The sequence below is a fragment of the Lepisosteus oculatus genome, chromosome 13 (genome assembly GCF_040954835.1).
Source record: "Lepisosteus oculatus isolate fLepOcu1 chromosome 13, fLepOcu1.hap2, whole genome shotgun sequence".
NCBI lineage: Eukaryota > Metazoa > Chordata > Actinopteri > Semionotiformes > Lepisosteidae > Lepisosteus > Lepisosteus oculatus.
Window position 1 is genome coordinate 3,278,488 of NC_090708.1, and position 552,242 is coordinate 3,830,729.

General features: G+C 37.6%; 65 protein-coding genes, 2 long non-coding RNA genes and 1 pseudogene across 79 annotated transcripts; 4 read left to right on the forward strand and 64 right to left on the reverse strand.

Moving 5' to 3' along the window:
• The first annotated feature begins 8,716 nt into the window (after window positions 1-8,716).
• LOC138242226 (extracellular calcium-sensing receptor-like) lies at window positions 8,717-13,224 on the forward strand. Its single transcript, XM_069197688.1, has 6 exons — window positions 8,717-8,978; window positions 9,447-9,735; window positions 10,384-11,214; window positions 11,360-11,587; window positions 12,115-12,238; window positions 12,314-13,224. Exons 1-6 carry the CDS (start codon window positions 8,767-8,769, stop codon window positions 13,222-13,224), a joined length of 2,595 nt encoding a protein of 864 aa, XP_069053789.1. The 5' UTR covers window positions 8,717-8,766.
• Window positions 13,225-16,947: 3,723 nt separating this feature from the next.
• Window positions 16,948-21,728, forward strand: LOC138242227 (extracellular calcium-sensing receptor-like). Its single transcript, XM_069197689.1, has 6 exons — window positions 16,948-17,024; window positions 17,377-17,665; window positions 18,962-19,807; window positions 19,916-20,143; window positions 20,619-20,742; window positions 20,818-21,728. The coding sequence occupies exons 1-6, from the start codon at window positions 16,948-16,950 to the stop codon at window positions 21,726-21,728; spliced, it is 2,475 nt and encodes an 824-aa protein (XP_069053790.1).
• Window positions 21,729-23,209: 1,481 nt separating this feature from the next.
• Window positions 23,210-27,217, reverse strand: LOC138242228 (vomeronasal type-2 receptor 26-like; annotated as a pseudogene).
• Window positions 27,218-32,690: 5,473 nt separating this feature from the next.
• Window positions 32,691-37,825, reverse strand: LOC102687583 (extracellular calcium-sensing receptor-like). Its single transcript, XM_015360789.2, has 6 exons — window positions 37,507-37,825; window positions 36,684-36,975; window positions 35,062-35,886; window positions 34,570-34,797; window positions 33,825-33,948; window positions 32,691-33,668 (listed from the first exon to the last, which is right to left on the reverse strand). Exons 1-6 carry the CDS (start codon window positions 37,710-37,712, stop codon window positions 32,755-32,757), a joined length of 2,589 nt encoding a protein of 862 aa, XP_015216275.2. The 5' UTR covers window positions 37,713-37,825; the 3' UTR covers window positions 32,691-32,754.
• Window positions 37,826-40,818: 2,993 nt separating this feature from the next.
• On the forward strand, window positions 40,819-46,242 carry LOC138242212 (uncharacterized). The gene is made up of 5 exons (XR_011191469.1): window positions 40,819-40,876; window positions 41,837-41,941; window positions 42,536-42,613; window positions 44,015-44,373; window positions 46,019-46,242. It is a non-coding gene; the product is annotated as an uncharacterized lncRNA (long non-coding RNA).
• Window positions 41,832-48,247, reverse strand: LOC138242211 (extracellular calcium-sensing receptor-like). Its single transcript, XM_069197648.1, has 6 exons — window positions 47,641-48,247; window positions 46,939-47,209; window positions 45,717-46,553; window positions 44,559-44,780; window positions 44,220-44,343; window positions 41,832-42,881 (listed from the first exon to the last, which is right to left on the reverse strand). Exons 1-6 carry the CDS (start codon window positions 47,847-47,849, stop codon window positions 41,968-41,970), a joined length of 2,577 nt encoding a protein of 858 aa, XP_069053749.1. The 5' UTR covers window positions 47,850-48,247; the 3' UTR covers window positions 41,832-41,967.
• A 1,421-nt stretch (window positions 48,248-49,668) lies between these two features.
• On the reverse strand, window positions 49,669-56,549 carry LOC138242217 (extracellular calcium-sensing receptor-like). The gene is made up of 6 exons (XM_069197666.1): window positions 56,021-56,549; window positions 55,376-55,646; window positions 54,157-54,990; window positions 52,933-53,154; window positions 52,566-52,689; window positions 49,669-51,625 (listed from the first exon to the last, which is right to left on the reverse strand). Exons 1-6 carry the CDS (start codon window positions 56,227-56,229, stop codon window positions 50,712-50,714), a joined length of 2,574 nt encoding a protein of 857 aa, XP_069053767.1. The 5' UTR covers window positions 56,230-56,549; the 3' UTR covers window positions 49,669-50,711.
• A 3,119-nt stretch (window positions 56,550-59,668) lies between these two features.
• Window positions 59,669-64,521, reverse strand: LOC138242168 (extracellular calcium-sensing receptor-like). The gene is made up of 6 exons (XM_069197456.1): window positions 64,256-64,521; window positions 63,562-63,835; window positions 62,605-63,176; window positions 61,224-61,344; window positions 60,886-61,009; window positions 59,669-60,676 (listed from the first exon to the last, which is right to left on the reverse strand). Exons 1-6 carry the CDS (start codon window positions 64,462-64,464, stop codon window positions 59,769-59,771), a joined length of 2,208 nt encoding a protein of 735 aa, XP_069053557.1. The 5' UTR covers window positions 64,465-64,521; the 3' UTR covers window positions 59,669-59,768.
• A 3,250-nt stretch (window positions 64,522-67,771) lies between these two features.
• Window positions 67,772-73,033, reverse strand: LOC138242163 (extracellular calcium-sensing receptor-like). Its single transcript, XM_069197449.1, has 6 exons — window positions 72,505-73,033; window positions 71,856-72,129; window positions 70,637-71,470; window positions 69,415-69,636; window positions 69,179-69,302; window positions 67,772-68,975 (listed from the first exon to the last, which is right to left on the reverse strand). Exons 1-6 carry the CDS (start codon window positions 72,711-72,713, stop codon window positions 68,062-68,064), a joined length of 2,577 nt encoding a protein of 858 aa, XP_069053550.1. The 5' UTR covers window positions 72,714-73,033; the 3' UTR covers window positions 67,772-68,061.
• A 3,228-nt stretch (window positions 73,034-76,261) lies between these two features.
• On the reverse strand, window positions 76,262-81,087 carry LOC102687783 (extracellular calcium-sensing receptor-like). Its single transcript, XM_069197690.1, has 5 exons — window positions 80,969-81,087; window positions 80,410-80,545; window positions 78,077-78,391; window positions 77,837-77,960; window positions 76,262-77,263 (listed from the first exon to the last, which is right to left on the reverse strand). The coding sequence occupies exons 1-5, from the start codon at window positions 81,085-81,087 to the stop codon at window positions 76,350-76,352; spliced, it is 1,608 nt and encodes a 535-aa protein (XP_069053791.1). The 3' UTR covers window positions 76,262-76,349.
• A 1,420-nt stretch (window positions 81,088-82,507) lies between these two features.
• LOC138242140 (extracellular calcium-sensing receptor-like) lies at window positions 82,508-88,758 on the reverse strand. Its single transcript, XM_069197275.1, has 6 exons — window positions 88,147-88,758; window positions 87,400-87,673; window positions 86,400-86,971; window positions 85,778-86,000; window positions 85,440-85,563; window positions 82,508-83,818 (listed from the first exon to the last, which is right to left on the reverse strand). The coding sequence occupies exons 1-6, from the start codon at window positions 88,353-88,355 to the stop codon at window positions 82,905-82,907; spliced, it is 2,316 nt and encodes a 771-aa protein (XP_069053376.1). The 5' UTR covers window positions 88,356-88,758; the 3' UTR covers window positions 82,508-82,904.
• A 1,684-nt stretch (window positions 88,759-90,442) lies between these two features.
• LOC138242213 (vomeronasal type-2 receptor 26-like) lies at window positions 90,443-93,872 on the reverse strand. Its single transcript, XM_069197650.1, has 2 exons — window positions 93,679-93,872; window positions 90,443-92,053 (listed from the first exon to the last, which is right to left on the reverse strand). The coding sequence occupies exons 1-2, from the start codon at window positions 93,860-93,862 to the stop codon at window positions 91,140-91,142; spliced, it is 1,098 nt and encodes a 365-aa protein (XP_069053751.1). The 5' UTR covers window positions 93,863-93,872; the 3' UTR covers window positions 90,443-91,139.
• Window positions 93,873-94,323: 451 nt separating this feature from the next.
• LOC138242229 (extracellular calcium-sensing receptor-like) lies at window positions 94,324-97,663 on the reverse strand. The gene is made up of 4 exons (XM_069197691.1): window positions 97,517-97,663; window positions 96,340-96,504; window positions 95,646-96,005; window positions 94,324-95,216 (listed from the first exon to the last, which is right to left on the reverse strand). Exons 1-4 carry the CDS (start codon window positions 97,661-97,663, stop codon window positions 94,332-94,334), a joined length of 1,557 nt encoding a protein of 518 aa, XP_069053792.1. The 3' UTR covers window positions 94,324-94,331.
• A 3,334-nt stretch (window positions 97,664-100,997) lies between these two features.
• Window positions 100,998-106,977, reverse strand: LOC138242172 (extracellular calcium-sensing receptor-like). The gene is made up of 3 exons (XM_069197474.1): window positions 105,958-106,977; window positions 103,636-103,759; window positions 100,998-102,034 (listed from the first exon to the last, which is right to left on the reverse strand). Exons 1-3 carry the CDS (start codon window positions 106,198-106,200, stop codon window positions 101,121-101,123), a joined length of 1,281 nt encoding a protein of 426 aa, XP_069053575.1. The 5' UTR covers window positions 106,201-106,977; the 3' UTR covers window positions 100,998-101,120.
• Window positions 104,220-105,629, reverse strand: LOC138242224 (extracellular calcium-sensing receptor-like). The gene is made up of 3 exons (XM_069197682.1): window positions 104,778-105,629; window positions 104,437-104,593; window positions 104,220-104,308 (listed from the first exon to the last, which is right to left on the reverse strand). Exons 1-3 carry the CDS (start codon window positions 105,627-105,629, stop codon window positions 104,220-104,222), a joined length of 1,098 nt encoding a protein of 365 aa, XP_069053783.1.
• Window positions 106,978-108,417: 1,440 nt separating the features above from the next.
• LOC138242230 (extracellular calcium-sensing receptor-like) lies at window positions 108,418-114,446 on the reverse strand. Its single transcript, XM_069197692.1, has 5 exons — window positions 114,421-114,446; window positions 113,385-114,207; window positions 113,012-113,194; window positions 112,637-112,766; window positions 108,418-111,465 (listed from the first exon to the last, which is right to left on the reverse strand). The coding sequence occupies exons 1-5, from the start codon at window positions 114,444-114,446 to the stop codon at window positions 110,552-110,554; spliced, it is 2,076 nt and encodes a 691-aa protein (XP_069053793.1). The 3' UTR covers window positions 108,418-110,551.
• Window positions 114,447-117,844: 3,398 nt separating this feature from the next.
• Window positions 117,845-120,994, reverse strand: LOC138242202 (vomeronasal type-2 receptor 26-like). The gene is made up of 2 exons (XM_069197602.1): window positions 120,817-120,994; window positions 117,845-119,106 (listed from the first exon to the last, which is right to left on the reverse strand). The coding sequence occupies exons 1-2, from the start codon at window positions 120,968-120,970 to the stop codon at window positions 118,202-118,204; spliced, it is 1,059 nt and encodes a 352-aa protein (XP_069053703.1). The 5' UTR covers window positions 120,971-120,994; the 3' UTR covers window positions 117,845-118,201.
• Window positions 120,995-121,045: 51 nt separating this feature from the next.
• LOC138242231 (extracellular calcium-sensing receptor-like) lies at window positions 121,046-123,194 on the reverse strand. The gene is made up of 5 exons (XM_069197693.1): window positions 123,154-123,194; window positions 122,824-123,097; window positions 121,829-122,400; window positions 121,204-121,426; window positions 121,046-121,069 (listed from the first exon to the last, which is right to left on the reverse strand). The coding sequence occupies exons 1-5, from the start codon at window positions 123,192-123,194 to the stop codon at window positions 121,046-121,048; spliced, it is 1,134 nt and encodes a 377-aa protein (XP_069053794.1).
• Window positions 123,195-127,279: 4,085 nt separating this feature from the next.
• LOC102688189 (extracellular calcium-sensing receptor-like) lies at window positions 127,280-133,346 on the reverse strand. Its single transcript, XM_069197432.1, has 6 exons — window positions 132,968-133,346; window positions 132,243-132,516; window positions 130,984-131,802; window positions 130,611-130,832; window positions 129,808-129,931; window positions 127,280-128,640 (listed from the first exon to the last, which is right to left on the reverse strand). Exons 1-6 carry the CDS (start codon window positions 133,177-133,179, stop codon window positions 127,727-127,729), a joined length of 2,565 nt encoding a protein of 854 aa, XP_069053533.1. The 5' UTR covers window positions 133,180-133,346; the 3' UTR covers window positions 127,280-127,726.
• A 2,637-nt stretch (window positions 133,347-135,983) lies between these two features.
• LOC138242200 (extracellular calcium-sensing receptor-like) lies at window positions 135,984-141,902 on the reverse strand. 2 transcript variants are annotated; one of them, XM_069197599.1, is made up of 6 exons: window positions 141,576-141,902; window positions 140,248-140,515; window positions 138,992-139,822; window positions 138,297-138,518; window positions 137,940-138,063; window positions 135,984-137,282 (listed from the first exon to the last, which is right to left on the reverse strand). In XM_069197599.1, exons 2-6 carry the CDS (start codon window positions 140,479-140,481, stop codon window positions 136,369-136,371), a joined length of 2,325 nt encoding a protein of 774 aa, XP_069053700.1. In that variant the 5' UTR covers window positions 140,482-140,515; window positions 141,576-141,902; the 3' UTR covers window positions 135,984-136,368. The 2 variants fall into 2 exon arrangements, with proteins under 2 accessions (XP_069053700.1, XP_069053699.1); XM_069197598.1 differs by lacking the exon at window positions 141,576-141,902 and adding an exon at window positions 140,638-140,843.
• Window positions 141,903-142,888: 986 nt separating this feature from the next.
• LOC138242201 (extracellular calcium-sensing receptor-like) lies at window positions 142,889-148,052 on the reverse strand. 2 transcript variants are annotated; one of them, XM_069197601.1, is made up of 6 exons: window positions 147,450-148,052; window positions 147,060-147,327; window positions 145,808-146,638; window positions 145,326-145,547; window positions 144,920-145,043; window positions 142,889-144,114 (listed from the first exon to the last, which is right to left on the reverse strand). In XM_069197601.1, exons 1-6 carry the CDS (start codon window positions 147,656-147,658, stop codon window positions 143,201-143,203), a joined length of 2,568 nt encoding a protein of 855 aa, XP_069053702.1. In that variant the 5' UTR covers window positions 147,659-148,052; the 3' UTR covers window positions 142,889-143,200. The 2 variants fall into 2 exon arrangements, with proteins under 2 accessions (XP_069053702.1, XP_069053701.1); XM_069197600.1 differs by lacking the exon at window positions 145,326-145,547 and having other exon boundaries at window positions 147,450-148,051.
• Window positions 148,053-152,306: 4,254 nt separating this feature from the next.
• Window positions 152,307-156,810, reverse strand: LOC107079086 (extracellular calcium-sensing receptor-like). The gene is made up of 6 exons (XM_069197276.1): window positions 156,638-156,810; window positions 156,196-156,463; window positions 154,986-155,816; window positions 154,568-154,789; window positions 154,164-154,287; window positions 152,307-153,541 (listed from the first exon to the last, which is right to left on the reverse strand). The coding sequence occupies exons 1-6, from the start codon at window positions 156,772-156,774 to the stop codon at window positions 152,628-152,630; spliced, it is 2,496 nt and encodes an 831-aa protein (XP_069053377.1). The 5' UTR covers window positions 156,775-156,810; the 3' UTR covers window positions 152,307-152,627.
• A 4,638-nt stretch (window positions 156,811-161,448) lies between these two features.
• On the reverse strand, window positions 161,449-166,660 carry LOC138242142 (extracellular calcium-sensing receptor-like). 2 transcript variants are annotated; one of them, XM_069197284.1, is made up of 6 exons: window positions 166,433-166,660; window positions 166,125-166,260; window positions 164,733-165,563; window positions 164,265-164,486; window positions 163,859-163,982; window positions 161,449-163,122 (listed from the first exon to the last, which is right to left on the reverse strand). In XM_069197284.1, the coding sequence occupies exons 1-6, from the start codon at window positions 166,639-166,641 to the stop codon at window positions 162,209-162,211; spliced, it is 2,436 nt and encodes an 811-aa protein (XP_069053385.1). In that variant the 5' UTR covers window positions 166,642-166,660; the 3' UTR covers window positions 161,449-162,208. The 2 variants fall into 2 exon arrangements, with proteins under 2 accessions (XP_069053385.1, XP_069053384.1); XM_069197283.1 differs by having other exon boundaries at window positions 165,993-166,260.
• Window positions 166,661-167,056: 396 nt separating this feature from the next.
• Window positions 167,057-186,582, reverse strand: LOC138242141 (vomeronasal type-2 receptor 1-like). Of its 5 annotated transcripts, none has more exons than XM_069197281.1 (13): window positions 184,853-186,582; window positions 184,100-184,247; window positions 181,329-181,383; window positions 180,883-181,150; window positions 179,631-180,461; window positions 179,173-179,394; window positions 178,761-178,884; window positions 172,889-173,048; window positions 172,455-172,722; window positions 171,365-172,195; window positions 170,917-171,138; window positions 170,505-170,628; window positions 168,246-169,648 (listed from the first exon to the last, which is right to left on the reverse strand). In XM_069197281.1, exons 4-13 carry the CDS (start codon window positions 181,114-181,116, stop codon window positions 168,735-168,737), a joined length of 3,930 nt encoding a protein of 1,309 aa, XP_069053382.1. In that variant the 5' UTR covers window positions 181,117-181,150; window positions 181,329-181,383; window positions 184,100-184,247; window positions 184,853-186,582; the 3' UTR covers window positions 168,246-168,734. The 5 variants fall into 5 exon arrangements, with proteins under 5 accessions (XP_069053383.1, XP_069053382.1, XP_069053380.1 ...); XM_069197279.1 differs by having other exon boundaries at window positions 181,329-181,488; XM_069197282.1 differs by lacking the exons at window positions 184,100-184,247; window positions 184,853-186,582 and adding an exon at window positions 167,057-167,144 and having other exon boundaries at window positions 169,589-169,648; window positions 181,329-181,722.
• Window positions 186,583-186,686: 104 nt separating this feature from the next.
• Window positions 186,687-193,877, reverse strand: LOC107079068 (extracellular calcium-sensing receptor-like). 4 transcript variants are annotated; one of them, XM_069197287.1, is made up of 8 exons: window positions 193,772-193,877; window positions 193,213-193,360; window positions 190,628-190,787; window positions 190,183-190,450; window positions 188,946-189,776; window positions 188,488-188,709; window positions 188,071-188,194; window positions 186,687-187,685 (listed from the first exon to the last, which is right to left on the reverse strand). In XM_069197287.1, exons 3-8 carry the CDS (start codon window positions 190,762-190,764, stop codon window positions 186,772-186,774), a joined length of 2,496 nt encoding a protein of 831 aa, XP_069053388.1. In that variant the 5' UTR covers window positions 190,765-190,787; window positions 193,213-193,360; window positions 193,772-193,877; the 3' UTR covers window positions 186,687-186,771. The 4 variants fall into 4 exon arrangements, with proteins under 4 accessions (XP_069053388.1, XP_069053389.1, XP_069053386.1 ...); XM_069197288.1 differs by having other exon boundaries at window positions 190,315-190,450; window positions 193,119-193,360; XM_069197285.1 differs by having other exon boundaries at window positions 193,119-193,360.
• A 32-nt stretch (window positions 193,878-193,909) lies between these two features.
• Window positions 193,910-200,495, reverse strand: LOC102688605 (vomeronasal type-2 receptor 1-like). Its single transcript, XM_069197289.1, has 5 exons — window positions 200,132-200,495; window positions 199,454-199,727; window positions 198,222-199,055; window positions 197,536-197,659; window positions 193,910-196,390 (listed from the first exon to the last, which is right to left on the reverse strand). The coding sequence occupies exons 1-5, from the start codon at window positions 200,338-200,340 to the stop codon at window positions 195,477-195,479; spliced, it is 2,355 nt and encodes a 784-aa protein (XP_069053390.1). The 5' UTR covers window positions 200,341-200,495; the 3' UTR covers window positions 193,910-195,476.
• Window positions 200,252-207,178, reverse strand: LOC107079085 (extracellular calcium-sensing receptor-like). The gene is made up of 8 exons (XM_069197694.1): window positions 207,146-207,178; window positions 206,367-206,527; window positions 205,859-206,132; window positions 204,846-205,679; window positions 204,427-204,648; window positions 203,774-203,897; window positions 201,303-203,155; window positions 200,252-200,292 (listed from the first exon to the last, which is right to left on the reverse strand). Exons 1-7 carry the CDS (start codon window positions 207,176-207,178, stop codon window positions 202,242-202,244), a joined length of 2,562 nt encoding a protein of 853 aa, XP_069053795.1. The 3' UTR covers window positions 200,252-200,292; window positions 201,303-202,241.
• Window positions 207,179-209,432: 2,254 nt separating this feature from the next.
• LOC102688809 (extracellular calcium-sensing receptor-like) lies at window positions 209,433-215,569 on the reverse strand. 2 transcript variants are annotated; one of them, XM_069197636.1, is made up of 7 exons: window positions 215,267-215,569; window positions 214,985-215,145; window positions 214,046-214,331; window positions 213,038-213,871; window positions 212,323-212,544; window positions 211,878-212,001; window positions 209,433-210,443 (listed from the first exon to the last, which is right to left on the reverse strand). In XM_069197636.1, exons 1-7 carry the CDS (start codon window positions 215,288-215,290, stop codon window positions 209,530-209,532), a joined length of 2,565 nt encoding a protein of 854 aa, XP_069053737.1. In that variant the 5' UTR covers window positions 215,291-215,569; the 3' UTR covers window positions 209,433-209,529. The 2 variants fall into 2 exon arrangements, with proteins under 2 accessions (XP_069053737.1, XP_015216149.2); XM_015360663.2 differs by having other exon boundaries at window positions 214,985-215,569.
• A 4,262-nt stretch (window positions 215,570-219,831) lies between these two features.
• LOC138242221 (extracellular calcium-sensing receptor-like) lies at window positions 219,832-225,839 on the reverse strand. The gene is made up of 6 exons (XM_069197680.1): window positions 225,633-225,839; window positions 225,117-225,411; window positions 223,322-224,137; window positions 222,924-223,151; window positions 221,037-221,160; window positions 219,832-220,796 (listed from the first exon to the last, which is right to left on the reverse strand). The coding sequence occupies exons 1-6, from the start codon at window positions 225,830-225,832 to the stop codon at window positions 219,883-219,885; spliced, it is 2,577 nt and encodes an 858-aa protein (XP_069053781.1). The 5' UTR covers window positions 225,833-225,839; the 3' UTR covers window positions 219,832-219,882.
• A 2,204-nt stretch (window positions 225,840-228,043) lies between these two features.
• On the reverse strand, window positions 228,044-232,210 carry LOC138242164 (extracellular calcium-sensing receptor-like). Its single transcript, XM_069197451.1, has 6 exons — window positions 232,011-232,210; window positions 231,482-231,776; window positions 230,079-230,894; window positions 229,673-229,897; window positions 229,190-229,313; window positions 228,044-228,982 (listed from the first exon to the last, which is right to left on the reverse strand). The coding sequence occupies exons 1-6, from the start codon at window positions 232,208-232,210 to the stop codon at window positions 228,069-228,071; spliced, it is 2,574 nt and encodes an 857-aa protein (XP_069053552.1). The 3' UTR covers window positions 228,044-228,068.
• LOC138242165 (uncharacterized) lies at window positions 229,217-235,273 on the forward strand. Its single transcript, XR_011191420.1, has 4 exons — window positions 229,217-229,319; window positions 229,543-229,660; window positions 232,155-232,355; window positions 234,512-235,273. It is a non-coding gene; the product is annotated as an uncharacterized lncRNA (long non-coding RNA).
• Window positions 235,274-236,839: 1,566 nt separating this feature from the next.
• LOC102689004 (extracellular calcium-sensing receptor-like) lies at window positions 236,840-245,720 on the reverse strand. The gene is made up of 7 exons (XM_069197388.1): window positions 245,641-245,720; window positions 240,829-241,088; window positions 240,379-240,673; window positions 238,964-239,779; window positions 238,556-238,783; window positions 237,997-238,120; window positions 236,840-237,786 (listed from the first exon to the last, which is right to left on the reverse strand). The coding sequence occupies exons 2-7, from the start codon at window positions 241,026-241,028 to the stop codon at window positions 236,873-236,875; spliced, it is 2,577 nt and encodes an 858-aa protein (XP_069053489.1). The 5' UTR covers window positions 241,029-241,088; window positions 245,641-245,720; the 3' UTR covers window positions 236,840-236,872.
• On the reverse strand, window positions 244,529-250,611 carry LOC102689210 (extracellular calcium-sensing receptor-like). Its single transcript, XM_069197695.1, has 6 exons — window positions 250,604-250,611; window positions 248,346-248,640; window positions 247,204-248,019; window positions 246,436-246,663; window positions 245,665-245,764; window positions 244,529-245,445 (listed from the first exon to the last, which is right to left on the reverse strand). Exons 1-6 carry the CDS (start codon window positions 250,609-250,611, stop codon window positions 244,529-244,531), a joined length of 2,364 nt encoding a protein of 787 aa, XP_069053796.1.
• A 3,725-nt stretch (window positions 250,612-254,336) lies between these two features.
• On the reverse strand, window positions 254,337-258,823 carry LOC138242232 (extracellular calcium-sensing receptor-like). Its single transcript, XM_069197696.1, has 6 exons — window positions 258,687-258,823; window positions 258,050-258,344; window positions 256,920-257,735; window positions 256,113-256,340; window positions 255,447-255,570; window positions 254,337-255,250 (listed from the first exon to the last, which is right to left on the reverse strand). The coding sequence occupies exons 1-6, from the start codon at window positions 258,689-258,691 to the stop codon at window positions 254,337-254,339; spliced, it is 2,382 nt and encodes a 793-aa protein (XP_069053797.1). The 5' UTR covers window positions 258,692-258,823.
• A 2,126-nt stretch (window positions 258,824-260,949) lies between these two features.
• LOC102689417 (extracellular calcium-sensing receptor-like) lies at window positions 260,950-267,391 on the reverse strand. Its single transcript, XM_069197697.1, has 7 exons — window positions 267,315-267,391; window positions 266,796-267,087; window positions 265,566-266,360; window positions 264,254-264,481; window positions 263,636-263,759; window positions 262,746-262,960; window positions 260,950-261,018 (listed from the first exon to the last, which is right to left on the reverse strand). The coding sequence occupies exons 1-7, from the start codon at window positions 267,389-267,391 to the stop codon at window positions 260,950-260,952; spliced, it is 1,800 nt and encodes a 599-aa protein (XP_069053798.1).
• Window positions 267,392-269,266: 1,875 nt separating this feature from the next.
• Window positions 269,267-273,916, reverse strand: LOC138242139 (extracellular calcium-sensing receptor-like). Its single transcript, XM_069197265.1, has 6 exons — window positions 273,780-273,916; window positions 272,696-272,987; window positions 271,654-272,457; window positions 271,327-271,554; window positions 270,615-270,738; window positions 269,267-270,165 (listed from the first exon to the last, which is right to left on the reverse strand). The coding sequence occupies exons 1-6, from the start codon at window positions 273,812-273,814 to the stop codon at window positions 269,267-269,269; spliced, it is 2,382 nt and encodes a 793-aa protein (XP_069053366.1). The 5' UTR covers window positions 273,815-273,916.
• Window positions 273,917-275,335: 1,419 nt separating this feature from the next.
• On the reverse strand, window positions 275,336-279,343 carry LOC138242187 (extracellular calcium-sensing receptor-like). The gene is made up of 6 exons (XM_069197541.1): window positions 279,147-279,343; window positions 278,448-278,739; window positions 277,448-278,257; window positions 277,120-277,347; window positions 276,656-276,779; window positions 275,336-276,249 (listed from the first exon to the last, which is right to left on the reverse strand). Exons 1-6 carry the CDS (start codon window positions 279,320-279,322, stop codon window positions 275,336-275,338), a joined length of 2,544 nt encoding a protein of 847 aa, XP_069053642.1. The 5' UTR covers window positions 279,323-279,343.
• An 11,858-nt stretch (window positions 279,344-291,201) lies between these two features.
• LOC102689624 (extracellular calcium-sensing receptor-like) lies at window positions 291,202-295,444 on the reverse strand. Its single transcript, XM_015360710.2, has 5 exons — window positions 295,181-295,444; window positions 294,116-294,934; window positions 293,592-293,819; window positions 293,168-293,291; window positions 291,202-292,467 (listed from the first exon to the last, which is right to left on the reverse strand). Exons 1-5 carry the CDS (start codon window positions 295,427-295,429, stop codon window positions 291,563-291,565), a joined length of 2,325 nt encoding a protein of 774 aa, XP_015216196.2. The 5' UTR covers window positions 295,430-295,444; the 3' UTR covers window positions 291,202-291,562.
• A 3,557-nt stretch (window positions 295,445-299,001) lies between these two features.
• LOC138242176 (extracellular calcium-sensing receptor-like) lies at window positions 299,002-304,663 on the reverse strand. The gene is made up of 5 exons (XM_069197491.1): window positions 304,391-304,663; window positions 303,452-304,267; window positions 303,132-303,359; window positions 302,298-302,421; window positions 299,002-299,915 (listed from the first exon to the last, which is right to left on the reverse strand). Exons 1-5 carry the CDS (start codon window positions 304,646-304,648, stop codon window positions 299,002-299,004), a joined length of 2,340 nt encoding a protein of 779 aa, XP_069053592.1. The 5' UTR covers window positions 304,649-304,663.
• A 4,213-nt stretch (window positions 304,664-308,876) lies between these two features.
• On the reverse strand, window positions 308,877-313,222 carry LOC138242179 (extracellular calcium-sensing receptor-like). Its single transcript, XM_069197495.1, has 5 exons — window positions 312,950-313,222; window positions 312,004-312,819; window positions 311,684-311,911; window positions 310,880-311,003; window positions 308,877-309,790 (listed from the first exon to the last, which is right to left on the reverse strand). Exons 1-5 carry the CDS (start codon window positions 313,205-313,207, stop codon window positions 308,877-308,879), a joined length of 2,340 nt encoding a protein of 779 aa, XP_069053596.1. The 5' UTR covers window positions 313,208-313,222.
• A 4,285-nt stretch (window positions 313,223-317,507) lies between these two features.
• On the reverse strand, window positions 317,508-321,999 carry LOC138242195 (extracellular calcium-sensing receptor-like). Its single transcript, XM_069197573.1, has 5 exons — window positions 321,727-321,999; window positions 320,791-321,606; window positions 320,471-320,698; window positions 319,706-319,829; window positions 317,508-318,421 (listed from the first exon to the last, which is right to left on the reverse strand). Exons 1-5 carry the CDS (start codon window positions 321,982-321,984, stop codon window positions 317,508-317,510), a joined length of 2,340 nt encoding a protein of 779 aa, XP_069053674.1. The 5' UTR covers window positions 321,985-321,999.
• Window positions 322,000-327,135: 5,136 nt separating this feature from the next.
• On the reverse strand, window positions 327,136-331,873 carry LOC138242233 (extracellular calcium-sensing receptor-like). The gene is made up of 6 exons (XM_069197698.1): window positions 331,677-331,873; window positions 331,186-331,477; window positions 330,265-331,080; window positions 329,945-330,172; window positions 329,243-329,366; window positions 327,136-328,049 (listed from the first exon to the last, which is right to left on the reverse strand). Exons 1-6 carry the CDS (start codon window positions 331,871-331,873, stop codon window positions 327,136-327,138), a joined length of 2,571 nt encoding a protein of 856 aa, XP_069053799.1.
• A 3,463-nt stretch (window positions 331,874-335,336) lies between these two features.
• On the reverse strand, window positions 335,337-339,929 carry LOC138242234 (extracellular calcium-sensing receptor-like). Its single transcript, XM_069197699.1, has 6 exons — window positions 339,733-339,929; window positions 339,227-339,518; window positions 338,310-339,125; window positions 337,990-338,217; window positions 337,303-337,426; window positions 335,337-336,250 (listed from the first exon to the last, which is right to left on the reverse strand). Exons 1-6 carry the CDS (start codon window positions 339,927-339,929, stop codon window positions 335,337-335,339), a joined length of 2,571 nt encoding a protein of 856 aa, XP_069053800.1.
• Window positions 339,930-341,594: 1,665 nt separating this feature from the next.
• Window positions 341,595-345,831, reverse strand: LOC102690224 (extracellular calcium-sensing receptor-like). Its single transcript, XM_006637437.3, has 6 exons — window positions 345,791-345,831; window positions 345,246-345,537; window positions 344,323-345,126; window positions 343,978-344,205; window positions 343,090-343,213; window positions 341,595-342,508 (listed from the first exon to the last, which is right to left on the reverse strand). Exons 1-6 carry the CDS (start codon window positions 345,814-345,816, stop codon window positions 341,595-341,597), a joined length of 2,388 nt encoding a protein of 795 aa, XP_006637500.2. The 5' UTR covers window positions 345,817-345,831.
• Window positions 345,832-351,239: 5,408 nt separating this feature from the next.
• Window positions 351,240-356,735, reverse strand: LOC102689823 (extracellular calcium-sensing receptor-like). Its single transcript, XM_069197700.1, has 7 exons — window positions 356,497-356,735; window positions 355,125-355,283; window positions 354,634-354,928; window positions 353,510-354,325; window positions 353,202-353,429; window positions 352,850-352,973; window positions 351,240-352,147 (listed from the first exon to the last, which is right to left on the reverse strand). The coding sequence occupies exons 1-7, from the start codon at window positions 356,733-356,735 to the stop codon at window positions 351,240-351,242; spliced, it is 2,769 nt and encodes a 922-aa protein (XP_069053801.1).
• A 3,543-nt stretch (window positions 356,736-360,278) lies between these two features.
• LOC138242182 (extracellular calcium-sensing receptor-like) lies at window positions 360,279-364,849 on the reverse strand. Its single transcript, XM_069197524.1, has 5 exons — window positions 364,589-364,849; window positions 363,446-364,261; window positions 363,138-363,365; window positions 362,786-362,909; window positions 360,279-361,649 (listed from the first exon to the last, which is right to left on the reverse strand). Exons 1-5 carry the CDS (start codon window positions 364,847-364,849, stop codon window positions 360,736-360,738), a joined length of 2,343 nt encoding a protein of 780 aa, XP_069053625.1. The 3' UTR covers window positions 360,279-360,735.
• A 2,283-nt stretch (window positions 364,850-367,132) lies between these two features.
• Window positions 367,133-371,357, reverse strand: LOC102690225 (extracellular calcium-sensing receptor-like). The gene is made up of 6 exons (XM_015360711.2): window positions 371,299-371,357; window positions 370,559-370,850; window positions 369,517-370,332; window positions 369,194-369,421; window positions 368,513-368,636; window positions 367,133-368,031 (listed from the first exon to the last, which is right to left on the reverse strand). The coding sequence occupies exons 1-6, from the start codon at window positions 371,340-371,342 to the stop codon at window positions 367,133-367,135; spliced, it is 2,403 nt and encodes an 800-aa protein (XP_015216197.2). The 5' UTR covers window positions 371,343-371,357.
• A 2,509-nt stretch (window positions 371,358-373,866) lies between these two features.
• On the reverse strand, window positions 373,867-377,292 carry LOC102690429 (extracellular calcium-sensing receptor-like). The gene is made up of 6 exons (XM_006637522.3): window positions 377,090-377,292; window positions 376,661-376,955; window positions 375,517-376,320; window positions 375,188-375,415; window positions 374,963-375,086; window positions 373,867-374,783 (listed from the first exon to the last, which is right to left on the reverse strand). Exons 1-6 carry the CDS (start codon window positions 377,290-377,292, stop codon window positions 373,867-373,869), a joined length of 2,571 nt encoding a protein of 856 aa, XP_006637585.3.
• A 2,938-nt stretch (window positions 377,293-380,230) lies between these two features.
• On the reverse strand, window positions 380,231-384,151 carry LOC102690428 (extracellular calcium-sensing receptor-like). Its single transcript, XM_006637438.2, has 6 exons — window positions 383,949-384,151; window positions 383,480-383,774; window positions 382,448-383,260; window positions 382,137-382,364; window positions 381,882-382,005; window positions 380,231-381,144 (listed from the first exon to the last, which is right to left on the reverse strand). Exons 1-6 carry the CDS (start codon window positions 384,149-384,151, stop codon window positions 380,231-380,233), a joined length of 2,577 nt encoding a protein of 858 aa, XP_006637501.2.
• Window positions 384,152-386,144: 1,993 nt separating this feature from the next.
• LOC102690629 (extracellular calcium-sensing receptor-like) lies at window positions 386,145-390,946 on the reverse strand. Its single transcript, XM_069197469.1, has 6 exons — window positions 390,578-390,946; window positions 390,102-390,396; window positions 388,570-389,382; window positions 388,253-388,480; window positions 387,489-387,612; window positions 386,145-387,106 (listed from the first exon to the last, which is right to left on the reverse strand). The coding sequence occupies exons 1-6, from the start codon at window positions 390,778-390,780 to the stop codon at window positions 386,193-386,195; spliced, it is 2,577 nt and encodes an 858-aa protein (XP_069053570.1). The 5' UTR covers window positions 390,781-390,946; the 3' UTR covers window positions 386,145-386,192.
• A 2,368-nt stretch (window positions 390,947-393,314) lies between these two features.
• LOC138242178 (extracellular calcium-sensing receptor-like) lies at window positions 393,315-398,787 on the reverse strand. Its single transcript, XM_069197494.1, has 6 exons — window positions 398,392-398,787; window positions 397,942-398,236; window positions 395,294-396,106; window positions 394,993-395,217; window positions 394,602-394,725; window positions 393,315-394,371 (listed from the first exon to the last, which is right to left on the reverse strand). The coding sequence occupies exons 1-6, from the start codon at window positions 398,592-398,594 to the stop codon at window positions 393,470-393,472; spliced, it is 2,562 nt and encodes an 853-aa protein (XP_069053595.1). The 5' UTR covers window positions 398,595-398,787; the 3' UTR covers window positions 393,315-393,469.
• A 3,068-nt stretch (window positions 398,788-401,855) lies between these two features.
• On the reverse strand, window positions 401,856-405,713 carry LOC102690628 (extracellular calcium-sensing receptor-like). The gene is made up of 6 exons (XM_069197560.1): window positions 405,685-405,713; window positions 405,237-405,531; window positions 403,748-404,554; window positions 403,393-403,617; window positions 403,031-403,154; window positions 401,856-402,769 (listed from the first exon to the last, which is right to left on the reverse strand). The coding sequence occupies exons 1-6, from the start codon at window positions 405,696-405,698 to the stop codon at window positions 401,856-401,858; spliced, it is 2,379 nt and encodes a 792-aa protein (XP_069053661.1). The 5' UTR covers window positions 405,699-405,713.
• A 2,630-nt stretch (window positions 405,714-408,343) lies between these two features.
• Window positions 408,344-414,627, reverse strand: LOC102690832 (extracellular calcium-sensing receptor-like). Its single transcript, XM_069197671.1, has 6 exons — window positions 413,521-414,627; window positions 412,968-413,259; window positions 410,977-411,789; window positions 410,662-410,889; window positions 410,206-410,329; window positions 408,344-409,308 (listed from the first exon to the last, which is right to left on the reverse strand). Exons 1-6 carry the CDS (start codon window positions 413,715-413,717, stop codon window positions 408,410-408,412), a joined length of 2,553 nt encoding a protein of 850 aa, XP_069053772.1. The 5' UTR covers window positions 413,718-414,627; the 3' UTR covers window positions 408,344-408,409.
• Window positions 414,628-414,732: 105 nt separating this feature from the next.
• Window positions 414,733-422,546, reverse strand: LOC102691035 (extracellular calcium-sensing receptor-like). The gene is made up of 5 exons (XM_015360668.2): window positions 422,529-422,546; window positions 422,026-422,320; window positions 420,059-420,286; window positions 419,496-419,619; window positions 414,733-415,085 (listed from the first exon to the last, which is right to left on the reverse strand). The coding sequence occupies exons 2-5, from the start codon at window positions 422,284-422,286 to the stop codon at window positions 414,937-414,939; spliced, it is 762 nt and encodes a 253-aa protein (XP_015216154.2). The 5' UTR covers window positions 422,287-422,320; window positions 422,529-422,546; the 3' UTR covers window positions 414,733-414,936.
• A 6,453-nt stretch (window positions 422,547-428,999) lies between these two features.
• LOC102690831 (extracellular calcium-sensing receptor-like) lies at window positions 429,000-433,177 on the reverse strand. Its single transcript, XM_069197763.1, has 6 exons — window positions 432,975-433,177; window positions 432,465-432,759; window positions 431,166-431,978; window positions 430,819-431,046; window positions 430,321-430,444; window positions 429,000-429,913 (listed from the first exon to the last, which is right to left on the reverse strand). The coding sequence occupies exons 1-6, from the start codon at window positions 433,175-433,177 to the stop codon at window positions 429,000-429,002; spliced, it is 2,577 nt and encodes an 858-aa protein (XP_069053864.1).
• Window positions 433,178-436,638: 3,461 nt separating this feature from the next.
• On the reverse strand, window positions 436,639-440,696 carry LOC138242216 (extracellular calcium-sensing receptor-like). The gene is made up of 6 exons (XM_069197662.1): window positions 440,494-440,696; window positions 439,987-440,281; window positions 438,609-439,421; window positions 438,299-438,526; window positions 437,834-437,957; window positions 436,639-437,552 (listed from the first exon to the last, which is right to left on the reverse strand). The coding sequence occupies exons 1-6, from the start codon at window positions 440,694-440,696 to the stop codon at window positions 436,639-436,641; spliced, it is 2,577 nt and encodes an 858-aa protein (XP_069053763.1).
• A 3,222-nt stretch (window positions 440,697-443,918) lies between these two features.
• On the reverse strand, window positions 443,919-448,067 carry LOC102691233 (extracellular calcium-sensing receptor-like). Its single transcript, XM_006637524.2, has 6 exons — window positions 447,865-448,067; window positions 447,378-447,672; window positions 445,993-446,805; window positions 445,686-445,913; window positions 445,138-445,261; window positions 443,919-444,832 (listed from the first exon to the last, which is right to left on the reverse strand). Exons 1-6 carry the CDS (start codon window positions 448,065-448,067, stop codon window positions 443,919-443,921), a joined length of 2,577 nt encoding a protein of 858 aa, XP_006637587.2.
• A 5,246-nt stretch (window positions 448,068-453,313) lies between these two features.
• Window positions 453,314-457,090, reverse strand: LOC102691034 (extracellular calcium-sensing receptor-like). The gene is made up of 6 exons (XM_015360713.2): window positions 456,954-457,090; window positions 456,519-456,807; window positions 455,393-456,205; window positions 455,086-455,313; window positions 454,509-454,632; window positions 453,314-454,212 (listed from the first exon to the last, which is right to left on the reverse strand). Exons 2-6 carry the CDS (start codon window positions 456,771-456,773, stop codon window positions 453,314-453,316), a joined length of 2,319 nt encoding a protein of 772 aa, XP_015216199.2. The 5' UTR covers window positions 456,774-456,807; window positions 456,954-457,090.
• Window positions 457,091-461,336: 4,246 nt separating this feature from the next.
• On the reverse strand, window positions 461,337-465,964 carry LOC138242278 (extracellular calcium-sensing receptor-like). The gene is made up of 6 exons (XM_069197779.1): window positions 465,762-465,964; window positions 465,245-465,539; window positions 463,904-464,713; window positions 463,595-463,822; window positions 462,741-462,864; window positions 461,337-462,250 (listed from the first exon to the last, which is right to left on the reverse strand). The coding sequence occupies exons 1-6, from the start codon at window positions 465,962-465,964 to the stop codon at window positions 461,337-461,339; spliced, it is 2,574 nt and encodes an 857-aa protein (XP_069053880.1).
• A 4,863-nt stretch (window positions 465,965-470,827) lies between these two features.
• Window positions 470,828-475,657, reverse strand: LOC102691432 (extracellular calcium-sensing receptor-like). The gene is made up of 6 exons (XM_069197685.1): window positions 475,448-475,657; window positions 474,928-475,222; window positions 473,538-474,347; window positions 473,229-473,456; window positions 472,615-472,738; window positions 470,828-472,125 (listed from the first exon to the last, which is right to left on the reverse strand). Exons 1-6 carry the CDS (start codon window positions 475,648-475,650, stop codon window positions 471,212-471,214), a joined length of 2,574 nt encoding a protein of 857 aa, XP_069053786.1. The 5' UTR covers window positions 475,651-475,657; the 3' UTR covers window positions 470,828-471,211.
• Window positions 475,658-477,250: 1,593 nt separating this feature from the next.
• LOC102691630 (extracellular calcium-sensing receptor-like) lies at window positions 477,251-484,273 on the reverse strand. Its single transcript, XM_069197686.1, has 6 exons — window positions 483,677-484,273; window positions 483,281-483,575; window positions 481,589-482,401; window positions 481,251-481,478; window positions 480,410-480,533; window positions 477,251-480,160 (listed from the first exon to the last, which is right to left on the reverse strand). The coding sequence occupies exons 1-6, from the start codon at window positions 483,877-483,879 to the stop codon at window positions 479,247-479,249; spliced, it is 2,577 nt and encodes an 858-aa protein (XP_069053787.1). The 5' UTR covers window positions 483,880-484,273; the 3' UTR covers window positions 477,251-479,246.
• Window positions 484,274-489,107: 4,834 nt separating this feature from the next.
• LOC102691232 (extracellular calcium-sensing receptor-like) lies at window positions 489,108-494,412 on the reverse strand. 2 transcript variants are annotated; one of them, XM_006637442.3, is made up of 6 exons: window positions 494,194-494,412; window positions 493,691-493,985; window positions 492,084-492,896; window positions 491,059-491,286; window positions 490,571-490,694; window positions 489,108-490,370 (listed from the first exon to the last, which is right to left on the reverse strand). In XM_006637442.3, exons 1-6 carry the CDS (start codon window positions 494,394-494,396, stop codon window positions 489,457-489,459), a joined length of 2,577 nt encoding a protein of 858 aa, XP_006637505.2. In that variant the 5' UTR covers window positions 494,397-494,412; the 3' UTR covers window positions 489,108-489,456. The 2 variants fall into 2 exon arrangements, with proteins under 2 accessions (XP_006637505.2, XP_015216191.2); XM_015360705.2 differs by lacking the exon at window positions 491,059-491,286.
• A 6,643-nt stretch (window positions 494,413-501,055) lies between these two features.
• On the reverse strand, window positions 501,056-505,322 carry LOC102691431 (extracellular calcium-sensing receptor-like). Its single transcript, XM_006637443.2, has 6 exons — window positions 505,120-505,322; window positions 504,691-504,985; window positions 503,733-504,545; window positions 502,903-503,130; window positions 502,677-502,800; window positions 501,056-502,068 (listed from the first exon to the last, which is right to left on the reverse strand). The coding sequence occupies exons 1-6, from the start codon at window positions 505,320-505,322 to the stop codon at window positions 501,155-501,157; spliced, it is 2,577 nt and encodes an 858-aa protein (XP_006637506.2). The 3' UTR covers window positions 501,056-501,154.
• A 3,909-nt stretch (window positions 505,323-509,231) lies between these two features.
• Window positions 509,232-512,705, reverse strand: LOC102691830 (extracellular calcium-sensing receptor-like). Its single transcript, XM_069197701.1, has 5 exons — window positions 512,394-512,705; window positions 511,441-512,253; window positions 510,656-510,865; window positions 510,434-510,557; window positions 509,232-510,145 (listed from the first exon to the last, which is right to left on the reverse strand). Exons 1-5 carry the CDS (start codon window positions 512,703-512,705, stop codon window positions 509,232-509,234), a joined length of 2,373 nt encoding a protein of 790 aa, XP_069053802.1.
• Window positions 512,706-515,600: 2,895 nt separating this feature from the next.
• On the reverse strand, window positions 515,601-521,157 carry LOC102692029 (extracellular calcium-sensing receptor-like). The gene is made up of 6 exons (XM_069197569.1): window positions 520,955-521,157; window positions 520,516-520,810; window positions 518,566-519,378; window positions 517,603-517,830; window positions 516,946-517,069; window positions 515,601-516,557 (listed from the first exon to the last, which is right to left on the reverse strand). The coding sequence occupies exons 1-6, from the start codon at window positions 521,155-521,157 to the stop codon at window positions 515,644-515,646; spliced, it is 2,577 nt and encodes an 858-aa protein (XP_069053670.1). The 3' UTR covers window positions 515,601-515,643.
• Window positions 521,158-524,958: 3,801 nt separating this feature from the next.
• Window positions 524,959-529,200, reverse strand: LOC107079071 (extracellular calcium-sensing receptor-like). The gene is made up of 6 exons (XM_069197702.1): window positions 529,025-529,200; window positions 528,554-528,848; window positions 527,650-528,462; window positions 526,925-527,152; window positions 526,667-526,790; window positions 524,959-525,878 (listed from the first exon to the last, which is right to left on the reverse strand). Exons 1-6 carry the CDS (start codon window positions 529,198-529,200, stop codon window positions 524,959-524,961), a joined length of 2,556 nt encoding a protein of 851 aa, XP_069053803.1.
• A 4,998-nt stretch (window positions 529,201-534,198) lies between these two features.
• On the reverse strand, window positions 534,199-538,481 carry LOC102692229 (extracellular calcium-sensing receptor-like). The gene is made up of 6 exons (XM_015360714.2): window positions 538,375-538,481; window positions 537,875-538,169; window positions 536,971-537,783; window positions 535,780-536,007; window positions 535,511-535,634; window positions 534,199-535,112 (listed from the first exon to the last, which is right to left on the reverse strand). The coding sequence occupies exons 1-6, from the start codon at window positions 538,404-538,406 to the stop codon at window positions 534,199-534,201; spliced, it is 2,406 nt and encodes an 801-aa protein (XP_015216200.2). The 5' UTR covers window positions 538,407-538,481.
• Window positions 538,482-542,235: 3,754 nt separating this feature from the next.
• On the reverse strand, window positions 542,236-550,166 carry LOC102692432 (extracellular calcium-sensing receptor-like). The gene is made up of 9 exons (XM_069197703.1): window positions 550,070-550,166; window positions 549,883-549,945; window positions 547,114-547,215; window positions 546,068-546,227; window positions 545,598-545,895; window positions 544,700-545,509; window positions 543,788-544,015; window positions 543,531-543,654; window positions 542,236-543,149 (listed from the first exon to the last, which is right to left on the reverse strand). Exons 1-9 carry the CDS (start codon window positions 550,164-550,166, stop codon window positions 542,236-542,238), a joined length of 2,796 nt encoding a protein of 931 aa, XP_069053804.1.
• Between the last annotated feature and the right edge of the window lie 2,076 nt (window positions 550,167-552,242).

Below are 552,242 nucleotides of genomic sequence, written 5' to 3' on the forward strand. Positions count from 1 at the left end.
TGTGTCTGAACAATTGTGCTCAAAGAGCTCATGTTTTTCTGTTCAGGAGTTATGTGTTTCCATTTAAAGTTTGTGTGTGTTGTGGTTGTCATGCGATTCAATTACAACTGCAGGACTTTGCACATTTCAGACTTATTTTGTTCACAGACAAAATAATACAATGCAATTTGTAATCAGAACTCTTTTGAATACTTCTAATGGATCCATGATTTCAACTACTGAAGAAAACCACCCAGTTGTTGATATATCTTTTGATCCTCCACTTTTTAAATGCCTGAAAAAGACAACGAAGTCGCTAAAATTACTATTAGTTGTGGCTCTGTGGCTTTAATGCAGACTTTGATCCAGTAAAGCAATTGCAGTCCATGAAAATTCAAAGCTTCTTTGCAGAGTTTGCTCCAGCCAGCTAGGAAGAGCTCCTCCGTTTACTATTGGACAAAGTCAATATTCTCATTCTTGAATCTGAATTGAACTTTGAGAAATCAGAAAATGCAGAGAGGTCCTGGAGCTTCTGTGCGGAGTTTGCGACGGCCAGCAGGGGGAGACACTCCTCTGACAGGGCAGGAGGCTCCAGCCTGTGTCCCCAGGCCTGCGGGCTGCCTGGGCTCCGCTCAGAGTGCAGGCGGAGGAGGGAGTCTGCCTGCAGCCCAGCTGGCAGGGCGGTGGGGAGGGAGACACTGGGGCTGTGAGCGAGGCCTCTCACCCCTGGGGCAGCTGCCGTCTCAGACTCTGATCGATAAAGACGCTGCACCACTCACACTGAGCCGTCACTGCTGGGGGCATGAGACTGATTTTCTTATATTTCACTGGCCCAGAGCGGGTTTCACAGGGCTAAGTGAGCTCTTAACATCTCTTGCAATGTTTCCTTCCTAGTCCATATACTGTATATAGATTTCAAAGCAGTTCTGTCAAACAGTGATAACCTCTGCCCCCTCTATTTTAGGTATTACTGTATATAGGTACTACTAAACAAATATGACCAAAGCATGTACAGTCTTGCTCACTTATACTGTATTGAGGTATGAAAAAGAAATAACAGCAAGCAAGGCAGGACAAGGCAGCAGACCTTGCAGGATACAAATGCATCAGTTTTTTGTAGGCAGGAAATTAAGAAACTGAAGGGTCTAAGCGAATCATTCGGCGCTTAGCTGGATCAAGCACATTTAATAATTTCATTAATTTAGATTCATATTCTTATACAAAGCCCACATAATTTCATCTCTAAAAATATTGTCTTTGAAGATGAAAAAAACATTGTATTGCTGTAATACCACTCTTCAAGGTTCGGGGAAGGGAAAAACAAATGGATTTATAATGGATTGCGTTTACTCTGCAATTAAAGGTCGAGAATGAAAATTCAGGGATCGTTCACCCTGGAGCTTGTATTTCAAACTCTAGCCACAAGAGGGAGGCTTTCACTTTGAAAAACAAGCACACATTGAAGAGGCATTAATTCAATTCAAGGTGCTTTATTAGCATGACCGATGGGTACAATCAGTGTTGCCAAAGCAAATAAAGTAATGATATTTACATAAAACACAACAAAAAATAAAAGTAAAATAAAATCTACAGACATATTACAGACATTTACAACAAACACATATTATATAGTCTTTGACTATGAGTATTTAATCAATTATTAACAAATTTATAGTCATAAATTTGGTGGGGGCAACAGGAGCATTATTAAGTGTAGAGAGACTGTTCTTACCTGCTTACTTTGTCATTTGAATTTTTAGACATATCATAAATTTTATACAATATTAATTAATTTAAAAACACTTAAATTTCGATGACTTTAAACTTTAAACCGAGACCCAGAAGCATGTATAATTATGCTGAAGAAAAGGGAAGACATTAAATTATTATTATTATTATTATTATTATTATTATTATTATTATATCATTATAAATTGTACAAAACAGCTAATTATATAATACTACTGATATGTTCTGGTCTATTTTTGTTTTTTTTAATGTAATTCATACAGATTGTATGTATTTTATTATATTTAGGTGAAATAAAATTCTGTAACAACCCATATAATTAGCATAATTGATGTGAAAATGCAATTTACAGGTGTTCTACATTGTGATGCTTATGGCACAACATTTAAAGCATATATAAATACACATATCCAAAATTAAGGCAATTATTGAATGTGCATTTTAAAGTGCATTAAAAATTACCAACAATTAGAGTTTGTCTCATTCCTTCTCATTCTCCATGTTTGTGCACTATATTCTCTCAGACCCCTGGTGTCAGACACCAGTGCTGTGATGAGGGACGAGTGCTGCTACTCCTGCTAACTCAGCAGGCCAGAAGGCATCACTGAGGCCAGCAGGACACAAACAGGGCAGTCTGGAGAAATAACGATAGATCTTCCCACAAATCTCCACCAGAGTTTCGTTGTCGGTTCTAAAGTACTGTAATTGAGGAAGGTACAATTCTTTTTATGAGACGTAATTGTCTATGGCCTCTTGTGCAGATGTACAAAAAGCACCCAAGAGATACAACCACGAAAAAATGACCACACCGATCAGTACACTGATATATTATTCCTGCCTTGAATCGTACCTTGAATCCGACACTGAATAAAAAAAAAACATGTATTTTTGTACTCTAATTATGTGAAATAAAAATCAAGCTCACATATTTATATTTATCTGTAATCTTTATTAATATGGGGGTGAGATAATAGATTCGGGACAGCACTGTGATTGGCTGTTCAGTGTACAGCACTCACACACAGGTGGAGGAGCGATTTACAGACGCCAATCAATCTACACAGAATGTGGGGAACATGCAAACTCCACACCAAGCGTGCTCCAGGCTGAACCCAGGCATCATGAGACACAGTGCGAACCAACACTACAAGGTGCCAGACCCGACAGCTCAGTGAAGCAGTATTAAGCACACATCTAAGCTATTGAAAGGGTTGTTGAAAGCAGTGATATTAATACAGCTGTATGAAGTGTTTTATGACATCACACTACTGCATCGCAACATGGAAGCATCAGAATGCTAATCCAGGTGACAGAGGAATTCATGCACCGTAACCAGCCTGTATAACGGGAGGAGTGATCACATTTCATTGTGGACATCCCATAATCCCCAACGAGCTGACAAAACATCTACGGGATCTTATTGTTGAAAGTTACCAATCAGGAGAGGGGTATAAAAGAATATCAAAGGCACTGGATGTACCATGGAGCACTGTGAAGACTATCATCAATAAGTGGAGAAAATGTGGCACCACAGGGACATTGACAAGATCAGGACAACCCTCCAAAGTTGATGACAGGACAAGGAGCAAAGTTATCAGGGAGTCTACCAAGGGGCCTACAGCAACATTAAAGGAGCTGCAGGAATTTCTGGCAGGTATTGGTCACTCCTTGCATGTGTCAACAATCTCCCGTATTCTGCACACGTCTGGGGTTTGGGGTAGGGGGCAAGACGGAAGCCATTTCCAAAAAAAGAGAACATCCAAACCTGTCTACATTTTGCAAATCAAATATGTTCAATCACCCTTAAACATGTGGGAAAATGTCTTATGGTTTGAGACAAAGGGTGAACATTTTGGCCTTAATTCTAAAAGATAAATTTGGTGCAAAGACAGCACAGCTCATCAGCCAAAGAACACCATACCTACTGTGAAGCATGGTAGTGGCAGCCTCATACTTTGGGGCTGGTTCTCTTCACTGGGACAGGGGCTCTAGTCAAGATAGATGGGATAACAACTAGCTCCATATATCAAGATATTTTGGCACAAAACCTGCTGGCCTCTGTCAGAAAGCTGAAGATGAAGAGGAAGTTCACCTTCTAACATGATAACGACCCAAAGCACACATCCAAGTCAACCAAGGAATGGCTTCAGAAAAAGAAGATCAAAGTCTTGGAATGGCCCAGTCAGAGCCCAGACCTCATTCCCATAGAAAATCTGTGGAATGACCTAGAGGGCTGTGTACAGGAGATCCCCTGGCAATATGAAGGAGCTTGAACTTTTTTACAAGGAAGAGTGGGATAGAATTGCAAAGTCTGCAAAGTTGATAGAGACTTATTCACAAAGACTTACTGCTGTAATAAATGCAAAAGGTGCTTCCACAAAGTATTAGTTTGGGGGGGGGGGAGGGGTGTTGTGCAGACTTATGCAACATGGTGTTGTAGATTTATTTTTTTTTGTATTTAAATTATTTTTCCTAATAATTATCTATTTGTTTTTCTCTTGAATTTTGTTGGTTTCAAGTTCCCATTTAAATTACAAAAACCTACAATTTCAATAAGGCTGTTTAGACTTCTTATATCCACTATAGTTCTCAAGGTCTCTGAATAAAAATGATCTGGAAGAAAGCAGGTTTCCTTTTGACATTCCCCTGCCAATCACTGTCTGGGCTTGTCTTCCTGGTCACTGTGCAGATTGGCCCACCTGTTCTGTGCTGCTCTGTAATCAGCACTTCTCCTGTCCAAGATGGCTCTTGTGCTGTAGATTGGCAGCTTCTGGGATCGTCCAGCCCTTCGTCCTCCTCCTGGCAAGAGGATGGTGAGGAGGATGGAGGCAAGGAGAAGATGAAGGTCACATCAAGATATCTTGCAGAAGAGGAGTCTCTCAGCAGCACAGACTCCTGTGAGGAGGGTTTGTACGTCCTGTGGGCTGACATGAGCTCAGAGGAAACAGAGCTGTAAAAAAAAAAACTCAATAAAAAACATTCAATTGAAGACATTCAATAAAAGAAATCTGTGTTTATGTTTTTTCATTATAAAAAATCTCTAAGAAACTGGACTGACAGTATCTCATACCTGATAAGAATCACATTGTATTTTATTATTTCACATGAAGCATGGCTCATTACACATATTGGTAACAAATAACGATATGTTTTGGAGTGTTTTCTGAATGGTATAATTTTATACAGGAACACATTTGACTCTTAATCTCCCAAGTGTTCCCTGATGACAGTAGGGACAGTATCCTGCAATACCTCTGTAACACAATTGGGGGGTTTGACAGATTCCAAAGATACAGTTTGTGTATTCTTGGTTAATCAAGTGTACAACCAATAACACAACATAAACAAATCTTTGTTTTCCTTCGAGTTTAAGGAACATACAATTATCTCAGTCCTCCAGGGATTCTCCTAATTCTCAATTACTTACATATTGCTGCTACAGATTTCAATAGCTGATTAGACGGCTTTTTGGGTAGCTATATAGGAAGTGATCATTTTTTTGTATGAAGAGAAAGCTACCTCTTTTGTGTCTGGTTTCAACCCTCTGTCTCTTTCTTTGACTCAGATCCCTTCTTTGACTCACAAAGATGAAGTTACCTTTCTTGCTGTATTTTTCATTTGTGTCTCTTAAAACACAGTATCGAGCAGAAGAATCCACGTGTAAGCTTCATGGGAGATAATCTCATTATTTCATTTCATATTTCATTTAAATATAAACCTAAATGTGAAAGGTGAATTGTACAGTACCTAAGATTGTATATATCAATATCAATATCAAAGAGCCGGCATTCTGTTCTGCACCCTGGTGCAGGTTTTAATCTGTGTGCTCTGGCTGACACTGTCGCCACCCTATCCATCAAGGCTCTTGGAGCAGAGCGCAAAAATTATTCTGGAGTGCAACGTGGGCTCTGTGCTGGGATTTGCCTGTGTTCTGGGCTATATCGGCTGCCTGGCCTGCGTCTGCTTTGTCCTCGCATTTTTAGCCAGGAAACTCCCAGACAACTTCAATGAAGCCAAGCTCATCACGTTCAGCATGCTCATCTTCTGTGCGGTCTGGGCCACTTTCGTACCAGCTTACATCAGCTCTCCAGGAAAGTACACAGTCGCTGTTGAGATTTTCGCTATTCTGTCATCCAGCTATGGTCTTCTAGTGTGCATTTTTGTCCCTAAGTGCTACATCCTCCTGCTGAAGCCTGAGAGGAACACTAAAAAGCAGCTGATGGGCAAGGTGCCATCTAAAACCAGTTCTTAAAATATCTGTAAATACATTTTGAAACATATTGTTTGTAAGATCGTGACAGTGTCTAGTGTTAGAATAGTGTCTGCCTTCTGGAGCACTAATGAAGGTTTTAATTTAACTTGTTTTGACATTATTGCATAAAATACTCCCTCCTTTTTATTTGGAAGCTTCTATAAGAATAAATAAAATTTTCTATAAAAAATGTATCTAAAGGTTATGTTCTTCTCCCCAAATCAATGTAGCATTACCTACAGTACTGTACAGTATGTCCTTGTTTTTATTGCAGGATTAGATAGGCACATGCTTTGTCACATGTGCATGTGAATCTCTCTTCAAACCCCCCTCTGAATGTGTTATAATGAGAGTTTGTGCAGTTACACAACATTACCTCAATCTGATATGCAATGAGTAGCTGAAAACAATCAAGAAATGCTTTGTTAAAGAAGTGAGTAGGCGGGGTTAAACCATCCATATTTTTTTGTTCTCACTGATTTATTAACACTTTTTGCTTCATCCCGTGTTTTTTTTAAAGGATCATTTCTGAAGCACATTGTTTCTCATTTTGGCAAATATGTAAATCTTGTCCATTGTCTCCTTTGTTCTTTGTTATTTCTATTATTGTATTAACAACTACTGGCCCTCTCAGATTGCATTGTTCTTAAAATAAATGAAGATCTGGTTTTCAAATAGTTTGCTGTATTTTTATTCTTTAGAGTCTTTGCAAGTATTTGTGAAATATCTATTTAAATCAAACAGGCCACTCTCTGCATGTAGGCCCTTAGCATGAAAAAGGGAGATGTCACCTGACCCAGTCTTTTTATCTAGTGCCTCAATATTGTCAGTCTTTCTCACCCAGTAATTCTCATTCCTTTTAAGGAATATCAGAGATAAATGCTTCATCATTCCCATGTTTTTTTAATGTGTATAAATCTAGTTCCCATAATAAATACAATATGTCACTAAAAATAAGTCTGCAAAGCCATTGAGAATGAGTGGAGTAAGACTTTGCAGTTAAGTTATATATTTTACTGCCAATGTTATGACAAAACAAATCTGAATTTAGATCTCAAAGAAAAAAAAATCTTCCATAAAATAATGCAGGAGCAAAATAATTGAACTCTGTTGTGACGTCACACTGATTGTGAGCCGAACCTGACTGAGCTTTATTGTCATATCATATTTATCACTTGCTACAGAAAAACAGACCCTTGACCCCAAAGGACCTGATGAAGACTCAGCTGTTGACTGATAATTAAAAACTGGTCTCAGGAGTCCCCGTCATGCAGGCAACATGAGAGCTGTCCTCGGCTCTGCAAGTCAGAAAAACAAACAGAGGAAAAGGTCAATGTTATAATCTTGTCAGTTACTGTATATATATTTGACTCATCAGTCATTATGTGTAACATTTTCAATCACGTCCTGCTTTTGTCAGTGAATAACCATAAAAAGACTGTGTCCATAAAGCACATATCTAGTAAATTCTCATTTTGAACTGTTGAATTTTGTTGACTTAAGACTCTCTTGTGACCTTTTTTGTAAGCCACTTCAAGCTATTGCTAGCTAAAGCTCATGAAGTAAGGAGACAGTAAAATCAGTATTAAGTCTTCTTTTGAAAAGCAACCCATCTTTCAGTTGGAAACGTGTGGAATGATTGTCACAATAAAGGAAAGAAACATCTCATTGGTCGTTTGCAATTTCTTTCCATATGAGCTTCGCTGTTACATCACATCATCAAATTTAACCTGACAAAAACTGTTCATGGAAATCTAAAAATAGAGCATGAGCCCCCTAGATTGTCTCTAGTAAATCTGTAAGAAAGTGTAATGACACAGTTGATTTTATGAATGAGTATGAGTGAGACATGAGTATCACTAGTTTGGAAATTTCCCTGTGATTGCCTGATTAATGAGCATGCAACTGAAGGGAGAGACCCCTTGCTCTCCAGCAGTCTGTCTTGCATGATCCCACCTTCCTGGGCAGGATGACCAGCTTTCTGATAATGGAGGGATGGAGTTTGGGCATTTGGGAAAATCATTTTTTTTCTCATTCTGGTCCCTGTTCAATGTTCCCACCTTGTTCTTGTATTGTGCATGTCCCCACCATTTGATTCGGTTTGCTTTTGTCTTCATGGTATCTTGAGAATAAATGAACATTTTATTCAAAAATAAACATGAACATTTCTGCAACACTGGCTGCAGGTTTTTGTCCTTCTTTCCCTTAGTAAAGAATTGAAGGTAAAAAGTCCACTGTTCATCCGAGGATCAAATGCTGAAAAGAGATTGTTTGTTTTGCTTTAAAATGAACGTTTCTCAGAATTGCATCAACTCACAATGTTGTAAGCAATTCAACAGCTTGTGTACCATGGTACCCTGGGATTTTGAGAGAATTCACAAAAAATAACATTCCAAGGGATAAAGGGCTATCCATTTGCAATTAAAATCCATATAAAGCGTTTTTTGCAAGCTGACACTCCAGTGCTAAGTATCTAGACTGATATCTTTTGATAATCCTTTTTAAAAGAATATATATATATAATAATTATACATATTTGGAAATGAAAGGAGGCAGAAGTATGTCCTAAAATGATGTGAAATGGGAGTAAAACGCAGTATCCCTGCAAATCACATTATTTAAGGGTGGAGGCATCTGGTAAAGTAACATGTCATTCATTGTTAGGTTGCAAATAATTCGTTCTCCTTAATTTCCCTGAAGGTCAAAGTCAAATTAACTGTACCTTATAAATTCAGGGCAAGCCAACAGCTGTAGAGACAGGGTGTGCCGGGTTTTGAAGATTCAGAATGAATGTTCGGTATTGCTGGCACCTTGTTCCTCTGGTGTTCTGTTGGCTGGGAGCTGGAGAGGAAACATGTGAGCTCAGAGCAGACTTCGGGATGATAAGAGACCATAAAAAGGGGGATGTTATTCTTGGAGGGATGTTTCCTATTCATTCCAAGGGTATCAATGAGGAACAGACATACCAGCAGAAACCAGGAAAGCAACAATGTAGAGAGTAAGTGTGACGCTAAAAAATGAATGCAAAAATTCTTCCTCTACCCAGAATAAATATATCAGAGTTTATTATATCTGGCGCTTAAAGTGAATGTACATGAATATGCACAAATTTAAATTGTATTTATTCAGTATTTAATTTAATATATATATATAGGAACACAGAGAATTTGACATTTGCATAAAAGCATTACAGATGTATTCACTTTCTCTTGTAGAGATAGCAGTTTGGGTTGGTGTTTTGTATTCTAAAGGAGGGTGACTGTTGAATTAAATTAAGTAAAAGGTCAGTTGACCGTATTTATCAATTAAATTTTTCAATGAATTCTAATACTAAGATGACAAAGAAGAAATCAATAAAATCATGACATGACAGTTTAAAGGAGGTCAATAAATGAGATGAAAAGAAGGCAAAGGCAGTGTTTTACAACAGTGTGTGTTCTTGTGAAAGTTAAAAAGTTTGTCTCAGGTTTAATTTCAGAGTTTTCCGCTGGTCCAGAGCGATGGTTTTCTTCATAGATGAGATCAACAGAAACAAGACTCTCCTGCCTAACATCACACTGGGCTACACTCTGTACGACACCTGTGGAATAGAGGTGGAATCGATAAAAGCAGCAATGGCCATGATAGCCCAACCGGTGAACAGAAGCAGTCAAGAATGCAGTGGTGCCCCTCCCATACCCTTAATTATAGGGGACTCTGGATCGACACTGTCCATGGCCATCTCGAGACTACTGAACCTGTTTAACGTGCCTTTGGTGAGAACAATCCAAATGAAAAGGAACTCATGAAGTTAACAAAAACACCTTTAGATATAAAGAGGTGTGGTCTCCTGCTGTAGTAGTAGCTCGTTGAAAGTTTGCTTAATTGAGAAGAGTGAGAAAAATCAAACCAGATTACCTGAAAAAAAAATCTTTGTGAATGTTATGATCACTAGACTATACTGCAGTGCTAAATTCCAAAGTTTTATTGAACAGTTTTGACAGTCTATTTCTATGCAATCTGACTTTCTTACACAGTGCTTTGGATATGTTTGTGAATATTACGTTGTGTTTCCCTGGTGTCTTCCTTCACGTGATCTGCGCATGTGAGAATGTCGTATTGCATTTGCCAAACGATGATGAACGCAACTATGTCGAAAGACTATTGGAACAGGCTTTTCAGAAGGAGGATATCCTGTGTAAAGAGTATGGTTGTGTACTTGAAATCGTGGGTAAAAAGGAAAAGAAGAAATGTGAAAGTGGTGTCATAAATGAGGCCCTGGAAATTCCTCATCTCCCTTTATTAAGCAAATTCTAGAGTGCTCACTGAAGGAACCACAAGGGTTTCTGTTCTGCATTTTTGATGTAAAGCTGATTCCCGGTGATATTCCTAATTCATTGCCATTCAACGTTATTTCATTTCAGGTCAGTTATTTCGCTTCCTGTGCTTGTCTCAGCAATAAACAGCGGTTCCCTTACTTCTTTCGCACCATTCCAAGTGATGTGAACCAGGCCAGAGCGCTGGCTTTCCTGGTCCAGCACTTTGGCTGGACCTGGGTGGGCACAGTGGGAGCAGACGATGATTATGGCAAAGATGGGATTCAGATGTTCATCAATGAAGTGAGGAGGCTGGGTGTGTGCATTGCTTATAGACTGATTATTCCAAAGGTGGCATCCAGGGAAGAAGTCCTGAAGATTGTGAGGACGATCAGAGACTCCAAAGCTAAGGTTGTTGTTGCATTTGCTATCGAGGAGGATATATATCCTGTGATTCAAGAGTACGTACAGCAAAACATCACTGACAAGCAGTGGGTTGCCAGTGAGGCATGGGTCACCTCAACCTTAATCTCTACGAAGAAAAACCTCCTCTCCTTAACAGGCACAATAGGTTTCGCTATTCGAAGAGCAGAAATGCCTGAGTTGGAGAGTTTCCTGCAAAAGCTTAATCCTATGCTGGAACCTCACAACCTGTTTGTCAAAGAGTTTTGGGAAATGCAGTTTAAGTGCTCTTTTAATAAAACGGGATCAGATGTGTCTGCAACTGCTCCTCAGAGCAAGATTTGTACAGGGAATGAAAACCTAAGCGAAACTCCAAGCATCTACAATGATGTATCGCAACTGAGAGTGACCTACAACATGCACAAAGCTGTTTACGCAGTGGCACATGCGTTACACAATTTGCAAGTTTGTGAGAGTGGCAAAGGACCATTCAATAACAACACATGTGGAAATATATATAATCTACAACCGTGGCAAGTAAGTACATTATCTAAATTTCTATATGTTTATTGAAAATAGGCCATCAGCACGGCTTCAGAATGAAAATGATGTAGAATAGTTTCTTTCAATCTGAGAAGAGAAAGGTCAATGGCAATCTAATGATAGTGTATCAATGCCCTAGGTGGTACACTATCTAACGGAAGTAAAATACACAAACAAGTTTGGTGATACTGTTTATTTTGACAAAAATGGTGATCCGGTGGGATCTTATGACATTCTAAACTGGCAAAGAAATCCATCTGGATCCATTAAATATGCAACAGTTGGACGGTTTGATTCATCTCTGCCTTTAGAACAGCAGCTTGTCTTCAATAAGGATGAAATTATTTGGAATGGAGAGACGACAGAGGTGAGTTGCCTATACACCACCTCTCCATCTGCTACTTTGAAAAGTAGCTCATGCTACAGTATGTTTCTGTGCGCACATGATTGGTGTTCTAAGGTTTACATAAGCCACCAGTCTAAAGAAAAAAAATGTACATATTCAGTCAATAAAAAAGTTCAAAACTGACCCAAGGTGTACTCAAGATAAATTATTTTTCATAGATGAACTGTAAAGCAATATTAGGTGTCCTGTGTTTACTGCACCGTTTTGGTGTATCCGCATTTCCAATTCTGCAACATTAAAACTGACATATTCTTATCCTGTGAGGTTTGCGTTGTTTCCTTGCATCTTCTTGTATTTTTTTCTTTCATCTAGTGTTCCAAAAACATACTGTTGTTTCAGAGAAAATCACCTGAAGCTGTCAAAACCTTTGTGATATGGCTATTAAAAGACTTAACAAACACATATAACTGGGATACTATGAAAATGCTGTTAACAAATGGAACAATATTAATTGAACATCATGATCATATGTGATTAATTTGGCACAGGTTCCTAGGTCAGTGTGTACAGAAAGCTGTCCTGTTGGCTACAGAAAAGCTGCCCGTGTTGGACAACCAGTTTGCTGCTACGACTGTGTCCCATGTGCCGATGGCACCTTTAGCAATTCCACAGGTAGATACAAATCACTTCTGCGCTGAAGTGTTTGTTTCCAGGTGCCCTAGATGAGACAGTTTCCTTTCCCCTCAGATCAAGCAGAATGTGCTCCGTGCCCGGCGGATTTCTGGTCCAGTGGGAACAGAACCGGCTGTGTTGTGAAAGACACTGAGTACCTCTCCTACTCGGAGGGCTTCGGAACGGCTCTTGCCACTGTTGCTGTTTCCGGGGCGGCCATGACGACGGCGGCGGCAGCCATTTTCCTGCGGCACCGGGACACGCCGATTGTTCGCGCCAACAACTCAGAGCTGAGTTTCCTTCTGCTCTTTTCCCTGATGTGCTGTTTCTTGTGTGCTCTTACCTTCATAGGACAGCCGACAGAGTGGACTTGCTGCCTAAGGCGGACCTCATTCGGACTCAGTTTCGCCCTGTGCCTCTCCTGTCTGCTCAGTAAAACTGTCGTGGTTCTTATGGCTTTTAAAGCTGCCCTCCCAGGGAATAAGGTTACGAAATGGTTTGGCCCCCTGCAACAAAGGCTTAGTGTGTTTGCCTGTGCAGCCATTCAGATTGCACTGTGCTCTGTGTGGCTCACAGTGTCCCCTCCATTTCCAGTGAGAAATACCTGGCTGTATAAAGACAGGATCATCCTGGAATGCAATCTGGGCTCCGTGGCTCTGTTCTGCTGTGTTTTAGGCTACATCGGGTGTTTAGCGTGTTTCTGTTTTGTCCTGGCCTTCCTAGCAAGAAAACTGCCTGGTAACTTCAATGAAGCAAAGCTGATCACGTTCAGCATGCTGATATTCTGTGCAGTCTGGATCAGCTTTATCCCGGCCTATGTGAGCTCTCCTGGGAAGTACACAGTAGCTGTGGAAATATTTGCAATTTTGTCCTCAAGCTTTGGGGTGCTTTTCTGCATCTTTATTCCAAAATGCTACATTATCATATTCCTGCCAGAGAGGAATTCCAAAAAATTCCTCATGTCTCAAACACGATCTGTGAAATAGTGCAGTCATGTATGTGTTATTTTTTAATTTATTAATTAAATAATAAATTATTAAAATAATAAATTAATACACAAATTTGTCAAGCGGTTTGAGACATGTACAACAAAGGAAGGTTGGACTGATTGACATCTTTGTAAGACCACATTAATGTGCACCACTTCTATTTTACCACTAGAGTTCACTACTATATCAGAAAGAAGTAGGAGTCAGAGAGCAATTAGCTGAGGAAGAGGAAAGAGAGAGAGAGGAAGAAATATGTAGACATGCTCTCATGCTGTGCTCCATTCAGAAATAATACTGCTCAACAACAAAGATCTGGATTTAGTTATACATACCTGTAGCAAAACAATGAAAGGAAGAACCATTATCAGATTTAAAAAACAATCATGAGAAATGTGAAATATATTGTTTTCTGTTCATTAGTAGTTCAATTAGGAGATTCCAAAAGGTTCTGCAAGCTCTTGTTATATAACACTCACGAAGAATGTGAAGTTATAGTGGCTGCAGACATTTACTTCTGACACCAGTACTGTCACACTGATACCCTTGTGGGCCTCTGAGTAGCTCTGGAAAATGCTGTTTGCACACAAGGACTTGTAGAATGTGTTCAGGGCCCCACTAGAAAAACAACTACCTTTTCTGGCATTGATGAGCCAAAGATTTAAATGTTGTTGTTTAATATGTATGCATGATTTAGGACTGCTGTTGTTTATTCATGTTTTTCTACATTTATACTGTAGATTGAATAATATGTGTGTATCCTGGGTTTCAAAGCAATGATTTTATCGTATTTACTTAGCTTGTGAAATAATATGAACAGACTGTCAATATCCTGCCTTTGACATTGTGCCAGTAATTCAGTTCGCCATGGTATACAGATGTACTGGCTATTGCTTATATGTTAAAATGCATTGACAGTACTCTCCTCTCACTACCACAGAGCATCGATTACAATAAAACATAATATGTTGCTTGCACTCAAAGATGGTGCAGTGCTGTGTATCACAAAACAAGGGCTTTTGTGAGCTCCTCATTTTAGTTATAGTACTGTGAGGATATCCAGAATACATCTGTTTTGTCTAGAATTGCAATGCTTTTGGTAGCTGTTCAAATCTGTTTAATTGAAATAATTATTTACTTAGGTGGTCCTAGTTATGATCTTTCAGTTCTCTTCAGTTGTAGAAGGTGAAGACAGAGAACAGATCTTGTCACATCATTCCCACTGTCTGTCTTATTTACCATATGCTAGTGAAGTACTGTTTGCTTCTCTGCCCCCCAAATAAGCTAATGAAGACCCAGGTGTTCACTGCTAATTAAATTTTGCTCCCAGGAGTCTCCACATGGCATGAGATCTGAGCACAGAAAGACAAAGAAGCAGCAGTGTAATAGATTTTAAAATGAAAGAAAAGTACTAAGTTATCTGGTATAAGTAAATTTATCTAAATACATTTTAAGATAACTTTTCAGTCATTTCCCAATGGTATAATACCTTTTGTACTTTGCAGAATTGAAATGTAATGATAATTTTGCATTTGAAATGTGCTGGAAAATTGTTCAAAATAACCTAAGGCCAAAACCCAGACACACCAACCAGATATAATAACATATTTTACATGTTAATTACATTATGCATACATAATTTGAAAACTCAATATTATATTAATGTGCTGCTTAAAAATTAATCACAGACTGAATTACAATAGATGCACAGTACTGTTTAATAATGAATTAATTATTAATGTTTTGCTCTTAATTTTAACAACATGTATTTATAATTTCTTCTCATTTTCCTTTTTATGTTTTGAGTGTCAGAAAAAAAGCAAAAAATAATTTAAATGTAAGCATTCTGCACCGTTTGCAACAGCTGTTTTATCTCGCTTGCTTGAAACCCAAAACAGCACCTCCTGGTGGGAAATCTGAAGAAAATTATTTTCTGCGTTGACAGCCAAAAAGACATCAGACAAGAAAGAACACATTTCTGGACATGCAAAAGAGCTAACAAAAGGTTTCCCTTGTTAATGATTATTTGCTAAAAAATCACAAATATTAAAAAACAGCTACTACCATAGGGCACTTTGAACTTTGAATTTGTCGTTTTTTTATTCCCTAAACTTCTAAAAGTCAATTGAGAATAAATTCTAATTTAGAGCTTGCACCTGAGAATCCATTACTATCCCATGTGCTTAGTTCAGCAGTATCCTCTCTCTGTCTGGTCCAGATCCCTAACCATCACTCTGTGCTGCAGCATGAAGTTGTGACAGTTGTCAAACATCTGTAAGTGGTGTTCAGGCAGATCAGTCTTTCAACACCTGAAGAGTTGCAGCTGAAGTCCATCTCACACTCCTTATTACAGTAGTTATCTTACATCCCTCTGGGTCATTCAGTAACCCCTCAGACCCATCATTTTTTTCAATGATTTCCCTTCACACATATTTCATTCTAAATATGTCTTTTAATTTAAATACCTATTACAACGTTTTAGTTTACAATTCTACCTTTGAGCAGTGTTTAACACATTTTTACTAAGTCCTGAGATGACACAGTGCTTCTGGTTAATATTCTGAAAATAAACAATGGTACAATAATATTATATAAATATATATTTAGAGTTTAGAAATTGAAAGTGATTATCTTGGACTGATAGTCATTTTTCTTATATCCTTGAAAATAACAATAAGTGCTCTATGGAAACTTTCAAAAACACCTCAGTATAACTATTTTAAATAGACAAGTGCTTCAACTGACAAACAATGTATAGAGTTGTAACTCTAGTGGGGTTTTTTTCAATTCAGATGTAATTTCTAAGTGTCAGAGCGCCATATTTAAAACAAAGTTATTTATTTAGGAAGTGTTCAAGTTATATAGTTCACAACACAGCTTGTTTGTGAACTCATTATAACAAGTATACTGATGTCTACAGAAGTGCAAAAACAGGTTGCTATATCCATTAGAGATCGTGTAATAACATCTGTTAAAAAATACCATTCTATTACATCACTTTTGGGGAAAGATTACACGTCACACAAGCGGATGTTTCAGTGACAATGATCTTGGATTGCATCACATGCGAGCTGCTCTTCCAGTGAGTTCACAGGGCCCTGATCATGGCCATCGTTTCCCCGATCTGGGGAAGATATAGAAAAGATAAGGTGTCGCCTTTGAAAATTGTAAAGGGGAGAACTGAGGCAGATCACAGCAGTGCTGACTAGCTTTCCAAGAACTGAGCAAGAGAGGATAGATGGAAATTTTCAATGGCCAGTTGCACGCCAAAACTAGTAATTGTTTTGGTTTCAGAGAGGTTTTTCAACGCATGTAACAGATTACCCTGAGGTATGATCAAATGAATGATGAATGATGAATGATGCTGAAATCAAATTTATTGTGTAGGAAAATGTTTCTCACCCATGGGTTGGTTTTATTGCCGACACTCCTTATTAGTCTGGGAAGCAGGGGGGGTTAAACAAAGGTCACAGTCTAAGTTTGCAAAGTGGATCCTCTCTTAAATTCCCTGAAGGTTCAGGTTTAATTAAGCAAAACTTATAAATTCATGGCAGATTAAGAACTGACAGGACAAATTGAAGATTTAGAATGAATGTTCGGTATTGCTGGCACCTTGTTCCTCTGGTGTTCTGTTGGCTGGGAGCTGGAGAGGAAACATGTGAGCTCAGAGCAGACTTCGGGATGATAAGAGACCATAAAAAGGGGGATGTTATTCTTGGAGGGATGTTTCCTATTCATTCCAAAGGTATCAATGAGGAACAGACATACCAGCAGAAACCAGGAAAGCAACAATGTAGAGAGTAAGTTAGGTGCAAATGTCAATCTAAAGAAATCCAATTGTATATGTCTGCTTTCGAACTGTTTACAATAATGGTGTAGTGCTTGCAGTTTGTACATAACAGAATTTGTACATTGTACAATTCTTTAATATACATCACTAGATATTTTATCTCTGGTTTCTGATCATTTATATTGGAAATGTAGGAGTACTAAATTCAACACCTAAGAAAACACAACTCCACCAAAGATACACAGAGTCCGTAATGAAGCTTCAAGTTAAAAGTAAATGGGACTTCTCTAATGTTTCAGGTAACGTAGAATAAAAAATTGCAGTACTAAAACCTTACTGAGGGTGTGGAATGTGTGTCTCAGATTTAATTTCAGAGCCTTTCGCTGGATGCAAGCAATGATCTTTTTCATAGAGGAAGTAAACAGAAACAAGGCTCTCCTGCCCAACATCACACTTGGCTACAGTCTGTACGACTCGTGTGCTTTAGAACCCCAGGCAGTCAAGGCGACATTATCGATGCTAACTGAACCTGCGCACGAGAGAGAGGAGGGGTGCAGAGACGTACCTTCGGTTCCTGTTGTAATTGGCAACTCTGGGTCTTCTCTCACTATTGCAGTCTCAAGAGCACTGCAGCCATTCAGAGTCCCGTTGGTGAGTGTGCTGGAAATAATCTGAATCCCTACAGCGCCAGGAGCTGCCTCCTCCTCCCCCCTCTCCTGTTCGGCCTGAGGAAGAATAATTCAGGAAGAAAACTGCTTTCCTGGAGAAGTGCAGGGAGAAACACTGCAGCGGTAACTGCAGTTCAGTTTGTTCTCAAAGAAAAAGACTGCAGATGCTTAGACATGGGAAACGTTGTGATTCCTTGATTCGGCATGTGCATATCAGAAGCTAAACTGATGTTTGATCCTTTCAAAATCTTTTATATTCCTTTTGATTGTAGGTGGAACGGGACTCAATCAAGAGTACTGTGATTTTTACTTCGGTCTTACGGACAGTTTGTAAACATTTCAAGAGGCATCATTTACATATTTAAACATATACTCTAGGTACTTTTAAAAACAATAAAGGTGATAAGTTCAGCCTGAGGCAATGGAATGGAAATACATGCTACATTTCTATTTAAAAAAGGAAGCACAGCTGTCTTGTTAAGATCCCAGAGCTGTCAGCGTGACCGTGTGACATCCATTCTGTGGGATTCAGTGAAAGCTGTTCTTTCTGCTCTGACACTCTTGCCAAATTGTTTGCTCATTCTTGACAAGGACCATAGGGCTGAATGTACGAATGTAACAAATGAGCAAACAAAACAACAAATCTAAACCATCTACAGAATGCAGAGATGACAGGGAAACACTTGTGTCGGTCATAAATTTAATAATGTACTAAATGGAAGTATAAAAATAATATAAAATACAGATGCCAAACTGAATGTTAAAGGAAATTTACGTAAATTTACGTAAAAAAAAGAAACTGGTTTTGCCACAGGTGTCGGGCAAAGCTTAAAGTTATCACTTTTTCTGAGGTTAAGGTGATGGTGAGGGTTACTCTTTGGGATTCCTGATGTATGTCATTTTCCAAGAAGTTAATTTTGCATGTCAGTCCATCAGACAGGGTAAGTGCCAAAAACTTTGGAATTTGGAATTTTCCCAGCTGCTCTTAGAAAACTAGATTGTCCCGGGTGAAACTAGAAGCGCCAGACTGCTGGATTTCATCCTTAACATGTTAAAAGAATTCTGCTGTATTACAGCTGTTCACACCTTCCCCAATACACATACTTTACAGGTAAGGCACACCGCCTCCTGATGCTGATTTCAAATAACCTGAGTAGACTGAAGACTATATTTCTTTTCAAACTTGCTCCTTTTTCAAATAAACACATTGTGGATTGGGTTGGCAGACTTTGCGCCTTCAGGTCTTGTTATAGGGAAAGTCTCACTCTTTTCTATACAGGTCAGCTACTTTGCATCCTGTGCCTGCCTGAGCAACAAACACAACTTCCCCAACGTTTTCCGGACAATTCCAAGCGATGTGTACCAGGTACGGGCCTTGGCTCACCTTATTCATCGCTTGGGCTGGACCTGGGTCGGCATTATTGGATCAGACGACGACTATGGCTACCTAGGCACTCAAATGTTCATTGAGGAAGTGACAAAACTGGGCTCCTGTATCGCCTACAGACTGGTGATTCCAAAGGTGCTGTCGGAGAAGAAGACGCTTGAAATTGTGAAAAAAATCAAAGAGTCCACAGCAAGAGCTATTGTGGTGTTTTCCATTGAGGCTGAAATATACTCTTTGATTGAGGAAATTGCACACCAGAACATCACTGACAGACAGTGGGTAGCCAGTGAAGCATGGGTCACCTCCACCTTAATCTCTGACAACAAAAACTTTCATTTCCTGAGAGGCACAATAGGGTTTGCTCTTCGGAAAGCAGAAATGCCCCAATTGAAAGACTTTCTTTTCAAGCTTAGCCCGCTGGAAAAAAACGTTAATCAGTTTGTGAGAGAGTTTTGGGAAACGCAGTTTAAGTGTTCATTTAATGAAACAGGCACCTCTGAGTTTAATACCTCTGCAACTACAAGGAGGTATTATGATCAAACCTGTACTGGAAGGGAAAATCTAGAGAAATCGAAAAGCATCTATGGCGATGTTTCAAACCTGAGGGTGACCTATAACATCCACAAAGCTGTGTATGCTGTAGCCTATGCTCTTCATAAACTACAGGCCTGTGAGCATGGGAAGGGACCGTTTATTAACAGAACTTGTGGGGACATATATAACCTCCAATCATGGCAGGTAATGTTGATAGAAACTTTCAAGTGCTTCTGAGACAACATCACAGACATTAATAAAGATTAAGGTGTAATTAAAGACATATTGACTTAAAATCTTTTGGTCCTCCAGGTTGCTCACTATCTAAAAGAAATTAATTACACCAACGAATTCGGTGATCAGGTGTATTTAGATCGCAATGGTGAGCCAGTGGGAACCTATGACATAATAAACTGGCAGGGAAATTCTGATGCCTCCATTAAATTTGTGACAGTTGGGCTCTTTGATGCATCTCTTCCTCAAGATCAACAGCTTCTCTTCCATGAAGAGGAAATAATTTGGAGTGGAGGTAAAAGAGAGGTACTGTGATCCTTGTACAGTATCCCCCTGCAACAAGAGGCTGATTTGTATTCAATCATATACAGTATTACACAATATGTTTCTATTTTTACCTAGTACAAAAATTAAATTTCTAGTGTAATAATAATCTATTCTCATTCCATTTCTTTTGTGAAACAACTTTGTACTTTGATGACATTGCTTTCTTATAAGATGAACTAAAATCAGAACAGAAACTGTTTTTTTAACTGTGCCCTTTCGTGAAAAAAAAGAAAAAATAACAATGAGTGTTTAAGAGGTAAGGAAAGGAGCCTCAGACAGTATGTGAATGCGTAGATCCCCCCAAAAATATTACTTCCAGGGTATCATCATGCTTTTCAGGAAAATATTTAATTTATTCTTCTGGCCTGTTTTTTTCTGTTGGGATCATGTGCTGCCAATGATTTACCAAACCTCTGTGACTTTGTGACAGAGTCTTTGCGAATCTTTATGACAGGTTCCCAGGTCAGCGTGTACAGAAAGCTGTCCTGTCGGCTACAGAAAAGCTGCCCGTGTTGGACAACCAGTTTGCTGCTACGACTGCGTCCCATGTGCCGATGGCACCTTTAGCAATTCCACAGGTAGATACGAATCACTTCTGCGCTGAAGTGTTTGTTTCCAGGTGCCCTAGATGAGACAGTTTCCTTTCCCCTCAGATCAAGCAGAATGTGCTCCCTGCCCGGCGGATTTCTGGTCCAGTGGGAACAGAACCGGCTGTGTTGTGAAAGACACTGAGTACCTCTCCTACTCGGAGGGCTTTGGAACGGCTCTCGCCACTGTTGCTGTCTCCGGGGCGGCCATGACGACGGCGGCGGCTGCCATTTTCCTGCGGCACCGGGACACGCCGATTGTTCGCGCCAACAACTCAGAGCTGAGTTTCCTTCTGCTCTTTTCCCTGATGTGCTGTTTCTTGTGTGCTCTTACCTTCGTAGGACAGCCCACAGAGTGGACTTGCTGCCTAAGGAGGACCTCATTCGGACTCAGTTTCGCCCTGTGCCTCTCCTGTCTGCTCAGTAAAACTGTCGTGGTTCTTATGGCTTTTAAAGCTGCCCTCCCAGGGAATAAGGTTACGAAATGGTTTGGCCCCCTGCAACAAAGGCTTAGTGTGTTTGCCTGTGCAGCCATTCAGATTGCACTGTGCTCTGTGTGGCTCACAGTGTCCCCTCCATTTCCAGTGAGAAATACCTGGCTGTATAAAGACAGGATCATCCTGGAATGCAATCTGGGCTCCGTGGCTCTGTTCTGCTGTGTTTTAGGCTACATCGGGTGTTTAGCGTGTTTCTGTTTTGTCCTGGCCTTTTTAGCAAGAAAACTGCCTGGTAACTTCAATGAAGCAAAGCTGATCACGTTCAGCATGCTGATATTCTGTGCAGTCTGGATCAGCTTTATCCCGGCCTATGTGAGCTCTCCTGGGAAGTACACAGTAGCTGTGGAAATATTTGCAATTTTGTCCTCAAGCTTTGGGGTGCTTTTCTGCATCTTTATTCCAAAATGCTACATTATTATATTCCTGCCAGAGAGGAATTCCAAAAAATTCCTCATGTCTCAAACACGATCTGTGAAATAGTGCAGTCATGTATGTGTTATTTTTTAATTTATTAATTAAATAATAAATTATTAAAATAACAAATTAATACACAAATTTGTCAAGTGGTTTGAGACATGTACAACAAAGGAAGGTTGGACTGATTGACATCTTTGTATATTTTCTCTTTTTCTCTGTGGTTTTAAATTACTCGTTGTGCCCCTTTTACAAATTTGTAAAGCGCTTTGATTAATGCCCCTGCATATTTCTTTTATGTTTTCTTCTGTCTGTCGATTCTTTCATAATCAAAATAAACATAACAGTCTGGTTTTATTCCCTTTGTATTTGTTTACTTTTAGTATTTAGGAGCAATCCAATATTTTGCATCAATTCACTTAAAAAGGTGCTATTTCATGCAATCTTTAAAAAGTCATTATTTAATACACATTTAATCGGATGGAATTAGTTATCATTTATTAGAAAAATATTTCTTTCCATTGTTGTAAAGTTTATCAACTGCCATGTGTGTTGTAAATGAGTGTATTAAATTAAATTTGAAGTCATGTCACCTCATTAGCCAAACTGCAAATGAAAAAGGATGGACAGTACGTGTAGTGAATTAGTGTACGATCAAGAAAATTAGTATGAAAATACCTGTTTAAAACAGTTCTTTAACTAAATATCTTTGGAAAAAAATACATAGCCATGATCTAATGTTACATAAAAAACTCCATGAATCTACAATACTGTTTTCTGGTTTTCTACAGTATATCAGGTCAATACCTCTACAAAATGGTCTTCTGCTAAAGGAAGGTTTTCTGGGACTCTTTACTCTCAGACTAGCACTGCACACTTATCACACTCAATATTTTAAAGGAATATACTGTACTGCAGACTGTGCCTGCTTTAAAACAGGAGACTGGTGAGACTGGCCGTTCCATTGGCAGGGCCCTGTGTGCCTTACACAATGGGACCACTCAGGAGGAGTCAGTGAGCTGCAGTTGCAGCCCACAGGGTTATAAAGCAAATGAATGCTCAAGGGAAAGTCACATGATGTAAATGGGCTCTGATGACTTCCACGTCTTTTGTTTGCTTCAATAAAAAAGAGGGAATATCTGATAAGCATAAATGATCCATTATAGTAAATTTGATATTGTTGCTTTGAAAACAGGTTTGGAGCCAGAAAAGTCAGTCCATGAAATGCAGACTATCTTTGCCTTACCAGAGATAAGAACATTTCCCACACTGAGTAGACAGAAGAATACTTTTACTACATTTTGAAACATGGTGCATGTTGAAAGACTGTTACAGAGGAGGCCCGAGAGAATTCTGGGGGAATGATTTCACACGGAGGTGCATGACAATAATCACTGTGTTTGTAGTAAAGACACTTTTCAACTGTTTCTGGCTAATTTTGAAGAAGGTATTTGGTAAATTAAAAAAAGACATAACAGTGGTAAACAGCAACAAAACTATACACAATAGAATTCATAATATAATAATAATAATATGTAAGAGCAATGTGTGTAACAACAGTTTGTATTTATTTACTGATCTTCATTTTTAACTCATGTAATACACCTGGCTGGTGAGGTCAATTAAAAAAAAAAATTGTCTTGCTAATAATCTTGAAGTCTTATGTCTGATTCCTGTATGAGCATAATTTCTTGAAAAACAAAGAATTATTCTGAAAGAATAGTTAAGTTATCCTGAACAGATATAAAGAATATAACACAGTCTAATAACTGGCTGATGGCAATCTTGGCTCAAAAGGACTGGGTGGTGCTAATGACCTCTCCTGTGTACAGGCTTCTGCTCTTATGCATTTCATATGTAATCATGACTATAATCTTCAATATATTCCACCTATTCTCACTACGTCTTTGTCTGGGTCTCTTGCTTATTTCTGCCGCAGTACCTTTGATTGCCTGAGTGTGCTCTGCCACTCACAGAGCCCCATGAATTTTCCTTCTCTTCAACGCGTTGGGAGCTGCAGGCGCAGGCTGACTGAGGAGCTGCCTTGCAAGAGCAGTCAGGGAAAATGAACATGGAAAAAAACGTAACTGCAAAAGGGAATGAAAAACAATCAATTTGATTGAGGCTATGCACACCGACAATTTAGTGACACTATTTAACTTGGCCAGCATGTTCCTAGATTGGCAGAAAAATGGAAAAAAATCCTTATGGATACAGAGATAACCACAAACTCCACACACAGGGCTCCCCAGGGCTCCCCAGTCCACAATCAAATCCAAGACCTAAGAGTTGTGCGGCCACAGCACTGCCCACCAAGTCAAGTAAGAATGTCTTCTTATTATTTATTACTATTTTCTTTAGTGTTTTGCTGGCACCTTGCCCATCAGCTGCTTTGTAGTGTTCCTCTCAGGCTTCAGCAGGAGGATGTAGCACTTAGGGACAAAAATGCACACTAGAAGACCATAGCTGGATGACAGAATAGCGAAAATCTCAACAGCGACTGTGTACTTTCCTGGAGAACTGATGTAAGCTGGTACAAAAGTGACCCAAACCGCACAGAAGATGAGCATGCTGAACGTGATGAGCTTGGCTTCATTGAAGTTGTCCGGGAGTTTCCTGGCTAAAAATGCGAGGACAAAGCAGACGCAGGCCAGGCAGCCGATTTAGCCCAGAACACAGGCAAATCCCAGCACAGAGCCCACATTGCACTCCAGAATAATTTTTGCGCTCTGCTCCAAGAGCCTTGATGGATAGGGTGGCGACAGTGTCAGCCAGAGCACACAGATTAAAACCTGCACCAGGGTGCAGAACAGAATGCCGGCTCTTTGCTGCACAGGACCAAAGTGTCTCATGATGTTGCTGCCAGGAAGCGTGGAGCGAAAAGCCACCAGCACAACAACCGTCTTGCTCAAGACGCAGGAGATGCAGAGGACAAAACTCACCCCGAACGCTGTGTGGCGCAGCTTGCAGGACCATGGCAGAGGCTGGCCAATGAAAGCCAGGGAGCACAGGAAGCAAAGCACCAGGGACACCAGGAGCAGGAAGCTTAACTCAGAGTTATTGGCTTTGACGATCGGAGTGTCCCTGAAGTGAAAGAAGGTGCAAATCACACAGGCAGTGATGGCAGCTCCGCCGATTGAAATAGCTGCCAAGATAATCCCCATGGTCTCTTGGTAAGACAGGTATTCAGTCTCTTTTGGCACACAAGCTGTTTTCTGGGCATTAGACCAATGTGTGAGTGGACACAGTTTTTGCACTCTACAGAACCTGAAAGAGGAAAGAAATATTCTTAGGATTAGTTCAGCAAATAAATTTGCTTTTATTGGTATTTTTACCTTCAAATACTTGTGCTGCAAGGAACCCCACGGCCCTGAGCTCCGAGCGCTGAGAAAGCCACGTCTTTAGAAATGTAAGAACAACACGGTTCCTCACAGGACTGTGTGGTGATCCCAGCAGTCTGTAATCACAGCAGAAGCCAGGTTGTGTGGAAATCAAGTAGACAGTGGACCTGTAATATTGCTGATCTCTCCATCAGCACAAGGCCGGCAGTCGAAACAGCAGGCTGGCCTTCCTTTCTGAGCAGCTTTCCACGTTCCTGGGAGGCAGGTTTCAGAGCACACTGACTGAGGAACCTGTCAGGAGAAAATAGTTTACTTGTGTTGCTGGATCCAGTTTTAATATACATGTATAAGCCCAACACTTGGCATTTTGTGGAACAGGAAGTCGTAAAGTAAATTCTTTATCATGTTGACATTTGCTCTTCTATACAGTATACAGTATGTGTTACCAAAACCTGGTCTTCTCCTGTTCCTCTAATAACTAATAACCTGTGGGGTCATTTTTTATAAATTGATACCAATCCAGTATTCCATACATTAGCACTTACCTGCAATATACAATATTTTTTTTTGGATCCCCATTTTCATCAAAATATATCTCCTCTCCTACAGGTGTGCTACCATGTACTTGAACTTGAACTTCCATATATAACCATATATAACCGGTACATGTACTGGTACAATAGAGTTCTTACTTACAGAAAGTCTCTCGATTGTTAAAACAAGTGTGAAAACAAAGTGCAGACAGTGCATCAAGACAATATACAAACAAACAGAGGAGCTGGCATCCCCAATAATGACGGGCACATCTGGAGCTCGTCCACAGCTGGAGCCAGTCACCGTCTCCCTCTCTCCTGTCACCAGAGCCAGGGCCTCCCTGAGAGCAGTCCGCTGTGTCAGGCAGGTGTCAGCGATGGCGTAACCCAGCGTCACGTTCGGGAGAAGCTCGGTGTTGTTGTTAATTTCCTCCACCGCAAACCTCATTGCCTGCACCCAGCGGAATGTTCTGAAATCAAAGCTAAATTTCAAAGATAATTATTTCACTAGATTTCATGCTCCAGCTTCACTGTTAACTGTAGTACATTTCAGGCTTTAAGATGTTTAGAGAAACAATTATATTTAATTAGATTTTTCACATTCTTACAAAGCTGAAGCCTCTTTTATTTTATGAAAGCATTTATTTAGTCTTTCTAAAATTGCATCTGACTATAAATTTGTCAATAATTGAGGAAATACTCATAGTCAAAGAATCGGTTAATGCCTCTTCAATGTGTGGTTCTTTTTCCAAGTGAAAGCCTCCCTCTTGTGGCTAGAGTTTGAAATACAAGCTTCAGGGTGAACGATCCCTGAATTTTCATTCTCAACCTTTAATTGCAGAGTAAACACAATCCATTATTAATCCATTTGTTTTTCCCTTCCCCGAACCTTGAAGAGTGGTATTACAGCACTACAATGTTTTTTTCATCTTCAAAGACAATATTTTAGAGATTAAATTATGTGAGCTTTGTATAAGAATTTAAAATCTAAATTGATTAAATTATTAAATGTGTTTGATCCAGCTAAGAGCCGAATGATTCGCTTAGGCCCTTCGGTTTTTTAATGTCCTGCCTACAAAAAACTGATGCATTTGTATCCTGCAAGGTCTGCTGCCTTGTCCTGCCTTGCTTGCTGTTATTTCTTTTTCATACCTCAATACAGTATAAGCGAGCAAGACTGTACATGCTTTGGTCATATTTGTTTAGTAGTACAATACTTATATGATACGTAAAATAGAGGGGCAGAGGTTATCACTGTTTGACAGAACTGCTTTGAAATCTATATACAGTATATGGACTAGGAAGGAAACATTGCAAGAGATGTTAAGAGCTCACTTAGCCCTGTGAAACCTGCTCTGGGCCAGTGAAATATAAGAAAATCAGTCTCATGCCCCCAGCAGTGACGGCTCAGTGTGAGTGGTGCAGCGTCTTTATCGATCAGAGTCTGAGACGGCAGCTGCCCCAGGGGTGAGAGGCCTCGCTCACAGCCCCAGTATCTCCCTCCCCACCGCCCTGCCAGCTGGGCTGCAGGCAGACTCCCTCCTCCGCCTGCACTCTGAGCGGAGCCCAGGCAGCCCGCAGGCCTGGGGACACAGGCTGGAGCCTCCTGCCCTGTCAGAGGAGTGTCTCCCCCTGCTGGGCGCCGCAAACTCCGCACAGAAGCTCCAGGACCTCTCTGCATTTTCTGATTTCTCAAAGTTCAATTCAGATTCAAGAATGAAAATATTGACTTTGTCCAATAGTAAACGGAGGAGCTCTTCCTAGCTGGCTGGAGCAAACTCTGCAAAGAAGCTTTGAATTTTCATGGACTGCAATTGCTTTACTGGATCAAAGTCTGCATTAAAGCCACAGAGCCACAACTAATAGTAATTTTAGCGACTTCGTTGTCTTTTTCAGGCATTTAAAAAGTGCAGGATCAAAAGATATATCAACAACTGGGTGGTTTTCTTCAGTAGTTGAAATCATGGATCCATTAGAAGTATTCAAAAGAGTTCTGATTACAAATTGCATTGTATTATTTTGTCTGTGAACAAAATAAGTCTGAAATGTGCAAAGTCGTGCAGTTGTAATTGAATCGCATGACAACACACAAACTTTAAATGGAAACACAAAACTCCTGAACAGAAAAACATGAGCTCTTTGAGCACAATTGTTCAGACACACAATTATATGAGGCTTTCTCTTGAGACAGAAGATGAGAGAGGTTCAATGATAATAAAATGAAGCTCTGTGAAGAAATAAATATTGGGGCATTAGCAGAAATCTAATGGTGTTGGGGTAAAATACAGTACAATCTCATCATGCAGATGCCTGTTTTTTTTATTTAAGATATACCTATTTTCAGAAATGTACAAAGTATGCAATGAATACCTGTCTGTAAAACACCTAATGTGAGGCCTGAAAAACATGACATCATATCCTCCATGTCACAAGAAAAACAAAAAAACAGATTCAGTTTGGTGCCCTCGCAATTATTTCATTTTGTACAATTGCTCTAATTTCCCCTAATGCCTTCAGCAGAGCTCTGCAGCTGTGAGGCCAATTTGTCTGGAGTGCTGTGCTTTTTTGTGCTCTGGAAACAGCTATCATAAATTCCCTGTTGCAGTAAGGCATTTTTCTGCAGTTGTTTGTTACAATGTTAATTCAGAAATGGTCCTGTGTTATATTTTAAAACGTGCAAAAAATGCTTTTTTGTTGTGCAGAATTTATAATTTAGTGAGGATTTGATTTCCATATCCCGGTAGCACTCAAAGTTCAGAACATATTAATCTCAGATGATCTTTAACAATCTTCTTATCTCTAATATTGTAATGAGATTATATTAATTAGTAACAGCTAAAATAACTGTGTTTGACATGTTTTTGCATTTTGTGTCTTTTTAATTAGGTTTAGATAAAATCACAAAGGCAAGTCATTGCTTTCCTTTGGTGTCAAGAGACATATAATTATCTTTGTTCCTCAAGGATCTCCTCAATGACTTACACATTTCTGCTTGTAAATTTTAATAGCAGTAAAGATGAGTTTTTTGCTCTAGGTAAATTATGACCTATATAAGATAGGATCCTAGTTTTTGTAGAAGAGGGAGCACCAATCCCCTGTTTTCCTGTTGGCCTCAAACAGTCTGCTTGTGTGTGGTCTGTCTCTGTGTCTTGTTTCGACACTGATCCAGTGATGAAGCTGTATTCCGGTTTGTGTTTGTTTTTCATGCTACATAGAATATTGTGTCAAAATGAGGAATCCATTTGCAAGCTCCATGAAAAATCAGGTTTTGAAAAGCTGTACAAAAAAGGAGACATTACTATTGGAGGATTATTCCCCATCCATACCAGACTAACTGTTGTTGATAAGTCACCTAAAACCAAACCTCAGTACTTAAGATGTGAAGGGTAAGTATACTGTAGATTCCCTAAGCAATATCACATTGGAAAATGTAGCTTAGTGTGTTTTAAAGGCTGTCACAATGGAAACAGCCTTGAAATGTGAACAAGCGAAGGAGTGTTGTAGAACTTTCTAAACTCCTACAAACGGGCTCAATTATGACTAGGATTAATTAACAACAAAGGTTAAAGAGCTCAATGGTTTTTGAGTTACCAAAAAATCAAATACAACCTTCCTTTAAAAAAATGATATCACAGGCCATGCAAGTTAAATTGAACTACGTGCCCTTCTTTTTTGACAGGTTTTTTCCCCGATTAGTTTGTATTTCAGGGGATTCCGCTGGGTGCAGGCAATGAGGTTTGCGGTGGAGGAAATTAACAACAACACCGAGCTTCTCCCGAACGTGACGCTGGGTTACGCCATCGCTGACACCTGCCTGACACAGCGGACTGCTCTCAGGGAGGCCCTGGCTCTGGTGACAGGAGAGAGGGAGACGGTGACTGGCTCCAGCTGTGGACGAGCTCCAGATGTGCCCGTCATTATTGGGGATGCCAGCTCCTCTGGATCCGTGGTTATTGCCAGAACCCTGGGAGTCTTCAGAATTCCTATGGTGAGGGGGTTTGCCAGCAGAAAATCAGCCAAATTATGAAAACAGTTTCTCAGTAACTCCTCTCATGTTCAATCAGATTCTACATTTTCAGAAAGGCAACAGGTTTTCTGCCTTGTTCAGCTTAGTGCTGACACTGCCAGAAACCTGTTAAGCACATTATATTGCAATTTAGTTCCAAAAATTTAAAAACTAGACATAAAGTAAACATGGATCTTTTAATGTATCTGTCAATACATGTTTATTGTATATACATATAATATTTATAATTAAAAATATAGATGGTCAGCTTTTCTTCAGTCAAGACAACCCTGAATGAAATTACAGCCCCTATTTTCTCGGCCATTCAGTTGCCCCAGAAGTCCCATTTTCTACAATTACCATGTTTTTTTTTATCTCCTGTGCAAAAACCACCATTTCACGAGAGTGTCCCAGACAAATATGCTGTGTAAATGAAGAGAACATAAGCTGGAAAATGGAAGTATGGTGAATTTCTTTGCCACCTGTCTCTGTGGGGATTTGATATTCCCCCTTGCCATGTGCTCCCATATCCTCTCCACCAACACATTCATTTGTTATGAGATACATATGTGTAAAAACAGGCACAGTGGGTTCAGACAAGAAGGCAGCCCTTGTCTGGCCACATCCCCCAGGAAGCAGTGGGGAATGAGCTGCTGTCCTCAGCGTCCTGACCTGTTACTGCAGGATAATTGGGGAGGGTTAAAGGGTTAAAATCAGGAAGTGGAGCTTCCAGCTTGCAGCTGTTGGGCTCATCTGCTGTGTGTGGCTTAACCCCACGCAGCCGGGAGAAGGAAGAGACTGACCACGTGGCTGCAAGACTATAGAACTGCGAGTGTCAGGGTTATCGGAGATTCAAGAGTTTCCCAGAGACATTTATTTTTCAAAGCATTCATGTGCAGAGGCTTGGTGTTTTCTCTTTCCCTGTAGATAAAGGGCTCTGCTTTGTACCTTAGAGCTGTGTTGTGCGTCTGTGTTCGTGAAACCGGCCTGTTTCACAGATCTGTACTCCACTCCAGCCCCTGGTGGCTCAGTATATAAAAGCTTGATTGGTTATTCTGAATTGGCTCCTTGGACCTCTGTTGGGCTCACCAGCTCACCACTCATCTGTGAGTAAATCCCATATCTCTCCTCCCCCAGAGCACCATGGGGACCACACAGGTGTCAACTGCGTGATGTAGTTCTGATGTCATTTCCTGTGTTGCCATAGAGGGCTGTGTGATAAGCCTTCAGCTGTCTCTACCTGCTCAATGCATAGATAATACCTTTCTCAACATGCTGCACAGCTTATAGGTTCCATAGTAAAACCTATATTTTAAACAGTCTTTTGCAATACAATTGACTATCTTTTCCTAAATGTGAGCCATTGGAGCCTTCTCCAAAATCTGCCTGTAGAGCCACTGAAGGTGGAGGAGAGCCTGGACTACCAACCCACTGATGAAGAAACAGACTGGGAATTCAAAACCTAGGTGAAATAGGAACAAAAATCATAATATACTGCACAATGCTAAAAACCATGCTATGTCTTTTTAAATCATTAAATCAATTGAAAATTTCCGGTTCTATTATTATGATGATGTCAGTGTGAATAGGACGCTTATTTACAGAATGGCCAGCAGGTGGCGCGAACAAGGCTGCTTTTTCACCCAAGCATTTACTATAACAGGAATAATATAACGGCAAACGCCGCACTGCGGTGAAACACAGCGGCGCTAATTATCAATCTCTGCAAATTTACAGGCAACCTGGAAGTTAAAATTTCATCTAATATGTGTAAAAACATGGATTAACTTTGATAAATATTCGTTTCAGTTAAAAAGTATGAAGACCGCAATATGGTGAAACACAGCAAATTATTGATCTTTGTAAATTTAAGGAAACCTAAAGAAATGTTTTGTGCCTGAGTGGACACATCGCTTCATTCGTGAAGTGAAAAATGTAACAGTATGGGTTATGGATTGGGTTATGTCTCCATTAAAAGTCTCTAATATTATACTGCAACCCTATCATCATTGCACAGAGCAAAAATGTCATTATTAACTGAATTTTCCAAACAGTGTTTTCTAATCAGTCATTTTATTTATTTATATAAAGAACCCTTCGCAACAGTTTGCCACAGCGTGCTTTAAAGACTTCTATAGCTCTTCACAATACAGTGACTACAGTGGAGAAAAGAAATCTCTGGGGGTATTAAGCTCCTCCAAGCAATGGGTTTGTGGATAATTAATTAGAGTCCCCTGTGAGAGGTTCCTGCAAAGCCCAGGGCTGATATCGTGCCCTCCTAGGTCAGTTGTCCTGGTCACCCAGGGTAGCTGAGGTTTCTGACATCACAGGCCACCACAGCTTAATCTTATGTTTTAAAAATCTTCAAACTTCAACCCAATTGACTTCAGAACTCGAAGCACTTTACAGGTAATGGGGATCCCATCCATCAACACCAGTGTGCCGCCCCACCTGGATGATCTCCCAGTACGCTCCCCGTGCACCAGCTCTCAGTGGGGAGAACAGAGTCATGAAGCCAGTTCATACACTGTGAATATTAGGAGGCCATGACTGGTAAAGGCTTACACCTGATTAGCTTTAGTGGGCTGCCAGTTGTAGCCCACTAAAGTGTTAGAGTTGCAGGCTGATTAGACTCTATCCTGTACTACAAAATAAAATCATAATCAGTTCATTAGATAATAAAGAAAGTATTAAAGTACAAGTACACTTGCAGAGAGGCTCTATCCAATAGAGGTCACTGTGACAAAACTGCTTTACACTCACTGCTTGCATGCCTGATGGCCTGCAACAAAGCTAACGATGGAACGTCTTGCCACAGTCGTTGTCTGAGACAGATTTCCCAGCCCTGTGGCTGTAGCAAGCTGACAGAGAACCAGAGAACACAGGAAACAGCTGGATCAAATCCTCAGATCATAAGCCACCAGCAACCAAATGAACACAAAGACCTCCTTTCTTAGTAGAGCTTCTGCAAGGTTTGGAACAATGAGATGTTTTAAGTACAGTAGCAATTCAAGGAAAGAAGAACATCTGCTGGAATAAGAACTATGCAATAAATAGACCCCACATGCCGTTCTACAGTGCACACAGTACTTTTTGACAGACGTATTGACAGAATAAAACATTCCAAAAATATGTCTATATACTTTTATTATATTTCAAATCTTGCAAATAGTTTTAAGTACACTTTTAAACAATAGAATAATACTTTTAGGTTAATTTCTTTTGATGTTTGACCTGCCCATGATGTTCCTTTTAGTATTTTTCTCTGGCTTCAGCAATATAATGTAACATTTCGGAGCAAAGATGCACAGTAGCACTGCAAAACTGGAGGAGAGGATGGCAAAGATTTCAACTGCAACCGTATACTTCCCCGGAGAGCTGACATAAGCAGGTATAAATGCGATCCACACTGCACAGAATATCAACATACTGAAAGTTATATATTTTGCCTCGTTAAAGCTGTCCGGCAGCTTTCTCGCTAGGAAGGCAAAAATGAAACACATTACAGCCAAGATGCCAATATACCCTAAAACACAACAGAACGCCGTGACAGATCCTAAATTGCATTCCAGAATAATCTTATCGTTAAAAAGGCTTGCGTTTTTCTGTGGAAACGGGGGAGAAATGCCAAGCCAAAGAGCACAAATCATTATCTGAATGGATGCAAAGAGCAGGATGGTGAACCTTTGCTGCACTGGGCCAAACCACTTCATGGTGTTGCTGCCAGGAAGGGTTGATCTAAACGCCATCAAGACGACGAATGTTTTGCCCAGAACACAGGCGACGCACAGAACAAATATGATGCCAAAGGCAGCGTGCTTCACCATGCAGGACCATGGGGAAGGCTCTCCCACAAACAGCAGGGGACAGAGGAAGCAGAACACTAATGCCACCAGGAGGAGGAAGCTGATTTCAGAGTTATTAGCCCGGACAACTGGCGTGCTTCTGAAACGAAAGAAAACCGCTGTGACAAATAATGTCAGACACGCTCCAAAAATCCCCAAGGCAGTCAGTGCGCTCCCCATGATCTCTCCGAAAGAAAGAAACTCCATTTGTTTTGGAAAACAAGCAGTCTTCTTGGAATTTGGCCAGTAGTCCCACGGGCATTTTATGCAATCAATGGAATCTATTGGAAAACACCAAAAACAAATCATTTGTTTAAACTGAGGTTGCTTACAAATCCGTGACAATAATTGGCGTTCTGTGACAACAAATAATTCTCAACCCAGTCTTTCCTCATTCGCTTAAAATGTTCATTAGCACGTTTAACTCGCATCCCTACCGGTCTGGTTGCTGATTTCACCTTGGGCACAAGGTATGCAGTCAAAGCAGCAGATAGGCTGTCCTTCTCGAGACGCTTTTCTCGACCCTGGGGGGCAACTTTCACTGCAAACAGACTTTATAACCTGGAAAAATACAGCATAGCAACGGAAGCTGTATGGTTGTTCTGCCATTGTTATTTCACATTATTTTTGACGTATTAGGAAGAGGTTACTGCCAGTTTTGGGATAGTGTGCCATTAGGCTTGTGTGATGAGGTCTGGATTTCACTGTAACTGGCTCAGCTCGGCTCGGCTCAGCTCAGCTCAGGCAGCTCTGCTGCATTTGCAGGTGCGTAAGCCAACCCACTTTAAAAAAGCCATTTCCTGGACTGTCACAAGTATCCCTCGTGTCGATTAAACTAGTTTCTCCTAAACCACTTACAAGCTATATTTACTGGATCAGCTACAGTGGTGGCTTCCGAGATTACTGCTACACCTGCAAGCACTTACACTCACACATGCTGACAGGTAGATTTCAAGAGCTGAGCATGTTGAATATTTCTAGTGTTGTTGCTGCAGCTGGAAATTCATTTTCCAACTGCAGCAACTTTCTTTTTTTCCTTCTTCCAAGTTTCATTCTTTCAAGAGACTTGTTTAAATGTTGTTTTATTATAACAAAGAAATACTATAATGGTCTGGCAACTGCTTTTCAAGAGTCTTAAGAGTGCATTTAAGACTTCTGATATGACTGGAGCATCAGTCTTACTTTTTTCTGGCCTCCATTCCAGATGATAGCGTCTTTGTTTATCACAAGTTCTTGTCCTTCTGGGGCAGAGCCATCATAGTAACCTATATCTACATACTGCACCCTGCCATGCTGGTCCAGCTGCCAGTTGATTATATCATAGGAGGGAAGAGGATCCCCATTTTGATCAAACTGGACCTCCTCTCCAGTGGGCGTTTTGAATTTGACCTGTTTTAAGGTCTGTGTTACCTGTAGGAGAAAAACATGCAGAGCTACTTTGATGATACAATTCAGAACATTTCAACTCAAACATTTAACACAGAAAGCCTGTTACTTCTTACATTTACTGGACTTAAATTTCGAGACCATGCAATTAAGAAAAGAAAGTTAATGATCAGTGGATTCCTGAATCTCGGTTTCTTCGTTGACTGTAATTAAAAGCATATTTCTGTCTACTTTCATACTTTGACTGTTTAACAGACTAAAAGCAAAGATACGTTTTAAGATACATACCTCCCAAGGATTGATATCCCGTATGCCAGAGCAGGTCTGGTTGTGCAATCCAGTTTCACAAAACATCATGTTATGAAGCGCGTGAGCAACAGCATAGACTCCTTTATAGGTGTTGTATGTGACACGTAGCTGGGTGACATCTGTGTAAATATTTTCAACTGATCGTAAATCTTCTAAGCCAGTGCATTTCCTGACTGGGAACTGAGAATCTGAATTTTCTGTCACATTGGGAGTTTCATATGAACAATCGAAGGTTTTTTCCCAGAATTCCTTGACGTACACATTTCCAGGTTGCTGCGAGGGGTGAATCCTCACAAGGAACTCTTTAAAGCCCTCAAGATTCGCTCTTTGGATTCCCAATCCCAACAAACCTCCGAGGACCCCGAACTTCTCCTTAGTGGAGAGTAGACCTGCCGTAGACCAGCTTTCGCTGGCCAGCCAGACGATTCCAGTGACATTTTGTTCAACCAGCTCGTTAACCAGCATGTACATGTCTATTTCTGTAGCAAACACCAGGATGACCTTTACCTGCGTCTCTTTAATAAGATCTACGTGTCTCAATATTTTTTCCTTGGTGTAAACAGCAGGAAAATATTCAGCAAAAGCCACGCAGGAGTTGATATCTTCCACTTCCTTCAGGAAGGACTGAATTCCATACTGGCCATAGGCATCATCGGATCCAAAAGCCCCCAGCCAAGTCCATCCAAAGTGCTTCACGACTTTAACCCAAGCTTTCACCTGGAAATAATCACTGGGAATTGTTCGGAAAAACGTGGGGTATTCGTGCTTGTTGCTTAGACATGCACAGGAGGAGAAATAACTTATCTGTGAAGTGCGCATAAGAAAAGGAGTTTTGTACATTTTTGGTTAGAATGGGGCATTTGTAGTTATTAATATTTATCGTAGTTAAGAATATAAGACATAACCAAATAACTGTATAAAATATTTCAGAGTCAACATCAGCAAAGCAATTCATAGGGGCATCGAGTTTTGTTATCATTACATTTGCTCATATGAGGTCAGAAATGATCTATAAATCTTTACTCTTGAAGAATATTTGGAATTGAAATGAAAGACGGGGATAGGTCAAGATGGCAAATTGCGTGGAATGAAAGGTTTTCAAAGCAATTCATAAGTTTTTTCACTAGTCAAACGACTACAGAATGTCATACTGACGGACCCTGAACAATACATACAAGCAAAATCAAATGACCTTTTACAAACAGCGTCAAATAGCTTTAGGTGTTTCAGTTTTCTAGAGGCTTTCCAGCGCTATTTTTCACTTATCCCATCATAGACGGATAGAAAAAGGCAGATTAGCTGAGCGATTGAATTGCATTGCACCCATGATAACGAAAAGGAAAACTTGTTTCCCACTGTACACGGAACATGCAACGTTATTTAAATATTGTTTTTTACAATGATGTTTCTATTAAAAAAAAAGATACGAGGAAGGAGAAGTAGCTGTTCTTTTTTTAAATATACTGTATGATCAAGGACTCAATTCAAAGTCAAAAGTGTATTTCCTATCCACCCATTTGTCTTTTTTCTACGGGCTCGTACGTGTCAGCCTGTATCGGCCGCAGCTGTAGTCGAGTCTCCTCGATTCACGGGCTTCTCACCTGAGGAATCCCAAACGAGCCCAGGAGCCGCGCTATGGTAATAGACTGTGTGGACCCCGAGCAGCCGATGACTGCGGCCACCGGAGAGCCTCCGGCGCACCTCCAGTCGGAAATGAACGGGTCGCGGCCGTTGAGGGCGGTGAGCGCCGCTCTCAGGGCTCCAGGGGGGTTGCTGCACGAGTCCAGGATCCTGTAGCCCAGCGTCACGTTGGGCAGCAGGGTGCTGTCCCGATTGATCTCTTCGATCGCGAAAAGCATGCCTTGTGCCCAGCGAAAAGCCCTCAGAAAGAAACTTCGGGGGCGGGGGAATGCATAAAAAAAAAGAAAAAAAAAGATACATAAAATGAAATGACCGTTTAAGACAAAAACAGCTCAATTGTTTTAGAGAATCGGGGCACTCCGGTGGAAACCTTCAGGTTATTTTAGTGAGGGTTTTCACACACAAAACCATCTCGCACGACTGGATAACAGCTGTGTTTTGGTAACGAGAATGGCCTTTTACAAACACTTCTATCACATATCTGACATAATGCTTCATAAAACTAGAAAAAACAGCACGCAGGCAGAAATTAACACGGGTTTGGAAGACATACTGCACTGTTTACTAATCTTAAGGTCTGTGTTTATATACAGATATACTCTAATTTTTAAGTGTTATTATATTTGACTTAAAAAAATCAAGATACTTTAATGTACTGTCCAGTTTTTGAGAGTTAGCGAAAACACTGCTTATTAAGAGATCTGTATTCGTAGCGATTAATACATTTCCTGAATATTTTCTGATTCGTGCCACTGCCATGTGATGTAGATCTTTAAAACCTACCTCACGCATCCAGGGGTTTTAGGAACTCTGTCGTAAGAGAGTTCAGGAACTGCGCCTTTGTAGTGAAGAGTAAAAACACCCCCGATTATAATATCCCCATCCTGTGACAACGCCGGAGAAGTAAAAAGCCCTTGAAGCTTGCAGGCGGATTCAGACAAACTGATCTGCATGAAACAGATGGATAGCAGCCCAAACCTTACACCCATTGTGTGCGTGAAAATGGACAATCCTAGCACCGAACTCGGGTTCCATTTTTATAGCCGACACGTTCATTCCTCTGGCACATCTGGAATGGTCACATGACACGCTACAAAGGTAACTGTAACGCATTGTAATGGCAACAGCTGCCCTGTGGTTCAGGAATAATTTATACAGTAGCTCATTCTCAACGCTGGTAATAACCTGCGCGATGTTTGGGTTTGTCGCTAAAGGAATTTATTTATGTAAATATTACATTTACTGTTACACTTAAGTGTACAAATATGTATTCAGTTGACCTATTCGGTTTATATATTCGGTTAAGAACTGAAACATAACCAGGGAATTAAAAAAAAAACCTGTCCGCAAGAGGGCGTCTGACACCAGAAAACTGGAGCTGGGGCTAACGTTGTTCGCTGCTCAATAAAAGAGTAACATCAGGCCGCTTCGCACCGCTTTAAGGCAGATCAAGATTTTTAAAGTTGCACGGAAATAGACCGATGAACCTTTACTGGAGCCGTTTTGCTTCTTAATTAACTAGTGGGGCCTAATAACACTGTAGTTTTCCGTGGGAATGACAAATAACAGCATCTTAAGGTCTGTGTTTATATACAGATATACTCTAATTTTTAAGTGTTATTATATTTGACTTAAAAAAATTCAAGATACTTTAATGTACTGTCCAGTTTTTGAGAGTTAGCGAAAACACTGCTTATTAAGAGATCTGTATTCGTAGCGATTAATACATTTCCTGAATATTTTCTGATTCGTGCCAATGCCATGTGATGTAGATCTTTAAAACCTACCTCACGCATCCAGGGGTTTTAGGAACTCTGTCGTAAGAGAGTACAGGAACTGCGCCTTTGTAGTGAAGAGTAAAAACACCCCCGATTATAATATCCCCATCCTGTGACAACGCCGGAGAAGTAAAAAGCCCTTGAAGCTTGCAGGCGGATTCAGACAAACTGATCTGCATGAAACAGATGGATAGCAGCCCAAACCTTACACCCATTGTGTGCGTGAAAATGGACAATCCTAGCACCGAACTCGGGTTCCATTTTTATAGCCGACACGTTCATTCCTCTGGCACATCTGGAATGGTCACATGACACGCTACAAAGGTAACTGTAACGCATTGTAATGGCAACAGCTGCCCTGTGGTTCAGGAATAATTTATACAGTAGCTCATTCTCAACGCTGGTAATAACCTGCGCGATGTTTGGGTTTGTCGCTAAAGGAATTTATTTATGTAAATATTACATTTACTGTTACACTTAAGTGTACAAATATGTATTCAGTTGACCTATTCGGTTTATATATTCGGTTAAGAACTGAAACATAACCAGGGAATTAAAAAAAAAACCTGTCCGCAAGAGGGCGTCTGACACCAGAAAACTGGAGCTGGGGCTAACGTTGTTCGCTGCTCAATAAAAGAGTAACATCAGGCCGCTTCGCACCGCTTTAAGGCAGATCAAGATTTTTAAAGTTGCACGGAAATAGACCGATGAACCTTTACTGGAGCCGTTTTGCTTCTTAATTAACTAGTGGGGCCTAATAACACTGTAGTTTTCCGTGGGAATGACAAATAACAGCATCAGCCGTCAGATACTAATCTGTTATTTAACGTGTTCGTCTGTGAAAGGCTTTACAGGCCATGATGGGTAAAGGCCAATGGCTAATTTGGCCAGGGCGCCGGGGAAACACCTCGGTTTTACTTCTTATCCGAATGATCCTTTTTACAGGATAGTGTCCACGTCAAAAGCTTGGAGTAGAGTGTGCAGAAAAGCACTATAGACGTTTTTGCTATATAGGTTTTATATATTTATAAAAGTTTTGCATGGAGAATCACTGGAAAAAATGGGGCTTACTGCCTAGATCCTTTAACAACAAAGTCAATGTAAAATGACAGAACATGATGGTGATCACAGATGTCTACAGATATGCACAAGGGTGTTAATTTCATTTTCATTTCGTGTTTTCATTTTATTTTCCTCAAGATGATATGTAGGGGTTTGGATTTAAAGGGGCTCACCGGTTTTTGAAAAGCAGCAATCTGAAGTCTGAACTGCAGGATGACGATGATGCCTGCGCAGTATGGAGTAAAGTGTGATGCAGACTTCTGGTTTTATGTCCATTACACTGAGGTATTTTTAGCATATTGGAACTAAAATGCCACCTTCCAGTCTGGAGTTATATAGCCAGTTTTTGAGCAGGTGATGTTTGTTTATATAGGCTGTAGGTTGCATTCTGACAATACTTTGAAGACCTCTTTTTTTATCACATACTGTATTGATTATGTGCGTCTGCTCCCACTGTACCCGATGAATTTAAAGTTTCTTTGTGACGTTATTCTACAACCGGACTGACATGTGGGAAGAAACAAAATAAAGATTCTTACTATCCCTTACTAGTCTTCCAAGCTTGGGAGCTCAACACGAACCTCAACTAGTGTTCAGATGTTCAGATCACTTTATTGGCCATATACAATTTCTTGGATTAGGAATTTGTCCTTTCACAGACCCCAGCTTGCTCTACATGAGACACACATGCACACAGACCGGAAGAGAGAAGCTTGGGGTCAGAGCAGAGGATCAGCTATTATACGGCACCCCTGGAGCAGTTGGGGTTCAGGGCCTTGCTCAGGGGCCCAACGGAGTAGGATTCCTCTGCCAGCTGTGGGATATGAACCAGCAACCTTCCAGCCACAGGCGCAGATCCTTAGCCACACTAACCATTACAAATATACAGTATACTGCAGGTATGTTGTCCTTGTCAATGTGCATGATGCTGTTTGCGGAAATATACTGCATTGTGAACTGCAGTAGTGTGGCCTGTGAGGCCTGAAGGCTATAAAACTGAGCACAAAACATACAGACATCGCCTGTGTTTCTCTTTATTATTGCACCAGGAAAGAAGACAAAGGCACATGACACAGTGCGGCCAGACCCCCTGAACAGGGGGAGCTCTGAATATTATTTTTTCTCGCTCCTGCGCAAGGGGGCAGGTACAGTAAATAAGCCATGGCCGTCACCTCTTCCGTCCTCCTGTTCATCCAGTACAGGGCGGCTCGAGACCGGAAGCTCTCAGTGAGGAGCGCGAGCAGGGCAGCGGTTACAAAGTCTCTCGAGACCCTGAAACTAACCGCCTCCTCTCGACGTTTATTTATTTACAGGTCGGTCAGGTTTGATTCGGCGTAAATAACATTTGATTTGTTGTAATAATATGGAAGTGCGCCGTGCTACTCACATTCCTTGTACCGTACAGTATGCGATGTTTCAGAGTTTCTTTAATGTTAGGAAAAATGTGCAAAAGTCCCGTCCTTCTGTAACGGCGCAGTTTGATTTGTGCGTGTTAACTTTTTGTTTCAGTTACAAATACAAACACTTTGCGTTGGAAGATGTAATTTTATGTATTATGTTTAGTTCATTCGTTACTATTCATATTAATACCTTATCTTGTTTTTTTTTTATATAAGCCACACTCTTAAGTTTAGAATTAGCACAGGTGCACGAAAGCGCCGAAACTAACCGTCTCCTCCCGGTATGCTTTTTCTATTTATTTATCTCAGTTATTTAGAGTGACGGCTATCACACACCTCTGCCACTGTAACCCGAAAACCCGTTTAGTTTAATCATCTCAATAAAGGTCCCCCATCCACATTGACTCGACAATCCTCAGTGAGCAGCCGGGTCAGGCACAGCCCCACTTAACATGACCTGTGTCCCGTAATAGCAAAATCCAGTGAGCGGACGCTTAAACCAGTTTTCTAAAAATACAGATTTGAGGAACAATTAAATACAATGGAAAACAAAATAATTGAAAAAGGGGATTTTTTTATGTTTACTAAACTATTTCTGAAAAAATCTAACATTGTTCTAGTCTAGAAGTTTTATTAAATATCAGTACAGGAAAACGAAAGTTATCCATGTTTAATCAACATAATTAATTGAGACAGAAAAGCTGGTCTCAGTTTCCCAGGTTAAGAGTAATTACTTTTATAAAGACTGGTTGTTTTTTACTTTCATTGAATGTGGAAGAGAAAGCTTATATCTTAATAAGGATTCTGTAATATGTCATTCAAAGTCTTTTGGAAGGCAGTTACCCATTATATGTTTTCTGGTGTTTTTCTCAGGCTTCAGTAAAATAATATAACATTTATGAGCAAATATACAAAGAAGCAAACCAAATGTCGAAGACAAAATTGCAAAAATCTCTACTGCAACTGTGTATTTTCCAGGTGAGCTGAGAGGTTGTTTTTATTCATTACAGTTTTCTGGAAGACATTTTCCCCATGATATTTTTTCTTGTGTTTTTCTCTGGTTTAAGCAAGATTATGTAACACTTAGGAGCAAAAATACAAAACAGCAGGCCAAATGTTGATGACAAAATAGCAAAAATCTCGACTGCAACTGTGTATTTTCCAGGTGAGCTGACATACGCTGGGATGAAGGTGACCCAAACTGCACAGAAGATGAGCATGCTGAAAGTAATCAGCTTGGCCTCATTGAAATTATCAGGCAGTTTCCTGGCTAAGAAAGCCAGCACCAAACAAGTAGCTGCAAGCAGGCCTATATAGCCCAGTACTGCATAAAATGCAATATCTGATCCTGTGTTACATTCTAAAATGATCTTTTCATTACTGAGTTTAAAATTTTTGTGAGGGAAGGGAGGTTTTAAACTAAGCCACAGCACACAGATTACAACCTGCACAGCTGTGCAAGAACAAACTATGATCCTCTGCTGAACTGGCCCAAAGTTTTTTGCCATGTTGTCGTTGGGAAGAGTGGCTCTGAAAGCTGTTACAACAACTATTGTTTTTCCCAACACACAGGAAATACAAAGTGCAAATGTGATTCCAAAAGCTGTGTGACGCAACATACAGGACCAGGCTGTTGGCTGCCCAATGAAGGTAAGAGGGCAGAGAAAGCACAGCAGCAGAGAGAACAGCAGGAGAGAGCTGAGCTCAGAGTTGTTGGCTTTTACAATGGGTGTGCTTCTGAAGGAAAAGAAGACTGAAATAGTGGCTACTGTCAAGCAGAGTCCAAACAATGACACAGTAGTGAGTGTGATTCCCATTGCATCATAGTAGGAAAGATATTCAATGTCTTTGAGGATGCAGCTGTCTTTTCCATCATTAGACCAGTAGTCCTGTGGACATTCCACGCACTCAGCTGCACCTGAAGAGAATTGAGGGGAAAAGAGTGAACATTGGAAAAGGCCTATTCAGAGCTTATAGGAGAGCAAGATTACTAAAAGAATGACTTAACTTTATTTGTATTTAAAAACATTTGAAGGACAAGAACACAACTGCAGTACTATAATATTTACAGACAATGTATAAACTAATATTTCATTATCCGTACCTCATAACAATAATAGAGACAAATCTGCAAGATGATTTTCAATGTGAATTCCATTGTAATCAAATAATGTAAAAAGACAATCTGGTCTGGCAGTTTTTGTGTTTTAATATTATTTGTATAAGGTAGCAAGTGCCTAGGATGATGTTTGCCAGTTTACCTACTGTACAATCCTACAATGCCACCCTTGGAATGCAAAGGCAAAACAAGGGGAGGTTCACAGAGGACAGCATCTCTGTGATATATTCTCCAGTCATTCCAGTAAGTGCTTTGTGTCTTAAATTCATTCTGTATTTTGTTTGTAAGCATTGCAAAGTTGTCATCATGGGTGTGATTTGGGATTTTTTTTTTGGTCTAGTAAGTGCCCTAGAATCCGCATTCTGCTTTTGCTTGGCTTTTATTCCATGGGCTCTTCTTTTAAAAAGTAAAGAGACAGCCATTGCCTCTAGTGATGGAAGTCTTGTTTCCCGCCAAAAGACACCACTTGTATCATCTTTACCGTCACTCACAGCAGGGCCTATAAATAGGAGGCACTGCTGCAAGGGCTGTTGTTGCACTAGAAATCTCACTACAGTGACCTACAGTATTAGCATAAGGCATCTTCTATTGTTCAAATGTCTGTCTACTTGAGCTTCATGTCTATAGCCAGGGAAACAGGGACACACTGCATGCCAAGCTTGTGATTAACACATTTTGAAAGAAGCTGCTTTACCACAGGGTAGTGGTAGTGCAGTGGATAGCATAGCTGCCTTGCTGCACTGGGTCCTTGGGGTCAGTCCTGGACCTGGGCCGCTACCCCTGGAGAGTTGGCGTGTTCTCCCTGTGTTTGCATGTATTTGCTGTAGATGCTCCCACAGTCCAAAAACATACTGGTAAAACTGGCCCGAGGTATGAGTGAGTCCTTCTGAGAAAATTGGCCCTAAGTGTGGGTTTGTGTGTGTCTGTTTCAGTGTGTCTGCCTGCAAAAGTCTGGCATCTCATCCAGGGTGTAGCCTGCCTTGCACCTGTTGCTTGCTGGGATAGGCTGTGGGTCCCCTGGGACCTTGAATGGGAGGACGTGGCTAGAAAATGGATGGATGTTTCACCATATAATTCCAAATAATTAAAAGAAAATCGGAAATGTGGGATATATTCTTCCTACTGTATAGCTCATACCTGTGGTGTTTGCTATGGTACCATCAGCACAAGGAATGCAATCGAAGCAGCAGATGGGCTGGCCTTTCCTGGCTGCTCTTCTTGTGCCTGGGGGGCAGCTCTCAGAACACACTCCTGCTGGAACCTGAAGAGAGAAAATTTGGATATACTTAAGGTAAAAGATTACTATATAAATTACCTTATTTAATAAATATTACTTCTACAATTGTAAGGCATTTCTAAAGAACTAAGAAGTTTTAAATACGCATTGTTTAATTTCATTTTCGTAGTTTTCAAGGAATAATTGAGATACAGACCACAACTTTTAAATATTGTATCAAGATCTGAAATTGTGCTTACCTCTCTCCCAGTGCTCCAGACAATACTGTCCTCATCAATCACTAGCTGACTGCCTCCATCTGGTGATGTATCAAAGTGACCCACTGTCACATGGCTGACCACTCCTTTGTTGAGTTGCCAGTTTATAATGTCATAGGCAGCAGGAGGATCTCCGTTCTCATCGAAGTACACAGCTTCTCCAAAACGGTTCACAAAATTGACTCTTTTTATATGTTCAGTGACCTTAACAGTGTTGGAAAAATACCTAAAACTAAGTTTATTGCAGCCTAGTATATCTAACTTCTCTTGTGAATATTTCAGAATAATATGCAGTGCAATAACACAGCCACATCACTGCAAATAAACAGTCTGAACTCTTTCACTCTGTCTAAAGACAGCTCAATAGCAATGAAGTTGTTTTTGTTAAAGAGGCCAATGATCTCCTCAGGGTAGTTTATTCATATGCACTATATGATGTCATTTTCATAGATCTCAGTGTGTCCTACGATGCAGCAAATATTGGCATCCTTCTTTAGTAGGGGATTTTTTTTTTGTAATTGACACTAAGCTTAACATTTTTAATCTTACCTTTCTGAATGTCAGCACTTCATTTCTACGGGTGATTTTGTGCATGAGCTCACGTGGTGTTTACTAGGCCCTCTGCTGTTAGGTATTCATTTATTTGGTCAGATCATTTCTATTCAGATGAGAGTCAAATCTATGTGCACACTTAACCTAATACCAAAGCAGCTGTTTGAACACTTTCAGTCTGCCTTTCTGATGTGAACATTTGAATGTCACATAATTCTATGCATCTTAATTTTGACAAGAAAATTATATTTGCTTCCTCACATATTTGCTTGTCCCTGCCAGTGAACAGCACTGTATTTAAGGTTTGATCCAACTTAAATTTATTTCATTCCCAAATGTACTATTTTATGTATTGTAAGTGGTTTGGAGATTATTTGTACTGGTGATAAATAAGGATTATTTGTATTTTCAATTATTCTTTACTTTATTTTTTAAAATCATGATAAAAGCCTCAGAATCTGAAACATACACACAGCACCTTGTTCCACAGATATTAGACTTCTACATTTTTCTTTCAGTCCCACTGTTGTGTTACCCTGTACATAGACACTCACACAGAGATCAGACCTGCAATCTGCTTTTACTCACCTGCCAGGGCTCAATTCTTGCAATATCTCCACACAGTCTAATGGTGTTATTTTCTTCCTTTTCACAAAACAGTAAGTCATGAAGTGCATGTGCTACAGCATACACTGCTTTGTGTACATTATATGTCACTCTTAGCTGCGAGACGTTGAAGAAAGTGTGTTCTCTTTGATCCAATCTCTCTTTTCCTGTGCATATCTTTGACCTGGTTTCTGAAATATTTAATTTGAAGGTCTCCTCTGTAAAATATAAAGTACACCCAAAGATGTTTTCCCAGAATACATTATTTAAGGTGTATTCTGCAGAATCAACAGATGGACGTATATTGAGAAGAAAATCTTTGAACTCTGGAATTGCCATCTTGCGAGTTGCAAACCCAATTGTACCACCAAAAGATCTGAAGAATTCTTCAGTGGAGGGTCTCTCTGCTGTTACCCAGTCCTCACTTGCGATCCACTGTATGCCAGTTATGTTTTGCCTGACAATCTCCTGCATTAAAGGGTATAAGTCATCTTCTGAGACAAATGCTAATATGATTTTCACTGTTGTCCTTTTAATAGTTTCAACTATCTGAAGTATTGCAGTTCTTGAGTAGGTGCTTAAAATATTTTCAGTGAAGGCAATGCAAACTCCATATTTTGCAACTTCCTTGGTAAAAGACTGTATCCCAAAGATGCCATATTCATTCTCAGCTTGGATAGCTCCGATCCACGTCCATCCAAAATGTTTAACAAGCTGAGCCAAAGCTTTGGCCTGAAAAAAATCACTGGGAACAGTGCGGGAGAATGTGGGGAACTCTCTTTTGTTGCTGAGACAAGAACATGTTGAAGCATAGCTGACCTTGTGAAATATACATAGAGTAAAAGCAAGCATTAATTCATTCACTTCTGAGTAACCTGTTCATACTTAAAATAACTACAGCCTTGTTGTATATGTAATTTCACCTATTCATTTAAAAATAATTAATCTTCACCTAAGGGCAATATAAGTTACAAACTGATATTTTTTTTAAGAGCACAGTATTATAGTATAAAAGCAAGCTGTCTCTAAGTAAACATTTAAATAATTTATCAAAACCTCATACTGATGAAAACCTGATAAAACATGCCCTTTAAAATAGGACAAAAACTCTTCAAGCATCAGTGTGCAACATAAACAGTACTGTAAGTTGGGTGTCTTAGATGAAGACTTCTAAAACGAAAAGAAAAATAACATTAAGCTTTACCAAAGGAATACCGAAGGGACCAATAGCTCTGGCGATGTGTAAGGAGTTAGAGGTGATCACAGCACGGGTTGGCGAGGGACAGGGTTTAGATTCTTGTACTTCTGGTCCGTTGGCTAAGGTTAGACCCGCTCTCACAGTTTCAGCCGGAGAATCGCAATTGTCCAGGATTTTGTATCCAAGTGTGATGTTTGGCAGTAAACTGCTGTCCGTGTTGATTTCCTCTATGGCAAAGACCATCATCTGCACCCATCGAAACACACGAAGGTCGAAGCTGTAATGAGATACAGTACGATAGGTTAACAGGCGGCACGGGTGTATCGTGTTCAGCGATGATACCTCACAGCTCCAAAGCTCAGGCACGTCCACTGGCTCCAGATTTCATCTTGTGTTTCTGTTCAGATTAGGTCTGATTTGCCATGATTTATTATCCCTGACGGGTTCACTCACTGCCCCCCCTTTAACCGAGCGATAAATTAAATCCCGACACGAGTGGGAAGAACATGCAATATTTTAGTGTTTAGCTTCCTCGCACCCTCACAGATTATGGAAGGGATTATTGAATATGTATGACATCAATAAGAATGAAAAACAAAATTATACAATTATACTATATTAAACAATAAATAAAGTAAAATGTTCAAAAGGGACATTTTTCTTGTATACAGTAGCTCTGAAATGTCCAACAAACACTCTATAACTCACTCAACACACTTCCTCGTTGGTGGTTCAGTATCGGACAACGTATGGCTGTCCTCAATTGTGGCAAAAACTGGGAACACACCACCGATGACTAATTCGCCGTTTTTGAATAAACCAGACATTGTATATTTGCCCAGTATCCTGCACATCAAATCGCCGTCCACCTGAATCGAATGAAATAACATTAACGATGTTAGGATGTGCGCGTCCATTACGACGCAGCTTGTAGAATCAAAGTAATCTGAATGAAATGAAAGTACAGTATTTCATTTTCCATTTTATATATGATACAACCCGCAAGATCCTTGTGCTTTATTTTAATGAGAAGCACAGCCAGTAGGAACTAACTGAGCCGCTGTATCCCAAGGGGTCGGTTTGATCAGTTTAGCGTGAGGAGGCTATTTGAGGAAATAGAATCCGTGCGCATTGTGCATAAAATAAGCATGTGCCAATTAATTATAAAAAATCGAAAAATCAAAAGAAAATGCGAAAGGTTTAAATAAAAAACAAAACAACACAACGGAGGCATCTATCAGACAACTGTTAGGTACAGGGTATTCAGACTCTGGAGTGTAAAGGGTATTTTCAGCGTCAGCGCCACGGAGCTGTCCAATTTCTGCTCAATACAATATCCTGGAGACTGGGGACTATTTTACACTTGTGCCTTTCCCTTAAATATTGTTTATTTAGCAGTAATATCTCTAGTGGTTGTACGTTTTTTTTGTAAAGGTTTGATTTTAAAAATATGTCAATCACATACGTAATGTATAATATAAATGATCTTCATAATTAGATATAAAAGATACTTTAATACGTTTCTAACGTTTTAAGGGTTTTGGTGTTTTAAAAACGTCTGTCTTGTTGTGAATAAATACAGGGGAACTTGAAAGACAGCCCGAGCTTTTATAATCAACAAATGTATAAAATAGATTGATCCCATAGTTTTCAGTCATATTCCAGCTTTGACCTTTTCTGTGGTCAATTGAAAAATACAATTATATGTTAATGGTGGGTGCAAAAACGGCTACAGTATGGTTACCGTGAAACACGAACAGGACCCACCCTTTGCTCATGTAAAACATACTTTATCTGTACTTTATACTTTATCAAACATCCTCTGCAAAAGCATATTATATCTCCTTACAGACTATAGATTGGTCATGGTTATAATGGAACACATACTGTATAGGAAACCTTAAATGATATATCACAAAGTGTTCTTATACTGTATGTGACCTTTGTTCTCACTTAAAGCTCAAATACAAAACTGTAATTCTAACAGATTTATACAAATATTAAAGTATGTTTGTGACAAGTAGTAGTATAGGGCAGTTATAGTTCCTTCATATTTTTTATTAAAAATAGCCTAACTCTTCTTTATATATATATATTGCATTTAATTATGGCTGATTTTACATTTTACAGTTGCCTTAGTTTATTCGAATTCTTAAAATAAGTGAAATACTTCGGACTCCCACAAGAGGGAGTCTGCTGCTTATAAACGTAATAAACTAATTACAAACAGAAAGCCCGTTCATATATAAAAGGCTACTATTTCATTATTAATAGTCGATATATGTTCAAAATATTACTAAAAAGAGATATAAATGGAAAAAGGCATAATACAGGATTGTGAATGTAAAACTGTGAAAAAATGTAAATGTGAAAATGAAGCAATATTGTACGAGTTTTAAATTGAACAAATAACTAAATATTACAAGTTAATTACATATATTAATTGTACAAAATTTCAGATACTTTATTGTATGATATTGGATTTCTGAATTAACACTCAATACCAGAGATGATTATTTTGCATTTTTATATAAAATTCAGTGTTATAATTTCCCCATTATAGTATTTGTTTTAATGTTGTTTTTGGAAAGGGTGGCTCTGAAAACTTTTCTATATTTAATGCTTTAATATTAAAATAGCTTTTAAAATCTGACTGGTAAAAAATCACAAAAATGCATTAAGAAACATAAAATCACATTTTATTTACAAACAGTTGAAATTCAAGGCTTCATCTAAATAGAACTACTGTGTTCAAACTCACCATGGAATACACTGTAGATAGATACAGCTGTTATCTTAAGATGATAAAGATGTTATAATATTGTGTACCTTGAAAATCTACAATCAAATAAAAGTATTTTGTACATAAATATATATTAATGAGGCCTCTACATACAGTATTTTAGCAAGACATATCTGTGGGATTAGGTGAAGTCCCATTATCACAAGAGACACAGTTAAAGCAACAGATGGTCTGGTCTTTCCCCACTGCTTTTCTTTTTCCTGGGGAACAGCTGTCAATGGACAAAGATTCTGGAACCTCAATGAGAAACAAACATTTATACATACATTCACATTAATTGTTCAGAATTTTTTTTTTTCATTTTGAAGCTTCAAAATGTTAACAGTGTTGTCCACCTCATAGGGCATACTTAGATTTGTAAAAATAATATTTTTTCCAATATTTACTGAGAAAAATAACTGTCTTGGACTGATCTTTAGTCGGTCAGTGAGTGTGCTCTTTCCTTGCATGACAGTCAGCTTGATAAAAGTGGGCACCCCTTGCTACTATGATGGGCACCCCTGCTTTCTCACAGCCCAAAGTGCTCCCCAAAGTGTGTGGATTCTAATCGACCTTCACAAAAGTGGCACCCCTAAAGCAGAAACTGGAAAAGCCAGACATTGTGGTAAAGGAGTTGGCTCTGGCTAGGAAAGAAAAGAAACTCATGTTTGTAATGTATGTGAGGCAGTTGAGTATCATAAGGTACTAAAGCCAGACAGCTCACAGGGAAAAGAAGGAAAATGTTTCCATCCAAAAAATGTAGTCTAATTTAATCAATTATTATTTTTTATAGAAAGTATCTGTCAACCCCACCACCAACAATGATAATATTTCTGCCTTTTGCTGTGCTTCCAGTAAAGAGTCTGGGTTGCCATCATCTGCTATTACTAATAATTTGTGACAGGGGGGAGATACAGCATAGTGATGTAAATAATGCAAGAAGAATTGTGGCAATATTTCAATAAGTTTTATTTTGTTTGAGAGGTCATTTTATAAATTACAGCCGTCTGGAAGGCACTTTCCCCATTAAATGTTTTCTTGTGTTTTTCTCAGGCTTCAACATAATTAAGTAGCACTTAGGAGAAAAAATACAAATCAGTAGACTAAACGTCGAAGACAAAATTGCAAAAATCTCGACTGCAACTGTGTATTTTCCAGGTGAGCTGACATACGCTGGTATGAAGGTGACCCAAACTGCACAGAAGATGAGCATGCTGAAAGTAATCAGCTTGGCCTCATTGAAATTATCAGGCAGTTTCCTGGCTAAGAAAGCCAGCACCAAACAAGTAGCTGCAAGCAGGCCTATATAGCCCAGTACTGCATAAAATGCAATTTCTGATCCTGTGTTACATTCTAAAATGATCTTTTCATTACTGAGTTTAAAATTTTTGTCAGGGAAGGGAGGTTTCAAACTAAGCCACAGCACACAGATTACAACCTGCACAGCTGTGCAAGAACAAACTATGATCCTCTGCTGAACTGGACCAAAGTTTTTTGCCATGTTGTTGCTGGGAAGAGTGGCTCTGAAAGCTGTTACAACAACTATTGTTTTTCCCAACACACAGGAAATACAAAGTGCAAATGTGATTCCAAAGGCTGTGTGACGCAACATACAGGACCAGACTGTTGGCTGCCCAATGAAGGTAAGAGGGCAGAGAAAACACAGCAGCAGAGAGAACAGCAGGAGAGAGCTGAGCTCAGAGTTGTTGGCTTTTACAATGGGTGTGCTTCTGAAGGAAAAGAAGACTGAAATAGTGGCTACTGTCAAGCAGAGTCCAAACAATGACACAGTAGTGAGTGTGATTCCCATTGCATCATAGTAGGAAAGATATTCAATGTCTCTGAGGATACAGCTGTCTTTTCCATCATTAGACCAGTAGTCCTGTGGACATTCCACGCACTCAGCTGCACCTGAAGAGAATTAAGGGGAAAAGAGTGAACATTGGAAAATGCCTATTCAGAGCTTATAGGAGAGCAAGATTACTAAAAGAATCATTTCACATTAATTTTATTTGTACAAATATGTGAAGGGCAGGAAACAAACTGCATATGAAAAACAAAGTTTACAGACAATGCATAGTCAATTATTTGTATACCTATTAAAAATAATAGAGAAAAATCTGCAAGATGTTTTGAAGTCTTTCAATATGGATTCCATTGTAATCACATAATGTAGTAAAGCTACAAAATCTGTCGATTTATGTTGTATATTATCTTCAGTGGCAACTGGCAGTAGGATTTGCCAGGCTCACCCTGGATGCTGCTCTGCAGGTGTGGCAGCTCCACTCATCTGCCACTGAGAGCTGGTTGCCATGTTGTGCAGTTGACAATAGACTTGAATCATCTAGAGAGGCAATTACCATCATTCCACTGCAGGTGATTCAGGGATAGTCTAGGTCAGCTCTCAGTCTGGTAGAGATTTCAGCATGATGGGGCAAATCTAGAGATGAGTTCAGGGTGAAGCTAGGGTCAAGAATCCAGGGAAAAACACAAGCAGGAACACAGATAGGAAACACAGCTAGGGTGAGAGCTGAACTGTATACCAGAGCTCTGGTTACACTGAGAGCTGATCTTAAATATCTCTGAATCACCTGGAGTGGAGCGATGGTAACTATATCCAGGTGATGTGGGTCTGCTGTCAATTGATGTCCATAGCAGCTGGCGTTGAGTTACAGGTGGGTGGTGCAGAGGCTGGTTTCCACACCAGTGCTACCATAGCATGCCCCGCTGAGCTGTGGACAGGCAAGCGTGACAGTTTCCCATAGCTTCATCCTTGGAAACTGGAGATAAACACCAAAAGCTGCCCACAGAGCATGGTGAGACTCCATATTTAGAAATATGTAGTTCATACCTGTGGTGTTTGCTATGGTACCATCAGCACAAGGAATGCAATCGAAGCAGCAGATGGGCTGGCCTTTCCTGGCTGCTCTTCTTGTGCCTGGGGGGCAGCTCTCAGAACACACTGCTTTAGGAACCTGAACAGATAGTGAGATACAGTATACAGTATATTCTCCTACATATTAGTATATGCAATACATTATTTAATAAATATGACGTCTACATTTGAAAGATATTTATGAAAAACTGATGTGTATTAGATGTACATCATTTAATTTCAATTTCATTATTTTCAAGTAATAAATGAGATTCAAACCACAGTTTCTGCCTCATGTCTATACTGTAAAAAAAGTTCTATCAAGTTCTGAAATTGTGCTTACCTCTCTCCCAGTGCTCCAGACAATATTGTCCTCATCAACCACTAGCTGACTGCCTCCATCTGGTGATGTATCAAAGTGACCCACTGTCACATGGCTGACCACTCCTTTGTTGAGTTGCCAGTTTATAATGTCATAGGCAGCAGGAGGATCTCCGTTCTCATCAAAGTACACAGCTTCTCCAAAGCGGTTCACAAAACTGACTCTTTTTAGTTGTTCAGTGACCTTGACGGTGTTGGAAAAAATGCCTAAAACTTAGTTTATGCTTCTTTTGCAGTCTACATCTAACTTTTGTTATATAAATAAGCTTTTTAGTGTAATACGTAAATAGTCTGAACTACGTCATTCTTTCTTTATACGATTAAATAACAATTAAACTGCTCTTATTAAAGTTGCCAATGACCTCCTCAAGGTATCAGATTTGTGTGCACTCTATATTGTAATTCTTATAGATCTCAGTGCATCATTTGATGCAGCAAATTATGTCATTCATCTGAACAATTAGCCTGGAATGTCTGGCACTGACACTAAATATTTTAAATCTTACCTTCATGAGTGTCAATGCTTCATTTCTACTGGTAGTGTTATGTGTGAGTTTTGGGCAGTTACATCTGCTGTTTCACACAGCTCAATACCAGGCCCTCTGCTATATAGTTTTTATGTAATTCATCTCAGTAAAGTCCTAGAGTCACATGGTCTGATCATTTTTATGCATACAGTATGTTTCTCAAATCGGTGTCCACAAGTAGCCTGATACCAAGGTAGCTGTTTCAATACTCTCCAATTCTATTTCCAATATAAAAGACTGAATGTCACAAAATTCTTTACATCTTAGTTTTGATAAGACTGATGTTATTGGCTTCCTTACATCAATTACATACTCTACGTCTGCCAGTGGACAGCACTAGGCTTAAAGGTTTATACAACTTTAATTCTATATAACTGTAAAATGTACTTTTGTGTATTGTAAAGTGCCATGAGATTATTTTAAAGGTTAGAGCTAAATGAAGTAGTTTTAATTTCATTTTTCATGAGAGATTTTTACATCTCCTGTTTTTAACAGAATGATAAAAGCTGCAAATTCTGCAAAATATAAATAGATATTGATTCACAACTATAATTCACATAAATTTTGAAGTAATACATTTTTTTTTCTGTCCCACTGTTGTGTTACCCTGTACATAGACACTCACACACAGGTCAGAACTGCAATCTGCTTTTACTCACCTGCCAGGGATCTATTCTTGCAATATCTCCACACAGTCTAATGGTGTTATTTTCTTCCTTTTCACAAAACAGTAAGCCATGAAGTGCATGTGCTACAGCATACACTGCTTTGTGTACATTATATGTCACTCTTAGTTGTGAGACATCAAAGAAAGTGTTTTCTACTTCATCCAGTCTCTCTTTTCCTGTGCATATCTTTGACTTGGTTTCTGAGATATTTTGTTTGAAGGTCTCCTCTGTCAAGTATAAAGTACACCCAAAGATGTTTTCCCAGAATACATTATTTAAGTTGTTTACAGAATCATCAGATGGATGTATATTGATGAGAAAATCTTTGAACTGTGGGATCGCCATCTTGCGAGTTGCAAACCCAATTGTGCCACCAAAAGACCTGAAGAATTCTACAGTTGAGGGTCTCGCTGCTGTTACCCAGTCCTCACTTGCGATCCACTGTATGCCAGTTATGTTTTGACTGACAATCTCCTGCATTAAAGGGTACAGGTCATGTTCTGTGGCAAATGCTAATATGACTTTCACTGTTGTCCTTTTAATAGTTTCAACTATTTGAAGTATTGCAGGTTTTGAATAGGTACTTAAAATATTTTCAGTGAAGGCAATGCAAACTCCATATTTTGCAACTTCCTTGGTAAAAGACTGTATCCCAAAGATACCATATTCATTCTCAGCTTGGATAGCTCCGATCCACGTCCATCCAAAATGTTTAACAAGCTGAGCCAAAGCTTTGGCCTGAAAAAAATCACTGGGAACAGTGCGGGAGAATGTGGGGAACTCTCTTTTGTTGCTGAGACAGGAACAGGTTGAAGCATAGCTGACCTTGTGAAATATACATAGAGTAAAAGCAAGCATTAATTCATTCACTTCTGAGTAACCTGTTCATACTTAAAATAACTACAGCCTTGTTGTATATGTAATTTCACCCATTCATTTAAAAATAATTAATCTTCACCTAAGGGCAATATAAGTTACAAACTGATATTTTTTTTAAGAGCACAGTATTATAGTATAAAGGCAAGCTGTCTCTAAGTAAACATTTAAATAATTTATCAAAACCTCATACTGATGAAAACCTGATAAAACATGCCCTTTAAAATAGGACAAAAACTCTTCAAGCATCAGTGTGCAACATAAACAGTACTGTAAGTTGGGTGTCTTAGATGAAGACTTCTAAAACGAAAAGAAAAATAACATTAAGCTTTACCAAAGGAATACCGAAGGGACCAATAGCTCTGGCGATGTGTAAGGAGTTAGAGGTGATCACAGCACGGGTTGGCGAGGGACAGGGTTTAGATTCTTGTACTTCTGGTCCGTTGGCTAAGGTTAGACCCGCTCTCACAGTTTCAGCCGGAGAATCGCAATTGTCCAGGATTTTGTATCCAAGTGTGATGTTTGGCAGTAAACTGCTGTCCGTGTTGATTTCCTCTATGGCAAAGACCATCATCTGCACCCATCGAAACACACGAAGGTCGAAGCTGTAATGAGATACAGTACGATAGGTTAACAGGCGGCACGGGTGTATCGTGTTCAGCGATGATACCTCACAGCTCCAAAGCTCAGGCACGTCCACTGGCTCCAGATTTCATCTTGTGTTTCTGTTCAGATTAGGTCTGATTTGCTATGATTTATTATCCCTGACCGGTTCACTCACTGCCCCCCTTTAACCGAGCGAGAAATTAAATCCCGTCACGAGTGGGAAGAACGTACAATAACTTACTGAACATGTTCAGCTTCTAGATGTACTGTATATATTAAATGCTATGCCATACAGTATTTCAAGGAAACTTATTTTTCTCATGAATCTCTACAATTTTACGTGTGTGCAGATGTTCATTACTGTATAACTCACCCAACACACTTGGTGGTTGGTGGTTCAGCATTGAACAACGTATGGCTGTCCTCATGTGTTCCAAAAACTGGGAACACACCGCCGATGACTAATTCGCCGTTTTTGAATAAACCAGACATTGTATATTTGCCCAGGCTCCTGCACGACAAATCGCCGTCCACCTGAAACGAATGAAATAACATTAACGATGTTAGGATGTGCGCGTCCATTACGACGTAGCTTGTAGAATCAAAGTAATCTGAATGAAATGAAAGTACAGTATTTCATTTTCCATTTTATATACGATACAATCCGCAAGGTCCTTGTGCTTTATTGTAATGAGAAGCACAGCCAGTAGGAACTAACTGAGCCGCTGTCTCCCAAGGGGTCGGTTTGATCAGCTCAGCGTGAGGAGGCTGCTGTTCGGGTGTCATGATTTACAGTACATCCCACTGAGGACATCGAGTCCGTGAGCACTGCACATCAGATTGCCGTGCACCAATTAATCATATCGGTAATACATTCTATCAAAAAACTGTAGAAGGTTTATATAAAAAACAAAACAGTAGAAAGATGAATCTATTAGGCAATTGTTAGGAACACGGTAAATATTCCAGACTCTGGAGTGTAAAGGGTATTTTCAGCATCAGCGCCACGGAGCTGTCCAGTTTCTGCTCAATACAATATCCTGGAGACTGGGGACAATTTAACGCTTGTGCCTTTCCCTTTACAGTTGTTTATTTATCAATAATTTATTTATTGTGATTCAATTATTTTTTTTCCGGGTGAAGGATATACAGTAGTGTTGTACTGTGGTTGCTAGATTCATTGAGTGCGTGCGTGGCTGGTCTTTTTTATTTTGATTTGAAAAATAAATGGCTGGATTGTGAAATTTAACGTGTTATATGATTGAGCTGCAAAATTGGATTTAAAGGTTTATTTTTCAAATCGAATCTGTCTGACAACAAGCTCTTTAGGTTTTTTGGTGTTTTGAAAAAGCACAGAGGAATTATAACAAGTTCTTATTATTGTTAATAAATTATGAATAGATTTATTCCATTACAAATAAACTCGAGGAGTGAAAATTCCATGTTTCCGTGCAAAACAAACAGGACCCTTTCTGTGCACCTGTAAAAATAACTTAGTGACCTCTGACCTATTAAACATCCTTTGCAAAATGGTCTTATAAATCCTTACAAATGCATGTTCGTGGTTCGTGGTTATAAAGGAACACATACAGAAAACGACATACTGTATCTCAAATTGTCAAAACATCATCTTATCTATGAAATTTGTTATCCGCAAAAAGATCAATACAAAACTGTAATACTACCCATCCATTCACGTTCTATCCCCTTTAATAAATTCAGTGTCACAGGGAAGCGCAGGGACTGTGGAAGGAAGCCAGAGCACTGAGGAAATCGATATGAACTCAGAGGAACATACAAACTCCCTGCAGACAGTACCCCTGGTCTGGAACTGAACCCAGTGCCCCAACACTGCAAGCTGGCTAGCCTAACCACTAAAATACAAATAAATAACTGTAAAGGGCAGTTGCACATTCTTTATTAAAAGTATTGTGTTAGTAAATGTTTAGACAAATAAAATCAAATAAAATACTCCTGACTGCCACAAGAGAAAGTCGGCTGCGCATGAATAGATCAACATTAATCATTCGTAGGTAGCGTAATAAAAATACCAGAGTAATTGTTTAGATACAAAATCTAAATATTGTCATTTAATTTTGTTCAATATTATTTGCTTAAATTATCATTAAAATATGTAAATTGCAAACTACATGGATACAGGGGTGTGAATGTATGTACTGTATACTCAATTTTATGTCTCCCTGTAAAAACACAAAATACTGTCTCAAATACAACAGAAAAAGCTGTTATCATTTTTAAATTATTCTTAATGATTTACAATCAATGCCAGTATAGATCTGCAGTTCCATTCCTAAATAAGACCAGATTAAAGATTTGTGGCAGTAGCCATTTTCTTTTAACCTAGCTGTGTTCAAAAACGAAAAACATCTTTTATATTAGTTGTAAAAAAGACAGTGGCTGTCTGTGATGTGCAAGGAGCTGATTGTCCATACTGAGCTAAATCTTGCAGCACTTGCAGAATGGCGTCTATGGAATAAATATTAATTTGTTAATTGGATGACTGGGTACCAATAAGGAAGGCTGGATCAAGGGCTGTTCGCTTCTACCTGCCCAGGTGTAATAGTGCCCCCCCTTAACAGTTGGGCAAGGTCTCTGGGGGAACGTGGAGTGGAAGGATTGAATCAAGGCGCATCAAGGCCTCTTGAACCCATGCTCTGTCCTCAGGTTTGTGACCCTGCCAGTGGATCAGGTACTGGATGCTGGTTTGGACCTGTCGGAAGTGTAGAATGCACTGTCAGTGCAGTTCTTTGTTGGTGTTTGCCAAAGAGATACGTGTCGATCGTTGCCAGTGTGGGTTTAAGAAATGGCACCGGAACTGGACTAGGGTATCTGCCGACCCAGAGAGCGGGGTAGGCCGAGGCAGTAAGATAAGCTTTCATCCTTTCCAGGACCTTGTATGGGTCTATGTAATGGGTAGCCAGTTCTCGAGACAGAAGAACTCCGGTTTCTCAGGGCAACCTCTAGCAGAAGGACGCTGTCTTGACAATGTTGAAGGGAAAAGTGCAAAAATCTCCCCTGCGACAGTGTCTTTTCCAGGTGAACTGATATATGCTGGTATGCAGGTTAGCCTACCTGCACAGAAGATAAACATGCTGGAAACAATCCGCTTGGCCTCATTGAAATTGTCAACTAGTTTCCTGGCTAAGAAAAGCAGCACCAAACAAGTAGCTGCAAGCAGGCCTACAGTATATACTGTAGCTCAATTTTACATTACAGTGAGAAGTGCACTACGAAGAGTTACTCACAGTCCAGAACACTACACAAAAAAGTCGTATTGCACAATATAAATATAAATGTATTGCACAGGTTCCTGGCATATATTGCACAAAAACGGTTGTAAACGGGGAAAAAGAAAAAGAACAGGTGTAACAGTTTTTGATAGGATGTGTGTATCTTAACCTGCTTGGTTAATGGGCCGCCTCCTGGCCACAGGATGAGGAGGCTGGAATTCAGAAAAGCCCATAAAAGAGTTAACCGACGGGTAGCTGCAAGGTGGAGATAGGGTAGAGGAAGGATGTTTATGATGAATGTGAAGGGATGTGTTTGTGTTTGATATATACTGTATACAGTAGCTAATTTCCTTAATGACTGTGATTGGGAACAGCTGTATATGGTTAACCTGATGGTATCTCTCCTAAACTGCAGTTAAACATTTCCATGTAATGCAATTTTCGATCACTAAATATCATGTTCTCATTTCTGTATTTAAACATTTTGTCAGGAAATAAGGGATTTAAATTAAGTCACAACACAGATTACATACTTTGCAGCTTTGCAAGCAGTAAAATGTGTAATTAAATGGACCTTTATTATAACAAAGAGGTAAAATACCTTGCTGCTTAGACAAAGGTCAGTCAGCTATGTAGCTACCTTTCATATTTATTTAATTTAAAATAGATGAACTGCCTCTGAGGAGAGCATAACAACAAAATAGTCACTTATAAAAAAAGAATGGAAAAATGTCTTTATTTAGAGGACTATAATCATCATCATTGTCATCACCTGTCTTGTTTGCTATGCCTCCAGTATACCCTACAAGAAGCAGACACATGACTGAAGGACTGATATCGGTTATTGTATTAGAGAAGTTATTTTTTTCATTACAGTCGTTTGGAAGGCACTTTCCCCATCATATGTTTTCTTGTGTTTTTCTCTGGCTTCAGCAAAATAAGATAACATTTAGGAGCAAAAATGCAAAGAAGCAGACCAAACGTTGAGGACAAAATTGCAAAAATCTCAACTGCAACTGTGTATTTTCCAGGAGAACTGATATATGCAGGTATGAAGGTGACCCAAACTGCACAGAAGATGAGCATGCTGAAAGTAATCAGCTTGGCCTCATTGAAATTATCAGGCAGTTTCCTGGCTAAGAAAGCCAGCACCAAACAAGTAGCTGCAAGCAGGCCTATATAGCCCAGTACTGCATAAAATGCAATTTCTGATCCTGTGTTACATTCTAAAATGATCTTTTCATTACTGAGTTTAAAATTTTTGTCAGGGAAGGGAGGTTTCAAACTAAGCCACAGCACACAGATTATAACCTGCACAGCTGTACAAGAAAAAACTATGATCCTCTGCTGAACTGGTCCAAAGTTTTTTGCCATGTTGTCGTTGGGAAGAGTGGCTCTGAAAGCTGTTACAACAACTATTGTTTTTCCCAACACACAGGAAATACAAAGTGCAAATGTGATTCCGAAGGCTGTGTGACGCAACATACAGGACCAGGCTGTTGGCTGCCCAATGAAGGTAAGAGGGCAGAGAAAACACAGCAGCAGAGAGAACAGCAGGAGAGAGCTGAGCTCAGAGTTGTTGGCTTTTACAATGGGTGTGCTTCTGAAGGAAAAGAAGACTGAAATAGTGGCTACTGTCAAGCAGAGTCCAAACAATGACACAGTAGTGAGTGTGATTCCCATTGCATCATAGTAGGAAAGATACTCAGTGTCTCTGAGGATGCAGCTGTCTTTTCCATCATTAGACCAGTAGTCCTGTGGACATTCCATGCACTCAGCTGCACCTGAAAAAGGTTAAAAAAAGTAGAGATCCCCCATTTCAACTTATTATTACTGTGTAGATCAATAACTGAAACCATGAAATGATTTTTCTCAAAGCATTTTGTGACCAGAAACAGTGGACAATGGCAACAGTGGACAATTAGTTGATCACAAAGTATGGAGAAGCTCCACAGTTAGAGGTAAATTCTTGCTACATAGTTCATACCTGTAGTGTTTGCCATGGTACCATCAGCACAAGGAATGCAATCGAAGCAGCAGATGGGCTGGCCTTTCCTGGCTGCTCTTCTTGTGCCTGGGGGGCAGCTCTCAGAACACACTCCTGCTGGAACCTGAAGAGAGAAACAAAATGGAATTTTTTTAAAGTATCACCCATACATTTGAAGTTATTCAGATTAAGTGGAAGTTATTGAAAATAGGATCAAGATCTGAAATTGTACTTACCTGTCTCCCAGTGCTCCAGACAATACTGTCCTCATCAATCACTAGCTGACTGCCTCCATCTGGTGATGTATCAAAGTGACCCACTGTCACATGGCTGACCACTCCTTTGTTGAGTTGCCAGTTTATAATGTCATAGGCAGCAGGAGGATCTCCATTCTCATCAAAGTACACAGCTTCTCCAAAGCGGTTCACAAAACTGACTCTTTTTAGTTGTTCCATGACCTTGACAGTGTTGAAAAAAATGCCTAAAACTTAGTTTATGCTTCTTTTGCAGCCTACATCTAACTTTTGTTATGTAAATAACCTTTTTACTGTAAATAAGTAGTCTGAACTACTTCATTCTTTCTTTATACGATTAAATAACAATTAAACTGCTCTTATTAAAGTTGCCAATGACCTCCTCAAGGTATCAGATTTGGGTGCACTCTATATTGTAATTCTTATAGATCTCAGTGCATCATTTGATGCAGCAAATTATGTCATTCATCTGAACAATTAGCGTGGAATGTCTGGCACTGACACTAAATATTTTAAATCTTACTTTCATGAGTGTCAATGCTTCATTTCTACTGGTAGTGTTATGTGTGAGTTTAGGCAGTTACATCTGCTGTTTCACACAGCTCAATACCAGGCCCTCTGCAATATAGTTTTTATGTAATTCTTCTCAGTAAAGTCCTAGAGTCACATGGTCTGATCATTTTTATACATACAGTATGTTTCTCAAATCGGTGTCCACAAGAAGCCTGATACCAAGGTAACTGTTTCAATACTCTCCAATTCTATTTCCAATATAAAAGATTGAATGTCACAAAATTTTTTACATCTTAGTTTTGATAAGACTGATGTTATTGGCTTCCTTATATCAATTACATACTGTACGTCTGCCAGTGGACAGCACTAGGCTTAAAGGTTTATACAACATTAATTCAATATTACTGTGAAATGTACTTTTGTGTATTGTAAAGTGCTATGAGATGATTTTAAAGGTTAGAGCTAAATGAAGTAGTTTTTATTTCATTTTTCATGAGAGATTTTTACATCTCCTGTTTTTAACAGAATGAAAAAAGCTGCAAATTCCGCAAAGTATAAATAGATATTGATTCACATCTATAATTCACATAAATTTTGAAGTAATACATTTTTTTTTCTGTCCCACTGTTGTGTTACCCCTGTACATAGACACTCACACACAGGTCAGAACTGCAATCTGCTTTTACTCACCTGCCAGGGCTCTATTCTTGCAATATCTCCACACAGTCTAATGGTCTTATTTTCTTCCTTTTCACAAAACAGTAAGTCATGAAGTGCATAAGCTACAGCATACACTGCTTTGTGTACATTATATGTCACTCTTAGTTGTGAGACATCAAAGAAAGTGTTTTCTACTTCATCCAACCTCTCTTTTCCTGTGCATATCTTTGACTTGGTTTCTGAGATATTTTGTTTGAAGGTCTCATCTGTCAAGTATAAAGTACACCCAAAGATGTTTTCCCAGAATACTTTATTTAAGTTGTTTACAGAATCAACAGATGGATGTATATTGATGAGAAAATCTTTGAACTCTGGGATCGCCATCTTGTGAGTTGCAAACCCAATTGTGCCACCAAAAGACCTGAAGAATTCTACAGTTGAGGGTCTAGCTGCTGTTACCCAGTCCTCACTTGCGATCCACTGTATGCCAGTTATGTTTTGACTGACAATCTCCTGCATTAAAGGGTATAGGTCATGTTCATTGGCAAATGCTAATATGACTTTCACTGTTGTCCTTTTAATAGTTTCAACTATTTGAAGTATTGCAGGTTTTGAATAGGTACTTAAAATATTTTCAGTGAAGGCAATGCAAACTCCATATTTTGCAACTTCCTTGGTAAAAGACTGTATCCCAAAGATGCCATATTCATTGTCCGCTTGGATAGCTCCGATCCACGTCCATCCAAAATGTTTAACAAGCTGAGCCAAAGCTTTGGCCTGAAAGAAATCACTGGGAATAGTGCGGGAGAATGTGGGGAACTCTCTTTTGTTGCTGAGACAGGAACATGTTGAAGCATAGCTGACCTTGTGAAATATGCATACAGTAAAAGCAAGCATTAATTCATTCACTTCTGAGTAACCTGTTCATACTTAAAATAACTACAGCCTTGTTGTAAATGTAATTTCACCCATTCATTTAAAAATAATTAATCTTCACCTAAGGGCAATATAAGTTACAAACTGATTTTTTTTTTAAGAGCACAGTATTATAGTATAAAGGCAAGCTGTCTCTAAGTAAACATTTAAATAATTTATCAAAACCTCATACTGATGAAAACCTGATAAAACATGCCCTTTAAATTAGGACAAAAACTCTTCAAGCATCAGTGTGCAACATAAACAGTACTGTAAGTTGGGTGTCTTAGATGAAGACTTCTAAAACGAAAAGAAAAATAACATTAAGCTTTACCAAAGGAATACCGAAGGGACCAATAGCTCTGGCGATGTGTAAGGAGTTAGAGGTGATCACAGCACGGGTTGGCGAGGGACAGGGTTTAGATTCTTGTACTTCTTCTGGTCCGTTGGCTAAGGTTAGACCCGCTCTCACAGTTTCAGCCGGAGAATCGCAATTGTCCAGGATTTTGTATCCAAGTGTGATGTTTGGCAGTAAACTGCTGTCCGTGTTGATTTCCTCTATGGCAAAGACCATCATCTGCACCCATCGAAACACACGAAGGTCGAAGCTGTAATGAAATACGATAGGTTAACAGGGTGTATCGTGTTCAGAGATGATACAGTACCTCACAGCTCCAAAGCTCAGGCACGTCCACTGGCTCCAGATTTCATCTTGTGTTTCTGTTCACGCGGGTTATTTTTCGTAGTGGACCTTTTTGCTCCCACCTGCCCGTGACATTCAGATTAGGTCTGATTTGCTATCACTTATTATCTCTGACGGGTTCACTTACTGCCCCCCTTTAACCGAGCGAGAAATTAAATCCCGTCAAGAGTTGGAAGAACATACAATAATTTGCTGAACATGTTCAGCTTCTTGATGTACTGTATATATTAAATCCTATGCCATACAGTATTTCAAGGGAACTTATTTTTATCGTGTATCTCTAAACTTTTACTTGTGTGCAGATGTTCATCACTGTATAACTCACTCAACACACTTCCTCGTTGGTGGTTCAGTATCGGACAACGTATGGCTGTCCTCAAGGGTGGCAAAAACTGGGAACACACCGCCGATGACTAATTCGCCGTTTTTGAATAAACCAGACATTGTATATTTGCCCAGTATCCTGCACGTCAAATCGCCGTCCACCTGAATCGAATGAAATAACATTAACGATGTTAGGATGTTCGCGTCCATTACGACGTAGCTTGTAGAATCAAAGTAAACTGAATGAAATGAAAGTACAGTATTTCATTTTCCATTTTATATACGATACAATCCGCAAGGTCCTTGTGCTTTATTGTAATGAGAAGCACAGCCAGTAGGAACTAACTGAGCCGCTGTCTCCCAAGGGGTCGGTTTGATCAGCTCAGCGTGAGGAGGCTGCTGTTCGGGTGTCATGATTTACAGTACATCCCACTGAGGACATCGAGTCCGTGAGCACTGCACATCAGATTGCCGTGCACCAATTAATCATATCGGTAATACATTCTATCAAAAAACTGTAGAAGGTTTATATAAAAAACAAAACAGTAGAAAGATGAATCTATTAGGCAATTGTTAGGAACACGGTAAATATTCCAGACTCTGGAGTGTAAAGGGTATTTTCAGCATCAGCGCCACGGAGCTGTCCAGTTTCTGCTCAATACAATATCCTGGAGACTGGGGACAATTTAACGCGTGTGCCTTTCCCTTTACAGTTGTTTATTTATCAATAATTTATTTATTGTGATTCAATTATTTTTTTTCCGGGTGAAGGATATACAGTAGTGTTGTACTGTGGTTGCTAGATTCATTGAGTGCGTGCGTGGCTGGTCTTTTTTATTTTGATTTGAAAAATAAATGGCTGGATTGTGAAATTTAACGTGTTATATGATTGAGCTGCAAAATTGGATTTAAAGGTTTATTTTTCAAATCGAATCTGTCTGACAACAAGCTCTTTAGGTTTTTTGGTGTTTTGAAAAAGCACAGAGGAATTATAACAAGTTCTTATTATTTTTAATAAATTATGAATAGATTTATTCCATTACAAATAAACTCGAGGAGTGAAAATTCCATGTTTCCGTGCAAAACAAACAGGACCCTTTCTGTGCACCTGTAAAAATAACTTAGTGACCTCTGACCTATTAAACATCCTTTGCAAAATGGTCTTATAAATCCTTACAAATGCATGTTCGTGGTTCGTGGTTATAAAGGAACACATACAGAAAACGACATACTGTATCTCAAATTGTCAAAACATCATCTTATCTATGAAATTTGTTATCCGCAAAAAGATCAATACAAAACTGTAATACTACCCATCCATTCACGTTCTATCCCCTTTAATAAATTCAGTGTCACAGGGAGCGCAGGGACTGTGGAAGGAAGCCAGAGCACTGAGGAAATCGATATGAACTCAGAGGAACATACAAACTCCCTGCAGACAGTACCCCTGGTCTGGAACTGAACCCAGTGCCCCAACACTGCAAGCTGGCTAGCCTAACCACTAAAATACAAATAAATAACTGTAAAGGGCAGTTGCACATTCTTTATTAAAAGTATTGTGTTAGTAAATGTTTAGACAAATAAAATCAAATAAAATACTCCTGACTGCCACAAGAGAAAGTCGGCTGCGCATGAATAGATCAACATTAATCATTCGTAGGTAGCGTAATAAAAATACCAGAGTAATTGTTTAGATACAAAATCTAAATATTGTCATTTAATTTTGTTCAATATTATTTGCTTAAATTATCATTAAAATATGTAAATTGCAAACTACATGGATACAGGGGTGTGAATGTATGTACTGTATACTCAATTTTATGTCTCCCTGTAAAAACACAAAATACTGTCTCAAATACAACAGAAAAAGCTGTTATCATTTTTAAATTATTCTTAATGATTTACAATCAATGCCAGTATAGATCTGCAGTTCCATTCCTAAATAAGACCAGATTAAAGATTTGTGGCAGTAGCCATTTTCTTTTAACCTAGCTGTGTTCAAAAACGAAAAACATCTTTTATATTAGTTGTAAATGCCACAGACGATAAAACAAAATGAAACAGTAGTTGTTTAGATGATAGTTATGATGCAGAAAGACAGTGGCTGTCTGTGATGTGCAAGGAGCTGATTGTCCATACTGAGCTAAATCTTGCAGCACTTGCAGAATGGCATCTATGGAATAAATATTAATTTGTTAATTGGATGACTGGGTACCAATAAGGAAGGCTGGATCAAGGGCTGTTCGCTTCTACCTGCCCAGGTGTAATAGTGCCCCCCCTTAACAGTTGGGCAAGGTCTCTGGGGGAACGTGGAGTGGAAGGATTGAATCAAGGCGCATCAAGGCCTCTTGAACCCATGCTCTGTCCTCAGGTTTGTGACCCTGCCAGTGGATCAGGTACTGGATGCTGGTTTGGACCTGTCGGAAGTGTAGAATGCACTGTCAGTGCAGTTCTTTGTTGGTGTTTGCCAAAGAGATACGTGTCGATCGTTGCCAGTGTGGGTTTAAGAAATGGCACCGGAACTGGACTAGGGTATCTGCCGACCCAGAGAGCGGGGTAGGCCGAGGCAGTAAGATAAGCTTTCATCCTTTCCAGGACCTTGTATGGGTCTATGTAATGGGTAGCCAGTTCTCGAGACAGAAGAACTCCGGTTTCTAAGGGCAACCTCTAGCAGAAGGACGCTGTCTTGACAATGTTGAAGGGAAAAGTGCAAAAATCTCCCCTGCGACAGTGTCTTTTCCAGGTGAACTGATATATGCTGGTTTGCAGGTTAGCCTACCTGCACAGAAGATAAACATGCTGGAAACAATCCGCTTGGCCTCATTGAAATTGTCAACTAGTTTCCTGGCTAAGAAAAGCAGCACCAAACAAGTAGCTGCAAGCAGGCCTACAGTATATACTGTAGCTCAATATTACATTACAGTGAGAAGTGCACTACGAAGAGTTACTCACAGTCCAGAACACTACACAAAAAAGTCGTATTGCACAATATAAATATAAATGTATTGCACAGGTTCCTGGCATATATTGCACAAAAACGGTTGTAAACGGGGAAAAAGAAAAAGAACAGGTGTAACAGTTTTTGATAGGATGTGTGTATCTTAACCTGCTTGGTTAATGGGCCGCCTCCTGGCCACAGGATGAGGAGGCTGGAATTCAGAAAAGCCCATAAAAGAGTTAACCGACGGGTAGCTGCAAGGTGGAGATAGGGTAGAGGAAGGATGTTTATGATGAATGTGAAGGGATGTGTTTGTGTTTGATATATACTGTATACAGTAGCTAATTTCCTTAATGACTGTGATTGGGAACAGCTGTATATGGTTAACCTGTTGGTATCTCTCCTAAACTGCAGTTAAACATTTCCATGTAATGCAATTTTCGATCACTAAATATCATGTTCTCATTTCTGTATTTAAACATTTTGTCAGGAAATAAGGGATTTAAATTAAGTCACAACACAGATTACATACTTTGCAGCTTTGCAAGCAGTAAAATGTGTAATTAAATGGACCTTTATTATAACAAAGAGGTAAAATACCTTGCTGCTTAGACAAAGGTCAGTCAGCTATGTAGCTACCTTTCATATTTATTTAATTTAAAATAGATGAACTGCCTCTGAGGAGAGCACAACAACAAAATAGTCACTTATAAAAAAAGAATGGAAAAATGTCTTTATTTAGAGGACTATAATCATCATCATTGTCATCACCTGCCTTGTTTGCTATGCCTCCAGTATACCCTACAAGAAGCAGACACATGACTGAAGGACTGATATCGTTTATTGTATTAGAGAAGTTATTTTTTTCATTACAGTCGTTTGGAAGGCACTTTCCCCATCATATGTTTTCTTGTGTTTTTCTCTGGCTTCAGCAAAATAAGATAACATTTAGGAGCAAAAATGCAAAGCAGCAGACCAAACGTTGAGGACAAAATTGCAAAAATCTCAACTGCAACTGTGTATTTTCCAGGAGAACTGATATATGCAGGTATGAAGGTGACCCAAACTGCACAGAAGATGAGCATGCTGAAAGTAATCAGCTTGGCCTCATTGAAATTATCAGGCAGTTTCCTGGCTAAGAAAGCCAGCACCAAACAAGTAGCTGCAAGCAGGCCTATATAGCCCAGTACTGCATAAAATGCAATTTCTGATCCTGTGTTACATTCTAAAATGATCTTTTCATTACTGAGTTTAAAATTTTTGTCAGGGAAGGGAGGTTTCAAACTAAGCCACAGAACACAGATTATAACCTGCACAGCTGTACAAGAAAAAACTATGATCCTCTGCTGAACTGGTCCAAAGTTTTTTGCCATGTTGTCGTTGGGAAGAGTGGCTCTGAAAGCTGTTACAACAACTATTGTTTTTCCCAACACACAGGAAATACAAAGTGCAAATGTGATTCCAAAAGCTGTGTGACGCAACATACAGGACCAGGCTGTTGGCTGCCCAATGAAGGTAAGAGGGCAGAGAAAACACAGCAGCAGAGAGAACAGCAGGAGAGAGCTGAGCTCAGAGTTGTTGGCTTTTACAATGGGTGTGCTTCTGAAGGAAAAGAAGACTGAAATAGTGGCTACTGTCAAGCAGAGTCCAAACAATGACACAGTAGTGAGTGTGATTCCCATTGCATCATAGTAGGAAAGATACTCAGTGTCTCTGAGGATGCAGCTGTCTTTTCCATCATTAGACCAGTAGTCCTGTGGACATTCCATGCACTCAGCTGCACCTGAAAAAGGTTAAAAAAAGTAGAGATCCCCCATTTCAACTTATTATTACTGTGTAGATCAATAACTGAAACCATGAAATGATTTTTCTCAAAGCATTTTGTGACCAGAAACAGTGGACAATGGCAACAGTGGACAATTAGTTGATCACAAAGTATGGAGAAGCTCCACAGTTAGAGGTAAATTCTTGCTACATAGTTCATACCTGTAGTGTTTGCCATGGTACCATCAGCACAAGGAATGCAATCGAAGCAGCAGATGGGCTGGCCTTTCCTGGCTGCTCTTCTTGTGCCTGGGGGGCAGCTCTCAGAACATGCTCCTGTTGGAACCTGAAGAGAGAAACAAAGTGGGATTTTTTTAAAGTATCACCCATACATTTGAAGTTATTCAGATTAAGTGGAAGTTATTGAAAATAGGATCAAGATCTGAAATTGTACTTACCTCTCTCCCAGTGCTCCAGACAATACTGTCCTCATCAATCACTAGCTGACTGCCTCCATCTGGTGATGTATCAAAGTGACCCACTGTCACATGGCTGACCACTCCTTTGTTGAGTTGCCAGTTTATAATGTCATAGGCAGCAGGAGGATCTCCATTCTCATCAAAGTACACAGCTTCTCCAAAGCGGTTCACAAAACTGACTCTTTTTAGTTGTTCCATGACCTTGACAGTGTTGAAAAAAATGCCTAAAACTTAGTTTATGCTTCTTTTGCAGCCTACATCTAACTTTTGTTATGTAAATAACCTTTTTACTGTAAATAAGTAGTCTGAACTACTTAATTCTTTCTTTATACGATTAAATAACAATTAAACTGCTCTTATTAAAGTTGCCAATGACCTCCTCAAGGTATCAGATTTGTGTGCACTCTATATTGTAATTCTTATAGATCTCAGTGCATCATTTGATGCAGCAAATTATGTCATTCATCTGAACAATTAGCGTGGAATGTCTGGCACTGACACTAAATATTTTAAATCTTACCTTCATGAGTGTCAATGCTTCATTTCTACTGGTAGTGTTATGTGTGAGTTTTGGGCAGTTACATCTGCTGTTTCACACAGCTCAATACCAGGCCCTCTGCAATATAGTTTTTATGTAATTCGTCTCAGTAAAGTCCTAGAGTCACATGGTCTGATCATTTTTATACATACAGTATGTTTCTCAAATCGGTGTCCACAAGAAGCCTGATACCAAGGTAACTGTTTCAATACTCTCCAATTCTATTTCCAATATAAAAGATTAAATGTCACAAAATTTTTTACATCTTAGTTTTGATAAGACTGATGTTATTGGCTTCCTTATATCAATTACATACTGTACGTCTGCCAGTGGACAGCACTAGGCTTAAAGGTTTATACAACATTAATTCAATATTACTGTGAAATGTACTTTTGTGTATTGTAAAGTGCTATGAGATGATTTTAAAGGTTAGAGCTAAATGAAGTAGTTTTTATTTCATTTTTCATGAGAGATTTTTACATCTCCTGTTTTTAACAGAATGAAAAAAGCTGCAAATTCCGCAAAGTATAAATAGATATTGATTCACATCTATAATTCACATAAATTTTGAAGTAATACATTTTTTTTTCTGTCCCACTGTTGTGTTACCCCTGTACATAGACACTCACACACAGGTCAGAACTGCAATCTGCTTTTACTCACCTGCCAGGGCTCTATTCTTGCAATATCTCCACACAGTCTAATGGTCTTATTTTCTTCCTTTTCACAAAACAGTAAGTCATGAAGTGCATAAGCTACAGCATACACTGCTTTGTGTACATTATATGTCACTCTTAGTTGTGAGACATCAAAGAAAGTGTTTTCTACTTCATCCAACCTCTCTTTTCCTGTGCATATCTTTGACTTGGTTTCTGAGATATTTTGTTTGAAGGTCTCCTCTGTCAAGTATAAAGTACACCCAAAGATGTTTTCCCAGAATACATTATTTAAGTTGTTTACAGAATCAACAGATGGATGTATATTGATGAGAAAATCTTTGAACTCTGGGATCGCCATCTTGTGAGTTGCAAACCCAATTGTGCCACCAAAAGACCTGAAGAATTCTACAGTTGAGGGTCTCGCTGCTGTTACCCAGTCCTCACTTGCGATCCACTGTATGCCAGTTATGTTTTGACTGACAATCTCCTGCATTAAAGGGTACAGGTCATGTTCATTGGCAAATGCTAATATGACTTTCACTGTTGTCCTTTTAATAGTTTCAACTATTTGAAGTATTGCAGGTTTTGAATAGGTACTTAAAATATTTTCAGTGAAGGCAATGCAAACTCCATATTTTGCAACTTCCTTGGTAAAAGACTGTATCCCAAAGATGCCATATTCATTGTCCGCTTGGATAGCTCCGATCCACGTCCATCCAAAATGTTTAACAAGCTGAGCCAAAGCTTTGGCCTGAAAGAAATCACTGGGAATAGTGCGGGAGAATGTGGGGAACTCTCTTTTGTTGCTGAGACAGGAACATGTTGAAGCATAGCTGACCTTGTGAAATATGCATACAGTAAAAGCAAGCATTAATTCATTCACTTCTGAGTAACCTGTTCATACTTAAAATAACTACAGCCTTGTTGTAAATGTAATTTCACCCATTCATTTAAAAATAATTAATCTTCACCTAAGGGCAATATAAGTTACAAACTGATTTTTTTTTTAAGAGCACAGTATTATAGTATAAAGGCAAGCTGTCTCTAAGTAAACATTTAAATAATTTATCAAAACCTCATACTGATGAAAACCTGATAAAACATGCCCTTTAAATTAGGACAAAAACTCTTCAAGCATCAGTGTGCAACATAAACAGTACTGTAAGTTGGGTGTCTTAGATGAAGACTTCTAAAACGAAAAGAAAAATAACATTAAGCTTTACCAAAGGAATACCGAAGGGACCAATAGCTCTGGCGATGTGTAAGGAGTTAGAGGTGATCACAGCACGGGTTGGCGAGGGACAGGGTTTAGATTCTTGTACTTCTTCTGGTCCGTTGGCTAAGGTTAGACCCGCTCTCACAGTTTCAGCCGGAGAATCGCAATTGTCCAGGATTTTGTATCCAAGTGTGATGTTTGGCAGTAAACTGCTGTCCGTGTTGATTTCCTCTATGGCAAAGACCATCATCTGCACCCATCGAAACACACGAAGGTCGAAGCTGTAATGAGATACAGTACGATAGGTTAACAGGCGGCACGGGTGCATCGTGTTCAGCGATGATACCTCACAGATCCAAAGCTCAGGCACGTCCACTGGCTCCAGATTTCATCTTGTGTTTCTGTTCAGATTAGGTCTGATTTGCTATGATTTATTATCCCTGACCGGTTCACTCAATGCCCCACCTTTAACCGAGCGATAAATTAAATCCCGTCACGAGTGGGAAGAACATACAATAACTTACTGAACATGTTCAGCTTCTAGATGTACTGTATATATTAAATGCTATGCCATACAGTATTTCAAGGAAACTTATTTTTCTCATGAATCTCTACAATTTTACGTGTGTGCAGATGTTCATTACTGTATAACTCACCCAACACACTTGGTGGTTGGTGGTTCAGCATTGAACAACGTATGGCTGTCCTCATGTGTTCCAAAAACTGGGAACACACCGCCGATGACTAATTCGCCGTTTTTGAATAAACCAGACATTGTATATTTGCCCAGGCTCCTGCACGACAAATCGCCGTCCACCTGAAACGAATGAAATAACATTAACGATGTTAGGATGTGCGCGTCCATTACGACGTAGCTTGTAGAATCAAAGTAATCTGAATGAAATGAAAGTACAGTATTTCATTTTCCATTTTATATACGATACAATCCGCAAGGTCCTTGTGCTTTATTGTAATGAGAAGCACAGCCAGTAGGAACTAACTGAGCCGCTGTCTCCCAAGGGGTCGGTTTGATCAGCTCAGCGTGAGGAGGCTGCTGTTCGGGTGTCATGATTTACAGTACATCCCACTGAGGACATCGAGTCCGTGAGCACTGCACATCAGATTGCCGTGCACCAATTAATCATATCGGTAATACATTCTATCAAAAAACTGTAGAAGGTTTATATAAAAAACAAAACAGTAGAAAGATGAATCTATTAGGCAATTGTTAGGAACACGGTAAATATTCCAGACTCTGGAGTGTAAAGGGTATTTTCAGCATCAGCGCCACGGAGCTGTCCAGTTTCTGCTCAATACAATATCCTGGAGACTGGGGACTGTTTAACGCTTGTGCCTTTCCCTTTACAGTTGTTTATTTATCAATAACGTATCTAATGTGTTTCAATTATTCTTTTTCCCGGTGAAGGATACACAGTAGTGTTGTACTGTGGTTACTGGATTCAGTGAGTGGAGTACGTGGTGCGTGCTTTTTTATTTTGATTTGAAAAATTAATGGCTGGATTGCGACAATTTACGTGTTACATGATTGAGCTGCACAGTTGGATTTAAAGGTTTAATTTCAAATCGAATCTGTCTGACAACAAGCTCTTTAGGTTTTTTGGTGTTTTGAAAAAGCACAGAGGAATAATAACAAGTTCTTATTATTGTTAATAAATTATGAATAGATTTATTCCATTACAAATAAACTCGAGGAGTCAAATTCCATGTTTCCGTGCAACACAAACAGGACCCTTTCTGTGCTCCTGTAAAAATGACTTTGTGACCTCTGACCTATTAAACATCCTTTGCAAAATGGTCTTATAAATCCTTACAAATGCATGTTCGTGGTTCGTGGTTATAAAGGAACACATACAGAAAACGACATACTGTATCTCAAATTGTCAAAACATCATCTTATCTATGAAATCTATGAGATCTTTGTTCTCCGCAAAAAGATCAATACAAAACTGTAATACTACCCATCCATTCATGTTCTATCGCCTTTAATAACTTCAGTGTCACAGGGAGCGCAGGGACTGTGGAAGGAAGCCAGAGCTCTGAGGAAATCGATATGAACTCAGAGGAACATACAAACTCCCTGCAGACAGTACCCCTGGTCTGGAACTGAACCCAGTGCCCCAACACTGCAAGCTGGCTAGCCTAACCACTAAAATACAAATAAATAACTGTAAAGGGCAGTTGCACATTCTTTATTAAAAGTATTGTGTTAGTGAATGTTTAGACAAATAAAATCAAATAAAATACTCCTGACTGCCACAAGAGAAAGTCGGCTGCGCATGAATAGATCAACATTAATCATTCATAGGTAGCATAATAAAAATACCAGAGTGATTGTTTAGATACAAAAATCTAAATATTGTAATTTTATTTTGTTCAATATTATTTGCTTAAATTATCATTAAAATATGTTAATTGCAAACTACATGGATACAGGGGTGTGAATGTATGTACTGTATACTCAATTTTATGTCTCCCTGTAAAAACACAAAACACTGTCTCAAATACAACAGAAAAAGCTGTTATCATTTTTAAATTATTCTTAATGATTTACAATCAATGCCAGTATAGATCTGCAGTTCCATTCCTAAATAAGACCAGATTAAAAATTTGTGGCAGTAGCCATTTTCTTTTAACCTAGCTGTGCTCAAAATTGAAAAACATCTTTTATATTATTTATAAATGCCACAGACGATAAAACAAAATGAAACAGTAGTTGTTTAGATGATAGTTATGATGCAGAAAGACAGTGGCTGTCTGTGATGTGCAAGGAGCTGATTGTCCATACAGAGCTAAATCTTGCAGCACTTGCAGAATGGCGTCTAGGGAATAAATATTAATTTGTTAATTGGATGATTGGGTACCAGTGAGGAGGGCTGGATCAAGGGCTGTTCGCTTCTACCTGCCCAGGTGTAATAGTGTCCCCCCCTTAACAGTTGGGCAAGGTCTCTGGGGGAACGTGGAGTGGAAGGATTGAATCAAGGCGCATCAAGGCCTCTTGAACCCATGCTCGGTCCTCAGGTTTGTGACCCTGCCAGTGGATCAGGTACTGGATGCTGGTTTGGACCTGTCGGAAGTGTAGAATGCACTGTCAGTGCAGTTCCTTGTTGGTGTTTGCCAAAGAGATACGTGTTGATCGTTGCCAGTGTGGGTTTAAAAAATGGCACCGGAACTGGACTAGGGTATCTGTCGACCCAGAGAGCGGGGTAGGCCGAGGCAGTAAGATAAGCGTTCATCCTTTCCAGGACCTTGTATGGGTCTATGCAATGGGCAGCCAGTTCTCGAGACAAAAGAACTCCGGTTTCCCAGGGCAACCTCTAGCAGAAGGACGCCGTCGTGACAATGTTGAAGGGAAAAGTGCAAAAATCTCCCCTGCGACAGTGTCTTTTCCAGGTGAACTGATATATGCTGGTATGCAGGTTAGCCAACCTGCACAGAAGATAAACATGCTGGAAACAATCCGCTTGGCCTCATTGAAATTGTCAACTAGTTTCCTGGCTAAGAAAAGCAGCACCAAACAAGTAGCTGCAAGCAGGCCTACAGTATATACTGTAGCTCAATATTACATTACAGTGAGAAGTGCACTACGAAGAGTTACTCACAGTCCAGAACACACAAAAAACAGAACAGAACAGTACACAAAAAAGTCGTATTGCACAATATAAATATAAATGTATTGCACAGGTTCCTGGCATATATTGCACAAAAACGGTTGTAAACAGGGAAAAAGAAAAAGAACAGGTGTAACAGTTTTTGATAGGATGTGTGTATCTTAACCTGCTTGGTTAATGGGCCGCCTCCTGGCCACAGGATGAGGAGGCTGGAATTCAGAAAAGCCCATAAAAGAGTTAACCGACGGGTAGCTGCAAGGTGGAGATAGGGTAGAGGAAGGATGTTTATGATGAATGTGAAGGAATGTGTTTGTGTTTGATATATACTGTATACAGTATATATCAAACACAAATTCCTTAATGACTGTGATTGGGAACAGCTGTATATGGTTAACCTGTTGGTAACTCTCCTAAACTGCAGTTAAACATTTCCATGTAATGCAATTTCTGATCACTAAATGCTAATATCATTTTCTCTTTTCTGTATTTAAACATTTTGTCAGGAAATAAGGGATTTAAATTAAGTCACAACACAGATTACAAACTTTGCAGCTTTGCAAGCAGTAAAATGTGTAATTAAATGGACCTTTATTATAACAAAGAGGTAAAATACCTTGCTGCTTAGACAATGGTCAGTCAGCTATGTAGCTACCTTTCATATTTATTTAATTTAAAATAGATGAACTGCCTCTGAGGAGAGCACAATAACAAAATAGTCAAAGAATGGAAAAATGTCTTTATTTAGAAGACTATAATCATCATCATCGTCATCACCTGCCTTGTTTGCTATGCCTCCAGTATACCCTACAAGAAGCAGACACATGACTGAAGGACTGATATCGTTTATTGTATTAGAGAAGTTATTTTTTTCATTACAGTCGTTTGGAAGGCACTTTCCCCATCATATGTTTTCTTGTGTTTTTCTCTGGCTTCAGCAAAATAAGATAACATTTAGGAGCAAAAATGCAAAGCAGCAGACCAAACGTTGAGGACAAAATTGCAAAAATCTCAACTGCAACTGTGTATTTTCCAGGAGAACTGATATATGCAGGTATGAAGGTGACCCAAACTGCACAGAAGATGAGCATGCTGAAAGTAATCAGCTTGGCCTCATTGAAATTATCAGGCAGTTTCCTGGCTAAGAAAGCCAGCACCAAACAAGTAGCTGCAAGCAGGCCTATATAGCCCAGTACTGCATAAAATGCAATTTCTGATCCTGTGTTACATTCTAAAATGATCTTTTCATTACTGAGTTTAAAATTTTTGTCAGGAATGGGAGGTTTGAAACTAAGCCACAGCACACAGATTACAACCTGCACAGCTGTACAAGAACAAACTATGATCCTCTGCTGAACTGGCCCAAAGTTTTTTGCCATGTTGTTGCTAGGAAGAGTGGCGCTGAAAGCTGTTACAACAACTATTGTTTTTCCCAACACACAGGAAATACAAAGTGCAAATGTGATTCCAAAAGCTGTGTGACGCAACATACAGGACCAGGCTGTTGGCTGCCCAATGAAGGTAAGAGGGCAGAGAAAGCACAGCAGCAGAGAGAACAGCAGGAGAGAGCTGAGCTCAGAGTTGTTGGCTTTTACAATGGGTGTGCTTCTGAAGGAAAAGAAGACTGAAATAGTGGCTACTGTCAAGCAGAGTCCAAACAATGACACAGTAGTGAGTGTGATTCCCATTGCATCATAGTAGGAAAGATACTCAGTGTCTCTGAGGATGCAGCTGTCTTTTCCATCATTAGACCAGTAGTCCTGTGGACATTCCATGCACTCAGCTGCACCTGAAAAAGGTTAAAAAAAAGTAGAGATCCCCCATTTCAACTTATTATTACTGAGTAGATCAATAACTGAAACCATGAAATGATTTTTCTCAAAGCATTTTATTGTGACCAGAAACAGTGAACAATTAGATGATGCATCTTCAGAACTTGCAGTAAAGCTACTGTATTAATAGTTATTTCACCTTCATTTCATTTTTAAAGAAATACAGTATGTGCAGGGCAGTAAACCATCTGCATGATGAAAAATAAGTTTACAGGCAATGCAAAGATGAATATTTAATAATAAATATTTCCTAAAAACAATAATAGAGAGAAATCAGCAAGACGTTTTGAAGTCTTTCAATGTGGATTCTGATTAATTTAAATTAATAATCAAATATTGTAATACAATATTTCAGGTTATGTGTTATATTATTGTAAGTGTTAATTAGCAAGTTCCGAAAGTTCCTAGGATAACGCTTTCCAATTCCCTTACAGTGTCTTCTTGGAATATGGAGACATGCACCAAAAGTTGATCACAAAGTATGGAGAAGCTCCACATTTAGAGGTAAATTCTTGCTACATAGTTCATACCTGTAGTGTTTGCCATGGTACCATCAGCACAAGGAATGCAATCGAAGCAGCAGATGGGCTGGCCTTTCCTGGCTGCTCTTCTTGTGCCTGGGGGGCAGCTCTCAGAACACACTCCTGCTGGAACCTGAAGAGAGAAACAAAGTGGGATTTTTTTAAAGTATCACCCATACATTTAAATTAATCTATTCAGATTAAGTGGAAGTTTTTTAAAATAGTATCAAGTTCTAAAAGACTGCTTACCTCTTCCCCAGTGCTCCAGACAATACTGTCCTCATCAATCACTAGTTGACTGCCTCCATCTGGTGATGTATCAAAGTGACCCACTGTCACATGGCTGACCACTCCTTTGTTGAGTTGCCAGTTTATAATGTCATAGGCAGCAGGAGGATCTCCGTTCTCATCAAAGTACACAGCTTCTCCAAAACGGTTCACAAAGTTCACTCTTTTTATATGTTCAGTGACCTTAACAGTTTTGGAAAAATACCTAAAACTTAGTTTAGTGCAGCCTACAGTATATCTAACCTTTCTTGTGAAAATATCAGAATAAATTTCAGTGCAATAACATTACACCTCACTGTAAATAAACAGTTTGAACTCTTTTACTCTGTTTTCAGAAAAATACTGTGGGAATGAAGCTGCTCCTGTTAAAGCTGCTAATGATTTCCTCACGTAAACTGACTTAGCTGCGCTGTATATTGTTATTCTCTTAGATTTCAGTGCGTCATTTGCTCATCTAACATCCTACAGGGCTCAATACTGGGCCATCTGTCATGTAGTGGTCATGTATTTCATCTCAGTCAAGTGCTAGACTTACATAGGTCACTTCTATGCAGAAGATACTAAAATCTATGTCCACATTAAAACTGTTACCAAGATATGGCTCAGTATTCCCCTATTGCATTTCTGATATAAATGTTTGAATGTCACTAAATTGCATCTAAAGTTTGATATGACTGATGTTGACCCTGCCAGTGAACAGCACTGGAGTTGATGTCTGACTCAATTTTACTTTTATTTTATTGTGAAATGCACTTTGTATGTACTATAAGTGGTTTAAGATTATATTAAAGCTTTTACATAAAATAAAGCATAATTTATTTTTTCTAATACTTTTTTATATCTCCTTATATTTTAACATCTCTGATATATTTTTATATCTCCTTTTATTTCACGTAATGATAAAAGCTCTAGAATCTGACAGTATACAGCACCTTGTCATGTACATATTGAAGCTCATACAAACATGAGACCTGCAATTAGATTTTACTCACCTGCCAGGGTTCTATTCTTGCAATATCTCCACACAGTCTAATGGTTTTATTTTCTTCCTTTTTACAGAATAGTAAGTCATGAAGTGCATGTGCTACAGCATACACTGCTTTTTGCACAATATAAGTTACTCTCAATTGTGAGACATCAAATAAAGCGTTTTCTATTTCATCTAGTCTCTCTTCTCCTGTGCATGTCCTTGACTTGGTTTCTGAAACATTTTTTTGGAAGGATTCCTCTTTCAAACGTAGAGTGCACTCAAAGATATGTTCCCAGAATGCATTATTTAAGTTATTTGCAGAATCGAGAGACGGACGTATATTGAGGAGAAAATCTTTGAACTCTGGGATCGCCATCTTGCGAGTTGCAAACCCTATTGTGCCACCAAAAGACTTGAATATTTCTACAGTGGAGGGTCTCGCTGCTGTTACCCAGTCCTCACTTCCTAACCACTGTATTCCAGTTATGTTTTGACTGACAATCTCTTGCATTAAAGGGTACAGGTCATCTTCTGAAGCAAATGCTAATATGACTTTCACTCCTGTCCTTTTAATAGTTTCAGCTATTTGAAGTACTGCAGCTCTCGAATAGGAGCTTAAAATATTTTCAGTGAAGGCGATGCAAACTCCGTATTTTAGAACTTCTTTAGTGAAAGACTGAACCCCAAATATACCGTACTCATTCTCGGCTTGAATAGCTCCGATCCATGTCCATCCGAAATGTTTAACGAGCTGAGCAAAAGCTTTGGCCTGAAAAAAATCACTGGGAATAGTGCGGGAGAATGTGGGGAACTCTCTTTTCTCGCTCAGACAAACACATGTTGAAGTGTAGCTGACCTTGTGAAATATAAATAAAAACATTTATGTTCATATTGTATGTAATATAATTACAGCTCTGAAACTGAACTTTACCAACCAGTTCAAAGATAAAAAATTACCAAACTATACTTGTGCAATATACATTACAATTTTCAAATTACGGTTAAAGTAAAAGAGTAGATTACTCATTATAGCAAAAAAACAACAAGATATCATCATTTAAACATTTAACATAAAAACTCTTCAACCATCAATATTCAATATAAAATAGAACACTAATCTATAGATCGTTCATGCAGACTTCTAAACGGTATGGCTGTAATAATGAATTTTAAAAATCGCATTAAGCTTTACCAAAGGAATACCGAAGGTACCGATTGCTCTGGCGATATGTAAAGAGTGAGATGTGATAACAGCAGTGCCTGGGGAGGGACATGATGAGTTAATCCTTTCTGGTCCGTTGGCTAAGGTTAGACCCGCTCTCACAGTTTCAGCCGGAGAATCGCAATTGTCCAGGATTTTGTATCCCAGTGTGATGTTTGGCAGTAAACTGCTGTCCGTGTTGATTTCCTCTATGGCAAAGACCATCATCTGCACCCATCGAAACACACGAGGATCAAACCTGTCATTAGAACATGATTCAGTAGGGTGACAGACGGCACAGCTGTGTGGCGAAGAGCAATGCTACAGTACCTCAGCTTTCATTCTGAGGGCACGATGCTGAAGATACGATGCTCCAGAGGATATGCAAAATAGTGTTGACTAGCTATTACACATCATTTTTTTAATGCTATAACACATCATCCCTCATGGTTTTTTTCCACTGGTCCTGTTTAAGTGAGCAAGGAATCAAAGACCACACCCCGTCACGAGTGGGCAGAATAATTTATCATCACTTACTGTACATTGACAAATTATCGTCCCCCTTCCAGACTAGAAGTGAACGTGAGACTTTAATAAGAATAGAAAATAATACAAAATTATTTTAAAGGCGCTTTTTATGATCTATCCCCAAACCTTCCCTGTGTGCGAATGTATGACTTACCCAACACACTTTCTTTTTGGTGGTTCTGTATCAAACAAGGTATGGCTCTCCTCCAGAGTGCCAAAGACAGGGAAAACACCACCGAGCACCAAGTCACCGTCTTTGAATAAACCTGACATTGTATATTCTCCCAGTATCCGGCAAGCCAGATCGCCGTCCGCCTGAAAAGTGAAACATAATATTAAAGACGTTAGGATGTTCGCGTCCATTTCGAAGTAGCTTGTAGAAACAAAGTAAAATGAAATTAAAGCAGTTCATTTTCCATTTTATATACGATACAATCCGCAAGATCCTTGTGCTTTATTGTAATGAGAAGCACAGCCAGTAGGAACTAACTGAGCCGCTGTCTCCCAAGGGGTCGGTTTGATCAGCTCAGCGTGAGGAGGCTGCTGTTCGGGTGTCATGATTTACAGTACATCCCACTGAGGACATCGAGTCCGTGAGCACTGCACATCAGATTGCCGTGCACCTATTAATTATATCGGTAAAAAGACATGTCTAAAAATATGGAATGCTCAATAATAAAAAAAACAAAGACTGAAGGATCAATCAGATCATTGTTAGGCGCCGAGTGAACAGTTCTGACTCCAAAGGATCAATCGAAATACACTGTACCTCGAGCTGTTCAGTTTCCTCATTTTAATATTCATTTTAAACTAAGGATCATCGTTTGCTCCTGTACCTTTCCCTTAACAGTTGTTTATTAGCAATGTTGTAGCTATTTTGCTTGAATACGTATTTTTTGGATGAACTCTAGTTTTGTATTGTGCTGGAAGTATTGAATGGAGTACGGTGATCGGTTTTTTTTTATTTTTGTAGAAGTTTGATTTGAAAAATGTAGATTACTAATTGAGTTACAGTACATATATAAGTATAAAAGTTACTTTTAAATCTGATCTGTCAAACAAGGAACAGCTTTAAGGATTTGGCTTCGTATTCAAACTTTAACCTTTTATTCTCTTCAATTGAAAAAATGAACTTAGAGCTCAGTTTTGAGTGCAGAAATGGTCATAGTTACTATGTAACACAAGATAGTACACTATTCTCTAGTAAAACATACTTTATCTGTGACCGTTGACGTTCATTAAAAAATTCTATGCAAAATAATCTAATAAATCCCTTCAAACTTCGAAGGAGATTGGTTATAATGGAACATATATAAGACACCATATATAATCTGTCACAAAATCGTTTTATCTGTGACCATTGATCTCACCTTAAGATCAAATTCAAATCTTCTAATGCTAATACTTAATAAAAATATTAGAATGTGCCTGTGATAAATAATTGTATACAGAGTAGATACAGTTGCTACACATTATATATTAATGCCATGACTCTTTAATTTGAATGAATTCAATTGTAATACTTCTGACATTTTACATATGCCTAATAGATTCCTCAGAGAGTGAAATACTTCCAGCTCCCACAAGAGGGAGTCTGCAGTTTATTAAATATGAAATAATAAAACTGCCGAGCAGTTCTGATTAAAAAATGTTACTCTTATCATTTATTTATGTTCGATAATATGTGCCCAAACTATTAGAAAAAGAGGTGTTAATTGTCACAGACACAGGTATGTTAATGTATACATGTTAGTGCGCTTATTGAATACAATTCAGAGATTCCTTATTGCTTGATTCTGGACCGAATAACTCTGATAATGAATTTATATTTCAGTACAATGTGTCCAGGGAAATATCCAGTTATGTTTATTTTATTGCAAATAGAAAAGTACAACAAATCTGGAAGTGTTTTTAAAATGTTTCTAAAGTCTTCAATTATTAATCCCATCACATATATTTGCAATATCAATCCTACATAAACGTAGATGAAAACATGTGTGGTAGTATCCATTTTCTTCTAATATTGCTGTGTTGAAAAGAGAAAAACATATTTTACAGTTGTAAGTACCAAATACATAAAGAAAAAGAAATCATAATCTTTTGGATGGTATTTTTCCCATAATGTGTTTCCTTGTATTTTTCTTGGGTTTAAACAAAATTATGTAGCACTTTGGAGAAAAAATACAAAACAGTAGACCAAATGTTGAAGACAATATAGCAAAAATCTCAACTGCAACTGTGTATTTTCCAGGTGAGCTGACATACGCTGGGATGAAGGTGACCCAAACTGCACAGAAGATGAGCATGCTGAAAGTAATCAGCTTGGCCTCATTGAAATTATCAGGCAGTTTCCTAGCTAAGAAAGCCAGCACCAAACAAGTAGCTGCAAGCAGGCCTATATAGCCTAGTACTGCATAAAATGCAATTTCTGATCCTGTGTTACATTCTAAAATGATCTTTTTATTACTGAGTTTAAAATTCTTGTCAGGGAAGGGAGGTTTCAAACTAAGCCACAGCACACAGATTACAACCTGCACAGCTGTACAAGAACAAACTATGATCCTCTGCTGAACTGGCCCAAAGTTTTTTGCCATGTTGTTGTTGGGAAGAGTGGCTCTGAAAGCTGTTACAACAACTATTGTTTTTCCCAACACACAGGAAATACAAAGTGCAAATGTGATTCCAAAGGCTGTGTGACGCAACATACAGGACCAGGCAGTTGGCTGCCCAATGAAGGTAAGAGGGCAGAGAAAACACAGCAGCAGAGAGAACAGCAGGAGAGAGCTGAGCTCAGAGTTGTTGGCTTTTACAATGGGTGTGCTTCTGAAGGAAAAGAAGACTGAAATAGTGGCTACTGTCAAGCAGAGTCCAAACAATGACACAGTACTGAGTGTGATTCCCATTGCATCATAGTAGGAAAGAAACTCAATGTCTCTGAGGATGCAGGTGTCTTTTCCATCATTAGACCAGTAGTGCTGTGGACAGTTAATGCACTCAGCAGCACCTGGGAAATTAAGGAAAAAATATGAATATACAGTAAGATAATGCTATTTTCAGAACTCTTAGGAAAGCAGAATTATTTATGGAAATATTTCACTTCTGTTTACTTTTTTTAGATAGTGCCTTTGGCTAAAATGAAAGTTCTTAGCAGGCATATACAGTGATCGGGTGCCAGTCCATTAAATGCTTTACAGTATATTCAATTTGATCTTCAGATGAGTTCGGCACTGTGTCTGGCAATAACAACTGCATTCTACATCTGTAGCAAATGGGACGTCACTTGTATGGTAAAACCAGTAAAAAGAGTATAACATTAATCTATTCTAGACAAAAAGAAAGCATGAAGCATTGTAAAATGTTAAATTTAGGATAAACTTTCTAAAGCATGTTTTTCTTCTCCATGCAATACCTTGCATTGTATTTTCATGTGTTGAAAGTACCATGCAAGTCAATATTTGTGTTATATTTGCAAAATGTTATGTTTATTATTCTTTTAACATCATGCTTTTCACTGTAAACTGTTTTGAAAGGCATTTTGGATATTTGTATCTATATTGAACTATTTATGAGTGTTTATGTTGTTTACTATGAATGCTCTGGTGTGTATTTAATTATGTTATAAAATAAAATGTCAAGACATTAGCTTAGAATGCACTAAATGTGGCAATCTGTGTCTTTCTAAATAAGAATGCATCACTGTTGTAATACTATTAGTATAAAACTATTTTATCTTACACTGTTTCATACTTGTATTTTTGCAAGTTTATACCTTGGATACAGATATTGTGTCATAATATTATCATTTTATTTCTTCATATCTCACATTTCAGCATGTTTGAATAAAATGTTGTGATGATGCTTATAGTCTAGAAACATACTTGGGAGTTAATTGGCTTTTGGGAACAATGGCCCTGGTGTGACTTGGTTTGTTTTGTGTGTGCCCTAGGATGGACAAGCGTAACCTGCCCCACACCCATCGCTTGCCAGGATAGGATCCATCTCCCTGGGGTCCACATTGGATGAAGTGGCTAGAAAATGGATGGATGCTTAGAGTGGGGAGCAAAGCACAGCATAGTCAGTGTGTCTATGAGCTCATAACCGATGGGTTATGGAAGCAAGTCCCAGCTGTTGTGCCTTTCCAGCCAGCTGTATGATTAGGGAGCAGCATTGCTGGCAGTACTCCCTGTAGTGGACTGGTGTCCTGTCTGGGGAACACTCTTGTGCTCTCTCGTCTGTGCAGCATCATGGAAACCAGGACAATCTCTGGCCTGATGCACTACTGTGGCTTGGGTATAGAAATGACCTACAGTACCTAACCTGACAGTACAGAAGAATACATGAGGGTTCAGATAACAAATAAAATAAGAATGCCTTGCTGTTGATGAGGATAAAAACTTGATAAATAAAACTGCCACTGTGTAAAACGTATTAAAGCCCTGGTCTAGATTGTTTTGAAATCCACATAAAATAAACAATTATAGAAACAAACCAAAAGACTTATCATTTTTGCAGTACAGAATTTAATTATGTTGGTATTACATCAAATATTATCAAGGATTTGCAGAATATGAGAAATATCTCCTACATGTTTAAAATAATTTCTTACTTTGTCCATTATTTCATACCTGTGGTGTTTGCTATGGTACCATCAGCACAAGGAATGCAATCGAAGCAGCAGATGGGCTGGCCTTTCCTGGCTGCTTTTCTTGTGCCTGGGGGGCAGCTCTCAGAACACACTCCTTTGGGAACCTACAGAGAGAAACAAAGTGGTGTATACTTTAAAAGTATCACTATTACATTTAAGGTCATTTATTCAGATGGCAATTTTTAAATATGCACCAATATACTGGTACAGTTAACCATTCAAAAACATTCAAAAATTAAATGAACTACACACCATGTCTGCCTTAAGACTATGATGTGAGCATTTGAAACTAGTATCAAGATCTGAAAGACTGCTTACCTCTCTCCCAGTGCTCCAGACAATACTGTCCTCATCAATCACTAGCTGACTGCCTCCATCTGGTGATGTATCAAAGTGACCCACTGTCACATGGCTGACCACTCCTTTGTTGAGTTGCCAGTTTATAATGTCATAGGCAGCAGGGGGATCTCCGTTCTCATCAAAGTACACAGCTTCTCCAAACTGGTTGACAAAACTGACTCTTTTTAATTGCTTAGTGACCTCAAGAGTGTTGAATAAATAGTTTATGAATAGTTTCGTATTTTTATGACTCTAGATTGACAGAATCATACATTTGGTGACTAAACTAAAATGCTAGTGTAGCTGAAGGAAAAGAAATCGAGATTTGATCTGCAATTTAATTTTACTCACCTGCCACAGCTCTATTCTTGCAATATCTCCACACAGTTGAATGTTTTTTTCTTTTTCACAAAACAGTAAGCCATGAAGTGCATGTGCTATAGCATACACTGCTTTATGTACATTATATGATTCTCTTAGTTGAGAGACATCAAAAAAGGCATTTTCTATTTTATCTAGTCTCTCTTGTCCTGTGCATATATTGGGGTCTGAAACATTTTGTTGGAAGGATTCCACTTTCAAACGTAGTGTGCACCCAAAGATGTATTCCCAGAATATATTATTTAAGTTGTTTGTAGAATCGAGAGACGGACGTATATTGAGGAGGAAATCTTTGAACGGTGGGATCGCCATTTTACGAGTTGTAAATCCTACTGTGCCACCAAAAGATCTGAAGAATTCTACAGTTGATGGTCTTGCTGCAGTTATCCATGCCTCACTTGCGATCCACTGTATGCCTGTTATGTTTTGCCTGACGATCTCTTGCATTAAAACGCGTAGGTCACGTTCTGAAGCAAATGCTAATATGACTTTTACCGTAGATGTTTTAATAGTATCTAATAAATGAAGTATTTTCGTTGCTGAGTACGTGCTTAAAATATTTTCAGTGAAGGCAATGCAAACTCCGTGTTTTACAACTTCCTTGGTGAAAGACTGAACCCCAACTATACCATATTCATTGTCCGCTTGGATAACTCCGATCCACGTCCATCCGAAATGTTTAACAAGCTGAGCCAAAGCTTTGGCCTGAAAGAAATCACTGGGAATAGTGCGGGAGAATGTGGGGAACTCTCTTTTGTTGCTGAGACAAGAACATGTTGAAGTGTAGCTCACCTTGTGACATAAAAGAAAAATATAGATTTATATATTATTTTATGAGTAGTCTCATGTATGTATTCATAGTTTAAGACAAAACATTTATAGCATTTGTATGAAATTGTTTTTTCTAAACTTGTTCGTTATATGACAAATATATACATTGGGTGCGTGTACATTTGCGATTGGAAACATTCATATTATTTGAACAAGTTTAAGTTTATATAGTAAAAACACCAACTGTCTCCATATAAACGTCCTTCATATACATTTTTAAAAAATTGGACAATGCCTTTGATATAAAACGTCAAGCGTTAATAATCATTCTAAACGTAAAAATATGGTTACACATGTTACCAATAATATTGTAAGATGTAGCCTTTGATTCAAACTGCTAAATACATTTCTAGTCATATTGATTTAATAATAAAAATATTAAGGTTTACCAGAGGAATACCGAAACCTCCAATTGCTCTGGCGATATTTAAAGAACTAGATGTGATAACAGCAGTGATTGGGGACGGACACGATGAGACATATTCACCCTCTTCGGGTCTGTTTGCTAAGAGTAAACCAGCTCTTGCAGTTTCAGCTGGAGAAGCGCAATTGTCGAGGATTCTGTATCCCAAAGTAATGTTCGGGAGCAATTTGTTACTCATGTTTATTTCCTCTACGGCAAAAACCATCATCTGTACCCACTGAAACACGCGAAGATCAAACCTGTTAGAGACACAATATGTTAACAAACCCAGTTGTGGAGTCTGGCTCAGCAACACCAGTTCGCAGCTCCTCCGCTCTGGGTGGAATTATAGCGCATGTTCCGCTATTTGCGTTAGTATTCTTCGCGCAGACAGATGTTCTCCACCTCCCTCAGAGCTGTAGGAGAGATGGTTCGCTGCTCCACATTGAACTCTGGTCCTCGCTAGACCACTGTGCAAGGCAAGTCTCTGCTATCTCTGGGTCCCGATGGTCAGGAAGAACAGATACTAATTTACTGTATATGCACATCGTCTTGGTCCACATACAGTACAGTACACATTTTGCACAGATGTCGTAATTTTCTGTATGATTTCGGTAAAATACATAAAAATATATAACGAGACAAATATAGAATATTGCGACGAGACTTTCCTAAAATGCTAATTGTACAGTGTTCAACCGTCGATTCTGCTTAGATGTCTTATAATACTTACCCAAAACATTTAGCTTTTGGTGGTTCAGTTTTAAACAAAGTACGAATTTGCTCAACTCCGCCAAACACAGGGAAAACACCGCCGATCACTAAATCACCGTCTTTGAATAAACCAGACATGGCGTCTTTTCCCATGATCCGGCAAGTCAGATCGCCGTCCACCTGAAAAGAGAAACAGAACATGGAAAATATTAGAAGGTGTGCATTCATTTTGATGTAGCTTGTCGAAAGAGAGATAGAATTGACCGAGATTAAAGTAGTCCCTGTGTCATTTTATTCACAGAGAAATATCCTCAGGGCCCCTGTGACATGGACAGTGTGAAGTAAACAGTGGTCTCCCAAGAGGTGATTTTACTCCGCATGAAAGGGGTGTTCGTATAGTGTGATACACATATACAGTATGTGTAAGGAAGTACTGTCTGTGCGCGGTGTGCAGAAAATACCCGTGTTTTCAGTTAAAGCACAACGGAAGAATCCTGCAGACAACTGTCAGGCTGTACGTCATCAATCTCGACTTCAGCGGACTGATCAACAGGATTTTCAGTGTCAGCACCACGGGGCTGTCTATTGTGAAGCAAATAGGGCTAGATGGGTCGAAACGTCTCCACTTGTTTGAAACCAGTCTTCTAGCACATTGTTATGATTAAACTTCAATAACTCGTCTTCTGTGTTTCTATTACACTGCTTCTGTATGTGGTTCTGAGTGAGTTGAACTCAGCAGATATTAAAGCTCCATAAAGGTTGAACATTTCACTAGCTGCTATTGTGTGAAATTATAGGGCATGGCAGTTGTCACAAGTGGAAAGTATTACATCTGTAATATAAAAAGGTATCCCCACTGGAAATATGTTCAAGGGGATTTAACATGTGCTCTCCTCTACTCTCAGGATATATGTACGTTTCAGTCTGAAAATTAACTTTTTAAAAATGGTGGGTTGGCTGTTTTAAATGTGATTAAAGCGTTCTTGTTCCTTCTATGTATTATTATATGCTTGCTTACTGAGAGGCGTTTAGTACCTCACAAATTCTATTGATTCAAATGCACTTTTGCTGCATTTTTTAATTCCTTTCTGTACATGTCATTACAGGTACATTGAAAATAAAATGGATTATTGCCAATTACATTTCCTCATAACATAATGATTAACTTTCAAAGCTGGAAGTATCTCTGGTGGTCCTGGCCTACTGGATGCCACTCCTCCTGCCAGCTACAGTAGGTACATTATTGAGTATGGGCACCATATTACCAAGTGTGGGCACCAGTTTTGGACTCGGTCTGTCATTTTGTAACTGAGAAGGAGCTGCACTGACCCACCTTTCAGACCAGGAGCCGAGGAGACAGTGTCAGGAGCAGCAGGGACCCAAAGGGAGGAACCGAACTGGATGCCAGGCGTAGTGGCACGAGGAAGGCAGAATTTAAGGAAGTAGGACGCCTGCTGTCGGAGCTACATGTGGGTAGAAGGGTAGACCCAGTGCTGGAGAGATGGGGCTGAGAGGATTGATCCTGGGGCTGACCTAGGCAATGGAGACAGTGGTATGAAGAAGGCAGACCAAACCGGAGGGAGGACACCTAGTGTCAAGAGCAGCAGGGGCTGAGAGGAAGGAAACTGGAGCTTAACTGGACGCCAGGGCTAGTGGCACAAAGAAGACAGAGCTACAGGACATGCCAGAGGATGACTACTGACTGAGCTGGAAGCTGGATGCCGATCAGATCCGGGTCCGAGAAGGTAGCGTCAGGAGCAGCAGGGGCCAAGCTGAATGTGACGCCGAGGAATGGAAGCAGGAGCGGAGAGGAGAGGATCAGTATCGAACATCTCTGAACAAACCAGACATTCTAGATTTCTAGAAATAATGCGTTATGAATGAAATTAAAATAGTTCCTATTCTATTTTATTTATGATAAAATCCCCAAGGTCCCTGTGGTTCATTTTAATGAGAAGCATAGCCAGTAGGAACTAAATAAACCGCCGTCTCCCAAGGGGTCGGTTTGATCAGCTCAGAAATAAAGTCCATGTGCACTGCACGTAAAATAACTGTGCATTAATTAATAATATAGGAAATTATATTTATCTGAAAGTATGGTTCTCACTGTCAGTAACTCAAAGCTGTCCAGTTTCATAACTGCAATATTCTCTTTTAACTAAGGATGATCAGTTTCACCTCTGTCTTTTTCTTAACAGTTGTTCTGTTCTGTTCTGTTCTTTTCAGGGTGTACTCCTGTAGTTTGTACTGTGCTGGAAGTATAGAGTGGGAAGTGTGTGTTTTTGTTCAATTTTTGTAAAGATTTGATAAAAAAAAATGTAGATTGTGAGAATTATTTTATTATGTAATTGAATTACATAATTCAGTATAAAAGTTACTTTAAAAGCTTATTTGTCAAACAAGCAAGAGTTTTAAAAGTTAAAATAGTTTGGACATTTAAAAATGCCTTAGATGAATTCTTCAGACATATAAATACTCCTGACTCACACCAGGGGGCATCTGCTGCTTATAAGAAGAGATAACAGAATACAATTAACAACACATCGGAAGTGTTGATATGATGTACTGTATGTATGATATAGATAATATATGCTCAAAATATTTAAAAAAGAGGTATAAATTACAAAAGCCTTGGACACAGGGATGAGAATGTACACATGCTGTCAGTATATACTGAGCAAATAAAACTCTTTATTCTATATTGACTGATATTGCATTCCTGAATACTTCTGAAGATGAATTAATATTCCAATGCAATGTTTGCAGGAAAATAACCAGCTGTATACTGTATTCTAAATAGAAATCTAGAAAAAACTGTAGGTTGGTGTTTTTAAATGTTTCTAAAATCTTTTATAATTAATGAAATGAGATATTTCCAATTTCATTCCCACATAAACCTAGATGAAAACATTTGTGTTAGTATACATTTTCTTTTTTATCTAGCTGTGTTGAAAAGAGAAAAACATATTTTACAGATATTATAGGCGCCAAATACACTAAAAGAAAGAGAAATCATAATCTTTTGGATGGGATTTTTCCCATAATGTGTTTCCTTGTATTTTTCTTGGGTTTAAACAAAATTATGTAGCACTTTGGAGAAAAAATACAAAACAGTAGACCAAATGTTGAAGACAATATAGCAAAAATCTCAACTGCAACTGTGTATTTTCCAGGTGAGCTGACATATGCAGGTATGAAGGTGACCCAAACTGCACAGAAGGTGAGCATGCTGAAAGTAATCAGCTTGGCCTCATTGAAATTATCAGGCAGTTTCCTGGCTAAGAAAGCCAGCACCAAACAAGTAGCTGCAAGCAGGCCTATATAGCCCAGTACTGCATAAAATGCCATTTCTGATCCTGTGTTACATTCTAAAATGATCTTTTTATTACTGAGTTTAAAATTTTTGTCAGGGAAGGGAGGTTTTAAACTAAGCCACAGCACACAGATTACAACCTGCACAGCTGTGCAAGAACAAACTATGATCCTCTGCTGAACTGGACCAAAGTTTTTTGCCATGTTGTTGTTGGGAAGAGTGGCTCTGAAAGCTGTTACAACAACTATTGTTTTTCCCAACACACAGGAAATACAAAGTGCAAATGTGATTCCAAAGGCTGTGTGACGCAACATACAGGACCAGGCTGTTGGCTGCCCAATGAAGGTAAGAGGGCAGAGAAAACACAGCAGCAGAGAGAACAGCAGGAGAGAGCTGAGCTCAGAGTTGTTGGCTTTTACAATGGGTGTGCTTCTGAAGGAAAAGAAGACTGAAATAGTGGCTACTGTCAAGCAGAGTCCAAACAATGACACAGTAGCGAGTGTGATTCCCATTGCATCATAGTAGGAAAGATACTCAATGTCTCTGAGGATGCAGGTCTCTTTTCCATCATTAGACCAGTAGTGCTGTGGACAGTTAATGCACTCAGCTGCACCTGGGAAATTAAGGAAAACATGTGAATATACAGAAAGATAATGCTATTTTCAAAACTCTTAGGAAAGCAGAATTATTTATGGAAATATTTCACTTCTGTTTACTTTTTTTAGATAGTGCCTTTGGCTAAAATGAAAGTTCTTAGCAGGCATATACAATGATCTGGTGCCAGTCCATTGAATGCTTTGCATACTGTATATTCAATTTGATCTTCAGATGAGTTCGGCACTGTGACTGCCAATAACAACTGCATTCTACATCTGTAGCAAATGGGACGTCACTTGTATGGTAAAACCAGTAAAAAGAGTATAACATTAATCTATTCTAGACAAAAAGAAAGCAAGAAGCATTTAAAAATGTTAAATTTAGGATAAACTTTCTAAAGCACGTTTTTCTTCTCCATGCAATACCTTGCATTGTATTTTCATGTGTTGAAAGTACCATGCAAGTCAATATTTGTGTGACATTTGCAAAATGTTATGTTTATTATTCTTTTAACATCATGTTTTTCACTGTAAACTGTTTTGAAAGGCATTTTGGATATTTGTATCTATATTGAACAATTTATGAATGTTTATGTTGTTTACTATGAATGCTCTGGTGTGTATTTAATTATGTTATAAAATAAAATGTCAAGACATTAGCTTAGAATGCACTAAATGTGGCAATCTGTGTCTTTCTAAATAAGAATGCATCACTGTTGTAATACTATTAGTATAAAACTATTTTATCTTACACTGTTTCATACTTGTATTTTTGCAAGTTTATACCTTGGATACAGATATTGTGTCATAATATTATCATTTTATTTCTTCATATCTCACGTTTCAGCATGTTTGAAGAAAATGTTGTGATGATGCTTATAGTCTAGAAACATACTTGGGAGTTAATTGGCTTTTGGGAACAATGGCCCTGGTGTGACTTGGTTTGTTTTGTGTGTGCCCTAGGATGGACAAGCGTAACCTGCCCCACACCCATCGCTTGCCAGGATAGGATCCATCTCCCTGGGGTCCACATTGGATGAAGTGGCTAGAAAATGGATGGATGCTTAGAGTGGGGAGCAAAGCACAGGATAGTCAGTGTGTCTATGAGCTCATAACCGATGGGTTATGGAAGCAAGTCCCAGCTGTTGTGCCTTTCCAGCCAGCTGTATGATTAGGGAGCAGCATTGCTGGCAGTACTCCCTGTAGTGGACTGGTGTCCTGTCTGGGGAACACTCTTGTGCTCTCTCGTCTGTGCAGCATCATGGAAACCAGGACAATCTCTGGCCTGATGCACTACTGTGGCTTGGGTATAGAAATGACCTACAGTACCTAACCTGACAGTACAGAAGAATACATGAGGGTTCAGATAACAAACAAAATAAGAATGCCTTGCTGTTGATGAGGATAAAAACTTGGTAAATAAAACTGCCACTGTGTAAAACGTATTAAAGCCCTGGTCTAGATTGTTTTGAAATCCACATAAAATAAACAATTATAGAAACAAACCAAAAGACTTATCATTTTTGCAGTACAGAATATAATTATGTTGGTATTACATCAAATATTATCAAGGATTTGCAGAATATGAGAAATATCTCCTACATGTTTAAAATAATTTCTTACTTTGTCCATTATTTCATACCTGTGGTGTTTGCTATGGTACCATCAGCACACGGAATGCAATCGAAGCAGCAGATGGGCTGGCCTTTCCTGGCTGCTCTTCTTGTGCCTGGGGGGCAGCTCTCAGAACACACTCCTGTTGGAACCTGAAGAGAGAAACAAAGTGGTGTATACTTTAAAAGTATCACTATTACATTTAAGGTCATTTATTCAGATGGCAATTTTTAAATATGCACCAATATACTGGTACAGTTAACCATTCAAAAACATTCAAAAATTAAATGAACTACACACCATGTCTGCCTTAAGACTATGATGTGAGCATTTGAAACTAGTATCAAGATCTGAAAGACTGCTTACCTCTCTCCCAGTGCTCCAGACAATACTGTCCTCATCAATCACTAGCTGACTGCCTCCATCTGGTGATGTATCAAAGTGACCCACTGTCACATGGCTGACCACTCCTTTGTTGAGTTGCCAGTTTATAATGTCATAGGCAGCAGGAGGATCTCCGTTCTCATCAAAGTACACAGCTTCTCCAAACTGGTTGACAAAACTGACTCTTTTTAATTGCTTAGTGACCTCAAGAGTGTTGAATAAATAGTTTATGAATAGTTTAGTATTTTTATGACTCTATATTGACAGAATCATACATTTGGTGACTAAACTAAAATGCTAGTGTAGCTGAAGCAAAAGAGATAGAGATTTGACCTGCAATTTCATTTTACTCACCTGCCAGGGTTCTATTCTTGCAATATCTCCACACAGTCTAATGGTGTTATTTTCTTCCTTTTCACAAAACAGTAAGTCATGAAGTGCATGTGCTACAGCATACACCGCATTGTGTACATTATATGATTCTCTTAGTTGAGAGACATCAAAAAAGGCATTTTCTATTTTATCTAGTCTCTCTTGTCCTGTGCATATCTTGGTGTCTGAAACATTTTGTTGGAAGGATTCCACTTTCAAACGTAGTGTGCACCCAAAGATGTATTCCCAGAATATATTATTTAAGTTGTTTGCAGAATCGAGAGACGGACGTATATTGAGGAGGAATTCTTTGAACGGTGGGATCGCCATCTTGCGAATTGCAAACCCTATTGTGCCACCAAAAGATCTGAAGAATTCTACAGTTGATGGTCTTGCTGCAGTTATCCATGCCTCACTTGCGATCCACTGTATGCCTGTTATGTTTTGCCTGACAATCTCTTGCATTAAAACGCGTAGGTCACGTTCTGAAGCAAATGCTAATATGACTTTTACCGTAGATTTTTTAATAGTATCTAATAAATGAAGTATTTTCGTTGCCGAGTACGTGCTAAAAATATTTTCAGTGAAGGCAATGCAAACTCCGTGTTTTACAACTTCCTTGGTGAAAGACTGAACCCCAACTATACCATATTCACTGTCCGCTTGGATAACTCCGATCCACGTCCATCCGAAATGTTTAACAAGCTGAGCCAAAGCTTTGGCCTGAAAGAAATCACTGGGAATAGTGCGGGAGAATGTGGGGAACTCTCTTTTGTTGCTGAGACAAGAACATGTTGAAGTGTAGCTCACCTTGTGACATATAAAGAAAAATATAGATTTATATATTATTTTATGAGTAGTCTCATATATGTATTAATAGTTTAAGACAAAACATTTATAACATTTGTATGAAATTGTTTTTTCTAAAATTGTTCGTTATATGACAAATATATACATTGGGTGCGTGTACATTTGCGATTGGAAACATTCATATTATTAGAACAAGTTTAAGTTTATATAGTAAAAACACCAACTGTCTCCATATAAACGTCCTTCATACACATTTTTAAAAAATTGGACGATGCCTTTGATATAAAACGTCAAGCGTTAATAATCATTCTAAACGTAAAAATATGGTTACACATGTTACCAATAATATTGTAAGATGTAGCCTTTGATTCAAACTGCTAAATACATTTCTAGTCATATTGATTTAATAATAAAAATATTAAGGTTTACCAAAGGAATACCGAAGCCTCCAATTGCTCTGGCGATATTTAAAGAGTTAGATGTGATAAAAGCAGTGATTGGGGACGGACACGATGAGACATATTCACCCTCTTCAGGTTTGTTTGCTAAGAGTAAACCAGCTCTTGCAGTTTCAGCTGGAGAAGCGCAATTGTCGAGGATTCTGTATCCCAAAGTAATGTTCGGGAGCAATTTGTTGTTCATGTTTATTTCCTCTACGGCAAAAACCATCATCTGTACCCACTGAAACGCGCGAAGATCAAACCTGTTAGAGACACAATATGTTAACAAACCCAGTTGTGGAGTCTGGCTCAGCAACACCAGTTCGCAGCTCCTCCGCTCTGGGTGGAATTATAGCGCATGTTCCGCTATTTGCGTTAGTATTCTTCGCGCAGACAGATTTTCTCCCACCTCCCTCTGTAGGCTGTAGGAGAGATGGTTCGCTGCTCCACATTGAACTCTGGTCCTCGCTAGACCGCTGTGCAAGGCAAGTCTCTGCTATCTCTGGGTCCCGATGGTCAGGAAGAACAGATACTAACGTACTTGGTCCACATACAGATTTTCTACTGTCTAGGTTTTGTGTATGATTTCAGTAAAAAAAAAAAGAAAATCTAAAATGAGTAATCATTAAAATATAGAACATTGCAATCAGATTTTCATAAAATGCTCAAATGTCTTATAATACTTGCCCGATGCAGTTTGCTCTTGGTGGTTCAGTTTTGAACAGAGTATGAATCTGCTCAATTCCTCCAAACACAGGGAAAACACCGCCGATCACTAAATCACCTTCTTTGAATAAACCAGACATGGTGTCTTTTCCCATGACCCGGCAAGTCAGATCGCCGTCCACCTGAAAAGAGAAACAGAACATGGAAAATATTAGAAGGTGTGCATTCATTTTGATGTAGCTTGTCGAAAGAGAGATAGAATTGACCGAGATTAAAGTAGTTCCTGTGTCATTTTATAAACAGAAAAATACCCTCAGGGCCCCTGTGCATAAACGAGTGACACTGCTAGTGTGAAGTAAACAGTGGTCTCCCAAGAGGTGATTTTACTCCGCATGAAAGGGGTGTTCGTATGGTGTGATACACATCTACAGTATGTGTAAGGAAGTACTGTCTGTGCGCGGTGTGCAGGAAATACCCGTGTTTTTAAATTAATGCAGCCTTTAAAATATTAAATCAAAAGGAAACGTGGAAGGTTTAAATAAAAGAAAAGATAGTAGAACGGAAGAATCCATCAGAAATTTTATAGGCGAAAATGTCTACACTGAAAATGCTTGACATCCTGAGATCAGGGGATTAAACAGCATTTTCATCACCAAGAAACTGCCCGTTGTAAAGAAAGCACAAACTATGTAATCTCTTAAAATAATCAGTATTTAGCTGTGTGTGGTATAATGGAAAACATGTTTATTATTATTAACAATATTGCCTTCCGTTTATACAGTATTTACCAAAACAATTTAAAATGCAAAAAAGTCTGAAGATGTTGCTTGCTGGTATTTTATGATAGTGTAGCGGTTCTCCTGAATTTCAAATGAACAGGTTGCGGTGTAAGAAGAGAGACAGGAGAGTGGAACTGCAGTTTATTGCCCTTTTTGAAAACGTGCTAGTCACTCAGGAACAGGGGAGGAATTTAACAAAGCAGAGAGCAGATGTACAGAGCCAGCTGCTCAGCCAGGCGTTTTGGCGCGAGAATGCGGGGGGAATGGAAAGGGAACCCCTATTTACAGAGGAGAGGGAAAGGGGCAGTGAGTTTGTGGGTTCAGGGTCTGGTGCTTTGGCTCCTGGGGCAGCCCGTGTCCGGGACACTACACTGGCCTCCCCTCAGCAACTTCAGAATCCCAGCAGTGGGGCGGCATTCCTCTCTATCGATGGGGATGGGCTGGCACAGAGTCTCAGGGGCCTCTTCAGTGCCAGGGCCCTGATCTGCTGCGGCTGCTGCTGTGCAACTGGCCCCGGCTGAAGAGCTGGATAGAGAGAGTCTCCTCCCTTGTGCGGGGCCATCCTTTCTTGATGTGGGACAACCAGATGGCCCGCGGGGGCAGGTGGACGAGACAGCTCGCCGCACTCACCCTCTCTGTGACAGGCCGGGGGTCCGATCTGCTTCGCGTTGAGCTTCGGTCTTCACGTTGGCGGGTGTTGGCCAGCCCCACTTGACCCCTTTCTCCACTTCAGTTATTTTCACTTCTCTCACACGTTCAGTCAGACCCTCAATTGTTAATGACCTGAACGGCTCCCTCACTTCTGCTTCTTTTTTCCCCCTAGCTTTTACATTGGGTTCCTCTACTAAGTTGGTTATTGCAGTCCTAGCTTGCTCTCCAGTCAATGAGAGACCTCTGTCCTGGTCCTTCTTCAGTGTGCAAGATTAGTTTTGCATTTTCTCAGAGTCAGGATAAGAGTTACTGAAATACATTACATCGACTGCCTGCAGTATTGACAAAGTTCAATTGGAGTACTTAGTCGAACTTATTGCTGAGGATGTAATTTCACATTTTGAACATGCAAAAATAATTCTAAAATATATTCTGCTGATTTATTGTTGATTTCTTTCTCTATTTCTGTTGCACGGTAGCACATGCAGTAGACAAAGAGAGGGTTACTACTGTATTATTCTACAGTTACGAAACAGACACATTCAAGACATTGGCAAATCCCTTGGAAAAGGAAACAGTCTGACTTGCTGCTGATGTGATCCTCCATTTTTTGTGCGACTACTATGTTCTGCACGGCCAAATGCTCGTTAATGAGACATCGTTTAAAATATAAATGTAAGATGAGAGCCAAAAAATCATTAAAGCTGTTGGGAGACCGAGATTCCCTTTGGGTATACAGGGTAGAAATCAGAAAGCGCTGCACAGCGTCACAGTTTATGAAAACTCTTGCTCTCGTTTGTGGTGAGAGCAGCTTTTTGCAAAAACATGGTGGCGTTAAAGTATTTTCACAAAGTTCATCAATTTGAAAATGTGTAAAATTGTGCTATACTGTAAGTGATTTTATTTTGTTACTTAATAACCAGTCTGTGAAACTGGGACTGCAGTTCCTCATTAAACTGCATTTTGACTAAACACTCCATAATCCTTTCAGTAAACTTAAATATACTTGGGTGTTGTTGTTGTGAAATTTATAGCTTTCTTTTTTCTTCTATGCATAAATACAGTGGGTATGGAAAGACACCACCCCCTTTGAACCTTCTGTTGTATGACAAATTAAATTAGGCTTGTTCCATTTTTATCTACACACAGTAACCCACATTAGCCAAGTGAAAATACAATTCTAAAACATTCTGAAAATTAATTAATACTACAACAGTAAAATACCTTATTTGGATAAGTGAACACCGCTAATCAGAGCCCAAACCTAGATCCCATCGGAAATCTTTAGAATGACTTGAAGAGGGCAAATATTCCTCCCTCTGGGCATGCAAAATTTGTAGAGATGTATCCAAACAGGCTGTAATTCAAGCAAAAGGTGCTTCCACCAAGAATTAACTCGGGGGAGTGGGGTGAGGGGGGGTGTTATCTTATCCAACCTAGTTATTTTACATTTTTTTCAGAAATGTTGCTTTCTTTTTTGTTGGAATTCAATTCAACTTTATTTGAGGTTATACTGACATGGGTGCATAGTATAGTGAAAAGTGTTTCTCATGAGTCACTCAGGTGCTGTATATAAATAGAACAGAAGACAAGACTGTAACACAATAACAATAACAGTGTAATAACATAACAGTGTAAACAAAAACTGTGCTAATACCCAATCAGAGAAAAGTGTACAACAGGACAAAAACAGTGCAAAAGTAATTTGGGGAACAGTGCAAAAGTAATACGACTAGTGCAGTTTTAAGTACGATTTCGCCTTACATTCAGTTGTCATGTATGTAGAGGTGTAGGAGTCATTGTGGGTACAGGAAGAAGTGAAGAGAGGTCATGATGTATGAAGAGAGGTATGATGGGAGGGAGTGGGGGCGTCACCAGCTTGACGGCTCTGGGGGAGAAGCTATTTTGGAGTCTAGTTGTGTGCGACTGGAGTGACCGGAACCTTCTGCCAGATGGTAGGGGGACAAACAAGTTATGACTGGGGTGAGTGGGGTCAGACATCATTTTGGTGGCTTTTTTCAGACTTCTGGTGCTGTAGATTTCCTGGATGGATGGTAAGGCACTGCCGATGTGTCAGTTTTGACCACCAGCTGCAGTGCCTTTCGGTCGGCTGCGTTGCAGTGGCTGCATCCGACAAATTGTTGCATTGTTGCACTGAATTGTTGCATCCTTGCAAACTGAAAGGAGGTGGTGACTTTCTATACCCACTGTATATGCTTGCTTACCGAGAGGTGTTAAGAACCTAATGAATTCTATAGATTCAAATTATTCAGCTCATTTGCTGCATTTTTAATTCCTTTCAGTATATGTAATTAAATTGGAAATATATACCAAAGAATTTAGCAACAGGGCCACATTTTTGTGCAGGCTTATGCAGGCGCCAGACAGACAGAGCTGGTTCAGGGCAGACGGGGAATGTTTTGGGCAGGATTCAGGTATTGTATCCTTCTAGGATGCAGGTTATTATGCACACTACCTGTGGCGGAAGGTATCTCAAGGACAGAGCACTGGCATCAGTGGCAGAACAGGGATGACATATCCTGGGTTTAATGGATTCATCATCTATTAATTGCACCGAGGAGGTTGAGACAATGGGCCAGAGTGATTCCTAACCGCCCTGCGAAGGAAGAACTTCTGATATTTCTAATATTCAAATGACATTAAAAAGCAGGTTTCAGCAAGTATTACAGCGAAAAGGCTAGCTGTCTTCATGGAAACATTTAAAATAAAAAACTCGTCCGCTATCAATATTCAGTGTAAAAACGTATTGAAAGCTGCAGGTCATAGAAGCAGATTTCTAAAATGTATGGCTGTAATAATGAAATCTTTTTTTAAAAAAATCTATAAATGCAAATAAAACTCTGAGATTCTTTATTGACTTATATTGGATTCCTGAATTCACACTGAATAATTCTGATGAAGAATTTATATTTTAACTTTTGCAGTAACATAACTGCCTGTGTTTCCTGTGTTCTAAATAGGAAAGTACAAAATAGCTGTTTTTAAAATATTTCTAAAACTTGTTACAATTGAGCCCATTATATAATTGCAATTGTATTCCCTCATAAAAAAGGTTGTAGTAGTTTCCATTTTCTTTTAATCTAGCCCCATTGAAAAGAGCACATTTTGCTATATTGACTAAACATTGCTATATTGACATATATATTTAAAACAATAATATAAATAGATAAAAACACATTTCTAAAATATGTTACAATAAATGTAATGATATATTTGCATTTTTTTACATAAATCCAGATGAAAGCATTTGTGGTAGCACCCATTTTCTCTTCATCTAGATGTGTTGAAAAGAGAGGAACATATTTTACAGAAATCGTAAGTACTAAATACATTAACAGAAAGAGAAATCATAAATGTTTGGATGGTATTTTTCCCATAATGTGTTTCCTTGTGTTTTTCTTGGGTTTAAACACAATTATATAGCACTTTGGAGAAAAAATACAAAACAGCAGGCCAAATGTTGAGGACAAAATAGCAAAAATCTCAACTGCAACTGTGTATTTTCCAGGTGAGCTGACATATGCTGGGATGAAGGTAACCCAAACTGCACAGAAGATGAGCATGCTGAAAGTTATCAGCTTGGCCTCATTGAAATTATCAGGCAGTTTCCTGGCTAAGAAAGCTAGCACCAAACAAGTAGCTGCAAGCAGGCCTATATAGCCCAGTACTGCATAAAATGCAATTTCGGATCCTGTGTTACATTCTAAAATGATCTTTTTATTACTGAGTTTAAAATTTTTGACAGGAATGGGAGGTTTTAAACTAAGCCACAGCACACAGATTACAACCTGCACAGCTGTGCAAGAACAAACTATGATCCTCTGCTGAACTGGACCAAAGTTTTTTGCCATGTTGTTGTTGGGAAGAGTGGCTCTGAAAGCTGTTACAACAACTATTGTTTTTCCCAACACACAGGAAGTACAAAGTGCAAATGTGATTCCAAAGGCTGTGTGACGCAACATACAGGACCAGGCTGTTGGCTGCCCAATGAAGGTAAGAGGGCAGAGAAAACACAGCAGCAGAGAGAACAGCAGGAGAGAGCTGAGCTCAGAGTTGTTGGCTTTTACAATGGGTGTGCTTCTGAAGGAAAAGAAGACTGAAATAGTGGCTACTGTCAAGCAGAGTCCAAACAATGACACAGTAGTGAGTGTGATTCCCATTGCATCATAGTAGGAAAGAAACTCAATGTCTTTGAGGATACAGCTGTCTTTTCCATCATTAGACCAGTAGTCCTGTGGACAGTTCATGCACTCAGCTGCACCTGAAAACAAGGAAGTAATGTGAATATAACAAAATACAATTTTCAGAAGTTTTAGGCAACCAGTATTACTTATGGAAATATTTCACTTTCAGTTTTCTTCATTTTGAAAAGTGAAATATAAATTTAAAACGGGATAGGATACATCAGAATTGTAAGTGACAATTTGCAATTGATCTTACTCACCAAGTCTCCTTTGTTGTCACCCTTTCATTAAGTGCCTTGCATGTATTCATTATGATATTCAAATCAGTTCTGTACTGTTTTATTTCTGTACTGTTTAGCCAGTGTATCAGTCTCAGTATGAAAGTGAATATGTGTGTACTATGGTTAATGGCCATAGTACAGTTTTCTGCTTCTACACCAACTGTACAGTAACACCAGTAAATAAGGCATAACATTAACCTCTTCTGTTCAAACAAAAAGCTTGAAGTATTGTAAATCTCTGAATTTAAGACACTTTCTAAAGCGTATTTTCTTCTTCATTTACTACCTTGCATCTTATTTTAATGTGGTGTAAATACCATGCAACTAATTATTTGTTATAATTGAAAAATCTTAGGCTTTTTATTCTTTTAACTTCATACTTTTTAACTTTTATATTTATTACTTTTAATATTTTATATTAAAAATAATATAAATTATATTGTATTAATATAGAACATATTTATGTAGTTTACTGTAAATTGTATGCTGTGTATGTTTTTAAATAACATTTAAATAGCTCAGAATAGGAGTTCTTGAGTAAATTATTGCAATGTTTGTTTTGGTATTGAAGAATTGGTGTGAATCCTGTAAACCAAAAGCCTTTAGAAAAATATTTGTAACCTTTATTATATTTGTAAGTGTAGATCTGCCAATAAGCAGATTTAAATACAGATACAAAAGTTACAAAGATTTCAGTTGTATTACGTTTGTTTAGTTTTTGTTCACTCTGTACTTTTGTTTAATTTCTTCAGGGTACAGACGACATACCATCTAAATCATGGTGAGCCTTGTATTTTATACCTAAGCTTCAGAAATATTGTCATATTATTATCATTTTTCATGTTTTCGGTATGTTTTAAAAAAAATTATTTGTTTGTTTTTTTTAAGTGATGATGCTTATAGTTCGAAGACATACTGGTAGAATAACTGGCTTCTGAGAAAACTGGCCCTGGTGTGCGCGTGTGCCCTGAGCTGGGCTGGTATCCCAGAGTCCAGAGTGTACCTGCCTTACGGCCCTAAATTAGAAGACGTGGTGAGAAACTGGATGGATGGATGCTCAAAGTGGTGGGAGCACAGCAGAGCAAAGCAAGTGAGGAATTTTATCCCAGTCATGCCATTCCACCCAGCTGTATGATTAGGGAGCAGCATTGCTGGCAGTACTCCCTGTAGTGGACTGGTGTCCTGTCTGGGGAACACTCTTGTGGTCTCTTGTCTGTGCAGCATCATGGAAACCAGGACAATCTCTGGCCTGATGCACTACTGTGGCTTGGGTATAGAAATTACCTACAGTACCTAACCTGACACTACAGAAGAATATATGAGGGTTCAGATAACAAATAAAATTATGTCTTCCTTGCTGACAGGAACAGGATAATCTCTTACTGTGTAGTTCGTACCTGTTGTGTTTGCTATGGTACCATCAGCACAAGGAATGCAATCGAAGCAGCAGATGGGCTGGCCTTTCCTGGCTGCTCTTCTTGTGCCTGGGGGGCAGCTCTCAGAACACACTCCTTTTGGGACCTGAAGAGACAAAAAATGTGGGATACTTTTAATGTATATCACTCACTCCTACATTTTAAAGTAATTTATTCGAATTAAGGGGAACATTTTAAATATGCAGCAATATACTGTACTGTATGTCATTTTTTTTTAACTATTTAAGCAATAAATGAAATAAACACCAGGTAAAGCTGGTCCACAGCTCAGAAAACAAGGAAGTGGCCCTATGTGGCTTTCAAGGTCACAAGAATCCTGAGACAGTAAATAAGGGAAGTCCAAGGGTCAGCAGATGAGCAAAAGTCCAAAACCAGAAGACATATTTAGTACCAAGAACAGGAAACACAATCCAAAAGCCAAGGTCAAGAAACAGGCCAAAATCAAAAAGTCTGGCAAGGAGTCCAGGAAGAATTCAGCAAAGGCTAGATCAAGGGCTCAAAGAGTTGAAAACAATACTGAGCAAAGTTTGAATGAAGAGCAGGGCTTAAATAGGTTTGGAGAGGGGCGGCGTGGTGTAGTAGGGACACTGAGCAAGCAGGGCTTGGCTATTGCCATCTGCTTGATCTACCTCTGCTGCTCAGATGAAGAAGGCACTAGAGGCTGGGACACACTACATCTGCCTTAAAGCTATCATGAGCATTTGAAAATAGTATTAAGATCTGAAATAGTGCTTACTTCTCTCCCAGTGCTCCAGACAATACTGTCCTCATCAATCACTAGCTGACTGCCTCCATCTGGTGATGTATCAAAGTGACCCACTGTCACATGGCTGACCACTCCTTTGTTGAGTTGCCAGTTTATAATGTCATAGGCAGCAGGAGGATCTCCGTTCTCATCAAAGTACACAGCTTCTCCAAACTGGTTTACAAAACTGACTCTTTTTAATTGTTTAGTGACCTTGAGAGTATGGAATAAATAGTTTATAAAATGTTTAGTATTTTTTATAACTCTACATTGACAGAATCTTAAATGTATTGACTAAACTAAAAAGCTAGTGTGGCCGAAGCAAAAAAGACTTGACCTGCAATTTCATTTTACTCACCTGCCAGGGCTCTATTCTTGCAATATCTCCACACAGTTTAATGGTTTTATTTTCTTCCTTTTCACAGAACAGTAAGTCATGAAGTGCATGTGCTACAGCATACACCGCATTGTGTACATTATATGTCATTCTTAGTTGAGAGACATCAAAAAAGGCATTTTCTATTTTATCTAGTCTCTCTTGTCCTGTGCATATCTTGGTGTCTGAAACATTTTGTTGGAAGGATTCCACTTTCAAACGTAGTGTGCACCCAAAGATGTGTTCCCAGAATACATTATTTAAGTTGTTTACAGAATCGAGAGATGGACGTATATTGAGCAGAAAATCTTTGAACTTTGGAATTGCCATTTTGCGAGTTGTAAGTCCTATTGTGCCACCAAAAGATCTGAAGAATTCCTCAGTGGAGGGTCTCGCTGCTGTTACCCAGTCCTCACTTGCTAACCACTGTATGCCAGTTATGTTTTGCCTGACAATCTCCTGCATTAAAGGGTACAGGTCACGTTCTGAAGCAAATGCTAATATGACTTTCACTGCGGTTCTTTTCATAGTTTCTATTATCTGAAGTAATGCAGTTCTCGAGTAGGAGCTTAAAATATTTTCAGTGAAGGCGATGCAAACTCCGTATTTTACAACTTCCTTGGTGAAAGACTGAACCCCAAATATGCCATATTCATTGTCTGCTTGGATAGCTCCGATCCACGTCCATCCGAAATGTTTAACGAGCTGAGCAAAAGCTTTCGCCTGAAAGAAATCACTGGGAATAGTGCGGGAGAACGTGGGGAACTCTCTTTTGTTGCTGAGACAAACACACGTGGAAGCATAGCTGACCTTGTGGAATATGAATACAAACATAAAAACAGATATTAAATATTAATTCATGAGTAGCCCAAAACATAGCCCCGTAAGTAAATGTATACAATTTGCTCCATCCAAACGTTCGATTAGATTTATTCAGATTACTTGCACTAGTTACAAAATTGGAAGATGCCATTGAGATAGAAACTCACGTGTTAATATTCAGTCCAAACCTAAAAAGGTGGTTAAAGACTTTTTCCAATAATATTGTAAACTGTAGGTTTTAAGATACAAAATGCAAAATACATTTCTGGCAAACAAACAAACAAACAAACAAACAAACAAACAAACAAACAAACAAACAAACAAACATATTAAGGTTTACCAGAGGAATACCGAAGCCTCCAATTGCTCTGGCGATATTTAAAGAATTAGATGTGATAACAGCAGTGATTGGGGACGGACACGATGAGTCATATTCATCCTCTTCGGGTCTGTTTGCTAAGAGTAAACCAGCTCTTGCAGTTTCAGCTGGAGAAGCGCAATTGTCGAGGATTCTGTATCCCAAAGTAATGTTCGGGAGCAATTTGTTGTCCATGTTTATTTCCTCTACGGCAAAAACCATCATCTGTACCCACTGAAACACGCGGAGATCAAACCTGTTAGAGACACAATATGTTAACAAACCCAGTTGTGGAGTCTGGCTCAGCAAGACCAGTTCGCAGCTCCTCCGCTCTGGGTGGAATTATAGCGCATGTTCCGCTATTTGCGTTAGTATTCTTCGCGCAGACAGATGTTCTCCCACCTCCCTCAGAGCTGTAGGAGAGATGGTTCGCTGCTCCACATTGAACTCTGGTCCTCGCTAGACCGCTGTGCAAGACAAGTCTCTGCTATCTCTGGGTCCCGATGGTCAGGAAGAACAGATACTAACTTACATACACATCTACTTGATCGCTTCACACTTTTCACACTGAAGGCGTAGTTTTGTGTTTTCAGTAAAATACCAAAGAAAATCTAAAAGGAGTTATAATTAAAATATTGCAACCAGACTTCCGTAAATTGCGTATTGCATATCTTTCAAACGTTAATTCAGCTCTGATTATACTTGCCCAATGCAGTTTGCTCTTGGTGGTTCAGTTTTAAATAAAGTATGAATCTGCTCAATTCCTCCAAACACAGGGAAAACACCGCCGATCGCTAAATCGCCGTCTTTGAACAGACCAGATTTTGTATATTTCCCCAGTATCCGGCAGGGCACATCGCCGTTCACCTGAAAAGTGAAACAGAAAATGAGAACCATGAGAATGTGTGTGTACATTATGATGTACTTTGTCGAAAGATAAACGAGACAATGAAATTAAAGTAGTTCCTGTGTCATTTTATAGACCGGAAAATACCCTCAGGGCCCCTGTGCATAAACTAGTGACACTGACAGTGTGAAGTAAACAGTGGTCTCCCAAGAGGTGATTTTACTCCGCATGAAAGGGGTGTTCGTATGGTGTGATACACATCTACAGTATGTGTAAGGAAGTACTGTCTGTGCGCGGTGTGCAGAAAATACCCGTGTTTTCAGTTAACGCAACCATTAAATAAATATTAAACGAAAAGGAAACTTGGAAGTTTTAAATAAGAGCAAAATATTACAACGGATGAATCAATCAGAAAACTGTTCGGCTCTGCGTAAACAATCTTGACTTTCAGTGTCAGCACCACGGAGCTGTCCATTGTAAAACAAGCATAAACTATATTATCTCTAAACAGTACCATAATATTATTAAACTGTCTGTGGTATAATGGTATAAACACGTTTTTTTATGGATCTCATAAATGTTTGAAGTGACTTAGTGCTCTTTTTCCATACAGTTATGCTACCTAGTTAACCGGTACATCTTTAAAAATATACCGATAAGCTGAATTCATTGAACATTTCTAGTCTTGAACTGACAAAAACAGGAGGACCTAATGCAAGCATTCAGAATCCTCAAAGCATTGACAACACCAACCCAGTGGATTTCTTCATAATGAGCCGGTTTGCTTCATTTCACACGGGGGAAGCTATTGACAGCGGGTTTTGGAAGGTTATTGAACAAGCTCCCCAGCCACGCTGTTGACACCCATTCCCTTAAAAAAAACAGCTGGATAAGAAATGTGCATCAATTATCTACTAACTAGCAAATGGTCTGGAAGGGTGAAATGATCACTCACTAGTAACCTTTCTCATAGTCTTGTGATTAAACTGGTGTGTAGAGTGTATAAGATGCTGTGTGTAGTAAAATGAAAGAGGATATTGGCCAGACAGAGGAGATGTGCATGTAACTATGCATGTATGCGAAGTCTGCAGATATTAAAGCACTATAATGGCTGAAAGAACTTACTGGTATTTTATGAGGTTTTAGGGGATGGGAGGTGTCACAGGTATAATAATAATAATAATAATAGCTTACATTTATATATAGCTCTTTTCTGGACACTCCACTCAAAGCGCTTTACAGGTAATGGGGATCCCCTCCACCACCACCAATGTGCAGCATCAACCTGGAATGTATGAATCCACCTGGAATGTATGAATGTATATACCACCTACATACTTTATTGTAACTGTATTGTAAACTGGTGCCCTCTGGAAATATTTTCTAAGAGGTGTAAAATGTACATTGTACTCTACCCTCAGGAGATATGTAAATTTCAGTCTGAAAATGAACTTTTTAAAAAAGATGAGTTGGCTGTTTTAAATTAGATTTAAATTGATCTTGTTTCTTCTGTGTATTAGTGTACTGTATGCTTGCTTACCTAGAGACATTAAGAAACTGATTGATAGAAATGTTCATCTGTTGCTTTTTAAATTTATTTCAGTACACATAATTACATTGGGAAAAAAATGATTAGAATAAATTACATTTTCTCATAAAATAATTATTTCCTACATACCAAAGAGCTTAGGTACAGAGACACATTTTTGTTACAAGGATGAAAAACGTGATAACACCTTATGCGTGTAAAACAAAAATATTTATCCAAATACAGAATTACAACGCAGTGTTAATTGTCCATCACAATAGTGCACATACATCCTTTTCAAATTGTGCACCCCATCCTAAGTTGTAAAAGACAAATGCATATTAGAGATGCAGGAACAATAACTTCATATTTTGAATATCATGAGAGAGACAAAACCAAGAGCTGCTTGGAATGACGCAGCTGCTTTCTCGGTGCGAGCTGCTGCAGTAACCAGGCTGAGGAGGGAAAGGCACTGAGGAGCAAGTGGTAGATGGACCAGACAGGGCAGGTGGCCGTTTCTGCAGGTGGGGCTCAGGTGGTGCAGCAGTGACAGAGGGAAACATCGTGGCCGCAACAGCGCAGATGGCAGGCCGGGCTCGGGCTGCCAGCGCAGCCGACTGAGGGATGGAACAGGCTTGTGGTCAAAGTCCAGGCAGGCGGGGATCGGTAACAGATAGTCGGAGAACAATATCAGGGCCGAAATGAAAATCCCAAAAACTAGGTTGAGAATGGCAGAAAGACAGAACTAGAGAAATAAGTGAACCACTGGGGGCTGGTATTCAGACTCAGTGTCAGAGCGTTGAATGCAAAACGGACAAGGTTTAAATAATCCGCGTTGTGCGACTAACCGGGGGCCGATGAGGGAAGGGGGTGGCTGGCTCGAGCTCGGCTGGCAGTGACTGGGCCGATTGGCGTCCTGTGTGGGAATGCAGCGCGTTGCTATGGCAGTAGATCGCTGTGAGCCCAGGCTGCCCCCATCACCAGGCTGTTCGGACACGGCCAGCTTCTGGAGAAAGCTGTGGGTCACAGGCAGGTGGAGACAGCCGAAGCAGGTCAGCGCGTAGAGACGAACAGAGCTACTGAAACAAGAAGGAGACAGGCAGTGATCGTGGGAGCTAGCTGGAGGTGGGGAGCAGACAGGACTGGGAGGAGAGTGCAGCTTTCAGAGCAGGTACAGACAGGGTGGGTGTGGATTTTCCCTGAACATAATCGAAGCTAACGTGTGTGATGTTTACTGTACTTGACACCCTTTAAGGGAGTATGTGCTTCTGAGAGGGCTAATTAAACTGCATTTTGTTTGAGGGTGTACTTCCTGAACTGTAATGAAGTCTATTGATAAGTCAAAGATGGTTAAGTTTTTACAGCCTTCCTTATGCTCTTAGGAATGTGACCTGAAATGGAAAATGTAAACAGTTTATGGAAAATGGATTTTATTCAAGCAGGTAAAGAATGTCAGTTGTAACTAACTTCAGGATTACAGCCACATAATACATTGCTCCTAATGAATAAAATGATTTCCTTTTATCTATCTTGCTTTGTACTCTCTTTTTAGTCAAAAAAGCAACAGCTCCGTTTACATAAAAATCAAAAGTGAACAGGGATAAACTGCAAATGTTGTAATGTTATGGTTTCAGCAATTTGAATGTAAACTTGTGTTAGTATATGAATTGCATAAAATAAGCCCTTTAATATTTATAACCTGCTGTCATGAATTCACAATGAATATGTAAACATTAACCTGATAAAACATACTGTAACAAACCTAAATTAGGTACTACCCGTAAAAAGCAATACATAAGGTATTTGAAAACAAGATATCTAATATAAAGCTTTTAATAGAAAGTTTATTTAAAAATAAGCACTAAAACCATACAGATCCAGACATTTAAAAAGCACAGGGGATACTGCAATAGTTTGCAGTTCTTGGGCTGCTGGGTACCACAGCTTTTTAGAAAAACTCTGTTGTTGGGGAGGCACTACTTTGTAAAACCGCCAGGTGGAACAGAAGATGGCCAGCAGAAACAGTTACAAAATAGGTTACAATTAATGTCATGATATACAGTATTTGCAGCTTTATTCCTACATAAATCCAGATGAAAGCATATGTGGTAGCACCCATTTTCTCTTAATCTAGTTGTGTTGAAAAGAGAAAAACATATTTTAGAGAAATTGTAAGTACCAAACACATAAAAAGAAAGAGATCATAATCGTTTAGATGGTATTTTTCCCATAATCTGTTTCCTTGTATTTTTCTCAGGTTTAAGCAAAATTATGAAGCACTTAGGAGCAAAAATGCAAAGAAACAGACCAAATGTTGAAGACAAAATTGCAAAAATCTCAACTGCAACTGTGTATTTTCCAGGTGAGCTGACATATGCAGGTATGAAGGTGACCCAAACTGCACAGAAGATGAGCATGCTGAAAGTAATCAGCTTGGCCTCATTGAAATTATCAGGCAGTTTCCTGGCTAAGAAAGCCAGCACCAAACAAGTAGCTGCAAGCAGGCCTATATAGCCCAGTACTGCATAAAATGCAATTTCGGATCCTGTGTTACATTCTAAAATGATCTTTTTATTACTGAGTTTAAAATTTTTGTCAGGGAAGGGAGGTTTCAAACTAAGCCACAGCACACAGATTACAACCTGCATAGCTGTGCAAGAACAAACTATGATCCTCTGCTGAACTGGCCCAAAGTTTTTTGCCATGTTGTTGCTGGGAAGAGTGGCTCTGAAAGCTGTTACAACAACTATTGTTTTTCCCAACACACAGGAAATACAAAGTGCAAATGTGATTCCAAAGGCTGTGTGACGCAACATACAGGACCAGGCTGTTGGCTGCCCAATGAAGGTAAGAGGGCAGAGAAAACACAGCAGCAGAGAGAACAGCAGGAGAGAGCTGAGTTCAGAGTTGTTGGCTTTTACAATGGGTGTGCTTCTGAAGGAAAAGAAGACTGAAATAGTGGCTACTGTCAAGCAGAGTCCAAACAATGACACAGTAGTGAGTGTGATTCCCATTGCATCATAGTAGGAAAGAAACTCAGTGTCTCTGCGGATACAGCTGTCTTTTCCATCATTAGACCAGTAGTCCTGTGGACAGTTCATGCACTCAGCTGCACCTGAAAACAAGGAAGTAATGTGAATACAACAAAAAACCCTTTTCAGAAGTCTTAGGCAACCAGCATTACTTATAGAAATATAATGTCAATTTAAAAAATGATGTATGAATTTAACACATGTTAGGGTACATTATAATTGTAAGTGATACTTTACAAGTGATCTTACTCACCAAGTCTCCTTGGTTGACACTCTTTTAATATGGAGATTTGTGCCTTTGGCTGCAATCAAAGCTCTTAGCAGACACTGACTCTGTGATAACCTGATGCCATTTCATTAACTGCTTTGAATGCATTCAATATGACCCTCAAATCACTTCTGTACTGTATTGGTAGCCAGTGCATCAAAATCATAGTGAGCCTTATATTTTATACCTAAGCTTCAGATATATTGTCATACCATTATAATTTTTAGATGTTTTCAGAATGTTTCAAGAAAATGTTTTTTAAAAATGATTATGCTTATAGTCCAAAGACATACTGGTAGGATAACTGGCTTCTGAGAAAACTGGCCCTGGTGTGCGCGTGTGCCCTGAGCTGGACTGGTATCCCAGAGTCCAGAGTGAACCTGCCTTACGGCCCTAAATTAGATGATGTGGTGAGAAACTGGATGGATGGATGCTCATAGTGGTGGGAGCACAGCAGAGCAAAGCGAGTGAGGAATTTTATCCTAGTCATGCCATTCCACCCAGCTGTATGATTAGGGAGCAGCATTGCTGGCAGTACTCCCTGTAGTGGACTGGTGTCCTGTCTGGGGAACACTCTTGTGCTCTCTCGTCTGTGCAGCATCATGGAAACCAGGACAATCTCTGGCCTGATGCACTACTGTGGCTTGGGTATAGAAATGACCTAGCTAACCTGACAGTACAGAAGAAAATATGAGGGTTCAGATAACAAATACAATAACATGCCTTGCTGATGTGAACAGGATAAAAACTTGGTAAACAAATCCACTGTATAAAAGGTATTAAAGCTTAGGTCTAGATAGTTTTTGAAAATAATTAAAGAAGATGGAAGTAAGACCACATTAATCAAGGATAAAACAACAGATTGCCATCTTGCAGTTCAATATATCTATATGATGGTATCACTTCAAATATACTTAAGAACATGCAGAATATGTTAAATATATCCACATTTTTAAAGAAATAATCTCTTACTATGTAGTTCATACCTGTGGTGTTTGCTATGGTACCATCAGCACAAGGAATGCAATCGAAGCAGCAAATGGGCTGGCCTTTCCTGGCTGCTCTTCTTGTGCCTGGGGGGCAGCTCTCAGAACACACTCCTGCTGGAACCTGAAGAGAAGAAAAAAGTGGGATATATATATATATTAAAAATTAAATTTTAAACTAATTTATTCAGATTAAGTGGAACATTTCAAATATGCACCATTAAACATATTTCATATTTCAAGTTTTGAAACAATAAATGAACTACACACTAAAATTAAATAAATTACATGATAATAAGAAATAAACACTGCATCTGTCTTAAAGCTGTCATGTGAGCATTTGAAACTAGTATCAAGGTCTGAAATAGTGCTTACCTCTCTCCCAGTGCTCCAGACAATACTGTCCTCATCAATCACTAGCTGACTGCCTCCATCTGGTGATGTATCAAAGTGACCCACTGTCACATGGCTGACCACTCCTTTGTTGAGTTGCCAGTTTATAATGTCATAGGCAGCAGGAGGATCTCCGTTCTCATCAAAGTACACAGCTTCTCCAAACTGGTTTACAAAACTGACTCTTTTTAATTGTTTAGTGACCTTGAGAGTGTGGATTAAATAGTTTACAAATTGTTTAGTATTTTTTATAACTCTATATTGACAGAATCTTAAATGTAGTGATTAAACTATTAGGCTAGTGTTGTTTAAGATGATGAGACAAAGATCTGTCCTGCAGTTAGATTTTACTCACCTGCCTGGGCTCTATTCTTGCAATATCTCCACACAGTTTAATGGTTTTATTTTCTTCCTTTTCACAGAACAGTAAGCCATGAAGTGCATGTGCTATAGCATACACCGCATTGTGTACATTATATGATCCCCTTAATTGTGAGACATCAAAAAAGGCATTTTCTATTTCATCTAGCCTTTCTTCTCCTGTGCATGTCTTGGTTTCTGAAACATTTTGTTTGAAAGGTTCCTGTTTCAAACGTAGAGTGCACCCAAAGATGTGTTCCCAGAATGCATTATTTAAGTTGTTTGCAGAATCAACAGATGGACGTATCTTGAGCAGAAAATCTTTGAACTTTGGGATCGCCATCTTGCGAGTTGCAAACCCTATTGTGCCACCAAAAGATCTGAAGAATTCTACAGTTGAGGGTCTCGCTGCTGTTATCCAACCTTCACTTGCGATCCACTGTATACCTGTTATGTTTTGCCTGACAATCTCCTGCATTAAAGGGTACAGGTCACGTTCTGAAGCAAATGCTAATATGACTTTCACTCCTGTCCTTTTAACAGTTTCAGCTATCTGAACTATTGCAGTTCTCGAATAGGTACTTAAAATATTTTCAGTGAAGGCAATGCAAACTCCGTGCTTTACAACTTCCTTGGTAAAAGACTGAACCCCAAATGTGCCATACTCGTCATCAGCTCGGACAGCTCCGATCCAAGTCCAACCAAAATGTTTAACAAGCTGAGCCAAAGCTTTGGCCTGAAAAAAATCACTGGGAATAGTGCGGGAGAATGTGGGGAACTCTCTTTTGTTGCTGAGACAAGAACATGTTGAAATATAGCTGACCTTTGTGAACAAATACAAAATAAAAACAAATGTTTATATATTATTTTATGTATAGCCCGTACATAACAGTGGATATGTAATTTAAGACACAATATGTAACTCGTTCAGTGTTAGACAAAAGTCTTATATTCAAGTTAGTAAAATATACGTACTTTATATAAACTTTGTATTGAAAATATTCAGATTATTTGAACTAGTTTAAGTTTACATTGTCTTCGTGTAAACGTCCTTCATATAAGTATAAAAAATTGTACGATGTGTTTGAGGTAAAATCTCGTAAAATACTCTGCTGGCAATACTGATTTAATAAAAAAATAGCTTTACCAGAGGAATGCCGAAGCCTCCAATTGCTCTGGCGATATTTAAAGAATTAGATGTGATAACAGCAGTGATTGGGGACGGACACAATGAGTCATATTCATCCTCTTCAGGTCTGTTTGCTAAGAGTAAACCAGCTCTTGCAGTTTCAGCGGGAGAACCGCAATTGTCGAGGATTCTGTATCCCAAAGTAATGTTCGGGAGCAATTTGTTGTTCATGTTTATTTCCTCTACGGCAAAAACCATCATCTGTACCCACTGAAACACGCGAAGATCAATCCTGTTAGAGACATAATAGGTTAACAAACCCAGTTGTGGAGTCTGGTTTAGCAAGACCAGTTCGCAGCTCCTCCGCTCTGGGTGGAATTATAGCGCATGTTCCGCTATTTGCGTTAGTATTCTTCGCGCAGTCAGATTTTCTCCACCTCCCTCAGAGCTGTAGGAGAGATGGTTCGCTGCTCCACATTGAACTCTGGTCCTCGCTAGACCGCTGTGCAAGACAAGTCTCTGCTATCTCTGGGTCCCGATGGTCAGGAAGAACAGATACTAACTTACATACACATCTACTTGATCGCCTTACACTTTTCACACTGAAGGCGTAGTTTTGTATTTTCAGAAAAATACCAAAGAAAATCTAAAATTACTCATCATTAAAAATATGAAACATTGCAATGAGACTTTCTTAAAATGCGTATTCTGTATATCTTTCAAATATTAATTCTGCTCAAATGTATTTCTTACCCAATAAATAATACCTACCCGATGCATTTTGCTCTTGGTGGTTCAGTTTTAAACAAAGTATGAATCTGCTCAATTCTACCAAACACAGGAAAAACACCGCCGATCACTAAATCACCGTCTTTGAATAAACCAGACATGGTGTCTTTTCCCATGATCCGGCAAGTCAGATCGCCGTCCACCTGAAAAGAGAAACAGAACATGGAAAATATTAGAATCCGTGTATTCATTATGAAGTGCCTTGCCGAAAGATAAATAAAAAATAATGAGATCAAAGTTGTTCCTGTGTCATTTTATATACTGGAAAATATCCTCAGGGTCTCTGCGCAGATTTAACGAGTGGAATAGACAGTATGACATTAACAGTGGTCTCCCAAGAGGTGATATTACTCGGCGTCGAAGGGATGTTCAAATTGCGTGATACACCTAAGTGTAATGAAATACTGTCTGTGCGCATTGTGAAAAAAAATCCACGTTTTCATTTCACGCAACCATTAAAATATAAAATCAAAAGGAAACGTGGAAGTTAAAGAAAAATAACATCACGACAGAATCCATCAGAAATCCATCGGCTCTATGTAAACAATCTTGACTTCAGCGGATTGATTACACATGTTTTCCAGTGTCAGCACCACGTGTGTGGTATAATGGTATAAACACGTTTTTTTATGAGTATTCAAATGTTACCTCTTGTTAATATTGACCAACGTCATAAAAAAGACGATCAAGCTTGAAGATGTGTCTTGGTGCTAATTTATGACACGTTTATACTACCTGGCAAACTGGCACGTCTTTAAAAATACACTGATGAGCTGAAATAACTGATCCTTTCTAGTCTTGAACAGAAAAAAAAAACAGAAAAGAAAACTTACGAGGGAACCTGACACAAGTATTCAGCATCCCCAAGGCGTTGATAAAGCTGTGACAGTGAATTTCTTCATAATTTGCAGGATTCCTTCATTTCACACAGAGAGGACCATTTCTAAAGTGTTATCTACTTACTAACTTGGTGGGCCAAATGGTTTCCACTCATTTGTAACCTTTCTTATGGTTTTATGATTAAACTTAAATCACCTGTGTCTTGTGTGTATAGTGTAAGTGTTTCTATAAAACTTTCTATAAGCATAAAATTGAGTGCAGTGTGAGTAGATTTGTTCGTTTTTTGTAAAGATTTTATTTAAAAAATAAAGATTGCGAGAATTATATAATTCAGCTACATAATTAAGTCTAAAAGTTAGTCTTAAATGTTATCTGTCTAACAAGGAACAGCTTTAAAGACTTTGATGTTTTCAAGAGCAAGTAATCGTGTCACTGCGTTATGAATGAGCACAGAACAAACCGTGCTTACTAGTCTACAAATGAATAGAATCCATTGATCGCATACTGTCATTTGGTTTTGTATTCAACCTTTGACTTTTTATTCTATTTAGTTTTTAAAAAAGTCCTTAGAACTCAATCTTGAATGTAGAAACGTAATGTACATCACAAATACTGTAAGTCCCTGGCTGTTCTCCATGAAAACACACTATATTTGTGACCTCAGATGTTTATTAAACCTTCTGTGCAGAATCATCTTATAATTCCCTACAAACTACAAAGGGCCATGATTATAATGGAACACATATCAGAATCCATGTTGTGATCTGTCAGAAAATCTGCGACCTTTGATTTTGCATTAAGCTCAAATTCAAATCCATAATGCTAATAGTTCATAAAGCTATTAAAATGTTTTTCGCAAATAATTGTATATAGGGTAGTTACAGTTAATATGTATTCTACAATAAATTCCATAAGTCTTCATTTTATTTGTAATGAATTCAATTGTAATTTTTTGGGTAATTTACAAATGCCTTAGATGAATGTGTAAAAAGATGAAAAACGCCTGACTCCCACCAGAGGGAGGCTTCTGCTTATAAACGTGAGATACAAAAATGAAAACACATTAGAAGTGTTGTTTAGATACAGAATGTTCTTGTTTTCACCTATTTATGTGAGATAATATTTGATTAAAATGTTAGAAAAAGTCTTAGAAAGGTCTCGATCGTAAGCCCCTCCTCTTAAGGGAGCTCCGGCTCTTTCTTGCGCGTCTTGATTTTTGCATCTGTCTCCTGTTCCAGCCTCTCCCTACAGAAGCCTGACGCTCCCACCAGTCCAGGCTCAGCTTTGGAAGATGGCCGCCCGGAAGCCCGCCTACCAGCGAGTCCAGGAGAGACCCGACGGCACAGGCTTCATCACGGCGTCCTGACCGTCTGGGTCCGGGCTGGAGCGCCTGGCCCCGTTACCCTTTTTATTCCCCCGACCCTTCGCCGGACCCCGCTCCGGCTTTTAACTCCTGTCATGTCTCTGTCTTGGATGGATCACCCGGCTGTGGACTCTTGCCTATTCCGGATTACCCCACGGACTCCCTTCGGACTTGTTTGCCTTGGTCACGCCCCCCCGAGCACCAGCCCAGCCCCGATCCCAGTCTGCTTTCCCCGTGTTTGTCTCTCTCCCCTCCAAATTCTGCCGTCTGCAGACGGTCCTGAAATATTCTTCGTGACAATAAGTTGTAAAAGGCAGGGACACAGGGACATGAATGAATACATGTTGTCAGTATATTTATTGAGCAAATACAACTCTGAGATATTGGAGTCCTGAATTCACACTTCAGACCGGTGAAGATGAATTAAGATTTTAATATAACCTCTGCAGGAGAATAACTATGTTTACTGTATTCTACATATATATTTAAAACAATCATATAAATAGATAAAAACGTTTCTAAAATATTTTATCATTAATGTCATGATATATTTGCAGTTTTATTCCTACATAAATCCAGATGAAAGCATTTGTGGAAACACCCATGTTCTCTTAATCTAGTTGTGTTGCAAAGAGAAAAGCATATTTTAGAGAAATTGTAAGTACCAAACACAAAAGATAAATCATAATCGTTAAGATGTTTTTTTTCCCATAATGTGTTTTCTTGTGTTTTTTTCAGATTTCAGCAAAATTATGTAGCACTTTGGAGAAAAAATACATAACAGTAGGCCAAATGTAGAGGACAAAATAGCAAAAATCTCAACTGCAACAGTGTATTTTCCAGGTGAGCTGACATATGCAGGTATGAAGGTGACCCAAACTGCACAGAAGATGAGCATGCTGAAAGTTATCAGCTTGGCCTCATTGAAATTATCAGGCAGTTTCCTGGCTAAGAAAGCCAGCACCAAACAAGTAGCTGCAAGCAGGCCTATATAGCCCAGTACTGCATAAAATGCAATTTCGGATCCTGTGTTACATTCTAAAATGATCTTTTTATTACTGAGTTTAAAATTTTTGTCAGGGAAGGGAGGTTTCAAACTAAGCCACAGCACACAGATTACAACCTGCATAGCTGTGCAAGAACAAACTATGATCCTCTGCTGAACTGGCCCAAAGTTTTTTGCCATGTTGTTGCTGGGAAGAGTGGCTCTGAAAGCTGTTACAACAACTATTGTTTTTCCCAACACACAGGAAATACAAAGTGCAAATGTGATTCCAAAGGCTGTGTGACGCAACATACAGGACCAGGCTGTTGGCTGCCCAATGAAGGTAAGAGGGCAGAGAAAACACAGCAGCAGAGAGAACAGCAGGAGAGAGCTGAGCTCAGAGTTGTTGGCTTTTACAATGGGTGTGCTTCTGAAGGAAAAGAAGACTGAAATAGTGGCTACTGTCAAGCAGAGTCCAAACAATGACACAGTAGTGAGTGTGATTCCCATTGCATCATAGTAGGAAAGATACTCAGTGTCTCTGAGGATGCAGCTGTCTTTTCCATCATTAGACCAGTAGTGCTGTGGACAGTTCATGCACTCAGCTGCACCTGAAAACAAGGAAATAATGTGAATATAACAAAATACAATTTTCAGAAGTCTTAGGCAAACAGCATTATTTATAGACATATTTCACTTTTGTCACAATCGTCATCCCTCTTCTTAAGGGCACTCCGACCCTTTCATATTTTAGTTGATTATGTGCACCTGCCCCCTGTTCTGTCCCACTATTTAAGCCTGGCGCTCCCGCTGTTCTTGGCTCAGAATTGGAAGATGGACACCCGGAAGCCTGCTTACCAGTGGGTTTTGGAGAGATCCGATGGCATAGGCTTCATCACGGCGTCCTGACCATCTCAATCCGGGGCTCGGAGCACCTGGCCTCATTACCCTGGTATTTATTCCCTGCTCCTGTTCCATATCCAGTTCTGGATTTAAACCTGGTTCTTCAGGTACCCTGGACTACACCCTGGATTCCCCCTTGCACTGTTTGGACTTGTTCGCTTGTGCCACGCCCCGCAGGCAACGGATCACCCTCATCACGCCCCCCTATCTGTCAACCCTTCCTGACCCTCATTGTGTTTTCCCTGTTGTCTTTCACCAGTTACTTACGGATTGTACCGTCTGCATAGGGTCCTAAGTCACGCTTCACGGGAGCCTGGACCGGCTCCCCGTTACAACTTTTAGTCTATGTCAATTTAAAAAATGATATATGAATTTAAAACATGTTAGGGTACATTATAATTGTAAGTGATAATTTACAAGGGATTTTGCTCGACAAGTCTCCTTGGTTGACACTCTTTTAATATGGAGATTTGTGCCTTTGGCTGCAATCAAAGCTCTTAGCAGACACTGACTCTGTGATATAACCTGATGCCATTTCATTAACTGCTTTGAATGCATTCAGTATGACCCTCATATCACTTCTGCATTGTATTGGTAGGCAGTGCATCAATTTCAGTATAGGAGTAATATGGAATTTTTTAATGGCCATAGTACTGTATTCTACTGTACTCTCTTGTAGTTTTTTTTTCATTTCTTCAGTGAACAGAAGACATACCTTCTAAATCATAGTGAGCCTTGTATTTTATACCTAAGCTTCAGATATATTGTCATACCATTATAATTTTTACATTATAATGGTATGACATTACGGCCCTAAATTAGAAGACGTGGTGAGAAACTGGATGGATGGATGCTCAAAGTGGTGGGAGCACAGCAGAGCAAAGCGAGTGAGGAATTTTATCCTAGTTGTGCCATTCCAGCCAGCTGTATGATTAGGGAGCAGCATTGCTGGCAGTACTCCCTGTAGTGGACTGGTGTCCTGTCTGGGGAACACTCTTGTGTTCTCTCGTCTGTGCAGCATCATTGAAACCAGGACAATCTCTGGCCTGATGCACTACTGTGGCTTGGGTACAGAAATGACCTAGCTAACCTGACAGTACAGAAGAATATATGAGGGTTCAGATAACAAATAAAATAACATGCCTTGCTGATGTGAACACGATAAAAACTTGGTAAACAACTCCACTGTATAAAAGGTATTAAAAGCTTAGGTCTAGATGTTTTTTTAAAGCCACATAAAATAATTAAAGAAAATGGAAGAAAGACCACATTAATCAAGGAGAAAACAACAGATTGTCATGTTGCAAAACAATATACTCGATATGATGGTATCACTTCAAATATACTTAAAAACATGCAGAATATGTTAAATATATTCACAATGTTTAAGAAATAATCTCTTACTGTGTAGTTCATACCTGTGGTGTTTGCTATGGTACCATCAGCACAAGGAATGCAATCGAAGCAGCAGATGGGCTGGCCTTTCCTGGCTGCTCTTCTTGTGCCTGGGGGGCAGCTCTCAGAACACACTCCTGCTGGAACCTGAAGAGAAGAAAAAAGTGGTGTATACATATTAAAAATTAAATTTGAATTTATTCAGATTAAGTGGAACATTTTAAATATGCACCATTAAACATATTTAATATTTTAAGTATTGAAACAATAAATGAACTACACACTAACATTAATGATAAGATAATAATGGTATTACTATATATTATAATAAAGTAAATAAACACTGCATCTGACTTAAAGCAATCATGTGAGCGTTTGAAAATAGTATCAAGATCTGAAGTAGTGCTTACCTCTCTCCCAGTGCTCCAGACAATACTGTCCTCATCAATCACTAGCTGACTGCCTCCATCTGGTGATGTATCAAAGTGACCCACTGTCACATGGCTGACCACTCCTTTGTTGAGTTGCCAGTTTATAATGTCATAGGCAGCAGGAGGATCTCCGTTCTCATCAAAGTACACAGCTTCTCCAAACTGGTTTACAAAACTGACTCTTTTTAATTGTTTAGTGACCTTGAGAATGTGGAATAGTTTATAAATTATTTAGTATTTTGTATGACTCTAGATTGAGAGAATCCTAAATTTAGTGATTAAACTATTAAGCTAGTGTGGTTGAGGCTGAGGAGACAGAGATCTGTTCTGCAGTTAGTTTTTACTCACCTGCCAGGGCTCTATTCTTGCAATATCTCCACACAGTCTAATGGTTTTATTTTCTTCCTTTTCACAAAACAGTAAGTCATGAAGTGCATGTGCTATAGCATACACCGCATTGTGTACATTATATGATCCCCTTAATTGTGAGACATCAAAAAAGGCATTTTCTATTTCATCTAGCCTTTCTTCTCCCGTGCATGTCTTGATTTCTGAAACATTTTGTTTGAAAGGTTCCTGTTTCAAACGTAGAGTGCACCCGAAGATGTGTTCCCAGAATGCATTATTTAAGTTGTTTGCAGAATCAACAGATGGACGTATCTTGAGCAGAAAATCTTTGAACTGTGGGATCGCCATCTTGCGAATTGCAAACCCTATTGTGCCACCAAAAGATCTGAAGAATTCTACAGTGGAGGGTCTCGCTGCTGTTACCCAACCTTCACTTGCGATCCACTGTATACCTGTTATGTTTTGCCTGACAATCTCCTGCATTAAAGGGTACAGGTCACGTTCTGCAGCAAATGCTAATATGATTTTCACTGTTGTCCTTTTAATAGTTTCAACTATTTGAAGTACTGCAGGTCTTGAATAGGTGCTTAAAATATTTTCAGTGAAGGCAATGCAAACTCCGTACTTTATAACTTCCTTGGTAAAAGCCTGAACCCCAAATATGCCATATTCACTGTAGGCTTGAATAGTTCCGATCCACGTCCATCCAAAATGTTTAACAAGCTGAGCCAAAGCTTTGGCCTGAAAGAAATCACTGGGAATAGTGCGGGAGAATGTGGGGAACTCTCTTTTGTTGCTGAGACAGGAACAGGTTGAACTATAGCTGACCTTTGTGAAATACAAAATAAAAAATAAATGTTTATATATTATTTCATGTGAAGCCCATACATAACAGTGTATATGTAATTTAAGACAAAGTATGTACACAATTTGTTTGAAACTGTTTTTAACCAACTCGTTCAGTGTTAGACAAACGTCTTTTATTCAAGTTAATAAAATATACATAAATATAAACTCGTTTAAATTTACTGTACATAGGAAGAACTCAAGTTGTCTCCGTGTAAACGTTCTTATATAACTATAAAAAAATGGACGATGCCTTTGAGGTAAAAACTCGTGTTAATAGTGAGTCTAAACCTAAAAAGGAGGTTAAACGTTTTCCAATAATGTTATAAACTGTAGTTTTTAGATACAAACTGCCAAATACTGCACGTTGTTGGCAATACTGATTTAATTAAAAAATAGCTTTACCAGAGGAATACCGAAGCCTCCAATTGCTCTTGCAATATTTACAGAGTGAGATGCGATAATCGCAGTGATTGGGGACGGACACAATGAGTCATATTCATCCTCTTCAGGTCTGTTTGCTAAGATTAAACCAGCTCTCGCAGTTTCAGCTGGAGAACCGCAATTGTCGAAGATTCTGTATCCCAAAGTAATGTTCGGGAGAAATGTGTTATTCGTGTTTATTTCCTCTACGGCAAAAGCCATCGTTTGTATGCACTGAAACACGCGAAGATCAAACCTGTTAGAGACACAATAGGTTAACAAACCCAGTTGTGGAGTCTGGTTTAGCGAGACCAGTTCGCAGCTCCTCCGCTCTGGGTGGAATTATAGCGCATGTTCCGCTATTTGCGTTAGTATTCTTCGCGCAGTCAGATGTTCTCCCACCTCCCTCAGAGCTGTAGGAGAGATGGTTCGCTGCTCCACATTGAACTCTGGTCCTCGCTAGACCGCTGTGCAAGGCAAGTCTCTGCTATCTCTGGGTCCCGATGGTCAGGAAGAACAGATACTAACCTAAATACACATTTACTTGATCGCCTTACACGTTTCACACTGAAGGCGTAGTTTTGTGTTTTCAGTAAAATACCAAAGAAAATCTAAAAGGAGTTATAATTAAAATATAAAACATTGCAACCAGACTTCCGTAAATTGCGTATTGCATATCTTTCAAAGTTCATTGAGCTTTTATTATACTTGCCCAATGCATTTTGCTCTTGGTGGTTCAGTTTTAAACAAAGTATGAATTTGCTCAATTCCTCCAAACACAGGGAAAACACCGCCGATCACTAAATCACCGTCTTTGAATAAACCAGACATGGTGTCTTTTCCCATGATCCGGCAAGTCAGATCGCCGTCCACCTGAAAAGAGAAACAGAACATGGAAAATATTAGAAGGTGTGTGTACATTATGCTGTACCTTGTCGAAAGATCTAGAAAAATGAATGAGATCAAAGTTGTTCCTTTGTCATTTTATAAACTGGAAAATATCCTCAGGGTCTCTGTGCAGATTTATCGAGTGGAATAGACAGCATGACATTAACAGTGGTCTCCCAAGAGGTGATATTACTCGGCGTGAAAGGGATGTTCAAGTAGCGAGATACACATCCATGTGTAATGAAATACTGTCTGTGCGCAGTGTGAAAAAACATATCCTTGTTTTCATGTCACGCAACCATTAGAATATCAAATAAAAAGGAAACGTAGAAAGTTGAAATGATAAAAAAATAACGTAACGCAAGAATCCATCAGAAAACTGTTCGGCTCTATGTAAACAATCTTGACTTCAGCGGATTGAGTAAACAGGTTTTCCAGTGTCAGCACCACGGGGCTGTCTGTTGTAAAACAATCACAAACTATATTATCTCTGACAAAAACAATCATAATATTCTGCAACCGTGTGTGGTATAATGGTATAAACACGTTTTTTATGAGTATTCAAATGTTACCTCTTGTTAATATTGACCAACGTCATAAAAAAGACGATCAAGCTTAAAGATGTGTCTTGGTGCTAATTTATGACACGTTTATACTACCTGGCAAACTGGGGCTGTCTGTTGTAAAACAAGCACAATCTATGTGATCTCTGTTAAAAATCATCATACTGTAGCTCCCTCGCCCGGCTGGGGCAGTCAGTTCAGCTGACCAATTGCGGAACTGGTGTACATTGTCGCGAGATCTCCCTGACTCGTGTAAATAAGTTTCCCTGGTTTTTGCACCCCTTTTATACTTGTACCCTATCACCACCCTATACCGTTGTAACTGTACCCGAATTGACCTCAGTGTGTTGTAGCCTTTTCTTCTATCTGTTGTGGTACATACGATTAATAGTGTCGTGTTGTCGGTGAACAAGAGCCTGAGTTTCTGTCTGGCTAAGTTGGTGTCAGCAGGAGCAACTCCCCCAGAAGTTGGGGGCTTTCTGGGGGTAAGCAGCAGCAGCAGCAGCCGCCAGGAGCTGGAACGGCCCATCGCCCTTATCAGTGCTACTGGACGGCGGCCTTCCCGCTGGAGGGTGACTATTCCCCAGCTGCCCTTCCTGCACCGGGAGGGGACAGCGCTCCCGGCGTTCCTCCGGGCCATTGCGCAGGCCGAGGTGCAGCGCCACGTGATGCTGGCCGCGCCGGTCTCCTTGGAGCAGGCCCTGGCTCTGGCTGAGCGGGCTGATGCTGTGTTCGAGGAGACTGGCGGACACCGCGGGACTCAGATGGGGAGGAGGAGACGGGGGAGCGACGACGACGACGACGACGGCGACAGCGGGTCATCTGCCACCGCTGTGGGGAGAGAGGGGGCACTTCGCCTGGGAGTGCTGGGCCCCGGAGCCCCAAGGCCTCCGGAGGCCGTCGGGAAAAAGGGAGCGGGGCGGACTAAAGGGGGGAAGGCCGCCCTTGAACGACGCTACCCCCGCTCCGGAGAGCCAGGAGGAGCCCTTCACCCCATCTGCTGCCGTAGGGAGGGTTGGCCACAGCCGGGGTTTATTTCTTCCCTGCCTCATCGAAGTCCGACCCTGCCAGGCCCTGGTCCACACCGGCTCCACCATCACCCTGCCGCGGCCTGGTGTCCTGCCGGGCGCCGGGGCAGCCGGACCCCCAGGACGGGAGACCGCCAGCCTGCGCCTGAGGACGGTGACGGGGCAGTAGGCAAGCAAATTTCTTCATAATTAGCAGGATTCCTTCATTTCACACAGAGAGGACCATTTCTAAAGGGTTATGGAGGTATCCAACACGCTCCTCAGCCATGCTGTGGAAGCCCACACTCCAACTTCCTTTAAAAAACAGCAGGATGAGACATTTTGAACAATTATCTACTTACTAACTTGGCGGGCCACATGGTTTCCACTCATTTGTGACCTTTCTTATGGTTTCACGATCAAACTTTAATCACCTGTGGCTTGTGTGTATAGTGTTAGTGTTTCTATGAAAGTTTCGATTAGCATAAAATAATTATATTATACAGTATGTTGGTTAAAAAATTGTCTAAAGAAAATAGGGAAGGTTAAAATAATAATAAAAAAGCAAAGATGGAAGAATCCATCAGACAATTGTTGGGTGCTGGCTGAACGGGTCTGACCGAGGGGATTAAACACGATTTTCAGTATCGGCTCCCCAGAACTGTCCAGTTTCGTCTCTGCCATGTTCTTTTTTAACTGAGGATTTTCTTTTGCACCCGTGTCACTCCCTTAATACTTGTTTATTTAGCCATAATGTATCAATTGTGAATGAATAATTGTTTTTCTGGAAGAAATCTGAAGTATTGTACCGTGGTATAATTATTGCCTGCAGTGCGAGTGGTTCTGTTCGATTTTTGTAAACGTTTTATTGAAAAAATAATGATTCCTAGAATTATTTTATTATATACTTCAGCTACATAATTAAGTCGAAAAGTTAGTCTTAAATGTTGTCTGTCTAACAAGGAACAGCTTTAAGGACTTTGATGTTTTCAAGAGCAAGTAATCGTGTCACTGCGTTATGAATAAGCACAGAGGACTAACAAACTGCGCTTACTAGTCTACAAATGAATAGAATCCATTGATCGCATACTGTCATTTGGTTTTGTATTCAGCCTTTGACTTTTTATTCTATTTAGTTCCGTATTCTATTCAGTTGAAAAAATGTAATTAGAACTCAATCTTAGATGTAGAAAGGTAACGTAGAACACAAATACTGTAGGTCCCTGGCTGTTCTCCAAGAAAACACACTATATTTGTGACCTCTGATGTTTATTAAGCCTTTTGTGCAAAATCATTTTATAATTCCCTAAAAACTACAAAGGGCCATGATTATGATGGAACACATATCAGAAACCACATTTGGGCGGAGTGGTGGCTCTGTGGCTAAGGATCTGCGCCTGTGGCTGGAAGGTTCAAATCCCACAGCCAGCAGAGGAATCCTACTCCGTTGGGCTCCTGAGCAAGGCCCTTAACCCCAACTGCTCCAGGGGTGCTGTACAATGGCTTTGACCCCAGGCTCTCTCCCTATCTGTGTGTCTCATGGGGAGTAAGCTGGGGTATGTGAAAATTCCAAATGCAAGAAATTGTAAAGGGTTAATAAAGTAATGTTATATGTTATGATCTGTCACAAAATCGTCTTATCTGGGACCTTTGATTTCACATAAAGCTCAAATTTAAACCTGTAATGCTAAGAGTTCATAAAACTATTAAAATGTTTTTTGCAAATAATTGTATATAGGGTAGTTACAGTTGCTATGCATTCTACATCAAAATTTCATGTCTTTCTTTTATTTGTAATGAATTCAGTTGTAATTTTTTGGGTAATTTACAAATGCCTTAGATGAATGTTTTAAAAAATTAAATACTCCTGACTCCCACCAGAGGGAGGCTTCTGCTTATAAACGTGAGATAGAAAATTAAAAACACATTATAAGCATTGTTTAGATACAGAATGTTCTTTTTTAAATTTATTTCTGTGAGATAATATTTAATTTAATTTTAGAAAAGTTCTTATAAGTTGCAAAAGGCATGGACACAGGGATGTGATTGAATACACTTTGTCAGGATATTTATTGAGCAAATAAAACTCTGAGATTCTTTGTTAACTGATACTGGATTCCTGAATTCAAACTGAAAACCTCTGAAGATTAATTTATATTTCAATATAACTTTTGCAGGAGCAGAACTGTCTATGTTTACTGTATTCTACATATATATTTAAAACAATAATATAAATAGATAAAAACACATTTCTAAAATATGTTACAATTAATGTCATGATATACAGTATTTGCCATTTTATTCCTACATAAATCCAGATGAAAGCATTTGTGGAAACACCCATGTTCACTTAATCTAGCTGTGTTGAAAAGAGAGGAACATATTTTAGAGAAACTGTAATACTAAACACATAAAAAGAAAGAGAAATCATAATCGCTTAGATGGTACTTTTCCCATAATGTGTTTTCTTGTGTTTTTTTCAGATTTCAGCAAAATTATGTAGCACTTTGGAGAAAAAATACAAAACAGCAGGCCAAATGTAGAGGACAAAATAGCAAAAATCTCAACTGCAACAGTGTATTTTCCAGGTGAGCTGACATACGCTGGGATGAAGGTGACCCAAACTGCACAGAAGATGAGCATGCTGAAAGTAATCAGCTTGGCCTCATTGAAATTATCAGGCAGTTTCCTGGCTAAGAAAGCCAGCACCAAACAAGTAGCTGCAAGCAGGCCTATATAGCCCAGTACCGCATAAAATGCAATTTCTGATCCTGTGTTACATTCTAAAATGATCTTTTTATTACTGAGCTTAACATTTTTGTCAGGAAAGGGTGGTTTCAAACTAAGCCACAGCACACAGATTACAACCTGCACAGCTGTACAAGAACAAACGATGATCCTCTGCTGAACTGGTCCAAAGTTTTTTGCCATGTTGTTGTTGGGAACAGTGGCTCTGAAAGCTGTTACAACAACTATTGTTTTTCCCAACACACAGGAAATACAAAGTGCAAATGTGATTCCAAAGGCTGTGTGACGCAACATACAGGACCAGGCTGTTGGCTGCCCAATGAAGGTAAGAGGGCAGAGAAAACACAGCAGCAGAGAGAACAGCAGGAGAGAGCTGAGCTCAGAGTTGTTGGCTTTTACAATGGGTGTGCTTCTGAAGGAAAAGAAGACTGAAATAGTGGCTACTGTCAAGCAGAGTCCAAACAATGACAAAGTAGTGAGTGTGATTCCCATTGCATCATAGTAGGAAAGAAACTCAATGTCTTTGAGGATACAGCTGTCTTTTCCATCATTAGACCAGTAGTCCTGTGGACAGCTAATGCACTCAGCTGCACCTGAAAACAAGGAAAAAATATGAATATAATATAGAACACATTTATGTTGTTTACTCTAAATTTTATATTGTGTATTTAATTATGTTTTAAATTAGTTCAGAATAGGAGTTTGTGAGTAAAATATTGCAAACTGTGTTTTGGTGTAGAAGTACTGTGGTGAATCCTATAAACCAAGAAACTTTAGAAAAATACCAGCTTTGTAACATCCATTATATTTCTAAGTGTAGATTTGTCAATAAGCTATTTAAATACAGAAAAAAATGTAATCAAACTTTCAGGTTTATTACTTTTGTTTAATACTGTATTTGTTCATTCTGTAGTTTCGCTTCATTTCTTTAATGTACAGTACAAGAAATACCTTCTAAAACATGGTGAGCTTTGTATTTTGTGTTTTATAACTAGGCTTCAGATATTTTATCATACTATTATACTTTTTACATGTTTTCAGAATGTTTCAAGAAAATGTTTTCTTGACATACTGGTAGGATAACAGGCTTCTGAGAAAACTGGCCCTGGTGTGCGCGTGTGCCCTGAGCTGGACTGGTATCCCAGAGTCCAGAGTGTACCTGCCTTAGGGCCCTAAATTAGAAGACGTGGTGAGAAACTGGATGGATGGATGCTCATAGTGGTGGGAGCACAGCAGAGCAAAGCGAGTGAGGAATTTTATCCCAGTCATGCCATTCCACCCAGCTGTATGATTAGGGAGCAGCATTGCTGGCAGTACTCCCTGTAGTGGACTGGTGTCCTGTCTGGGGAACACTCTTGTGCTCTCTCGTCTGTGCAGCATCATGGAAACCAGGACAATCTCTGGCCTGATGCACTACTGTGGCTTGGGTATAGAAAAGACCTACAGTACCTAATCTGACAGTATAGAAGGATACATGAGGGTTCATATAACAAATAAAATAAGAATGCCTTGCTGTTGATGAGGATAAAAACTTGATAAATAAAACTGCCACTGTGTAAAACGTATTAAAACTCTCGTCTAGATTGTTTTGAAATCCACATAAAATAAACAATTATAGAAGAGAGAGGTAAGATCATAGTACCATATGCAGTACAGTATGGTAATTATGTTGGTATTACATCAAATATTATCAAGGATATGCAGAATATGTGAAATATATCCAGATTTAAAAAAAAAATCTCTTACTGTGTAGTTCGTACCTGTGGTGTTTGCTATGGTACCATCAGCACAAGGAATGCAATCGAAGCAGCAGATGGGCTGGCCTTTCCTGGCTGCTCTTCTTGTGCCTGGGGGGCAGCTCTCAGAACACACTCCTGTTGGAAGCTGAAGAGAGAAACAAAGTGGGATATATATTAAAATTAAAATTTTAAAGTTATTTATTCAGATTAAGTGGGACATTTTAAATATGCACCATTAAACATATTTCATATTTCAAGTTCAACATCTTAAGTAGACACCAATAAACATATTTCATGTTTTAACTATTGAAACAATCACCCTGCAGCTCCCCACTGGCTACCCACTGAAGCGAAGCAGGGTTGAGCCAGTGGTCCCACCCTGAGGTCCGTGTGGTTCCTAATGCTCCAGTATAGTGGTATACTGGTACAGTAGTGGGCGCCATCTTTCAGATTAGATGTTATACCAAGGTCCTGACTCTCAATGGTCATTCTCTGTAAGAGAATCCGGGCCAAATTTCCCCCCTCGCCCTTTACCGTGGCCTCCAAATTGTCCCATGTATGACTGGCTTGCACTGGCCCTGCGATGGACTGGTGTCCTGTCCAGGGTGTACCCTCCCTTGCGCTCGTTGCTTGCTGGGTAGGGTCCGGTCTCGCGACACCGTATGGCATAAAGCAGTTTGGCAAATGACATGACATGACAATAAATGAACTACACACTAAAATTAAATAAATTATATAATAATAAGCATAATAAACCATGCATCTGACTTAAAGCTGTCATGTGAGCATTTGAAACTAGTATCAAGATCTGAAATAGTGCTTACCTCTCTCCCAGTGCTCCAGACAATACTGTCCTCATCAATCACTAGCTGACTGCCTCCATCTGGTGATGTATCAAAGTGACCCACTGTCACATGGCTGACCACTCCTTTGTTGAGTTGCCAGTTTATAATGTCATAGGCAGCAGGAGGATCTCCGTTCTCATCAAAGTACACAGCTTCTCCAAACTGGTTTACAAAACTGACTCTTTTTAATTGTTTAGTGACCTTGAGAGTGTGGATTAAATAGTTTACAAATTGTTTAGTATTTTTTATAACTCTATATTGACAGAATCTTAAATTTAGTGATTAAACTATTAGGCAAGTGTTGTTTAAGATGATGAGACAGAGATCTGTCCTGCAGTTAGTTTTTACTCACCTGCCAGGGCTCTATTCTTGCAATATCTCCACACAGTTTAATGGTTTTATTTTCACAAAACAGTAAGCCATGAAGTGCATGTGCTACAGCATACACCGCATTGTGTACATTATATGATCCCCTTAATTGTGAGACATCAAAAAATGCATTTTCTATTTCATCTAGCCTTTCTTCTCCTGAGCATTTCTTGGTTTCTGAAACATTTTGTTGTAAAGGTTCCTGTTTCAAACGTAGAGTGCACCCAAAGATGTGTTCCCAGAATACATTATTTAAGTTGTTTGTAGAATCGAAAGACGGACGTAGATTGAAGAGAAAATCTTTGAACTGTGGGATTGCCATTTTACGAGTTGTAAATCCAATTGTGCCACCAAAAGACTTGAATATTTCTACAGTGGAGGGTCTCGCTGCTGTTATCCAACCTTCACTTGCGATCCACTGTATTCCAGTTATGTTTTGCCTGACAATCTCTTGCATTAAAGGGTACAGGTCACGTTCAGAGACAAATGCTAATATGACTTTCACTCCTGTCCTTTTAATAGTTTCTGTTATCTGACGTAATGCAGTTCTCGAATAGGAGCTTAAAATATTTTCAGTGAAGGCGATGCAAACTCCGTACTTGACAACTTCCTTGGTAAAAGACTGAACCCCAAATATTCCATACTCACTATCGGCTTGAATAGCTCCGATCCACGTCCATCCAAAATGTTTAACAAGCTGAGCCAAAGCTTTGGCCTGAAAAAAATCGCTCGGAACAGTTCGGGAGAATGTGGGGAACTCTCTTTTGTTGCTGAGACAAGAACATGTTGAAATATAGCTGACCTTTGTGAACAAATACAAATAAAAACAAAGATTAATATATTCTTGTATGTGTAGTCCATACTGTACATAGTGAAGGTATAATTTAAGACACAATATCGTTTTTAACCAACTCGTTCAGTGTTAGAAAAACGTCTTTTATTCAAGTTAGTAAAATATTCGTAAATATAAACTTTCGATTTGAAATATACAGATTATTTGACCTAGTTTAAGCTTACATAATAAGAATTCATGTGGGCTCCGTGTAACCGTCCTTCATATAAGGTTAAAAAATTGGACGATACCCTTGAGGTAAACAAGCGTTAATAGTGCGTCTAAACCTAAAAAGGGGGTTAAACATGTTTTCCAACAATATTATAATCTAAAACTGTGGGGTTTAGATACTAATTGCAAAATAAATAGCTGGCAAAAATAATTTAATTTAAAAAAACATTAAGGTTTACCAGAGGAATACCGAAGCCTCCAATTGCCCTGGCGATATTTAAAGAGTGAGATGTGATAACAGCAGTGATTGGGGACGGACACGATGAGTCATATTCATTCTCTTCAGGTCTGTTTGCTAAGAGTAAACCAGCTCTTGCAGTTTCAGCTGGAGAAGCGCAATTGTCGAGGATTCTGTATCCCAAAGTAATGTTCGGGAGCAATTCGTTGTTCATGTTTATTTCCTCTACGGCAAAAACCATCATCTGCACCCACTGAAACACGCGAAGATCAAACCTGTTAGAGACACAATATGTTAACAAACCAGTTCGCAGCTCCTCCGCTCTGGGTGGAATTATAGCGCATGTTCCGCTATTTGCGTTAGTATTCTTCGCGCAGACAGATGTTCTCCCACCTCCCTCAGAGCTGTAGGAGAGATGGTTCGCTGCTCCACATTGAACTCTGGTCCTCGCTAGACCGCTGTGCAAGGCAAGTCTCTGCTATCTCTGGGTCCCGATGGTCAGGAAGAACAGATACTAACCTAAATACACATCTACTTGATCGCCTTACACGTTTCACACTGAAGGCGTAGTTTTCTATTTTCAGTAAAATACCAAAGAAAATCTAAAATAACTCATCATTAAAATATGAAACATTGCAATGAGACTTTCTTAAAATGCGTATTCTGTATATCTTTCAAATATTAATTCTGCTCAAATGTATTTCTTACCCAATAAATAATACCTACCCGATGCATTTTGCTCTTGGTGGTTCAGTTTTAAACAAAGTATGAATTTGCTCAATTCCTCCAAACACAGGGAAAACACCTCCGATCACTAAATCACCGTCTTTGAATAAACCAGACATGGTGTCTTTTCCCATGATCCGGCAAGTCAGATCGCCGTCCACCTGAAAAGAGAAACAGAACATGAAAAAAAATATTAGAATCCGTGTATTCATTATGAAGTGCCTTGCCAAAGGATAAAAAAATTAATGAGATCCAATTTGTTCCTTTGTCATTTTATATACTGGAAAATATCCTCAGGGTCTTTGTGCAGATTTAACGAGTGGCATAGACAGTATGACATTAACAGTGGTCTCCCAAGAGGTGATATTACTCCACGCGAAAGGAATGTTAAAAAATAACATCACGACAGAATCCATCAGAAATCAATCGGCTCTATGTAAACAATCTTGACTTCAGCGGATTGATTACACAGGTTTTCCAGTGTCAGCACCACGGGGCTGTCTGTTGTAAAACAATCACAAACTATATTATCTCTGACAATAACAATCATAATATTCTGCTACCGTGTGTGGTATCATGGTATAAACACGTTTTTATGAATATTCAAATGTTTCCTCCCGTTTATATTTACCAACGTTATACAAAACACGATCAAGCTTGAAGATGTGTCGGTGCTAATTTATGACATGTTTATACTACCTGGTAAACCGGCAGGTGTTTAAAAATACACTGATGAGCTGAATTACCCGAACCTTTGTAGTCTTGAACAGAAAACAAAACCAGAAAAGAAAACTTATGAGGGAACCTGACACAAGTATTCAGCATCCCCAAAGACATTGATAAAGCTGTGACAGTTAATTTCTTCATAATTAGCAGGATTCCTTCATTTCACACAGAGGGGACCATTTGTAAAGGGTTATGGATGTATCCAACAAGCTCCCCAGCCACGCTTGAGTCAATAGTTCTGTGATGTAGCGTGGACATCAATTTGCTGCATGCTCATTTGCTGGATTTTTAATTCCTTTCAATATGTGGAATTACATTGGATATACAATTGATTATTACAAATTACATTTAATCAGATTTCCTCATAAAATTATAATTTCTAACATACCAAAAAACTTAGCTACAGAGCCTCATTTTTGTGTGAATATATCATGAATGTCACAAAGGTGAAAATAATCAAAACAAAATAAATAGGTAAAATACACACATCCGTCCAAATACAAAATTACAATACAGTTACAATTACAAGTGTTAATAGGCCGTCAGGTAAATACTTTTCAAATTATTCACCCAGGCCTTAATTGTAAAAGGCAGCTTGCATTTTTGCAGGGCCTGTAAATGCTGGATTACAGGCAGGGAACTGTGTCACTGGTCCAGTGCTTGAGAAGGCAACTGGCTGCCGAGCGGGTGGAGGACCGATGAGGAGCAAGCTGTGCCGTCAGATGGTTAAACTAGTTGCAGTATATTGGTTCTTTCAAGGAACAGCCTCAGAGACATTAGCTACTCCTGCTTGTAACCTGTGAACAGAACACACCTGAACAGGCTATTAAAGGCAAATAAGCTTTCTGCTGGCCATCTTTTACATTTTGTAACTAGGAGACGCCAGGTGGCAGAGATCATTTTCCTCTTTGTGTAGACAGTGAGGGTGGACTGATGATTGTTTGTTGTTTGTATGGTAAAAGGCCAGCCCAGGAAAAAAAAACATGAATCTATCAATAGGGCAAATAAATGATGCCATTATTCTGCTAATTGTGTGCTGAATTAGAAGTTCCAATTCCCTTCTAAATTAATTTTCACTTTTATTTAGAGGGTGCAAAATAATTCTTCATAATGCATAGTCAATCCACATTTGGCACACAGCATTTTAAACTTCCCATTTTCTGAGTGCAGTGTGCCATCTACCCACTGGAAAATTAGTAGGGAACTATGCACATTTCATGTGTTCTTTAAACATACTTTCAAGTGCACATCAGTTTCTACAACTGGGGGCATGGTCACCTAAATACCTTTCCTACTTGCTCCCTCACCATTTTAATAAAATACTGGTTTATGTACAGTATTTCCCAACACAGTGCTTTCAATATGTGTTTGATTATGCTGAATATGTTACATAACAGCCCTGGAAACAGAAGCTCCATGATCTTTCATCCTACATTGCAAAGTACCAGCACAGTACTAGCAGTAATAATGAGATTAATAATAACTATTAATAAAAGCTCCCAGCCTGTTCAGATTCATGATGAACCCGCCTGGGTAGAAAATCTGTTCCTGCAACAACTGTCCATCCATATTCAACCACTTCATCCAATTCAGGGATGAGGGGGAACCGGAGCCTTTCCCAGCAAGCAATGGGATGCAAGGCAGGGTACACCCTGGAGGGGAAGCCAGTCTATTGCAGCACAAACCCAGACATGCACACACTCAGACCAGGGCCGATTTTCCCAGAGGCCAATGAGCCTACAGGTGTGTCTTTGGACTGTGGGAGGAAAAGAAAGCACCTGGTGCAAACCCACTTGAACATGGGCAGAACATACAGACTCCATGCAGATAGAGTCCAGGTCTAAAACTGAACCCAGGGTCCCAGGATTAGCAATACTAACCAGTGTGTCGCCATGCTGCTCTATATTTGAGACTATTTAAAAAAAATATATTTGTGGGTATTTCATATCCTTTCACACCTGAAACAACTATAAACAATATTATATGAGACTAAAGCAGGTATAGATCACTGAAGGACCAAGTAATCAAAACAAGTTTGTCTTGAGAAAAAAAAAAGTACGATGCTGATTTGATTTTCCTTTCACTCAAAAATTCAAACTTGATGATGTAAAGTCATGCAAATGTGATCATCTGATATTTCAGTAGTTTAGTGCTCCTCAGCCAACTGAGTGGGACTAAAGCTTCAATTAATTATTATCATTTATCTAGATTTTGGAATTCATGGAAAATTAGTAAGATATAGTGATAAACTGGAAATATTAACAAACACTGTAAGAGCTGCAAAGAAAATTCAAAAAGACAATATTCATGACTGCGGAAAAACATAGATGAAATTTAATGCAGACAAGTCCAAAATGTTACCGGTGCTTAGCAAAAACATAAATAATAAATGAAAGATGAGAAAAACTGATGTTGAATTAGTATTTAAGAAAAGGACTTATAGTTCAGGTGGACACATCATTTTTGACTTATATACAACTGTAAAATCAGTAAAAGGGAAAAAGCATTACTGCAAGGAGAAACACACTGAGAAAGGCACGAGTGCAGGAACAAAAACTTGTATTAAGTTAATAACTTAAAACTAATATTACCAGGGTTTACTGATTTGATTCTTGGTTATTTGATGAAAAGAATACAATTTCACAGTCTCAAATGGTGCAAACTTTAAAGAGAAATCATAGTCGTTTGGATGGGATTTTTCCCATCATGTGTTTTCTAGTGTTTTTCTCAGGTTTAAGCAAAATTATGAAGCATTTAGGAGCAAATATACAAAACAGTAGACCAAATGTCGAAGACAAAATAGCAAAAATCTCAACTGCAACTGTGTATTTTCCAGGTGAGCTGACATACGCTGGGATGAAGGTGACCCAAACTGCACAGAAGATGAGCATGCTGAAAGTAATCAGCTTGGCCTCATTGAAATTATCAGGCAGTTTCCTGGCTAAGAAAGCCAGCACCAAACAAGTAGCTGCAAGCAGGCCTATATAGCCCAGTACCGCATAAAATGCAATTTCAGATCCTGTGTTACATTCTAAAATGATCTTTTTATTACTGAGTTTAACATTTTTGTCAGGAAATGGAGGTTTCAAACTAAGCCACAGCACAGATATTACAATCTGCACAGCTGTAAAAGAACAAACTATGATCCTCTGCTGAACTGGCCCAAAGTTTTTTGCCATGTTGTCGTTGGGAAGAGTGGCTCTGAAAGCTGTTACAACAACTATTGTTTTTCCCAAGACACAGGAAATACAAAGTGCAAATGTGATTCCAAAGGCTGTGTGACGCAACATACAGGACCAGGCTGTTGGCTGCCCAATGAAGGTAAGAGGGCAGAGAAAACACAGCAGCAGAGAGAACAGCAGGAGAGAGCTGAGCTCAGAGTTGTTGGCTTTTACAATGGGTGTGCTTCTGAAGGAAAAGAAGACTGAAATAGTGGCTACTGTCAAGCAGAGTCCAAACAATGACACAGTAGTGAGTGTGATTCCCATTGCATCATAGTAGGAAAGAAACTCAATGTCTCTGAGGATGCAGCTGTCTTTTCCATCACTAGACCAGTAGTCCTGTGGACAGTTAATGCACTCAGCTGCACCTGAAGAGAAGTAAGGGGAAATTAGTGGTGTCAGTTTCAAAACATTGAAAAAAAGTACAATGAAACATTTAATTTTTACCATAATAACTCACAGCTATTTTATGTAGGTGTCATTTTGATATTCTTGTTTAACATTTCCCTTTTAACATTTCCAATCAGCAAAACGTATGGTAAGATATTGGATAATTATGATTCTGTTCTACAATACACCGGGAGTAAACTCAAATTTGGCACCAAGACTTTTGATTTATTTCGTATATATTATGATACTACATTGTTCACAATCACAATTCATTTTAATTCTTCAATGTTCATTCTATTAAAAATTATCATGATAATGACCACTACAAGTTTAAGGGATCCATGTTTACCAATAAACTTATAATACTGGTCTTGTGGGAAGAAAGAAAAATACACGTCCAGATGAGCAAAAGTTCACAGGCATAGAGCCAAGCCATAAACTGATTTATGGCACTTTTTTATGATGTTTCATTTGTGAAAGTTAGAACAATGTTAAAATATGAGTATATTTACAGCTACATTCTTATTTTGGAGTATAGAACAAAATCAGTTTTTCAAGAAGCTGCATAAAATAGTATGACTTAGAATCATAGGTTCTTCCTATCCTAGTCAATGTAATAGATTGTAAATTAATACCTGTGGTGTTTGCTATGGTACCATCAGCACAAGGAATGCAATCGAAGCAGCAGATGGGCTGGCCTTTCCTGGCTGCTTTTCTTGTGCCTGGTGGGCAGCTCTCAGAACACACTCCTTTGGGAACCTACAGAGAGAAACAAAGTGGAATATACATCTTAAAAATTAAATTTTAATTTATTCAGATTAAGTGGAACATTTTAAATATGAACCATTGCATGAACATAATGCATGTTTTTATTGAAATGATAGCACTAAAATTAAATAAATTATATAATAGTAATTAAAAGAAATAAACACTGCATCTATCTTAAAACCATCATGTGAGCAACTGAAAATGTTATCTGAAATTGTGCTTACCTCTCTCCCAGTGCTCCATACAATACTGTCCTCATCAATCACTAGCTGAGTGCCTCCATCTGGTGATGTATCAAAGTGACCCACTGTCACATGGCTGACCACTCCTTTGTTGAGTTGCCAGTTTATAATGTCATAGGCAGCAGGAGGATCTCCGTTCTCATCAAAGTACACAGCTTCTCCAAAACGGTTCACAAAGTTGACTCTTTTTAGATGTTTTGTAACCTTGTATTGGATAAACATCTCATGTTAATGAATGCAGGACTTTATTACATTACATACAGTATCAACTTTATGCCAACTTTACAAGCTGTGTATCTGTAAACTGTATGCTGGGCTTTGAAACCGGTTTAGCCGCTTGTTTAAAAAAATAATGAAAAAAATCTATGTACATGGAACAAGTCATAGGTTTATTCCATGCTGAAAAGAGAAGAGAGAAAACACGACATTTCGGCTGTGAAGCCTTCTGCAGGTGTGAAGACCTTACACCCGAAGAAGGCTTCACAGCCGAAACGTTGTGTTTTCTCTCTTCTCTTTTCAGCATGGAATAAACTACAGTATGACTTGTTCCTTTGATTACTATGCATGCTGACGAAGCTACCCATCTGAACTAATAGATCTACATGTTCTTCTCTCTCTTGGGTGTTGATGAAATGCAGACATGCAGCCACTTATTTGACTTGCAGTGTTTTACTCACCTGCCAGGGCTCAATTCTTGAAACATCTCCACACAGTACAGCTGGATTTCCTTCTTTTGCACAGAACAGTAAGTCATGAAGTGCATGCACGATGGCATATACTGCTTTGTATACGTTATATGCCAATCTTAGCTGTGTGACATCAAAGAAAGCGTTTTCTATCTCATCCAGTCTCTCTTTTCCTGTGCATATCTTTGACTTGGTTTTTGAAACATTTAGTCCAAAAGATTCCTCTGTCAAATATAAAGTGCACCCGAAGATATTTTCCCAGAATACATTATATACGGTATTTGCGGGATCGAAGGACGGTCGAATATTAAGGAGAAAATCTTTGAACTCTGGGATCGCCATCTTGCGAGTTGCAAGTCCTATTGTGCCACTAAAAGACCTGAAGAATTCTTCTGTTGAGGGTCTCGCTGCTGTTACCCAGTCTTCACTTGCGATCCACTGTATACCTGTTATGTTTTGCCTGACGATCTCTTGCATTAAAGGGTACAGGTCACGCTCTGAAGCAAATGCTAATATGACTTTCACCGTTGATTTTTTAATGATGTCCACTAATTGAAGTATTTTTGATCTTGAGTAGGTGCTGAGAATGTTTTCAGTGAAGGCAATGCAAACTCCGTATTTTACAACTTCCTTGGTAAAAGATTGGATCCCAAATATACCGTACTCATTCCCGGATTGGATAGCTCCGATCCACGTCCATCCGAATCTCTTAACAAGGAGAGCAAGAAATTTGGCTTGATGTGAATCACTTGGAATTGTACGTGAAAATGTCGGAAACTCTTTTTTATTGCTGAGGCACGTACATGTTGAAGTGTAGCTAACCTGTTGAAATATAAACATTCACGTAAATTAATTCATGTCACACAATTAAGTGCTTGAGCAAAACAATTTTAGCCATGTTTTGGATATGTTTTGTTCAAGTGCATTTGCTAAGAAAAAAACCCAATAAGTAGTAAGTAAATCAATTTTGTAACGACAGGCAAAACGGTTGAAATATTTTCTTTAAGTACTTTTTTATAAATATTATAAAATGTTATAAATGTATTGTGTAAGGTAAACATATTGACCCTAATCTCGAAATGTGGTAGTCTCTGTTTAAACACCTTTTTGGGTCTCATTTTCAACTACAAAAGTTCATATGAATTTACTAATTTGGTTCTGGTTTAAAGCAGAGCAGCACAATAACAAACAATGACGTAATTAAAAATAAAAACACCACCTGGTAAACTGGTAATAGAAATCTTTACCAAAGTAATGCCGAAGGATCCCAGCACTCGTGAAATATGTATGGATGTAGAAGTTACAACTGCAGGAATCGAGGATGAACATGTAGAGTTAGAAGCCTCTTGTCCGTTTATTATTGCAAGAGCCGCTCTTACAGTTTGAGTGGGAGAGGCGCAGGTGTCGAGGACTCGATAGCCCAAAGTGATGTTGGGAAGCAAACTGTTGTCCTTGTTGATCTCCTCTATGGTAAAAATCATCGCCTGGGTCCATCGAAACGCACGCAGATCAAACCTATTAAAACATTAATACCGAAATCATACAGGTAAGTTACCCTTGCCTTCAACCCAGTTGTTTTTAACTGTTCAGAAATTGCCATTAAATTTGCGAAAATTGTAGGAGTTACAATAACTTACCCAACACATTTCGCTTTTTGTGGCTGAGATTTAAACGACACGTAAACGTTTTCCTCTTTAGTAAGTACAGGAAAAACACCACCGATCACTAAATGCCCGTCTTTGAATAATAAAGGCATTCCAAAATTTTCTAGCATCCTGCAGGTCAAATCCCCGTTCAGTTGAAAAGAGAAACGTAGCATGAAAAAAAATAGGATCGACTTATTCATAATGATGTGGGTTGTAAGAGCATAATAAAACAATGACATGCAGATGGTCTCTAACCTTTTTTATATGTGCAAGGAAATTCCCCAGGGTGGATGTGAGAAAGATGCACAGTGCAAAACAAACAAGTCCTTATATCCCAAGGGGTAAGCGCTTCTGGCGCATGTTAAACCCCTCGAAAGAACTTGAACTACGGCAAATTGTACAAAGAAACAAGAGCTCTCTCTAGAGACTGTTCATAGAATAGTTTTCCACTCGCTCGCCTGGTAATAAATGAAAATACAACGCTTTGATTTGAAAAACTTTTTAAGCGCTATGGTATAGTGGTTAAGTGTTGTTGATATTGCGGCGACACGGCCCAAACCCAGTTCGACGGAGAGGACGGGGGCAGAGATTATGCAGGAGACAGATCTGCAGCTTCACAAAGGATCGGAAGGTTTACTGCCCCTCTAGTTACAGAACAAGATGCTATTAACCAAAGGCGAGATAGGGAGAGAGAGACCGAGGGTGGAGAGAAAAGGGCAGTGCAGTTTTTCCCACCGTTGACTGTGGACGAGCTCTAAAGGGTTTCCCCCTTTCTATACTGTAGGTTGCTGACCATTATTAACACACTGGGCATCACATGCAAAACTAAAATCAACATAACTTTTATCAATCAGGTATATAAACATGTCGATGTATTTTATTATATTGTAAAGCCTACGGCCTTCATTGAGTGTGTAAGTTCTGCTTACCAGAGTGGTGACGTCACCGCCCTTCCCTGTGATAGCAGGACCCACAGCCGCCGGGCTGGAGGCAGATCTCATCTCAGCTCAACAGGCTGGGTCCCTGATGAGTGACGCCCGAGGCCTGGGTTCGCGTCGCCGACGGTGGGGGGCCGACCAGATGTGGCGGCGGCAAGGGCGCCCGCCTGAACCCCGAAGCGTTACAATATATTGACACATCGAGCCTCAAAAGCCATCAGCCATATCACCCTACAGCTCCCAACTGGCCACCCACTGAAGCGAAGCAGGGTGAAGTCTGGTCAGGACCTGGATGGGAGGTCTCCTGGGAAGCTATTGTTGCTGTTAGTGGGACCTGTGTGGGGGCTTTAATTTTAATCTGAAAATTTTGCAGTAAAAACAATAATATAATGCAACATCCGTTTTTCACATTACTATCATTTCACATAGCATTTTGATCTTCTTCTTTAAAATACCCTTTTAATAATTGAAATAAGCATCACTTTTATTAAAATATTGTATAAATATTATGTAAATCTGGAGTAACCTCACATTTTTCAAGAAGACTACACATCCTTTTAACAATGTATTTTATTTTATATAGCACTTTTAAAGGTGATGGGATGAGGGATGAGGGGGAGCCGGAGCCTTTCCCAGCAAGTAATGGGATGCAAGGCAGGGTACACCCTGGAGGGGAAGCCAGTCGATTGCAGCACAAACCCAGACATGCACACACTCAGACCAGGGCCGATTTTCCCAGAGGCCAATGAGCCTACAGGTGTGTCTTTGGACTGTGGGAGGAAAAGAAAGCACCTGGTGCAAACCCACTTGAACATGGGCAGAACATACAGACTCCATGCAGATAGAGTCCAGGTCTAAAACTGAACCCAGGGTCCCAGGATAAGCAATGCTAACCAGTGTGTCGCTATGCTGCTCTATATTTGAGACTATTTAAAAAAATATTTGTGGATATTTAATATCCTATCAGACCCAATACAATCATCTGATATTTCAGTAGTTCAGTGCCCCTCAACCACCTGTCTGAGCCTAATGATTCAACTAATTTATATAATTGATCTAGATTTTGGTATTCACAGAAAACTGGTAAGGTACTGTATAGTGATGCAATGAAAACTAGAAAGATTAGCAAAGAAAATTCAGAAAACCATTATTCATGACTGGGTAAAAACATGAAATTTAATGCAGACAAGTGTAAAGTGTTACTTAACAAAAACATAAATAACAAATGAAAGATGTGAAAAAGTAATGTTGAATTAGTATTTAAGAAAAATACGTATAATTCAGGTGGACACATCCTTTTTGACTTATATACAACTGTAAAATGAGTAAAAGGAAAAAAGTAGTATTAAAAGGAGAAACAGACCGAGAAGGGATGAATGAGGGCAGGGATGGAAATGTATATGTGTTGTCAGTGTATGAATAAATATCTTTATAACTTGCAAATAACAGTTCCCGTGGAATGATCAAGAGAAGACAATTCCAGTCTCAAATGGTTGCAACTCATATTTGTGTAGTGTTCAAGGGGTGTGCAAGATGGCTGTTTTTTTAAAGTGTATTTTTGCTGTGAACATCAACAAGGCTTGAAAATATGAAGCCACCACAATTTTAAAGACAAATCATAATCGTTTGGATGGGATTTTTCCCATTATGTGTTTTCTAGTGTTTTTCTCAGGTTTAAGCAAAATTATGAAGCACTTAGGAGCAAATATGCAAAGGAGCAGACCAAACGTTGAGGACAAAATTGCAAAAATCTCAACTGCAACTGTGTATTTTCCAGGTGAGCTGACATACGCTGGGATGAAGGTGACCCAAACTGCACAGAAGATGAGCATGCTGAAAGTTATCAACTTGGCCTCATTGAAATTATCAGGCAGTTTCCTGGCTAAGAAAGCCAGCACCAAACAAGTAGCTGCAAGCAGGCCTATATAGCCCAGAGCTGCATAAAATGCCATTTCTGATCCTGTGTTACATTCTAAAATGATCTTTTTATTACTGAGTTTAAAATTTTTGTCAGGGAATGGAGGTTTTAAACTAAGCCACAGCACACAGATTACAACCTGCACAGCTGTACAAGAACAAACTATGATCCTCTGCTGAACTGGTCCAAAGTGTTTTGCCATGTTGTCATTGGGAAGAGTGGCTCTGAAAGCTGTTACAACAACTATTGTTTTTCCCAACACACAGGAAATACAAAGTGCAAATGTGATTCCAAAGGCTGTGTGACGCAACATACAGGACCAGGCTGTTGGCTGCCCAATGAAGGTAAGAGGGCAGAGAAAACACAGCAGCAGAGAGAACAGCAGGAGAGAGCTGAGCTCAGAGTTGTTGGCTTTTACAATCGGTGTGTTTCTGAAGGAAAAGAAGACTGAAATAGTGGCTACTGTCAAGCAGAGTCCAAACAATGACACAGTAGTGAGTGTGATTCCCATTGCATCATAGTAGGAAAGATACTCAGTGTCTTTGAGGATGCAGCTGTCTTTTCCATAATTAGACCAGTAGTCCTGTGGACAGATCATGCACTCAGCAGCACCTAAAAAGAATTGAGGGGAAATGAGTGTTATCTGTTTTCAGAGAAAACAGAATACTGTTTAACATGAAAATATTTTTTCTGTACAAAATTATTAATTTTAATGCTTTCATTAAATAAAATATAAATATATAATGTGGAAAAGTGCAATGAAACATTTACTCCTAATAATCTATAACTATTTTATGTTGGTATCCTTTTGATATTCTAGTTTAACATTTGCCTTTTAATATTTCAAGTCAGTATCACTTACTATAAGATATTGTGTGAATCTGATACTGTACTACAATATATCTAGAGTAAACTTAAATGTGGCACCAAGACTTTAGATCCTTATTATGTTTTTATATATTAAGATACACACTGTATGGATTTCCACCTTAATTGTTCAACATCACAATACATTTAAATTCTTCAATATTCCTTCCACAAAAAATGATCATGCTCTTGGCTCTCTACAATATTTAGGACTCCAGCTTACCAGTAACCTCATAATACTGTCATTGTGGGAAGAAAGGAAAATACTCTTCCATTACAACAACATACAACACGGCTTTCTTGTGTTCATAGGCTCAGTAAACCTGTTATGCATGCTAAGTCATAGAATAGATGTTTATGGCACTTTTATTATGCTGTTTCATTTGTGCAATTTGGAAAGTTAAAATTTGAGAATGTACAGGTAGATTTTTATTGGAGAGCTATTGGAGAACAGATCAAATTATTTTTTGAAAAAGCTGAGAATTATACTATGAATTTCATCTGTTCTTCCTATCTTTCTCAGTCAGTGAAATAGATTGTAAGTTCACACCTGTGGTGTTTGCTATGGTACCATCAGCACAAGGAATGCAATCGAAGCAGCAGATGGGCTGGCCTTTCCTGGCTGCTCTTCTTGTGCCTGGGGGGCAGCTCTCAGAACACACTCCTGCTGGAACCTGAAGAGAGAAATATTGAATTATTTCTACTTGCCTTAACAATGGGCAATGGTTGATAATGTCGTTTATTTGTTTTTTTTCTGTAAATTGCAAGGATCAAAGCAAAAAATGTTGTTTGTTCAATATTTATAGCTGACGTCCAAAGTTTGGTCCTAATTTTAATCAATATATTGTAAATGTGTCATGGTTATTGTCAATCTCAGGACTAGTTCTAATCAGATTTCAATTAAAAAAAAACATATAGCACTTTTTCCTTTAACAATTACTTTATAAAATCCTTACTGTTTTTCCAGTCAGCCACACAATACTGTCCTCATCAATCACTAGCTGAGTGCCTCCATCTGGTGATGTATCAAAGTGACCCACTGTCACATGGCTGACCACTCCTTTGTTGAGTTGCCAGTTTATAATGTCATAGGCAGCAGGAGGATCTCCGTTCTCATCAAAGTACACAGCTTCTCCAAAACGGTTCACAAAGTTGACTCTTTTTAGATGTTTTGTAACCTTGTATTGGATAAACATCTCATGTTAATGAATGCAGGACTTTATCATTGTGTTGAAAAGGTTATGTGTATATAACTTTATGAGAAATGTTCAAGCTGTATATCTTGAAACTGCATCTTGAGCTTTTAAACTGGTTTAGCAGCTTGTCTCAAAAATAGTAAAAAAATACTATTTACTATAGATCTACAAATTCTTTTCAATATTATGTTGATAAAATGCAGACACGGAGACATTTATTTGACTTGCAGTGTTTTACTCACCTGCCAGGGCTCTATTCTTGAAACATCTCCACACAGTAGAGCTGGATTTCCTTCTTTTGCACAGAACAGTAAGTCATGAAGTGCATGCACGATGGCATACACCGCTTTGTATACGTTATATGTCAATCTTAGCTGTGTGACATCAAAGAAAGCGTTTTCTGTTTCATCCAGTCTCTCCTTTCCTGTGCATATCTTAGACTTGGTTTCTGAAACATTTTGTTTGAAGGATTCCTCTGTCAAGTATAAAGTGCACCCGAAGATGTTTTCCCAGAATACATTATATAAGGTGTTTGCGGGATCGAAGGACGGTCGAATATTAAGGAGAAAATCTTTGAACTCTGGGATCGCCATCTTGCGAGTTGCCAGTCCTATTGTGCCACCAAAAGACCTGAAGAATTCTTCTGTTGAGGGTCTCGCTGCTGTTATCCAGTCTTCACTTGCGATCCACTGTATACCTGTTATGTTTTGCCTGACGATCTCTTGCATTAAAGGGTACAGGTCACGCTCTGAAGCAAATGCTAATATGACTTTCACCCTTGATTTTTTAATGATGTCCACTAGTTGAAGTATTTTTGTTCTTGAGTAGGTGCTGAGAATGTTTTCAGTGAAGGCAATGCAAACTCCGTATTTAACCACTTCCTTGGTGAAAGACTGAATCCCAAATATACCGTACTCATTCCCGGCTTGGATAGCTCCGATCCACGTCCATCCGAATCTCTTAACAAGGAGAGCAAGAAATTTGGCTTGATGTGAATCACTTGGAATTGTGCGTGAAAATGTCGGAAACTCTTTTTTATTGCTGAGGCACGTACATGTTGAAGTGTAGCTAACCTGTTGAAATACAAATATTCACGTTAATCAATTCCTGTTGCATAATTCAGGGCTTGAACAAAACAATTTTAAAAATATGCCTTGTGCAAGTGTATTTCATATATTTAAAATACACCCGAATACCTGAACAGGTGCATTTGATAAGTAAAAAAGCAGTTGTAAGAACATTTTGTCTCATTGATGACAAAGAAAAAGGTACAATTAATTTCTGGAAAGACTAAACATATTGACCTTAACATCGAAGTTTTATTCTCATTGTTTAAACACCTTTAAAGATCGTATTTTGAATTACAAGCTTTCATGTGAATTTAGTAATTTCGTTGTGATTTAAAACACCGGTTTATAGCAGAGCAGCTCAGTAGCAAATGATGACGTAAATTAAAAAAACACCACCTGGTAGACTGATAATAGAAATGTTTACCAAAGTAATGCCGAAGGGTCCCAGCACTCGAGAGATATCTACGGATGTTGCAGTTAAAACTGCAGGCATCGAGGATGAACATGTAGAGTTAGAAGCCTCTTCTCCGTTTAGTATTGCGAGAGCCGCTCTTACAGTTTGAGTGGGAGAGGCGCAGGTGTCGAGGACTCGATAGCCCAAAGTGATGTTGGGAAGCAAACTGTTGTCCTTGTTGATCTCCTCTATGGTAAAAATCATCGCCTGGGTCCATCGAAACGCACGTAGATCAAACCTATTAAAACATTAATACCGAAATCATACAGGTAAGTTACCTTTGCCTTCAACCCAGTTGTTTTTAACTGTTCAGAAATTGCCGTTTAATTTGCGAAAATTGTAGGAGTTACAATAACTTACCCAACACATTTCGCTTGTTGTGGCTGAGATTTAAACGACACGTAAACGTTTTCCTCTTTAGTAAATACAGGAAAAACACCACCGATCACTAAATGCCCGTCTTTGAATAATAATGGCATTCCAAAATTTTCTAGCATCCTGCAGGTCAAATCCCCGTTCAGTTGAAAAGAGAAACGTAGCATGAAAAACAATAGGATCGACTTATTCATAATGATGTGGGCGAACTTGTAAGAGCATGATAAAACAATGAAATACAGCTGGTCTCTAATCCTTTCTTTATATTCTCAAGGAAATTCCCCAGAGTGGTTGTGAGAAAGATGCACAGTGCAAAATAAACTAGTCCTTATATCCCAAGGGGTAAGCGCTTTATGCAGGAGGCAGATCTGCAGTTTCACAAAGGATCGGGAGGTTTACTGCCCCTCTAGTTACAGAACAAGATGCTATTAACCAAAGGCAAGATACGGAGAGAGGGCAGTGCATTTTTTCCCACTGCTTACTATATCTTATATAGGGTGCTGGCCATTATAAACACACTGGCCATCACATAGGCTAAAGACGTTTGGCGTGCCGTAACACATCCAGGCCAACTTCTACAGGTGCACTGTTGAGAGAATCCTGACTGGTTACATCACTCCCTGTTATGCTCCGCCCCGGATCGCAAAGTACTGCAGAGGGTAGTGAAGTCAGCGCAGCTCGTTACCGCCTGTAAACTACCAAACACCCAGGATATCTACTCAGCTGGATGTCTTAAGAAGTCCAGGTCCATTCTCAAGGACCCCAGTCATCCCGGTCACACATTGTTTTTTTTTTTCTCCTACCGTCTGATAAACGGTACCGAAGCATTTGGTCCAAGTCCAGCAGATTACGGAACTGCTTCTAAATCCAGGCAATAAGACTGCTAAACAGCCAGCCTGCAGCTCCTTTAGCAAATCACCCGTAATGGCTACATGGACACACAGTTTTCATTGCATCCGGCATACTGCACTACTTGGACATAATATCTTGCATACACCCTGGACACATAGAAGCTCTATTAATATTGAGTTTTATTCAATTTCTATTACATTATTATCTATTATTATGTAACCTTATTTTTGAAACCTTAATTTTGTGATTTTTGTAAGCTCGCAGAAAAGACATTTCATTACCAGCAACTACTGCTGCACGCTGTATTGTTGTGCATTTGATAAATAAACTTTGATTTGATTGAGTTGATATGTAAAACTAAAATCAACATAACTTTAAAAAAAAGGCCAGCAGCCGTATCACCCTGCAGCTCCCAACTGGCCACCCACTGAAGTGAAGCAGGGTGAAGTCTGGTCAGGACCTGGATGGGAGGTCTCCTGGGAAGCTATTGTTGCTGCAGTGCTGTTAGTGGGACCTGTGGGGGGGCTTTAATTTCAATATGAAAAATTTGCAGTAAAAACAATAATATAATGCAACATCCGTTTTTCACATTACTATCATTTCACATAGCATTTTGATCTTCTTTAAGAGCACTTTACAGAATGATAGCAACAATAAAAAAATACACAAGATATGCACAATGAGAGTAGACCGTTCTGAGTACAGTAGAAGCAGAGGGGCAAAGAACAGAACCAGTTCAGTAAAGGCCCTTCTAAAGAAGAAGGTCTAGTGAGGGTGACTCTCTGATATCCCTAGGGATAGAGTTCCAGAGCTTTGGGGCATAACAGGAGAAGGCCCTGTTACTCTTAGAGTGTAGACGGGCTTGGGGGACAGATTGGAGATCAGAAGAGCGAAGGTTGTGAGGTGGGGAGTAGGATGATAGTAGCTCAGACAGATCCTGAGGTGCCAAGCCAGGCAGAGTCTTACAGGTGAGCATGGGGATTTTGAAGTCGACATGAAAGCTGACAGGAAGCTGACCAGTGCAAGTACTCCAGAATAGGAGTAATGTGATCACTTGTACTAGACCTTTTCAGGATTCTGGCTGCTGAATTTTGGATATACTGGAGTTTGCTCAATGTGGATTTAGAAACCCCAGTGAGTAGAACATTACAGTAGTCAGAGAGAAAACAAATGTGTTGATCAGCTTTTCAGCCACAGTTAGTGATAATATAGGATGTAATTTAGCTATATTTCTGAGGTGAAACAATGATGTTTTAACAATATGTTGCACATGTGGGGCGAATGTAAAACTTGTCCAAGTTTTATTTTCTCCCAGTCAGTCCCGTCTGTTCTGGTCTGAACACTGATTCCACAGTAGTAGCCACAGCAGATTCTCCGGGTTGTGATCTCACCCTGGATCCTGAAGCCCAACTGCATTCCTGTCTGTGGTTCTCGATGCCAGGACACTGCTCCAAAGTCGAATGTCCTATTCCGCCCTGGAAGTCCGGCTTGGGATTTCACTCTGTATCTGAGGCTGCTCAAATCTGTGATGGGCTGCTTGTGAGGGTAGAGATCCCCAGGCTATACGCTGACCACCTGCTTCTCACCGCTGAGGCAGTCTCATCGCAGTCTGCTCAGATTACTGCAGTCCGCTCTCACCCTGCTCCAGAATGTACCAGTCTGATTGCAGTCTGCTCAGATTACTGCAGCCCGCTCTCACCCTGCTCCAGAATGTACCAGTCTGATTGCAGTCTGCTCAGATTACTGCAGTCCGCTCTCACCCTGCTCCAGAATGTACCAGTCTGATCATGGGTGGAGTCTGATCACAGTCGTTTCAGATTATTGCAGTCTGCACAAATTACTGCAGTCTGCTCTAACCATGCTCCAGAATATACCACCCCGCTCGCACCCTGCTCCAGATGTTAGCAGCCTACTCGGACCCTGACCCTGATAGACACTGGTCTGCTCGCACCCTGACCCGATCACGGTAGCCCAATCGCACCTTCCTCCAGACGTCTGCAACCTACTGGGGCCCTGTCTCCAGATTCCCACGACCTGCCTGGACCCTGTCCCTGATCTCTACAACCTTGAGAGCCGGACTGTCCTGCGGCTCCGTGCAGCCCCCTCACCTCCCTGCCCACAGCCCAGCTCTGTTCCTGTTTGCCCTGTCCCTCTTCGCCTCTTCTGCTCTCTGGCCTCTTCCTGGCCGCCCTTCTGGCTTGCCTCCGGGGCGGCTTCCTCCCTTGGTTCAGGGCTCTTTCCCTTTCCTCACATTCCTGTCTGGGATCCTCTCTGTCCCGTTCTCCCTGTTTTTTCAGTCCTAAATGGACAGTACGGTACAGTGTGTGTTGGGTTAAGAACAAACTGGGTTAGATCAAAGCACCCCAACAGAACTAGAAAATCTTTAGGTAAACTGGAAGACCGTGAGTCAATATGTATATTAAAGTCACCATGAATAAGGATCCTCTTAAATGTGAGGCATAAAAAGCAAGTAAAACTGGTAAACTCACGTAAAAATGCTTAATTAGATTTGGGTGGTCTATAGACCATAGAAATGATAGCAGAGTGTGGAACTGAGACATTTAGGAGGTTTAAAGATCAAAGTCCTTTTACCACTAATCTTAGACTGACTGATGGAAATTAATCTGCAAAATTAAAGTTTCACCTGAGTAAACTACAGTGTTTAACAACATATTGGTTTTTATATCTCATACACCCCTCTATTTTGTAATCGCTTCTTCCACTTCAGATGAGATCTAAAAAAAAACAACCTCCAGAACACCATAGATTCTCTTTGAATATGAAACAAAGCCTAATCGCACCAGTGTGAAAATGGGAAATTTCAAAACCTTTTCCAATTAACCAACACTTAAGTCAGCCTCCCCTGCTGTTGCTATTTGCAAGCAATTATAGAGAACTGCAGCCTGTACTGGCAGAGTAGCTGTAACTGCAGGCTTTCCCTCGGATGGCCAATTTGAGAGCTTCATTTGCTTATCCACAGACAACCTGATACCTCATGCCTCATGCCCCTGGAAACAGAAGCTCCATGACCTTCCATCCTACATTGCAAAGTACCAGCACATTACTAGCAGTAATAATGAGATTAATAATAACTATTAATAAAAGCTCCCAGCCTGTTCAGATTCATGATGAACTTGCCTGGGTAGAAAATGTGTTTCTGCAACAACTGTCCATCAATATTCTACCACTTCATCCAATTCAGGGATGAGGGGGAGCCGGAGCCTTTCCCAGCAAGCAATGGGATGCAAGGCAGGGTACACCCTGGAGGGGAAGCCAGTCGATCGCAGCACAAACACAGACGCGCACACACTCAGTCCGGGGCCGATTTTCCCAGAGGCCAATGAGCCTACAGGTGTGTCTTTGGACTGTGGGACGAAAAGAAAGCACCTGGAGCAAACCCACTTGAACATGGGCAGAACATACAGACTCCATGCAGATAGAGTCCAGGTCTAAAATTGAACCCAGGGTCCCAGGATAAGCAATGCTAACAAGTGTGTCGCTATGCTGTTCTATATTTGAGACTATTTAAAAAAATATTTGTGGATATTTAATATCCACATTATATCCAAGATTGTCTTCAGGAACAAAAGTAGGATGTTGACTTGATTTTCCTTTCACTCCAAAAAAAAAACTTGATGATGTACAGTATAATCACTCCAATACGATCATCTGATATTTCAGTAGTTCAGTGCTCCTCAACCACCTGACTAAGCCTAATGATTCAACTAATTTATATAATTGATCTAGATTTTGGTATTCACAGAAAACTGGTAAGGTACTGTATAGTGATACAATGAAAACTAGAAAGATTAGCAAAGAAAATTCAGAAAACCATTATTCATGACTGGGTAAAAACATAGATGAAATTTAATGCAGACAAGTGTAAAATGTTACTTAACAAAAACATAAATAACAAATGAAAGATGTGAAAAAGTAATGTTGAATTAGTATTTAAGAAAATGACTTATAATTCAGATGCACACATCCTTTTTGACTTATATACAATTGTAAAATGAGTAAAAGAAAAAAAGTAGTATTAAAAGGAGAAACAGACCGAGAAGGGATGAATGAGGGCAGGGATGGAAATGTATATGTGTTGTCAGTGTATGAATAAATATCTTTATAACTTGCAAATAACAGTTCCCGTGGAATGATCAAGAGAAGACAATTCCAGTCTCAAATGGTTGCAACTCATATTTGTGTAGTGTTCAAGGGGTGTGCAAGATGGCTGTTTTTTTAAAGTGTATTTATTTTTGCTGTGAACATCAACAAGGCTTGAAAATATGAAGCCACCACAATTTTAAAGACAAATCATAATCGTTTGGATGGGATTTTTCCCATTATGTGTTTTCTAGTGTTTTTCTCAGGCTTAAGCAAAATTATGAAGCACTTACGAGCAAATATGCAAAGGAGCAGACCAAACGTTGAGGACAAAATTGCAAAAATCTCAACTGCAACTGTGTATTTTCCAGGTGAGCTGATATATGCAGGTATGAAGGTGACCCAAACTGCACAGAAGATGAGCATGCTGAAAGTAATCAGCTTGGCCTCATTGAAATTATCAGGCAGTTTCCTGGCTAAGAAAGCCAGCACCAAACAAGTAGCTGCAAGCAGGCCTATATAGCCCAGTACTGCATAAAATGCAATTTCTGATCCTGTGTTACATTCTAAAATGATCTTTTTATTACTGAGTTTAAAATTTTTGTCAGGGAAGGGAGGTTTCAAACACAGCCACAGCACACAGATTACAACCTGCACAGCTGTACAAGAACAAACTATGATCCTCTGCTGAACTGGCCCAAAGTTTTTTGCCATGTTGTCATTAGGAAGAGTGGCTCTGAAAGCTGTTACAACAACTATTGTTTTTCCCAACACACAGGAAATACAAAGTGCAAATGTGATTCCAAAAGCTGTGTGACGCAACATACAGGACCAGGCTGTTGGCTGCCCAATGAAGGTAAGAGGGCAGAGAAAACACAGCAGCAGAGAGAACAGCAGGAGAGAGCTGAGTTCAGAGTTGTTGGCTTTTACAATGGGTGTGTTTCTGAAGGAAAAGAAGACTGAAATAGTGGCTACTGTCAAGCAGAGTCCAAACAATGACACAGTAGTGAGTGTGATTCCCATTGCATCATAGTAGGAAAGAAACTCAATGTCTCTGAGGATGCAGCTGTCTTTTGCATCATTAGACCAGTAGTCCTGTGGACAGTTAATGCACTCAGCTGCACCTGAAGAGAATTAAGAGGGAATTAGTGGTGTCAGTTTTCAAAATATTGAAATGTGGAAAAGTACAATGAACATAACTTATGGCTTTTTCATGTTGATGTCATTTTGATATTCTTGTTTAGCATTTCCCTTTTAATATTTCCAATCAGAAACACTTACAGTAAGATATTGGATAATTATTATTCTGTGCTACAATACTCAAATTTGGCACCAAGACTTCAGATCCTAATTAATTTCTTATATATTATGATACTACATTGTTCACAATCACAATTCATTTTAATTCTTCAGTGCTCATTCCAGTAAAAAGTATCATGATCCTGACTCACTACAAGTTGAAGGGATCCTTGTTTACCAATAAACATATAATACTGGTCTTGTGGTAAGAAAGAAAAATACACGTCCAGATGAGCAAAAGTTCACAGGCATAGAGCCAAGCCATAAACTGATTTATGGCACTTTTATTATGATGTTTCATTTGTGAAAGTTAGAAAAATGTTAAAATATTTACAGCTACATTTTTATCTAGAGAACGATCAAATTAGATTTTTCAAGAAGCTGCATAATATACTATAACTTTAATGTTCTCCCTTTCAGTAAATGAAATAGATTGTATATTCATACCTGTGGTGTTTGCTATGGTACCATCAGCACAAGGAATGCAATCGAAGCAGCAGATAGGCTGGCCTTTCCTGGCTGCTCTTCTTGTGCCTGGGGGGCAGCTCTCAGAACACACTGCTTTGGGAACCTAAAGAGAGAAAAATTGTCGAAGTATCACTTGTGCTTGTTTTAACACTGGGTAGACAGAAGCTTTGTTTATATTATTTTTTTTTCAGCATTTTCTGTGAATTTTGAGGATCACTTCAAAATGTAAAATTTATTAAGTATTTACAGTTGACGTCCAAAGATCTTTCCTCACCCTTACCAATAAACTATATATTACTGTATGTTAGATGGTTATTGTCAGTATTAGTTAAAAGAAACATAAAGCACTTTTTACTTTAAGAGTAATTAAATTAAATCCTTACCTCTCTCCCAGTGCTCCAGACAATACTGTCCTCATCAATCACTAGCTGACTGCCTCCATCTGGTGATGTATCAAAGTGACCCACTGTCACATGGCTGACCACTCCTTTGTTGAGTTGCCAGTTTATAATGTCATAGGCAGCAGGAGGATCTCCGTTCTCATCAAAGTACACAGCTTCTCCAAAACGGTTCACAAAGTTGACTTTTTTTAGATGTTTTGTGACCTTGTATTGGATAAACATCTTAGTTATTTTCTGCAGGACCTTATTTTTGTATTAAACAGATTTACATATAAACATTTTGATGACTTTATGAGCTTTAGTATCTCAAAACTATTTTAGCAGTAGCTGAAAAGTTACTTCTCTCTCTTGTGTGTTGATGATCTGCAGCCACTTATTTGACTTGCAGTGTTTTACTCACCTGCCAGGGCTCTATTCTTGAAACATCTCCACACAGTACAGCTGGATTTCCTTCTTTTGCACAGAACAGTAAGTCATGAAGTGCATGCACGATGGCATACACTGCTTTGTATACGTTATATGTCAATCTTAGCTGTGTGACATCAAAGAAAGCGTTTTCTATTTCATCCAGTCTCTCTTTTTCTGTGCATATCTTAGACTTGGTTTCTGAAACATTTTGTTTATTGGAGTCCTCTGTGAAATACAAAGTACACCCAAAGATGTTTTCCCAGAATATATTATAAAAGGTGTTTGTGGGATCAAAGGATGGACGTATATTGAGGAGAAAATCTTTGAACTCTGGGATCGCCATCTTGCGAGTTGCAAGTCCTATTGTGCCACCAAAAGACCTGAAGAATTCTTCAGTTGAGGGTCTCGTTGCTGTTATCCAGTCTTCACTTGCGATCCACTGTATACCTGTTATGTTTTGCCCGACAATCTCTTGCATTAAAGGGTACAGGTCACGCTCTGAAGCAAATGCTAATATGACTTTCACCGTTGATTTTTTAATGATGTCCACTAGTTGAAGTATTTTTGATCTTGAGTAGGTACTGAGAATGTTTTCAGTGAAGGCAATGCAAACTCCGTATTTTACCACTTCCTTGGTGAAAGACTGAACCCCAAATATACCATACTCATTCTCGGATTGGATAGCTCCAATCCACGTCCATCCGAATCTCTTAACAAGGAGAGCAAGAAATTTGGCTTGATGTAAATCACTTGGAATTGTGCGGGAAAATGTAGGAAACTCCTTTTTATTGCTGAGGCACGTACATGTTGAAGTGTAGCTTACCTGTTGAAATACAAGCATTCAATTGTTGATAAATCATTAAAAATTCTAATGTAAGTGCAAATGTATTTCACTTATTTAAAGTACAACTGAACAGTTGCATCTGCTAAGAAAATAAAAGCAGTATTAAGAAATCAAGTTTCTGATGACAAAGAATGCAGTGCAGTTGTTTTTCTGAAACAATTTTATAAAATAATTTTGTAAGGTAAACATTAACCTCCAACTTTAGTTTTATGCACTCTACACATCTTTTAACACACTTAAGATCTTAGACTGAACTACAATCTTTAATTTAAATTTGCAAATCTCGTAGTAATCTGTAGCACAGCAACACAGTAGCAAATGTCCACCTACAGTAAATGTACATATTGGAAAGCTTTACCAAAGTAATGCCGAAGGGTCCCAGCACTCGAGAGATATCTACAGATTGAGACGTTACAACCGCAGGGGTTGAAGAGGGACACGTAGTGTTAGAAGCCTCTTCTCCGTTTAGTATTTCGAGAGCCGCTCTTACAGTTAGAGTTGGAGAGGCGCAGGTGTCGAGGACTCGATAGCCTAAAGTGATGTTGGGAAGCAAACTGTTGTCCTTGTTGATCTCTTCTATGGCAAAAATCATCGCCTGTGTCCATCGAAACGCACGTAGATCAAACCTATTAAAACATTGACACCATAAACTTACATGTAAATTACACTTGCATTAAACTGATTTCTATGTAAGCCGTGTAGCACAGTATATGAATGTTTTTTACCCCACCTGTTAGTTAATTATGTACAAAATGCAAGGCTTTATGTTCCGTAAATTGCAGGAGGTACAAATAACTTACCCAACACATTTCGCTTTTTGTGGCTGCGTTTTAAACGACACGTAAATGTCTTCCTCTGTTGTAAATACAGGAAAAACACCAGCGATCAGTAAATTCCCGTCTTTGAATAATCCAGTCGATCCAAATTTTTCTAGCATCCTGCAGGTCGAATCAGCGTTCAATTGAAAAGAGAAAGATAACATGAAAAATGCTAAGATCGACTTGCTCATAGTGATGGGGGCGAACTTTTAAGAGCAAATAATAGAATTCAACGGTAAATTTTCCTTTTATGCACTGAACCAAATTCCCCATGGCCTATCAAAGGGATGCACAGAACAAAATAATCAAGTCCACATATCCCGAGAGGTAATCGCGTTTGGGGAATGTACTGTAGAACCTGTTCTATTAACGTGAAAAGCGTCTCAACAACAACAGCTGCATACAGAGTGTTTTGACAGAATATTGTTTTCCTCATTCGACCAAAAAAAAACCAACAAAAACAAGATACCTTTTGCGTGTACTGAAAAATAATTACATCCCACTGAATATTATCAATATCACCAGCATGCACTGTCCAAGGTCTCTAATAATATTTTATGGGAAATTAAATTATTTCAACATTTAAACATCTGAGCTTTATAGCCTCCAGTATTAATGTTCCCGTTCACTCTCTGAAAACCTCTATGCATGGTTGTTGCATAATTATTGTAAGAAAGCAATGTTGTGCTGTCGTTTATACTTTGCACACACACACATACTGTATATATAATTTAGGATTACACCGTTTTTAAGTTTTTGTAAACTCATGTTTTTCTTGATTGAAACGTCAGACCTCACGAATGCTGACGGTTGTTAATGGCGTTGTGTGGAGTTCTTTCGGTACGTGAGACTGGCAGGTGTCAGATTAGTGTTTGAGCTCGGGATGGCTCTGCAGAGGTAGTAGAGTAGAAACAGACATTAAATAGAAGCCAAGGAGAAATAACGTGCACAGCCTTTTCAGAGTGTTTTCTGAAACGTCTGAAAGTTTAAAGAACCCAGTCCTTTTCCTTTACTATTTATTACATCAGATTATCTGTAAAGGACACAGTAATTACTATGCAGGACATGTTTTACCTGAGCCAACTCCAGTAGCCAGCACATGATTTGTGAGTCTAACAATGTCTGTTGGTATTTAATATCCTTTCAGATCTAAAGCAACTAACCAAAATATGAGACTAAATCAAGTACAGATCATAATTGCTAAGATATGTTGTGCTCATAGTTAATACAATCTCTTCAAAAACGTGATGGCCATCTTTAAAAATACTGTACCTCATTAGGCGGTGATAGGGCACTGCATGGACAAGCAATGGAGCTGGTGATGTTGGCATCAGGAGTGCATGATGGGATAGATGGGGACCTGTCTGGGATAGTGGGGAAATGTCAGGGACATGAACTCCTGGGACCAGGGGGAAAGGGCAGGGGTTTATGTACATGTTGTGCATGTTTGACTATTCCACGTTTCCCCATCCTGATTTGTGATCACGGGTTCCCACCCTGAAATCTCTGGCTTGTATTAGTCAGGACGCTGCACCTTCACTGCAGGTTGCAGTGGCTTTATTCTTATTGTTAGGTAGAACACTTGTTTTAAGGATAGCTGTTCTACTGTATGCGTTTTTTAATCAAAAAACGAAAGTTTTTGTTGTTGCTTTAATCATTTAACTCCAAGGATGTGAGGTATCCACTGCCATTACAGTTCTCCAGCTCACAGTTAATGCTGTTCCAAGACCTCCAACCTTTCCAACCTTCACCTCCGATGATGCAGTGATTCTTCTTGTGCCTAAATCTGGTCATAACCCACTTGGTGAGTTGTGTTGTGCACCATAAACTGCTTTAAAGTCTGTTTGACCATTGTATTTTGAACACTTTAAGTATTGTTATATTAGCAAAGCCATTACTAAATGTTCCTACATAGAGTGGTATTTGGTTGCATGAATGCCATATTGTACTCATTATAACATACAATAATCCAAGACCACAATTTTCTTCTGAAAACTCAGACTGCCTCAGTCTTGGAAAACAGGATCCAAACCTTTGCTGCGAGTTCAGTGATTGTGTGGGTAGCCACTGAAATCCCGGGACCCCTTTCTAGGACTGGTCTCTGAGGGGCAACTGGTTTCAGATCAGATCTCTTTATTGGCCACATACAATATAAAGGAGATGGGGAGAGAGAAGCTTGGGGTCAGAGCACAGGGTCAGCCATTGTACAGCACCCCTGGAGCAGTTGGGGTTAAGGGCCTTGCTCAGGGGCCCAATGGAGTAGGATTCCTCTACCAGCCATATGATTTGTACCAGCTACCTTCTATTCACAGGTGCAGATCCTAAACCACAGAGCCACCACTCTACTTCTCCCTGGTTTGTCCTAGTAGTGATGGACCTCTTTACACTCTGACCTGAAGCCTATGCTCAGCCAGACTAAGAGGTGGAGACGATGAATGATGTCCTGATTGAAGGGTTCCTTCCAGGTTTTGAATTCCTCAAGAGATCCATTCCAACCAGGACAAAACTTTGAGTCCAGGGTGTTTGCTGCCGTATGTCAACTTCTGGGGATCAGGAAGACCTGGACTTCCATCCTTCACCTACTAGGTAACTGCCTAGTGGAAAGCTTCAATCTGATCCCTGGAGTTCAGCTGTCCGTCGTGGGCAGCCAGTATCAAATAGACTGGGACAAGGAGCTGCTCCTTGGCACTTGTGCTGCCAAACAGCAGTTGTCACCACATCGTTCTCTCCTTTTACCCCAGGTTCACCATTTAACACTGTTGTCCCTCTATAAGCCTGTATGCAGGCCCACCTCACATAGAACTGTTACTTCCAGGCAAAAGATCGACAGCATCACTTACAAGAGAAAGTCTGGGCCTGCAGTTCTCTCTGAGCCAGAGGCTGATGCCGCAAGCTCGAGGTTGTGGGTGGGGCCCTGTACAGTGATAGAGTGAGAGGGAGACAGTGCATACCGGGTGCAGATGCCCCCACTGGGCCAGCTGTTGGTGCTTCACTGTGCCCTGCTAGCCCCCTAACCTGGTAAGGCCACTTCAACCCTGATTTCTTCGCGTAGTTCTATCCTGGTGCCCTCAGACAAAACGGACCCACCAGCCGAGAAGTCTCTGGAGCCAGTAGAAACAGATTGTGAGGCCCCCAACTGCCATGGGTGCCCAGACACTACTGGCACAGGGCAGGGGTGCCACAGCTCGCGTGCAGGTGATCAGGCAGTGTGTGCAGACCTGCGACCCCCACCTTCCGTGAGCTACCAGACCATGCACCTGGGCGTTTGCTTTCCAGAGAGGACAGTAGGGGTGCTGTGAACTGGTTCCAGATGGTCAAGAGGTGGCCATCCTGATCATTTGGAAATGATGAAATGATTGGAGGTTCCCCCGTAATCTGCCGGGTACTGTTGTCATGAATGCGCCATCCAGAAAAGACAGCAAAGGAACTGAAGCCAGGACCCAAATGGTCCGAGAATGGAAGCAGCCTACCCAGCGTCTTGCGTGGACAAGTCAACTGGATGTTTTCCCCTTCCCTCTGAGAGCGCACTGAGACAGTCCATGAATCCGCCACTGGGAAGGTGATGGCTGGGAGACCGCGGTGGGAGGAGCCATGCAAGGTCATGGAGAGGGAAATGGAGACTGGGAAAAGCCAGCTCCCCTGCGTCCAACTCTCTATGGAAGAAGAGCCCACAGAACTCAATAGCCCCACCAGAAACCATCAGAGAAGCGTCCCTCATTGTGGACACCAGCAGCCACTGTGTGCTCTGGCCCTCAACAGACCAGATCCCTTCTGCTCCTGCAACTCGGAAGGCCAGTCATTCCAGCACTGAGATTTCAAAGTCTCTCTGGAGGTGAAAGATTTGGTGGTGGGGTTGTGTAGAGATCCACACAGACGTAGGAGAGTCCCAACGTAAGACAGTCTCTGCTTTTAAAACTGTTGTCCCTCTGTAATAGTGGGGAGTGATCCCCACTGTTTCATTTCACTAGTCTGAATCCAGAGGATTTCTGTTCTCTTTGCCATCTTAAATTTTACCTGCTCTGTGACTAGCACACTCTGCTGTAATGAAAAGCGCTGCAAAGCTCAGTGAGCCTGCAAGTCATCTCCAGGCTCTTTCCCAATGCTGCTGCCAACGACAGTGGAGCTTTCCTTGCAAAGTTTTGATCGGTAACTAAGTCAGAGGTATAGATGAGTGTTCAAGCATATAGTGGTTCTGCAGAGATGAATAAAAGGTAATGTAGTATAATATAATGGAAACAGACACAAAATACAGACCAAGGAGAAATAAGCTCCACAATCTTTTCAGAGTGTTGTTTGAATCTTCTGGAAGTTTACAGCTCACAGTTTTCCCTTTGCCACATATAATCTCAGACTGGCTAATGGACAATTACAGTATCTGAAAAATGACTGTTTCACCCGATGAAACTACAGTAGCCAATGTACTTTTTGATATTCAATGTATCCATTTTCTAACCGTGTCTACCATTTCAGGGTTGCCAGGGAACATGGTACGTCCTGGACACAGGGCAGGGTATACCCTGGACGAACTCCACTCCAGTCCACTACTGGACAAACACACACACCACACACAGGTAGCACTCCAGATCTGGAATTGAAGCCCTGCCAGACAGCAATGCTAATGACTACGTTACTATACTGCTCTTTATTTGAGATTATGTTTAAAAAAATATTTGTGGGAATTTAATATCTTTCCAGACTTGAAGCATCTATTAACGATATAGTATAACACTGAAACAGGTACAGATCTCTAAAGGACCAACGTATTAAATCAAGATTGTCTCAAGAAAAAAAAGTACAATGATGCCTTTATTAAATTTAAATTCATTTGATGTAACATAGGATCACTTTTTTGGCCATATACAATTTCTTGCATTAGGAATTTGTCTTTTCGCATGCCCCAGCTTGCTCTGCATGAGACACACAGAGAGGGAGGGAGAAGCTTGGGGGCAGAACGCAGGGTCAGCCATCTATACAGTGCCCCTGGAGCAGTTGGGGTTATGGGCCTTGCTCAGGCACCCAACGGAGTAGGATTCCTCTGATGGCCACAGGATATGAACTGGCAACTTTCCAGCCACAGGCGCAGATCCTTAGCCAAATAGCCATCGCACCACCCATGGTGTAGAATGGTGTAAGGAAGTGTAGAATGTTACCTGCATGTAGCAAAAACATAAATAATAAATGTAAGATTAGAAAAACTGATGTAGAATTAGTATTTAAGAAAAAGACTGACAGCTCTGGTGGACACATCACTTCTGTTTTACATGAGTGCAATGAAGGAAATGTATATTTGTTGTCAGTGTACAGTATGTACAGTATAATTAAGGCACTGAGACTGCAGCACACCAGTGTAAGAATTACAAGCAGTTACAGATCTGCTGCCAGTAGAAGCTGATAATATGACCTCCATTTACTAGCAAATAATCACACGAGGAGAAAATGACTTAATTCTTGTTTAATCTGGTCAATAGAATAGAAATCCACATTCTTTCATGGGTGTACTTACAGTAAGATTTGTTTTGATTGAGATTAAGCCACCTTAATTTCAAAGACAAATCATAGTCGTTTAGATGGGATTTTCCCCATAATGTGTTTTCTAGTGTTTTTCTCAGGTTTAAGCAAAATTAAGTAGCACTTAGGAGCAAATATGCAAAGAAGCAGACCAAACGTTGAAGACAAAATTGCAAAAATCTCAACTGCAACTGTGTATTTTCCAGGTGAGCTGACATACGCTGGGATGAAGGTGACCCAAACTGCACAGAAGATGAGCATGCTGAAAGTAATCAGCTTGGCCTCATTGAAATTATCAGGCAGTTTCCTGGCTAAAAAAGCTAGCACCAAACAAGTAGCTGCAAGCAGGCCTATATAGCCCAGTACTGCATAAAATGCAATTTCTGATCCTGTGTTACATTCTAAAATGATCTTTTTATTACTGAGTTTAAAATTTTTGTCAGGGAAGGGAGGTTTCAAACTAAGCCACAGGACACAGATTATAACCTGCACAGCTGTACAAGAACAAACTATGATCCTCTGCTGAACTGGTCCAAAGTTTTTTGCCATGTTGTCGTTGGGAAGAGTGGCTCTGAAAGCTGTTACAACAACTATTGTTTTTCCCAACACACAGGAAATACAAAGTGCAAATGTGATTCCAAAGGCTGTGTGACGCAACATACAAGACCAGGCTGTTGGCTGCCCAATGAAGGTAAGAGGGCAGAGAAAACACAGCAGCAGAGAGAACAGCAGGAGAGAGCTGAGCTCAGAGTTGTTGGCTTTTACAATGGGTGTGCTTCTGAAGGAAAAGAAGACTGAAATAGTGGCTACTGTCAAGAAGAGTCCAAACAATGACACAGTAGTGAGTGTGATTCCCATTGCATCATAGTAGGAAAGATATTCAATGTCTCTGAGGATGCAGCTGTCTTTTCCATCATTAGACCAGTAGTCCTGTGGACATTCCACACACTCAGCTGCACCTGAAGAGAATTGAGGGGAAATTAGTGGTGTCAGTTTTCAGAAAATAATAGTTTTATGTGAACATTTTTTTTGTATATATTTTTGTATAATATTATTAATTTAAATTATTGCATTAAAACATATCTATTTAATACCAGTTATAGTTTCAATAATGACATTTTAAGTAAAGATACTGAAATGTGAAACAAATGCCATGAAACATTCAGTTTTAAGCCTCACAATTCACAGCTATTTTATATTGCTATCATTTTCATATTCTTGTATAAAACTTCCCTTTAGTATTTCCAATCAGCATCACTTACAGTAAGACATGGGATAATTCTGATTCTGTGTTATAACATACCAGGAGGAAACTCATATTTGGCACCAAGCCTTCAGATCCTAATTAATTTCTTCTTCATTAAGATACAGATGACTGTCCACCTTCATTGCTCACTATCACAATATATTTTAGTATTTTAGTTGTTCAATCTTCATTCCACAAAAAAAAATGATTATGAGCATGGCCCACTTAAATTTGATGGGATCCTTCTTTTCCAATATCTTATTACTGTCCTTGTCGAAAGAAAGGAAAATGCACTTCCAACTGAACAAAACTCAACACGTTTTCCAAAGTTCATAGGCATTGTACCAAGCCATGAAATAGATTTATAGCAGTTTTATTATGCTTTACATTTACAGCTGTATTGTTATCTTGGGGTGATACTTTACATGTTATAGATTGTAAGTTCATACCTGTGGTATTTGCTATGGTACCATCAGCACAAGGAATGCAATCGAAGCAGCAGATGGGCTGGCCTTTCCTGGCTGCTTTTCTTGTGCCTGGTGGGCAGCTCTCAGAACACACTCCTTTGGGAACCTGAAGAGAGAAAAACTGTCAAAGTATCACTTCTGCTTGTTTTAAGATTGGGCAGACAGAAGCATTGTTGTCATTTATTTCAGAAGTTTCTGTGAATTGAGAGGATAACTTAAAAATGCAATGTTTATTCAATATTTAGAGCTGACTTCCAATGTTTTGTCCTCATCTTTTCAATACACTGTATATGATGTGACATGGTTTTTGTCAGTCTCAGAACTGTTTCTAATCCCATTTTAGATGAAATAAACACAGCACTTAATAAAAATTAAATAAATATCTTACCTCTTCCCCAGTGCTCCAGACAATACTGTCCCCATCAATCACTAGTTGACTGCCTCCATCTGGTGACGTATCAAAGTGACCCACTGTCACATGGCTGACCACTCCTTTGTTGAGTTGCCAGTTTATAATGTCATAGGCCGCAGGAGGATCTCCGTTCTCATCAAAGTACACAGCTTCTCCAAAACGGTTCACAAAGTTGACTTTTTTTAGATGTTTTGTGACCTTGTATTGGATAAACATCTCAAGTTAATTTATGCAGCAATTTATTATTGTGTTGAAGAGGTTTACATATCACCGTTTTGACAACTTTTCAAGCTGTAGTATCTGAAATCTATATGTTGAGCTTTAAAACTACATGGGCAGAATGTCTCTGAAATAATGAATAAATAGATCTACATGTTCATGTCTCTCTTATATTGATGAAATGCAGACATGGAGCCATTTATTGACTTGCAGTATTTTACTCACCTGCCAGGGCTCTATTCTTGAAACATCTCCACACAGTACAGTTGTACTTTTTTCTTTTGCACAGAACAGTAAGTCATGAAGTGCATGCACGATGGCATACACTGCTTTGTATACGTTATATGCCAATCTTAGCTGTGTGACATCAAAGAAAGCGTTTTCTATTTCATCCAGTCTCTCTTTTCCTGTGCATATCTTTGACTTGGTTTCTGAAACATTTTGTTTGAAGGATTCCTCTGTCAAGTATAAAGTACACCCGAAGATGTTTTCCCAGAATACATTATATAAGGTGTTTGCGGGATCGAAGGACGGTCGAATATTAAGGAGAAAATCTTTGAACTCCGGAATTGCCATTTTGCGAGTTGCAAGTCCAATTGTGCCACCAAAAGACTTAAATATTTCTTCAGTTGAGGGTCTCGCTGCTGTTACCCAGTCTTCACTTGCGATCCACTGTATACCTGTTATGTTTTGCCTGACGATCTCTTGCATTAAAGGGTACAGGTCACGCTCTGAAGCAAATGCTAATATGACTTTCACCGTTGATTTTTTAATGATGTCCACTAGTTGAAGTATTTTTGATCTTGAGTAGGTACTGAGAATGTTTTCAGTGAAGGCAATGCAAACTCCGTATTTTACCACTTCCTTAGTGAAAGACTGAACCCCAAATATACCGTACTCATTCCCGGCCTGGATAGCTCCGATCCAAGTCCATCCGAATCTCTTAACAAGGAGAGCAAGAAATTTGGCTTGATGTGAATCACTTGGAATTGTGCGTGAAAATGTCGGAAACTCTTTTTTATTGCTGAGGCACGTACATGTTGAAGTGTAGCTTACCTGTTGAAATACAAACATTCACGTTAATTAATTCCTGTTACTTAATTCAGTGCTCAAAAGATTTTCAGATGATTTGTGCGAGTATATTTTATACATTTAAATTACGGCTAAAAAGCGTAATCTTTTTAGCAGCTGTTAGAAAACAATTTTGAGATGATAAAAATGGTACAATTATTTTGGACGATTTTCATTGTTTGGAAGATTATTACTGTGTAAGGGAAATGTCACAGAGATTGTGAGATAAATGCGGAAATTTTATGGTCCCTTTTTAAACACTTTTTAAAAGATTTCAGATTGAGCTATAAACTTCAATGTGAGTTTACAAATTTGGTATTGCTTTAAAAAAGGTTTCAAGCAGACCAACGCTGTGTCAAATGCTGACGTGAATGTAAAAAAAACATCTACTACACTTATATTAGAAACCTTTACCAAAGTAATGCCGAAGGGTCCCAGCACTCGAGAGATATCTACGGAACTAGACGTTACAACCGCAGGGGTTGAAGAGGAACATGTAGAGTTAGAAGCCTCTAGTCCGTTTAGTATTGCGAGAGCCGCTCTTACAGTTAGAGTTGACGAGGCGCAGTTGTCGAGGACTCGATAGCCCAAAGTGATGTTGGGAAGCAAACTGTTGTCCTTGTTAATCTCCTCTATGGTAAAAATCATCGCCTGGGTCCATCGAAACGCACGTAGATCAAACCTGTTAAAACATTAATACCTAAATCATACAGGTAAATTACCTTTGCGTTAAGTACATCTCTGTAAGCCGTGTTGTTCAGTATACAGTATGAATGTTTTCGACACACCTGTTATTTAACTATTCAGAAACTACAAATTTATTTTGCGAAAATTTAAGAGTTACAATAACTTACCCAACACATTTCGGTTGCTGTGGCTGGGTTTCAAAAGAGATATAAATGCTTTCCTCTTTAGTAAGTACAGGAAAAACACCACTGATCACTAAATGCCCGTCTTTGAACAATAATGGCATTCCAAAATTTTCTAGCGTCTTGCATGTCAAATCATCGTTCAGTTGAAAAGAGAAACGTAGCATGGAAAACAATAGGATCGACTTATTCATAATGATGTGGGCGAACTTGTAAGAGCATGATAAAACAATGAAATACAGCTGGTCTCTAATCCTTTCTTTATATGTGCAAGGACATTCCCCGCGGTGGTTGTGAGAACGATGCACGGTGCAAAATAAAGACGTCCTTACAGTATATCCCAAGGGGTAAGCGCTTCTGGCGCATGTAAAACCCCTTGAACTATGGTAAACTCTATAAAGAAACAAGAGCTGTTATAGAACAGTTTTCCACTCGTTCCACTGGTAAATAAATAGAAATACAACATTTTGATTTGCAAGCTTTCCCAGGAGCTAATCGAAACATTATAACAAGGGATTAAGCTCCATAATTCTTTCATTATTGCAGCGATTCCCCTGGTTTCCTTCTTCGGTGTGTTTACTGCTAGAAAGCAGAATTTTCATCTCTTGTTCGCGGCCGCGTCCCGTCTTGCTTCAGGAGGTGGCAATGAGAATCCCATTTTTCCGATGACAGTGTAGCGATGAGCCTTGACTTCACTCTGCACAGGTAGCAGTGAATTAAGAAAGACAGAAGACTGGAAGCGCAGCTCGCTTTTTTAATTGCCCTTTTCAGGTACTGTACAGTACATGCAGGCTTGTCATTCAGGAAGGAGAGACAGGTAGGAGGCCAGGAGGGGGGACCCACTTCCAGAGGCAGGGAAACACACTGCTGCATGGAGCCCAATCCATGAGCAGGTCCACTAGCAGCTTTCACCAGCACTAGGGAAAACACCCATACTGTATATTTGGACAGTGATCTCTGCACCACACACTGGTTACCTCACACAGGTGCAGCCATGACACTGATGTCGACAACATTGGGCTTGAGTCCAGACCTGTTGAGGGGACTCTCTAAGCAGGTTCTCAAACAGCTTAGCTCAGGGCAGTAGTGTGCCGGATCATACTGTACCTTCACTGACCTGGACACTGATTGCTCCTGTGTTACGCACTAGACGCACTGACACACCCCAGCCGGCTGTATGACCTCAACCAGCCATGCAGACGGAACACAGACATCCTGGACAGATTTCAAACTGCCCTGGGTGATTAAGAAATTCAGAAGTACTGATCACATTCCTCAATACTCTGTACCAAACCAACAAATTAGGCATGAGTTTGGCTTCACAAAAAACTAAATCACCCACAGTATTTTCTCCCTTTCCCAGCCTTTTCCCTTTATAAAACCAGGGAATGATCCCACTTCTCTGTATCCCCTCCTCTGAGAACAAAGGGCAAACACACACACAATGGTAAGTCAACTTACCATTACTGGTTTGGGACTGTGGGAGGAAAGCAGAGAGCCTGTGAGAAGAGAAACTCACTCAAGCACAGGAAGAACACACAAACTCCACACAGACAGTACCCCAAGTCTGGAATTGAACCCAGGACCCCAGCGCTGCCAGGCAGCAGTACTAACAACTGTGTCACCATGCTGCCATTTATTTCAGATACTTTAAAATATATATATTTGTGGTATTTTATATCCTTTTAGACTTGAAGCAAATATAAACAATATGATATGAGACTGAAACAGGTACAGATCTCTACAAGACCAAATTAAAAGAACAAGATTGTCTTAAGAGAAAATGTACAATACTGCCTTGATTAAAATTAAATTTATTTTAATATACACAAGCGTAGAATCTTAAGTGCTTGAAGCAAAACAGAAATTATGTTTTTCCTTAATTTTTAACTATTTGTAAAAAGATTTTTCTCATTTTTGACTTACTGTATACTGTATACACAATGTAGCATCACTGAAAGCAGGTACAGACTGAGAAAGGCACAAGTGCAGGGAAGGAAATGTGTAATTAAAGCACTGAGACTGCAGCACACCAGTGTAAGAATTTTCAGCAGGTACAGTTCTGCTACCAGTAGTGGCTGATATTTTACCTACTGTACAGTCACTGGCAAAAAACAATACCTGGGGTAACTGACTTAAATCTTGGTTAATTGATTAAATAAGATTTGTTTGATATTTAAAGGGTGTGCAATGTCTCTGTTTTTTTAAAGTATAATTCTGTCTGTTTTAAGCATTTTAAAGACTTTTTAAAGAAAGAAAATAAAGCCACCTGACATTTACAGAGAAATTATAGTCGTTTGGATGGAATTTTTCCCATAATGTGCTTCTTAGTGTTTTTCTCAGGTTTAAGCAAAATTATGTAGCACTTAGGTGCAAAAATGCAAAGCAGCAGACCAAACGTTGAAGAGAAAATTGCAAATATTTCAACTGCAACAGTGTATTTTCCAGGTGAGCTGACATACGCTGGGATGAAGGTGACCCAAACTGCACAGAAGATGAGCATGCTGAAAGTAATCAGCTTGGCCTCATTGAAATTATCAGGCAGTTTCCTGGCTAAGAAAGCCAGTACCAAACAAGTAGCTGCAAGCAGGCCTATATAGCCCAGTACTGCATAAAATGCAATTTCTGATCCTGTGTTACATTCTAAAATGATCTTTTTATTACTGAGTTTAAAATTTTTGTCAGGAAAGGGAGGTTTCAAACTAAGCCACAGCACACAGATTACAACCTGCACAGCTGTGCAAGAACAAACTATGATCCTCTGCTGAACTGGTCCAAACTTTTTTGCCATGTTGTCGTTGGGAAGAGTGGCTCTGAAAGCTGTTACAACAACTATTGTTTTTCCCAACACACAGGAAATACAAAGTGCAAATGTGATTCCGAAGGCTGTGTGACGCAACATACAGGACCAGGCTGTTGGCTGCCCAATGAAGGTAAGAGGGCAGAGAAAACACAGCAGCAGAGAGAACAGCAAAAGAGAGCTGAGCTCAGAGTTGTTGGCTTTTACAATGGGTGTGCTTCTGAAGGAAAAGAAGACTGAAATAGTGGCTACTGTCAAGCAGAGTCCAAACAATGACACAGTAGTGAATGTGATTCCCATTGCATCATAGTAGGAAAAATATTCAATGTCTCTGAGGATACAGCTGTCTTTTCCATCATTAGACCAGTAGTCCTGTGGACAGTTAATGCACTCAGCTGCACCTGAAGAGAATTAAGAGAAAATTAGTGGTGTCAGTTTTCAGAAAATAACAGAAAACTGTTTTATGTGAAAATACTGTTTTTGTATAAAATTATTATTCGTAATGATTCCATTAGATTTTAAAAAGTTATCCATATCATACCAATCATGTTTGAATAATGACATTTTAAAATGAAATGAGAAAAAATGCCATGAAACATTCAGTTTTAACCCTAATAATTTACAGCTATTTTATGTTGGTGTCATTTTGATACTCTTGTTTAACATTTCCCTTTTCATATTTTCAATCTGTATCACTTACAGTAAGATATCATGTAAATCTGATCCTGTGCTACAATATATCTAGAGTGAACTTAAATGTGGCACCAAGACTTTAGATCCTAATTAAGTTCTTATGTATTACCATACAGATAAATTTCCACCTACATCTTTAACAATCACAATACATTATAGTTCTTCAATTTTCCTTCCAATAAAAATGGTCACGTTCATGTCTCACTACAATACAGTATGTACTGTAGGACGCCAGTTTAACAATAAACTCAATACTGTGCTTGTGGGAAGAAAGGAAAATACACTTCCATTAGAAAAGAAACTCTACACGGCTTTTCAAAGTTCACAAGTTTTCAGAAGTATCCCAGTTCTCACTGCACAGTCAAAACATTGATTTTATGGCAGGTTTATTATGCTGTTTCATTTGTGCCATTTAGAAAAATTAAAATGTGAGCATATTTACAGGTAGATGATTATCTTGGAGATCAGATCAATTTAGTTTTTGAAAAAGCAACATAATATAATATGACTTCCATGAGTTCTCTTTATCCCTTTCAGTAAATTAAATTGATTGTAAGTTCATACCTGTGGTGTTTGCTATGGTACCATCAGCACAAGGAATGCAATCGAAGCAGCAGATGGGCTGGCCTTTCCTGGCTGCTCTTCTTGTGCCTGGGGGGCAGCTCTCAGAACACACTCCTGCTGGAACCTACAGAAAGAAAAATCATCACTGAATCACTATTGCTTGTATTAACAGAATATTTGTTGATACTATCATTGATTTTATTTTTTCTGTGAATTGAGAGGATCGCTTCAACATGTTCTGTATTCAAAGCTTCGGAAGTATATACTGTAAATATTGTCCTCAGGTTTATCAATATACTTTATTTGATGTTACGTTTCCTGTCATTCTATGAGATGGATCTAATCACATTTCAGTTAATAAAAGAAACATACACCACTTTCTGCCTTAACAATAATTAAATTAAATCCTTACCTTTCTCCCAGTGCTCCAGACAATACTGTCCTCATCAATCACTAGCTGACTGCCTCCATCTGGTGATGTATCAAAGTGACCCACTGTCACATGGCTGACCACTCCTTTGTTGAGTTGCCAGTTTATAATGTCATAGGCAGCAGGAGGATCTCCGTTCTCATCAAAGTACACAGCTTCTCCAAAACGGTTCACAAAGTTGACTCTTTTTAGATGTTTTGTGACCTTGTATTGGATAAATATCTCATGTTAATTTATGCAGCACTTTATTATTGTGTTGAAGATGTTTACATATCAACGTTTAGTCAACATTACAAGCTGTAGTATCTGAAATCTATATGTTCAGCTTCAAAGCATGTCTCTGAAATAATGAATAAATAGCTCTAGATCTTCTCTCTCTTGTGTGTTGATGATATGCAGCCATTTATTTGACTTGCAGTGTTTTACTCACCTGCCAGGGCTCTATTCTTGAAACATCTCCACACAGTACAGTTGTACTTTTTTCTTTTGCACAGAACAGTAAGTCATGAAGTGCATGCACGATGGCATACACTGCTTTGTATACGTTATATGCCAATCTTAGCTGTGTGACATCAAAGAAAGCATTTTCTATTTCATCCAGTCTCTCCTTTCCTGTGCATATCTTTGACTTGGTTTCTGAAACATTTTGTTTGAAAGATTCCTCTGTCAAATTTAAACTGCACCCGAAGATATATTCCCAGAATGCATTATTTAAAGTGTTTGCAGAATCAAGAGTCGGACGTATATTGAACAGAAAATCTTTGAACTTCGGAATTGCCATTTTGCGAGTTGCAAGTCCAATTGTACCACCAAAAGACTTAAATATTTCTTGAGTTGAGGGTCTTGCTGCTGTTACCCAGTCTTCACTTGCGATCCACTGTATACCTGTTATGTTTTGCCTGACGATCTCTTGCATTAAAGGGTACAGGTCACGCTCTGAAGCAAATGCTAATATGACTTTTACCGTTGATTTTTTAATGATGTCCACTAGTTGAAGTATTTTTGTTCTTGAGTAGGTGCTGAGAATGTTTTCAGTGAAGGCAATGCAAACTCCGTATTTTACCACTTCCTTCGTGAAAGATTGAACCCCGAATTTGCCATAAGAATTGTCGGAATGGATAGCTCCGATCCACGTCCATCCGAATCTCTTAACAAGGAGAGCAAGAAATTTGGCTTGATGTGAATCACTTGGAATTGTGCGTGAAAATGTCGGAAACTCTTTTTTATTGCTGAGGCACGTACATGTTGAAGTGTAGCTAACCTGTTGAAATACAAACCGTCACATTCGTTTTTTTTTCGGTGCTTGTACAAAACAGAATTTCAATTCATGTTTAGTGCAAGTGCATTTCTATTTAAACTACGACTGAACAGGTGTATGTGCTAAAAAAAACAATCAGTAAGAAAACTGATTTCGCGATGATAAAGAAAATGTTTAACTTATTTCCTTTATTTTTTTCACAGGAACGCTGTAGCAACGTTGACGTAAATGTAGATATTAGAAAAAATATAGATATATTTACCAAGGGAATGCCGAAGGGTCCCACCACTCGAGAGATATCTACAGAATTAGAAGTTACAACCGCAGGGGTTGAAGAGGAACATGTAGAGTTAGAAGCCTCTAGTCCGTTTAGTATTGCGAGAGCCGCTCTTACAGTTAGAGTTGACGAGGCGCAGTTGTCGAGGACTCGATAGCCCAAAGTGATGTTGGGAAGCAAACTGTTGTCCTTATTAATCTCCTCTATGGTAAAAATCATCGCCTGGGTCCATCGAAAAGCACGCAGATCAAACCTATTAAAACAGTTTGATATCACAAGCGTCCATGAAAATTACTCTTCCCTTAAAACATTTGACTCATCCCCATTGTACAGTACGCGACTGTTTTTAACCCACCTGTTACTGTTACTGAACCTACTGTACGTTCAAATTGAAAACTGCAGGAGGTACAACAACTTACCCAACACACTTCGCTTGCTGTGGCCGAGTTTCAAACGACACGTAAACGTTTTCCTCTTTAGTAAATACAGGAAAAACACCACCGATCAGTAACTGACCGTTTTTGAATAATCCTGTTGTTCCAAAATGTTCTAGCATCTTGCAGGTCAAATCACCGTTGACTTGAAAAGAGGAACATAGCATTAATAAATATAGGATCGACTTCTTCATAATGATGTGTAACGTGTAAGAGTATTATAATAATATAATACAACGGCAAATTTTCCTTTTATGCACTGAACCACATTCCCCATGGCCTATCAAAGGGATGCACAGAACAAAATAATCAAGTCCACATATCCCGAGAGGTATTCGCGTTTGGGGAATGTGCGACCTGCTCTATTAACGTGAACTGCGTCTCACCTTAAGGAGAAACAACAGCTGCCTACAGACGGTGTTAACACAATATTGTTTTGCTTTCATTCGACCAGAAATAAATTCAAAAACATTTTTTTTATATGCAAGACGCCTTAGGCTTATTCTGAAAATAATTGCATCCTTTTAAACACTCTACAATGCAATTCTCAATATCACCAGCATGCACTGTCCATTTTCTCCTTAGAGTATTTTGATTGCAAACGAAATGATTTCAACACTTAAACTGAGTCTGAGCTTCAAAGCCTCCAGTATTAATGTTCCAGTGCACACATTCACTGTTTGTCTCTGAAAACCCTTACGTGACACTTGGTTTGCTGCATATTGGGTTATCGCTTAGTTTTTTGTACACACATATATAATTTAGGATTTAATAAAGATTTTTGTAAACTATGCAAAATATAATATGCAGCTAGATAATTACTTATAAATATTAGGATATGTTGCTCTCAGGGTCATTATAATCTCAGCAATAATATGATGGTCATCTTCTTAAAAATACCTTTAATCAAATAACTCCAAATGGGTGAGATACTCACTGTCATTACAGTTACTATGATGCAAAAATGCTGCAATATTTAACTCATGTGCCACTTGACTACAATTTTGTTGTCACTACTCTTATTACTTTGAATTAGAGATCCTCTCTACAGATTGACTTTGAGACTTGGCTGTACCGAGTGCATTGAAGCTTTTGTAATTATTCACAATTTCCGCATCACAGTTTAACCTCACAGGTTGCAGTGATACTCTTTATACTTGCAACAGGCTTTTACCTGCATGGCAAAATGTGTTCTTGAAAACACCTTTGGCTATTAACTCCCAGCTTGTTGGGAATGATTCTCGTGAGTGCACAATTATCATACACCATGTCAAAGTGAGAATCCTGCTTAGACCAACATGATTGCCTGTTTCTCCAGCACACCGTTAATGCTGTTCCAAGAATTGAAACCTGTTTCGAACCTTAACCATGCAGTGAGTCTTTTTATGCCTCAAACTGGTCATCAAGCACTTGGTGAGTTGTGTTGTGCAAAACAGATTTAAATTCTGTTTGGCCATTGAAAAATTACCCTTTCAAGTATTGTTATATTGGCAATGCCATTACTAAATGTTCCTACATGCACTGATGTAGTTGCCTGAATGCCATTTTGTCCCATGTAAACCAGGACTGGCTGGCATGATGGAGCTGTGCTTAGCATTGTTGCCTTGCAGTGCTGGAGTCTGTTACAGTTCCAGTATCCTGCCACCAGAAGGCACCCCAACCTCTAGTGCCTTCTTCATCTGTGCAGCAGACGGCAGTAGCCAAGCCCTGCTTGCTCAGTGTCCCCACTTCACCAAGCCTCCCCTCTCCAAACTTATTTAAGCCCTGCTCTTCATTCAAACTTTGCTCAGTATTGTTTTCAACTCTTTGAGCCCTTGATCTAACCTTTGCTGAATTCTTCCTGGACTCCTTGCCTGACTTTTGGATTTGGGCATGTTTCCTGACCTTGGCTTTTGGAGTGTGTTTCTGGCACTTGTTACTAAAATTGTCTTCTTGCTTTGGACTTTCGCTCACCTCTTGACCCTGACCTTGGAACCCGCATAGGGTCCATTCCTGCACTTCTCAGTTGTGAATCAACCTAACAGAGCCATGGGATCAATCTGGGGGTGTTGTCTGTATGGACTTTGCGTGTCTTGGATTCTGATGTAATAATGAACTGCAGACCAATTTCTAATTTACCATTTTATCTGACTGACAGGAAGCATTTTGTCACCCTTGGCCCTCATGAATCCCCCATGACCCCAGTCAATTACGGTGTGCCTCAGGGTTCAGTTTTTGGTCCTTTGCTTTTATTATTGATATGTTACCTCTCGGCCAAATGATATGCAAACATGGTCTTCAGTTTCACTGCTCTACAGCTGATGCTCAGATTGATGTTAAAACTTCTATCCCCTCTGGTCTCCCCCCTCCATCACTTGTCTCTTGTTTGCTTGGTCGACATCCAATTCCCTGAAGCTAAATATTGACAAAACACAAATTTTACAGGCAGGTAGCAAATCACAGCTGGAAATACTCAAGGGCTTCACAGTAATGGCAGATGGCTTCACCATTCACACATCAGCCACATTCAGGAATCTGGGAGTCACACTTGATCCTCTCCTGTGTTCTGAGCCTTGTGTGAAGAATTAGCTGATTCTTCCATTTGCTGAATTTGCTGAATTTACCATTTCTATCTAAGGTTTTAGAACATGTGGCTGCACATCGATTACATGTCTATTTAGGGACCGGTTTAAGAACAGAAGGCTGAATATGTTAGGAAGCTACATGGTCCCATTTTGCTTATTTGGTACAGTAGTTCTGTACCTTATTTTTATTGTATAAAGCATATTGCCTGTGTATCAACAAATGGTTCTCTCAAATTGTGGCAGGTTACCTTTAGGAAAGTCTGGAATCACAGCCTCTTCTTAGAGGCTGCTCTTCGGTCTATAATTGCTTGTAAATAGCCACACCAGTGGTGACCAAGTAAGTATTGGTTAAATGAAAAAGAGTTTAGAAATCTTCAATTTTCACATGGGTGCTTTGTTTCACATTCAAAGGGAGTACCTACTGTAGGTCTTGATGGTTATAATTGTTTTGCATGCTGTTTTTTGTGAGCCCCGAATAGGCTTGGCACTACTGTAGCTTTAGTTTGAAGTCAGTGAGTTTTTGTGAGTGTAAAATTGTGGGACCAACCTGGTTAAGGTTATCTTAAGGTTAACAATAGCTGTATTATAGACTGACATCAGAATTAATTAGCATATTTGTGATTTCTTATTTCCGTATGTCTTTTGCTGCAATACAGGATAGATTCACTTGTTGAAATAAAAATATACAAAATGTAATGAATTGTAAAATTTAACTTATATAGGTTTTGAAATGGAAATCTAGTAAATAAATTGATTCTTAAAATGTAAAGAGCTTTAGGAAAATATATAAAAAGGATGTAACTGCTGTGCTACTGGCAGATTTTTAGAAGACAGTTTGTAAACACAGTACGTACTGTCTGGATTACGAAATTAGCCGAGGGTAACTGTTAAACTTTGCAAAATACATAGTGGCGCTTCTTCTTCCGTTTCTATGATGTCATCTGTTTTGTCCTAAGGAAAGGGGAAGTATTAGAATGGAAAAAGTGCTGTACTTTCCCTTGCATTAAAACATCTTTATAAAAACCCTGTACTGCCTATAACAAGTTGAGTCTCTGACGCACTCTGCAGAGTGACAGCAGGGCTCCCAATATTGCAATATTGAAATAAAGACCTTACTCAGGTGAGAACTCTCTCTCGTGACAGTTTCTTTACATTAAATGATGGCATACATTTTTATGAACTAATATGCCTGAATTAAGCCTATATAATTTGTTCCACTATCTATTTTCTTATACTCTAAGATGATGAACAAGAGAAAAACAGGGTCAAAAGACATTAAAAGAATGAGAACTCATGATTGTTTTGATGTGATGTTCCCCATAATGTGTTTCCTAGTGTTTTTTTCAGGTTTAAGCAAAATTATGTAGCATTTCGGAGCGAAAATGCAAAGAAGCAGACCAAACGTTGAGGACGAAATTGCAAAAATCTCAACTGCAACTGTGTATTTTCCAGGTGAGCTGATATATGCAGGTATGAAGGTGACCCAAACTGCACAGAAGATGAGCATGCTGAAAGTAATCAGCTTGGCCTCATTGAAATTATCAGGCAGTTTCCTGGCTAAGAAAGCCAGCACCAAACAAGTAGCTGCAAGCAGGCCTATATAGCCCAGTACTGCATAAAATGCCATTTCTGATCCTGTGTTACATTCTAAAATGATCTTTTTATTACTGAGTTTAAAATTTTTGTCAGGGAAGGGAGGTTTCAAACTAAGCCACAGCACACAGATTACAATCTGCACAGCTGTGCAAGAACAAACTATGATCCTCTGCTGAACTGGTCCAAAGTTTTTTGCCATGTTGTTGTTGGGAAGAGTGGCTCTGAAAGCTGTTACAACAACTATTGTTTTTCCCAACACACAGGAAATACAAAGTGCAAATGTGATTCCAAAGGCTGTGTGACGCAACATACAGGACCAGGCTGTTGGCTGCCCAATGAAGGTAAGAGGGCAGAGAAAACACAGCAGCAGAGAGAACAGCAGGAGAGAGCTGAGCTCAGAGTTGTTGGCTTTTACAATGGGTGTGCTTCTGAAGGAAAAGAAGACTGAAATAGTGGCTACTGTCAAGCAGAGTCCAAACAATGACACAGTAGTGAGTGTGATTCCCATTGCATCATAGTAGGAAAGATACTCAATGTCTCTGAGGATACAGCTGTCTTTTCTAGTGTTAGACCAGTATTCTTGTGGGCATTGATTGCATTCAGCTGCACCTGAAGATAATTTAGAGAAAATTAATTATGTCAGTTTTCAGAAATTAACAATTCAGTTCAATTTATTTTTATATAGCACCTTTCACAACAAGGTTATCCCAAGGTGCATAACAATGGAGGTAACCATACATTTTGTCAATAAAACAGGAAATGCGAAGAAAACTGTTTTATGTGAAAATACTGTTTTTGTATAAACTTCTTATTTGAAATGATTCCATTAAATTTAAAAAAAGTTATCCATATCATACCAATAATGCTTGAATAACTAATAGGTTTATTCCATGCCAAAAAGAGAAGAATGAAAACACAAAATTTCGACTGTGGAACGTTCATCAGGTCTGAGCCCTGAAGAAGGCTCCACGGCCGAAACGTTGTGTTTTCATTATTCTCTTTTCAGCATGAAATAAATCTATTACATCTTCCTTTGCAGCCTATGCATGCTGACGCAGCTACCCACCTGAACTTGTTTGAATAATTACATTTTAAAATGAAATGTGATAACATGCCATGGAAAATTCCGTTTTAACCATAATAATTTATAGCGTTTTTATGTTGGTGTCATTTTGATATTATTGTTTAACATTTCCCTTTTCATATTTAAATCTGTATCACTTAGATTAAGATATCATGTAAATCTGATCCTGTGCTACAATATATCTAAAGTAAACTTAAATGTATTACCATACAGATGAATTTCCACCTACGTCGTTAACAATCACAATACATTATAGTTCTTCAATATTCCTTCCACTAAAAATGATCACGCTCATGTCTCACTACAATACAGTATGTAGAACTCCAGTTTAAAAATAAACTCAATACTGTGCTTGTGGGAAGAAAGGAAACTACATTTCCATTAGAAAAGAAAAACTCTACATGGCTTTTCAAAGCTCACAGTATCCCAGCTGTTTTATTATGCTGTTTTATTTGTGCAATTTAGAAAAATTAAAATGTGAGCATATTTACAGGTAGATTATTATCTTGGAGAACAGATCAATTTAGTTTTTGAAAAAGCAACATAATATAACATGACTTCCATGAGTTCTCTTTATCCCTTTCAGTAAATTAAATTGATTGTAAGTTCATACCTGTGGTGTTTGCTATGGTACCATCAGCACAAGGAATGCAATCGAAGCAGCAGATGGGCTGGCCTTTCCTGGCTGCTCTTCTTGTGCCTGGGGGGCAGCTCTCAGAACACACTCCTGCTGGAACCTACAGAAAGAAAAATCATCACAGAATCACTATTGCTTGTATTAACAGAATATTTGTTGATACTATCATTGATTTTATTTTTTCTGTGAATTGAGAGGATCGCTTCAACATGTTCTGTATTCAAAGCTTCGGAAGTATATACTGTAAATATTGTCCTTATGTTTATCAATACACTTTATTTGATGTTACGTTTCCTGTCATTCTATGAGATGGATCTAATCACATTTCAGTTAATAAAAGAAACATACACCACTTTCTGCCTTAACAATAATTAAATTAAATCCTTACCTTTCTCCCAGTGCTCCAGACAATACTGTCCTCATCAATCACTAGCTGACTGCCTCCATCTGGTGATGTATCAAAGTGACCCACTGTCACATGGCTGACCACTCCTTTGTTGAGTTGCCAGTTTATAATGTCATAGGCAGCAGGAGGATCTCCGTTCTCATCAAAGTACACAGCTTCTCCAAAACGGTTCACAAAGTTGACTCTTTTTAGATGTTTTGTGACCTTGTATTGGATAAACATCTCATGTCAATTTTTGCAGCACTTCATTACTGTGTTGAAGAGGTTTACATATCAACTTTTGGACATCTTTAAAAGCTGTAGTATCTGAAATGTATATATGTTGTGATTTACAACTGCATAGACAGAATGTCTCAGAAATAATAAATAGCTCTACATCTTCTCTCACTTGTGTGTTGATGATATGCAGCCATTTATTTGACTTGGAGTGTTTTACTCACCTGCCAGGGCTCTATTCTTGAAACATCTCCACACAGTACAGTTGTACCTTTTTCTTTTGCACAGAACAGTAAGTCATGAAGTGCATGCACGATGGCATACACTGCTTTGTATACGTTATATGCCAATCTTAGCTGTGTGACATCAAAGAAAGCGTTTTCTATTTCATCCAGTCTCTCCTTTCCTGTGCATATCTTAGACTTGGTTTCTGAAACATTTTGTTTGAAGGATTCCTCTGTCAAATTTAAAGTGCACCCGAAGATATATTCCCAGAATGCATTATTTAAAGTGTTTGCAGAATCAAGAGTCGGACGTATATTGAACAGAAAATCTTTGAACTTCGGAATTGCCATCTTGCGAGTTGCAAGTCCAATTGTGCCACCAAAAGACTTAAATATTTCTTCAGTTGAGGGTCTCGCTGCTGTTACCCAGTCTTCACTTGCGATCCACTGTATACCTGTTATGTTTTGCCTGACGATCTCTTGCATTAAAGGGTACAGGTCACGCTCTGAAGCAAATGCTAATATGACTTTCACCGTTGATTTTTTAATGATGTCCACTAGTTGAAGTATTTTTGTTCTTGAGTAGGTGCTGAGAATGTTTTCAGTGAAGGCAAGGCAAACTCCGTATTTTACCACTTCCTTGGTGAAAGCCTGAATCCCAAACATACCGTACTGATTACCGGATTGGATAGCTCCGATCCAAGTCCATCCGAATCTCTTAACAAGGAGAGCAAGAAATTTGGCTTGATGTGAATCACTTGGAATTGTGCGGGAAAATGTCGGAAACTCTTTTTTATTGCTGAGGCACGTACATGTTGAAGTGTAGCTAACCTGTTGAAATACAAAACGTCACATTAGTTTTTTTTTCGGTGCTTGTACAGTACATAACAGATTTTCAGTTCATCTTTAGTGCATACGTATTTCTATTTAAACTTCGACTGAACAGGTGTACAGTATGTGCTAAGAAAAACAATCAATAAGAAAACTGACTTCGCGATGATAAAGAAAATGTTTAACTTATTTTCTTTAAAAAACAATTTTATAAAGGTATTGTGTGAGGCAAACTTTGACTTCTATCTCGAAGTTGTATGGTCCCTGATTAAATATCTCATCTAAGAACTCAGATGGAAGTCCAAACTTTCTTCTGAATTTCCAATTTTGGTAAAAAAATTGTTTAACTCAAAGCACAGGAACGCTTTAGCAACGTCGACGTACAGTAAATGTAGATTTGAGAAAATGTAGAAATATTTACCAAGGGAATGCCGAAGGGTCCCACCATTCGAGACATTTCTACCGAATCAGAAGTTACAACCGCAGGGGTTGAAGAGGAACATGTAGAGTTAGAAGCCTCTAGTCCGTTTAGTATTGCGAGAGCCGCTCTTACAGTTAGAGTTGACGAGGCGCAGTTGTCGAGGACTCGATAGCCCAAAGTGATGTTGGGAAGCAAACTGTTGTCCTTGTTGATCTCCTCTATGGTAAAAATCATCGCCTGGGTCCATCGAAAAGCACGCAGATCAAACCTATTAAAACATTTTGATATCACAAGCTTACATGAAAATTACTCTTCCCTTAAAACATTTGACTCATTCCCATTGTACAGTACGTGACTGTTTTTTTAACCCACCTGTTACTGAACCTACTGTACGTTCAAATTGAAAACTTAATGTTTTGATAACTGCAGGAGGTACAACAACTTACCCAACACATTTCGCTTGCTGTGGCCGAGTTTCAAACGACACGTAAACGTTTTCCTCTTTAGTAAATACAGGGAAAACACCACCAATCAGTAACTGCCCGTCTTTGAATAATCCGGTTGTTCCAAATTTTTCTAGCATCCTGCAGGTCAAATCACCGTTCACTTGAAAAGAGGAACACAACATGAATAAAGATAGGATCGACTTCTTCATAATGCTGTGCTGTAGGCTAAGAGTGTAAGAGTATTACAATAATAGTTCAACGGTAAATTTTCCTTTTATGCACTGAACCACATTCCCCATGGCCTGTCAAAGGGATGCACAGAACAAAATAATCAAGTCCACATATCCCGAGAGGTAATCGCGTTTGGGGAATGTGCGACCTGCTCTATTAACGTGAACTGCGTCTCACCTTAAGAAGAAACAACAGCTGCCTACAGACGGTGTTAACACAATATTGTTTTGTTCTCATTCGACCAGAAATAAATCCAAAAACATTTTTTAAATGCAAGATGGCTAAGGCTTTTACTGAAAATGATTGCATCCTTTTAAACCTTGGGGTTATATTCGATTCTGGCTTAACATTCGACCCACATGTACAGCATACTGTCAAAACATCTTTTTTTCACCTTAGAAATATCGCAAGACTACGCCCTATGCTATCATTAACTGTGGCTGAAAAGCTGATCAACATATTTGTATTCTCTCGAATTGACTACTGCAATGCTCTGCTCCCTGGTGTATCTAAATCTACTCTGAACAAGCTGCAGTATGTCCAAAATTCAGCAGCCAGAATTCTGACCAGGTCTAGTACAAGTGTTCACATTACTCCTATCCTGGAGTCCTTGCACTGGCTTCCGGTCAAATTCCGCGTAGACTTTAAAATCCTCATGCTCACCTACAAGGCTTTACATGGCTTGGCACCTCAATACCTGTCTGAACTTTTATCGCCCTACTCCCCACCTCGCAACCTCCGCTCTTCAAATTCTGCCCTCCTTACTGTCCCCCAAGCCCGTCTACATTGTATGGGCGACAGGGCCTTCTCCTGCTATGCCCCCAAGCTCTGGAACTCTTTACCCAAGGATATTAGAGAGTCACCTTCTCTAAACTCCTTCAAATCCAGACTCAAAACTTTCTTCTTCAGTAAAGCCTTTACTTAACTGGTTCCATTCTTCACCCCTCTGCTCTTCTTAATACCATCTTCCACGGTCTCCTCTATTGTTATTGTTGTATTGTTGTAATTATAATTATGTCCTGTCTTGTGAAATTTTCTTATTTATTGTTGTAGTCTTCTTATTTATTGTTATTGTCATCCTGTAAAGCGCTTTGAGAAGCCACCTTTAAAGGCGCTATATAAAATAAAGTTTATTATTATTATTATTATTATTATAAACACCATACAATGCAATTCTTAATATCACCAGCATGCACTGTCCATTTTCTCCTTAGAATATTTTGATTGCAAACGAAATGATATTTTGTAAACTATGCAAAATCTAATATGCAACTAGATAATTATAAATATTAGGATATGTTGCTCTCAGGGTTATTATAATCTCAGCAACAATATGATGGTCATCTTCTTAAAAATACCTTTAATCAAATAACTCCAAATGGGTGAGATACTCACTGTCATTACAGTTACTATGATGCACAATTATCATACACCATGTCAAAGTGAGAATCCTGCTTAGTCCAACATGATTGCCTGTTTCTCCAGCACACCATTAATGCTGTTCCAAGAATTGAAACCTGTTTCGAACCTTAACCGTGCAGTGAGTCTTTTTATGCCTCAAACTGGTCATCACGCACTTGGTGAGTTGTGTTGTGCAAAACAGATTTAAATTCTGTTTGTCCATTGAACAATTCACTTTTTAAGTACTGTTATATTGGCAACGCCATTACTAAAAGTTCCTACATGTACTGATGTAGTTGCCTAAATGCCATTTTGTCCCATGTAAACCAAGACGTCTTCCTAACCATAATTCTTCATCCTTGATTTGGAAAACACTGTACTGAGTGCATTGAAACGTTTGCAACTAACATGTTACGGGACTGGCTGGCATGATGGAGCTGTGCTTAGCATTGTTGGCTTGCAGTGCTGGAGTCTGTTACAGTTCCAGCATCCTGCCACCAGAGCGCACCCCAACCTCTAGTGCCTTCCTCATCTGTGCAGCAGAGGTAGATCAAGCAGATGGTAATAATAATAATAATAATAATAATTGCTTACACTTATATAGCGCTTTTCTGGACACTCCACTCAAAGTGCTTTACAGGTAATGGGAACTCCACTCCACCACCACCAATGTGCAGCATCCACCTCGATGATGCGACGGCAGCCATAGTGCGCCAGAACGCTTGTGTGTCTTGGATTCTGATGTAATAATGAACTGCAGACCAATTTCTAATTTACCATTTCTATCTAAGGTTTTATGACATGTGGCTGCACATCAATTACAGGCTTGTGTGATAGCTAATGACTCTTTAGAGCCATTTCAGTCTGGCGTTTGCTCAAATCATAGCGTTAAGACTGCTCTTCAGGGAAGGGTCAGGGTTATGAATATTTTACATATTAAAACATTCTATGTTGCTAAATGGCTTGCAGACATTTGTTTGTCTATCAGTGGTACTATCTTTAACTGGTTTTGCTTTTATCTGACTGACACGAAGCATTTTGTCACCCTTGGCCCTCATGAATCCCCCATGACCCCAGTCAATTACGGTGTGCCTCAGGGTTCAGGTTTTGGTCCTTTGCTTTTACTATTGATATGTTACCTCTCGGCCAAATGATACGCAAACATGGTCTTCAGTTTCACTGCTCTACAGCTGATGCTCAGATTGATGTTAAAACTTCTATCCCCTCTGGTCTCCCCCCTCCATCACTTGTCTCTTGTTTGCTTGGTCGACATCCAATTCCCTGAAGCTAAATATTGACAAAACACACATTTTACGGGCAGGTGGCAAATCACAGCTGGAAATACTCAAGGGCTTCACAGTAATGGCTGATGGCTTCACCATTCACACATCAGCCACATTCAGGAATCTGGGAGTCACACTTGATCCTCTCCTGTCTTCTGAGCCTTGTGTGAAGAATGTGCTGAAGACATCTTCTTTTCATCTTAGGTAATTATCAATGTCTGATGCTGAGTGCCTGGCTCATGCATTTATAACATCAAGGCCTGATTTCTCCAACTCTTTACTCTATGGGCTCCCTACCTCACTTCTCAACAACTTGTAATACATTCAGAACTCTGCAGCCAGACTACTTACTCACACCAGACCCTGGGAGTATATCACTTCTACACTGAAGTCTCTGCATTGGTTGCCTATGAAGTCATGTATTCAATATAAGATCTTGTTACTTTCAAGACTCTCAAAAATCTGGTTTCATCATACATCTCCGACCTCCTCTATGTTTACATTCCCTCTCATAGGCTCTGGTCAGTGGAAGCCGGTTCACTGCTCACTGTACCTGGGACTAAATCAGGGACTTTTGGTGACTAAGTTTCGGACTTGTGGTGACCGTACCTTCTCTGTTGCTGCTCCAGGGTTGTGGAATGACTCTCCTCAGACACTAAGAGAGATGACATCTTTGACTCTCTTCAAATCCAAACCTTAAAACTTTCCTTTTCACCAAGGTCTACATCTGATTGCCTACATCTGCAAAAGCGCATACAGTATGCTGTTGATTACATTTTTCTTCTCTTAGTTTTTATTGTACTTTTTTGTTTTGTCTTTTTCATAATGTTCAGCATCCTTGGGATCAGAAAGGTGCTTTATAATTAAAAGTATTATTATTATGCGTATATTCTCCTCGTGTTTGTGTAGGTTTCCTCCCCCAGCCCAAAGACATACAGATAGGTTAACTGGCTTCTGTAAAAAAATGGTGTGTGTACAGGCGTGTCTGTGTGTTTGCCATGTGATGGACTGGCATCCTGTCCAGGTTGTACCCTGCCTTGTGCCTGTTGTTTGCTGGGATAGGTGACCCTGAATGGGATGAAGTGGTTGAAAATGGATGGATGGTTGTTGCGCAGATGGATTCCTGGCACACTGTATTCAGAAAATGGGAAATTCAATATGCTGTGAATTGACTGTGATTATGAAGAATTGTTTTGTAGCTTCTAAATTAAAGTGACAATTAATTATAAAGGGAAAGATTTTTTAAGATTTCCACATAACTGAATTTGTTTTTGAATTTGGAAAACTACAGTTTCAAAGGCGCAAATCAGCCAATACAAGCAAAATGACTCACCTGCCCAGACATTGCCAGTGTACAGAAACAGACTAGTTGGATGTCGGCCAAATAAATTTGACATTGCTCAGAAGGGCCAAGAGGTAAAACAATACTCTTAAAAAGCTTTGGATTTCCGAGTGATTGACAAACTTGACAAAATACAGTCATGAAAAGGGCTTGGAGGTACACACTAAAACTGGGTTTATATACTGTATTTAGTGGAGCACCACAGGGACCGGTTTAAGAACAGAAGGCTGAATATATTAGGAAGCTACATGGTCCCATTTTGCTTATTTGGTACAGTAGTTCTGTACCTTATCTTAATTGTAAAAGGCATATTGTCTGTGTATCAACAAATGGTTCTCTCAAATTGTGGCAGGTTACCTTTAGGAAAGTCAGGAATCACAGCCTCTTCTTAGAGGCTGCTCTTCGGTCTATAATTGCTTGTAAATAGCCACACCAGTTGTGACCAACGTAAGTATTGGTTAAATGGAAAAGGGTTTAGAAATTTTCTGTTTTCACATGGGTGAAATTAGGCTGTGTTTCACATTCAGTGGGAGTACCTACTGTAGGTCTTGATGGTTATAATTTTTTTGCATGCTGTTTTTGTGAGCCCTGAATAGGCTTGGCACTACTGTAGCTTCAGTTTGAAGTCAGTGAGTTTTTGTGAGTGTAAAATTGTGGGACAAACCTGGTTAAGGTTATCTTAAGGTTATCAATAGCTGTATTATAGACTGACATTAGAATTAATTTGCATCTTTGTGATTTCTTATTTCTATATGTCTTTTGCAGCAATACAGGATAGATTCACTTGTTGAAATAAAAATATACAAAATGTAATGAACTGTAAAATTTAACTCATATAGGTTTCTTTACATTAAATGATGGCATACATTTTTATGAACTAATATGCCTGAATTAAGCCTATATAATTTGTTCCACTATCTATTTTCTTATACTCTAAGATGATGAAAGGGAGAAAAACAAGGTCAAAAGACATTAAAAGAAAGAAAACTCATAATTGTTTTGATGTTATGTTCCCCATAATGTGTTTCCTAGTGTTTTTTTCAGGTTTAAGCAAAATTATGTAGCATTTCGGAGCAAAAATGCAAAGAAGCAGACCAAACGTTGAGGACAAAATTGCAAATATTTCAACTGCAACTGTGTATTTTCCAGAAATCATAAGTACTAAATACATTAACAGAAAGAGAAATCATAAATGCTTGGATGGTATTTTTCCCATAATGTGTTTCCTTGTGTTTTTCTCGGGTTTAAACACAATTATATAGCACTTTGGAGAAAAAATACAAAACAGCAGGCCAAATGTTGAGGACAAAATAGCAAAAATCTCAACTGCAACTGTGTATTTTCCAGGTGAGCTGACATACGCTGGGATGAAGGTGACCCAAACTGCACAGAAGATGAGCATGCTGAAAGTTATCAGCTTGGCCTCATTGAAATTATCAGGCAGTTTCCTGGCTAAGAAAGCCAGCACCAAACAAGTAGCTGCAAGCAGGCCTATATAGCCCAGTACTGCATAAAATGCAATTTCGGATCCTGTGTTACATTCTAAAATGATCTTTTTATTACTGAGTTTAAAATTTTTGACAGGAATGGGAGGTTTTAAACTAAGCCACAGCACACAGATTACAACCTGCACAGCTGTGCAAGAACAAACGATGATCCTCTGCTGAACTGGCCCAAAGTTTTTTGCCATGTTGTCGTTGGGAAGAGTGGCTCTGAAAGCTGTTACAACAACTATTGTTTTTCCCAACACACAGGAAGTACAAAGTGCAAATGTGATTCCAAAGGCTGTGTGACGCAACATACAGGACCAGGCTGTTGGCTGCCCAATGAAGGTAAGAGGGCAGAGAAAACACAGCAGCAGAGAGAACAGCAGGAGAGAGCTGACTTCAGAGTTGTTGGCTTTTACAATGGGTGTGCTTCTGAAGGAAAAGAAGACTGAAATAGTGGCTATTGTCAAGCAGAGTCCAAACAATGACACAGTAGTGAGTGTGATTCCCATTGCATCATAGTAGGAAAGATACTCAATGTCTCTGAGGATACAGCTGTCTTTTCTAGTGTTAGACCAGTAGTTTTGTGGGCATTGATTGCATTCAGCTGCACCTGAAGAGAATTTAGAGAAAATTAGTGATGTCAGTTTTCAGAAATTAACAAATCAGTTCAATTTATTTTTATATAGCGCATTTCACAACAAGGTTATCCCAAGGCACATAACAATGCAGGTAACCATACATTTTGTCAATAAAACAGGAAATGCAAAGAAAACTGTTTTATGTGAAAATACTGTTTTTGTATAAATTATTATTTTAAAAGATTCCATGAAATTTAAAAAAAGTTAGAAAAAAATAAAATTTGAGCATATTTACAGCTGTACTATTATCTTGGAGATCAGATCAATTTAGTTTTGGAAAAAGCAACATAATATAATATGACTTCCATGAGTTCTCTTTATCCCTTTCAGTAAATGAAATTGATTGTAAGTTCATACCTGTGGTGTTTGCTATGGTACCATCAGCACAAGGAATGCAATCGAAGCAGCAGATGGGCTGGCCTTTCCTGGCTGCTCTTCTTGTGCCTGGGGGGCAGCTCTCAGAACACACTCCTGCTGGAACCTACAGAAAGAAAAATCATCACAGAATCACTATTGCTTGTTTGAACAGAAGGAAGAGTTGTTGATCCTATCATTGATTTTATTTTGTCTGTGAATGGAGAGGATCAATTAAAAATGTTCTGGATTCAAAACTTCGGAAGTCAGCTATAAATATAGTCATCATTTTTATCAATATACTTTACTGTATTTGATTTTATATGGCTGTTGTCATCCTGATGGATCTAATCACATTTCAGTTAATAAAAGAAACATACAGCACTTTCTGCCTTAACAATCATCAAATTAAATCCTTACCTCTCTCCCAGTGCTCCAGACAATACTGTCCTCATCAATCACTAGCTGACTGCCTCCATCTGGTGATGTATCAAAGTGACCCACTGTCACATGGCTGACCACTCCTTTGTTGAGTTGCCAGTTTATAATGTCATAGGCAGCAGGGGGATCTCCGTTCTCATCAAAGTACACAGCTTCTCCAAAACGGTTCACAAAGTTGACTCTTTTTAGATGTTTTGTGACCTTGTATTGGATAAACATCTCAAGTTAATTTTTTCAGCACTTCATTATTGTGTTGAAGAGGTTTACATATCAACTTTTTGACATTTTTACAAGCTGTAGTATCTGAAATGTATATATGTTGTTATTTAAAACTGCATGGACAGAATATTTCAGAAATAATAAATAGCTCTACATCTTCTCTCTGTTATGTGTTGATAATATGCAGCCATTTATTTGACTTGCAGTGTTTTACTCACCTGCCAGGGCTCTATTCTTGAAACATCTCCACACAGTACAGTTGTACTTTTTTCTTTTGCACAGAACAGTAAGTCATGAAGTGCATGCACAATGGCATACACTGCTTTGTATACGTTATATGTCAATCTTAGCTGTGTGACATCAAAGAAAGCGTTTTCTATTTCATCCAGTCTCTCCTTTCCTGTGCATATCTTAGACTTGGTTTCTGAAACATTTTGTTTGAAGGATTCCTCTGTCAAATTTAAAGTGCACCCGAAGATATATTCCCAGAATGCATTATTTAAGGTGTTTGCAGAATCAAGAGACGGACGTATATTGAGCAGAAAATCTTTAAAGTCCGGAATTGCCATTTTGCGAGTTGCAAGTCCAATTGTACCACCAAAAGACTTAAATATTTCTTCAGTTGAGGGTCTCGCTGCTGTTACCCAGTCTTCACTTGCGATCCACTGTATACCTGTTATGTTTTGCCCGACGATCTCTTGCATTAACGGGTACAGGTCACGCTCTGAAGCAAATGCTAATATGACTTTCACCGTTGATTTTTTAATGATGTCCACTAGTTGAAGTATTTTTGATCTTGAGTAGGTACTGAGAATGTTTTCAGTGAAGGCAATGCAAACTCCGTATTTTACCACTTCCTTGGTGAAAGACTGAACCCCAAATATACCGTACTCATTCTCGGATTGGATAGCTCCGATCCACGTCCATCCGAATCTCTTAACAAGGAGAGCAAGAAATTTGGCTTGATGTGAATCACTTGGAATTGTGCGTGAAAATGTCGGAAACTCTTTTTTATTGCTGAGGCACGTACATGTTGAAGTGTAGCTTACCTGTTGAAATACAAACCGTCACATTAGTTTTTTTTTCGGTGCTTGTACAAAACAGAATTTCAATTCATGTTTAGTGCAAGAGTATTTCTATTTAAACTTCGACTGAACAGGTGTACAGTATGTGCTAATAAAAAGAGTCAGTAAGAAAACGGACTTCGCGACGATAAAGAAAATGTTAAACTTATTTTCTTTAAAAAACAATTTTATTAAGGTATCGTGTGAGGCAAACACTGACTTCTATCTCGAAGTTTTATGGCCCCTGATTAAATATCTCATCTAAGAACTCAGATCGAAGTCCAAACTTTCTTCTGAATTTCCAATTTTTGTTTGTTTTTTAATCAAAGCTCAGGAACGCTTTAGCAACGTCGACGTAAATGTAGATTTGAGAAAATGTAGAAATATTTACCAAGGGAATGCCGAAGGGTCCCACCACTCGAGAGATGTATAACGAATCAGAAGTTACAACCGCAGGGGTTGAAGAGGAACATGTAGAGTTAGAAGCCTCTAGTCCGTTTAGTATTGCAAGAGCCGCTCTTACAGTTAGAGTTGGAGAGGCGCAGTTGTCGAGGACTCGATAGCCCAAAGTGATGTTGGGAAGCAAACTGTTGTCCTTGTTGATCTCCTCTATGGTAAAAATCATCGCCTGTGTCCATCGAAAAGCACGCAGATCAAACCTATTAAAACAGTTTGATATCACAAGCTTACATGAAAATTACTCTTCCCTTAAAACATTTGACTCATTCCCATTGTACAGTACGTGACTGTTTTTTAACCCACCTGTTACTGAACCTACTGTACGTTCAAATTGAAAACGTAATGTTCTGATAACTGCAGGAGGTACAACAACTTACCCAACACATTTCGCTTGCTGTGGCCGAGTTTCAAACGACACGTAAACGTTTTCCTCTTTAGTAAATACAGGGAAAACACCACCAATCAGTAACTGCCCGTTTTTGAATAATCCGGTTGTTCCAAATTTTTCTAGCATCCTGCAGGTCAAATCACCGTTCACTTGAAAAGAGGAACACAACATGAATAAAGATAGGATCGACTTCTTCATAATGCTGTGCTGTAGGCTAACGTGTAAGAGCATTACAATAATAGTTCAACAGTCAATTTTCCTTTTATGCACTGAACCACATTTCCCATGGCCTATCAAAGGGATGCACAGAACAAAATAATCAAGTCCACATATCCCGAGAGGTAATCGCGTTTGGGGAATGTGCGACCTGCTCTATTAACGTGAACTGCGTCTCACCTTAAGAAGAAACAACAGCTGCCTACAGACGGTGTTAACACAATATTGTTTTGCTCTCAATCGACCAGAAATACAAAAACATTTTTTTTATATGCAAGATGCCTTAGGCTTTTACTGAAAATAATTGCATCCTTTTAAACACTATAAAATGCAATTCTCAATATCACCAGCATGCACTGTCCATTTTCTCCTTAGAATATTTTGATTGCAAACGAAATGATTTCAACACTTAAACTGAGACTGAGCTTCAAAGCCTCCAGTATTAATGTTCCAGTGCACACATTCACTGTTTGTCTCTGAAAACCCTTACGTGACACTTGGTTTGCTGCATACTGGGTTATCGCTTAGTTTTTTGCACACACACATATAATTTAGGATTTAATAAAGATTTTTGTAAACTATGCAAAATATAATATGCAATTTGATAATTACTTATAAATATTAGGATATGTTGCTCTCGGGGTTATTATAATCTCAGCAATAATATGATGGTCATCTTCTTAAAAATACCTTTAATCAAATAACTCCAAATGGGTGAGATACTCACTGTCATTACAGTTACTATGATGCAAAAATGCTGCAATATTAAACTCATGTGCCACTTGACTACAATTTTGTTGTCACAGCTCTTATTACTTTGAATTAGAGATCCTCTCTACAGATTGACTTGCTACAGTTCCAGCATCCTGCCACCAGAGGGCACCCCAACCTCTAGTGCCTTCTTCATCTGTGCAGCAGAGGTAGATCAAGCAGATGGCAGTAGCCCATCCCTGCTTGCTCAGTGTCCCTACTTTACCACGCCTCCCCTCTCCAAACCTATTTAAACCCTCACACCTGAAGAAGGCTCCATGGCCAAAACGTTGTGGTTTCTTTTGTCTCCTTTCAGCATGGAATAAACCTATTACTTCTCCTGCTCTTTATTCAAACTTTGCTCAGTATTGTTTTTAACTCTTTGAGCCCTTGATCTAACCTTTGCTGAATTATTTCTGGACTCCTTGCCTGACTTTTGGATTTTTGCCTGTTTCCTGACCTTGGCTTTTGGATTGTGTTTCTGGCACTTGTTACTGAAATTGTCTTTTGCCTTGGACTTTCGCTCACCTCTTGACCCTAACCTTGGAACCCGCATGGAAACCTGGGATCAATCTGGGGGTGTTGTCTGCGTGGACTTTGTGTGTCTTGGATTCTGATGTAATAATGAACTGCAGACCAATATCGAATTTACCATTTCTATCTAAGGTTTTAGAACATGTGGCTGTACTTCAATTACAGGACCGTATGATAGCTAATGACTCGTTTGAGCCATTTTAGTCTGGCTTTCGCTCAAATTATACCGTTAAGACTGCATCTGTCAGGGTTGTGAATGATTTACATATTGCCTCTGCTAAATCATTCTATGTTGCTAAATAGCTTGCAGACTTTTTTGTTTATCAGTGGTACTGTCTTTAACTGGTTTTGCTTTTATCTGACTGGCAGACAGCATTTTGTCAAAACACATGTGCAACATATTGTCAAAACATCTTTTTTTCACCTCAGAAATATCGCTGGGCTATACCCTATGTCATCACTATCTGTGGCTGAAAAGCTGATCAACACATTTGTCCTCTCTTGAATTGACTACTGTAATGCTCTACTCCCTGGGGTATCTAAATCTACATTGAAAAAACTGCAGTCTGTCCAAAATTTGGCAGCCAGACCAGGTCTAATGCAAGTGATCACATTACTCATATCCTGGAGTTCTTGCACTGCCTTCCTGTGAAATTCTGTGTGGGCTTTAAAATCCTCATGCTCATCTATAAGGCTCTGCATGGCTTGGCACCTCAGTGCCTGTCTATTCTATTATTGCCCTACTCCCCACCTTGCAACCTTCACTCTTCTAATTCTGGTCTCCTAACTGTCCCCCAAGCCCATCTGCATTCTTTGGGTGACAGGGCCTTCTCCTGTTATGCCCCAAAACTCTGGATCTCTCTCCCCAAGGATATCAGAGAGTCACCTTCTCTAAACACCTTCAAATCCAGACTCAAATCCTTCTTCTTTAGAAGAGTCTTTACTTAACTTTACTTAAAAGTTTATTATTATTTACTCACCCTTGGTCCTCATGAATCCCCCATGGCCCCAGTCAATCACGGTGTGCCTCAGGGTTCAGGTTTTGGCCCTTTGCTTTTATTATTGATATGCTACCTCTCGGCCAAACGATACGCAAACATGGTCTTCAGTTTCACTGTTCTACAGATGATGCTCAGATTGATGTTAAAACTTCTTCCCCCTCTGGTCTCCTCCCTCCGTCACTTGTCTCTTGTTTGCTTGGTCGACATCAAATTCTCTGAAGCTAAATAGTGACAAAAGACATCTTTTTTTCATCTTAGGTAATTGTTATCAATGTCCGATGCTGAGTGCCTGGTTCATGCATTTATAACATCAAGGCCTGATTTCTCCAACTCTTTACTCTATGGGCTCCCTAACTCACTTCTCAACAACTTGTAATATGTTCAGAACTCTGCAGCCAGACTACTTACTCACACCAGACCCTGGGAGTATATCACTTCTACACTGAAGTCTCTGCATTGGTTGCCTATGAAGTCATGTATTCAATATAAGATCTTGTTACATCTCCGACCTCCTCTATGTTTACATTCCCTCTCATAGGCTCTGGTCAGTGGAAGCCGGTTCACTGCTCACTGTACCTGGGACTAAATCAGGGACTTTTGGTGACTAAGTTTCGGACTTGTGGTGACCGTACCTTCTCTGTTGCTGCTCCAGGCTTGTGGAATGACCCTCCTCAGACACTAAGAGAGACGACATCTTTGACTCTCTTCAAATCCAAACCTTAAAACTTTCCTTTTCACCAAGGTCTACATCTGATTGCCTACATCTGCAAAAGCACATACAGTATGCTGTTGATTACGTTTTTCTTCTCTTAGTTTTTATTGTACTTTTTTGTTTTGTCTTTTTCATAATGTTCAGCATCCTTGGGATCAGAAAGGTGCTTTATAATTAAAAGTATTATTATTATGCGTATATTCTCCTCGTGTTTGTGTAGGTTTCCTCCCCCAGCACAAAGACATACAGATAGGTTAACTGGCTTCTGTAAAAAAATGGTGTGTGTACAGGCGTGTCTGTGTGTTTGCCATGTGATGGACTGGCATCCTGTCCAGGTTGTACCCTGCCTTGTGCCTGTTGTTTGCTGGGATAGGTGACCCTGAATGGGATGAAGTGGTTGGAAATGGATGGATGGTTGTTGCGCAGATGGATTCCTGGCACACTGTATTCAGAAAATGGGAAATTCAGTATGCTGTGGATTGACGGTGATTATGAGGAATTGTTTTGTAGCTTCTAAATTAAAGTGACAATTAATTATAAAGGGACATATTTTTTAAGATTTCCTCATAACTGAATTTGTTTTTGAATTTGGAAAACTACCGTTTCAAAGGCGCAAATCAAGCAATACAAGCAAAATGACTCACCTGCCCAGACATTGCCAGTGTACAGAAACAGCCTAGTTGGAAGTCGGCCAAATAAATTTGACATTGCTCAGAAGGGCCCAGATGGTAAAACAATACTCTTTAAGAGTTTTGGATTTTTGAGTGATAGACAGGGGCTTACTGCTTGGAGGTACACACTAAAACTGGAGTAATATATTGTATTTAGTGGAGCACCACAGGGACCGGTTTAAGAACAGAAGGCTGAATATATTAGGAAGCTACATGGTCCCATTTTGTTTATTTGGTACAGTAGTTCTGTACCTTATCTTAATTGTATAAGGCATATTGTCTGTGTATCAACATATGGTTCTCTCAAATTGTGGCAGCTTACCTTTAGGAAAGTCTGGAATCACAGCCTCTTCTTAGAGGCTGCTCTTCGGTCTATAATTGCTTGTAAATAGCCACACCAGTGGTGACCAAGTAGGTATTGGTTAAATGAAAAAGAGTTTAGAAATTTCCTGTTTTCACATGGGTGAAATTAGGCTTTGTTTCATATTCAAAGGTACTGTAGTACCTAGGTCTTGATGGTTATAATTTTTTTGCATGCTGTTTTTTGTGAGCCCTGAATAGGCTTGGCACTAGGTTCAGTTTGAAGTCAGTAAGTTTTTGTGAGTGTAAAATTGTGGGACCAACCTGGTTAAGGTTATCTTAAGGTTAACAATAGCTGTATTATAGACTGACATTAGAATTAATTAGCATATTTGTGATTTCTTATTTCCCTATCTCTTTTGCTGCAATACAGGATAGAACCACTTATTGAAATAAAAACATGAAAAATTTAATTAATTGTAAAATTTAACTCATATACAGTAGGTTTCTTTACATTAAATGATGGCATACATTTTTATGAACTAATATTCCTGAATTAAGCCTGTATAATTTGTTCCAATATACATTTTCTTATACTCTAAGATGATGAACAAGAGAAAATACTAGGTCAAAAGACATTTAAAGAAAAAGAGATCATAATCGTTTCGATGGTATCTTCCCCATAATTTGTTTCCTTGTGTTTTTCTCAGGTTTAAGCAAAATTATGTAGCATTTCGGAGCAAAAATGCAAAGAAGGAGACCAAACGTTGAGGACAAAATTGCAAATATTTCAACTGCAACTGTGTATTTTCCAGGTGAGCTGACATACGCAGGTATGAAGGTGACCCAAACTGCACAGAAGATGAGCATGCTGAAAGTAATCAGCTTGGCCTCGTTGAAATTATCAGGCAATTTCCTGGCTAAGAAAGCCAGAACCAAACAAGTAGCTGCAAGCAGGCCTATATAGCCCAGTACTGCATAAAATGCAATTTCTGATCCTGTGTTACATTCTAAAATTATCTTTTTATTACTGAGTTTAAAATTTTTGTCAGGGAAGGGAGGTTTCAAACTAAGCCACAGCACACAGATTACAACCTGCACAGCTGTGCAAGAACAAACTATGATCTTCTGCTGAATTGGTCCAAAGTTTTTTGCCATGTTGTTGCTGGGAAGAGTGGCTCTGAAAGCTGTTACAACAACTATTGTTTTTCCCAACACACAGGAAATACAAAGTGCAAATGTGATTCCGAAGGCTGTGTGACGCAACATACAGGACCAGGCTGTTGGCTGCCCAATGAAGGTAAGAGGGCAGAGAAAACACAGCAGCAGAGAGAACAGCAGGAGAGAGCTGAGCTCAGAGTTGTTGGCTTTTACAATGGGTGTGCTTCTGAAGGAAAAGAAGACTGAAATAGTGGCTACTGTCAAGCAGAGTCCAAACAATGACACAGTAGTGAGTGTGATTCCCATTGCATCATAGTAGGAAAGAAACTGAATGTCTCTGAGGATACAGCTGTCTTTTCTAGTGTTAGACCAGTAGTCTTGTGGGCATTGATGGCATTCAGCAGCACCTGAAAACAGTTATGAAAATTAGTGGTATGACCCGCTTTATAATTAAGGAAGAACAGCTCCATGCCACTTAATATTTTTGATTCACAACTCTTGGGCGCTTGGTTATAATTAAGGCACAGGATGGCCTCTGTTTGGTGTTTACATGTTTTCCCTGTGGGTTTACACTGGGTACTTCAGTATCCTCACACAGTTTCAGCACATAATGTCTAGCTGAAGTAGTGTTTCAAAATTGGTTTGTGTGTATGCCTTGTGCTGGACTGGTGTCCTCTCCAGGGTTGTATCCTTGCTTTGAGTTTGCACTTCCATGTTCTGGCAGACTTTGAATCTCAAAACTGGAAATCAATGAAATGTGTACAAACTGAAATTCCCTCTGTCTCTGTAATGCACAAAGCAGTTTTTGACAAGCGATAGATAATTACTAGAAATCTGTGTGATATGCTGATTATTTTTTAATAATTACTTTTTAATCAGAAGGTTTTAGATTTAGATTTAGGTTTTAGTTTACGTACAGCAAACTGCCTTTAAATATTCTGTGTATTGTGTATGAGTAACTGAGGTTTGGTAGTTAATCAAATTGAATGTTAATATTCCACCAGACATTATATAATAAGATTAAAAAGTCAAACGCTGTTATACTGTAGACAATGTATTGTATTTATTCTTGCTACAATTTAACGATTTTCACTTGTTTTGCAAAATGTTAATGACATTTTATGGGGTGGCAAACTGCAAATAAGGAATTCAATTACCACAGTACCGTTGTGCAAAGAAGACACACAATACCTCCTGCTGTATTTCCACTTCACGTTTTCAATAAATATTTTAAATGACAGTGCTTACAGTATAGAAGAATATCTAAGGCTCCAGCAAATGAATTATATAAAAACATTTTCTATAGGAACTGGATACAATTTTACAATTTTGCCATTGTGTAGAAGTTGCATAAGTGATTTTTAATGGTTTTTTAAAGCTTTATTCTCATTACTTAATGGACCACAGAAGATGGATTTAAGACAGATTTTCACCACGCAGTATTGCAAGGAATTTGGTCAAGTTTCATAGGTATACAATTAAAGAAATGCAGGATGTGAAACATGTTCTCTGTATTTAGAAATAATCTCTTACTACTGTATATAGTTCATACCTGTGGTGTTTGCTATGGTACCATCAGCACAAGGAATGCAATCGAAGCAGCAGATGGGCTGGCCTTTCCTGGCTGCTCTTCTTGTGCCTGGGGGGCAGCTCTCAGAACACACTCCTGCTGGAACCTGAAGAGAGAAAAGTGGGATACGCTTAAACATTTTAAAGTCATTTTTTTAGAAGATTTTAAATATAAATCATTATATGTCATTATAATAATATACGGTACAGTATAAAATAGAGAATGGAGAATGGTGTAAAAAAAGACTTACCTCTCTCCCAGTGCTCCAGACAATACTGTCCTCATCAATCACTAGCTGACTGCCTCCATCTGGTGATGTATCAAAGTGACCCACTGTCACATGGCTGACCACTCCTTTGTTGAGTTGCCAGTTTATAATGTCATAGGCAGCAGGAGGATCTCCGTTCTCATCAAAGTACACAGCTTCTCCAAACTGGTTTACAAAACTGACTCTTTTTAATTGTTTAGTGACCTCGAGAGTGTTGAATAAATAGTTATTTTTTTTATAAATCTAGTTTTTGACAATGATAAAAACTGCAGTGTCTAACATCTTTGTTTGTACATTTCAGTGATACTTTTCAAACAGATCATAAAGAAACGGCTGTGTTTCTTATCTCAATAAATAGATTAGCACACAGAGATCAGACCTGCAATTTGCTTTTACTCACCTGCCAGGGCTCTATTCTTGCAATATCTCCACACAGTCTAATGGTGTTATTTTCTTCCTTTTCACAAAACAGTAAGTCATGAAGGGCATAAGCTACAGCATACACTGCTTTGTGTACATTATATGTCACTCTTAGCTGCGAGACATCGAAGAAAGTGTGTCCTGTTTGATCCAATCTCTCGTTTCCATTGCAGATCTTAGTGCTGCCCCTAGAAGCTGTTTCTTTGGAGCTCTGCACTTTCAGCAGCAGAGTGCACCCAAAGACGTTTTCCCAAAACGCGGTTAATAAACTTTTTTCAGAATCGAGGGATGGGCGTATATTGAGGAGAAAATCTTTGAACTTTGGGATCGCCATCTTGCGAGTTGCAAGTCCAATTGTGCCACCAAAAGACTTAAATATTTCTTCAGTTGAGGGTCTCGCTGCTGTTACCCAGTCTTCACTTGCGATCCACTGTATACCTGTTATGTTTTGCCCGACGATCTCTTGCATTAAAGGGTACAGGTCACGCTCTGAAGCAAATGCTAATATGACTTTCACCGTTGATTTTTTAATGATGTCCACTAGTTGAAGTATTTTTGTTCTTGAGTAGGTGCTGAGAATGTTTTCAGTGAAGGCAATGCAAACTCCGTATTTTACCACTTCCTTGGTAAAAGACTGAATCCCAAATATACCGTACTCATTGTCCGCTTGAATAGTTCCGATCCAAGTCCAACCGAAGTGTTTAACAAGCTGAGCAAAAGCTTTGGCCTGAAAAAAATCACTCGGAATAGTGCGGGAAAACGTTGGGAACACTCTTTTGTTGCTGAGACAAACACATGTTGAAGTGTAGCTCACCTAAAATAAAAAACATACATTGAGGTACTTTTGGAGAAAACTATATGCATAGCGTTGATGACAAGATGGCTATTTAAAGATAAGCATTATTCAACTCTTAAAATACTTTATTAAAATACATAAATCTTAAGTATTGGTAGTGAACGTTGTTTTAAACAGTGAAAAGGCAAATTGTGTCCATGTAAACACCTAACAGCACATACTATAAGCACTACAACAATGATAGACTCCTATTAAAATGAAAAAAAAAAATGCACCAGTGTACAGTATTAACGTATAAAGAAATGTAAACATTCTTTATAATACAGTACATTAGGCTGCTGGTTTAAGCGCAGATTGCTAAAATGTATTGTCGATATCAGCGATGCATTTTAAACATAAAGAACATTGAGTTTTACCAAAGGAATCCCAAAATTTCCAATAGCTCTGGCGATATGTAAGGAGTTAGAGGTGATCACAGCAGTGACTGGCGAGGGACATGAGGAGTTCGAGTCAACCTCTTCTGGTCCGTTGGCTAGGATTAAACCCGCTCTTACAGTTTCAGCTGGAGAAGCGCAATTGTCGAGGATTCTGTATCCCAAAGTAATGTTCGGGAGCAATCTGTTGTTCATGTTTATTTCCTCGATGGCAAAGACCATCATCTGTACCCATCGAAACACATCAAAATCAAACCTGTTAGAAGGAATAATAAGTTCAGGTAATATGCTGTTGCATTGCGCCTTTCTACCTTATACTAAGCTTTGGGGGTCTGAGGTTGGTTTTAGGCTGGGGTGCAATATTCTCCGAGGTAGAAAGTACTGAACTCTTCGCTCTTCGTTACGCGACCGAATAATGGATGACAGGCTGCTTCTACAGTAGGTGTCGCGAGGCATAACAAAAAAAGAACAGGTTAATATCTTACTTAAATATTTATTTTTGGTCCCTTAACAGGTGTTGTTTCTACGGCGACATGTATGGGTCTGATTTCCGTTAAAACAAAAAAACCCATAATAACAGACAATTTACCTTAAAATGTTAAATATTTAAAAAATACTTAAAACATATATTGTGTAGCTCTTGCGTGCACTGAGACTCACCCAAAACATTTAGCTTTTTGTGGTGCTGTTGTGAACAATGTACCGGTGTCCTCAAGTGTCCCAAAAACTGGGAAAACGCCACCGATCACTAAATCGCCGTCTTTGGACAAACCTGACATTGTATTTTTTCCCAGTATCCTGCAAGTCAGATCGCCGTCAGCCTGAAAGCCGCAAGAGAACATGAAAAATATTACAATGTGTGTATTCATTATGGGCTAGCACGTATAAAAAAAGGCAAAATGAATCGAAACTGAAGTAGCTACAGTATGTCATTTTATATACGGAAATAATCTCTCAAAGTCCCAGCGCATAATTTTAATGAGCGTCACAGGGAGAATGAAATGAACAGTCATCTCCCATGAGGTTTCTCTGTCTCCGTGTGAAGGGGGAGATCCGGTAGCACGTACAGTACATTTCTGTATATCAAACATCAAATAGTTTCTGATTAATGATATGGTTAAAAACTCAATCGAAAGGAAAATATGGAAGGTTTAAATATATGAAAAGTAACTGTTAAATACTCAGCATTGAGCACTTGGTGGACCGTCCTCATTTTACTGTTTTAAACACCTTTTTTCCTTTGTCAGCACTACGGAGCATGTCCGTTTTCTCTGCCATCTGTCTCTAGCCTCAAAACTGAAGTTTTTCATTTAAATCCTCGTCGTCTCTTTAACTGAGCTCTGCTGCATAGTTTTGTCGCAGAATTAGTGAACGTCTGAGACAGCAGATAAAAAAGGCGTCTCTGAAGGCGAAGACAAAGGGATCTATTTGACCAGTGAAACAGGTGTTTCCAGAGTCGGGATATCAGGGGGCGCTGCGAAATGTCAGCTGGCAGTTTTAAGGGTAGAAACGGTTTTAAGGCCCAAGTAGAAGGGTGCATATTGATACTGTATTTTGATCGTATATTGATTCCAAAGACCCGAGCTGTACAGTAAACCCTTGAAATGTTTTACACAGATTGAAAGCATGATCGTATTTAAAATGAGAAACTGTAGAGACTTCAGAAACTGCATCTGAACTAATTTACAGTAGGTTTGTTATATTAAAAAAAAAAACAGAATACTTAAGCAAATAACATTTAAGGTTTTAATTTTGGGGGGACAGTTATTGCTTACATTTAATCCCCCCCGCCAAAGAAATATTGAGTATTCAAGTTATTAACAGTATTTACTTTTAAAAAATGAGTACAAATCAGAAGTCCAGGGGCCCCAGGGTGGAGGTTGGGAGCCACAAGTCAGTCCAGGTCCCCAGGTTGCAGTGGACAGGGTCAGGGTCCAGGCTGGCCGTGGGAATCTGGTACAGGGTCTGGGTACATTGCACACGTCTGGAGCTCTTAGGATTACAAATGTTACTGTGGCAAAGTTACCCTGGGTATAAACCACAACCAGGGACAAACGTATTTCTCCTCAATATGGTTGGCCCACATTCTGTCACAGCTGTTGTACAGTACATTGTTTGTATTTTAAAAAACGTCACTTTTATTTATTAACATACTATGCTTCATCAGTGTTATCATTTCTTAGTAACCTGGGAAAATGTACAGTTAGAGAAAATGAATAAATTCCATTGATAATAATATATGATGTTCATCAGCTCCTACAAAAAGGAGACCTGTGCCTATAAAAGCAATAACAAAGAAACATAGTCTGCTTACATACTGTACAAGGAAATTACCTTTTCATTCGTGTTTTCAATATCTTCTTAAAAGAGAACTGGAAGAAGACAATGGCCTCAGGAACAGGAATGAGAAACTTACTTAGTACTGTATATCTAATGAATGAAAAACATTTCAACCAGTACAATTTAGACTGATCTTGTCCTGAATTCACACTAAATAATTCAGGTGACATTATATTTAACAGATAGTGTTTTAGAAAAATAACTGTTTTGTGTTACTGTATCTCTTAATAGAAATGTTTAAAATCTCTGCCTAAAGGAAAGCTTTGTTATTTAAATATGTTTATTACTATCTGCACAATTCAGTACTGTATATGACAAATCTAATTTTTTCAAGCATTTCTATATATCTATCCACCTTTATTCTGTTTGTTAAAAAGAGTAAAATTTTAAATACAAAATGTAAGAGCTTAACAAATTAAAGAAAGGGAAATCATAGTCTTTTTGAAGGCAATTTTCCCATTATATGCTTCCTTGTATTTTTTTCAGGTTTAAGCAGGACTATATAACATTTAGGGGCACAAATACAAAACAGCAGGCCAAACGTTGAAGACAAAATAGCAAAAATCTCAACAGCAACTGTGTATTTTCCAGGTGAGCTGACATACGCTGGGATGAAGGTGACCCAAACTGCACAGAAGATGAGCATGCTGAAAGTAATCAGCTTGGCCTCATTGAAATTATCAGGCAGTTTCCTGGCTAAGAAAGCCAGCACCAAACAAGTAGCTGCAAGCAGGCCTATATAGCCCAGTGCTGCATAAAATGCCATTTCTGATCCTGTGTTACATTCTAAAATGATCTTTTTATTACTGAGTTTAAAATTTTTGTCAGGGAAGGGAGGTTTTAAACTAAGCCACAGCACACAGATTACAACCTGCACAGCTGTACAAGAACAAACTATGATCCTCTGCTGAACTGGCCCAAAGTTTTTTGCCATGTTGTTGCTGGGAAGAGTGGCTCTGAAAGCTGTTACAACAACTATTGTTTTTCCCAACACACAGGAAATACAAAGTGCAAATGTGATTCCGAAGGCTGTGTGACGCAACATACAGGACCAGGCTGTTGGCTGCCCAATGAAGGTAAGAGGGCAGAGAAAACACAGCAGCAGAGAGAACAGCAGGAGAGAGCTGAGCTCAGAGTTGTTGGCTTTTACAATGGGTGTGCTTCTGAAGGAAAAGAAGACTGAAATAGTGGCTACTGTCAAGCAGAGTCCAAACAATGACACAGTAGTGAGTGTGATTCCCATTGCATCATAGTAGGAAAGAAACTCAATGTCTCTGAGGATACAGCTATTTTTTCCATCATTAGACCAGTAGTGCTTTGGACAGTTAATGCACTCAGCTGCACCTGAAACAATAATGAAAATTAGTGAAAATTAATAGTACTCATTTTCAGAGATTTTGAGACAGTGTCATGATTTATAGAATACATTATGTAAATTATGTAAAATTCAACAAAACATATTGAGGATAAGAACAAAACCTGTTTGCAAACTGTTACGTGACAGTTAATGGAGAAATTTTGTAGTTTGTGTACTTCTGATGTACAGTTTGATTTTCTAAATTATTTATATTTAAAATATTTTAGATCTGTAACATAATATTTGGTTATGAGGAGAACTGATATTCTAACACTTTTATCCCTGTTAAAGACAACTGTTATTCTTTTTCAAACCATACCATTGTGATCTTTTTATAAATATTTAGTAATGTTCTTTTTTACTGTCACACTGTATGTAATGAACTGTTGATAGTGTGTAGTAGATTGACATAAAGTCAAGGCCACAGTAAAGTAAGTTTGGTTTTTACTGTGTGTTGGAAACATCAAAATTAGATTTCTGAATCTTGTACTCAGCTGAGCATTCAATTTTGAATCATATGAAAAGAGTATTGCATGTGAAATGTGATCTCACTGCAGTGAAAAAAAAAGAATATTACGAAATTAGGTTTTTAAGTTGTTCTTTACCTGTAGTGTTTGCTATGGTACCATCAGCACAAGGAATGCAATCAAAGCAGCAGATGGGCTGGCCTTTCCTGGCTGCTCTTCTTGTGCCTGGGGGGCAGCTCTCAGAACACACTGCTTTGGGAACCTGGAAAAATATATATGAATTTAAAACCTTACTTTGTGTACATAGTTCAAAGTTATGACTAAAGAATGGAAGAAAATCTTAAATACAGATAACATTTTTTCTTCTTTCATATCTGTTTTTACATATTGAAGATAGAAATATGAAGTCTCCTCTTTATGTTTGTTTGCACTACGTCTTGGGTACGGTATCTACTGAAAACAATCACATTCAGGATGAACATAAAGCAACAAACAGGGTCAGAATCAATGGAATGATCTCCACACATTTAATACCTGCTTTTTTTTTGCTTTGAAATTCAAATCGGGGACTAGAATTTTAAAAAAGAATATTTAATAGTAATAATTGTAGGGACAAAACTTTGTAATGAAGCTTTATTTCTCCACTTGTGCTGTATGAATTGTATAACATTTGTACTCACTAGATATCATCTACATGTACAGTACAAATATTACACACAAAGTGTACTGTCTGATTTGAAGTCTCACTGACCTATCACCTGAAACAGTGTGTAAAAATGCTTGTACAGTACCTCTCTCCCAGTGCTCCAGACAATACTGTCCTCATCAATCACTAGCTGGCTGCCTCCATCTGGTGATGTATCAAAGTGACCCACTGTCACATGGCTGACCACTCCTTTGTTGAGTTGCCAGTTTATAATGTCATAGGCAGCAGGAGGATCTCCGTTCTCATCAAAGTACACAGCTTCTCCAAAACGGTTCACAAAATTGACTCTTTTTAATTGTTCCGTGACCTTGAATAAATAGTATAAACACACATTTAAAGCTAACTTCCTGCAGCACCAACAAATTCACAGAGGTTCAGAATGTAAAGAGCTGTGCAGTAGGATCCTGAACCAAGAATTGGCGAGGTTGAGTGCTATACAGTACATCCTCCAACATTTTGACCTAAAAGACGTCCCACAGAGTTCAGTGTTTAAGATGTACTCACCTTGCCCGGCTGTATTTCTGAAATGCTGCCACATAGCTTGATCGTATCATTATAAGCGTTTTCACAAAAGAGTAAACGGTGAAGTGCGTGCGCAACGCCATACACTGCTTTATATACATTGTATGACACTCTCAGCTGCGTGACATCAAAGAAAGCGTTGTCTACTTCCTCCAGACTTTGGTTTGCTCTGCAGATATTGATCTTATTTGCCGAAATGTTTTGGTTAGAAAGTTCGTCCCTGAAATGCAGGGTGCATCCGAAGATAGTTTCCCAAAACAGATTTACCAAACTGTTTTCAAAACCGAGCGATGGACGTACGTTGAGGAGAAAATCTTTCAGGGGTGGGATTGCCATTTTCCTTGTCGCAAATCCTATTGTGCCGCCAAAAGACCTGAAGAATTCTTCCGTTGAGGGTCTCGCTGCTGTTATCCAGTCTTCACTTGCGATCCACTGTATGCCAGTTATGTTTTGCCTGACAATCTCCTGCATTAAAGGATATAGGTCGCGTTCCGCAACGAATGCTAATACGACTTTGACTTTAGACGTCTTAATAATGTCGATTATTTTAAGTATTTTACTTCTCGGGTAGGTGCTCAAAATACTTTCAATGAAAGCGATGCAGACACCATACTTTTTCACCTCCTCGGTGAAAGACTGAACCCCAAATATCCCATACTCGTCATCAGCTCGGACAGCTCCGATCCATGACCATCCGAAGCGCTTAACAAGCAGAGCCAAGGCTTTGGCCTGATAAAAATCGCTTGGAATCGTTCGGAAAAACGTGGGGAACTCCTTTTTATTGCTGAGACAAGCACATGTTGAAGTATAACTGACCTATTGAAATATAAAACCATAGCAATATGGCTTTTTAGAATTAAAGGGGAAATCAATAGCATTCACGTGCAATTCATTATAGCCCTTAAATACTGTACAGTATATACAGCAAGAGGCAAATGAGACTAGCACATTTTAGACTTAAAAAAAACCGGATACCATTAGAAAGAAAAATTTACCAATGGCAAGCCGAAGGGCCCGATCGTTCTGGCTGCAAACACGGAGTTGGAGGTTAAAACTGCCGGGACTGGATTGCGGCAGGTGGATTTCGCCCCGTCCTCTTCCTGACCCCCTCCGAGCGCCAGAGCCGCTCTCACTGTCAGGGCGGCTGAGCCGCAGTTATCAAAAATACGATACCCTAGTATTACTGAGGGCAGCAAGGTGCTATCCCTATTAATTTCCTCTATGGCGAAAATCATCACCTGCGTCCAGCGAAATGACCGTAGATCAAACCTGTTGGCGTAGCGCGCACACACACACACACAAACAACAAATCAAACCGTTAATGTAGACATTTGTCTGTTGGGCATTTCAAAATACTTTATTGGTCAAATGCACGGCATGGAAAAAGAAACAGCAATGAATTCACCTTTCCTTTTCGTGAACAGATTTATAAACTGGCATGAAATACAGTATTTTCCTAAAAAACACGTGCGTCATTTCGGCAGTATTCGCAGTAAAACTTACCCAGAACATTCTGGTGCCGGTGGGTGGGTTTTGTACGAGACAGAGCGCTGCTCCTCTTTGGTTAAAACAGGGAAGATTCCACCGATAACTAAATCTCCATCTTTAAATAATCCAGACATACCAAATTTTGCCAGGATGCTGCAAGTCGATTCACCGTTTACCTGGAAACAGAAACAAAACACAAAAACAGTTAGGACCCATGCCTCCATTGCAGTAGTCTAACTTGTAGGCTACAGAATATACTTTACAAAACAAAGTGAAGGTACTGATTCCAGTTTATATATGCGATTTAAATCCCTCATGGGTTTGCCACACAATTGAAGTCAGAAGAGTGAACAATTCAAAACAAACCGTATACCCTAGAGATACTGTAATAGCTGTACAGTAAATGATCTTTTTGAGAAAGTATTTTTCACTGGATCTGTAAAAAGTCCAAGGACTTAATTAACAATCCAATACGTGAGACACAGGAGGAGTTCTAAGGAAGTTGTAATTATCTGTGCTTTAACTTTAGACTTGTCATAAAATCTGATTGAAAACTACTGTTTGTAATTCTGCAGTTTAAAAAAAAATATATAAAGTACAAGAATGTGAATTTCTCATTCTAAAAACAGAATTAATTAACTTTAATAGTGTTGCAACAAAAGATCTGGTACTGTACATATGATATGGAAGCTTTCATACAACTCTGTTTACCTCACTTGCATGAAGATGTATGCAAAATGAACTTCTACAGAGGCAATCAAAGACAATAGTATCAGATAATAGTGCTCGCTAACCCTGAGAAGGTCAATGAACATTTGGTTTTCCATCTTTATACCTCTAAAGTTGTTATAGAAGCCTTCTGAGGGAAAGATCAAGGAATTCTTAAATCCATTGGAATCCTGAACTGGCTGATCTTCTAGATATTCCCATAACTCTGTGTTGTGTGTGGTGATTTTTAATCTTATTTGGATTACTGTAGTTGCTAAACATGTCCTTAATCATAATCTACAGTATATGGTTACTTTATGACCTGATGTTCACTCACACCCGCGGCAGTATAATGGCAACAAAACACTAAGAACCACAAATCTTTTCAATTATTTTTTTAAACATCTGGGAATGTTCTGAACACCAGTGAGTCCCAATTCATCCTTTACTACAGGCGTTGCCTCTAGGGAAAGTGTAATCTGAACTTTAATACAGTGCATTTCAGGCAAAGGGCAATTCTAAAATACCATCCTATTTATTGAGTTTATTAGTTGGGAATAAAATGCAGGTTTCAGGTGAGAGAACTAAGGTAAATTCACTAATCGTAGCAGAAGTGGCTCCTGATGATAATGTCACACCAGACCAGCTACAGGAGAAGATGTGTGTGAGTCAGGTCTAATTCAGCTGCAGGGCACATGTAATGTGAACCATGGTTTTTTCACATCAGTTTTGGAGAGCATTTTGTAAGAGATTGGATTTTATCTTTTGTATAACATCATTGTAATCAGAGTACTAATAACTTGGATTTAACAGTTAGTATCTGTTACCAGAGCACTGTTAACCTTTAACCTACCTGCTTGTATTGCTATACTGTAGGTATATTAATATAGGTATATTGGTTATACCTAACAAGTTTCAATAGAAAACCTTTTTTGTAACATTTGATTAAAAATAGTATGCACACAGCTGACAGTGACAAATTGTCTAATCAACAAGCTGCTGTATACATTAGCTGACAAAATAAGAAGGTCAGACTGTAGATTGTTTCAAATTGCTGTATAAACTTTAAGTAGCAAGCAGGTGGCGAAGGCTCAGTCTCAAGTGCAGACTGTGGTAATGTGTCAGTTTTGCCAGCAGGAGAAAGTGGCGACTAAAATGCAGTTTTGATATGGTTGTTCTTTTACAAGCTTTAAAAGACCTGTCACAGAAACTTGCAGAGCTCTCTTTTTCCTCTTACGCAGCTGCAATGTGTCGTGCCTTGAGCTGAAATAACGATCTGATGATCACTTCACATCTGTGGCCTGGTCTCTGTTCTTTTCCCAGTTTCCTAGAGAGGGCAGACCTTACCTGTCTGCCTCTTGACATCTAGAGATCATGAAGGACATAAACTCCTAAATTCACTTTTCATATACTGAACGTATGATTAGTGAGCAAATCAAGTACTGTAGGCATTCAGTATTGAACATATATAGAAAACATTATGAGCACACAGATTAAACTTTTTATAGCTGTGCAAGAACAAACTATGATCCTAAACTGAATATTAGTTCTGTTTCGAAGTCTGCAAATGATGGTTATTTGTTATACAAAAGCCGCAACCTTAAAACAAATACCCAAGAGGGTATTATGTGTATTCATACATTCCTGCATTAAGAATGGTTTTGTTGTATGGGCAAAAAAATGGACATTCTGTAGAACTAAATTCTTGAATTCTTCAATTTGTGCTTGTAATGTGTACAGTCTTTGCAAAATGAATTATAAAATAAATTGTTAAAGAAAATTCAGTACTAAAGACAACAAGAAATGGCCAAGAATAACAATGTAAACCTCTGTGTGCAAAGTACTCATTTGAAGTAACCAGGTTTGATTATTGTTATTTTTTAGAGTTTTTGGACTTCTTTTCACTGAATTCTTAATGAAAACGTTCTTTAGTGCACTATGCAAATCACTGCATTCATTCTTGAAATTTTATTACATATATAAATCTACCACCAGAGGGAGACTGGTACTGTACTTATACTGTTAATTGAGCTGCAAGGCTTTTTGGTGCTAATTTGTTATTGTAACCTTCTTAAGTTGTGAATAAAATAGCTAAATCCAAAATAGCATTAAATCCAAATGTAAGACTTCAAGGTCAGGAGTAGGAAACTGCAATGTTGGTCTGACTGCAATACAGATGAGTGACATTTTAAATGATCATTCTCCAGGCCTCAGTTGCTCATAAAATGCTTCAGGTGATTGCATTTTAACATGATTAAACTTTTTCAGGAAGAACATATATATTACCAATAAAAGTTGTGATGAAAACATGTTTTTAAATTAATTTACAGTACCTTTTATTTCAAAGAAGAAAAAAATAATTGAAAAACAGTATTTACAAAATATAATGTTTTATCTCATTTTCTTTCCATAGTTGACAAAGCAAACATATTCTATGCAACAAGTAAATAGCAAATATATTAAGGAAAAGCTATAGTCTTTTTGAATGCATACTTCCCATAATGTGTTTCCTAGTGTTTTTCTCTGGCTTAAGCAAAATTATGTAGCACTTAGGTGCAAAAATGCAAAGAAGCAGACTAAATGTTGAAGACAAAATTGCAAAAATCTCAACTGCAACTGTGTATTTTCCAGGTGAGCTGACATACGCTGGGATGAAGGTGACCCAAACTGCACAGAAGATGAGCATGCTGAAAGTAATCAGCTTGGCCTCGTTGAAATTATCAGGCAGTTTCCTGGCTAAGAAAGCCAGCACCAAACAAGTAGCTGCAAGCAGGCCTATATAGCCCAGTGCTGCATAAAATGCAATTTCTGATCCCGTGTTACATTCTAAAATGATCTTTTTATTACTGAGTTTAAAATTCTTGTCAGGGAAGGGAGGTTTTAAACTAAGCCACAGCACACAGATTACAACCTGCACAGCTGTACAAGAACAAACTATGATCCTCTGCTGAACTGGCCCAAAGTTTTTTGTCATGTTGTTGCTGGGAAGAGTGGCTCTGAAAGCTGTTACAACAACTATTGTTTTTCCCAACACACAGGAAATACAAAGTGCAAATGTGATTCCAAAGGCTGTGTGACGCAACATACAGGACCAGGCTGTTGGCTGCCCAATGAAGGTAAGAGGGCAGAGAAAACACAGCAGCAGAGAGGACAGCAGGAGAGAGCTGAGCTCAGAGTTGTTGGCTTTTACAATGGGTGTGCTTCTGAAGGAAAAGAAGACTGAAATAGTGGCTACTGTCAAGCAGAGTCCAAACAATGACACAGTAGTGAGTGTGATTCCCATTGCATCATAGTAGGAAAGAAACTCAATGTCTCTGAGGATGCAGCTGTGTTTTCCATCATTAGACCAGTAGTCCTGTGGACAATGAATACACTCAGCGGCACCTGAAAATAAACAATGGAAAAGGGTGAACAAAACAGAGATAATAATTAACCGTTGGTTTAATGTAATAATAGGGGGGAGGAGTGTCCATTATCCATTATTTCCGAATGGCCTTTGGATCATGAACATGTTTTTTGCCCAAGAACAAACTATTATACTAGAAAAAGTGCCTTTTTATTATAAATATACAATCTTACAATTACAAATACAGTATAAAATTTGCTGAAGTGTACAAATCAAAGACAACACCCACCCTAATCAACTGACCTATACATTCATATTTAGTACCATTAATATTTTAATCATTAATAATAATAATAATAATAATAAGAAGAAGAAGAAGAAGAAGAAGAAGAAGAAGAAGACTAGATCAATAAATTAAACCACCCAATAATTATTCTCAATGCATTTAATCAGTTATAAAATATACATTTTTTTATTTTAAATTAACTTGAATATTAAAATGAATTGACATTGTACTCTGTATCTGTACAGTATGTAGAAAATCATATACTGTAAGAGTGCATAGTGGAACACTGTCAAAACCTGCAAAATATAATAGGAAAAAGAAATATACATTTTTATAATATGCCTCTTTTTCAACTCAGAATTCTACTTCTTTACTTACCATAAACATGGAATTCCAATTAATATATTACATATACTGTACAGTGCTGCCTAAAGGCAGGATTCTGTACAAATTGTGAGGTGACCTCTTAAATTTACAGCCTAGTGACACTGAGATGTCCCAGTGTCTGTTTCTTCATACAGATCCATTTTAAAGCAGTTGAGATTTTTTCACCCTATTAAAACATTTTACCTCCTCATTTTATCATGCAAACCTCCTGGATAAACCATTAGAAGTATTATATATATATTATATATGTTTAATTTTTAAAACATATTTATCGATCCAACCCCCCTAAATGCATTGTTATTTTATATTGAGAAGTAGTTTTGGTTGATACTGTATGTTTTAAAAGTTTTGACAGATTCCTAAAATAATAAGTAAGTACCAGCTGAGAAATTCTGTATTCATAAATACATCTCATTTGTTTTGTAAAGCTATATATTCTGAGTTACTTGACAATTTGAAAAATTGATTAAACTACATCTTTCTTGTGTGGTGAAAGATAGTCAATTGAATTAATGTAAATCTGTATCTTAAATTACCCACCAGTGACAAATTCTAAGCCCATCAACATGATGGGTGGATTCTGTTGAGTAAAACAAGAAGCTGATTAATACTCTTTTGAAAAACATAATTTGAAAGTTGTGATTGGTGGGCAAGTCAAAATATTGTTATGATAATGGCCTTACTTTGACAAGTTGTAGAAGTGAAAAAACTAAAAGTGCTGATTTAAAAAAATGCAATATCACATTTAACTGAAATAATATACATATTTCTGTAAATATATTTAATATATAGTTCATACCTGTGGTGTTTGCTATGGTACCATCAGCACAAGGAATGCAATCGAAGCAGCAGATGGGCTGGCCTTTCCTGGCTGCTCTTCTTGTGCCTGGGGGGCAGCTCTCAGAACACACTGCTTTAGGAACCTGAAGAGAGAAACAAAGTGAGAAATATTAAGTTTTAGTTAAACATTTAAAAAACATTGTGAAAGAAAGGAAATATGGCCAAAATATCCATCACAGTATTATGTAAAATTTTATGTTTGGATGTCATTTGTGGGAAATTAGATTTGCAGATGTACTGTATGTTTGAACTCTGAAAAACGGTGCTTTATGAGATTGCCAGACAGCATTTTTCATTATCAGTATATACTTGCCTGGGTTTTTAAGTATATGAATTATAATGCCTTCTTTTAAGGACCATAAAATTATTACATGGATTTTGAAATTAAATATTTAAAATATTACCTCTCTCCCAGTGCTCCAGACAATACTGTCCTCATCAATCACTAGCTGACTGCCTCCATCTGGTGATGTATCAAAGTGACCCACTGTCACATGGCTGACCACTCCTTTGTTGAGTTGCCAGTTTATAATGTCATAGGCAGCAGGGGGATCGCCGTTCTCATCAAAGTACACAGCTTCTCCAAAACAGTTTACAAAACTGACTTTTTTTAGATGTTCGGTGACCTTGACAATACAGAACAAACAAATTCCAAGATGTTAAAATTATTGTATATAGTTAAATAAATTTACAGCGTCACTGTTAGACAGAATTTTAAAACAATGTAATCAAGTTGGATCGCACTCCACATCGCTCTGGTTTATTGCACTTTGGTCTAGCGAATCTTATCTATCTGGCTTGTTCATTCTCTTGCCCGTATCTAGATCTCTGGGCTGCCATGGTACCCTTTAGGTATATATACCCATATATTGTAGCATGTATAATATTAAGTATTGAATTAAAAGTGTTTGCTTTGTCCTTCTACCCTGCTATAATGACAGAAAGCAGATACATTATTTTAATGTGCATGGTGCAATATACAGTATATATAAAATGCCTCTCTATATCACATTGTGCAAATTAAAATATTTTTGCCACTTTCTGACTTTCTCCCTCTCCCTCTGTCTTGCGAACAGTCCCACACAGATATGAAAGCATTTCCAGTTTTACTTACTGTACCTGCCAGTGCTTCAATCCTGCAATATCTCCACAGAGTTTAATGGTGCTATTTTCTCCCTTTTCACAGAACAGTAAGTCATGAAGTGCATGTGCTACAGCATACACTGCTTTGTATACGTTGTACGTCACTCTTAGTTGTGAGACATCAAAGAAAGCATTTTCTATTGCGTCCAGTCTCTCTTTTCCTGTGCATGTCTTAGTGCTGCCCTGAGTACCATTGTGTTTAGGGGGCTCCTCTTTCAAAAGCAGACTGCACCCAAATATGTTTTCCCAGAATTCCTTAACAAAACTGCTGCCAGGATAGACAGATGGATGGATGTTGAGCAGGAATTCTTTGAATTTTGGAATTGCCATTTTGCGAGTTGCAAACCCTATTGTGCCACCAAAAGACTTGAATATTTCTTCAGTGGAGGGTCTCGCTGCTGTTACCCATGCCTCACTTGCTATCCACTGTATTCCAGTAATATTTTGTCTTGTAATTTCTTGCATTAAAGGATACAGGTCACCTTCTGGAACAAACGCTAGTATGATTTTTGCTGTTGACTCCTTGATAGTGTCAACTACTTTGAGTATTTTATGTCTGGGGTAGGTCCTTAAAATGGTTTCGGTGAAGGCGATGCAAACACCATATTTCTGAACTTCCTCTGTGAAAGACTGAACCCCAAATCTTCCATAATCATTTTCAGATTCAATAGCTCCAATCCACGACCATCCAAAGCGCTTAACGAGCAGAGCTAATGCTTTAGCCTGATAAAAATCACTGGGAATTGTGCGGAAAAAAGTTGGAAACTCTTTTTTGTTGCTGAGACACGAACAAGTTGAAAAGTAGCTGACCTTGTAAAATATGAAAATACAGACTCATATTAATATATTAATGCATGTTAAAATGTTAATTGTGTGCATTTTAGAGTAATACTGTATAGTAGTCTAAGAGCAATGCATGCAATGTTCACACAGACTTTGCAGCTTCTTGATGTTAATAAGATAAAGAAAGAGATTAAGCTTTACCAAAGGCATTGTGAAGGGTCCAATCGTCCTAGCAATTGCAATTGATTGAGAAGATCCAGATTCAGCAATAACTGCAGGCATGGAAATATTACATCCTGAATCAGACTGAATCTCCTCTTGTCCGTTTATTAATGTGAAAGCAGCTCTTAAAGTTTGAGTGGGAGAGGCACAGGAGTCGACGATTTGATATCCCAGTGTAATGTTGGGAAGCAAACTGTAGTCTGAGTTAATTTCTTCTAAGGCAAATATCATTCCTTGTGTCCATCGAAATGCTCGCAGATCAAACCTAATAAAACAGTACAACATCACAGACTTACTGTATGGAGGGCATTGTTGGCCCTTTATAAAATGGGCAGGGTGGGACTCCAAGATCAGCTGAATACATTCAGTCAGGTTATTTAAAATTGCCCTTAAAATGAAATGTATTACAGTAGGTCTAAGTGGGACGTCTCTCCACCTTTAAAAGCCGAGTACTGCCGCTCAATCATACCGCAGAGTAGTAATAACTGTTCATCAGACTGTCCATGAAGTATAGATTCATGGTATTTGCTGTTGTTGGTGTTTTCTTGCAGTCACTGTTATGATTAATTGACATTTTAGATCTAATTATTAGTATACGTGTGATTCCTGTAAGCGACGACTGTCAAATCACTAATAATTATAAGCGGTTCGGTTGGTCTGATAGATGTTCAGGAACAGTGAACTAAATGTTGATCAGTTTAACGAGTTTACTGTGCTCGGTCGTTAATCTCAGCAACGGTTTGTTACTGTAAATTTCATATAAACACAGGAGTTGTAAGGTGTCCCTATAGACAGGGTTGGCTACAACAACAATAATTAGAATAATGCTACAAAGACGAAAACTGTTTTTACCTTTCTGAATTGCATTAACCTTTCCCAATTTAATTGACCGCAATTTCGCAGTTATAAATATCTTACCCAACGCAGCTTGCTTTTGGTGGTTCCGTTTGAAAAGGGGTGTAGATATGTTCTTGTTTGTTAAAAACGGGGAAAATACCTCCGATTATAACATCTCCGTTCTTAAATAAAGCAGGCATTCCGAAATTTCCCAGTATCCTACATGTCCACTCAGCGCAGACCTGAAATGAGAAATACCACACAGAAAACATCAAGACGCACACATCCATTATGCACTACAAGTAACGCAGAGAAATAACACAGAACATATTATTGTGATTGTTCTATTTTATATGCGCTTACAAATCCCACATGGTCAAGATGCATGATTTTAGTCAGCCGCGTGCCCAATGCAGAATAAACCGTGATCTCTGGAGGCTAAATCATTTCAGCCTCGCTGGTGACAGCCGTTCACTGTGTTTAGATAACGTGGAGCAATCTTTTCAAAGTTTCAGATAAAAATAAAGCAAACAATGGTCAAGGAAATTAAATTAACGAAGATGCTGCATTAAATATCTGAAGCACTGCTTCAAACTTGTTTTTGTAACCAGCAGCAGCTCATATAAGTGCCATTTGACGTCTGCATCAGTTGCAGATGGCTGTGTATCAAACTATTGCTCTGTGGTGTGTTCACTCTGTCCCTTGATGTTTCGATGATGCTGTTTGAATATGGATTGCGCCGCAATGCAAAATTTAAGATACACCGGTAGTTTAATATTCATGTTTCCGCCGATTTATCTACTGTATCACGTTTAAGTTTGGAAATACTGTAATTTTGTTTCAGACGTAGGAATTTTGTGTTCCTTCGATATTTTGTACTTTTAGCAGTAACGCCACATCAGTTTTAGAGCAGTGTCTTTTTTTCAAAAAGAAAGCCACCGGAACATGTACACTGTCTTTTAATGGATCATGTTCTGGAATATAAGTTTTGGGAAAAAGCCACCTTAAATACTCAAAATGCCTTTCAGGTTTTGAATTTATTGTCCAGATATTACACAAATTAATTACGTACTGTAAGAGAGTGAAAAGGTAGAGAGCAACCAATACACTCTTGCTGACTGACGTGACTAGAAAGCCATTTTATTATTTAACCTTACTTGCACTTACTGTATGTAAAACATTTGATGTTTGTACATACTGTATGTACTGTATACTCCTTGGCATTTTTTACTAAAGCAATTTACTAAAGAGTGAAGTACATTACTTTCAAGTAACGACCGATCTGTTACCTGAATCCACAGCTTTCTAACTCAAAGTCCAGCCCCCAAACTATGACCCCACACTACCACGTGTTTCTTAAATGCAACTCTTCGAGCTCAGAAAGCTGACTGTCCACTTATTGATTGCTGCCACATTTCTACATCTTTAGCAGCCTATGGACTCAAGGCCAAAGTTTACAAGACCGTTGTCCACCCTCTCGCCCTGTGTGGATCGGAACGCTGGCCAGCAACTTCAAGGCATGAGCAGGCCCTCCATGTCATGGAGATGAGGATGATCCGGTGGTGTCTCGGCCTAACAAGATTTGACCACGTCCTCAATGACGACGTCCGTCGACGCATGGGAGTGGCACCAATAAGGGAGAAGATGCGAGAAGGAAGACTGCGGTGTGATGAGAAGTGGCGAGCACACGGCGGCACAGACAGCGATGTGACTGAGCCCACAGGGTCGACGGCCGCGAGGGCGGTCCTCGAAGCGGTGGATGGATTGGATCACTGAAGACATGCGGAAAGTGGACGTCGCCCCGGAGGACACCTATGACTGTGCCAAATGGAGATGGGTGGTCCCTGCCGATGCGGGATTAACGCTAGGATGAAGAAGCAGCCTATCAATATACAGTGCCTTGCAAAAGTATTCACCCCCCTTGGACTTTTTCACATTTTATTGTGTAACAGCATGAAACCATGATGTATTTAACTGAGAATGTTTGCCACTCTTCAACACAAAGTACTCTATAATGTCAAAGTGAAAAACAAAATCCAGACATTTTACTAAATTAATTAAAACTAAACAACAGAAAATCATTGAATGCACCCCCTTTGACACGCCTACATTACCTCTAAAGGAACCAACTCTCTTCTCCAAGTCACATAATTACTGTGTGCAGCTGAGTTGCTTCACATGATTTAAGAATATATACACCTGTGTCTGGAAGCTTCCCCACTTAGGTAGTGCATTTCCAAGGAAACACTACACCATGAAGACCAAGGAACATTCCAAGCAGATCTGAGACCAGGTTCTTGAAAAATACCAGTCAGGTCAAGGATATACTGTAAGAACATTTCCAAGGCATTGAATATACCTCAAAGCACTGTGAAGTCCATCATTAAAAAGGTGAGAAAATATGGAACAACTGTGAATCTGACCAAAACTGGCCATCCTCCAAAACTGAGTGTCAGGCAGGAAGAGCCGTAGTAAGGGAGGCCACCAAGAGGCCTATGGCAACTCTGAAGGAGTTACAGTCCTTCATGACAGAGATGGGAGAAAGTCCATGAGACAACAGCAGCACGCACACTTCATAAATCTGTCTTGAGTGGAAGGGTGGCAAGAAGAAAGCCTTTGTTGAAAAAAATACGTATCCATTCAATTATTTTTTTGTTTTTTATTTTTAATTTAGTAAAATGTCTCTAAAATGTTAGTAAAATGTTTTTTCCACTTTGACATTATAGAGTACTTTGTGTTGATGAGCGGCAAAAATGATCGGTTAAATACTGTACGTACATCATGGTTCCATGTTGTAACACAATACAATGTGAAAAAGTCCAAGGGGGGTGAATACGTTTGCATGGCACTGTACATCTGTCAAAATGATACACTTCTATAGGTGAATGCTAGAAAATCTGGTGCATTTTGCATGAAGCTTGATTGCTGAAATTCAGTATTTTAAATAGATTCTACTGTTGTTACTTATATTTATGAAAATGTCCAAGAGTCACTCCAGACTGTTTTTGGGAGGGTTAAAGCCATCTCTCAAATGGCCTGCCTGTAGTGTTTAGGTTGAAAACACTACAGACAAAAGGTGTTTCCTTTAACAGATGTCTGGAATATCAAATTGTTGTTATTTCTTTAGTAATGCAATTCAAAGTTTAATTATCGTGATAAAGATACCGACACTTAACCAGAAAATGCTTGTAATGGTTTGTCTAATATATTTCAATTTTGTTATTATTAATTGGATAAAGCTTTAGTTGTGAGTATAAATAATACTTGAAATGTAGCACTACTCTGTAATGCTACAGAGATGAGAGGAGACCACCCAATCACTTGTCTCTTTTCATGACAAGAACAGCATTATCATTCTAAATGTACGCATTTGTCAAAAAGTTCACAAGTTTTCTTCTAGAGGAAAACATCAAACAAACATCTTGTCACAGACACACATTTTAATGTGGGATTTGCCATGCAGGCCCTTCATTCCCAAAGGAATAATGTAATAATTGCAGGCTCTTCATTCCCAAAGGAATAACGTAAGGTCTTGGAAATCATTACTGTTTGTTTTTAATATAGAAATACAGCCTGAATTCTTCCAAAAACAGAGGTTCAAAGTACAGCCAAGGTAGTTTACTCAATGTAGATTGCAATAACTTTCAGAAAGCTCCAGAAACTATCTAACAAAACTTGCTGCAGAGGAATCCTCTTTCTATTTCTTAAAACACTACAATATGTCATTTTTTTTAAATCACCCCACCTACAACATATACTGTACTTTATTCAGAAAAGAAAAATGCATTGACGGATTTCTCTATGCATATGCTTTTACTTGACATGAATTATGCTGTTTAGGCATTTCTCAGTGAAGCATTGTGGCACAGAGAGGGTTAACTAGTAAAGAACCAGACTATACCCACAAGGGCACTGTTGGGGTCATGTAGGAAGGGAAGAATGTACGTCTCTTGTGAATCAAAACAACTTAAATAATAATAATAAAGGAAAAATAAAAAAACTTTTACCTACACTGTGTTATGTTTTTGTGTTACTTTTCTAAAGAGCTTTGTTTGCTTTGTGATATTTATAAATAAGTTAATAAGTTAATCAAACGTTTATTTCGGAAATGCAGACTATATCCAATTGAGCTGTTACTTCACATTTTCCATGTTCAAAGGGTTTCAGTGTGATTAAGTAAGTGTAGGCTAAGTGACTGGGAAGTCTTCTTAGTCACTTACTTCTTCAAGAAAAAGAAGGCGCAGAACACACTTCTCTGGCTGTGGTCCAGTGACTTGAGTGCTTTATGTTTTATTTTCTATTTTTTACCGTGTATGAAATACAGCTCTCATTCTCATGCACTCACAAACATAACACAAAATGGAATTTTTAGAAATTCTGGATATTTGTATTTTTTTTTGTTAAACAGCAGAGCTGCTTGTGTAATTTTTAAAGGTACATATACATAACATACAGTAAGCATGTTTACTGTACATAAACAATCTTTCTCCTTACATTTCCTGTTAGTCTGTCAGTCTAAATGTATTATTAAAAAAGTCATTCTTTACCTTCTTAAATACTACTGAAATTATTTTGTTCCTTCACCATTCTTTAAGAAGTGTATCTTTACTATTACATTAACAAATATGTTTCTTTCCCTCATAACACAGGAATTTTACTTCTGGGTCTGTATACTGCACAAATAGAGAGCCAAAAGTATGTTGTTATATTTTATTATTAGTAGTACATATTAAAACAGTATACAGTATAACATATTATTTTTGCAATGATTATTTAACAGTAATAACCTCTTTTTGTACATCTGTTTTTTACTTTTGATCAAGCATTTTTGTACAATGAACAGTTAAATTCAACAATTAAATGAACAATTGAATGTTAAGACAATGTGCATGTACAGTATATCCCTTAAGCTTTTAGGATGTTAATATCTTGTTTAAAGTGATGCTTATGTATCAGAAAGATTTGATAACCATTGAAGTTTATAGGGATTTTGAAGGCATTTTGCTCATCATATGTTTTTTGGTATTTCTTGCAGGTTTCAGCAATATGATATAACATTTTGGAGAAAAAATGCAGAAAAGCAAACCATAACTAGAAGCCAAAATAGCAAATATTTCTACAGCTACAGTGAACTTCCCAGGAGAGCTAATGTACGCTGGGATAAAGGTGATCCAGACAGCACAGAATATGAGCATGCTGAATGTAATGAATTTGGCTTCATTAAAGTTATCAGGTAGATTCCGAGCCAGGAAAGCGAGCACAAAGCACATGGCAGAGAGGAGCCCAACATAACCTAATACAGTCCAGAATGCACCTGCAGATCCCAGGTCACACTCCAGAATGATTCTGTCTTTATAATATTTCATATTTTGATTGGGAAAAGGGGGGGATAGAATCAGCCATAAGGTGCATATCAAAGCTTGTACAAGAGTGAAAGCAAGAACACTTAACCTCTGCTGTGTGGGGCCAAACCATTTCATAATGTTACTGCCTGGCAGTGTAGCCCTAAAGGCCATTAACACCACTATTGTTTTCCCCAGAACACAAGAGATGCACAGGACAAATGTGATCCCAAATGCTGTGTGGCGCAACATACAGGACCAGTCAGAGGGCTGGCCAATGAAAGTAAGTGAACAGAGGAAACACAGTGTCAATGAAAAGAGCAGAAGGAAACTCAGTTCAGAGTTATTGGCTTTGACAATGGGAGTGTCTTTAAATCTAAAGAAGACAATTGCTGTAGCCACAGCTAAAAATGTTCCCAGTAAAGCAAACACAGCTAGTAGTATTCCCATTATTTCTCCGTATGATAGGAATTCAGTCTCCTTTAAGATGCACTTGTCTTTCCGATCGTTGGACCAGTATTCCAAAGGGCACTTAGTACAGTCAATGGAATCTAAAAGAAAATATTACAAATAGAATTAATTACAAAATAGTTATTTTTATATCAAAAGAGAGCAATATCCTTTCTCCACAAAATGTCTGTATTTACATTTAAGGAAAGTGTATAGCCATTATTTAAGATTTTAACTAGTAACCGTAATGAGCATTTTTAATCCCAGAAAATATGAAGAAAAGAGGAATGCAAAAGTTAATTAAGTACATACTGTATATCTCTATGTTCTACACTATTTACCAGTTTGGTTGCTGATCTCCCCTTCAGCACATGGTACACAGTCAAAGCAGCAGACAGGCCTTCCCTTCTGAACAGCCTTCCGAGTGCCTGGAGGACAGCTCTCACTGCACACTGACACAGGAGCCTTGAAATCAACACACAATAATGTGATAGTTCTTGACATTTTCAGTCAAGTTTACTGAAAATGTTACATTTCACATTGAACCCAGGGGCAATTTCCTCTTGGAAGGATGTGTCCTTAAACATCTTGTGGTATCTTGGGAAGTATAGACAGTAGAGGCCAGGTTCATGGCTTAAATTGGACATCTTAAGTCTGAATCATCAAATTTCTTATTTAGTGTACCTTGCACTGTCCACTCTATAGAAAGAAATGTGCAGAAAAAAAACAAGAAATGCATGTTGTGGTACACCGAGAAAGCTGAAAATGCCCACTACCACTTTTAAACTTTGAGACATCCAGGTACTGTGCTGGCCAGGCTCACACCTGCTGAGCTCCAGTGGGCTGCCAGCTGTGAGCTGCAGGGTGATATGGCTGCTGGCTTTAAATTGAACAAATCTAAAGAAAAATCTGCTTATATATTTTATGAAGTCAGTACCCAAAATGTTTTTTTCTGCCTTTCCAAAAATTTAAAAATCTATATTAGAAAATAATTTTAAAATCCATTATTATTTCTAAAAGCCTCTAGACAGTGCTAAAAAGTGCTATACTGCATATAGAGTTTAGGCAGTAAAATATGCTTCTTACTAGCCTTCAGGTGTAAACTGATCACCAGATGATAAAAATCTGATTGAGCTTCACTTGATTGACAGACGGACAAAGAAAAATGAACAAAAGCTTGGTTTGTGCTCATTATTCTTTCACACCTGTAATTCCCTCCTAAGGTTCTGAATGGTCAGAATTCATTGACTGACAACTAATTCTACCTATCAAATCAATCGGTCAGTTTGACGATGGGCTGAAATCCAGTTTTTTTTTCTAGTTATAGAGAATTTATTTCCCTTACAACTCTGGTTCTGTTGATTCGAATGCAGTTTTCACAGTTTCATGGTAAATAACTTTCATTTGATATGTTTTGCAGATGTTGAGCTTTAGCGATTGCATTTTCCCGTAGAATTGTAATAATTGGTGGTTCAGCTTTGAACTGCGTCAGCAGAATGGCTTTATTTAGAAACGCATTGCTTTGCCCTGTCTGGGATGGAAGTTGAAAATCGCTGTTGAAAATCTACAGGTGCTTATTTTCTTACGATATCGAGCATGTGGTGCAGTGTTTTGAATTAGCTGGTAAAACTGGTGATATTGACATGCTTTGCTGTTTGCATATGGCGGTCAGTGCGACCTCAATAATTTGTTGGTCTATTAGAAAATTGTTTTGTTAGTGTGAAAAGAGACGATGATTTGATTTACTGGATATCCTGCGCGATTTGAAAAATAAGTTGTTTAATTTATGTGAGCATTAACTTTAAGGCGTGGTGTGCCTTGGTTAACACGAAGGAGATATTACGGTAGTTACGTGTGTACATTTACTGTAAATCAATAATCAGGTAATACAACGCATTTTATGTCTAACATTAGGAGCAAGAAGAAACAGTAGCAGCGTTTTAAGTAACGTATGATGGAAAACTACTTCATCGTCTCTAATGACTGCAAATCACTTCTAGGATGAAACATGATAAAATGAAATGCAAACGTTGTGTAAAAAGAAAAAGTTAATTGTAGCATCATTAAATAATTTTATCTGTTTTTACGTCTTGATTTAGACATATCTATACTGTATACAGTATATCTAGCAAGCTACACAATAGATTAAATACACAAATCGTGTTCATCCTTCAATACGTTTAAACAAGCAGTAAGGCTGAGAATGAATGGACTGGGTAAGGCATTACCTGAATCTGTCTGCCTGCCCAGACCATGCTGATGTTGTTCATTCTGAATTGCAGCCCTGTTGTAGAAGAAGCATCATAATATCCAGCCACAACAAAGTCTATGTTCCCATTTGTACTGAGCTGCCAATTCACTAATTCATATCTTGCTGCTGGATCCCCATTTTCATCAAAAGACAGTTGTTCTCCAGTTTTAGTTTTGAAATTAACATTTTTCAGGTAATGAAGTACCTAGACAAATGCAGATTATGTTCAGTGTTAATTTGGTATTTACCATTAGTTCGTGACGCTGTTTTAGATTTCAGATTGCATTAGAAAACTAAACAGAAGAGCTGCTTTTCAGTAGCTGCTTACTATAGTGCCTTTCACCATGATAGTATTACTATAAGGTCCCTTCTTACCTGCCATGGTGAGATTTCCATCTTGTTCATGCATGTGTGGTTGAAAAGAGTCTCTCTCCCAGGTTTGCATGTCAGAAGATCATGCAGCGCATGTGCCACTGCATACACAGCTTTGTAAACATTGTGAGGGATTCTTTGCTCTGACACATCAGTGTACTGGTTTTTCACTTCTCGTAGGCTCTCCGCCCCTGTGCACGGCTTCTTATTTTCTTTACCATCCTGGCGAGTCAGGGTACAGCTAAAAACAGTTTCCCAGAATTCTGTCAAAAACTCATTATCAGGGTCAGTAGATGGATGGATGCTCAATAAAAAATCACCTAGACCTTTTATTTCTGTATTAACATTTGCAAATCCAATTGCCCCACCAAGAATTTTATAACTCTCGCGATTAGCAATGCCTCTAGAAGTAATCCAAGACTCACTGCCTATCCACTGTAAGCCAGTAACATTCTGCCGCAGCATTTCTTGTGTTAGCATGGTCATCTCGACCTGAGGCAGGAAGGCCAGGACAACTTTTGAGGTGGATTGTTTAACAATGCGAGCAATTTTCTGAATTTTCTCTATTGGGTCAACACTTGAGAAAGCCTCTGAATATTCAATACAAACACCTTCTTGTTGTGCGATTTTCACAAATGTAGCCATTCCACTGTTTCCATAGTCATCATCACTTCTAACGGCCCCAACCCAGGTCCATCCAAAGTGCTTCACCAGCTGAGCCAGGGCTCTGCTCTGATAATAGTCACTGGGGATGGTTCTGAAGAATGAAGGGAATCGTCTTCTGTTGCTTAGACATTCGCAGGTGGAAAGGTAGCTGATCTAAATAACAAATAAACAATTATTGGAAAGACTCAGGAATAATAAATAGGGTGGATGTTAATAATAATATTCCCTTCCCACACTCAATGCTAATCTTTGAAAAGGTAGTGTCCTTAATCTCAGTAGTGCTGTTTTTGATGGAATTATGTGATGTTTTTGCTATTTTTTTGCAGATTTCACAAGGAGAGATGATGGTGGAACATTTAAAAAACAATCTTGCAAATAGGGGCATGAGACAGCATGAGAGGGCATGCTAACCAATCAAATTTACCAGTGAAAACTTGCTTTATGTAGTTAAAAACATAGTTGGGGGATCTAAATTGGAACAGACCTATGAATTACCAGTAAAAATGCAGCAGGAGCATCTTCCTTGGTTTTTTAAGTCAGTTTTGTATGTCAGTAGATAACAAAAGGTTGTCTGACAACAAAACAACAAAGCGACAACAAAAGATATGAGTATGGTTGAGTAAAAAGCAGTGATCTCAACTGGGAAAATGTAGTATTTGCAACGTATTTCACAATATTAAAAATACAATGCCTTGTTGAAACTATTTCTGTATGTATTTTCAGTATTGTATGAGTAAGCTCAAAATCAAGTTCAAGTTTATTGTCATTATACTCATATACAGGTATATGGCATAACAAAATGCTATTTAGCTAGCTCTCAGACGGTAAGAAGTACAGAAAAAAACAACACAATTTTATAAGAAAAGAAAGGCAGAGACAACAGGCAATGTGCAAAACAACAACAGATAACAGGTAATGTGCAAAACAACATCAGATGTGCAAAATCATACATAAACAGAATGAAATAAAGGATAGAAAATTATGGGGAGTGAGCTTCTTGACATACAGTACAGTAGGTGAGAGAGGCTGGGAGTTTATAGTTTGATAGTAAAATCAGATTTTAATTGTAAAATTACAAGAGTAAAAGCAGTCATAAGAAATGTGAAATGTAGGGAATTTAAATATATTTTACCATTGGAACATGAAAAGGTCCAACAGTTGTCGCAGTTCCAATAGTTACAGATGATACTGAATGTCCTATAATTGCTTGAGCGTTAGGTGGTCTGGTGCAGGAGGTTTCAGAAATGACTCCTTCTTCATGGCCATTCACCAAATTCAAAGCACCTCTTATTGAGGAAGGTATGTTGGAACACACACTGTAGATCCTATAGCCCAGTGTGACATTTGGGAGAATTTCTGTACTGTTGTTAATTTCCTGTATTGTGAAAATCATGGTCTGTGCAAATTGAAATCCTCTGAAATGTATTCTGGAAAATAGGCATAAAAATATTAAAGAAAGATTACAATACAATAATCTTGAAATTAATTCTACCAAAGAAGAAAAAATATCAATTTCATAAAGGAAAAATGTATCAAACAAATCTCAGTCAAGCATTATCTGTGTTTCTTAAAACAAGAAGGCACAGAACTTTGTAATGTACAGTGTTTCTTTTTAGCAATAAAATATAAGTTTCATATTTTAACCTACCCTTTGCATTGTATAGGTTCTGGAGGATTTTTGAAGTTAAGGGTTGTGCTGATCATTGATGTTGTTAGTGAAAATAATCCTCCAATTATAATGTCTCCATCCATTGAAAATGTAGGATTTTCTGGGCTTCCTTGTAACCTGCAGGTGGGTTTTTCGGCCAGTGTTGAAAGTGCAATCAGCACAACATTCAGGACAAACATTTTCTAGTCCTCCTTTCAAAGTGGAGACAAAGTGCCGCAATCATCCTAGTTTTATAAAGTATAGATCTGGATGAGATGCTCTCTCATGTGCCAGAGCAGACGTCAGATGGAACCCCCCTTCATCACAGCAGGAACTCTCAAAGGTGAGCTGGATCTCTGGTGTGTTCTGTGGTATAGAAGAAAATAACAACAGGTATATTTGCTGATTAAAACATGAATCAAGGAAATCAAATTCATGTGATCACATGTTCAGTCATTGAAAAATAATTGCATGAGATTACATGGCTTTATTTTTGTTTCTTTTTTTACTTTTCATCACAAGATAAAAATGAACTTCTTGTGATTAAAAGTCCTGCTGTATTTTGATAGAGTGACATAAGCATGAGACATCCTTTCTCTGATATCCTGTATTTTTCTGTGAATTTACAGTACGCCTTGTCTGCTCAGTTTTAAAATGAGATGGACATAGAACTGATCTTCAGAATCTAAGTAGATTTCAGTAGGTGCATTAAAAATCACATTCAGATTTTCCCAACCAAATATACTTGATATAATTTTCATATTAGGTGTTTTGAAAAAAGCTTATTTTTCAATCTCCACCTTTTGCTGTTTTTTTTCTTTTTTTAATTTTAAGTATGGAACTTTTTTTTCAAAAAATCCTGCTGAATTTGAATACAGTGTTTTTTGTGGGATATTGACTCTGGAATACTGTATGTTCCTGTGTATCATATCTAGTTACGTTTGAAGGAGATGGATGTAGAATTGATAATTGATAATTGAATAAATTGATATTTAGTAGATGCTTTACAATTGTGATTTGAATATCCATTTCCTTTACCTGCTTTATCCAGGACAGGGTCACTGGAGCCTAACTTGGCAAGCAATGGATACAAGGCAAAGTACACCCTGGACAGAATGTCAGTCCATTACAGGCACACATAGACTCTCACAAGGACCGGTGTTTCATAGTAGCTAATTTACCTGCTTGCATGTCTATGGAGTGTGAGAGGACCCAGAAAAAACCCCCACAAAAATGCTCAGAGAACATAAAAACTCCACACAGATAGCAGCCCAGAAATTGAAACCACAACCCCAGGGCTGCGCAGTGTTGGCTTCTAATTTAAATAATCCAACCAAAACTACTTAAAATAGTTTTCATAATTATTTTTTTTTTAGAAAGTCTCTATTGCTATCAGGTGTGTAAGTCACAGGGAAATATTTTCAACCCTCTAGGTAAATTACAATTAAGTGCAAATATGGGATAGAGACACCAAACAATATCTGAAATATGTTATTTTTATTATAGATACTGTATGCGTACACTAGACTTTTTCTTAAATTGGGCTGAAATCTAACAACATGGGAGGTGATTTTAGTGGCCAGGGAAATAAGTTGATTTGCCTCTATGGAGGCAAAGGTTGGCTTTGACAATCTAGGGCTATCTGGGAAAAACATTTGAAAGCATAAAAAAATACTGCTTATATGTGTATGTTTTGAAACCGCATATGCATGAAAACTGGTGACAAAACAATGTTTTTAAGTAAAGGATATTGCCAATTACATGAAATGCAGATGCAACAGGTGTGTCTAGTTTATTCATGTAAACAGAAGTGGATAATCTACAGTATACTTAAGAAGACATGATGAGAAACAAAGAATTTATTAAAAAGGTGTTGTTCCATACATAGTGATCCCACAATCAGAGATCCCTCAAATTGGAATATCCCCAAAACACAGTTGCAAACAGCTTTAGGTGTTACAGAAATATCATTCATGCACTTCTGATATGTTACAATGACAATCGTGCAGTAACTGCAGAGATAAGAAACATAAACAGAAAAAACAGGATGTCTGTGTAAAATGATGCACAAGACAGATGAATTAGAGCCTCCAATGTAATTGCCTTCGTTCAGCAGCTGCAACAACTAGAACACCCAAACCTTTTAGCCTGCATACCTCCTTGATGATGAGAACAGAACACAATGTCTTTGATGAGCATTTACATTTCCTTCCCTGTGTGAAGCTACTGTATGAGACCAGGTATTACAAATTTGCTTCACTCGACAGCTGGCAAATGTTACTTAACAGATCTCAGAATACTTCCATAATGTACAAAGATTTCTGAGCTTGATGTATACAGTGTTTTCATTTTTCACAATAGATGTGAATATGGATTTGTTTGATCATGTCTTTTAATTAGATTATAAAAGCATTGTTTCTCTTTCTCCTTATGGTTTCAAAGTGATTTTGATGGCATCTTACCCATCAAACTCTTCTTTGTGTTCATCTCAGGATTTAATATTATAATGTAACACTTTGGTGCAAAAATGCAGAAAAGCAAACCAAAACTAGAAGCCAAGATTGCAAATATTTCCACAGCTACTGTGAACTTCCCAGGGGAGCTGATATAAGCTGGGATAAAGGTGATCCAGACAGCACAGAATATGAGCATGCTGAATGTAATGAATTTGGCTTCATTGAAGTTATCAGGCAGCTTCCGAGCCAGGAAAGCGAGCACAAAGCACATGGCAGAGAGGAATCCTATATACCCTAACACAGCCCAGAACGCACCTGCAGATCCCAGTTCACACTCTAGAATGATTTTTTCTCTGTAGTATTTCATGTTTTTATTTGGAAAAGGAGGAGATACTGTCAACCAGAGAACACAAATCAAGACCTGTATGAGTGTTAAAGCAAGAACACTTAACCTTTGCTGTTTGGGCCCAAACCATTTCATAATGTTATTGCCTGGCAGTGTAGCCCTAAAGGCCATTAACACCACTATTGTTTTCCCCAGAACACAAGAGATGCACAGGACAAATGTGATCCCAAATGCTGTGTGGCGCAACATACAGGACCAGTCAGAGGGCTGGCCAATGAAAGTAAGTGAACAGAGGAAACACAGTGTCAATGAAAAGAGCAGAAGAAAACTCAGTTCAGAGTTATTGGCTTTGACAATGGGAGTGTCTTTAAACCTGAAGAAAACAGTTGCTGTAACTAAAGCTAAGAATGCTCCAAGTAAAGCAAACACAGCTAGTAGTATTCCCATTATTTCCTTGTATGATAGGAATTCAGTTTTCTTTATGATGCACTTGTCTTTCCGATCATTGGGCCAGTATTCCAAAGGGCACTTAGTACAGTCAATGGAATCTAAAAGAAAATATTGTCAATAGAATTAAAAATATGTATTTTCCAAATGAAATTTTCTAGGGCCTACTTTATTTAAGAAATAGTAAGTAATTCTTTTAAAATACCAGAATATAATGATTATAATTTGGGGTTATAATAAGTCCTGTAAATTACCTAACATATTTAAAACAAGCTAAATAATTTCATAAATCGTTAAATTGTATTTACCAGTTTGGTTGCTGATCTCTCCTTCAGCACATGGTACACAGTCAAAGCAGCAGACAGGCCTTCCCTTCTGAACAGCCTTCCGAGTGCCTGGAGCACAGCTCTCACTGCACACTGACACAGGAGCCTTTAAGTACAAATAGCCTAATACAATTTCCTTACAATTGCTTGTATTGAGATGTTTAATACGATAGACAACAATCAACTGATTATGCTTTTATGTCTATTGATACAGTCCATATTACCTCTGCAATGATGCAGGAGAACTAAAATGCAAATGTTGTAGTACAAGAAATAGAAAAAGTTGTTTACGCTTATGAGCAAAATTTAAATAGACCTTTTTTCATTGTTCTTAGGTGTCTTCTCTTCTTGAAGATGGATGTCTATGCTACCCCACACAATAGATAAGACAAATTAAAGAATGGATAGGATATATTACTTAACAAGCAGTAAAGCTGAGAATGAATTGACTGGGTAAGACATTACCTGAATCTGTCTGCCTGCCCAGACCATGCTGATGTTCATTCTGAATTGCAGCCCTGTTGAAGAAGAGGCATCATAATATCCAGCCACAGCAAAGTCTGTGTTCCCATCTTTATTGAGCTTCCAATTAATTAATTCATATCTTGCCACTGGATCTCCGTTTTCATCAAAAGACACTTGTTCTCCAGTTTTAGTTTTGAAATGAACATTTTTCAGATAATGGAGCACCTAGGCAAATGCAGATTATGTTCAGGGTTAATTTGGTATTTACTATTAGTTGGTGACGCTGTCTCAGATTTCAGATTGCATTAGAGCCACATTAGAGAACTAAACTCAAGAGCTGCTTTTCAGTAGCTGCTTACTATAGTGCCTTTCACCATAGCAGTATTATTATAAGGTCACTCCTTACCTGCCACGGTGAGATTTCCATCTTGTTCACACATGTGTGGTTGAAAAGAGTCTCTCTCCCAGGTTTGCATGTCAGAAGATCATGCAGCGCATGTGCCACTGCATACACAGCTTTGTAAACATTGTGAGGGATTCTTTGCTCTGACACATCAGTGTACTGGTTTTTCACTTCTCGTAGGCTCTCCGCCCCTGTGCACGGCTTCTTATTTTCTTTACCGTCCTGGCGAGTCAGGGTACAGCTAAAAACAGTTTCCCAGAATTCTGTCAAAAAGTCATTATCAGGGATAGTAGATGGATGGACGCTAAACAGAAAATCATCCAGGCCTTTTATTTCTGTATTAACATTTGCAAATCCAATTGCCCCACCAAGAATTTTATAACTCTCGCGATTAGCAATGCTTCTAGAAGTAATCCAAGACTCACTGCCTATCCACTGTAAGCCAGTAATATTCTGCCGCAGCATTTCTTGTGTTAGCATGGTCATCTCGACCTGAGGCAGGAAGGCCAGGACAACTTTTGAGGTGGATTGTTTAACAATGCGAGCAATTTTCTGAATTTTCTCTAATGGGTCAACACTTGAGAAAGCCTCTGAATATTCAATACATATCCCCTCTTGTTGTGCGATTTTCACAAATGTAGCCATTCCACTGTTTCCATAGTCATCATCACTTCTAACGGCCCCAACCCAGGTCCATCCAAAGTGCTTCACCAGCTGAGCCAGGGCTCTGCTCTGATAATAGTCACTGGGGATGGTTCTGAAGAATGAAGGGAATCGTCTTCTGTTGCTTAGACATTCGCAGGTGGAAAGGTAGCTGATCTAAATAAGAAAAACAGTTATTGGAAAGACATAATAAATAGGATTAATGTTCATAGCAAAATTCCTTTCCCACACTCATTTGTAATCCTTAAAATATAAGCAAAGTAAAAAAATGTTTTTGGTATTGGTGTTTCTGCCTTTGCAGATGAAGCTGTCATGTTTGTTTTATGTATTCTGCAGAATATGCATATTTTTGAAAGTGATTGTAAAAGCATCTTGCAAACCCTTCACATTTACTATTAGCTTAAGTGAGAACATTCTGTATTTGAAAGACAAAAAAGTATAGAGAACTAAATGTGATGAAAATTACAGAGTGCAATTAAAATAAAATAGCATCTTCTCTTGTTTACCTTTAAGGCATGTTTGCACAATAGCTGACAGAAGATACAGTAGTATTTGTAGTGTTGAATGATATCAAATAAGAAAGTATATACTACTCTGAATATTTTATTAATTTTTAAATCTTATTGAATCCATATTTTCTATATCTATAGTCAGTATAAATATCACAAAATCAAAATCTCCAGTTAATACTTCCAAGTTAAAAACAAAAAATAAGAAATGTGAAACTTTTCAATCCATTTTACCATTGGAACACGAAAAGGTCCAACAGTTGTTGCTGTTCCGATAGTTACAGATGATACTGAATGTCCTATAATTGCTTGGACGTTAGGTGGTCTGGTGCAGGAGGTTTCAGAAATGACTCCTTCTTCATGGCCATTCACCAAATTCAAAGCACCTCTTATTGATGAAGGTATGTTGGGACACACACTATAGATCCTATAGCCCAGTGTGACATCGGGGAGAATTTCTGAACTGTTGTTAATTTCCTCTATTGTGAAGATCATTGTCTGGGCAAGCTGAAATCCCCTGAAATGTACACTGAAAAAGAAATAAACAATTTTAAATAAAAGTTAGAATGACATAATCTAAAAACTACTTCAACCAATGTTAATGATTTGGGGAAAAAAACATTTCATAAAATGTATCCAACAACTCTCATTTAAGCAAGATTGGTATTACATACTGTAAGCATAATAAAAAGACAGAATTTTGTTATCTACAGTGTTGTTTTTTTTGTAAACTCTTAAATGTAGTTTTAATATTTTAACTTACCCTTTGCATTGTATAGGTTCTGGAGGATTTTTGAAGTTAAGGGTTGTGCTGATCATTGATGTTGTTAGTGAAAATAAGCCTCCAATTATAATGTCTCCATCCTTTGAGAATGTGGCTAATTCTGGGCTTCCTTGTAACCTGCAGGTGGGTTTTTCTGCCAGCGTTGAAAGTGCAATCAGCACAACCTTCAGGACAAACATTTTCTAGTCCTTTTCAAAGTGGAGACAAAGTGCCGCCCGCAATCATCCTGGTTTTATACAGTATAGATCTGGATGAGATGCTCTCTCATGTGCCAGAGCAGACGTCAGATGGAACCCCCCTTCATCACAGCAGGAACTCTCAAAGGTGAGCTGGATCTCTGGTGTGTTCTGTGGTATAGAAGAAAATAACAACAGGTACATTTGCTGGTTTAAAAGTGAAATTCAAACTCACGTGGTTGCTTGCTGAGTCATCAAAAACAATAGCATGATGGCTATATAGCTTTATTTTTATTCTTTTTTACTTTTCATCATAAAATTAAATTGAACTTATTCTTGTGATTAAAAATCCTGCTGTATTTTGATCGGGTGATGTAAGCATGTAACCTCCTTTTTCTGATGTCCTCAATTGTTCTGTGGATGTACATCTTGTCTGCCCAGTTTTTTTAAAAAAAAGATGGATATGGAACTGATCTTCAGAATATGGTCTTCAGAATCTAAGTAGAGTTCAGTAAGTGCACCAAAAATCACATTTGAATTTTCCTAACCAAGATCTGATTTTCATCTAAGGTGTTTTGAAAAAGCCTCTATAAATATCATACTTCGAATGCAAACATCGTCAACATTCTACATACAGTAAACTCGAATTAAGTTGGGCCAGTTGAGTGACCATTGCTGTCTCTTTTGCAGTGCTTGCTTCTGTTCATTTGATTTTAAACTTCTAATGTGTTTCTTAAAATATCTTTATTCTTAATAATATAATAAATATATATATATAGTATGTGGTTACTAGCTTTACTGATTAACTGAATTTAAAGCACAATGGCAGGTTTCTTCAATGACCAAGAAGCTATTAACCAGCTTGGCAGTATCAGAAATGCATTCACAAGACAAACAGTACAGCTGCTACAATAATTAAGGTGTCATGCCTCCAAGCTATTTTGGAATTCTAAGACAACAGTATGTGCACTGCTGAGTCATGACTTGATACTTTTTCTAAATCAAAGATCAAATTTCAAATGAAAAGAAAAAGTAGACGTCAACATTAAAATGTTGTCATTCCTCTCAGATCTGTCAGTTTCATCATGGTACTGTATGTGCCTGTTATACTGCTGACATCCTTCACAGACTGTCTCTATCTGTGACAGTAGGAAACGTAAATTCAGTAAAATACCAAAATACACAATATGGTAAAATGATACCAGTTGATTTTGGGCATTTCATACCACTCTCAGAAGTACACAATCTCAGTTTAATGGAAACGTTGTAGTGATGTTTGCAAATAGTTGATGATTCCCAAGAAAATGTTGTTTAAAATGAGCCTAGGCAAAGTTTCACTTGGTAACTTAATAAAAGCATTCTTTATTTTTTATACCCCTCCAATGTATAAAATAGATCAAAAGTAATCTGATTTTACTGCAATAATTAGTTCTGCTTTCTTTTTCTTTCTTTGTGCTTGACTTATTTGTCTATGTGGGTGACATTGCAATGTGCTGTGAACGTTTTGAAATAGTTCAGAATAAATGGTATTAGTGTTTCAAAACCCAAGTAAAAAACCCAGAGAGCCATTATTTTCTAATATGAAAACACTATTAGGCAAAACTGTGATTTTCTGCCATATGAGCACAAAATAAAACAACACACCCTGTGCAATAACTATATATCATAAATAAGAATGTAGAAGGTTCCATGCACAAACCAGTGTTTTTCTTTTTATTTTCAGCTTGAAATTATTCTCTACTCATTCTTTTGCGGCTCCCACACTTACACTGTATACTGTATATCTCCCCAGTCTAACTCCTTCCTCTTTCTCAATGTCTCTCTCGTGTACTGTACTGTACATGCATGTATATTTTGGAAGAAAATCCTTTTAGGGTGATAGCGTTTTCCTATTACGTGGGATACTGATATCTAATTAATGTTTTTTTAGTCCAAGCTAATCTTTAACTGAAACAAATGAACTCCAATGCGCTTTGTTTAGAATTGAATCTTTAATTTCTGCCAGGACAAAATTCACAGTGGTGTAAATGTTTTTTTCATATACAATGACTGATCCATTTTATCTTAAAATGGTAGCTTTTTAACTGATTGTTTCTTAGCACTCCTGCAGCACTGTATAATCATTTGTCATAATAAAAAGTGAATTAGATATTATTTATGTTAGATACTGTACATATAGATCAGGTGGGTAGCTGCGTCAGCATGCGTTGGCTGAAAAGGAACAAGTAATATGTTTATTCCATGCTCACACCTGAAGAAGGCTCCATGACCGAAACTTTGTGTTTTCTTTCTCCTTTTTTTCAGCATGGAATTGTAGCGGCGAGGCTTATTAATAAGAAAGAATTAAGTGTTCTGAGCCTTACCAAATGAGGCCTCATTTCTCTGTTCATCTCTGTGGTGCAGCCACAGAGAAACCATTCATGCAAGGTGATTTAAGGTCCTAGGACAGCTCCCAAAGGGGGATGCAATTAGCTAAGCCTGGCTATCATGATCAATGGTCATCCATTGGCGCCTATCTGTCTAGGGAGTGCCAGTTGGACATCTGGAGTGCATTACTAAGTGTCAGGAGTAAGTGACTCATATCTCACCTTGATCAACCAATCAGGGACTGGTAGGGCCGAGTAACCCACGTGGGACTCTGATGCCCATGGAACTTTCAGCCAATCAATGAGCTGAAGTTCCTCCAGGTAAAAACAGGCAACACAGAGAGCCTGAGAGATTCAGATTCAACAAGATTCAGAAGGGATTCAGTAAGATTCAGTAAGATTCTGGAGAGGATTGTGTGGACTGTTCTAAAGGGAATTCAAAGGAGAATTCCAGGGCAGGACGGCCCAGGAGCAGAAGGCTCCCAAGGGCAGGACATTCTCGCAGCGCGCCTCCTGACCATCCTGAGACTCAGCCCGGACAACCACGGAACGGCCAGTGTGTCCGAGTGCCAGAACTTTCCTTTGTTCTAAGAGTCTAGAGTGGAGGTTGCCAGAGAGTAACCAGCAGCAGGCCTCGTGAACAGGTCGGAACTGTGGACAGCTGAATCACTATTCAGAACTAGCTCTTCATCAGGAACGAACCGGTCCTCTTCCTGACTTGCTGGGACCCACAGTCATCTTTTCTCCTGTGCACAAACTTTGCTAGTTAAAGCCAACAGTGAGCATCAGCAGCGCACCGTCGCAAGCCTCACAGCACAGCCTGGCATGGAGCCAGAGAGCGCGGATTGGACAGCAACAGCCTGCAACTGTTTCTTTGTGCCCGCAGGAGATCTGAATCCCCAAAGATTGGATGAGTATTCAACTTCAATGCATTACAGCTCGAGAATTGAATTGTTATCCCAACCAGTTGATATCAATTTAATTCCTAAGAGTTATGTACTTGTTTGAGTATCTAATGTAGAAGTTATAACCAAGTTCATTTACGAAACGGTCTTAATGAATGATATACTGAACGTATGTCCTCTTGATATGTGTAACACTTTGTAACTGACCGAATATACCTTTTGTATTCTGATAACCCTCTCGATAAGATCTGTTAGGTTTATATGCATATTCTATGGATTAATAAATGTATCCTCATGTATTAGTACCTGTGTGTGTGCGTTGTTTGAGTTATGTCGCATGGTTGGATTCTAAAGCCATCAAAAGAATCAACTTTGTGATTTACTGCTACAATTAATAATTGTCTCAGTAAATGCCCAAACCCTACAGGACTGGTGCCTTCAGAGAGCCACTATGATTACATATTTGGCATCCCTGAACCGGTTTTCCCTACAGAATAAACCTATTACTTGTTTCTTTACTGTCCATATATATTTTGTGGGATCAATACACTGCTGAATTACATATAAGAAATTTTAAATTTTAAAATATTTGTGTTGCAAACAAATAAAATGTCCCTAAAATGATTGTGTACAGGACAAATACTGCATATTTTGCATTTTCTCAATTACAAATACATTTATCACATCAAAACAGGTGTCAAAGGAAAGTTTTCAAGTACATCATATTGTTACTACTTAAATTTCACATGCAACATGGGGATCTAGTTGTTTTCTCATAAACATAAACATTTACACATAAACTGTGTAGTTAAGAGGAGACAATGAGTATCAGTTAATTTATCAGAAGGTCTATGTCCCAAACATAATGATAACACATTCCTCCAGTGAGCCCTGGTTCTGCTTCAAGCTGGAATAACCCAGTAAACTCACAAATTGCTTTGGATGTTACAGAAATAACATTGATGTACTTTTGAGGTGTCACAATCCACTCTTTACTTAAGTGATACAATTCAGGTAGACATTCAGAATGTAATAATGCTGGCACAAGACACATGAATCAGGGCCAGTAATAAAATTGGCTTCCTACAGCAACAGCTGGAACACACGAACCTTATAGATTGCAGTCCTCGATGATCAGGCTCACAACACAATGTTTTTGACCTTCACTTACATTCCCTTCCGTGTACAAAGCTATGAGACAAAGACATACACATTTACTTCACGATCAAATCTTATAGAGCAATTCTCAGAATACTTGCAAAATAGAATTGTGCACATCATAGAGTTTTCTCATTCCTCACACTAGATATGGAAGTGTTTTTTAGCCTATTTTGTTTTTTGAAAATAATTTTGGAAACAAAGTGGATTCTTTCTGTTTTTTTCTCCTCATGGGTTTAAAGTGCTTTTGATGACATCTTACCCATCAAACCCTTCTTTGTGTTTATCTCAGGATTTAATATTATAATGTAACATTTGGGTGCAAATATACAGAACAGCAAACCAAAACTTGATGCTAGAATAGCAAATATTTCCACAGCTACGGTGAACTTCCCAGGAGAGCTAATATAAGCTGGGATAAAGGTGATCCAGACTGCACAGAATATGAGCATGCTGAACGTAATGAATTTGGCTTCATTGAAGTTATCAGGCAGCTTCCGAGCCAGGAAAGCGAGCACAAAGCACATGGCAGAGAGGAATCCTATATACCCTAACACAGCACAAAATCCAACTGTTGATCCTAAATCACACTCTAGAATTATTTTTTCTTTATGGTATTTCATGTTTTTATAAGGAAAAGGAGGTGATATTGTCAACCAAAGAACAGAAATCAAAACTTGTATAAGTGTGAAAGCAAGAACACTTAAGCGCTGCTGTGTGGGGCCAAACCATTTCATAATGTTACTGCCTGGCAGTGTAGCCCTAAAGGCCATTAACACCACTATTGTTTTCCCCAGAACACAAGAGATGCACAGGACAAATGTGATCCCAAATGCTGTGTGGCGCAACATACAGGACCAGTCAGAGGGCTGGCCAATGAAAGTAAGTGAACAGAGGAAACACAGAGTCAATGAAAAGAGCAGAAGGAAACTCAGTTCAGAGTTATTGGCTTTGACAATGGGAGTGTCTTTAAACCTAAAGAAGACAATTGCTGTAGATAAAGCTAAAAATGTTCCCAGTAAAGCAAACACAGCTAGTAGTATTCCCATTATTTCTCCGTATGATAGGAATTCAGTCTCCTTTAAGATGCACTTGTCTTTCCGATCATTGGACCAGTATTCCAAAGGGCACTTAGTACAGTCAATGGAATCTAAAAGAAAATATTACAAATAGAATTAATTACAAAAATATTTATTTTGTTCATATCCCAAAAGAGCAATATCCTTGCGCCACAAAATTTCTAGTGTCTACATTTAAGGAATATGTATGGCCCTTTTTTTTAGATTATATCTTGCAACCATAGTGAATGGATTTACAGAAAATGTAAAAATAAATAAATATGCCTCTAAATTGTATTTACCAGTTTGGTTGCTGATCTCTCCTTCAGCACATGGTACACAGTCAAAGCAGCAGACAGGCCTTCCCTTCTGAACAGCCTTCCGAGTGCCTGGAGCACAGCTCTGACTGCACACTGACACAGGCACCTTGAAATCAACACACAGAAATAGCTTAATACAATCGGGTATTACAATACTTAATACAATAAATCCAAATGTATATACAATTTAATATATACATCAGTCCCACCAGGATCTTGTGGACTTTTTTTAGATTATTGCACCCCAAAATGACTGCATTTGCAGCAGCATTTTTCAAAATCACACTTGAAGAAGGCTCCATGGCCAAACATTGTGTTTTTTCTTCTATTTTCAGTATGGAATAAACCTATTACTTGTTCCTTTGCAGCCTACGCTTGCTGACGCAGCTACCCACCTGAAGTATAACCATGTTACTTTGTTCTTATCTGTCTTTGCTTTTTGAAATATATATCAAGCCCCATAACAAAGTAAATTGTTATGTATCATGTATCAAGTAACAAGCAGTAAGGCTGAGAATGAATGGACTGGGTAAGGCATTACCTGAATCTGTCTGCCTGCCCAGACCATGCTGATGTTGTTCATTGTGAATTGCAGCCCTGCTGAAGAAGAGGCATCATAATATCCAGCCACAGCAAAGTCTGTGTTTCCATCTTTATTGAGCTGCCAATTAATTAATTCGTATCTCGCCACTGGATCTCCGTTTTCGTCAAAAGACATTTGTTCTCCAGTTTTAGTTTTGAAATGAACATTTTTCAGATAATGGAGCACCTAGGCAAATGCAGATTATGTTCAGTGTTAATTTGGTATTTACTATTAGTTGGTGACGCTGTCTCAGATTTCAGATTGCATTAGAGCCACATTAGAGAACTAAACTCAAGAGCTGCTTTCAGTAGCTGCTTACTATAGTGCCTTTCACCATAGCAGTATTATTATAAGGTCACTCCTTACCTGCCACGGTGAGATTTCCATCTTGTTCACACATGTGTGGTTGAAAAGAGTCTCTCTTCCAGGTTTGCATGTCAGAAGATCATGCAGCGCATGTGCCACTGCATACACAGCTTTGTAAACATTGTGAGGGATTCTTTGCTCTGACACATCAGTGTACTGGTTTTTCACTTCTCGTAGGCTCTCCGCCCCTGTGCACGGCTTCTTATTTTCTTTACCATCCTGGCGAGTCAGGGTACAGCTAAAAACAGTTTCCCAGAATTCTGTCAAAAACTCATTATCAGGGTCAGTAGATGGATGGACGCTAAACAGAAAATTATCCAGGCCTTTTATTTTTGTATTAACATTTGCAAATCCAATTGCTCCACCAAGAATCTTAAAACTTTCACGGTTAGCAATGCCTCTAGAAGAAATCCAAGACTCACTGCCTATCCACTGTAAGCCAGTAATATTCTGCCTCAGCATTTCTTGTGTTAGCATGGTCATCTCGACCTGAGGCAGGAAGGCCAGGACAACTTTTGAGGTGGATTGTTTAACAATGCGAGCAATTTTCTGAATTTTCTCTATTGGGTCAACACTTGAGAAAGCCTCTGAATATTCAATACATATCCCCTCTTGTTGTGCGATTTTCACAAATGTAGCCATTCCACTGTTTCCATAGTCATCATCACTTCTAATGGCTCCAACCCAGGTCCATCCAAAGTGCTTCACCAGCTGAGCCAGGGCTCTGCTCTGATAATAGTCACTGGGGATGGTTCTGAAGAATGAAGGGAATCGCCTTCTGTTACTCAGACAAGCACAGGTAGAAAGGTAACTGATCTGTGTGTGAAAAAGAAATTATATTTCATATATAAGCATCCTGCTTCTAGAAATAAGTTGCTCCATTCATTTTCTAAAATACAGTACAGGATTTATTGTTTCTACACTGCTTTATAGATTCACATGTGTTACTTTCCTAATAAATAAACGATGACACACAGTTAGATGCATAGGGCAATTGAGATTCTTGTGGTGGCTTTCACCAGCAAGAGAATTGACTGCATTAGAAAACAGCTAGGGGTAGTATCCTGCAGTTATTAGATTATACTGCTTAATGTCAAGCTATTGGAAAACAGAAACAGTAATGTGTCATCAACATTCCATGATCATCCGATATCCTGTACCATATGGAATAGTACTGGTCAGATATGGAAATCAGAAATTACCTACTGTAAATACCCGATATGAAGTTTCCCCGAAACCAGACAAACCTTTGCCAAGGGATTGTTGGTTATTTTTATTAATGAGACAGAAATAATCAATCATTCTCCAAAAAATGTTCAATGTCTTGTACAGTAATTGTTGTGCATTCACAAACCATTGTTCAGCTACTGAAATTGGTCACTTTGAGAAGTGCAGAGCATTTGAACGTATTTTACCATTGGTACTTGAAAAGGTCCAACGGTTGTGATGGTTCCAATCGTTATAGATGATCCAGATTGTCCTATAATTGCTTGGGCGTTAGGTGGTCTGGTGCAGGACGTTTCAGCAATATCTCCTTCTTCATGGCCATTCACCATATTCAGAGCACCTCTTATTGATGAAGGTATGTTGGGACACACACTGTAGATCCTATAGCCCAGTGTGACATTGGGGAGAATTTCTGTACTGTTGTTAATTTCCTGTATTGTGAAAATCATGGTCTGGGCAAGCTGAAATTCTCTTAACTGTATGCTGCAATGATGTTCAGAAAAGGATATGAAAGATGACTAGTACAAACAATTAGTATAAAATATATATACCACAGATTATGTTGGATATCACACAATTCTCATTTCAGTACTTTGCTACATAAAACAACCCTTTAGTATATTTAACATTATACTTACCCCTTGCATTCTGTAGGTTCAGGAAGGTCTTTGAAGTTGGGTGTTGTACTAACAATGCCTGCTTTTATTGAAAATAAACCTCCAATTATGATGTCTCCATCCATTGAAAATGCAGGCGTTTCTGGGCGTCCTTGTAACCTGCAGATGGGTTTTTCTGCCAGTGTTGAAAATGCTATCAGCACAACCTTCAGGACAAACATTTTCTAGTCCTTCTCAAACTGGAGACAAAGTGTTGTATTCATCCTGGTTTATATACTCTCCTGTGTGCCAAAGCAAACGTCAATGTCATCACAACAGTTACAACAGTAACTCTCTAAGGTGAGCTGGATCTCTGGTGTGTAAAAGAAAATAACAAAAAGTGCATTTGCTGATTCAAAGCTAATATTTAGACTCATGCAGTTTGTTTGTAGCAATTTTAGAATAACATTTTTAGCAATTGGAACTTTGCTTGAAAGAAATACTAACACCTTGTCTCCAGCATAAACTTTTGCAGTTGAGTCAGGAGGGTCATATCCACATCAGGTTTTGGCTGGTTTATGACATTTTGTTTCTATTTTAACAATTTTCCTAGTTGTTGTTGAATGTGAATTATAATCCAGCAAACAAATACAGCACGGGCTGCAATTAAATATATTTTCTTTTAAGAGTTGTTGGCTGTTTTTTTCCTGATATAATCAACGTGGCAAAACTGTGTTAAATTATTTGGGCAAGACTCATTTGGCTTTTGTGCATTTGCCCCTAGGAGGTCCAATGTCAAAAAGTTGCATATGCGGTGGGCTCTGTACTCAAGGAATTTAACATCAATTCAGTATTAATGTTATTTTTTTCTAGATCTCTTCATCATTCCTTCTCTTCCTCCCTGCATCACAGCTTTTGTTCTCCTATGCTACATTACCTTTACTATCTGCCCTGTTTTTCTCTCACCTGAAGAGGGCTCCACGGCCAAAATGTTGTGTTTTCTTTCTTCTCTCTTAATAGGAATAAACCTATTACTTGATCCTTTGCAGCCTACGCAGGCTGACGCAGCTACCCTCCTGAACTAATTTAATTGTTATTTGTTTTTCTGATAATTGAAGTGAATTTGATTCAATTTGATGTTTTTAAACACCCTGGGAATTATATAGTTTTCACTAAATATATCAGCATTTTTATGACTCTCCTCTCTTTTGTTTGAAAATACATTACAAGCTAAATGCACAAACATAAAATAGCATGAGCTATGAAAGTAATGCACATATTTCTAAATGCAATAATAAAGTAATGTTACACATCAGTTTCGTCACGTGCAGTAGTATCCTTGTCTTTTGAGTTTAAGTTATAGAGATAAACAACGTTTTAACTCCTTGAAACAAGACGTATTTTGTCTTTATCAGCTGGGAAAAATCTCTTGCTTTTCCTAAGGATGAAAGGTGATGTGAATCAGTAGGTGCCAGGTCAAGATTGTGAGGATGATAGTGTTGTCCCTCCTATCTGTAATACGGTAATCAGTCACATTTTGTGGTCTGGTGTGTGGCCTGGTATCATTGTGTAACAATGTGGTAATGCTTCAGAGAAAGCAGAGATCTCTGAGTTGCTTTGACATTCAGTGGGCATGCATTCTACAGTTCCTCCAGTGCTCATGGATGGTGTCCTCATAGGTACCAATGCAAAATTTGTTTGCAGTGACGGGAATTGACTGTCACTATCTTCATCCCTCCTCCAGATGGCGCTCCAGCCCTTTTTTGTATTTTAGTTTCATTATTACGTTCACCTGCCCCTTGTCCCATGTGTATTATTTAAACACACGCCTCTGAAGCTCTGCGCTCAGCATTGGAAGATGGACGTCACAGGGCTTGCCTATTCCCCGGGCTCGTGGGTAGCCCAACGGCAGGTCTTATTCCCCTGACCATCTGGGTCAGGGGCTCGGAACACCAGGCTCCGTTATGTCTTTAACTTCCTAGTTCCTGATTCCTCGTTCCTGTTTCCGTCTTTGTTCCTGTCTATCTCCCGGCTATGGACTTTTGGACTGCTTCCTGGTTTGCCCTTCTGGATCGTTTTGGACTTGTGCACCTGCGCCGGAACACTGGCGTCACGCCCCCCCCCCCCCCCCGTCAGTCATCCTGTCCTGATCCTGTCATGTTTCCCTGTTGCCCTTCTCCAGTCTCTTCCAGATTTTACCGTCTGCCTAGGGTCCTAAATACTCACCACACGGAAATCTGAACCGGTTCCCGTTACACACGCATGCATACAGTATGAATGTTCTAGTCGATGAAGATGTTTGACTGCCTCACTGAAGGTCTGAGTTTTCTAGTCAGACCCTTAATGAGGCAAACATTTTCACCCATGGGGGATGTGATTGTGACACCCAGATTGCGCCATTATCTTGAATGCTTACACTGTCATCACTGAAGCCATTGCACCACCCTTCATCTCCTTGTCATCACATGGCAGCTTTATGCCTCCATGAGTTAACAGAGATGTTCAGTTAGGATTGTGTGCAGTTCTAGTTGTATCAGTCGGCAAGGCCATCTATAAACTGGTGCAGCAATTTGCATTAACACAAACAGGTGAAACGATCATGTGGGGTCAGGTGATCTAAGCCATGATGTTACAGTGAGCTCACTTGTATTTGGGTTACTCAGCCTTGATCACAGAAACATGTCCAAAAAAAGTAAAAAAGTGAGGAATTGAATTGTTGATTTTGTGTGTTTGGGCATATGTGATCTTTTTTCATTATATACAATAGCAAACTAGCACTTGACACCTTATTATTGCAAACTATAACAGCAGACTGGTGATTTTTTTGCAGTTCATTGTCTTACTACAGTACCTTACTAATTTTACTTATTTTTCAAAGTGTTGTGAAAAAAACACCCCACACATGTATTGTTCAGATAGCATTCTTAATCTAATTACACTTTTGTTTTTGAACAATCTCTTTTGGTGAAGTACCATTTGCTCTTGCCCATAGGGATCCTCAGTGATTAGTAGACACCGTCCCTCCTCTGTAAACCTCAGGCAGTGCTGAGGCTGAGGGGAGTGAGCAGAGCTGCTGACACAGGAGACCTGATGTCTTTCAGGGAGAAATAGGCTTTTATTCTCAGAGGAAATGGCTTTGTACATTTAATTGTTTTTAAAGTTGTTTGTAGACCAACATCAGCACTTCCAGCTGCAGTGCAGTTTTCCTCACTACAAAGAAGCCTTTAGCAGTAAGGACGTGTGTCCTCACCTTTTTTTCCTGTTAGCCCCTCGCATTAATTAATAAAATGGCACATTTTGTATCTGAGCAAAAAGCCCTGCAACTGCTGTGGATTTCAAAGAGCTCTGCTCATCAGCCTGTTAATGGTAAATGAATAGTCAAACGGTCCCCAAATAATTCTGCTGTATTTTATGTAAGAGAATTATGTTAGACAATTTTCAAAAATGAGAATTATGCAAGAACAATTTCAAAACAAATGTAACTGCATTTAAGTCTAGCCAGTTAATAATGTTATAAACTTACATGTGCTTTGTTGTATCATTTGGCATTTACCAAGACTTGTAATACATTGAAAATGTTAAAAATTAAAGATTTTAGTGTGTACTATTATTGTTTTTAATAATTGGTATGGATATGCCTATTTTTCTATTTATTAAATTACTTAATTCAATTCACTAACCAATGTGTAAAACTAAATTATTCCAAAAGTGCTTTTCCCTCCTTACACTTCTCATATTAGATTTAATGTGATTTTGAAGGTTGCTTACCCATCAAATGTCTCTTTGTGTTCATGTCAGGATTTAATATTATAATATAACATTTTGGTGCAAAAATACAGAACAGCAAACCAAAACTTGATGCTAAAATAGCAAATATTTCCACAGCCACTGTGAACTTCCCAGGAGAGCTGATATAAGCTGGGATAAAGGTGATCCAGACAGCACAGAATATGAGCATGCTGAATGTAATGAATTTGGCTTCATTGAAGTTATCAGGCAGCTTCCGAGCCAGGAAAGCGAGCAAAAAGCACATGGCAGAGAGGAATCCTATATACCCTAACACAGCACAAAAGCCTACTGTAGAACCCAAGTCACACTCTAAAATTATTTTTTCTTTATAATATTTTGTATTTTTATAGGGAAAGGGAGGTGATAATATCAACCAAAGAACACATATCAAAACCTGTACTAGTGTGAAAGCAAGAACACTTAACCTTTGCTGTGTGGGCCCAAACCATTTCATAATGTTACTGCCTGGCAGTGTAGCCCTAAAGGCCATTAACACCACTATTGTTTTCCCCAGAACACAAGAGATGCACAGGACAAATGTGATCCCAAATGCTGTGTGGCGCAACATACAGGACCAGTCAGAGGGCTGGCCAATGAAAGTAAGTGAACAGAGGAAACACAGTGTCAATGAAAAGAGCAGAAGGAAACTTAGTTCAGAGTTATTGGCTTTAACAATGGGAGTATCTTTAAATCTAAAGAAAACAGCTGCTGTAACAAAAGCTAAACATGTTCCCAGTAAAGCAAATGCAGCTAACAGAATTCCCATGATTTCACCATAAGACAGAAATTCAATGTCCTTTAAGATGCACTGGTCTCTCTGATCATTGGACCAGTATTCCAGAGGGCACTTAGTACAGTCAATGGAATCTGAAAGAATAAATATAAATCTATAGTAAATAGAAAAAAAAATGAAGAGTGATGTCCTGAAAAGACATCTGAACATACATTCAGATTGATGTTAATGTCACTTACTGTACATGAATTAGGAATTAACTTCTGTGTCCAGCCTGCTCAACTGAAATGTCTTAATGTGTTGTGTTTCATAATTTGGGGTTTTGATCTTACCGGTTTGGTTGCTGATCTCTCCTTCAGCACATGGTACACAGTCAAAGCAGCAGACAGGCCTTCCCTTCTGAACAGCCTTCCGAGTGCCTGGAGGACAGCTCTCACTGCACACTGACACAGGCACCTTTATAACAACAAAACCTATTAAGCTTAAGGACACAATACACAACACATCAAAACACAACAAGCAATAGAAGGCTTACACTGTTTTTTGCTATTACGAAGATAAAAGTAAAGAAAGGTAACATTTTAACTGTTGAAGACTGCAACACCATATTTTATATCTGAATGTTTTAAAATGGTAACAGGACTTAAATAGAGCATTCCAGTTGCACCAATTAAGTTTTAACAGAAACCCAGTACTAAAAATAATATTTTACAATTTAAAAAAAAATGTTTTTTACCAGAATATCTTGATTTCATGTGTGTCCCGGTAGGGGCAAGCAGAGGCAGCAGCCACAAAGACTTTACAAGCGCAGTACAATAGAAACAGACAAACAAACAACTCGATACAATTAAGTATCAGAATTTCAGCAGTGTGAAGGCATTCCTAATTTTCTTAAATAAAATACAAATCTCTTTGTAACATTTTTACATATTCAGAATAACTGGGTTTTGTGCCAGTAACATCTTATATACAGTACCACTTCATCACCATGAAATATCACTGGGATCATATAAGCATTCAGCTATAAAATTGACCTCAATTTACAGTACAGTTCATGTGCAGAGAATAAATAGATGAGTCTGCTTCATCAGCAGGTAGATTGATATTGAATGGCAGATGAAGACTACCTGATCTTGATCGCCTGCCCAGACAACAGAAATGTTGTTCATTGTAAACCGCTGTCCTGCTGGCAAAGACGCATCGTAATATCCAACTGTCACAAACTCAGTATCTCTTTTGTTATTTAGCTGCCAATTAACTAATTCATATCGTGCTGCAGGACCTCCATTTTCATCAAAAGACACTCTTTCCCCAGTTGTAGTTGTAAAGTTTACATTTTTCAGGTAATGAAGCACCTAGGTTAATGAATCAAAATCAATTGTGAGTTAAGCACCATTTATATTTTAGAATCTTCTTATAAATAATATTTCACTATGAGAGCTGATGTACTTCTATACTGTGGTTCAGTCAGTATTAAGAGAGAATCAGGATTTAGTGCTGAGCATTTTGCCTGTCTCTGTAGTGAATGATGTATTCAGTTGGGACTCTGGACTTGTACAGTAACTGAATAACTGAAGGTTGTAACTCTGGATGTGACAGTACCCTTAAGCAAGATATTTCAATTAGTGTGCTTCAGTATATTGTAAATCTCAGTTGTCTAAATGGATACAAATACAAGTTGATTTGGACATTTCAGCCAAACATATTAATAAAGATTTGAATTTTTGTTGTATTTTCTCACCCTTTAGCACTAAATGTATGTGCCACCAGAGCATAAAAAAGTAAAGTCAAGAATGACATACAGTATGACACTGTTTTAGGTACAGTTGGTAAATAACTCCTGGAAATTTGGTTGTTATAGTTTTTTAAACTAATATTCTGCTGATTATTATTACCTGCCATGGTTCAATTTCCATCTTGTCCGGGCATGTTGTATTGAAAACAGAACCTTGTCCGTTTTGGCAGTTGAACAAGTCATGCAGTGCATGTGCTACTGCATACACTGCTTTATAAACATTGTGAGGGATTCTCATCTCTGTGGTATCAGTGTATGGGTTATTCACATCTCTTAAGTTCTCAGACCCTGTACATCGTTGCACACTGTCACCAGCTCTTTGTTCAGTCAGGGTGCAGCTGAAGACCGTTTCCCAAAATGTCTTTAATATTCTGTTTTCATGGTCATTAGATGGGTGGACACTTAGCAGAAAATCATCCAGACCTTTAATGACTGTATTATCAATTGCAAATCCAACGGCACCTCCCAGAACTTTATAACTTTCATCGTTTGCCAGGTTGCTGGCAGTAATCCAAGATTCACTGCCAACCCATTGCAATCCCGTAACGTTGTGAAGGATCATTTCTTGTAGCAGCACTAACATTTCTCCCTGTGCCAGAAAAGCTACGATAATCTTTGATGTGGAATTCGTTATGACTTGTATAATTTTGCGAATTTTCTCTATCGGATCAGTCCTCGATAAGGCCTCTGAGTATTCTACACATATCCCTTCTTGTTGTGCGATTTGAACAAATGTAGCCATCCCATTGTTGCCATAGTCATCATCACTTCTAATGGCTCCAACCCAGGTCCATCCAAAGTGCTTCACCAGCTGAGCCAGGGCTCTGCTCTGATAATAGTCACTTGGGATGGTTCTGAAGAATGAAGGGAATCGTCTTCTGTTACTCAGACAAGCACAGGTAGCAAGGTGACTGATCTGAAAATATAGCAATAGGACAGGGATAGGAAGACAGAAAGATAAAATAGGTTTGATTATTTAAAATTTATTTTACAGATCAAGTTTACCTGAATATTTTATTTACATAACATTTTTGTAGTGTCCCAAAACCACTTGCAAAACATCATATTTTCTAACATGCATATTAAATAGAAATACTGGCTATTTTTTATTTTCTTTTTTGTGTGTTTCATATGCACATACCAGCTCTAGAAATTTCTCATTAACCTATTTAATTTAATTTTAATTTTATTTAATTGTAAATCTAAGATGACTGCTGACTGGAATATTAAAACAAGTCTTACCACTGGCACACGAAAAGGTCCAATTGTGGTGGCAGTTGCAATGTTTATGGAGGATGATGACTGGCCTATAATAGCATGAACATTTGGTGGTTTGGTACAGGAACTTTCAGACAAAGGTCCTTCTTCCTGGCCATTTATTAAATCCAAGGCAGCTCCAACAGATGCAGGAATAGTATTACAAACACTATGGATTCTGTAGCCCAAGGAAACACCTGGTAGCAGTTCTTTATTGTTGTTTATTTCATGTATTGCAAAGATCATGGTTTGGGCAAACTTAAATTCTCTGAAATGTATGCTGAAGATGTAAGAACATACAAAGACCTCATGAATATAAATATTTGGCGTTAAATATTAGTATTTTATTAGTATTCATTAATTGTACACTACTATGAACCATTTATACTTGAGTTTAACATGTTGAGATTTTCATACTGAGGAATCTGGCACTTTTATTTTGAAATAAAAAGAAAATCTTGCTGAATCAAGACATTTAACACATTCATTATAGTTACAGTAACAAACAGAATCTGCCAAAAGATCAACACACTGCTTACTCACTTGCTGTAATGATTTATAGTTTTAGTCTTGAATTCATGCAGTGAAAGTTCTATACCTACGATCTTAACTTACCCCTTGCATTCCACATTTTCTGGAATGTTTCTGAAGTCTGTTGTGGTTCCTGGATAGTCTCTGTCTATTGAAAATATTCCACCTATGACAATGTCTCCATCCTTTGAAAATGCAGGCGTCTTCCATCTGCCAAGCAGCCTGCAAATGGGTTGTTTTGCTTCTGTTAAAAGAGCAATCATGACAACTTTCAGGATTAACATTTTTAATTGCCCTTTAAATGTCAAAGTATGCATTTGCTCTGCTTTTTATACTGTACGTTAGGCTACTGCTCCCATGTGCCGAGGTGTGAATCATATGGAATTCATGTTCTCATCAAAACAGTAACTCTCAAAGGTGAGTTGTGTGTCATGTGCCTACTGATTAAAAACCAAGAACATAGTTTTTTTCATGATCAATCTATAACCTCCCAGTCTTAACATTTTTAGAAGCTAATGAAATAGGTCACAAAAAATGTTCAGGTACATTTTAATTGGCTGGCGTTTACTTACATTTTTATTAATGTAATATTTTGTATATGATTTCACTTAAAATTGTTCTAAAATATATGTTGCTGCAAAAATGTAATCAATTAAAATGTGAGAACTTCAATCAATCAATCTTTTATTTTAGTAGTGCCTGACTTTGTTTTAGAAATTTGAAATAAATGTTTGAAGATTTGTTTACATGTACATGTAGGAAAATAAAAATGTTTCTTCTACAAACATCATCCATTTACTCACATTAGTAAACAAATTGCCTCACACAGACACATAACCCTTTGAGATCCACAGGACAACAGTATCAAAAATGGCTTTGTCTGCCAGCTCCAGATTTTAAAGAGTCTCATACATTATCATAAGACAGCTTAAATTAATATTGTTGTCCTTCATTATATTCCACACACTTAGATTGCTAATAAATTTAAATGCAGCTCGAGGTCCTTCCTTGTTACTGCATACTCATTAATTATTCCTTTCCATCAGTGAATTAAATTGAGCTTCAGTGTCAGCAAAAATTGTTTAGTAAAAGTATTTGGTGATAAATGCTATGAAGCCCCCTGGACACAATGAGATGTAATAAAGATCCAAAATGAACTATTATTTCTTAATGAAAGTTTTTTAATGAAAAATACTAAATGATAACTGAAATAGTATTTTAAAATACAAGTGATAGCTTTTTAAAGTAAGCATATTTTTCATCGTACACAATTTTGTTGACTCCTTATTATACTGATAAATTTTAAGAAACATTATGAAATAACTTCTAATGTAAGGATGCTTTTTTAATTTTGGACATCATTGTATCACTGTGGAATTTTGTTTTTAGGGTGCAGATATGCAGTATATCTTTAAACTATATGTATATTAATATCTGATAACCATTATGTTATCAAAAGCTATTTATCTAGTCCAGAATGAGCTATGAGCCACCTACTGTACAATTTGCAAATTATAGTACAAGCCTAACTTAACCCTTATGCCTCACAGCTCTTGATCATGGCTCCATCAAACAGGCCTCAGGCAAACACTAAACTATTAATAAACTTATCTGGAATATCTAGTCAGTTTGTGAGTTGAGGAGCTGATCTAATTCTGTTTTTTATTGAAAACGTATTGTATTCCTGCTTAAATGTGTCTACAAATCTGTACCCATACATCTTCAATATTTGACCCACATAAGATAGTACACATAGGGCACAAATCGGGTGGAGTGGTGGCTCTGTGGCTAAGGATCTGTGCCTGTGACTAGAAGGTTGCTGGTTCAAATCCCACGGCTGGCAGAGGAATCCTACTCTGAGCAAGGCCCTTAACCCCAACTGCCCCAGGGTTGTACAATGGCTGACCCTGCGCTCTGACCCCAAGCTTCTCTCCCTCTCTATGTGTCTGTGTCTCATGGAGAAAAGCTGGGGTATGTGAAAAGATGAATTCCTAATGCAAGAAATTGTATAGGGCTAATAAAGAAACACATTACATTAAAGGAACAAGTAATAGGTTTATTCCATGCTGAAAAAAAGAAGAAAGAGAACACAACGTTTTGGCCGTGGAGCCTTCTTCAGGTGTCATTACACATTACATTAAATCAGTCTTTCATTTAAAAAAAGGGTAATTCAAATTCTTCCGAAAAGCAGTACCTAAAAATGACACTAAGTGTCGCCATTCTGCAAGGTAGGTTAATCAGTAGTCATTTCTGGTATTTTGGTTATTGTCATTTTCCAATTCTATGATAAGATTATGTTATGTTAAGATCCCTACACATATGTGTTGTAATATACAGTACGGCATATTTTTAAGTGTTACTGCTATATGTGATGTTACAGAATTGTCTGGCAGATCCACAAAAAGGGTGAGTTTCTTTTGTTCTTTATTTCTGGATAACCATCTACTGTAGTTTTAAGTAATTTAAAGAACAGTAACAGGGATGTGACAGAGCACTTTTCTAATTACAAAAACACCACCTGCTTTGAATCAGACCTGGGGGTGTGCCTACACCCTCTAAAACACTTCAAAACTAACAGATATTCTCCACGTGTTAGGAATTCAGCACCTGTTACTTTTTATAATGTATGAGCATTCCAGCATAGTTTTCTCACAAGCCAGACTGCCCTTTGAAAACACTAGGAGGGTGTCATTATTAAGTTATGATGAAAATTAACTTCCTCTGTGATTTTCATGAACAGACTTTATTAATAGATTCTGAAAGAAGTAATGCTTCTCCTGGACAGCATAATTAAAATAATAATAATAACAAGAATTCCTTGCACTTCTTTAGTGCTTTTCTGGACACTCCACTCAAAGTGTTTTACTGGTAATGGGGACTCCCCTCCACCACCACCAATGTGCAGCCCCACCTGGATGATGTAAAGGCATCTCTCACCACACACCAGCTCTCAGTGGGGGGGAGACCAGAGTGATGAAGCCAGTTCATAGATGGAGACTATTAGGAAGCCATGATGGGTAAGGGCCAATGGGAAATTTGGCCAGGATGCTGGGGTTACACCCCTCCTCTTTTTGAAAACAGCCTGGGATTTTTAATTACCACAGAGAGTCAGGACCTCAGTTTTACGTCTCATCTGCAGGATGGCACCTTTTTACAATATAGTTTTCCCATCACTATACTGGGCCATTAGGACCCACGTAGATTGCAGGTTGAGCGCCCCCTGCTGGCCAAACTAACACCACTCCTAGCAGCAATTTTAGTTTTTCCCAGGCTCACACCTACTTAGCTTCAGTGGATTGCTAGTTGTGAGTTACAGGGTGATATGGCTGCTGGCAGATACATATTATTATATTGTATAGTTGTATTGATAGGATTGTTTCTTTGTTGTCTACATATATAAGGAATATAGGCCAATGGGAATTATATACCAAAAATGTCTTAGATGGTCCCAAGAATACAATACAGACAGTTTTCATTTAATTTAACTGTTCTTGTATTCATCAATAAATTCTGCATTCTATGCAATCAAATTTGTTAGTAGTTGCTGTGCTTATATTGTTTGTACATCCTGGTTTACCTTAAAATTAAAAATCCCAGGGCGTTTCTCGAAAAGAGTAGGGGCGTAACCCCGGCGTCCTGGCCAAATTTCCCATTGGTCCTTACCAATCATGGTCTCTTAATTATCCCCCTCTATGAATTGGCTTCATTACTCTGCTCTCCTCCCCACTGATATCTGATGTGTGGGGAGCGTTCTGGCGCACTATGGCTGCCGTTGCATCATCCAGGTGGATGCTGCACATTGGTGGTGGTGGAGGGGATCCCCATTACCTGTAAAGCGCTTTGAGTGGAGTGTCCAGAAAAAGCGCTATATAAGTGTAAGCAATTATTATTACCTTAACCATTAAGTTAATTTCGCACTTAGCACCACTCAGAAAAACAGTTTTTAAGAGTACCAGGCCTGCAACAAAGCAAGTTGTGCTACAGCACACTGACAAAGGTACATTCAAAGACAGAAACTGACTGCATACTGTATGTGCCACTCCCCAGCTGCTCTTGGTGAACAGGTAAGCCTCTATTTGAAACAGAAGTGACACAGGGTCTGTAAATCCATGCACAGTGGTGGAACAACTAGCATTATGTGATTTGCAGGCAAAATTTATTTCACATTGCTTTGCACAAGGCCGTCCATCTTTAAGCATTTTGCATTGCGACAGATGAAGGTCTCACATGGGCTCATGGTGATGTAAGCCATGATGTTTCAATGGGCACACTCGTATTTGGGTTACTTGTAATTTCCCATGTAGCCTCAATCACTGAAACATGGCCAAGTGTGTCGGAGTAAAAATGTGAGGAATTGAATTGTTTAGATTTTGTGTGTTTGTGCTCATGCAAAACCTATTAATTATATACAGTAGTATAACAAACTAGCACTTGACACCTTGTTATTGTAAACTGTAACAGAAGACTGTAATGCAAAAACAGCATTCTCCAGAAAGCAGTGAATTTTGTTGCAATTCATTGTGTTACTATCCTGTAATACTTTCTAATAATGATCATTGGATTATGTAAGGTGTTCCACTGAATTAAAAAAAAACACCCCACACATGTATTGTTCAGATAGCATTCTTAATCTAATCACACTTTTGTTTTTGAACAATCTCTTTTGGTGAAGTACCATTTGCTCTTGCCCATAGGGATCCTCAGTGATTAGTAGACACCGTCCCTCCTCTGTAAACCTCAGGCAGTGCTGAGGCTGAGGGGAGTGAGCAGAGCTGCTGACACAGGAGACCTGATGTCTTTCAGGGAGAAATAGGCTTTTATTCTCAGAGGAAATGGCTTTGTACATTTAATTGTTTTTAAAGTTGTTTGTAGACCAACATCAGCACTTCCAGCTGCAGTGCAGTTTTCCTCACTACAAAGAAACCTTTAGCAGTAAGGACTTGTGTCCTCACCTTTGTTTTCCTGTTAGCCCCTCGCATTAATTAATAAAATGGCACATTTTGTATCTGAGTAAAAAGCCCTGCAACTGCTGTGGATTTCAAAGACCTCTGCTCATCAACCTGTTAATGGTAAATGAATAGTCAAACGGTCCCCAAATAATTCTGCTGTATTTTATGTAAGAGAATTATGTTAGACAATTTTCAAAAATGAGAATTATGCAAGAACAATTTCAAAACAAATGTAACTGCATTTAAGTCTAGCCAGTTAATAATGTTATAAACTTACATGTGCTTTGTTGTATCATTTTGCATTTACCAAGACTTGTAATACATTGAAAATGTTAGAAATTAAAAATTTTAGTGTGTGCTATTATTGTTTTTAATAATTGGTATGGATATGCCTATTTTTCTATTTATTAAATTACTTAATTCAATTCACTAACCAATGTGTAAAACTAAATTATTCCAAAAGTGCTTTTCCTTCCTTACACTTCTCATATTAGATTTAATGTAATTTTGAAGGTTGCTTACCCATCAAATGTCTCTTTGTGTTCATGTCAGGATTTAATATTATAATATAACATTTTGGTGCAAAAATACAGAACAGCAAACCAAAACGTGATGCTAAAATAGCAAATATTTCCACAGCCACTGTGAACTTCCCAGGAGAGCTGATATAAGCTGGGATAAAGGTGATCCAGACAGCACAGAATATGAGCATGCTGAATGTAATGAATTTGGCTTCATTGAAGTTATCAGGCAGCTTCCGAGCCAGAAAAGCGAGCAAAAAGCACAAGGCAGAGAGGAATCCTATATACCCTAACACAGCACAAAAGCCTACTGTAGAACCCAAGTCACACTCTAAAATTATTTTTTCTTTATAATATTTTGTATTTTTATAAGGAAAAGGAGGTGATACTATCAACCAAAGAACACATATCAATACCTGTACTAGTGTGAAACCAAGAACACTTAACCGCTGCTGTGTGGGCCCAAACCATTTCATAATGTTATTGCCTGGCAGTGTAGCCCTAAAGGCCATTAACACCACTATTGTTTTCCCCAGAACACAAGAGATGCACAGGACAAATGTGATCCCAAATGCTGTGTGGCGCAACATACAGTACCAGTCAGAGGGCTGGCCAATGAAAGTAAGTGAACAGAGGAAACACAGAGTCAATGAAAAGAGCAGAAGGAAACTCAGTTCAGAGTTATTGGCTTTAACAATGGGAGTATCTTTAAATCTAAAGAAAACAGCTGCTGTAACAAAAGCTAAACATGTTCCAAGTAAAGCAAATGCAGCTAACAGAATTCCCATGATTTCACCATAAGACAGAAATTCAATGTCCTTTAAGATACACTGGTCTCTCTGATCATTGGACCAGTATTCCAGAGGGCACTTAGTACAGTCAATGGAATCTGAAAGAATAAATACAAATCTACCGTTAATAGAAAAAAAAATCTGAGTATACATTCAGATTGATGTTAATGTCACTTACTGTACATGAATTAGGAATTGACTTCTGTGTCCAATAGAAGTTTTTCCTGGGACTGCCTGCTCAACTGAAATGTCTTTTAATGTGTTGTGTTTCATAATTTGGGGTTTTGATCTTACCAGTTTGGTTGCTGATCTCTCCTTCAGCACATGGTACACAGTCAAAGCAGCAGACAGGCCTTCCCTTCTGAACAGCCTTCCGAGTGCCTAGAGGACAGCTCTCACTGCACACTGACACAGGAGCCTTCAAATATCATAGAAAGATGCAAAATATATTTTGTATCTGAATGTTTTAAAATGGTAACAGGACTTAAATAGTGCATTCCAGTTGCACCACTTAAGTTTTAACAGAAACTCAGTACTAAAAATAATATTTTACTGAAAAAGTTTTTTACCAGAATATCTTGATTTCATGTGTGTCCCGGTAGGGGCAAGCAGAGGCAGCAGCCACAAAGACTTTACAAGCGCAGTACAATAGAAACAGACAAACAAACAACTCGATACAATTGAGTATCAGAATTTCAGCAGTGTGAAGGCATTCCTAATTTTCTTAAATAAAATACAAATCTCTTTGTAACATTTTTATATATTCAGAATAACTGGGTTTTGTGCCAGTAACATCTTATATACAGTACCACTTCATCACCATGAAATATCACTGGGATCATATAAGCATTCAGCTTTAAAATTGACCTCAATTTACAGTACAGTTCATGTGCAGAGAATAAATAGATGAGTCTGCTTCATCAGCAGATAGATTGATATTGAATGGCAGATGAAGACTACCTGATCTTGATCGCCTGCCCAGACAACAGAAATGTTGTTCATTGTAAACCGCTGTCCTGCTGGCAAAGACGCATCGTAATATCCAACTGTCACAAACTCAGTATCTCCTTTGTTATTTAGCTGCCAATTAACTAATTCATATCGTGCTGCAGGATCTCCATTTTCATCAAAAGACACTCTTTCCCCAGTTTTTGTTGTAAAGCTTACATTTTTCAGGTAATGAAGCACCTAGGTTAATCAAATGCAATTGTGAGTTAAGCACCATTTATATTTTAGGATCTTCTCATAAATTATATTATTTCACTATGAGAGCTACAGTACAGAAATTACTTCTATACTGTGGTTCAGTCGGTATAAAGAGAGAATCGGGATTTAGTGCTAAGCATTTTCCCTGTCTCTGTAGTGAATGTTGTATTCAGTCTAAGCCTGTAAAAGATATTACAGTCTTTCAAATACCTAGACAGCAGCATGGAGTAGTAGTTGAGGCTCTGGACTTATAACTGAATAACTTAAGGTTGCAACTCTGAGTGGGACAGTACCCTTAAGCAAGATATTTCACTTAGTGTGCTTCAGTATGTTGTAAATCTCAGTTGTATAAATGGATACAAATACAAGTTGATTTGGACAAATGTTTCAGCCAAACATTAATAATATGTGCATTTTCTCACCCTTTAGCACTAAATGTATGTGCCACTAGAGCATAAAAAAAGCAAAGGCAAGAATGACACTGTTTAGGTAGGTCAATAACTCCTGGAAATTAGGTTACAATTACAATAATTGCAATAATAATATGCTGATTATTAATACCTGCCATGGTTCGATTTCCATCTTGTCTGGGCATGTTGTATTGAAAACAGGAACTTGTCCATTTTGGCAGTTGAACAGGTCGTGCAGTGCATGTGCTACTGCATACACTGCTTTATAAACATTGTGAGGGATTCTCATCTCTGTGGTATCAGTGTATGGGTTATTCACATCTCTTAAGTTCTCAGACCCTGTACATCGTTGCACACTGTCACCAGCTCTTTGTTCAGTCAGGGTGCAGCTGAAGACCGTTTCCCAAAATGTCTTTAATATTCTGTTTTCATGGTCATTAGATGGGTGGACACTTAGCAGAAAATCATCCAGACCTTTAATGACTGTATTATCAATTGCAAATCCAACGGCACCTCCCAGAACTTTATAACTTTCATCATTTGCAAGGCTACTGGCAGTAATCCAAGATTCACTGCCAACCCATTGCAATCCCGTCACATTGTGAAGGATCATTTCTTGTAGCAGCACTAACATTTCTCCCTGTGCCAGAAAAGCTACGACAATCTTTGATGTGGAATTCGTTATGACTTGTATAATTTTGCGAATTTTCTCTATCGGATCAGTCCTCGATAAGGCCTCTGAGTATTCTACACATATTCCTTCATGTTGTGCGATTTGAACAAATGTAGCCATCCCATTGTTGCCATAGTCATCATCACTTCTAATGGCTCCAACCCAGGTCCATCCAAAGTGCTTCACCAGCTGAGCCAGGGCTCTGCTCTGATAATAGTCACTGGGGATGGTTCTGAAGAATGAAGGGAATCGTCGTCTGTTACTCAGACAAGCACAGGTAGCAAGGTGACTGATCTGAAAATATAGCAACAGGACAGGGATCGGAACATAGAAAGATAAAATAGGTTTGATTATTGAAAATTTATTTTACAGATCAAGTTTACCTGAATATTTTATTTACATCACATTTTTGTAATGTAAAACAATAAGATGTTCCAAATCCACTTGCAAAGCATCATATTTTCTAACATGCAAAGTAAATAGAAATACTGGCTATTTTTTATTTTCTGTTTTGTGTGTTGTATATGCCAACTCTGGAAGTTTCTCATTAACCTTTTTAATTGTATATCTAAGATGACTGCTGACTGGAATATTAAAACAAGTCTTACCACTGGCACACGAAAAGGTCCAATTGTGGTGGCAGTTGCAATGTTTATGGAGGATGATGACTGGCCTATAATAGCATGAACATTTGGTGGTTTGGTACAGGAACTTTCAGACAAAGGTCCTTCTTCCTGGCCATTTATTAAATCCAAGGCAGCTCCAACAGATGCAGGAATAGTATTACAAACACTATGGATCCTGTAGCCCAAGGAAACACCTGGTAGCAGTTCTTTATTGTTGTCTATTTCATGTATTGCAAAGATCATGGTTTGGGCAAACTTAAATTCTCTGAAATGTGTGCTGAAGATGTAAGAACATACAAAGACCTCATAATAAGAATTATATTAAATGTTTATATTTTTATAGGGTGCATGCATTACACAATAATTATAGCCATTTATACCTGCATTTAAGATCTGAGAATCTTATATTGTATAAACATGCCATTTTGTTTTGAAATAAATAAGATTTTTTCTTCAGCAAGACATTTTCCATGTTCCGTATACTGTAGTTATGTTTGCATAGGTAACAAACACAATCTGCCAAAAGATCAACATACTGCTTACTCACCTGCTGTTATGATTCATAGTTTTAGTATTGAATTCCTGCAGTGTATATCCTATACCTACGATCTTAACTTACCCCATGCATTCCACATTTTCTGGAATGTTTCTGAAGTCTTGGTTTATACCTGAACGATCTGTGTTTATTGAAAATATTCCACCTATGACAATGTCTCCATCCTTTGAAAATGCAGGCGTCTTCCATCTGCCAAGCAGCCTGCAAGTGGGTTGTTTTGCTTCTGTTAAAAGAGCAATCATGACAACTTTCAGGAGTAACATTTTTAAATTCCCTTCAAATTTCAAAGTATGCATTTGCTCTGCTTTTTATACTGTACGTTAGGCTACTGCTCCCACGTGCCGAGATACACATCATATGGAATTCATGTTCTCATCAAAACAGTAACTCTCAAAGGTGAGTTGTGTGTCATGTGCCTGCTGATTAAAAACCAACAACTTAGTTTTGATCATAATCTAGCTCTGACTGTCCAGTCTTTTTTAAAGCTTTTTTTGGAACACCATTTAAGTTTGGAAAAGTAAAGCTTTCAGCTGATTTTATTCCATTGCTTCCTTTAATGAGCATGTGAATTTTAATAGGTCACAAAATGTTCAGGTACATTTTAATTTACTCTTGTTTAATTTTATGTAATGTAATATTTTGCATACTGTATGATTTCACTTAGAATTGTCTTTAAATATGTGTTGCTTCAAAAACGTCAGCAAATAAACCCTAAGAACTTCTCTCATGTGCTGACCTTCTGGGACAAAACTTTGAAAATCAATTAATCAACCAAACAACCAACCAACCAATCAATCAAAGTTTGAAAATGTTTGAAAAAGTTATACACTAGAATAAAAGTGTTTCCTCTTTACAAAACATTAATTTACTCACATTAGTACACAAAGTTCCTCACACAGGCACATAATCCTTTGAGATACATAGGGCAGCAATATCAAATATGGCTTTGTCTGACATTTTCAGTTTGTTTTTAAAGCGTCTCATACATCATCACAAGGCGGCTTATGTTAATATTGCTGTCATCCATAATATTCCACACATTTACATTGCTAGTAAATTTAAATACAGCTCAAGGTCCTTCCACGATGTTCTAGGGAAAGTATTTGGTGATAAACGAGGCCACCTGGACACAGTTTAAGACATACAATGTAATTGTCATGTCATTCGCCAAAACGCTTTGTACCATACAGCGTCACCCTGGACAGGGCGCCAGTCCATCGCAGGGCAAGTGCAACTTGGGGTCATACATGGGGACAATTTGGAGGCCACATTAAAGGCCGAGAAGGGAAATTTTTCCCAGACACCGGGATTAAGACCCAAACGGACTGCAGGGTAGGCACCCCCTATTGGCCCCACTAACACAACTTCCAGCAGAAACCACAGCTTCCCAGGAGGTCTCCCATCCAGGTACTGACTAGGCTCAACCCTGCTTATCCTCAGTGGGTAGCCAGTTGAGAGCTGAAGGGTGATATGGCTGCTGGTTTTTATAATAAAGATACAAAATAAAATATGATTTCTGAACATTTTTTTATTATTGGAGAATGTTAAATGACAGTTAAATGACAATTAAAATACTATTTTAAATTGCAAATGACAACTTTTAAAAGTAACGGCATGTTTTTATTTGTGCATACTTTTCTTAACACATTGTTATGCTGAAACATAAATGTGTTGAGTACATTAAAATCTAATGCCCATTATGTTATCAAAAGCTATTTATCTGGTCCAGAATGAGCTATGAGCCACCTACTGTACAATTTGCTAATTCCAGTACAAACCTAACTTAACCCTTATCCCTCACAGCTCTTGATCATGGCTCCATCACACAGGCCTCAGGCAAACACTAAGCTATTAATAAACTTATCTGGAATATCTAGTCAGTTTGTGGGTTTAGATGTTGATTTAATCCTGACTTTTGTTTAATTTAAAATTAATTATATAGCTCAAATGTTTCTAGAAATATGTACCCATACAGCCACAATATTTTTAATAAGACGATAGAAGTATTTTTTCATTTGCACTTATTCGTAATGACCGAAATAAGCATTTTCATGTTAAAAGTGTTTGATATCCATTTCAGATGAGCTTTAAACAAGAAGTTCATTCCAAAGGTTCCTAAAAGCAGTACCTCAAAAAGAGTGTTGCCATTCTGCAAGTTCAATACGCCACCATTTGTGTTATTTCAGTTATTGTCATCTTCGAACTCTAAGATAAGTGTACATTTTCTTAAGGTCTTCAAACCTGAAGAAGGCTCCAAGGCCGAAACGTTGTGTTTCCTTTCTTCTCTTTTCAGCTGGAATAAACCCTCTACCTGTTCCTTTGCAGCCTATGCATGCAGACGCAGCCACCAACTTGAACTACTTTTCTTACAGTAGGTGAGTTTCTTTTTTTTCTTCTATTTCTAGATAACCGTATACTTTTAAACCATTTAAGGAACAGCTACAGGAATGTGGCAGAGCAGTGGTGGGAGTCAGTGAGATGTATGTCCATTACACATTTCTTATCAGAAGAGCACAACCAGCCTTCAATCAGACTGAACCAGGTTGAAACTGGCCATGTGTTTACTCACTGTCTCTGACAGCTCCAAAACACTTCAGAACTAACAGGTATTCTCCATGTATTAGAAATTCAGGACATTTTCAGATGTACCAGTTTCTCTTGATATGGTCTGAATGTTCTTTCAAAATGCTATACATTTAAATATACACTTATATTGAGAATCTCTGTAGTATTCCCAAAATGCACTCTGTCAGGCGGTGCAGTGGCTCTGTGGCTCAGGATCTGCGCCTGTGACTGGAAGATTGGTGGTTGCTGGTTGCTGGTAGCCTAAAAGCTGTGTGATGCAACATACAGGACCAGTCAGAGGGCTGGCCAATGAAAAGTAAGTAAGAAAATAAAATCTAGCATTTGTGAATTTTATACATAAATTCTACATGGAAAAATCCATGTTTTCAAATTTAAAAAGTGTGATAACAATTCTAAATTCAGATGTATATTTTTCTTAACCAAGGAAAGTTAGATTTAATAGTATTTTATGAATGGAAGCTTTTACATACTTTGCACTTAGCATTACATAATTAAAACACGTGTGTTTATGCTTTGTCTTTTCAGATAAACCATAATGGAAGATGAGATAGAGATCAAATATATGAAGCTAGAGATTAGGGAAATAGTATGCACTATTATATTTTTCTTTTTATTGCATATACTGTACATATTTGTGACCGATACTTTAAACAATGCACAAAGAGCAACTATTTACTAATATGTGTGTAGAGATCCAATTTTATTGACATTTTAAATATATAATTTGTGATTGCTAAGAACATACAATAACAGGTGTAGAAAAAAGAATCTTACAAATGAATGAATAAACAAGTAATTCAAGCAATTCAAGGATGAGTAAACATATGCCAGTTGCATGTTTTGTTACTTATTGGGCATTTTGCCCATCAAATGTTTTTTTGTGTTCTTCTCGGGTTGTAATAAGATAATGTAACATTTGGGGGCAAATATACAGAACAACAGCCCAAAACTTGAAGCTAAAATAGCAAATATTTCGACAGCTACTGTGAACTTTCCAGGGGAGCTGATATAGGCTGGGATAAAGGTGATCCAGACAGCACAGAATATGAGCATGCTGAATGTAATGAATTTGGCTTCATTGAAGTTATCAGGCAGCTTCCGAGCCAGGAAAGCGAGTACAAAGCACAGGGCAGAGAGGAATCCTATATACCCTAACGCAGCCCAGAATGCACCTGCAGATCCCAGGTCACACTCCAGAATGATTCTGTCTTTATAATATTTTATGTTCTTGTTGGGAAAAGGAGGTGATATTGTCACCCAAAGAATACAAATCAAGACCTGTACTAGTGTGAAACCCAGAACACTTAAACGCTGCTGTTTGGGGCCAAACCATTTCATAATGTTATTGCCTGGCAGTGTAGCCCTAAAGGCCATTAACACCACTATTGTTTTGCCCAGAACACAGGAGATGCACAGGACAAATGTGATCCCAAATGCTGTGTGGCGCAACATACAGGACCAGTCAGAGGGCTGGCCAATGAAAGTAAGTGAACAGAGGAAACACAGTGTCAATGAAAAGAGCAGAAGGAAACTCACTTCAGAGTTATTGGCTTTAACAATTGGAGTATGTTTATAGTGAAACAAAATTATAGCAACAGCTAAAGTGAAGCATGCTCCAAGCATTGAAAAAATTGATAGGAGTATCCCCAAGGTTTCTTCATATGACAGGAATTCAGTGTCCTTCAAAATACACTGGTCTCGGTTTTCATTAGACCAGTATTCTAGAGGGCACTTGTCACAGTCAAGAGAGTCTGTATAAAACAAAAATATGTGCATCAATTAGCATTACATCATTTGTATGACATTGTGCACAAGGTGATTTCTGAAATATCAGTGGCAAATGTTGGGGGGAATAATTTCAAAACATACTCATAGCATAAATCTAAAAACCTCTACCGCTTTTCATTTCTCAGTTTTTTAATTATATGCAGTCACCATCTTAAGTCCCTCTTTTTCCATGAGACTGTGTTATGCATAAGCATCAGTAAAGCACATTCATGTCAGTGTCAGCAAGATCACCACCTTTCAGTTAAATTTGGTGTCTCTAAACAACTGGTATGGTGCAGTTTATTCTCCATATTTCACTCGCATTCCGTGGGTTCTATAGCAAGCTGATATATCATCTTTTAAAAAATTGAATTAATGGGATTCAACCTACAATAATATGCTTAATGAGTATACAGTACTTAAAGTGTATCATAAGTCTCTGAGGATCTCTGTTGGAAATCTGAGTCATTCAATTTTGCCTCAGTGGCCATATGATATGTACCTGTACTTTTTCTCATATTTTTGGCCTTTATTGTAAAGACGCAAAGATTCCTGTGTATGTTTTTCACTGAGCATGCCGAGGTACAAGAGAAAAACTAAGAGAAAAAGAAAAAAAGGAGCCTTTTTGTTAATTACTTTGAGATATTATTTTATCTCACCTGTTTGGTTGCTAATTTCTCCTTGTGCACACTGAACGCAGTCAAAGCAACAGATAGGTTTTCCTTTCTTAATTGCTTTACGTGTCCCTGGGAAACAGGTTTTGCTGCATACAGACTGGGGTACCTTAAAAAAAGGAGATGTTTTCAGTGGGAAAAAAAACATACATTCTAATTAAAGACTGTCCTGTGATTTTCTTTTGAAACATTAAAAATTAAACAATTGTGAAATTTAGAAATGTGAATATTGCAGCCATGATATATTAGTTTTTATATTTTAATGTTGAATTAAGGAAAAAATGTCTTGCTCTATAAATGTACTTTCTGTTTTTGATTTCCAAGTAATGGCAAACATCTACTATTCTAATCCATTCTAAATGCAGATGAATGTTAAATTAAATTCAATCAGGATATTAAAAGCATGATGTAAACACATTTTCCTGCTCTTTTCCTTGATTGCTTAAATATCTCAATATCTTGTATAAAATTTTTTCAATATGCTTTGGAAGAATTTACTGTTTATTTTCCATGTTGGAAAAATCAGAATGAACATAAATTTAATTTTAATATACCCTTTACAATAAATACAGAAAATAGAAATAATACTTTAAAATCCTTTACTTTATCCTGACCATCCCTCCAGACAATTTTAATATTATTCATTTTAAACCGATGGTCATCTGGAAGATGCGTGTCATAATATCCAACCGTAATAAATTCAGCAACGCCATTATCATTTATCTGCCAGTTTACTAAATCATATCTTGCTGCTGAATCTCCTTTCTCATCGAAATAGACAGCTTCTCCAGTCCTGGTGGTGAAATTAATGCTTTTCATTTGGTTCAGTACCTGTGGAAAGGTTCATGGAAAGAGAACTTTAACACAAATGTAAATTTGGCATATAAATGAAACAGCAAAGCTTTAAATTGTGTTGCAAGTTTGTTTAATCAATGTTCTAGAAATTGAATAAATTAATTAAAAAATATGAATGATATGATGATAATAAACCAATTTCATATTGTTTACAAAATCCAAACCCGAACTGTATCCACATCCACCTAACCCAACCTACGCCTACACCTACCAGGGATTATTTGCATAAGACAGATGGATAGAGGTACATCAATGGCTAAACACATGGCTTAACTTGTGCTTTTCCAACCACTAGACCAAACTGACAATTTCTGAGTTTTGTGAAGTTTTGCTGGACAAAGTCCAGTCTTTTGTAGCAGAATAGAAGCTTCCACCTTTCCAGGTCCTCTGCTTTCTTACAATCGTTACATATTTTATTTATTTTGTTGTAAAGTGTACTAGGGTAAAAAGCATAATTATCATAAGCAATAGTGTTCTTCGATGAATACTGTAAGTGATCCTTTAGGCTAAAGATAAATAATATAGGATAATTTTCATGACTTTAGAAACAAGGTTGTGTAAAATAATGGGAAATGCATTTTTATTTAATGATATTTCACCTTACCAAAAGTTTTCAAGGAACAAATTATGATTGTAAATTGATGGATGGGTGTATATATTTCTACTGAAAGACCTTGAAATGAATACTGAAATATTTAAATAACAAAAGATAATAAAAGAAAGCCTTCTATATTTAATGGTTCATCGTAATCAGAACATTTTTTGACAATGAATTGATCCCAGTTTTAGTGACTCTTTTGTAATGCATTTGTACTGTAAATTGAGGAATTAAAGATTTTAAACCCAGGGAAATGTTTTAATGTCCATATAGGACATGACCCAGAAATTGATAGCGATTCTTAAAAGATGTATCATTCAATTTTGGGGTACAGTTTAATTTCGAACTGTTATTTTTAAAGCAATTTTTTTTTCGGAGAGAATATTCATTGCAATAATAAAGAAATATAACAACGTGCCAGTTTCCTTTGCCAAAATGTACATATGCAACTGGAGAACGTACCTGCCATGGCTCCATGCTTATTTTGTTTGGACATATTGTATCAGAGCATGTGAGAAGTTCGTGCAGCGAGTGAGCAATGGCATACACAGCTTTATATACGTTATTGGGGATCCTCATGTCGGATACGTCAGTGTATTCATTATTCACTTGGCTTAAATGCTCAAATCCAGTGCATGTCTTTGTCACTATTGACTTGTTGTAAGTGTTCAGGCTACAGCTGAAAACAGTCTCCCAGAACTCCTTCATAAATTGGCTGTTAGGTACAGCTGAAGGACTGAGGCTCAGTAAGAATTCTTCCAGATCTGGTATTGTTGCTTTTCTAAAGGCAAATCCAATTGCACCTCCAAGAAGTTTACTCCCTTCGTTAGTGGCGAGATTCCTGGAGGTAATCCAAGACTCGCTGCCTATCCACTGTACACCTGTCACATTTTGCTGCAGCATTTCTTGTAGTAACATGGACATCTCCACTTGGGGTAAAAAGGCCAGGATAACTTTAGATGTGGAATTTTTAATAGTTTTTAAAATTCTATGAATTTTCTCTCTTGGATCGGTTTTATAAAATGCCTCTGAATATTCAACGCAAATTCCTTCTTGCAGTGCAGCTTCCACAAAAGTAGCCATCCCACTGTTGCCATAGTCATCATCACTTCTAATGGCTCCAACCCAGGTCCATCCAAAGTGCTTCACCAGCTGAGCCAGGGCTCTGCTCTGATAATAGTCACTTGGAACTGTTCTGAAGAATGAAGGGAATCTTTTTCTGTTGCTTAAGCATGCACAGGTAGCAAGGTGACTTATCTGCGTATGAAATAAGCAACATAATGCATGTACCGTACAGTTTTAAGATTTTTTTCTATTGATATAGTCATTTGATTTTTATTCATTGCGATATTGAAATAAACAGTAAGTCTATTTTATTTAGAAATTTCTCTTAAAAACACAAAAAACAGTATTTTAAGAAACACGTTCTCAGAGTTCAGAGTCATCAAGAGTTTTTTAATTATAATGAAATGTTGAATTATTGTGGCATACATTTCTATTTCTACTAGCTAGACTTAAATTCAATTTAACATTTTTATGTGGTTAACATTCTATGGGACATGCTATTGTATATGATGTTTCTATATGACTTTATGATTGAAAATACAAGGGAAATAAAAATATTTTAAAAACATTTCAAAATAGATACCCTTAATTGATTAATTTTAACAGAAGGTGAAAGACATTTCTCACCACAGGAATGTGAAAAGGGCCGACAGTTGTCGCTATTCCAATAGTTGATGATGATGAAGACAGTCCTATTATGGCAGGGACAGTCGCTGGTTTGGTGCAGGGCTCTTCTGATAATGTTTCATCTTGACTGTTCACTAAAGCCAGTGCTGCCTTAATGGCCAGAGGTGTGGAACCACAGGTATCAAATATCTTATAGCCCAGGGTAACATTTGGAAGCAGGCTGGAATCTTTGTTTATTTCATCTATAGCAAAAATCAATGTTTGAGCAATCTGAATTTCTCTGAAATTCAATCTAAAGAAGGAGAAAAACAAGGAAGACATTTAAATTTTGACTGCCATAACAATTGCGAGATTTAACTAGTTAAGCAATACTGATATTTTATAAATTATAGGAAGACATGAATATCTGAACAATATTTATTTAAAAGCACAGCTGCATTTTATGTGGTATAAAGATAAAAAAAACAGGAACACAGTTGCCAAGAACATTTTTTTAAAGATTTGGAGGGTTGTACTTACCCATCACACTTGAAAGCTTCTGAAAATGTATTGAATGTATATCGCACATTTTGTAAACGTTTGTGAAAGGATAACATCCCTCCTATGACAATGTCACCATCTTTTGATAAATCGGGGATTGCTGGTCTTCCTCTCAGTGTACAGACATGCTCCTCTGCATTTGCTAGAAAAGAAAATATCGCTACTTCTAGAAACAACATTTCAACAGTTTGCTGGGTGTGTTCAGAAAGCCTTCTTTATGTGTTTATATAGTGGTTCAGTCCCCAGGGTGCTTAAGTCATTAACAGTTAAAGCTGAGAGTATCAGCATATCCTTGCAAATGTATTGAGATATAATTGAAGAAAACACTCTGCCTGAGAAGAAAAGATAATGCTCATTTTATGTTTAATGATACTAATAATGTAATGTAATGTTACTGTAAACAGTAATGTTGCATCATTAGTAATACATGTTTGTATTGTGCCTTTAAAAGCAGTCTTTTCAAAGTTCTTTACAATACATAAATAAACAAAAAGCACATTACACAATAAGGTAAAAAATACAGAGCCAAGAAGACCAAACAGAGAACATAAAACAGACAGGCCTTTCTGAAAACCTAGACTAAAAAATCTGTTTCCTCAATGTCACATGGTGTTCCAGAGCAACACAAGGTCCAGTCACTCGCAGAGGTTTAGAGCAGTTTGTGAAGACCAACTGGCAACCCACTGAAGCTAAGAAGGTGTGAGCGTGGTCAGTACCTGGATGGGAGACCTCCTGGGAAAAACTAAGGCTGCTGCTGGAAGAGGTGTTAGTGGGGCCAGCAGGGGGCGCTCACCCTGTGGGTCCTAATGCCCCAGTATAGTGACGGGGACACTATGCTGTAAACAGGCGCCGTCCTTCGGATGAGACGTAAAACCGAGGTCCTGACTCTCTGTGGTCATTAAAAATCACAGGGCGTTTCTCAAAAAGAGTAGGAGTGTAACCCCAGTGTCCTGGCCAAATTTCCCATTGGTCCTTACTAATCATGGCATCCTAATGATCCCCATCTATGAACTGGCTTCATTACTCTGCTCTCCTCCCCACTGATAGCTGATGTGTGGTGAGCGGTCTGGCGCACTATGGCTGCCGTCGCATCATCCAGGTGGGGCTGCACACTGGTGGTGGTGGAGGGGATCCCCATTACCTGTAAAGCACTTTGAGTGGAGTGTCCAGAAAAGCGCTATATAAGTGTAAGAAATCATTATTATTATTTAAATGTGCATGAAGCTTTAAGTAAAGCAAGAGAGATGAAAGAATAAGCACAACCTTAGCTTTCTTTTTAAATGTAGAGGGTGTAAAAAAAGCTGTGGGTAAGACAGTGCAGGGAACACCAGTCTGAAATCAGTGTGTACGAAAAAAAGAAATTGACGTATTTAGCATTAATCTGCGTATGTACAGTACTGTACATGATACAGTAAACTGTATACAGTACAGTATATGTACAGTATGTCCTGTGCATTGTAGTACAGGGTATAGTCTTCATATGTACTTTGTTAAGTACAAATACTGTAGAGGGTACAGTAATAGAGGGGACAGTGAATGAAAAATGTAAGAAAACATTGCCTTTTGCCATGGATTAACAGTTTGGCAGTTTGGCTGGTGCATAATATTCAGTCTTTTATCAGCTGGTGAAAAACAATGTAAGATGCGTCAGTCTTGCCTTTGTTCCAGCAGGGGGTAGTATGAATCCTAGTTTTTGCTTGTTCCTCTACTGAGTTTTTACCATTGCTTTTTCTAAAATGCTTCAGTTAAAAAAAACAAAAACATATTTTAGGATGTATATTAAAATGTATTTTATTCAAAATTATGCTGTTTATACAATCGTTTTTGTGTTACATTTGTATTGAACATTTAACAGAGGCCGGGAGAATAAGGAACCTAGGTAACTACGACAAATACAAAATGTGAAATAGTTTAACTTAGACTATAACTCTTTATGTTTTGCTCATTAAATACTTTTTTGTATTCTTCCCAGGTTTAAGTAAAATAATGTAACATTTTGGCATAAAAATGCAGAACAACAGCCCAAAGCTAGAAGCTAAAATTGCAAATATTTCCACAGCTACAGTGAACTTCCCAGGAGAGCTGATATAAGCTGGGATAAAGGTGATCCAGACAGCACAGAATATGAGCATGCTGAATGTAATGAATTTGGCTTCATTGAAGTTATCAGGCAGCTTCCGAGCCAGGAAAGCGAGCACAAAGCACATGACAGAGAGGAATCCAATGTAACCCAGCACAGCACTGAAAGCTGCAGTAGATCCTAGGTCACATTCTAGTATGATTTTCTCCTTATAATATCTTACATTTTTATTTGGAAAAGGGGGTGTGATTGTCAACCAAAGAATGCATATTAAAGCCTGCACGAATGTGAACATAAAAATGCTTATTCTCTGCTGTTTGGGCCCAAACCATTTCATAATGTTATTGCCTGGCAGTGTAGCCCTAAAGGCCATTAACACCACTATTGTTTTCCCCAGAACACAAGAGATGCACAGGACAAATATGATCCCAAATGCTGTGTGGCGCAACATACAGGACCAGTCAGAGTGCTGGCCGATGAAAGTAAGTGAACAGAGGAAACACAGTGTCAATGAAAAGAGCAGAAGGAAACTCAGTTCAGAGTTATTGGCTTTAACAATGGGAGTGTCTTTATATTTAAAGAAGATCAAAGCCATGCTTAAGGTCAAACATACACCAAGTGTTGAGAATGTCACCAATGATATCCCCATGGTTTCTTCAAATGAGAGGAATTCAATGCTTTTCAAGATGCATTTATCTCTTTGTGTATTTGACCAATATTCCAGATGACATTTAATGCAGTTAAGAGCATCTATAAGAAAATTAAACATTAAAAAAAATCACATTATGTGTTTGGCATATGATACTGAACATATTTAATTCACAATTTGAAATATCGAACTTGCAGAAATAATGAAATCAACACCATCTATAAGAAAATGAAACAGAAATAAAACACTACTTTGAATGTTGCAAACGTTGCTGTTACATTATGTAACAAAACTAGTGTTTTAACATCTTACAATTTAATAATAATCAGTGAACATACTAAAAATGTTTTGTATTAATTTATTTTGAGCAAATGAAGTGGAACATTTTGCCCTAAGTACAATGGACTCCTAGAAAATAGAACAGGTCAGTAAAATGGTACATTATGCGATCTTGGTTCCCACCGAAGCTCAAATTAAAATTTTACAAAGTTTTGGTCAACTGTTAAAAGCATGTCATTGTGTGCAGTACATCAAAATGCTTTTACAGTACCTGTTGTGTTACTAACTTCTCCTTCAGCACATGGTACACAGTCAAAGCAGCAGACAGGCCTTCCCTTCTGAACAGCCTTCCGAGTGCCTGGAGGACAGCTCTCACTGCACACTGACACAGGCGCCTTTAAATCAACAAAAGTTATTTTACAGTAAAATATACTAGAAAGAACATAGAATAAACCAGAATAAACAAACAAAACTAAAGCAAAAGAAAGTTCGTAACTTTATCATTATCACAACACAATGTTGCTGAAGGATGCAGTACCAGAAACTGTCTGGTTAACTGATCGAACAAGCTGATTTAGTCAATCAGTTAGTAAGATCAAGTGACGGAGCTACAGTAGTCGGTTATGTGTGAGTCAGGTGCCTGCCCTTACACAAAATTGATAAAGATTGTATAAAATTTGATTACACAACCACACTTGACCTCCCCCTGCAATAAGGGGGTGGGAGAAAAAATAAACCTGCCCCAAAGCTCTACTTTCTGTCTGTTCTCGGTTCTCCGAGCCATTCTTGAATTTATAAGGACTGTACTGTACTGTAAAGAGACTTGAAGCAGTGTTTGAGGGTTTCCAGCAGGGAATCTCGTCTGAAATAGGTTACAGGTCCTCTTGATGTTTATAAATATGTGATTATTAATATAGATCAAGCTCTTTACATCGAACAACATCATATCAACCAAGAAATGGTTTACTTTTTTTCATCCTTACCTGCTCCCGATTCTGAGTCCAAACAATGCGTGAGTTATTCACAACAAGTTGAAGCCATGCTGGTAAGGATGCATCATAGTGACCTACAGTGACAAATTCAATCTTGCCCTCCTTATTTAGTTGCCAGTTTAGTAAGTCATACTTGGCTGCAGGATCTCCATTGTCGTCAAAGAACACCTGTTCTCCATTTTTGGTTGAGAAATTAACTCTTTTCAGATAATGAAGCACCTAAAGTGATGTATGTTTTTATAAACAAAGTGAAAGACAGTTTGAAAGGATTATAATAAAAAAATGCTGAGAACAATTGTAGATTGCTATGCAAATTACCTGCCATGGTTCAGTCTCCAATATGTTTAGGCATGTCTTATTTGCAAAAGATTCCTGTCCATTTTTGCAAGTGAACATATTTTCCAGTGCATAAGCAACTGCATACACAGCTTTATAGACATTATTGGCAATTTGTAAGTCATCTGTGTATTGGTTATGAATGTCTCTTAAGTTTTCAGTTCCAGTGCACAGATTTGTGTTTTCAATCGTGTCCTTGATGGTCAGTCGACATTTGAATATTGTTTCCCACAATTCATTATAAATAGATATGTTGAGGGATGGATGAACATTCAGTAAAAATTCTTCCAAGCCTCTAATTTTTACTTTAGGGATTGCAAATCCCATTGATCCCAGAAGAATATGACTCCAGTGAGCAGTGGCAATGTTTGATTCAGAAATCCAGGATTCACTGCCTATCCACTGCAAACCAGTTACATTCTGCAGAGACAGTTCCCTTAACAAAACTTCCATATCCAAATAGGAGATGAAAGCTACAATAACCTTTGAGCTAGATGTCTTTATAATCTCAACAATTCTCAAAATGTCCTCCCTGGAGTTGGTCCTGAAGAAAGATTCTGAGTACTCCACGCAGACACCCTGTTCTTGGGCAGCTTGTACAAAGGTAGCCATGCCATTGTTGCCATAGTCATTGTCACTGCAAATGGCTCCAACCCAGGACCATCCAAAGTGCTTCACAAGCTGAGCCAGGGCTCTGCTCTGATAATAGTCACTGGGGATGGTTCTGAGAAATGAAGGGAATCTATTTTTGTCACTTAAACATGCACAGGTTGCAAAGTGACTGATCTGCAATGGAAAAAGAGAGACAAGTATCCTGTGTGCAGAAAAGCAACCACAATAAAACCTCTTTCCATTGTATATTATAATGTTAAGTCATTTCTTTTTGTGCATCATATTCAGGCAAGCCAAAATTAGAATTTTGGCTAATTTGATGTGTTCTTCAACATCATCGTCATGATGAATATTATTATTATTTTTACTGTTATTATTATTATTATACTGTTTAACATTAACAAAAACTTACCACTGGTATCTGAAATGGTCCGACTGATGTTGAAATTGCTATTGTCGGCGATGATGATGTCTCTGCTATTATTGCTTGAACTGTAGCTGGCCTGGTGCAAGGTGTGTCAGAGAGATGTTCCTCAAGTCCATTGATTAACAACAGGGCTGCTTTTACTGCCAGAGCTATAGAGCCACACGAATCATAGATCTTATAGCCCAAGGTAATGCCAGGGAGAATTTCTGTATTGTTGTTTATTTCTTCAATGGTAAATATCATTGTTTGTGCTGACTGAAGTTCGCCAATGTTTAAACTAGAGCAAATGCATAGACATACAATTTTAATATTTAATTTTTACATTTTTAATTGAAAGATGATTTAAAGAAATTTTAAATGGATATTTTGTACCAACATAAGAAAATGAATTCTACATATGATAAAATGGAGATATACAATACAATAAAAAAATGTTCAAGCAGGTAGCTGCGTCAGCATGCGTAGGCTACAAAGGAACAGGTAATGGGTTTATTCCATGCTGAAAAGAGAAGAAAGGAAACACAGCGTTTCGGCTATGGAGCCTTCTTCAGGTGTGAGCCTGAAAATAAACAAATGACTTTTCCCTTTTCATTTTCTAATTTAAAATAAATGCTCATTGAGTTCTGATGGAATTGTTGGTAAATTCAAAGTTTATGGACATCTTTAGAAGTATCACCAATTCACAGTGTAGTAAAAGCATATTTTATCAGACTCCCATGCATGTACTGTATTTTTTATTATACAGTTAAAAATGTTTTTTAAACTTGGAATTTTTGTCCAACTTTTGTACATAATAATATGTTTTAAGACTTGAAATACTAAATTGTACAGTAAGAGTCAGGTAATTAGTAAGAACATTTGATAGTGGTTTGTTGTTTCAGTGCTGGTCCATCAGAATTAATTAGGAATTTGTGAACATTCATATAGCATTTGACCCCATTATTTTTAAGCTTATTAAAATGTTTTTTAGTTGTTTTGAATAATGAAGGATTTTTTCAGATTTGCATTATAGAGTATTGTTATGGTGGCCCAGAAACATTGTGTATTATTGTTTAAAAGGTTAACCTACCTTCTGCATTTCAGAGGCTCTGGTGTGGTTGACATACTGAGATTTGCCTCATTCCAGCCAAGGTGGAGAGAAAAGATCCCTCCAATTAAAATGTCTCCATCCTTTGATAACTGCGGATATTCAGCTTTTCCTTGTAGTCTGCATTGGGGGTTTTCTGCTTCTGTTAAAAGTCCCATCAGAGCTATTTGTAGGAACAGCATTGCAAATCTGCACTCCTGATCAAATACCAAACATTTAAATGTACTGTGTTTTATAGAATTCTGGGTGTCACAGGTGTTCAAACTGAAGGAAGTCGACATTTTATTTTCATCAGGAACTTTATTCACAGAGGTAAACAGAAGATGCCTCAGGTGCTAAGCTGCCTCCTAACATGCAGTTCTGAGCCACTGTGTATATGATTAATTTACTACTCACTTTCGGAACTGTGCGTTATCAATGTGCTCATGCTTAGATGGTACGGTAATTTTAGAATTTAGATAACATTATTGTCTTTCCGTTATTGTAGTTAATAAATTCGTTCTGTGAGCAGTTTTTTTGTTATTTGTTCATTTATTATTTTGCTGCTTTTTATTTCCTATTTTTATTTCCTATTTTGTTATTTGATTTGTTATTTTGCAAGCACAAACGTGTATTCCCTATAAATAATAATAATAATAATAATAATAATAATAATAATAAAGTCCAGAATACACCTGCAGATCCCAGGTCATATCCTAGAATAATTCTTTCTACATAGTATTTTATGTTTGAAATTGCATGCTTGTTTTTTGCTTGCAAAGGGAGGTGAAGACAGAGGCATTTCACCATGGTCAGCTTGACTAAAATTATTTACATTCAGAAAATGCAGATAACATTGTAGTGACTTGCATGCATTGTTTGTACAGTATGTTGTATTTCATGCTGTAATGATAATATTAGTTGATACTTTATGTTAGATCTCACTTTTTTAATTTTTAGAAATTTAATACTATTGGATTCAGTGTAACATTAAAGGCAATATATTCTTACCACATAAATTGTGCACCATTAATTTACATAAAAAGACAATTGCTAATAAAAGATGTAGGAAATTTTATTTAAGCATACAGTATATGTATTATTTGTGTGTTCACTACTTAACTACAATATATGTTAGGTTTTCAGAAATCTCTTATGACTATACATCTCTTAAAATAAGATATAATCCTATATCCATCTTTATAACCCACTAAAAATAAAGGATTAAGGTTTAGGTGATGAAAAACTCCAGTCCTCAAAGATGTACTTTCCTCATCTGATATTACTTGATTAATGAAAAACATATTTGATAATAAGTCAAATCAGCTAATCTTCTTAAGTATTGTACAATAATTAATTGACAAGTTCCTAGCTGATCTGCAGAAGCCTACACCTTGTGGAACAGTGTTGCCCTTTCATGATGCAAGGAAATGTCAAAGATTCAAAACAGAGGATAAATTGTGATTGAAGTTCAAGCACTTTGTCTTTCTTATATACCTGGGAAATAAAAGTCATATACTGTATATACAGTATATATACTGTATACATGATATTAAAGACTAAAGAGATTTTGAAGACACTTTACCCATCATGAGCTTTCTTGTGTTTTTCTCAGGTGTTACTAAAATAATGTAACATTTAGGAATGAAAATGCAGAACAACAGCCCAAAACTTGAGGCTAAAATAGCAAATATTTCCACAGCTACAGTGAACTTTCCAGGGGAGCTGATATAGGCTGGGATAAAGGTGATCCAGACAGCACAGAATATGAGCATGCTGAATGTAATGAATTTGGCTTCATTGAAGTTATCAGGCAGCTTCCGAGCCAGGAAAGCGAGCACAAAGCACATGGCACTAAGAAATCCAATATAACCCACTACAGCGCTGAAAGCTGCAGTAGATCCAAGGTCACATTCTAATATGATTTTGTCCTTATAGTATCTTAAATTTTTATTTGGAAAAGGGGGTGAAATTGTCAACCAAAGAATGCATATCAAAGCCTGCACAAATGTAAACATAAAAATGCTTATTCTCTGCTGTTTGGGCCCAAACCATTTCATTATGTTATTGCCTGGCAGTGTAGCCCTAAAGGCCATTAACACCACTATTGTTTTCCCCAGAACACAAGAGATGCACAGGACAAATGTGATCCCAAATGCTGTGTGGCGCAACATACAGGACCATTCAGAGGGCTGGCCAATGAAAGTAAGTGAACAGAGGAAACACAGTGTCAATGAAAAGAGCAGAAGGAAACTCAGTTCAGAGTTATTGGCTTTGACAATAGGACTGTCTTTATATTTAAAGAAGATCAAAGCCATGCCTATGGTTAAACAAATACCAAGTATGGAGAATGTCACCAAAGATATTCCCATAGTTTCTCCAAAGGACAGGAATTCAGTGCTCTTCAATAGGCAGTTATCTCTTTGCTTATTTGACCAATATTCAGTATGACATTTAATGCAATTAATAGCATCTGCAAGAAAATGAAACAGAGATGCATTTAGTTTCAGTGTTGTAAACAACCTCATATTTTTGGTACCTAATGTACAGTATTTGTCTTATGATAAGTTTACCTTATATATTTTAAAATCACAATTTAAAATCTAAAGAGAGAACTTGGTAAAACAAAATTATCAATATTGATTTACTTTCAGCACTTGTAGAAGGACATTTTTGCCTAAATATACTGGATAGGAAAATAGACTTTCCAAGGTCAGTAACATGGTATACAGTGTGTACTTTAAGTGAACACTGTTTTTAACCAAGTTCATAGAGTATAATCTTTTTTAAGGAGTATTGATCAACTATTGCGCAATTGTATGTGTACATCAAGATTATTTTTCCATGGATTTCAAAATGCAGCCATCCTTTTACAGTACCTGTTGTGTTACTAATTTCTCCTTCAGCACATGGTACACAGTCAAAGCAGCAGACAGGCCTTCCCTTCTGAACAGCCTTCCGAGTGCCTGGAGGACAGCTCTCACTGCACACTGACACAGGCACCTTTATAACAACAAAACCTATTAAGCTTAAGGGCACAATACACAACACATCAAAACACAACAAACAATAGAAGGCTCATGCTGTATTTTGCTGTTAAGAAGATAAAAGTAAAGAAAGGTAACATTTTAACTGTTGAAGACTGCAACACCATAGGTGGTTGACAGATTGCACTATGGTAATTAATAGTCAAATAGTAAAGATAAGTGACAGAGCTAGTCAGGTGTGAGTCAGGTGCCTGCCTTGACAAATGTGATCAAATGAATGTATGATTATAGCACCATCATTGACAAAATCAAATGTTTTTCACAACATATCTACGGAGATTTTTTTTCATCCATACCTTCTCCGGATTCTGAGTCCAAACAATGCGTGAGTTATTCACAACAAGGTGAAGCCGTGCTGGTAAAGATGCATCATAGTGACCTACAGTGACAAATTCAATCTCGCCCTCCTTATTTAACTGCCAGTTTAGTAATTCATATTTGGCTGCAGGATCTCCATTGTCATCAAAGAACACCTGTTCTCCATTTTTGGTTGAGAAATTAACTCTTTTCAAATAATGAAGTACCTAAAGTGAGGCAACAGTTCATGCACAACAAAAGATTGTATTACTTAAAAAAGCAGAATTTTAAATTACTAGAACAACAGCAGATTGCCATGCAAATTACCTGCCAAGGTGCAGCCTCCAGCTTATTTAGACATGTCTTATTTCCAAGACGACCCTGTGCAGTTTTGCAAGGGAACATATCATTTAGTGCATAAGTGACAGCATATACAGCTTTATAAACATTGTTGGCAATCTGCGAGTCATTTGCATCCGTGTATTGGTTATGAATGTCTCTTAAGTTTTCAGTTCCAATGCACAGATTTGTGTTTTCAGTTGTGTCCTTGACGGTCAGTTTACATCTGAATATTGTTTCCCACAATTCATTATAAATAGATATGTTGAGGGATGGATGAACATTCAGTAAAAATTCTTCCAAGCCTCTAATTTTTACTTTAGGGATTGCAAATCCCATTGATCCCAAAAGAATATGACTCCAGTGAGCAGTGGCAATGTGTGAATCAGAAATCCAGGATTCACTGCCTATCCACTGCAAACCAGTTACATTCTGCAGAGACAGTTCCCTTAACAAAACCTCCATATCCAAATAGGAGATGAAAGCTACAATAACCTTTGAGCTAGATGTCTTTATAATCTCAACAATTCTCAAAATGTCCTCCCTGGAGTTGGTCCTGAAGAAAGATTCTGAGTACTCCACGCAGACACCCTGTTCTTGGGCAGCTTGTACAAAGGTAGCCATGCCATTGTTGCCATAGTCATTGTCACTGCAAATGGCTCCAACCCAGGACCATCCAAAGTGCTTCACAAGCTGAGCCAGGGCTCTGCTCTGATAATAGTCACTGGGGATGGTTCTGAGAAATGAAGGGAATTTATTTTTGTCACTTAAACATGCACAGGTTGCAAAGTGGCTGATCTGAAATGGAAAGAGAGGGAGAAATGTCTTTTGTGGAGAAAAACATCTATAAGAAAACCCCTGTTCATTCTTTATTATAATTTTCAGGAATTTATTTTTCTGCACAGCACTCAGAAAATTCACTGAGTTTTAACTAAATCTGTGTATTCATCACCATTTATTGTCAAGCATGACATTACCAAAAACTTACCACTGGTATCTGAAATGGTCCGACCGATGTTGAAATTGCTATTGTCGGCGATGATGATGTCTCTGCTATTATTGCTTGAACTGTAGCTGGCCTGGTGCAAGGTGTGTCAGAGAGATGTTCCTCAAGTCCATTGATTAACAACAGGGCTGCTTTTACTGCCAGAGCTATAGAGCCACACGAATCATAGATCTTATAGCCCAAGGTAATGCCAGGGAGAATTTCTGTATTGTTGTTTATTTCTTCAATTGCAAAAACCATAGTCTGGGCATTTTTAAATTCCCTGAAGCTTAAACTAAGAGAAACAAAGTTTGTGAAAACATATTTTTTAATTCATTTCACTTTCTAATTTATAATGGATTTTCCTTGATTTCTGATGGAAGCCATTGTAAATGTAGACTTAAAAAGGTTTAAAAATGTTTTTTTATTACATTTGTAATGCTTGTGCAATCAAATCATAATAGGTTTTAAGGCTTCGATTGAAACACTACATTTTAATTGTCAGGCAACTAAATAAGAATAGATTAAATGAATACTGTACATTGTTTCATGTGGTCTTTCAGTGTTAAACATTTTGACTCCCAATATTTTACTATTTAATATTTAGTTTGCTAAAATGTTTCTTTTTTATTATTTACAACAATTAAATAGCTTTTTTCTAATTGGCAGTGTAGAGTCTTAGTGTTAAATAATGTAACCTACCTTCTGCATTTCAGTGGCTCTGGTGTGGTTGACAAAGTGAGATTTGCCTCAGTCCAACCACTGTGGAGAGAAAAGATCCCTCCAATTATAATGTCTCCATCCTTCGATAACTGCGGATATTCAGCTTTTGCCTGTAGTCTGCACTTGGGTTTTTCTGCTTCTGTTAAAAGTCCCATCAGAGCTATTTGTAGGAACAGCATTGCAAATTTAAGCTCCCTATCAGCATTGCAAATTTAAGCTCCCTATCAAATACCAAACATTTGAATCAACTGTCTTTTATAGAATTCTGGGTTTTGCAGATGTTCAGACTGAAGGAAGTCGTCATTTTATTTTTATCAAAGACTTTATTCTCGGAGGTAAACAGAAGATGTCACAGGGACTCAGGTGCTCAGCTGGTCTGAGCCACTGTGAATATGGCTTATTTAGTACTCACTTTCAGAACAGTGTGCTATCAGTGTGCTCATGCTTACATACAGTGTGCTACAGTAATCTTAGCATTTAGATTCCACCAGGACCATTCTACAATCATGTTTAGCACAGTAACTTAGTTTCATGACCTGTTGTTTTTTGTTATTTTGTTAGGACAAAAATGCTCTTAATAAATAATTCACAAAGCTCAGAAATTAGATCTTGAAACTTAAAAATATATGAAAAGCAATGTGCAATTTTTTAGCAGCTTTAATAATTGAGCAATCTTTCCATCCTGCTCTAGGCTTTTACATGTATTTTAACCCAGGATAAAGATGCGACCACATTCACTTACTCTAGCCATTGTCAACCTGTGTCCAATAGGTGAGGTAACCTCTGCACACAAAACAAGGCTTGTAAATTCTTAACCTGGGACAAAACATTTTACCCTGGTTTTGAAAATTTAATTTCAGTTCAGCCGGTTTCATCTTGGCCTGGATGGAAATCATGTGTTAGAGTCACCAGAAAACAACTTGCTGCTGGATATTGCTACACTGACCTCTTACTTCTGCTTCTGTTTCATTACAGTATATCCAAAATATTCTGTAATAGCACAAAATAAATGCATTTGACCCAGGGATGGATCTAACCTCTACCTTGTAGAGCACAGAAAATACAAATGCTAGCAGAGATAGAGAGATAGAGATAGATACTTTATTGATCCCGTGAGGGAAAATGCAGTGCAACAGCAGCTTTACACAGACAACGCAGCCACAGTGTAACGAATGATACAATAATAAAAGTACAATACATACAATACAATCAGTACAGTGAGGGGTGCACTAAAAGAGTTACTCACAGTCCGGACACACAAAGAACAAACTAGAACAGAACAGTACGCAGAAAAATCGTATCACACATATGAATATAAATATAGATGTAAATATAGATATAAATATAAATATAAATGTATTGCACGGGTCCCTGGCATATATTGCACAAAAAACGGTTGTAAACAGGAAAAGCAAGAGAACTGATGTAGCAGTAGATGTGTAGATGTGTTAAGTCCATAAACAGGTCACTGTCAATGTTGCCTCTGCCCAGAAGCAAGGTGGATACCTTGTACGGTCTTATGGCAGAAGGCAAGAATGACCTCCTTTAGCGCTCCCTGTCGCACCGTGGATGAATCAGTCTATTGCTGAATGTGCTCTTCATTTCTACAAGCCTGTCATAGAGGGGATGGGAGATGTTGTCCATGATGGCCTCTAGTTTGGACACCTTCTCCTCTCAGCCACTACCTCCAAGGGGTCCAGGTCAGACCCAATGACAGAGCTTGCTCTCCTGATGAGCTTGTTCAGCCTTTTAGAATCCACTGCTCTAATCCCAGGGCCCCAGCATACCACTGCGTAGAAAATGGCGCTCGTTACCACCGACTGATAGAACATATGTAGCATCTTACTACACACATTGAAGGACCTGAGCCTCCTCAAGAAGTAAAGTCGGCTCTGTCCCTTCTTGTAGATGACCTCGATGTTCTTAGACCATTCCAGTCTATCGTCGATGTGCACTCCCAGGTACTAATACGAGTCCACCATCTCCACGCCACTCCCATGGATGTAGACAGGAGTAGGTTTGACCTTTTTCCTCCTGAAATTTACCACCAGTTCCTTTGTCTTTGTTACATTCAGTTCCAATGTAATTAGCAGGGGTGGAATAAAGGGTGAGTCAGTCTTGACTGGGCCCTGGGGTGAATTGTAAAGGCAGTTTTGAAAGGATTTCCTGTTTTCTAATGTTAAGCCACATCCCATAATCCTACAGGTAATACAGTCGGTATCTCTTTAGCCAGAATAAAATTATTGCTTTATTCTCATATGTATTTGATTTTAAATAACAAAAAGCAATGTTAATGCATGATCCCAAATAATAATGAGAATGGGAGTTTATACACATTTTGTGTTGCTCATTACAAAATGTTTGTATTTTGATATTTTATTTGTTATGCACTGCCCAGTTCCATATTGTACTGAAGGTACCCTATTGCTCAATATGCAATAGGGGATCCTTAGGTCAGAAGGCTATCTCAGACCTTTAGTACTTTCAATCTCAGCTGTGTTTTTAGATCAGAATTAAACATTGAAACTCAAATACTTCATTAAACAATTGGAGAGACTGTCTCTGGTTGAAAAAAATGCTGCAATTATGATGCCATGAGCCAATTAGATGCCATTATTGATTAAAACAATAGCAGCTTCAGCATTGTACAGTGTTTTTTACAGTAAGTGTAATCACTCCATTCCAATGATTTACTGTTTTGTGGAATCTCAAATGATATATGCACACTTTTTAAAGCCCCTTTTCATATGGCAAACCTAATTCAATTTAGGTGCACATATTTTGAGAAGTCACACAATTAATAATTATAATTCCTTACACTTATCTGTGTATCACAATTATGGTTACTGACAGTACGTCAGTAAGGTGCCGCAGACAGCTAGTTAGTGAATTGTAAGCAAAAATTTAACCAGGAATATCAAGCAGCTATAGAAATTCGATAGAAAGACACACATGAAAGGAAGGGTACTGAATAACAAGTGGGAAGTGTATCTTAGCACCTTGCAAGTATATAAATCATTTTTGACTCATCAAAATGGGACATAACTGGATATTACTTACAGTATGCAAGCAGAAAGATTTTTTAAGCATCTGTATTAACTTTCTTCATAATTTTCATCTTACAGTATTATTTTCTGAATTATCTGACTGGCTTGCTTTCCCCTGCAGATGTTACATTTTTAAAAATGAGCTTTGTGACAATCCGGACACAGAGTCTTTGAAAATGTTTATTTTTATTTCATTAAATGATGACAAAGATGAAAAAGCTTTGCAAATGTTTAACAAAAAAAGGTTCTAGACGCACATTAGGTCAGCGTGTTGCATGATATAGAAAGTTAATTATAATGACAGTCAGCAGCAGTACGGAGCAGTGTTTAGGGTTGTAGACTCCTCCCCAGATCTTGGGTGACTTCAGGTCATGGGCAGTGATGTTGCAGGTGTCACCTCATGAAAGGTATTTTATCCAATCTCAGCAACATTATTAGTTCTAAAATCTGTATTTATAAAGATATCTGAGAAAGACTATTAAGTTATTTTGGATACAGGAAAATTAAGAAATAATAAATTAATAATCATAATAACCATAATAAGCAGTAGTAAAGTTAATTTTTGTTTTCTTAATTTCTCAGATATCAGATATATTTATCCTTTACAGATCTATAATTAAGGCTTAGCAAGAGACACTACAGTATATATTTTGAATCTTACATGATGAATGAGTCATGGGTGGATTTTGTAATGAAATCACAAGCTTATTATTTCTTATCATTTTGATGAAGCATAGGGTGTCTATGTGTAGCACATACAGTACAGTACAGCAGGGAGGCAGATAAGATTTAAAAAGTAAAAGCACGCTGTCTGTATTCCTTATTTGACTTTGGGAAACCACAGGAAAACCCTAATAACATAAACATTAACTTCACAGGGACATTTATGAATGAAATAGCTGTTTGGTGCAAAAAAGAGGGAAACGAATTCAGGTAAATGTGCTGTGATTGTACATCACAATCACAATGGATAGGCTAGGTCTTGTCTGTGCTGTATAAAGTATATAGCACAATATGTTCTTTGAATTGTTTATTCTCTTTTTTTTTATTACTCATTGGTTTCTCTTAAATAAAACTGAACCCATAGATAACATGTATGCAATTTGTCATTATTGTTCAGCCTATAATTTTAGTGTTTTTTGTAAAACTAATACACTGTTAGTAATCATTGTTTGCAAATAAACGTTCATGTAAAATATTTAGAGAAAATCATATGAACAAAACTTAACTGCTTAATTGTGAGAACACTTTTTTTTGCAGTCTCATGTTATTTTCTTAAAAATTTTCACAGTTTGAAGTGATGTAATGTAATATTTGGGGACAAACGTAAAGATAAACAAACCAGAACCTGATGCTAAAATAGCAAATATTTCCACAGCTACTCTGAACTTCCTAGACAGCGTGATATAAGCTGGAATAAAGGTGATCCAGACAGCACAGAATATGAGCATGCTGAATGTAATGAATTTGGCTTCATTGAAGTTATCAGGCAGCTTCCGAGCCAGGAAAGCGAGCACAAAGCACATAGCAGAGAGGAATCCTATATACCCCAACACAGCACAGAATGCACCTGCAGATCCCAGCTCACACTCTAGAATGATTCTATCTTTATAATATTTCATATTTTGCTTTGTGAAAGGAGGAGAAAGAATCAGCCATACGGTGCATATTAAAGCCTGTACTAGTGTGAAAGCAAGAACACTTAACTTTTGCTGTTTGGGCCCAAACCATTTCATAATGTTATTGCCTGGCAGTGTAGCCCTAAAGGCCATTAACACCACTATTGTTTTCCCCAGAACACAAGAGATGCACAGGGCAAATGTGATCCCAAATGCTGTGTGGCGCAACATACAGGACCAGTCAGAGGGCTGGCCAATGAAAGTAAGTGAACAGAGGAAACACAGTGTCAATGACAAGAGCAGAAGGAAACTCAGTTCAGAGTTATTGGTTGTTGTGAGTGGAGTTTCTCTATAACAATAAAACATAATACCTGTGCCTACGGTAAAGCAAGCACCTGTTAACAAAAATAACATCAACGATATTCCAATTAATTCTCCAATGGACAAAAATTCAGTCTCCTTTAAGATCAGCTCAGCTCCATTTTCATTGGACCAGTATTCAAATGCACATTTCATGCAGTCAATGGAATCTGTTTTTTAAAGGGAACAAAATGAAATTGCATTTTAGTGATGTACGCTATAACTTATTCTATGATTTATATAATTTCTATGCATCATTGCTTAATGTTTAACTATGAATAATATGTATTCGTATATATTTGGTCATTTAAAGAAACTAATGTTACATATAGAACTTTTGGATCTTATAGGATCACTTATAACTATTACTGTAGCATAAACCTGTACTGTATTTATCTAACTTAACAAAAAAGTTTACTATGAATTTACTTACACTTGTAAAAACACTTTTAAGTCAATAATTTGTAATAAATGTTAAATTGTTCTTTTATGTTTTTGAACAGTATTCTACATATGAAAAGAAAGAAATATTGATTTGTAGATTATATTGTTTTGTAATACCTGCTGGGAGAGATTCAGTGCATGGCATACAGTGTGAGCAGCAGTCAGGCTTTCCTCTCTGAACATCATTACCCGTGCCTGGGAGACTGCACACTGACACAGGCACCTTTAAATCAGTGAACGATGATGATAGTGACATTGAAGCATTTGTATTCCTGAGAGAAATGTTCATGTAATTTATTTTTATCATGAAAAGATATGCAACAACCTGTTGATAAAATCATGATTAATATGTATGTTCAATTTAATTTTGTACACAAATAAGTCTTTACTGTGAAGATGAAATGTTTAAAATATTGTTCACTGTTTCTTTACTATATTTCGTCATAAAACATGATTTATTGTGGTTCCTACATTTAATATGAGAAGAGAAAATCATACCTTATCCCAGTCACCCCCACAAATGATGTTAACATTATTTATAATGCACTGTTGTCCTTTTGGTAGAGATGTGTCGTGGTAAATAACATTGACAAATTCAGTGCTGTCGTCTACATTTCTTTGTAAGTTTATTAATTCATATATCGCTGGCGGGTCTCTGCTGCTGTTGAAAAATACTCTTTCTCCATTTTCGGCTATGAAATTCATTATCCATAGATAATGTAACACCTGAAAAGGGCATATTGCACAGTAAGAGTAAACCAGCACTGTAATAAGTGAGTAGGGAGGTTTGCTGAATCAGTAACGCTGTTGATACAGTACACAAATATTTACAATATAAACAGTCACGTAAAGGAGCAGGAATCTGGACAAATTTGTTCCCAACAACACAATTTTTATTTAAAAGGGTTTAGTATACATAAATCAAGTATGTTTTTTACGTAAATTTTTCAGTACCTTGAAATATGTTTCAAAATACTAATTTAGTAACTTATTATGAAGTAAACACACCAGTAGTATTAGTATTGTTTCTTACCTGCCATGGTTTTGTATTTGTCTTGTTTTTGCAGTCTTCACTAACGAGAGGAGCATGTGCATCCTCGCATTCACACAGACAGCACTGCTCAGTTACCACTGAGTTCAGGGCGTTGTGTACTCTTTTGTAGTGGCTCCGCTCAGGAACTTCAATAGATTGGTCATCCATGTCTCTTAAATGTTCAGATTCAATGCATGTCATTTTCTTTTCATGTACCACACTGTGAGTTGTCAAAGGATGATTAAGCACAGTTCCCCATGACTCCCTCAAAAACTGGCTTCTAAATGAACTGGTAGAATCCTGTAAAATCTTGCTGACTGCAAAGTTGATCATGCCAGTGAGAATTTTGTAATTCCCGTCATTTGCACCAGGACTTTCCATAACTCCTGTTTTGTTGCCAGTTCTATTTTGTCGAAGTTTTTTCTCGACCAGAACATTAATTTCAATGTGGGACATGAAGGCTACAATGACTTTGGAGGTGGAGTGCTTTATAATGTTCACTATTCTGAGCAGCTTGTGGTGGGGCCCTGTCCTGAGAAATGCCTCTGAATACTCAACACACACTCCCTCCTCTTGGGCAGCCTGTACGAATGTTGCTATCCCACTGTTCCCATAGTAATTGTCACCACTGACTGCCCCAACCCAGGTCCATCCGAAGTGCTTGACAAGCTGCGCCAGGGCTCTGCTCTGATAATAGTCGCTAGGGATGGTTCTGAAGAATGAAGGGAACTCCTTTCTGTTGCTCAGGCAAGCACAGGTAGCAAAGTGACTGATCTGTGTGGAAAGGAAGTATAATGCAAAGCACTGTAAAAGATTGTGTAAATATAAATTATATAGAACTAGCAATTTAGTTTTAATATACATATACAGTATACAGTAATTGTTACTTTAATGTTTAAAGTCTATATAAAGATCAAAGTTGTTTTATTACCTAAATTAAGTTTAAGAAAATCCTTTGAATGTCTTAGAATGCTTACTTCTTGTGATTCTTAATTCTTGTAATGCACTATACAGTACATGTACAGTAGGTCAGTTACTGTAAAAACAATGAGTGTTTCTTACCACTGGTATTTGAAACCATCCAGTTATTCTGGCCAGTCCAGTTGCCAGGGTGAATCCAGAGTGGTCAATGATAGCCTGGACTGGTTTAGAACAGGACCTGTTGTTGGATGTTTCTTCCAGTCTATTCATCAGAGCCATTAAAGCTCTCAGTATGTTCATGTCACCACAGCTGTTATAGATCGTATAGCCAAGGGAAACCTCCGGGAGAATTTCTGTGTTTTTATTTATTTCTTCTATTGCAAAGATCATTGTCTGAGCAAACCGAAGTTCTCTGAAATTCAAACTGAAGACAGAAGTTTGATTGAATTACTGTATGTGTGTAATACTGTATAACAAAATGTGTGCATACCGTATCAAAATCACATAATTCCTGGATAAAATATTTCTATTGCCAGAACTGTTATTTTTTATTAATTCTATACCTTGGTATGTATCTTATGTAATAATACAGGAATAGGTTAAGGTTTAGTCCATGCTAAAAATGAGAAGAAAAGAAACATGAAGTTTCGGGTGTGGAGCCTTCTTCAGGTGTGACACAACCTTTACTTGTTCCTTTGCAGCCTACGCATGCTGACGCAGCTAGAGTACCCTCTTGTACTTCATGTAATAATATACATGTAAGATGCTAAATTAAAACACTTAGAGACGAGAGAGTATACAGGCAAACTGTTTATGGTATTCTGCTAGACAATATAGCAAAACGTATTGCTGATAAATAGCGCTATGTATAAATTAAGTCTAATGATGCTATAATACTGTATATATGAACATACTTACTGCTTCTTAGCTGGAGGAACAGGTATTATTTCAAAGGTGCATGGTTCGCAGTCCAGCCCAATGTGAAATCTGCATAGTCCTCCAATAATGCCTTCCTCATGGTTTGATAACTCGGGTAGTTCTTCTTTGTCCTGCAGCCTGCAGACTGGCTCCTCTGCTCTTATCAGCAGTGCGATCAGAACTACGGCAGGAAGCAGCATTTCAGAGTAGCCTAACCCTTTCAATGACACAACGCTGTGCTTTTTGCCATTATATAGCATCACGGGTATTGTAGGTGCTTATGTTTCTTAACTATTTTCTTCAAATCGATGAGTCTCCAAGGTGAATTGAATGTTGGAAGGTGCCTCCAGAGAACAGCCGAATTACAATCCACTGAACCATGGAGGATATGCGTGCTATTCTTGTTATTTCGAAGTTGTTGTTTTTTAATTTATTTAATTTCCCAGTTGATTTTAAAATGTGAACTAACATGTGCTAGCTGTATCATGTTCTTTGAACTAGTAGGCCGTGGTCTTAATTGCAATTATCATGTAACTGTACACATTGCACTTTCAAAAGATAGACCTTTCTGTGGAAATGTTCATCATCACATATGGGTAAAATATATGTTTTATCAACATGGGGTACTGTATGAATTTGATTCATGACTCTTTTGCTGCCATGCTAAGGTTTATTCTTAAATGATGCATAGAATCATTATTGGATTTTGCATTTTGGCTGCTGAGCTTAGCTTTCAGTATATACAAGGCATTTCATTTCGGTTTTCAGTCCAAACAAAATGCCGACTTTCTACTTTGTTCATCAGCTTGATAAAATATTCCACATCACTACATGAATCCATCTTTTTAGCAATTCACAGCTCAAGCAGTAGTACATCAAATATAACACTATGTATTGATTATTGTGAGTTAATTGTTATTCCTCTCTTTGCTGATAATGTCAGCCAACATTCAAAAGAGGAATATGACTTTTGGTAAAAGATGTTTGCTAAATCTGTTTGATTTTCCAGGAATAATATTGATTAGAGCCACGGGTAGGTTCTGCGCATGTAGCCTGGGGTTAGTTACAGGGCAAAGAGAAAGTACTAGGGTTGTGAAAGTTAAGGCCAGCTTCTCTTCTTTGCTCCAGGGGCCAGAAGTAGACTGAATTTTTCCACAATTATTACATAAACATAACTTGCCCATTTCTTAAAATATTTTTCAGTGAAAGTAACATATGTTTTACATTGTAGTAACTGCAGATTATGTTCTATTTTACAAAGCATTATGCAATTTTAATAACAACATTTATTTTATATAGGACACTGAATGTATGTAACAATCCTCCCACAATGCTTCAACTGTGAGATTTTTTAAAGCAGTGATTTCCATGGTGGTCAAAAGTAAAGGAGCTGAATCGGTTTTGCTCATATTACCCTAATTGAATATCAAATTTATGTGGAGCATATTTAAAGTATATTTTTCTGGCAAAAAAGCTTTTGAAGACATATAACCCAACTTTTTATTCTTCTCAATTATAAATAATAATGTAACTTCTGGAAGCTGAACAGTAGCCCAAAATGAAAGGCTAATTAATAAATATTCCCACTGCTAAAGTGATCTTCTAAGGGGAGCTGATAAATAAAAGGAAATATGCACAGAATATGAATGTAATTAATTTGCCCAGGAAAGTGAGCACATGGCAGAGAGGAATATATACCCTAGGACAGCACAAAATGCACCTGCAGATCCCAGATCACACTCCAGTATGACAGTTTTTTTATTTAGTTTGCAAAGATTTAATTTAAGTTAATTTGGAAAAAAAGAAGTGCCATCAATTCTGGAATCACTGTACTGCTCTCTTTCAAGCTGATACCTTTACCAGTTCTGCTTCTTTTTTATGTCATTCAAAAAGAGATTTTATGGCCATCTTTTACATTAGGCCATTAGAGATTTTTCTTGTTTGTTTTCTTGGTCTTGCTAACATTTTCAGCTATTGACCTTTCTGTACTTTGGTGGACTTCCAAATGTTTTTGCCACCTTTCTTTACATTTGTATAATTCTTGTATAATATTTTATTTTCTGAGTTTTTTATTGTTGTCCATTATGCTGTTTAGGCATAACAACTGTACATATTTCTCACCTTGTATCAAATACTGTCCTGTCTTGGAAACAATCTCTTAATTTTAAAGGTAACACAAAGTTCTGTAATTAGTGGAAAACATTTAGCCAATTTTAATTATATCTTGAACTGTATGTTTTGTAATAATGTTCAGCACAAAGAAATAGATTATTAATAGTTTCCACTTACTTGTTACTATATGATAGCCAAAACTTTGTAGAAAAAATTATCGTACAGTATATTTGTGAAATCAGCATTGATAATTTTGTTACAGGGCCTTTCTGGGTTGAAGAAATACAGTTGGAAAGCGGTTGTATGTAGGCATACATCTGATATATCATGGTAGAAGCGTGGCCTTCAGAAATAGTTTAATTTCTAATCCAGTCCAAAGCTTTGATATCGTGCACACTGATTCATTTGGAGATACTATTTTCAACGTGTCAGTGTTGGATAATACAGTTTTTCTCACATACTTTAACCATTAAATGTTAAATTGTATAAAGACATTACCATTAATTTAAAAACAAAACAAAATACAGATATTTATATTGTACTGTATATGTACTGCAAAAAGGTTCACAGATTCCCCCCAAAATCGCAAATAATTTAAATTTTAGTTTTTAAGAACAAAACATCAGTCCTAACATCAGCTAATTTTGACTACATGTTAAAACTGTATGTTTACTAAAAATGTTCAGGATAATGTGTCACAAGATTCTGAAACTTTGCTCTGTTTATTGCAGTTAAATTTAGCAGTTTATGTTAGTTAACAATCTAAGAAAGGTGTGGAGCTGTGATCTGGTTAGCAGATAGTCATGCTGTAATGTTGTATATACTATTGTACTGTATATATATTGTATATATTTAATAGAATATAGATATACTGTAGCTCACTGCCTATTTTATTATGTTGGTTTTGAAAAAGAAGAACCTGCAGGCCTTTGTGCCTTTCTTTTTCTTCTTTCTGCCTTTTTAGCGTATCAGGTGTATTTTTTCTGTATATTACCTCTCAAAGTCGTATTTTCATTTTTAAGGAAAAAGTTATATGGATTTTACTTCCTGTTTTCCTCTTCCTAATTTGCATTCTTTTTATTAGTATTATTAAATTAATTTGACGATCCCTCTGTTTTCCAATGGTTAGTTTCCTGTAGTTAAGGTTTTTTACCATATTCTGATGCTATTAGATAAATTTAACTATATTTTTATTTAATAAGATGGTTATCGTTAACTGAATGGTTTATATTTCTGAAACAAAACTCAAACACACTTCCATAATGATATAATCAGTACTGTAGTTGCTGTATTGTACAGTATAGTACAGAATATTAATAACAAATAAATAAAAGCAGTTGTAGTTGTAGAAAACCTTTTTTCTTCTTTATATTTTATACTTTTGGTATTAAGGGCCTGCAAAAGACTAGGTTATAAAAATTTGCCTTATACAAACCTAAGGAAGTCAGTATAGGAGGATTTATGTTAAATGACAGTATATCTACTGTATATGCAGCTTAAGGCAGAATTTTAAAAAGTCAAAAAAAAAAACCTATTGCCTTTATTTGAGATGAAAAAATATTCCACAATGAAACCAATCCTGTGATAAACCAGCTGTGTTTATTTTAGACCAGCAGCTTAATTGAATGAAGCCAGGGGAATTCCCTATGGTAAAGCAAAAAAAAAAAACACCTGCAAGGTAAACCTGCTCTAATCTCCACCAGCAGGTGGTAGGTTAGTTCATCAGTTAGGACTGATGTCTTACTGTTTTAAACATCATTGTTACTGTACAAGTCAGTTTTAACATTTAACAGGTATCTGAATCATTTGACAATCTTTAGATTGTGTACTGTATGTCAATTTGTATGAGGTAGGCAGCTTTAGGATGTTTACATTAGTTAATCTCATACATTAAGGAATAAAACCTTTAGTGAAATAATTTTAATAAAAGCCGCACTTTGATCACTTGGATATTTTACCCATTAAATGCTTTTTTGTATTTTTCTCAGGATAGAGTAATATAACATAACATTTTGGTATAAAAATACAGAACAGCAAACCATAACTAGAAGCTAAAATAGCAAATATTTCCACAGCTACTGTGAACTTCCCAGGGGAGCTGATATAAGCTGGGATAAAGGTGATCCAGACAGCACAGAATATGAGCATGCTGAATGTAATGAATTTGGCTTCATTGAAGTTATCAGGCAGATTTCGAGCCAGGAAAGCGAGCACAAAGCACATGGCAGAGAGGAATCCTATATACCCTAACACAGCCCAGAATGCACCTGCAGATCCCAGGTCACACTCCAGAATTATTTTTTCTCTGTAGTATTTCATGTTCCTATTTGGAAAAGGAGGTGATATTGTTAACCAAAGAACACAAATTAAGACCTGCACAAGTGTGAAACCCAGAACACTTAACCGCTGCTGTGTGGGACCAAACCATTTCATAATGTTATTGCCTGGCTGTGTAGCCCTAAAGGCCATTAACACCACTATTGTTTTCCCCAGAACACAAGAGATGCACAGGACAAATGTGATCCCAAATGCGGTGTGGCGCAACATACAGGACCAGTCAGAGGGCTGGCCGATGAAAGTAAGTGAACAGAGGAAACACAGTGTCAATGAAAAGAGCAGAAGGAAACTCAGTTCAGAGTTATTGGCTCTTACAAGTGGAGTGTCTCTGTAACAATAAAATATTATAACTGTAATTATTGTAAGGCAAGTGCCTGTTATTGAAAACAACACCAACAATATTCCCATTGTTTCTCTGTACGACAAGAATTCTGGCTCATTATAGATGCATTCATCCCTTTTAGCATTGGACCAGTATTCAAGAGGACACTTCACACAGCCAATCGAATCTGGATTAAAAACAAAGTTTTAGTTAGTGAACTTTTCAATGTATACATGAGTATTTAATTTATTCTGGTATATACAATGGTTTTCTCTGTGCACAATTTTTAATTTTGTGTGTACGGTATTATAAGCAAGTGTGGGCTAGTATTTCAGCATTTAAAGTAAAAAGGAGTAGTGTTAAAGATTTGTGGTTGTATGATTCTACAGTATATACAAATCTTTATTCTTTTATATGTAAATATACTGCCTTGTAAACAGAATTCATATAGCCATTTTGTTTACTTGTTCTGCACAGAAGAGAAATGGTATTTCTTTCCACACTTAATTAATAATTGTCAGTGGTATAACTGAGAACATAAAGTAACAATAGATATTTTAAGGACATTTTTTAATTATATTCAAAAAAGAGCTGAGGTTCCAGTGATGTATGAAAGATTAGTCTCAGAAATATTTACAGTAAGAGCAATTATAATAACAGTTTATGCATACAATATACACGAGAACTCTAAGAATGAATAATACATTCATATACAGTTTTAATTCCTATAGTACTTGTGAGAAGTGCATTTACTGTATGTCTACAGTATATTGTGTAAAAAGCATTGAAAAGTTCTCTTGTTTTCCTTGAATAATTATCATTTAGAATTTAGAAGAAGATGAAAATGAAACTTGTTTAGAAGTGATGAAAACGTATATTATGTTTACCCGTTATGTTGCTGACCTCTCCTTCAGCACATGGTACACAGTCAAAGCAGCAGACAGGCCTTCCCTTCTGAACAGCCTTCCGAGTGCCTGGAGGACAGCTCTCACTGCACACTGACACAGGCACCTTGAAATGAGAATTTATTAAAAATAGTAAAATGTTTTTCCATGCTTAAAAATAAGTGTCTCATGCACAGGCATATAAAGATGCCTGGAAATAAAACAGTGATATGGTGATGTATTTTTTTTTACTAAGTCTAGGCTCATTCTTTAATTAGCAGATGAAGGGCTTGAAATAGTTTCCATTAATTCATTCATTAATTTATTCATTGTTTTTCCATTCAATTTATGCAAAAACACACTTTTAACATAATATGGAAAATATCTATGACAAATCACATTTGATGTTAGAGGAAAAAAATCTCACCTTATCCCAGCCACCTCCCCAAACGATATTAACATTGTTCATTATGAACTGTTGTCCTTTTGGCCGAGATGTGTCATAGTAACCAATAGTGACAAATTCGGTGTGTCCTTCTGCATTGCTTTGTAAGTTTATTAACTCATACCTTGCTGGTGGGTCTCCATTATAGTCAAAAAACACTCTCTCTCCATATGTAGTTGTAAAATTCACTGTTTGCAGGTAATGCAACACCTGAAACAACAGTTTATCACTGATGAAATGCAGTTACAGACCTGTATAATCATTCAGCGTGTTTGCCTCTAGACTTAGTGTATTCACTATCCTTACAAAATTATGGTTGTTGCCAGCACTGTAGCAGTCAAAGTGGAGAATTTCACAGATATTGCAGAAAGACATTTAGCAAAGTGTTATGCGAGATTATTTCACAAGTATTCCGGAACCAAATTATTTGCCACAAATTATGATTTAAAAAGATCTAATTTTATATCTTAAAGCAATTGTGAACTGCCATAGCTGATATTTCTTACCTGCCACGGCTGTATCTGTGTCCTACTTGCACAGGTGTTGTTGGTGAAGGGACCGTGGCTGTCTTCACACACATACAGGCTGTGCAGGGCGTGTGCCACAGCGTACACAGCTTTGTAGACGTTATTGGAGAATCTCAGCTCAGACATACCAGTCAGCTGGTTGTCCACGTCTCTTAGGTCTTCAGACCCATTGCATGGCTTTTTATTCTCATACTCCATGCCATGGATTGAAAAAGTGCAGTTAAAAACAGTTTCCCAAAATTCCCTCAGAAATGCTCCGCTAGAAGACTGAGTGGGATGGAGATCCTGTAAAAAGTCATTCAGACCTGGGATTTCTGTCTTGCTGACTGCAAAGCCCATTGCACCCCTGAGAAGCTTATAGCCTCCCCCTGCTACAACAGAATTCTCTGTGATCCAGGCATCACTGCCTATCCACTGCACACCTGTGATATTTTGGCGAAGCATTTCCTCGACCAGAACGTTAATTTCAATGTGGGACATGAAGGCTACAATGACTTTGGAGGTGGAGTGCTTTATAATGTTCACTATTCTGAGCAGCTTGTGGTGGGGCCCTGTCCTGAGAAATGCCTCTGAATACTCAACACACACTCCCTCCTCTTGGGCAGCCTGTACGAATGTTGCCATCCCACTGTTCCCATAATCATTGTCACCACTGACTGCCCCGACCCAGGTCCATCCGAAGTGCTTGACGAGCTGCGCCAGGGCTCTGCTCTGATAATAGTCACTGGGGATGGTTCTGAAGAATGAAGGGAACTCCTTTCTGTTGCTCAGGCAAGCACAGGTAGCAAAGTGACTGATCTATGTGGAAAGGAAGTATGCAAAGCACTGTAAAATTTGACATGTAAACTTACTACACTAGTTAATTTAAATGGACAAATAATTGTTACTTTAATGATTACAGCTCAGCATAACAGAATTCTGGTGATTGTCTTTCCCAAATTGAATTTGAGACAATTATTTGATTTTCTTAGGATGCTTTGTTCTTGTGACAGTTAATTCCTGTAATGCACTATTGGTGAGGTAAAAACAATGAGTGTTTCTTACCACTGGTATCTGAAACCGTCCAGTAATTCTTGCAAATCCAATTGTCGGCGTGGATCCAGAGTGCCCAATTATAGCCTGGACTGGTTTAGAACAGGACCTGTTGCTGGCTGTTTCTTCTAGTCCACTCATCAGGGCCATTGCAGCTCTTAGTATGTTCATAGAACCGCAGTCATTATAAATCTTATAGCCAAGGGAAACCTCTGGGAGAATTTCTGTGTTTTTATTTATTTCTTCTATTGTGAAGATCATTGTCTGAGCAAATCGAAATTCTCTGAAATTTAAGCTGAAGAAGTTTAATCAGTTATAGCAATCATTATGCAGTTTCTTCATAGTACAGTAATCTTAAGATTGCATTAGCGGTAAGCTGTGACCTGATAGATACTGTAGATGCAATGGTGAAATACAAACAATTCCTCAAATAAAACTCAAGTACAGGCATTAGGACAGAATGTGAACATCAATTTTCAGCACTGTACTTACTTTTTGCATTGTGAAGGTTGTGGCTTTGTCTCAAAGGAGTAAAGTTCACTGTCTATCCCAGTACGGAATGAAAATATTCCTCCAATAATGATATCACCATCTTTAGATAGCTCGGGTAGTTTTTCTCTGTCCTGCAGCCTGCAGACTGGCTCCTCTGCACTTATCAGCAGTGCAACCAGTACTATGTTCAGAAGCAGCATTTCAGAGTTGCCTAATAGCTCAGTGACAAATTAATTCATTTTCTTGCTGTTATATAGTATCTTGCGTATCTCAGGTGCTTAGGAGAAGTTCTTACTCGTATTAAACTGCTGATTCTCTAAGGTAAATCAAATGTTGGAAGGTGCCTCTAGAGAAAGAGCAGTCAAATAACAACCAACAGAGGTCTGAGCCACTGAGATTATTTTTTTATAACCCGAATTTGTTTTTTTAAACATTTTCCAGCTGATTATAAACGTGATGTTAGTTTGAAAGGCTGTTTTCAATGTTGGCTATTCAGTCATGTGTTTCTAAGGTTTATGTTGCTAAGTTGCAATGTCACAGACAGAGGTTGTTAGATAGGAGAAAAGAGTGTATTGGCACACTGACAAGACCAAAACAAAGGTCTCAACTATGGAGCCTCCTTTGGGTGTGTAGGGGAATAAGGGGGAAAGACAAAGCTTTGAACTGTCTATGTCTATGCAGGTTATGCTTTACAAGAAAATGAGCACTGCCTGTATGAGAAATCACACCTCTGTAAGAATTATTTTCTGATGAAAACAGGCACGTCCTTATGTGAAACATTTAATTTAATTCCGGGAATCATTACAGTGCCATGTATACAACTCGAGAGAGAAATTATTTATTTCTTCTATGTATTTGTGTCTGTAGTTTACACTGTTGTTTTTCATAAAAAAAACATAGCTAATTCAATTGAATTAATTCTGGGGATTGTTGAATGGCCATTATCATGTTGAAGCATGACTTTAAAACAACATAGTTAACTAAGACATACACTTTTGTGAAATTCAGTGGTAAATCACCTGCATAGGTTTGTATGAAATATTTGTTTTTCAGGTGAACACCATCAATTATTAATTAATAAGCTAAGTTTAGGAACATCTGTATGAGAGGTCTTTTTTCCCCACCCCACACCAGACTGCCTAAGATGTTTAATAAAGAGCAATTAGTGTATTGATGCAGTTTTCTGTGTTAGTGGTCACATGATCTAACCTCTACTTTTACTTCGTACTCTTTTGGTTGATTGGTGAAATACCAATGGTATGCACATGAGGCCATCAGCAGCCACTCGCTGTCCCAGGATGTAAAGCACTCATCTCCATTTATATATTAGAACACAGGGGCTACAAAGATTCATGTAGCACTGCAAGCACAGGAACAGTGCAGGAAGACACATCAGAGCCACGGTGAAGGAAAGCTTTCTGGCTTTTGATTCTTCTGTGTTCAATCCACAGAGCTCCACCAATATTCAAACACTGGAAAAAGATACTGTACAGGAGCAAGAACAGCAGGACAAAACAAATCCTGTGAAGGACAGAAGACCTTCTCATACCCTTCATGAGAAACAAGACTTTCCTGCGTTACCTTGAACAGGACAAAGGAGCCTGTTAAGAATACACCTTGATAACACAAGGAGTGAAGGCAAGGATAAGTCCCAATAATAAAGCTGCAGACACACTGAACAAAAATTCCCAGCATGTCAACCACACATGCCACCTAAAACCACCTTTACATAATCCCAGGAAGAACTGTGGTTGACCATGGCCGCTTTCTTGTACACAGAGAATTTCATAAAGGTTCTGATTCTACCTTCTGCTGCTCAACAAGACATAACAGGGTGCAACAGAGAGCACAGGACGACATTCAGACACAAAGGAAAGCAGCCCGAGAGTAGCAGGAAGTGCCCATGGCACTGATCCAGTTTCCACAGAATCAAATTGAGGTTACATCGGGACTCTGCCATGAACTGGTCAAACTCGTTATCACCATTCACCTGACAGCTGGGGGACCAGGAAGTTGTGTCCATTGAGTTACTGTTGAAGGGACAAGTACAAAGTGCCTATCCTGGCACCCACTTACTGTAGGTGGCAGAATTTAAAGCTTGGCTATTAACTGGCTATTACCTGTGAAATATTATCATATTGCCAGCCTGGCATCTGCGTGTGTGGTAAAACCGGGTGAGATGGATTGCCTGTGGTACTTCACCGTCACTTGTCTACAAAACAATTTAAACCCTATTACCCTACCACCCTCTGAATGCAACAGCATAACTAAATAATCTGGGCAGGTGTAGTGTCAGGTCTACTCTTCCTTAATTCTCGGTTTGAATTTCCCAGGTTCTAGAGGCTGCTATTGGCCTACCTGGACCAGTTGAGCTACAACTTCTTTCACCAACAATACCTGACAAGATCTTGGTGGCAAGAAGTGATAGTGAAGTGATAAACAAAAATGGAAATTGTTTATGCCCCATCTTGGTTGGTCTCATCACTAAGCAGGTGATGTAAGAGAATATACTGTAGGTTTCAACTGAACAGTCACCCTAATCTTGCTATCCTCTCCTTTTTCCCTCTTTCAGAGATCTAGAATGTACAGCTAAATCAATCCTGACTGATTTAGACACTCTTTTTATCTCCAGTTTAAGGCATGTAGTTGCAACCCTTTTGTGGAGAAAATTTGAAAGAAATTCTGTCACAGTCAAATGAACAGACTCACTCAGTGCTTCAACCAAATCTTGAAACAAATGTTGATATCACAGAGTAAAAAAGGTTGGGACTCAGGCAGTTCTTAAGGCATTAGTGGCTTCTCCATCTTTAAGATTTAAGAGAAGTTCCTCAGGAACACATGAAACCATGAGCACAAAACAGACAATGGGCCTATTATGAGCTCTAAGCTCACACACACTTTTCTTCTAGGTGATTGAGTGCTAGTCATTTTGCCTATCCCTGTGTACAAGCTAAATGCATGACAGCAAGGATCATACAAAAGTCATTGAGTAGAGTACAGGTACAAGTGTGGTAGGGCAGGAGACCGAGTTTCTGTTGTGTTAAGATCAGTTCTGTGTTGGTCACATTTGGAAACAATCGAATAGCGTGTATCATCACATTTACTGTTTTTGAATACCTTAGTTCCTGAATACCATTCTCATTCAAGGAGTTGAAACAAATGTAATCAGTGAACAACAGAGAATGTGACAAAAACATCTGCAAATTATTCTTGGGGCCATGGATCTGTTGTTTAGGGGAAATGTAATGTCATTATCCCATACAAAGTAACATCAAAGTGCAATTATAAGCAACAAATTTGTATTTTATCGCAGGCAAAAAATACAATTTGGCACTTTGTTTTCACAGAGACTTTGACAGCATTTTACCCATTAAATGTTTTTTTGTATTTTTCTCAGGATTTAATAAAATTATGTAACATTTTGGCATAAAAATACAGAACAGCAACCCAAAGCTTGAAGCCAAAATAGCAAATATTTCCACAGCTACTGTGAACTTCCCAGGGGAGCTGATATAAGCTGGGATAAAGGTGATCCAGACAGCACAGAATATGAGCATGCTGAATGTAATGAATTTGGCTTCATTGAAGTTATCAGGCAGCTTCCGAGCCAGGAAAGCAAGTACAAAGCACATGGCAGAGAGGAATCCTATATACCCTAACACAGCCCAGAAGCCTATTGATGATCCCAGTTCACATTCTAATATGATCCTTTCTTTATAATATTGCATATTATGGTTTGGATAAGGAGGAGATGTGGTCAACCAAATGATACATATTAAAGCTTGAATGAATGTAAAAGAAAAAATGCTTAATCGCTGCTGCCTTGGTCCAAACCATTTCATAATGTTATTGCCTGGCAGTGTAGCCCTAAAGGCCATTAACACCACTATTGTTTTCCCCAGAACACAAGAGATGCACAGGACAAATGTGATCCCAAATGCTGTGTGGCGCAACATACAGGACCAATCAGAGGGCTGGCCGATGAAAGTAAGTGAACAGAGGAAACACATGGTCAATGAAAAGAGCAGAAGGAAACTCAGTTCAGAGTTATTGGCTTTAACAATGGGAGTATCTTTGTATCTAAAGAAAACAATTGCTACAATGATGGTTATTAATATTCCAAGAACTGAAAATGATGCTAATAGTGTTCCCATTACTTCCTCATAAGAAAGGAATTCAATTTCCTTGAAGATGCACTCATCTCTCTGTTTATTCGACCAGTATTCTGGATGGCACTTTAGACAATCAATAGAATCTGCAAGAAATAACATAATAAAAATGACAAATTGTTTTCCAAAATATTTTTACCAATTTCTCTCCAAATTTATGTATAGTGTAAATGAAATGATTTAGCCAAAAAATCAAAAATCAATTTACATGCCAAACCTTTTCTAAATTTCCAAATTACAATGTTAAAAATGTGTGAAAACAGAAGTAGAGAAGTACTGTACAACACTCATGAAAAAATAATGAAATGTATTTCAGAACACACAATGTTTAAATTGACTCATATTGTCTAAATAGGTAAATAATTGAAAAGGTTTAATATTTGTTTTAGTCATCTGATACTTTCATATTGCCTATGAAAAAGTATAGATTCACATGACCTCTGATTACCACTAGGTACTGAAGGAGGAAAAACCAGCAAAATGTTCTTTATCATAATAGGCTTAGTAAGAGATTTGGCAGAAGCTCTAGCTTAAAAGATTTTCAACAATTCTATTAGCTCCTATTACAGTCTATTATAACCTCCTAATTTCATCCAGACATCCATGACCATGACATTCAAGGGAAAGTAGTTTTTACTGCACCAGGATGAGGATGAAGATTTTTCCAAATGTGCAGGCATAACAGAGGTTCAGTAAACCAATTCGCACTCAAGGGAAACAATTAGGACACTGTATCCAAGACACAGATCAGAGGCAACTTCATGAATCTGGTGTCTTCGGCAGAGTTCCATGGCAAAAAACAGAAAAGTGAATTTGCCAACCAGCAATTAACCGAATCTAAAGGTAAATGGGACAATATGATGCGGTTTGACGTAACACAAATGGGGATTTTGGACAGCCACACACAGGGTGATTAACATGAGCTCTTGACTAGCCCTTCAGTGAGAATACTGTTGGCAATGGGCTGCTTTAAGATTGTCCCGTGCAACACAGCTAAGTGCACTGAGCGAGTTCATGAACGGACGTTACCCCCCTGTGAAACCAAGTCAGTATAGAAACCTGCTGGGGGAGACGATCTGTTTTTTTGGTGAGGCAGAGCTATTTGCTGTCTAAGGAGTAGCGCTGCATCTGCTTGCAGGGTTCCTGGCAGGGTTAGCTGCACTCATCACAACTGGCCTCTGGTCCTGATGTCTGAGTTAGAGCTATGGGGCTGATCGATTCCAAGATTTATCAAGATTTCACTCAAAACCTGTTTGTTTCTGCCAGGAAACAGAAGGTTGGTGGCGAATTAACTTTGCAATAAGAGAACTGTGCAGAGTTTAAAGATCAAATGGATAAGAGAGCATGCAAAATGAGAGATTTGATTGACAGGCAGAGGACCTAGTCTTTCGGCATGGTGGAGTTATCCGCAGTCTAGAGTGTGGTGCTGTGCTCCGAGTGACTGGGAGCGATTCCCGACAGGAGCAGGGGGAGCTACACTTGTCACACTGCCAGGAGAGTCCAATGGGATCCTGCTGTGTCACAAGGCTGTGGTCACACATTTATTGTACAAGCTGCAGAAAGCACGTCAGAAGCATAGGCCACACACTACAGAAATGTATTGCTGCCATCCTGTAATTCCGAGAAAGCAGGTTATCTTTCTTGCGTACTGTATGTGATCATGCGATAGCACAGCTGTCATACAAAACCTACATTATCATTATCTGACTCTGAGTTTTAAGCAGTGGAATTGATTTCAGAGCACACTCGCTCTTGTTTGAGGATACGTGTGAGTGTCCTGATGGTTAGAACTGAGTTCACATGAGGTAAACACGGTAACTTTTCATTATGAATAAAAAATTGGAAAGTAAGTCTGTGCACATGCAACATTGCAGCGTTGCACATTTGTCACAAACACAAAACCCACACTTCCGGCAAAGCAGCTAGTTGTTTCTAGAGCTGCTGTCAGTGCACGGATTGTTCATACACTCTAATTATATCTAGGAATTACGAGATAACTCAGGATTTTTTTTCCTTAATGGCAGCAATGTGCTTCTGTACTGCGCAACCTGGAGGAGCTGTTGAGATTTTCTGAGAATTTCTGTGGAGAAACGGCATGCCTGTATTGTATGATATGTATATGTATATTAATTTTTCTACTGTAAATCACCTTGAGAAGCTACTGTACTTTTAAAGCAATTACAGTATATAAAATAAAGTTCATTACATCTATTTGTATTTGAAATTGTATCAAATACACCTACTGTAGGTTTTCATGCTAAATTACGATTTAGTTCATCTGGGATATAAATAAATATGGAGGCTACTTTAGTCAGATACTACAGATGTCTAAAAACAAGAAAATAACAAATTGGCTATGTTACAAATAATAATTTTATAATGTCTTATGTTTTGAAATGTCAATGCCTTGGAAAATAGCCCAAAGCAGGTCATTAAAAAGCAAGAATTTAACAGTACAGTCACAGCACCTGTGGTGTTGCTGATCTCCCCTTCAGCACACTGTATACAGTCAAAGCAGCAGACAGGCCTTCCCTTCTGAACAGCCTTCCGAGTGCCTGGAGGACAGCTCTCACTGCACACTGACACAGGCACCTGGGGAATGAGAGGAATTAAGTCACAAGCTATTGTAATGAATTGTAACTGATTTTATACTTATACATCTTCACAGTGCAACTACGTAGAATTTGAGGTTTGAACAGTGCCTCACTACAATATTTGAAAACACCCAGTTCTAATCTTTTCAGATTTAACATGTACAGTATACAGTAAATTAATTACTGATGTACTTTCTAATATGGTGCATCTAATAACATTTTATTACATTCATTTGCACTCTTGTATTGTAAATCAGATTATTAAATAATTTTGTAAAAGTAAAATGACCATAAGCAATGTTTAATTTAAATATTTTGATTTCTAAAGCAATTGTGCCCCAGAAAACAAACTATTTCTTGATTTCTTGAAACAAAAGGAAACCATCTAAATAGAATTCATGTAAGCATAGTAAAATACTTCATGTGATACACAAGACAATTGACCATGTTTAGATAAGTTTTAATATTGTTTTGTGCTTGTCTTGAAGTGTGTGGGGATTTAAAAAAATATTCTCATCAATACACATTATTGAGAATGGACTATTTCTTATGAATTATACTTAAATTTCTAAGCTTTCTGACAGCGACGATCTACTGTATATATTGTCTGTAGTCACAGAAAATAATTTAATAAATGAACAATACAGATCTGTAGTCTTTTTGATTCTAAATGAAGCAGCAGCAAATTGCCGTGAAACTCAGCCTTACCTTGTGTGTGTTGTGTACCCAGACAGTGCTGACATTGTTTAAGATTAACTGCTGGCCTTCTGGCAAAGAGGCATCATAGAAGCCGACAGTGACAAATTCAATCCTGCCATCTTTATTCATCTGCCAGTTTAGCAAGTCATACTTTGCTGCTGGGTCTCCACTTTCATCAAAGTAAACTTCATCGCCTTCTTTGGTTTTGAAATGAACCTTTTTCAAATGATGTAGTACCTGCAAAGTGAGAGAGCATACCGCACAAGTGGGTTTGAATAAAGAAGTCCTTTAGTCATCATTACAATCCGCTGTGTCCTGGGTCACCTTACCTGCCATGGATCAGTCCTCTTCTCGTTCACACATGTCTCATTACCAGAGTGACTGCGGTCGGGTGTGCAGTTGAAAACACCATGCAGTGCATGGGCTACAGCGTACACTCCTTTATAGACATTGCTGAAAATTTGCATTTGAGATAAATCTGTGTAGGTGCTGTTGACTTCACTTAAGTGTTCATTGCCAGTACATGATTTAGCATTTTTAACATTCTCGTGGGTAGGAAATTTACAACTGAACAATGTTTCCCAAAATTCTTTGAAAATGGTGTTTCCAGGAGAGTTTGATGGTAAAACATTCAGTAAGAATTCTTTCAAACCTCTTACTTCAGCTTTAGCAATCGCAAATCCTATTGCCCCACTCAATACATTGTGCCCTTCTAGTGAGGCAATGTAAGAGTCAAAAATCCAGCCCTCACTGGCTATCCACTGAAAGCCAGTGATGTTATGATCGGAGAGCTCCTTTAATAAAACATCCATATCCATGTGAGAGAGGTAAGCTACAATTACCTTTGAAGTTGACTTCTTTATTATATCTAAAAGCTTGAGAACTTTTTCCTTTGAGTAAGTTCTAAAAAATGGCTCTGAATATTCAATGCAAACACCTTCTTGTTGTGCAGCTTCCACAAATGTAGCCATCCCATTGTTGCCATAGTCATCATCAGTTCTAATGGCTCCAACCCAGGTCCATCCAAAGTGCTTCACAAGCTTAGCCAGGGCTTTGCTCTGATAATAGTCACTGGGGATGGTTCTGAGAAATGAAGGGAATTTGATTTTGTTGCTTAAACATGCACAGGTAGAATAGTGACTGATCTGTAAAAGAACGATCAAATTTAATGAGACATTTTTAATATGTAACCATAAGAGTATAAATGTGAAATGAACTATGAAATGATCAAAATCAAAATATCAAAAGATAATTTTTTGCATTATTACCACAGGTATGTAAAAAGGTCCCACAGATGCTGAAATCGCCATAGTAGGTGATGATGATGTTTCTCCTATTATAGCTTGAACTGCAGCTGATCTTGTGCAGGGCTTGTCAGAGGCTGTTTCTTCATAGCCATTTGCTAAAGCCATTGCAGCTCTTATGGCCAGGCTCACTGACCCACATGAATCATAGATTCTATAACCCAGTGAAACGTTCGGGAGAATGTCTGTGCTGTTATTTATCTCCTCTATAGCAAAGATCATAGTCTGAGCATATTGAAATGACCTGAAATTTAAACTAGAAGAAACAAAGAAAATAATTTCATGAGTGAACATGACTGGTTTCTGCTTTTAGTCAAATAAAAACCTCTTTTGCATTTATTAATGATTCAGGTTCTTCAGTTTATAACATTATAGCATGTGTTATCAGAAATCCATAATTCTCTTTTGTTTTCTTTCATACTTGAATTTATGAAGCATTAGCATCTTACTTTACGCATTTCAGAGGCTCTGGCACCTGTGAGAAAGTAAGCTTTGTATCATTCCAGCTGCTGTGAAATGAAAATATCCCTCCAATTATAATGTCTCCATCTTTTGACAACTCTGGATATTCAGGTTTTCCTTGTAGTCTGCATAGCTGGTCATCAGCACTTGCCAGAGCAGCAATCAGCACAATTTCCAAGAGCATTGCACAGTTTCTTTTAACTCCATTCTGTTTATTACCATATGGAGTCTTTTTATAGCAGGCTGTGTGTCACAGGTGCTCAAAGAGACATTCAGTTAATCTTGTTCTTGCTAAAGAATTAATTCTCAATGGCAAACTTTAAGAGAGCCGCAAGGGAAAGAATGAGCAGCCAGATAGTGTCCTGATCTGGGCCACTGTGGTTTTGGCTTATTTGGTGCTCTTGTCTGTACAGACGTACAGTACCTCCTCAGATCGTTGGAGCTTGAACTGTAGATGCTCTACCAGACTCCTCCATTTGATTGCTTTACAGTGTCATTTCATAAATGTAAATAATAGAAATTATACTACAATTAGCTGTATTTAAAAGACGTTTTGAAAAGCAGTGTATTCTTTTTAAAGAATGAACTCTATTATTGTAATAGCCTTGCTCCCTTATTTTTTAAAAACAGGGTGAGTTGAAAGCTACTGTAGAAAACATTAGCACATCTAATGGATAAGCACTGCTGATTATTGGATCTGTAAGCCTAATATGTTATGTTGTATGTCCATAATTTTGATTAAAACATAACACGTCCTGTGAAATGTTTAGTATGACAATGAAAAACTAAGAAGAACAAGGAATTAGAACATTTTTTTCATATTAAAATTTGAATTTATATTTTACTTTACTTTATAATCCCAACATTCTTCTAAATATTTTTGAACCTATAATGTTTATCTTACTCCCATGTTTAAAATCCTTACATTTATGAAGGGACTGTTGAGTAAGTGGAGCTGTTAGTTGTATTTTTTTATCTAAGCTAACATTTATAGATCATACTGTATAAGAGAGCCTGCAACCAGCCATGCACTAGAGTTTTCTCTTGATAAAGTTAAGAATTAATTTACAAATAAACTAAAAGAAAAAAATAACTGATCAGATTGCTACAAAGCCTGATAAAACTACTGAAAAAGAATGCTGCGTATGTGATCCTCGATTCACTGCTGAAACCTGTGATATTTCGGTGAAGCATTTCCTCGACCAGAAAGTTCAGTTCAATATGTGACGTGAAGGCTATAATGACTTTGGAGGTGGAGTGTTTTATAATGTTGACTATTCTGAGCAGTCTGTGGTGGGGCTCTGTCCTATCTGTTCACTCACTGTCACCACTGTCTGCCCCAACCCAGGTCCGTCCAAAGTCCTTGATGAGCTGATAGCCACTGGGGATGGTGATAAAATTGTTACAGTACATTGTCAACAACACTGGTTGCTCTGGTTGATTTAATTTTCTATAGAAAAGAGTATTTTATTTGCATCCTTTTTTCATCTAATTAATGTATACTTTTGCTAAATTAAGGAATTAAGGAAATTAAGGAATTTTAAAACTAAAGGGAAATTCGGTAGCTGAAAAGAAAAATTTAAGTATGACATAATATATACAGCACCTTATGTAATGCAAATTTCAGCAATGTGTAATCAGGAAATAATTTAACTTTAAATTTTGATCGTGAAAAATATATTTTACATACTGTACTGTAATGGCTTTAAAGCCATATGGTGTCATATGTAATATATACTTAATGTACATACTGTACAGTAGATGGTAGCGATATCTAAATATGAAAAACAACAGTATTCCTCTTTCTTCATAAACATTTTTTGTATGAAAGCTTTTAAGTTCGTACCTTATGGTGGTTATTTTGGAAATGTTTTGATGTGTTTGTTCTAACTATAAAACAAACACATTTTCAATACTTCAAGTTTCAATACTTCATAAAAAGTTATAACGTTTTATCCTAAGAATACATAATAAGAACACTGAATTTGCTGTTGTAAAAAAAAGTATTGATTTAATAGTTATAGTACTGATTTAATACCTCCACTTTGAAAAAATCTATATTTGTCTCACTGCAAAATTCAGCAATGCATAATCAAGAAACAATTTATGATTATAAAATATATTTCACACATACTGTACTATACTTTGGTGGCTTGAAAACCATGTGGTATATAGTTTATTTATACGGTACACGATCACACTACAGTTAATTGACGTGTGCGCTACTGTTTCGATGCTCTATATCTGTAGACGCAGCGGTTGTTTTGTTTTGATTATAATATGAATGAGTCCCTGAGGCATACCGCCCGAGGTTTTGGAATTATAAAAAATCAACCCTTTGCTGAGTTTTCTCAAGAGGAAGGGGTGTGTTTTGAGAAGTCGTGTACGACTTGCAAAATAGCTGAATTTGATCAACTTAAAAAGAAGTTTTGCCTAAGAATTTAAAATCTGTCTGCATGAATGTATCTCTTATCTCATTGAGCAAAACATCACCTTGCTCTTCCAGTTTTAGCAAATGAGTTTGTTTTAACACACAAGAGTACGTTTACTACTTTCTTAAAAACTCAACAGTTCCGACACTTACTGTGATATCTGATCTAAACTTAAGGTCTGCTTTGACAGTTTTGACTTTTATTAAATTCCAAGATCCTGACTGAATTGACTTTCTATTTGTCTCATTTAGCCAACAGCAAAAAACACAAGATGTTCTGAAGTTAATCTGTTTGGAATTTGATTTTATATAAAACCACTAACATTGACACAGGAGCCTTCCTCATTCGAAGTAATTATAAACCAGCCATTGAATTTTCTACAGAACAAAACATGATAAGTGTAACATAAAAAGTTATGTAAACTTGAGACCATGACAAGGTGATTTTTTTTACAAAAAAGATATATATATATACAAAGCTTTATTGTATTGTGACAGTGAATAAAAATTGCATTTGTAGTAGTAAAATAAGAATGCAGTGCGGCTGACAATGTGGCAGTCTTTAGTATGACATCAAACTGATGTGTGCAATGAAAGGCCTGTGTTTTGAATCAGGTCTTGAGCCTCTGTTGTACCAAGGCTGAAGCGGGAGCAGCAGCGGCGAGAACCGGTACAAATCGATACCCTGTCTGAGGGGTCGGAGGCACCGGTGTGAGGCTAGAGAGAACCGAAGGAAAACAAAACAAAAAGGAACAATACAAAATTGCGCCATTAAGTACAGGGGCACTGCTCTGTCATGCCATCCTGGAAAACGACCCCGCTTGGCAGCAGGGATCAGACTGGACTTTCCGTATCCAGTCTGGGGCAGCAGGCAGTGAGCGCAGGGCTACAAGTAGAAACTGAACACGTGAATAAGGTAAGCCTGTCCCCGGTAGAGACACAAGACAGGACGGGACAGGCTAAAAGAAAATCAAAAGACAAAAAACGGCCTCAGGCTCGGGGTACAGTCCTCTCCAGGACTGTCAGTGTACGGATCCTCCCCTTCCGGGGCGTTCAGCCCTGCTCGTCCCTTTGCGGGGATGTGCAGTTCTCAATCTGCCTTTAAAGACCCTCACAGCTGCAGCTCATCCTTCATTCCCTGGTGCAGCTGTGATTACAAAGGCGAGGCGTCACCTTTCCCCCAGGGCTCCGCCTCCTCACTGGACACGCCCCTCCCGTGTAGTGCCGCGCTGTCGGTGTGCATTCTGCATGTTCTCTCCACTTTCACGCTGAATTTCTTTTTGGGTCCTGTAGTGTTTTCCAAACCTACAGTTATGCCAGTTAGATCAGATTGATCTCCAATGTTCTGTGATGGGCTATCCATGGAGTAACAGTTCTTTGCTCACCTTCACTAAGAAAACCAGCTTTTTGATAATGGATAGTTGGATACATGGACATAGATATAATTACAGTATATAAGACATTACCATACTAATAAATCATTACAGATGCTTGTTGGGAAGTGAAAATATTGACACTCAAAAACATTATAGATTATAAATATATTATTATCACTGTCTAAAGAGACTTTAAAGGCATTTTGCCCATCAAATGCTTTTTTGTATTCTTTTCAGGTGTAATTAATATAATGTAACATTTGGGAGCAAAAATACAGAACAACAGTCCAAAACTAGAGGCTAAAATTGCAAATATCTCTACTGCTACAGTGAACTTTCCTGGGGAGCTGATATAAGCTGGGATGAAAGTCAACCACACTGCGCAGAATATGAGCATGCTGAATGTAATGAATTTGGCTTCATTGAAGTTATCAGGCAGCTTCCGAGCCAGAAAGGCAAATATTAAGCATACAGCAGCGAGGAATCCTATATACCCTAACACAGCACTAAATGCTTCTGTAGATCCCAGGTCACATTCTAATATGATTTTTTCCTTATAATAATTCATATTTTTCTTTGGATAAGGAGAAGATGTAGTCAGCCAAATGATACATATTAAAGCTTGAATGGATGTGAATGAAAAAATGCTTAACCTTTGTTGTTTGGGCCCAAACCATTTCATAATGTTATTGCCTGGCAGTGTAGCCCTAAAGGCCATTAACACCACTATTGTTTTCCCCAGAACACAAGAGATGCACAGGACAAATGTGATCCCAAATGCTGTGTGGCGCAACATACAGGACCAGTCAGAGGGCTGGCCAATGAAAGTAAGTGAACAGAGGAAACACAGTGTCAATGAAAAGAGGAGAAGGAAACTTAGTTCAGAGTTATTGGCTTTGACAACGGGCGTATCTTTGTATCTAAAGAAAACAATGGCTACAATGATGGTTATTAATGTTCCAAGAATAGAAAACGATGCCAATAGTGTTCCCATTACTTCCTCATAAGAAAGGAATTCAATTTCCTTGCAGATGCACTCATCTCTCTGTTTATTGGACCAGTAATCTGGATGGCATTTCAGACAATCAATAGAATCTGCAAGAAATAAAATGAGAGATTATTTTCCAGGGTTAGATACAGTACCAGCATAAAGTGCTCTCCAGATGTATACATAGAACAAGTTAGTGATTGGATAATCAGTCTTGTTAAAAACAATATTATCCTGGAATTGTAACAGTTTATTTTTTTATTATTATAGTAAAGTATTGTTTTGCTTTTTTTCAGTGCTGTTATGATCATAACTTTATTTTTTTTTTCAAGTTGCACACATTATCCAACTTTTTTTTATATATTATCTATAATGCATCTTTGTTAAGCCAATCTATACAGTATATATACTTATAACTGAAAATCATTTGACACAGGCTGTAATGAAGATAAGTTATTCATTAGGAAAAAAAGCAATCATTCGAATCATGCGTAGAGCATAAAAGGCCATACATTATGTGGCCTAGTGCCCTGTGATATCATACTACAGGGTGCAGTAACAAGGAATTGGCCATTAGATGGAACCATCAGTTTAGTATCATATCATTTAGTTCTGTTATATTTCAACCTGTAGTAAAGTATTCACATTATCTGGGATCAATTCATTACAACAGTTGTGGAATACTTTGTCTGTGTCTGTTAAAACAGTTTGAGTAAATATTTTTTGGATCCCAGCTAGAGACTTACTTTAATGCACTGTCTTTTAACTAATTATACCTGTAGTTTATTCTACTTAATTTTAATAATATTATTCTTCTAATGCACATTGAGATGTAAGGCATAAAATGATGCTTTAGAACAAGTTAAAATAAAGCATCATCAAAGCTAAAAAATATTACGAAACAGCACAGGCACCTTTAATTTATTTCTAAGTGTTATTAAAAAAATCAGTAATTTAGTTTAATTGTGATTGAGTCCTCGAGCATCTAAAAGTTTTTTGAGAAAGCTGGGTCTCCCAGAGTAAAATGTTTGTCTGGAGCACGCTTGTCTAGTGTATTTCAGGATTCATTTCCATCTAATTCCTTATAATCGCTCTGATGATTGTGGTTCTGCAGTCTGCTTAGAAAACAGCAGACCTTGGAAAAAAACCCAAAGCAGGAAATTAAAAGGCAAGTATTAACAGAACAATCACAACACCTGTTGTGTTGCTGATTTCCCCTTCAGCACATGGTACACAGTCAAAGCAGCAGACAGGCCTTCCCTTCTGAACAGCCTTCCGAGTGCCTGGAGGACAGCTCTCACTGCACACTGACACAGGCACCTGGGGAATGAGAGGAATTAAGTCTCACTCTTATCATATCAGAATTATGTGAGCTCAAACAGTTTAACAAATAGTGCTACAAAGATTTGCAGTGTAAACATCTGATCCGTTCTATTTTGCATTTTTCATATTATAGAGAGTAATGTGTTGTACAATTCAATTACAGTTGTGTTGTTTGTGTGTATCAGAATCAAACTACCTAATACTGTATGTAACACGATACCATTATATTATTGTGTTGATTTACATTCTTTTAATAAATTTATTAAATTACATTTGCCATGAAATGAGTTCATGAGTTTTGCCCTCAGAAGCACTTGTGTTCACATAGAACATATTTTTGCACCTTTGTCATGAACAAAATCTATTCAAGTTACAAAACTGATGGTGACAGAATCTAATGGTTCACCTGAAACTTTAAAGAGATGTATACTGTATGCTTATGTATAATTACCAAAAAAAAATTTTCAGGTTAAATGTTCATAATCACATTGATCCAACATTTTTGGCCTATTTGGCAGGGAAAATACACATACAGTATGTACAGTTTAGTTTTGATGTATTCCATTTAATTTTATTTAATTTCAATTTTGACTAATTTTCTGAAACAAGAACAAAGATCTGTAGTCTTTTTGATACTAAATGAAGCAGCAGCAAATTGCTGTGAAACTCAGCCTTACCTTGTGTGTGTTGTGTGCCCAAACAGTGCTGACATTGTTTAAGATTAACTGCTGGCCTTCTGGCAAAGAGGTATCATAGAAGCCGACAGTGACAAATTCAGTCCTGCCATCTTGATTCATCTGCCAGTTTAGCAAGTCATACTTTGCTGCTGGGTCTCCACTTTCATCAAAGTAAACTTCATCGCCTTCTTTGGTTTTGAAACGAACTTTTTTCAAATGATGTAGTACCTGCAAAGTGAGAGAGCATACCGCACAAGTGGGTTTGAATAAAGAAGTCCTTTAGTCTTCATTACGATCTGCTGTGTCCTGGGTCACCTTACCTGCCATGGATCAGTCCTCTTCTCGTTCACACATGTCTCATTACCAGAGTGACTGCGGTCGGGTGTGCAGTTGAAAACACCATGCAGTGCATGGGCTACAGCGTACACTCCTTTATAGACATTGCTGAAAATTTGCATTTGAGATAAATCTGTGTAGGTGCTATTGACTTCACTTAAGTGTTCATTGCCAGTACATGATTTAGCATTTTTAACATTCTCGTGGGTAGGAAATTTACAACTGAACAATGTTTCCCAAAATTCTTTAAAAATGGTGTTTCCAGGTGAGTTTTCTGGTAAAACATTCAGCAAGAATTCTTTCAAACCTCTTACTTCAGCTTTAGCAATGGCAAATCCTATTGCCCCACTCAATACATTGTGCCCTTCTACTGAGGCAATGTAAGAGTCAAAAATCCAGCCCTCACTGCCTATCCACTGAAAGCCAGTGATGTTATGATCTGAGAGCTCCTTTAATAAAACATCCATATCCATGTGAGAGAGGTAAGCTACAATTACCTTTGAAGTTGACTTCTTTATTATATCTAAAAGCTTGAGAACTTTTTCCTTTGAGTAAGTTCTAAAAAATGGCTCTGAATATTCAATGCAAACACCTTCTTGTTTTGCAGCTTCCACAAATGTAGCCATCCCATTGTTGCCATAGTCATCATCAGTTCTAATGGCTCCAACCCAGGTCCATCCAAAGTGCTTCACCAGCTGAGCCAGGGCTTTGCTTTGATAATAGTCACTAGGGATGGTTCTGAGAAATGAAGGGAATTTGATTTTGTTGCTTAAACATGCACAGGTAGAATAGTGACTGATCTGTAAAAGATCATAAAATAATCATATTTAATGAGACATTTTTAATATGTAACTATAAGAGTATAAATGAGAAACAAACTATGAAATGATCAAAATCAAAATATCGAAAGAGTATTTTTTGCATTATTACCACAGGTATGTAAAAAGGTCCCACGGATGCTGAAATCGCCATAGTAGGTGATGATGATGATTCTCCTATTATAGCTTGAACTGCAGCTGATCTTGTGCAGGGCTTGTCAGAGGCTGTTTCTTCATAGCCATTTGCTAAAGCCATTGCAGCTCTTATGGCCAGGCTCACTGACCCACATGAATCATAGATTCTATAACCCAGTGAAACATTCGGGAGAATGTCTGTGCTGTTATTTATCTCCTGTATGGCAAAGATCATAGTCTGAGCATACTGAAATGACCTGAAATTTAAACTAGAAGAAACAAAGAAAATAATTTCATGAGTGAACATGACTGGTTTCTGCTTTTAGTCAAATAAAAACCTCTTTTGCATTTATTAATGATTCTGTTTCTTCAGTTTATAAAAGTATAGCATGTGTAATCAGAAATCCATAATTCTCTTTTGTTTTCTTTCATACTTGAATTGTATGAAGCATTAGCATCTTACTTTATGCATTTCAGAGGCTCTGGCACCTGTGAGAAAGTAAGCTTTGTATCATTCCAGCTGCTGTGAAATGAAAATATCCCTCCAATTATAATGTCTCCATCCTTTGACAACTGTGGATATTCAGGTTTTCCTTGTAGTCTGCATAGCTGGTCATCAGCACTTGCCAGAGCAGCAATCAGCACAATTTCCAAGAGCATTGCACAGTTTCTTTTATCTCCATTCTGTTTATTGCTATATGGATTCTTTTTATAGCAGGCTGTGTGTCACAGGTGCTCAAAAAGACGTTTAGTTAATCTTGTTCTTGCTAAATAATTTATTCTCAATGGCAAACTTAAAGAGAGTCGCAAGGGAAAGAATGAACAGCCAAATAGTATCCTGTTCTGGGCCACTGTGGTTTTGGCTTATTTGGTGCTCTTGTCTGTACAGACATACTGTACTGTACCTCCTCAGATCGTTGGAGCTTGATACTCTACCATGCTCGGCCATTTGATTGCTTTACAGTGTCATTTCATAAATGTAAATAATAGAACTTATACTACAATAAGCTGTATTTAAAAGATGTTTTAAAAAGTAGTGTATTATTTTTATAGAAGGAACTCTATTATTGTAATAGCCTTGCTCCCTTATTATTTAAATACAGGGTGAGTTGAAAGCTACTGTAGAAAACATCAGCACATTTAATGGATAAGCACTGCTGATTAATGGATAAGCCTGCAGATGCTCGGAAAATTTATATGTATATAGATGCTAAATGTCCATAATTCTGTAGAAATTTACAGTTGATTAAAACATAACACGTCCTGTGAAATGTTTGGTATGACAATGAAAAACTAAAAAGAACAAGGAATTGTAAACTTTTTTTCATATTAAAATTTAAATTTATATTTTACTTTACTTTATAATCCCCAACATTCATTTAAATATTTTTGAACCTATAAAGTTTATCTCACTCCCATATTTAAATCCTGTGATATTTTGGTGAAGCATTTCCATCAGAAAGTTCAGTTCAATATGTGACGTGAAGGCTATAATGATTTTGGAGGTGGAGTGTTTTATAATGTTGACTATTCTGAGCAGTCTGTGGTGGGGCTCTGTCCTATCTGTTCACTCACTGTCACCACTGTCTGCCCCAACCCAGGTCCATCCAAAGTCCCTGATGAGCTGATAGACACTGTGGATGGTGATAAAATTGTTACAGTAGATTGTCAACAACACTGGTTGCTCTGGTTGATTTTATTTTTTATAGAACAAGAGTATTTTATTTGCAGCCTTTTTTCATCTAATTAATGTACACTTCTGCTAAATTAAGGAATTTTAAAAGTAAAGGGACTTTTTCTTAGATGTAAAGAAAAACGGAAGTATAACAATATATACAGTACCTAATGTAATGCAAATTTATTTCAGCAATGTGTAATCAGGAAACAATTTAACTTTCATTTCTGATTTGTAAAAATATATATTTTACATACTGTACTGTAATGGCTTTAAAGCCAAATGGTCTCATATGTAATATATACTTAATGTACATACAGTAGATGGTATTGATAGCTAAATATAAAAAAAACAAAGTGCACAACAGAATTCGTCCTTCATAAAGATATTTTGCATGAAAGTTTTTAACTTACGGTGGTTATTTTGGAAATGTTTTGATGTGTTTGTTCTAACTACTGTATATAAAGTTTAAATACTTCACAAAATGCTATAATGTTTTATCATTTTCCAAGAATACATAATAAGAACACTGTACTTGCTGTTGTTATTGTCATAAGAAAAGGTGTAGTACTGATTTAATACCACTTAATAGGGAATATTAATATGGAATCATGTAATTAAATCAGTTTTGTCAGCTAAAATATCACTTCTGTATATTTTGGAAACATTTTGACATCCATTTAAATGACTTTTGCAGTCCTTATAGTTGTAATAGACTATGAAATGATCATAGATTGTAATGTAAGGGGTTGTGCCCAAGTGCCCAGTTTAGCACAGCGGTTTAGACAGCTGCTTGCTACTCGGACCAGTTCAATTTCCGGACAGAACATTGCTTTGTATTTTTTACATAGCTATACAGATATATAAAAAAGTTTATTATTATTGTTGTTATTATTATAATTGATTGTTTTGAATGTCATGTGCCTCGGTCAGGTTTACCTTCACACTGAGAAGATCTTGTCTTAATGCAAGATTCAGCAACCCGTAATCAAGAAACCATTTTACTTTAAATTTTGATTACAAAATCTATTTCACACATACTATATTGTAGTGGCCTGAAAACCATGCGGTTTCATACTGTATATACAGTATGTTTTTACAGTACATGATCACACTACAGTTAATTGACCTGTGCACTACTGTTTCGATATACAGTATCTGTATCGTCATGTTTCCGTGTGGGCTCGTGACCTCGTCGCTCCACCCCGCCCGTTAGTCCCCGCCCGATCTAAACATAAGGTCTGCTGTGACAGTTTTGTTATGTGAAATATTTTTGACTGTAATAAAATTCCAAGATCCTGACTGATTTCACTTTCTATTTGTCTCATTTAGCCAACAACCAAAAAACACAAGATGTTCTGAAGTTAATCTGTTTGTAATTTGATTTAATATAAAACCACTAACATTGACACAGGAGCCTTCCTCATTCGAAGTAATTATAAACCAGCCATTGAATTTTCTACAGAACAAAACGTGATAAGTGTAACATAAAAAGTTATGTAAACTTGAGACCATGACAAGGTGATTTTTTTTACAAAAAAGATATATATATATACAAAGCTTTATTGCATTATGACAGTGAATAAAAATTGCATTTGTAGTAGTAAAATAAGAATGCAGTGCGGCTGACAATGTGGCAGTCTTTAGTATGACATCAAACTGATGTGTGCAATGAAAGGCCTGTGTTTTGAATCAGGTCTTGAGCCTCTGTTGTACCAAGGCTGAAGTGGGAGCAGCCGCGGTGAGAACCGGTACAAATCGACACCCTGTCTGAGGGGTCGGAGGCACCAGTGTGAGGCTAGAGAGAACCGAAGGAAAACAAAACAAAAAGGAACAATACAAAATTGCTCCATTAAGTACAGGAGCACTGCTCTGTCATGCCATCCTGGAAAAAGACCCCGCTTGGCGGCAGGGATCAGACTGGACTTTCCCTATCCAGTCTGAGGCAGCAGGCAGGGAGCGCAGGGCTACAAGTAGAAACTGAACACGTGAGTAAGGTAAGCCTGTCCCCTGTAGAGACACAAGACAGGACAGGACAGGCTAAAAGAAAATCAAAAGAAGAAATACGGCCTCAGGCTCGGGGTACAGTCCTCTCCAGGACTGCCAGTGTACGAATCCTCCCCTTCCGGGGCATTCAGCCCTGCTCGTCCCTTTGCGGGGATGTGCAGTTCTCAATCTGCCTTTAAAGACCCTCACAGCTGCAGCTCGTCCTTGATTATCCAGTGCAGCTGTGATTACAAAGGTGAGGCGTCACCTTTCCCCCAGGGCTCCGCCTCCTCACTTGACACGCCCCTCCCGTGTTGTGCCGCTGTCGGTGTGGATTCTGTATGTTCTCTCCACTTTCACGTTGAATTTCTTTTTGGGTCCCGTAGTGTTTTCCAAACCTACAGTTATGCCAGTTAGATCAGATTGATCTCCAATGTTCTGTGATGGGCTATCCATGGAGTAACAGTTCTTTGCTCACCTTCAATAAGAAAAACAGCTTTCTGATAATGGATAGTTGGAAACATGGATAGAGATATAATTACAGTATATAAGACATTAGCATACTAATAAATCATTACAGATGCTTGTTGGGAAGTGAAAATATTGACACTCAAAAATATTGTAACGCATACGGCCGACATTACAGGTTGTGCAAGCCGGCTTGCCAGCGCTGTGACATCACGCCCTTCCCTCTGAATAGCAGGGAGATCTCCCTTTAGCTCAACTGACTGGTTCCTGTTGAATGATGCTGGAGGCCCAGGTTTTAGCCCCCAGCAGTGGAGGGCCAAACTGAGGCGGCAGTGGCGAGGGCACATACCCACGTGATCCCAAAAGCGCTACATTATTTAAGATATAAATATATTATGATCACTGTCTAAATAGACTTTGAAGGCATTTTGCCCATCAAATGCTTTTTTGTATTCTTTTCAGGTGTAATTAATATAATGTAACATTTGGGAGCAAAAATGCAGAACAGCAGTCCAAAACTAGAGGCTAAAATTGCAAATATCTCTACTGCTACAGTGAACTTTCCTGGGGAGCTGATATAAGCTGGGATGAAAGTCAGCCACACTGCGCAGAATATGAGCATGCTGAATGTAATGAATTTGGCTTCATTGAAGTTATCAGGCAGCTTCCGAGCCAGAAAGGCAAATATTAAGCATACAGCAGCGAGGAATCCTATATACCCTAACACAGCACTAAATGCTTCTGTAGATCCCAGGTCACATTCTAATATGATTTTTTCCTTATAATAATTCATATTTTTCTTTGGATAAGGAGAAGATGTAGTCAGCCAAATGATACATATTAAAGCTTGAATGGATGTGAATGAAAAAATGCTTAACCTTTGTTGTTTGGGCCCAAACCATTTCATAATGTTATTGCCTGGCAGTGTAGCCCTAAAGGCCATTAACACCACTATTGTTTTCCCCAGAACACAAGAGATGCACAGGACAAATGTGATCCCAAATGCTGTGTGGCGCAACATACAGGACCAGTCAGAGGGCTGGCCAATGAAAGTAAGTGAACAGAGGAAACACAGGGTCAATGAAAAGAGCAGAAGGAAACTCAGTTCAGAGTTATTGGCTTTGACAACGGGCGTATCTTTGTATCTAAAGAAAACAATGGCTACAATGATGGTTATTAATGTTCCAAGTATAGAAAACGATGCTAATAGTGTTCCCATTACTTCCTCATAAGAAAGGAATTCAATTTCCTTGCAGATGCACTCATCTCTCTGTTTATTCGACCAGTATTCTGGATGGCATTTCAGACAATCAACAGAATCTACAAGAAATAAAATGAGAGATTATTTCCCAAGGTTAGATACCAGCATAAAGTGCTCTCCAGATATGTCCATAGAACAAGTCAGTGATTGGATAATAGGTCTTGTTAAAAACAATATTATACTGGAATTGTAACAAATTATTTGTATTATTATAGTAAATTATTATTTTGCTTTATTTTTTTTGTATTTTTCAAGTTGTACACATTATCCAACCTTTTTCGATATATTATGTAAGATTGCAACTTTGTTAAGCCAATATATATATATAATTGAAATCATTTGATACATGTTGTATTGAAGATACGTTATTCTTTAGAAAAAAAAGCAATAATTTGAATCATGTGTAGAGCATATAAATGCCATAGATTATGTGGCCTAGTGCCCTGTGATATCATACTAGAGGCTGCAGTAACAATGAGTTTGCCATTAGATGGAATCATCATTTTAGTATAATTTCAAAGTCTAATTAAGTCATGAACATTTCACCTGTTGTTAAGAAGTCAATCACTGAATATATGATTTATTGTTTTATTATAAGCATGGATTGAGTTTGTATTGGTAGGGTTGGTTATAGAGTGAGAGTATCAGATGTTAGACTGAGTGTGATGGATCAGGAGTGCAGGTAAACACTCCTGTTCTCTGTTTAGAGTGGTACTATGGAGGAAATTGCTTTGTCTTATTTTTTTTTATTTTTGATAAGCATTTAGTTCTGTTATATTTCAACCTGTAGTAAAGTATTCACATTATCTGGGATCAGATGCATTACATCAGCTGTGGAATACTTTGTCTGTGTCTGTAAAAACAGTTTGAGTAAATATTTTTTGGATCCTAGCTAGAAACTTACTTTAATGTACTGTCTTTTAACTAATTATAGCTGTAGTTTAACCTACTTATTTTTTAAATTTTATTCTTCTGATGCACATTGAGATGTAAGGCATAAAATGATGCTTTAGAACAAGTGAAAATAAAGCATCATCAAAGCTGAAACATATTATGAAACAGCACAGGCACCTTTAATTCATTCTAAGTGTTATTCACAAAAATCAGTAATTTAGTTTAATTGTGATTGAGTCCTCTAGCAACTTAGATTTTTGCTGAGACAGCTAGGGTCTCCCAGAGTAAAATGTTTGTCTGGAGCACACTTGTCTAATATGTTTCAGGATTCATTTCCATCTAATTCCTTATTACCACTCTGATGATTGTGGTTTTGCAGTCTGCTTAGAAAACAGCAGGCCCCAAAGCAGGAAATTAAAAGGCAAGTATTAACAGAACAGTCACAACACCTGTTGTGTTGCTGATTTCTCCTTCAGCACATGGTACACAGTCAAAGCAGCAGACAGGCCTTCCCTTCTGAACAGCCTTCCGAGTGCCTGGAGGACAGCTCTCACTGCACACTGACACAGGCACCTGGGGAATGAGAGGAATTAAGTCTCACTCTTATGAGCTCCAACAGTTTAAAAAATAGTGCTACAAAGATTTGCAGTGTAAACATCTAATACATTCTATTTTGCATTTTTCATATTATAGGGAATATTGTGTTACATTTGCACAACTCAATTGCAATTGTGTTGTTTGTGTGTATCAGAATCAAACTACCTAATACTATATGTAACAGGGTACCATTACTTTATTGTGTTGATTTACATTCTTTTAATAATTATATTAAAATACATTTGCCATGAAAATAGTTAATGAGGTATGGCCTCTGAAGCACTTCGTCGCCTTTGTCATGAACAAGCTCTATTCACGTTAGTTAACTTAAGTTCAGGTTAAGTTCACCTGAAACCTTAAAGAGGTGTATACTGTATGCTTATGTATAATTACCAAAAATTGTTTCAATTTAAATATCCAAAATCACGTTGATCCAACATTTTTGGCTTATTTAGCAGGGAAAATACACATACAGTATGGACAATTCAGTTTTCATGTATTCCATTTAATTTTATTTAATTTCAATTTTGAAGAATTTTCTGAAACAAGAACACAGATCTGTAGTCTCTTTGATACTAAATGAAACAGCAGCAAATTGCTGTGAAAGTCAGCCTTACCTTGTGTGTGTTGTGTGCCCAGACAGTGCTGACATTGTTTAAGATTAACTGCTGGCCTTCTGGCAAAGAGGTATCATAGAAGCCGACAGTGACAAATTCAATCCTGCCATCTTTATTCATCTGCCAGTTTAGCAAGTCATACTTTGCTGCTGGGTCTCCATTTTCATCAAAGTAAACTTCATCGCCTTCTTTGGTTTTGAAACGAACATTTTTCAAATGATGTAGTACCTGCAAAGTGAGAGAGCATACAGTACAAGTGGGTTTGAATAAAGAAGTCCTTTAGTCTTCATTACGATCTGCTGTTTCCTGGGTCACCTTACCTGCCATGGATCAGTCCTCTTCTCGTTCACACATGTCTCATTACCAGAGTGACTGCGGTCGGGTGTGCAGTTGAAAACACCATGCAGTGCATGGGCTACAGCGTACACTCCTTTATAGACATTGCTGAAAATTTGCATCAGCGATAAATCTGTGTAGGTGCTGTTGACTTCACTTAAGTCTTCTCTGCCAGTACACGATGTAGCATTTTTAACATTCTCGTAGGTAGGAAATTTACAACTGAACAATGTTTCCCAAAATTCTTTGAAAATGGTGTTTCCAGGAGAGTTTGATGGTAAAACATTCAGTAAGAATTCTTTCAAACCTCTTACTTCAGCTTTAGCAATCGCAAATCCTATTGCCCCACTCAATACATTGTGCCCTTCTACTGAGGCAATGTAAGAGTCAGAAATCCAGGACTCACTGCCTATCCACTGAAAGCCAGTGATGTTATGATCTGAGAGCTCCTTTAATAAAACATCCATATCCATGTGAGAAAGGAAAGCTACAATTACCTTTGAAGTTGACTTCTTTATTATATCTAAAATTCTGAGAACTTTTTCCTTTGAGTAAGTTCTAAAGAACGGCTCTGAATATTCAATGCAAAGACCTTCTTGTTTTGCAGCTTCCACAAATGTAGCTATCCCATTATTGCCATAATCATCATCACTTCTAATGGCTCCAACCCAGGTCCAACCAAAGTGTTTCACCAGCTGAGCCAGGGCTCTGCTCTGATAATAGTCACTGGGGATGGTTCTGAGAAATGAAGGGAATTTGATTTTGTTGCTTAAACATGCACAGGTAGCAAAGTGACTGATCTGTGAAAGAATCAAATTTAATAAGACATTTTTAATATGTAACCATAACAGTGTAAATGAGAAACAAACTATGAAATGATCAAAATCAAAATATCAAAAGATTTTTTTTTGCATTATTACCACAGGTATGTAAAAAGGTCCCACAGATGCTGAAATCGCCATAGTAGGTGATGATGATGTTTCTCCTATTATAGCTTGAACTGCAGCTGATCTTGTGCAGGCCTTGTCAGAGGCTGTTTCTTCATAGCCATTTGCTAAAGCCATTGCAGCTCTTATGGCCAGGCTCACTGACCCACATGAATCATAGATTCTATAACCCAGTGAAATGTTCGGGAGAATGTCTGTGCTGTTATTTATCTCCTCTATAGCAAAGATCATAGTCTGAGCATATTGAAATGACCTGAAATTTAAACTAGAAGAAACAAAGAAAATAATTTCATGAGTGAACATGGCTGGTTTCTGCTTTTATTCATATTCAAAATTCCTTTGCATTTTTTAATGATCCGGGTTCTTCATTTTATAAAAGTATAGCATGTGTAATCAGAAATCCATAATTCTCTTTTGTTTTATTTCATACTTGAATTGTATGAAGCATTAGCATCTTACTTTATGCATTTCAGACGCTCTGGCACCTGTGAGAAAGTAAGCTTTGTATCATTCCAGCTGCTGTGAAATGAAAATATCCCTCCAATTATAATGTCTCCATCCTTTGACAACTGTGGATATTCAGGTTTTCCTTGTAGTCTGCATAGCTGGTCATCAGCACTTGCCAGAGCAGCAATCAGCACAATTTCCAAGAGCATTGCACAGTTTCTTTTATCTCCATTCTGTTTATTGCTATATGGAGTCTTTTTATAATAGGCTGTGTGTCACAGGTGCTCAAAGAGACGTTTAGTTAATCTTGTTCTTGCTAAATAATTAATTCTCAATGGCAAACTTAAAGAGAGTCGCAAGGGAAAGAATGAACAGCCAAATAGTATCCTTTTCTGGGCCACTGTGTTTTTGGCTTATTTGGTGCTCTTGTCTGTACAGACGTACAGTACCTCCTCAGATTGTTGGAGCTTGATCTGTAGATACTCTACCATGCTTGGCCGTTTGATTGCTTTACAGTGTCATTTCATAAATGTAAATAATAGAAATTATACTACAATTAGCTGTATTTAAAAGATGTTTTAAAAAGTAGTGTATTATTTTTATAGAAGGAACTCTATTATTGTAATAGCCTTGCTCCCTTATTTTTTAAATACAGGGTGAGTTGAAAGCTACTGTAGAAAACATCAGCACATTTAATGGATAAGCACTGCTGATTAATGGATAAGCCTGCAGATGCTCGGAAAATTTATATGTATATAGATGCTAAATGTCCATAATTCTGTAGAAATTTACAGTTGATTAAAACATAACATGTCCTGTGAAATGTTTGGTTTGACAATGAAAAACTAAAAAGAACAAGGAATTGTAAACATTTTTTTCATATTAAAATTTTAATTTATATTTTACTTTACTTTATAGTCCCCAACATTCTTCTAAATATTTTTGAACTTATAATGTTTATCTCACTCCCATGTTTAAATTCCATACATTTATGAAGGGACTGTTGAGTAAGTGGAGCTGTTAGTAATTTGTATTTTTTTTAGCTGTCTTGTTCAGCTTTGCTGAGCAATAACATTCATAGATCGTACTGTGTAAGAGACCCTGGCAACCAGCCTTGTTTTAGAGTTTTCTCTTGATAAAGTTTAGAATTAAATAACTGATCAGATTGCTTCGAAGCCTGATAAAACTGCTGAAAAAGAATGCTGTGTACAGAATGTGATCCTTGATTCAGTGCTGAAACCTGTGATATTTTGGTGAAGCATTTCCATCAGAAAGTTCAGTTCAATATGTGACGTGAAGGCTATAATGACTTTGGAGGTGGAGTGTTTTATAATGTTGACTATTCTGAGCAGTCTGTGGTGGGGCTCTGTCCTTTCTGTTCACTCACTGTCACCACTGTCTGCCCCAACCCAGGTCCATCCAAAGTCCCTGATGAGCTGATAGCCACTGGGGATGGTGATAAAATTGTTACAGTACATTGTCAACAACACTGGTTGCTCTGGTTGATTTAATTTTTTATATAAAAGAGTATTTTATTTGCAGCCTTTTTTATCTTATTAATGTACACTTCTGCTAAATTAAGGAATTTTAAAAGTAAAGGGAAATTTTGGTAGCTGAAAAGAAAAACGGAAGTATAACATAATATATACAGTACCTAACATAATGCATATTTATGAAAAATATATTTTACATATTGTACTGTAGTGGCCAAATTGTCTCATATGTAATATATACTTAATGTACATACATCAGATGGTATTTTTAGTTAAATATTAAAAACAAAGTGCACAGTATTACTCCTTCTTCATAAACATTTTTTCCCTGAAGGTTTTTATGTTTTTAACTTCTGGATGTTATGTTGGAAAAGTTTTGATGTATTTTTTCTAACAACTGTATATGAAGTTTATTACTTCATAAAATGCTATAATGTTTTATCATTTTTCAAGAATACATAATAAGAACACTGTACTTGCTCTTGTTATTGTGATGAAAAAAGTTGTAATACTGATTTAATACCACTTAATAGGGAATATCAGTATGGAATGTAATTAAAGAGGTTTTGGCAGCTAAAAATATCACTTGTGGATATTTTGGAATCATTTTGACATTCATTTTAATGACTTTTGCAGTCCTTATAGTTGTAGTAGACAATGAAACGCTCATAGATTGTAATGTAAGGGGTTGTCCCCAAGTGGCAGTTTAGCACAGTGGTTTAAACAACTGCTTGCTACTCGGATTGTGACCAGTTCAAACTCTGGACAGAATATTGCTTTGTATTTTTTACATAGCTATACAGATAGATAAAAAAGTTTATTATTATTATTATTATTATTATTATTATTATTATTATAGATTGTTGTGAATGTGATGTGCTTCGTTCAGGTTTACCTCCACACTGAGAAGATCTTGTCTTAAAAGATATTTGTCTTAAGATTTAGCAACCCGTAATCAAGAAACCATTTTACTTGAAATTTTGATTACAAAATCTATTTCACACATACTATACTTTAGTGGCTTGAAATCCATGCGGTTTCATGCTGTATGTACAGTATTCAGTATTTTTACAGTACATGATCACACTACAGTTAATTGACCTGTGCACTACTGTTTCGATATACAGTATCTGTAGATATGGCTTCATGGGATTCGCGTGAGTGGAACGTCGGGAGATGATGTTGACCGTCATGTTTCCATGTGGGCTCGTGACCTCGTCGCTCCACCCCGCCCGTTAGTCCACAGCACCTGGGCGGGAACCCGGATCTCCGGTGTAACGGAACAGGGAACCAGCCGGTTGAGCTAAAGGAGACCTCCCTTAGCCCAGGCCCAGGGTGATGACATCACCGTGTCCGTGTCCAAACTAGCTCCGATACACCGAGACGCAGCGAGTGTTTTGTTTTGATTATAATATGAATGAGTCCCTGAGGCATACCGCCCGAGGTTTTGGAATTATAAAAAATCAACCCTTTGCTGAGTTTGCACAAGAGGAAGGGGTGTGTTTTGAGTGGTCGTGTATGACTTGCAAAATAGCTGAATTTGATCAACTTAAAAATAAATTTGCTTAAGAATTTTAAATCTGTCTGCATGACTGTATTGTAGCCTATCTCATTGAGCAAAACGTTACCTTGCTCTTCCAGTTTTAGCAAATGAGTTTGTGTTAACACACATACGTTTACTACTTTCTTAAAATCTCAACACTTCCAACACCTACTGTGATATCCGATCCAAATTTAAGGTCTGCTTTGTTATGTGAAATATTTTTGACTTTTATTAATTCCAAGATCCTGACTGATTTAACTTTCTCTTTGTCTCATTTAGCCAACAGCAAAAAACATAAGATGTTCTGAAGTTAATCTGTTTGGAATTTAATTTCGTATAAAACCACTAACATTGACACAGGAGCCTTCCTCATTCGAAGTAATTATAAACCAGCCATATAATTTTCTACAGAACAAAACATGTGATAAGTGTAACATAAAAAGTTATGTAAATTTGAGACCATCACAAGGTGATTTTTTTTTAAGATATGTATACAAAGCTTTATTATATTATGTCACTGAATAAAAATTGCATTTGTAGTAGTAAAATAAGAATGCAGTGCGGCTGACAATGTGGCAGTCTTTAGTATGACATCAAACTGATGTGCAATGAAAGGCCTGTGTTTTGAATCAGGTCTTGAGCCTCTGTTGTACCAAGGCTGAAGTGGGAGCAGCCGCGGCGAGAACCGGTACAAATCGACGCCCTGTCTGAAGGGTCGGAGGCACCGGTGTGAGGCTAGAGAGAACCGAAGGAAAACAAAACATAAAGGAACAATACAAAATTGTGCTGTTAATTGAGCGGCGTCCATCCTGGAAAAAGACCCTGCTTTAGCAGGCAGGGAGCACCGGGCTAAAAGTAGAAACTAAACACGTGAATAAGGTAAGCCTGACACAGGACAAGACGGGACAGGCTAAAAGAAAAAAAAAAAGAAGAAAAAACGGCCTCAGGCTCTGGGTACAGTCCTCTCCGGGACTGCCAGTGTACGGATCCTCCCCTTCCGGGGCGTTCAGCCCTGCTCGTCCCTTTGTGGGGATGTGCAGTTCTCAATCTGCCTTCATCTCGTCCTTCATTCCCTGGTGCAGCTGTGATTACAAAGGCGAGGCGTCACCTTTCCCCCAGGGCTCCGCCTCCTCACTGGACACGCCCCTCCTGTGTAGTGCTGCGCTGTCGGTGTGGATTCTGCATGTTCTCGCCACTTTCACGCTGAATTTCTTTTTGGGTCCTGTAGTGTTTTCCAAACCTACAGTTATGCCAGTTAGATCAGATTGATCTCCAATGTTCTGTGATGGGCTATCCATGGAGTAACAGTTCTTTGCTCACCTTCACCATGTTGTAACAGAAAGAATAAGGTTCTGGATCCCGAGATGAAGTTAAACAGATGAGTTTATTGCATGCAAGGAACAATAAAGCCGAAGTCTTGTTTCCCGCAAGAAACAACAAAACCGAAGTATTGTTCAAAGTGCCGGTACAAACTTTAGGTTTATATAGCCCTTCCTTACAGTTTCTGACGTCACTCGTTATTACGGTAAAGAGAGGAGGTCAAGTGTTTGGCCAGTTTACAGCTTTTTGACCAAATGGTCAGGGATTAAGTCCCCAGGGAGTTTCTTAGCTCGCATCTGGAATTCTCATCAGTTCTCCCGTTCCTGAAATAAACTCCTGTTGCTTAGAAGTCTAATCTTCAAGCAGAAAGGACTTAATTTAACCCCCATCTTTACATTTTGTATTTTACTTCAACTAAGAAAACCAGCTTTCTGATAATGGATAGTTGGATACATGGATATATACAATCACAGTATATAAGACATTACCATACTAATAAATCATTACAGATTCTTGTTGGGAGGTGAAAATATTGACACTCAAAAACATTATAGATTATAAATATATTATTATCACTGTCTAAAGAGACTTTAAAGGCATTTTGCCCATCAAATGCTTTTTTGTATTCTTTTCAGGTGTAATTAATATAATGTAACATTTGGGAGCAAAAATGCAGAACAACAGTCCAAAACTAGAGGCTAAAATTGCAAATATCTCTACTGCTACAGTGAACTTTCCTGGGGAGCTGATATAAGCTGGAATGAAAGTCAGCCACACTGCGCAGAATATGAGCATGCTGAATGTAATGAATTTGGCTTCATTGAAGTTATCAGGCAGCTTCCGAGCCAGAAAGGCAAATATTAAGCATACAGCAGCGAGGAATCCTATATACCCTAACACAGCACTAAATGCTTCTGTAGATCCCAGGTCACATTCTAATATGATTTTTTCCTTATAATAATTCATATTTTTCTTTGGATAAGGAGGAGATGTAGTCAGCCAAATGATACATATTAAAGCTTGAATGAATGTAAATGAAAAAATGCTTAACCGCTGCTGTGTGGGGCCAAACCATTTCATAATGTTTTTGCCTGGCAGTGTAGCCCTAAAGGCCATTAACACCACTATTGTTTTCCCCAGAACACAAGAGATGCACAGGACAAATGTGATCCCAAATGCTGTGTGGCGCAACATACAGGACCAGTCAGAGGGCTGGCCGACGAAAGTAAGTGAACAGAGGAAACACAGTGTCAATGAAAAGAGCAGAAGGAAACTCAGTTCAGAGTTATTGGCTTTAACAATGGGTGTATCTTTGTATCTAAAGAAAACAATGGCTACAATGATGGTTATTAATGTTCCAAGAATTGAAAACGATGCCAATAGTGTTCCCATTACTTCCTCATAAGAAAGGAATTCAATTTCCTTGAAGATGCACTCATCTCTCTGTTTATTCGACCAGTATTCTGGATGGCATTTCAGACAATCCACAGAATCTACAAGAAATAAAATGAGGGATTATTTCCCAAGGTTAGTTACAGTACCAGCATAAAGTGCTCTCCAGATGTATTCATAGAACAAGTTAATGATTGGATAATCAGTCTTGATAAAAACATTATATTGGAATTATTATTATTTTTATTATCATGATAAATTATAATTTGGCTTCTCACAGTTAGCTATTATGATCACAACTTTATTTTTTTGTAGTTTTCAAGTTGTGCACATTATCCTATACAACCTTTTTTGATATATTATGTAAGACTGCACCTTTGTTAAGCCAAGATAGATACAGTATATATATATAACTGAAAATAATTTGACTCAGGTTGTATTGAAGAGAAGTTATTCTTTAGAAAAAAACAGCAGTAATTTGGCCACTAGGTGGAACCAGCATTTTAATATTATGTCAAAGTCTAATTAAGTCAGGAACATTTCACCTAAGAAGTCGATCACTGACTATATGATTTATTGTTTTATTATAAGCATGGATTGAGTTTGTATTGGTAGGGTTGGTTATAGAGTGAGAGTATCAGATGTGAGACTGAGTGTGATGGATCAGGAGTGCAGGTAAACACTCATGTTCTCTGTTTAGGGTGGTACTATGGAGGACATTGCTGTTTGTCTTATTTTTTATAAGCATTTAGTTCTGTTATATTTCAACCTGTAATAAAGCCTTTACATTATCTGGGATCAATGCATTACATCAGCTGTGAAATACTTTATACTGTATGTGTCTGTAAGAAACAGCTTGAATTAATATTTTTTGGATCCCAACTTTGATGTACTGTCTTTTAACTAATTATAGTTTATTGTTATTTAATTTTTTAGATATAAGGCATAAAAAGATGTTTTAGAACAAGTGAAAATAAAGCATCATCAAAGCTGGAAAATATTAAGAAGCAGCACAGGCACCTTTTCATTAATTTCTAAGTGTTATTTTAAAAAATCAGTAATTTAGTTTAATTGTGATTGAGTCCTCTAGCATCTAAAGGTTTTGCTGAGACAGCTAGGGTCTCCCAGAGTAAAAGTTTTGATTGGAGCACGTTTGTCTAATATATTTCAGGATTCATTTCCATCTAATTCCTTATTATCACTCTGATGATTGTGGATCTGCAGTCTGCTTAGAAAACAGCGGGCCCCAAAGCAGGAAATTAAAAGGCAAGTATTAACAGAACAGTCACAACACCTGTTGTGTTGCTGATTTCCCCTTCAGGACACAGTATGCAGTCAAAGCAGCAGACAGGCCTTCCCTTCTGAACAGCCTTCCGAGTGCCTGGAGGACAGCTCTCACTGCACACTGACACAGGCACCTGGGGAATGAGAGGAATTAAGTCTCACTCTTATGAGCTAAACAGTTTAAAAAATAGTGCCACAAAGATTTACAGTGTAAACATCTGATCCATTCTATTTTGCGTTTTTCATATTATAGGGAATATTGTGTTGCACTTGCACAACTCAATTGCAGTTGTGTTGTTTGTGTGTCTCGGAATTAAACTAAATTAAAATTTAAAAATTAAATCTAATACTATATGTAACACGGTACCATTATATTATTGTGTTGATTTACATTTTTTAACAATTTTATTAAATTACTTTTGCCATGAAATGAGTTAATGAGGTTTGACCTCAGAAGCACTTCTGCACCTTCGTCATGAACAAACTGTATTCAAGTTACTAAACTGATGAGTGACAGAATCTAATGGTTCACCTGAAACCTTAAAGAGATGTACTGTATACTGTATATAGTATGTACAATTCAGTTTAGATGTATTCCATTTAATTTTATTTCATTTCAATTTTGAAGAATTTTCTGAAACAAGAATACAGATCTGTAGTCTTTTTGATTCTAAATGAAGCAGCAGCAAATTGCCGTGAAACTCAGCCTTACCTTGTGTGTTTTGTGTGCCCAGACAGTGCTGACATTGTTTAAGAGTAACTGCTGGCCTTCTGGCAAAGAGGCATCATAGAAGCCGACAGTGACAAATTCAATCCTGCCATCTTTATTCATCTGCCAGTTTAGCAAGTCATACTTTGCTGCTGGGTCTCCACTTTCATCAAAGTAAACTTCATCGCCTTCTTTGGTTTTGAAACGAACATTTTTCAAATGATGTAGTACCTGCAAAGTGAGAGAGCATACCGCACAAGTGGGTTTGAATAAAGAAGTCCTTTAGTCTTCATTACAATCCGCTGTTTTCTGGGTCACCTTACCTGCCATGGATCAGTCCTCTTCTCGTTCACACATGTCTCATTACCAGAGTGACTGCGGTCGGGTGTGCAGTTGAAAACACCATGCAGTGCATGGGCTACAGCGTACACTCCTTTATAGACATTGCTGAAAATTTGCATCAGCGATAAATCTGTGTAGGTGCTATTGACTTCGCTTAAGTCTTCTCTGCCAGTACATGATTTAGCATTTTTAACATTCTCGTGGGTAGGAAATTTACAACTGAACAATGTTTCCCAAAATTCTTTGAAAATGGTGTTTCCAGGAGAGTTTGATGGTAAAACATTCAGTAAGAATTCTTTCAAACCTCTTACTTCAGCTTTAGCAATGGCAAATCCTATTGCCCCACTCAATACATTGTGCCCTTCTACTGAGGCAATGTAAGAGTCAGAAATCCAGCCCTCACTGCCTATCCACTGAAAGCCAGTGATGTTATGATCTGAGAGCTCTTTTAATAAAACATCCATATCCATGTGATTGAGGAAAGCTACAATTACCTTTGAAGTTGACTTCTTTATTATATCTAAAATTCTGAGAACTTTTTCCTTTGAGTAAGTTCTAAAAAATGGCTCTGAATATTCAATGCAAACACCTTCTTGTTTTGCAGCTTCCACAAATGTAGCCATCCCATTGTTGCCATAGTCATCATCACTTCTAATGGCTCCAACCCAGGTCCATCCAAAGTGCTTCACAAGCTGAGCCAGGGCCCTGCTCTGATAATAGTCACTGGGGATGGTTCTGAAGAATGAAGGGAATCTTCTCCTATTGCTCAGACATGCACAGGTAGCAAAGTGACTGATCTGTGAAAGAACGATCAAATTTAATTAAAAAAATTAATATGTAACCTTAACAGTATAAATGAGAAACAAACTATGAAATGATCAAAAATTTTTTTGCATTCTTACCACAGGTATGTAAAAAGGTCCCACAGATGATGAAATCGCCATAGTAGGTGATGATGATGTTTCTCCTATTATAGCTTGAACTGCAGCTGATCTTGTGCAGGGCTTGTCAGAGGCTGTTTCTTCATAGCCATTTGCTAAAGCCAATGCAGCTCTTGTGGCCAGGCTCACTGACCCACATGAATCATAGATTCTATAACCCAGTGAAACGTTTGGGAGAATGTCTGTGCTGTTATTTATCTCCTCTATGGCAAAGATGATAGTCTGAGCATATTGAAATGACCTGAAATTTAAACTAGAAGAAACAAAGAAAATAATTTCATGAGTGAACATGGCTGGTTTCTGCTTTTATTCATACAGTATTAAAAACTCCTTTACATTTATTAATGATCCAGGTTCTTCAATTTATAAAATTATAGCATGAGTTATAAGAAATCCATTATTTTGTTTTGTATTCTTCCATATTTGAATTGTATGAAGCATTTGCGTCTTACGTTATGCATTTCAGAGGCTCTGGCACCTGTGAGAAAGTAAGCTTTGTATCATTCCAGCTGCTGTGAAATGAAAATATCCCTCCAATTATAATGTCTCCATCCTTTGACAACTGTGGATATTCAGGTTTTCCTTGTAGTCTGCATAGCTGGTCATCAGCACTTGCCAGAGCAGCAATCAGCACAATTTCCAAGAGCATTGCACAGTTTCTTTTATCTCCATTCTGTTTATTACCATATGGAGTCTTTTTATAGCAGGCTGTGTGTCACAGGTGCTCAAAAAGACATTTAGTCAATCTTGTTCTTGCTAAAGAATTAATTCTCAATGGCAAACTTAAAGTGAGCCGCAAGGGAAAGAAAGAACAGCCAGATACTGTAGCGTCCTGTTCTGGGCCACTGTGGTTTTGGCTTGTTTGGTGCTCTTGTTTGTACAGACGAACAGTACCTCCTCAGATCATTGGAGCTTGATCTGTAGATGCTCTACCACGCTCGGCCATTTGATTGCTTTAATGTGATTATACTGAAATTAGCTGTATTTAAAATATGATTTGAAAAGCAGTGTATTCTTTTTAAAGAAGGAACTCTATCATTATAATAGTCTTGCCTTTGTAACACACATTATTTTTTAAATACAGGTGAGCTGAATGCTACTGTAGAAAAAAGTAGTACATTTAATGGATAAGCACTGCTGATTATTGGATCCGTAAGCCTGCGGATGCTTAGAAAATCTATACATATACTGTATAGATGATAAGAAGAGAGAGATATATATATATCCTTAATTCTGTAAAAATTTACAGTTGTTTAAAACATAAAACATCCTGTGAAATGTTACTGTAGGTATGACAAAGAAATACTAAGAACAAAGAATTGTAGACATTTTTCATATTAAGTTTTAAATTTACATTTACTTATGCTTTATAATCCCCAGCATTCTTTCAAATATTTTTGAACCTATAATTTATTTAGTTTATTTAACTTATTTCCACTTTTTTCACTTTATTTCCATGTTTAAATTCCATACATTTGTGAAGGGACTGTGGAGTTTCTTTTATTTGAGTACTGTATATGGAGCAGTTAGAAATTTTTATTTTTTTAAGCTATTGTAGGTCTTGTTCAGTTTTGCTGAACATAGATCGTATAAGAGTCCCTGGCAACCAGCCATGCACTAGAGTTTTCTCTTGATAAAGTTAAGAATTAATAAACTAAAAGAAAAAAATAACTGATCAGATTGCTACAAAGCCTGATAAAACTACTGAAAAAGAATGCTGCGTATGTGATCCTCGATTCACTGCTGAAACCTGTGATATTTCGGTGAAGCATTTCCTCGACCAGAAAGTTCAGTTCAATATGTGACGTGAAGGCTATAATGACTTTGGAGGTGGAGTGTTTTATAATGTTGACTATTATGAGCAGTCTGTGGTGGGGCTCTGTCCTTTCTGTTCACTCACTGTCACCACTGTCTGCCCCAACCCAGGTCCGTCCAAAGTCCTTGATGAGCTGATAGCCACTGGGGATGGTGATAAAATTGTTACAGTACATTGTCAACAACACTGGTTGCCCTGGTTGATGTAATTTTCTATAGAAAAGAGTATTTTATTTGTTGCCTTTTAATTTTTGTCTAATTAATGTGCACTTCTGCTATATTAAGGTTAAAAGGTATAAAGGTTTTGTTTTGTGTTGTGAGTACAGTAGGTCTTTGCTGCAATGGTACTCTGGTGACTGTTAGTTGACATGCCTAGCATTAGTTATTCATTGTAAGTTTAAGTTGCTAAGACACAAAGTCTCAAAGGCATAGATTGTTAAATGACTGCTAACATTTTGCTTTTAATTTTATGAACACATTCAAGGAGCTGTCTGAAAGACACTTGACTTTGAATTGTCCTCGGTTAGTTTATGTTCTAACATATTAATAACACTGTGTTTCCGTGCGGTGCATTCAAAATATCATTGCAAAATTATTTCTAAATCTGGACAGTTGAGTTTTAGTCCTCCATACCTGTATTCCATCTCTATTTTGACTTCTGGCCTTTTTTAGAATAATTTTTAGAAGAATTTGGGATCTGGGGCTGAGAATATTTCACTTTATGCGGAATACATAGTAATGTGGGAATGTTCGGCAAATTTGAATAACGGGCTCTGGTCCCAATATTTCTTTTCTATTTAAAACAGTGTAGATTTTGGAAATGTGCTAATGCTCCTTTGCCAGCTGAATCATCTCTCTGTTAAAAGCCATGTCTTCTTTACAGTACAGTATGCCATTATTCACCACGCAGGATGCACAGTGTTTCTTCTCATTGCACGCTGCTTTATGAACAGTAGTTCACTCACCAAAGACACTTGTTTTAAGGTGGCACTTGTTATATGTTAGATGTGCGTTAGGTGTTAAATTGCTTCATTTAATCTGTTTATATACTGTGTACTGTATGTTTAAATCCACTTAATATGGAATATTAATATGGGAATTTTAAAACTAAAGGGAAATTTTGTACCTGTACCTAATGCAATGCAAATTTCAGCAATGTGTAATCAGAAAACAAATTAACTTTAAATTTTGGTTGTGAAAAATATATTTTACATACTGTACTGTAGTGGCTTTAAAGCCATACGGTCTCATATGTAATATATACTTAATGTACATACTGTACAGTAGATGGTAGCGATAGCTAAATATAAAAAAACTAAGTGCACAACAGTATTCCTCTTTCTTCATAAACATCTTTTGCATAAAAGTTTTTAAGTTCGTAACTTATGGTGGTTATTTTGGAAATGTTTTGATGTGTTTGTTCTAACTATATCAAGTTTAAATACTTCATAAAAAGCTATAACGTTTTATCCTCTTCCAAGAATACATAATAAGAACACTGTACTTGCTGTTGTAAAAAAAGTATTGATTTAATTGTTGTAGTACTGATTTAATACCACTTAATGGGGAATATTAATATGGAATCATGTAATTAAATCAATTTTGGCAGCTAAAAATATCACTTCTGGATATTCTGGAAACATTTTGACATTCATTTCAATGACTTTTGCTGTTCTTATACAGTAGTTGTAATAGACAATGAAATTATCATAGATTGTAATGTAAGGGCTTGTGCCCAAGTGCCCAGTTTAGCACAGCGGTTTAGACAGCTGCTTGCAACTTGGAATGTGACCAGTTCAATTTCCGGACAGAACATTGCTTTGTATTGTTATTTACATAGCTTGGCAGCCTATCAATGGAGTAACAGTTGCTTGCTCACCTTCACTAAGAAAACCAGTTTACTGAAAATGTATAGGTAGAAACATGGATATATACAATTACAGTATATAAGACATTACCATACTAATAAATCATTACAGATGCTTGTTGGGAGGTGAAAATATTGACACTCAAAAATATTGTAACGAATACGGTCGACATTACAGGTTGTGCGAGCTGGCTTGCCAGCGCGGTGACGTCGCCGCCCTTCCCTGTGAACAGCAGGGACCGCAGCCTTTGAGCTGAGGGAAGATATCCCTTTAGCTCAACTGGCTGGTTCCCTGTTGAGTGATGCCGGAGACCCGGGTTTGAGCCCCCAGTGGTGGAGAAATCCTGAGACGGCAGCGATGAGGGTGCATGCCCAAGTGATCCCAGAAGTGCTACAATATAATAGATTATAAATATATTATGATCACTATCTAAATAGACTTTGAAGGCATTTTGCCCATTAAATGCTTTTTTGTATTCTTTTCAGGTGTAATTAATATAATGTAACATTTGGGAGCAAAAATGCAGAACAACAGTCCAAAACTAGAGGCTAAAATAGCAAATATCTCTACTGCTACAGTGAACTTTCCTGGGGAGCTGATATAAGCTGGGATGAAAGTCAGCCACACTGCGCAGAATATGAGCATGCTGAATGTAATGAATTTGGCTTCATTGAAGTTATCAGGCAGCTTCCGAGCCAGAAAGGCAAATATTAAGCATACAGCAGCGAGGAATCCTATATACCCTAACACAGCACTAAATGCTTCTGTAGATCCCAGGTCACATTCTAATATGATTTTGTCCTTATAATAATTCATATTTTTCATTGGATAAGGAGGAGATGTAGTCAGCCAAATGATACATATTAAAGCTTGAATGAATGTAAATGAAAAAATGCTTAACCGCTGCTGTGTGGGGCCAAACCATTTCATAATGTTATTGCCTGGCAGTGTAGCCCTAAAGGCCATTAACACCACTATTGTTTTCCCCAGAACACAAGAGATGCACAGGACAAATGTGATCCCAAATGCTGTGTGGCGCAACATACAGGACCAGTCAGAGGGCTGGCCAATGAAAGTAAGTGAACAGAGGAAACACAGAGTCAATGAAAAGAGCAGAAGGAAACTCAGTTCAGAGTTATTGGCTTTGACAATGGGTGTATCTTTGTATCTAAAGAAAACAATGGCTACAATGATGGTTATTAATGTTCCAAGAATTGAAAACGATGCCAATAGTGTTCCCATTACTTCCTCATAAGAAAGGAATTCAATTTCCTTGAAGATGCACTCATCTCTCTGTTTATTCGACCAGTATTCTGGATGGCATTTCAGACAATCCACAGAATCTACAAGAAATAAAATGAGAGATTATTTCCCAAGGTTAGATACCAGCATAAAGTGCTCTCCAGATATGTCCATAGAACAAGTTAGTGAATGAATAATCGGTCTTGTTAAAAACAGTATTATACTGGAAATGTAACAAATTTTTTTTATTATTATAGTAAATTATTATTTTGCTTTTTTCAGTGCTGTAACAAAGTGCATCTTTGTTAAGCCAAGATATATACAAGTATATATATGTATAACTGAAAATCATTTGATACAGGTTGTATTGAAGAGAAGTTATTCTTTAGAAAAAAAAGCAATAATTTGAATCATGTGTAGAGCATAAAAATGTCATAGATGATGTACAGTAGTGCCCTGTGATATCATACTAGAGACTGCAGTAACCATGAATTGGCCACTAGATGGAACCATCATTTTAATATCATGTCAAAGTCCTGTAGACACTCCTGTTCTCTGTTAAGGGTGGTACTATGGAGGAAATTGCTGTTTGTCTTATTTTTTTATTTTTGAGAAACATTTAGTTCTGTTATATTTCAACCTGTAATAAAGCCTTCACATTATGTGAGATCAATGTGTTACATCAGCTGTGGAATACATTTTCTGTGTCTGTAAGAAACAGCTTGAATAATAATTTTTTGGATCCCAGCTAGAAATATTTTTATTCTTCTGCTGTACTTTGAGATGTAAGGCATAAAATGATGCGCTTTAGATCAAGTGAAAATAAAGCATCATCAATGCTAAAAAATATTAAGAAACAGCACAAGCACCTTTTCATTCATTTCTAAGTTTTTTTAATCAGTAATTTAGTTTAATTGTGATTGAGTCCTCTAGCATCTAAATGTTTTGCTGAGACAGCTGGGTCTCCCAGAGTAAAATGTTTGTCTGGAGTTCTCTTGTGTTCTCTAATGTATTTCAGGATTCATTTCCATCTAATTCCTTATTATCGCTCTGATGATTGTGGTTTTGCAGTCTGCTTAGAAAACAACAGGCCTTGGAAAAAACCCCAAAGCAGGAAATTAAAAGGCAAGTATTAACAGAACAGTCACAACACCTGTTGTGTTGCTGATTTCTCCTTCAGCACATGGTACACAGTCAAAGCAGCAGACAGGCCTTCCCTTCTGAACAGCCTTCCGAGTGCCTGGAGGACAGCTCTCACTGCACACTGACACAGGCACCTGGGGAATGAGAGGAATTAAGTCTCACTCTTATTATATTGCAATTATGTGAGCTCCAACAGTTTAAAAAATAGTGCTACAAAGATTTGCAGTGTAAACATCTAATCCATTCTATTTTGCATTTTTCATATTATAGGGAATATCGTGTTGCACTTGCACAACTCAATTGCAGTTGTGTTGTTTGTGTGTATCAGAATCAAACTACCTAATACTATATGTTACAGGGTACCATTATATTATTGTGTTTATTTACATTCTTTTAATAATTGTATTAAATTACATTTGCCATGAATTGAGTTAATAAGGTTTGGCCTCACAAGCACTTGTGTTCACATAGAACATATTTTTGTGCCTTTGTCATGAGCAAAATCTATTCAAGTTACTAAACTGATGGTGACAGAATCTAATGGTTCACCTGAAACCTTAAAGAGATGTATATTGTATGCTTACGTATAATTACCAAAAAATGTTTCAATTTAAATATCCAAAATCAAGAACACAGAACTGTAGTCTTTTTGATTCTAAATGAAGCAGCAGCAAATTGCCGTGAAACTCAGCCTTACCTTGTGTGTGTTGTGTACCCAGACAGTGCTGACATTGTTTAAGATTAACTGCTGGCCTTCTGGCAAAGAGGCATCATAGAAGCCGACAGTGACAAATTCAATCCTGCCATCTTTATTCATCTGCCAGTTTAGCAAGTCATACTTTGCTGCTGGGTCTCCACTTTCATCAAAGTAAACTTCATCGCCTTCTTTGGTTTTGAAATGAACCTTTTTCAAATGATGTAGTACCTGCAAAGTGAGAGAGCATACCGCACAAGTGGGTTTGAATAAAGAAGTCCTTTAGTCATCATTACAATCCGCTGTGTCCTGGGTCACCTTACCTGCCATGGATCAGTCCTCTTCTCGTTCACACATGCCTCATTACCAGAGTGACTGTGGTCAGGTGTGCAGTTGAAAACACCATGCAGTGCATGAGCTACAGCGTACACTCCTTTATAGACATTGCTGAAAATTTGCATTTGAGATAAATCTGTGTAGGTGCTGTTGACTTCACTTAAGTCTTCTCTGCCAGTACACAATGTAGCGTTTTTAACATTCTCATGGGTAGGAAATTTACAACTGAACAATGTTTCCCAAAATTCTTTGAAAATGGTGTTTCCAGGAGAGTTTGATGGTAAAACATTCAGTAAGAATTCTTTCAAACCTCTTACTTCAGCTTTAGCAATGGCAAATCCTATTGCCCCACTCAATACATTGTGCCCTTCTACTGAGGCAATGTAAGAGTCAGAAATCCAGGACTCACTGCCTATCCACTGAAAGCCAGTGATGTTATGATCTGAGAGCTCTTTTAATAAAACATCCATATCCATGTGATTGAGGAAAGCTACAATTACCTTTGAAGTTGACTTCTTTATTATATCTAAAATTCGCAGAAGTCTCTTTTTTGAATAGGTTCTAAAAAACGGCTCTGAATATTCAATGCAAACACCTTCTTGCTTTGCAGCTTCCACAAATGTAGCCATCCCATTGTTGCCATAATCATCATCAGTTCTAATAGTACCGATCCAGGTCCATCCAAAGTGCTTCACCAGCTGAGCCAGGGCTCTACTTTGATAATAGTCACTTGGTATAGTTCTGAGAAATGAAGGGAATTTGTTTTTGTTGCTTAAACATGCACAGGTAGCAAAGTGACTGATCTGTGAAAGAGTGAACATATTGATCGAGAAAATGTTAAGATGTAACCATATAATTGTATTAACAAACACCAACAAAATAAGAGTATTTTGTGCATTCTTACCACAGGTATGTAAAAAGGTCCCACGGATGCTGAAATCGCTATAGTCGGTGATGATGATGTTTCTCCTATTATAGCTTGAACTGCAGCTGATCTTGTGCAGGGCTTGTCAGAGGCTGTTTCTTCATAGCCATTTGCTAAAGCCATTGCAGCTCTTATGGCCAAGGCCATTGAGCCACATGAATCATAGATTCTATAACCCAGTGAAACGCTCGGGAGAATGTCTGTGCTGTTATTTATCTCCTCTATGGCAAAGATGATAGTCTGAGCATATTGAAATGACCTGAAATTTAAACTAGAAGCAAATATATTTGTGAGTGAGCAAGATAGTCTTATACATTCCTTTATATTGAGTACTCCTAAACATTTATCAATACATCAAATTTCAAATTTCCTATTTTATTTATAATTGCAGCTTTGTTGTATATACTGAAGTCAGAAACTATAATCCTCTTTCTTTGGTTCTTTTACTCTTGAATTGTATGATGATTTAAAGGCTTCTTACTTACTTCAAGCATTTCAGAGGCTCTGGCACATGTGAGAAAGTGAGGTTTGTATCACTCCAGCTGCTGTGGAATGGAAAAATCCCTCCAATTATAATGTCTCCATCCTTTGACAACTGTGGATATTCAGGTTTTCCTTGTAGTCTGCATAACAAGTCATCTGCACTTGCTAAAATAGCAATGAGCACAATTTCCAAGAGCATTGCACAGTTTCTTTTATCTCCATTCTGTTTATTACCATATGGAGTCTTTTTATAGCAGGCTGTGTGTCACAGGTGCACGAAGAGACATTCAGTTAATCTTGTTCTTGCTAAAGAAGTAATTCTCAATGGCAAACTTAAAGAGAGTCGCAAGGGAAAGAATGAGCAGCCAGATAGTGTCCTTATCTGGGCCACTGTGGTTTTGGAGCTCAAATCAGTATAAATGTACAGTACCTGTACAATACCTCCTCAGATCATTTGTTCTCAAATTATTTGTTTCTTTTTATTTCTTAAATACAGTATGTGATTTCAGATCTGGTTTTCACTGTGAAAATTGTTTAATTTTAATTGATGAAATATATATTTTTGTGAGAGCAGTGCATTGTTTGTAACCAGGGGAACATCCTCTGCCTTGACACCAGCTCCCTGACTTTTAATGTGTTAGTTACCAGAATGCATTGAGGGAAAAAACAGCTAATGAAATTGCAGTGTAGAGCTGTTTGTCACTGGTAGATTACAACCAGTGACAGTCCTGTCCTTTATAAGGTTATCCCTGCCTTGCACTTGTTGCTTGCTAAGCACAGTCTCCCCGACATTACTTTATTAATTATTATTATTAGTAGAAGTAGTAGTAGAGGTAGTAGTTTTGGCTTTCTCATTATTTTTATAGTGGATTTATAAAGAAATGTTTACCGGGTTCATTAACGACTTGTTGTTGTGTTCGTGGGGTCCTCATAGCCATGCAATTACCCAGTCATACATACAGTTTGACTCTGAAACTCTCTTTTGGGCGATTTTGTGTATTTAGAAACATTTTTCAACAGTCCTTTTTTTCGGATTCGTTTTTATTTATCATGCAATAAAACGCTCAAATAAATTAAATAATTACATTGCAAATTATGGGAGCTGCACATTACACAGTTGTTACAATTTGGGATATTTAAGGTGACCCAAGTGACCTTAGTATTCTCAGATGCGACAGTCTTGACTCTTGTGGCCTGGTGGGCTGACTTCGTAGTTCCTTGGAATTAAGGCCAGAGAGTCTTTGTGGCTCTTCAATGGGCTGGGCTTGCACTTGGCTTTGCTCAAGCTAATGGACAGGTTAATGAGGAAAAGCAGATGGTATGCCAATAAATTGTTGTCCTTCTTGTTCACCACTGGGTTGTTGTCATAGTGAAGGGAAACTGGAATTTGTTGTTCTAAAATAAATAAAAACATGAAGGGAAAGAAGAAAGTGTGCAGTATGTAGGCAAAAGTACAGAATATGTGTCTTTATGGGGAGGAACAGGTGAAGTCTGTACAGTACGTCAGCTTTAGTGCCACAGCACTGGATTTTGTCTTAGTTTCTGGGAGACCCCAGCAGGACAGGCAGTGGTGCACTAAAGCACTTAAAGAGCTAGAAGAAGCATTGGTTATGTATACATAAAAATGAATGTTTTGTTTAGTTTAGAGTAAAATTCTGCATGTTTTTATCAATAATTTGGATAACTGCAGTGTATGTGTTAGTTCTTTGTGAGTGGTATACTAGTGATCAACAAAAGACGTTCAGTTCAGAACTCACTTGCAATAACAACAAAATGCACTCTGCTGACCAAGGCCACAACAATTCAAACTATTTAATGAAATGTACAGTGAAAGAAATAAATGGGGGAAAAAAATTGTGTTCCATCAAAGTGACTTTGAAGGCATTTTCCCCATTAGATATTTTTTTGTATTTTTCTCGGGCTTAAGTAAGAGAATATAACATTTTGGCATAAAAATACATATAAGTAAGCCAAAACTTGATGCTAAAATAGCAAATATTTCCACTGCAACTGTGAATTTTCCAGGGGAGCTGATATAAGCTGGAATGAATGTTGTCCAGACTGCACAGAATATGAGCATGCTGAATGTAATGAATTTGGCTTCATTGAAGTTATCAGGTAGATTCCGAGCCAGGAAAGCGAGCACAAAGCACATGGCAGAGAGGAATCCTATATACCCTAACACAGCACAAAATCCTGCTAGTGATCCTATATCACACTCCAGAATGACTTTCTCTTTGTAGTATTTTGTATTCTTGTAAGGAAAGGGAGGTGATATTGTCAACCAAAGAGTACATATCAAGACCTGTATGAGTGTGAAAGCAAGAACACTAAACCTCTGCTGTGTGGGGCCAAACCATTTCATGATGTTATTGCCTGGCAGTGTAGCCCTAAAGGCCATTAACACCACTATTGTTTTCCCCAGAACACAAGAGATGCACAGGACAAATGTGATCCCAAATGCTGTGTGGCGCAACATACAGGACCAGTCAGAGGGCTGGCCAATGAAAGTAAGTGAACAGAGGAAACACAGTGTCAATGAAAAGAGCAGAAGGAAACTCAGTTCAGAGTTATTGGCTTTAACAATGGGAGTATTTCTGTACCGAAAGAAAACAATGGTAATAGAACAGGTTATGGTAGCTCCAAGCAAGGAGAAAAACACCAGCACTTTTCCCATTATTTCTTCATATGAAAGGAATTCAGTTTCCTTTAAGACGCATTCATCTCTCTGACTGTTTGGCCAGTACTCCAGTGAGCATTTTATACAATCAATTGAGTCTGCAGGACAAAAAGAAGATTAATTTATTATTCTATCCTTTACTGAAGAATATCCTTTACCTTTCTTTTACCTTTTTATTTTTGGTCCAAAATGCACCATTAATTTTTTCAACATTTTTTTCAGACTAAATATGGACACACATATATAAAGATTAATTAAGACCAACATTTAAAGTTCAGCAATAATTAATTTCAGGACCCAGACAGTTATTATCAACCATATTTCCACGTCCATTTTTGTGCTTGTCTGCATCTTGTATTGTACTTACTGGGATAGCATTGACTAGATACTGTATAGACAATAATATTCACAAAATAACATAGATACTTAGTAATTTGATTATATATTTTATAGATGGATAAATAATAAACATATGTTTATATACTGTGCATGTATGTCACCAAAAAATGATTGAGGTTAATTCTACACTAAAAAGATAATAGAATAACAGAATAGAATAGATCACATTTAAAGTATTTTTTTTGCATTTTCAGTGTGGAATGAATGACCTCTTTGTTCCCATGTAGCCTGCATCCTGACACATCTGCCAACTGTAACCTCTTTGAAACATACAGTATACCTGTAGTGTTGCTGATTTCTCCTTCAGCACATGGTACACAGTCAAAGCAGCAGACAGGCCTTCCCTTCTGAACAGCCTTCCGAGTGCCTGGAGCGCAGCTCTCACTGCACACTGACACGGGAGCCTTTAAAACAGCAGAAACATGATTGTTTTGTAAGAAAATAATAGTGTAATGACAGATATATTTTAGTTATTTCACAAAAAAACAGTAAATTATTTTAAAAATTGACTAGTAATTATGTTTATTATATATATATTAATTTAAATTCACTTGTGGAATTTATAGACCCCAGACAAAGATGTTTTTCTTCAAAACATATGGACATATGGATCTTTTTTCTCCTTTTAGAGTTAAGGATGTAAAGAGCCAGCTAATATGAACCACTATTATATGAACATACAGTACTGTACATCCATCTGTTTTCATTTGAGGAGGCTCTTCATTAAACTGTGCAGTAACAGCCAAAAGTGACACAAATTGAGGGATAAATTGCGATGGAGAACCAGAAAAGGGGAAAGCTAACTTCCTTCACCTCTTAGTCTAACAGAGGTTTGCAGTGAGCTGCAGTTTGAGCAGGGTACATCTTTAATAAGGTATCGGTCATCGCAGGGCACACCTGCCCACATGCAATTACACACATACTGTACTGTAGACATGCTTTCTACTGGTGAAGGTAACAAGAGCACCTGGTGAAAACCCACATGGCCAACATGCCAGGAGGGGCTGCAGGCTGGAAATCAAGCCCAGCACCCAGGAACTGTGAAGCAGCTGAGCTAACTGCCATGCCACTAAGATGCCCCATGTGAATATCACCTCTGATGTTTTAACTTTTTTATTCTGGACTGCTGACTTATACATTGGCCTTTTAATCCAGATTTGAACTTTACCTGGTCCTCATTTTGTGTCCAGACAATGTGCGCACCGGTGAGTTTAAGCTGTGTATCTTCTGGTAGAGACGCATCATAGTGACCGACTGTGACAAACTCCGTCTTGCCTTCTTCATTAAGCTGCCAGTTTACTAACTCATATTTTGCTGCAGGGTCCCCATTTTCATCAAAGTATACTGTCTCACCAGTTTTAGTAGTGAAATTAACTTTCCTCAAATAATCTAATACCTAAAAAGTGAATAAATAAGTTAATCAATGAAGTAGATTTTGATATAATAGACTTCGTAAAGATTTACACACAAACGTGAGGATGCAGATCTTTTAGTATTACTGTAAGCGGCTTACCTGCAATGGTTCAGTCTTCCTTGTGTTCACACATGTCTTATTTTGATTTTGGTTACTTGTACAGCTATATATCATATGCAGTGCATTGGCTATGGCATACACTGCCTTGTAAACATTATTGGAGATTTGTAATTCTGACACATCAGTGTACTGGTTATTTATTACACTTAAGTCCTCATTTCCTGTACACGCAAAGGGGATTTCAGTATTTTGGGGGGATGGGAATGTACAGCTGAATACAGTTTCCCAGAGCTCCCTGTATAGATTATCTCCAGTCGATGGACGGACTTTCAGCAAAAAGTCTTTTAACCCTTGTATTACAGCATTACTGATTGCAAATCCTATGGATCCCCGCAAAACATTGCGCCCTTCTCTTGAGGCAAAATGTGAATCGGCAATCCATGATTCGCTGCCAATCCACTGCAAGCCTGTGACATTCTGTAGGGATAATTCTTTCAATAAGACATCCATGTCTAAGTGAGAGATGAAAGCTACAATAACTTTAGAGCTTGACTTCTTAATGATGTCCACAATTCTCTGAATCTTCTTCACAGGGTTAGTTCGAAAGAAAGACTCAGAATATTCAATGCAAACACCTTCTCTCTGGGCAGCATCCACAAAGTTTGCCATCCCATTATTACCATAGTCATTATCGCTGTAGAGAGTCCCAATCCAGGTCCATCCAAAGTGCTTCACAAGCTTAGCCAGAGCTCTGCTCTGATAAAAGTCACTTGGAATTGTTCTGAGAAAGGAAGGGAATTTTTGTTTGTCACTAAGACAAGCACAGGTAGCAAAGTGGCTGATCTAAAACAAGAGGGAAAATAAGATTTGGTTAATATACCCGCAAACATATCTGGCGTTTTTTCAGAATACTGTACTTCTGCTGAAAAGCTAGCATTTTTTAAAATATTTCATATACTTACCACTGGTATGTAAAAAGGTCCAATCGATGTTGAAATAGCAATAGTTGGTGTGGATGAAGTCTCTCCTATTATAGCCTGAACCGTAGATGGTCCGGTGCAGGCTGTGTCAGAGACTGTTTCTTCTGGCCCATTTGCTAAAGCCATTGCTGCTCTTATAGCCAAAGTTATAGAGCTACAGGAATCATAGATCTTATAACCCACTGAAACATCAGGAAGAATTTCTGTGCTGTTGTTTATCTCCTCTATAGCAAAAATCATAGTCTGGGCATATTGATATGCTCTGAAATTTAAACTTGAACAAACATGTTAAAATCCAATTATTATTATTTTTGTTATTATTATTATTAAATGGCATGTGTGTTGTTATAATTTACTCTTATTATATTTTTATCCTACATTTAAACAAGTGTGTATGCATACAGATAAATCAAAAGTCATTATTTAGTCTGGTTTAACATTGATCAGTAACTTACATTATATTAAAGCTGTAAGCTATTTTTAATTTAGTGTCTTTTAACTATAAGTAATCTGCATTGTAAAATTACCTTTTGCATTTCAATGGTTCAGGCATGTTGGAAAAAGTGAGTTTTGTCTCATTCCAGCTGCTGTGAAATGAAAAAATGCCTCCGATTATGATGTCTCCATCCTTTGAAAGCTGTGAATATTCAGGGTATCCTTGCAGCATGCATGGAAGGTCTTCTGCACTTGTTAAAAGAGCTAGGAAAAATATGTCTATCAGTATCATTGCAATAAAATCCAGTTCTAAATAGTAAAGGTTGTTCTTTTATATACTATGGCTGGTGGCACGTGTGTTTAATTCTCTGAAACCGAGTTTGTGTTCTCATCAGCACATTAATCCTCAAAGGTACAGTAAGGACTCACTGAGCCTGAGGATAAAAAGCAATATAACTATAATCATGTTAGATGCAATCACCTTACTGGATCCATTGTGACTAGAGTTAATTTATTTCATTATCTGGCAGTAGCATATTTTTAGCTTTATTCAGATTAGACAAAAAAAGTGATAGTTCTACTACTCGGTACTTACTAACTGCAAGGAAATTTAATTAACGAGAATGTAAACTAGTACACAGAACTGATTACAGTGATTACTCATTTACACAGCTGAGCTAATCAGCATAAAGCAAGGAGGATGGCTACATATTAATCAATTCGCTTAATACTAATTAATACTGTCTTTTGTGTGTTGCAGCGTTCAGTAATAATATTCCAAAACTGAGTCAGATCAAAAGTTGTAAAAGCTTGTTCTACAGGGGAAACTCTTCTTTTTGTGTTTGTCTTACTCCACTCATTAGATTTGAAAATGTTCCTCATTTAAAGCCCAGTTACATGTAGAACTGGAATCAACATTAAATGGTTCTTGTAACCCAAACCCTATACTGGCCTGAAGGGGAAGCTCATTTCAATAACATTTTTATAGTATTTTTCAGCTGATTGAAAATGTGACTAAAGAAGTCATGTTACAGAAGAAGATACATTTCCAAAAGCATATTTCACTTTTCTTGATCCATATTCTTTGGCTTGAGGAACATTTTTAATCTGGTGACTAAAGGGCTTCAGAGACAGTTTATGGGATTGTTCTGTTGAAACCCCAGGTAGGGTTAGGGTTACTATTCCAGCACCATTTAGACATGTTTTAAGTTAAGTGCTGTTTTGGGGGTCCCAAGGAAACTTTAGGTCAAGTGATAATTTGCTCCTATCTGCAACTTCTTTTTTCTGATACTTTTGGCTGCTTACAGTATATTATATGATGCAGCATTCAGTAACTGTATTCAAAAACTGAGTCAGATCAAAAGTTGTGAGAAAACCTGTTCTACTTGGGAAATTCTCAAATTGTTTTTAATTTCATGTTCACCTAAATGTATAACTGGAGTCAACATTTAATGGTTCTTGTAACCCACACCCAACTATGACCTGAGATAAACATTCATTTCAATACCATTTTTACAGCAGTTTTCCGCTGATTGAAAAAGTGCTTGAAGCAGACACAGCATGAAAGAAGACACACTCCCAAGAGTGATTTTCAATGGTTATTATTGTTTTAGACACATATTTTTTGGTTTAGGAACATTTTCAAATTTGATGACTGAAGGGTTTAATGGACAGATTGCAGGATTGCAGTGTTGAAAGCCAGGCTAGGGTTAGGGTTAGCATTCCCACACAACTTAGACATTTTTAACTCTCATTGTTGTTCTTGGGATCCCAGGGGAACTTTAGGATGAGTGATAATTTGCTCCTATCTGAACCTTTTTTTTCGGAGACTTTTGGCTGCTCATATTGTACGATACATCGATAAGTAACTGTAACCAGAAACTGACTCAGATCAAAAGTTGTGAGAAAACCTATAGTACTTGGGAAATGTTCTTACTTTTGTCATTTAATGTGCAACTAGATGTATAACTGGAGACACCATTTATTGGTTCTTGTAACCCAAACCCTACTCTTGCCTGAAACTTATCTCAATAGCATTTTTAATGCAGTTTTCAGCTGACTGAAAAAGTGCCAAAAGCAGACACGTTATGAACGAAGATACATTCCCCAGAATGATTTTTCATGTTTTTGAACATTTTAGACTCAGATTTATTGGTTTGAGGAACCTTTTTAAGTCTGATGACTGGAGAGTTTTAGGGATATAATGTACTGAAGGATTGCAGTGTTGAAAGCCCAGCTAGGGTTAGGGTTAGCAGTCAAACACTAATTAGACATTGTTTATGCTCATTGCTTGATTTTGGGTTCCAAGGGACCTTTAGGACTAGTCATAATTTGCTCTTATCTGTAACTTTTTTTTCAGACACTTTTGGCTGCTTGTAGTACATTCTTTGCTAATAATGTGTTAAGTTGGATAATACTGCACACAGGAACTGTAGGAATGCATTCAGATTCTGTATGACATTTATATTTCAAAAGCAGAATGTTATGACGTCACACTTCATAAGTCCACATTCTAGATCACATTCTAACACATAACACAAAATAAATCATAATAAAATAGTTTTAAGTTTAATGATTAATTTAATGATACTTTAAGTTAAGTTAAAGTTAAAAATATTTACAGTAATGCTTATACTGTATTTGTTTTATTGTTATTTATCCAGTTAGAAGATTAATTTTTGGGACTTCTGCAATTAAACATTGAACATTGTACAGACTGCCATTAATTTGTTGTATAGTAGCAAATGCTATCAATTTTATAAGATTGTATATGCATAATTGTATATGCCAAACCTTACAGTTAGAGAGATAAATCAATATTGCTCATCTAATTTGCATAGCTATGCTCATCAGTATAACGCAGGGACTGGCTACACATTAATATATTAATTTTTTACAAGACATATGAAGCAAGGAATCTGTACTGATTACATTTTTGCTGGGCCATTAAAAATGTTCTTCCTATGAAGTATAAGAAATATAAAGGTATTTATATATAAATATAAAGACAATAAAGATCTTAAATATCCTGGAACAGGGCTGAAGTATATAAGCATGTGCAAAAAAAAAAATAGATTGGGAGAGGCGTAAAGATAACTGTTCAGTAAACAAATCAATTCCGTTATATTAACTGAGAAAAAACATTTTCTCAGAGACCCCTGTTGTCCTGTAGCAATGCCTTTGCCTGTATAATCACAGATGGGCAGATGGGTTATTGGCTATTTGAACTCTTGCATTTAAAGCAGCAAGTCAGCTCTCTTCTACATGCTTTTAGGAGCCCAGAGGACACTGATTTACTTGGGGAAGATGCACACAAACTCCATACAGACAAGTGCTCCAGTCCAAATTTTATTTCAAGGATCCTGCAGATTTGAGTAAGCAGCACTGGCTACACACCACTTTATTAACATTCAGTTTATAAAGTAATAGTACAGTCTTAAGGCTGCAGTAATACAGTACAAGTTTTATAAAAAGTGATAATAAAAAAGCAGATCCTGAAATATTTATGCACTGTTTTTTTCTAAGCATTAGTACAACAAGCTTTAAAAAACGCTATAAATTGTTAAACAAAGGCTCAGTAATTAGAAATTTTTTTTTCAATCAAATGCCAACAAAAATATGATGCAACATGTTTCCTGTAGGTTGAGATGAGCTTTTACAAAACTCACAAGGACAATTCAAGATCTTGGTATAATCAAAGCTGATCATTTGCTAGATTATTATTTGGTATTTAGTACTACACACTGTGCCTTTTCTTGTAATATCTGTGTCATTCACATTTTAACTACACAAATGCAGAAAGAATACAGAAGACCTTATTCTGATAATTCACTGTACTGTATATGGAAAAGTTCTCATCTTGGCACAATACAAAAAACAATCAAACAGAATGATATAATCAAATAAACTAAAAACACAAGCTATTGAATGTATTTTGCAAGCACGACTATGTAAGTGGGTGAGACCATGTGCCCAACAGCTCTTAGCTCTCAGTTTTGAGATCCCAGACTTTCTGGGATGCCCTCTGTGCAGCTTGGATATTCTCTCTGTGTCTGTGTGGGTTGTCTCTGGAGGCACCAGTTCATTTTAGTTTTCCTGGGACTTACTAACTGCCACTAAATTGCACTGTGTGTGCACCCTGCAGTGGACTGGCATCACAGCCACTGCACAGTCCCACCTTGCTCACTTTCAAAGAAGAAACATTTGGGCCTTCCTAATGGCTCATCTGATAAGGCTGGTTGTCCCATCATGAAGTGAGTTCTGTGATTGCAGAATCTTTGCATCGCAGTTCTGTGATTGGAGGCTGCTTCATGTCAATGGCTAACTGAAACAGAGATTTCCTAACCTGTGTTCTACTGCTGAGGGTAATAATTAATAATTGCTTACACTTACAATATATAGTGCTTTTCTGGACACTCCACTCAAAGCGCTTTACAGGTAATGGGGACTCCCCTCCACCACCACCAATGTGCAGCATCAACCTGGATGATGTGACAGCAGCCATAGTGCGCCAGAACGCTCACCACACACCAGCTATCAGTGGGGAGGAGAGCAGAGTAATGAAACCAATTCATAGATGGGGATTATTAGGAGGCCATGATTGGTAAGGGCCAATAGGAAATTTTGGCCAGGACGCTGGGGTTACAACCCTACTCTTTTTTAAAACAATTGCCCTGGGATTTTCAATGACCACAGAAAGTCAGGACCTCTGTTTTACATGTCATCCAAAGGACAGCACCTGTTTACAGTATAGTGTCCCCTAGCAACCTTAGTTTTTCCCAGGAGGTCTCCCATCCAGGTACTGACCAGGCTCACACCTGCTTAGCTTCAGTGGGTTGCCAGTTGTGAGTTGCAGAGTGATATGGCTGCTGGATAGAGTTTCCCCAACCTGTGTTAAGCCAGTTGTACACTGCCGAGGGTAGAGTGTGTTCAGTAACACGGCCTCCCAGGTTGGCAGCGCTGTTGGTGAGTGAACCTCCTGTCCTCCAGCGTGGGGCTGTGTGGCCGTGATGTGTTGGAGTACAAGCAGGTGGATCTGGAGTACAAGGGGGTGGGTCTGCATCTGCCTGCACTTGCTCGTTCTCTCCTGTGTTACGGACACAGGCTTTGCTGTGATTCCGAATTGGGTGGGTATAGTAAAACAACAAGCAGCAATTCTAAATTAAAAAACAAGTAAAAGCTTTTTTTTCCCAAAAACATAAATAGCAACTATTTGATCATTAGTAGAAAAAAAAAACATGCATTGCATATTGTATTCACCGTAGGCTCAAGAAAATTAAAGGTAGTTTATTGTTTTTCTTTCAAATGCAAAACGTTTCTTAATTCAAATGTTCTGCATTATATCGTGCAAATGTCTGGACAATTATTATATGGTAGTGAATTTATTATGCTTTCATACTTTGTCTGATAATCATATCAAGTGTGTAGAATTCTGATGTGAATAATAAACATCTGTATTAAAGTGGTCTAACTTTAAAATTATGTCATTTAAATAGAAATTTTAAAATGTACAGTAAGTGATGAGAACAAGAATCGTTTTTCTCAACGAGATTTTGAGGGCATTCTGCCCATCAAATTTTTTCTAGAATTTTTTTCTGGTTTTAGTAAGATAATGTAACATTTGGGAGTAAAAATACACAAAAGCAACCCATAGCTTGAAGATAAAATAGCAAATATTTCCACAGCTACTGTATACTTTCCAGGGGAGCTGATATAAGCTGGGATAAAGGTGATCCAGACAGCACAGAATATGAGCATGCTGAATGTTATGAATTTGGCTTCATTGAAGTTATCAGGCAGATTTCGAGCCAGGAAAGCGAGCACAAAGCACATGGCAGAGAGGAATCCTATATACCCTAACACAGCCCAGAATGCACCTGCAGATCCCAGGTCACACTCCAGAATTATTTTTTCTTTGTAGTATTTCATGTTCTTATAAGGAAAAGGAGGTGATATTGTCACCCAGAGAACACAAATCAAGACCTGTATGAGTGTGAAACCCAGAACACTTAATCGCTGCTGTTTGGGCCCAAACCATTTCATAATGTTATTGCCTGGCAGTGTAGCCCTAAAGGCCATTAACACCACTATTGTTTTCCCCAGAACACAAGAAATGCACAGGACAAATGTGATCCCAAATGCTGTGTGGCGCAACATACAGGACCAGTCAGAAGGCTGGCCAATGAAAGCAAATGAACAGAGGAAACACAGTGTCAATGAAAAGAGAAGAAGGAAACTCAGTTCAGAGTTATTAGCTTTTACAAGTGGAGTGTCTCTATTATTATAGAATATAATAGCAGTAATTATAGTTAAACAAGCTCCGCTCGCAGAAACAAAAACTAAAATTATCCCCATTATTTCATCAAATGAAAGGAACTCAACTTTCTTGAGGATGCACTGGTTTCTTTCAGCATTAGAGCTGTATTCTTCAGGGCATTTTACACAATCAACTGAATCTAAAAAAAGGAAAAAAAGGTTGAGATTTTAATTGCTGTTTTTTGTTATATTTTATTTTAACCTTTTGGGAAATTGATTGATTTTTACTTTCCTGATGTGAGGGGGCTATCATTTTATCTGTACCTAAAACCATCTCATGCACTGCTAGAAATACTATTGAGGTTGTGCTAAAACAGTAAATATATAATAGAAAAAATATAAAATGTCAGAGTCCAAATGTGAAAAACCCACTGTACAGCAGTATGCTTTAACACAATGTTCTCTGTTGAAACAGTTTAAGCTGTCTTGAAAATACCCAACACTTAGCACAGGAGAGTGGTTCATTTTATCCACAAAGAAAAAGTGTGCACTCTTTTAGGTCTGCTATTTGTTTGATCACATTCCTGACGTCTCTGCTCTTATTATTTCAGTAGCACTAAGAACATGAAATAGAAGTCTTTAGGAAATTATAAATGCAATTGTCTTTCTCCTGATAAATGTTTAAAACAATCTCACATTTTCTATTTTCACTATTTTAGTTAGAGACCAGTTGATTTAATAAAGTATTTGACTTTCATTTTCCATCATAATGTTACCTAAACAAAACTAATGTGTCCTTGCATGGCAGATTTATAATTTCTTTAAGAAACAACTTCAGCTTGAATTACTTCAGAGCGACTTAAACACAACATTTCTTAGACAGGTACTGTACTTACCTGTAGTGTTGCTGAACTCTCCCTCTGCACAGGGGATGCAGACAAAGCAGCAGACTGGCTTCCCTTTCTCAATGGCCTTACGAGTCCCTGGAAGGCAGCTCTCACTGCACACTGATCTTGGCACCTGGAAACCCATTGGAGACCGGTTGAGAGCTTTCTTTACAGGCAGTAAAAGATGTGCAGTAGCAGCAACCAGACTCCGATCCACACACTAATGCCACAGAAGCATATTGAAATACAATGGTTTCTGAAAAGCATCATGAGCTATTTAGTTAGGTGCTCTTTTAATAAAAAAAATATTTTTAGATAGAACACATTTCGATAAGTGTGAATGTGAGCTTGAAGAGCTTACCTTCTTCTGATCTCCTGCCCACACTATGTTGACATCATTCATTATAAACTGCTGTCCTTCTGGTAACGAGGCATCATATAGACCAATAATCGTAAATGTTATGATTCCCTCCTTGTTCAGCTGCCAGTTTACTAATGCATATCGTGCTGCTGGATCTCCGTTTCCATCAAAATAGACCTTCTCTCCACTTTTGGTTGTAAATTGAACTGTTCTCAAGTAATGTAGTACCTAGGTAAAGGCAAGCTGTAAACATTAACAATATACGTTTTTTTATTTTTGATAATGTAATATGTAAGTGGTTATCTTACCTGCCAAGGTTCTGTTTTCTTTTTGCTTGCACATGTTGTGTTATCAGACTGTCCTTGACCACTTTGGCACATTAACAGAGCATGTAATGAATGGGCCACTGCATAGACAGCTTTGTAAGCATTAATTGGTATCCTGAGATCTGATACATCACTGTACTTACTGCTGGCTTCTTTTAAATTCTCCATCCCCGTACATAGTTTAACAGTTTCGTTATTGTCGTGGATGGTGAAAGTGCAGCCAAAAACATGTTTCCAAAGCTTTGCTAACCCAGTGATACCAGGTGTACCAAGTGGGTGGACATTGAGTAGAAAGTCTTCCAGGCCTGGTATCTCAGCATTAGTAACTGCAAAGCCAATGGCCCCACCCAGTACTTTATAACCCTTTTCTGATGCAGTATTTCTGTCTGTAATCCAGGATTCACTGCCCACCCACTGGAAACCTGTGATATTTTGAAGAAGCAATTCTTTCACTAGAAAATCGATATCTATAGTTGATGCAAAAGCAACAATAACTTTTGAAGAAGATTTTTTAATGACGTCCACAATGTTAAGAAACTTCTCTTTGTTATCAGTTCTATAAATGGCCTCTGAATATTCAATACAGATGCCCTCCTGCTGGGCAGCTTGTATAAATGTAGCCATCCCACTGTTGCCGTAATCGTTGTCACTTCTAATGGCTCCAATCCAGGTCCATCCAAAGTGCTTCATAAGCTTTGCCAGGGCTCTGCTCTGATGATAGTCACTGGGGATGGTTCTGAAAAATGTGGGATACTTGTTTCTGTTACTGAGACAAGAACATGTCGCAAAGTGACTTACCTGTAATAAAAGAGAAAAAATAGAGTATAAGAAATAATGGAAGTTCTGTTTTTTTAAGCTTTCCCTGTCAAGAATTCTGTAAAAAATATTTTGTGTTGATTTTGATTATATGATTAATATTATTCTAGTACATTTTTTCAAGATGGGAAATACCTACTGGTCATGAAACCTAAGTATATTATAAGAAAGCAATTACAGAAATTAACTCTGCCCTCATAGACTTTAGAGTGATTCTTTTTTAAATTGATTGACATTTTTGCAGCGTTGGCTTAGAACAAATTTAGAAATATAAATACTATGTTACTCACCACAGGTATATGAAAGGGTCCCACACTTGTTGCAACTCCAATGGTGGGTGAGGATTCAGATTGCCCTATTATTGCAATAGCGGAGGAGGTCTTATTGCAGGACTGGTCTGATTGAAATGCTTCTGCTGGTTCATTCATTAAAGCCATTGCTGCCCTTATAGCCAAAGACGTGGAACCACAAGCATCATATATCTTATAACCCAATAATACACCAGGAAGAATTTTTGAACTGTTATTTATTTCTTCAATGGCAAAGATCATAGCCAGAGCTACGTGATATTCTTTGATATCTAAACTGTGGAAAAGTACAAATGTTAGTCTGAAAATTGAAGTATGTAGTGTTAACAAAGTGTGATGTTTCATAATAAATCATACAACTTTAAATAGTACACTATAGTTCAAGATGCAGTTTAACCATTTGAAAAAACAGGGAAACGGCTGATTAATACAAATTTTGACAGAATTTACATTAGTAAAAAAAATCTTCTTACTCTCTGCATTTTAATGCACCAGGTACCGTTGTAAAGGATTGCTCTTCAACTACAAGGTTGTTGTAAAATGAAAAGACTCCTCCTATGATAACATCTCCTTCTTGTGAAAAGATGGGGGGCTCTTTTCCTCCTTCGTAGTTGCAGACAGGCTTCTCTGCTCTGATGAAAAGAGCAGACAATGTTACACCCACCAAGAGCAACATTTCAGAGTGTTCTTTCTCCTTAGAGTCACAGAACTGTGATTCATGTGCTTTTATATACTGTACAGTAGTACAGTGTAAGTCTCAGGTGGTGAATAAAGAGATTCTCACTCTCAGTAAACTTTTCTTACTTTCTCATCAGAGGTAAATTCAGCATTTGAATCCACTAAGGGAAACAGAGCGATCAAACAATAATCATGTGATGTGCACTGTACTGTATGTAATGTAAGTTGTTACTTAATGTACCATATATAACTACACTTAAGAATATTTAATATGTTAAATTCAAGGTGTAAATAATAACTTACAGTAGATGTGTTGGATTTTTCACACTAATCAAGCAACCTTCAAATTTCTAATTTCTTTTTAAGAAAGCAGAATGGTGTATTGAAGAATTGAAGTGTTTTATTCTCTACTCTCATGCTGAGAAGTACTGTATGGTTATATTTTATGTAGACATTTTTAAAAGCATTTATCACTCATCCATGGTTGTGGAGAAAGATGTTTGTTCTTATTTGCTAATAAAGGTCAATCCTTAAGCTATAATTCCCATTTTTTCTAATTTGCCTTTAAAGTTCATTTTGTAAAATAACATTAAAGGAGCAAATCATGCTTATAAACTCCATAACAACTAGTTATTAGCAATAAAGCAGGAGGAATGACAATGTCAATGTTAAACAGCACCATAGATTCTCAGAACTGCTTGGTGTTCCGCTATTTGTGAAGGCCGGTATCTTCAAACTCTTGTCGTGATCTCATGGTTGTCTAGTCCAGGAGTTTTCAACCTTTTTTGACATGCGTCCACCCCCCTCCCCATTTGTCTAAGTTTGAACTTTCGCCCCCTGACCCAAAACCCATTGAGAAAACAATGTGAACAACCTCATCACACCCACTCATGCATATAACTTTTGTGTATACTTACTGTACATGCATTTCAGCGCCTTTCATTCATTTACCTTGAAGGGAGGATACTATAGCTTACAACTGACCTTATTCGGTGTGATGATGGTTCAATTCCAGACACTGCTAGTCGTAAATCATCCTCCAGTGTCATTAATCATGAGCGGCATTAGTTTTTAATATAAGTAAGTACAGAAAATGTTGTTTTGCAGAAACAAGTCGAGGCAAAAGGCAAAAGTGCATCAATTGCGAGTCTTGGCACTTCGGGGTACTCTGCCTCAGCTAACAACCAGAACTCCGCAAGTGGGGTTGAACTGAAGACTGCTTTCAGTGTGCGGTCACTTGAAACTTCCAGAAGAGTAACCAGTTGGTCTGACGACAGCTGACACCCTGCGTTGGTAGTGAAGGGGTTACGAACCCAGTCGTGCTGGTCCCAACTCTGTTGCTCAGGAAAATATTTCCTGAAACGTTCGGAAAGGGCCTGTAGACGATGACTGATTTCCTCTTTCATAGCCTCCAAGCTAAGTTCATTTTGCGTTATAAATACCTCCAAGGTGGGAGCATGTCCACATCTCCCCCCTCAAGCTGCGTTCTCCATCAGTCACGAACCCCTCGATCTTCTCAATCACTGTCAGTGCCCTGAAATGACAAATTAACAGTATTAAGTCTATCAGAAATGTCCGACAGGTACGCAAGATGTGCAAGCCATTTCGGTTCGGTAAAATACTATGCATAGGGAGATGCACAATGAAGCAGAAACATGCGTAAGAAATTTCACTAGTGGTGAGCAGTAACTAGAGACTACTGCAGCATTTCCACACCATTTTCTGTTTATATAAACACACAAACCACCTCCGCGATAGTTACTGGTTTCTGAATCTTTCCTGTCTGCGTGGAAGAAAGTCAGTCCATCTAGCTGAATGGCTGTGTCCAAAATATTGTCCTAGTTAGTATATGTTTCAGTAAAAAAGACGCAGCACTCCTTCATCTCTCGCTGAGCAGCCTGTTGCAATCTTGGGTAGTCCAGCTTGTTCTCCAGAGAACGGACGTTGGATAGAAAAATTGGAAGGGGAGCTGGTCTGGTCTGTTAGGGTTGGCTTTTAGCCTGCAACAGATTCCAGCTCTCTTGCCTCATTTCTGTTTTCTTTCACACCGCTTTCGGTGCCTCCTCCTTCGGACACCTGCACCAGGTTGTGCCGCTGTACCAGGACCTGATGCTCTCAGTAAGCCGAGGCTACTTAGCTTCTCCTTCAGCTTCTCCATCAGAATACTCAGCGGGTAGTCCTTGCATCGTTTTTCAATTTCCAGCTGGGTCAGGCGATCGTAAACATTTGAAAAAATTTAACCAAGACAACATTTAACACTGGGACAACATTTTGTACTGTTTTTTCCAGACCCAGATCAGCCACTGTGTCCGTGCGCGCCTACAGTAAGCGTAAAGATGACGTCACTGTCTCCAAATCCAGCATCACACGGGCTAACCAGAAGCCATGGCTGACTGCAGAGGTCCACACACTGCTAAAAGCCTGTGATGCTGCATTCAGATCAGGTGACAACGCAGCCCTCTGGACTGCCCCGTGGGAGGCAAAGCACACCTATGCACAAACAATCCATGGTCACTTCCTGGACACCAGAGACATGCGGCACATGTGGGAGGGCATCCAGGCCATTACTGGTCACAGGACTACCCCATGTGTCAGTGACGGTGATGCCTCCCTCCCAGATGTGCTGAACAACTTCTATGCACAATTTAAAACTATGAACATTGTGCCTGCGAGCGAAAACCACACTTCCTCCCAATGATCAGGTGCTTTGCCTGTCCGCAGCTGATGTAAGGAGGACACTAGCCAAAGTTAATCCACGTAAGGCTGCTGGACCTGATATTATACCTGGTCGTGTGCTCGCGGAATATGCAGAACAGTTACTGTAGCTGACATCCTCACAGATATTTTTAATATCTCCTTGTGCCAGGCAGTCATCCCTGTATGCTTCAAATCCACCACTATTATACCATTGCCGAAGAGGTAAGCCGTGTCCTGCCTCAATGACTATCGCCCCATGGCACTCACACCAATTATCATGAAGTGCTTCGAGAGACTAGTCATGAGCCACAAAAAGTCCAGACTCCCTACCCCTCTGGACTCCCTTCAGTTTGCATACCACCCCAACTGGTCTACTGATGATGCTGTATCTCTTTCCCTTCACCTGTCCCTGTACTACCTGGATAAGAAAGACTTTTATGTAAGAATGCTTTTCATTGACTTCAGTTCAGCGTTTAATACAATCATTCCCCAGAAGCTGACAGATAATTGAGCTTGCTGAACCTTAACACCTCCCCCTGTAACTGGATTCTGGACTTTCTGACCGATAGACCTCAGACAGTCTGGATCGGTAATAACATCTCCAGCACCATTACAATGAGCACCGGAACCCCCCAGGTCTGTGTGCTCAGCCCGCTGCTGTTCAGGTTGATGACTCATGACTGTACTGCCCAGCACAGTTCAAACTGCATCATCAAGTTTGCCGATGACACGACAGTGGTGGACTTCATTAGCAACAACAATGAGTCACCATACAGAGAGGAGGTGGAGCAACTAGTGGACTGCTGCACAAACAACAACCTATCTCTTGAATTAAACAAAACAAAATAGATAATCATTGACTTCAAGAGGGCCCACGCTGATCACTCCCCACTGCACATCAACAGCTCCTTTGTGGAGACAGTTAGAAGCACCAAGTTTCTTGGTGTGCACATTACAGATGACCTCATTTGGTCCTTCAGTACCACCTCCCTAGCCATGAAAGCACAGCAGCGTCTGTATTTCCTGTGGCAACTGAGGAAGGCAAACCTTCCCCCGCCCATTCTTGCCACTTTATATAGAAGCACCATTGAGAGCACCTCGACCAGCTGGATCACTGTTCGGCTTGGGAATTGCAACGTTTCAGACTGCAAGACCCTGCAACGAATTGTGGAAACAGCTGAAAAGATCATTGGAGCCTCCCTCCCTTCCATTTCTGTCACCTATCACAAACGCTGCTTACACTGTGAGCTGTGAACAAGAAAATTGCGCAGAGTAGGTGGTCATTGATATGAGATGATATGATGGAGTGCTCAGGAAAGAGGGTGCCAGTGGAGGGCTCATCCTGTAAAATGGGGAAGTTTTTCCCTGAAATGGTCTGCCAGTCTTCTTCCTGTCTCCTCAAGGTCTGATGACTATGCAGTGAAGACATGGACTTCCATAACCAAGCTCTAAAAATGAACTATTTTTTCATTGACAGGAGATACCCAAAGCATGTAATTGACAGGGCCCTCACCCGAGCTAAAAACAGCCCTTGGCTCATCAACCCAAATAGTAACTCCTGGAGTAACAACTGCATTCCATTGGTGTTGCCATGCCGCCCTGACATCATTTCTCTTCCCAGGAACATTAATGACAACTTCCCCATCTTACAGGTTGATCAGCAAAAGTCCACAGGGCTTTATCCAGAGTTTGAATAGAGAACAGTTCTGTATATGGCCTGTGGAAAGTAGAATTTAGTTCCTGTTACCATATACAGATTGGAGAACCTGATGCCCTAGTTCACAAAACACTAGTTTGTTTTAGAAATTGCTGTAGTATTTTTAGGACTGCTTCTGTTTCCAGAGAAACTGCTTGTTTGGTGATTGACGTAACACTTCATGAAAACACCTCTCTAAAAACCTCTTAAATGTGACCAAATGTGATACTCTTAAGTGTGTATTGCAGTAAAACAGGTGACTGCAGGGAAGTAATGGGACATGACCTGTAATTCACTAGAAGTCACATATATTTTTTATAAGTTATGAAAGAAAAAAACAGTATATGTAACTTTGAAGGAAAACATCCAGATTCTCTCTGATATTTTTATTTCATAAGCACAATGTTATGACACTACACTTCAAAAGCATAACATTTAATATATATTTTTAAATAAATAAATCATAATACAAATGTTTGAAAATTTAATGAGCAATTTAATAATTAATTGTATTCAGTTAAAAATACTCATATTTGTTTTATTGTTGTTTGTCCAGTTAGCAGATTAACACATTTCTTGGACCTCTGTAATTAATGATTGCTCAGGATTAGTGATGTAGGAGTCCACAGACTGCCATTGATTTGCTTACAGGAGCGAATGCTATCAACTCAGCTTGCACTTGCTCCCCTGTGTGAGAATACAGGCTTCACTGCTGTGAGCTGAGAAGTGAAAATAGACAAGAGGTGGTTCCAGATTGGGTTGGTATAGTAAAAGAAGGCAGGGATTTTTGTTGTAAAATCCCTTAGATATTTAGCAGAAGTGTCTCAGAAATTTTTACACTACATTGTTGTGTATTTATTATGATTGCATACTTTCTCTCATCATCAAAAAACAGTACAGAAGTTTGATGTACAAAATAAACATTTCTATTAAGGTGGTATCTAATTTTTAAAATTCTAGATTATATGAACATTTAATTAACATGTAAGTGATGAGAACAAGAACCTTTTTTCTCACAGAGATTTTGAGGGCATTCTGCCCATCAAATTTTTTCTAGAATTCTTTTCAGATTTTAGCAAGATAATGTAACATTTGGGAGTAAAAATACATAAAAGCAACCCATAGCTTGAAGACAAAATAGCAAATATTTCCACAGCTACTGTGTACTTTCCAGGGGAACTGATATAAGCTGGGATAAAGGTGATCCAAACAGCACAGAATATGAGCATGCTGAATGTAATGAATTTGGCTTCATTGAAGTTATCAGGCAGATTCCGAGCCAGGAAAGCGAGCACAAAGCACATGGCAGAGAGGAATCCTATATACCCTAACACAGCCCAGAATGCACCTGCAGATCCCAACCCACACTCCAGAATGATTTTTTCTTTGTAGTATTTCATGTTCTTATAAGGAAGAGGAGGTGATATTGTCACCCAGAGAACACAAATCAAGACTTGTATAAGGGTGAAAGCAAGAACACTTAACCGCTGCTGTGTGGGTCCAAACCATTTCATAATGTTACTGCCTGGCAGTGTAGCCCTAAAGGCCATTAACACCACTATTGTTTTCCCCAGAACACAAGAGATGCACAGGACAAATGTGATCCCAAATGCTGTGTGGCGCAACATACAGGACCAGTTAGAGGGCTGGCCAATGAAAGTAAGTGAACAGAGGAAACACAGAGTCAATGAAAAGAGCAGAAGAAAACTCAGTTCAGAGTTATTAGCTTTTACAAGAGGAGTGTCTCTATTATTATAGAATATAATAGCAGTAATTATAGTTAAACAAGCTCCACTCGCAGAAACAAAAACTAAAATTATCCCCATTATTTCATCAAATGAAAGGAACTCAACTTTCTTGAGGATGCACTGGTTTCTTTCAGCATTAGAGCTGTATTCTTCAGGGCATTTTACACAATCAACTGCATCTAAAAAAAAGGAAACAGAGATTTTAATTGCTTTTTTTTGTTATGTTTTACTATAAACTTTTGTGATATGGATTGATTTTCACTTTCTGAGTCCCAGTCTTAGCCCAACACCGTGTTCTCTGTTGAAACAATCTGGGCTGTCTTGGAAATACCCAAGACGTAGCATTGGACAGTTGTTCATTCTATCCATGAAAACAAATCAAGAATGTCTTCATCTGCACTAAATATTGTGTGTACCCTTTTAGCTCTGCTATTTGTTTGATCATATTCCTGGCTGAGACCTCTGCTCTTCTGCTATTAGTAAGAACGTGAAATAGAAGTCATTAGGAAATTAAACAGAAAAATCATTTTTTTCTGAAATCCTCCCTACACATTCTCCCTACAAGAAAGGAAAAAGAGATTTTAATTTATGTTGATTTATGATATTTTACTTAAACTTTTGGGAAATTGATTGATTTTTACTTTCCTGATGTGAGAGGGCTATCGTTTTATCTGTACCTAAAACCCTCTCATGCACTGCTAGAAATACTATTGAGGTTGTGCTAAAACAGTAAATGTAAAATAGAAACAATATAAAATTTCAGAGTCCAGATGTGAAAGACCTACTGTACAGCAATATGCTTTAACACAGTGTTCTCTGTTGAAACAGTTTGGGTTGTCTTGAAAATACAGAATGCTTAGCACAGGAGAGTGCTTTGTATCCACAAAGACAAAATGTGCACTCTCTTAGCTCTGTTATTTGTTTCATCATATTACAGGCTGAGGCCTCTGCTCTTCTGCTATTATTTTTTCAATAGCACTAATAACATAAAATAAAAGTATTTAGGAAATTAATAAATGCAATTGTCTTAACCTCAATTCTATTTTTTTTCTGAAATTCTTACAAATGTTTTAGAAATCTCAGTTTAACACCTTTTCTATTTTCACAATCAAGTTTGAGATCAGTTTATGTATTTCAGCTTATAAATATTCATTTAAAAACGGCATTTGACTTTTAGTTTTTCCATAATAATGTTACCTAAGCAAAACTAGTTTGTCCAAACATGGCAAATTTAGAACTTCTTCAAAACTACTTCAGCTTGAATTACTTCAGAGTGACTTAAACACAATATTTCTTAGACAGGTACTGTACTTACCTGTAGTGTTGCTGAACTCTCCCTCTGCACAGGGGATGCAGACAAAGCAGCAGACTGGCTTCCCTTTCTCAATGGCCTTACGAGTCCCTGGAAGGCAGCTCTCACTGCAGACTGATCTTGGCACCTAGAAACCCATTGGAGACCGGTTGAGAGCTTTCTTTACAGGCAGTAAAAGACGTGCAGTAGCAGCAACCAGACTCCGATCCACACACTAATGCCACAGAAGCATATAGAAATACAATGGTTTCTGAAAAGCATCATGAGCTATTTAGTTAGGTGCTCTTTTAATAAAAAAAATCTTTTTAGATAGAACACATTTCGATTAGTGTGAATGTGAGCTTGAAGAGCTTACCTTCTTCTGATCTCCTGCCCACACTATGTTGACATCATTCATTATAAACTGCTGTCCTTCTGGTAACGAGGCATCATAAAGACCAATAATCGTAAATGTTGTGATTCCCTCCTTGTTCAGCTGCCAGTTTACTAATGCATATCGTGCTGCTGGATCTCCGTTTCCATCAAAATAGACCTCCTCTCCACTTTTGGTTGTAAATTGAACTGTTCTCAAGTAATGTAGTACCTAGGTAAAGGCAAGCTGTAAACATTAACAATATACGTTTTTTTATTTTTGATAATGTAATATGTAAGTGGTTATCTTACCTGCCAAGGTTCTGTTTTCTTTTTGCTTGCACATGTTGTGTTATCAGACTGTCCTTGACCACTTTGGCACATTAACAGAGCATGTAATGAATGGGCCACTGCATAGACAGCTTTGTAAGCATTAATTGGTATCCTGAGATCTGATACATCACTGTACTCACTGCTGGCTTCTTTTAAATTCTCCATCCCCGTACATAATTTAACAGTTTCGTTATTGTCGTGGATGGTGAAAGTGCAGCCAAAAACATGTTTCCAAAGCTTTGCTAACCCAGTGATACCAGGTGTACCAAGTGGGTGGACATTGAGTAGAAAGTCTTCCAGGCCTGGTATCTCAGCATTAGTAACTGCAAAGCCAATGGCCCCACCCAGTACTTTATAACCCTTTTCTGATGCAGTATTTCTGTCTGTAATCCAGGATTCACTGCCCACCCACTGGAAACCTGTGATATTTTGAAGAAGCAATTCTTTCACTAGAAAATCGATATCTATAGGTGACGCAAAAGCAACGATGACTTTTGAAGAAGATTTTTTAATGACGTCCACAATGTTAAGAAACTTCTCTTTGTTATCAGTTCTATAAATGGCCTCTGAATATTCAATACAGATGCCCTCCTGCTGGGCAGCTTGTATAAATGTAGCCATCCCACTGTTGCCATAATCATTGTTACTTCTAATGGTACCGATCCAGGTCCATCCAAAGTGCTTCATAAGCTTTGCCAGGGCTCTGCTCTGATGATAGTCACTGGGGATGGTTCTGAAAAATGTGGGATACTTGTTTCTGTTACTGAGACAAGAACATGTCGCAAAGTGACTTACCTGTAATAAAAGAGAAAAAATAGAGTATAAGAAATAATGGAAGTTCTGTTTTTCAGCTTTTCTTGTAAAAAATCTGTGAAAAACATTCTGTGTTTATTTTGATTGTTTGACTAATATTATTATTCTAGTAAACTGATACATTTTCAAAAGAGAAAGACAGATGGAAGATACCTACCTGTCATACAAACTATGTATGCAGAATGATAATCAATGATAGAAAAGCAATGATATAAGAAAGGTATGATAGTAATGAACAATTAAGGGTTTTTTCTCTGAATTGACAGTGGCATAGAGAAACAGAAGAAATATAAGTAATATGCTACTCACCACAGGTATATGAAAGGGTCCCACACTTGTTGCAACTCCAATGGTGGGTGATGATCCAGATTGCCCTATTATTGCAATAGCAGAGGAGGTCTTGTTGCAGGACTGGTCTGATTGAAGTGCTTCTGCTGGCTCATTCATTAAAGCCATTGCTGCCCTTATAGCCAAAGATGTGGAACCACAAGCATCATATATCTTATAACCCAATAATACACCAGGAAGAATTTCTGAACTGTTATTTATTTCTTCAATGGCAAAGATCATAGCCAGAGCTACGTGATATTCCTTTATAAATAAACTGTGAAAAAAACACAAACCTTAATATCAAAAAATGAAATATGAAGTATTAGCAAAAATGCACTATTTAATAATAACAAATTAAAAACATACAGTATATTTTAAGATGCACTTTATCCATTTGAAAAGACAGGGAAAAGTTCGAGAAAAATTTTCAGCTTCTAACTTATGATTAATATAGCTTTTAGTAGAATTTACATTATTAAAGAACTTCTACTTACTCTCTGCATTTTAAAGCACCAGGCACAGTTGTAAATGATTGCTCTTCAACTACAAGGTGGTCATGAAATGAAAAGACTCCTCCTATTATAACATCTCCTTCTTGTGAAAGGATGGGGGGCTCTTTTCCCCCTTCTGAGTTGCAGATAGGCTTCTCTGCTCTGATGAGAAAAGCAGTCAATGTTACTTCCACCAAGAGCAACATTTCAAAATGGTCTTTCTCCTCGAAGTCACAGTCCAGTGATTCAATGTGCTTATATATACAGTAGTACACGGTGAGTCTCAGGTGGTGAATGGAAAGATTCTTACCCTCAGGAAACACATTTATCCTCAGAAGTAAATTCAGCATTTTAATCCACTAAGGGAAACAGAGCTATCGAATAATAATCATGGGATTTGCACTGTAAGTCAGGAACGTGCTTTATAATTACTGCACTATCAACTGAGGTAAAAATGATTCTACTTAAATTCTTTAAATATATACAGTATGTCTTGTTACTTTAAGGAGAAGATGATGCTATTACAAACAAAGCATTTATACAGTAGTAGCAGGGTAATAAGGAATTACAGTGCTGATGTTAAACATCACCACAGATTCTCACAGAATTGCTTGGTGTACTATTCTTTAAGTTTAATTACAGAGGTGTCAGTATTGCAACAGTACAGAACTTTTTTAAACAAAACAAAGTTATGATAATGATTTTTTGAAGATGTCTGAAAATGTATATGATATCTTGAAAGAAACAGTTTGTTTAATTTTATTAGACTTTGCTGTTGTTTTTCTGCATCACTGTAGTTTACTCCCATGTTTGTTTTTGTTCTCATTGTTGAAGAACAATGCTTAGGTCATAGAAATTGTTTCATGGAATAAAACTTCAGTAATTCCCTGTACTGTATTTCCCTAATGGAAGATTTTCAGTCAAAGAACTGGTGAAACTAGTTTTAAAAAATATAATAAAATTAATAAATTAATCTTATTATTTAGATTAACTCAGTACATTTCTTATATCTTATTAAAATGCATAAATGCACATTTAAGATGCTATCAGTAACATTTTACACTCACATCACTTTAACCCCCTTTCTGATTCTACAAGTCTAGAACAAAAACATAACCTAATAATTAACTTTACTGTTTTGATAAGTACAGTATATTTGAGAAGAAGAAATTATGTCAGTTGCCTTTTCTCAGATTTTCTCAGATTTTATTTTTTTATTGTTGTTGTAAGTATCAGTATGAGTTACAGTCATAGTAACAGTCGCAGTGGCATTAGTATGACAGATGTTCTTTTCTTTCATCCATGACAGCTTCGTTGTGGTTAAGTAAAGGTTGTGCAAGGTTTTTTAAAATTACAGTATATATGTACTGTACATAACTTTAAATGTTATAGTAGTTTTGTTTGATTTTCAGAATAATAAAATCCAAGTTAATTCTGAATAAATAATATACAATGCAAGTCCACAGTGCACATTTCAGAAAAAGTCCACAGAGTTTTATCCAGAGTTTGAATGGAGAGCAGTTGTGTATATGGCCTGTGGAAAGCAGAATATAGTTACTGTTATCATATACAGATTGGAGAACCCGATGCCCTAGCTCACAAAGCACTGGTTACCTTTAGAAATTGCTGCAGTATTATTAGCACTGCTTCTGTTTCCAGAGAAAACGGCTGTTGGGTGATTGACTTAACAATGTGCGAAAGCACCTCTCTGAAAACCTCTTAAATGTGACAAAATGTGATACTGTTAAGTGTGTATTGCAGTAAAGCAGGTGACTGGAGTGAAGTAAGGGGACATAACCCTGGATTTTACTAGAAGTCACATACATCTTTGTATGTGTTATGAAAGAAAAAAACAGTATACAGTGTATGTAACTTTTAAGGAAAACATTCAGGTTATTTCTAATATTTTTATTTTAATAACAGAATGTTAGCATATATTATCCTTCACATTATTCAGCAATACACTCTGTGAATAGAACATCTAACATATTAAAATATCCCAATAATGTATAATTCCTAAAATATTTTTTAATTAAGGTTTCCCCATCATATTTTTCTTTGTGTTATACTGTGGCTTTAATAAAATAATATAACATTTTGGAGAAAAAATACAAAAGAGTAAACCAAAACTAGAAGCTAATATTGCAAATACTTCCACAGCTACTGTGAACTTCCCGGGAGAGCTGATATAAGCTGGAATAAAAGTGATCCAGACAGCACAGAATATGAGCATGCTGAATGTAATGAATTTGGCTTCATTGAAGTTATCAGGCAGCTTCCGAGCCAGGAAAGCGAGCACAAAGCACATGGCAGAGAGGAATCCTATATACCCTAACACAGCCCAGAATGCACCTGCAGATCCCAGGTCACACTCCAGAATGATTTTTTCTTTGTAGTATTTCATGTTCTTATAAGGAAAAGGAGGTGATATTGTCACCCAGAGAACACAAATCAAGACTTGTATAAGGGTGAAAGCAAGAACACTTAATCGCTGCTGTTTGGGCCCAAACCATTTCATAATGTTATTGCCTGGCAGTGTAGCCCTAAAGGCCATTAACACCACTATTGTTTTCCCCAGAACACAAGAGATGCACAGGACAAATGTGATCCCAAATGCTGTGTGGCGCAACATACAGGACCAGTTAGAGGGCTGGCCAATGAAAGTAAGTGAACAGAGGAAACACAGAGTCAATGAAAAGAGCAGAAGGAAACTCAGTTCAGAGTTATTGGCTTTGACAATGGGAGTATGCTTGTGCTGAAAGAAAACCAATGCTACACCGAAGGTTAACAAAACGCCAAGCAATGAAAAAATTATAAGTAGTATTCCCATAATTTCTTCAAAAGATAAAAATTCAACGGCCTTCAATATACATTTGTCTCTTTTTCCATTTGACCAATATTCCAGATCACACTGAATACAAATGATAGAGTCTGCAAGAAAATTGAAGGCAATTTTAAGGATGTAAGGACAATAACATTTTATTCATCTAATTCAGGGAAACAGAAAAAATATGGATAAAAATATAATAATGTTCCTATTTATAAATTCCATGGTTGTTTGTTATTCTACATGCAATACCAGCCCCTTGATAATTCTAAATTTCTGTTTGCTTAGAAGTACCTGTGATATTTAATTTGTGTTCCTTTTTCAGTGTATTAAAACAGTAATCCTTAAAAATTATTCTTAGTTTTTGTTCACTTTTCTCTTCTTTTCTTAAACTACTTAGAAAAGCACGATGTTACAAAACTTCTCTTATGCATCATGACACCAGTGATAAGAGAAAAAAAATGATTAAATGGAGAAATCTGTGTACATCAGTGTATATACAGTATACAGTAACATAAAATACTACTTATGTAAAAAATACTGTTAAAATACTGTTATGTTTGCATTTCAAACAATGCTGTTTACCTGTAGTATTGCTGATCTCTCCTTCAGCACACTGAATACAGTCATAGCAACACACAGGCCTTCCTCTCTGAACTGCCTTTCGAGTGCCTGGGAGACAGCTCTCACTGCACACTGACTCAGGCTTCTGCATAGAAACAAGAAACAACACAGTGCATATCTGCAGAAATTAGTATGATACGTACTGCTGACTATTGAATTGTAGCATATTGCTCCTGCATTTATGCTCATAAAGATCAAGTACACAAGAGAATTTACATGAAACTCAAGAAGTAAAATAATGAAAACCAGATTTTGTCTTACATAGAATAAGAGAGATTCTAAGAAGACATTTGTACATTTCAAAATACAATTGGATTTTTTTGTGTAAAGATATTATGTTGCAAACCTCAAAATATTAATTATTTGTGATTGGTTACATGGAAAATATCCCATATAATACTTACAAAATGAAAACAATAATTTAATATACAATATATCCTGCTACAAAACCATGTAGTTTAAACTTCCAACCTTAAATTAAAATGAATATTCAGCTATCCACAAAAAATATTTTATTATATATTTAAAAATTATCTGCAAGTACTGTACTTCTTGTCCTCATTACTCTCAGTAATAACATAGTAAATCATAAATGTAAAATGTAATGCTTTTTACATTTTTTTCTGGCTGTGCATCTCTTACCCTATGTTCACCACCTGCCCACACAATGTTGACGTGATTCATGACAAACTGTTGAGCTGCTGGCAGAGAAGCATCATAGTATCCAACAGTCATAAACAGTGTATTGCTCTCATTAACAAGCTGCCAGTTCACTAATTCATATCTTGCAATTGGATCTCCATTATCGTCAAAGAAGACTTGCTCACCAGTTTTTAAGGTGAAGTTCACATTTTTAAGTTGCTCTAGAACCTGTGCAAACAAAGTAAAGGCAATTTATTGGGATATTTTTTAGAAATAAAGCTGGCTGCTCCTGGGCAATTTAATATATTGTAAAACTCCATTACCTGCCATGGCGCAACTGCAATTTCTTGTGCCATACTAAAGTTGGTAGAAACACTGTGTATTTTATTGTACTCAAGCAGATTGTGCAGTGAATGAGCTATAGCATACACTGCTTTATACACATTATTGGATATTCTCAGTTCAGACACATCTGTATACTGGTTGTTTATTTCTCCCAAGCTTTCAGATCCTGTACATGACTTTCTGTTTGTTGTATTCTCTTTTTGTGAAAAGGAACATCTAAAAGCAGTTTCCCAAAACTCATTTACAAGAGTATTTTCAGGAATCTGAGATGGACGGACATTCAACAGAAAATCTTTTAACCCATCGATTTTGGTCTTTCTGATGCCAAATCCAATAGAACCTCCCAAAATCTTGTAACCTTCTAGTGTGGCCAGGTTTCGGGCAGTTATCCATGATTCACTGCCAACCCATTGGAAACCAGTCACATTCTGAAGTGATAATTCTTTTAATAAAACAGCCATCTCTCCTTGAGCAAGAAAGGCCACAATAACCTTTGCTGTGTTCTTCATAATAACATCAATGGCTTTGAGAATTTTCTCTCTTGGATCCGTTCTGTAAATGGCTACTGAATATTCTATACAGATCCCCTCTTGCTGGGCAGATTGTACAAATGTAGCCATCCCATTGTTGCCATAATCACTGTCACTTCTAATGGCCCCAACCCAGGTCCATCCAAAATGCTTCACAAGTTTTGCCAGGGCTCTGCTCTGATAATAGTCACTGGGGATGGTTCTGAAGAATGTAGGGAACTCATTTTTATCACTTAAGCAAGAACAAGTAGCAAAGTGACTTATCTGAAAAGCAAAGGAAAAAATGATTTTATACAATGAAACAATGGTTTCCAAGTAGTTTTGAAGCATACATAAAACAAATAACCTAAAGATATATTAAACAATTAAACAATCTGATGTGGGGCTAGCTATTGACCCAACCAGTAAAGGAGTACTCACTCCAAGAATTGTATGATCCAGATAAAAAAATTAAATGTAATATGTGTTTTAAAAAACATGCACATCTTACCAAAGGAATCTGAAAAGGTCCAACAGCTGAGGACACTGCTATGGATGGTGATGATCCAGATTCTCCAATTATAGCTTGAACTGCAGCTGGTCTGGAGCAGGAGGTGTCAGAGAGAGTTTCTTCATTTCCATTCATTAAAGCCATGGCTGCTCTTATGGACAAAGGTATTGAGCCACACGTGTCATAAATTTTATACCCCAAAGAAACTCCAGGAAGAAGATCTGTCCTGTTGTTTATTTCTTCAATAGCGAAGATCATTGTCTGAGCAAATCGAAATTCTCTGAAATTTAGACTAGGAAAAAATAAATTGTATGAAAGTTTTATGCTTAAGGAAATTTAATTCAGAATTACATATAGGTTGAAATAAAAATGCTATAAACATCTATTATTCATAGCTATTTCATCCTATGGAGAGTTCCAGCAAGCTGGAGGCTAGCCCAGCTGGCCTAGGGCTCAAGCCCGAACTATACCCATGTATATATGTATATAAATCAGATTCTGAATGTTTAAATCACCACATTTTATTTCAGATTAATGTAAGCCAAAGACAAACATTCAGAATTTCTATTATTATAAATGCATTAAAAATAAAATAATTAAAATTAAAATTACTTAAAATGCTACTTAAAAGCATAACTACTATTGTATTTTATAGTTTTACTATAATAATACTAATGACCCCGAATTGGATCAGGCAGTTAGAAAATGGATGGATGAATGGAATATTTTTCCCCACTGACCTTTTGCATTCTGAAGGCTCTGGCTTGGCTGTAAAAGGATGCATTTTGTCGTCAGTCTTGCTATGGATCGAAAACATGCCACCAATCATAATGTTTCTTTCACTAGTTAAATGTGGAAAAGCAGCTCTCCCCTGAATCCTGCAAACAGGGTGTTCTGCTGCATTCAAAACAGCACCAAACATCAGTACTGCTGCTCGTAATAACATTCTATAATGAACAGAGACACCTCGACCTGGGTATAATACACAATACTATCATTTGTTGTCTTTTATACTGTGCGAGAAGTCTCAGGGGTGGTTAGATCAAGACTGAGAGAAGTTCAGACACTGTTAAGCAAGAATTCTCAAAGGTTTGATTTTCATGTTGCCCCAGGACAATAATTTAATCTCTGCCCTTATGAACATATTCCCATAAGAAATCACTGGTAGTCAAAAGTTAATAAGAATAAAGAAAAACATTGCTGTACCCCTAGTTAGCATGTGACATGGGACGCCTCTTAGAAGTTACTGTCTAAAGCACCTTTGTTTTACCAAACAAGATAAGCTCAAATACAGGCAAATTGGCATGTAGAGCAAAAACAAGTCACCCGATCTATTACAGTACAGACACTCCAAGCCCAGGAAATACTTGTTTATACTGTAACTACTCCATTGATGTGACTTAAAGTGTTGCATGGTCAACAACCAAACTTCCACTAAACATTGCCCAGCACAGATTATTTCTGTGAAGATGCCCCCCTGGGAGTCAGAGTCTCAGCACGCGCTCCTGCATCCCATACCCTCTACACTTCCCCTGCCTGAGGTCAGAATGTCTTTTTTGAATAGTCTAGGCTGCCCCATAGAGCTGTCATGGAGCCAGATCATGGAGGCCAGATGTATTGGAGGCTTTGCAATATGATGATAGACCTGTGTACCCAGACCTCTCCTCATCACCAAAATATCTCTCCATGGGGAACCTAAAGCCCCCTTACTCTTCATTAAAATCCAACGTGTCTTGTTGGAACACCATATACAATCTCTAGGAGAGGAGCGAAACAGCACTCTATCTTACAACTCCAAGGTGTCCCAGAGGGTTGTGGGTACCCTGCCCTCTGTATCACCAACAGCCACAGCACTTGGCCCTCAGCCTGGAGCTGAGCCATCACAGTCAAGTCTAACCACAGATCCAGGGCTGATGTTGAAGTGTTGGCACTTGGTCTCTGTGGTCTCCAATGGGACTGGTTAGGCCCAAATGTATCACTATCCCCAACTGAATGGTTGGCGCAATAGGGTCTACATTGTGCGACCCAGTCTGTTCCTCCACCGATTGGAAATGAACAGGAAGTGATATCTGTATGGGTAAGGTCTGAAAGGTCAGGGAGGTTGCTAACAATGCTGTTTGCACTCATGGACAAACTAGCAAACAGACGGGAAACCAGATGGTCATCAGGCCCTGGCTAAGGGTTCTGAATAGAAGTGTCCAGAGGGGTGCAAGTGGAGTGCAGGGCGAATAATTGGAAAGCTGGTTTGTGCAAGGAGCACTTCTTTCCACAGGAAGAAAACACAATTACAGAGTGTCTGACCGTGGACAGGGCAGGGCTGAAGTATCTGGTAATAACTGGTGGTGCTGCTGGTGAGGTAATTACCAAAATTACCAATGTGTAGAAATGACCTTCTTTCAAAGTGTTAAGGCAAACAAAGGCTTCCAAGTAGCTCACCCATCGGGGGTGCTTTTTAGAGGACAGATTGAACCTTATACTGGCATCAGTCGATCAAGGCTGGGCAGTGCTATTAGCTGACAGGAACTAGGACTCCCACATGGCAGCAAATAATTGGTCAAATGCTGCAGATGTTGGATGCTGCATATTGAGCTGGGTAGATTTTCCTCAGTTCTTTGCTCAACTCCAACCTTTGGCACTAGATAGGTACCTGTGGGCTCACAGTGTTTTGAAAGACACATCATTTAAAACAAAAATACAGTATGTGAATGCAGAACAGATAGCTACTGAACTCATTTGTGTGCATGTAGATATATCAGTTATTATTATTAGAATCATAAAAAAGTATTTACAGAAAAATCTGTTCACAAGAGGAAGAACCCACATTAGACACATTGCATTACTGAGGGAGAGTTTTAATATTGGCATAAAAGACAAAGCTGAATTCAGGAATGGGTACAGTACCAATTTAAGGGGAAAACATGTTAAATATGTTTTAGATTGATGAGCTCTCTCTAAGTATAGACGTATAAACATTTGTGAATGATTTTAGAATTTATACATTTTGTTTCATTTGAAGAAACAAATGAGATGTAGCCTCAAATAGAAATATTCAATTTGTAAAATGTGTGTCTTCTCACACTTGACACCTCATATTTGTTTACAGCTATAATACAAAACTACTGATTAGATTTAACATTTTACAACACTTCAAGAGTTACGTACTGTACTGTATGCTGATGTCTCATCCAGAGTGCATCTTACCTTGTGTCTTATGGTTTCTTCTGGAATGCTATGAAACCTCACCAGGACTAACAAGCTTTCTGATGAAGGATGGATGGTTTTCAGATAAATACAAAGCTTTGGCTAATTTACGAGACAAGATTTGTGGGGATTTTACCCATTAAATGTTTTTTGCTATTTTTTTCAGGTTTTAATAAAATTATGTAACATTTTGGCATAAAAATACATGAGAGTAACCCATAACTTGAAGCTAAAATAGCAAATATTTCCACAGCTACTGTGAACTTCCCAGGGGAGCTGATATAAGCTGGAATAAAGGCGATCCAGACTGCACAGAATATGAGCATGCTGAATGTAATGAATTTGGCTTCATTGAAGTTATCAGGCAGCTTCCGAGCCAGGAAAGCGAGCATAAAGCACATTGCAGAAAGGAATCCTATATACCCTAATACGGCACAAAATCCTGCTAGTGATCCTATATCACACTCCAGAATTATTTTTTCTTTGTAGTATTTTGTATTCTTGTAAGGAAAGGGAGGTGATATTGTCAACCAAAGAGTACATATCAAGACCTGTACAAGTGTGAAAGCAAGAACACTTAACCGCTGTTGTGTTGGCCTAAACCATTTCATGATATTATTGCCTGGCAGTGTAGCCCTAAAGGCCATTAACACCACTATTGTTTTCCCCAGAACACAGGAGATGCACAGGACAAATGTGATCCCAAATGCTGTGTGGCGAAACATACAGGACCAATCAGAGGGCTGGCCAATGAAAGTAAGTGAACAGAGGAAACACAGTGTCAATGAAACCAGCAGAAGGAAACTCAGTTCAGAGTTATTGGCTCTTACTATTGGAGTAGATCTGTACTGGAAAAAAATAAAAGCTGTTACCATGGTTAGGACAATTCCAAGCACAGAAAATGCTGTTAGAAGTATGCCCATCAAATCTCCAAATGACAGAAACTCAATGCTTTTCAAGATACACTTGTTCCTTTGTTCATTAGATTTGTATTCCAAAGGGCACTTGGCACACTCCACTGAATCTGGTAATAGAAAAAAGAATTAAAAACTATTCTTAATCAGATATAATAGTTCTTCTAATCTAACAGAATGAAAAAGAAAATTACCTAAAGATACATACAATGTCATAAATTAAATGGTGTTATCATTTGCAGTAAGTAGTCTTTGCACTTAGAAATAAAATAATATGTTTTTAACAGACCTGTATTATTACTGAACTCCCCCTCTGCACAGGGGATGCAGACAAAGCAGCAGACTGGCTTCCCTTTCTCAATGGCCTTACGAGTACCTGGAAGGCAGCTCTCACTGCAGACTGACTTTGGCACCTGTAACACAGCGATGTTGAGTCTGATGATCACGATTGTATTATCAAGTATCTTTTGAACATGCACCCTTTCCCTGTATATGTCAGAGAGGATAATCTTACCTTATCCTGATCGCCTGCCCAGACAGCACTGACACCATTCATTAGAAACTGTTGCCTTTCTGGTAAAGAGGCATCATACAGACCAATTATTTGAAATGTTGTGATTCCCTTCTTGTCCATCTGCCAATTTACTAATGAGTATCGTGCTGCTGGCTCTCCATTTTCATCAAAATAGACATTCTCTGTGTTCCATATTGTGAAATTAATTCTTTTTAAGTAATGTAGCACCTAGAAGTAAAACCAAAGGTCTACAGAATCAGTTACTTTTTACATTCTTAATAATAGTGTAGCAAATTCACCACAATATGATATTGATATTATTTCTTTACCTGCCAAGGTTCTATTTTATCTTTCTTTGCACACGTTTTATTATAAAAAGGTCCTTGTCCATTTTTGCATTGTAACAGATTGTGCAGTGAATGGGCCACAGCATACACTGCTTTGTACACATTACTTAATATTCTCATGTCTGACACGTCTGTGTATTGGTCGCTAATCACTTTCAAAAACTCTTTTCCTGGACATGGCTCAGTGTTTGCATCAGTTAGGCTACAATTGAAAAAACTCTTCCAAAACTGTTGTAAGCTGCTGTTTCCAGGTGTGTTTGATGGACGAGCATTTAGAATAAATTCTTTCAGTCCTGCTATTTCAGCATTTGGAATTGCGAAGCCAATGGCCCCACCCAGGACTTTATAGCCTTCAGATGAAGCAAGGTATCCATATGTTATCCATCCTTCACTGCCCACCCACTGGAAACCCGTAATGTTCTGAATGTATAATTCTTTTATTAATAAATCCATGTCCGTATCAGCTGCAAAAGCAACAATTACTTTCGAAGTAGATTTTTTAATAGTGTCTACAACTTTCAGGAGTTTTTCTCTGGGATCGGTTCTGTAAATGGCCTCTGAATATTCAATACAAATCCCCTCTCTCTGGGCAGCTTCCACAAATGTAGCCATCCCATTGTTGCCATAGGCATCATTACTTCTAATGGCTCCAACCCAAGTCCATCCAAAGTGCTTCACAAGCTTTGCCAGGGCTCTGCTTTGGTAATAATCACTAGGAATTGTCCTGAAGAAAGTGGGAAACTCCCTTCTGTTACTCAGACAGGCACAGGTAGCCAAATGACTGATCTGAGGAAATGAAAAATAAAGTGATATGTAGATGAAGGACAATATACAGAATAATATTTGACCATTGAGTCATAACCATGTTTTTGCTTGACATTTCATTGAATCGTTTTAGAACTGGTTTGTGTAGATCTATGGCATTTTGCTATTAGATTATTTAAAATGACTATCTTTTGCCTTATCAATACCTTGTATTGTACTTGTAGTTTTAAACGTAAGAAGAGACATATTCTGTACCTTAAACTCTGATTACTTTAAAGATTGAGTTCCACATGCCAACTTCCAAATGCATTTTCCCATCTCGTAACTTATTTATTTAGCAGAGTAAATGAGTGTTTCTCACCAGTGGTATTTGAAAAGGGCCCACAGTGGTTGCTATTCCAATGGTCGGTGTGGAGTTAGAGTCTCCTATGAGAGCACAAACAGTTGAGGGTTTGGTACAGGACTGTTCTGAGAGAAATCCTTTTGTTTGCCCATTCATTAGAGCCAAAGAGGCCTTTATAGACAGTAGTACAGAGCGACAGGAATCATATATCTTATAGCCCAGGGAAACATCAGGAAGAAGGTCTGTACTGTTATTTATTTCTTCAATGGCAAAGATCATAGTCTGAGCATATTGTAATTCCCCAGGATTTAACCTGTAAAAAATACATCCACTGGCTTTACGTCTTTGACATCTATTGTTGTTGTTTTTACATTGTTACTAATTTTAATATTAATTATAGAAACAGAATTCATAAGATTTCAGAGATTTATAGAAAATATCACTTACCCTTCACATTTGATGCGTCCTGGGTTGTAGAGATATGTTGGATTCACAATATCCGGATTTTTATTAAATGAGAAAATGGCTCCTATCGTGATATCACCCTCTTTTGAAAGGAGAGGTAAGTCTTGTGTTCCATATGGAAGACAAATGGGCTTTTCAGCACTTGTGAGAAAAGCAATTAATGTAACTTCTATAAACAGTAACATCTCAGGGTGTTTCCTCTCCCTGTACTGAGCCAAAATCATTTACTTCATACTTCAAGGGACTTATATATTGCAATACAAATCTCCCATGCTTAACATGAAGCGGCATTCAGGCTTGTCTCAAAGCATCAACTCTCAGAGGAGAGTTCAGAAGAGATAGAAAACAAGAAATGAATAATCAAGTCTGAACCAGTTAATCTGTTTGTTACTAGTTAGCCCTGCTCATGCATTGTACCTTATTTGTCCTTATTTCCCAGTGGATTTTAACTGTGCTTCGAGTTGTGTGATACTTAATAAAAAAATAAACTACTACTGTGAAAAAATACTACTGCTTCTGCATAACTAGAATGAGAATGTGCAGTGCAAGGTATTTGAAACATTGGAGAAAAGAAAGATGCAGGTTCTGGAGGAAATCTAAACCCAGATACAACAACTTTTGGTTAAGATCTAATTCACTCATCTGTCTTTTTCGGCTCCTTATATTATTTGTCATCCCTCCTAATTGTTCCATATTGACATGTACAGTAAATGGGCCTGTAGGGGTGATGATCTTCGTGTTCTCCTGATATTCCACACGTTTTCCTGAAGAGATCAAACAATTCGGCTAACATTGTTTTGGTTTTACTTTTACTTTTACTTTGGCTCCTTGTTTTATTATTTGATGATACAAATATTTCAGCAGCTCCTGTGCCGGTAGGTTTTTACTGTGTTTTAAAATACCTCAAGGGCTATTGAAACTGTTGTTGCTCTTACGGTTGTACTTCACAGCCAACACTGTTTTTTTGTTTCTTATTTGACAATCCCTTCACTTTCAGTCCCTCTTTCGATTCATTAATCTTAATTATTTTTAAGTGATTGCTTTTAAATAGAAAGTGGCACAATACAAAAATAATAATACAGTCATACCTTTTTAATACACAAATCACACAAGCCACCTGAATACTATTGCATAAGGATTAATTATGTACATCAAACCTATTGTATAATAATACAATGAAGAGAAATAATGGAAACATTCAAATGTTCGTTAAACTAAATCAAAATATAATCAGTTGCACATACTGTGTCAAAGTAAACCAAAGAAACTTATTTGGGTACAGAAAAACAAACAAATGCAGCAGGGGAAGAAGACAGCTGTGTGAACGATGTTGTCCAAGTCTTGTGGAAGCACTGGAGAGCAGTCAGGAATCATGCATCCCTTTTATCAACTAGTTGATATTTAAGAGTTAGTTAAATGCAGAGAAAAATAGAAGAAGTAGGGCCGCTAGCAGAGCAAACATGGCGGATTGATTTCTTCATACACACTATGCTGCTGTAACCAGGTGGGAGCAAGACCAGTCTGGCTTCAGAGGTGCAGGGAGAGGTCATTATCACATGCTGTGGCTCAGCAGTGGGAAGCAGAGAGCCAGGAGGAAACCTCATGCTGTACCTGGCGCTTGTGGAAGGACTAGCGAGGACAACCATCCATGATGTCTCTGTAACGCTTAAAAACTATACATAATTTTTTTCTGGAATATCGGACAGATTTTACGTTACTTGATTCCTAACCCATCCTCCCTGATAACAGGGTGTAAACTTACTGAACTTAGTTTCCCAACTCCAGTTCTTCAAGAAACCCCCTCTCCTGAGAGCCGAGCTGAAAGCTCCAAGAAGTCCTTGAGGCCCAGAAGGAAGATACCTCTTCCACTAGATTCCTCAACACACTGCTCCAACTTGCCCAGTGTGAGAAGCAGTGCCAGGCGAACCGAAAGCAAGGAACTAGAGTTTTGGATAGCTGAAGATCAGGACACACATTTGTCAGGAGGTCAGACATCAGGTCTTTTTGAGAATTTCCATTTAGGTCAATAGTTTTCCATGCAGAGCTGTCAGTCTTGCTGTAGTTACTGTATGAAACCTATAATTACACATTTTCTTCTTATGTTTTATCTTGATTCATTTACACAGTGGTTAAGAGTCAAATAAATCGACATACTGTATACTGTATACTGTATAATACCCAGTCCAATTCCTAATAGCCCAAGTTAACCCACAAGGCTGATTTAAAATGAGGTCCTATCCTGCAAACAATGCAAATTAAAAGTGGAATTACATAAAATACAAGACAATTACAAGAACATAACTACAAACATACAGTAAGAACATTAGAATTGCAAAAACATTCAACTGCTTCACAGTTGACACATACATTTCATTTTGGACTGTAGTGATGTCATTTTAAGACATTATGAAATGTTTTTAATAGGATTCATTTTACAAATAAACATATTTTAGCAAAGAAAATTTCATTTTATTCACTATTCTTTTTTTTAAGGTGAGACAAGATTCTTGAAAGATACAAAAATAGAAATTAGTTCATTGCTGGTAACTGTTACGCCTAGGGTAAATATAAATTTAACCAATGCTTAATGAAACTGAATTAATTGTCAAGTCTATGGGTTATTCCATTATAGTAGAATGTGAAGTCAAAAGGACAGTAATATTGTGTTAGATCCTAGTCCTATATAAAAATAAGTTATATTTTTTAATAATGGGTTAAATAATAATGGGCCTTAAATTGGAAACATTAATTCCCTCATAATATTTATAAGTTGGTGCATTCAAAGTGTTTTTCCATTGAACTGAAAGATCCTGTGTAAAATCTAGATCCAATAAGAAAATATTCAAGATGGGGCTACAGAAACTGTATTTTATAGTTAACACCTAAAAATTTACAACCTGAGAGTTATTCAAATACTTGTGACGTTAGACACAGCATCAGAAGTAACAGATTTAATATGCAATTACTATGTATAGTTTTTCCTTTACTGATTTAAGAATTACTTTTATTTAATATTTCTTAGAAATTTCTTTAAATAAATATTAGTATGGGTAGAATTAGAAATGTAGTATTTACTTTTGGTAAAATCTGAATTTTGGGTCTTATACATGCAAAAATTGTATTTTAGAGTGATTTTGAAGGCACCTTACCCATCATATGTTTTTTCGTGTTTTTCTCTGGTTTTAATATAATAATATAACATTTTGGTGTAAAAATACACAATAGCAATCCAAAACTAGAAGCCAAAATTGCAAATATTTCCACAGCTACTGTATACTCCCCAGGAGAGCTGATGTAAGCTGGGATAAAGGTGATCCAGACAGCACAGAATATGAGCATGCTGAATGTAATGAATTTGGCTTCATTGAAGTTATCAGGTAGATTCCGAGCCAGGAAAGCGAGCACAAAGCACATGGCAGAGAGGAATCCTATGTATCCCAACACAGCCCAGAATGCACCTGCAGATCCCAGGTCACACTCCAGAATGATTCTCTCTGCATAATATTTTGTGTTCTTGTTGGGAAAAGGAGGTGATGTTGTCAACCAAAGAACACAAATTAATACCTGTACAAGTGTGAAAGCAAGAACACTTAACCTTTGCTGTTTGGGGCCAAACCATTTCATAATGTTATTGCCTGGCAGTGTAGCCCTAAAGGCCATTAACACCACTATTGTTTTCCCCAGAACACAAGAGATGCACAGGACAAATGTGATCCCAAATGCTGTGTGGCGCAACATACAGGACCAGTCAGAGGGCTGGCCAATGAAAGTAAGTGAACAGAGGAAACACAGTGTCAATGAAAAGAGCAGAAGGAAACTCAGTTCAGAATTATTGGCTCTTACTATTGGAGTAAATCTGTATCTGAAAAAAATAGCAGCTATTGCTATAGATAGAGAAGTTCCAAGCAAAGAAAATACTGTTAAAAGTATTCCCATTATTTCTCCAAAAGACAAAAACTCAATGCTTTTTAAAATGCACTGATTTCGATTTTCATTTGATCGGTATTCCAAAGGACACTTAAAACACTCCAATGAATCTGAAAGTAAAAAAAGAATATTGTATAATTATTTTTGTTCCTGTGTTGTTTCTTTCCTCTTTAAATGCCTGCATTATACTATAGGCCTAATTTTAATCTAAAATTATAAATATGTAAAAATTACTATACTGTATGTATAATTTAAATGGAAAATTATTCATTCTGATCGAATACCAGTTGTTGGAATGTAGTTGAAACCACATAGCTCACTGATCACAAGTCGGTTATCAAGTGATTTTTTTTAGTAGTTCAAGAAATATGTACTCAGTGATCACAAATGATGTAATTGTATATTTTGTATCATGTTATTATATATTGTATGTTGAAGATACAATTTTATAAATTCTATAATTCTATCTTATATACAGTACTATAAAACCTCAGAAAACACAAGCAGCAACAAAAGGTTGGAACTGGATTTAGGTCCTTTAAGAAAATCTGTAATTTGATTGTGGCTCCTACCTGTATATATTTCTTTACAGTGAGTATATAATATACTAAGATGCAAGAAGAACTAAATTGTCTCTTTTGATTGCTTATCTGTGATATTACTGAATATAGTCATAATGAATATAAAAGTGGTAAGATATTTTAAGCATGAGACATGTGCCATGTTCCATGACAAACTCAGATATCATTGATGATATCACCAGACTTAATTTTTACTTGCTAAACAACAGCTCAATAGATAGTTTTAGTGATTGACTCAATAGATTTGCTGCATTGCCATGTCATACCTGTAGTGTTGCTGAACTCTCCCTCTGCACAGGGGATGCAGATGAAGCAGCAGACTGGCTTCCCTTTCTCAATGGCCTTACGAGTCCCTGGAAGGCAGCTCTCACTGCAGACCGACTTCGGCACCTGAAACAGGGTGAGACTAACTGATAATGAAGCTTAATATACAGCTACACCAAAAATGATCAAACATACAGTATCTCATACTCATAAAAAAATACTATTAGGATTTTCTGAATTCAGGGACAATAGCACACCTCATCATGATCACCTGCCCACACAGCACTGACGCGATTCATTACAAACTGTTGTCCTTCTGGTAAAGAAGCATCATATAGACCAATAACACGAAAAGTGGTGATTCCCTGCTTGTTCTGCTGCCAGTTTACTATTGCATATCGTGCTACAGGATCCCCATTTTCATCAAAATACACCTTCTCTCCACTCCTGGTTGTAAAGTTAACTCTTGACAAGTATTGAAGCACCTACATGTAAAGGAAAATGAGTTGTCAGATTATGTCATCTTTGCTTGGGGTTAAAATGCATAAAGTATAGTACATTCCTTTACCTGCCATGGTTCTGTGTTACTTTTGTTTGCACATGTCTTGCCATTTAAAGTTTCTTGCTCATTTGTGCATTTCAGGAGATTGTGTAATGAGTGGGCTATAGCATACACTGCTTTATGTACATTATTCAATATCCTCATGTCTGATACATCAGTGTATTGGTTATTTATTTCTTTTAGATTCTCTGTTCCTCTGCATGGTTTAGTTTTCCCACTAGTTTTGGAAATAAGGCTACAGTTGAACATACTCTCCCAAAACTCATTTAAGCCTGTGTTTCCAGGTATATTTGATGGCTGTGAATTTAGAATAAATGCCTTAAAACCTGGTATTTCTGCTTCTGGAATTGCAAAGCCAATGGCCCCACCCAGGACTTTATAGCCTTCAGATGAAGCAAGGTATCCATATGTTATCCATCCTTCACTGCCCACCCACTGGAAACCTGTAATGTTCTGAATGAATAGTTCTTTAATTAATACATCCATATCTGTATCAGCTGCAAATGCAACAATTACTTTTGAGGTTGATTTTTTAATCGCATCTACAACTTTAAGGAATCTATCTCTTGGATCGGTTCTGTAAATTGTCTCTGAGTATTCAATGCAAATCCCCTCCTGCTGGGCGGCTTGAACAAATGTAGCCATCCCATTGTTGCCATAATCATTGTCACTTCTAATGGTCCCAACCCAGGTCCATCCAAAGTGCTTCACAAGCTTTGCCAGCGCTCTGCTTTGGTAATAATCACTGGGAATTGTCCTGAAGAAGGTTGGAAACTTGTTTCTTTTACTGAGACAGGCACAGGTAGCCAAATGACTGATCTACAGCAGTGAAAAAAAGTGAGAATAATGTGAAGCAAGTGCATAAAATGTGAACCTTACATATACTTTTTTTTATTTTCTTTTTCCTACTGTTATCTTAAAAATACCGAATGGAAATTACACCAAAATAATACAAATGTAAATAAAAAGTAACATTTTTTAGATTTAGAAATAATGTTCATTAATGCAAGAATTACTTGTGCTTAAGTAGATTCTCACCATTGGTATATGAAAACGTCCAACAGTTGTTGCAATTCCTATTGTTGGTGTTGAACTGGAGTCTCCTATGACTGCTTGGACATCTGCCGGTTTGGTGCAGGACAGGTCAGACAGAGGATCTATTTCCTTCTCATTCATTAACTCCAGTGATGCTTTTATAGACAAAGCTACAGAGCGACAGGAATCATATATCTTATAACCCAGAGAAACATCAGGAAGAAGGTCGGAATTGTTATTTATTTCTTCAATTGTGAAGATCATAGCTTGCGCATATTGTAATTCTCCTGGATTTAACCTGCAAGAAAAGTGCTTTTGTTATCTGTTATTATCTGTAACATCTGTTATTATAATTATTATCACAGATACTATTGCAATATTCACAATACTTAATTGAAATCCATATATCCGCAATTCAATTGAAATGTATCATATACTCTCAGGAAAGAAAGTGTTTGAAAATATTGCTTACCCTTCGCATTTGATATTCCCTGGGTTTACTTTAAATGTTTGCCTCAAAATAATAGGATTTTTATGGAATGACAAAATTCCTCCTATTTTGATGTCCCCTTCCTTTGAAAATTGAGGCAATTCTTGTGACCCATACGGCTGACAAACAGGTTTTTCAGCACTTGCGACAGATGTGGCTAAAATTATTCCTGCAAGCAGCAACATGTCAGTGGGTTCACGTCCCTCTGTTTGGAGCTCCAACTATTAACTCTGAAACACTTATATACTTCAGCTTAGATCTCCCATGACAAACACAAAGCAAAACTGAAATGCACACCAAATCTCACGAGGTGAGTTCACTTTTTAATCTATTAAAAAAGCCACACACTATTATAGAAGAGAGACAGATAAACTGTCTGTTGCTAATTGCTCATAGAGCCTTCTCCCTAGTGCTACATGTGCTGTTATTCCCCAGTAGGTTTTAGCTGTGTTGCTTGTTTTGTGGTGGACAACAACATGATTAAAAAATAAGTTTATTTGAGACCACCTGACTAACTCCAGAGAGTATGGGTCTGCTGCAAATGTTCTGGATACCACATGCAAAAAGGAACAATCGGAAACATTCGGTTTAAATTTTTAGCTGTCTGATGTGCACATTACATGACTTGTGTGTACTGGGTGTGAAGTATCAAGGGCTTTTGACACTGGGAAGGTGCGACGGCTCACCAGCAGCCTGGCAACTCTTTGAGCAAACTACAAATAAGCAGTAGAATAATAATAATTACTATTATCATTTATAATAATATAACACAGTAACTGTTGTCATTATTCACACCATTGTGGTGGGTTATCACATTTTGTGCTGTATTGTGGTGACACAGAATTTTGTGGCTGGAATACACAATACAGTATGGTGAGGATGCCAGTTTGCTATGTTAACTCTTCCTTTCACACAAACAAACATACTAAATTTAGAATTGGGGTCAGTTGATGATAGTTTTACCAAGAGTAAAGATTACTTTTTTTTTTGCTCAAGAGTTATTATTATACTGTAAGTGTTTTCAGTACTGTGCCTATTTATCAACAAGAACAGTTTTACAGTATAGTTTTTCAAAGACTATCTCTCGATGTATACATAAAATCTTATTGAATAATAGTCATGAGGCAAGAGAAGAACAGTGTTCCTAGAATATTTTATTAAAGTTTGTAAATTTCCAGTTTTCACATTGCTTCTTAAAATGAAATGCTAGACAGCTATAGACAGTACAGTATTTTGACTTAACATATTCATCATTTTTCTAAAAGGTTTTAAGTTTTGGGTTTGGTGGTATCTAAGCTAATCATTAAATGAGTTCAGGTGGGGAGCTGCGTCAGCTTGCGTAGGCTGCAAAGGAACAAGTAATAGGGTTTATTCCACGCTGAAAAGAGGCCGTGGAGCCGCCTTCAGGTGTGAGAAAGACAGGGTGGTAAGCAAAGAAAGAAAAAAAGATAAAAATAGCAATTAAAAGCTGTCAATACATGGCTACAGTACAAAAGAGCATTTTAATGTTATGTATTGAATTTGTTCAATAATTACATTTTTTGGTCCTTTCTCTCTCATTATGGAATAAATCCATGAGGTGTTCCATAAACCCATGTACAGTATAACCTCTTAATGTATATTATTGTTAAATGCTGCAACAAACAACATTCTTTACAATAAATGAATGAGAAATATTGGATATGAAACATTTAAGTCCAATGTTTTCTGTCTCTGCTCTCTGAGTATTATTTTTTAATGATTAATAATGATCAATTCTACAGTGTTCAGCAGGTGCATTAAGCTTAACTGATTGCATAGAATGTCAAAAAGTGCATTGAATGAAACGGAAAATAAGGCCAACAGCAAAAACTGAAAGATAATTTAATTCTGACATACAAACTAAATTAAAAATTACAAAACATTAATTCAGGAATTTCTTATATATTGTGAAAAGCTGCTTCTGGAACGAATATTCAGATAGATATGAACATACACCTAGAAGTTCATTTCCAAAACCAAAAGTATAAATAATTAAAAATTATAATAATCTTAAACTGCAGCATGCACAATACAGTTTAAGAAAGAACATTTTTCTTCTATTAAAAAAATTACAAACCCCAGTTTGCATACCATTTTTAACAAGGTAATGGAAAGGAATATTTATTTCACTCATTTTAATTAAGGACAGCATGTTCTGAAACTACCATGAGTATGCATGTAATATATATAAATAAAAAGACAATATTAAAGTGATTTTGAGGGCATTTTACTCATCAAATGTTTTTTTGTATTTTGCTCTGGCTTTAATAAAATAATGTAACATTTTGGTATGAAAATACAGAAGAGCAACCCATAACTAGAAGCCAAAATTGCAAATATTTCCACAGCTACTGTAAATTTCCCAGGAGAGCTGATATAAGCTGGGATAAAGGTGATCCAGACAGCACAGAATATGAGCATGCTGAATGTAATGAATTTGGCTTCATTGAAGTTATCAGGCAGCTTCCGAGCCAGGAAAGCGAGCACAAAGCACAAAGCAGAGAGAAATCCTATATACCCCAACACAGCACAAAATCCAGCTGTTGATCCTAAATCACACTCTAAAATAATTTTTTCTCTGTAGTAGTTCATATTCTTGTTCGGAAAAGGAGGTGAAATTGTCAACCAAAGAACACAAATCAAGACCTGTATGAGTGTGAAAGCAAGAACACTTAAGCGCTGCTGTTTGGGCCCAAACCATTTCATAATGTTATTGCCTGGCAGTGTAGCCCTAAAGGCCATTAACACCACTATTGTTTTCCCCAGAACACAAGAGATGCACAGGACAAATGTGATCCCAAATGCTGTGTGGCGCAACATACAGGACCAGTCAGAGGGCTGGCCAATGAAAGTAAGTGAACAGAGGAAACACAGTGTCAATGAAAAGAGCAGAAGGAAACTCAGTTCAGAGTTATTGGCTCTAACAATGGGAGTGGATCTGTACTGGAAAAAGATTAAAGCTATTGCTGTGGTTAAGAAAGTTCCAAGCAATGAAAATGCTACTAAAAGTATCCCCATTAATTCTCCAAAAGATAAAAACTCAATGTTTTTTAAGATGCACTGATTTCGTTGTTCATTTGATCTGAATTCGAAAGGACACCTAGAACAGTCCACTGCATCTGAAAATAGAAAAAAGTATACTCATTACAGATAAATGTTTTTATTTTTTATACATAATTGCTTACCTGCTGTACTTTCTATATCCTCCTCATGACTTTAACTCATGAGCAAAAGAACACATCTGGCTCACTGACAACAGTGGTGAGATTTAATTTAATTACATTTTAAAATTGCTTGAAGAAATAATTTTGCAAATGCAGCTTAAATATGGATTATGTTAGCATGGAATAAGTTTCCAATTGGTGCCATCAGTAATGTTACTGTTTATAACATTTTTGACACATGGAACCAGTATGCATTTCAGGTGACAAGTTTTAAATGAACAACAGCTCAATAAATAGTTTTACTGATTGACTCATCTGCTGCATTGCCACTTCATACCTGTAGTGTTGCTGAACTCTCCCTCTGCACAGGGGATGCAGACAAAGCAGCAGACTGGCTTCCCTTTCTCAATGGCCTTACGAGTCCCTGGAAGGCAGCTCTCACTGCAGACCGATTTTGGAACCTGAAGCAGAAAAATAAGTCATGTTTAACAACAGTAACAAAATAATAATAATAATAATAATAATAATAATAATAATAATAATACACTTACTAAATTCCATTTATTCAGTTCTTTTTTGCCTAAAAAGTAATTTATAGGTGCTTCCTCACCTCAATTACTGTACTACTGCTGAAGTGTAACAACCTGGGTGACATGTGGCAGACATTATAACTCATTACATACAGTAGCACACACTTATCACCTGAATTAACAGGGAAACCTAATAAGTCTTGGTTTTATAGGCTCAGTTCATAACTAAGCCAGGACACCAGGGTTAATATCCCTACTCTTTATAACATTGTAGTTTAAGTTTAATGTTAAAGGCTTAGTTTAATGCCTCATTGGGAGCACGGTGTCTAGTCTGGATGGTTTCCCATCATATTGGGGCATTAATGTGGAAATTGTGGAACAGAGAGGAAACCATTTGTTTTTCCTTGGAGATTTTCCATTAAAGTACTGATCAGGCCTATGACATCCAAGATGATGCAGAATGCTTAACATTCAAGATCATACAAAAGGCTACAAAGTTGCTGTTGATTACAGCCTTGGTTTCCAGAGAGAGATAAATAGTAATAAAGGAACATTTGAGGAAATGTCTTACCGTAACCTGATCACCTGCCCACACAGCACTGACACCATTCGTTACAAACTGATGTCCTTCTGGTAAAGAAGCGTCATATATACCAACAACTTGGAAGGTTGCAATTCGTCCCTTGTTCAGCTGCCAGTTTACTAATGAATATCGTGCTACAGGGTCCCCATTCTTATCAAAGTAGATAATTTCTCCGTTCTTGGTGGTGAAGTTAACTTTGTTGATGTAATGTAACACCTACATTTAAAGAGGAAAAAAAGCTGATATCAAAATTTATTAGATTTATGTTGCAAGCTGAAAAGCTAAATTATGATGTGATCCAATACCTGCCAAGGCTGAATATTCTTTTTATTTGCACATTGTTTATCATTAAAGGGTCCGTCTCCATCTTGACAAGTAAAGAGATTGTGCAGTGCATGAGCTACAGCATACACTGCTTTATACACATTATTTAATATCCTCACTTCGGACACGTCAGTGTATTGATCATTTATTCCTTTCAAAGTCTCATTTCCTGTGCATTGCTTCACATTTGTCCCTTTTTTGGATGTCAGACTACAACTGAAGACTTTCTCCCAGTATTCATTTAAGCCAGTGTTTCCAGGTGTGTTTGATGGACGAGTGTTTAGAATAAATTCTTTCAATCCTGGTATCTCTGTGTTTGGAATTGCAAAGCCAATTGCTCCACCCAGGACTGTGTAACCTTCTTGTAGTGCAAGGAAACTATTTGTAATCCAGGATTCACTGCCCACCCATTGAAAGCCTGAGATGTTCTGAATGAACAGCTCTTTTACTAAAACTCTCAAATCTGTATGTGTTGCAAAGGCAACAATTACTTTTGAAGAAGATTTCTTAATAATTTCTACAACTTTCAGAAACTTCTCCCTCGGATCAGTTCTGTAAATGGTTTCTGAATATTCAATACAGATCCCCTCTTGCTGAGCTGCTTGTACAAAGGTAGCCATCCCACTGTTGCCATAAGCATCATTACTTCTAATGGCCCCGACCCAGGTCCATCCAAAGTGCTTCACAAGCTTTGCCAGGGCTCTGCTTTGGTAATAATCACTGGGAATTGTCCTGAAGAAAGTGGGGAACTCCTTTCTGTTACTGAGACAGGCACAGGTAGCAAAGTGACTGATCTGCAGGAACAATAAGAAGATTAAATAAAAAAATGCAGCAAAATAAGATGCTAGTATTCTTTTATTAATTAACAACATGCCTTGAAAGATTAAACCAAGATAAATCCAGACTGAGACTCACACTGCAATATAAAAAAATAATTGAAAGAAAATGAAATTCATACACATGCGGTAAGGAGATTTATAATTAATGACATTTTGTTATATACACTTATAAGCACTGTAATTGCTTTCACAAACCGAGAATAAGGCACTGCGTCTTTCAGGGTTATCAAACATCAGACCCAATCAAATTTCAATTTGAAGGAAAGAAGAAATGTTTCTGTTACTTCAAAGTCAAAGAACATCTTTTGTGAATGAAGACTTTCAACATAGCTGGATTTTTTTATAATAACCTGAGGTTTTGTGTTTTGGAATTAACACTCTTAGAATTGTAAGAGTTTTGTTTAATACTAACACATTTCACACACTGGACATATAAATAGCTGACTTACCACATAAAAAGGAAAGTGGTAAATCAACACCTTTTACAGGGCCAAGTAGAAAAGTCATAAGTACTATTATTGTACTTAGAGTATGATACATATATATGTATATATGTGCTTATAAATGTACTTATATGTGTAAAGCCTTGGAGAATATATTTATTTTGGAGTTGACAATGCAACACTTTTTCAGAATGGATGGATTGTATGTTAAAATTAATATTTTTTTCTCACCACTGGGATATGAAAAGGTCCAACCATTCTTGAAATGATTATTGTAGATTGGGAACCAGAGTGTCCTACAATTGCTTGAACGTTAGGACTCTTGGTGCAGGACTGGTTAGATAAAAATCCTTTCTCATGTCCATTCATTAATTCCAGTGACGCTTGTACAACCTTACTCAATGAGCTACAGGAATCGTATATCTTATAGCCCAGGGAAACATCAGGAAGAAGGTCTGTACTGTTATTTATTTCTTCAATGGTAAAAATCAGAGTCTGAGCATACTGCAAGTCTGCGGGAGCTAATCTGCAGAGAAGATCAATTGACATGAATTGACATTTAATTATTAAATTAACTTAAGTTTTAAATCTCATAAGTTTTATGAAAATCTCTTATCATTGAGATTACACAAGGCACTGTATATGATTCCAAAAGATGTACAACCTAGATATACTGTACAGGAAAAAAAGAAAAAGAAATCACTTACCCTTCGCAAACAATCTGTCCTGGTTTGATTTTAAATGTTGGTGTTGTAATAATAGGGCTTTTATGAAATGAAAAAATAGCTCCTATTGTGATGTCTCCTTCTTTTGAAAACTGAGGCAGTTCTTGTGTTCCATACGGCACACAAATAGGCCTTTGAGCTCTTGTAAAAATGGCAATTAATACCACTTCAGCAAGGAGCAGCATTGCAAAGTGTTCTTTCCACTCTGGTCTGAAGTTACAATTGTTTACTTCACAGCACTTATATGCCTCTTTCCAAATCTCCCATGCTTAACATGAAGCAATGTTCACACTCGCACCAAAGCACCTATTCTCAGAGGTGAGAACTATGCATTAATCAACTCAAAGTGAAAAAATAATTGTACTCATGTATCATGAAGGTATGAGATGATAAATATGTTTGTTAATGTCTCCTAGAAGCTCTATTTTTTTTTAAGCTTCTATCCCAGTAGGATGGATCTCTGCTGCTTGTTATTGTTGGTGTACACAATCTTTAAAAAGATCCATATTGTAGTTGAATAGAGGCGCTGAAGCATAATACAGTACTAGTAACTTCAGATACAAAAGAAATGTAAATTAAAATGAATTTTTTAGAAGGAAGAAGCCAAAAGCTAATTAAACTAATTAAGATCAATGAAAAAAAAGACTGATTTTTCTTGAAGAGTCTTGTCCAATGATCTGCTAGCCAGCTCACACCCCCCCTTCACCCAGGTCTAAGAAACTAAAGAAGAACATACTGTTCCTAGTATGTTCCTTATAGGAGAAGTATGTTCTTTCTACTGGTTTCTAGGATGATAGTGGAGACTATATTGCAGGATGTCCTGTTCTTTAAGTGAAATGTGATAAAGTCCTGAATATTTATGGTCTTTAAAATACCTTTATTTTTGAGAGTCAGTTTTGCCTTCTCCAATTAATGTCCACTTCAGTTCAAATGATGCAATAATTCCTTACACCACTTTTTTTTATCTGTTCTGTAGTGGGCAGCCGATGCAGAAGGCTTCAGTGTTGTCAACAGGTTGGTTTGACACCTAAGTGAGGTGTCTCCTGACAGAAAAAAATCTGTTTGGATAGATGTGAATTATTATGAGTGTGAATATTGATTCATTTATTGTGACACACACAGCAGTTATGACGCCATAACAAGTGATCTTCCAATAAACAGGTCACCAGGAAAACAGACACAAAACACAGCTGTAAGTTACCAAACTAGTGCATGTTATACAGTGTTTGATTGAAAATCACAACCTTTCTAAAAAAAGTCTAGCACTTTTTTGAGCTTCTAACTGGTCTTCTTCTTGTGTCCCTCACTATCAGTAACCAGACTAAACTGCTAATGGCTTCAAAATAATAATTGCTTACACTTCTAAAAGTGCTTTTCTGGACACTCCACTAGTACCTGAATGGGAGATCTCCTGGAATGCCAGAAGAGGTATTAGTGGTGTCAGTAGGGGGCGCTTACCCTGCACTCTATGTGGGTCCTAATGCCCCTGTGTAGTGATGGGAGCACTATACTGTAGAAAAGGCTCTGTCCTCTGGATGAGACATAAAACCAAGGTCCTGACTCTGTGATAATTGAAAATCCCAGGGCGTTTCTCAAAAAGAGTGGGGTGTTACTCTGGTATCCTGGCCATATTTCCCATTGGCCTTTATTAAATTTTGGCCTACTATAATCCCCACCTGTGAACTGGCTTCATCACCCTGTTCTCATCCCCACTGATAGCTGATGTGTGGTGAGCCTACAGGTGCAGGTTGGTGGCAATCGCATCATCCACATGCTGATACTGGGGGGCAGTCCCCAGTCTTAAAAGTGCTTTGAGTGGAGTGTCCAGAAAAGCGTTAAGTCTAAGGAATTATTATTTTGTATCAACAAGGGCTACTGTACATAATTGTAAGGATTTTTATTATTATTATCATTATCTCCCTTTTGACAGCTAGGTACAGTAGCATGTTGTTTTAAACAGGCAAACTGCAGGAAATGCAAGTTATTTTTAGAACACGCTACACGTACAGTATGCAGTACATTCAAGAAAGTAGCGATGGGATCTTCAGTTACCTAGCGTCATTAGGTAATAAATATGACAAAAATAAATGTAATTGTAATTATCTAATTAAAATATACTTGGGAATATCCAATTGACAGACACAGGCCAAACGTCCTGTTAACAGTCTTTCTTATATCCTTTAATACAATTTTTACATTCATTCTTTGCACACTTACACATCATGCAACACTTTGGTTTTATTTTAGTGTTGCACAGATATGTAAAACGTTGGCTCATTTTGTGGTTTTATTTTAGATTTCATTTTTGGTTAAGCAGATAAATCTAAATAAACAAGCTACACAATCAGAGGATATCTAATGAATTTATTGTGGAATCATACAGAGAAATAGAAAATATGAGTAGTGTTTGGTTTGTGATAATGCTGTTTAACTCATGCGACTGACAGTTTGTCAAGCAATGTTGATCTTCTAAACACTTCAATCTATAAATCTATTTTATTAGAGCAGAATACTCATGCAACTTTTTTTTTAAACTTTGCTTCAGAATTGCTTGTCATTTTATTAAGTAACAAAGTAGAACAGAGGAAGAAAACCTGACTTTTAAAAGGAGGAATATATAGAAAAGGTGTAATACATTAGTTCACATAACTACACAATTAAACAAGCTCCAAAGCAGAGTAATAGAATATGATATTTACGAAGTAAAAAGAATGACCAGTGAATTTTAATGTCCCAATTTTTTTTCTGGGAAAGAATGGACTGTCGAAGATAATCTTCAATTTAGAATTTTTAATCTGAGATAAAATTACATACAGTAAGATATTTCAGAAAACCTAGATAAGCATAGATATATTATGAATTTTACAGTGATGTTTAGGACATTTTCCCCATTAAATGTTTTTTTGTATTTTTGTCAGGCTTTATTAAAATTATATAACATTTTGGCATAAATATACAGAAAAGCAACCCATAACTCGATGCTAAAATTGCAAATATTTCCACAGCTACTGTGAACTTCCCAGGGGAACTGATATAAGCTGGGATAAAGGTGATCCAGACAGCACAGAATATGAGCATGCTGAATGTAATGAATTTGGCTTCATTGAAGTTATCAGGCAGTTTACGAGCCAGGAAAGCGAGTACAAAGCACATGGCAGAGAGGAATCCTATATACCCTAACACAGCAATGAATCCCCCTGTTGATCCTAAATCACACTCTAGAATTATTTTTTCTCTATAGTATTTCGTATTCTTGTATGGAAAAGGGGGTGATATTGTCAACCAAAGAACACAAATGAAGACCTGTATGAGTGTGAAAACAACAACATTTAAACGCTGCTGTGTGGGTCCAAACCATTTCATTATGTTATTGCCTGGCAGTGTAGCCCTAAAGGCCATTAACACCATTATTGTTTTCCCCAGAACACAAGAGATGCACAGGACAAATGTGATCCCAAATGCTGTGTGGCGCAACATACAGGACCAGTCAGAGGGCTGGCCAATGAAAGTAAGTGAACAGAGGAAACACAGTGTCAATGAAAAGAGCAGAAGGAAACTCAGTTCAGAGTTATTGGCTCTTACTATTGGAGTAAATCTGTATCGGAAAAAAATAAAAGCTACAGCTATGGTTAGGCAAGTACCAAGAGCTGCAAATGTTACTAAAAATATTCCCAAATATTCTCCAAATGACAAAAATTCAATGGTTTTCAATAGACATTGATTCCTTTGTTCATTAGATCTGTATTCCAATGGGCACATATAGCAATCTGCTGAATCTAGAAATGAAAGAAAGAGAAAAATAAACATTTTGTGTTTTAGCAGAACATTATCTGTTGCATTCATTCCAAAAGTCCTAATAAATATAAAGTGGTAACATATTTGAAGCATGGAACATTTCAGATGGTAAACTTACAAGTTTTACTTAATTAAATGAAGAACAGCTGGATGGATAGTTTTATTGATTGAATCATTAAATCATTAGATTTGCTTCATTGCTACTTATTACCTGTAGTGTTGCTGAACTCTCCCTCTGCACAGGGGATGCAGACAAAGCAGCAGACTGGCTTCCCTTTCTCAATGGCCTTACGAGTCCCTGGAAGGCAGCTCTCACTGCAGACTGACTTTGGCACCTGCCATAAAGTGCAGTTTAAAATAGTCAAACAATAATTAAATTTGTTTTTATTAAATATTTTTAAAACATTAAATAACTAAATGCTGTATAGTGTTGTAAAGTTTTATATATTTTTCTTTTTTTACATTGACCTGCTTTTAATTAACTTATATTGCCTGTTCAGTATGAAGTAAGTTTAAGATGTTTTGTCATTTATCTGGTATGCTTTATCATTTGCTGCCTTACACAGTGAATGAATATTTACTGTATACAGTAAATATCTTACCTTATCCTGAGCACCTGCCCACACAACACTGACCCCATTCATCTTAAACTGTTGTCCTTGTGGTAAAGATGCATCATAAAGACCAATAATTTCAAATGTAAGTGCATCTTTTTTCACCTGCCAGTTTAGTAATGAATATCTTGCAACTGGGTCTCCATTTTCATCAAAGTACACATTCTCACCATTCTTCATTGTAAAATTAGTGTCTCTCAGGAAATTTAAAACCTGTGAGAAAATGTTTTGTGGTGAATATCAGCTCCATTGAATAATTGAGAAATTTAAGTGGAATACTTTTGCTTACCTGCCAAGTTTCTGTTTTATTTTTATTTGTACATGTTTTTTTTTCAGATAATTCCTGTCCCTTCTTGCAATTTATCAGATTGTGCAATGAATGACCTACAGCATACACTGCTTTATACACATTATTTAATATCCTAATTTCTGACACATCAGTGTATTGATCATTGATTCCTTTCAAAGTCTCATTTCCTGTGCATTGCTTCACATTTGTCCCTTTTTTGGATGTCAGACTACAACTGAAGACTTTCTCCCAGTATTCATTTAAGCCAGTGTTTCCAGGTGTGTTTGATGGACGAGTATTTAGAATAAATTCTTTCAATCCTGGTATCTCTGTGTTTGGAATCGCAAAGCCAATTGCTCCACCCAGGACTGTGTAACCTTCTTGTAGTGCAAGGAAACTATTTGTAATCCAGGATTCACTGCCCACCCATTGAAAGCCTGAGATGTTCTGAATGAACAGCTCTTTTACTAAAACTCTCAAATCTGTATGAGATGAAAAAGCAACAATTACTTTTGAAGAAGATTTCTTAATAACGTCTACAACGTTCAGGAACTTCTCTCTAGAATCTGTTCTATAAATGGTTTCTAAATATTCAATACAGATCCCCTCTTGTTGTGCCACTTGTACAAAGGTAGCCATGCCATCATTGCCATAAGCATCATTACTTCTAATGGCTCCAACCCAGGTCCATCCAAAGTGCTTCACAAGCTTTGCCAGGGCTCTGCTTTGGTAATAATCACTGGGAATTGTCCTGAAGAAAGTGGGGAACTCCTTTCTGTTACTGAGACAGGCACAGGTAGCAAAGTGACTGATCTGCAGCAAGAAAAAGAAGGTTAAATACAAAAAACACATGCAGCAACTTTAGATGTTAATGTTTTTTATTAATTAACAACCTGCTATTGAATGATTCAATCAAGACTAACCCACAGCGAGACTCACACTACAATATGAGTACATCAATATCAATTTTAATAGGACATTGCAGTAAGGAGATGTATAATTAATGGTACTACAGTGTATATTTGTCTTATAAGCACTGTGATTGCATATGAGATTGTCCTGAAGAGAGTGGGAAGATGCTTTTTGTTATTGAGATGGGCACAGATAGCAAAGTGACTGATCTATAAGATGATAAAGATGATTCAATAAAATGTATTCAGAACTCATGCAAACATACACCCAATCTCATTTACATATTCCAAACCAAGCAAATTATATTTGTGTTTTTATTAATGAAACTGTTGAAAAAAACTGTTAAAAGCTGAAAAAATAATCAAGATTAAGTTTTTTTTGCGCTCATATACTGTTTTGTTTAAAAGACAATGTGACATATGCAGAAAGGAGCTGACAATGACACTCATTTATTTCAGAATACCATACACATCTATTGACATCTTACTGTGATTACTTTCACATCGTGAGAGTCTGCTGCTGTGTCTCTCAGCGTCAGTGAATGTCAGACACATCTAATTTCTAAATTGCAACTCAAGGGTTGAAACGTTTTGATACTTCCTAGCAACTAAACAGATCTTGCTGTATTATAATATAATATTTTTACAAAATAAGATAACTAATAACACATCTAATCTCAATCTGCTGTGTTCTAGACTGAAGATATTTAATGTCATCAACCTGACCAAAACTGAATATTCTAAGTGTGGTCTTACTTGTGAATTTTAAGATTTAGACAGGGTTTTAAATTCCACACCTTTTGCTTATATGCATATTGTGTTTGCTTCTTCATTGCTTCAAATCATGGTCTTGATAATAACATAGCATCACCCCTATAATATTATACATATAACATTATACTCTATGTCCCTATTGCCAGTGTGAATCACTTTCATAATCAAAGTTGTATTTGCTATGTGTCTTTTCAAGTCATGATTTTGACTTTCTCTAAATCTAAATTAAAATATAGTTCATTTTCTTTAGTTTTATGTACTAATTTTTAGTTTAAAGAATTCTAGCAATTCTAGTAAACAAAAAATGCCTTTTCTAAATGAATGTTGGATATATCTTAAAAAGCCATTGATTCTTTGTATTCTTCTAATCTCCATCATTTCAAAACCAGTTACTGATTTGTCTGCTGTTTCCTTATTAAGTTCTGTTCACATTTAAAAACATTATTGTCACAGTTGTCATGCTCCTATCTGTTGGTGCTGCTCAAAATCTAAGTGAGAGTAAGGAAGTAAAACACATCATCTATGAACTGTATCATCCCCCATTTGCTGGAGCTTGACTGGTAAAATAGTATCAGGACATGGTGATATATTGGATTTTTACTGCTTTTACCCCTGCAGTACCTCAGTGTCAGCTGTGTTAAAATCAATCATAGTGCAATATAGTTTAAACGGCACTGGGGTCACAATTTCCCTCTTGATCTATTCTTTAAAATATGTTGATATTGATAGTTTCAAAACATACTAAGCTTTAAATGTCTAGCTTTTGGTATAAATACTTAAATAATTGTGAGAGCATCTATTATTATTCCAGTATAGCAGGAAGTCTGAACTATACCTCCATTTTACAAACCATATAAATAGCCAAAATACAAAATCATAAAGAAATATAATGTATGAAAACAAGTTTCCACCCAATCTATAAAAACGATGCACTATATAATGAAATTAATTTATTTTTCTCACCACTGGGATATGAAAGGGTCCAACCATTCTTGAAAGAATTATTGTAGATTGGGAACCAGAGTGTCCTACAATTGCTTGAACATTAGAAGTCTTGGTGCAGGACTGGTTAGATAAAAATCCGATTTCATATCCATTCATTAATTCCAGTGACGCTTGTACAACCTTACTCATTGAGCTACAGGAATCATATATCTTATAGCCCAGGGAAACATCAGGAAGAAGGTCTGTACTGTTATTTATTTCTTCAATGGAAAATATCATAGTCTGAGCGTACTGTAATTCTCCCGGAGCTAATCTGAAAGGATTAATTCACATGTCTCAATAATAATAATAATAATAATAATAATAATAATAATAATAATAATAATTCTAGTTTGAAAAAATTAAAAGTGGTCAGATTCTGAAGTTAAGATATATGGAAAAAAGAAAACAGTAAAGGAAATCACTTACCCATCACATATAACTTGTCCTGGTTTGATTTTAAATGTTGGTGTTGTAATAATAGGGCTTTTATGAAATGAAAAAATTGCTCCTATTGTGATGTCTCCTTCTTTTGAAAACTGAGGCAGTTCTTCTGTTCCATACGACACACAAATGGGTCTTTGAGCTCTTGTAAAAATGGCAATTAATACCACTTCAGCAAGGAGCAGCATTGTAAAGTGTTCCTTCCACTCTGGTCTGAAGTTACAATTGTTTACTTCACAGCACTTATATACCTCTTTCCAAATCTCCCATGCTCAACATGAAGCAATGTTCACACTCGCACCAAAGCACCTATCCTCAGAGGTGAGAACTATGCATTAATCAACTCAAAGTGAAAAAATAATTGTACTCATGTATCATGTATGTGTGAGATGATAAATATGTTTGTTATTGCTTCCTGGATGCTATCAGATTTTTATCTTATTATCCCAGTAGGTTGGAACTCTACTGCTTGTTTTCGTTGGCATACACAAGGTTTAAAAAGAATATACAGTTCTTTTGTTCTGTATGCTGTAACATAATTGAGTAGAGGAGCTGTACCAGAATACAGTGCTAATAATTTCACATAGAATAGAAATGTAAATGAAAATCATATTTTTAGAAGGAAAGAGAAGCCAGAACCTGATAAACTGCTCTAAATCAGTAAAAAATAAGACTGATTTCTCCATTTCTCCTGATGGGTCTTTCCCTACTGTATGATATAATACCTGGCACCCTTCCTTTCACCCAGGACTGAGACACTAAGACTGGGTTTGTTCAGAGTGTGGGGAGGAGAGTGCTGAGTGCTGTACCACCTGATAGGTGAAGTGGTATTGTCAGAACAGCAGGATCTACTCTTCTCTCTGGACCACAGACCTATTCCCAATATAATGACATTGGGGACTGAACTGCAGGATGTCCTGTTCTGTGAGTGAAATTTGATAAAGTCCTAAATACTTCTGATCATACCAATCCTATTATTCTTGAAAGTCGGTCTAGCCTAGCAGTTTTTACACTTCAGTTCAATTGGTCCAATAATTCCTCACTTCCTTCTTTATCCACTGCGTGGGCCAATGGTGCAGACTGGCTTCAGTACTGTATACCATCAAGTGTGTTTAAAACTTCAGTGAGAAGTAAGTTAAAAAATCCCTTTGGATCCACCTGACTGAAAATAAGGATATATAAAAAATAAACTAATATAATTACAATTGATCTACAATGGAATACATTTTGAGGGCCTAAGGATGTCTTGTTGATATGAGTTATGAGAAAATTCATTCAGTATAAAAGTAGGGATTTTATTTGCTCTAGTGGTGATGTGAGGGTTTTAATTTACTGTTATGAATAGAAATATTAAAAGCAAATTGCAAGAGTATTTGATGACTTTTAGGAATCAATCAAACATTACACATAGATGTTAAACATAAAATGTACAATTTAATGATGTAACATCAAAAACACACATTACTATAAATGTAACAGAATATATCTGTTAACCGATCTGCTATGATACAAAAGGTTGATCATTCACTCATTAGAGTGAAGAGTTAATAACTTCAGAGTTGAAACACATCAACTGTACAACTGTTACAGTGTACATCATACTGTAGGTTTCATCAGTCTCATATCATTACATCACATTCATATTCTCAGATACAAGTAAATATGCATTTACTATCATGAACTAAACAATGAACATGTTTGGTATGATAGTTCAACTCTCAAGAAATATGATGTGAATAAAGAAGTTTTATTCTCAATGATCAATCAGCCAAATATCCTTGATGAGTTCAAACTTTCCCAATGAGAAAATGGATCTGGGCAGCTGCTTGCTCTGTGCAGGGAGTGTCTCAGTACAGAGTGGAGAAGATAGTAGTGTTGCGTTACCTGTCATTAAATGTAGTGTTTATATCAATCTGTGTGTACTTGTCTTCTTGGAGTCCTGCTACAAGGCAGAAGGGTTGGAGAACTCGGTTCATCCTGGCTATACGTTGGTATTTGTGTTCTGATATTCAGGGTGTTGACAAAAAAAAGAGTCCACCTGTCTTATTTTGTTGATCAGGTGAACAATAACAGTGGGTTTGCGAACACAAGATTTCTTCTGTCGCAGAAAGAATACCTTGGGCAGAATTCTGTAAATTACTGACTCACTCTCTTGGCCTGGCACCTTGGAGAACATCTTAAGTACTGACTTGGGCTGCTTGGAAAAGTCAGATTGCCAGTTTAGATGGAGACAGATCAGGTAGTAAGTGTATGAAGCCACTTATTTTAGACTCAGGTACCTATCCTGCGTGTCCCTCATAGGTGGATCTTCCTTTGGGTGATGAAAAAGACAGGCCAAATGCTTCCTTGACCCTATGGTCTTGGGGAGAAATGGACTACAGACTCACTGGAACCCATATGCACTAAATTTCATTAGATTTTACAGCATTGGACACAGCTTTACTATGTCTCTTATCAGAAGGGCCTCTTAGCCTCATTCCTGCATTCACAGACAAGCTGAAGCTGCTTGTCAAAGCAACACAAAGATTATTAGAAATCTTTCGGAACACGTAAATCTAAGTGAAATAATGTGCCTTGCCATTACAGTCTTCAAAAACACTATAGTTAAAAATTGACATAGTTCCTTATTAAGCATGTATACTGTATAAGCTCATTTCACTGGTTACACTTAAGCTCCACTGAAGTCCTAATAAGTATAAAACACTTATAACTGTTTACTTTGCATAACTGTTTACTTTGACTATATTTGTAAAGTGAAATTCTCTTAAAAAACTTTGGCTTTCTAGCATGGTGAATGGACAAGAGCGACATAAGTGCTCACATTACCATAATCCTTATCAATATATACTGTATGAGTGTCTGTAATCTACAGTATGTTCTGCTAGATAGGAAGCATCCTGACTTAGTACAGGTGAACTGGACTGGAGGAAATACAAGTTATCTGAAGAAAAAAACTTATCAGATATTTTATTGGCTGACACCAAGGCATCTCTCAAGAGAAGAGTGATGGGATTATCAGAATAATTAGCTATTATAAATACTAAATTAGATAATGTGTAATTTACCAAATTTAATGCCACATGTTTAATTTACTACCTTTCTTATGAACATCCTATAGCTTTTATAATTAGAGATTTCATTTGTGGATAGGCAGACATGATAAACGTAAAGAGACAACATGATAAGAATATACAGAATATTTATTGTGGAATCATACAGAGAAATTGAAAATATGAGTAAGATATTTTAGAACACCTTAAAAAAGAAGGAAGTATGAAAAAGGAGGAGTCAGCTGCAAGGAAACTTAAAATGTGACTAAAACAGTAATGTTAGTGACTAAGAATAGTTTAAGTTCCTCTTTTTTACTGTGAAAAACTGTCAAAGGTAATTTGGAATTCAGAATTTTGAATATGAGGTAAAACATTATAGATAGAAACACATGGTGAATATTACAGTGCCTTTGAGGACACTTTTCCCATCAAAAGTTTTTTTGTATTTTTTTCAGGTTTTAGTAAAATTATATAACATTTTGGCATAAAAATACAGAAAAGCAACCCATAACTTGATGCTAAAATTGCAAATATTTCCACAGCCACTGTGAACTTCCCAGGAGAGCTGATATAGGCTGGGATAAAGGTAATCCAGACTGCACAGAATATGAGCATGCTGAATGTAATGAATTTGGCTTCATTGAAGTTATCAGGCAGCTTCCGAGCCAGGAAAGAGAGCACAAAGCACATGGCAGAGAGGAATCCTATATATCCTAACACAGCAATGAATCCTGCTAGTGATCCTAAATCACATTCCAAAATTATCTTTTCTCTGTAGTAGCTCATGTTCTTTTTAGGAGAAGGTGGTGTTTTTGTCAACCAAAATACACAAATCAATACCTGTATGAAAGTTAAAGCAAGAACACTTAATCGCTGCTGTGTGGGTCCAAACCATTTCATAATGTTATTGCCTGGCAGTGTAGCCCTAAAGGCCATTAACACCACTATTGTTTTCCCCAGAACACAAGAGATGCACAGGACAAATGTGATCCCAAATGCTGTGTGGCGCAACATACAGGACCAGTCAGAGGGCTGGCCAATGAAAGTAAGTGAACAGAGGAAACACAGAGTCAATGAAAAGAGCAGAAGGAAACTCAGTTCAGAGTTATTGGCTCTTACTATTGGAGTAAATCTGTATCGGAAAAAAATAAAAGCTACAGCTATGGTTAAGCAAGAACCAAGAGCTGAAAATGTTACTAAAAATATTCCCATTAATTCTCCAAATGACAAAAATTCAAAGGTTTTCAATAAACATTGATTCCTTTGTTCATTAGATATGTATTCCAAGGGGCACCTATAACAATCAGGTGAATCTGGAAATGGAAGAAAGAAAAAATATAAAGATATTGTTTTAGCAGAAAATGATCTGTTGCATTCAATCTAAAAGTCCTTATAAATAAATAATTGGTAACATATTTGAAGCATGGAACATGTGCCATTTCAGATGATAAACTCACTGAAGATATAATCAAATTTAATGCTTCTTGCTTCTTGCTAAAAGAAGAACAGCTGGAATGATGGCTTTCTTGATTGAATCATTAAATCATTAGATTTGCTGTATTGCCACGTCATACCTGTAGTGTTACTGAACTCTCCCTCTGCACAGGGGATGCAGACAAAGCAGCAGACTGGCTTCCCTTTCTCAATGGCCTTACGAGTCCCTTGAAGGCAGCTCTCACTGCACACTGACTTTGTTACCTATAGTACATTACTTTGATTCAGTTTTATATAGTTTACTTAAAAATAGCTATTGGTAAGCTAGATGTATAATATTTTGTTTTATTTTTTACATGTATATTCTGAACTCTAATATTTATAAGCCACTATTATGTGGCTTCTTATTTTTATTTTTGTCCATATTGTCTATATACTGTAGAATGCATGATCATCTACTGCATTATACAAAGAATGTACAGTATATGTAAGAATACCTTACCTTTTCCTGACCACCTGCCCACACAGCACTGACACCATTCATCTTAAACTGCTGTCCTTCTGGTAAAGAGGCATCATACAGACCAATAATTTCAAATGTGAGTCCATCTTTTTTCAGCTGCCAGTTTACTAATGAATACCGTGCCACTGGATCTCCATTTTCATCAAAATATACATTCTCATCATTCTTAGTTGTAAAATTAACTTTTCTCAAGTAATGTAAAACCTGAAAGAATATGAATAATGATGAATGTCAGTCCTTACACTGTATATTTAAATATTAATTGAAACTATTCTTTAAAATAACTCTAAATGTAGATACTGTAATACATTCAGAATTCAATACTTGTACCTACCTGCCAAGGTTCTGTTTTATTTTGATTTGCACACATTTCTCTTTTAGAGAATTTTTGTTCCATTTGGCATTTCATCAGATTGTGTAGTGAATGAGCTACTGCATACACTGCTTTATACACATTATTCAATATCCTTTGTTCAGTTACATCAGCAAATTGGTTATTTATTTCTCTCAAATTCTCTTTTCCTGTGCACTCCTTAACACTTGCCTTCACAGATATAAAACTACAATTAAAAATGTCCTCCCAAAACTCATTCAAACCTGTGTTTCCAGGTGTGGTTGATGGACGAGCATTTAGAATAAATTCTTTCAGTCCTGGTATGTCTGCATTTGGAATTGCAAACCCAATAGCCCCACCCAGGACTGTATAGCCTGCCCTTGCAAGGTTCTTGTCTGTAATCCATGCCTCACTGCCCACCCACTGGAAGCCTGTGACATTCTGAATGATTAATTCTTTAACTAGTAAATCCATTTCATTATCTGCAACAAAAGCAACAATTACTTTTGATGTTGATTTCTTAACTATGTATACAACATCAAGGAATTTCTCCCTCGGATCAGTTCTGTAAATGGCTTCTGAATATTCAATACAGATCCCCTCCTGCTGAGCAGCTTGTATAAAGGTAGTCATTCCATTGTTGCCATAATCGTTGTTACTTCTAATGGCCCCAACCCAGGTCCATCCAAAGTGCTTCACAAGCTTTGCCATTGCTCTGCTTTGGTAATAATCACTGGGAATTGTCCTGAAGAAGCTGGGAAAGTCCTTTCTGTTACTGAGACAGGCACAGGTAGCAAAGTGACTGATCTGCAGCAAACGAGATGAGTACTCTGTCATTTTAATAATTTTAAAAAAGATCTTAGAAAAACCCTGTGTCAGTCCTTCTATCAATATCTAAATCTATGCAATACAGTCTATCCACAGTAACTGTATAATTTGACACTTTTTGTTGTGCTTTTTATTATGTATAATTTTACACAGGAAATGCAGGAACCTACTGTATCATGGTACTTGCAGGTATTGTAAAACGTAACTAAGAGATATAAACAACATTCTATTTGGAATACACAGACACATATCTGAACTGTCCTCTGCAAAGGAAAAAATAGAGGTTAATTCCACACTGTAAAGCAAAAAGTCAGAAAGGGAAAGTATGATTATGTGGCAAAGAAGTGTATAAAGAGAAGAAAAAAAAGAGAAGCAGAGAACTGGCGATGGGAAGTTATTTTTTTCTAAACCTCTCCTTTCATTTCCAGATTTCTGCCTTTCACACTTTCCCTAACAAATCGTCTCTCGGGTTTCAGCCCCCTTTTACCTCCACCCATTCTCATTTTTCCTTATGGCTACTCTTTGGCTCATAGTCCTGATCAGTCTTTTACTTTTTACAATGTATAATTCTCTTCTATACATTGTTAACACACATACAGAAAGCTGTTTTTTTACGTACATGTACTGTCCTTCATTTAAAGCAAACATGTAATTTACTCACCACTGGCATGTGAAAGGGTCCAACAGTTGTAGCAATTCCTATTGTCGGTGTTGAGCTAGAGTGTCCGATGATGGCGTGGACAGTTGATGGTTTGCTGCAGGACTGAGCTGAGAGAATTTCCTGTTCTTGTCCATTCAGTAAAGCCAGTGATGCTTTTATAGACAGTGTTATGGAGCGACAGGAATCATATAACTTATAACCGAGTGAGATGCCAGGAAGAATGTCCGATCTATTATTTATTTCTTCGATGGCAAAAAGCATAGTGTAAGCAAACTGGTATTCCTCTGGATATACACTGTGGGGACAAGAATTTAAAAAATGCTTTATTATATCATAAGTGGAATGTAATCTTTGGTGTTAGAGCATGTTTCATTTTTTAATGGACAAACATTATTGCATTTTGTTTTCCTTTTTAATGATTTAATAATGGAACAAAATCAGCACTTGCCTTTCACATCTCATGGGTCCTGGATTGACCCTAAATGTTGGATTCTCAATAACTGGGTTTTTATGAAATGAAAAAATGCCTCCTAATGTGATGTCCCCTTCTTTTGAAAATTGAAGCAGTTCTTGTATTCCATGAGGCTGACAAATAGGCTTTTCAGCTTTTGTGAAGAATGCAAGGAAAACAATTTTTGCAAGCAGCCACATCACAATCTGCTGGTATTACTGCTGCCTGAAACTAAAATGCTTTGGTTCCAAGCACTTATATAGCCTGTTGCAAATTGGTATGCTCAAATTAACATGAAGCAATGTTTAAGCTCATCTCAAGGCATTAATTCTCAGAGGTGAGATCAGAGCTTTATTTTGTCAGGGGAGAATGAATACAAAAACACAAGTGTGTAGGATATAGTCACCAGATATCTATGTCAATAATTCTCATAAACATGCCTGTTATGTGACTTAATTTCTTTGGAAGCCTCAGGCATTTTAATTTCTTTTAGCAGTTTAATGACAGTTCTGCATGTGTGTATGAATTTGAAAATGTGAGAAAAGGTGAACTCTGTGACTCAAGAAAGGAGCAGAAAAACAGAAAAATTGTGTTTTTTTCTCTCCTAAATAAAACAAATATTTTAATGGACATCAGAAAGAGACAATGTTAGAGATCGCAAGTGGCTCATCAAGTAAATACTGTCCCTGGGACGTGTCTAGGTGATCTCCAGATGATGTGTTTTCCAGCCAGGTTCAGTTATCAAGTGATCGGAATTCTCCAAGTGATGACGCACAACTGGCAGAGAACCAGGTTCATGTAGATATTTACAGTAACTCTCGTAACCTGCCAAGAGCTTGCAGGCTTTTAGTGAGAGAAGCAGTGCTCCTCCAGGTGGCACTGTAGAGCAAACAGTGCAAACGGCGCAAACGCTAACTAAATACTGTAGCAATGAAATGTCTTTCAGTGGATTAGATGTTACATTTTTTCCATCTTATCATTCTTGAGCATGTGGAAGTAAGTTATTGTTAGGTGTTATACAAAAAAAATTAGATTTGTAGGTCTATGCAAATATAATGAGTGGGATTTTTCTATTACCTAACTAATTTGGTATATCAGATAGAATCTTAATATCTGGTCTTACATCAATGACTCCTATAGCCACACGCATAGAAAGTGCTCTGACCTTCCCAACAAGCCATACATCTATTGATATGAAACTTCACAGCGACACACAGTCCAACGTACTGTACAGTAGGTAATGTTATATATATGTAGAAGTAACCTAACCATAGTCACTCAAAAATATGGAATTCCCAATTACTTTTCTATTGTATGCCCTCTTAATTTTGGAATCAGCAGTTGTTGATGACCTCAGCTTACTGGTGGAACCCTCCACCATGCACACTGGCCAGGACCATTCATTATTTCACATGCTGAGAACTCACAGTGCCTCATGGGAGAAGGTTCCTCTGTCCAGCTCAGTCCTACCTGTCTTTAAGCAGTGCCACTGACTGGCCAATCGTTTAGTGCCACTTGTGATCATACAGTCATACAGTCATACAGCTGCTGAACTCAGATATTGAAATTCTGTCTCCAAATGAAGGAGGTACATTAATTTAGAGGCTTGTTGGAACTCCTTTAATAATGATAATAATCATCATCATCATCATCATCATCATCATCATTCCTTACACTTATATAACACTTTCCTGGACACTCCACTCAAAGCACTTTATAAGTAATGGGTACTCTCCTCCAGCACTGCCAGTGTGTAACCCCCACCTGGATGATGCGACGGCAGCCGTAGTGCGCACAGTATGCTTCCCACACACCAGCTATCAGTGGGGAGGAGAACAGAGTGATGAAGCCAGTTCATAGATGGGGATTATCAGGAGGCCATGATTGGTAAGTCCCAGTGGGAAATTTGGCCAGGACGCCGAGGTTACATCCCTACTCTTTTTGAGAAACACCATTTTAATTACCACAGAGAGTCTGGACCTTGGTTTTATGTCTCATCCCAAGGATGAGACGGACCTGTAGGCATAGTTACATCCCAAGGTGCCTTTTTACAGTATAGTGTCCCCGTCACTATTCTGGGACATTAGGATCCACACAGACCACAGGGTGAGCACCCCCTCTAATACTGTTCCAGGAGCAACCTTAGCTTTTCCAGGAGGTTTCCATTCCAGGAAGTGACCAGGCTTACACTTTTTCTTACCTTCTGTCTGTTGTGAGTTGCAGGGTCATATGGCTGCTGGCCAAACATGTTTAATGGTAGCTGAAAGATGTGTTTAATAAATGTAGAATAAGTATCACTGAGAAACAAGTATAGTTTAACAAATAACATTTATTAGACTTACGAACTGAGTGAATAAATATGTTGTCATACATTGACTACTAATCTCTGCAATTGTCATAAGGATGGTTCTTGATACTGTATATCCCAGAATTGCATAATCTTCTCTGAAATATTGTTCAAAACAGCACAACAGAACACAACACAAGCAGTTAATGTCAGAAAGAAGTAAGAAAAAAACTACATTTTTCTATATTTGTGTAATCTGAAAATATGGTAAGCAAATAATAAATCATGTTGCAATTAAAATGGGATTCTCTTACATTGTGTTCTGTAAATTCAGAACCACTTTGAATATAAAAAAGGTGGAGGGGAGAAGCGAAAGGCATATTTGGTACAGTTTGCTACTTCTGTGTAAATTTCTTTTCAAAAGTATAGATGTGTTTACCCTTTACTCATTAAATGTTTTTTGGTATTTATTTCAGGTTTTATTAGAATAATATAACATTTTGGCAGAAAAACACAGAAGAGTAATCCATAACTTGAAGCTAAAATTGCAAATATTTCCACAGCTACTGTGAACTTTCCAGGGGAGCTGATGTACGCTGGGATAAAGGTGATCCAGACAGCACAGAATATGAGCATGCTGAATGTAATGAATTTGGCTTCATTGAAGTTATCAGGTAGTTTTCTAGCGAAGAAGGCGAGCACAAAGCATATTGCAGAGAGGAACCCTATATATCCTAACACAGCCCAGAATGCACCTGCAGATCCCAGGTCACACTCCAGAATTATTTTTTCTTTATAGTATTTTACATTCTTATTTGGAAAAGGAGGTGTAATTGTCAACCAAAGAACACAAATGAAGACCTGTATGAGGGTAAAACCAAGAACACTTAAGCGCTGCTGTTTAGGCCCAAACAATTTCATAATGTTATTGCCTGGCAGTGTAGCCCTAAAGGCCATTAACACCACTATTGTTTTCCCCAGAACACAAGAGATGCACAGGACAAATGTGATCCCAAATGCTGTGTGGCGCAACATACAGGACCAGTCAGAGGGCTGGCCGATGAAAGTAAGTGAACAGAGGAAACACAGTGTCAATGAAAAGAGCAGAAGGAAACTCAGTTCAGAGTTATTGGCTCTAACAATTGGAGTAGATCTGTGGTGAAAAAAAATAAGAGCTATCACAATGGTTATGCTGCTTCCCAAAACAGAACAAGTAACTAGAAGTACTCCCATTAATTCTCCAAAAGATAAAAACTCAATGTTTTTTAAGACACATTGAGATCTTTGTTCATTCGATCTGTACTCCAAAGGACACGCGGTGCACTCCACTGAATCTAAAAAGCAAATACAAAATACCATATTTTTATATTTCTTTATCATCTAAATCCACTTGCATATGTATTAGATACTATACATATATGTTAATGATAATTATATGTATCATGTAAAAACAGCCAAAACATTTTATGTAATCATATCTAAGTCCTGTTTTGTAGCTTGTGTTGCAGCACATGACTGTACTATAATGTTAATAATGTCTGAATATTATTTTATCTTCTTTTCATACATTAGTTGAGTAATCAAAATTTAGGAATCCTTGTGAATAAAAGAGTTCCTACAATTACACAGATATGAAGGAGAATATATGACAGAGAAATTGCAGAATTTTACAGCTTCCTCTTACATTTTACCTAAGTACAGATGTTTATTTTAAGTAAAGTTTTGTTGGATTAAATACAAGGAGCTGAAAATTACATTTAATAACTCAAATTATTTTCTACTGAAAACAAAATACAAATAAAGAAGGTGGCAGGAGATGCTTTTTCAACCTTCAGGCTCAGTTTAGATGTGGAATGAAGTGAAAAATAAATGCAGTCTTCAGTATGAGAAAAGCAAAAGGAAATGAACCCAACATTATTGCATAAAAAGGAACAACTAAAGATTTATTCCATGCTGAAAAGAGAAGAAAAGAAAAACAATGTTTCAGCTGTGGAGCCTTCCTCAAAATATTGTGTTTCTTTTCTTGTTTAAACCTTTACTTGTTCTTCTGCAGCCTACACATGTAAACGCAGCGGCCTACTTGAACTATTGCATAAATGCCATCAAGGCAGAATTAAAAGTGTTTAAAGACAGATGGTCTGACTACTTGTCTTACTGCTACCAAGCCAAAATCACGTTAGTTGTCATTATGAAGCAATGACAACTAACGTTTCCTTAGATTCATATATTACCTGTAGTGTTGCTGAACTCTCCCTCTGCACAGGGGATGCAGACAAAGCAGCAGACTGGCTTCCCTTTCTCAATGGCCTTACGAGTCCCTGGAAGGCAGCTCTCACTGCAGACTGACTTCGGCATCTGGAAGAAAGCAAAGTTGAGTTAGACCTGTTCACAGATGTATTTAAAACAACAACAGGTGAGTTATAAATATTGCACAGCGGTACAAAGCACTGCCCCCTCCCACCCACCCACCTTGGAATACAGTTTGTTACAAAACCCTCATTTGTACACCATATTTTGTGGCCATCTCTATCAAAGGATTGGGTTAACTACTATAAGTGACATGAAGTAAATGTATGATGTGCAAAAACAAGAATGCCAATGTCACCCCTAATATTCACTCTCTTGCTTCCTCTCTCATTATAAAAGCCCTGTTTAATGTCAAAGTAGTATGAATCTGAATTTCTTACCTTATTTTGATCACCAGCCCAAACTGGATTGACGCCATTCATTATAAACTGTTGTCCTTCAGCTGAAGAGCCATCATATAGACCAATAATTTCAAAAGCTGTGATTCCCTCCTTATTCTGCTGCCAGTTTACTAATGAATATCGTGCAAGTGGATCTCCATTTTCATCAAAATGCACATTCTCTCCATTCCGAGTTGTGAAGTTCACTTTCGCCAAATGCTGTAGCACCTATCCATAAATATAAATCCATAAATCATTAGAGTCTTTGTATTGCATTTAATTTCTAATAATGTGAAAAATAACACATTTCGTTACCTGCCATGGTTTGACATCATTTTTATTGGCACATGTTTGTTTATCAAAAGGTCCTTTTCTATGGCTGCATACTAACAGATTGTGCAGTGCATGAGCTACAGCATACACTGCTTTGTACACATTGTTTGATATCCTCAGTTCTGATACATCAGTGTATTCATTATTTATTTCCTCCAATGTCTCTTTTCCTGTACATGGCTTCAAATTTTCATCATTTTCGGAAGTTAGGCTACAGCTGAAAAAACTCTCCCAGAATTCAGTTAAGCCAGTGTTTCCAGGTGTATTAGAAGGACGAGCATTTAGAATAAATTCTTTTAGTCCTGGTATCTTTGCATTTGGAATTGCAAATCCAATGGCTCCACCCAGGACTTTATAACCTTCTTTTGAAGCGAGGTTGCTGTGTGTAATCCACGATTCACTGCCCACCCACTGTAAACCTGTTACATTCTGATTGAATAATTCATTGACTAATAATTCCATATCAGCATACATTGTGAAAGCAACAATTACTCTTGAAGTTGACTTTTTCACAATATCTACAACTTTAAGAAATTTTTCTCTAGGATCAGATCTGAAAATGGCCTCTGAATATTCAATACAGATCCCCTCCTCCTGTGCAGCTTGTACAAAAGTTTCCATCCCACTGTTGCCATAGGCATCATTACTTCTAATGGCCCCAACCCAAGTCCATCCAAAGTGCTTCACAAGCTTTGCCAGGGCTCTGCTTTGGTAATAATCACTGGGAATTGTCCTGAAAAAGCTGGGGAACTCCTTTCTGTTACTGAGACAGGCACATGAAGCAAAATGACTGATCTGCAATAATGAAAAGGAAGTAAAGTTAAAACATGAGACATGCATCTTACATTTTGAAGGAATATTTTATAAATTATTTATTCTGATTTCAATTGGTAGAAACATTAAATTACAAGGTTGGATTCCAACAAGGAGAAGCTATTTAGCCCATACAGCTTATCTGATAGAAAGAAGATTACAATAGTAGTATTTGTTCTACTTATTTTTTTCTCTGTTTATCTGTTTCTACTTATCTTTCTATTATCTGTTTGCCTCATAACATTTAATGATACTTGTAACAATAATATGTATGATATTAAGAACATCATCCAAAAAATAATAATATAATAATCGCTGGGAATTGTCCTGAAGAGGCTGGGGAACACCTTTCTGTTACTGAGGCAGGCAAAGGAAGCAAAGTAACTAGTCTGAAGCAAAGAAAGTTGTGGTAAAATAAAAGGAAAGATCTATCTTTGTTAATTTTAAACATGGTGATATAGAAAATATCTTCAAAATAAAATTGTAAAAATACAAAATAGAAAATCAGAACAATTTGAAACTCACATATTAAACTCAACACATATATCTGTTATTTAAAATCCATTTATTAACAAGCACATCTTGCCTGTTAATTGATTCTATAAATGGCAATTCCTTAAAGATTGTTAATTGTTAATAAAAGGAGGTAAAATGAAAATGTGAGACGTATATTCTACATTTGCAAGTGATCTTTTTCAAATTATTTTGTGAGATGATATTGATTGATGGTCACATAAAATTGCAAAAAAAAAGTCTCCAACAAGGAGAGGTACAGTGTAGAATTTGTAGAATGAACATTACAGTGGGTAGAGAATTGGAAATACTTTTACCCTTTAAATTTTAAATTGATCAAGAAACATTTAATCAGATTGACTCCAAGGAATGCGCTACATGTAGAGTACCTAGTCTTTTTTAGTTTTGAACTCAAAAGGCACTGAAAAAGGGAACATGCATCTAAAACTGAGAGCAGAATCAATTGAGAATAGAGAACATTTTTAGCTAGATGGGCTAAACAGCACCCTTTGTTTGTAACCTTTCTTGGTTTGAGAACAACAATAATTTTCTTCATCATCATTAGACAATATCAGTAAAAACAAAAACATTTTGTTTTACTCAGATTTTCCTCATTGTTTAAGAATTAAGAAGAAATTCATTCTCACCACTGGCATGTGAAAGGGTCCAACAGTTGCTGCCATTCCTATTGTTGGTGTCGAGCTAGAGTGTCCGATGATGGCGTGGACAGTTGATGGTTTGTCACAAGACTGATTAGAAAGATTTTTTTCATTTCCATTCATTAAATCTAAAGATGCTTTTATAGACAGTGGTACAGAACGACAAGTATCATATATCTTATAACCCAGAGACACATCAGGAAGAACATCAGAACTGTTATTTACTTCTTCAATGGCAAAGATCATAGTTTGAGCAGACCGTAATTCTCCAAGATTTAAGCTAAAAGGAAAATGACAGCAAATATTAGTAAGTGTAAGCATTGCTGTAAAATAACTGATATTTTTCTGACAAATTAATCAACTTTGTCTTCATTTAGTGGGAAGAATTTATATTATTCTTACAAATGTCAACTATTGTGCTACTTTGCTCACAATCATATTAAATTACACTTTCACGCTCACATACTAAATAAACAGTAACATATTATTTTTCAGTGATTGATCTAAAGTGTTTTATTTTTCTGAGCAAGTGATGAGTTACCTTTCACATCTGATATTCCCCGGGATGTTTGTAAATGTCAGGCTTTTAATATCAGTGTTTTTATGCATTCCAAATATACCTCCAATTAGAATGTCCCCATCTTTTGAAAACTGAGGATGTTCTTGTGTGCCGTAAGGCTGACAAACTGGGTTTGCATCATTTATGAACAAAGCAAATGATAATGTTACAAGCAACATTGCAAACCGTCTTCTCCTTATTGTTCAGAGCTCATGCACATTAACTGAAGGCTATTATATACTGAAACTCAAATCCTTAGAGCTTAGTATGAAGCACTAATCAAACTTACACCAATACTCGAATTCTTAGGTGTGGGCTCAAGTGACTTTATCTGCCTGGGGAGAAGACAAAGCACAAAACTCTCTAGTGGGTCTGAACCAGTAGAAGTATTTGTCTCTAATTGTTTATTTATATCATGCTATGTGCCTCAGTCTTCTGGAAATGGTCATTTAATTGATTTGCATTGTTGGTTTTGTTTTTGGGAAAACTTTCAGAATACACTGTATGAGGCGCATCTCTTTCAATGTAATTGGCTACCAACACCCTTCATGGTGTGACAGGTGGAAGGGATTTCCCACTGTGCACCACTAGAGGGCCATCTCACTGTCCCCTCTCTATCTAATTCCTCATAAGAATGTACTGTATATCAGCACCACCTGGGGTTTTCTTTAGAAACCCTATATTACATTCTCACACGATCTCCCCGTGTTCGCTTCAGAACCATGGCACCAGCTGAAAGGCTGCAGAAGCCCTTTTTCTTCAGAGAAATCGTCACACTCTAGTAGATTCTCGCTACTAATTATTTCCTTGCAGGCTGAAAGAACGCAAATTCCTGGTGACTACGCATTGGCTCTCTACCTCAACCAGCGGTATTGAACTGCCGCCGGTGAAAAGGCAGCCAGGAATTCCACACTGTTACAATGAGAAGTGGATTAAAGTCTCTTCCGATCATTTTGCAGTTTTATGAAAGGGCTTTTACAATGACAATACTGAATTGGTGTCTTAATGCTTTGTGTTACTTTATTATCCCAGATGGGGAAATTTGCTTTGAAGGCAGTTAAAAGACATACAGTACAGTAACACTATACCTTGAACACAACATGAACCCATTAACAATAAGATATATGTATTATGAGAATGAAAAAATAATATACAGGGAATTAAGCAGGCTAATAGCTATGGTGATAAAGATAACTTTGTTCTATTGCATTTAAACCTACTGTAGGTAGTCTAAATCAATGCCCAGATGGAAGGAGGTCAAATTCACTGTACAAGGGGTGGTCATGACAGTTATATTATATTGGAGCTTCTCGTTGAGAGACTCCATCTTTAAGGATCTGGAGCTGTTGACAATCTGTCATTTGACAAGGAACAGCTGTGAGTAATCTTACAGCAGTATTAGAAATAGGATTCACCTGCCTGCCTCCAGAGTGTCAGACAGGAGAGCTGGCAGGACACACAGAGGAAGCACAAGAGTGCTCTCCTGTCGCATATGCTGTGAGGTTGATCGCAGGTTTGAAGAAGCTGGCATTCAGCAAGGTTGTCCCCTGCGTGTGAATGAAAAGCAGACGGTATTCAGCCAGGCTGACCACTACAGTACATGTTGTGATCTGGAAGGCTAGCAGGCAAAACAATACTTCCCACTAAAACAAGTTACTCATCACTTTCCTTGGAACGGACTGTAGAAAAAGTGTCAGTTCCAGAGGGAATTGGGAGTTTAAAGGTCCTGCCGCACAAATTTAAAGCTAACCTGTTCTAAAGGCAGGGCTTTTAAACTCCCAAATCCCACAGGAATGTCTGTGGAACTGTGTGCCTGCCTGTGTGATTACAATGTAATCAATTGTAATTTACATGCTACACCATGTGCTGCACCCTGAAGCTCCATGATTGCCAGAATTGCAAAGGCAATGGTGTATGCCAACGCAATGTTGATGAGCAGACTGATGGGGCTGGCAGTTGCAATGGCTGGTGCAGAGCACAGTCTTACTGTGCACTGAACGTCGGTGGGATGTGAAACACCGCCAGTGGGGTGATACTGTATAATGGACGCCCACCAGTCATACCTTGATGGTGCAATGTGCACTCTGTGGATCAGAGCTTCTCATCCTGCCACCCTTCCATTTCTTTGCAGAATTAAATGGGAAATTGATAATCCATTTGCTGAGCAATATATTGCCATAGAGCTACTTGGAACAAGTCTTCAAGGGACTGCTAGAGCCACAAGTTGTGCATTGATAAAATTAAGTTTGTACTCCACAGAAGTCACACTGTCAAACATCGTGCCCAAATGCATATTTTTTAAAGGTTACAATAAGCATATTCATAAACACAATGCTCTTTGTGCTTCTAAATTCTTTTATTTACAAACATGACATGATGAAGGTGCAGTGTCAATCTTTTCTTCAAATGATCATTCCAAAGTCAAACAAACGAGAACAACAAAATGGCCACCAACAGTAATGCAGAAGTCAAGTGAAGGCAAGATGACCACAAACGTGTGCTTGTCAGCAGGTCCAAATAATTAAAAATGAACTTCTGGAAAACCATGCTTCTGTATTTGGGTCATGGTTTAATTTATATCTTATTTATTCTCATATACTGTTTGGGTAAACCACTGGTTTAATGGACTTATAAGGGGAAAGGGTGTCCATTACTGTTGAATGCCCATGATGACACTATTACAGTACATGAGGAAAAACATAAATATACTACATAAGTGCTATATATCATAACAATTGAAATAAACAGGATAAGTGCATTTGTATCATACATATACAAAATGTTCTACGGCATACCAAATATTAATAACACCAATTGTAAGCAATTGACCTATGCCTCCAGGGTACCATCGATATTTCCTGAATTTTAAACGTATGCGATATTTATTTTATTTTTACTTACTTTTTTTGCATATTGTTAACATTTTAGTGTATTTTTTTTTTAAATTATTTTATTAACTTTGCTAAAGCATAGGAAACACAAACAACACCCATCGAGATTAATTTGACATCGGTTCTCTTTTCAGTACATAACTTAACAATATTTTACATTCGGTGTGCTGTATGTTAATACTCATTTGTACTCGAATTTCTTCTATCTGGCCGTTTCTAAGAATAAAACCTTGTCCATTATTTTGAGGAAAGGCCGGTATTTACACACGAAATTCAGCAGATTTCATTAAAATCAAGTCTGTTAAACTGAGGGTTAATTTTACATGAAATCTTTAAATATATAAATGTTTAATTACATTGAATATGCATATGTATATTAAGGTTGTAATGGTTGTTCCTAAAGTCTCCTGAATATGCCAACAGCCAGACGTAACATTTTCACTTGCCAGAACTAAGTAATTCTGGCCTGGAGAATTAACTGCCGTTAACGCCAAAATACATACAGTACGCTTTTTCCTTCTCGCCTTCTTGCATGGGGACAAAGGGAGTTTATAGGACTGCCTACCCGGAGTTTGAAGAGGGAAAGTATCCAAACTGATTTATATTGTTTAAGAAACTGAGGTACAAGGTCTTTTTGAACCTCTTTAAAATGAATAAAGCAGCTAAGTATGATAGCTAAGAATACTACTACTAAAAAGAAAAAAAAAACTATTAAAAATGATTTATGTCCTTCAAAACTCACATTTAAAAAACTTTATTTAAGTGTGTGTTTTGAAGGACTGCAAGAACAAGATTTACAGTAACAAAAAAGTGTAAAAATATCTGAAAAGTTATCAGCTTAAAAGAGTCTTAAAGCTTGTCTTTATGAATAATGATGATTAGAATGCAGCAGAATGAAATACAGGTAGTTCTTGATTTGTGCAGGAGCATTAATTTGAAAAAGGAAAGCTCAAAAACTCAGAAATGTAAAATTTAGTATGAATAATAATAGTGCATTTAAACAGGGGATGCATTCTGGTTACACTTCCTGTACGAGGGGTAAACTATCACACACATTTACACAACAATCACACACATTTATTCAAATAAGATGCTGTAGTATAATTAGACCCAGTTTTAAACTTAATGCTTGTTAATGTTTATCAATTTAATATAAAACACAAGTAATGATTGGTGTGGAAAATGCAAGAGTCGTGTGCCCGTACAGCTATCTGTAGTGCTTTTACTCTCAGTGATATTTTAGAGAAATGTTTTAGTATATTTTAAAGTCTTGCAAGTAACTGCAAATATTGTTAGATGACAATTAATTGTAGACTCTTTTATTTAATCAGTTTATTTATTGAATCTTAAGATTGATGGATATGTTTTTCAGAAATTATTGTAAAACAGCGACCATTTGTTTTAGTTTTTCTTTATTTTATTCACACAGTATCTTGTTAAAGGTTTTATTTTATTTTTTTATTAGATTTTATTTTGATTATAAACATAAGGTACATAACAAAAGACATTTTGTTTTGTTTTCCTGAGCACTGACTAGCATGTAAAAGTGAGAAATAACTTGTTCAAAATTGAAAAAATGGTATGTTGGAGTTTTATAAATCACAGGCTACCTGTATTTGGCAAGTCCAATATAATTCCAAATAGATCTCTTTCAAAATGTAGAAATATGTTAAAATTCAAATCAAATTGTGCTGTTCATTTCTTTTTATTTAATATTGGCAGTTCAAAAAAGATCTTCAAAACTAAGCAATTATAAAATGTGTTTTATCTATAATTTAAATCCGATCCATCTTCTGCCCTTTTCAATATTACATTTAATAACTATTTAATTCAAAAAGCAAAGCAACTTTTTAAGGCACAGTAGTCCACTTACTGTATATTATGGACAGTACAAATGCAGACAACAATGTTAGAGTGATTTTGAGACAATTTTACCCATCAGGTGTTTTTTGGTATTTTGTTCAGGTTTTAACAAAATAATGTAACATTTTGGCATAAAAATACAGAAAAGTAGCCCATAACTTGAAGCTAAAATAGCAAATATTTCCACAGCTACTGTAAATTTTCCTGGAGAGCTGATGTACGCTGGGATAAAGGTGATCCAGACAGCACAGAATATGAGCATGCTGAATGTGATGAATTTGGCTTCATTGAAGTTATCAGGCAGCTTCCGAGCCAGGAAAGCGAGCACAAAGCACATGGCAGAGAGGAATCCTATATACCCTAACACAGCCCAGAATGCACCTGCAGATCCCAGGTCACACTCCAGAATGATTCTCTCTGCATAGTATTTCATGTTCTTGTTAGGAAAAGGAGGAGACATTATCAACCAAAGAACACAAATCAAGACCTGTACAATTGTGAATGCAAGAACACTTAACCTTTGCTGTGTGGGGCCAAACCATTTCATAATGTTATTGCCTGGCAGTGTAGCCCTAAAGGCCATTAACACCACTATTGTTTTCCCCAGAACACAAGAGATGCACAGGACAAATGTGATCCCAAATGCTGTGTGGCGCAACATACAGGACCAGTCAGAGGGCTGGCCAATGAAAGTAAGTGAACAGAGGAAACACAGAGTCAATGAAAAGAGCAGAAGGAAACTCAGTTCAGAGTTATTGGCTTTAACAATTGGAGTAGATCTGTGGTGGAAAAAAATAAGAGCTATCACAATGGTTATGCTGCTTCCCAAAACAGAACAAGTAACTAGAAGTACTCCCATTAATTCTCCAAAAGATAAAAACTCAATATTTTTTAAGACACATCGAGCTCTTTGTTCATTCGATCTGTATTCCAAGGGACACCTCGAGCACTGTACTGAATCTGAAAATAAATTTGAAATAAAACAAAAAATGTTTTTTTTCTATATGAGGTTCACAGGATTTAAAACAGCATGACATTTTAAACTATAGGTAAATGAAAAAATGAATATTGGTTATTTTAGATTATTTTATGTCAGTTCTCTACGTTTGTCAGACTTGAAAAATCAAGCAAGACTGTAAGGTATCAAATGACGGGACATCATAAGGCTCACTTAACTTATTAAAGTCAAATTATGCAACTTACCTGTTACATTACTGAACTCCCCCTCTGCACAGGGGATGCAGACGAAGCAGCAGACTGGCTTCCCTTTCTCAATGGCCTTACGAGTCCCTGGAAGGCAACTCTCACTGCAGACCGATCTTGGCACCTGAAATCCAGATTAAGTGTTCAAAATGATTTTGAAATGCGGTTTTGGAATACATTTCATTTGTACAATAGTGGCAAACATTCATATTTCTTATTTAGCTACAGTGAAATAATGCTTCATCTGTACTACTTTGGCCCCCCTTAAAAATGGTCAGTACTGTACAGTATGTACAGCTTCTAAAGAAGATCATTTGGAATAATTGTATCAGTTTTTGTGAGTAGGTCTACAGTACCAGTATGGTAAATACTGTATGACAATTTTCATATCGGTATAATCTGCATTTTAGGATCTTGGCATATAGTACAGTATGTTTTTAGATTTTTCCCCCACAAAATCACAGAGATGCAATATATTTTTGTCTCCCACTATATTTGCTCTTTATTTTAGCATGGGAAGGATATGTTTTCAGACAGTATGAAAAAGTGAGTGAATACATTACCTTATTTTGATCACCTGTCCACACAGGCCTGATGTCATTCATTATAAACTGCTGTCCTTCTGGTAAAGAGCCATCATATAGACCAATAGTCTGAAATATTGTAATTCCTTCCCTATTAGGCTGCCAGTTTATTAGTGTGTACCGAGCTGCTGGATCCCCATTTTTATCAAAATAGATCTTCTCTCCATCCCTGGTGGTGAAGTTAACGTTTGTCAGGTAATGCAACACCTAGAAGAAAGCAAGCAGTTATCAGTAGCAGATGGAGTTGTGTTTGGTTCTTAATAATGCAGAGTATAACATAACTGATTACCTGCCAAGGTTCTATATTGTGTTTGTTTGCACATGTATTTCCATGGAATGGTCCTTGGCCATTTCCACACATGAAAAGGCTGTGTAATGCATGAGCTATAGCATACACTGCTTTATACACATTATATGTCATCCGCAGTTGTGACACATCTGTATATTGGTTATTAATTCCCTCTATGGTCTCTTTTCCTGTGCATGGCTCAATACTGGAGTCCTTGTGAGGAGTTAGACTACAGCTGAAAAAACTCTCCCAGAACTCATTCAAGCCAGTGTTTCCAGTTGTGTTTGATGGACGGGCATTCAGAATAAATTCTTTTAGTCCTGGTATTTCTACATTTGGAATCGCGAAGCCAATGGCTCCACCCAGGACTTTAGTGCCCATCTCTGACGCAATGAGTCTCTCAGCAATCCAGGATTCACTGCCCACCCACTGGAACTTTGTGACATTCTGAATAAATAGTTCTTTTACCAAAACTTCTATGTCTATATAAGACGTAAAAGCAACGATAACTCTTGAAGTTGACTTTTTCACAATGTCTACAACTTTAAGAAATTTCTCTCTAGGATCAGTTCTGTAAATGGCTTCTGAATATTCAATACAGATCCCCTCCTGCTGAGCAGCTTGTATAAATGTAGCCATCCCACTGTTGCCATAATCATTATCACTTCTAATGGCCCCGACCCAGGTCCATCCAAAGTGCTTCACAAGCTTTGCCAGGGCTCTGCTTTGGTAATAATCACTGGGAATTGTCCTGAAGAAGCTGGGAAACTCCTTTCTGTTACTGAGACAGGCACAGGTAGCAAAATGACTTACCTGAAGCAAAGAAAATTTTGGTAAAAGAAATGGAAGGATGTAAGTGTCTCAATTGTTAATATGATTATAAGAAAACATTTTAAATATTATGGAAGAAAAAAAAGAAAGAAATAACAAGCAACTGTATGAAACACACACAATATAGTAAACTAAACACATACAGCTGTTTGCCATAGTTATAAGTTAAATTAATTATTTTACAAGTACTGCACATCCTAAATCATTTACGTCTATTAATGGCAATTGGATTGTTATAATCTTTAACAAACTTTTACAAAATATGTTAAGCAAAGTAGAAGATAGTTCAATATTCACAACTATATTATACAGGAACTTATTTCATGCTGAAAAGCGAAGAAAGAAAACACAATGTTTCGGCCGTGGAGCCTGAAGAAGGCTTGTTTCCTTGCAGCCTACACATGCTGATGCAGCTACCCACCTGAACGATATTATACATGAAGTTTTTAGAGTAGGTGGAATGGGTTAAAAATAACAAGAAAACTATACAACTGAAAAAGAATCAGATTTGCATGTTGACTATTTTTGCATTTTAAATGTTTTTAAATTGTTTTAAATTTTTGCAGGTTTAAATGTATTTCAGGATTTGATTTTTAGATTTAAGTCCTTCAGCTCCTGGTCTACTACTGAAGAAAGATATTTGTCCAAAATGACACCAAAAAATCACAATATCAAAATAAAATACACTTTTTAAACATTTAAGCCTTGAGTTCAACATAATGACTTCCTCTTATTTCTGGGTTTTAATGTACTGTATGTTGGTAAATTAGGACAGATATGTTTAATCCTATGCAGTAATTTTCTAAGTTCAATAAAGTTTTCTCACCACAGGTATGTGAAAAGGTCCAACAGTTGCTGCAATTCCTATTGTAAGAGTCGAACTGGACTGTCCTATGATGGCATGGACTGAAGATGATTTGGTGCAGGACTGGTCTGTGATAAATCCTTTTTCCTGCCCGTTCATTAAATCTAATGATGCTTTTATAGACAATGGTATTGAACGACAAGCCTCATATATCTTATAGCCCAGGGAAACAGCAGGAAGCATGTCTGATCTGTTGTTGATTTCTTCAATAGCAAAGATCATTGTTTGTGCATATTGTAATTCTCCAGGATTTAATCTGCAGGGAAAATGCTTTCAGTAATTTAACATTAGTGAATTAGTGATAAAGGCAACAAAGAAAGGACAAAAGTAGTAAATTAAGTATTAATAAGTAATAATATCAACAATTCAATACTAGCAGTTTTGGAAACATTACTAATTATTCATATTCCTTTTTAAAAATGATATACAGTATATATTTATTTTATCACTTCAAAACCACTTACCCTTCACACTGGATGTGTCCTGGGTTGACTTTAAATGTTGGTTTAACAAGAATGGGATTTTTATGGAATGAAAAAATTCCTCCTATTGTGATGTCACCTTCTTTGGAGAACTGAAGCAGTTCTTGTGTTCCATATTGCTGACAAACAGGCTTTTCAGCTCTTGAGAAAACAGCAATTAGCACTACTTCTGCAAGCAGCAACATTGCAAATGGTTTCTGACCTGTCCAGGGACAAACTGCTGTTGTTCAAGGCACTTACAGTATATACTCCACTCCAATTCTCAATTGAGACAATTGAGTCACTAGGTTCCAAGCTTTGATTCTCAGAGGCGTGTTCAAATTCTTAATCTGCCCTAGGACAGAGAACAAAAAAATAACAATATAGGATCCCAATAGTATATTTATCAACTAATAATTGTGCACATTCATACACATATTTCATACTTCACCTCTTCTAACAATTAATCTTAATTTATCAGAATTAAATCAGTCATTTTCAGCATTATGTTATTTTGCTCTAACAATAATCTTTAACACAACATACAGTATACAGTAGCACTACATTAATGCATTATCTATAGCTATTTTTTCTCCTCACTAAAGTCACACCCAACATTTTTGGGTATGTACTGTATATATTTGCAAATTGTTATTTTGTTAACTTAAAACTTATCAAGAATGTGTTTTTAAGATAAGAATAAATATAAACCCATTTAGCCCTTTAGGTGGTACTGTAAGTATCTAATTGTTCTACATATCTCATCAACGCCTTGGTTGGGTTTTTCCTTTATCCCTTTGTGTAAAGACGTAGCTCCTGTTTTCAGTTTTAAAGGCCCTTTCATGCAATAGATTCAAGCCAGGCCCTTAACAAGGTTGCAAGTATCCATAGCTTTAGCCGGACACCTGTTTTTGTATGAAATTATGAATAATATAAAAATAAACTGAAATTTTATTGAATTTGTACAATTTATTTTGCATATTATTGTACATGCACTAAGATACATAAAATCAGTGAATTATTACTTTATAGGAATAAAATATTTTGTCAAATTCCTAAATTTAAGGAATGCCTTAAATTGTACAGTAGATTTTATTTGTAGTTCATAACAAAAGTTTGGGAAAAGAACAAGCCCTCATTCCCTCCTGAACACTGTCTTGGATTTAACCACCAACATTGCTACTCCACCCTAATGCTTTCAAGAATGCTTCCTAAACTTGGTTTTCAAATTAACCGCTACCCTAATTTTCAACATTTTCCAAAGTTCTGCTAAAGCCATCAGTTATTCATGGCAGAATTACAAATCCTGAGCCAACCCCTTCCCACTGATGCTGCTCAAATACTAATTCTGTATCCGGCCACTAGCAGTCTGAATTCAAACAAGAGATTTGATTGATAAAAAACTACTAAATCTGGATTTAACTAGACTTTAGTTCTCCAACATATCTATCACTACAAGTTACTTGTATTTAAGACAAACAAAATTCAAGCTATTTAAATTAATCAAAACTTAATAAGAGAACCATGCTTTCAGCTAAATATCATTCTGAATATGAAGAGCCTTCATTTTCAGTTCCAAAAGACCATTGCTAATCAATCCTTAACATTCATAGATGGGTTTGAGGCAAACATTGCATTCAGTTCAATCTGCTGAAATTGTGTTACAGGTTGACAGATTCTTGACTAAGCATCCAAACCATTCGGTGTAAGCTTGGGATTAAATACCTACTAACTAATCAAAATCGCCTCATCTCACTTATAATATTTCTTGTGTTCTTATTGTTTTGTATGAATGTACCTGCATATGGAGCTTCATACTGTTGCCAAAGTTCTGAGTTCTCCTTTTCATTCAGTTTCTAGAATAACCTGAGTGTAGAAAAGGTTCTATAGTGGTTGTTATGTAGTCATCTAGTGTTCTGATGCCATGATACTCCCTCAACCATGTCTGATGGTCACAATTGGTTTCCTCCATTATACTGTATATGCAGTGTTTGGTTTAGAATAATAATAATAATTGCTTATATATAGTGCTTTTCTGGACACTCCACTTATAGGTAATGGGGACTCCCCTCCACCACCACCAATGTGCAGCATCCACCTGGATGATGCGACGGCAGCCATAGTGCACCAGAACGCTCACCACACATCAGCTATCAGTGGGGAAGAAAGCAGAGTAATGTAGCCAATTCATAGAGGGGGATTATTAGGTGACCATGATTGGTAAGGGCCAATGGAAATTTGGCCAGGACGCCGGGGTGACACCCCTACTCTTTTCGAGAAACGCCCTGGGATTTTTAATGACCACAGAGAGTCATGACCTCGGTTTTACGTCTCATCCGAAGGACGGCGCCTGTTTACAGTATAGTGTCCCCATCACTATACTGGGGCATTAGGACCCACATGGACCACAGAGTGAGCGCCCCCTGCTGGCCTCACTAACACCTCTTCCAGCAGCAACCATAGTTTTTCCCAGGAGGTCTCCCATCCAGGTACTGACCAGGCTCACACCCGCTTAGCTTCAGTGGGTTGCCAGTTGTGAGTTGCAGGGTGATATGGCTGCTGGCCATATTCATATTCTGAATGTTCTTAGACAGATATGTTAAAAGTTAAACTCCAGCCATAATGAGAAACTTGTGTGGCAAAGTGGCAAAAGCCTGAAAATGTTTTACATTTAGCCAAGTCAAAGTCTGGATTTTTACCCCATTAAAATGTTAAAACAGGACTTGAAGTGAACTGTTCATGGAAGGAAGCCCTCAGATGTCACTGACTCAAGGCACTTCTATAGGAAGGATTGGGCCAACACACATAAATCTCAATGTGAGCAACTGATAAACAGTTACACAGTTCACATACTTACTCACAACTTATTAACATGAAGATTGTGAATCATTTATTGTAGGATCATTTTGTTAAATAATCCAAATAAAGCTTATGCTATTGTGTTATACACAATGACATATCATGGTATCACCTTGATATCAGTTTATTGTAATACTTAAAACTGTGTGAATTTTAAAACTGCACAAATACTCCTTAACACGCTCAAACCAATGTTTTCAGGGTGTATAATGGACCAATTAACACTGTAACAGCTAATCCAGCACTTTAAGTAAATATCTGTGGCAGAATCTGGAATATAAAATCTAGATTTATGATAGTTTGTTTTTGCTGAGGGCTTCTGGGTGAATCCCAAATGTACTACTTTTTATAAGTTTAAGGTTAATGATGGGGGAGAGTTTTTCTTGTCTAGCTTTTGTAGTGTGCTCTCACGAGGCACCAGTTCTGTAGGGTTTGGGCGTTTATGGGGACAATTATTAATTGTAGCCGTAAATCACAAAATGATTCTTTTAATGGCTTTAGAATCCAACCATGGGGTATAACTCAAACAACGCACACACACAGGTACTAATACACAAGAATACATTAAGTAACACATAACATATGCATATAAACCTAACAGATTTTATCAAGAGGGTTATCAGAATACAAAAGGTATATATTCAAAGAGTTACACATATCAAGAGGACATACGTTCGGTATATCATTCATTTAGATCATTTTGTAAATGAACTTGGTCACAACTTCTACACTAGATACTCAAAACAAATACATAACTCTTAGGAATTAAATTTATATCAACTGGTTGGGATAACAATTGAATTCTTGAGCAGTAATGCAGTGAAGTTGAATACTCATCCAATCTCTGGGGACTCAGATCTCCTGCAGGCACAAAGAAGCAATTGCAGGCTTGTTGCTGTCCAATCGGCGCTCTCTGGCTAGGTGCCAGGCTGTGCTGTGCGGCTTGCGACGGTACGCTGCTGATGCTCTCTGAAGACTGCTAGTTAGTTTTGGCTTTAACTAGCAAAGTTGTGCTCAGGAGAAAAGATGACTGTGGGTCCCAGCAGGTCAGGAAGAAGACCGGTTCGTTCCTGATGAAGCGCTAGTTCTGAATAGTGATTCAGCTGTCCACAGTTCCGACCTGTTCACGAGGCTTGCTGCTGATGCTAACCTCGGGTGGATCCTCTGGTTACTCGTGGCAACCTCCGCTCTCGACTCTTAGAACAAAGGAAAGTTCTGGCACTCGGACACACTGGCCATTACATGGTTGTCCGGGCTGAGTCTCAGGATGGTCAGGAGGCGCGCTGCGAGAATGTCCTGCCCTTGGGAGCCTTTAGAATTCTCCTACTGGAATAGTCCACTACAGGCTCTCTGTGTTGCCTGGTTTTACCTGGAGGAACTTCAGCTCATTCATTGGCTAAAAGTTTAATGGGCATCAGAGACCCACGTGGATTACAAACCCTACCAGTCCCTGATTGGTTGATCAAGGTGAGATATGAGTCACTTACTCCTGACACTTAGGAATCCAGTCCAGATGTCCATCTGACACTCCCTAGAGTGACAGGCGCCAATGGATGACCATTGATCATGATAGCCAGGCTTAACTAAGTGTATCCCCATTTGGGAGCTGTCCCTTATCAAAAGAAAACATCTTTAAATCAGCCTGCATGAATAGCTTCTCTGTGGCTGCACCACAGAGATGAAAAGAGAGATGGGGCCTCATTTGGGAAAGCACAGCAACACTTAATTCTCTCATATTAACAAACATTGCCGCTACACTTTTCTACATTTAGGCTGATTGAGGCCTTCTGTACATTTGCTAAAATACAGTAGATGTGGACAAGTGCTCTTGTATTCAGCGAGGAACTTTATTGGCTGAGGAAAACTACATTCCCACGAACACTGTCTTTTTCCCTTAAAATTAATGCACTACTGTGCAAAGATTGTAGGCATTTGTTTTTTTTTTGTTTTATTTTCCTTTACTATTTTCCCTTATTTGCACAAAAACACAATTATGTGGCAAACTCACAAAGAAAGAGATGGTAGGAGTAATAAGGAAAACTTGACAATGAGTCAATTAAGTTTAGTAACTCTGATGGAATAGCAACAATAACACTTCATATTGACTGTTCATATGTAAATTGCCTTGAATTGCTTTAATCACATTTTTGGAAGATTCTGATCAGTGTGAATCAATGATCGCTAAATGTCAAGTTTAGTTTCTTCCCACCTTACCTAAGCTTATTGTTAATATGTCACAGTTGTAATGCTAGAAAACACTAGTGGAGGCCTTATGTAAGTCATTAATGCTCTTAATATCCATAAATTCTTAGTACAGATTGTGTCTAGAATTTTGCGTGACAGTGTACTGTGTGTATATGTTTTAAGAAAGTTAGTGACGGAATAATATTTGAGATACAAAGGTAAACCAAAGAAAATTACAATTACGGAAGTGATTCCATTGTCTTTTTTGGTGGCCTCATACTGTAGATAAACAAGAAACCAAGCTGTTTAGGATTTATGGGCTGTTTCTTCCTAAGATCCTCAATGTCTACACTGCTCATCACTGTCAGTGTAGACATGTCATTCTTTTCAGATGCCAACTCAAGTCACTTACACTTACATTAGGTCCATCCATCTCATTTAGTAAAGTGATGCAGGAGTGCTGATAAAATATTATTAAATAATTATTAAAATATTACAAATAATAAAAGATGATTTCTGAATTGCCAGAAAAAAAAATCTGGTCACATCAAAAGAAGCCCCCCAGACAGAGTCACGGCCTGGCCCATTCTAGAAATATTTAGCTACTCTTTTCTAGTCCTTGCCAAGATGGAAGAATAAATGTATTGGTGAGAGCCAACATTTTAACCTATTTTATCAGTTATTATCCACATTTATTTACAAAGAAATTATTTTCCATATATAAACAGATGTTTAATTTTATTCTGTGGTAAGATATCAGCAATGCTAATACCCATACCCCAATGAAACCTTCACACATTGCTCACCTGCCTGAAATAATATATTAATAATAAATACATATTATTAATATATTAATATTAATATACAATAATAAATTATATTCAATATAAAGACACACAAAAGAAAAAGCATAAAGATTTTTTAAAAAGATTTTCCAAAATAACTGACACAAATAGTGCTTGTGTTTGATTCTTTCCTATATGTGGAGGTTAATTTTAATCTCATTGTACCTTGATTGTAGTCTTGTCATGTTGTAACTTGCCTTGAGCCTGTCATCTGTCAGATTAGGACCTGTATTAGTGAGTAACTGCTATACATGGCCATTATTAAAGTATGAAAGGGAGACAAGTTTTTCTCATGGTGATTTTAATGCTACAATGAAATTATCTTAAGAAAAAATGAAATATTTGATGAAGTACAGGAAAGTAATTAAAGCAAGAAGTCCATCCAAATACAAAACATCTGTTACTGCTGAATTACAGTATACATCCTCCTTCTGTTCATGAAAAGCATTCATGGTAAACAACTGGAAGCAAACCTACAGAAAATATTTAAGTATCCATACATGACATGTGAAACAAAAGAAGCAAATGTTTACGGTAAGGCAATCCAATCCAAGACATGTTAAGTACAGATGTACCTGTTATTTTTTTAGAGGGATTTTGAGGATATTTTACCCATTACATTTCTTTTGGTATTTTTTTCAGGTTTCAGTAAAATAATATAACACTTTGGCATAAAAATACAAAACTGCAAACCAAAACTAGAAGCTAAAATAGCAAATATTTCCACAGCTACTGTGAACTTCCCAGGGGAGCTGATATAAGCTGGGATAAAGGTGATCCAGACAGCACAGAATATGAGCATGCTGAATGTAATGAATTTGGCTTCATTGAAGTTATCAGGTAGATTCCGAGCCAGGAAAGCGAGCACAAAGCACGTGGCAGCGAGGAATCCTATATATCCTAACACAGCACAATATGCTATTGTTGATCCTAAGTCACACTCCAAAATTATTTTTTCTCTATAGTAGCTCATGTTCTTGTTAGGAAAAGGAGGTGATTTTGTCAACCAAACAACACAAATAAAGATCTGTATGAGCGTGAAAAAAATAACACTTAAGCGCTGCTGTTTGGGCCCGAACCATTTCATAATGTTATTGCCTGGCAGTGTAGCCCTAAAGGCCATTAACACCACTATTGTTTTCCCCAGAACACAAGAGATGCACAGGACAAATGTGATCCCAAATGCTGTGTGGCGCAACATACAGGACCAGTCAGAGGGCTGGCCGATGAAAGAAAGTGAACAGAGGAAACACAGAGTCAATGAAAAGAGCAGAAGAAAACTCAGTTCAGAGTTATTTGCTCTTACTATTGGAGTAAATCTGTATCGGAAAAAAATTATAGCAATTGCTATGGTTAGGATACATCCTAAAACAGAAAATGTTACCAAAAGTATCCCCATTAATTCTCCAAAAAATAAAAACTCAATGTTTTTTAAGATGCATTGAGTTCTTTGCTCATTGGATCTGTATTCCAAATGACATTGTGAACACTCCACAGAATCTGTAAATATAAATCAAATTATAATTTAGTTATAAAATGTGATGTTGAATTTTTAGTTCGGCAACTGAAACAATCCAAAACAATTTGTATCTATTAAGATTATCTGAAGATACAGTAAATACAAAAACGTCTTGATATTAAAAATAGCTTTATATGTCTATAATGACAGTATTCCTGAAATATGTATATAGAAAAAAAATTAAATATAGAAATAACATCCATAAGCAAACAAATATGTTTATGGAAATAGGTTTATTAATTGCTGAAAAAAATGCTGAAAAAAAGAAGAGAGAAAAAACACAACGTTTCGGCCGTGGAGCCTTCTTCAGGTGTGACTTAAATATGTTTAAGTGTGTGCATTACAGAATTGAAGAAAATAAATAGAAATATGGCCTTAATGAGCTTACCTGTAGTGTTGCTGAACTCTCCCTCTGCACAGGGGATGCAGACAAAGCAGCAGACTGGCTTCCCTTTCTCAATGGCCTTACGAGTCCCTGGAAGGCAGCTCTCACTGCAGACTGATTTTGGAGCCTAAAATCCAGATTAAATGCTCAAAATTATTTTGGAAATCAGTTACTATGAATACTTACATATACATTTGTAGAATAGTAGAAAATAAATACCCTGTTCTTATTTCTAATGCTCAGACCCCAAAAAAGACTAAGCTCAATGTCAGAACTGAACTAAGATTTGATGTTTTAGATCCCATTATTTTATAGAATCAAATGGTTGCAGATATAGAGGACACATACTGTACTGTAACTCTTCTCTGATTGAGTTGGATCACCAGGAAAAGAGAGGTATGCAAGATTTCTGTCTTTGATGCATCTTTTCTGTCTGTGGTCTTTGAATTAGCATTGAAAAGTCTTGTTTCAGCCAAATGAAAAAGAGAGTGAATACATTACCTTATCTTGATCACCTGCCCACACAGGCCTGATATCATTCATTATAAACTGCTGTCCTTCTGGTAAAGAGCCATCATATAGACCAATAGTCTGAAATATTGTAATTCCTTCCTCATTATTTTGCCAGTTTATAAGTGTGTATCGAGCTGCTGGATCCCCATTTTTATCAAAATATATTTTCTCTCCATCCCTGGTGGTGAAGTTAACGTTTGTCAGGTAATGCAACACCTAGAAGAAAACAAGAAGTTATCAATATGTTGCGTTTGGATCTCAATAATGTAGACTACAATATACATTATGCTATTTACAGTATGGAGCATTCTGAATGGCTAGATCTGAAATTTTACCTGCCAAGGTTCTATATTGTGTTTGTTTGCACATGTATTTCCATGGAATGGTCCCTGGCCATTTCCACACATGAAAAGGCTGTGTAATGCATGAGCTATAGCATACACTGCTTTATACACATTATATGTCCTTCTTCTTTCTGATACATCTGTATATTGGTTATTAATTCCCTCTAGGGTCTCTTTTCCTGTGCATGGCTTAATACCGGAGTCCTTGTGAGGAGTTAGACTACAGCTGAAAAAACTCTCCCAAAACTTATTCAAGCCAGTGTTTCCAGATATGTTTGACGGACGAGTATTCAGAATAAACTGTTTCAGTCCTGGTATTTCTGCATTTGGAACCGCAAAGCCAATGGCTCCACTCAGGACTTTAGTGCCCTCCTCTGAGGCAACGAGACTCTCAGCAATCCAGGATTCACTGCCCACCCACTGGAACTCTGTGACATTCTGAATAAACAGTTCTTTTACCAGTATTTCCATATCTAAATAAGAAGTAAAAGCAACTATGACTCTTGAAGTTGACTTTTTCACAATGTTCACAACCTTAAGTAATTTCTCTCTTGGGTCACTTCTGAAAATGGCCTCTGAATATTCAATACAGATCCCCTCCTGCTGGGCAGCTTGTACAAAGGTAGCCATCCCACTGTTGCCATAATCACTGTCACTTCTAATGGCCCCAACCCAGGTCCATCCAAAGTGCTTCACAAGCTTTGCCATTGCCTTACTTTGGTAATAATCACTAGGAATTGTTCTGAAGAAGGTGGGGAAATCTTTTCTATTACTGAGACAGGCACAGGAAGCAAAGTGACTTACCTGAAGCAAAACAAAACATGTACAGTAGTAAAAGGAAAGGCAATTCATTTCAAATTAATTTGCCATTTACCAGTTTTTAAGAATATGAATTAAGAAAAAAAACGAATTTGCTTTCAAAGAATGAAATGAAACATTGCAGACAATTATGGTGATTAAGAGTTTTTGTCTCATTATCAGTATTTGTTGCTTCAAATTTACAAGAACATTTTATGTTCATTCCCTGTACAATAAGTATAGACATTTTTGTTATTTATGTAACAAGGAGAAATTCTGTATGAAAAGTTTTAGAAAGAAGAAATAAGGAGTCCAATATAAGAAATACAAGAACATTAAATATTGTTAAGCCTTTACGTTTTGTTTACAACATTTAAATTAAAATTTTTAAGCTCTTTTTATATTTATATGGGTGCATGTGCTGAAATAGGATAGATACAGTAGGTAGGATTTAATTCTAGTCATTCTCCAAATTCAATAAAGTTTTCTCACCACAGGTATGAGAAAAGGTCCAACAGTTGCTGCAATTCCTATTGCAAGAGTGGAGCTGGACTGTCCTATGATGGCGTGGACTGAAGATGATTTGGTGCAAGGCTGGTCTGTGATAAATCCTTTTTCCTGCCCATTCATTAAATCTAATGATGCTTTTATAGACAATGGCATTGAACGACAAGCCTCATATATCTTATAGCCCAGGGAAACATCAGGAAGCATTTCTGAACTGTTATTGATTTCTTCAATAGCAAAGATCATGGTTTGTGCATATTGTAATTCTCCAGGATGTAATCTGCAGGGAAAATGCTTTCAGTAACACATGTTTGTGTTATTGCATTAACAATTACACTTCTAGTGATACAGGCCACAACAAAAACAAAAGTAGTAAAGTAAACATCAGTAAATAATAATAACAGCAATTAAATACCAGCATTTTTGTTAACATTACTTATTATTCGTATTCCTTTTTAAAAAAAGGTTTTATTATGTCACTTCAAAACCACTTACCCTTCACATTGGATGTGTCCTGGGTCGACTTTAAATGTTGGATTAACAAGAATTGGATTTTTATGGAATGAAAAAATTCCTCCTATAATAATGTCACCTTCTTTGGAGAACTGAAGCAGTTCTTGTGTTCCATATTGCTGACAAACAGGCTTTTCAGCTCTTGAGAAAACAGCAATTAGCACTACTTCTGCAAGCAACAACATTGCAAATGCTTTATTTCCTGTCTATGGGACAAAGTGCTTTTGTTCAAGGCACTTATATACTGCACTCCAATTCTCAGTTGCCTGACTCAATGCTCACATTTGCTTCAAAGCATCAATTCTCAGAGGTGTGTTTGTCATCTTCATCTGCCTTAGGATGAAGAACAGACAAATAATTTTCATGTATAGGGTATTCACGATATTTCAGTGAAGCATTCTTTTTATATATCCCTGTTACAATAATCCAGAACACAGTCAATTGTTATCTGTGGCTTTAAAATTAATTTCCTAATGGAATTCACAAGGACAATTTTTGTATATACAGTATTAAATGAAGCGTTAATAATAAAAGATGTTGTTCAATGATACATGGTATGTATTGCATTTCAGTGCTGTATGAGAGAGGAGGAGATGGTGTTTCTTGTTTTAAAACTAAAATTAGATTTCTAGGGTTATTGCTGATTTTATATGGTGAACAATGAAAGGTATGAACATTAAATTTCATTACCATCATCCATCCAGAGTGCACCTACGGTAGATACAATCACACTTACTCACACCAGGGCCAATTTTCCCAGAGCCCAAATAACCTACCAGTATGTCGTTGGATTCTGGGAGGAAGCAAGAGCACTGGTTTTCCTGGAGGAAACCCATGCAAACACAGGAAGAGCATACAGACTCCACAAATACCCAGGTCTGGTATTGAATGCCTGTCTCCAGCAGTGCTAAGCAGCAAAGCTAACCACTGCACTACCATTTCCTCATTACCATTAATCATGTTGAATTCAGTTGCTGTAGTGAATGAATATGCATTTTGTATGTTCATTTATTTAATTTGTACCCTGGATTTCTGGAGGAGAATCTTGTCCCGTTACACAAGAAAGTGCTTTTTACACAGCATCAGGCCAGAGCCTTTATATGATTAGAAGTGTCCATAGCTTAATCTGTCTTTCCACATACTGTATAGCTGTTCTGAAATTGATAGCTGTTGTATTTTCGCTCTTTTCGTCACACTTGAAGAAGGCTCCACACAGGAAAAGTTGTGTTTCTTTTCTTTTCTGCATCTTTCAGCATGGAATGAACCTCTTCCTGTTAATGTGCAGGCAACACATGATAATACAGCTCCCTGCCCAAACGTTTAAAACAGTCTTTACTTTTACCAGGGAACTCAAAGTGAAGCTCATTGCTTCCACCAAGGTTGAACGTGATACACAGTGTGTTTAAAACATTTTCAAATAAAGTCTGTGACCCAATTACTTCAGTGGGCATGTACTGAGGTCATGTGATGCTCAGTTCAGTGCTACTGTATATTAATTATTTTTTCACAAGATTTCGTAATCAGCAGAAAGTACCCAAAATTTGAAAACTGACAAAAATTATTCCAAAATCACAAATCCCCCAAGACATTTAAAGATTTCAGACCAGTGGCACTGACCACTTTAGTAATGAGGTCATTTGAGAAAATTGTCTAAAGGCATGAGCTCCACCAGGCCTAGTGCTACACCTAGTGGGTCCCATGCCATGATTGTTGGCAACCTGACTGTATGGCATTGTGTTGTACTAGTGATCGTAGCTCACCTGCCATTCCTCCGCTCTGTAGAGTCGTCCTGACCAGACGACAGTCGCAGGGCAATGCCCGCTGTAATGCAGCATGCATAAGAACCTACATTTTCAGATCTTCAGACCAAAACACCATAGCTAATCAAACCTTAACATTTATAGATGGGTTTGAGGCAAACATTGCATTCAGTTCTGTCTGCTGAAATCATAGTTGGCAACCAAACCATGATCGGCGAGATATCTGGAGCTTCATACTGTTGCCATTTCAGTCTGTAAGGTTCTGAGTTCTCCTTTTCATTCAGTTTATAGAATAACCTGAGTGTAGAAAAGGTTCTATAGTGGTTATGTAGTCATCTAGTGTTCTGATGCCCTGATACTCCCTCAACCATGTCTGACGGGTACAATTGGTTTCCTCTATTATACAGCAGTGTTTGGTTTAGAAGAATGTTCTTGGACAGTTATGTTAAAAGTTGAATTCCAACCATAATGCGAAACTTGTGTGGCAAGAACCTGAAAAAGTTTCACACTTAGGATTAGCAAAGTCAATGTCTAGATCTTAACCCCATTAAAATATTAAAACAGGATGTGAAGTGGACTGTTCATGGAAGGAAGCCCTCAGATGTCACTGCATATAGGCACTTCTATAGGAAAGATTGGGCCAACACGCATAAATCTCAATGTGAGAAACTGATAAACAGTTACAAGAAACATCTAGCCGAACTCTGTTCTGCACACGGCCACAAGTTAGTGAATTTAGTGAGTTCACATACTTATTCGCAACTTAGTCATATGATGATTGTGCATCATTTATTGTAGGATGTTGTGTTAAATAATCCAAAATTAGCTTATGTTATTGTGTCACCTTATGTTATTATGTACATATCATTGTGTCACCTCGATATCAGGTTATTGTAATCTTTTATTAAGACTTGCATGAAAAAATAATTACATTTTAGATCTAAAATATATTAGAAAATAGAACAACCAAGGAGGCTCACAGACATTTTGTAAGCAGTGTTCATAGGCAATCAAATTATTCCGACTATGAAGTAGTGCTCATTGCTGTATACAGCTGGGATTTTGTCTTACGTTTAGGCATATTCCTTTCAGTCTGTTTTTCTTAATACTTAAAACTGTGTGAATTTTAAAACTGCAAAAATAATCCCTAACACGCTCAAACGAAAGTTTTCAGGATGTATAATGGACCAATTAACACTGTACACAGCTATTCCAGCACCTTAAGTAAATATCTGTGGCAGAAGCTTTAATATATAAATTGAAGAGAATTATATGAGGGCAAAAATGTTATTGTTGAATGACATAATAACATGCATTATTTTTAGAATCTTCTACAATGAATTTCATACATATTGTACAGCCTTTGTTTGAGTCTTTCCTATGGTTGATTTTTAACATCATTGTACCTTGAGTTCTTGTTGTGTTAGTAATGTGTGTTTGGACAACAGGGGACTGGTGTCTTGTCCATGTTGTGACTTGCCTTGAACCTGTCATCTGTCAGATTAGGACTTGTATTGGCGAGTAATTACTATACAGTACATGGTCAATATAAATGCATAAAAAAGACCAGTTTTTCTCGTTGTGTTTTTAATGGTACAATGAAATTATGTTAAGTAAAAATTAAATATTTTATAAAGTTCTGAAAAGTAATTACAGCAAGATATCCTTCCAAATTCAAAACATCTGTTACTGTTGAATTCTACATCCTCCTTCCGTTCATATTATGAAAAGCATTCATGGTAAACAATTGGAAGTAAACTTACAGAAAATATTGAAGTATCCATACATTTTAATGCTTTTTTAAAATGTGAAACAAAAGAAGCAAATGTTTATGGTAAGGCAATACAATCCAAGACATATTAAGTACAGATGTACCTGTTATTTTTTTAGAGAGATTTTGAGGATATTTTACCCATTACATTTCTTTTGGTATTTTCTTCAGGTTTCAGTAAAATAATGTAACATTTTGGCATAAAAATACAAAACAGCAAACCAAAACTAGAAGCTAAAATAGCAAATATTTCCACAGCTACTGTGAACTTCCCAGGAGAGCTGATATAGGCTGGGATAAAGGTGATCCAGACAGCACAGAATATGAGCATGCTGAATGTAATGAATTTGGCTTCATTGAAGTTATCAGGTAGATTCCGAGCCAGGAAAGCGAGCACAAAGCACGTGGCAGCGAGGAATCCTATATACCCTAACACAGCACAATATGCTATTGTTGATCCTAAGTCACACTCTAAAATAATTTTTTCTCTATAGTAGTTCATGTTCTTGTTAGGAAAAGGAGCTGATTTTGCCAACCAAACAACACAAATAAAGATCTGTATGAGTGTTAAAAAAAGAACACTTAAGCGCTGCTGTTTGGGCCCGAACCATTTCATAATGTTATTGCCTGGAAGTGTAGCCCTAAAGGCCATTAACACCACTATTGTTTTCCCCAGAACACAAGAGATGCACAGGACAAATGTGATCCCAAATGCTGTGTGGCGCAACATACAGGACCAGTCAGAGGGCTGGCCAATGAAAGTAAGTGAACAGAGGAAACACAGTGTCAACGAAAAGAGCAGAAGAAAACTCAGTTCAGAGTTATTGGCTCTTACTATTGGAGTAGATCTGTATCGAAAAAAAATTACAGCAATTGCTATGGTTAGGATACTTCCTAAAACAGAAAATGTTACCAAAAGTATTCCCATTAATTCTCCAAAAAATAAAAACTCAATGTTTTTTAAGATGCATTGAGTTCTTTGCTCATTAGATCTGTATTCCAAATGACATTGTGAACACTCCACAGAATCTGGAAATAGAAATCAAATAATAATTTAGTTACCAAATGAGATGTTGAATTTTTACTTCAGTAATTGAAACAATCCAAAACATTTTGTCTCGATTACGATTATCTGAAGATAAATACAAAAAGATCGTAATATTTAAAATAGCTTTTTATGTCTTTAATGACAGCATTCCTGAAATATTTGAAGAAAAAAAATGAACAGAAATAACATTCACAAATATGTTTAAGTGTGTGCATTACAGAATAGAAGAAAATCAATAGAAATATGGTCTTAATTAGCTTACCTGTAGTGTTACTGAACTCTCCCTCTGCACAGGGGATGCAGACAAAGCAGCAGACTGGCTTCCCTTTCTCAATGGCCTTACGAGTCCCTGGTAGGCAGCTCTCACTACAGACTGACTTTGGAACCTAAAATCCAGATTAAATGCTCAAAATGATTTTGGAAATCACTTAGTATGAATACTTACATATACATTTGTAATGCTCAGACCCCAAAAAAGACTAAGCTCAATGTCATTACTAAACTAGGATTTGATGAAAATTTGACATCCCATTATTTTATACCATTGATGGTTGCAGAAATAGAGGACACATACTGTACTGTAACTCTTCTCTGATTGAGTTGCATCACCAGGGAAAGAGAGGTATGCAAGATTTCTGTCTTCAATGCATCTTGCATCTCTGTGGGCTTTGAATTAGGAAGGAAAAGTCTTGTTTCAGCCAAATGAAAAAGAGAGTGAATACATTACCTTATTTTGATCACCTGCCCACACAGGCCTGATGTCATTCATTATAAACTGCTGTCCTTCTGGTAAAGAGCCATCATATAGACCAATAGTCTGAAATATTGTAATTCCTTTCTTATTAGGTTGCCAGTTTATTAGTGTGTATCGAGCTGCTGGATCCCCATTTTTATCAAAATAGATCTTCTCTCCATTCCTGGTGGTGAAGTTAACGTTTGCCAGGTAATGCAACACCTAGAAGAAAGCAAGCATTTATCAGTAGCAGATGTAATTGTGTTTGGTTCTTAATAATGCAGAGTATAACATAGCTTATTACCTGCCAAGGTTCAATATTGTGTTTGTTTGCACATGTATTTCCATGGAATGGTCCCTGGCCATTTCCACACATGAAAAGGCTGTGTAATGCATGAGCTATAGCATACACTGCTTTATACACATTATATGTCCTTCTTAGCTCTGACACATCTGTATATTGGTTATTAATTCCCTCTAGGGTCTCTTTTCCTGTGCATGGCTCAATAGTGGAGTCCTTGTGAGGAGTTAGACTACAGCTGAAAAAACTCTCCCAAAACTTATTCAAGCCAGTGTTTCCAGATATGTTTGACGGACGAGTATTCAGAATAAACTGTTTCAGTCCTGGTATTTCTGCATTTGGAACCGCAAAACCAATTGCTCCACTCAGGACTTTAGTGCCCTCCTCTGACGCAACAAGACTCTCAGTAATCCATGCTTCACTGCCCACCCACTGGAAACCTGTGACATTTTGAATAAACAGTTCTTTTACCAGTATTTCCATATCTAAAGAAGACGTAAAAGAAACAATGACTCTTGAAGTTGACTTTTTCACAATGTCCACAACCTTAAGTAATTTCTCTCTTGGGTTACTTCTGAAAATGGCCTCTGAATATTCAATACAGATGCCCTCCTGCTGGGCAGCTTGTACAAAGGTAGCCATCCCACTGTTGCCATAATCACTGTCACTTCTAATGGCCCCAACCCAGGTCCATCCAAAGTGCTTCACAAGCTTTGCCATTGCTCTGCTTTGGTAATAATCGCTAGGAATTGTTCTGAAGAAGGTGGGGAAATCTTTTCTATTACTGAGACAGGCACATGAAGCAAAGTGACTTACCTGAAGCAAAACAAAAAATGTAGTAAAGAAAAGGCAATTCATTTCAAAGTAATTTGCCATTTACCAGTTCTTAAGAATATGAATTAAGAAAAAAAACGAAATTGCTTTCAAAGAATGAAATGAAACATTGCAGACAATTAAGGTGATTAAGAGTTTTTGTCTCATAATCAGTATTTGTTGCTTCAAAGTTACAAGAACATATTATGTTTTTTCCCTGTACAATAAGTGTAGACATTTTTGTCAATTATTTTATGTAACATAGGCTATCCCTACGCTAATATCTATAACCCTACATTCTAAACATATTATAGTTGGTGCTGTATAATACTGTATGCTGTCTTTCTCAACAACAAAGGAAGTGTCTGAAATGAAATGACTGAAATATCTTAAAAGAAATACTAGAAACTTAAGTATTGTTAAGCCTTTAAGCTTTGTGTACAACATTTCAATTACCTTTTCCTTTTAAGCTCTATTTAGGTTTATCTGAGTGCATGTGCTAAAATAGGATAGATAGGATAGATTATTTAATTCTTGTCATTTTCTAAGTTCAATAAAGTTTTCTCACCACAGGTATGTGAAACGGTCCAACAGTTGCTGCAATTCCTATTGCAAGAGTGGAGCTGGACTGTCCTATGATGGCATGGACTGAAGATGATTTGTTGCAGGGCTGGTCAGTGATAAATCCTTTTTCCTGCCCATTCATTAAGTCTAATGATGCTTTTATAGACAATGGCATTGAACGACAAGCCTCATATATCTTATAGCCCAGGGAAACATCAGGAAGCATTTCTGAACTGTTGTTGATTTCTTCAATAGCAAAGATCATGGCTTGTGCATGCTGTAATTCTCCAGGATGTAATCTGCAGGGAAAATGCTTTCAGTAACACGTTTTTGTGTTATTGCTTTTACAATTACACTTCTAGTGATACAGGCCACAACAAAAACAAAAGTAGGAAAGTAAACATCAGTAAATAATAATAACAGCAATTCAATACGAGCATTTTTGTTAACATTACTTATTCGTATTCCTTTTTTTTTTAAAAAAGTATTATGTCACTTCAAAACCACTTACCCTTCACACTGGATGTGTCCAGGGTTGACTTTAAATGTTGGATTAACAATAATGGGATTTTTATGGAATGAACAAATTCCTCCTATAATAATGTCACCTTCTTTGGAGAACTGAAGCAGTTCTTGTGTTCCATATTGCTGACAAACAGGCTTTTCAGCTCTTGAGAAAACAGCAATTAGCACTACTTCTGCAAGCAACAACATTGCAAATGCTTTGCTTCCTGTCTATGGGACAAAGTGCTGTTGTTCAAGGCACTTATATTCTGCACTCCAATTCTCAGTGGCCTTACTCAATGCTCACATTTGCTTCAAAGCATCAATTCTCAGAGGTGTGTTTGTCATCTTCATCTGCCTTAGGATGAAGAACAGACAAATAATTATCATCTATACGGTATACACAGACAATATTTCAGTGAAGCATTCTTTTTATATATCCCTGTTACAATAATTCAGAACACAGTCAATCTTTATCTGTGGCTAGAAAATTAATTTCCTAATGGAATTCACAAGGACAATTTTTGTGTATACAGTATTAAATGAAGTGTTTGTAATAACAGATGTTGTTCAATGATAAATGGTATGTATTGCATTTCAGTGCTGTATGACAGAGGAGGAGATGGCATTTCTTGTTATAAAACTAAAATTAGATTTCTAGGGTTATTGCTGATTTTATATGCTGAACAATGAAAAGTATGAACGTTAAATTCCATTACCATCATCCATCCAGTGTGCACATACAATAGATACAATCACAGTTACTCACACCAGGGCCAATTTTCCCAGAGCCCAAATAACCTACCAGTATGTCTTTGGATTCTGGGAGGAAGTGAGAGCACTGGTTTTCCTAAAAGAAACCCATGCAAACACAGGAAGAGCATACAGACTCCACAAATACCCAGGTCTGAAATTGAATGCCTGTCTCCAGCAGTGCTAAGCAGCAAAGCTAACCACTGCACTACCATTTCCTCATTACCATTAATAATGTTGAATTCAGTTGCTGTAGTGAATGAATATGCATTTTGTATATTCATTTATTTAATTTGTACCCTGGATTTCTGGAGGAGAATCTTGTCCCGTTACACAAGAAAGTGCTTTTTACACAGCATCAGGCCAGAGCCTTTATATGATTGGAAGTGTCCATAGCTTAATCTGTCTTTCCACATACTGTATAGCTGTTCTGAAATTGATAGCTGTTGTATTTTCGCTCTTTTCTTCACACCTGAAGAAGGCTCCACACAGGAAAAGTTGTGTTTCTTTTCTTTTCTGCATCTTTCAGCATGGAATGAACCTCTTCCTGTTAATGTGCAGGCAACACATGATAATACAGCTCCCTGCCCAAACGTTTAAAACAGTCTTTACTTTTACCAGTGAAGCTCATTGCTTCCACCAAGGTTGAACATGATACACAGTGTGTCTAAAGGCATGAGCTCCACCAGGCTTAGTGCTGCACCTAGTGGATCCCATGCCATGATTGCTGGCAACGTAACTGTATGGCAGTGCTTTGTACTGGTCATGGTTCCTCACCTGCCATTCCTCCGCTCTGTAGAGTCTTCCTGACCAGACAACAGTCGCAGGGCAATGCCTGCTGTAATGCATCATGTACTGTATTATAATGGCTTTTAGTGGCATGAGAACGTGGCGCTTTCGTCGTGGATCCCATGCTCCCCAACTGTGAATCTGCATGGGACGGGCTGGGAGGACTTGATTGGTGATTGGTGAACAGGCATGTCTGTGACCAGGATCTGTGAGAACATCTGCAAAACATGAGTCACAGATGTACAGCTGGTATTGTTTCCAACAGTGACCACACACACTACTAGCCTGTGACACAAGCCAAAGTATAGTGGACTTACCTGCACAATTGTTTTTCATAAAATGTCTTCATGCTTGCTATAAAAATATATTAATTTTCCTGATTTTAATAAGTTTTTGCAATTATATAATGTTTTTTTATGTAATATATATGTACTAATTTATACATATACTGTATATATTCATATATTTTTCTTTATTTCAGTTAAGGTTTTTTTATTTTCTAAGTATATTTTCAATATTAATGTTGTGTACTACAATACAGAGATTGAGGGACAGTCTGTCAGCTGTCTTATTTTCTGTAAAGGTTCCCTTCTTGGATGATTACTATCACTTTCCTTTCTTTTTCTCTTCCAGTTTTTCATAATGCCCTGAGACGTCTGATTACCCCTTTATTGTGTTCCCTAATATAAAAACAAACTGCAACTTTGCATCAATATTTCTCTCATCTCTGAGACAGATAACTCATTAAATGGCAAATTTAATTAATTGATCGTTAACTGTCAGGTCAGTTAGTGTGAATTCCGAGACAGGCCATTGCTGATCAAAGCTCAGGACAGAAAGTCATATATGGTAGACCGTCGGACACCAAAATACCAAAACAAAGGTGTTGTCTCCTTTTCCCAGAGAGTAACCTCAAACATTCCATTCCTGCAAGCACAAAGGAGAGACTCTTTCTTTGGAACAGTGTGCTGTCTAGAGTGACTTTTAATTATAGTATGAAACAACTAAGATAAATTAATGCATTTTCAACAGGACCATACTTTTATTGATGATTGTAGTACAAGTATTTATTTAAATGACATTTTAAATACATTAATCATTAAAACCTCTGTACAAAGGGCATTTAAATAATAGAAAACATTACTGTCACGCCCTCTGCAGCCAGAGGGCGCTCCTTCTCTGTCCTGTCTTTCACTTCCGGTTCTTTGCTGTCCTTCCGGTGTTGCTCTCTCCCTCTGGGTCTATATATTTCCGGGTCTTGCACTCTGCCCTCACTCAGCATTGACGTTCGGATCTCCTGAGACCCGCCCAGCATCAGGTCGCCCCACGTCCGCTACCTGAGGGCATAGGTTTTTATACGGCACTCCTGAACTCTTTGCACTAATGAGCCCGGGCTGACTCCCCGTCTCGCCGCTACGCATAGGGTCATTTTTGCTCTCCTGCCTCTCCACGGTTCCTCTCGTTTTTCAGATATCCGTGACAAATACAGAAACTTTTGTTTTTTTTCTGAAGTAATCAATTGTACCATATACAGTATTGAAATCAGAACAGAAATATTTTGGCAATCACACTGTAAACCTCGCTCTACAAGCCTGGGTTAAAGGCCCAGTTAGATTAAAAACCAAAAGCTACAGCTGTCTGTCTGGACCAATAACAAGATTGCATACATCTACTGTAGATGGTATGGTTATAACTGCTAAAAATACTAGACTACAACATTAATTGATTACATACTGTATTAATGTTGGGGTAAAATAATGAAAAAATATTTTGGATGGAATTGTGGTGTGGCAAATATCACTACTGCCTTAAAGCTCTTCTAGAAGTTCAAAATTGAAACAAAAATATTTAAAATTTACTGTAACAGGATATTTGAAGACATTAATTATTTTACAGAGATTTTGAGGGCATTTTCCCCATCACATGCTGTTTTGTATTTTGTTCTGGTTTAAATAAAATAATGTAACATTTTGGCATAAAAATACAGAATAGCAAACCATAACTTGAAGCTAAAATAGCAAATATTTCCACAGCTACTGTAAACTTCCCCGGAGAACTAACATAAGCTGGGATAAAAGTGATCCAGACTTTACAGAATATGAGCATGCTGAATGTAATGCATTTGGCTTCATTGAAGTTATCAGGCAGCTTCCGAGCCAGGAAAGCGAGCACAAAGCACATGGCAGAGAGGAATCCTATATACCCTAACACAGCACAGAATGCACCTACAGATCCCAGGTCACACTCCAGAATGATTCTGTCTGCATAGTATTTCATGTTTTTGTTTGGAAAAGGAGGTGATATTTTTAACCAAAGAAAACAAATCAAGACCTGTACTAGTGTGAAAGCGAGAACACTTAACCTTTGCTGTGTGGGCCCAAACCATTTCATAATGTTATTGCCTGGCAGTGTAGCCCTAAAGGCCATTAATACCACTATTGTTTTCCCCAGAACACAAGAGATGCACAGGACAAATGTGATCCCAAATGCTGTGTGGCGCAACATACAGGACCAGTCAGAGGGCTGGCCAATGAAAGTAAGTGAACAGAGGAAACACAGAGTCAATGAAAAGAGCAGAAGGAAACTTAGTTCAGAGTTATTGGCTTTTACAATGGCAGTATATCTGTATCTGAAGAAAACAAAAGCAATTGCTATGGTTAGGGAAGTTCCAAATCCAGAGCATGTGACTAAAAGTATTCCCATTAATTCTCCAAATGACAGAAACTCAATACTTTTTTGGATACATTGACTTCTTTGTTCATTTGATCTGTATTCCAGGGGACATTTTGAGCAATCAACTGAATCTGAAAATCCAAATAAAAAATGAAATTTTAAAATGTTATGTTACATATTTTGGAACAGCATGCCATTTTATACCATAGGTAAATGGAAAAGTGAATATTGCGTATTTAGTATTTAATAATTATTATAACAATTCTCTAAGTGTTATATACAAAAATGTCCACATATTAGAATAAATATATCTTACAGTACATCTGTAAAGTTTGTAAGATTTGAGAAAGACACAATACTATGAGGCAGCAAATGAAGGGAGGTCATCTGGTTAATCTACTGTACCTCATTAATTTTCTTATGCAACTTACTGTACCTGTTACATTACTGAACTCTCCCTCTGCACAGGAGATGCAGACGAAGCAGCAGACTGGCTTCCCTTTCTCAATGGCCTTACGAGTCCCTGGAAGGCAGCTCTCACTGCAGACCGATCTTGGCACCTGAAATCCAGATTCAGTGTCAAAGCTATTTTGAAAAACAGTTTTGGAATACTTTAAATACATAGAAAAATGCCACTGCACTATTTTGACACCCTAAAAAGCGGTTAGGCTTCCACCACTTGGTTTATGTACAGCTTCTAAAGAAGGTCAAAGCTGTGCATTCAAAGTCATTTAATCATTTTTTATTAACATATCTTCCATGGCAGATCTACCCAATTCCAAATTTCATGATAGCGTATAACCTGGCTTTTAGGATCTCAGTTTAAAATGTATTTCTGCCCCATAGAATCATTGAGATTATTATTAAACAATATTATTGTTTCCCACTGTTTCTGCTCTTTCTGAATCTATGTGAGCTTTACATTGACATGGGAAAGATCTTGTTTCAGCCTGTATGAAAATAAGATTGAATATATTACTGTACCTTATGCTGATCTCCTGCCCACACAGGCCTGATGTAATTCATTATAAACTGCTGTCCTTCTGGTAGGGAGTCATCATATAGACCAATAGTCTGAAATATTGTAATTCCTTCCTCATTATTTTGCCAGTTTATAAGTGTGTACCGAGCTGCTGGATCCCCATTTTTATCAAAATACACATTGTCTCCACTCCTGGTGGTGAAGTTTACTCTTCTCAAATAATGTAGCACCTAGAAATAAAAAAAGCTTAAATCACTTTCTGTTTTATTTTAAAATAATGCTTAATATTGTAAAGTAGATTTTTTGTACCTGCCAAGGTTCAATTTTCTTTTTGTTGGCACATGCTTCATCATCAGATGATCCTTGACTGATTTTGCAAGTAAAACGGTTGTGTAATGAATGGGCTACAGCATACACTGCTTTATACACATTGTTGGATATCCTCAGTTCTGATACATCCGTGTATTGATTGCTTATTCCTTTCAAGGTCTCTGTTCTTGTGCATGGCTTAGTACTTGAATCATTATGAGACCTTAGACTGCAATTGAAAATAGTCTCCCACAATTCGTTTAAGCCAGTGTTTCCAGAAGTGTCTGATGGACGAGCATTTAGAATAAATTCCTTCAGACCTGGTATTTCTGCATTCGGAATTGCGAAGCCAACGGCCCCACCCAGGACTTTATAACCTTCCTTTGAGCCAACATATCTGTTAGTAACCCATGCTTCACTGCCCACCCACTGGAAACCTGTGACATTTTGAATAAACAGTTCTTTTGCCAGTATTTCCATATCTAAAGAAGATGTAAAAGCAACAATTACTCTTGAAGTTGATTTTTTCACAATGTCCACAACTTTAAGTAATTTCTCTTTCGGGTCACTTCTGAAAATGGACTCTGAATACTCAATACAGATGCCCTCTTTCTGAGCAGCTTGTAAAAAGGTAGCCATACCATCATTGCCATAATCATTGTTGCTTCTAATGGCCCCAACCCAGGTCCATCCAAAGTGCTTCACAAGCTTTGCCAGGGCTCTGCTTTGGTAATAATCACTGGGAATTGTCCTGAAGAAGCTGGGGAACTCCTTTCTGTTACTGAGGCAGGCACAGGAAGCAAAGTGACTTATCTAAAGCAAAGAAAATTGTGGGAAAAGGAGAGGCAGCTAATTTTAAATGATGTACCATTTCCAGCTTTTAAGACTGTGTTTTAAGACAAAAAAAATAATTGCTTTCATTTCAAAGTATGAAATGACGGATAGTAGATAAGCTGATTTTAATAGTTTTTGCCTCATTATTAGTGTCTGTTGCTTTAAATGAATTAACTTACAAGAGCATTCTTTTATGATTAGACCCTGTTCAAAAAGTGCATACATTTTTGTTGTCAATCACTTTACATAAAATAGGCCTTTCCGACACTAATATCCATAACTCTACATTCTGTATGTGTTATAGTTGATGTTGTATTATACAGTAGGTGTTGCCTTTCTAAACAACAAAAAAATATTTTTTTGAAATACAAGAAAATGAAATATTATTAAGCATTTAAAATTTATGTACAGCATTATTAATCTCTTTTCTTTTTGAGCTCTATATGTGAGCATGTGTTGAAATAGGATGGATAGATAAGTTTTAATTCTAGTCATTTTCTAAGTTAGGTTTTAATTCTTGTCATTTTCTAAGTTCAATAAAGTTTTCTCACCACAGGTATGTGAAAAGGTCCAACAGTTGCTGCAATTCCTATTGTAAGAGTGGAGCTGGACTGTCCTATGATGGCGTGGACTGAAGATGATTTGGTGCAGGACTGGTCTGTGATAAATCCTTTTTCCTGCCCATTCATTAAATCTAATGATGCTTTTATAGACAATGGTATTGAACGACAAGCCTCATATATCTTATAGCCCAGGGAAACAGCAGGAAGGATGTCTGAACTGTTGTTGATTTCTTCAATAGCAAAGATCATGGTTTGTGCATATTGTAATTCTCCAGGATTTAATCTGCAGGGAAAATGCTTTCAAGTAATTTTCAGGCTCTTGTGTTATTACTCTAACATTTAAAATATTTGTGATTAATACAACAACAAATACAAAAGTAGTAAACTAAATATGCAATAATTTCAGCATAATATGACTCATTATTCATATTTCTTTGTTTAAAAAAAAGTATTATGTCACTTCAAGACCACTTACCCTTCACACTGGATGTGTCCTGGGTTGACTTTAAATGTTGGTTTAACAAGAATGGGATTTTTATGGAATGAAAAAATTCCTCCTAAAATGATGTCACCTTCTTTGGAGAACTGAAGCAGTTCTTGTGTTCCATATTGCTGACAAACAGGCTTTTCAGCTCTTGAGAAAAGAGCAATTAGCACTACTTCTGCAAGCAGCAACATTGCAAATGCTCTGCTTCCTGTCTATGGGACAAAGTGCTGTTGTTCAAGGAACATATATACAGCATATACAATTATCAGTTGCCTGAGTCAATGATCACGCTCGCTTCACTGGATTAATTCTCCGAAGTGTTTTCAATATCTTGGACTGCCCTAGGAGAAAAAAAAAGAACAGAAAAATAATAACTGTGTAGGATGCAGATAGAGAATATACAGTATCAGTCAATAATTGTTTTTAGACATTCATACTCAATAAACTGCCCCACCACTAATTTCTCTTAAAATTATACAGAACACTGTCAATTATTATCTGTGGTTACTAAATTAATTTCCTAGTGGAATTCCTGAAAACATTTTTTGTGTATTTCTACATTTTTTGTTAAAATGATCTTAAATGAGAAATTCTTTTTCAGTTCAGAATGGCAAAGGAGGAGCAGGGCTTAACTGATTTTAAAAACATGTCTATTTCGACTACGCTTTTAGATTTTTTAGGTCACTGCTTATTTTATTTCTTGAAGAAAGAAAAATATGAAGATTAAAATTCAATACCTTCATCCGTCCATTTTCTAACCACTTCATCCAATTCAGGATCATAGTGGAGCCAGAGCTTATCCAGGCAAGCAACAGGAACAAGGCAGTATATACCCTTAATAGGGCCCCCATCTCAGGACACACACAGACACAAACAAACACACTCACACCAGGGCCAAGTTTCCCAGGGACCAGTAAGCCTATCAGTGTATCTTTGGAAGGAGCACCTATAGGTAACCCACACAAAAAGAGGGAGAACATACAAACTCCACACAGGTAGTCTCCCAGGTCTTGAATTGAACCCCACCACTTCAAATCAACAATCATACCCACTGCGCCATCATGCAACCCTCTTGGGTACCAATTATGTTGAATTCAATTGCTTTAGTGAATGAATAGTTTTTTTTGTATGTTTATTTAAGTAATCTGTACCCTCTTATGTGGGAATATTGAAGAAGAATCTTGTCCTGTTACACAAAAAGGTGCTTTTTACACAGTATCAGGCCAGAACCTTTACATGGTTGAAAGTGTCCACAGGTTTATGCTTTTCTACAGTATATATAGCTGTCCTGAAATTGTTTAAAAATAATGAAAATGAGTTGTAAGAAAACTGATTTTGTACAGCTTCTTTATTGTTTATGTTGCAAACACCAAAATAAAATAGCATAGCATTATCATATTAGCTTCCTTTTTTGTTTGTGTTAGGAACTTTTAAATCTGAGAAATTGCTTGAATTTTGTTGATTGAAATAGTTATTTTGTAATATTAACAATTTTTAATAACACTTACAAATTAACTTCAATTTAATTTTAACTTCAGACTTCAGTTAAGCATATTTTACATTAAGATCTAATGTTGACAATTTTGTTTTATGTTTTAAGACATTATTATGAATAGTTATAGCCTGTAGCCACCAATGTAGGTATTTTTTCAATCTTTATTCTGATTTTGAATAAAATAATTATGTTATTACAAATATACTGATCATCAGATAAATGTTCTATTTTATTTAGCTTTTTATGATCTAAGAACTCATTGGATTGTAACAAAAACTATGATGGAGTTGCAGGACAAAGTTAATCTTTAGAAAAACATTATGAATATCGCTAGTTTCAACACTAACAAAAAGCTGGCTGAGGAACTAGACAGTTTTTAACCTATATTTAACAAGCATGAACTTTGTAGAGAAAACAGGGAACTTAAGAGAAGCTCACTGCTTCCACCAAGGTTGAATTTAATACAGAGTTTTTCAAACATTTTCAAGACAATTAGTCTTGGACCTGATCACATCAGTGGGCAGGTACTGAGGTCATGTGTTGAGCAGCACAGAACTATATTTAAATAGATAGATATGACTTTATTGTTCCCGAAGGGGAAATTAAGGTGTTACAGCAGCCCAGCCCAAGACAAGCAAAAACAGAATCAGAATAGACAAAAAATTAAAATACGTACAGTAATACAAAATAAATCTAAGATAAATACATAGTTAGGTGTGTGCAAAATATGCTCATAGTCACTGTAAAACAAAAAAATACGTGCAAAATGTGCATATGACATATATACAGATTGAGTGTCCAAAAAGTACAATAGTGCAACATGCTGTACATAGACGAGCAGCTGAAGGGCTAACAGTCCTAGCTTAGTGTTATACACCCTGACAGATGCCAGGAGGAAAGACCTGTGGAAACGTTCCCTTGAACACCGTAGCTGGAGCAGTCTGTTGCTAAAAGTGCTCCGCTGCCTAATAACAGACCCATGTAGCAGATGAGAGGCATTGTTCATGATGGCTGTGAGCTTGGTCAGCATTCTCCTCTCCACCAGCACCTCCAGGAGGTCAAGGCTCAGCCCCAGCACAGAGCCATCAAGCCTTCTTGATGAGTTTATTGAGTCTATTTACATCTCTTGTCATGATGCTGCTGCCCCAGCACACAACAGCGTAGAAGATGGCCACTGCCGCCACTGATTCATAAAAAATGCGTAGCAGTGTTCCACACACACCAAATGACTTGAGCCTCCTAAGAAAATAGAATCGGCTCTGACCTTTCTTGAACAGGGTGTCAGTGTTAACAGACCACTCCAGCTTATCACCCAGGTGTACCCCTACAGTAAGTACTTGTAGGACTGCACCACCTCTATGTCCTCACCCTGGATGGAAACAGGGTTCGGCGGAGATTTATTCCTTCAAAAGTCCATGACCATTTCTTTAGTCTTGCTGGTGTTTAGCTGGGTGTTAGCTGGTTAAGATGACACCGCTCCACAAAGTTGGTAATCAAACTCCTATATTCCTCCCCCTCCCTTCACTAATACACCCCACAATTGCAGAGTCATCTGAAAACGTCTGCAGATGACATTAGAGTTGTACTTGAAGTCAGAGGTGTAAAAAGTGAACAGGAATAGTGCAAGGACAGTCCCCCGTGGAGCCCCAGTACTGGTAACAATCTGTTCTGACACACAGCTCTGTAGCCGTACATACTTTGGCCTGCAAGTCAGATAGTCTATAATTCAGGATACGAGGGGAGTGTCCACCTGCGCCGGCCTTAGCTTATCTCTCAGTAATGGGGGATGGATGGTGTTAAAGGCACTGGAGAAATCAAAGAACATAACTCTCACAGAGAGTTAGCTCTGTGTAGCAGATAGATGACAGCGTACTCCAGTTCCAAGTGTGACCGGTAGGCGAACTGCAGGTGGTACAGTGCTGTACTCACCAGGGGTTCTGAGGTGGTCCAGTACAAGCCTTTCATTCATGAGTTTTCATCAGGTGTGATGTCAGTGCCATGGGTCTGTAATCGTTCAAGACTTTAAGGTGCCCCTTTTTGGGTACTGGCACCAGGCAAGATGTCTTCCAGAGCATCGGAACCCTTTCTAATCTCAGGCTCAGGTTGAAGATGCACTGCAGCACTCCACCCAGTTTGTCCACACAGATCTTTAGCACCCTAGAGCTGACACTGTCAGGACCCGCTATTTTCCCTGCATGGAGTCTCCTCAGCTCCCTTCTGACCTGGTCAACTGTGATGGATAGACTGAGGAGGGCAGGGGAAGATATAGTAGGAGGGATATCATGATGGGGTGACTGAGGACATGAAGAGGGTGTCTGGGGTGAAGGCCTGTGAGGTGAATGGACAGTGGACCCTGTATCGAATCTGTTAAAGAAAATATTCAGCTCATTGGCCCTCTCCAGGCCTCCCTCAGTCTGTTGGCCGCTGGACAGCTTGTATCCGGTGATCTTTCTCATGCCATTCCACAATTCTCTCACATTGTTCTCCATCACCCTGTCCTCCATTTTCCTCCCATAAGCCACCTTGCTTTCTCCAACTCTCTTTTAGCACTTTCTGTGCTCGCCTCAGCTCCTCCTAGTCACCTGCCCAAAAAGCCCTCTTTTTTCCTATTTAGGACGGCCTTCAGATCACTGGTGACTCAGAGTTTATTATTGGAGAAGCAGCACACTTTCCTGATGGGCACTGCACTGTCAACACAGAAATGTATGTAGTAAGTGATGCAGTGGGTAAGACCATCAATGTCATCTCCATAAGGCTCACAGAGTATCTCCAAGTCCGTTGTTTCAAAACAGTTCATAGGTGCATCATTAGCTTCAGCTGACCATCTCCTCACTGTCCTGGTGGTCACTGGTTACTGTAGGACAAGAGGCTTGTACAGAGATAGGAGATTGACAAGGTTGTGGTCAGATCTGCCAAGTGGGGGGAGTGATGAGGAGCTGTAGGCATCCTTGACATTAGCATACAGCAAGTCCAAAGCACAAAGGAGAGAATCTCTTTGGAACAGTGTGCTCTCTAGGGTGAGTTTTAATTATCCAAATATGAAACAACTTATAATACTGAAAATATACATTAAAAATTATTTTATTGATGATTGTAATACAGGTATTAAATTACATTTTAAATACAGAAATCATTCAGATTTCTATAAAACATTAATTTAAATAATAGAACATGTTACACTGTAACCCCGACACTGTAATAACACTGTAGGAGCTCTTAATCATGAAAAAAGATTTACATGTCCTTTTTTAGCTGTATTAGTTTTACAATTTCTGTCAGTTCTTGCACATTTGTATAGGGTGTGTAGTGGGAATGAACCCCTTTTTCAGTTCCTGTTTCAGACCTCCACTCATCCAGGTGAGTTAGCTGAAATGCAACCAACTCTGGACTTAAGATGATGGAAAAAGACAACACTACAGCTGTGCTGTTTGATACCTTATGTTTCACGCTTTTGTTAATAAAAAACTGACCCCTTTATAATAGTTTTAGTCAGAAATATACAATCTTAACAAGCTGAGGTAATCCTACTTTATTTTCAGTATGCTGGAGGTACTGGAAATAATACACTTTAACTAAGGTATTTTATAAACCAAGGACTGAGTGGAGAAAGGTTTAAACAAGAAAACTGATCAATAAAACTACATGCATCAGTGGTTAAAGGCCCAGTTAGATTAAAAACCAGAATAGACAGCTGTCTTTAGAACCTCTGCTAAATACAATGTAGAAAAAATAACAAGGCTGCATACTACTAGATAGTATAGTTTTAACTACTAATAATGCTAGATACTACATGAATAGCCAGGATATTGATTACATATTAATGCTGGGGTAAAATCATGAATGAATATTTTGGGTGGAATGGTGGTGTGGCAATTAGCACTACTGTTCAAAACTGAAACATAAAAATAGTCAGAAATTCCCAATTTGAAAACATTAACTATTTTACATTTTCCCCATCACATGCTTTTTTGTATTTTCTTCTGGTTTGAATAAAATAATATAACATTTTGGCATAAAAATACATAACAGCAAACCATAACTTGAAGCTAAAATAGCAAATATTTCCACAGCTACTGTGAACTTCCCAGGGGAGCTGATATAAGCTGGGATAAAGGTGATCCAGACAGCAAAGAATATGAGCATGCTGAATGTAATGAATTTGGCTTCATTGAAGTTATCAGGCAGCTTCCGAGCCAGGAAAGCGAGCACAAAGCACATGGCAGAGAGGAGTCCTATGTACCCTAAAACAGCACAGAATGCACCTACAGATCCCAGGTCACACTCCAGAATGATTCTGTCTGCATAGGATTTCATGTTTTTGTTTGGAAAAGGGGGTGATGTTGTCAGCCAAAGAATACAAATCAAGACCTGTAAAAGTGTGAATGCAAGAACATTTAACCTTTGCTGTGTGGGCCCAAACCATTTCATAATGTTATTGCCTGGCAGTGTAGCCCTAAAGGCCATTAACACCACTATTGTTTTCCCCAGAACACAAGAGATGCACAGGACAAATGTGATCCCAAATGCTGTGTGGCGCAACATACAGGACCAGTCAGAGGGCTGGCCAATGAAAGTGAATGAACAGAGGAAACACAGTGTCAATGAAAAGAGCAGAAGGAAACTTAGTTCAGAGTTATTGGCTCTTACAATTGGAGTATATCTGTATCTGAAGAAAACAACAGCTATTGCTATGGTTAGGGAAGTTCCGAATCCAGAGCATGTGACTAAAAGCATTCCCATTAATTCTCCGGATGACAGAAACTCAATACTTTTTAGGATACATTGACTTCTTTGTTCATTTGATCTGTATTCCAGGGGACATTTTGAGCAATCCACTGAATCTGAAAATACAAGTCAAAAAATGAGATTTTGAAAGATTGTGTGCAAACAATTTGAAAAAGCACAGCATTTTGAAGTATAGGTAAATGCAAACGTGAATAATGCACATTTAGTATTTAATATTTATTATAACAATTCTCTAAGTTTACATATACAAATTCATGCACATATTTCTGTAACTATATCTCATATCTACAGAGTTTGTTAGTTTTGCTGAAGATACAATGCTAAGGTAGCAAATTACTGTAGGTCATCTAGCTCATCTAACCCATTAAACTCCTTATGGAAATTAAAGTACCTGTTACATTACTGAACTCTCCCTCTGCACAGGGGATGCAGACAAAGCAGCAGACTGGCTTCCCTTTCTCAATGGCCTTACGAGTCCCTGGAAGGCAGCTCTCACTGCAGATGGACTTTGGAACCTAAAATCCAGATTAAGTGTTCAAAATTATTTTGAAAAGCAGTTTTGGAATACATATTTCCATATGTACAATAGTGGCAAAAGGCCAACCTGCTTATATTTCTCATTTTACAGTTATGAAGCTACAGTGAAATAATGCTTTATCTACACTGCTTTGGCACTCTAAAAAGTTGTCAGTACTGTACTGTATGAACAGCTTACAGTATATAGAAAGACACAGCTGTGCATTCAAAATTATGTTATCAGCTTTCATGAGCATATCTACCATGTCAAATCTACCCAATTCCAAATTTTATAATGGGGTGTTTACTGGGGTATCCTACATTTTAGGATCTCAGCTGTGTTAAAATGTATTTCTCCCCCCCAAAATCACAGAGATGCAATATTTGTCTGTCTCTCACTGTTTTTGCTCTTTTTGGATCTGTGTAGGCTTTACCTTGTTTCATTACAGTACCTTATCCTGATCACCTGCCCACACAGGCCTGATGTCATTCATTATAAACTGCTGTCCTTCTGGTAGGGAGTCATCATATAGACCAATAGTCTGAAATATTGTAATTCCTTCCTTATTAGGCTGCCAGTTTATAAGTGTGTACCGAGCTGCTGGATCCCCATTTTTATCAAAATAGACACTGTCTCCACTCCTGGTGGTGAAGTTTACTCTTCTCAAATAATGCAGCACCTAGAAATAAAAAAAGCTTAAATCACTTTCTGTTTTATTTTAAAATAATGCTTAATATTGTAAAGTAGATTTTTTGTACCTGCCAAGGTTCAATTTTCTTTTTGTTGGCACATGCTTCATCATCAGATGATCCTTGACTGATTTTGCAAGTAAAACGGTTGTGTAATGAATGGGCTACAGCGTACACTGCTTTATACACATTGTTGGATATCCTCAGTTCTGATACATCCGTGTATTGATTGCTTATTCCTTTCAAGGTCTCTGTTCTTGTGCATGGCTTAGTACTTGAATCATTATGAGACCTTAAACTGCAATTGAAAATAGTCTCCCACAATTCATTTAAGCCGGTGTTTCCAGGAGTGTCTGATGGACGAGCATTTAGAATAAATTCCTTCAGACCTGGTATTTCTGCATTCGGAATTGCAAAGCCAATGGCCCCACCCAGGACTTTATAACCTTCCTTTGATCCAACATATCTGTTTGTAACCCATGCTTCACTGCCCACCCACTGGAAACCTGTGACATTCTGAATGTTTAATTCTTTGACAAACAAATCCATGTCAACATCACCTGTAAAAGCAACTATTACTTTTGAAGTTGATTTTTTAATAATATCTACAACATTAAGGAATTTCTCTCTTGGATCGGTTCTATAAATGGCTTCTGAGTATTCAATACAGATCCCCTCCTGCTGGGCAGCTTGTACAAAGGTAGCCATCCCACTGTTGCCATAATCATTGTCACTTCTAATGGTCCCAATCCAGGTCCACCCAAAGTGCTTCACAAGCTTTGCCAGGGCTCTGCTTTGGTAATAATCGCTAGGAATTGTTCTGAAGAAGGTAGGGAACCTGATTCTGTTACTGAGACAGGCACAGGTAGCAAAGTGACTAATCTATGGTAAGAAAGGATAGAAACATCTACATGTAAGTTATCAGATACACATGATTGATTATACTAACAGATAAATGTTAGTATAAATATATCTACATACAAGTAAAATTATATGTAAATCCTCCTGATTTTTTTTTTTTACGTAGAGAATAGCTGGTTTATTAAATACTTTATTGGCTTTTAGTTAAACTATTTGATTTATTTATTTTCCATTACATTAGTTGCTTTTAAGATTACATATCCTACAGTATCTCAGCTGCAAAACTGGTGAATATACAAGAAAGTCTGCATTATAAGTAAAAAAAAAGCTTTACCACAGGTATGTGAAAAGGTCCAACAGTTGCTGCAATTCCTATCGTTGGTGTGGAGCTGGACTGTCCTATAATCGCGTAGACTGAAGATGATTTGGAGCAGGACTGGTTTGAGAAAAAGTCTTTCTTATTCATTAAATCCAGTGATGCTTTTATAGACAGTGGAACGGAGCGACAGGAATCATATATCTTATAACCCAGGGAAACATCAGGAAGAAGGTCAGATCTGTTATTTATTTCTTCTATTGTGAAGATCATACTTTGTGCATACTGTAATTCTGCAGCATCTAATCTGTACAGAAATATATTTACATGAATAATAATAATAATATGCATAATTAAGATATTACAATGTTATTTGGTTAAATAGCACAGCTATAACTGTCAATTTTATTGTTTTTTTCTTTAATTATTTCATTAATAACTTTACTTACTTACCCTTCACATTTAACATGTCCTGGACTGGTTTTATATGTTGGATTATCAGTGACAGGATTTTTATGGAATGAGAAAACAGCTCCAATTGTGATATCCCCTTCTTTGGAAAATTGTGGCAGTTCTTCTGTTCCATATGGCTCACAAACCAATGTTTCAGTGCCTGAGAAAAAGGCAATAAATGCAACATCTATAAGAAACAACATTATTAACTGCTTCCACTGTCCCACACTAATATTCTCTAGCAATAGATACTTACCTGTTACAGCGCACATCTTTTATGCTTAAAATGACGTGGAACAAAATTAATCCTCACATCAATGTACAAATTCTCAGGTGAGTTGCAGTTCACTTTCAGAGTAACATCATCATAAAGTTTGTGTATGATGATTATAAGATGATTTGTGCAGTATATTAATTAATTTTCCCTTATCACAATACTTGCCTTTTTATTCTCAAATTACAAAAGACTTTAATCATGTTTCTTCTTTTCTGTTAGGAAATATTTAAATATGATTTTAAAAACTGTGTAGCGGCGAGGCTTAATAATAAGGCAGAATTAAGTGTTTCTGAGCTTCCCAAATGAGGCCCCATTTCTCTGTTCATCTCTGTGGTGCAGCCACAGAGAAACCATGCAGGCTGATTTAGGGTTCCTTTGATTAAAGACAGCTCCCAAAGGGGGATGCACTTAGCTAAGCCTGGCTATCATGATCAATGGTCATCCATTGGCGCCTATCTGTCTAGGGAGTGCCAGTTGGACATCTGGACTGCATTACTAAGTGTCAGGAGTAAGTGACTCATATCTCACCTTGATCAACCAATCAGGGACTGGTAGGGCCGAGTAACCCACGTGGGACTCTGATGCCCATGTAACCAGCAGCAGGCCTCGTGAACAGGTCGGAACTGTGGACAGCTGAATCACTATTCAGAACTAGCTCTTCATCAGGAACGAACCGGTCCTCTTCCTGACTTGCTGGGACCCACAGTCATCTTTTCTCCTGTGCACAAACTTTGCTAGTTAAAGCCAACAGTGAGCATCAGCAGCACACCGTCGCAAGCCTCACAGCACAGCCTGGCACGGAGCCAGAGAGCGCGGATTGGACAGCAACAGCCTGCAACTGTTTCTTTGTGCCCGCAGGAGATCTGAATCCCCAAAGATTGGATGAGTATTCAACTTCAATGCATTACAGCTCGAGAATTCAATTGTTATCCCAACCAGTTGATATCAATTTAATTCCTAAGAGTTATGTACTTGTTTGAGTATCTAATGTAGAAGTTATAACCAAGTTCATTTACGAAACGGTCTTAATGAATGATATACTGAACGTATGTCCTCTTGATATGTGTAACACTTTGTAACTGACTGAATATATATCTTTTGTATTCTGATAACGCTCTCGATAAGATCTGTTAGGTTTACATGCATATTCTATGTATTAATAAATGTATCCTCGTGTATTAGTACCTGTGTGTGCGCGTTGTTTGAGTTATGTCGCGTGGTTGGACTCTAAAGCCATCAAAAGAATCAATTTTGTGATTTACTGCTACAATTAATAATTGTCTCAGTAAATGCCCAAACCCTACAGAACTGGTGCCTTCAGAGAGCCACTACATTACATTTTGGCTATGGCAACGTTACATATTTGGCGTCCCTGAACGGCTATGAATCATTACAACTGTATGGTGGAAATATTTTATATTAGATGTTATCTATTGGCCAGAATATCAAATGGTATAAAAACTAACAATATTATATATTGTATATACAATATTATATATACAATATAGTAAAATAGGTTATTACTTAACAGATTTGATTAGATTTGCCTGACCTCACTGACCTGACCAATTATTCTTGATATCTGGCTACTTCTTCTGGTCCCGTAAAGGACCAAATTTTGTCCTTTCTCAGGTGATGATTATCCTTTTCCTTCTTATTTCCCTTCCCGTTTTCCTTAATGCCTTGAGTCTCCCATATTGTATCTCTTTATCACAAACACACTTAACTTTGGACTGCTGTCTTTATACAGTAGGTGTCAAAAGTCCACTGCGATCTTACACACTTGAGGGCCAGTATATACAACACTGATAACTTCTGTATATACAATATCTTGACTGTTATCTTCACAATAACAGTACGGTACAGCAATTCAACTGCCCAAGAGAAGAAACAGCATCCGAAATCGTTGCCTCTATTTAAGACACCTGCATCAGATGGAAAGCTAAGAAGGTGTCCAAAGACCCCTTCCTCACCAACGGGATCACCGTGTGGTATGGCAACACCTCTTCGCGAGAAAAAAAGGCACTGCAGAGAATGGTCAATATGGCCCAGAAGATCATCAGCTGCGGTCTCACCGAGATTAAACAGCTCTATGAGGACCGCTGCCGTGGTAGAATTCTGGCCATCACAGAGGACAGTCACCACCCCGGGCATGAGCTCTTCACCCCACTGCCCTCAGGCAAGAGATATAAGAGCATACGGTCACTTACCACTAGATTCTTCAATAGCTTCTATCCACAAGCAGTGAGACTGGCGAACACATTTAGCCATCCCCCTCTGACCACACCTACACCATCACCATCTACCTCATTGTAATTTATTTATTGTACGTCTCCAGTCATTGTTTACACGTCTGTATTGTTTACATTCAAACTGTCTGCATGTTTACTTGCACATTGTCTATTGTTTGTTTGTACATTGTCTTGATGCACTGTTTGCACTTTGTTTTGTTTTTTACACTTGTTTTACAAACGAGAGACTTTCTGTAAGTAAGAATTCCATTGTACCAGTACCGGTTACATATGGCAATAAAGTTCAAGTTCAAGTTCAAGTTCAATCCAGCCAGCTCCTTGTTTAAACTTCTCCATTTGGGAAGAAGGCACCTCAATTTGTATTGTACAAATTGTATTTGTAAATGTAATATGTATTTTTGCTGCACTAGAACAATTTCCAATCAACTTTGTTGACACAGCAATCAAGAATGGAATAGAATTGCATTGAATTGAATTGAATTGCAATGTCCAGCGCTAATTTTTTCACTCCTGTCTCCATATTGATTTTGATCCCAAATTACGCAGTAGCAATTATCCAACTGCCTTCATAGTGGCATGAAACAGCCATCAGTGTATATTATCATCAATATAGCTCTTATCTCTCAGATAAGTCACTGATTAAGTTACCAATTTCTTTCATTCCTATCGTACCTGATTAAAAAAGTGATCAATCTTAGCCGCTCTACCTGAAACATATTAATGTCCAGTAGGTCCCATCCTGGCAGCTAAGGCACTCAGTGTGTGTTATGAGTTTAAGGAATTTCAAAGAGGTACGTGAGACAGCCTCACTCTTCATTGAAGCTCAGGACACCAAAGCGTGTGTGGTAGACATTGCCACACCACACTGTCAGAGATGTCATCTCTTTTGCTCAGGGAAAGTCTTCCAACATTACATTCCTCCTTGTGCAAAGGAGAGACTCCTTCTTTGGAAGTGTGTACTTTTTAAGGTAATGAAACAATGTGCATCTGTCATTATATTTGAACTATTCAAATATATATCCAAATGGGTGAAACTACATACAAGATAAATTGATGCAATTACAGTATGGTAAATACTTTTATTGATTATTGTAGTACATATATTAACTGTAATAATCAATTAGTCCACTACGAAAAATACATTGTATAATAGAAAAGCTTACAGAAAGTTATGTATTTCTGAAGTCATTTAATGTTTCACATAATGAAATCGGAACAAATGAAATTGGATATTTTGGCAATCACACAGTAACCCTCCTTCCTCAATAAAGGAACAAGTTGTCTAGACAAATCTGAATACAGTATGTGTTCTATTGTTTCCGTATCTATGACTCTCAACCATGGTGTTCAGGAAATAATCTGTCCAGTGGTTTGGCTCTGAACAATATCTTAATCACTGGCAAATAGATTAAAATCTTTTAAGTTGTATTTTTTTAATCCTATAGCATAGCATATAATGTGTAAAGTTTGCTGTTCCTACTTCACTTCCTACTTTTAAGAGCTCCCTTATATTTGACTTAAAAACTATTTCTTAATCACCAAGTTGAGGTGAGACTCCACAATAGTCTATATGCTGAGAGGAGAAATATCTCAACGAGCAAACAGATCAATTACGCGCATCAGCAGTTAATTCCCCAATTAAACTGAAAACCAATAGAGACTGGTGTCCCTCTGGACCAGGGCAGAGAACCTTTGTTCCATATATAAAATAAGCATAATAAGATAATACATGAAAAGTCATGATAGAGATTAGAAATTCATTTTGGGTTCAAATAATGTTGGCAAAACATCAGAAGTGAAACCTAAAACTGTTTAAATGTAAACAATACAGTACATTTGAATTTCTTCATTATTCTACAGTGATTTCGAGGGCATTTTCCCCATCACATGTTTTTTTGTATTTTTTTCTGGTTTAAATAAAATAATGTAACATTTTGGCATAAAAATACATAACAGCAAACCATAACTTGAAGCTAAAATAGCAAAGATTTCCACAGCTACTGTGAACTTCCCAGGTGAACTTATATAAGCTGGGATAAAGGTGATCCAGACAGCACAGAATATGAGCATGCTGAATGTTATGAACTTGGCTTCATTGAAGTTATCAGGCAGCTTCCGAGCCAGGAAAGCGAGCACAAAGCACATGGCAGAGAGGAATCCTATATACCCTAACACAGCACAGAATGCACCTGCAGATCCCAGGTCACACTCCAGAATGATTCTGTCTTTATAGTATTTAAAATTTTTGTTTGGAAAAGGTGGTGATATTTTTAACCAAAGAATACAGATCAAGACCTGTACAAGTGTGAAAGCAAGAACACTTAAGCGCTGCTGTGTGGGCCCAAACCATTTCATAATGTTATTGCCTGGCAGTGTAGCCCTAAAGGCCATTAACACCACTATTGTTTTCCCCAGAACACAAGAGATGCACAGGACAAATGTGATCCCAAATGCTGTGTGGCGCAACATACAGGACCAGTCAGAGGGCTGGCCAATGAAAGTAAGTGAACAGAGGAAACACAGAGTCAATGAAAAGAGCAGAAGGAAACTCAGTTCAGAGTTATTGGCTCTTACAATAGGAGTAGATCTGTACCTGAAAAAAATAATAGATATTGCTATGGTAAAGCACATTCCAAGCACGGAACATGCCATTAAAAGTATCCCCATTAATTCTTCAAATGACAAAAACTCTGTGCTTTTTAAGACACACTGATTTCGCTCTTCGTTTGATCTGCAATCCACTGGACACTTTGAACACTCTGTTGAATCTGAAAATAAAATATTTTTTAAAATTAGTGGACAAACACAAATTAATCAAATAACTCATCTTAACCCTGTATGTTTCATCTTGCATTTTGAACATTCATTATCAATAGTTTAGTTTGAATTTATTCTTGGGTGAAGTAGAATAATGCAATTAAGCTAAATTTAAATGGGATATTTCTGAATATCACTTTAAAGACAGCAGAAATACTGACATGATTATCTCTTCTTTAACACATCCAGTACTTCTTAATAAAAATTATTATTTTTCATTAGATATTGTTTTTGTTGTATAAAGAATTTAACTAGATCAATCAGTTGAGAAAAAAAATCCTGTTTACAATTACAGCCTGGGGAGTTTCAATTTATACATCATTGTTTCTACTGGGGCAATTTGAGTGAAACATCATGCTTAGGGGTACAAACACAGCCTTTTATTAACATACTAGAAAAGTTAGTATTTTGTTAATGTGCATTAATTGTTTTAATTACTACCTGAGATATTGCTGAACTCTCCCTCTGCACAGGGAATGCAGATGAAGCAGCAGACTGGCTTCCCTTTCTCAATGGCCTTACGAGTCCCTGGAAGGCAGCTCTCACTGCAGACTGATCTCGGCACCTGCAAGATAGTGAGAGAAAATTATGTTCTTTTGTTATGAAGCAAGACTGGAGATTTGTTCAATCAAAGTTAATATGCCAATTACAGCACTCAATAGCAATGTGGGCATTGTTATTAAGTCAGATTAGTACACAAGTACACAACTGTATTATGAGGACATACAATATAGGTCAAGGGCTTTTGAAAAAATAAAATACTGTAACAAGACCTCTCACTTTTGCAAATGAGTCACCCCAGGTGTAACGGAACAGTTCATTTCCGACCCTATGCCAACGACACAATTCGGAATAGTGAGGAAACACTGGGGGAAAAGCCATGCAGGAAACGGGGATCAAAACAGGGGGGCGTGTCCTTGGTGCTCTGGTGTTCAGGGGGGTGAGTCCTGGGCAAACAATCCAGTAGAAATCCAAAGGGGGAATCCAAAACAAAAGCAAAAGTCCAAAACTGGGAGGTCCATCCAAAAACAGACAAGATAAAAACTAGAACCGGGTCAGAACCGGCGGAATGTTGAGGGGAACGGGACCAGGTGCTTCCAGGTCCCGGGCTCGCACGACATGGAGATCAGATGCAGAGCCGGGATTAATGTCAGCGGCTGGCTTTTAAGGTGGACTGGGAAGAGGAGACAGGAGCACAAAATCAAGTCCAAAGTGGAAGGGCCGGAGTGCCCTTAAGGCATGAGGGACTACAGTTGTGACACCAGGGACATTGTAATATTCAGTGAGAAGCTTACCTTATCCTGATCTCCTGCCCAGACTACACTGATATCACTCATTATAAACTGTTGTCCTTCTGGTAAAGAAGCATCATATAGACCAATAACGTCAAATGTTGTGATTCCCTTCATGTTCCGCTGCCAATTAACTATTGCATATCGTGCTACTGGATCCCCATTGTCATCAAAATGCACCTTCTCTCCACTCCTGGTTGTGAAGTTGACTCTGGCCAAAGAGTGCAGCACCTAGAGGAAAACAAGCTAAAATCAGGTTCAGTTCTTTTCAGGTCAAATGCATGATATTATTTCGTATATAAATATATTTACCTGCCAAGGTTCTATTGTATTTATGTTTGCACATGTTTTATCAGTGTATCCTTGACTAATATTGCATGCGAAAAGATTGTGTAATGAATGGGCTACAGCATACACAGCTTTATACACATTGTTGGATATCCTCAGTTCTGATACATCCGTGTATTGGTTATTTATTCCATTCAGAGTCTCTGCTCCTGTGCATGGCTTAGTATGTGCATCCTTGCCAAGTGACAAGCTGCAGTTGAAAATACTTTCCCAATACCCATTTAAGCCAGAGTTTCCGGGGTTGCTTGATGGACGAGCATTTAAAATAAACTCTTTTAGTCCTGGTATTTCAGCATCTGGAATGGCAAAACCAATTGACCCTCCCAGAACATTATAACCTTCCTGTGATGCAAGGTACCTGTCTGTCACCCAAGCCTCACTCCCCACCCACTGGAAACCTGTGACATTCTGAATCACAAGTTCTTTTATCAGTAGATCCAAATCTGGACCAGCAGCAAAAGCAACAATTACTTTAGAAGATGATTTTTTAACAATGTTTGCGACATTGAGGAATTTCTCTCTGTCATCAGTTCTAAAAATGGCCTCTGAATACTCAATACAGATCCCCTCCTGCTGGGCAGCTTGTACAAAGGTAGCCATCCCATTGTTGCCATAATCATTGTTAGTTCGAATGGCTCCAACCCAGGTCCATCCAAAGTGCTTCACAAGCTTTGCCAGGGCTCTGCTTTGGTAATAATCACTGGGAATTGTCCTGAAGAAGCTGGGGAACTCCTTTCTGTTGCTAAGACAGGCACAGGTAGAAAAGTGACTGATCTGCAGGAATGAAAAACAAGACATTGTCTTAGATTATAGGAGAAGATAAATGGCTTAAATGAGATTTAAAACTAAAAAGGTAAAAATTTGTGAAGTGGTTAGTATACACAGGATGCTAAATTAGACATGAATATGTTTAAATTATGCTTACTGCACATGCTTACAGTATGAAACTGTGTCTGTGTGTGCTTCATACAAGATAATAGTATGACCTGCCCCTATTTATCTGCTTGCTATGTTTCTTTACAGTCCTAGTAATGTGCTACAAAGGACACATCAAAACTTGGTCACTTAATTTGAAAATTATATTTATTGGACTTATGAATGGCTTGAAAGAAAAAGGATTAGCTTTGATTCCTTAATAATGCTTTTGTAATATAAAGACATCATATGATCAAGTAATTACATTGAAAATGCAATAATTTCTAAATTTACACGGCTAAATTGAAACTGATTTTTTTATTTTAAAATTCCACTCAAGTTTAATTATGTATTATTTAACATAGTACTTTTGAAATAAAATGTTCTCACCACTGGCATGTGAAAGGGTCCAACAGTTGCAGCCATTCCTATTGTTGGTGTTGAGCTAGAGTGTCCGATGATGGCGTGGACAGTTGATGGTTTGGTGCAGGACTGGTTTAACACAAGTCCTACTTGTTGGCTATTCATTAAATCCAGAGATGCCTTTATAGTCAAAGGGATAGAGCGACAGGAATCATATATCCTATAGCCCAGGGAAATATCAGGAAGAATCTCAGAACTGTTATTTATTTCTTCAATGGCAAAGATCATAGTTTGTGCATATTGTAATTCTCCAGGATTTAAACTGTGGAGCAAATACATGTACAAACACAGATTTCACAAATTACATCAAAACAGTATTCACATTTTTAATTAATATTTCTGCTGATTAAATCATACATTTTATAATACTTGCTTTAAACATCAAGCACATTATCTGTTCATGTACAGTAGCTACAGTACATTAAAGCTACTGTACATTTACATGTATTATTATTTTTACAAATAGTGATAATAGATCAGTTACCTTTCACATCTGATGTGTCCTGGGTTTACTTCAAATGTTGGATTTACAACAACAGGGTTTTTATGGATTGAAAAAACAGCTCCTATTGTAATGTCCCCTTCTTTTGAAAACTGTAGCAGTTCTTGTGTTCTGTATGGCTGGCAAATAGGCTTTTCAGCACTTGTCAAAACCATAATTAATGCTACTGCTACAAGCAGCAACATTGTAAAATGTGTGTTGTCCTAAAGGCAGAGTACTTCAGCTCAAGGTGCTTATATACGGCTGTGTATTTCTTACGTTAAAATTAGCAATGAACCAGTGTTCAAACGCACATTGTAGCATCAATTCTCAGTGGTGATCTCAATGTTATGATCACCTCAGGAGAAAAAATTGTTTTGAACATCTGTTTTGAAAAAGTTTTGAACATCTGCTTCTACACACATTGTTTGTGCATAGTGTATTTCTCCAGGATTTAAACTGTGGAACAAATACACTCACAGAAAGAAAGAATTAGCATTTAATGATTTTGGGATATCTGAGAAATCCAGTTTAAAAAGGCCATTTTTATTAAACATTATAAACAGTGTACACCCATACTTTAAATTAAAAGACCATACACAGTATATATCATACATATACATATATCATGCTAATATTTGTTTTTTTTACATTAGCATCATTTTGATTTGTATGTATTGATCAAGTCATTAAAATCTATATTGTGTATATTCTGTACAATTTTATACAGTGTAACCATGATTGTTTTTATGTGTAATACAATTTTTTTGTAGTTCTATTAGATTGCTTTACCCAGAATTAATAGAGCAGTCCTTACAGTATATCCTTGACATTATTTAACTATTTATCTTGGTAGAGTAAAATAGGATGGATGAAGCAAGTTTTTCTATTTGCTCTCTAGTTATATAGAGTGTAACACAATGCAGGCAGCAGATGTCATCAGTACTGAGGATGGACTAAAGAAGACACTTGAAAAAATAATTAAATAGAAAAATACAAGCAAAATAAGTGTGCTAAAATGTATCAAAAGACTAAAACAGTAGAGTTAAAGGTGTAATCATAAATATTGACTACAGACTAATACATTACTTGTATCACTTATGGTTCTTTTTAACTCTGTTTTCTTTGCAAATGTTTTCTGACCTACTCAGACTTGATTTCTCTTACCTTACAGGACCTTTTAAAGGTGTAGTATTTTCTTTCTATGGTGAAGAACATTTGTTTTTCTGTTGAAGTTTTTTGGTTGATCTTTAGCAGTCAATGGATCTGCAAGCTGAAATGAAAAACAAAACCGCCTCACAAGCACAGTCAATACATGAATACATGGCTACACTGCACTAATGAGCCCCAATTAGGGTAAAAGTAGTTTGTTTGCTAAATGTTTTGACTGCTTGTTCACTAATACTGCCATCAGTAATAGACTTGCACATTATCAGACTGCACAGCAATTAATTAATATCTTGCCATTATCTAGAGTTGTATAGAGTGTAATATGTTCAGGTGGGTAGCTGCGTCAGCATGCGTAGGCTGCAAAGGAACAAGTAATAGGTTTATTCCATGCTGAAAAAAAAGAAGAAAGAGAACACAACGTTTCGGCCGTGGAGCCTTCTTCAGGTGTGAAGAAGGCTCCACGGCCGAAACGTTGTGTTCTCTTTCTTCTTTTTTTTCAGCATGGAATAAACCTATTACTTGTTCCTTAGAGTGTAATATTGCACATTACTAATAAAACATACTGCATAATATAATTAAAAAGTTGAAGAAATTGCTTCATCCTTTCTTGCTCTTTCTTATATACAATTAAAAAATAATAATATTTGATTATTAAATGTTCAGTGTAACAATAATACTGTATCTAAATATAATTTATTTCAAGATTGCATATCATGAAGAAAGCATTATATTTTATTAAAATGTTTTCTTATAACAATGTAACTAAAAGTATAAAAGAAATCACACCTGTCACACCAATAACATTGTAATTGTATTTCATTTTTTTGAGATGGAAACAGAAACTGGTGAATTTTCCTATTTTGGCAATATCTTTCGGGAATTAAAAGAAATCCACTCTGCTTTTGAGATTACTTTCTGGTCATCTTTGTGGATGAATGTGTGCTGCCAATAATTTTGGGGAGAATTACTAAAAACAATTAATCATTTGTAAAACGGTGAAGTAAAAATGATGTCTTAGGTAGGGATGCTCCGATCAGGCTCCTTAGGGGCAATGCCCATCACCGATGCCATGTCATTCGAATCGGCCGATACCAATACCATTTTATTCTTTTAAAAGCTCATACTAAACCAGCAATGTACAAGCCTCATGTCTCATGGTAAAGTGTTACCCTTGTTATTTTTTCCAATTAAAATAAACTGTAGAACACAAGCGTAAGTGGTTTATTGTTTATTAACAAAATGAAATGTAATGGGCATGTCGTTCAATCACCATAAAATAAACACTTCTTACTAATATAAATAAAATAATCACTTAAAATAAAGACATTTTACTAATAAAACATATACACAAAACATTTCTACACATGACACATACATATGGCATATAGTGTATACATAGAAATAAGAAAAAACAAGCTGAAACAAAATAAAAGACTTAAATCACAACCCACAATTCTATTAAAATAAAATGTTCAATAAGATAGTTCAGGTGGGGAGCTGCGTCAGCTTGCGTAGGCTGCAAAGGAACAAGTAATAGGTTTATTCCATGCTGAAAAGAGACGAGAGAAGGCTGTGGAACCTTCTTCCTGTGTGGGTGTGTTCAATAAGATGTTTAACAAGAAGATAGCAGCCTGCTACAACCAAAAAGAAACAAGTCAGCCTAATTTAGCTCTTTAGCTACTAAGCCTATTGTTTACTAATCATCGAGGACAGATTCATGATTATGAATAAGAACATCTGTTTTGAAGACAATCTGTTCCTCTTCTCATCCAACATGTGTGCTGCTGTACTGAATAGACTCTCACTGTCTAGGAAATCAACAAGCTCATTAAATCCTCTGACAACTGCTCTTTCTTTCACATTTCACCTGTTTGTGTATGATGATTATTAGATGATTTGTGCAGTATATTAATTAATTAATCACAGCACTTGCCCTTTTATCTTCAAATTGCATTCTAATTTAAACGTTTCTTCTTTTTGTTTGGAAATATTTACATATGATTTAAAAACAACTGTAGTAGTAATGTTTTTGCATAATTGAATATGTTATGGACTTTTTATGGCTCCCTCTAGTGGCAGAGATTGGTTATGGGTTATCTCGAGTTCTGGAGAAAGACCCCTTTCATCTAGCAAGCTCCTTGTTTAAACTTCTCCATTTGGGAAGGAGGTTTCAAAACATCAAATGTAGTCCTGCTCGGTTTCCAAAATAGCACCTACTGTATGTAGAGGCCATTAGATTAGGCACCTCATAATGTTGTATTTGTAAGTGTAATACTGTATGTCTATTTGCTGCACTAGAAAAATTTCCAATCAATTTTGTTGACATGGCAATCAAGAATAGAATAGAATAGAATCGAATTGAATTGAATTGAATTGCAATGTCCAGGGCTAATTTTTTCACTCCTGTCTCCATATTGATTTTGATCCCAAATTACACAGTAGCAATTATCCAACTACTGCCTTCATAGCGGCATGAAACAGCCATCAGTGCATATTATCATCAATGTATCTCTTATCTCTCAGATAAGTAGCTCTTTAAGTTAACAGTTTCTTTCATTCCTATTGTACCATCCTGGCAGCTGAGGCACTCAGTGTGTATTATGAGTTTAAAGCCACCAGCCATATCACCCTGCAACTCACAACTGGCAACCCACTGAAGCGCAGCTGGTGTGAGCCTGGTCAGTACCTGGATGTGAGACCTCCTGGGAAAAACTAAGGTTGCTGCTGGAAGAGGTGTAAGTGGGGCCAGCAGGGGGCGCTCACCCTGTGGTCTATGTGGGTCCTAATGTCCTAGTATAACGACGGGGACACTATACTGTAAACAGGCGCCGTCCTTCGGATGAGATGTAAAACCAAGGTCCTGACTCTCTGTGGTCATTAAATATCCAAGGGCGTTTCTCGAAAAGAGTAGGGGTGTCACCCCAGCGTCCTGGCCGAAATTTCCCATTGGCCCTTACCAATCATGGCCTCCTAATAATCCCCCTGTATGAATTGGCTACATTACTCTGCTCTCCTCCCCACTGAGAGCTGGTGTGTGGGGAGCGTTCTGGCGCACTATGGCTGCCCTCGCATCATCCAGGTGGGACTGCACACTGGTGGTGGTGGAGGGGATCCCCATTACCTGTAAAGCGCTTTGAGTGGAGTGTCCAGAAAAGCTCTATATAACTGTAAGCAATTATTATTAAACTGATTCAGTTATCGATTTCTTTCATTCCTATTGTACCTGATTAAAAAAGTGATCAATCTTAGCCGCTCTACTTGAAACATATTAATGTCCAGTAGTTCCCATCCTGGCAGCTAAGGCACTCAGTGTGTGTTATGAGTTTAAGGAATTTCAAAGAGGTACGTGAGACAGCCTCACTCTCCATTGAAGCTCAGGACACCAAAGCGTGTGTGGTAGACATTGCCACACTACAATGTCAGAGATGTCATCTCTTTTTCTCAGGGAAAGACTTCCAACATTACATTCCTCCTTGTTCAAAGGAGAGACTCATTCTTTGGAAGTGTGTACTTTTTAAGGTAATGAAACAATGTGTATCTGGAATTATATTTGAACTATTCAAATATATATCAAAATGTGTGAAACTACATACAGTAAAATACATAAATAGAGAGATAATAGATAAATTAATGCAATTCCTACATGAAAGATACTTTTTTTGATCATTGTAGTACATATATTTATTTTAAAAACATTTAAATATGGAAATTAATCAATTAGTCCACTACAAAAAAAGACAGTTTATAATAGAAAAGGATACAGAAAGTTATGCATTTCTGTATTCCTACCACCACCTTCTCCAAAAAGGAACACGTTGTGTAGTCAAATCTTATAATGTATACAGTATTGTTCTATTATTTCTGTATCTATGACTCTCAACCAAGATGTTTAGGAAATATCGTGTCTAGTGGTTTGGCTCTGGCAAATACATAAGAGCTCCCTCACATCTGACTAAAAAAGCTATTGCCTAATTAGCAAGTTGAGGTGAGACTGCATACTGTTCTATATGCTGAAAGTACTGAGTGGAGAAAAGTCTCAACAAGCAAACAGATCAATTACGTGCATCAGTGGTTAAGGCCCCAATTAAATTGAAAACCAAAAGAGACTGGTGTCCCTCTGGACCAGGGCAGAGTGCCTTTGTTCCATATGTTGCAGAAAAAATAAGATAATACATGAATAGTTAACATAGGGATTATAAATTAAAGTTGGTGAAAGTTAAAAATTGAAACATAACATAAAAGTATTTAAATATTAACAATAAGTTTAAAATACATTAATTACTCTACAATGATTTTGAGGGCATTTTCCCCATCACATGTTTTTTTGTATTTTTTTCTGGTTTAAATAAAATAATATAACATTTTGGCATAAAAATACAGAAAAGCAACCCAAAACTTGAAGCTAAAATAGCAAAGATTTCCACAGCTACTGTGAACTTCCCAGGAGAGCTGATATAAGCTGGGATAAAGGTGATCCAGACAGCACAGAATATGAGCATGCTGAATGTAATGAATTTGGCTTCATTGAAGTTATCAGGCAGCTTCCGAGCCAGGAAAGCGAGTACAAAGCACATGGCAGAGAGGAATCCTATATACCCTAACACAGCCCAGAATGCACCTGCAGATCCAAGGTCACACTCCAGAATAATTCTGTCATTATAATATTTCATATTTTGCTTTGGAAAAGGAGGTGATATTATCAACCAGAGGCCACAAATCAATACCTGTAAAAGTGTGAAAGCAAGAACACTTAACCTTTGCTGTTTGGGCCCAAACCATTTCATAATGTTATTGCCTGGCAGTGTAGCCCTAAAGGCCATTAACACCACTATTGTTTTCCCCAGAACACAAGAGATGCACAGGACAAATGTGATCCCAAATGCTGTGTGGCGCAACATACAGGACCAGTCAGAGGGCTGGCCAATGAAAGTAAGTGAACAGAGGAAACACAGAGTCAATGAAAAGAGCAGAAGGAAACTCAGTTCAGAGTTATTGGCTCTTACAATAGGCGTAGATCTGTACCTGAAAAAAATAATAGATATTGCTATGGTAAAGCACATTCCAAGCACAGAACATACTGTTAAAATTATCCCCATTAATTCTGCAAATGACAAAAACTCTGTGCTTTTTAAGACACACTGATTTCGCTGTTCATTTGATCTGTAATCCACTGGACACTTTGAACACTCTGTTGAATCTGAAAATAAAATATTTTTTTAAATTAGTGGACAAACACAAATTAATCAAAGAACTCATCTAAACCTTGTGTGTTTTATCTTGCATTTTGAACATTCATTATCAATAGTTTAGTTTGAATTCATTCTTGGGTGAAGTAGAATAATACAATTTAGCTAAATTTAAATTAGATATTTCTGGACACCACTTAAAAACAGCAGAATTACTGACAAGAATATCACTTGTTTAACACATTCTGTACTTCTTAATACAAATTCTTATCTTTCATTAGATATTATTTTTGTTGTATAAAGATTTTAACTAGATCAATCAGTTGAGAAAAAAAAATCTGTTTACAATTACAGCCTGGAGAGTTTTTATTTATACATCACTCTTTTTACTAGAGCAATTTGAGTGAAACATCATGCTTAAGGGTACAAACACAGCTTTTTATTGTCATGCTGTAAAAGTTAGTATTTTGTTAATGTGCATTAATTGTTTTAATTGCTACCTGAGATATTGCTGAACTCTCCCTCTGCACAGGGAATGCAGATGAAGCAGCAGACTGGCTTCCCTTTCTCAATGGCCTTACGAGTCCCTGGAAGGCAGCTCTCACTGCACACTGATCTTGGCACCTGGAAGATAGTGAGAGACAATTATGTTCTTTTGTTAAAAAGCAAGACTGGAGATTTGTTCAAAGTTAATATGCCAATTACAGCACTCAATAGCAATGTGGGCATTGTTGTTAAGTCAAATTAGTACACAAGTACACAACTGTATTTTAAAGAGGACATGCAGGTCAACGGTTTTTGAAAAAATAAAATACTGTAACAAGACCTCTCACTTTTGCACCCCAGGGACATTGGATAAGTTACTGTACAGTATGTGGTCATAAAACCTTTGGAGAGCTAACTCAATCACAACACCAATCTTGCAGAATTTCCTAATCAGTAGTTAACTGGAAGCTTTAAGTATAAGATTTATACTGCACTTTTGATTTATTTATATCCAACTAAATCAGAAACACACAAAGTAGAAGGGATTACCTGAGAATTGTAGCCATTGGATTTCAGTGGAGGCTATGTTTCAAAACAAAAAAAATGAAATACTGAGTGAGAAACTTACCTCATCCTGATCTCCTGCCCAGACTACACTGATATCACTCATTATAAACTGTTGTCCTTCTGGTAAAGAAGCATCATATAGACCAATAACGTCAAATGTTGTGATTCCCTTCATGTTCCGCTGCCAATTAACTATTGCATATCGTGCTACTGGATCCCCATTGTCATCAAAACGCACCTTCTCTCCACTCCTAGTTATAAAGTTGACTCTGGCCAAAGAGTGCAGCACCTAGAGGAAAACAAGCTAAAATCAGGTTCAGTTCTTTTCAGGTCAAATGCATGATATTATTTCGTATATAAATATATTTACCTGCCAAGGTTCTATTGTATTTATGTTTGCACATGTTTTATCAGTGTATCCTTGACTAATATTGCATGCGAAAAGATTGTGTAATGAATGGGCTACAGCATACACAGCTTTATACACATTGTTGGATATCCTCAGTTCTGATACATCCGTGTATTGGTTATTTATTCCATTCAGAGTCTCTGCTCCTGTGCATGGCTTAGTATGCGCATCCTTGCCAAGTGACAAACTGCAGTTGAAAATACTTTCCCAATACTCATTTAAACCAGAGTTTCCAGGGTTGCTTGATGGACGAGCATTTAAAATAAACTCTTTTAGTCCTGGTATTTCAGCATCTGGAATGGCAAAACCAATTGACCCTCCCAGAACATTATAACCTTCCTGTGATGCAAGGTACCTGTCTGTCACCCAAGCCTCACTCCCCACCCACTGGAAACCTGTGACATTCTGAATCAGAAGTTCTTTCATCAGTAGATCCAAATCTGGACCAGAAGCAAAAGCAACAATTACTTTGGAAGTTGACTTTTTGACAGTATCTACAACTTTAAGGAATTTCTCTCTACGATCAGTTCTGTAAATGGCCTCTGAATACTCAATACAGATCCCCTCCTGCTGGGCAGCTTGTACAAAGGTAGCCATCCCATTGTTGCCATAATCATTGTTAGTTCGAATGGCTCCAACCCAGGTCCATCCAAAGTGTTTCACAAGCTTTGCCAGGGCTCTGCTTTGGTAATAATCACTGGGAATCATCCTGAAGAAGCTGGGGAACTCCTTTCTGTTGCTGAGATAGGCAGAGGTAGCAAAGTGACTGATCTGCAGGAATGAAAAACAAGACATTATCTTAGATTGTAGGAGGAGATAAATGGCTTAATTGAGATTAAAAAGTTGAACTTGAAATAAACTTGAACTTGAAAATAACTAGGAAGGGAAACACAGGTGAAGTAGTCAGCATATACAAGATTATAATACATTCATAAATTTAAATTATATTTTAATGTTTACAGTATGAGTAAGTATGAGCATAGCACATACTGAAACTGTGTATGTGTGTGCTTCATACAAGATAATAGTATGACCTGCCCCTATTTAGTTCATCTTGCTATATTTCTTTACAGTCCTACTAATGTGCTACAAAGAACACATCAAAGCTTGGTCTCTTAATTTGAAGATTACATTTATTGGACTTATGAATGCTTGAAAGAAAAAAGATTAGCTTTGATTCCTTAATAATGCTTTTGTGATATAAAGACATCATATGATCGAGTAATTACATTAAAAATGCAATAATTTCTAAATTTACACTAAATTGAAACTGAATTTTTTATTTTAAAATTCCACTCAAGTTTAATTTTGTATTATTTAACATGGTACTTTTGAAATAAAATGTTCTCACCACTGGCATGTGAAAGGGTCCAACAGTTGCAGCCATTCCTATTGTTGGTGTTGAGCTAGAGTGTCCGATGATGGCGTGGACAGTTGATGGTTTGGTGCAGGACTGGTTTAACACAAGTCCTACTTGTTGGCTATTCATTAAATCCAGAGATGCCTTTATAGTCAAAGGGATAGAGCGACAGGAATCATATATCCTATAGCCCAGGGAAATATCAGGAAGAATCTCCAAACTGTTATTTATTTCTTCAATGGCAAAGATCATAGTTTGAGCAAATTGTAATTCTACAGGATTTAAACTGTGGAGCAAATACATACACATATTTCACAAATTGAACAGTATTTTTATCATTACATCTAACAGTATTCACATTTAAATATTATTTTGGCTGATTAAATCATACATTTTAAAATGCTTGCTTTAAAAATCAAGCACATAATCTGTTCATGTAGCTACAGTATTTTAGCTACTGTACATTTACATGTATTTTTATTTTTAAAAATAATGATAATGGATCAGTTACCTTTCACATCTGATGTGTCCTGGGTTTACTTCAAATGTTGGATTTACAACAACAGGGTTTTTATGGATTGAAAAAACAGCTCCTATTGTAATGTCCCCTTCTTTTGAAAACTGTAGCAGTTCTTGTGTTCTGTATGGCTGGCAAATAGGCTTTTCAGCACTTGTCAAAACCATAATTAATGCTACTGCTACAAGCAGCAACATTGTCAAATGTGTGTTGTCCTAAAGACAGAGTACTTCAGCTCAAGGTGTTTATATACGGCTGTGTATTTCTTACATGTTAAAATTAGCAATGAACCAGAGTTCAAACGCACATTGTAGCATCAATTCTCAGTGGTGATCTCAATGTTATGATCACCTCAGGAGAAAAAATTGTTTTGAACATCTGTTTTGAAAAAGTTTTGAACATCTGCTTCTACACACATTGTTTGTGCATAGTGTATTTCTCCAGGATTTAAACTGTGGAACAAATACACTCACAGAAAGAAAGAATTAGCATTTAATGATTTTGGGACAACTGAGAAATCAAGTTTAAAGAGGCCATTTTTATTAAACATTATAAAGCAGTGTACAGACATAATTTAAATGAAAAGACCATACACATTATATAGCATACATATACATAAATCATGCTAATATTTGTTTTTTTTTACATTAGCATCATTTTGATTTTTATGTATTGAACAAGTCATTACAATCTATATTGTGTATACTCTGTACAATTTTATACAATGTAACCATGATTGTTTTTATGTGTGATACAATTACAGAAGAACTGAGGTACAAGTAACCTGTTGTTTTTTATAGTTCTATTAGATCACTTTACCCAGAATTAATAGACCAGTCCCTATATCCTTGACATTATTTAACTATTTATCCAGGTAGAGTAAAATAGGATGAATGAAGCAAGTTTTTCTACTTGCTCTCTAGTTATATAGAGTGTAACACAATGCAGGCAGCAGTTGGCATCAGTACTGAGGATGGACTAAGGAAGACACTTGAAAAAATAATTTAAAAAAATACAAGCAAAATAAGTGTGCTAAAATGCATCAAAAGACTAAAAAAGTAGAGTTAAAGGTGTAATCGTAAATATTGACTACAGACTAATACATTAGTTGTATCTCTTATGGTCCATCTTAACTCTATTCTCTTTGTAAATGTTTTCTGACCTACTCAGACTTGATTTCTATTACCTTACAGGACTTTTTAAAGGTGTAGTATTTTCTTTCTATGGTGAAGAACATTTGTTTTTCTGATGCAGTTTTTTGGTTGATCTTTAGCAGTCAGTGGCTCTGCAAGCTGAAATGAATAACAAAACAGCCTCACAAGCACAGTCGATACATGAATACATGGCTACACTGAACTAATTAACCCCAATTAGGGTGAAAGAAGTTTGTTTGCTAAATGTTTTGACTGCTTGTTCACTAATGCTGCCATCAGTAATGGACGTCCACATTATCAGACTGCACAGCAATTAATTAATATCTTGCCATTATCTTGAGTTGTATAGAGTGTAATATTGCACATTACTAATAATACATAATTCTACATAATATCATTCAAAAGTTGAAGAAATTGCTTCATTCTTTCTTTCTCTTTCTTCTATTAAGCTAAGAAATAATAATATAATATTTAATTATTAAATTTTCAGTGTAACAGTAATACTGTATCTAAATATAATTTCTTTCAAGATTGCATATCTCAACTAAAAGAAGAAAGCATTATTTTTTATTAAAATGTATTCTTATAACAATATCACTTAAAGTATAAAAGAAATCATACCTGTCACACCAATAATGTTTTACATTGTTTCTTAAGATGGAAACAGAAACTGGTGAGTTTTCCTATTTTGGAAATATCTTATAAAAAATCCACTTGGCTTTTGAGATTACTTTCTGTTCATCTTTGCGGATGAGTGTATAGATTCCCCTACATTTCAGATACAATCATCTCTGGGCTAGGAAATCATAAAGTGTTCTTCTCTGTTATGAACAAGATCATTAAATTCCCTAACAACTCTGCTTTGTCTTAAGGTTTTGCAATTCTTTCAGTCCAAGATTGATGCTATCAATCTACAATTTTCTGAATCAAACTGTAACCTTATTCCTGATTGGAGCAACTGTTCGAGGCCTGAATTTTCCATTGAACAATCCCTCAGTACCAGATTTTTCTGAATTCAGCTTAGTTTATTCAGATCAACTTGCAAACATTAATGACAGTTGCAAAACAAATTCTTGTTCCCATTCCCACCCCTTTACTGAAAGTTGCCTTTCTGACTCTGCCTGTTAGTGATCAACATCATCAATAGTTCCTATGGTATGGCCCCCATTGCTTTAAAAACTGTATTAGTCACTCTTATACTTAAGAGTATAAAAAGCTTCTCTTGGATTCTAATATTAGGATGAACTACAGACCAATTTCTATTTTACTATTCCTATCCTATCTGAGATTACAGGCTCATACGATGGCTCACACTACAGTCCACATGGGTTCTAATGACCCAGTATAGTGATGAGTATATACTGTAAAATTGCACCGTCCTTCAGACAAGACGTAAAACCATGGTCCTGCCTCTTTTAAAATCGGGGAGTTTCTCAGAAAAAGAGTAGGGGTGTACCCCGGCACCCTGGCCAAATTTCCCATCGGTCTCCTAATAATCCCCATCTATGAACTGTGTCATTACTGTGTTCTCCTCCACCCTGAGTGGTGGTGTGTGGTGATCATACTGACGCACTTTGGCTGCCATCGCATCATCCAGGTGGGGCTGCACATTGCTGGTGGTAGACAGGAGTCCCCATTGCCTGTAAAGCGCTTTGAGTGGAGTGTCTAGAAAAGTGCTACAGTATACAGTATACAATAAGTGTAAGGAATTCATATTATTAACCCCAGTCAATCATGATGTGCCTCAGGGTTCACTCCTGGGCCCATTGCTCTATATTTTTTATACGTTTCATCACGGTCAGATTGTATGCAAACATAGTCTTCAGTTTCATTCTTATGCGAATATTCTCAGATTTACGTTAAAATGTTTTTTTCACCTCTGACCTCCTACCTCTGTAGCTTATCACTTGCACGTGTGACATCAAACTCTGGTTGGCATTTCCCATCAATGTCTAATGCTGAACGCCCGATTCGATAATGTAATAATGTTAATTGATGTAATACATTTAGAACATCAAGGCCTGATTTCTCCAACTCTTTACTCTATGGGCTCCCTAACTCACTTCTCAACAACTTGTAATACGTTCAGAACTCTGCAGCCAGACTACTTACTCACACCAGACCCTGGGAGTATATCACTTCTACACTGAAGTCTCTGCATTGGTTGCCTATAAAGTCACTCCATATAAGACCTTTTAAGGCTTTAAATAATGTGGTTCCATCATACTGTATATCTCTGAAATTCTCCATGTTCACCCTCCCTCCTGTAGGCTTCATTCAGTTGATTATGGTCCTTGACTCATTGTATCGTAGGATCAATTTCAAACTTTTTTTTCTGTTGCTTCTACTTTGGTATGGTCATCCAACTCTTTGAAAGACAAATGTGTTGACTCTCTTCAAATCTAAACTCAAAACTCACCTTTTACTAGGGTCTGTGTCTGTTTGCCCTAAATTCTATCCTGTATGTTCATGTTTATTTTTGCTTTTAGTTTTTTTTTGTACTTTTTGTCTTTTTGTGTGTCACTATGTACAGTGTCCTTGAGTTATTCAAATGTTTAGTCCTCGTGTGTTGAATATACAGTATGTACACAGAATTGTAATGTGCTTTAAAACAGAAATTAATACATTTTAAATGTGGCTTACAATGCTTTTGAAGGCATCTTCCGCATTAAATGCTTTTTGCTATTTTTTTCAGGTTTTAATAAAATAATAAAACATTTTGGCATAAAAATACAGAACAGTAAACCGAAGCTCGAAGCTAAAATAGCAAATATTTCCACAGCCACTGTGAACTTCCCTGGAGAACTAACATATGCTGGGATAAAGGTGATCCAGACAGCACAGAATATGAGCATGCTGAATGTAATGAATTTGGCTTCATTGAAGTTATCAGGCAGCTTCCGAGCCAGGAAAGCGAGCACAAAGCACATGGCAGAGAGGAATCCTATATACCCTAACACAGCCCAGAATGCACCTGCAGATCCCAGGTCACACTCCAGAATGATTCTGTCTGCATAGTAATTCATATTTGTGTTTGGAAAAGGAGGTGATATTATCAACCAGAGACCACAAATCAATACCTGTACAAGTGTGAAAGCAAGAACACTTAACCGCTGCTGTGTGGGTCCAAACCATTTCATGATGTTATTGCCTGGCAGTGTAGCCCTAAAGGCCATTAACACCACTATTGTTTTCCCCAGAACACAAGAGATGCACAGGACAAATGTGATCCCAAATGCTGTGTGGCGCAACATACAGGACCAGTCAGAGGGCTGGCCAATGAAAGTAAGTGAACAGAGGAAACACAGTGTCAACGAAAAGAGCAGAAGGAAACTTAGTTCAGAGTTATTGGCTCTTACAATTGGGGTAGATCTGTATCTGAAGAAAACAACAGCTATTGCTATCGTTAGGGAAGTTCCAAATGCAGAGCATGTGACTAATAGTATTCCCATTAATTCTCCATAAGACAGAAACTCAATGTTTTTCATTATACACTGATTGCGATGCTCAGTTGATCTGTATTCCAAAGGGCATTTAGAACACTCCACTGAATCTGGAAAATGATAATAAAGCAAATAAAAATTGACTGATCAATTCTTTGTGGGTTTACTTCCTCTGCAAAAAAATTGAAATTAACATTTTAGCTATGATTATCCTTATATGGTTCTTTTCTTTTCTGATTTGTTTTGTTTAGATTTTATATGATTATGCTGAGAATGTGGATCAGTCCCTTATGTTTAAAATCTGAGTACAAACTCAATGAAAGGCAAATTAACCCATATTCCCGATGTTAATACCTTACCTGTAGTGTTGCTGAACTCTCCCTCTGCACAGGGGATGCAGACAAAGCAGCAGACTGGCTTCCCTTTCTCAATGGCCTTACGAGTCCCTTGAAGGCAGCTCTCACTGCAGACTGATCTTGGTACCTGCGACAATATACTGTAAATATGACACTGAGACACAATGTTTACAGTCAGTCGTATACTGTATGATGCAATTTTATCTATTCTATGTGATTGTATGTGTGTTTATAAGGTCAAATCATTAGTACAGTGATTCTGAGTCAGAATATTATATAATTAAAGTGAAAATAAAAACGTATGGTTATAAATACAGCCCCACAATACCTGTTTGAAAGAATTTTTAAAATTGTTGAAAATGTTCTAACTTATTTTTGACTGATGTTGTGTGCACTGCTTGATACAGTCAGCACAGGGTACATGAATGTTAAGTTGTTCTTCTTAAAATAGGTATTTAAGTGCTTATGATGAAAATACTTTGAAAATTCTGGTATTCGTAATCTTTTTTTATTTGCTTGATGCGCCAAATAGATATGGCGATTTGCTCATGTATACTGTACATAGATCTTAATGAATTTATCTTTCTATACTGAAAAGTGTTGAATCACAACAAATAATTATTTACACCAATAGTGTACAGTATGTTGTATTTTGATATCTCTTGATTATTTGCTTATCCATAATGGCTGTGAATGTTAATTAACTCTCTTCCTATCACAACAAATGAGGTCTCAGAACATAGGAGACAGTACTGTACTTCTAATGATGCCTTGAATTGGGTGAGTGAATGTTTCTGTCCTTCTGTCACATCTGTTAGTGTCAATTTGCTGGTCAATACCTTACCTTACTGTGATTACCTGCCCATACAATACTGGCATTGTTTATTATAATTTGGTGTCCTTCTGGTAATGAGGCATCATACTGTCCAATAATCTCAATAGTTGTAATCCCTTCCTTATTCAGATGCCAGTTTACTACTGCATATCGTGCTACTGGATCCCCATTTTCATCAAAATACACCTTCTCTCCACTCCTGGTTGTGAAGTTAACACTTCTCATGTAATGTAGCACCTACAGATAAACATTTGTCCATCTTTATATTGTTAGAATATTACAATAAACTTCAACATTTTGCAATAAAAAGCAGATTGTCCATTATTTAAAGTATTTATTTCTCTTACCTGCCAAGGTTCTGTTTTGTATTTGTTTGCACATGTAAGATTTTGAAATGGTCCATTGCCACTTTTGCATTCAAACAAATTGTGCAATGAGTGAGCTATAGCGTAGACTGCATTGTACATATTGTTTAGCACGCCCATGTCCGATATATCAGTGTACTGGTTATTAAGTCCTGCTAATGTCTCTGTTCCTGTGCATGGCATAATATGTTCCTCCTTGTTAGGTGTTAGGCTACAATTGAAAATACTCTCCCAAAGCTCATTTAAGCCAGCATTTCTATTAGTTTTTGATGGACGTGTATTTAGAATAAATTCTTTCAGTCCTGGTATCTCTGCATTTGGAATTGCAAAGCCAATTGCTCCAGCCAGGACTTTATAACCTTCTTTTGATGCAAGGTATCTCTCTGTAATCCACGCCTCAGTGCCAACCCACTGGAGGCCTGATACATTCTGTATCAACAGTTCTTTTATCAATAGATCTAAATCAGAATCGGCTGTAAAAGCAACAATTACCTTTGAGGATGATTTCCTAATGATTTCTACAACTTTAAGGAATTTCTCTCTAGAATCAGTTCTCAGAATGGCTTCTGAGTATTCAGTACAGATCCCCTCTTGCTGAGCTGCTTGTATAAAGGTAGCCATCCCACTGTTGCCATAATCATTATCACTTCTAATGGCCCCAACCCAGGTCCATCCAAAGTGCTTCACAAGCTTTGCAAGGGCTCTGCTTTGGTAATAATCACTGGGGATTGTCCTGAAGAAGCTGGGGAACTCCTTTTTGTTACTGAGACAGGAACATGTAGCAAAGTGACTGATCTGTAATAGTAAAAAAGAAAAGATGAAAACATGAATCACGGTCATTATTTGAGGTTGGCTGTTATTTTATGACTGTGCTGATTTAACAATTTAACGTGCTCTGTGGCACTTTCACAATTGTTACCATACAAAATAGCATTTTAAGTGAGCTGAATTACAGTTTAAATACAAAACTGGGATTTGATCATTGAAAAATACCAAAAAAAGTGTTTGTTAGATTTAAAAAAGTAAATAAGATTTATATTCTAAAAGATATCTGTTCTGATAATAATTTAAATTTAAATCTTTTGTCCCATAACTGCGTTAAATGAGAACATTGCGGATTCTACACTCCACCTAATTCTTAAGTTCTAATAATGACTTTTACAAGACACATTTATTTACCTTCTTGCATAATACAATACATTTAAAATATAGATTTTTTAATGTAATTTACCATGAATCTGGAAGTGTCTCATGTACAGTATGGGCGAGGGTGCAGTTAAACTAGAATACTATGGTTTATAAGGGAACAAGTAATAGGTTTATTCCATGCTGAAAAGAGAGGAAAGAAAACACAACGTTTCGGCTGTGAAGCCTTCTTTGGGTGTAAGAAGCACCCAAAGTACTTCTTACACCCAAAGAAGGCTTCACAGCCGAAACGTTGTGTTTTCTTTCTTTACTTTTCAGCATGTAATAAACCTATTACTTGTTCCTTTGCAGCCTACGCATGCTGAAGCAGCTACCCACCTGAACTAAAATGGTTTATGTCTGCAGCAGGCTTAATATTATCAGTAGATAATAATTGATAAAGATTGTTTGCTTGTTCAATTAAAAGATAGCTGATGGAGACAATATTGTTTTCAATTTAGTCTGTTAATTTAAATAAAGGTTTCTTACCACTGGTATGCGAAATGGTCCGACAGTTGCTGCAATGCCTATTGCTAGTGTTGAACTAGACTGCCCTATGATGGCGTGGACAGTCGAGGGTTTGGTGCAGGACTGGTTTGATAGAAGTCCTTCTTCATGCCCATTCATTAATTCCAATGATACTTTTATAGACAGAGGTATGGAGCGACAGGAATCATATATCTTATAGCCCAGGGTAACATTAGGAAGAATATCTGATCTGTTATTAATTTCTTCAATGGCAAGGATCATAGCTTGAGCAATCTGTAACACTCCAGGATTTAAACTGTAAGAAAAAAAGCTCACAGTTTATTATTATTATTATTATTTTCATTTTTCAGCAACAGTAGTACTTGTGTCATAAACTGTAATCGAACCTTATCTTACCTTTCACAGATGATGTGACCTGGATTGAGTTTAAATGTTGGATTCACAACAACTGGGTTTTTATGGATTGAAAGTATTGCTCCTATTGTGATGTCTCCATATTTTGAAAACTGAGGCACTTCTTGTGTTCCATATGGCTTGCAAATAAGCTTTTCAGCTCTTGAAAAATGAGCGATTAGCAGCACTTTTGCAAACAGCAGCATTGCAAAATAAAGTGTGGTCTGTTGTTTCTTCCTGCCAGGATCCAAAATGCATCACCAGCTCTTACTGTATATAGAGTGCAGCTCTCATGCTTTAGATTAAATGATGATCAGTCTCTCCCCTAAGCATCAATTCTCAAAGGTTTTTAGTGTTTCTTCTGCCTGGGGAAAAAGAGCATATCTTAAAGTTCAGTAGATAAATATGTCATTGGTTTGTTTGTCTGTGCATGCATGAATTTGTTACTATCATGCTTAAGAAAAACAAAATAGTTCTGTCAAGCAGAATGTGTGTCAGATCTTTCAAAAGTAATGTATTGTAAAATTTGATTTAAATGCAGGTTATATACCGATTAAGAAGACTGAGTAAATCAGCTTATTTTCACATCACCAAAGAGGCATGCTGTCTGCTATCTTAAGTATATTTTTACAGCACTGTTTCAAGTCAAAAATATTTTTGAATGTGTAGGAGTTTCATATTGTGTATTTAGGGGAGTACTTGCATCATTTAATATACCATAATTATTGATATACTGTACTATGTTCTGTTTGTTTCTTTCATTTCAATCTTTTGCCCACTTCTTGTTAATATAATAATATACTACTAATAATAATAATAAACATTTATTTTGTGTAGAACCTTTAAAAGTGGCTTCTCCAACTAATTTATAGACAGCAAAATTACACAATAACAATGAGGGTTTGGAATACAGTAGGAAGGCAAGGGGGCAAATAAAGAACCAGCTAAATAAAAGACTTTCTAAAGAAGAAGGTTTAGAATCTTGATTTAAAATGCTCAGGGAAGCTCTGGAATTCTATTCCTACAGACTAATATCTGTAGGAATAGAATTCCCGACCTTTGGTGAACAGCAGGAGAAGGCCCTGTCACCCATAGTATGTAGGCAGGCTTGGGGGATGGACAGGAGACCAGGATTAGTTGAATAGAGGTTGTGAGGTGGGGGGAAGGATGATGGTAAGTCAGATCAGTGCCAAGCCATGTGTAGCCTTTTAGGTGAGCATGAGGTTTCATGGTGTGTTAATGCACTACATATACTATACATCTTTTTGACAGCACGTAGGAGAACGTGGCAGTTTCGAGCATCACATTTTACTTTGGTATGTTCAACTTCAGACCCATCTTTTGTCCAGCCAGCAACTTGAGGTTTTCTCATTGGCTTCATTAGAAGAGTCTCACAAAGGACACAGTGAGCCAACCCTGGATGTAGATGAGGATGTAGTGATTTATAATCCCAACAATTTAACATTACTCCTTTATACGTGTGTATAAATATGTGTATATGTACAGTATTTGCACAGATGCAGTCACTCAGAACGCGTAGTATTTCTTCCAAATATGGTAAAAGTAGTGCAGTACATTGTAATTGTAATAGTGTACTGTATGTAATTCACTGTCCATAAAAAGAACACTAGGTGGCACTTGTGGAAATGTAAGTGAAACGATGAATAATAATTCAACAGTTATTCTGTTTCTCTGCTGTGCATGTTTAAATCCACTTAATTTGGAAAACTAATATGGAATTTTACAACTAAAGGGACATTTTGAAAGCCAAAAATAAAAACAGAAGTATAACATTATATATACCTAATGTAACACAAACTTAAGCACAAGTAATCAGGAAACAATTTAACTTTAAATTTTGATTATGCAAAATATTTTTAATGCATATGGTAATGTAGTGGCTTTTAAATGTTTTTATTTTGTATTCATAGAAAAGGATAAAAGATTTTTATGAAGTATATAAACCTTGTATAGTTAGAACATGCACATCAACACTTTTCCAAAATAACCATTGTAAATAACCACACACTACTTTTTAAGCTCAGCACTGGATTTTGGAGCCCAAGTCAGGTTTAGGACGAATGATTTTTTGCTCCTACAGTATGTGAATTTTTTTTTCTGAAACTCTCTGGGGCCTGGAAGACGCGGTACACCGCGCCATAATTGTATTCTAAAACTGAGTCTGTTGGATCAAATTTGTAACCAAGCACTACTGAATCTCATTCAAATGCAAGTGCTTCTATCTGTGGTCCTGATTGTTTCCCACTCATACTTTCATGTTTGGGGAACTCCAATGCTCAGAGTAGTTCAGATATAGATCATGGAAATGCTCAATTGACACTCCAGCTAGGGTTTGGGTTAACATTCATGCACTACTTAGACAATTGTTAAACTCAGTGCTGGATTTTGGGGCCTAAGTCAGGTTTAGGATGAGTAAAATCTATGTGATTTTTTTTTTCAAAAACTCTCTGGGGCTTGGTTGGAGCGGTACACTGTGCTGTAATTTTATCCTAAAACTGAGTCTGTCGGACCAAAAGCTGTAACCAAGCATTATTGAATCTCATTCACATGCAAGAGCTTTGATCAATGGTCTTGATTGTTTCCCAGTTAAAGACTTTGATGCATACAATGTTTATGAAGATGTTGGGATACTGTGTGCACTTAGTTTTTTTTATATTTAGCCACCAGTACCATCTACTGTAAGTACATTAGGTATATACTGTATTACGTACTGTATGAGACTATATGGCTTTAAAGCCACTACAGTAAAGTATGTGTGAAATATATTTTTTTATAATCGAAATTTAAAGTTAAATTATCCTGATTACTTGTTGCTGAAATTTGCATTAAGACACAATATAGATTATTGTAAAGTGGATATAAAACTGAAAGAAGCACACAGTAAAATAATAAACTACTTTTCATATATCGAACTGAGTAATGTTGTTTTTGTAAAATAGCCCTACCTTCTTTTTAAATTAATTTAATATTTAACATACACAGATGAAGTCTAAATTCTATAATTAGAAATGTCCCTCAACGTTGACTGGGATTTGATACCAGGTGTTTTCTGGCGACAGCCTAAATGCTTCTACACGCCACATTAAGTTTTCACTGCTCTGTGGTGCCTGAGGTGTGCATAGCACAATGTACTGCATTATCTGGCATACATTCTTAATGTATGTGAATATCAATATGTAAGTCTAGGTGTCACATAATCTTCCCAATGTTACCCTGGGCTATAAGATATAAGATTCCTGTCACTCCTGTCTATAAAAGTATCATTGGAATTAATGAATGGGCATGAAGAAGGATTTCTATCAAACCAGTCCTTCACTAAACCCTCGACTGTCCACACCATCATAGGACAGTCTAGTTCAACACTAGCAATAGGCATTGCAGCAACTGTTGGACACTTTTGCATACCAGTGGTAAGAAACCTTTATTTAAATTAACAATACTAAACTTAAAACATATTTGTCTCCAAGTATGTGTTGTCAATGTGTATATCTTGTCTGTGTATGTGTTGTCTTTGAGTATATCTGTGTGTTGTGTACAGTATGTGTATGTCTATTTCTGCATGCACCCTTTCCCCTGGCTACGCTAGACTTGAGTGATGCAATTATGAATTTACATTTTAAAAAAACTTCTGCGGGTTCCGTAATTCAAGGGGAGTTTAAGTTACACATGTAAAGAACAAGTGGTGTGGCAGGAAGCTTCTGTGGATAAAAAGATGAAGTTACCGTATAGACACACAGCCTCCACCAGGACTCAGTTTTCCACTTCAGTCTTGCTTTGCCTTTGCACACAAGTTGTGACTTTTGCATATTATCTTGTGCTTTTGCATTGAAAATTGAGATTAATAAAAATATATTGCAATCACGTCAAGGAAGCACCCAACTGACTTATTATTTTTATTTCTTACTGTGTGTTTTATGTTTAGTTGCACAACTTGTAGGGTCAAGAATTACACGTTTTATTAATTGTTAAAAGGTAATTCTAATTCTGTTGTATATTTGTAAGCGTATTCAATATTTTGTGTTTAATTATTCTAATAATAGGATTCTTAATGTTTTTTTTTTCATTCATCATTATTTTATTTCTCTTCCCCTGTCTAAACAGAGGAAATTCCCTTTCTCTATCTACAGGACCTCATGGACTTTCAGTTTCTGTCTTCCCTCTGCTGAGCACGCCCACCCATTAAACATTAAAGGACAGTAAACCCTGCAGAGCCTGCAAATCCGCTCTGCCATCCTTCCTTCCTCGCTCACAGTCACAGCTAAGACATCCCTGCGGTATCATGAATGGCATTTCTCTGCAGGTGTTCACACAATGGTTAAAAATCGGTCACTTTGAATTTATCCAAAGTTCAGGTTATGTAAAGCCTTGTGGAACCCAACACCCAGGGAGTGGGTGTACATGTGTATGCATTGTGCTACAGTATATTCAGTGTGTTATACCACAAGATGTCTCTTCCTTGGTGACCCTCATTCCGTTATTTCCCCTTGCCATCTGTCTACTCCTTAACTAACACACAGCAGAGATGGTGAGCTTGGATTTTCATGTTTTAAAATACTTTTTTATTCTGGCCAACTGAACCGGAGGAAGGTCAGGACGAACTACTCCTGTCACAAACCCACAAACTGAGGCTGTTAAAGTGTGAGAATGGGTTTTCTGTCCCAGTAATTCATTTCAGTAGAACTCTGTCCCTAGTATCACTCTCCCACGCGCAATAAAATTCTATAATTTAAAAATAAATACACACAGTAGATACCTTATGACAGTAATTCTTACTTGGCCATTGATATATACAGTATTTATATATTTAGGTGGGTAGCTGCGTCAGCATGCGTAGGCTGCAAAGGATAATAGGATTCACACCTGAAGAAGGCTCCACGGCCGAAACGTTGTGTTCTCTTTCTTCTTTTTTTCAGCATGGAATAAACCTATTACTTGTTCCTTTGCAGCCTACGCATGCTTGCATTTATATATTTGTGGAACAAGCTATAACTTTGTGAGCGTAAGAAGGCGTTCTTCTCACTGTTAGTGCATTGCCATCAATATATGCAATATATGCATTATATGTGAATTAATTAATCTTAATGTTTTTTAGTATTAAACACTCAATCCTGGCAGGACCAGCCAGCACCAGCCCATCCGATCTCAGCAGTCATGGGTGCAATTATTTCACCTTCCCTAGGGGAATCCCAGAAACTTAAGGAGATATTTCATGCTCAAGGCACTGACTTGTGAATTAATAGGCTCGGCCTGCACTCATAAGAAGTGCAAATGCCTTCACTTATTAAGTCACAGTTACTTTTGTTACTTTATTGTTTTATTTTATGGTAGAATATACCAGATTAGCAGCAGCTGTATCTGTAGTATACATGCATTCCGCAAAATGCATGGAAAAAACTTCACTCCAGATTACTGTAAGCTTTTTGAAAAATCTGACATGTTCTTTTATTTTTATTATTATGTGATAAGAAGTCAAAGAATGGTTAATTTGACTATTTTCCTTCTCAGACAAAATGGTCACAAGTAAGAGAACACTGTTCCAGGCACATATTCTGATGATATTCTGAATATATTTATGTTATGATTATTTAGAGAACAACTAAAACATTAAATAGGGAAAATATCCACTAAACAAATAGACATTGGAGGAAGTTATTTTTAATAAAAAACAATACTTACTGCTATTACATTTTATTTTTTAATTAAAAGTGATATAAAGTAACTTAAACTATTTAAATGTTGGAAGTTTAATATTCAACTCAGACTTACAGTGATTTTGAGGGCATTTTACTCATCAAATATTTTTTAGTGTTTCTCTCTGGCTTTAATAAAATAACATAACACTTTGGCATAAAAATACAGAAAAGTAACCCAAAGCTTGAAGCTAAAATGGCAAATATCTCCACAGCCACTGTAAACTTTCCAGGGGAGCTGATGTACGCTGGGATAAAGGTGATCCAGACAGCACAGAATATGAGCATGCTGAATGTAATGAATTTGGCTTCATTGAAGTTATCAGGTAGTTTTCTAGCGAAGAAGGCGAGCACAAAGCATATTGCAGAGAGGAACCCTATATATCCTAACACAGCCCAGAATGCACCTGCAGATCCCAGATCACACTCCAGAATGATTCTTTCTGCATAGTATTTCATGTTCATGTTAGGAAAAGGAGGAGACATTATCAACCAAAGAACACAAATCAAAATTTGTATGAGCGTGAAAAAAAGAACACTTAACCGCTGCTGTGTGGGCCCAAACCATTTCATAATGTTATTGCCTGGCAGTGTAGCCCTAAAGGCCATTAACACCACTATTGTTTTCCCCAGAACACAAGAGATGCACAGGACAAATGTGATCCCAAATGCTGTGTGGCGCAACATACAGGACCAGTCAGAGGGCTGGCCAATGAAAGTAAGTGAACAGAGGAAACACAGAGTCAATGAAAAGAGCAGAAGGAAACTCAGTTCAGAGTTATTGGCTCTTACAATTGGAGTAGATCTGTATTTGAAAAATATATTTGCTATAATTATGGTCAGACAGGCTCCAAATACAGAAAATGTAACTAGAATTATTCCCATTAATTCTCCATAAGATAAATATTCAATATTTTTTAAGATACACTGATTTCGCTGTTCATTTGATTTGTATTCCAAAGGGCATGTAGAACACTCAATTGAATCTGAAATTAGAAAATGTGACAAAATTAACTACTTCAATTTTAATTCAGAGAAAATCAGAATTTCACTTCTCTTTATTAATTACAGTACTTTTATTTTGTCAGCCTTTTCATAGCAAATTATTTCTCTTTCATTGTTCCAATTACTTGTATACATTTTATACTGTATATTTGGAATAACATGTCTTGTGTGTTAAGCTTACCTGTAGTGTTGCTGAACTCTCCTTCTGCACAGGGGATGCAGACGAAGCAGCAGACTGGCTTCCCTTTCTCAATGGCTTTACGAGTCCCAGGAAGGCAGCTCTCACTGCAGACCGATCTTGGTACCTGTAAGAAAGTGTTGTTTCATAATTGCATTCAAAACAGGATTGATATTAACCATACAGTATATTGTAACTACAGTTGTATATGGATTAATATATACAGTACTACCCAGTAGCATTTTCCTTTCTTTAAGGTACTGTACAGTAGCTACACTAGGATAGAGTTGTCATAGTGTGCTGTACTACTGTATGTTGTACACTTTAGCATGTTTCCATTTCCTTCACTGTGCTTTCACCTTGATTTCACTCTGCTAAATTGGACATTGGTTTCCTTTTACCATAATTACATACTGTATATGATTTTAAGGAGGATGACTTAAGATAACAGTCAATTTTCACTGAATATGAAAATTTAGAAGAATACTTACCTTATTATCATCACCTGGCCATACAACCTTTGCATTGTTGATTTCAAATTGCCCTCCTTCTGGTAAAGAGGCATCATATTTACCAATTATTTTAAATGTTGTGATACCTTCCTTGTTATACTGCCAGTTTATTATGGCATATCTGGCTACTGGATCCCCATTTTCATCAAAATAGATATGCTCCCCATTTCTGTTTGTGAAGTTAACTCTTGACATATAATGTAACACCTGCAGTACGTAAAAAAATAAGTGACGGTTATGTTGATAATGTTCTGCAAAGCATTTGGACACCAATCATTTCAGAGTGGCACGACAGCATCCTGGTACCCCATAGCTTTTGGCTCCTGGATTCAGCTACAGACTGGGACACCTTCTCAGTACAGTGTGTGCCTATTTCTTTACATTTTCAGGTGCTCAGGTTTCCTCTAACTTTCCAAAGGACCTCCTTGTTCCTGTCTAATGATCCCTCTGGGTGCTCAGTGATGGACTGGCAACCTGTCCAGGGTGTAGTTCTGCTTGTAATGGACTGGGGTCCTGTCCACTTTCTTCCACTTTTTGATAGTGGATGAGGTGAAAATATTTTAAGTTAAAACGACTTTTATTTAAATTGCTACAGTACAGTGCTGCCCACAGAAGCTGTGGGTAGAAATTATATAGTTTTTTATATGTTTTATTATATGTTTTTTTCAGTAAAATGTAACTGTCATTTCCACCAAGAAGGACAAAATTAAATAATTCAACAAAGCTCTTTTTGAAAACAAAGTTGAAAACTATTGTTTTTCATGTTCTGCTTTATATTTTAAAAGAATGAAATGTTAAAAGGAAATAAGCAGGTGATAATATTTTAATATGTATTATTCTTAAGAAGTTAAAATTCACAAATATAGGCATATTTGAAGACTGTAAATGTAATTTTTAAAACCCGTTTTGTAAATCACAAAGTATTAAAAATAGTAATACTGCAGCTGTTCACATCAGAACATTGCATTTACTTTTGAACATTTATAAAATATAAGAAAACTTACCTGCCACGGTTCTAGTTTAGTTTTGTTTGCGCAGGTTTGATTTTCAAAAGGCCCTTCTCCATTTTTACATGCATAGAGGTTATGCAATGAGTAAGCAAAGGCATATACTGCATTGTAGATGTTATTCAGTATCCCCATGTCTGAAATCTCAGTGTACTGATTACTTATTCCTTCCAAAGACTCAGTTCCTGTGCATAAATTAACACTATAATTTGTCTGGGATGTTAGGTTACAACTGAAAGTGGTTTCCCAAAATTCTTTTAAACCACTGTTTCCAGGTGCATTTGAAGGACGAGCTTTTAGAATAAATTCTTTCAGCCCGGGAATTTCAGTATTTGGAATTGCAAAGCCAATCACTCCCGCTAGGACTTTCTGTCCTCCGTTAGATGCAAGGTATCTCTCTGCAATCCACGCCTCACTGCCCACCCACTGGAGGCCTGTGACATTCTGAATTAAAAGTTCCTTTACCAGGATATCTAGATCTGCATCAGCTGTAAAAGCCACAACAACCTTTGCGGTTGATTTTTTAACAATATTTACGACTTTTAGCAATTTCTCCTTTGGTTGAGTTCTATAAATGGCCTCTGAATATTCTATACAGATCCCCTCCTGCTGGGCAGCTTGTACAAAGGTAGCCATCCCACTGTTGCCATAATCATTGTAACTTCTAATGGCCCCAACCCAGGTCCATCCAAAGTGCTTCACAAGCTTTGCCAGGGCTCTGCTTTGATAATAATCGCTTGGAATTGTCCTGAAGAAGCTGGGGAACTCTTTTCTGTTACTGAGACAGGCACAGGTTGCAAAATGACTTAGCTACAGGAAAAAAAAGATGGAAAATGGAAGAACTCAATATTAGTCATCACAGGCTTCTGTAAGGTGAATACTTTCATATAAATATTAAAATAAATGAGACTGTTGTCTACTTATTGAAACAATCTAAAAAACCTGGCATGCCAAATGTAATATAATATATATTATAAGATAATATAGATCAATTTTCTAACTGCTCAATCCAATTCATGGCTGTGATATATTTAAATATATATTAAAGTAATTTACACAGTAATGAGAAAATGTCAATGCAGAGATAAAACAGAAATATTTTCCTTTATTCATTTACTAGTGATCTTTGTCTATAATAATGAATACTGATGCTCAGGATAGGAAAATAAAATGAGCTTAACTTTTTGTTCTTTCCCAAATATCTCTGCTTATGAAGCAGATATGTGGTTGAATAAAAAAACAGAATAATATATTCAGGTTTGCCGGATAACAATGTCACTGTCAATTCTATTAGTGCATCAATACATTATTTAATTTAGTTTACACTAACTGAACATAAGAACATAATATGTGTTTTTTGTGAAAGTGTAATATCTTGGAAGAAAATAGACAATATGCTGTATTATTAATCTTATCTGTAATAAATACATTTTTTTTTAATTTGGCCAGAACATACACTTGCAAAAACATAGGGATTACTCACATGTATAATAAATGTACATATATTAACACAAAATCATATATACTGTATATATACCCATATTAGGTTTTACAAGCTACAAATAATCCTTTTATTTATTTATTAAGGTGCATAAGTTTCTCACCACTGGTACGTGAAATCGTCCAACAGTTGCTGCAATGCCTATTGCTAGTGTGGAGCTGGACTGTCCTATTATGGCGTGGACTGAAGATGATTTGTTGCAGGACTGGTCATAAAGAAATCCTTTTTCATGCCCATTGAGTAATTCCAGTGCTATTTTTATAGACAGAGTTAAAGAGCGGCAGGAATCATATATTTTATAGCCCAGGGAAACATCAGGAAGAATCTCTGAACTATTATTTATTTCTTCAGCAGCAAAGATCATAGTTTGAGCAATCTGTAATACTCTTGGGTTCAGACTGTGGAGTAAATTAAGAAAATTAAGACAGAATTCACAACAGCAATAGTAATATTCCTGAAAATTCAACAAATGCTGAAATCATAAAGGATTACATGTTTATTTTTGTTTTACTTCTACAATTGCATCTATCACTATAAGCAACACAACAACAACAAAAATAATAATAATAATAATAATAATAATAATAATAATCTTCATCCCTTTACCTTTCACATTTGGCACGTCCTGGGTCTACTTTGAAGGATGGATTTACAACAATGAAATCTTTATAAATTGACAGAATAGCTCCTATTGTAATGTCTCCATCCTTTGAAAACTGGGGAACTTCTTCTGTTCCATATGGAAGACAAATGGGCTTTTCAGCTCTTGAGAAAAGTGCAATTAGAATTATTCCAACAAACAGCAACATTGTGGATGTCTTTTCTTTCACAATGCCCACGTTCCAAATACTTAAAGTTCTTATATACAGTACTGATTCTCCTGCTTGACCTTGGATGAAGTCATGTGAAATCTCATAACAAAGCATCAATTCTCAGAGGTTTGTTTAGTGCTTGATCAGCCTGGGGAAAGAGAACAGAAAAACAGCAATCTTCCAGTAACAAGACACTAGGTGCTCACATTAAGCTTTTTTAATTAAAAGTCAAATTGTGATGCATCTGATTATTGGATATCTTGTTAGAGTTTAATAACAAAAAGCCTCTCCTTAAATATTTTTATACATTTTCAGACTCTTTATCTGTCTAAAACCAATTTCACACTTCAGGCTAAAGCTGGAATTTGTGTAGATGACTGTGGCATGATGGATAGTGCTCCTGCTTCCCTGCTCTTGGGCCCTGGGTTTGATTATCCAGGACAAGCTCTCACCTTTTGAGTGTTAAACAGCTTTCTGGTAATAGAGAGATGAAGTACAGTATATAGATAGTGTTGTTTATTTTAAGTGCTCTAGCTGCACTGTAGCTTTAGCTGGACTTTTTCAGCAGATCTGTGAGAGCGGGGGTGAAGATCATGGGCCCTACCTCCAGTCTCGCAATACAGATCAGCTTCTTAAAGTTACAGGTGTGGTGTCTGTGTCTTTTCATTTGAAGCTAACGTTGGAAACATAACAAGGATTTCCACCTGCATAACATTTCTGTCACGGACGTCCAAAGGGACTAACCGTGGGGAGCAGGAGAGCGGAAAAAGACCCATATGCGTAGCGGCGAGACGGGAAAAAGGCCCGGGCTCATAGCGCAAAGAGTTCAGGAGTGCCGTATAGAAACCTATGCCCTCAGGGAGCGGACATGGGGCGCCCTGGTGCTAGGCGGGTCTCAGGACATCCGAACGTCAATGCTGAGCGAGGACAGAGTGCAAGAGCCGGAAATATATAGCCCAAGGGAAAGAGAGGGACAGGAAGGACAGCAGACCGGAAACTAGGGACAGGACAGAGAAGGAGCGCCCTCTGGCTGCAGAGGGCGTGACAGTACCCCCCCCTTCATGGGCGGCTCCCGACGCCCATACAAATAAATAAGCTGCACAGCACTGCGGGGAGGAAAAACCTCATTTAACTGAAAGGAAACCTCCGGGAATCCACGGCTGAGAGCTACCCCTTCCTCCGGGGTATAAACCCTTATTGGGTGGAGGAAGGGGGGGTAGAGAAGAGCTCCAGAGACAAAAAACAAAAAAGTACACAAGCACAAACCCAACAGACAAAAACCTGGGAAAGACCAGGGAGACAAACCACACAAGACAGATAGGAACCAAAGTTCCAGGACACAGAGAGCAGGGGGACCAAAAAGGAGGGGAAACCAGGAAGAAAAAAATCAAAACAAAAGGCAAAAAACAAGAAAAAAGCCACAAAAATCCCGGGGAAAAATACCGCAGACTGTGCAAATGGCACGTTCACATTCTAACGCTGATATCGGAGTGGACAACCTGAGGAAAGCCAGACCGAAGTCCGCTCACAGACACAGATGCCCGGAATGATATCCAGCAAAAGAATGGAGGAACGGCAAATGGGCACATTCGCATACTAACGCTGATATCGGAGTGGACAACCTGAGGAAAGCCAGACCGAAGCCCGCTCACAGACACAGATGCCCGGAGTGATATCCAGCGAAAGGCATGGAGGAACGGCAGAAAGCTTACCATTCTATCACTGATATCGGAGAGAGCCAGACCAGGAAGAGCCAGGCACGAGAACCCGCTCCAGACACAGAAGCTCGGAGTGATATCCAGTAATAAGAATAGGCAAGCCAGCTCAACATTCAATCACTGATATCGGAGTGATCTACCCGAGGAAAGCCAGGTACAGGACCCGCTCACAGGCACGGAAGATCGGAGTGATATCCAGTGATAAGAATAGAGGAACTGAAAAAAAAAACAGCCCAGAGAAAAAGAGAGAAAAAAAAAACTGCGGCAAGACAAAAAAAAAAAGGCGCCGCTCGCGGGGTCAGTAGGTGGCTCAGCATTCTGTCGCGGACGTCCAAAGGGACTAACCGTGGGGAGCAGGAGAGCGGAAAAAGACCCATATGCGTAGCGGCGAGACGGGAAAAAGGCCCGGGCTCATAGTGCAAAGAGTTCAGGAATGCCGTATAGAAACCTATGCCCTCAGGGAGCGGACGTGGGGCGCCCTGGTGCTAGGCGGGTCTCAGGACATCCAAACGTCAATGCTGAGCCAGGACAGAGTGCAAGACCCGGAAATATATAGCCCAAGGGAAAGAGAGGGACAGGAAGGACAGCAGACCGGAAACTAGGGACAGGACAGAGAAGGAGCGCCCTCTGGCTGCAGAGGGCGTGACAATTTCTGTTAACACTCTGTTTCTGATGACAACACTGACCATAATGCTACAGCTCTTGTGGTAACACAAACTACTCTGTATCAACATTTAATTCTCAACAAATCACATTGTCCCTCTGCTTGAACACCCCTTAATCTGAGATTTGTTCATTCAGGCTTTTTTCCCCTATCATAGACCAGGCTCCACACAGTGGATATCATCTTATTGTGTGCTATACCATGTAAGTTTACTTTCCTGGGTCGGCATACTGTTTTTCTTTTGTTCCTCTCTCTGTACAGTGCATTGAGATTTTTAAAAGTTTCTTCATTTTTGGCGTATCTAAACCCTGATTTAGGAAATTTCAATTACATGTCATGATATAAACTGAATCCTTTTGGAAGAGAAGATAATTTATCAGAAAATTATTTGGATATGAAAATGACAGTAGGCAGTCAGTGTATGCTTAAAAGGAGCTGTATGTGGTCATGTTTAAATAAGAGATAAGATAAGATCACTTTATTAGCCATATACAATTTCTTGCATTAGGAATTTGTCTTTTCACAGACCCCAGCTTGCTCTCCATGAGACAGACAGGGAGAGAAGTTTGTGGTCAGAGCGCAAGTTCAGCCATTTATACGGCACCCCTGGAGCAGCTGGGGTTATGGGCCTTGCTCAGGGGCCCAACGAAGTAGGATTCCTCAACCAGCTGCAGTATTTGAACCAGTAACCTTCCAGCCACAGGCACAGATCCTTAGCCACAGTGCCACTGCTCCACCCCGAGCATTATAATAATAATAATAATTGCTTACACTTATATAGCGCTTTTCTGGACACTCCACTCAAAGTGCTTTACAGGTAATGGGGACTCCCCTCTACCACCACCAATGTGCAGCATTCACCTGGATGATGCGACGGCAGCCATAGTGTGCCAGAACGCTCACCCCACATCAGCTATCAATGGGGAGGAGAGCAGAGTAATGAAGCCAATTCATAGAGGGGGATTATTAGGAGGCCATGATTGGTAAGGACCAATGGGAAATTTGGCCAGTACGCCGGGGTTACACCCCTACTCTTTTCGAGAAACACCCTGGGATTTTTAATGACCACAGTGAGTCAGGACCTCGGTTTTATGTCTCATCTGAAGGACGGCGCCTGTTTACAGTATATTGTCCCTGTCACTATACTGGGGCATTAGGACCCACGTGGACCGCAGGGTGAGCGCCCCCTGCTGGCCCCACTAACACCTCTTCCCAGGAGGTCTCCCATCCAGGTACTGACCAGGCTCACACCAGCTTAGTCTCAGTGGGTTGCCAGTAGTGAGTTGCAGGGTGATATGGCTGCTGGCATCAAATCCTGACAAGGATGGGACTGTGCTCATTTTGTTGGTACCATGACTAGGATCACAGATTTTAATGCCTAAGCTGCTGATGCGATTGTGGAAAAGTAGCAACTTAGAGGGGGCCACTGTGTTTAAATGATGGCAGGAAAAAAAACTATATGGTCAAATCGGTCCTGCAAAGCATGAGATGAGACTGATGCCTTTCAGTTGGTAAGGTTACTGTCACGCCCTCTGCAGCCAGAGGGCGCTCCTTTTCTGTCCTGTCCCTAGTTTCCGGTCTGCTGTCCTTCCTGTCCCTCTCTTTCCCTTGGGCTATATATTTCCGGGTCTTGCACTCTGTCCTCGCTTAGCATTGACGTTCGGATGTCCTGAGACCCGCCTAGCACCAGGGTGCCCCACGTCCGCTCCCTGAGGGCATAGGTTTCTATACAGCATTCCTGAACTCTTTGCACTAATGAGCCCGGGCCTTTTTCCCGTCTCGCCGCTACGCATATGGGTCTTTTTCTGCTCTCCTGCTCCCCACGGTTAGTCCCTTTGGACGTCCGTGACAGTTACTGCCACATAGAAAGGATTATTTCGCACTGAATCACAAAGTGATGTTTCCAGGCTACTTTTCAATGTACCTGCTATGGGGGGCCAGGCATGTGGGAATTTCCTGTTGTCTGTTGTTGTACGACTTCAAAGATGAAGATGTCCATAATGTCACGATCCTCATCTCTCCTTTTAAGGGCGATCTGACCCTTTCGTATTTTAGTTCATTACGTGCACCTGTCCGTCATTTTGTCCATAAACATTTAAGGCGGGCACTCCCGCTCAGCACTGGGAGATGGAAGCCACAAGGCTTACCTATTCCCCGGGCTCATGGGTAGCCCGAGGGCAGGCCTTATTCCCTGACGTCCTGACCATCTGAGTCCGGGGCATTATGTTTTAACGTTTTAACTCCTTGTTCCTGTTCCAGATTCCGTACTGGATTTTAACTTTTGTCTCGGATGGATCCCCCGGTTCCTGGACTCTGGACTGCCCACCAGTTTCTCCCTTTGGACTGTCTGTATTGTTTGCCTTCGCCAAGCTCCCCGGGCACTGGATCACCCCCATCACCACCTTTTGTCTGTCAACCCGTCCTGATCCTGCTGTACCTTTCCTGATGTCCTTCTCCACTTACATCTGGATTATACTGTCTGCACATGGTCCTGAACTATGCTTCTCAGGAGCCCAGATCAGCTCCTGTTACACATAAGTCATGAGTGCTGAAACTGGCTTTGTCAAAACTCCATTCCTGGTGTGATGGTTGTAGCTTTGTCCTGTCCCTGTTGGGGTTCCAAGGTGGTTGCTCATGGGCTAAGAGTGTACAGTGTAAGAAACATTGTTGCCTAGATATCGACATACAGTTCTGCACTAGACCAAAGGGCCAAGCCTTCTATCATGGGAAAAAAGCTACATGGTATAGCAGTAGAGTACATGGTGAGTCAAGGGGCTCGCATCACTTTCTGAATCATGCTCAGTGCTACCTGAGTCCTATTACGTTTCCGCCCTAAACTCCTCAGTCACACCTGCAGCCTCCTGTTAAATCTGCTAACCATGCCAATATGGTGGTTGCAGCTTTCTTTTGCCTAACCTGGTATTTAATCACAGTCATACTGTACATGGGCTCAGAGCATAAACCAGCACCATCTCCTAGCCTGTAGTAAACTCTGCCGTGCCACAACGCTGTGTCCTTTTGTCACAGATGGTGAACCCTAAATGCACCATAATTTTAGCTTTTGTACCTAAGTCACCTAGCAGTTTTTAAGGTGTTAGGACTCTTTTCCCCCCTGCAGCACATTCTTTTGTCTTCCAGAGCCACCAGTGCATGCACAGGCTGGATGAGACAGTTCATCTACTGTACATAATTGCCCTTTTTATTCTCTAGCAATTACAACATTTCACAGTTTACCCGACACATAGAAACTATGACACAAAAAAAATGTCTGCAAGGGACACACATTCCAGACCGGTGCAAGAACCCCATGGACCCCAGTTACCAAAGCCAATGTCCCAAAGGAAAAGTCCAGCAGAGTTGGTCTCTGAAACCAAAAGCAGTTCTGTGCCTACTTCCGCCACACCAAAGAAAGGGATGAATCTCCATGTTATTCGTCAGCGGTTCTTGGGCATCCTCTTCATCCATCTAGAACAATGTGGTTCCTCATGCCCCCTTGTTTTTCTTCGAGTTCAGCTTTGGATAGTGGGGCAGGAATTCGATGTTGTAGTGTTCCTCTGCTGCTCTTCACAGAAGTTCCTGGAGTCTGAGTCCTCTCCTGGGTGCTTGAGTCCCTTGAATCCTGATCACTGGGGACTTTGAAGCCCTACAACCATGTCACAGGACTCATTCTCATTGCGGTGTGAAAATGTCCCTCTAATGGCTTGGATGTGGGCAGAGCTCACTGCTTAGGGCTCATTGATCAAATGGCTGCATGCAGACGGCCAGGAGTAATGAAGCAGTGTGTATTTATACCTGTTCTATCTGTTCCCTCACAGTCAGAGGCCCAGTTAGACATGTCACCTCTGAGCTCTGATTCTATGCAAGAGAGATATTTGATTAACTAGAAGTTCAAGAACAAGAAATGAAAAGGCACTGCCCTTATGGAGACACTGGCCATTCTATGCACTCTTTAAATCAAGATAATCCCTGACACCTGTCGTCCCACACCCCCAATTCACTCTGTGATACTTTTGTGTGAGAGGATTCTACATTATTCTAATGTAAAGCAGGATAAGATCATTTTCTATAATATACTAAATACCACTGGACCTGTTATTCATTTGTAAATACATGAGACGGATTGAAATATGAAGAACATTTTTCACCACAGAAAATGAAAATGGAAGCCTTTTAAAAAATTGTTTAACAGACATTTACATACTGTAGAAATAACAATTAAAAAAAATAACACACAATGGACAGCAGTCTCATTAAAAAATCACAAAGGGGCATTCTTTAGCTTTTTGCAGCAATATGTTCTGGTCTTCTTTAAGGACTAATGATTTTAGATTTCATTCAATCTTCATTTTAGATTTGTAGGACTTGTTTCATTCTTACAGTGACTTTGAAGGTACTTTACTCATCAAATGCTTTTTTGTATTTTTCTCAGGTTTTAAAAGAATAATATAACATTTTGGAATAAAAATACAGAAAAGCAACCCAAAACTTGAAGCTAAAATAGCAAATATTTCCACAGCCACTGTGAATTTCCCAGGGGAGCTGATGTAGGCTGGGATAAAGGTGATCCAGACAGCACAAAATATGAGCATGCTGAATGTAATGAACTTGGCTTCATTGAAGTTATCAGGTAGATTCCGAGCCAGGAAAGCGAGCACAAAGCACATGGTAGAGAGGAATCCTATATACCCTAACACAGCATAAAATCCAACAGGTGATCCCACATCACACTCTAAAATAATGGTTTCTTTATAGTATGTTGTGTTTTTGTGTGGAAAAGGAGGTGATATTGTCAACCAAAGAACACAAATCAAGACCTGTACAAGTGTGAAAGCAAGAACACTTAATCGCTGTTGTTTGGGCCCAAACCATTTCATGATGTTATTGCCTGGCAGTGTAGCCCTAAAGGCCATTAACACCACTATTGTTTTCCCCAGAACACAAGAGATGCACAGGACAAATGTGATCCCAAATGCTGTGTGGCGCAACATACAGGACCAGTCAAAGGGCTGGCCAATGAAAGTAAGTGAACAGAGGAAACACAGAGTCAATGAAAAGAGCAGAAGGAAACTCAGTTCAGAGTTATTGGCTCTTACAATAGGAGTAGATCTGTACCTGAAAAATATGTGAGCTATGAATATGGTTAGACAGGCCCCAAATATAGAGAATGCAACTAAGAGTTTTCCCATTAATTCCCCAAAAGACAAAAACTCAATGCTTTTTAAGACACACTGATTTCGATGTTCATTAGATCTGTACTCCAAAGGGCACTTAGCACACTCCACTGCATCTAGAAATAAAAAAAAACTAGATTAATTTATTTAAACTGGGATCATTTTAAATATAAATTGCTTATTTACTGAAAGCAAATTTAATCCAAGTTATCAAATAAAACAATGAAACATTAAAATCTTTATGACAGCAACTGTGACTGCGATTTATGTTAGAATAATATTTATGGTTTTTATTAATAATAATAATAATAATAATAATCATAATTGCTTAAACTTATATAGCGCTATCCTGGACACTACACTCAAAGCACTATACAGATAATGGTGACTCCCTTCCACCACCACCAATGTGCAGCATCCACCTGGATGAGGCGACGGCAGCCATAGTGCGCCAGAACACTCACCACACATCAGCTATCAGTGGGGAGGAGAGCAGAGTAATGAAGCCAATTCATAGCAGGGGATTATTAGGAGGACATGATTGGTAAAGTTCTGAAATTTGGCCAGGACACTGGGGTTACACCCCTACTCTTTTCAAGAAATGCCCTGGGATTTTTAATGACCACAGTTATACAATTATAGGATATTACAAGAAGAATTGAAGAATTGTTCATGTGTTACCTGTGTGCTGTTTGAAATAAAATGTCTTGTGTCTATAGTTTACCTGTAGTGTTACTGAACTCTCCCTCTGCACAAGGAATGCACATGAAGCAGCAGACTGGCTTCCCTTTCTCAATGGCCTTACGAGTGCCTGGAAGGCAGCTCTCACTGCAGACTGATCTTGGTACCTAGCAAATAATGATAAGTCTGTAGTTCAAAACAAGGTTTGATAGAAAATTATTTTGTGCTTTGGTAATCTGAAAATGGTAAGATGAAGGTGAAAATCTTACCTGATTCTGATCACCTGCCCACAGTGCACTGTTATTGTTCATTACAAACTGCTGTCCATCTGGTAAAGAGGCATCATATAGGCCTAATGTTTTAAATGTTATATTTCCCTCCTTGTTCCTCTGCCAGTTTACTATTGCGTATCGTGCTACTGGATCCCCATTTTCATCGAAATAGACATTTTCTCCACTCCTAGTTGTGAAATTAACTCTCTTCAAGTAATGTAGCACCTAGGGGGAAATGACCTGTTTGTAATATCATTTACATTTATATTTTATGTATTTATTTTTATATTTATATGCATTTCTTATATAAATATTTATAATAACTGGCACCTTATAAAACAGGAATATTTGTAATCCATATGTGAAAAATCCAAAAAATATATTACTCTGATAAAGTGTTTATTTAGCATACAGTAGGATCATGGGAAAGCAGGACTCCATCCCAGCCAGCAATGAACGCAAGACAGGATACACCCTGGACAACCAGCCTGTCCATAGTAGGGATATTTTAAAACTCTTTGAAAATGTTTTTTTTTCTCATATTTTCTTCTTTATTTGATATATTTTAAAGTAAAATATGTGAAAAAATAAATCTGTGTTGCAAAAACTACAAAAGTAATAGAAATTAATATTGCTAGATTTCAGCTTCAAATTTTGGGCCTTATACAGTAGATAACTTTCTTTGCAACTCCTCTTTCTTTTTCCTTTTTATAAAAGGTAACATTGGAAGTGAATTAAACCAATTTCAAGTTGTCTATTAAAAATTCAATTGTCTCCACACCCATTGTCTTATATTAATTTTTATACTAAACACACCATTTTCTTACCTGCCAGGGTTCTATATTAGCTTTATTTGCACATGTCCTGTTGTTGAAAAGTCCTTGTCCATTTTGACATGACATTAAGTCGTGCAGTGAATGAGCTACAGCGTACACTGCTTTATACACATTGTTGGATATCCTCAGTTCAGATACATCAGTGTATTCATTATTTATTCCTTCCAAAGATTCTGTCCCGGTGCATGGCTTAACATTCGCATCACTTTGGGAACTCAGGCTGCAGTTGAATACATTCTCCCAAAGTTCATTTATGCCGGTATTAACAGTTATGTCTGATGGACGAGCATTTAGTATAAATTCTTTCAGTCCTGGTATTTCTGCAATTGGAATAGCAAATCCAATGGCCCCACCCAGTATCTTATATCCTGCACTAGATGCAAGTTTTCTGGCTGTTATCCATGCCTCAGTGCCCACCCACTGCAAACCTGTGACATTCTGAATCAAAAGCTCTTTTGTCAAAACATCAAAGTCTAGATAAGATGTAAAAGCAATGATTACTTTTGAAGTTGATTTTTTAATAATATTTACAACCTTTAGAAATTTCTCACGAGGATCAGTTATGAAAATGGCCTCTGAATATTCAATACAGATCCCCTCCTGCTGGGCAACCTGTACAAATGTAGCCATCCCATTGTTACCATAATCATTGTCACTTCTAATGGCTCCAACCCAGGTCCATCCAAAGTGCTTCACAAGCTTTGCCAGGGCTCTGCTTTGGTAATAATCACTGGGGATTGTCCTGAAGAAGCTGGGAAACTCCCTTCTGTTACTGAGACATTCACAAGTTGAAAATTGACTAATCTAAAGGAAACAAAACAATACAATATTTAAGAATGCTAAAATGCATGTGCATTCCAGAATTTAAAAAATAAAGATACTTGTATGCATACACATAGAAAAACATGAAGACATACTGTACATTTCATAATAAGAAACATTTTCTCACCACTGGTATGTTAAAAGGTCCAGCAGTTCTTGCAAGTCCTATTGTCTGTGAAGACCCCGAAAGTCCTATTATTGCAGGAATAGTAGGTAATCTCGTGCAGGAACTGTTTGAATGAGTGTCATTTCCTTCTCCATTCATTAAAGCCAAAGCAGCTCTTAATGCCAAAGTTACTGAAGTGCAACCATTATAAATGTTATAGCCCAGAGATACACCAGGAAGAATATCAGATCTGTTGTTTATTTCTTGAATAGCCAACATCATAGTTAGTGCATACTGGAATTCCTCTGGGTTTAAACTGTTAGGAAAACCCATGGTCTTATTTCACAAACTATTGTTATATTAAAACGTATTTCAGTATAAAATTAAATAAATATAATACTTAATTGAAAACACATTTTTTTTTTCATTTTAAAATAAGAAATCACTTACTGTATACATTTTTGTTGTCCTGGGTTGACCTCATAGTTTTGATTCACAACAACAGGTTTATTGTGAAATGAAAATATGGCTCCTATGGTGATGTCTCCATCTTTTGAAAAAAGAGGCTGATCTCGTGTTCCATAGGGCTGACAGACTGGCTTTTGAGCACTTGTAAATAAAGCTATCAATGCTACTTCTGCAAGGAGCAACATTGCATACCAGTTTTCTTCCTGTCCTGTCAAAAGCCAAAGTATTGCAGTTTAAGGTATTTATATAGTGCAGTGCTATTCTCATGTGCACACCATAAAATGAAGCACAAAAGCTTCAATTCTCAGAGGAAAGCTTTTAGGTCATGTCTTCATTAGGAATACAAAGAGCAAAAGTACAATCAAGGAGTTATTTTTTATTTTATGCATGCTTATAATTTTAATTTTCTGCTTGCTTTATTATTCTGAGAAAATAACAACAGAAGGGAGACATTACATTAGTAGAATTTAATTCTTCTATAAAGATACTTCTAATACTTAATTACGAATTAAATTATTTCTATAAAACTCTCTATAGAACTGACTGACCATCATGATTTTAACTTTTCATTCTCTCCAACTGAGTCCCTGATGTATTTCCTCCCTGATCTCTCCAGTGGATCAAAGGGATGACCCATCAAACTATTGGAACAGAGAAAACACAGTGTTAATGGAAAGAGCAGAAAGATACTTATAAAAGGAATATACAGCATGTGCATCTGAAAACAAACGTGATCTATTTTATAATCCAAAGAGCTCCAGACACTGAAAATTTAAGTTAATCCCCATTAGCTTCCTCTTAACTGACAGATCTGTTGCAGAATTAGACAATTTGATCATAAAAATGTGGAGAGAACAGAACATTCAAAGCAACCTATTAATAAAATTATTACTAAAATAATTGTGAGTAGGAAAACATCTCACATACTGTATATACTGTAGTATTATGAAATAGCACATAGAATGTGATATAAAATTATTTTAGATGGGTAGCTGCGTCAGCATGTGTAGGCTGCAAAGGAACAATAGGTTTATTCCATGCTGAAAAGAGAAGAAAGAACGCACCACATTTCGGCCTTGGAGCACACCTGAAGAAGGCTCCAAAGGCCAAAATGTTGTGTTTTCTTTCTCCTCTTTTCAGCATGGAATAAACCTATTACTTGTACATTTATTTTATTACAGTTTGTCTAGTAACAGATGTTATCTCAGGGTCCTCTAAACATGAAAACCCTCAGAGGTGATGGACAGCACTGTATCTCCCTTTAGGTTCTCTCACAAGTTATAGCCTGCTTAACCTGATCAAGCAGCTCTACTGTTGCATTTTGTTCCCTACTGCACCTTTGTGAATGTCCCCTTCTGTCATTTGCCCTGCTTATGGTTATATTTTATTAGAAACACCTCTGATGCTTTCTGCATTGTTTTGATCTGTGTGAAGAGAGAAATCACTGATAGAAGGATAGATTACATGTAAAATAAACCCTATTAGGCATGCTTATTCAAGGTGATCTAGGATATTATTTTCAGTTTAATCATTTTTTAAAATAATTATATAAAGATATAAAGCATCTTGAAGAAAAGTTTAAGTCGTGATTTGGACTGCTTGCAGTTGTGTGCTCATAAAAGGAGATTGGGAGGTTTAATTTGCTGTAACCATAAGAAACAGTAAATTGTGAGAGCACTTGACAACTTGAAAACAACCAAACATAATTTACAGTCTCACAAATAGATTCTAAATATACAATATAGAGTACAATTCATTGATATAACCAAAACATGCATAACAACCAACAATGTAGTAGAATATATATACCGTATGTGAAACAATCTGCTGTAAACTGTAAACACAAATGGCTGCTTGTTCACTCAAGGATTACAAAGAACACAGGTAATAACACAGAGTTAAAATATGCATCGACTATAATGTGGTATAGTCTAGCCATAGGCTCTTTCAGTTTCATTTATATTCTCAGACAGAAGTAAATATACAGTACATTTACTATCGTGAGCTAAACTTCAAAAGTGTGTGGAATAATTGTTAAATTCTCTACAATTATGAAGTAATACTCAACAATCTGTTGGCCAAAAGCATTTGATGAGTTTCAGCTTTGCACTGATAAAAAGCTGGCTCAGTTTCTGTAGCAGCTTCTCAGTGCTGGAAGGGTCTCGATGCAAAGGAGAGAGAGAAAACGTATGCCTTGCTTTGCCTAGCAGTTTGCTTTGGACTCAGGGAGGAGTGCTAAAGTAGAGTTCTGCTGACTTCAGTGAGTAAAAACATTCTGTCCCCAGCTTGTCTTCCTGAGGTTCACAGCACAGACAAAAGGGAAACTCAGATCGTTCCAGCTATAGCTACAGTATGTTCAGAATATTCTGGATGTCGACAAAAAGAAAGAGTTCAACTGTCTAATTTTGTTGATCAGGCAAAAATAATGGTGGGTTCGTGAACTTGAAAATTCTACTGCTTTAGGAAGAATATCTTGGGCAGAATTCTATATTTTACTGACTGGCTTTCTCGGCCTGGTGTTTTGGAGAATAGTTTAACTTCTGCTGTGGACTGCTTGCTGTTATGTGGTCATAAAACCAGTTTGCCAGTTTAGAGAGCCAGAGGTTAATCAGAGAAAAAAGGACATGTGTTCCGGTTTATATGGGTCAAAATCACAAGCTGGTTTTATTCTGGTACCAGCCCTACAGATCCCCAAATGGTGGATCTTCCTTTGCTTGATGGATAATGACCTTTGACTTGTGGTTTTGGGATGAAAGCAGCCTTGATAAAAAGCTTGATACAGCTTTTTGATGTCTTTTATCAGAGGGGCCTCATTATTCACATTCCTTGCATTTGGGAACAGGCACCAAGTTGCTTTGTTAAGCCCCACAAAGATTACTAGAAATGGTAAATAACACTTATTGATAATCTTAAATAACACTAAATTCTAAGTGAAATAATTGACTTTGTCCTTACAGTACTGAAGAGCGTCTTAAACCTGGTTAAGATATGTGACTTATGCATATCAACAATACACTACATCATGCAAGTACTGCGTATAATCTGTAATAACAAAAGCAAATTTAAAAGAGATAAAGAAAAAAACTCAAAAAACCACCTGATAAAAAAAAACACCCTGGACACATCACAGCTCTATTTATATTGAGCTCTGTCTGAGTTAATTTTATTCAATTTCTATTGCATTACTATGTATTATTATGTAACCTTATGTTGTAACTTTAATTTTGTAATTTTTACCCTTGGTGAGCTTGCAGAAAATACATTTCATTGCCAGTACCTACTGCTGCATGCTGTACTGTTATGCATTTGATAAATAAACTTTGATTGATTGGTACATTGAATTTACACATCTCTTCTATGCATTTGCACTCAGAACTGTGTAATATACAGTATTTAATACAGGAAGAGTGCTGTTTTTTTAGTGATCTTGTGCTTTTGATAAGGAAATACTGTATCTGACTGAGAATACAGCTTGTTTAGATATAATTTCTCTAAAATACTGAGAGGTTTTGATCATACTAGCTACAGAATTTGATAGGAATGTATTATTATGGATAATAATAATAATAATAATAATAATAATAATAATAATAATAATAATAATAAGTATTATTATTATTATTATTATTATTATTATTATTATTATTATTATTATTATTATTATTATTATTATAAAACCTTGACCTTCTGCTTCAAAAAACATGTGTTGCTTTCCTGGTAACATTGTAACTGACATTTTTTTTTTAATGAACCATGTACTTTTAGTAGGGTAACAAAATATATATATATCTATATAAAACATATATGTACCACACAAGCTTAATTTCTTAAATAATTATTTATCTATTTGCTATTTAAGAGAAACAAACAATTTCATCACAACATACCCACAAAAATGAAAGCAAACAAATGTGAAGTGTTTTTCCATATGTTGGCTTTAATTTGCAAGATAGACTAACAGCAATGTGGCTTACACTGGATTTCAAAGTAGCAGATTTGTAAACACAACAATTGAAAGCACTCTTTACATTAAGACAAAACTTTAAAGTCAAATATAAATATATACTAAAGAAATTAAGAAAAAACAGATTGTTTTAAAGTGATTTTGAAGGCATTTTACCCATCAAGTGCTTTTTGCTATTTTTGTCAGGTTTTAATAAAATAATGTAGCATTTTGGTGTAAAAATACAGAACACTAACCCATAACTGGAAGCTAAGATTGCAAATATTTCTACAGCCACTGTAAATTTACCTGGGGAACTGATATAAGCTGGAATAAAGGTGATCCAGACAGCACAAAATATGAGCATGCTGAATGTAATGAACTTGGCTTCATTGAAGTTATCAGGTAGATTCCGAGCCAGGAAAGCGAGCACAAAGCACATGGCAGAGAGGAATCCTATATACCCTAACACAGCATAAAATCCAACAGGTGATCCCACATCACACTCTAAAATAATGGTTTCTTTATAGTAAGTTGTGTTTTTGTGTGGAAAAGGAGGTGATATTGTCAACCAAAGAACACAAATCAATACCTGTACAAGTGTGAAAGCAAGAACACTTAATCGCTGTTGTTTGGGCCCAAACCATTTCATAATGTTATTGCCTGGCAGTGTAGCCCTAAAGGCCATTAACACCACTATTGTTTTCCCCAGAACACAAGAGATGCACAGGACAAATGTGATCCCAAATGCTGTGTGGCGCAACATACAGGACCAGTCAGAGGGCTGGCCAATGAAAGTAAGTGAACAGAGGAAACACAGAGTCAATGAAAAGAGCAGAAGGAAACTCAGTTCAGAGTTATTGGCTCGTACAATAGGAGTAGATCTGTACCTGAAAAATATATGAGATATGATTATGGTTAGACAGGCCCCAAATACAGAGAATGTAACTAAGACTTTCCCCATTGATTCCCCAAAAGACAAAAACTCAATGTTTTTTAAGACACACTGATTTCGATGCTCATTAGATTTGTATTCCAAAGGGCACTTAGCACACTCCACTGCATCTAGAAATATAAAAGAATAACATGAGATTATTTTAGCTGTGCTCATTTATAATGTGATTGTTTATGTACTGAAAACAAAAAAAAACTAAATGTAAGTTATCAAATAAAACAATGAAACATTAACATCTTTATGAAAATATTTAGAATAATATTTATGATTTTTATTTAAGTTTACAATGCAACTATAAAATTATAGGTTATTACAAGATGAATTAGAAGAATTGAAGAATTGTTCATGTGTTACCTGTGGTGCTGTTTGAAATAAAATGTCTTGTGTCTATAGTTTACCTGTAGTGTTGCTGAACTCTCCCTCTGCACAGGGGATGCAGACAAAGCAGCAGACTGGCTTCCCTTTCTCAATGGCCTTACGAGTCCCTGGAAGGCAGCTCTCACTGCAGACCGACTTTGGCACCTAATATAAAGATGAGTCTGTAGTTAACAGCAACGTTTGATAGAAAATTCTTTGTAATTATTTGGTATTTAGACGTAATATGAAAGTGAAAATCTTACTCGATCCTGATCACCTGCCCACAGTGCACTGTTACTGTTCATTATAAACTGTTGTCCTTCAGGTAAAGAGGCATCATATAGACCTACAGTTTTAAATGTTATGATTCCCTCTTTGTTCTGCTGCCAGTTTATTATAACATATCGTGCTACTGGATCCCCATTTTCATCAAAATAGACATTTTCTCCACTCCTTGTTGTGAAGTTTGCTCTCTTCAGGTAATGGAGAACCTACAGGAAAACAACATGTTAATATACTGTACTTTTAGAATAACTGGACCTTACAAGACAGTAATATTTATAATCCCCATGTGGAAAACATCCTTTTTTAGTACATGGTCAAACTGATCAAATAAACATGTTACTCTGAAAGAAAATACAAATATTAATTGTTCTAAACTATTCTCTTTCACTTTCTGGTTAATTTGACATATTTGAATATAAAATATATCAGATAAACATTTTAAATGTATTGTGAAAAAACAAATTTTCGCCCTGTGGAGGACTGTCTTCCCTTCCAAGCTGTATCTCAGCTTGTGCATGTTAATTGCTGGGATAGTCTCTGGGTCATCCATGACACTGTATTGGACAAAGCAATTACTGTATACAAGTTTTGGAGGAAAATAATATTTCATTAGCCTAATCAACAGGTCTGTTTTTCTCTATTTTATCACAGATAACATTTGGGGTGAATTAAAGAATTTTCCAATTTAGATTAAAAGCTTAGTTGGCTGTGAAATTTGGTCATCATACCAATTGACACATTCTTATTTTTAAACTTTTCTTACCTGCCAGGATTCTATCTTATTTTTATTTGCACATGTCCTATTTTCGAAAGGTCCTTGTCCATTTTGACAGGTCATTAGGTCGTGCAGTGAATGAGCTACAGCGTACACTGCTTTATACACATTGTTCAATATCCTTTGTTCTGACAAATCTGTGTATTCATTATTTATTCCTTCCAAAGACTCTGTCCTGGTGCATGGCTTAACATTTGCATCACTCTGGGAACTCAGGCTGCAGTTGAACATACTTTCCCAGAATTCATTTAAGCCAGTGTTTCCAGGTGTGTCTGATGGACGAGCATTTAGAATAAATTCCTTCAGTCCTGGAATTTTTGCATTTGGAATTGCAAATCCAATGGCTCCACCCAAGACTTTATAACCTGCACTAGATGCAAGATTTCTGGCTGTTATCCATGCCTCAGTGCCCACCCACTGCAAACCTGTGACATTCTGAATCAAAAGCTCTTTTGTTAAAATATCAAGGTCAAGATAAGATATAAAAGCAACAATTACTTTTGAAGTTGATTTTTTAATTACATTTACAACTTTAAGAAATTTATCTTGTGGATCATTTATTAAAATGGCCTCTGAATATTCTATGCAGATTCCTTCTTTCTGGGCAGCTTGTACAAAGGTAGCCATCCCATTGTTGCCATAATCATTGTCACTTCTAATGGCCCCAACCCAGGTCCATCCAAAGTGCTTCACAAGCTTTGCCAGGGCTCTGCTTTGATAATAATCGCTTGGAATTGTTCTGAAAAATGTGGGAAATTCCTTTCTGTTACTGAGACAGGCACAGGTAGCAAAGTGACTGATCTGCCAGAAAGAAAAGAAAATGGAAATTTAGGAATATTTACATGCATGTATTTATCCCGACACCTTGAAAAAAACACTCATACATGTACAGTACAAACACAAAAATAGAAATGTTATAATAGGAAACAGTGTTTTCTCACCACTGGTATGTTAAAAGGTCCAGCAGTTCTTGCAAGTCCTATTGTCTGTGAAGACCCCGAAAGTCCTATTATTGCAGGAATAGTAGGCGATCTTGTGCAGGAACTGTTTGAATGAGTGTCATTTCCTTCTCCATTCATTACTGCCAGTGTAGCTCTTATTACCAAAGTTAGTGCAGTGCAACCATTGTAAATTTTATAGCCCAGAGATACACCAGGAAGTATGTCAGAACTGTTATTGATTTCTTCAATAGCAAATATCATAGTTTGGGCATACTGGAATTCCTCTGGATTTAAACTGTAGGGAAAGTCCATTGCCTAATTTCACAATTATTATGACTAAATTTCATTTCCATATAAAATTAAACAATGTATGATTTTAATTGAAAATACAATACAGATATTTAATTAAGAAATCACTTACTGTATACATTGCAGTTGTCCTGGGTTCACCTTATAGTTTTGTTTGATAAAAAGAGGTTTATTATGAAATGAAATAACACCTCCTATGGTAATATCCCCTTCTTTTAAAAAGTAAGGCTGCTCTTGCGCTCCATAGGGCTGACAGACTGGCTTTTCAGCACTTGTTAAAAAAACAATCAATGCTACTTCTGTAAGGAGCAACATTGCACACCAATTTTCATCCTGTCAGAATTCAAACTGTGGCTGTTCAAGGTAACACAAGGTTATATACCGCAGTGTAAACCTCATGTGTGTATCATTAAATTAAGCACTAAAGCATAAATTCTCTCAGGTGACATTGGAGATCATCTCTTTATTAGGTATATGAAAAGCAAAAGTTTAATCATGGATCTGTGTTATTGCTCATAGGATATAATTTTCTGTTTTACTTATTCTGATATTGCTATTTGTGCTGCTTGAGTGATAGGTCAGAGAAAGAGACAACAGAACAGAGACATCAGTTTATCAGGCATCATTTCTTTGGTCTATAGAACTCATAACACCTGGTGTATTTCATTTTGTATCCCCAGTGTTGTTTCTCTGATCTGCCCAGTGTGGCTCTAGTCTTCCTAGAACAGATGAGACTAAGATGAGACTTGAAAAATCAGAAAGAAGAAGCACACGTTCCTGAATCAGCAGTAAGTCCTTTGTCAGCGGGTGAAGGAGATCACTTAGCAATAGATCAGTTTCAGATTCATACTGCTAGAACAGTGGTTGATAGTAATAATAAACTTTATTTTATATAGCGTCTTTAAAGGTGGCTTCTCAAAGCGCTTTACAGGATGACAACAACAATAAATAAGAAGAATACACAAGATAAAACACAATTACAATATATAGAGGAAACCGTGGATGGTGGTACTAAGAAAAGCAGAGGGGTGAAGAAAAGTAAAAGCTTTTCTGAAGAAGAGGGTTTTGAGTCTGGATTTGAAGGAGTTTAGAGAAGGTGACTCTCTGATATCCTTGGGGAGAGAGTTCCAGAGCATTACTGTAGTCAATTCGAGAGAACACAAATGTGTTCATAAGCTTTTCGGCTACAGTTAGTGATATTGTTTTGAGATGTATAATGCTGCCAATATGTGTTGAAGTCCAGATTATAACAAGAGTTACTATGCTCACGAATTGCCCAAAATTCAAAATTAATTCTAAAAGTACCATAGTTTCTATGAATTGTGTTAATGACTTCTATGCATTTTTTTGTGTGTTTCATTCTCCTGGCTCTGTGGCTGGAACTCTACAGAGTAGGGACATTTTTCAGGATAATGGGTAAATTGGCGAATACAGACACACCCAACGGCACCTTATACTGTATCTACAGTATGTGAATATTATCATGGCTAAAATGTGTAGCACTGAATGCTTTTACTGCATAGTTTACCCTGCCTACCAAACAAGCCTTACTAATTAATTATTAGTCATTCAGATACACAGTCACTTCTTTAACTTCCATGTGAGTCATTGAATACCGAAGCTGTACTCATGTGTTAAACAGTTCAGAAACAAAAAAATGCAAAAAAATATAAATATGAAATGTTAAATATCTCCATAAGCTACCTACTGTAAATGTAATGAATAAAACTAAAAGCTTGCTATAGGTCCATATTGTAGTATTTTCGGGTTCAGCGAGAACGGACACAGGGATTCAGACACTTGCTGACTGAAAAATGGGGGTTTTATTTTTCGGCACAACCAGCACAACCACTGCGCCCGCGTGCCAGCCGAGAGAGAGAGAGAGAGAGAGAGAGAGAGAGAGAGAATGAGCAAGCCCCAGAGAGAGCAACACACTGGGGTCTATGTGGGTAGCTACACAGGGATAGTGTGGCAATTGGGTACAAGTATAACATGGGTGCAAAATCAGGGAACTATTTACATGAATCTGGGCGATCTCACCAAACTGTACGACCATTTTGCAATGGGTCAGCTGCACTGGTCAGCGGCTTTCCTAGTCCCCACCCTGACCATTACTACTCCCGTCCTGCCCTATGACCCCAGCGTACCCTAGCTGGGCGCACTTCAGCCACAGCACCAGGTGAATGCGCTACACTGCCCCCTCCTGAGACGTCTGGCATCCCACCGGCGTTGAATAGCCTGCCTACGTCCAGCACACAATCCTGCAGCCTCCACGGCACCTGGCGAGTGTACCTGCTGTGTCGAGGTGGAGTCTGGCAGTCCACACTCTCAGCCCCCCTGGTCTGGTGAAATCTGGACCTGGCTAATTACCCCAGCTCGCCATGTACCCCAGCCGGACTTAAATTAAATGAAATTAAATCAATCCTGATAATAAATTACTTTAATGATCTACTTTGAAAATCAAATATTTTTTTTATTTTCTTAGAGGTAAAGTATAATTAGTTAATGGTACTAAAACATAATCCTGATTGATGAACAATACTTTTCCTGAACATTTTTTACATGAGATATTAAACAGAATTTTTTATAAGCCATTATCATTTTTTACAGAGGAAAATCAAATAAAAAGGAATTAAATACAGTATTTTGAAAATTCTATAAAAAATGTAGTACGATTCTACATCATCAATTTGCCAAAATGTGTGGTGATCATGGTAAAAAATAAAAAGTTTAATATATTGAGGATAAAGATAACATACCAGAGAATGATGTTTCATTTTCCCCTCCCTCGGTAGAAGTGTATTTTTATTCATTCAAAATGAAATTATAAATATTGTAGCTACAGAAACAAAAAGTTAAATTCTGGATAATGAAAAAAAAAATCCTCTGGTGGATAAGTAGGGTAACATAAAGGATTTGAAAGAATTCCTTTTCCATATTTTTAAAGTGACTTGGAGGGCACTTTACTCATCAAATGCTTTTTTGTATTTTTCTCAGGTTTTAAAAGAATAATATAACATTTTGGAATAAAAATACAGAAAAGCAACCCAAAACTTGAAGCTAAAATAGCAAATATTTCCACAGCCACTGTGAACTTACCGGGGGAGCTGATATAAGCTGGGATAAAGGTGATCCAGACAGCACAGAATATGAGCATGCTGAATGTAATGAATTTGGCTTCATTGAAGTTATCAGGCAGCTTCCGAGCCAGGAAAGCGAGTACAAAGCACATGGCAGAGAGGAATCCTATATACCCTAACACAGCACAAAATCCTGTTGCAGATCCTAAATCACACTCTAGAATGATTGTTTCCTTGTAGTATTTTGCATTTTTATGAGGAAAAGGAGGTGATATTGTCAACCAAAGAACACATATCAAGACCTGTATGAGTGTGAAAGCAAGAACACTAAACCTCTGCTGTGTGGGGCCAAACCATTTCATAATGTTATTGCCTGGCAGTGTAGCCCTAAAGGCCATTAACACCACGATTGTTTTCCCCAGAACACAAGAGATGCACAGGACAAATGTGATCCCAAATGCTGTGTGGCGCAACATACAGGACCAGTCAGAGGGCTGGCCAATGAAAGTAAGTGAACAGAGGAAACACAGTGTTAGTGAAAAGAGCAGAAGAAAACTCAGTTCAGAGTTATTGGCTCTTACAATTGGAGTAGATCTGTAAAGGAAGAAAATAACAGCTATTGTTACGGTTAGTGAAATTCCAAGCAAAGAAAAGGTAACTAAAAGTATCCCCATTAATTCTCCAAAGGACAAAAATTCAGTTGCTTTCAATACACACTGATTTTGCTGTTCATTTGATCTGTACTCTGAAGGGCACTTGGCACATCCCAGTGAGTCTGAAAAAAGAGTAAAACCAGGCAGTCCAGATGTATTCAGGAATTCCTTTCTTACTGTTATACAGTATCTTGTTACACTCTTAATGACTTAATTTTATTCACATTCTTATGTATCATGAAATACAAATGTTTTGTATTGCTAATAAACTCGATGAAGTCAGCATGCTTTTTTGAAATATGTGATGTGATATATTTTGCACATAATTTTACATTTGTATGATCATTTATTGTTTTAAGATTACTTTAAAGGGGACTACTGTGTTGTTGTTGGTTTTTTGCATGCCTTACATGCATCCAGAATTTTGACCTACTTTCTTTACATTATATTTTCTTTTTGGCTTGCCTTGTTGAAGTAAGTATAAATAATTTGACATTTTTCAAACCTTACCTGTAACATTACTGAACTCCCCCTCTGCACAGGGGATGCAGACAAAGCAGCAGACTGGCTTCCCTTTCTCAATGGCCTTACGAGTCCCTGGAAGGCAGCTCTCACTGCACACTGATCTTGGAACCTTAAAAAACAATTTTGCTTAATGATTTCCATATTGCAAACACTCAGGCGTGCTCAGTATTGCTTACTTTTAGGCTTTATGTGTGCTGCATAATATCTTTATTACAAGCCATTGTAACAACATTCATCATCCTTTCAGCCTTTTGTTCAGAAAGACGTACAGTATTATAACAGATACACAAATGTTAATATAATTTTTCAAAGTGCATACTATAGTATTTTATAGTATAGTATGTTCTAGGTTTAGACCAATGGTTATTGTAAGGGTTGGTATTGGGGCTGGATATAGAGTTATGGGTTGTTGTAGGGCCAGCACTCACATTGTTATAACAAACGTACAGAATGTGCCATTTCTGTATTATTTGAAAAATTACTCATAATGGGTCATAAATGTTGTTTTACCATTTTCTATACTGCTAAGAAGGTATCATGAAAGTATTACTTCATTCATTTTAACTACAGGTACATAAATTAAAATTCAAAGAAAGTGCTATCAGTACTATTTCATGTGTAAATGAAGATTTATGTAAATACCGTTTTTTGTTCTCCTGCCCACACAGGGCTGATATCATTCATTTGAAACTGCTGTCCTTCTGGAAAAGAAGCATCATAAAGACCAATAACTTCAAACTTCGTGGTTCCTTCCTTGTTCCTCTGCCAGTTAACTATTGCATATCGTGCAACTGGATCCCCATTTTCATCAAAATAGACACTTTCTCCACTCTTGGTTGTGAAGTTGACTCTAGTCAAATAATGCAGCACCTAGAGAAAACATATGCTGTTAACTGGACTCAAGAGTAGGACAAACCACAAGTACTCCAGTTCTGGCAATCAAAAATTCCCAAATTCTTCAGACAGAAATTTCCTAGGTTTCATCATTTTAATACCTCTTCGCCATCCACAGCACCTACGTCAGTGCGTCAATGCAAGCAACCAGTTTATCTAATTGCCTTGTCTGTATTGTAAGACAGTTGAATCTCAATACAGACACTTGGTATCTCAAACCAAGTGAATTCAAAAGCATATTAAATACTCTTTTTCACACTTGAACTATTGAGGTTGGTCTGTGTCTTTGGTCAGAAATATTTGTGAATGACACCTCTCTTCCCTCTTATTGCCATGATTAGGAAATGGGAACAGGGATGTCAATTCTGCATTCAATTCAGAAAATCTCTTCAATGGCAAGACTTGATTAAGCACTTCAAACTAGAACACAGACGTACAGTAAGAAATATGTATTTGAAATTCTTAATTTTTTAGTACACAAAAATAATGCACCTGCTTACAGAAAATACTATGTTTTTGTTTCCCACATTTTTCTTTATATTGTAAATAGACATACAGAGTGTAACTGAAAATTACGGTCACAACTCCATATTAAGATATAGTGATATTGTTAAATAAGTTTGTATTCAAACCATATCTGAGGATGTAAATATCTTTCAACAATAACAAGTTTATAATACAAATTTTAGAATAAACAACATGACACCTTACCTGCCAGGGTTTGATATTCTTTTCATTTGAACATGTTTTGTTGTCAAAAGGCCCTTCTCCATCTTTGCATGTCATTAGATCGTGCAGTGAATGAGCTACAGCATACACTGCTTTATACACATTGTTGGATATCCTCAGTTCTGACACATCAGTGTATTGGTTATTTATGTCTTTCAAGGTTTCTCTTCCTGTGCACGGCTTAAGAACTGTATCTTTTTCATGGGATAGAGTACAATTGAAAGTACTCCCCCAAAGCTCATTTAAGCCAGTGTTTCCAGGTATGTTTGATGGACGTGTATTTTGAAGAAATTCCTTCAGTCCTGGTATTTGTGCATTTGGAATTGCAAAACCAATGGACCCACCCAGGACTTTATAGCCTTCTGTGGATGCAAGTTTGCTGTCAGTAATCCATGCCTCACTGCCCACCCACTGTAAGCCTGTGACATTCTGAATCAATAACTCTTTTACCAAGAGGTCAAAGTCTATGTATGATGTAAAAGCAACAATAACTTTGGAAGATGATTGTTTGATAACATCAACAATTTGAAGGAACTTCTCTCTAGGATCAGTTCTGACAATAGCTTCTGAATATTCAATGCATATCCCCACTTGCTGAGCTTCTTTTGCAAAGGAAGCCATCCCATTATTGCCATAATCATTATTAGTTCTAATGGCTCCAACCCAGGTCCATCCAAAGTGCTTCACAAGCTGCGCCAGGGCTCTGCTTTGGTAATAATCACTGGGAATTGTCCTGAAGAAGCTGGGAAACTCCCTTCTGTTACTGAGACATTCACAGGTAGCAAAGTGACTGATCTACAGCAAAGAAAACACATTACATGCATGAACATAAAGAAGAAAATCCAAAACATAGAAAAGGAAAGGATTTCCAAATTAATGTTTTATATTGTCATTAGACAGGGTTATTATATTTGTAAAAAAAGAAATGTGGAATAATGTAATGTAGAGTAAAGAAAGCTTTTTTTAAGTTATGAAGATTCTCAAAAAACATATTTCTTCAAAATCAAACAGGTACAAAGACTATAAATAAAGAGAGAAGTAATCTGTGTCCTAAAATGGACAATGACTTACACAAAAATCAACTCAGTAGTAAAACTGTACATAAACATACAGGAATGTATATTAAATTACAAAATTGTTTTTCAAAACGACTGCTTACAAAGTGCATAATATAGTGCTATAGCAAGTAGAAATCAACCACTGAGCATAGAAAAGAATTACTGCGCAGGTTTCAAATATTCACTGCAACAGATACAACATTATCATCAAGAAGCTCTTTGCCCGACGCACAGGAAACTGTACAATACCACCTCATTGTCACATTTATTTTAAATGATATTCCTGTATCAAAAAAGTACTTGTGGTTTTGTTATTCAGATGAGAAACATCGCAAGGAACTTTGTTTTGTCACAACCACCGGTCCTCGGAGTAGTCCTCACAAACGACCTAATCGGCTTCAACGCATACCTATTAACTACAATCACCACCGCACATGTGGACTATCACCCACGGCGGTTCCTCATGAACGCCGTACTTAAACACTCTGTACGCACTGCTCTAGGGAAATTAGTTTCACGTCTTGTGCTTCTTCCTCATGTTTTCAACTGCCTTCTCTGATCGTCTCTTTTGGATTTAGACCTCTCTGCCTGTTCGTTGACCACAACTTTGCTTAACAGATTGGACTCCCTTGGATTCTGACCCCCAATTCTCATTCCTGGACCTGGACCCTGGCTTACAATTTGGCTTGTGCCTATTGTCTCAATCCTCTCTCGAACACTCTCTCCTCTCCGCATAGGATCCTAACATATTTTGTCTTGGCTGCCCTAACGGTTTAGTTGTGCGTATTATCCAATCTGTAATTCGATGTGCTTACTTACAGTATTTACATTCTATTCAATCCTTATTTGTTAAAATGAATAAAAGTTTTCTCACCACTGGTATCCGAAATGGTCCAACAGTTGCTGCAATTCCGATTGTTATAGTGGAGCTAGACTGTCCTATAATAGCGTGGACAGTCAATGGTTTGGTGCAGGACTGGTCTGTGACAAACCCTTTTTCATGCACATTCATCAATTCCAGTGATACTTTTATAGACAGAGGTATGGAGCGACAGGAATCATAAATCTTATATCCCAGTGAAACATTAGGAAGAATATCTGATCTGTTGTTAATTTCTTCAATGGCAAATATCATGGTCTGAGCATCCTGTAATACTACAGGATTTAAACTGTGAAGGAAGAAACTGATAGTGTTAGTATTAGCATTTTGAAAAAAATATACAAATGCTTGATTAGAATATAGGTACATATTTGTGAAAAGCATTAAAAGCATAATAGTGTCATAATTTTTTAGATAATAATCCACAATTTACCTTTCGCATATGATGTGTCCTGGGTTGACTTTAAATGTTGGATTCACAACAACAGGGTTTTTATGGATTGAAAAAATTCCTCCTATTGTGATGTCTCCATCCTTTGAAAACTGTGACACTTCTTGTATTCCATATGGCTGACAAACAGGCTTTTCAGCTCTTGAGAAAAGAGCAACTAAAACTATTTCTGCAAGCAGAAACATAGCAGATCTTTTTTTTCCCCTGAATGGATCAGAGCTCCTTTAAAAAGGCTTATATGGAACATCACAAATATCATGCTTGAATTAAGATCATGTGAGGTTCAGACTTAAAAACATCAAGTCTCAAAGGTGAATTCAGTTTTAAATCTGTCTGGGGAAATTTAACACACAGTAAATCACAGAGGTCTGCACCAGTAGGCTTCCCTCTCTATTATTGCTCTATAACATAATACCATACTTTTATTTGATTTATTTGTATTCAAATGACACTGCACTTAATTTTTTGTGTGTTTAAATCAAGAATAAGGGATATTGTTTTTCCTTCCAAGTTTTCTGCCATTAATTATTCACTAAGGACCTATGAAGTTAATAATGCATTTTCATCATACATGCAAAGAGTGTTTATACAGTAGTACTGTGTCACAAATGACTTTGTTTACATCTTACATTTTTTTGAAAGCACAAAGCATGTAATACAAGAAAGCACCTTGTTTTAAAAATTGTATATTTCAGTTGTTAAAATCTGCAACAACAAAGATGGAGAATTTATAGAAATATCTGGCTTTAACACACCTCAATAGTATACAGATTTAACAGTAAGTTGAGGACAAAATGTTAAAGGATTGCTGCATCTGAAGTGGCTTTTGAGTAAAGAGGTGATGTCATGGCAAATGGTTGAATACATTTTACTAGATGCCTTTATTTATACCCTAGTAACAGACTGCAAAAGTGTGATAATTAACAATTATCTGCCAGATTCCTATAGGACAGTAGATAGATTGTGAGAAAACAGAAACTGAGACACCATAATTATTGGTTGTGTATTTAAATAAAGATATTCATGTGCACCTGTATGTATAGATCTGTTAGTCTAAAACTCAAAGTGTACATTCTAGAGACCAGGAGAAGCATATTTAACTAAGCTCCTTTATCACATCCTGCCTCTCTTTCCTAGTGTTAATCCCGCATCAGCAGGGTCCGCTTGTCAGCACACCAGTCTCCATTTGGTGGTTTGAACCAAATCTTTGAGCTGATGTTGCCATTAACGGCGACCGAGAAATACTCCAACCGGCGCGTCGCTCCGCCTGCCGTCGGAGTTGGGGGGGGGGGGAGGTGAACACAGTAATGTAGCCAATTCATAGTGGGGGATTATTAGGAGGCATGGGAAATCTGGCCAGGACGCAGGGGTTACACCCCTACTCTTTTCGAGAAACACCCTGGGATTTTTCATGACCACAGAGAGTCAGGACCTTGGTTTTACTTCTCATCGGAAAGACGGTGCTCATTTTACAGTATAGTGTCACCGTCACTATACTGGGGCATTAAGACCCATCTGGACCGCAGGGTGCTTTCTCATACTCCTGTCATTTGATCTAATCTCACACTATTATCCATGCCTATTACGTTTTTAGCAAATCCCCACCTTGAGATGACATACAAGGAAGAGAAAGATGACTTTGCCTCACTCTGCGCCAGATGGAAATGTATTTGGATTAATTAGACACTAATTACCAAACAAGTGACATGGACCACCGAAAGCAAAATGGCCTCCTCTTGTTTCCATTTGTCCTTATGTTTTTATTAACTCCAATTGGAATTGACAGATCTTACTGGTAGGTGGCTCTCCAGCTGATTTAATAGAGCACTCAGAACTAATCTTCAAGTTCCTCTGCTACATAGACTGAGAGGCCTTTTCATGGGAGTCCTGAAAATCTCAACTGGTGGGGGTTGATGATCATCACCTCAGGGCTCCTGTGGGTTATTCTCAGTGAGTTATTCTCACCAAATAGAAAGTGTTTTCTGAGGTCAGGGCTGGACTTCACCCAAAAGGACTGGGTAATAATAATTGTTCTGAATGAATTTAAAGAGGCCATGAAGGTGTGTATTAGATTCTCTGACCAGCACAATGAAGTGAAAAAATAAAGAGGAATGTTGTGATTCAAAACATACGGAGCCCGGGAGGGGCCATCAGTAGGGAAAAAAATTATAGCGAGGAAACGATTTCCAATTCGTATGCACGAAATAGTTATTGAGAGAACGATTTACAATTTGTGCTCACGAAACAACTAAAACGTACACTCATTTTCTTTCATTCGTGCACATGAAATAAGTAAATCGCTCCCTTGTTTAAATTTGTGCGCACGAAATGTCCAACTCTTTCCTCTGTTTTCTTTGTGTCATGGTAGTTGCACGCACATACTGTAGAAAGTTTCTAAAATGCCAGCATTGTCTCCAGCTCCTAACAACAACACTATCAAACGCTAGTTAACACATCACTGCGTCTTTATTTTAGTACAATAAAGCGTAATTCTCTGACACTGCTGTAGATTAGGATATTGGATAAAGATGAACTGATTAAGTTTTATTTTGGTTTGGCGATGAGTTATTAGGGTATTGTAGCTACTGTACTCTTCAGCTACTAGTTAGGACTGCACCTCTCTTTCACTGCTAGTGCCACACCTGTCCTAGCGAAGGAGTTGGAAAATGTTATTTCGTGCTCATGAATTAAAGGAAACAAGGGAATGATTTAGTTGTTTCGTGCACACGAATTGTAAAGTGGTTCCCTCAATATAACTTTTTTTTCCTACCCATGGCCCATACCCGGGCTCTGTAAAAACATAAGCTAATAAAAAATATAAAAAGTCTGAAAAAGTTTCTCTTTGTTTTACTCTTAGTCTAGTCTAGTTTAGTCTTGAATGTGCAATTTTACCATCTTTTTATCCACATATAAGTAGTGTAATAAATTGGAAAATAATAAAGTGAAATTCCTATATTTGGGAAGATTTCTTTTTAACATGTCAAGTGACTATTTGACTAAATTCTGTTGAAAAAGCAAATGAGATTTTATTTTTTTCTTTATAAATATGTTAGCATTCAAAATGGTTTTACACAATACTGAGCACTTTTTTAACAATTTTCCTAATATTTATTATGTAGCTTTATTTACATTAAAAAGTCAAATTATTTTATGAATAAAAACTGAGTGAGTATATTATTATCCTAGTTTTATATAGAAAATACAAATTAAAGCATCTGTTTGAATCCCTGAAGTAATTCAGAAAAATTAAAAAAACAGACAATTCCATTTCAGTGAAAAACATGTTTGATAGTTGTTTTACAATGGTATTCAAAAGGAAATGGTTGTCTCAAAATGTGAAAAAGGAAAAATTGAGCAGAAATGAGGAGAAATTGCCATAATTGAAATTTTTTAAAGTTATGATCAATTGCAATAGTTATACCTCATTGTCATACTTTATCGAGCTGTAAAATATACAGACCTAAAAGATAGGAAATGGTGATATGTAAAGGAAAAGAAATGTGGAGTATCTGCTAGAAATCAAATAGTTGTGAAAATGGTTTCATTGGTCCTAGAGTGACTTGGAAGTGTCATGGAATTTTATCAAAGAAGAGCCAGGAGAAGTGTTCTCATTCACTCAGTAAGGCATTTATTCATATTGCAATATGGGAAAAAGCAATCACTGGTCTGTGCAGAGAAGTGAAGGCTGATTCCAAAGCAAGAAGGGAGAGCCCTTGTTTTATATCTTTTTTTAGCTGATGCAACACTTCAAGGACAGGCAAAGCAGTAATTTTCCATTCCTTATAGGTTTCTGCTTTAAGCAAAGAAAAGAGTAGTTATACAAATAGTTTCTCATACTCCCTTTTTCAAGAAGCAGAGATAAACATTCTTAAAACATCCCGTGCCCTTGACGAGCTGGGTGCTATCACACTTTGTTCTAAGAATCCAGCTGCTTATGCAACAAAGCTCTGCCCGTAAACAACATTTTTAGGATAAAACACTTTTCTTCAGTAACTTTTCATTACAGAAGACATTTTGGACATTAAATGCTTTTTAGTATTTTTCTCAGGCTTTAATAGAATAATATAACATTTTGGTATAAAAATACAAAATAGTAAGCCAAAGCTTGAAGCCAAAATTGCAAATATTTCTACAGCCACTGTGAACTTCCCAGGGGAGCTGATATAAGCTGGGATAAAGGTGATCCAGACAGCACAGAATATGAGCATGCTGAATGTAATGAATTTGGCTTCATTGAAGTTATCAGGCAGCTTCCGAGCCAGGAAAGCCAGCACAAAGCACAAGGCAGAGAGGAATCCTATATATCCTAAAACAGCAGAGAATGCACCTGCAGATCCCAGGTCACACTCCAGAATGATTCTCTCTGCATAGTATTTCATGTTCTTGTTAGGAAAAGGAGGAGACATTATCAACCAAAGAACACAAATCAAGACCTGTACAATTGTGAATGCAAGAACACTTAACCTTTGCTGTGTGGGGCCAAACCATTTCATAATGTTATTGCCTGGCAGTGTAGCCCTAAAGGCCATTAACACCACTATTGTTTTCCCCAGAACACAAGAGATGCACAGGACAAATGTGATCCCAAATGCTGTGTGGCGCAACATACAGGACCAGTCAGAGGGCTGGCCAATGAAAGTAAGTGAACAGAGGAAACACAGAGTCAATGAAAAGAGCAGAAGGAAACTCAGTTCAGAGTTATTGGCTCTTACTATTGGAGTAAATCTGTATTGGAAAAAAATCACAGCTATTGCTATAGTCAGAAAAGTTCCAAGTAATGAAAATGTAACTAGAAGTATTCCCATTAGTTCTCCAAATGACAAAAATTCAGTTGTTTTAAGGAGACACTGATCCCGTTGTTCATTTGGTCTGTATTCTGATGGACACAAGGTACATCCCAGGGAGTCTGAAAAGAGAAGAAAAAGAAATTACCTTTGTTTTTTTTTAAATGTAATATTCTGTATTTCAGGTTTTTCCCAAATTATCTTTTTTTTTTACTTATGGTGGTGTATAAAATAAAGATTTGAGAAGGCTTTTGAAAACAGTATAAATTAAATGTGTTTTTTCAAAATGTATACTTTATAGTGTATTATGATTTCTTTAGCAAGAAAGTTGTCTTAACTTGAATCAAACAAGTAATTTAATTAAAACAACATTTTCTAATAGTTACAATAAATGCATTTGACACTTTTTTTCATTTAATATTAACAGGCTCTGGCTGCAGAGGGCGTGACAATATGTGATCTTTAAAATATATTTCAAATAGGTTTATATACACATTTTAGTAGTGTGCAAAAATAACTAGGAATAAAAATAATATGTACTGAAGAGAATTTACAGAGCAATAAATGCTATTGGTTGCAGATGTAATTTTCCAATGTTATTAATGTTCCTCAGGTTATAAGGTATTCTGACTATTAAAACACAATTCCATCTTCTTGAAAATATGCCTACACTTTGTATTTGTCGGCAGTTTTATTTTAGATGTAAGTACAGTTGATTTCAGAAGGGCCAACTGAGCAAATTATTGTGAAATATACAGTAAAAGAAAAGTGTTCCCTGCACTATGTCATTAACATAGAACTACAATATTTAAAGTGTCCAATCACCTCTGGAAAACAATTAAAATTCTAATTCCATTTTTATGCTAGTAAAAATAAATACATAATGTATTTATCTATACTTATACCTTACCTGTAGTGTTGCTGAACTCCCCCTCTGCACAGGGGATGCAGACAAAGCAGCAGACTGGCTTCCCTTTCTCAATGGCCTTACGAGTCCCTGGAAGGCAGCTCTCACTACAGACTGACTTCGGCACCTGCAAAACAGTGAAAACTGAGTTGGAGAGAATAGCAGTTGACTGAAAAGTAAGTTTGAAATAGATTTTCTGTGGCTGTATTTTCAGGAGAAGTGCTGTTGAATTTGGTCTGAATACTCAGGAAAATACCTTACCTTACTGTGACCACCTGCCCACACAATACTGACGTTTTTCATTACAAACTGTTTTCCCTCTGGTAAAGAGGCATCGTACAGTCCAATAGTTTTAAAGGTTATGATTCCTTCCTTCTTCATCTGCCAGTTTATCAGTGAGTATCGTGCCACTGGATCCCCATTTTCATCGAAAAAGACATTCTCTCCTTTCTGGGTTGTGAAGTTAACACTCTTCAGGTAACGTAGCACCTGTAGCAAAATAAACCTTTAGCTTAATTTTCTTAACTTTTGCTTGCTTTACTTTACTCATACTATAACCCTTAGGAAAAAGGAATATACTGTATAAAATCTGCGTGTGTACTATTTACTAAAATTCTCATCAACATCTGTACTTTTGAAATATGGTTAGAAACAAAGGAAAAGGTTTAAACATAGACTTTATTGTTTATTGCAACAGACAAAGTAAAGTGTTTTTCCATGTTGAAAAGAGAAGAAAAGAAACACAACGTTTGCACCTGAAGAAGGCTAAATAGCCGAAACATGTTTCTTTTCTTCTCTTTTAAGGATGGAATAAACCTTTACTTGGTCCTCTGCAGCCTACACATGCCTGTGCCTAATTGAACTACTTCATTGTTAGTTGCTTCTTAGTCAGCATTTACATTTAATAAAAAAATCAATTTATTACTCAGAATTTACAATAATAATTTGAAATATTTATATACATATACAATAAGATTTGTTCTTACCTGCCAGGGTTCTAAATTATTTTTGTTTGCACATGTTTTGTTATTGAAGGATAGGTTTTCATTTTTACATGTAAAAAGATTATGTAGTGAATGAGCTATAGCATACACTGCTTTGTACACATTGCTTGATGTCCTCAGTTCTGACACATCTGTGTACTGATTAAATATTTCTTCTAGATCCTCTGTTCCTGTGCATGGCTTAACATTTGCATTGCTGTTGATAATTAGGCTGCATTTAAACATATTTTCCCAAAACTCATTTAAGCCAGTGTTTCCAGGAGTGTCTGATGGACGAGCATGTAGAATAAATTCTTTCAAACCTGGTATTTCTGCATTTGGAACTGCAAAACCAATGGCTCCACCCAGGACTTTATAGCTTTCTGCTGATGCAAGGTTGCTGTCCATTATCCATGCCTCACTGCCCACCCACTGGAAACCCGTGACATTCTGAATAAAAAACTCTTTTACTAATATTTCCAGTTCTACATAAGATATAAAAGCAACAATTACTTTTGCAGTTGACTTTTTGACAGTATCTACAACTTTAAGGAATTTCTCTCTTGGATCAGTTCTGTAAATGGCCTCTGAATATTCAATACAGATCCCCTCCTGCTGAGCAGCTTGTAGAAAGGTAGCCATCCCATTGTTGCCATAATCATTGTTAGTTCTAATGGCCCCAATCCAGGTCCATCCAAAGTGCTTCACAAGCTTTGCCAGAGCTGTACTTTGATAGTAATCACTTGGGATTGTCCTAAAAAAGTTGGGGAACATCTTTCTGTTACTCAGACAGGCACAGGTTGCAAAGTTACTTATCTGCAGGAAATGAAAAGAAGGTAAAATACTGATGAAGAAGAAGTATGCACACTCTTATTTAAACTAACTGAAGAAAGTACTGTTTCCTCACCACTGGCATGTTAAAGGGTCCAACAGTTGTTGCAAGTCCTATTGTCGGTGAAGATTCAGATAGTCCTATTATTGCATGAACAGAGGAAGGCTTGGTGCAGGAGCTGTTTACATTAATTTCCTCTTGCTGCTCATTCATTAATGCCAATGCAGCTTTAATAGCCAAAGCTATAGATCCACAACCGTTATAAATCTTATAGCCCAGAGAAACATTGGGAAGAATATCAGAATTGTTATTTATTTCTTCAATAGCAAATATTACTGTTTGAGCATACTGCAGTTCCTCAGGGTTTAAACTGTAGAGAGAAATAATTCCCCATTCCATATGTTGTTTTATTGTTTCTGCTGATGCACAACAATGTATAGATAATATCCCATCATCATATTGAAATTTTAAATGTGATTTATCTTTTTCATATAATCATATATTTTTGTATAACTTTTGTATAATAATATTAATAAAAATGCTTACCTAATGCACTTTAGCTGTCCAGGGTTGTCCTTAAAAGTTGGATTTACAGCAACAGTTTTTTTATGAAAAGAAAAAATTGCCCCTATATTGATGTCTCCTTCTTTTGAAAACTGGGGCAGGTTTTGTGTTCCATAAGGTTGACAAATAGGCTTCACAGCCCATGTGAAGAAAAACATCATTGCTAATTTCACAAGCAGCAACATTGCAGACTTATTGCTATTCTTTTTTTCTGTACATATTTTCTTTACTGGTGCTTATATACTTGCTCAAATCCCATTTGCTTAAATGAAGCCAGGCAATAATTCTCAGAGGTGAGTTCAGAGTAGAGTCTGAAAATTATTGCCTGGCTTCATTTAAGCAGAAATTAAGGAGCTGTGTAATTGCTCATTTGGACTCACATGGATGTTTTTTTATTGATCCTTAACAGTCTAATATATTTTAGATTTTTTTCTGATTGTTCACTTCAAAGCAAAGACAAAATATTATAATACACTTAGGAGGTGCATCTGACTTGAGTCTACCTTTGTTTTAACAGAGTTCCAACAGTATATACTGTCCTCTCAGGTATAATATTCAGATATTCAAATATTTTTTCCTTTTCTATTTTTTCCTTCAATATTCTCTGTTTTTCTTTCTCAACTAGCTACAATAAAACATTATTTGATATGTGTTCATTATATGTTGACACGGTGACTGATTATATATTCTGTATTTATAAATAAATAATTCATAACTTATTTTCCAGTTCTAGATGTTGAAAATGATTATAACCTTAATACTAGTTATGTGAAGAATACAAAGGTGACTTCTAATTAGAATTGTTGTGAATAATGACAAATGACAATATATTGCATATTAGAGATACATATAAGAAATGGAAGTTATTAACTGTTGTCTGGAAGGGATATTGACAGACAAGTCAGTCTCACCCAGCTGTTTAAAGTTATAATAATTAATTACTTTCTGTGAGATCTTACTACTCATGGGGGTTGCAAGCAGTAGAATGTTCTCATAGAAGAAACCCATGCACCGGGACAATGGGAAAAAAGCAAGAAGCTCACAGCTGTTGTTCCAAGCTAGCACCAAACTTACTCAATTAATTTTTGTTGTTGGTTAACTCACTGCTCATCTTCTCTTTTCCAACCACTTGGTGGCAAGCAGTTCTAGTCAGGACTTGAACTTCTCTCCAAGATTCTCCAAGGCCAGGGGAGTGAGTCAGTAAAAAAACAAAATTTTGCCCTAGATATTCTTTTTGCAACAAAGTAAATCACGTGTTTGTGATCCCACTGTTTTTTTTTTTAATAAGAAAGTTTAATTCTTTTTGTCGACATCTATATATCCATATACTCTATAGTCAAAAAGTTGTATCCAGGATGAAACAAATTTTTCTCCCCACCTGTCTCACGTGCAGCCAAGCAGAAATTTAAAAGACTGAAATTCAGCAATGCTAAGTTCCAGCAGAGATGTCCTTAGGAATGCTAGACAAAGCTCTCTCCTCTCTCTCTGCATTGTGACACTGAGAAACTGCTCTGTAAGAGACCACGTACCAATCTACTCAGTATTAAGTTTGAACTCCTAGAGCTTTTTTTGCCAAGGGGTCTTTGTGTATAAAACTTCGTTATTCACATTATAAATCTTAAGAGTTAAACTATTATTCCAGACACCATTTATGATAGTAAATGTATGTTATCTTAAAATATATATATATAAAATTGTATATTAAACCCTAAGAGGTAGACCATAACAATGTTATAGTTGCAATATGTATTCTTAACCTTCAGAGCTAGGATCACTCAGCGGTTATCAACTCTAATCGTTGTAATCCCTGACTAAACAATCAGCTTTTCGAATCACCACAGATAACTTTACAAATGTATTCTACTATTGTTGTTGTTTTAATGGATATTTTTGGTGTTATATCAATAAATTGTATATTGTGTATTTAGAATCTGTGTATGAGATTATGAATTATTATTATACATTGATTCCTTACACTCAAAGTACTCTCGCAATTTGCTGTTCCATTTTCTATTTGTTAATGTAAATTAGAAACCTCATATCACAACATCTGTATTTCCATGTTTCTTCTGTATTGTTGGTTGTGGGGTTCACTTCTGTCTTTTGGGGTTCCTTGACCCGTGCTGCTCTTGACACCATGTCATTATCCCCTAGTCTGTCCAATATCCTATCTTTTGCTCATCAGCAGGCATCCTAGCGATTTTAAGGTTTGCCTTCTCTTTTTATCATTATGTCTATATTTCCTCACTGTAAGTTCCTTCCATCTCTTTTTTTGCATTGCTTTTTGGGGGAGGTCACAAGTTTCTTTTTGGGGGTTGGCCCCAAAACCCCCCAAAATGGCCAGGAGGCTACCAAGCAGGTTAAACCAAAACTTATACACAAATAATCAATAAACATTTGCAAAACATCTGATTCTTGGATGTTATTACTCTTCTTGAAGTTATGTACCTTCTCCTATGGTAGCTTCTTTATTCATCCTAAAGGCTCCAATACTTTTGCATCATGCTGTTATTTACTTGATGGGCTGCATGCATGTGTATGTTATAGGATTCAGTGTGGTTATATTGAAATAGTCAAATATGTATTATCCTCTCTAATATAAACATATTAGATTCTCATGAAAATCTTGTACTGTATTAGTATTTTCTATCTCATTGTTTCATCATACTAATCCGGATAGGGGTCTGATTTAATTGACAGATGTCTAAATGGACTTTGTTTTGGTGATGTATTCAAAAAACATAACAGGAAGACTGAGGAAGAAAAGAGACAACTCTAAATTGAGCAGAATGTATTTATGTTTTAAATAAATTGTTGTTTTAATATATTTAAATATAAATAAATTATCTTTGTTATACCACCCGTTTTTTTTAGAATTACCAGATAATGCTGGATAAGATTTCAGTTTGCAGCTAGAAACCCCATGATGGAGATATTGAAAGAGTGTAGATTGTTTCCTTTGAGCCACTCAGCTTTTAACATATCACAGGCACCACAGACCTGTACTGGAAGTTCAGCACTCATTAGCGGAGAGGTGCTTGGGAAGCGACATGGGCTCTCTCTTGCTGAGACCTATCAATATTTCAGTCTTGTCTTGATTAATCTGTAGAACATTTTGGGACATCCACTGAGAAATATCTAACACACAGCCATTTAGTCTGTTGACTGAGTTTTGATCTTCAGATGGAATAGAGATATACTGTACAGTTGTATATCATTGGCATAGCTATGAAAATTGATCCCATGGTTCCTAATTATATTACTATATAATATTATATTATATTAATGAAAAGAGCAGAAGTCCTAAAATGGAACCCTGCGGAACTCCACAAGAAATGTAGAATTTTTTTATGATTGATTTCCCAAAGCAACAAAAAACTGTCTATTCATCATATACAGTATATATAATAAATATAATATAATATATATGCAGTGGACTTGTAACCTGCCCAATTTGTGAAATATTAGGGCTGCAAATAGACTGTTTGTCTTACACCGCAAAGTTTAGTTCCTTACACATATATAGAGCTTTGCTGGACACTCCACTCAAAGCGCTTTACAGCTCCACCTCCTCCAATGTATAGCATCCACCAGGATGATGCGACCGCAACCATAGTGCAACAGAATATCCAACTCAAAACAGCTCTTATGAAGTCAGTTCATAGATGAGGATTATTAGGAGGCCATGATTGGTGAAGGCCAATTGGAAATTTGTCCAGGACACCCAGAAACCTACACTTTTCAAGAAATGCCCTGGGATATTTAATGACCATAGAGAGTCAGGAACTCTGTTTTACATCTCATCTGAAGGACGGTGCCTTTTTTACAGTATAGTGTCCCCATCACTATACTAGGACATTAGGACCCAAATAGACCGCAGGGTGAGTGCCTCCTGCTGGCCCCACTAACACCTCATCCAGCAGCAGCCTTAGTTTTTCCCAGGGAGTCTCCCATCCAGGTACTGACCAGGCTCACACCTGCTTAGTTTCAGTGGGTTGCCAGCTGTGAGTTGCAGGGTGATATGGCTGCTGACTGTATCTATACAGTATATATAAAGTTGCTGGAATTGGTGGTTGTCCATAACATGCATGTGGCAAAATAAGCTGAAGAACAGACTGCATGCCTGGATCATGACAGAGAGTAGTAATCACTCGTCAGTGGCACATTTACTATGAATGTATCATAGTATACAGTGTATTACATATACTACAGTATATGTGATATACTGTAGTTTACCCTTCTGGGAGATATCTACAGTAAAGTATATCACATATTATGTATCCTAGAATGTCACCTAATATACTGTATGTGTGAGTCATAACCATGTGACATTTAACTATTATATGAATGGTTTTACATGCTTGACAGAACTGATTTTTAAAATCTTATTAATGTAATGTTGCTTGGTTCATTGCCTGACATGTTCACCACTTTCTGGGGATCAGTATTGATCAAGTGATCTAAAGATTTATGTTCTGTGAATAGACAAAATGTAATTACATTCACTCATTCACTCACTCTTCAGACTATGTCTAAAGGATTTGAAAAATCACATACTTTCTTAATGTTTTATTATTATTCTATTTTTATTGTATTGTATTGTTATACAATTGTAGTTGTATTTTATTGTAATTTTATCCAGACAATCTGACAGTGTAGTAATATTTAAAATGTTGGAAAATATGTTTGTAAATGTGAAGGTTTGTTGATTTTTCACACTACGTTTATTTTAAAGCAACTCCCATGCTTTTTCACCCTAAAGAAATAATTCTAAAGCTTTAAGGTTCAGTTACTAGCTTTACAAATATTTTTTAAAAATTTGAATATGATTATTTTCAATAATAGGAACGTTTAATAAAAGAGATTGATTTCGAAGCCTTTAGTAATCTGATTAAAATAAAATCATTTAAGAAATGCTGTCTGTTTCCCAAAAAACAAGGTCCAGTTCTGATGAAGAGCTAAGAGAGTTGTGTTTGTGTGACAATCATATTCATCGTATTCAACAACTCAATAACATTGTCATTATTGTAAAAGTTGAAGATTTAGAAAAATTTGGATAGGGGAAATGAAAAAGAAATTAAGTTGTACTCATTGTAATAAAATTACAAAGGGTTACCTGCAATTGAATTAATAGCTGTAAAAAGATTGCTTAGAACTTACAATGACTTGGAGGGCATTTTGCCCATTAAATGCTTTTTTGTATTTTTCTCAGGGTTCAGTAGAATAATATAACATTTTGGCAGAAATATGCAAAAAAGTAAACCAAAGCTTGAAGCCAAAATTGCAAATATTTCCACAGCCACTGTGAACTTCCCAGGGGAGCTGATATAAGCTGGGATAAAGGTGATCCAGACAGCACAGAATATGAGCATGCTGAATGTAATGAATTTGGCTTCATTGAAGTTATCAGGCAGCTTCCGAGCCAGGAAAGCGAGTACAAAGCACAGGGCAGAGAGGAATCCTATATATCCTAATGCAACATAATATCCAATGTTTGATCCAAAGTCACATTCTAAAATGATTCTCTCTGTATAGTATTTCATGTTCTTGTTTGGAAAAGGAGGTGATATTGTCAACCAAAGAACACAAATCAAGACCTGTACAAGTGTGAAAGCAAGAACACTTAACCGTTGCTGTCTGGGCCCAAACCATTTCATAATGTTATTGCCTGGCAGTGTAGACCTAAAGGCCATTAACACCACTATTGTTTTCCCCAGAACACAAGAGATGCACAGGACAAATGTGATCCCAAAAGCTGTGTGGCGCAACATACAGGACCAGTCAGAGGGCTGGCCAATGAAAGTAAGTGAACAGAGGAAACACAGTGTCAGTGAAAGGAGCAGAAGGAAACTCAGTTCAGAGTTATTGGCCCTTACTATTGGAGTAAATCTGTATTGATAAAATATAACAGCTATTGCTATAGTTAGGCAAGTACCAAGCAATGAAAATGTGACTAGAAGTATTCCCATTAGTTCTCCAAAGGACAAAAATTCAGTTGTTTTAAGGAGACACTGATCCTGTTGTTCATTTGGTCTGTATTCTGAAGGACACAAGGTACATCCCAGGGAGTCTGATGACAGATAACAAATAAAATGATCAGTGTTCACTTGGAGTAAATTGTATGAATACTAAAATTAATATTAGTATTAATACTAATATAAATATTAAATTGGAGTATTCATTTCTTCATGTACCTAGAAAATATTTCCAACTGCTGTGCTACACACAGACTGAAGCACATTCTCACTAAATCCAATTTACCCATAATATACCAGTATGTCTCTGGAGAAAGCCAGAGCACTCTGAGAAAATCAACATGCAAACGGGGAGATAATACAAACTCCATGCAGATAGCATGAAATACATCCTTGGGCTCCAACACTGTGAGACAGTAATTCTAAACACTGCACCTCAGTGCCACTATGCCAAACATACTAGCAACTGTATTTGCTCATGTTTATACCTTACCTGTAGTGTTGCTGAACTCTTCCTCTGCACAGGGGATGCAAACAAAGCAGCAGACTGGCTTCCCTTTCTCAATGGCCTTACGAGTCCCTGGAAGGCAGCTCTCACTGCAAACTGACTTCGGCACCTGTAAAACAGTGAAAACTGAGTTGGAGAGAATAGCAGTGGACCCTCATGTAGGTTTGAGGTCGATTTTCGGTGGGTATTTTTTTTCTGGAGCAGTCTTTAGAGTTCAATAAAATGGTAATCAGTAAGTATGGTAAATATTTTACCTTAGTGTGATCACCCTTCCAAATAATATTAACATCTTTCATTATGAACTGCTGTCCTTCCGGTAAAGAGGCATCATATAGACCAATAGTTTCAAAGGTTATGATTCCCTGCTTGTTTATCTGCCAGTTCACAATTGCATATCGTGCCACTGGATCCCCATTGTCATCAAAAAAGATATTTTCTCCACTCCTGGTTGTGAAATTTACTGTCTTGAGGTAATGTAGCACCTAGAGCAAAAAAAAAAACAAAACAAAAAATATTACTCTATATACAGTGGATAATGCTTGTTTTCATCACCATTTAAACCTTAAAAAGTGAGAATATAATCTGAAAAAATTACACTCTTACCTATATTTCTATCTTATTGAATAAAATAGATAAATAAAGTAAGGAAACCTACAGTACAGTGTGTGTATAATTGAATATAAAATATTTATAATTAGATCTGATACAAAGCTGCCATTCCAAACCTTTAGTCATATAAGACATAATCAGAGGTTAAATATTGTATATGTTTTAACCAAAGAAAAAGAAGGACACAGGCTGTTATTTAAATAGCTTACATTCGGTGAAAACAAGGTTTATAATGTATGAGTTTTTTAAATCAGATTCAGTGGAATCTTTAAAAGATTAAGGTAACTCAAGGTAAAGTACAGTACAGTGCATAAGCAGCAGATAAGAAGTGTTGTTTTTGTTTATCCTTCACATACATAAATCATAAATACATCACAAATATCACAGTAATTATCAGGTATCACTTTTCATTAACATCATTTATTTCTCCCTACTGTACATAACATCAAAGCAAAATGATTACTTTTTGTGTTTCGTACTGTTCTATCATGTTTATTGTTGAAGACCACCACATTATTGTATTTCATCTTAACAAAGGGACACTATTGTGTGAAAAGCATAGAACAGTCTAAAAGACTTAATTGAATTAAAAGAAATAAGGACTAAAAACATTTTAATACTTTTTTAGTATAATTTGTGATACTTCACTCCAAACTTGTGAAATTGGAAAACAACACAAATATTTGAGGAAATTGTCTGTGCCCATTCACAATCAATGAATAAAAGTTAATCATTTAGAATTAAAGGATTTTTAATTCACAATTGATTAAAACCTTTTGTCCATTTTTAATTATCCCTTTAAATCTTTACACTTAACAGAAAAACAATTTCCTTACCTGCCAGGTTTCTAGTCTGTGTTTGTTTGCACATGTTCTGTTGTCAAAAGGTCCGTGTCCATTTTGACATGTCATTAGATCATGAAGTGAATGAGCTACAGCATACACTGCTTTATACACATTGTTGGATATCCTCAGTTCAGATACATCTGTGTATTGATTATTTATTTCTTTTAAGGACTCTGTTCCTGTGCAAGTTTTAACATATGTATTGGTGTGAGAATTTAGTGTACAGTTGAAAATACTCTCCCAAAACTCATTTAAGCCAGTGTTTCCAAGTGTGTTTGATGGTCGACCATTTACTATAAATTCTTTCAGTCCTGATATCTGTGCGATTGGAATTGCAAAGCCAATGGCTCCACCCAGGACTTGATAGCCTTCTTTTGATGCAAGGCTGCTGTGTGTAACCCATGCCTCACTGCCCACCCACTGGAAACCTGTGAGATTCTGTATCAAAAACTCTTTCACTAATAATTCCAAATCTATGTAAGATGTAAAAGCCACAATTACTTTAGAAGTTGATCTTTTGACAATGTCGGCAACTTTAAGGAATTTATCTCTGGAGTCAGTTCGAAAAATGACCTCTGAGTATTCAATACAGATCCCCTCCTGCTGGGCAGCCTTTACAAAGGTAGCCATCCCATCATTGCCATAATCATTGTTGCTTCTAATGGCTCCAACCCAGGTCCATCCAAAGTGCTTCACAAGCTTTGCCAGGGCTCTGCTTTGGTAATAATCACTTGGAATTGTCCTGAAGAATGAAGGGAACCTCTTTCTATTACTGAGACAGGCACAACTTGAAAACTGACTAATCTGCAATAAGGAGAAAGAAGTAAAAATCACGACAAAGGAAGAGTATCTACACTATGGTCCATGGTCATTGAAAATCATCTATTTCTCTCACCACAGGTATGTTAAAGGGTCCAACAGTTGTTGCAAGTCCAATTGTCTGTGATGATCCAGATAGCCCTATTATTGCATGAACAGAGGGTGACTTGGTACAGGAGTTGTTTAGATTAATTTCCTTTTGCTGCTCATTCATTAATGCCAGTGCAGCTTTTATAGCTAAAGCCACTGAACTACAAGCATTAAAAATCTTATATCCCAGAGACAAACCAGGAAGAATATGTGAACTGTTGTTTATTTCTTCAAGAGCAAATATCATAGTTTGAGCATACTGGAATTCTTCAGGATTTAAACTGTAGGAAGAAAGCATTGGCTATTATTAAAATAATTATTGTCATTTTTTTTCACTTAAAAGAGTAACATTTTTAGCATCATTTTCTAAAATAAGCAGATGTCTGACTTATTATAGACTCTATTAATCACTTCTAACCTTTTAGTAGAGTAATATTTCTTTATAGTTTTCAAAAATATTATACTTTTTGTATAAAATGTGCTTACCTTTCACACTTTGGTTGTCCTGGGTTAACCATAAATGTTTGATTTGCAATAATAGGTTTTTTATGGAATGAAAAAATTGCCCCTATGTTGATGTCTCCATCTCTTGAAAACTGGGGCTGGACATGTTCTCCATATGGTTGACAAGTAGGCTTCTCAGCCCCTGTGAAGAAAGAAATCAAAAGTAATTTCACAAGCAGCAGCATCTCAGACTGTCTCCTTTCTTTCTTGTGTAAAAATCTAATTTACTTCATGACACTTATACTTAAGCGCAAATCCCTTATGCTTAAACGGAAGCATCAAAGCATTAATTCTCAGAGGTGAGCTCACAATTGAGTCTGCATTAAGGAATAAGCAAAATCATAAATTGGAGTTGTTTAATTGCTCATTGGGAGTCATGCTATTTTATCTTTAAACAATACATTTTAATTTACTTATCAGAGTAAAGGTACAAATAGTACACTATACTTATAAGCTGAGACTGAAGAGAAATACACTGTATGGTATGCAAGATAGCATGAAACAATAAAACAAACTATTTATTAAAGGTGTTATACAGTATGTTGTTCTCTAAAGCAAAGTGCAGACAGAATACATACAGTAATACATAACCATTTAAAATTTTTTTTCTTTTTTCAACCCAACTCTAAGATGCTCCAAATTAGGATCAATGTCAATTCTGACAGTTTTTAAAATATTGAATATTAGAGACCTACTGTATTAGAACTAATTTTAAAGATTCCATAATATACTTTAATTCTATCCATATGAATCTCACTCATACAGGGTCTAACGACTGGGTGTAGTCTAGGTTTTAGTACTGGGCTATAGGTCAGACTGCAGGTTATTTAAATTGGTATGACCTACAACAGTAATTAGCCACCGAAAGATTGTTGTGAGTATCACTATCCTTCCTTTCCAAAGATGTGGACAGCAGACAGAGATGTTTCCATTTCCTTATAATATGAATTTTAGACCCAGGGTCAACATGAAGACCCACACAGAACATACAGTAGGATGCTTCCACCTGAAGAATTGACGCGATGTGCGGGACAAGTCAAGAGGACAAGGTCAGGCTCTTTTTTGGCCTTCCTGGTTATAAAATTGAACAGTTCCCACCCCAGCAGCCTCAATGCCAGTGACCTCTCATGCCCTTAACCTCATGTTCAGGTATGACAGTTTTCAGGTGCTTTCATCCTATTTTTTTTCCAATTTTCGGCTTCTAACAGTACTGCCATTATTGAACCAGGACTATTCCAGAGCTCCTGCCATGAGCCAACAGCTATATCACCCTGAAACTCACAACTGGCAACCCATTGAAGGTCAGCAGGTGTGAGCCTGGCCAGTACCTGGATGGGAGACCTCCTGGGAAAGCTAAGGCTGCTGCTGGAAGAGGTGTTAGTTAGTGGGACCAGTAGGAGGTGCTAACCTTGTGATCTGTGTGGGTCCTAATGAACCAGTATAGTGACGGGGAAACTATGTAAAACATGTGCTGTCCTTTGGGTGAGACATAAAGCCAAGGCCGTGACTTTACATGGACATTAAATATCCCAGGGAGTTTCCTGGAAAGAGTAAGGATGTTCCACAAGTGTCCTGGCCAAAGTTCCACTGGCTTTTACCAAACAGTGTCACGTAATAATCTCTATCTTTGAATTGGTTTTATTACTCTGTTCTACTTCCCACTTCCTGTATATCTGTGCGGTGGGGGTAATGTGTAGGACTACATGTTGGTGGTGGTGGAGGAGAGGAGTTACCATTTCCTGTAAAATGCTTTTAGTGGAGAGTTCAGAGAACTGCTACAGTATGTGAGTATTGTAACCCCCTCGCCTGGTGGTGAGGAGGAAGCGCCCCTAGGCGCTTGTAGTACCCCTGGGCATGCTGGGAGTGGTAGCCGGGGAGAGTCTGAGGGTCAGCACGATGACCAGTGGCTGACCCTATCTCTGTAAATAATGTCCTAGCAGTTCTAGTGTCCTGTATAGTCTTATAAGAGTATAGCGTGTTGTAAAGTAATTACCACCCTAAAGTTGTGTACGTGTTCCGTCAGTCTCCTCATGTGCGTGTATATCCTGTGTTCGGTTTTGTGTGGTTGTTAATGAACAAAGCTAGCGCTTGGTTTGTTAATCGTGTCTCCACTGGTCCTTTCTTCTGAAAAGAACCTGTAAATGCTACAGTATAATGAATGTATTATATCCAGAATGCCCAGAATCATAATGTGAAATTGCTGTAATAGTAGGCAATGAACAGTATTAGTACAAATACTGTAGTTAGCTGCATTAGCATGCGGAGGCTGCAAAGGAACAAGTAAAAGGTTTTGTTCCATGCTGGAAGGAGAGGAAAGGAAACACAACGTTTCAGCTGTGGAGCCTTCTTCGGGTGTGCTCACACCTGAAAAAGGCTCCACAGCCGAAGCGTTGTGTTTCCCTTCTTCTTGTTTTAGCATGGAATAAACCTTTTACTTGTTCCTAATGAGCAGTATGGTAGCATGTCCTTGGTTATGAATTAGATTTTGGCCTTCTATGGCCTGCTTCTCATGCTATGTCATGCTATCATAGCATGATCCCTGTGGCAATGTGGGACTGGGTTCTTCAGATTATTGTCCTCTGTGATATAAACTTTGGACATTTTTTGGGGGGGTTTCTTTTATTATTAACACAAGGAAATATTTGTTACAATCTTAAGAAAACAATGGGATTGATACATTGATATGCAGTAAGCACTGATAGCAGATTCAGATATACAGGACAGTAACTGGAGAGATTTCCAAATAGACACATCTATGATATACTCAAAATTTATAATAAGAGGTAATACATGCTAAAAAGAAAATGTACTGTATACATAGAAATATATTAAAGAAGACCCAGATCTGTGCTTCACATAAGGAAATATCTGTCTTTATCTTAAGAAAACAATGAAATTGATAAGACGTACAAAATGTAATGATAACAGCTTTCCATGGACATTGGGATAATGTATTCAAAATGAATAACATGAAGAGGACATACATATTAAAAAGATATTTTAGAAGCAGAAAGAAATCAATAAAAGGAAGTAACTTTATTTAGATTAGAATGCAATTCTGTGATTTCTAGTTTGACGTTACAACATATTGCGGGCACCTTTCGCAGAACTCATGAACTAACTGATCCTTCACGAAGCCCATCTAGGTTTCTGAACACCTCACAAATGACCTCTGACGCAGCACCTCCTCATGGCCCACATTCCTGGCTGGACCCTGGAACAGTAGGTTGGCCAGTGTTGCCCACAACAGATTCACTTACTGTACAGCACAAACAGTACGTTATTTAGTGTTAGGTTAATGACTATATTTATTATAATAATTAATATTTATTCAAGTGGAGGGGGGTGCAAAGGGCAAACAACACCCATGTCACATGACATAGGGACCAACACAGAATAAAATATGCTTATGCAGGTGTGTGTGTGATGCCATGCTGCTGACACTGTAACTGTTTTGCATACATTAAAACATTACCTATTGTGAGTTAATGCTAGTTTGCCACCAGAAAATCATTCCACTTCTTATCTGACACAAGGCAATATCTGTAACAGTAACTCAGTAGTCAGCGTATTAACAATAAGCTTTAAACACTGCTAACGGCTAAACACTACTATGTGTCATTGATAACCATGTTACATTTGTTGCATCATTGATAGGACTGACTTTTAAGTCATTACAATATAATCTTACTTGGTTGACAATGATCTACGGGGACATTTAGAAAGGGTTTTGCATCAGAGCAAAGGTTACAACTTTCTTACGCTTGTAAATGTTATTGATCTAGAAAAAAATGTGATGGTGGTAAGGAAAGCAGTATTTAATAATACTTTCTTGCTTAGACCTTAGAGGGACTTGGAAGGCATTTTTCCCATTAAATGTTTCTTTGTATTTTTCTCAGGTTGAAGTAATATAATATAACATTTTGGAATAAAAATGCAAAAAAGTAAACCAAAGCTTGAAGCCAAAATAGCAAATATTTCCACAGCTACTGTGAACTTCCCAGGGGAGCTGATATAAGCTGGGATAAAGGTGATCCAGACAGCACAGAATATGAGCATGCTGAATGTAATGAATTTGGCTTCATTGAAGTTATCAGGCAGCTTCCGAGCCAGGAAAGCGAGCACAAAGCACAAGGCAGAAAGAAATCCAATATAGCCTAGTGCAGCAGAAAATCCCACAGCTGATCCTAAATTGCACTCTAAAATGATTTTTTCTCTATAGTAGCTCATGTTCTTGTTAGGAAAAGGAGGTGATTTTGCCAACCAAACAACACAAATGAAGATCTGTATGAGCGTGAAAAAAAGAACACTTAAGCGCTGCTGTTTGGGCCCAAACCATTTCATAATGTTACTGCCTGGCAGTGTAGCCCTAAAGGCCATTAACACCACTATTGTTTTCCCCAGAACACAAGAGATGCACAGGACAAATGTGATCCCAAATGCTGTGTGGCGCAACATACAGGACCAGTCAGAGGGCTGGCCGATGAAAGTAAGTGAACAGAGGAAACACAGAGTCAATGAAAAGAGCAGAAGGAAACTTAGTTCAGAGTTATTGGCTTTAACTATTGGAGTAAATCTGTATCGGAAAAAAAGAACACCTATCACTAGGGTTAGGGATGTTCCAAGCAAAGAAAATGTAACTAGAAGTTTTCCCATTAATTCTCCAAAGGACAAAAATTCAGTTGTTTTAGCAAGGCACTGATCTTGTTGTTCATTTGGCCTGTATTCCGAAGGACACAAGTCACAGCCAAGTGAGTCTGGAAAGAGAAAGAAAAACCATATTGTCTTTATACTGTATTTCTTAAACTATAATTGTACATGTTTCAGACCTTTTGGAATCTCACATCATTTTACAAAGGTTGGAAATACAAAAAAGCAATTACTTTAAAGTCACTTCTGAGAACAATCTAAATCCAGTTTAAAGAACAAAAAAAGATCTCATTAGCAAGAATGTTGCATGTTTAAGCTTCTGTTAAGTGCAGGTACTGTACGATATGTATGGTTAATAGAAATATTACATAAATACTATCAAGACAGAAATAAGGTCTTTAAAGACAGAGGGTCTACCTATTTTCAGCTGCTAAGCAAAAATCATGTTAATGGGTATTAAGAACTATATTTCACTATTTTTACTTTACCTGTAGTGTTACTGAACTCTCCCTCTGCACAGGGAATGCAGATGAAGCAGCAGACTGGCTTCCCTTTCTCAATGGCCTTACGAGTCCCTGGAAGGCAGCTCTCACTGCACACTGATCTTGGCACCTGTGACACAGTTACAGTATATTTTGATAGGATTGTAGCTAATTATAATGTACTTTTGAAACTGATATTCTAATTGATTATTTTGGAAGAGGTTGTTTTTAATACTGGTATGAATGTTCAGGTGAATACCTACCTTACTCTGATTACCTGCCCAGACAATATTAACATCTTTCAGTATGAACTGCTGTTCCTCTGGTAAAGAAGCATCATAAAGACCAATATTTTCAAAAGTTATGATTCCCTGCTTATTATTTTGCCAGTTTACTATTGTATATCGTGCTACTGGATCCCCATTTTCATCAAAAAATACATTTTCTCCACTTCTGGTTGTGAAGTTAACACTTTTTAGGTAATGTAGAACCTGGAATAAAATAGTGTTAATTTCCTTACAGTATGTATACTTGCTTTCATCACACATTAACCCTTAGAAAAAGGGAATATGTAAGTCTTTCTATATACAGTACTAAGTACAAAAAGGTATCCCCTGTAGTTCAGAAACATAGGATAAAAATGAAAGTAAAAACATAAAAACATAACACTGCTGTATGAAGGCCTTAGAAACATTTAACATCATCCACATTGACAATATATTTAAGTCATGAACATAAATTTCCTCAAATCCCTCTCTAGTGTTTTTAACTATGTATCCTCTTTGACTATTATTATTAATATTTGACTATTATTAGTTTTAATTTTACAGTGAGAAGAAGTTATTGTTACTTGATCACAGTTTTTAAAATCTTGATCATAACACCTCATGGCAAAATATGCATTGGTAGGCAATATGAAGTGTTTAAGTACATAATCTATCACATCTATGGGTCAAATATCAATTTCACTTGTCATTACCATCATCTGTCCCTCATTACAAAATCACATACTGTAGCTAAATGCCAAAATATAGACCTATGAGAAATGTTAGTTTATTACAACAAATTATAACACATTAAAATTGTGTATTCAAAATAGAGTAATAAGTTTTATAAAATTTGTAAATTTTCCAATTAAATATTTACATAGAGCAGAAAAAAAATAATGTCCTTACCTGCCAGCTTTCTATTCTGTGTTTGTTTGCACATGTTCTGTTGTCAAAAGGTCCTTGTCCATTTTGACATGTCATCAGATTGTGCAGTGCATGAGCGATAGCATACACTGCTTTATACACATTGTATGATATTCTTAGGTCTGACAAATCAGTGTATAGGTTATGTATTGTTTTCAAAGTCTCTGTTCCTGTGCATGGCTTAACATTGAAATTATTGTGAGAATTTAGGCTACAGTTGAAAATACTTTCCCAAAACTCATTTAAGCCAGTATTCCCAGGAGTGTTTGCTGGTCGACTATTTATAATAAATTCTTTAAGTCCTGGCATCTCTGCATTTGGAATTGCAAAGCCAATAGCCCCACCCAGGACTTTATAGCCTGTATCTGCAAGGTTCTTGTCTGTAATCCATGCCTCAGTACCAACCCACTGGAAACCTGTGGCATTCTGTATCAAAAGCTCTTTAACTAACAATTCCAAAATTATATAAGGTGTAAAAGCAACAATGACTTTTGAAGACGATTTCTTAACAATATCTGCAACTTTAAGGAATTTATCTCTAGGATCAGTTTGAAAAAGAGCCTCTGAATATTCTATACAGATCCCTTCTTGCTGAGCAGCTTGTATAAAGGTAGCCATCCCACTGTTGCCATAATCATTGTTACTTCTAATGGCCCCAACCCAGGTCCATCCAAAGTGCTTCACAAGCTTTGCCAGGGCTCTGCTTTGGTAATAATCACTGGGAATTGTCCTGAAGAATGTAGGGAACCTCTTTCTATTACTGAGACAGGCACAACTTGAAAACTGACTCATCTGCAGAAAGGAGAAAGAAGATCATTGGTGCTGAGGGACAAGTATTTACATTTTATTCTATATCTATTAAAATATACAGTTCTCTTACCACTGGTATGTTAAAGGGTCCAGCTGTCGTTGCAAGTCCAATCGTCTGTGATGATCCAGATAGTCCTATCATTGCATGAACAGAGGGTGGCTTTGGGCAGGACTTATTTAGATGATCACTTTCCTCCTGTTGTTCATTCATTAATATTAATGCAGCTTTTGTGGCCAAAGCTACTGAACAACAAGCATTGTAAATCTTATAGCCCAGAGAGACACCAGGAAGAATTTCAGAACTGTTATTTATTTCTTCAATAGCAAACATCAGCGTTTGAGCATATTTGAATTCTTCAGGAATCAAACTGTAAGGGCAAAGCATTACCTGTTAAAAAATGTATTACAGTATTTCTGTAGTTGTCTGATAATATTTTATGCAGTATCATGCAAATTTTTTGGATATACAATTATGTTTGATTTCATATAGAGGAATGTGGTATTATGTGTTTCATAACCTTCTTTCATAAAAAGGCTTACCTTAAACATAGTAGTTGTCCTGGTTTAACTGTAAATGTTGGTTTTTCAGCAACAGCTTTTATATGGAATGAAGAAATTGCCCCTATATTTATATCTCCTTCTTTTGAAAATTGGGGCTGTTCAGATGCCTCATACGGTTGACAACTAGGCTTCTCAGCCCCTGTGAAGAAAGAAATCATGATTAATTTTAACAGCAGCAACATTACCTTATGTTACCCTTTCTTTCTCTTGTACAAAGCGGAGTTGCCTTACTTTACAGTACTTATATAGATCTATGTTAATCCCATGTGTTTAAATGAACTCACCAAAGCCTTAATTCTCAAAGGTGATCTGAGATCTGAACAAGCAAAAACATTAATTATGGTCCTGCATGTATATGATTGCTCTTGTGCTGTTGGGACATGGGACCTGTGCTTCTGTTTTATTCATTCTTCCAAAGATTGCAAAATATAATGAGGAGTTGCAATTTAAGTAAATTGATGATGTTTGATGGAATATTACACCAAGCTAATTACTGTACTGTAGATAATATGTATTGTTTTCATTATCATACACTTTTTTGTGAGTTATAATATTCTAGTGTTGGTAGATGGCACTCCACAGCTAGGCAGCTACATACAGTACTTTGCCAGTCAATGACAATGCTAGGATAGCTATCAGTGTATATTGAAATTCAGTTTTTGAACTGTTGTCTGCAACCTAATTTTGTTTTGCAGCTTTTACAGGTATTATAAAATTGTTGTCTTTTGCCATCTTGAACATTTGCACTCTTCTTTAACTTGTAAATGTGCTTGCCTGATTACTTACTGACCTTTGCCGCTGTTTGCTTTTCCAGTGTAGTTATGGATATATGAACCGGAATAAAACATCATCTTTCATTTGCCTTGACGAGTTTGAGTTTGAATTCTGTGAAAATCTAAAGGAAATTGGGTGTCAGTAGTGTGATGAAGAAGAAGCAGACTCCACAAAGCAGTTTCTCTGCTTGGAAAGAGGAAGAGGGAAGCTAAACCTGAAAGGTTCTTATAAGAATTTGCTAGAAATCTTACCAGAGAAATCTACCACCTGAGCCTCTGGTTCCAAATGCCAGTGTACCCACCCACCACCATAGGGCAGTATACTAGGACTGGTCTGGAAGGTGTGAATCTCTTCTAATGAACAAGAAGAAATGTTGACCAACAAAAAGTGACGCCAACATATCCCTCTGGGCTGGGTGACCAAAAACAATCCTGGTTCAGGGAGGGCTCACAGAATCACACTTGTAGCTGAAGTTAGTAATGTGCCAAAGAGGATTCAAAGGGTGAGAGTGGCATGCAGGCAGCCTGCAGAAAGCTTACAAGGCAGCCGAGAGCTGCAAAGATCTTTCCTGTCACCATTGCTTAAGGAACCCTTGCCAGAGCCAGATGTTTTTATATACTTTATAAAAAACGATAATGTTTTTACCTTTTCTAAGAAAACTTGCTGTCATTGTTGTTGTAAAATAACTTATACTTTTTAAAATCCTCATAACTTGCATAACTATAGAAATCAATAATGATATTAATTTAAGGATCTTAATATAATATATTCATAAAGTTGGTAGTAGTACTGTATTCCACTTTCTTCACAAACATCTGCATTAATTTCTTTGGCTCATTCACTTGTGATTATTTTGAAAACATTTTGAGGTGTCCGTTTCAGCTGCCATATGATACTGAGTGACTCTTTGGGAAAGTGGGGTTTTATGTCCCAATCGCCCAGAAGGTCCCGAGTTCAATTCTCAGTCAGAGCATAAGTTTTATTTTTAAACAAAGAAAGACCCCTCTAAAAATGAAATCGTAAATAATATGTGCACTATAGTGACATTTGATTATTGTTATATATATCACAACATGTTAAATATTAAGATATTAATAAATCAGACTATAAGAACATCTCTGATCATTATTAACAATATTAATGTATTAATCATAAAAAATAATTTCAAACTGCTTGTATTTTGTTCAGGTTAATTTGTTACTATTTTCACAATTTCACCTATTTTTGAGAGACATTATTTTGCCAATAATGTTGCAAACAAATGACACAGAGGCTTCAAACCTCAGTCATTTTAAAGTTTGTGATTTGTGAGAATTTTCACAACTTTTATTTGAACAAAATCTAGTACCTGATTCCATTTTTAGATTCCAGTACTTGAGTTCATAATGCAAGAATTACTATTCAAACATTATGTATACGAAACGCCTGACCATATAAAGCAGAATAAAACAAACTCATTGGGTTCAGCCTTTCTTTAATTTATGAAAGTCTATGGGCATAGTAAACATTCTCTAATAATAATTTGTGAACTATATTCACATTTCTGAATTTTAAGTAATTACATGAATGAACCTCCAGACCAACAATCTCTAGGTTCCTCAGAAACAGCTCCCCCATATTGTTGAACTTCCCCAGGTTTCCCAATTTTACCTCCTCTCCAAAATCCAGAAACCTGACACCCCTGGACGCCTCATCGTCTCAGCATGCAACTGTCCAACTACTCACATCTCGGCCTTACTCAAACAGCCTTGTGAGACCACTGGTCTTCTTCCCTATATCAACCATACCCTGCAACTATTTATTGATTTCCAGATTCAGGGCCCATTATGCTACATTTTTAACATGGACATCACATCATTCCCCAGAGTGACAGTATTACAGCCCTCAAGCACACGCTGGACAAACACACAATGCTTGATCCACCCACCCACACCCTTGTACCCCTTGCTGAATTGGTACTCACACTTAATGCATTCTCTTTCAATAAACTTTTTTTTTTACGAGCAAGTTAGTGGAGTCGCCATGGGCACCAGAATGGGACCCAGAATGGGACCCAGCTATGCCAATATTTTTGGCCGCTGGGTAGAAGAACGCTTCTTCGTTTCCTACACTGGCTTTGTCCCGGACCTCTATAAGCGATACGTTGATGACTGTGTCGGTGCCACCACATGCTCTAATGACCAGCTAGCGCACTTTCTGCCAACTTCCACCCGTCCCTCAAATATACAGTTAACATATCCTCCACTACTCTTCCGATTCTAGACATAAACCTATCCTTTAACCATCCCTGACTCTCTACTTCAGTCTATTATAAACCCACAGATTCAACAGCTATCTTCTGTACAGCTCATTTCACCCCAAACACACTAAAAACACTCTCCCCTTTTCACATTTCCTTCAGCTACGACAGCTCTGCAGTGATGACATAAATTTCCAGAACCAAGCACTCAAAATCAACAGAAGATACCCCACATGTGTTATTGACAGGGCCCTCATCCAAGCCAAAAACAGCCCACAGACCATGAACTATACCAGGAACTCCTGGACTAACAACCACATTCCTTTGGTGCTTCCCTACCACTCTAACACACTCTCTATCCCCAGGACCATTAACAATAACTTTCCTATCCTACAGGATGATCCTTCCATTGGGGCCCTCTTTCCCGACCACCCCATCATCTCATATTGCCAACCACCTGATCTGCGTATTCTTCTTGTTCACAACTCCCTTGACCACCCTCATCAATCATCCACACCAGGCACTTTCCCTTCAACAGAGCTCGCTGTATCACCTGCAAGTACATATCTAACACTATACTCATTCAAGGCGCTCAGGAAAATTCCAGATCACTCAGATGACATCTTATACCTCTAGCAACCTTATTTACTTTATCTCTTGCAGTAAATGCCCAGCCATCTTCACTGGGGAAAGGAGGAAGGAAACTCTGAGACCGCTTCAGAGAATATGTTAGGGCTGTGAAGATTAAAGATTTCTCCAAGCCCATAGTTTCACATTTCACCTCTGTAAGCCATGATCATACTGATCTCTCCATCTGCATTCTCAAAGTAGGGTTTCTTAACTCCTATAGCAGATATACATCAGAAACTAAAATTATCCTGAAACTTGGCTTACACCTCCCCCTTCTCTCAACAACAGACTTGTTTTCTTCATATTCTCTTTAATCATTGGTAGGTTTCATTTCACACCTCTCCTCACCTCTCTCGACCTCTTATTGGCCACGGATTGGCCACTGTCTCTCCTCTGCTCCCGCCTCCTCCTCTCTCCTGGCTTTTGTTTTCCCATGCTGTATTATCTTGCTGACTGCCCTGTTTCTTACACCTGAAGAAGGCTCCACAGCCCTAACATTGTGTTTTGTTTCTTCTCTTTTCAACATGGAATAAACCTATTACTTGTTCCTTATTTATATAGTATACCCTCAGTTAATTGTAAGCTATCAATTTGGCATATGTATGAATGTTCTCATAAAATAGGCAATTTTATTGCTGATTGCCTTCTGTTAAACTTCACTTGTTCATTTGCAGTTTATGCATGCAATGCAGCTCCCTACTCAAACTTCCTTAACAACCATTATGTTTGTTACAAAGTACGGGGTGATACCTCCTGCTGTGTTTGTTATTTTCAATAGGCAGTTTTGCTTGAAGGATGGGGGTGTATTTACAGACGTCTTCATTGTTTGTTGTGCAGTCCCATGCTGAAAGTTGTGTTTCTTTTCTTTTCAGCATTTCAGGAATTAACCGTCACTTGTTCCTATTGCACTCCATTAAAACAAAGTATGCAAGTCACAAGACATACTGTACTCCTCTATAACACTTCAATTTACAGAAAAATCTGCACTTAATCAAAAAACCATCACTTCTAATCAAATATCCAGATACACACACTCACATCGGAGCCAATTTCCACAGAAACAATTAACCTCCCAGTTTGTGTCTTTGGACTGTGCAGTAATCAGCTTCAGTATGTTATAATCAGTATGGTTTTAAAGCCACTAAAGTGCAATGTGTGTGAAATATATTTTTATAATCAAAATTTAAACTGCTTCCTGATTACATATTGTTGAAATCTGCATATTTGAAATTTGCACAAAATATAGATTTTCTCAATGCAGACGTAAACCTGAAAGATGCACATTGGGTTCACAATAAATATGCAGCTATGTAAGAAAAACAAAGCAATGGTCTCTCTGGGATTTGATAAAAGTGGTTTAAACAAACATGTTAAAATGTTTCCAAAATATCAACAAGTGATATTTTTAGCTGCCAAAATGTCTTTAGTTACACGATTCCATAATACATTTCCCTATCAAGTGGTATTAAATCTGTATAACTTTTTTACAACAATAGAGCAAATGTTTTATTATGTATTCTTAGAAAATGATAAAACATTATATCTTTTTATGAAGTATATAAACTTTATATAATTAGAACAAGTACATCAAAATTTTACCAAAATAACCACCATGAGTTACCGAGTTAAAGACTTTAAACGTTAAAAAAAGATCCATAAAATGTTTATGAAGAAGACGGATAGTGTTGTGTACTTTGTTTTTATATTAAGTTAGCACTACCATCTACTATATGTACATTAGGTATTTATTATGCCTTATAGCCACTACAGTACAGTATGTGTGAAATATATTTTTCATAATCAAGTAGTATAGTTAAATTGTTTCCTGATTACTTGCTGAAATTTGCATTAAGACAAAATCTAGATTATCTCAATTTAGATGTAAACCTGAAAGAAGCACATTGCGTTCACAACAAACTTAACTATAATAATTTTACATGTGTAATTAACTGAGTAATTTGTTTTGTAAAATAGCCCTACCTTCTATTTTAATTAATTTAATATTTAAAATACTGTAATACACAGTTTAAAATGAATAAAAGTCCAAACAGTACACAACTTACATTCTATTATTGGAAAAAGATTGTCTTAAGGGGCTCAGCATTGATCAGGATTCGAAACCAGGCGTTTTCTGGCAACAGCGTAATGCTTCCACACGCCACATTACGCACTCACGTAATGCTGCGTGTGCTTTACATTTCACATTTGGTCTGTCAATGGATTCCAATCAAATTACAAGAACTGAATAACAAAAATGCATGAGAACACTGCTTGATAAACATTTTAATTGCTTTGTGTTTTTCTTACAGAAATAATGTCTGTCAGAGAATCTTTTAAAATATTTTTTTGCAGTTACAGTTTTTTACACCTAGCTTTCATTAACTTCTAGTGCCAGTTCTAAGTAACAAAATAGCCTTATAACACATAGAACAAAAATGGTCTATTTTTTTAGAAATGAATAAATTCAGACATTTAACATTTTTGAACATTTTAGAACAAAAGGTTATGGAA

Excerpts from the sequence above, each read along its gene's own strand:
- LOC138242232 (XM_069197696.1), bottom strand. Across the intron at positions 256,341-256,919 it reads TGGAAATCGAACCATGGCAG|GTGCTTCATTACCTGAAAAA; the intron begins GTATTAATAATC and ends TGATTAACCTAG. Across the intron at positions 255,251-255,446 it reads AGAGATCAGCAACCAAACTG|ATTCCATTGACTGTACTAAG; the intron begins GTAAGATCAAAA and ends TTATTCTTTCAG.
- LOC138242233 (XM_069197698.1), bottom strand. The coding sequence starts at position 331,873 with ATGCTCTTGGAAATTGTGCTGATTGCTGCTCTGGCAAGTGCTGATGAC. Across the intron at positions 331,478-331,676 it reads GAGCCTCTGAAATGCATAAC|TTTAAATTTCAGGTCATTTC; the intron begins GTAAGACGCAAA and ends TGTTTCTTCTAG. Across the intron at positions 331,081-331,185 it reads GACCTTTTTACATACCTGTG|ATCAGTCACTTTGCTACCTG; the intron begins GTAAGAATGCAA and ends GTTCTTTCACAG.
- LOC138242226 (XM_069197688.1), top strand. The coding sequence starts at position 8,767 with ATGAATGTTCGGTATTGCTGGCACCTTGTTCCTCTGGTGTTCTGTTGG. Across the intron at positions 11,215-11,359 it reads ATAATCTACAACCGTGGCAA|GTGGTACACTATCTAACGGA; the intron begins GTAAGTACATTA and ends TCAATGCCCTAG. Across the intron at positions 11,588-12,114 it reads GGAATGGAGAGACGACAGAG|GTTCCTAGGTCAGTGTGTAC; the intron begins GTGAGTTGCCTA and ends AATTTGGCACAG.
- LOC102690832 (XM_069197671.1), bottom strand. The coding sequence starts at position 413,717 with ATGTTGCTTGTAACATTATCATTTGCTTTGTTCATAAATGATGCAAAC. Across the intron at positions 411,790-412,967 it reads GACCCTTTCACATGCCAGTG|ATCAGTCATTTTGCTTCATG; the intron begins GTGAGAATGAAT and ends TCATTATTGCAG. Across the intron at positions 409,309-410,205 it reads AGAGTTCAGCAACACTACAG|ATTCAGTGGAGTGCACCGCG; the intron begins GTAATATATGAA and ends TTTGCTTTTTAG.
- LOC138242139 (XM_069197265.1), bottom strand. The coding sequence starts at position 273,814 with ATGTCAACCACACCAGAGCCTCTGAAATGCAGAAG. Across the intron at positions 271,555-271,653 it reads TGGAGACTGAACCATGGCAG|GTGCTTCATTATCTGAAAAG; the intron begins GTAATTTGCATA and ends ACATCACTTTAG. Across the intron at positions 270,739-271,326 it reads GGACTCAGAATCGGGAGCAG|GCGCCTGTGTCAGTGTGCAG; the intron begins GTAAGGATGAAA and ends GTTGATTTAAAG.
- LOC138242141 (XM_069197278.1), bottom strand. The coding sequence starts at position 181,537 with ATGAAGAAGTCGATCCTATCTTTATTCATGTTGTGTTCCTCTTTTCAA. Across the intron at positions 173,049-178,760 it reads TACCATAGCAAACACCACAG|TCAACGGTGATTTGACCTGC; the intron begins GTATGAACTTAC and ends CCTCTTTTCAAG. Across the intron at positions 169,649-170,504 it reads TACCATAGCAAACACCACAG|GTGCAGCTGAGTGCATTAAC; the intron begins GTATGAACTTAC and ends AATTCTCTTCAG.
- LOC102692029 (XM_069197569.1), bottom strand. The coding sequence starts at position 521,157 with ATGTTTCTGCTTGCAGAAATAGTTTTAGTTGCTCTTTTCTCAAGAGCT. Across the intron at positions 519,379-520,515 it reads GACCATTTCGGATACCAGTG|ATCAGTCACTTTGCTACCTG; the intron begins GTGAGAAAACTT and ends TCTTTGCTGTAG. Across the intron at positions 516,558-516,945 it reads GGAGTTCAGTAATGTTACAG|ACTCACTGGGATGTGCCAAG; the intron begins GTAAGGTTTGAA and ends CTCTTTTTTCAG.
- LOC102689823 (XM_069197700.1), bottom strand. The coding sequence starts at position 356,735 with ATGAAAGAGGAAATCAGTCATCGTCTACAGGCCCTTTCCGAACGTTTC. Across the intron at positions 352,974-353,201 it reads GGGCAGGAGATCAGAAGAAG|GTGCCAAGATCAGTGTGCAG; the intron begins GTAAGCTCTTCA and ends ATGGGTTTCCAG. Across the intron at positions 352,148-352,849 it reads AGAGTTCAGCAACACTACAG|TTGATTGTGTAAAATGCCCT; the intron begins GTAAGTACAGTA and ends TTTTAGATTCAG.
- LOC138242195 (XM_069197573.1), bottom strand. The coding sequence starts at position 321,984 with ATGATCTTTGCTATAGAGGAGATAAATAACAGCACAGACATTCTCCCG. Across the intron at positions 321,607-321,726 it reads GACCTTTTTACATACCTGTG|ATCAGTCACTTTGCTACCTG; the intron begins GTAATAATGCAA and ends ATTCTTTCACAG. Across the intron at positions 319,830-320,470 it reads GGGCACACAACACACACAAG|GTGCCTGTGTCAGTGTGCAG; the intron begins GTAAGGCTGACT and ends CTCATTCCCCAG.
- LOC138242200 (XM_069197598.1), bottom strand. The coding sequence starts at position 140,819 with ATGCTACGTTTCTCTTTTCAACTGAACGGGGATTTGACCTGCAGGATG. Across the intron at positions 139,823-140,247 it reads GATCCTTCGGCATTACTTTG|GTTAGCTACACTTCAACATG; the intron begins GTAAAGATTTCT and ends ATATTTCAACAG. Across the intron at positions 138,064-138,296 it reads TATGGAGCACTGGGAGAGAG|GTTCCCAAAGGAGTGTGTTC; the intron begins GTAAGCACAATT and ends TTCTCTCTGTAG.
- LOC138242211 (XM_069197648.1), bottom strand. The coding sequence starts at position 47,849 with ATGGACGCGCACATCCTAACATCGTTAATGTTATTTCATTCGATTCAG. Across the intron at positions 47,210-47,640 it reads CCAACGAGGAAGTGTGTTGA|CTTCGACCTTCGTGTGTTTC; the intron begins GTGAGTTATAGA and ends ATCTCATTACAG. Across the intron at positions 44,344-44,558 it reads TCTGGAGCACTGGGAGAGAG|GTTCCAGCAGGAGTGTGTTC; the intron begins GTAAGCACAATT and ends TTCTCTCTTCAG.
- LOC138242178 (XM_069197494.1), bottom strand. The coding sequence starts at position 398,594 with ATGCTGCTCCTTGCTGAAGTGGTATTAATTGCCATTTTTACAAGAGCT. Across the intron at positions 398,237-398,391 it reads GGACAAGTTATATGTGATGG|ATTAGCTCCGGGAGAATTAC; the intron begins GTAAGTGATTTC and ends TAATCCTTTCAG. Across the intron at positions 394,372-394,601 it reads AGAGTTCAGCAACACTACAG|ATTCAGCAGATTGCTATATG; the intron begins GTAATAAGTAGC and ends TTTCATTTCTAG.
- LOC138242234 (XM_069197699.1), bottom strand. The coding sequence starts at position 339,929 with ATGCTCTTGGAAATTGTGCTCATTGCTATTTTAGCAAGTGCAGATGAC. Across the intron at positions 337,427-337,989 it reads GGGTACACAACACACACAAG|GTGCCTGTGTCAGTGTGCAG; the intron begins GTAAGGCTGAGT and ends CTCATTCCCCAG. Across the intron at positions 336,251-337,302 it reads AGAAATCAGCAACACAACAG|ATTCTGTGGATTGTCTGAAA; the intron begins GTGTTGTGACTG and ends TATTTCTTGTAG.
- LOC102687583 (XM_015360789.2), bottom strand. The coding sequence starts at position 37,712 with ATGGGTGTAAGGTTTGGGCTGCTATCCATCTGTTTCATGCAGATCAGT. Across the intron at positions 33,949-34,569 it reads GGAATGGAGGCCAGAAAAAA|GTTATAAAGTCTGTTTGCAG; the intron begins GTAAGACTGATG and ends GTATTTTTCCAG. Across the intron at positions 33,669-33,824 it reads TGAAATCAGCAACCAGACCG|ATTCCATTGATTGCATAAAA; the intron begins GTAGGGATGCGA and ends GTTTTCCAATAG.
- LOC138242164 (XM_069197451.1), bottom strand. The coding sequence starts at position 232,210 with ATGTTTGTCCTGAAGGTTGTGCTGATTGCACTTTCAACGCTGGCAGAA. Across the intron at positions 231,777-232,010 it reads GAACCTATACAATGCAAAGG|TGTACATTTCAGGGGATTTC; the intron begins GTAAGTTAAAAT and ends TTTCTTTTTCAG. Across the intron at positions 230,895-231,481 it reads GACCTTTTCGTGTTCCAATG|ATCAGCTACCTTTCCACCTG; the intron begins GTAAAATGGATT and ends TTTCTTATTTAG.
- LOC102690831 (XM_069197763.1), bottom strand. The coding sequence starts at position 433,177 with ATGTTGTTGCTTGCAGAAGTAGTGCTAATTGCTGTTTTCTCAAGAGCT. Across the intron at positions 432,760-432,974 it reads GGACACATCCAATGTGAAGG|ATTACATCCTGGAGAATTAC; the intron begins GTAAGTGGTTTT and ends TTTTCCCTGCAG. Across the intron at positions 431,047-431,165 it reads ACAATATAGAACCTTGGCAG|GTGTTGCATTACCTGACAAA; the intron begins GTAAAATTTCAG and ends GTTTTCTTCTAG.
- LOC138242221 (XM_069197680.1), bottom strand. The coding sequence starts at position 225,832 with ATGTTTGTCCTGAATGTTGTGCTGATTGCACTTTCAACACTGGCCGAA. Across the intron at positions 225,412-225,632 it reads GAACCTATACAATGCAAAGG|AATACATTTCAGAGGATTTC; the intron begins GTAGGTTAAAAT and ends CCTATTTTCCAG. Across the intron at positions 221,161-222,923 it reads GGGCAGGCAGACAGATTCAG|GCTCCTGTGTCAGTGTGCAG; the intron begins GTAATGCCTTAC and ends GTTGATTTCAAG.
- LOC102692229 (XM_015360714.2), bottom strand. The coding sequence starts at position 538,406 with ATGGTTAACCCAGGACAACCAAAGTGTGAAAG. Across the intron at positions 536,008-536,970 it reads ACAGACTAGAAACCTGGCAG|GTGCTACATTACCTCAAGAC; the intron begins GTAAGGAAATTG and ends TTTTTGCTCTAG. Across the intron at positions 535,113-535,510 it reads AGAGTTCAGCAACACTACAG|ACTCCCTGGGATGTACCTTG; the intron begins GTAAGGTATAAA and ends ATCTGTCATCAG.
- LOC102688605 (XM_069197289.1), bottom strand. The coding sequence starts at position 200,340 with ATGAATACACACATTGTAATATTTTTCATGTTCTCTTGCGGCTTTCAG. Across the intron at positions 199,056-199,453 it reads GAAATTTTGGGATTCCTTTG|GTGAGCTACACTTCAACATG; the intron begins GTAAAACTCAAT and ends TTTTTATTTTAG. Across the intron at positions 197,660-198,221 it reads CAAGAATAGAGCCCTGGCAG|GTTCCAGCAGGAGTGTGTTC; the intron begins GTGAGTAAAAGC and ends TTCTCTCTTCAG.
- LOC138242227 (XM_069197689.1), top strand. The coding sequence starts at position 16,948 with ATGTTTCCTATTCATTCCAAAGGTATCAATGAGGAACAGACATACCAG. Across the intron at positions 19,808-19,915 it reads ATAACCTCCAATCATGGCAG|GTTGCTCACTATCTAAAAGA; the intron begins GTAATGTTGATA and ends TTGGTCCTCCAG. Across the intron at positions 20,144-20,618 it reads GGAGTGGAGGTAAAAGAGAG|GTTCCCAGGTCAGCGTGTAC; the intron begins GTACTGTGATCC and ends TCTTTATGACAG.
- LOC102691432 (XM_069197685.1), bottom strand. The coding sequence starts at position 475,650 with ATGTTGCTGCTTGTAGCAGTAGCATTAATTATGGTTTTGACAAGTGCT. Across the intron at positions 475,223-475,447 it reads GGACACATCAGATGTGAAAG|TTTAAATCCTGTAGAATTAC; the intron begins GTAACTGATCCA and ends TTTGCTCCACAG. Across the intron at positions 473,457-473,537 it reads ATACAATAGAACCTTGGCAG|GTGCTGCACTCTTTGGCCAG; the intron begins GTAAATATATTT and ends GTTTTCCTCTAG.
- LOC102690225 (XM_015360711.2), bottom strand. The coding sequence starts at position 371,342 with ATGCATCCTTTTACAGCCAAGCCAGAGCCTTCAGAATGCAAAAG. Across the intron at positions 370,333-370,558 it reads GACCTTTTCAGATTCCTTTG|ATAAGTCACTTTGCTACTTG; the intron begins GTAAGATGTGCA and ends TTTGCTTTTCAG. Across the intron at positions 369,422-369,516 it reads TTGCAGTTGCGCCATGGCAG|GTTCTAGAGCAACTTAAAAA; the intron begins GTAATGGAGTTT and ends TTGTTTGCACAG.
- LOC138242176 (XM_069197491.1), bottom strand. The coding sequence starts at position 304,648 with ATGATCTTTGCTATAGAGGAGATAAATAACAGCACAGACATTCTCCCG. Across the intron at positions 304,268-304,390 it reads GACCTTTTTACATACCTGTG|ATCAGTCACTATTCTACCTG; the intron begins GTAATAATGCAA and ends GTTCTTTTACAG. Across the intron at positions 303,360-303,451 it reads AGAGGACTGATCCATGGCAG|GTACTACATCATTTGAAAAA; the intron begins GTAAGGTGACCC and ends CTCACTTTGCAG.
- LOC102690224 (XM_006637437.3), bottom strand. The coding sequence starts at position 345,816 with ATGCCTGAACCATTGAAATGCAAAAG. Across the intron at positions 345,127-345,245 it reads GACCTTTTTACATACCAGTG|ATCAGCCACTTTGCTACCTG; the intron begins GTAAGTATATGA and ends CTCTTGTTTTAG. Across the intron at positions 344,206-344,322 it reads GGAAGACTGAACCATTGCAG|GTATTAGATTATTTGAGGAA; the intron begins GTAAGCCGCTTA and ends TTCACTTTTTAG.
- LOC138242182 (XM_069197524.1), bottom strand. The coding sequence starts at position 364,849 with ATGATCTTTGCCATTGAAGAAATAAATAACAGTTCAGAAATTCTTCCT. Across the intron at positions 364,262-364,588 it reads GACCCTTTCATATACCTGTG|GTAAGTCACTTTGCGACATG; the intron begins GTGAGTAGCATA and ends CTTTTATTACAG. Across the intron at positions 362,910-363,137 it reads GGGCAGGAGATCAGAAGAAG|GTGCCAAGATCAGTCTGCAG; the intron begins GTAAGCTCTTCA and ends ATGGGTTTCTAG.
- LOC138242278 (XM_069197779.1), bottom strand. The coding sequence starts at position 465,964 with ATGTTGCTGCTTGTAGCAGTAGCATTAATTATGGTTTTGACAAGTGCT. Across the intron at positions 465,540-465,761 it reads GGACACATCAGATGTGAAAG|TTTAAATCCTGGAGAATTAC; the intron begins GTAACTGATCTA and ends TTTGCTCCACAG. Across the intron at positions 464,714-465,244 it reads GACCCTTTCACATGCCAGTG|ATCAGTCACTTTTCTACCTG; the intron begins GTGAGAACATTT and ends TCATTCCTGCAG.
- LOC138242179 (XM_069197495.1), bottom strand. The coding sequence starts at position 313,207 with ATGATCTTTGCCATACAGGAGATAAATAACAGCACAGACATTCTCCCG. Across the intron at positions 312,820-312,949 it reads GACCTTTTTACATACCTGTG|ATCAGTCACTATTCTACCTG; the intron begins GTAATAATGCAA and ends GATCTTTTACAG. Across the intron at positions 311,912-312,003 it reads AGAGGACTGATCCATGGCAG|GTACTACATCATTTGAAAAA; the intron begins GTAAGGTGACCC and ends CTCACTTTGCAG.
- LOC138242140 (XM_069197275.1), bottom strand. The coding sequence starts at position 88,355 with ATGAATGCACACCTTCTAATATTTTCCATGTTCTGTTTCTCTTTTCAG. Across the intron at positions 86,972-87,399 it reads GAGGTTTCGGTATTCCTCTG|GTGAGCTACACTTCAACATG; the intron begins GTAAACCTTAAT and ends TTATGTCACAAG. Across the intron at positions 83,819-85,439 it reads TACCATAGCAAACACCACAG|GTGCTGCTGAGTGCATTAAC; the intron begins GTATGAAATAAT and ends TTAATTTCCCAG.
- LOC138242224 (XM_069197682.1), bottom strand. The coding sequence starts at position 105,629 with ATGTTTGTATTCATATTCCACAAGGTCAGCTATGCTTCCACGTGTGTT. Across the intron at positions 104,594-104,777 it reads CAAGAATAGAGCCCTGGCAG|TTTGGAGAAGCTGTGTACTT; the intron begins GTGAGTAAAATG and ends TTTGTAAACCAG. Across the intron at positions 104,309-104,436 it reads GCTAGTGATTGATGAGGACA|CAGAGGTAGATCAAGCAGAT; the intron begins GTATTGTCTGGA and ends TCATCTGAGCAG.
- LOC102691035 (XM_015360668.2), bottom strand. The coding sequence starts at position 422,286 with ATGATCTTTGCTATTGAAGAAATCAACAACAGATCAGACATGCTTCCT. Across the intron at positions 419,620-420,058 it reads GGACAGGTGATCAAAATAAG|GTGCCAAGATCGGTCTGCAG; the intron begins GTAATGTATTCA and ends TCTGGATTTCAG. Across the intron at positions 415,086-419,495 it reads GGAGTTCAGTAATGTAACAG|GGGACAACCTTGCTGAATGC; the intron begins GTAAGTTGCATA and ends ATTCACACGCAG.
- LOC102690428 (XM_006637438.2), bottom strand. The coding sequence starts at position 384,151 with ATGTTGCTGCTTGCAGGAATAATTTTAGCCACATCTGTCGCAAGTGCT. Across the intron at positions 382,365-382,447 it reads GTAACACAGAACCATGGCAG|GTGCTTCAATACTTGTCAAG; the intron begins GTAAAGGAATGT and ends CTTTACATGTAG. Across the intron at positions 381,145-381,881 it reads AGAGTTCAGCAACACTACAG|ATTCATTGGAGTGTTTTAAG; the intron begins GTATGACATGGC and ends TTTTACTTTCAG.
- LOC102691232 (XM_006637442.3), bottom strand. The coding sequence starts at position 494,396 with ATGTTGCTGTTTGTTGGAATAATTCTAATTGCACTTTTCTCAAGAGCT. Across the intron at positions 492,897-493,690 it reads GACGATTTCACGTACCAGTG|CTAAGTCATTTTGCAACCTG; the intron begins GTGAGAAACTTA and ends TTTTTCCTGTAG. Across the intron at positions 490,695-491,058 it reads GGCCAGGTGATGATAATAAG|GTACCAAGATCGGTCTGCAG; the intron begins GTAAGTATTCTT and ends ACTTTCTTACAG.
- LOC138242217 (XM_069197666.1), bottom strand. The coding sequence starts at position 56,229 with ATGGACGCGCACATCCTAACATCGTTAATGTTATTTCATTCGTTTCAG. Across the intron at positions 53,155-54,156 it reads CAAGAATAGATCCCTGGCAG|GTCACTGAACAACTAAAAAG; the intron begins GTGAGTAAAAGC and ends AACACCGTCAAG. Across the intron at positions 52,690-52,932 it reads TCTGGAGCACTGGGAGAGAG|GTTCCTAAAGCAGTGTGTTC; the intron begins GTAAGCACAATT and ends CTATCTGTTCAG.
- LOC102689417 (XM_069197697.1), bottom strand. The coding sequence starts at position 267,391 with ATGTTATCCTTTCACAAACGTTTACAAAATGTGCGATATACATTCAAT. Across the intron at positions 264,482-265,565 it reads TAAGCATGGAGCCATGGCAG|GTACTGAACCAAATGAAAAG; the intron begins GTACGTTCTCCA and ends ACCTTTCCACAG. Across the intron at positions 262,961-263,635 it reads AGAAATTAGCAACCAAACAG|ACTCTCTTGACTGTGACAAG; the intron begins GTGAGATAAAAT and ends TGTTTTATACAG.
- LOC102688809 (XM_015360663.2), bottom strand. The coding sequence starts at position 215,193 with ATGGATGTGTGCGTCTTGATGTTTTCTGTGTGGTATTTCTCATTTCAG. Across the intron at positions 214,332-214,984 it reads CCAAAAGCAAGCTGCGTTGG|GTTTGATCTGCGAGCATTTC; the intron begins GTAAGATATTTA and ends CTGTTTTATTAG. Across the intron at positions 213,872-214,045 it reads GACCCTTCACAATGCCTTTG|GTCAGCTACTTTTCAACTTG; the intron begins GTAAAGCTTAAT and ends ATATTTTACAAG.
- LOC138242201 (XM_069197601.1), bottom strand. The coding sequence starts at position 147,658 with ATGAATAAGTCGATCCTATTGTTTTTCATGCTACGTTTCTCTTTTCAA. Across the intron at positions 145,548-145,807 it reads CAAGAATAGAGCCCTGGCAG|GTTACAAAACATCTAAAAAG; the intron begins GTGAGTAAAACA and ends ATCCAATACAAG. Across the intron at positions 144,115-144,919 it reads TACCATAGCAAACACCACAG|GTGCTGCTGAGTGCATGATC; the intron begins GTGTGAACTTAC and ends AATTCTTTTTAG.
- LOC138242142 (XM_069197283.1), bottom strand. The coding sequence starts at position 166,641 with ATGAATAAGTCGATCCTATTGTTTTCCATGCTACGTTTCTCTTTTCAA. Across the intron at positions 163,983-164,264 it reads TCTGGAGCACTGGGGAAGAG|GTTCCCAAAGGAGTGTGTTC; the intron begins GTAAGATATTTA and ends TTCTCTCTTCAG. Across the intron at positions 163,123-163,858 it reads TACCATAGCAAATACCACAG|GTGCAGCTGAGTGTGTGGAA; the intron begins GTATGAACTTAC and ends AATTCTCTTCAG.
- LOC102692432 (XM_069197703.1), bottom strand. The coding sequence starts at position 550,166 with ATGGGAAAACAAAAGCCAGGAGAGAGGAGGAGGCGGGAGCAGAGGAGA. Across the intron at positions 544,016-544,699 it reads ACAGAATAGAAAGCTGGCAG|GTTCTACATTACCTAAAAAG; the intron begins GTAAGGACATTA and ends ATTTTATTCCAG. Across the intron at positions 543,655-543,787 it reads GGGCAGGTAATCAGAGTAAG|GTGCCAAGATCAGTGTGCAG; the intron begins GTAGGTATTCAC and ends ACTGTGTCACAG.
- LOC102690629 (XM_069197469.1), bottom strand. The coding sequence starts at position 390,780 with ATGCTGCTCCTTGCTGAAGTGGTATTAATTGCCATTTTTACAAGAGCT. Across the intron at positions 390,397-390,577 it reads GGACAGATTGTTTGCGAAGG|ATTAGCTCCCGCAGACTTGC; the intron begins GTAAGTGATTTC and ends TCTTCTCTGCAG. Across the intron at positions 389,383-390,101 it reads GACCTTTTCATATCCCAGTG|ATCAGTCACTTTGCTACCTG; the intron begins GTGAGAAAAAAA and ends TTGTTCCTGCAG.
- LOC102689004 (XM_069197388.1), bottom strand. The coding sequence starts at position 241,028 with ATGTTTGTCCTGAAGGTTGTGCTGATAGCATTTTCAACACTGGCAGAA. Across the intron at positions 239,780-240,378 it reads GACCTTTTCAAGTACCAATG|ATCAGTTACCTTTCTACCTG; the intron begins GTAAAATACGTT and ends TTTCACACACAG. Across the intron at positions 238,784-238,963 it reads TGGAAATCTCACCGTGGCAG|GTGCTCCATTATCTGAAAAA; the intron begins GTAAGGAGTGAC and ends GCATTTGCCTAG.
- LOC138242163 (XM_069197449.1), bottom strand. The coding sequence starts at position 72,713 with ATGGACGCGCACATCCTAACATCGTTAATGTTATTTCATTCGTTTCAG. Across the intron at positions 69,637-70,636 it reads CAAGAATAGAGCCCTGGCAG|GTCATGGAACAACTAAAAAG; the intron begins GTGAGTAAAAGC and ends AACACTGTCAAG. Across the intron at positions 68,976-69,178 it reads TACCATGGCAAACACTACAG|GTGCAGCTGAGTGCATGGAA; the intron begins GTATGAACTATG and ends AACCTTTTTCAG.
- LOC102691630 (XM_069197686.1), bottom strand. The coding sequence starts at position 483,879 with ATGCTGCTGTTTGCAAAAGTGCTGCTAATCGCTCATTTTTCAAGAGCT. Across the intron at positions 483,576-483,676 it reads GGTCACATCATCTGTGAAAG|TTTAAATCCTGGAGTGTTAC; the intron begins GTAAGATAAGGT and ends TTTTTCTTACAG. Across the intron at positions 480,161-480,409 it reads AGAGTTCAGCAACACTACAG|ATTCAGTGGAGTGTTCTAAA; the intron begins GTAAGGTATTAA and ends ATCATTTTCCAG.
- LOC107079068 (XM_069197285.1), bottom strand. Across the intron at positions 188,710-188,945 it reads CAAGAATAGAGCCCTGGCAG|GTCACAAAACATCTAAAAAG; the intron begins GTGAGTAAAACA and ends ATCCAATACAAG. Across the intron at positions 187,686-188,070 it reads TACCATAGCAAACACCACAG|GTGCAGCTGAATGCAATCAA; the intron begins GTATGAACTTAC and ends AATTCTCTTCAG.
- LOC107079071 (XM_069197702.1), bottom strand. The coding sequence starts at position 529,200 with ATGTTTTTCTTCACATGGGCTGTGAAGCCTATTTGTCAACCTTATGGA. Across the intron at positions 528,463-528,553 it reads GACCCTTTAACATGCCAGTG|ATAAGTAACTTTGCAACCTG; the intron begins GTGAGGAAACAG and ends CATTTCCTGCAG. Across the intron at positions 527,153-527,649 it reads ATAATTTAGAACCCTGGCAG|GTGCTACGTTACCTGAAGAG; the intron begins GTAAGAACAAAT and ends ATTTTGCTACAG.
- LOC138242202 (XM_069197602.1), bottom strand. The coding sequence starts at position 120,970 with ATGTATACACCACTTTTTTCTTCTCTTCAGGTTCCAGCAGGAGTGTGT. Across the intron at positions 119,107-120,816 it reads TACCATAGCAAACACCACAG|GTGCAGCTGAGTGCATGAAC; the intron begins GTATGAACTACA and ends CCTTGTTTTCAG.
- LOC102689210 (XM_069197695.1), bottom strand. Across the intron at positions 246,664-247,203 it reads TGGAAATTGAACCATGGCAG|GTGCTTCATTACCTGAAAAA; the intron begins GTAATAATAATC and ends TCATTAACCTAG. Across the intron at positions 245,446-245,664 it reads TGACTGTGTACCATGTGCTG|CAGATTCCATTGACTGTACT; the intron begins AAGGAGAGATCA and ends TATTTATTCTTT.
- LOC138242216 (XM_069197662.1), bottom strand. The coding sequence starts at position 440,696 with ATGTTGTTGCTTGCAGAAGTAGTGCTAATTGCTGTTTTCTCAAGAGCT. Across the intron at positions 440,282-440,493 it reads GGACACATCCAGTGTGAAGG|ATTACATCCTGGAGAATTAC; the intron begins GTAAGTGGTTTT and ends TTTTCCCTGCAG. Across the intron at positions 438,527-438,608 it reads ACAATATTGAACCTTGGCAG|GTGTTGCATTACCTGGCAAA; the intron begins GTAATAAGCTAT and ends GCTTTCTTCTAG.
- LOC102687783 (XM_069197690.1), bottom strand. The coding sequence starts at position 81,087 with ATGTCAGGTTTATTCAAAGACGGTGACTTGGTGCTCGGTGGTGTTTTC. Across the intron at positions 80,546-80,968 it reads CCAAAAAGAAAGTGTGTTGG|GTTTGATCCTCGTGTGTTTC; the intron begins GTAAGTCATACA and ends TTCTAATGACAG. Across the intron at positions 77,961-78,076 it reads TCTGGAGCACTGGGGAAGAG|GTTCCAGCAGGAGTGTGTTC; the intron begins GTAAGCAGTCTT and ends TTCTCTCTTCAG.
- LOC107079085 (XM_069197694.1), bottom strand. The coding sequence starts at position 207,178 with ATGGAAAACCAAATGTTCATTGACCTTCTCAGG. Across the intron at positions 206,133-206,366 it reads CCGGCACCAGAATGTTCTGG|GTTTGATCTACGGTCATTTC; the intron begins GTAAGTTTTACT and ends CTACGCCAACAG. Across the intron at positions 204,649-204,845 it reads CAGAAATACAGCCGGGCAAG|GTCACGGAACAATTAAAAAG; the intron begins GTGAGTACATCT and ends TATTTATTCAAG.
- LOC138242168 (XM_069197456.1), bottom strand. The coding sequence starts at position 64,464 with ATGGACGCGAACATCCTAACATCGTTAATGTTATTTCATTCGATTCAG. Across the intron at positions 63,177-63,561 it reads GTCCCTTCGGTATTCCTTTG|GTCAGCTATGCTTCAACATG; the intron begins GTAAAGCTTAAT and ends ATATTTCACAAG. Across the intron at positions 61,010-61,223 it reads ACTGGCAACTCAACAAAGGA|GTTCCAGCAGGAGTGTGTTC; the intron begins GTGGTCAGCCAT and ends TTCTCTCTTCAG.
- LOC102691830 (XM_069197701.1), bottom strand. The coding sequence starts at position 512,705 with ATGGACTTTCCCTACAGTTTAAATCCAGAGGAATTCCAGTATGCCCAA. Across the intron at positions 510,558-510,655 it reads GGGCAGGTGATCAGGATCGA|GTGCCAAAGTCGGTCTGCAG; the intron begins GTAAGATTTTCA and ends TCTTTATATTAG. Across the intron at positions 510,146-510,433 it reads AGAGTTCAGCAACACTACAG|ATGCAGTGGAGTGTGCTAAG; the intron begins GTAAACTATAGA and ends TTATATTTCTAG.
- LOC138242172 (XM_069197474.1), bottom strand. The coding sequence starts at position 106,200 with ATGATGGTTTTTGCCGTAGAGGAAATAAACATGGACAACAAATTGCTC. Across the intron at positions 103,760-105,957 it reads GAGGCTTCGGTATTCCTCTG|GTCCCAAAAGGAGTGTGTTC; the intron begins GTAAACCTTAAT and ends TTGTCTCTTCAG. Across the intron at positions 102,035-103,635 it reads TACCATAGCAAACACAACAG|GTGCAGCTGAGTGCATGAAC; the intron begins GTACGAACTACA and ends CCTTGTTTTCAG.
- LOC138242231 (XM_069197693.1), bottom strand. The coding sequence starts at position 123,194 with ATGCGCTATAATTCCACCCAGAGCGGAGGAGCTGCGAACTG. Across the intron at positions 123,098-123,153 it reads AGCGGAGGAGCTGCGAACTG|GTTTGATCTTCGCGTGTTTC; the intron begins GTCTCGCTAAAC and ends TGTCTCTAACAG. Across the intron at positions 121,427-121,828 it reads AATGCATTCTGGGAACACAT|GGTCACTAAACAATTAAAAA; the intron begins CTTCGGGTGCAC and ends CCACATTCTCAA.
- LOC138242213 (XM_069197650.1), bottom strand. The coding sequence starts at position 93,862 with ATGACCTTAAATGTAATAGTGATACTTTTAAAGTATACACCACTTTGT. Across the intron at positions 92,054-93,678 it reads TACCATAGCAAACACCACAG|GTGCAGCTGAGTGCATTAAC; the intron begins GTATGAAATAAT and ends TTAATTTCCCAG.
- LOC102690628 (XM_069197560.1), bottom strand. Across the intron at positions 404,555-405,236 it reads GACCCTTTCACATGCCAGTG|ATCAGTCACTTTGCTACCTG; the intron begins GTGAGTAAATTA and ends CGTTTGCTGCAG. Across the intron at positions 402,770-403,030 it reads AGAGTTCAGTAACACTACAG|ATTCACCTGATTGTTATAGG; the intron begins GTATGACGTGGC and ends TTCCATTTCCAG.
- LOC107079086 (XM_069197276.1), bottom strand. The coding sequence starts at position 156,774 with ATGCTAGAAAAATTTGGATCGACTGGATTATTCAAAGACGGGAATTTA. Across the intron at positions 155,817-156,195 it reads GACCCTTCGGCATTACTTTG|GTAAGCTACACTTCAACATG; the intron begins GTAAAGCTTTCC and ends GTATTTCAACAG. Across the intron at positions 153,542-154,163 it reads TACCATAGCAAACACCACAG|GTGCAGCTGAGTGCATTAAC; the intron begins GTATGAATATAC and ends AATTCTCTTCAG.
- LOC102688189 (XM_069197432.1), bottom strand. The coding sequence starts at position 133,179 with ATGAATACACGGATTCTAATATTTTTTTTCATGTTCTGTTTCTCTTTT. Across the intron at positions 132,517-132,967 it reads CCAAGAGCAAAATGCATCGG|GTTTGATCTTCGCGTGTTTC; the intron begins GTAGGTATTATT and ends TGTCTCTAACAG. Across the intron at positions 128,641-129,807 it reads TACCATAGCAAACACCACAG|GTGCAGCTGAGTGCATTAGC; the intron begins GTACGAACTACA and ends CCTTGTTTTCAG.
- LOC102691431 (XM_006637443.2), bottom strand. The coding sequence starts at position 505,322 with ATGTTGCTCCTTGCAGAAGTAGCATTGATAGCTTTATTTACAAGTGCT. Across the intron at positions 504,546-504,690 it reads GACCTTTTAACATACCAGTG|ATTAGTCAATTTTCAACTTG; the intron begins GTGAGAAAATGT and ends TGTTTCCTTTAG. Across the intron at positions 502,069-502,676 it reads AGAGTTCAGTAACACTACAG|ATGCAGTGGAGTGTGCTAAG; the intron begins GTAAACTATAGA and ends TTTTATTTCTAG.
- LOC138242187 (XM_069197541.1), bottom strand. The coding sequence starts at position 279,322 with ATGGGACTTTTAACAGAAGCAGAAAAACCCAAGTGCAGACTACAGGCA. Across the intron at positions 277,348-277,447 it reads TGGAGGCTGCACCTTGGCAG|GTACTTCATTATTTGAAAAG; the intron begins GTAATTTGCATG and ends GCCTCACTTTAG. Across the intron at positions 276,250-276,655 it reads AGAAATTAGTAACACAACAG|ATGCTATTAATTGCATTAAA; the intron begins GTACTGTAAAAG and ends ATTTTCTTGCAG.
- LOC138242229 (XM_069197691.1), bottom strand. The coding sequence starts at position 97,663 with ATGGCCCCGCACAAGGGAGGAGACTCTCTCTATCCAGCTCTTCAGCCG. Across the intron at positions 96,505-97,516 it reads CCCCATCGATAGAGAGGAAT|GTGGACGGCGATCTGACTTG; the intron begins GCCGCCCCACTG and ends TTCTCTTTTCAG. Across the intron at positions 95,217-95,645 it reads GAGGCTTCGGTATTCCTTTG|GTGAGCTACACTTCAACATG; the intron begins GTAAACCTTAAT and ends ATATGTCACAAG.
- LOC102690429 (XM_006637522.3), bottom strand. The coding sequence starts at position 377,292 with ATGTTACTGTTTATAGAAGTTACATTAATTGCTTTTCTCACAAGTGCT. Across the intron at positions 375,416-375,516 it reads ATAAAATAGAACCTTGGCAG|GTGCTACATTACTTAAAAAG; the intron begins GTAAAGAAATAA and ends TTTTACTTCTAG. Across the intron at positions 375,087-375,187 it reads GGGCAGGCGATCAGGATAAG|GTGCCAAAGTCAGTCTGCAG; the intron begins GTAAGATTATCC and ends GCTGTGTTACAG.
- LOC102689624 (XM_015360710.2), bottom strand. The coding sequence starts at position 295,429 with ATGATCTTCACAATAGAAGAAATAAATAAAAACACAGAAATTCTCCCA. Across the intron at positions 294,935-295,180 it reads GACGGTTTCAGATACCAGTG|ATCAGTCACTTTGCTACCTG; the intron begins GTAAGAAACACT and ends CTTTCCACATAG. Across the intron at positions 292,468-293,167 it reads AGAGGTCAGCAACATAACGG|ATTCGATTGGCTGTGTGAAG; the intron begins GTAAACATAATA and ends TTTTTAATCCAG.
- LOC102691233 (XM_006637524.2), bottom strand. The coding sequence starts at position 448,067 with ATGTTGCTGCTTGCAGAAGTAGTGCTAATTGCTCTTTTCTCAAGAGCT. Across the intron at positions 446,806-447,377 it reads GACCTTTTCACATACCTGTG|ATAAGTCACTTTGCTTCCTG; the intron begins GTGAGAAAACTT and ends TCTTTGCTTTAG. Across the intron at positions 445,262-445,685 it reads GGGCAGGAGATCAGCATAAG|GTGCCAAGATCGGTCTGCAG; the intron begins GTACAGTAATAT and ends TCTGGATTTCAG.
- LOC138242230 (XM_069197692.1), bottom strand. The coding sequence starts at position 114,446 with ATGAAGGACGTTTACACGAAGACAAT. Across the intron at positions 114,208-114,420 it reads GACGTTTACACGAAGACAAT|CTATATTTCAACATGTTCTT; the intron begins GTAAACTTAAAC and ends CACAAAGGTCAG. Across the intron at positions 113,195-113,384 it reads CAAGAATAGAGCCCAGGCAG|TTTGGAGAAGCTGTGTACTT; the intron begins GTGAGTAAAATC and ends TTTGTAAACCAG.
- LOC102691034 (XM_015360713.2), bottom strand. The coding sequence starts at position 456,773 with ATGATCTTCACAATAGAAGAAATAAATAACAGATCTGACCTTCTTCCT. Across the intron at positions 455,314-455,392 it reads AGAAAATTGAACCTTGGCAG|GTGCTGCATTATTTGAGAAG; the intron begins GTACAAAAAATC and ends TTTTATTTCTAG. Across the intron at positions 454,633-455,085 it reads GGGCAGGTGATCAGGATAAG|GTTCCAAAGTCCATCTGCAG; the intron begins GTACTGTAATGA and ends TCTGGATTTTAG.